The sequence below is a fragment of the Natator depressus genome, chromosome 23 (assembly GCF_965152275.1).
Source record: "Natator depressus isolate rNatDep1 chromosome 23, rNatDep2.hap1, whole genome shotgun sequence".
In the NCBI taxonomy this organism is placed as follows: domain Eukaryota; kingdom Metazoa; phylum Chordata; order Testudines; family Cheloniidae; genus Natator; species Natator depressus.
In genome coordinates, this window is record NC_134256.1 from 2986784 (window position 1) to 3540785 (window position 554002).

Sequence of the window (554002 nt, forward strand, 5' to 3'; positions counted from 1 at the left end):
GTGTGTGTGGGTCTGAGTGTCTGTGTGTGTGTGTGTGTGTGTGTGGAGGATTGTGTATTTGGGTCTGTGCATGTGTGCAGAGGATTGTGGGGGAGGTCTGTGTGTGTGTAGGGGATTGTGGTGGGGGTGGTCTGTGTCTGTGTGTGTGCTCCTGCGCCTCTGGGTGTTGGAAAGGGCGGGTGTCTATATGCGGCTGCCTCTGTCTGCAGGCCTACAAGCCTCTACATGTAGAAACTAGATACAAAACTACTCTGTGTTAATCCCAAAACCCCAATGCAGCTGCTCCGGCTGTGACACCCTCTGATCTAACCGCTCCGCCACCCCCCCAGCTCCACATTACAGAGTCAATTCACTTCCCATTCCCCACTTGCCAGCCACCAAGCCTTCCCGCGCCCAGCTGCTGAATGCCCCTGGCACGTCCAGGGAGAAAGCCGCCCTGGGCACGTCACAGATCTGCCCTGTGATGCCCCCCTGGCTCTCTGGCGCTCCTTGCTGTTCCTTTGCTTCGCTTTAGTTCCCATCCCAGGTCTGGGGCAGCAGCAGGAGAGGAAAAGACGACTCAAGGGAGCCAGGAACTCACCGGCTTGTCCGGAATTAGAGCCATTGCTGCAGTGCAGGGGATGGAAAGCCCAGGTCAGAGGCAGCACCTTATGTACAGTGCTGGGCTGGCCCCTGAGAGGTGGGGCTGGTCCTTCCCAGAAGCGTTGTCTTGCCTGCACATCCTGCCCAGGATTGCGTCAGAGATCTCTGTATTGGTGTCACCAAAAATGTTGTCATGCGCTGGCATTTGTCAGCTTGGACTCAGAACCACCTTACCGTGTGTCATAGCCCCTACATTGCTAGCAGTGGGTGGGGGGTTTTACAGGGAATTTGCATACTATGTGTTTGTTTTGGCCAAACTTTGCTACGCATGAGGTATAACAAAGGCCTGTCTCTCTGCTGGAAAAATGATAAGTATTTAATTACAAATGGGAAGGAAATCTTGCAAGTTCCCGTCCTTGGCCTCTCCAGGGTGTAAGGCAGTGGTTTTCAACCTGTGGTCCACGGGCCCCTGAGGTTTGCAGACTGCGTCTAAGATTTCCACTTCCATTTGAAATTGTTTAGGGGTTCGCAAATGACAAAAAGGGTGAAAACCCCTGGTGTAAGGTACAGATCCAGGGTTAAAGCGTTGTGTGTTGTTTTTTCAAAGTTGGGACAGTATAGCTCGGAAACGCCTTATTTCTATTCGCCTTGTATTTAATTTTAACCCTATGATGAAATATTATTTTGCTAAAGCTGCGTCTTAGAGGAGAGGAGAAAGGGGCCTGGGGGAACATGTGTCTTCAGATACCCGTACTGGAGGGGGCCAGTTTTAATCTCTCTCCTTCATGCACTCACAGAAGTAGAGCTTGTCTTCTGAAACTTTTTATTGTTTGTTTTTTTTTATTGTAAAACGCCTGTGTTGTAAAAGATGGGGATTACTATCCTGCCCCCGAAACCTTCACACTTTACTAAGGGTAGCCTGCAAACAGGTGAAACAGGGCTTAACTTAACAGGCCTCTTTACAGCTAAAGCCAATAGATGCTAATTACCAATCAACAGAAAAGGCCGTGAAGAAATACATTACTTTGCGCACATGGGCTGTGGGAAATTGGTCTCAAAGTTAGGCGTTGGATCTGTCTCGTGTTTTTTAAAGACACACGGTGGATGTTCTTATGTCGAAAGAGGAAGTTTGGTTCTGGGGAGGGATTAAAAACAAATCCGGCTGTCTGCAAAATTGACCCAGCTTTTGTAAACAGCCTGATAAAGCAATTGACAGGGCATGTGCCTTTTGATTGGTGTTTTAGGTCAACTTGACATTTTAATACGCTTCAGTAAAGTGCTGTGTTCAGAGCGACTCAGGAGAAGAGGGGGGGATTCAGTCTGAACGGATACATCGCTAAATTGGTGTGCTCCAGCTGAGTCCAGAAAGTGTGATGCGTTTCTATATTCTAGGACGTTTGATTCCCCGAGAAGCACCATGGTGAGAGAAAGGGGTCAGCCAAGGGGCCAACGCGGATTTCCGCCATTTGACCAGGAGCAGTCGGTGGAGAATCAGCCTTTTTTCCTTTCTTACCGTTTTACAACTTTCTTGGTCATCTGTGACAGGTGGCTGTCCCCTCCAGTATGGAGCTAGCGCTGTGCTTCCAGTTTCTCTCTCTATCGCTAATACTTTGTGACCTTGGTGTGGTTGATTAATCAGCTTTATTTAAAATATATTAATTGCATGACGTGTCTCTTCCTAAAAAGGCGTGGTTCTATCGGTGAATGAATGAAGAGTTCGCCTTGATTCCTCTGTCATGAATTAGTTTTATAAGTATTTAATGACTTCGTTTAGCCACCCTCCTTAGCATACCCATTGTTTGGTCAGAGTACTCTCATTACGGCTAACGATTCTCCATTGCCCCTTGTCTGGTAGGGGCTTTAGCCTGTGTCCGCAAATGGTGGAGTCCATAGCCACACCGAGTTACTCCATGAGGGGATGATTTCAAATAACAACTTTGTGACATCAATAGGGACACACTCCTCAAGTCAAAATAACGAGGAGTCCTTGTGGCCCTTGAGACTAACACATTTATTTGGGCATAAGCTTTCGTGGGTTAGAACCCACTTCATCAGATGCATGGAGTGAAAATGCAGGAGGAGGTATAAATACGTGAAAGGAGGGGGGGTTGCTTTTCCAAGTGTGAGGTCAGTCTAACAAGATAAATCAATTAACAGCAGGATACCAAGGGAGGAAAAATAACTTTTGAAGTGGTAAGAGAGTGGCCCATTACAGACAGTTGATAAGAAGGTTTGAGTAACAATAAGGAGAAATTAGTATTGGGGAAATTAAATTTAGGTTTTGTAATGACCCAACCACCCCCAGTCTTTATTCAGGCCTAATCTGATGGTGTCCAGTTTGCAAATTAATTCCAGTTCTGCAGCTTCACGTTGGAGTCTGTTTTTTGAAGTTTTTTTGTTGAAGAATTACCACTTTTAGGTCTGTTACTGAGTGACAGAGAGGCTGAAGTGTTCTCCTCCTGGTTTTTGAATGTTATGATTCCTGATGTCAGATTTCTGTCCATTTATTCTTTTGCATAGCGACTGTCCAGTTTGGCCAACGTACATGGCAGAGGGGCATTGCTGGCACAAGATGGCATATATCACATTGATGGATGTGCAGGTGAACGAGCCTCTGATAGTGTGGCTGATGTGGTTAGGTCCTGTGATGGTGTCCCTTGAATAAATATGTGGACAGAGTTGGCACCGGGGTTTGTTGTGGGGTTTGGTTCCTGGGTTGGTGTTTTTGTTGTGTGGTATGTGGTTGCTGGTGAGTATTTGCTTCAGGTTGGGGGGCTGTCTGTAAGCGAGGACTGGCCTGTCTCCCAAGGTCTGTGAGTGTGAGGGATCATCCTTCAGGATAGGTTGTAGATCCTTGATGATGCGCTGGAGAGGTTTTAGTTGGGGGCTGACGGTGATGGCTAGTGGCGTTCTGTTACTTTCTTTCTTGGACCTGTCCTGTAGTAGGTGACTTCTGGGTACCCTTCTGGCTCTGTCAGTCTGTTTCTTCACTTCCCCAGGTGGGTCTTGCAGTTGTAAGAACGCTAGATAGAGATTCTGTAGGTGTTTGTCTCTGTCTGAAGGCTTGGAGCAAATGCATCCCAGGCAGCGGTGGGAGGTGATGGGCGGGGGCGGCCTGTGGAGATTTCCGTGGAGGAAAGAAAGAAAGTTGGGAGAACGGAACAATCAGCAGCTGAGAGGGGCCCAGTCGGCCAGAGGAGTGGGAAGAACGGTCAGTATCCAAAGGGATGCGATGTTCATTAACAACCAAACTGCTCAAAAGGACGCTCCTGGAGAAGTTGTCCGTGTCTGTTACCTACCAAATGGGCACTAGAGGGTACCCATGTGTTGGCTGAAGCGTGAAGAGGCCCAAATCAGGGATCTCAGAACAGGCCTGATGGGCCCAATTCTCAGTCACGCTCAGGTGCAGTGAGCTGTGGCTATTTTCTGCCCCCCAGGGCCCATAGGGGGTGGATCGGGTGCGTGGCCACCTCCCCCATCCCCACCTCAAGTACAGGATGGGGGAACTGGGAATCCCACCTGCTGTTTCTGTCTGTCTGTCTGTGGTATCTCCCTGTGCCACCCTCTCCACTCACGTGTCTGATAAGAACTGAGCTGCTCCGCACGGCTTTGCCTGCCCCTCTGGCTCCGTCCAGCAACCAGAGCCCCAGGGGCGTTGCCGTGCATGGCTCTCCCCACAGAGACCTTCAAGCTTCAAATGCCACCAGCTCGGTCTAGGCATCAACGCACCCATGGGCCTCCTTTCCTAAGAGATGGATTTGTCCCTGCATCCTCGACCTGGATTTCCCATTCTCCCACGGCTGTGCGCTTGGCTGCCACACACCTCACCAGAGGTGGCTGCATTTCAGGATGGGGATGATGTGCAGGGGTCCCCTGCTCCTTCACACAGCACATGCAGGGCCTGATTGGCAGAGATGCTGCTCCCTAGACCGGCAGGATGTGCCGGTAGCAAATCCCCTCTCAGGATCTTCTAGTCAAAACCCTCGTCCCCCGGCTCAGTCCCACTGGTGCCTCCTCCAAAGCCCAGGGCTAATAACCCTCATGCCGCAGGGCCTGATTCCCAGGGACAGCATCGGAGCTCAGCATCAGCACAGGGTGGGGAGGGCCGGCTTTTGGATTATGTCACATACCCGCTGAATCCTGGGAACTGGCGTTGGCCAAGAATTTCAGTGACCTGCCCAGACGTCCTCAAGTGTCTCCTGCCCCTCAGGCCTCAGGGTCAAAAAGCCCCCCAGACATGACTGCAGCTTGCAAGCCAGATTTTCAGGGCTGCTGAGGCTGGAGATTGGGGACGGCTCCTGGGGTGGGGGAGTTTGTGCTGGACATTTCCCGATGCCCTTTGGAAGGAGTCGCTCAGGGCTGGGCGTGGGTGTGAATGGGACCCTCCCTCACACGCTTGACCTTTCAAAATGACTCCCAGGGTACTCAGGTACTGTGGGGGATAAATCCCTGCGGAGCCCAGCAGCCCTAGGCCCATAGGCGTGTGTACGGGGTGTGTTGGGTGTGCCTAGGCACACCCTAGTGCAGGGATGGGCAAGCTCGTCCTGCCCGGCCTGCCTGAGCTCCCGGGCAGGGAGGCTCCCCCCGGCGCTGCCCCTGCCCTCCCCCATCCGCCGGAGCCTCAGCACGCCGCGTCCAGGAGCGGCCCCGGTGGGACCCGAGCTCCTGCCACTCGGAGCTGCGTGGTAAGGGGGCCGGGGCAGGGAGTCCCGGGGCTGGGGGGGGTGGTGGATGGGGGCAGAGGTTCTGTAGGGGGCAGTCAGGGGCCGGGGAATGGGGGGTTGGATCGTGGGAGTTCCGGGGGTCTGTCAGGAGGCGGGGGGGTGGATAGGGGTCAGGGCAGTCAGGGGACAGGGAGTGGGGGGGGGTTGGTGGGGTGTGGCGTCCCAGGGTGGTGGTTGGGGAGGTCTCGGGGGAGGTGGTCAGGGGACAAGGAACAGGATGGGTCGGGGATTCTGGGGGGGGCAGTCGGGGGGCAGGAAGCAGGTGGGGGTGAGATAGGGGGTGGGGCCAGGCTGTTTAGGGAGGCACAGACTCCCCAACCTGGCCCTTCCTACAATTCTGGAACCTCGATGTGGCCCTCGGGCCAAAAGGCTTGCCCCCGCCTGCCCTAATGTCTCAAAAAGAAAGTGGCTAATTGAATGGCACGATACGCTCTGTCTAGACAGCCCGCGGTCGTGCGCAGTCCTCCCCTCCCCTCCCCTCCGACTACTAGTCTGGAAAATCTCTGAGCTAGCTAAGCGGCCGCGTCAGGCGTGCCCAGCGCGGCGTCTGCAGTGTTCGTAATCTTTGTCGCGTGTACGCTACTGAAATAGCAGAACAAGCCCGCGGCTTCCCGTTTTAATTCAGCTGTATGACACCCCCTTTCAATTTTAAAATATGGATCGGTTCGTTGGGAAGCTAAGAAAAGGAGCAGGCAAGCCGGTCCTGTGAAGGAGCCTTTCCGAAACCAGCCCATGGAACAAACAAACAGAGCGGAACAGAGTCCCAACAGCGCCTCGGCTCACGCGTGACTTTGTGCATCGAACAAGACTTGGCTTCGTCAGTTCGTTGCAATGCCGGGATTGAGGCATTTAAGTCCATAACACTGGTGAGCGACGTCTCCTTCGCTGGGACAGGAAGATGAAGAAACCTCAATCTGCTTTGGTCAATTTGGGTTAGCTCATTATCTGGTTAAAGATAAAGATCATGAAAAGTGACTGTATCTTTGTCGACGCCTGGGTATCCCGGCAGCAAACATTTGGCATTTTGTGTCTCGTTTTGAAAGTAAAGTTTAGTTGTTCATTTAAAAAAAATTAAGTTTAGTTCAGTGTTAGTTTCTTTCGTTAGTTTGATGAATAAAAGTGATGCCCTTTATGGCTGAGTATTCAATAAATGCTCGCCTTTCAAAACAAAACAAAATCAAATCCCCTGGGTGCACACCCCCTAATGATATGTGCCCCTCACGCCTGGACCGACGCCCCAGCCCCGCAGCAGGCAGGGCGTGCCGGCCCTCAGCCGAAATGCCCGGCCCACGCCAAGGATTTCGGATGCTAATGAGCGTTAATTTGCATGTCAGGGGCGGAGCTGCCCAAATCTTACCAGCCTGCTATGCCAGCTCCACCTGGAGCCAGCCAGGTGCCCGCCAGAGGCCAGGCAGTTTATGGCAGACCCAAGGCTGGCTTGGTTAGTGTCACACCCCTTTGGGGGGCTGGTTTGCTGATCCTCCGCCCTCCTGCGCCTCAACACGTGCGACCCCCTCCCATCTCCAGCAGCTGGGGTGCAACGGGCAGCAAGGAGGAGGCTGGGGGAGGCGGCGCATGGGGCGGTTTCTGGTACTGGGTGGGGCAGGCCGTGGGGACTGGGGTTGGCAGGTGATGGGGAGAGTGTGGTGGGGCTGAAGGCCGCCCCGAGCCCTGCCCTGCTAACCACACAAGGAAACGACATTTCCGCCTGCGAGCGTCGGGTGCAAGGTGGAGCTCAGACTCTGGATTCCTCCGGGTCCTGCCTTGGTGTCTGGGCAGCAGCCAGCAAAGGGTTAAGGGGGAAAAACCCAAGAGGCAGCATGGCCTGGAGGAATAGGGCGAAGGTTGGGTGCCAGGACTCCTGGGTTCTATCCCAGCTCCGGGAGGGGAGTGAGGTCTAGTGGTTAGAGCAGGAGGCTGGGAGCCAGGACTCCTGGGTTCTCTCCCTGGCTCTGGGAGAGGAGTGGGGTCTAGTGATTGGGGCTGGGAGCCAGGACTCCTGGGTTCTAATGATGGTTTTGCCATTGACTCCCTGTATAACCTTGCCCAAGTCCCTCCCCGGCTCCGAGCTGGAGGAGAAGGATCCTGCCCCAGCTGCTGCGGGGGCCGTGAGGCTGGAGCAGGCAGATTGCCCAGTGAGCTCCCCAGTGATTGGGCTGGGCCAAGCCAAGGTAAGAGCCCAGTACAAACAGCCCAGCTCCCTTCCCCGCCCCCACCCCGGCCTGACGAGGTGATGGGGCCCAGCTGCCTCCAGCTCGTCCTACAGCTCCCCAGAGCTCAGCCCCTCGCTGCTCCCAGGAGCTGAGCTTTGGGCCCCAGAGCTGCAGCAACGGGGGCGGGGGGCTTTTGGTCTGTGCTCCCAGTGGAGCAGAAAGTGCCCGTCCCCCCCATGGAGGGAGGTGACCCCGGCAGGAAACGGGTCGGCTCCTGAGAAGAGCTGCAGAGCTGGTGAGTGGAGGGCTCCAGGCTGCTAAAATAGGGGGGAGGCAGGAGCAGGGGACTTGGGCGTCCTTGGTCCTGTTTTTAACCCCGATGGGTTGGTGCAGCCCGACCCGTTCCAAAGGCGAAGCGTGGGGGGACGGGGAGAGCCAGGTGGGGCGGGCGGGCTGCGGGGGAGTGAGGTTGCCGGCTGGGGAATGGGGTTTGTAGGGCTTGGCTGTAGGGTGGCTCGAGTCAGCTGGGCAGGGTGTGAGCGGGTGGGGGGCTTCTGGCAAGGGGGAGGGTTGCTGTGGGGCATCAGGGAGGGGGTTTCCTGGTACCAGAGGAGGGGTCGGGGGTAGACTGGGAGGCTTAATTTGGTGATGTTTGCCAGGCTCTGAGTGGGCGGCCTGGGAAAGGGCAGGGTCAGAGGGTCATTGTAACATCACAACGGTTCCCTGCGCGGGCCTCAAACTCAGCTCCACCTGGAGGAGAGTCCCCAGCAGCTGTGAGCAGGGGGGGGGTCTATGACACACAGGGGAGAGGCGCCGATTCCACCCCGCGGCAGGCGGTGCGGGGAGGGGAAGGCAGCTGACACAACAGCATCGTTGCGTGAACCAGAGTAGTTTATTGGGTCTGCGATGCCAGCCGGGGGGGGGCAGCGCTGTGTGTCCCCCCCGTGCTGGGCGGCAGGGCCAGGCTCAGAACTGGACGTAGGACAGGGCCACGTCGCCGTTGATCTCCAGCGTGTCGATCTGCTGGAAGTTGTGGAAACGGTGGTTGTAATTGAAGAGCGGCTGCCCGTTGGCGAAGACCTTGAAACGTCTGTTCCCACAGCGGACGGAGAGCTGGGGAAGGAGGGAAGAGCGGCCGTGAGACGGACCCAACGGGGACAGCCGAGAAGGAGCTGACCCTTTATGGGACCAGGCAGGCAACATGGGTGAGTGGAGACCGTGCTGCCAGAGAATCCCCATTCGCTGCTAACTGTATAGGGGCTATGACACACAGACATGCAGTTCTGATGCCATCCAGCAGAGGGCAGCATCACACGCGCACACACTCTCTCTCTACTCTAGAAGACCCTGGGCTTGAGCTAAAGGAGAATCCCCATTCGCTGCTAGCAGGAAAGGGCGTATGACACACAGACGAGGAGTTTACTCACATCAAAGTACTGGCCAGGCTGGAAGGGGTTGTGAGGCAGCTCTCGCTCCTCTGAGCCCCACTGCCCATTCAGGAAGCTGTTCCTGACCACGGTCTTCTCGTTCAGGCGAGGGTTAATATGCAGGGCGATATCCTTGGAGTAGCCCATCTTGAAGTTGATTCTGAAGCTGGGGAGGAAAAGAACCAGTGAAGCTGGAGGCTAGTGGGTGGGGGGGACGGGGGTCATCTGCCCTTGAGTGGGGTGTGGCTTTGGGGGAGGGGGGCAGGGCTGGACATACAAGCCAGCTGAACCTGTGGCCAGATATACAACGCCACTGCACTTGGATGGGAGAAGCCTAGTCTGGGCTAGAAAGCACGGCCTCAGGGTTGGAGCACAGGGCTGGGAGCCAGGACTCCTGGGTTCTATCCCCAGCTCTGGGAGGGGAGTGGGGTCTAGGGGTTACAGCAGGGGGGGCTGGGAGCCAGGACTCCTGACTTCTATCATCAGCTCTGTGCAGAGTCACCATGAGACCTGGGGGTGGGGAAAGTCACTTCCCCCCCTGCTGGTGCCTCAGTTTCCCCTGCTGACAGCAGTGCCATAGCTACATACCTCTTAGCGCCCTGCGGGACTAATCCTTTCACCACCACTGTCTTCTTGGATGTCAGCCCGCCTGGGATGTTAGCCACGTAGGGGACTTGCTGCAAGAGAATGGAGACCTCCCGGCTAGAATGGTCGTGTCCGGTGCTGGGGTGAGGAGCGTCCCAGATGTGTGGCAGGGAAGTGGCTCAGTGGGGGCGCTCTCCCCTCAGAGTCAGTGCAGACCCCCGTGGAGCACTAGAGGGTGCTGGTGGGGCCCCGGATTTGGATACAGGGGTGCTAACGCAGTGCCCAGGTAATCCTGCGTCCCAAACCTCCCCCGCAGGTCCAGCCGAACGGGGGAAGTGAGATGGGCGGGGGGGGAGGGGCTTTCTTCCTGCCACCAGCTTCGTTCAGCGTGGCTCTTGGCCAGCTGGCACGTTCCACCCCAGAGGTGGCTGCACTCCGGGGCTGGGGGAAGAGTTGTGGGAGAAACCATCAGGTGGCTTTGTTGCGGGTGCGAAAGGGCAGAGAAAACCCCAAGTCTGCTGCACTTACCGGGTGAAAGGAAGCGGGGCCAGCCATCATCTGTGGGGCAGAGAAATCCAGGAGTTATTAATCTGGCCAGCCGTGGTGTGGCCCAAACCTCCCTCCCTAAGGCCTTGGGGGTGTCTCCGTCCCTGTGGTCCACAGAACTGGCCGTCACCTGATGGCTCCTCTCTAGTTTTCCAGGAAATATCTGGCCTTTCCTTAGCTAAAATCCTCCCTAGCCCAGCAGTTGCCAGTTGGATACAGGATTTGCCTCCACTTCCCGTCTTAAACTGCTGTGTAGAATTGCAGTGCAGCCATTAAATGGTAGCTGCACCCCACCCCAGAGGTGGCCGCATCTCAGCGCTGGGCTTTACAAACCGTTCTCAGTAATAAGAGGGTGTTTATCAGGGAATTTCTTCCTCCCCGGGCCCCAGTGTACTTACCGGCAGGCTTGTGGGTGGCGGAGGCATATTTGGCTGCATGCCCTGAGAGAGAGAGACAATATAAGGGGGGTTACAGGGTCTGAGGCTGCAGGGTTGGAATTGCTCTCCTTAGAGAAGCCTGGGTGAGCTGGGGCCGTGGCTCTGATCCAGGGAGGAGTGGGGCCGGGGATCCTGGCTAGAGGGGCCCATAGTATCTCTGCTCCCCAGGGGAAGTGGCTGCTCAGCAGAGGGAAGGTCCCTGTGACTCTTCTTTGTGTGTGTGGGGGAGGGGGGAAGGACCCCGTGCAGGCCCCCCGGTCACCCCCTCTGGGCTTGTCACACTGCGGCAGGCGAGGGACTGCGTGGGGGCCCAGCGAAGCCCTGCTGGCTTGTGGGGTGGCGTGTAGCTGCGACAGTGGACTGGGTGCCCCCGAGTTGCCCACCCTGAGCTGGCATCTCCCCCAGCCCCGGGCAGGTGGGTCTCCTGGGTACTTACAAGCATCCCGGGTTGCGGGTAATACATCCCCTGCAGGAAGGAAACAAGTGTGACACTGGGCACAGAGAGGGGAGAGGTATTGTCGAGCCCGGTCTCCTGGATTGTCTCCCCAGCTCTGGGAGGGAAGTGGGGTCTAGTCGTTAGAGCAGGCAGGGGCTGGGAGCTAGGACTCCTGGGTTCTATCCCCAGCTCTGGGAGGGGAGTGAGGTCTAATGGTTAGAGCAGAGGGGACTGGGGGCCAGGACTCCTGGGTTCTATCCCCAGCCCTCCTACCGTCCAAGCTCTCAGCTTTTCCCCTGAACCATCCCATGCGCTAGCGATTTGGCTGTGGGGCCGGCGCTGTGCGTGAGTGTCAAAGTCCCGCATCCCCCTGGGGAAGGCCTGTCCCCTGTCTCCACCACCCATGTGCACCCCCACCCCCTGGTCACTCACCCCGCCCCCCATCATGCCCCCTCCGATGACGTTGAGCGACTGCAACTCGAGGTCCCCGTCCACGTCGACGACCTGCACGTGCTCGGGTGGGATGCGGTGCCGGAACTCGTAGCAGGGGGTCCTGTTCACCATGATCTGGGGTGTGAGACGGGCAGCATCAGGACCTGGCCCCCCACCCCACCCCTCGCGGAGCAGAAGAGCCTCTCTGGGTGGGGGAGGGGAGACCTGATCTCTTGGGGTTCACCCTGGGAATACAGGGGGGATGGCTGCCAAGCAGACTCTGGGGATCAGCTGCTGATGTAGGAATTGGGGGGGGGGTCTATTCTCCCCAGCCCCTCTGGCTTCCTTCTGACCCCTGCTGGCAGGGCCCGGCTCACAGGCAGGGGGGGCCAGATTGGGTGGGGCAGGAAATTGGGGGTGAGGCCTCCTGGCCCCCACGTTAGAGAGCAGGTGTTGGGATGTGTTTTGGGGGGAACAATTCCCCCTTTCAAAGCCATCTGATTCCCCCCACCCAGATGGGGGGAGCGGGGTGTCACCCTCCACCCCTTTTCCCAGGCCATTGGGGAGCAGCCCCCAGCCCGCTGGCTTGGAACATTCAATTGCAGATGGGGTATCGTGCCCCCCCCCATTTGACCCCATCCTCTTGATCCAGTGGGGCCCACCCTCCCCATGGGTTTCTCCCCACCCCCCACATTTCCCCTGCCACAAATGGGGGATCGCTCCAATGGCTTATTATCCCTCTGCCCCCAATTCAGAATGTGGCCATCCACAGGCCCCCTGCCCCCCAATATCCCTTGTGCCTCCCACAGGCCTCCCCATACCCCTTCCCCCCACCCCGATATCCCTTGTGCCCCTCCCCCGCATCCCACCCCACCTGGTAGCCCTCGGGGGTGATGGTGAAGAGCAGCTCGAAGGGCTCCCCCTTGTGGAAGGGCATGTTGTGCTTGTGCTCCTCCTTGGCCCACTTGCCCTGCTGGAAGCTGTTGAGGACGATCTTGTCCCCGCTGTCGAAGCGGGGGTTGAAGTGCAGGGCGATATCGGCCCCCTTCTGCTGGCCACAGGAGAAATTCACGCGGAACCTGGGGGGGGGTGGGGGTGAGTGAGCTGCGGGGGGTGGGGGTCACGGATCCCACCCCCTGCGTCGAACGTCTAAATCCAGACGGGCTGTTTTCCTAACGGATCCGCTCCAGGAGTTACCTCTGGCCTGGGTTATCCCGGGGGTCAGACTAGCTGACCCCCGCGGTCCCTTCCGGCCTGGCTGCAGCTCTTACAAAGAGCTGGGCGCCCCGCTGGGGACCTCGTCCGCCGGCCGGGCACGGGCAGGTGGGGAACAGGCGCCGCGCAGGGGGGCTGGGCTGCGGGGAGCGGACTGCCAAGGAGATGGAGAGGGCTGGGGGAGTCTGGCCCAGCTGCAGGCTGTGGGGGGGGGGAATCGGGTCCCTGGCTATCAATACCTGGGTGGGGGGAGCAGCTGAGACCCAGGGTTGGCTCAAGGGGAAATGGGCCTGGCAAAAAATTGCAACTGGAAATTCAGAAGGTTTCTAGCCATCTAGCTGCACTGCTGACCCCTCCTGGGTGGACTTGGGGCTGCTGGGCTGTGTGTCATAGGCCCTATATTGCCGAGTTCAAGGTGCTGGAGCAGAGAGGGGCTGAGTCCTGTTCCCGTGAGGGGAGGAGCTTGCCCTCTTGTGAAGGAGGGATCCGCACCTTCCCCCCGTGGGGGAGGGGCAGTCGCTGCGGGGAGGGGGTCAAGGGACCTCCCCCTCTCCCCAAAGAGGGAATGGGGTGGTAATGTGAGGCAAATGCCCCAAACCAGGGGCCGGTAGCCAGATCTAACTGGCCCGCAGCAGCTCCGAGCAGCGATGGGTCCTGGGGGGGTGACTTTCTGGAGTGGCACCTCCCCCCCCCCCCCCCCAGCGTAGGGGTGTGTCAGGTGTACACGCTGCACATTCTGGTGCAGGCCCTCGGATCCGATCCCCTTTCACCCCGTCTCCCCTCCTTGCTCGGCCGGGAGCTCCGGGCCTTTCCCCCACATTCCTCTGTCGGCAGGTTCCTGTTTCTCTGGTTTAATGAGCCACAAGCCCAAGGTCATCACCCTTGTTAAACGTCCCGCCGTGCTTTTTGCTGCATCCTGGCCAAACTGGACCCGTCTGCCTCTCAAGATCCCCTCCCCTGGGTGACTCTGCTCCTTACTGCCTGTTCCACCCCAGAGGCGGCTGCATCTCTGCACTGGGGGAGAGATCCCTGTATAACCAGCTCCCGTGCCCCACATGAGCCCAGCTGTCCCCCTCGCCTCCCCCACTGCCCGAAGTGTTACCTCTTGGTGTGATGGGGCACCGTGCCCTGAACGTAGATGGACATCCCAGGCCGCAGCCCCCCGACGATGGGGGTGGCATGAGGGAGGGGCTGAGAGATGGGGAAGGAGAGAAGATGCTGAGGGGGGAATTGACCGGTGACACTGCCGAACCCATAGACACACAGTGCTGGGTGCCAGTCCCCCCCACTGCCTGCTCCTGGCTGCTTTAGGGATGCTGGGGGGATTGCCCCCCTCCACTGCCCTCTAGCCTCGCCTCTCCCTGATTTGCCTGCCCTGGGGCTGGGATCTGACCAGAGCCCCTTCAGGAACCAGGCCGGGGCTCCAGGCCGCAGCAGGGCCTGGGGAAACTGATCGCTTTGCAGGAGGAGTCTGGGGGGACACATGGCCCCTTTAACATGCTCCTTGGCTAGCAGCATTCCCCCCACCCCAAACCAACTGGGGGGGGTCGGGGACACAACCCAGCCTGCAAGCTCTGACTTTTCTGCGGCTGATTCTAGTTAGCGGGCGTCTGTACCGCCCTTTGGGATCCTCGGGGAAAGGAGCCATGGAGGGACCGTACGTTAGTTATTAATGGATCCCACCCCACCGGTGAACTGGATGGGACCGCCCAGGGCTCCGGCTGGGCTGGCTGAGAAACACACAAGGGATCGGGCGGGTTTCCCATGCCCCGGGCCTCGCCCCATCCTAACCCCCCTCGCCCCTGGGCTCTTAGCCAGGTGCCTTCCAGAGTGGATCCCGCAGGTCCCGGGGGAAAAGCCGGCTGGCTGGTGGGGACGGGATCCGAGCAGAGCCGGTGTCCGTCGGCAGGCTATGGGAATCTCTGCTGTTTGGTGAGCTGAGCAACCTGTCCCCGGGGTGAGTCTAGAACGTTCCCACCCCAGCCCCCCCTGCAGCTCATCTGCCCCAGCGTCCTCACCCCCACGGGGGCCCCTCTGTTTGTTTTTGCCTTGGTGGCATCAGATCTCGGGCAGGTACCGATCCCGGCTGCCCATGCCTGCCAGCTGCTGTCTGTCGGCATCTCGGCGCAGGGTGTAAATTACACATCGGTTTGGGGGATTTTCCCATGGTGTAACTGACCCACCAAGAGATGGGGCCGGCAACTAACCAGAGTGCCAGACGAGGGGTGCCTTCCCTGAGCGGGGAAGCAGAATCAGGCCCCTGCTCGCCACCAGCCAGCTGGGAAACTTTCCAGTGTTGCCAGCCAGGCGACCCCGAGACCCAGCCATGCATTAGGGGGCAGGGGGGCCGGATGCAGCTAGCCGAGGGGGAGGGCTGTCTTGCTGGATATCAGTAGCCACCGTCCATCCAGGGGCCAGCCGGGTGTAAACCTGCAGCGACTCCACCAGCTTTGGAGACGCCACTGGATTCATGCTGGTCGTAATGGAGATCGAAGTTATTTAGGTGCCCAACTCCCATGGGTTTCAATAGGAGTTAGGCGCCTAAATTGAACATGGGCCTCGTTGTGCTTCTTTTACTGAGCTGAGCTGCTGCCGTTTCACGATGCCTAGGAGAGATTTGGCCAACGGGCCGGTGAACGAGGGGACGCGCAGGGCCGTGGGCCTAGCGAGATTCAACCGAGTCTGTGGGGCCAGGCGTAGGGTTTGTGTGAAAAATGTCACACCCGGTGCCCGACCTTGCACCCGCTTGGTGGAGCCCTCCGGTGGTGGGTTCGGCCAGAGCTGGGTACCTTCTTTAAGAGGCCATGCAACTGTCTCTGGGGAGCAGCGGGTGCGACAGGCACCCCCGAGCTAGGCTGAAGCAAATTCTCTGCCAATGGAATCGGATCGGCCTGAAATTTGCTCAGATGGGGCTGGGGCCCGGGGAGGGTCCGTATTCAAAGTGGTTGGAACGAGGGGCTCCAGGGGGGAGGGGGCGTTAAAAATACAGACTTCGCCCTTGGGTGCGAAACGGCTCCAAGCGGTGCCGTGCTCCCAGAGGGCAAACAGGTCAGCTCGGGCGAACAGCAGCATGGAAATCTTTCTGGGCCTGCCACTTGCTCTCCTCCGCTCAGTGCTGTTCCCTTCCTTTGCTATGTTCCTGGCTGGCTGCGGGGGGCCTGGGGGAGCCCAGAGCCATGCCGCGGGGTGTGTGTGGGGGGTGACACTTACCGGGTTGTAGATGGGCTGGTAGCCGGGTGCAGGGACGTAGGCCATCGGGGCGCTGGGGTCTCTCCCTGTGCAGCGAATGGGCAGGGCGGAGCACAGGGAGAGGAGCAAGCGGAGGGAAGGGAGTTTATAATCCTGGATTGGGAGGCGGGGCGGCCAGGCCACTCGGCCGGCCTCCGCCCACCTGCCCAGGAGAGGTGTCGCCCTGCCCAGCCGCACCCAGCTCCGTGGAGAATCCTCATTTTGAGTGGAAATGGCAAAGCCAGATTTCTGATGATCTAGTGGTTGAAGCTGGGGATGGGGAGGGCTGGGAGGCAGGACTCCTGGGTCCCATTCCTAGTCTGGTAGGAGATGGGTTAGGGCAAAAGGGGTTGAGAGTCCGGACTCCTGGGTTCCATCCCCAGCTGTAGGAGGGATTGGGGTCCGGTGGTTAAAGCGGGGTGGGGGGCTGGAGCCAGGACTCCTGGGTTCTATTCTGGAATTGTTCACCCCACAACGTGACTGGAGCAGAGCCCCTGTCCAGTGTCACATGTGCTCTGTAACCATGGAGCTGGGCCAGTCGGTTTCCCCTCGCGTTCCTGGTGACATCCCCCTTGTGGTGACTGGGCCCTGCAGAGTGGGGTGGGGATGTGGGGGTCTAGTGGTTAGAGCAGGGGGGCTGGGAGCCAGGACTCCTGGGTTCTATCCCCAGCTCTTGCTCACAGATTTTCCATTGACCCAATCCCAGGGCTGACAGCTTAGATTGGGGGAGTGGGGGTGGTGCTGGGCAGGACTCAGCTGTGCCCCTCCTTGGCTTAGGCCTAGGGTTGCCAATCTTCCAGGATTGTCCTAGAGTCTCCAGGAATTAGGGTCACCTTTAATGGCATGTGACGAGACCTCCAGGAATACGTCCAGCCAAAATTGGCAGCCCTGCTTTGGGCCGATCCTTTTCCCTCTCCGTGCCCGCATTTCTCCCCCACCATGAGAGCAGCTGATCCCAGAGTCCTGGGCTCAGGGGGCACCTGCAGCTTAGGAAAGGCAAAGGGCCGGGCACTGGGCTGCATGTCCAGCTGGAGGCGAAGGTCCAGCCATCATTGGAGCCAGCACATGGGTAGCGGGTGACCTGGCTTGGAGCTGGGGTGCTGGCACAAGGCAGGGGATCTGGGTCTGGGGGAGCAGAGGAGGGGACTCGCTGCAGGAGACCAGGGGAGGGCTGGGCACGGCTCCTCCCGGTGCCCTTTCCCCCAGGAGGTGCAGCTCTCCAGAGAGCCGTGCCCAGATGACAGATGGGTGCCGGCCCGGGGCTTTGTTTGCTGAGGAGGGGAGCGTCCCTGTCTGACCGTGGGTGGCTGGCTCAGCACGGCAGAAAGCAAACACGGGGGGCAGAGGGGGTGCAGCAGAAGGGGAGGGACTGGTTTCCTCATTCCTAAGCATTGTGGCGGGGCCCCTCGACCCTGTGCACGAGGGAGGCTGTGGCGTTGGTGTTTCGGATTCTGTGGTTACCAAGGCCAGATCCCGGGCCCTGCCCACTCCCCCACGGAGCCAGTTCCCTGGAGCTGCGCTGGGATGGGCAAACTCTGCTCAGATCAGGGCAGGCTGAGCAGAGGGCGGGGAGCCGGGAACCCCAGCCGTCCTGTGCCAGTTCCCCAGGGGCGATGTTCTTACGGGACTTGGCACTGGTGTTAGGGCAGCACCTGGGGCCCACCCTTCCCACGATGGGGCTTCATTGGGCCGGGCGCTGCAAAGACCCAGCATGAGGGACGGGGGTCAGGTCTGGCGTTATGAGTGTTGTGCTTATTATGTGTATTACGGTAGCAGGTGAAATCCAGGCCCCATTGTGCTCCCAGTCTGAATCATTAATGAAGGGGAGGGGAAACTGAGGCACAGAGAGACATGACTTGCCCAAGGTATGAATAGACCCCAGGCGTCCTGATTCCCAGTGCTGGCGACTGCCTCCCTGTGGGCAGGCTGAGAATTAAGTCCCATGCTCTCAGCCCGCTTGCGGGGGTGGCGGGGGTGGGGGAGACCAGGGCCCTGGGTCACTCCCCACCCCCAGCTCCGGCTGGAGTGGGGGCCGACCAAGTCCAGGCCATTCATGCAGGCTGGCACAGGTCAGAGTCTCTTCCGAGGGCTGAGCCTTCCCGCACAGCAGGGGAAGAGGTACAGACGGGACGGTGCCGCGGAGCCGCATCACACCAGCCCAGGCCGGAGGAAGTTTAGCCCCAGGTTGCAGGGTGCCACCTTGGAAGGAGGGTGACTGGCCTGACCTCAGCTGTCCCCCAGGCACCGAACCCAATAGCCTTTCCTCGTCCTAGCCTTCACTGCTGTTTGCTCAGCCTGCAGGCCAATGCCACGCAGCTAATTTAAATGGGCCAGAGGACAGGCCAACAGAGATGGGGCGGTTGGAAGAGCCAGCGCCCCTTGGCTCTGTGCCCCATCCCCACCCCTCCCCACCCAGAGCTCTCCGAGGAGTTGGGTTTTATGGGCTGATTGCTCGTTATGTTGGGTGGGAGGGTAGCAAAGGTCACAGCTGACTAGGGCAGGGTCTGTGGGTGTGTGGGAGTCGGCCTTACAGGCCCCTGCGACATCGGCGAGCGGTGGTGCCGAGAGAACATTTTCAGCTGCAAAAATGCAGATTTGGCGACCGTGGAATTTGCGTCGGTTTCGCCAGATGGGTCGGGGTGAAAAAAACCACTCCCCCCAAAAGGCTGGTGAATCGCTTCCATTTGCCACATCCTCCTGTTTAAACCAAGCAAGCCAACCCCCTCCCCCCCACTTCCAACAGGAGGAAAAAACCAGCTCAGTATTTTTGCTGCCCTGAAGCTTTTTAAAGCTTTTCAATGCAGCAAAAGGTCAGCCCCATGAATTGGTGGGTCAACCCCAAGGGGAAACCTCAGAGCTGCGCCAGCTCTGGCGATCACAGTGCACGTGGGCGGCGCCAGCCTGGATGGCTCATGGACTTCAGCACCAGTGGGAGTCCAGGAGCGCTCCGTGCCAAGGAGCAGCGGGTGCATCACAAGGCTCCCTGGCGCTGCTCTTGCCCTACTGGGCGCTTACGGTCTTGGCGGAAAGCCTGTGGCAGATGGGGCATCGTACAGGAAACGTGCGAGACGTGTTGTCTGTAGGTCTGTGCGTTTGGGGTGCACAGACACCTGTCAGGCATCAGGTACAGCCCCCGTCCCGCTCTCAGGCCGCTCCTGTGCCAATTTCACAACGGTCACCCACTGCCAAGCGAAGCAAAACTGCAGGGAGTAAAGCCAATGAACTGCAGGAGCTATAACTGGGGGGTGTGCAGCAGTTCTTCCCTCCCCCGTTATCCTTCCCCCAGGCTGGTTACTGGGTTCGTTTCGGGAAAGGGGGCTCACCGCCAGGCGTGGCTGACACTGGTGGAAGGACCGTGGGCGGAGGAGCTGGGGTTATGCTCGTACACAGACTCGTTGCTGCCAAGCTTGCGGCTTACCGGCCACTGAAGCCGTTTGTTAAATAAACGTGGCCTTGTTTTCACTACAACCCCCCCGCGGTGCTATGTGTTCAGGGGTGCGGCTTTCGATGGTGTAAGGAGCAAGGGCTGGCACCTGTTCCCGTGGGAACAGTGGGGATGGTAGGTCTGTGAGCAGCCCGGGGCTGGACACTCCAAACTCTCAACGTCTCCTTGGAAAGTGCCCATCTCTGGCCGGGGTGGGGTGTGGCCCATGGAGACAGGGAGCTGACCCTGGCAAGGACCCACAAGGCTCCCTCATGCTAAGGGCAGGTGGGAGCGAGTTGCCTCTGTACTCTGGGACGCATCAAACCCCCTTTCCCCTGGCGGGCTCCCCTCCCACCAGCCCCCTGCTTTAGCTCTGGTGCCTGAGCCAGCAGCAAGGGGGCAGAGAGCACCTGCTGTATGGCCAAGGCCAGGGCAGGGTAAGCCCTACTGCTCCCCTGGGACTGGTGCCCCCCATCTATACCCCCTCCTAGGGGCAGCATCACTCACACCCCACTTCAGCCTCTGCCTAGCATAGACCTGAGAGTCCCGCCTTCCCCCTCCACCACCTTGGGGGCAGAAAGAGGAGGTCCCGCCTTCCCCCTCCACCACCTGGGGTGGCTATTCCCTGCCTTAGCCTCTGCCCCTTGCCACTTTCCAGCTGCCACCTTGGGCTCCCTTTCTCCCATGCTGCCTAGTTCAAACCCTGGACCCCTCGGCAGTGAGCCCCAGACCTCATGCAGCAGAGGGCAGGTTTGCTTGATTTCAGTTTATTAATAACTCAGCTCTGGGTTCATCTCATTGGTGGCTTTTTCTGCTATGAATCAAGCTTTAGGGGCCAGCGCAGGCCCCGCGGCCTGACCCAGAAGGGGGGCACACTAAAGGCACTGTGGGCGAACAGTCCGATTGAGCCGCAGCTACATCTTGGAGTACACGATGTCCTTGGTGCCCTTCTTCTCCATGGCAGCCTGAGCAGATTTCATGAGGTCCTCGGTCTGCAGCATGCTCATGTTCCAGGTGGCCTGGGGGGAGGCACAGCAGGTAAAGGGGGGGCAGGAGAGCCACTGAGGGGAGGGAAATGCAATGGGCCTTTCCCTTCTAGCCACAGGAGGCCGCAGGCAGATTTCCAGGGCACAACTGCGTCTCAGGGGCTGGGATAGCAGGGGCTGCGGGCTGGGGTTGAGGGGCACCAGCAGAGCTCTGTGCGGGGAGCCTGTGGGCTGCGGGTTGGGAATGAGGGACACTGGCAGAGCTGTGGATAAGGAGCCTGGGGGTGCAGGTCAGCGTTAACACCGGCAGAGCTGTAGGTGGGGAGCCCAGGAGGCTGGAGATCTGGATTGAGGGGCACTGGCACAGCTGTGTGTGGGGAGCCCAGGGGCTGGGGGTTGGGAATGAGGGGCATCCGCAGAGCTGTGGGTCAGGGCTAGGGGGCAGCAGCTTGGGTGCTCACCATGTACCGCAGGCCCTCAGACACAGAGTGGTCCCTGGAGTACACTAGGTTGACCTTGGTGCCCTGCACGGCCACGGGGCTCTTGCCAGCGATGTCGGCCGCCAGCTCAAAGGCGCCCTCCAGCATGGCCTGCTTGTCCTGGAAAACCCGGCTGGAGAGAGGGGAGGAGCCATGCGACGCTAAGGCGGGTGCTCCGACCCCCAGAGCCGGGACACCACACCCCCCACCTTGCGGATGGGACAGAACCAGTTCGCAGCAGCAGGGTCTCCAGCCAATCGCAGTGCACATCACGACAGGGGGCATGGCCCAGACCCCTCCCAGTGGCTCTACCCCATAGACCCATGCAGGGGGGAAAGGAAGCCCTCAGCCTCATGGGCCTGTCTGCTCTCAGGAGCACGACCCCACTCCTCACGCGCTCAGGAATTGGGAGAAGGTGGAGTCACACGTAGGACGACTTGGTTCTATCCCCAGCTCTGGGAGGGGAGGGGAGTGGGATCTAGTAGTTGGGCAGCAGGGAGCCAGGACTCCTGGGTCTCCTCCCAAAACTGCCAGACTTAGGAGAAGCCCCCAACCCCTCTCTGTGCCTCCCTTTAGCCACCTGTGTGCTGGAGGCACAGGCTGCTTCGCCTCTGGAAGGGGGGGAGCGGGGGCATTCGCTCCCCTGGGTAACATGCTCATGGGGGCAGCTACCTGACCAGGCCGCTGCTCTCAGCTTCTGGAGCCATCATCTTGCGGGCAGTGAAGGCCAGTTCATTCACCAGGCTGGGGAGGGAGAGCACAGGGGCAGGTGTGGGTGTGACACACACACACACACACTACTCCCTCCCTGGGAGAGGCTGCACCTTGCCAGTTATGCTGTACAGATCCCTCCTCCACGTCTCCCCTCTCCCTCTGCCAGCACAGCAAGCCTGCAGCCCTGCCCTGCCGGAAACACAGCTACTCCCTGACACCCAGCCAGCTTCCAGGGGCGCTGGGCGGCCAGTGGGGAGCACTAGGTGCAGGAGAATGGATCCTAAATCCTCTTGCTCTTCAGCTGGGCCAGAGCTCCCTGCAGTCTCTCTAAGCGCCACAAGGTGCCATTCCTGCCTTGGGCTGTTCCCACTCCCCTCCCCAGCAAGGTCCCGTGGGCAAAGGCCACAGAGTGACACATGAGCCAGCCTAGAATGTGGCCAATTCAATTAAAGGAGCCTGGCCAGGCAAAGCCAGCAATGCTCGAATTGCAAGGCAAAGATGGGGTCAAAGGTGGAAACGACTCCCCACGATGGAGCGTGGGCCCGGAGGAGCGTGAAAGGGGCATTTTTCCAGGCACTGGTGCTCAGATTCTGTGGCACACAACATAACCCCCAGGGCTGTTAGCCTACCCACGAATTTGCCAGCTCTCCGTCAACTGACTGCCCCTTTTAATGAGGTTGGGGAGAATCCGGGCTCTGACCCATCCCCCACGTTTGAAACCGGCTGCAGGCACATACCTCTGGTTCCCGATGATCTTGGGCAAGCGCTGCAGCGTGCCCACATCTGCCGCCAGCCCGATATCCACCTCCTGCAAGGGGGGAGAGAAGGGCAGGGATCAGACACCCTCATGCCTAGACGCGAGGCAGAAGGGGCATCAGCTCACTGGGCCACACAACACAAGGGAGCTGTGCCATGGGGGCGGGGGGCAGGGTGTGTGTGATTCTGTTACCATGATCCGCGGGGAAACGGCCCGGCTACACAAAGGCAGCAGGGACGGAACCCAGGTCTTCAACCACAAATCTCTTCTGCCTCAGCTAAAAAACCCAGGTCTGCTGGCCAGGGCTGCAGAAGGCAACGTATGTGGCCCAGCCACCACCAGAGGGAGCCACGTGGAGCTGGGGTAAGGAAGGCAGCTGTAGTAATTGTTGCAGAGGGAAATGGCACATTTGCCAGCCAATCACTCTGCTTCTATCAGCCACCCCCTTTTTTGCCTTTGACAACATAAACTCTTCCAAACAGCAACTGTCTTGCTATATCTGTCCAGCACCCACTACCACAATCCTGAGATGGACTGAAAAGTGGGTTACAATTGTGATCTGTCACTTTAAATGTTCTGGGGTTTCCTGGTCCTGCTGGCAGGCCAGGGGGGCACTGTAGGAAAACGTGAGATCAGACTCAGTCAGCAAAGAGCCAGCACAGAGCAAACTTGGGTGAGCTGAGCCCCTCTGCCTCAGAGAGCAGCCTGCTTTGTCTTGCTCTGTTTTGGGGCGCTGGTGTGTTAGAGTTGTGAAGTCTAAGAAATAAAGTGTTTTGCAGCAACCTTCCAGCGAGAGCATTGTGTGTTTTTATTTAACTTCTGTGTGTGTATGCCACTAACATAACTAACGCATCATCACTAAGCTACAGAGTTGACATAAATGGGTTCTCTGGGCTACTGGTTCAGGCTCTCAGCATACTCAGGCATCAGTTCAAATTCCGAAGGGGTTTGGCAGAACCATGAAAGGCAACTGTGACTCAGGGACCTCTTGATGCCACCTGTGTCACACTGATCATTGTAATCATTGCAAGATTTAAGTACAGAAAATAGTGAGGAGTTAAATATATATGCTGAAAATTCTGTTTTTTCGGGCTATAGTTGTAAGCTGGTCACTCAACGTAGCGTGCCTTGAGACAAATGTCTCCAGACAGGGGATGGGAGACTCTTCTCTCACTGTGTGTCACACAATAGGCGTCTATTAGCATGCCAATGCCAGTGAAGAGCTGGCAGAGATGACAGAAGGAAATTAACAAGAAGAGGTAAACAGCGGGGGAAGAGAGGAGGTGCCCTGTTTTGAGGTGAACATCACAGGTCTGTTTTTGGTATATTTGGCATCTTTCACCTACGAAGTAAACTGGTTGAAAACACTGGGGTTACGCTATCTTATAGGAGACAGGGGGATGCCCTGTTAGTGAAAGGGAGGCTCTAAGAAGCCTTATAATTTTGTTTTATATGTAACTGTAGATGTATTCCAATCTTCTGACTTGCTAGCACTTGAATCTCTTTTTGACAAACTTATTCTCACTCTACGTAATTGTACTGAGTTGTACAAGCTGGAGTGTATTTCTCTTTTGGGAATAGTGGATCTGAGAGTTCTGCAAGCGTTCAGTGCTGCGGGGACTGGGGACTCCAGAGGGATGATCCGAGGGCTCAGGAGTTAGCGTGTGCCTATCACTACCTGTATAGAGAGAGCAGGGCCAGAGGCTGGCGGTTTCAGGGCGCTGATCCACAGACCAGACTGCCTCATGGTAAAGGCAGTTGGCAGCAAGGTGCCTGAAAACCCTGGATACCCCTGGGAAGCATCAAATGAGCTCGGATTCTGGAGGACAATTGCACAGCTGCGTAAATGCATTATATTCCGCGGTGTGGAAAACACAGAGCAGTGCTGCTGGCATGTTACAAGTAACAGAGCCAGAAAAGCACACCGCTGTCACCAGCATGCCCCAAAACTTGCTTAAAAAGCCAGCAACAATCAGATTTCTGCCCTCAAGGGAAGGGCGGCAGAGGGCCCAGGACATACCTTCACTTGGAACCATGCATCCTGGGTGCAATACCGGATATCACAGGCAGAGATCAGGTCGACACCTGCAAAGGGAACCGACAGTCATTCTGGTCCTGCTGCAACATTCCCACACCTCCACTTCCCTGTCCTTGTTCTCGCTCTCTCTGGTGCCAGGAGTCTCCAGGGAGATTCAGGCAAGGCTTCCCCTTGGGGCATCCCCTATACAGATGGGTGCATGGCACCCCCTAGTGCTGCACAGGGTTCAGTACTAACTCAGAGGGAAGGGTATCAGGGAGTAGCTGTGTTAGTCTGGATCTGTAAAAGCGGCAGAGAGTCCTGTGGCACCTTATAGACGAACAGACGTATTGGAGCATGAGCTTTCGTGGGTGAACACCCACTGCATGCATCCAACGAAACGGGTGTTCACCCACGAAAGCTGCTGCTCCAATACGTCTGTTCGTCTATAAGGTGCCACAGGACTCTCTGCCGCTTTTTCAGAGGGAAGGGTGCCCCCTACTGATTCACTGATATAACTGCTGGCTTTCTCCATGGCCCGATTCGATCCCTCACCTTGCTGTGAGGCTGCCAAGGAGTGTCAGTTCTGAGGGCAGTTTGGACGCCACTCTGCTGGGAGTTGAACCCTCATCGCACACAGGCTACAGAACAGCCAGCATCTTCGGTCCCTCACGGTCTGTGCCAGTTTAGAAACAGGGATCTAAGAGGTGAAAGGCTCCGCAGCCTATTGCTGATTCCAGCCCCTCTCACCCCCATGAGGAGCCCTGAGCTAACATAGCCCTGTCCCATTCCCAATCCGATGGGCCTCACCTCCCCCAATGCAGGCTCCGTGGACAGCAGCAATCACGGGCTTCGGACACTGGAAGAAAGCCAAGAGGACGTTCATCACAGAGGAGCCAAAGCAAATCAGCCCCTGCCCAGCTCAGAAACCCACTACTAAGGGTAGCAGGGACCCTGGCTCATCGGGGCTCCAGTCCCTTCTAAGCCCTGCTCTGTCCAGATGGGCCAGGTTCTTGCTCACATCCTGATTTCAGGGCTGACAGTGGGGCCACGAGAAGCTGGGGGTTGCAGGGAAGCCCTGATACAATGGGAGAAGGGCAGGTGTACACCACACACAAGGGCAGGAAACACTCCCCCAAGGAGGGTTGGTGCAGGGAGCTAGTGCTAGCCAGGGGCCAGGGAGGTAGAGCCAGGAAGATGCTGGGATGCAGTTCTTGGTGATCCCGGACATGTTACTGTTATTTGTGTTATCGTAGGGCCATGAGCTCTAGTCATGAACCAGGCCCCCATGGTGCTAGGCACTGTATATTTTTATTGCTGTTAGGTATATTACGGTAGCACCCAGGTGCCCAGTCATGGCCCAGCCCCCATTGTGCCAGGCGCTGTATATTTGTATTACTATTAGGGGTATTACAGTAGCATTGCCCCAACTTGTCGCACAAATATCTTGGGACCAACATGGCTACAACAATACTGTAAGCGACGAGTGATGAAATTTAAGAACGTATTATATGATCATGTTAAAGGAAGCATGCACAAAAGACTTTACAGCATAATAATTCTATATTTATACTTGCATTTTAAGATGAAACAACATTAAGGGGCAATTCATTTTTTTGATGAAGAAATTGATAAAGGCTTTTTTCTTCAGCTGTGCATGAAGCTTTCTATAAATTGGAAGCTACCCTATTTATAATGAATTCTAAGCTGATTAATATTAAATTTACTTTTTTTGCTATTATATTTAATTTCTGTACTCAGAGATGTTATTGGCTGTTAATAATATTATTTTAATCATCATTCGCATCAATGCAAATTTTGCGAACCATGTAAAAATTCCCCTTATACCACTTGTTAAAACGAAAACATATTGATGACCACGACCCGAGGTTGTGGCTGGAGTTTATTATACTTTTATACTTTTTATTTACTCCTCCTAACAAACTTAACTTTAGCTAGTCTGAAGCCTGAAGTTTAGGCTTTAAGGCCTGCTTTCTACTTGCATTTCCTACACACTTGATTAGCATAAGCAAACATTTCCCTCCTAGTCCACACCAGGCAAGAACAGCTTCCTGGCAGGACAGGTGCTTGTGTCCCTGCCGAGCTTCCTCACCCTCTCCAGCACAGTGAAGCTCTCCTGATACTCCCTGATCTGCTTGCGCATGTTCCACGCCTTGCGAGCTGTGTCATCCCCTTCCACCATCATGAACACGCTGCCCATCTCCATGAGGTCGATGCCTATGGCAGGGAGATGGGGGTAGGAGGGAAAAAAATCACACACACCCCTACTTCAATCACAAGAGTAACGATCAACCTCCCCGTATTCCTGTATGCCCAAATCTAGGGATCTGGACACTCAGCTGCTAAGACACTGACTGTTAGTGAGGTCAGGGCCCCCAGGGTCATACCCGAAACTGATGTTTCTCCTACCTGCCCCACCCAGGGGAGATGCATGGAGACTGGCCCAGGATGGCTTCTACTGGCCCGGCCCAGCAGGAGGTGATTCCTGGCTCAGACCAGAGTAGTCCTACCAGGGGGAGGCGATGCTGGGACTGGCCCAGGGCAGCTCCTAACCCCAAAAATGTCCGCTGAAAGAACCTCTTGCATAGTGACTGGTCACTATCGCAAGCCGGGAGCTGGCCTCTGGCCGGCAGGAAACCCACCCCATCTCCACAACACATAAGCCACTCATCCGAGGCTCCACCCGTGTCCAGCACATCGGGTTTCCTTACCAGCAGTGAATAGCTTCCCGGCACCCGACACCACCACCGCATGGCAGTCTGAGTCCTGGGCGATCTTGTTAAAACACTCCACCATCTCCCTGCAGGGATCAAAGCAACGGGAGATCAGCCAGGCTCTCGCTAGAGGAACAGTTACTTCAGCCATCCCAAAAAAATTACAAAAACCCTCACCCTTAATTCTTGAGAGCACCCAACCCCTGGGGCGAGAAGGGAGTTCAGACTCAGACCCATTGGCTGATCCACACATCAGTCCCCCCGGGCACCAGGCTGAGACCAAAGCAGCTCCAACAAGTTGTTGGATGTCAGCTGGGGACAAGGCTCTTACGGGGCAAAAAACAGTTGGCTTAGAGGATGGCACAGCACGAGCGCAAGAGAATCAAAACCACCTTTGTTTTTGATCTCTTGGGTGCTGTGGGATCAGAGACAGGTTAAAACGGGGGGATGGAAACATCCTGGCTCAGGGTGACGATGGTAAAGCATCAGCGACCCCAGCTAAGAACATCCTATCGGCAGCACCTCACCAGGAAACGTGCTGCTTTAGCAGAGGGCTTTATAGGCCAGCTGTGCGGAAAAGGAATCTGCGGCAGAGCCAGGAATCGAACCCAGGTCTTCTGAGCCCCAGCCCCTAACCACAAACCCTCCTTTCACCAGTCCTCTCCAGTTCACCAAGACTGCTCCCAGCCATTTCAGGAAATCAGCTGTGGCTTCTCCCAATACAGCTTCCTCCCATGACACATCCCCTCTTTCCAGGGTTTCTCAACCCATGGGTTGCAACTTGGGTGGTTAGAATGTGTCAAATGGCCAGGCGGGAGGCCTGTAGGGGGAGGGAGGGTGTCCTGCCCCCAGGGTGGGGTGGGAGGGTTGCAGAGCTTGCCATGCACGCATCCCACAATGGCAGTTCCAGTCCCGTGGGGCTAGCTGGGCACAGCTCCCCACTCTGAGCGCTGTTACATGGTGCACACTGTTGCAAGTTTGGCCCATCCACCTCTCCATCATGACAAAGGGGTGGTTGGGCCAAAGCTGAGTGGCGCTGCGTCCCCGTACCCCAGGTTGCCACACGGGGAGCAGAGCCGAGCCAGCCCTTTGAGACAGGAGCCACTGCTGTGGTACGCATGGTGTACTTAGTACGTACCACATTGGTGTGTATATTCTACAGCAAGGGTAAGAAATATGTAGTAGGCCAGATGTGGGGTTTTTTTTAGCACTACGGCTATTTACCGGGTTACGACAGGCCATCAAGGTTTACAAATGGATCCTAATCCCAGAATGGTTGAGAATCACTGGTCTCCAGTGCTGCCCCGCCCTGATGCTCTCACATTCGGCTCTGGGCTTACTGGGGCAGAAATCTGATTGAGATTTGACCCAGTTCACCCACCGCCCGGCAGAGCAACGTGTGCCGTCGACAGCACAAGAACAGCCAGCAACTGGCTGCTTCCCTTCCCTTGCTTGTTTTGTGTTGTCTAGGGATACAATCTAGCTGCAGAAGAGGGGGGCAGGAGGGGGAGCGCTAGAGGACCTCTCAAGGGCTCCTCCAGCCCAGCGTTCCTAGGATTACCTCCAGAACACTGCATTCATGGCATTCCGTTTGTCCGGCCGGTTCAGCTCCACGTGGAACACTTTCTCCCACACCCTGGACACCTTCAGAGTCTCATAGCTGTGAGATGCATGGGGCTGCTCTGGGGCTGACGACATGGCTCTGAAGCTAAGCAGTGGCTGAAACTGAGCGGACAGCTCTGGGAAAAGAGAAACATGGCCCATTAACATCAGGGATCCCAGGAAAGGAGAATTCCCGGGGGGTACTCGGCTGCACTATTAAATGGGGCAGAGACTGGTAAACGTAAGAGGAGCAGTACAGCCCAATGGATAGGGCACAGGGTTCTGTTCTTGGCTCTGCCACAGACCTCAAGCACATCCCTTTCCCCCATACCTCAGTTTCCCTTCCTACTCCTTGTCTATTTCATCTGTAAGCTCCGACACAGAGACTGTCTGCATATCGCACAGCACAAAGGGGCCTATGGGTACATTCAGCACTGACTGCTGTGGGAGCTGCTCTGGGCTTGGCCCTTTTGAAAGTCAGTGCCTGAGTCAGAATTTCACAGCCCAAATGGTGGAACCCAAGTTACAGTGTCACAGCCTCTGTTTTCCTTGCCACACAAAGATTAAGTTCAGTGCTGCCTCTAATGCTCAATGCATCTTGGCAGAGGCGAGGGTTTGGAAGAATAATTAACTAGGGAGCTACATGGAGATTGAGCAACACAGAGCACATAAGGAAGCTGGTGTAGTTTGAGAAAAGGAGGAGGGTGGGTTACATTTTTCCAGGTGGTGCTTGTTGAAATCTTCCTCTAGGTGTGGAATTTATTATGCAATTTTATTTACGCAGTGGTCCCTCTCCCCCAATTTTATCACAGAAAAAAACACCCAAACTTTTCTCAGTCCTTCCTAGGGGATCTCAAACCTCCACAACTTGGGCAGCTTTATTTGTATGTGAACGAGCAGACTGCTCCCCTGTTCATCTGCAGTGCCTTAATCCTCACCACCCACATGCAGGGGAGCAATTTTAGCTGCATTTGGCAAATTGGGCAAACTGAGGCATAAAGTGGGGAAGTGACTTGCAACATCTGGAAAGGGTTCAGAGTAGCAGCCGTGTTACTCTGTATCCGCAAAAAGAAAAGGAGTACTTGTGGCACCTTAGAGACTAAAGAGAACCCAGGAGTCCTAGCCCCACACCCCCCTTGATTCTAACCACTAGAACACACTCCCTCTCAGAGCTAAGAACTGAACCTGAGTCTCTACTCTCAGCCCCCTTGTTCTAACTACTGGACACCATTGTCCTCCCACAGCCAGGGACAGAACCCAGGAGTCCTGATTCCCACCTTCCTGCTCTAACCACTAGACACCACGCCCCTGCCAGAGCTGGGATAGAACCCAGGAGGCTTGACTCCTTGCCCTCCACTCTAACCATCCCTATCGGGGCCAGTTCTATCACCGACCTGTGCTGTGACCTCAGGCAAATCCCTTCCCCACTCTGCACCTCAGTTTCCCCAACTATAGAGCAAGGACACTGAGCTACTTCACAGGGCTGTGAGGCTGAATTCACTTGTGTCCACAAAGGGCTTTAGGATGTTTGGACAGAAGAGGTAAGAGAAGGGGGACATAAAACCCACTGCATTCCTGGGACAATACTCAACGCTGCACATCAGTGCGGTGCTATCTGAGACACAACCTTTCCCCTAGTGTCCTTTGAACAGGCTTTCGGAGTCTGGCTCATAAATAGCATGTTCACATTGGAGGGGCGGGGGAGAGAGATATTCAGATCTGTTTGCACTCAGAAGCAATTGGGCAACAGGTAACTCCTTGCCCAAGTCTTTCACCAGGGCCGAGCCTGGATGCTCAGGGCACCCTGCTTTGCCTCTGTTTGGAAAATGTTTTCTCCAGAAAGATTCCCACACACGTGCACCCAGCAGAAGCCCTGGGAATCAGAGCAGGTCCCAATCTAGCTATCTTCAGTAATTCTATGCCACCACCATGCCCTCCCTTCGCATCATGGTCTTGGACACCATCCGATGGTCCAGGGACATCTACATCGAACACATCACCGGCCACCAACAGTACCAGGAGGTGTGAGCCGGTACGACATCGTGCATCAACTATGGGAAAGGGACTGAGAGACTTTTTCCATTGGACCATATGAACTGGAACCATAAACTCACTGAACATTAAATCACACCAAATGAGGGTAAATCCATCCTCATCATCGTATCCACTCATTACACTCCACATCTGAACATAGCCATTATATGGACAACATACCCCCCTATCTCAACGTCTGTACTTTGACCCGTTAAACTTTTACCCCCAATCGGGCAGATTGCAGATTATGTACTCCTTATGCCACCCGTTCCTAAACCGAATTTCGCACCCCTTGATAACCTGCACCTTATTCCCTGATAACCAGAAACTTCTATGCTTAAACTCTGTACCGTTTTCTTTTTACTTCAACATCATCCTAATAAAATTATTAATTCTGAGCACTGCCCAATCCTGCAGTGAGCGAGGGCAGGGCTGGGCTAGTATTCCCATTGTACAACTGGGAAAACCGAGAGCTTGTCGACTCTTGAAACGCTTCGGGGCACAGCCGCAGCGCTTCGGCGTAGACATGACCGACGGCAGAGGTTCTCCCCTAGGCAGCCCACCTTCCGGAGAGGTGGCAGCTAGGTCAGCTGGCGAATTATCTACATATGGGGGAGTGGGGGGGTTAGGACGGTGTAACTGCATGGCTCGGGGAGTGGGGATTTTTCACACCGCTGCGCAACACAGCTGGGGGTCAACCTAAGTTTTTAGCGTCAGGCCAGGCCCGAGAAACGGTGCGAATAAGGGACTTGCCCCAGATCACACAGGGGGACCGGAGCGGGGTGGGAGGGGAGACCCTGAGCCGAGGGTCAAGGCCCGGCCCAGCACCTTAACCGCTGGTTCGTCCTTCCTCTCGAGGGCCCAGACCCGCCCGCTGATCCACGCAGACACCTGCCGACTTATTTCGAAGCGAGTCCGCCCGGGCTGCTTACAGCTCCCGCTGCCGGGCGCGGGTAGAACGGCGCCCAGCTCGCCGCCTCCGCAGGCCGCAAGAAGCAGGCCGAGGGCCTTGTGCCCGCTTTACAGGCGGGGAAACCGAGGCAGGGAGCGGGGTCGCCCAGGCCTGGGCTCCACCCCACCGGCTCCCCACTGCCTCGGTCAGACGCACCTACCTGTTCACCGGGGGGGGTGGGGGGGGCACATACACCCCTAGGGCGCCTCGAGCCCCCGGGGACCGGCGGCTGGGGGGGGGCTACATGAAATCGGGGGGGGGGGGCAGCAGGAGAGAACAAGATGCCCAGGAGGGGGGCAGGCCCCATGCCACGCCCAGGAGGGGGCGACCCTGGGCCCCCCCCAGGCTGAGAAGTGTGGGGGGGCTCCTAACCTGGGGGGGGCTGGACATGAGGGGGATTCGCCCCCCATGACTGACACGCCGAGGGGGGTCAGAGGTCAGGGTGCGGGGGGGGTCAGAGGTCAGGGAGGGGTCAGAGCGTCCCGGTCCCTCACGTCTCCTCAGCAGCCCCCTCAGGACGGAGCCAGCAACCGCCGCCGCCGCCATCGAAGGCTCCCGCGCTGCGGCCGCTACCAGCCGCGTCACGGGCAGCGCAGCAGCCGAGCCCCGCCCCCGCCCTGCGTCACCGGACGCGAAGCCCCGCCCCCGCCGCCATTTTAACTAATGGCACACCGAAGGAAAGATGGCGGCCCGTTCTCAGCCCCCCCCCCTCCTTCCGCCATGATACCCAGCGAGGCGGAAGTGCCCAATCCGCCATGACACCCAGCGAGGCGGAAGTGGCACCCAACAACTGCTACAGAGGCCCATGGGGGAGCTGCAGGAGGCTCCCCAGGGGAGGGGAAGGGAGGTGGCGGTGCCATACAGCCCCTGCAGCATGGGAGGCCCAGGCCTCATCTCTCCCATTCCCCCCCCCCCCGCCCCGCACCCCAGACGGGGCCCAGCCACTGCTCCAGGTTGATGCCCCCGCCCCAGCCCATCCACTCCCTGCTGCCCCCCCGTGCCGCATCCCACTCAGCCCAAAAGAACCCAGCCTTTGTCAGCCCCCCATAAACCTCCCCGCTTGTCCAGGCGGGGGGGACGGTGCCTCTGTCCCCCTCCCTGCCCCTTTCTGGGGGGCTTTTAGGTTTATTTTGGGTGGCACCGTACAGACCAAGCAACAAGGCGGGCCCTGGTTTCTGGTGACTCCCAGCTGCAGTTGTTGAGCTGTGGGAAGTAAGGATTTACTCAGCACTGCCTCCATCAGTCGCTGAGGACACAAAGAGGCCTTCCCAAACCCACGGTCTAGCTTCCCCTAAACGCACAAGGGAACAGCTTGTTTAATTAAAGGGCACAATATTAGACAGGTGTTATTGGGCCTGGACAGTTGGGGCAGTTTAGTTTAAACCTGTTCCTAATGGTCTTAAATTAAACGTCCCCAGCAGACATTTAAAGTTAAAGGTGCAACTCTTGTTAAAAAGCATTTAATGAGGCAGAATTTTCTTGCATTGGCAAAGCTTTTACAGTGCCTGATAAAGCATCTCGATTCATGGTTCTGTTCTAAAATGGCAATAATGCACACTGGAAAACATAATCCCAACCACATATACACAATGATGGGATCTAAACTAGCTGTTGCCACTCAAGAAAGGTCTTGGAATCATTGTGGATAGTTCTCTGCAAACATCCGCTCAACATGCAGGCGTCCATCAAAAAAGCTCACAGTGTTATGAACAATTAGGAAAGGGATAGAAAAGACAAAAATCTATTACTACGGTATAAATCCCGCACCTTGAATATTGCATGCAGATCTGGTCACTCCATCTCAAAAAAAAAAAGAAGAGAAAAGATGATAGAATTGGAAAAAAGTACAGAGAAGAGTAACAAAAAATGACTTACGGAGACGGGTAGCTCAATGGTTTGAGCATTGGCCTGCTAAACCCAGGGTTGCGAGTTCAATCCTTGAGGGGCCATTTAGGGATCTGGGGCAAAAATTGGGGATCAGAGTTGGACTAGATGACCTCTTGAGGTCCCTTCCAACCCTGATAGTCTATGATTAAGGGGGATGAATCAGCTTCCATCTGAGGAGAGATTAAAAAGGCCAGGACTGAGGGGGGATATGGCAGGAGTCTATAAAACCATGAATGGTATCACAAAAACAAATGATTTATCCTGTCACGTATTCCAAGACCCAGGACTCATCTAATAAAAATAAGAGAAGGAAGTGTTTTCCCCACACAACACACAGTCAATCTATAGAACCTGTTGCCAGGGGATGCTGTGAAGGGCCAAAAGGATAAATGGGTTAAAAAAAAAAAGATCAGAGAAGTTGATGGAGGATAGGTCCGTCAATGGCTGTTAGCCAAGATGTTCAGGGACACAACCACCATTCCCTCTAATTTTTCCCACCCATCTGCGGAATGAATTGTGTTATGTGCACCAACATGGAGATGGTGTGTGACATCACCTCCACATTGGTGCACATAAAATTCATGCAGTCAGCGTGGGGCAGAGGGGTGTGGAAGGGGGCTCAGGGCTGGGGCAGCGGGTTGGGGTGCAGGGGTGTGAGGGTTCCAGCTGGGGGTGCAGGCTCTGTTTAACACCAGATCTGTTTAAGTTGTTGTCTGTAAAATCCCGAAAAATAATCATCCCAACCTCCTCAATGAATTAACATTTCAAAGCATTCATTATGCACTCTAAATCTGTCTCAGGAATTCTTTTAGAAGACAGATTCCAGTTTTCTTTTAATTGGCAAGCATGTGGCTACGGTTTGTAGTCTGTGTTACTCTATCATACAGGCTCAGAAAGGGACATGTTATACAAATTAAAAGGTAAGGTTTCCACCTAAAGCACCATGCATAGTTAGGGCATAAGGTTTCCATCTAATGGCAAACAAATCTCCATTTCCCACTCACGGTGAATTCTCTTTGAAAACGAGCTTTATTTAGCAGTACAGTTCTCAGTAATAGCACTTCAAAAATTGAAAAAACAAAGTGAGGAACAACAAGAACATGCAAGTGGTGCTGTGGATATTAACACCTTACCTCGGGAGAAGGTTTGGGCTAGTTTCAAACTAACAAAGTCTCACATCAAACCTACACGGATGAGTGATGTCACAAATTGAAGCTCTCAGTTATGACTTGCTTTGTTCCCTACAATGAATGGGAAAGCCGCAGACCATTCTCAGTTTACTAACCGCAAGAGCCTAAGGGAACATACTCTTGATGCCACTCTGATATTTAGGATCAAACACCGGTAACATTTATTTTCCAAACTGTTTTATTGAAATGTGCCAGTAACACAGGCAGCACAAAATAGGAACGGGAAAACAAATCACATGTACAATAATTTTAAAAACTGAAGGTATCTGGGAGACAGACCACTTCACTTCTCCCACTTGACAGGTCTTCGCTATGGGTAGCCTCTACTAAACTGGAGCATTAAAAAAAGGAATACAAGAACTTTTTGAAAGGCAGCAGAAAGAATGGAAGGAATCCCCTGCTCCTGGCCCAACCTGGGCAGCGCTTATGAGGCATGCTGAGCAGTTGAGAAGCAGAGTTTCAGCGTGTATGGGTACGGCCCATCTAAGACAGAACAAAACAGGATAAAGGTTTATTTTTTTGCCCCAGAGATTTACGTTTTCATGTCTAGCACCTTTTGGTATGAAGGCTCTAAAAGCTCTTTATATGCATTAAGGCCCATCCCGCCCTCAGGGAGGTTAGAAGTATTATCTCCTTTTTGCAGATGGGTGGACAGATTAAGCACGTTGTTCAAGGTCACTTAGCAAGTCAATGACAGAGCAGAGAATAAAACCCTTGAGAGTCCCAGCTCCCTCCTAGGCAGCAGGACCATGCACCCTCCCACTCACACTGTCTGTTAAGTGCAGCATGCCGAATTTCAGTTCAAACAGAGGCATGAAGTGGGGAAGATGGGAACTCCCTCTGACAGAAGCCATGGCAATTTCAGATGACAACGAACCACAGTATTTATTGGACCAGGCTTCTGACCACATCCTGTTAAGACTCTCGGCTGATGCTTACAGTTGTTCGTATGGGAAGCTGCGATAAGCATCAGCAATCGTAACTCTAGTTTAACCAAGTCTGGCGGTGGACAGAATTACAGATGATTGTCAAAGAGAACAGGAAAGCATATTCTCCATCACTGTCCCCTGTTCCTGAACCCAGACTCACAGATTAAGACAAGAGCCCCCCAGAGCTTGAGTGCATGCACAGCTTACTTGGATTTTTCATCTGGTAATGGTTCAGGAATGACAGGGTCTCTAGCGCATCGCTTTTTGAATCCCATTCCAACAAACCAGAGGAGCTTCTTTCACCTGGACGGAACACTGGAGGTTACAAGTGTGCGTACATCACTATACAAGCAGGACAAGGTAGAACAGCACATGCTAATGCTCCACATTGCTACACAAGAGCTCTGGGCCCCATTCTCATCGGCCTCTGACACCTGGACCGGGAACACTGCAGAGGACGCCTCATGCAACAGCAGCTCTGAGGGAGCAGTAACACCCCCATTAAATGCATATGATTGCATTTGCTCCTAAGGAGGGAGGCGTTAATTGTCAGAGTTTAAGGCCAGAAGGGACCACCAGATCATCTAAACAGCCATACTGGGTCAGACCAAAGGTCCATCTAGCCCAGTCTCCTGTCTTCCGACCGTGGCCAATGCCAGGTGCCCCAGAGGGAATGAACAGAACAGGGCATCACCAAGTGATCCATCCCCTGTCGCCTATTCCCAGCTTCTGGCAAACAGAGGCTAGGGATACCATCTAGTCTGACCTCCTTCTATCAGACCACCAGCACCACCCAGCCACCCACACACCAAACCCAGTAAGGATCTGTTGGGTTGAATCTAGCAGTCTAACGGGATTGGTTCCACTCAAGCCATTTCCTGACCCACCCCCCATTTTTATATGCTCAGGTCCAAATCATGCACACAGGGGTCCGTTCACAGGTACTCATTCGTCTTCCCATCCCCTAATCCAGTCCTCTGATAGAAAGGCAGTGTAATACGGGGAAATCATGGGGAGCCACGCTTGCTCAGCAGAATAATTCAACTTCTGCTAATGCATGTTCATTCTCATCTCCCTGTATCTGTGGACAGCTTGCTAAATAAAGGATTACTGGCTAAGGCTCTAAACCGCAGTTCAAGACTTCAACTCTTAATGACTAAAGCTGGGTGTGCCACTCAAACAGCAGTACCACGCTATTTATCACCTGTGCCCCAGCCTTACTGGCAGGAGTAGTAAGAGCGCATTGAAACCTGCATTCTTGACCTGACCGTCAAACAGCCACTCTCAAGCATCCCCAAGGGTTCCCAATACAATTTTGTTGCCCCTTTAGTTAGAAGCCCACCTCTGACTAAGCAACCATTTTTCCCTAGCCCCTAAGGAAGTTTCATCATGTTTAAAGGCTTACTTACTTTTCCCTGAAAACACCTTGACAGAAGCTGGCCTCTTCGCTCCCAGCTCATCACAGATCTAATGGGAAGGCAGACAAGTATTCAGAGATAGTAACAACAGCTTTGAGAATCAAAGCGTAAATACAGCTCAATCATCTACAAGCCAAACTTCATCAAGGCCAATAGATTACAAATTTATCACTCGCCTAGCACAATGGGATCCAGATCCATGAGCAGGCTCCTCAGTGCTATGCTAATACAAATAATTAACACCCTTCCATGTACTCCAACTAATTAGACACTTTGGTTGCTCATTACAGTACCTATAATCAGAATGCTCCAGTTAAAAAGTTGCAAGAGTTTTTCCAGTTCAGAAAGATACCACTGAATAATTTGGGCATCATATCAAAACAGCTACTGTATGAGAATTTTACCTTTGCTTTTTTTTTTTAAAACCACACACGCTATGGGTCACTGGAAACGTTCACAATTTACAGTGTAACCCCGCATGCTGTGCCTTATGAAAGAACACCACTTACACAGAGCAAAACTCACTAAGACACAACATGGAAGGCTTCTGCTTGGTGCATACACGTGCTCGTTGAGTGACAATCCCCTCAAGTTCTCAAAGTAGTTCATCAAATTAAGCCTCGACCACCATTTGAGGTCAAAATTCTTGTTTGGCAAGACAAGAGATGGGAAGTGACCCTGAGCAAGTCATAATGATTCAGTGGAAAAGGGTTACCCAGGAAAACTGGGTCCCATCTCATGTTCTAGCCACACAGGAACAATATCTACATTCTAAGCTCATTATTACTGAATGTATCCTTTCCACTAGAACCCAGGAGAGTCCATCAGGATGGAGCTCCACACTAAACTAGGAACTGTACGCAAAAAACAAGGTATGAGACTTAAATCTGAGACAGTACCCTGAAGAAGAGGGAAGAATGTTAATCAGACAGTGAAGAGCTGAGGGCAACCGTACAGTCTGATGAAGTTTACCTCATAAAAGTTGTCTTCTGTCACCTCCAGAGGAGCATTGAAGAAGTGAAGCACGTTGCTAGGATGTTGGATCCTGTTCTTTGCTGCCTGCTCTGGGGTCGAAAACCTGTTATTTCGAGAGCCACTGAAGTCCTTGTAGCTGCACGAGCCATCCTCAAGCCCGTACGACTGACCAGGCATGATGGCTTGCTGCTTGGATACACTACAAGCAGAGAAAGGCACAGCCTGTCACTATATGCATAGCTTTCTGCTCGGGATCAAGCTCCCCACTAAGATCTCACCAGACATCAAGACCACAAAGCATCTGGAAAGAGACCCACCACACGTTCAGCTTCTGTCCAAACATGAAGTTGTTGTTGAGGTGGGTGATTGCTCGATCCACAGCATAGCCATCTGCCATCTCCACCATGGCTGCGCCTGGCTTGCTCTTCATGAACTTCACCTAAGATACAACACACTCTTGCTGTGAGCACAGGATGTTTACATTCATTAGAGGGGAAATTTAGAAAGATCACATGGGTTTGAGAGAAAAGGTGGGTGAGGCAATATCTTTAATTGGACCAACTTCTGTTGGTGAAAGACAAGCTTTTGAACTTACACAGTTCTTCAGATCTGTGTAACCTCAAAAGCTTGTCTCTTTCACCAATAGAAGTTCGTCCAGTAAAAGATATGTCACCCACTTTGTCTCTGCAATATCCTGCGATCAACACGGCTACAACGCTGCAAACAACCTGGGTTCTACACATTTAGACTAAACTGCTTCAGACTGATCCATTTCAGAGCCAGCTTTCAAGCTCTGCTTCTTAATTCATTTCATTTGAGTTTAGTGGATTGCTCCACCCATTCCTTAACCCCCATGTCCCACCACTTTGAAGACGCAAACTCTTCCATGATCACTGCACTCTTCCAGTCAACCTTATGTCTCCAGAGGCCGGGGATATTTTCAATTAGCCCGCTAGAGACTGTTTGCGAACAAGGAGCTATCCCGTAGCCCCAGCATAACAGATTTACGCTTCTGGCTTATTTGAGCCCTGTTTGCTCAAACAGAGATCACAGGACACTGTAAAGGAGTTTGGTTTCACAGCCAAACTGCACAACACCAATTTCAAAGCCAAGCCCAACAGACTTGGTGGGAAGCAAGTAAGGCTACCTAGAAACAGAAATCACAAGCCCGAGCACAGGAACCAGAACTCTGCCAAACACATGTAAAGGATCACAGATAGTCTACACAAGGCCACGGGAACAAGCCATTAATTTCCCCCTCTCACCTTTTCTACATTCCCATAGAGGCAGAAGACATTGAAGACCCTATCACAGTTCATCTTGGACTGGTCTAAGCCGTACACCATTAGCACAGGGCTGTCAGCATGAGGGCCGTACTCTGGGGGCGGAGGAGGGGGAGGAGGATGTCCATACTGAGGGCCATAGCGGCTTGGTCCCCTGCGGTGGCCACCAACAGGAGGGCCCATCCTTCTCCCTTCATAGTGAGGTGGCGGAGGGCCGTAACCCTCATCGTGATAATGACTGTGGTATCCACCATGAGGTCCTCCTGTGGAGACACCGGGAGTAGAGGCAACACGTGAGAGCCATTAACATTAGAGCAAGACACTCCCACTGAAGCTGGCTTGCACACCAGATCCATACCATATTCTGCAGGGTGGTCCCCAAGGAGAGGGGGCTGTCTCTGACGCTTGTTAGGGTTACCACCAGGATCCCCTAGAGAAAGAAGGATGGGTTAAAAATGTAACCAGAGAGGAACAATGCTTCACTTGGTTGTACACCTGGGGTTTACCTGTATGCTACCAGAGTCATTTAAGTCCCTAGCTTCTTTTAAATCACAGTGTGACCCCTGCTGCCCAGGAGGTTTAAACCATTTTCTAGCCAACAACTGCCTCCAACATTTTAAGGTTCGTCTGGCAGGGGGAGATTAAACTCCTCTCTCCCACAGGGCCTCCACTTCACCTAAGGCCTGGTATTATGAGGCTTGACTCTCCTCAAAAGCCAAGGAGGGTTGGATCCAGCTCCCTCCAGTTTTCCAACCCTGCTCCAAGCACAGACTACAGACCCCTCTCAGACCCCTCTGGCTGGGGCAGCGCCGTCTCTGCTGAGATCCCAGCCACGGACCTACAACATGACACTGCCCTAGGCTAATGGGCCAGACTGGCCTATTTTAACAAGAGGTTAGTTTGTAGGACACACATTTGCAGTTTCATTTGTTAGAACTACCGCCACACAGTCATGACTGCAACTCCTATTTCTGAACCTACACAGACAAGTTACAGCATCTTGTAACGCAATCTGTGTCTGAGTTAAATGCTTAGAACAAATACAGGACTTCCCAGCTTCACCTGACTAGAGAGCTGGGCGCGTTTCAAAGCGGATTACAAGTAAGGATGACTGACAAGGGAAAAAAAAACAAAAGGAAGCGTGTCCCAGTTGATTTCGTGATTGAAACAATACTGAAGTACTCCGGCCTCCAGGACACTGCTAGTTCTTTATAGCAATGGAAAAAAAAATAAGGCAAAATCTCCCCACCCAAACACAGGAAGGGGGAGTAAGTGAGAGACTTATACAAGCATGGTAGCAAAGCAACAGTAGTAATAAGTTAAAATGAGCCATCATATACAATGCGTAACATTCATGTAACCGTACAGTTTCTTTGTTTTTTTAAAACACAACTGAGTTTCATACAGGTTTATTCCAACAGTCAGTCATTACAAAGATTGAAAAGGGCTACTTACAGCAGGAGTACACAGTACAATGTCCATTGTCACATAAAAATTCTGTATTTCTCTTACCATTGGACGCTTCAACAGTGAGTTAGCACAGTTCTGAAAGATGGCGTCCCATCAAACATACACTGCGACCCTGCATCACATGGTTTCAGAGTCATAAATACAAGTCAAAGGCACAAAACTGCTACAAATTTTTTTTTAAAGTAAAATCTTTAAAAGGTCTCACAGATGTTTTGTCCTCAGAAGATATCAAGAAAGAGGACATAAAGGTGTATAAATGAGAGTGTTCCTTCCATGTTTCATCTCCTGAATTTGTGTGGTGCTGTAACAAAATGGTGCTTCTGGCTCTGTGTAGTTCTCCAGTGTGCGTGTCTCCTCTGTAATGGAATGTGCCTTGGGTCAAATGCCCCCGTTATGCACGCATGCACCAGACTGCACACCCCAGCTACAGCCTCTTAGGTATCTGTGTGCCTTTGGTTTGTTTTTGGTTTTTTTGTCTCCACTTGGCGCTGATATGTTGGCAGCTGAGGACTGCAGGAAAGCAGTATAACAAAAAAACTGCCCTCCCAAACCAAACCATGTTGATATGGAGAGCATCCTATGTCTTGGATGGCCACTGAGATCTATTCCATTCTCCGAAATGCGCTGGTGGACTTGTTTTGAGAACCCTCTGTTCTGTGTTTCCTAGTTCTGTGTACATTCTTGGGTTCAGAGTTTTGTTTGGTTTTGATTAGTAAGAATAATGTCTGCTGTGGCATGGTGCGCCTCTTTCTCTCTCTCTCTCTGTGCTTGTAGATGTTTCTTGGACCACGGTGTTGTGTTCTTGATGTAATGAGCTCAATCTGCTGCTGTTTCTGGTACGTAAGGATGATGCATGTTTTCTCCAAGAAGAGCTAGTGAGATTTCTACACTGTGTGGTGTGAGGAATGTGCAGAGGCAGGCCACAGCCAATTCGGGACGTCCACTGTAGTACGGTCCCCCAGGGTTATATGTAATAACTGCTCAGAGCTGGGAAAGGCCAGGATAATACACCACCCTCGTTTCCCAGCCTCATGTCAAGAAAGCCAAGATGCATCTAAATAAATGCACAGCCCTGCAACTAGCCCCTGCGGCTCTGCACATCTTCTAGTTATGTACCTTGGAGGAGAAATTTGTTTATGTTTTTGTTAAGTCATGTAATGCCATTGCTTGCTTCAGTATCTTAGTAAGTTTTCATCTTTTAAAAACAGGGGTGTCCACCACGTGGGAGTTACTCCAGCCTGCCAGGCACTTACTCAGCACCTTGGGCCACACTGCGCAGGGGCCCTTGGAGGCTGCACGTCTCATCATGAAATGAGTAGGAAGAACTGCCTTTTGAGGCAATAATGCAGCATGGTAGGGACTGGCAGGAATCCTAAGTAGCCTTCCCAAGATTCCTTAGAGGGGACAAAAGCAACCTCTCTGAAGGGAAAACACCCAATTTTGGAGGGACCCTCTAAACTCGTATCAGCTGGGACCACAAATAGCTCCACACCCTGGTTTTAAAACATGAAGCAAGACAATACTGCCAAGCAGATTGTACCATTTAAAAAAAAAAAAACCACAGGGAAACATAAAAGATGCAACCACTTCAACTGATGCGAGAGCTGCTCAAACAGTAACTCAACACCAGCTGCTTATTTCACACTCCTCCACACAGTATGCATAAGTTTCAAAAACCCAAGCAAGGGGTTTCTAGATAAGCTTTGACCATAATTATAACAGTATGACGTAGAGATCTATGGCTGCAATCTGAATAATACATATCACTTTCGGCATCACACAGATTCTGTGTAACTAATTCGCAGCACTCAATTTGGAAAGGAAAGGGATCTGTTCCTCAATGCTTCCAACGATGGGAGCAGACAGTCTTTTACAGATTTTTGCATTTCCCTCCATGTTCAAGTTACATTTGTGTAAAATGTTCACCCACCCACCCGTGGATTATAACCCAGCCCCACACTCCACTGTCCTTTAGCTGTGTGATAACTATCCAACAGCTCAAGGAGAATTTTCTTGTTACTTTCCAGCATCATGAAAAGACTAGCAACAGTAACACAGCTCAGTTTTGAAAGTGAGGCACAAACAGCCGGTAGCTGCATCAGCTGACAAGCTGTAAGTCTCCCATGTAAGAAAGCAGCGGCACTAAGCCCTTGCTTGCCCCTGAAGACTACCCTTGCCCAGAAACGCCTTAAGCCACTTATGCCTAGGGTTCCTTAATTCCTAACATTTAACTGATGAAGTTAGGCAGCAAATACATAGCATAAGCCACCTGCGAGACTCCCTGGTGACCAATGTTTGATTTTAAGATAAACTGAACAAGCACTCTTCCCCCTGTTTTGCATTGGCTTACATCATGTTTGAATTTAGGTACCTGAAGTTAGGAGGCAGGCCAATGGCATTACATAACATGAGTCAGATATGAAGTGCGCGAGTCAACTGACAAGCAAAGTTTGTGTATAGTTACAAAGCAGTCCATCAAGGTTACCTTGTCCACTGAGATTGGGGTTTGTGTAATCCCAGGTGTCCTGGTCATTCTTGAACACATTCAAACGTGTGGGCTGCAAAAAACAACCACCCCTACCATTACTCAATTTTGCATGGTGAGAGTTCTAGGCAGGACAGAACAATTTAAAAAGCTACAGGAGATGGCCATGCTACTGCATCTTTCACTCAAGGATCTCAAAGCAATCTTCACACTAAATAAGCCTTACAGCTTCCTCAAAAGTTAGATAATTATTCCCATTTAAAAAAAAAAACAAAAAAAACAAAGTGACTTGCTCAAGCTCACATGGGAAGTTAGTGGTAGAATCACGTACAGAACCCACGAGTCCTGGATCCCATTCTCTTGATCTAACCACTAGAAGAAAACTCTTCCTCCCAAGGATGTAAGGAGAAAGCAGGAGTCCAAAGTTTCCTGCTCTAACGTCGTCTCCCTGTTTATTTTTACATCCACACAGAGGTACAGGTCTGTATTTTCGATGAGGACAAAATTGTGAAAAAAGTTGGAGCTCGAGAGAGTTAAGCTAGCTTTTCCACAACTCTGCTTTATAATTTTGTGCAGATGCTCTGCATTCAATCCAACATACTGACAGGTGCAACTCATCAAGTACCTATCCATGTTTTCCGTTACACTTACCTTGGCATATTCAATCTTTAGAGTACAACACCCAGAGTAAATATCAGCACCATTCAGAGATGCCTTGGCTCTCTGCGCACTCTGCACAGAGTCAAACGTTTAGTACATTAAGGAAATCTTTAGAATACTTAGCATATTTAGTACAGACATGCATAGCAATTCTTTAGGAGCAGGATAATTGATCCAATCATGAGGAGATCCTCACATATGCAGGTTGCTAATGTCTGCTTCCTGCTTTTTTCTGCTGTTAAAAGGGGTCCATACACTATTTTGTGCTTGCATAACACTTTACACACCATAAACCCACCGAGTACTGAATCACCGAGTACTTTTGTTGCTGGAGATTTAAAGGCAGAGCGATCAAAGTACTCTTGTCCAGAGTAAATAGTCAATAGTAGAAGCGAGTACAGAACATTCTTGCTCTCAGCTGCTTGCTGTAGTCGCTAAGGGACACCCACAATAAGAGTAGTGAATTTTCATATTATTTCTAAATTAAGCATCTTTTGTTAAGGACGTACAAGATGCAAGTCCCCTGTGCCTACATTCAAAATAACTTCTCACTTGAAGTATAAGCATCCTGACAAGAAAGCACTGGAGTGAGAGGGTTTCTAATCTGCTAGAATCTGCACACTTCAACAGTTCAGTTTGAACTCAACACTAAGTTAGGATCAACTTTAGTCGGGCAAAATATGGACAAACATTGAAGAGCATGTGAAAAAGGATATTCCACCATGGCCTGGACCCCATTCTTCCTGAAGATAACAATCCTTTGCACAGGACCACATGGGTTGCAGATGGTATACAGCACATCCTGTGGAAGGGAAAGAGACAATATAGGAAACACTTTAAGAAGAGTTTAAGAAATGACATTGCAATAACAGCCTAGCTTTTCAGCTCTAGAAAGCAGACTGCAGCAGACCTTTCCTGCAGCATCATCACAAGATGTGGCTACAACTGACAGTCTGCATTCAAAAGCACTGGGATAGCAAGATCACTGCAACTGAGGATTGAGGTTTCATAGCTACAAAATTTGCACAGCATGCACAGATATTCTACATGGCTAGCTAGTAATTTTTCTTCATCCAAATCTGCAATATACACTCTCATTTTGATTCAGTGTAATCATAATTCCCTTGCATTTGCCTTAGAATATCCCATTTCTAAGTTAGGCGGGCTTGCACAAACTAATTCAGATACTTAAAGCAAGACCACAAACAGATGTGGGTTAATTCTCCAACATGTCTCAAACTTCCTCTTGCATTGGTATATGCAATCAAGTACTTGGGCTATGATGCATTCTGCAAGGATGGACTCAGATTGCCCAGGGTTAGAGAGGTCTGTCACACTAAGGGAACCTGGAATTAGAACCACCACGCACCGTTGTAATCGAATAGATGGGGTTTAGGATAGTGAAGAGCAGCACATTGTTGACTCCTCTTGAATCATCTGTGTCTCCAGGGCGGGATATTTTCTGACTGGTGGAATAGTTGACAAATGCGGGGTGCCCTGCTATGTAGATCTGGTTGTCTGCTGCGTAGTTCACCGCATTGCAAGCACCGAGAATATCCTCAAATTCCACCAGGGCCTGTCTCTTCTTAGGCATCACCACCACATAACTAGGGAGGAGAGAACTTAAGTTAGCTTTCAAACATACAGCAAATGGAGAGCTGGCTAATTAACATTTAACTGTACTAACTACTATTGTTTTCAGTGTCCAGCTAAAATTAATGCAAGAAGAAATGTGAATGCTGAAATTAGTACAGAATCATACATGGATCCAAATTTCCCGCTTGATGAATATGTGTTTTCCTTACCTGATGGGCCCAAACTCCTGCAGGGCCTCCACAAGATCAGCTTCCACAACACCATCAATCAGCCCCCTGATGTGGACAACTGGAGAAGCAGGAGTTTTGTGGGGATCATCATAGTTTTCCTAAAGGCACAAGGCAAATAAGTATTTTAAAAGATGTTTTATGCTGTCTGACTCAAGCTCACATTTTATAGCCTTAATATGTAAGCACCTGCATTAGTCTGCACCTTAAGCACGAAGAGGGATTTTTGAGAACTTTAAGCTAACGTGACTGAAACAAGAAAACACACACCCTTTTTGACTGCCAAGAGAGACCTTGAGGATTCAGGGATGATAACCCTGCAGAGACCAGACTGCTGGAGGCGTATAGACCGAGACACTCTTCATCTGCCAGCTCCACTTGAGGCCCTGCTTTAGGGTCAGTGAAGATACTCCAGAATGCGGAGGGACAGCCCCGTGAATCCCTACATGGCAGGGAAGCATCATGCCTTCACCCTAGAGATGATGCCAGGCACTGAGCCCCCAATGCATTGGGCAAACGATCTTTTTATTTCCCTCTACCTAACGCTACACAAAGACCTGCAGAGTGTATATGGGGGGGGGGGGAGCCTGTGTGCTGCCAGACACCACCATCCCCACAAGCTTCCCCTGCAGGCCTTGGCCTATGGGCAGATCTGCTCTTTAGCCTATAGGCACTGCCAAGAACAGCAGGTACCAAGATGCCCAGATCCTCCCCCCACCCCCTCATTTCTCCCTTGGGTTTGGAGGGTGACACAAAGTCCCCCTCTTGGTCCTGAACTCGCCCCATACCCCACCATCCCCCAACCTACCATCTCCCTGCCCACCTTCCCCCCCACTGGCCCCACCACCTCTCCACCATCACCCCCCCCCCACAATTCCCCTCTCATCCAGCCCTCTCCCGCTTCCCTGCCCTTCTGCCCCCCCCGGCCCAGCACTCATCTGGGTCCCATTCCCAGCCCCCCTTCCCCCTCAGAGCCCCCCCCTTCCCCGCTCAGCCCCCCTTCCCCCTCAGAGCCCCCCCCATTCTCGGGCCCCCGCCCCTCCCCCATCCATGAAGCCCCGCCCCTCAGGGGCCTCCCCACTCACCCCCCATGGTCCCCGCCCCGGGGACTTATCCCCCTGGCCAGCCCCCTCGCTGCCCTCACCCCTCCGGCCGCTCCGGGGCCGCCGCCGCCGCCGCCCCCCGGGCCATGCTGCTGCTGCTGCTGCTGCTCCGCGTTCTCCGTCTTCTGGCGCTTCGGGGCCCGGCCGCCCTCGGCGCCCCCGCCGCCGCCGTAATACCGGCCCGAGCCGCCGCCCCCGGCCGCCGCCATCTTCACCATCTCCCCACCCCGGCCGCTGCCCTCCGCGCTCTGCGGACCCCGCCACCGCCGCCGCGACATGGCGCCTGAATCGGAGCCTGTGCCCGGACACGCCCCTATTGGGCCGGCCCCACGCCACTCAGAGCCCCCTCGACGCTCATTGGCCAGTCCTTTCGCTTGGCCAACTGCCACCCCGCCCTCCGTCGCCATTGGCTCAGCCATCTCCAGCCCGCCGCGCTGTTTCGGCCGCTCTCCTGCCTATCATAGCCCTCATCACGCTCCATTGGCTGCAAATCTCGTCTGTCCTCCCGCCCACCGAGCTGATTGGCTAAGCTTGCTGTCTATCTAATCGGCTTCCCGCCCATCTTCACTGTCTTTCACAGACTCCGCCTTCTTCTACCGAAAGCCATTGGCTCTCTTCAGCCGCTTCCGACACTCCATTGGTTAGTCGGAACGTCACTCAAAACACCCTTGAACCTGATTGGCTTATCTGCTCAACGCTTATGCCGCTTCCGACACTTCATTGGTTAGTCTGCACGTCAGTCAATAAACTCTGGGCGTTGATTGGCCTGACCGCGTAGCTCTTCTGCCGCTTCCGACACTCCATTGGTTAAGATCAACGTCATTCAACAAATTCTTCACTAAGATTGGCTCGTATTCCTGCCTGTTAATCCTATTAGCTATTCGCTCACCAGCGAATCCGTGCCCTGGCCATGCTCACTGGCTCATCCGACTGCCTGTCAACTCCTTAACGCGCCGTCCTGCTCCAACCTGTCTGCTTCTGGGCTCTGATTGGAGGTCAGCCTCGACCCCTGCGTTTCATTGGTGTCTCCTGCTGGCTTGGGGCGGGCTGACCAAGAGCAGGGGCCGTTTCGCTCGAGGCCTTGGCGGAGCCCTCATTGGTGGGAGGAGTTAGGGGGTGGGGCTTCAGGGAGGGGCTCAGCCAGGAGGGGGGACTGAGGGGGAGGGGCTCAGTCAGTGGGGAGGGAGGTTTTAGCCAGGAGGGGGGATTGAGGGGGAGGGGCTCACGGGGGGGGGCTGGCTTGAGGGGGAGGGGCTTAGCCAGGAGGGGGGACTGAGGGGGAGGGGCTCAGTCAGGGGGGAGGGAGGTTTTAGCCAGGAGGGGGGATTGAGGGGGAGTGGCTCACGGGGGGGGGGGCTGGCTTGAGGGGGAGGGGCTTAGCCAGGAGAGGGGGTTGAGGGGGAGGGGCTTAGTCAGGAGGGAGGAAGGTTTTAGCCAGGAGGGGGGATTGAGGGGGAGGGGCTCAGTCAGGGGGGGAGGAAGGTTTTAGCCTGGAGGGGGGATTGAGGGGGAGGGGCTCAGCCAAGAGGTTGGAGCCTTGTGAGACCCCCGGGCCAACAGAGGCCTGGGGTTGCATCAAGCCCTGGGGAGCCATGGACTCTGTGCCACCCCAAGGCCATCACGGCCATGGGCTCCAGACAGGGGCGAGGGTTGCCTCAGGCCCCAGGAAGCCAGAGCTGGGGGGAGTCACCTCAAGCCCCAGGGGCCCATGGGCTTTGGCCTAGGGGTCTCCTCAAGGCCCAGCCTGGTTACGGTGACCAGATGTCCCATTTTTAAAGGGACAGTCCTGTTTTTTGGGACTTTTTCTTACATAGGCGCCTATTACCCCCCACCCCCGTCCCGTTTTTTCACAGTTGCAATCTGGTAACCCTAAGCATGGTGAGGTTTTGGCGTTGTGGCAACATTTCACCTCTCATCAGCTCATCCCCGAGAAGCTCAGCTGTTTCATGGTTCAGGCTCCCTCTCTCCTTCCATAGGATCTTTGAGGCCATGAGGCAGATCTAAGCCTGGATCCCTTACCAGGGCAAGCGTCCATTCTACGCTGTTCTACTGCGATGTTTAGCAAACCCGGCAGGATCGTTTTGGTTTGGTGCTTTTCCTTTTACAAATCAAAAACCTCAAAAATTTGATACAAAAACCTGTGTGAAAACCACTTCATGGAACCTCAGCTCTGCCCATTTTGATCTATACACTGAGACCATCTTTAATTGCATCAGTACATTCTATTTTTTTTCTCAAGCCTCCTGCCTCACTCAGTGCACATGCTGGACAATGAAAAAGGGATGTCTCCATCTGATGTCTTGAGCTTAAATTGTAAACTCTTTGGGGCATGCACGGCAGTCGCCTCGCTGCATGATGGGAGACCCTGGCCCTGGTACACCATGGGCGATGTTGTCTTACCGGGGAGGCCAGCCCCTAGCAGAGAATAATGACATGAGGCACCCGGGCTACAAAACCCATGAAGCACTGCAGCAGTATTTCCGAATCAAAATATTTCCTGGGTTGGCTGAAAAACTTTCTGGTTTGGAGGCATTTGTTTTATGTTTTAAAAAACTGAAATTTACCAAGGGAAGGAGACACTGTTCATGAAAAAAATCATTTAATCAAAAACCCAATTTTCCACCAAAATAACCTGTCAGCAGCAAACTTTTGACCTGCCCTAATCACGCAATGCACAAGTACTCCTTTTCTTTTTGCGAATACAGACTAACACGGCTGTTACTCTGAAACCATAGATATGGACAGAGTTTTACAGGCAACCTTCTCTTTGGCATTTCCTGACTTTCAAGAGCTTGACTTTGCAACTTTAACATTATTTTAATGTAGTTTTTGGTATGGAATTTGCAAAACAAAGAAATGGCAGCTTGGGGCACCATTTTCCAGACAGCCGCAGAACACTGTCTCAAAGGGGCCAGGGCAGAGTTAAGGAGATACAGGCAATCTTTGGCATTCATTGATTTGTAAATTTTAAAACTCTTTTAATGTAGCTTTTTCAGGCAGGGAATATTATTAGTGTAATGCCAAGGTCCTGCTGGGTGGGAAGGTTTAAAGACAAGGATCCCGCTCTAATTAATTTACAACTATGCTGATGAGATTCATTTTCCAATCCTGTAAGCCAGTCATCACTTTTACAAAATAACTTCTAGTTGGAGAGCAAGGTCCCTGTACAGTTCCTGCCTATTTCTCCTCTGCTTTCCACAAACCCCACATTATTATATCTCTGCAGCTGGTGGTTTCTTTCATATGCCAAGAGAACATCTTTACCCAATTAAGGAGGTTAAAAAAAAATGCTTTCTTGTGGGAAGCATTTTTTCCCCAACAGAAAGGGACATATTTAAAACAGCTCATCCCAGCTGACGCATCCTGCCTACAGCGCTTCAGAGATGGTGAGGTTTCTACAGAGGGGTAAGACACAAGCAATTATGCTGACGCGGGAACAATAAAAGCCATTTGTAGGGAGTTATGGGGTTGGGAAGGGTTCTTGCTGAGAGGCGACAGGCTGCTTCCCTGCTGCAGATAAGGAGGAAATGTATTGCAGGGATGATCAAAAGGAGGATTAAACCTAGCAAGGCCCTTTAAATGTCAAATTCTCCTTTATGCTTTTAAGTGCTGGGTTAATGACCCTGGATTACCGTATTTATCCTCAGGATAGAGACAGCATGTGTGTTATTTGTGGCACCTATTGTGGTAAGTGCTGGACATACAGTTTTTAGGCCACGTCTACACTACGCAGCCGACGCTGGCATAGTGTGGATACAGCATGTGCTGACAGAAGGAGTTCTGCTAGCTTAGCAATGCCAGCTCCCTAAACGACATCAGCTGAGCCAACAGACGCTCTGGTCTGTCAGCACAGTTGTGTCTACATTGGAGACTTTGCTGGCATAGCTAAATCAGCTGGCGGGGGCAGGGGGGCGTGATTTAGGTCTAGCCTACCCTAAAAATGGTTTAGTGGTACCCTCAAGCCATCCTAGAGCAGACGCAGCGTCTACAAACAGCAGTGCGCTTTTGCCGGTATAGTTTATACCAGTTCCTTGAAACAAAATTAGCTACCCTAGTAAAAGGACTTTTTCTCAGTATAACTTTGTCCATACTAGGGCTTTTGCGGATATAAAATGGTCCTTAAAAACAAATCACACCCCAGCCGACATTATCATACCAGCCAAAGTAGACCTGGTCTAAGAGACAGTCCCTGCGCCAGCGAGCTTCCAGTCTAAATAGACAAGACTGTGAGGGGGTGGGGGGCACGGAGAGGGAAAGTGATTGGCTCAGGGTCAGAGATTTCATAGATTTTGGCCAGAAGGGACCCTTAGATCATCGAGTCTGACCTCCTGAACCACACAGGCCGGAGAATTTCACCTAGTTATCCCTGTATCAAGCCCCACAACTAGTGAGTGGTTGGTTAAAGCGTCTCGTCCAGAAAGGCAGCCAGTGTTGCTCTGAAGCCATCAAGAGACAGAGACCCCACGACCTACCTTCCCTAGGGAGTTGGTTCCCCATGGTTGATTACCCGCACTGTTAAATCAAATCGGTGCTGTATTTCTCAGCTGAATTTGTCCAGCTTGGACTTCCATTCTGCCTTTCTCCACGAGACGAAAGGTCTTCCAGCAATAGGCCGGCCATTTGTCCTGTGGTAACCTAGGCGGCCCTATTTGTCTCTGGCTTGTCCCATGTCCAGTCCTGAGACAAAACCAGGTGTGGCTTTGTCCGGTCTCACCTGCGCCACTTGAGATCATACCTGGATGGATGGGATCGCACAGGTGCGGGTGGGCCCCGGCGGTTCCAGAAGTACCAGAATGTCCAGTATTCCGGGGCTGCATCAGCGGCTGAGGCAGGAATCTCCTGACTTTAAGCCTAGTGCCTTATCCACGAGATCACTGCCTAAAAGCTTGAGAGGGGAGTCATGTGTCCACGATCCAGTCCAGCCTTGGCCTCTCTGCTGAGGCTGCCAGGGAAGTGGTCTAGTGTCAGCTTTGAGGGTGGGGGTTGTAAAGCAGACACAGTCCTGTTAGGAAATGCATTGAGACACCCCGCACTGGCCCAGTCACTCACTAGGATTCAGGCTGGTGCTTTAGAGGTTAAAGGCTCTGTGGGAGGCGTTGGGTTTTAAACCTGTGGGAGCTGCAGGAAGTGGTCAGCTCTGCTGCTGTCTGGATGGAGAGATGCTGGACTGGAGTCATGGGGATCATTCAGCAAAATGAGGCAGCGGGACACGACCTCCCGCTGTGGGTATTTCCAGTGCCCTCACCAACCCAGCCCACCTGGGAATGGCTGGGGGCGGGGACGACAGCTGCTCCCTCCCGCTTTTCTTCTTGGCTGGAGGGGATCAGTAGCTGCAGCTGGCATGGGAGGAGCCCGGGGCTGGCAGCAGCATTGTGGGGAGCTGAGGATGGAAACAGCAGGAGACTGTGGGTCTGGGCTAAGGTGCTTTCATAGTACCTGACTCTAGCAAGCTCTCTAAACTGCCTGGGGTTTAAATCCAACCCACAATTCAAGCAGGAACACAAGTGAGAGGAGATCGGGTGACAGCTGCCTCTCCTTCCTGCCCGCCTGTGTGAGCCCCTCACAGCTGCGGCGCGGCTCTCCCGGACCCTCCCTTCTGAGCAAGCTCTCCCTGGGGTGCAGCTAATCCCTCCCAGATGCTCTGCTCACGGATGGGCTGAGCTCCCTGCTAGTCCACATGCAGCCCTCAAAACTGACAGCATGCGTCAGGCTCCTGGAAAATGCCCACCCTCACCCCCCACCCTCAGGTGGATGTGCAGCAATCCCCAGGGATGGGCCCATGCTCCCATCCCCTTCCCCTGCTCCCAGAGGCACAGTCAAGAGGCTGATGGCTAGAAGCAGCTCCTTGAAGCTGGAAGGGGGAGAGGGGGAGGGGAAGGCGCCTGTGGGCTCCCCTGGCTTGCCAGGTTCATGTTCAGGCATGTGGCCAGGCAGCGAGTGCTGAATCACTTGTGGCTGACGCGCCCGTGAATCTGACCCGGCAGCTGCAGTTGTACTAACTACACAAACCATTGCCATGGCATTGAAAAGGGCAGCAAATCAGTGACATTCCCACCCCCACCACTTTCTAGTCTCCGGATGTGCTGGGGGCATGGGGGATCTGGCACGGGCAGGGTACAGAATCCCTGTGGCAAGGAGTCCTCTGGCCCCACACCCCCTTCTGAGAAGATCAGCCACACATGCCTCTTTCTGTGGGCAGAGGTGTGCCCCCTTTGCAATAGGCCCAGAGCCCTGGCATGCCAAGCTGAAACAGAGCTGGGATGTACCGAGAGCACCCAGAGCATCTCCAATACCCCCTGTTTCTGCGGTACCACGCCAGACCTTGGGTGCTCATCCCTCAGGCCTGATTCTCCATCACCAGGGCCCAGGGTTACCCATCCAACTGGGAAGCGTTTCATCTCCACTTGGCCCAGGTGAGTGGCCATCCCAGGAGCAGATCAGCCTTCGCCCAGCCAGCCCACTGCTCTGGGTAACCCTGCTGCTCCATCGAATGGCACATCCCCCCTCTAGCTTATGCTTCTAAAGGGGTGTTAGCTCAATTGTTCCCAGGGGGGTTTTGCCATCCCCACCGGGGTCGGGGGGGGGGAGCTACAAGACATCTGAGAACCAGCATGGGTTTAACGAGATCAGAACCTTTTCCTGTTCTTTTCGAAAGACTCCCGGCTGCTCCCCTCCCCGCAAACACCCAGCTCGTCCGCCACCGATTTCTGGCACAAGACTGGCTAGGTTCAAAGACTGCCCAGGCAGGCGTGTTCCTGGAAAACAGGGCAGGTTCACGGGCAGGGGCTTGGATTGCTGGGTAAACCGTCACTGCAGAGGTAGGCTAGCAGGTCATCTCCCTGATCAGCCGTGCTAGGCCAAGCGATTCCAAACAAGTGCTGGCCTTTTATTCTGCAGGTGGCTCTTTCCTAAATGACGGGCTCCGTTGCAAAACATTGCAAATGACTTTGAATCCCCCTCCTCCCCACCCACCCCTCAAACCTCCGTCCGGAGAGAGGTGCAGTCTACAGTTTGGCTTATCCCCTCATGCCCGGGTCTTTCCAGTCTTGGATTATCTCCACTCAAGTTCCCAGCAAAACACAACCGCCCCGCAACTCCAAGAGCTTTACAAACATTAAAGGAGTAGGCTGCAAGCAGGGATGGTGGGGCAGGGTGTGTGGGGAGTGCTGGGGGTGTGTGTCGAGAGCATCAGCAGGGAGGGGTGTAAAGGGAACCCAGGCAGGGCTGTGGGGCGGGCTTGTGGCACATCAGCAGAGCTGGCTGGGGTGGGGAACCCTGGGCTGGAAGAACACAGGGAGTTGCAAGTCAGGAGCAAGAGGCCGCAAGGGCCCCAGATGGGAACAGCAGGGCACACAGGGGCGTCGTTGCCCTCAGAGATCAGTGCCTTTCCGTCACTGGATTCAGCACCCTACAGCTGAGATCAGCATCTCCCATGACTGATCCCCCTCTCCTCCAGCCCCCGCCCCCACCCCCCTTGCTGCCTCCCCTCAGAGATTTCATCTGCCTTTTGCAAACGCTGCTCTGACCTTTCACTTCACCCTAGCCTTGCTGAACAAGGGGAAGCAGCTGTTCTGTAGGACAAAGGACAGTTCAGGGACTGAGATTTCCCCACCCCCCGCCACACACACCTAATATTTGAGTTGGATCCACCCCAGCGGGACCAGAGCACACAGCTGGCCGAGCAAACACCTTTCACATGGCTGCCAGCCCTGCTCCGGGGCCCTGCAATCTCAGGGCTCTTCAGCCAGGTGTCAGGCTACTGCTGCCCGGCTAGGGACTAGCAACTCTGCAGGGGGACACAGGGTCACCCCAACCAGCTGAAATGAGTGTATCCCGCAAGCCAAAGAACCGATTCAATAGGGCTTGTCCAGAAAGGCAGAACAGACACAAACACCCGCCAGGATCTGGTCCTAAGCACCTAACTCCATTGATTTCAGCAGATTGCAGGATCTGTGCCTTAGCGCTCTACTCCTGTTGCCAACGCATTACCGTTGGCTCACGCGTGAGATGAGTGGGGCCGGTTTCAGCTCACAGCCTGGCACAAGTGCCCCCCCCCGATTCCCTCCCCTCCCCGTTGGTGCTCGGCAGCCCCTTGACTGGCAACTTCGGCACGATGGCCAAGCAGCAAACGAGCCTGCCCCCTGGGTAGGAGCTGCCCATTCTGCATCTGGCCATACAGCTTTCCACCTGCTGGGATCATCTATACTGCAACATAAGCGCCAGGTTCAAACTCGGGCTCAAGCTTCACCCCACTTCTGCCTACACACAAATTGCACTGGTCCCGGGTCCCAGGACCCCATGGGGCCAGAGCGTCTGAGCCGGAGTCAAGCCCGAACCCAGGGCTCAAGCCCTATTGCTTTGCAGTGTAGACGCAGCCCCCCTCCCCGGACTCTGGTAGGCCCTCTGGATAGTCAAGTTTCAGAGTAACAGCCGTGTTAGTCTGTATTCGCAAAAAGAACAGGAGGACTTGTGGCACCTTAGAGACTAACCAATTTATTTGAGCATAAGCTTTCGTGAGCTACAGCTCACTTCATCGGATTTCCACAGTATGCATCCGATGAAGTGAGCTGTAGCTCACGAAAGCTTATGCTCAAATAAATTGGTTAGTCTCTAAGGTGCCACAAGTACTCTTTCTTTTTGTGGATAGTCAAGGTTTCCCAGCCTGCACCACGAACACAGGAGGTTTGGGATTCAGCTGGTTGGACTCAGGCTGGCGTAATGCAGTGTGGACACTGGTGCCTCAGGGTTCAACACTTCCTAACCTGGTCACAAACACGGGCAAGATGCTCAAGCCCTAGGTTAACACACCCAGAAGCTGCTAACTTGAATTCGACTAACCCTGGGCTTAATTTGCAGGGGAGACGTTTCTAACGTGGGGCCAGAAAAGCAGGCTAGGGGAGTGTGGCGGGTAGGCCAGCGGGAAGCTTCGAGCACTCGGACCTACAAAGCCCAGGGTCCCACGGCGAGGAAGGACCCCCCCTGTGCTGCTTCCCAAACCCGCCCTGCTCGGTGGCGTGCGGCGAGAGGACTTTCCAAGCCTTGCCCAGCATCTGAAAAGGCAGCGGTGGGGGTGCGGGCGGGGGGCAGGCAAGCCCAGTGGAGAAGATTCTGCTAATGGGGGGTGTGAACTCACACTTCCCCTGCAGAAGCCGGCTCCGGGGCATGGGGCACTGGCGGGTTTAAACGAGCGTAAATGGCAGATTCTCGGTCACTCGAGGACATCCGAAACTCAGCCAGAGGTCAGGGCTCTGTTACAGAAGTGGGTGGCGGAGGTTCTGTGGCCTGCAAGGGGCAGGAGGTCAGACCAGATGATCACAATGGCCCCTTCTGACCAAGAGGGCCTGAGGGACCAGAGCCATTCCCCACCCTGAGCCTACGTAATCGGTCGCCCCCTCAGCCCTAGATCTTCTGGGAATAGAAGCTGGGGCCAGAGCGAACGTGATAACTGCACGAGTGGCCGTGGGGAAGGGTGGCCCCTATTCACCTGTCGGTCTTGGAGCAGCCTCCACTTGGGAGGGCGTCCTGCAGACATGGCGAAGAGCGTCGGCCCTCGCGGCAGGCGGCCGCAAGCTGGCTCCTCCACAATCCGAGAATGCTTGAAAGACAAAAGGGGGAAGGAGGATCGCTGGAAGGGGCCTGCCAGGCTGTCGTTTAAACTGGAGCAAAACAAAAACAAAAAGGGGGGAGGGCTGTTACAAATCGGGAACAAAAGGAGGACTGGGGGTCAAGGAATGGGATATGGGGCCTTTCCCCTTTAGGGGGCACTGGTTCAAATCCAGCCCCAGATCAGGGGGGACTGGTGAGCTCAGGAAGGTCAAGGAATGGGGTACAAGGCTTTTCCCCTCTAGGGGGTGCCACCTCCAATCCAGGCCCAGGTAGGGGGGACTGGTAGGCTTGGGGGACCAGGAAACAGGATAGGGGGCCTTCCCCCCAAGGGACTGGCTCTATTCTAACCTATATTAGCAAAGTCAATGACTATCCAACATCCAGTGATCTGTGTGGAGCAGGCTGCTAGGTCTGAGTCTTGTTCCCGGTGGAGCAGCCCCCCCAGCACCCCACACATCCCAGCAGAGAGGGCCAGGAGTAACCAGGACCCCAGAGACCGAGCCTGCTGGGTAACTGGCTGGGGGTAATGATTTGGGGGGGCAGACCTGTGCTGTACCTATGTGGGGGGTACACAGAGCCCCTCGTTCTCCAGGGCTGTTCGTGCAGCAGAACCCAAGTGCGTGAAGAACGGGAGGCACAAGTGAAACGAGTTGTCCGGTCTCAGTTCAGCGACTGCAGCTTGGCGGCTTTAACAGACCACAGTCCCCGCCCCCAGATGTGCCGTTTGGATCCAAAGACGCAAACACAATAGACAGAGGGCTCCTCCAGGGAGAGCGCCCCGGCTGGCTAACCGCAGAGACAGGAAGCGGATGAGCGCAGAGGTACCGGCTGGCTCAGCCCAGGAAACGCAGGGGCTTGCTCGGCCCAGGCTGCTGCAACTCACTTCCAGCGAGCGGGGGCCTTGGCTTACCCCTCCCACCTGCCAGCTTTCCCCTTTCCACCGTCTCCCAGTGGGGCACCCTGCCAACAGCCCCCCGTGCAGCTCCGAGCTGCACCCGTCCCAGGCATACAAAGCACACAGTGCCCGCCTTGGCGCCTGTAGAGAGGATCTCGGTCAAGTGGCAAGGGGATGGCAGGCGGGAGGCTGAGAGGTGGGGCAGCGGGTTACAGAACCTTCTCCGGTTCAAATCCCAGTCCGGGCTAGGAGGGACCAAACATTCTTACCTGAGGCCGTTTGGTCTCCCACGTGGAGTGAGTTGGAAGGTCTCAGCCTTGGTCCTGGTGGAGGAACGTCTCCCTCCCGAAAGCCGCCCCCTTTGCTGACTGCCTCAGAGTGGTCACTGGGCAGCAGCTTCAGAGATGTTAAGGGCAGACCCGCTGTGGGCACGAGGCATCCCCTCCTGCAGCACCCAGGCCAGAGTTCAAGAGGGGAGGAAGGACAGTCAAAAGCCCCCAAGACGGGGAGTGGGAACAGCTGGGTTCCCAATTCCCAGCTCAGCCCCAAACTTCCTGTGTGAACCTGGGCCCCTTGCTGATCCCTGGGCCCTCCCTTCTCCAGCCTTAAGAGGGATGATGGAGCAGGGATTCAAATACCTTCCCAGGGGGAACGCAGCAGCTACTAAAGACCTCCTTAATCTAATAGAGAAAGACCCAAAGCCAGACCCAACAAAGCACTGGTTTTGAAGAGCGCGGGCGATTAACCCCAGGAACCAACCCCCAAAGGGAGAGCCGGATGCTCTGTCTCTTGACATCTTCGGATCCAGAGTGGTGCGTCTGGAAGAGCATGGGCCTGGCCCAGAGAAACCAGGGTGAAATCCTCCAGTCGCACATAGGCTGAAGATGCCCTTATGCTGCCTTCTGGCCTTAGAAGTCTACGGGCACGTCTACGCTGCCATAAAAAAATCCCATAGCTCCCAATCCCAGCGCCTGGGCCAGCCATGGGTCTTTGATTGCAGACATTCCCTACTTCCAGGGGACATCTGTCCATTGTGAGGCACTCCCTACCTTGCACAGCTCAGACTCAGACTGCCACCAATGGAGGGAATCGGGGGGGGGTGGGGTACAATGCAGGGCTCTGCTCCCCGGCACTGGCAAAGCCTGTCCCGTCAGCAACCTGAAGGCTTTTGCCAGTGCTGAGACCTGCCTCTCTCCTTCATGGACCTTGTGGTGGGGTGCAGGGTGGAAGGGGGCAAAGGAGTTTGGGTCTAAAAGGTTTGATCTCTCATTGGCCAGGAACAGCATGGCCTCAAGCGGCTCCCCTGCACTGGCCTTCCCCATTCAGCCCAGGATAACGCTCCCTACTGCTGCATAACCCCACGCATGGAGATATGAGGGGTGCGGATGAGAGGCATTCAAGAAACAACCTAAATATTTATACTCAGGTTGGGCCCAAAACCAGGGCAGGGTTGCAATGCTAAAAATGGGGGAATGGAGTCTAATGGATAGAGCAGGCGGCTGATTGGGTTCTATTACCAGCTTTGGGAAGGCAGTGGGGTCTAGTGGTTAGAGGAGGGGGCTGGGAGCTAGGACTCCTGGGTTGTTCCCAGCCCTTCCATGGACTCTCTCACTTTAGGCAAGTCACTTGACCTCAGTTTCCCCATTTGCAAAACAACCCCCAAGGATTGGCTTAGATTTCTGTCCCACTCCTTATGCACAGAGGGAGCAGTTCCCCTCTTCCCCCACCCCCTGTAGAGCACAGAGGAGCCCACCTAGCAAAGAGGGAAAGTATAGCTCGGTTTTCAAAAGGGCCCAAGCCTGCTTTTGAGAATTTCTTGAGCCCCTCCCCCAGGTTGGGTTGGCAGCGAGAGGGGCTGCAAACTCCAAGATCAAACCCGCACTTGAGAGCTGAGCCTGGAACCCAGGAGTCCTGACTTCTAGGTCCCTGCTCAGTAGTTCTGCAGGAAACAAGTGAGGCGGTGAAAAGCAGAAGGACCCGCTGTACAGAGAGGAGGTGGTTGGCTTAGTGGGTTAGGTGAGGGGGGGGAGGGGTGTCATATGCGTGCCCAGACATTGGTGCAGCGAGCCGGCAATGAGATCAGCTGCCTCCAACACCTCCTGTGCCTGCTTCCACTCCCAAGTCACAGCCAAGCTTCGCCTCTCAAAAGAGGAACCGAAATGCTCAGTAAGACACCACCCACCCAGTGCTTCCTACTGGCCCCCCGCAGCACATTGTGAGAACCTCAGCCCCAGCTCTGCAAACCGAGCCAGAGAAGGGGGAGCCATACAGGGACAGAACTGCGACCAGAGCCCACCTTTCGGGGGCCTGCTTGACCCCACAGCCACTGTAGGTAGCCAGGGGTCCCGTCATCTTAAAAATAAGGGATGCTTAACCAACCATGCTTGCACTGAAACCTTGGGCCCGGTTCACTGATGCTTTGCACCAGCTGCACCCTTGCAAAATCACCCCCATTCTGAGGCCGTCGTTTTGTACCCCCAACTCCACCCAGGTGCCAGCCTCTCCGCAAGGCATAGGACATTGGACTCAGGCCTTCGTTTGAGAACCACCGAGCGCTGCTAGGGCAGCGTTGGGCTTAGCTGTGACACGGTCCTTTTCAGCCCCCAGATCCCACCGTGCTTTACAAGAGAGACGGGTCATGGCCCCCTTTTAAACAGGTGAAGAAACTGGCAGCGAGCGGGGAAAGTGGTCAAAGTGACAGAGCCGGAAATAGAACCTGAACTGCCGTGGCCCTGTCCAGAGCTCTAAACCACTGTCCCATGCTGCCTTGTTAGAGACACTTGTGGGGGGGGGGGGAATAAAAAACCAGGCCCTTTTATAGAGGGGAAATCTCTGCATGAAAGTGAGAAATAAAGCACAGAACGGCAGCCAATACGATTTTTAAAAAAGATTTTCATTTGCATAAAGATTAGAAAGAAAAAAAAACACCTTAAAAAAAAACCCTCACACAGTTTGAATGTCATGAGCCCTTTGAAACACACTGCACTTGCAGCCTCTCCGGCTGCAGGGAGAAATTTACCAACGAAAAATGGGAGATGCTAAATCTTCCCAGGTTACAGGTACAGTAGAGAATACTTCCCCTGTGTAGCATCTCCCCAAGCAGATTACAGCCCCCAGGGGTTTCCAGCACATCTTACAGCTGGCTCTTAAAGTACCTTTGTTTTCCTTTTTGCAACAGTGGCACTCCAGTAAAGGCACAAGAGTCTCCAATTCTCTCCCCTTCAGGAGGAAGGTTTTAGACAGCCCCACTTCACACAGGGAAGGTAACCACTCCACCAGCTCTGGATCAGAACCAAACCCGACGCAGGATTATGGAGGCGGCCACCCACCGCACAGCAGGATCAGCTTCCACACCAGCGTACGCTCTTGAGATGAACATCTGTGTAACGAGGAGACGCTTATTTCACAGCCCCAGCTCAGCCCGCTCCAGGGAGCGGAAACAGCCCTACGACGCCCCCTTGCAGCGGCAGCTTCTGCTAAAGCCGTAGGGCCGGCTGCCCCCCCACGCAGTGAGGGCTGCGCCTCGGGAACGCAGGCACGCACCGTTAACATGGCCGATCAGCTGAGTTTGGAGGAAGAGTACATGGGACTCATGCTCTGCAGCCACCCCTACGGTAGAAGCTGCTTGTGCCAGATGCACGCCCAGACTTAAGTGCTTTGGCCTGCTCACGCTGTACGAGATGCAGGAGCAGGGGGGGGGTGGGAGGGGGGGAAAAAAACCCGAGCCCGTTTCTATTTTCTGCAGGAAGAGGAGCCTGCCCAAAGAATCACAGCTGCCCCGCAGTAAACAATAAACAAGAGCCACAGTCTCATCAATTCCAGCTTCATTTCAGCAGGGAGCAGGAGCAAACTGGGCCCCCTGTGCCAGAGGGGGAATTTTGGAAGGGGGGGGGGGGGCAAAAGGAAAGAGACATGTACTAAACTGGAATGTTAGAGGAAATCTGCTCCTAAATCAGCCCATCACACACTCGCCTCTAGCCCCGTGGTGGAATTGGCACTGCCATGTGCCTCGCTTCTACTGCATCATGGGGCTTCTTGCCAGCCAAAACGTGCGTCAGATGGGGGGGAACTGGCACACCTGCACCTTTAAGGGCTAGTCCACAGGGCGAGTGCCCCCGCCAAGAAAGGTAATGCTGGAAGGCTTAAGGACAGAGGCAGCATCAGGACACCGGCTAGTCTCGCCTCGGAGTCAGGGCACGTCCTGCACCCTGCTCCGCATGGCCGAGCCGGGTTCGAGCGAGAGGCAGGGACAAAGTTTACAAGGCCAAGCCTCGGGGAGAGGCGGCATTTGCAGAGTGGGTGGCACGGGGCTGCCAGGAGCCGGCTTGCAACAAAAAGGGGCCGGCCGGCTGGCGTTGACTCCTCAGTAATTAGACACTCAGACACCTGAGGGGGGAAGGCACTGCCCCTTTTCCTAGTTATGATTCATTCTCTCCCAGGGGGGCACGCCCAGGGAGTAGGTTGGGAGCCCGGCTGCAGGGATGGGAGTGTGGGATTTCCCTCAAGCGTTGCCCCCAGGACTCAGAGATAAGGAGGGGATGTGGGGACATGGCTCTAGGGAGACTCCTTCCCAGACCAGTCCCTGCTCAAAGCCACAGCAGCTGGATCCTGGCAGGATGGGATGGCACATCTTAGTGGATGTGTGTGGCAGGTGGAAAGGGGGGGGGTGCGAACAGGCCTCGGGCGGGGCAGGCAGAGGCCAGGCAAAACTCATTCCAGCACTGGGTTCGGTTGGAGCAGCACCCACGCAGTGGAGGAAAAAGCGAGTTTAATCCACTCCCTCGTCTAGCAGGTTTCGCAAGGTGGCGGCTTCGCCCTGCCCACCTCCCCGAAGAGCGAGAAAAAGGCTCACGAACCAGGGGGCTGGGCGCGAGCCGCCTGAAATCAGAGGGGGCAGGGGGCCCCAAGGGGGAAGCGCTGCGTGTGTGAGGGTTAAGAGGGAAGGGGAACCGCTCTAGTTTGGCATGGCCGCTTCGCACCCTCCCTCCAAGGAAGGACAGGGCTCCCACCAAACGGTGCTACCCCCCCATCCCGTTGCTCCTCCCCTTCCACCAGGATCATCAGCATCTGCTGGATGCAGTTTCCTTGGCAACAGCCCCTGCCACCTTGTGTGCATTGGAGGAGGATGCTAAGAGGACAGAGCGGGGAGGAGCTGGGGGGCAGAGCCTGTCACCCCATAGGAAGAGGGGCCAGGCCAACAGCTGCAAGCAAATGCCACTTCCGCTCCTCCCAGCAGAAACTGGAAACAGGACTTCCCCTAGCCATGGGGCCCCCCCCCCAATGTGGTGGGGTCCTCTCTCTACACACACTGGCCCCTCCTCCCTTTGCCCTGGGGATACCTCACCAATAGGAAGCGAAGTCATATCCCAGAGACTAAAGGGGTCCCTTCCCCCAAACATTCCTATCAGGACCCCCTTGCTTGGCTTCAGCAGATCCCTGGGGTATTGGCAGCCCATGCCTGGGATGGTCAGACTGGGAGGGCTCTGTGGGCAGATGGCCTGGAGCCCATGCAGGGGGAAACCTGTACCCCAATTGATAAGCTGGGGGGAGGAGATGGATGCGAGGCATTTACCAGGGAACCCCCTGCCCCGCCCCACCCAGGTCCCAGCCTGCAGCTCAGCAAAGGACAGAGCTTTGGAGGAGTCCCAGGGAAGGGGTGCGGCCACACCCACGGGTTAACTACGATCCCAGCTGGGCCTGATCCAAGGCCCACTGACATCCCATGAGACGGACGCCCCCCGGATTTCCACCAGCCCCGTGGCCGCATTCCCCACGAACAGGAATGTAAGCCAGCAAGGACAGGTAGCCCCAGGATTCGGGGGAGAGCCACTCCTCTAAGGCAGCTCTGATGAATGGGCTCTTTGATTCCCCCCGCCCACGTGCTGGGGAAACTGGTTTGGGCGGAGACATGTGGGCATGTCTGCGTCTCCCCAGGACACCAGCTCTCCTCCCGCCAGGGTAAGCTAGTCACCAAGGCGTGCACGGCCCAGTCCCCTCCCACACGTGGGACAGCCCTCACACCTCACCCGCGCTGGGTCAGTGGCAGAGAAGAATGGCAGGGCAGGGGGATAAATAAGGATCATCCGAGATTGAGTTTGATTGGGGCATGCAGCTGTCACTCCCAACAGGCAAGGACATTCTTATATTCGTGGGTTATTGGGCAGCTGGACAGGGGACCCCCATAAGCTGCTCCCATGAACCTGCCACTCCAATGCAAAAATCTTAAGTGCCTAGTATGAGAGATCTCCAACACTCCCGCCGCCCCCCAGTTAGTTCTGCAGACCACCAGGACATAAGGAACGGGATGGCTTCCGTGAACCACAGGTGAGAAGGGCTGCTGTCGAGGGCACCCCAGTAGCACCAGATGATCTGCCCCTGTGAACATAGCTGCGGGGGAGGAGAAGGAGAGAGTCTACACCCATCCCCTACTTCCCAAGGGAATTAAATAATAAAATTCTACAGGATTTACAATCAGAAACAAGAAAAAAAACTGGCTTGCATTCAGATCTAAAGAGCCACCCCCCGCCGCCCCCGCCCAAGCCCGCAGCATTCACGACACCCCAGGCCCCCCCATTTTAGAGGGCGAGTGCCAAGGTACCATAGCAGGGATCCAATCCCACCCCACCAGCAATTCTGAGACACAGAGAGAGAGAGAGAGAGAAACAGACGAGTGGGGGAGGATGGGGCTGTGGGGTGGGGATGGGGAAATAAAGTTTCATTGGTTAGAGACTCGTGCGCGGGCTCGGGTACAAAAAGCCAGGATTAGGATTTGTAATTGGACGTCAGCCACATGAGACCTTCGCAGAGTCCTTCCCCGGACGTCGCGCACGAGGGCTGGACATACCAATTCCTGTCCCTAATACGCGTCAGTCCCAATTTCTCCTGGATTTCGTGGGGCTTCATGGCGTCGGGCAGGTCCTGCTTGTTGGCGAAGATGAGGATGATGGCGTCACGCATCTCCCGGTCGTTGATGATGCGGTGCAGCTCCTGCCGGCCTTCGTCGATCCGGTCGCGATCGGCGCAGTCCACCACGAAGATGAGCCCCTGGGTACCTGTGTAGTAGTGTCTCCAGAGGGGCCGTATCTTGTCCTGGCCCCCCACGTCCCAGACGTTGAACTTGACGTTCTTGTAGGTCACCGTCTCCACGTTGAAGCCCACGGTGGGGATGGTGGTGACCGACTGGCCCAGCTTCAGCTTGTAAAGGATGGTGGTCTTGCCGGCTGCGTCCAGCCCTAGCATCAGAATCCGCATCTCCTTATTGCCGAAAATCTTGGACAGCATTTTCCCCATGGCTGCAGGCAAGCAGCAAAGTCCATACAAGGCTGGAGAAGGAACACAGAGAGATGAAGTCAAGTGCAAGGCAAGGGCCTGTGATCTGTCTAGCCTCGGGTCCCCTTCCTGCACTCCACCCCACCCCACCCCGAGGCAGGTCACTGCAAGGCACCAGTACTCAGAGGGTGGATGGGCCGGGATGCAGGAGATCTGGGCTCATATCCCAGCCCTCCCACCAATTCCCACTTGAGCTCTCGAGGCCTCAGTCTTGCCCATCTGTAAAATGGGGAAAACACTGTCTCCCCACCCTTTGTCTGCTTAAATGGGAAGCTCCTTGGGGCAGAGGAAGAAGCAGGCCAACACGTCACAGCACCTAGGTGCTACTGGTAGCCATGAATCTAACACGGAAACCGAGGCCCTCCAAAGCATTCTGGCTCGGTCTAGCATAGCAACATTTCGCCCACCAGGATCACAGAGGATCTCAAAGCTCTTTAACAACTCCCCCATTTCACAGGTGGGCAAAACCAGAGGCAGAGAGGACACAGCAGGTCACACAACAATCAAGGTCTTGTTCCTACAGTCCCACCTCCCAGTCCCCTGTTCCAACCTCTAGCCCTCACTCCCCTCCCAAAGCTGGGAATAAAAGCCAGGAGTCCTGACTCCCGATCCCTCCCCTCCTAGGAGCGGAACCCAGGAGTCCTGAGCCTCCCCCATCCTCACCACCACTTCTCATAAGGAGCCAGATATTAACAGCAAACCAGGAATGGATCCCACACCTCTGAGGACAGAAGCAGACCTGTAACTAGTTTAGCCAAACGCAAAAGCTTGGGGAAATGTCACACCATTACTGGGGTCTCTGGCCCAGATCCTCAAGAGGTATTTAAGCATTTAGCTCACACTGAAATCAGCGGCGGTTTGGCCTTGCTGCAAAGAAGCCAGGATTACCCCAGAAGTACAGGCGGGGCAGCTCCTAACACCAGCTGTTTATTGCTACCCTAGGGGAAGGGGCCGGGAAGGGGCCAATTTCTCCACAAAGTCCCTGGGGAGCAGAGTCCCCCTCCCCCCATGGGATCCTGCTAAGCCAGCATCTGATTAGACAGAGAACAAGCCCAGAGCAGCCTTGAAGGTCAAACTCGAGGGGAAGTTTCCAGGAGATGGAAAATACCCATCATCTGGGCTGAGCTGCCTCGCCCCCAGGGCACAGCGGCTCCAGCCGGCATCTGCCCCCCTTTGTCCCACCCCGAACAGTTCTTCTCCTCGTCCGTCTATCCTTCCCAAGCTATGGGAGGTGGAAGACTCCTTTCGCCAAAAAGGAACCGGGGGAGGAAGGCAACAAACTCTGAGCCCAATTACCTCCAGAGCGTCAGAACACAGTAGCAATCTCAGTGTCTCAAAATTCCACCGTGGGAATTGGCTCTTTGACGCCACACCAATCTGCACCCGTTTCGTTAAACTGGTTTAATGGGACACCCCCCTCCCCCTCACCTCCCATGTGGGCGACTCTCACAACACTTTAAGAGCATCTTATTTTGGTTTAGCGGGCCCCTGTCCCTTGTTTGCCTTGAACCGAAATCAGGCCATCAGAAACAGCTTTAGGCAAGCCCCCAACTAAGCTGCTACTCTGCACCTGAAATCCGAGCACCTGCCCAGGGGGCTGCCCCCAATTTAACTGGCTTCGTGAAACCGAGGCAAGTTTGTGGAGGTCCCCCAGCATGGCCCCTCCGAGCCCCCTCCTCCCCGCATGGGGACCCGTAGGAACCCAGACAAGAAAGGCACTGAGTCCCTTTCCCGGCTTACTGTCGGTCGCCCCATCACAGAATCCCACCCATAAACGGCTCAAATTCCAGCCGAAAGCCAGTTAGGTTGTTTGTCCACACAGCCCCTGCTGGGGTGCTCTTCCAAAGCATCCCCCTCACTCTGACTGGTAGAAACCTTCCGACTTCCAGCCTCAGATTTCCTCCCAGCCAGTTTATCCCCATTTGTTCTTGTACCAACTCGGTCCTTGAGCTTTAGCTGCTCCTTCCCCCCCCCCCCGCCCCCCAACATATTCCTGGCTCTGCCTCAGGCCTGCTGAGTTGCCACCCCCTCTGTGCCTCAGTTTCCCCAGCTTGACACAGGGATAATGATACCATCCTCTTTCAGAAAGGGCTTTGAGATGGGCTCATGAAAAGCTCTAGATCGATAAAAGCTATAGATTATCATACCGGCATGTAGAACGCATGCCAGTCCCCTGAACAAAGTAAGTCATACCAACCACAGGATGGGGGGGGGTGCAGCATAACTGTGTCTACACTAGGGCTTTTGCTGGTCTAAAAAAGTCCTTCAAACCCCGCTAGCTGATCTTGCTGCACTGGCAAAAATTTCAAGCGCAGACCTGACCTTTGAGCCACAGAAACTGCTCCATGAGGGTCCAACTCTCCAGCAACTGTCCCACCCCCAGCGTGGTACAGCAGAAGGGACCTGCTTTGCAAGCTCCAAAATGGCCCCCACAAGGAGCCAGAGGGAATCCCGACCCACCCGTCAAGCCAGACCCAACCCAATTTTTATAGGTTCCCTGGCTCAAGCAAGCTCTTCCACCCTGCAAAGTGAGCTCAAAAGGCTGGCTGCCCAGTTCTGCACGTGTGGCTTCCCCCCCACCCCAGAAGCTTCTGTCCCCATCAGGCGGGACAGCTGGGCCGAGGGTTGGAGGAAGACTGGATTTAATTTTTTTTAAACCTCCAGTAAGACACTGGAGAGAACTGGGGACAGGTGTGCCGTGCTGCCGGCAAACTCAGACAAACCACTGATTCTAGCAGGAGTCTCTCCGGGACCACATTTTAAACCCAGGCCGCGGAAAGAGACTCAGGACCCCCCCCCCCCCCCGAATTTGGTTGGAAAAGGAAAAAAACGTATCCCCTCCCCAATCAGCAGAGCAGCTGGTTGCCACCGGCACCCAAGTCAGCACTGGAAGAAAAAAAAATCGACCACTTCCCCTTTCTTCCTGCCCCCACCCACAGCAAGCAAGGTTGGGTTTTTTCCGGGGGGGGGGGGGGGGGTGCATGTGCTGCTGTTTCCGGACAGGGAGTCGTTTCTAGGGCTCTTCCTGGCCGTTTTAATTCAAACCCCGCAGATCCACCCAAGCAGTTTCAACCCTTGGGCACACACACGCCTGTTCCTCCCCCGGGATGCGCTGCGAAAATATTTCACACCAAGGGGCGGAAGAGACCAGGACACCCCTTTAATCGGATCACTTCCCCCTCCCCTTCCAAACTTGAATTCAACACCCCCCCCAGCCCCTCCCGTGAGAAGTTTCAAGCCTTCCCCCGTCAGACTGGAGTTCAAATCCTCCCCCCTCCCCCGACCACATGCGTCCATCAGAAGTTCACACTCGCCTCTACACTCCCCCCGTCTCACCCCTTAATATGTGTGTGGGGGGGTATTTTCAAAGCAAGAAGCCGGGGGGGGCGGGATGAGGAAGGAAACCCTTTAATTTGACCGTTTTCTCCCCCCTCCCCCATTCGAGGGCTGGTATTTAGGTTTTCACTGAGCGAGCAACGCATATTCCCCCCCGCCCCCCCCATTGCACTGTATATGGGGGGGCGGGGGGTCCACCCCCTCGGTATGCGAAGCGGAAGGGGGTTTCCAGGGCGTACCCCCCCCCCCCGGCTCCAAGCCCCACTCCGGTTCCCGGCCGCGCCCAGCCCCACTCACCCGAGCGGGGCGGAGGTCAGCGGCACCCCAGCGGCTCCCCGCGGCGGGCTCCGCCGCGCCCCGGCGTCGTGGCCGCTTCCAACTTCCGAACGCGATGTAACAATTTTCAGCGTCTCGACGTTCCAAAGCGGGGCTGCCCGGCCGCGGCCGCCCGCGGGCTGCTCGGCATCGCCCCGGCCCCGAGGCGCGGCGGATGCGGGGGGGCGCTGCAGGGAGGCCCCGGCTGCAGGATCCACCGGCCGGCGTGCGGCCCCGCTCCGGTCCCGGCCCTGGCCCGCCTGTCTCCAGCCGGCGCCGCGCTCTGCCCGCCTGGGCGTCCCGGAATGGAAAGGGCGCGGACTGGGGAGGGGGGGGGCGCCCCGCCCTTTTGACAGCCGTGCGCATGCTCCGGAGCTCTTAAAGAGACCCGACCTCTTCCCCCCCCGGTGCCTCCATCCAGCCGAGGGTGGGGGGGGGGGGCGTTTTTCTGGTCAGTTTCCCTGTAGAGAGCTGGGAGCATCGGGGATTTGCTGGGCTGTTAGGTGAATACACACCGTGTGTGTGTGTGTGTGTGTGTGTGTGTGTGTGTGTGTGTGTGTGTATATAGGGCTGCTAAGTGAATACGTGTGTGTCTGTTCGTGCATAGGGCTGCTGGGTTAATGCACACACGTGTGTGTGTGTGTAGGGCTGTTGGGTGAATACACGTGTGTGTGTGTGTAGGGCTGTTGGGTGAATACACGTGTGTGTGTGTGTAGGGCTGCTGTGTGACATGACGTGTGTGTGTGTGTGTGTGTGTGTGTGTGTGTGTAGCAGTGAGCTGAAGCCAATAAGCAATTGATTAAGACTCCGAGCAGCTCATGGGGCCCTGATTTTGTTGTACCCCCAAACCACCCATCTTACTGACCATGGCCATTGCAAGGAGAGTCTTGGCATGTGTTGGGCTGGGATATTGTTTGGTTTGTGGCAATAATGCAGTGAGTATTTTTAGGGGATTGGTGAGGGATTGGGGGGAGCCCAAACCATCCCTGCTCAGCCCTCACCCCTCCGGGGTAGCCCCCCCTGGGTGTGTGTTGCATTGTCCTTTAAGCTGTATTTCCCTTGATTAAAAAGAATGACCGAAAGAAAGAAAGGACCCATGAGAGGCTGGGGCTTTGCATGAATGAAAGTTGAATGTGACATGCACAAGGACTAGTTACACACCAGGGTGGGGCTCAGGCTCCAGCCACTTACAGAGCAAGTGTGTGACCCGAACATTGAGACTCGTCATACACCAGAGGTAGGGTGAGGGGGTGAGTCAGCTACAAGCCAGCTACCCTGTGACGGGTGTGTGACTCCAGCCTTTGGACGAGTTATACACTAGGGACAGGGTGTGTCGTGTGTGACACTAGCATTTGGAATAGTTCTCTGCTGGCAGCGGGACTAGCTCTTGAACTAGTTGCAGACTCTTGGTCGAGTTACTTGTGCATGACACTAGCGCTTGGGCGGTGCACTGAATTGCTCTGTGCCTCAATTTCCCCACTTGTAAAATGAGGATAGTGATTCTTCCTTTACCTCATTTCTCTAGGCTGTAAAATGTTGGGGGCAAAGATTGTTTCTCACGATGAGTCTGTGCAGCATCCGGCACAATGGGGCCCTGATCTCTGTCAGGGTCTGTGCAGCGCCCGGCACGATCGGGCTCTGATCTCAATTGGGCCTGTCTCTGGGTTCTATGATAATAACACAGGTAACAAGACAACTCTGAAGAGAAACTCAGATTCTCAAGGTGGGAGCAGGAGGATTCCCCTCCACATGCGCCCCTCTCAGTTTCTCACACACACATGCACTGAGCTGGGGAGCTTGAAAGCAAATTCTCCAAGCCCTGAGGCTGCAGTAACCAAAGGGCTGTTCGCGGAGGGTGGGGTGGCGAGGAGAAAAGGGAAGTAGAAGAGGCAGGTGCTGGTCTTGCATTTGCACATATTTCCTTCCACCACGCCCCAAACAAAACCGAGACGATCTTGCTGATGTCACTTCATTTTGCATCCGGAGGAAAGGCGGTGGGGGGGAAGGTCCAATAAGACCAGCCAAGTGAGCTGAAGATTGTTTTAAAACTAAAAGGAGATAAGACCATGCACTAGGTACTGCACCTGTGTGCCAGGATGAGATAGACTAGATAGATGATTAGATTAGATAGAGGGGGTGTGTGGGGACAGATAGGTAGAGGGGTTGTATGCGGCGAGATAGAGGGGTGGATGGGGATGGATAGATAGATATAGATGATGGTGTATATGGGGATAGATAGATAGATAAGCTCCAGATGTACAGATGGGGATAGACAGCCTCAGCCGTATCATCCTTATATGCAATGGCTGGGAGTTGAAGCCAGACAAATTCAGACTGGAAGGAAGGCATGTGCACCGTTTTAACGGTGAGAGTAATTGACCATTGGAACAATTGACCAAGGGGCATGGTGGATTTTCCCTCACTGGCTGTTTTTCAATCAAGTTGGGATGTTTTTCTAACAGATCTTCTCTAGGAATTATTCAGGGGCAGGTCTCTGGCCAGTGCTGTTCCGGCCTTGGAACCTATGAATCTGTGATGGATTCTGCTTGTCCATTGCACCGTGAAGTCCGTATGTAATTGGCTTATTCGCCATTCCATTTGGAGGCCTCCTCCCGTCAGCACCCCTCCCTGGGCCCAGAACGAGCCAGACTTGTTTTTACTCTCCTTCCACTTCAGATTGGTCAGCCAGGGGTTGGCAGCTGGATTAGAGGAAGGCATCCAGCTGGTTGGTCTCTCTTCCCGGAGATCCGGCGCTCCTGCCGTTCAGGGCCAGCAAGTTAACCAGCCTCTGTGCTGAGTTATATGATGTCACTCCGACGACATACCATTGAGGATCTGGGCCAAGCTGGGTATAGCTTAGTCCCCGTCTCACGCGGGAATAGGTAGGCCAGCAGAGAGCGTGTATAATGCTGGCTTCCAATGAATGGGAATTAAATACCCACACACCTTTAAAAATCTGGCCCTATGTCCACACGCAGGGGAGTTGTGTCATGACTTTCTAGTGTAGACAAGACCTTTGATTGGAAGCACTTTGGGTCGGGGGCCAACTCTTTGTTCTGTGTTTGTGCAGTGCCCGAAGGGCCTGACCCATGACTGGGACACCTGGGTGCTACCGTATTACCCATAATAGCAATAAAAACATACCATACCTGGCACAATGGGGGCCTGGGCCATGAGCAGGGCTCTTAGGCACTGCCGTAATACACCTAATAAATGACAATAGTAACTACAAGATTTGTTCAGGTTATGAAATCCCAGCAGCTCAGATCTCACTCTGGTAACTGACGAGGCACAACGCTCCTGGGATTTGCGGGCTAGGGCAGTGGGAGTGGGGAGCGGCAGGCTGGAGGGATCCCGAGGTAACCCCGCTGGGCTCAGTCCCTCCCTTTGTACCTAGGTCTGCGGCTCAGCGTAAAAGGGGCAGCATTGATAAGGGTGCTGCGACCATGGGTTGACCCAGCCAGGCCAGCGTATGTGAACGGGAGGTCAGGCTCCTGCTCTCTGCTAGTTCCCCCGAAGTAACAATCCCCCACCTCCTGGGCCAGGAATAGAACCCAGGAGTCCTGGTTCCCAGCCCTGCCCCGCCCTGCTCGAACCACTACATCCCACTCCTTTTCCTGAGCAAACTTTACAAAATAAAAGACACGAACAGGCTGAACTGGAAAGTTTCTCTCCAAGTGGGGACAACAAATAATATTTTTGTAGAACACAAGCCCCACTGGTGCCCGTGTGAAGGAAACAGCTCAGCTCCTTGGCTAGGCAAGCCTTGGAATAGCCATTGTGCGAGGCCCTGGGGTTTGCCTTCCCCGTTAGCAGAGGGTCACTGCGCCCACTCCCACACATGCACACCTCAGACCTCACACGCACACTCCAAGTCCCACCATGCGTCAGCCCGTCGCCATGCGTCTCTGTCTCGCACATACACATACATCACAAACACACACAGAGACTTACCATGCACGACACACGCACTCACATGTACCATGCAACACACACAGGCACCAGCTGTGCATAACACACATACCCACACACCCGCCATGCATCTCTCTCTCTTACACATGCTCATACACGCACACAACCCTGCCACGCAAATGTGTGTATAACTTTTTACCTTCCCCTGCTCACTGTGTCTTGGCTCCCCACCTGTCTCTCTGGCTGCAGCAGGCGTCGCCAGGCAGCACTGTCACACACACGCTGACCGAATCTTTACTTAGCAGATGGGCAGATGTTTCATCTCTGAACAAACACTGCGGCTGGGATGAATGTAGCTGGTGCCACCTGGTTGTGGGGGGAGCTGTTGCAAGCAGCAGGAGCCTTTCCATTCTGCTTTCCTCCATTTTTGATGCAAAGTCGCCCCCTGGGAATGGTGCACAGATGTCGGGCTCCGATCCCTGCCGGAGGGGACTGGGCGCGTGTCGTTTGCGACCGCCTCTGCTCCAGGACTGGTGCATACAGTGTCAATGAACAAACGGCATTAAGAAAGTACCCAGACTGCACGGCACTTTTTTCTCCTTCCTCAGGACCTGCCAAGCCCTGAAATCAGTGATTGTGCAGCGGGGGTGGGTGGGTGCAGAACTGCTCTGCTGTGTGTCCTAGACCCCTACATTGCTTACAGCTGAGGGTGATCCCCTTTAGCGCTAGGCCCGTGTTTAGGCCCGAGAAGGGCTAAGCCACTGCTGCTGCGAGGTAGCAAAGCACCGGCTGGTTACAGCTTTGCTGGCAGCTCACGCGGCTCTTGGTGCTGTACGTGACTCAGAAGGAGCCACAACCCCCTGCCCCTCCAAGCTGCAGATTGCACCCCCCCCCATGGCTGTACTGAGATCTCCCCCTGCCACCCCTGAACTCAGCCTAGTGTGGGAAGGAGTGCTGGGAACTGGGTCCCCCTTTAGGAGGGGAACGTGGCAGGGCTGCCAGGACCTAGGGCCCAGCTGGGGGTGCTGGGCAAATGCCCCTCCCTGTGTCATTGATGCTGGCAGCCCTCACTTTCCAGCCCCTCTGCTTACCAGCACATCCCAACCTCGCCCCAGGTGAAGTAGCTGCCCTTTAAAAACTACCCAGCTGGACACCGTCAGGCGGCAGCATTGGGGTTAATGAGGCAACTTTCAACGCACACAATTCTCCCCCCGCCCCAAGGAATCCTTTGTGGACATGCTGGCAAGGAAGCTCCAGCAATGAGAGCTGCTTTGGAGTAAGTGAGAGAGGAGGGTTTAGTGGTTAGAGCAGGGGGCTGGGAGCCAGGACTCCTGGGTTCTAACCCCAGCTCTGGGAGGGGAGTGGGGTCTAGTGGTTAGAGCGCGGGGGGGTGGGGGCTGGGAGCCAGGACTCCTGGGTTCTATTTCCAGTCCTAGTCAGAGGCGTGCATAAGCAGGTACAGCGCTACGCTGTTGAAAGTGGCAGAGCAGGTGTTTTATTTGGGGCCGGGGAGCGCCCGGGGCGGGGGGCGGGTGACGAGGCCAAAAGAAGATTTTTGCAGCGGCTCTAGGGTAAAACGTCCCCGCTTTGTTAAAGCGCCGCAGGCTCGGTTAATACCGCAGTCAGACAGCAGAGGGCGCCCTTCTCCTGGGAATGAGAGGCCTAGGCAGGCTGTATATGGCAATTCAGGACCAGCTGGCAGGCCCCGGAGTTGTCTGGCAAACACAGAGAATAGAGGGCAAGGGGCCCTGGCTGCGGGTCGGGAGTGAGGGGCACCAGCAGAGGTTGGGGGGGGGAGCCCAGGGCTGGGCTAGCAGGGGGCTGCAGGTCGGGAGTGGGGGGCACTGGCAGAGCTGGACAGGGGTCAGGGGGTGGGTGAAGACCTGGAATAGCAGGACTGACCGCAAGCCAGGACTTGGAGAGCTTAAGGCATAAGGGACCATCCAGTCTGCTCCCCCCGCCCCTGGACCTGGGAGCGGAGAGCTGGAAGTGGGGGTCGCTCAGAGACCAGAGCAGCCCAGCCCAGGCTGCCCTCCAAGCAGAGGGAGACTGGGGGAGGGTGACACACCCCATGTCTCAGCCCAGAGCAGGTGCCCGCAGCCCCCTCAGCCACCACTCCCCACGCCCCGCTCTGCCTGAGAAACATATGCTCTAGGTGTGGGGATTCAGGAACCCCAGCATCTCCCCCGGCAGCCTAGAGAGGGGCAGAGCAGGCCCGGGACACCTGCACGCATCCCCTATGCTGAAAGCAACGCAGCCACCCAGTGCCGCGTCTCCGCTCCAAGGACAACCCCGAGCTGGCAGGTGGCTTAGGGGGCACAGGGCGGCTAAGAACAGGGTGGCAGCGTGGGACTCTGCAATTCATCAGAGGTGCAGGAAACAGGATTTGGAAGCAGGCCGCCACCGGCTGCAGCAGGGGCCAAGGGCACCACAGAGCTGTAGTTAGCCCTCCCAAGGGCTCTGTCGGGCTGGGGGCCCTCTGAAGCCATCAGAGACCGGGCTCCTACAGTTGCTCAGCTCCGGGCCTGGAACCGGTTGTGGGACCCCCCCGTCATCGGAGGTTGCTAAGAACAGCTTGGACAAACCTGGGTCAGTGCTGGGTTAGGGTTACGTGGCCCTGCCTCGGCGCAGGGGGCTGGGCTCAGACACCTCCCGAGGTTCCTTCCAGCCTGACACATCTCTCTTTTACGCAAGAGATCATTTGGCCAGGATCCCCTTGCTCCCACCAATCTAGTGCACCGAGCGAGGAATTCCAGAGACAAGGGACATTCATTGGTTTCAGAGGCTACAGCACCTGCCCGCAGGATCGGTGCCTATCTGGCTACACAGAACCATGCCCCACGCAGAGGAAGCTGGCCCCCCCCCCTGCATATCACCACCCGGGAAGGGCAGATTGAGAACCAGTCATGGCCCTAGGGGATGGATCCCTTCAGCACCAGAGCTTTAGGAGCCAGGTATAAGGGGGCTTCAGCCCCTCAGAAGAACACCCTCCCTCCTATAATTACACACGCAGGACTCCTAGGTTCCATCCCCAGCTCTGGGAGGGGAGTGGGGTCCAGTGGTTAGAGCAGGAGAGGGCTTGGAGTCAGGACTCCTGGGTTCTATCCCTAGCACCAAATGGGGGGTGTAGCATAGGGGATAAGCACTCCTGTTACAGTAATCGGGGCCGTACAGTTCCCTAGATAGGGGGCTAGGCATCAGGACTCCTGGGTTCTAGGCTCAGATCTTCCCCAGACTTGTCCCCGGATTTTAGGCAATTGGCTTCTCCTCCCCTTGCCTAGTTTCCCCGTTGGTAGGGACTGAGGCGGGTCCCCACTTTAAGCTCCAGCTATTACAGGCCAGGATTGTGAGCGAGAGAGAAGGGGAGCCTGGCTGGCATGGACACAGGGTGCCTGGATCTTCCCTTGGGCCAAGCAGAACAAAACACCCAGGGCTTCACGCCACCAGGTAGCAACTGCATTATAGCTGCAGGGGGACCCAGCGGACAGACTCAGGAGATGCCACCTCTGGCCTGCTGGATGACTCTGGGCAAACCACATCCCTGGGTCTCTATCCCCATTCCCAAAGCTGGGGAGGGAACCCAGGAGGCCCCCTGCCCCCCGCCCAGCAAGCTGCCCTGCTCTGACCACTAGACCCCACTGTCCAGAGAATTACACATTTAAAAGGGAGAGGAACCTTTTAAGAATGCACCGAGATCTCCAGGTAGAAAAGAAAGCAGTGGGTAGTTACTCTGTGGGCGAAAAACCGAGGCATCACCAGGATACTTCTATAATTGATTGATTCAGGACACAGATTACAGGACTGTTGGGTTGTTTTTTTTCCTGCCCGTTTTCTGCTTTATAAGGAAGTGGAGGGATTATAAAGTAGTTGGAGCCAATTTTAACCCCCCTCTCCGATAGTAAACAGTAAAAATAAGCAAAGATTAGGGGGGGTTAAATAAAATAATAACCCCTAACGGCACTTTACATTTTGCAGGATTCTCTTTTCTACAGAAGAGAGGAAAACCAGGACTCAACTGCAGCGGAGTTGCCCAGATGCAAATAAATGGCCCGACACGTCCACATCCCTTAGATCGACCGACCCCCTTCTTTCTCAAAAGGTCCGTCCGACTTTCTTCAGCGCCAGGGAAATAAAAATAAAATCCACATTCTACAGTTCACAGTGCAAATCGTCTGCCATCAGAGGTGGGAATGCAGTGCTGGGTGAGGCAGCGCCCCCTGGGGGTGGGAAGGGCGAAGCAGGGCGCGCCCCTCTTCAAGGAGATGCCTGGGGAAAGAGAAATGCAGATTAGATGCAGGTGTTTGCCGCGGTAGCAGCGTGGGGCCCCAGGGTGCTGGGCGCACAGTGAGAGAGGGTCCCTGCCCCAGAGTTTGCACAGCAGAGGAGGGGCAGGAGTGGAACTGAGGTACGGAGACTGACCCAAGGCCGTGCAAAGCTGGGGATAGAACCCAGGAGTCCCGGCTCTCAGCCCCCTTGCTCTAACCAGCAGATCACGCTTCCTCCGACCCACCAAAGCCAGAACTTTGAAAGGCGGCTTTGTACACAGCCCTGCCGGTGACCTTCAAGGTTGATCAGTTGCAGAGGGCTCGGAGAAGAGCCCCAGGAATGATCAAGGGCTGGAAAATCTGCCTTAGAGTGAGAGACTCCAGGAGCTCAGTAAAGAGAAGGTGAAGTGGTGACGTGATCCCAGGCTATCCGTGCCTACAGGGAGGGGCAAGGTAAATATTTAATACTGGACTTTTCATTCTAGAAGACCAAGGTCTAACATGATCCAATGGCTGCAAGTTGAAGCTGGGCCCATTCAGGCTGGAAATAAGGGATACATTTTTAATGAGTGGAACGACTTACCCAGGGGTCGTGGTGGATTCTCCATCCCGGAGGATTTTTTTTTAACCAAGCCGGGATGTTTTTCTAACAGATCTGCTCTAGGGATTGTTTCGGGAGCAGTTCTCTGGCCTGGGCTATCCAGATGAGATGAACACAATGGTTCCTTCTGGCCTTGAAATGAGCAACCTGCAGCCCCTGCCATCCCAGCCCCAGCCTGCCCCCTACCCATCCGGCTCTCCGCAGTGCTACCAGGCTGAGCTGCAGCTCTCTCACCTGGGCAGTGGTGGTGTAGCCATGTGGGTCCCAGGATATTCGAGACACAAGGTGGGGGAGGTGATACCTTTCATCGGGCTGTCTTCTCTCTCAGCACAGAGCTTGGGCCACGAGAAGACAATACCTCCGCCTTGGCTCTGTCTAACGTAAGGCGGCCAGCTGGGAAAGGCCAGCTCTGCCGTGGAGAGGCGGCAAGCTCAGGACTTGCCCTGCTGTCCCCGTTTGGAGGGACAGGACCATCCCCTGGCCAATGACCGCTGGAGACAAGAGAGATGCTCTGCCCTGAGTTACTGCTCACGTGTTCTGGGTAAACCAGCTCTTAGCTGCAGGGGGCGACACTTGAAAGGCCCTTTTCTAAGACACACTGATGCCTGGGAAGGGGATTTTTTTTCCCCTGTCCCAATCAAGAGAACTGGGCTCTTCCCTCCCTTGCTTTCTGTCATAGCTTGCAGCCCCTGGCAAATCCGGGTCCCCCAGATACAGGAGGGGAGTGGGGCCGGGGGGGGTGGGAGCCAAGCTGCCCAAGTTCCAGTCCCAGATTGGCCCGGAGCAAGTGGCTTTGCGGCCACACAATTCCCCCCAGCCTGCCCGCCCGAGAGCACCGGGAACTGGGTTCCACACCGGCCGACCTCCCCATCCATCCTCCCCGGGCTGGATTTGAACTCTCAACCCAGGGGCTCTGCTGCCATCTAACCGAAAGCCAGCTGCCAGCCCTCTCGCTCACCCAGCGCTAGCTGAGCCCCAGGCAGCCCCTGAGCTCCTGCAGGGAGACGAGCCGGTTGGCGTCCAGGTCGCAGTACTCCAGGAACTTGCGGGCGCAGCGTTTGGGCCTCGTGCGCTGCTTCACATAGAGCTTGAGGGGCCGCAGCTCCCGCTCGCTCAGCCCGTCGCTGAAGTCCTTGTCCAGGCGCACGAAATGCCAGCGCGCCGCCCGCTCCTCCAGGCTGCGATCCGACAGCCTGCGGGGGGCAGAGACACGGTCACTTGCCGGGGCTCGAAGGCCCAGCCCCAGCGCGCAAGCCCCCCACCCCCCCGGCCGCCAGTGAGCCGTGAGGTTGTCGGGGCCGCGGCAGGGCGACGGGGATGCCTGCTGCACCCCACCACCCTGCGGGGCCTTTGGGATGCCAGCCAGGAAGCGCCCCAAAGCGCCGGGCTAGGGCAGAGGACTCTGGCAAGAACAGCTGTCAGGGGATTGCAAAGAGAGGGGGCGTCTACACCCTCCTCCCCGTGGGAGCACCCAGCCCTCGAGAATCGATGGCCCATCTAACTCAGCCCAGGGCGATTTTGGAAAGATCCACCCCTGTCTTCCAGCAGCCAGGGGTTTAGGGTCCCCCCGAGCTAGGCTGACCAGATAGAAAGTGTGAAAAATCGGGACAGGGGGTGGGGGGTAATAGGTGCCTATGTGAGAAAAAGACCCCCAAATCAGGACTGTCCCTATAAAATCGGGACATCTGGTCACCCTACCCTGAGCCCGGCGTTACGTCCCTGACCAGCTTGGCTAATAGCCACTGATGGATCTATCTGTCCTCCAAGACCTCATCTAGTTCTTTTTTGAACCCAGTTGTATGGGGAGAATGGGGGGGGCACACACTGGCTCAGGAAGGAGAGGCCTGGGGCCTTTTAGGCTTCTCCCAACTCCCTGTGGGGCAGAGCTTGGCCATTATCTCCATTGTACAGATGGGGAAACCGAGGCACGTAGCGACTCAGTAACTTGCTCACCCAGCAAGTCAGTGGCAGAGCTAGGACTTGAACCCAAGTCTCCTGAGCCCAGGAGCAGTAGCCTAGCCACTGTACCCCCCTCCCTGTCTTGGGGGAAGCAGAGTGGGAGGGAGTCTAGACTTATCAGATGAGCCCCTCCACCTCCCAGCCACGGCCAGCCCCACGGCTCTGGGCTGAATGGCTAGCCGCACCACCGTGGTCCCCATATAAAACAGATTCCCCGGGGCCCTGTAGCCTCCCGGCCGGTCATGAAACTAAGAAGTTGATGAACCTTTGCACAACATCATTAGCACCGGCCCCGCCCCGCTTCTTCTTGGCCGCCCCGGGGGGATGGTTAGCCCTCCATCAGCCAGGGTTGCTACAGAGCAACAGGCCAGCCCCCAGTGTCGGGGGAGAGCCCGCCAGAGAGTCCTCGGCTCGCCCTTCGGCATTCACCGGGCCCCCTGCTCCAGCCCGGCTCACCTCCTATACGTGATGAGCATCAGCCGGGACTCGATCATGTCGGACGCCAAGGCCTTCATCAGACTGGACAGGAACTCCGCCTTCTTGGGACCCGGGCAGCCTGGAAGGGGGGTGAGGGGGTTATGTGGGGCTCTGGGGAGCTGCCCACCCATGACTCATCCCCACTGCAGGCCACTTGCGGGGCCTCTCTCCGTCACCCACGCCAGGAGGGAGAGACCCCGGCACGATGCTTGGGGGGAGGCGGCAGCCAGCTGAATTTAGAGTCCTTCGGCCTGGGGGTGGCCACGGTCCCCCCGGCCAACGTCAGCGGGGAGCTCGGAGCAAAGGGACAACCCGCTGCTCCTACAGTTACAAGCCCCTGTCGCCAGGAGGGCAGCATGGGGGACTGGCTGGCTGGCTCAAGGAATGGGGCACAGGGCCTTTCCCCTGTAGGGGGTGCTAGCTGTTGTCTGGCCCAATGGCGGGGGACTGGCTGGCTCAGGGGGCAGGGAATGGGGCATGGGGCCTTTCCCCTGTAGGGGGCACTGGCTCTTGTCTGGCCCCAGGGAAGGGAACTGGCTGGCTAGGGGAGCGGGGAATGGGACACGGAGCCTTTTCCCTCTACGGGGAGCCGGCTCCCATCCGGCCCGAGGGTGGGGGACTGGCTGGGAATGAGGCATGGGGCCTTTCCCCTGTAGGGGGCACTGGTGATCTGGCCCACAGCGGGGGACTGGCTGGCTTGGGGGGGGGCGGGGATTGGGGCATAGGGCCTTTCCTCTCTCAGCCCCAGGGTGGGGGACTGGCTGGCTCAGGGGGGCGGGGAATGGGGCCTTTCCCCTCTAGGGGGCGCCAGCTCCAACATCGGGGGGGCTGTGAGCTTTCACCCCCACACCCACTCGGGGAGCTCTGCCCGCCCAGCGACAGGCTCAGCCAGCTCCCTCGTGAGCAAGAGGGAGCCAAGAGGACCAGACTCCCCGCTGCATGGGGGCCGCTCATTGGCAGGACACTGGGGGTAGCCGAGTGCCACATGGCCGGAGAACCCGAGCCGCCTAGGCTACCCATGGAAGTTAGGGTGCCAAGGACATTGGTTGTCCCCCGCGCCGCCTCCCCACCTGGCAGCGCCCTGTCCCGGAAGAGAGAGCTCATCTCTGCGCTCTTGGCCGCGGCATTGGACTCACATTCTGGCGGGAAGTTCCTGGGTGGAAGAGAGACGGGTCAACGCCTGGACTTTCACAATTGGCGCGTGGCACTCACAGCTCCCAGCGCTGGGGCAGAGGAGTCGGGGTGGAAAGGGGCTGCGCTTTGCAGGACTTTTGGTGCTTCCAACCCCTCTCCACACATACCCCATAGGCAACCTCTCCCCCGCGTTTGCAGCAGGGGAAACTGAGGCACAGAGGGGGTGGGTGGGAGGAAGGATTTGGCCCAGGCCACATGGTCAGCCAGGAATAGAATTAGAGAGTCCCAACTGCCCCCCCCCTTAACCACTAGACCCCACTCCCCTCCTAGAGCTGGGGACAGAACCCAGGAGTCCTGGTTCCCAGCCCCATCTGGCCACTTGTCCCCCATTATGACCACATAAGCTAGCATTAGCATTAGCCATAAACCAGGTGTTGGCTACTGAGCGATTCAGTAGTTCACACATTAAATCCACTCCCTGTGTTCTTCTCCGCACACGTTTATGGGTTCGCTAGACCAACGGCCAATAACTCAACAAGGACTCTGCCTCCTCCCCTCGGCCTTCGTTCCTTGGGACCCCTCGCCAGCCCCCACGTGGACGCCCGGGGTCTGCCCAGCGCCATGCACCAGCATTCACCTGGGGTGACTCCGGTGAAGACCGTAATCCTAGAGTTGGCTCCAGCCATCAGAGTCCTGACTTGGGCAAACATTTTCCTTTGAAAAACAGAATTTCCCCCACAAAAGTGTGTCTGTTTCCAGCTGAAAAATTGAAGTTTTCATCTAAAAAGAGGAAGGCCTCAGTATTTCAATCCAGATAGGCTGCCACGGTGCCTCATGGGAGCTGTAGTTTAGGTGTTTCATGCTTCCCTGTTCCTCTATGGGCTAGGCTCCCTGACTGGACTACATCTCCCATGATGCACTGGGGCCAGGAACTCCCTTGCAGTAATTGCATCTTCAAGAGGGGAGGCTGTGGTGCATCTTGGGAGCTGTAGTTTGGGTGCCTCAAGATCCCATTCTCCTCTATGGGCTAGGCTCCCGGACTGGACTACATCTCCGATGATGCACCACGCCCACCCCCCTTTCTTGGAGAGGCAGTTGCATCATCGGACTCCCTGGCCCTGGTGCATCATGGGAGATGTAGTCCAACCAAAAGCCCCCCAACATTTCCTATGGAAAATTCAAATAAAAATGATTCCCCCCCCCCATTTTCAAAATTTCCAATGGGTCCAAAAAAATGGATTTTTTTCCCCTAGCTCTAGCCCCGCCTCCGGCTTTTAACCCCTTCCACTCCCAGGTGGAGTGGTTGGCAGGAGACAGCCAAGGCTTATGCCAACCTACAGCCATGCGTGCAGCAAGCTGCTCTGCTGTCTCGGGCGCTGGACGCTGACCTGGTGGAGGTGCCGGGGACGGGCAGGCCGGTGTCGGCCTGCACGCACCAGCAGTAGCCCGTGGCCTGGTGGCACTGCACGGGTTTGTAGGTGCCATCCCCCTCGCACTCCGGGACGAAGGTCCCCTCCTGCTGGTGCTGCTGAATTTCCTCGAGGGCCTCCAGCCGCTCCTGCTCGCAGGACGGAGGGAAATCTGCAGGATGCGGGGGGCAGGGGGGATTATGGGGGTGCTTTTTACCTTTTAACTCTCCGGGCACCCAGTCCCCACCTGCCCCCCCTCCACCAGCTGGGATCAGAACCCAGGTGTCCGGGCACCCAGTCCCTCCTGCCCGCCCCCCATCCCTCCCCACCCCACAGCTGGGAGTGGAACCCAGGCATCCTGAATCCCAGCCCCAACTGTAGCGTAACTAGATCAACCTTCTCACTCCCTTTCCCTTCCTCGCCCCACTTTGGGGTCAACGCCCTTGCCGAAATCCCAGACATCGTCCCCACCCCATTTGGTTTCGGTGGCATCAACGTGTCTTACAGTGGATCCCAGAGCTGGTTTTCTGGGGCTTTTATTTGTGGGGCATCGGCGCCAGACCCGGCCCAGGGCCCCATGGCACCCAGCGCTGTACGAAAGAAAGTCTCCAATCTAGAGAGACCCAAAGGAAAATGATCCCTCACTGAAAACAGCCCCCCCCCCCAATTCTCTGCACCGCAGGGCAAAGCCGGGGATCAGAGAAGGGTCTGTGAACGAGACCCCAAAGAATTCAGGCCCGGCGGCAGCCGGAGAGCCGGGGGCAAAGCTGGGAACTGAACCCCGGGTTCTCTGCCCCCCCCCCCCCCGAGTTACCTTGAATCCGCTTCACCGTGTGGTTGGGCTTGAAGTCGGGGAGGATGATGGGTATGAGGAACGGCAGCGAGGTCCCCTCTGAAAGCGGCGGAGAGAGATTCGGGGGTGGCGGGGGGAAGGAAACCCCCCAGGCTCCTCCTCCCACCCTTTCCACCCCCTGCCTTCTCTGGACACACGGCACACGCCCCTCCACCAGAGGGCAGCAGGCACCCCCCCCCCGCTTTCCTCACAGCCTGCCTGGGCAGAGATGCCAAGGCTAAAACTGTGCCGGGGGGGGGCACAGACCTCTGATGCCTCTGACCAATTCGGGGCTCTCCCCTTCGTAGGTGCCGGGTGGGGCCCAGGGGGCAAAGCCCCCAGGGGAGGTATAAGGGGAAGAGCCCCTTATATTTGGGGGGGAAACATCCCCCCCAGATAGGAATGGCATGAGGGAGGGGTGGCTGAGCCAATTGTGGGATGGACAAAGGGGGCAGGAGATCACACGGGGTTAACAGCAGAGCAGGAGCCTTGCCCAGGGGAGCAAAGGGGACCCAGGAATGCCCCAGGTGAGGGGGGGTTCAGATGGCACCCCTGGGAGAGGTTTGAGAGCCACCTGGGGCGGTGAAAGCTCCCCCTCCCTCCCTGGCACGAGTGCAAAGTGGCAGACGTGCATGCCGTCAGCCGGGTGCGTGCCCCCCCGATGAATGGGAGGCGGGGGGCAGGGAGAGGGTTGCTTACCTTCCTGCTTGTGAGGCGGGGGGCTTGCCGGGGTGGGCCTGGGTCTCCCGCCTTCTGCGTTCAGGGAGGAAAAGAGTTCGAAGGCCACTATTACAGAGGTCTTAGTGCCATCTATTCTGCCCAAAGAGTGGAGTTCACAGCACAGACCCCAGCACCAGCAGCCCTGCTGGGGAGAAGCGAGGTGGGGTGGGGGGAATAAGGGCTCCCCCCCATTATTACGGCCGCCAGGACACCGGGCACACACCACCTTGGCCCCCCGCCCTTCGGGGCACTTTCCTGATGTCCTTTCAGCCTTGTTCTCCCTGTAACCACCTGTGACCCCCCTCCCCAGCAAAGAGAGGGAAACTGAGGCACAGGGAAGGGGCAGTGACTCAGAAACGGGACTAGAACCCAGGCATCCTGGCTCCCAGTTCTAAGGAGCTGATGGGCAGCTGGCCAGTCCCAGGTTATAGGGCTAGAGTCTGGGACAGGGACCCTCAAAGACCCATTAGGAAGCAGGCTGCAGTACCTGGGTCTCCCTCTAGAGGGTGCCCACCCACTGCTCCCCACTCGCTGCTCAGCTGGCTGGGGAATTCTGTGGGGCGCAGCAACCGCCAGTGGGGGACACCCCCTCGCTGCCCTGCCGGGGTGCTAGGCTATGCAGACGGGCATGGCAGCGGATGGAGCAGGGGTATGGTGAGACAGGCAGGAGTCAGGGCACTGCAGTGGGGCAAGGGGGGAGATATAGCATTCATGGGGGAGGGGGGGCTGGGATGAGGGCTGGGGGGGGTTACCTCTCCGTGAAGAGTTAGGGTCCTGCCAGGATGGTCGCACCACGTAGGAGCCTGGGGATGAGCGAGAGACAATTCATCCCCATCGCCCTGGTGTCCTGACTCCCAGCCCCCCGTGCCCTAACCCCTAGGCCCCACTCCCCTCCCAGAACTGGGAATAGAACCCAGGTGTCCTGACGCCCAGCCCCCTGTGCCCTAACCCCTAGGCCCCACTCCCCTCCCAGAGCTGGGAATAGAACCCAGGTGTCCTGACTCCCAGCCCCCGGTGCCCTAACCCCTAGGCCCCACTCCCCTCCCAGAGCTGGGAATAGAACCCAGGTGTCCTGACGCCCAGCCCCCCGCCTATCTCTGACCTCTTCCTCCACATAAGACTTCCCAGGTCCCTAAATATGAACTCCTTCGGTGGGGAGGGCTCAGACCAGACCCCTCGCCCCATGGCAGGATGCTGCCCTACAGGGGGCAATTTCACCTCCTCCCCGCCCTAGGAATACAACCCCTGCGTGCCCAGACCAGGCCCAGACGCAGCTGGGGGCTCAGGAGGACACAGGGTCCGTCCCAGATGTGTGGGGCCCAGGAAGATGCTGGGCCCAGCACACAGCAGGAGGCGGGGTGTATGTGTGTGTGGGGGGGTGCACTGCCAAGGTGGGGGGTGGGGGACCTGGATCACAACCTGGGGGCAGTGGTCGATTAGCCACCGGGCCGACCGTGCCCGTGCCCAGGGGGCCCTGGCCAGTCGGGGGCCCCTGGAAAAAAATCCACCATGGGGTGGCGGAAGCCCGGAGCAAACAAGTTGCAGGGCCACAGTGCGTGTGTTGGGGGGGCATGACCGTGAGTGGAACAGGGGTGGGGCCGTGGAGGGAGGGGCACAAGGGGGGGGATCATGGGCGGGGCCGCAGGCAGAAGGGGCGGGGCTGCAGGCAGGAGGGGCGGGGCCGCAGGCAGAAGGGGCGGGACCTCAGGCAGAAGGGGCGGGGCCGCAGGCAGAAGGGGCGGGGCTGCAGGCAGAAGGGGCGGGACCTCAGGCAGAAGGGGCGGGGCCGCAGGCAGAAGGGGCAGGGAGGGGCCCCCCACTCACTCCGGCCCGGAGCTCCACGAAACCTTAACCTGCCTCAGCCTGGGGGGCGGCCGGGTACCTGTGCAGTTGGGCGTCTGGTTGAGCACGGACGTCCCGCTGACGGGTTTGCCCTCGGCGGTGGCACACCAGCAGTAGCCCGTCTGCTGGTGGCACTGCACCTGGGCGGGGAGGGACGCACAAGGCAGGTGACCCCCGAACGGGAGCTTGGGGATTTTCGGGGGGGGGGGGGGGGAGGTTTGGACTTTGGGGGCCGGATTCGGGACGGGGCGAGTCGCTCAGAAATTCTCGGGGGCTGGTGGCGGGGGAGAAACGATCCCCTCGCGGAGCCCTGGCTGCAGGGAGCTGAGAACGCGCCCCATTGCCAGGATCTGCCCCCCCGGGGTCCCCGAAGGGAGGCCGCACCCCAGGCACATGGCCCTGCAGGTTGGTTGCCCAGTTTCCACACAGGGGCTCTATGGAAGGGCATTCATGCCACCCCCCCCGCACTAGAGGGTGCTGCATGGCAGGGGCCCCCCATGCCCAAACCCCACACACGTTGATACAAGGGGGGGCAGAGATCTGGGGTGAACAGCGGGGGGGGTCCCCTCTGCACATCCACCCTTTGCAGCCGACGAGGGCTGGGATGAGGGGGGTTCTCCAAGAAGGCTGTGGGGCGCAGAGGGACCCTGCTGTTCTCCCCCAGAGGAGGTGGGGGGGGAAGGGGAGAAGCATGTTCCCCCCACCCCCACCAGTACCTGCAAGAAGGAGCCGTCCTCGTTGCACTCAGGGACATAGATGGAGTCCGCCTGGTGCCGGGCCAGCGCCGCTGCACGGTCCTCTTGGCACCGGGTGAGGTTCACGCCTGCAGGGGGAAAGGTGAGGGTTAGAGGGGGCTACGGGGGGGCAGGGGGGGGCTGCTGGATCCCACAGGGCTGCCCAGGGTCTAGGGGCAAGGGACACATGCCCATGGCCCTGGCATCACAAGCCGGGGGACAGGGAATTCCCCACCCCACCCACGCGGACGGTCAGAGTGGGGAGCGGGAACCAGCTCCAAGGGCACCTTAGCTGCTCCCCAGCCAGGGCTCTACCTACTGGTGGGGTCCCGGTGGGCGCCCCCACAGCGGAAGCGGGGCAGCGCCTCGAGGAGGGGCTCCTGGCACTGGGCACGCTGGAAGACACAGTGGGATTTGTAGAGCTTGCCATCGGAGGCACAGACGGGGCGGTGGCGCTCGTGGGGGCATTCGGCCGGGCACGGCAGCCCCCGCTTGCTCTCCGAGATGATGAACTGCAAGGAGAAAAGGGGCAGAGAGAGATGTGAGACGTCAGCATCCCTGCCCCCCACCAGATCCACCCTGCACCGAACCCCTGGTCCCCCCAGATCCACCCTTCATGGGCCCTTGCACCCCCAAAATTCACCCTGCATGGCCCCTCCTTATCCCCCCAGATCCACCCTGCATGGCCCCTTGCACCCCCAAAATCCACCCTGCATGGCCTCCTTGTCCCCCCAGATCCACCCTGCATGGCCCCTTGTTCCCCCCCGCAAATCCACCCTGCACAGCCTCCTTGCACTCCCCAAAATCCAACCTGTACTCCCCCAAATCCACCCCCATGGCAGCCCTGACCCCTCACTCCACCCCACACAGCTCCCCCTTGCTTCCCCCCAAATCCGTCCTGCACATCAGCCCCCGCCTGCTCCAACCCAACACCCCCACCCCACCCCCACCAGGCTGCAGGCTCCACTGAGACAAGGCTGCTGGGTCCCCGGTGGACCAGGTGTGTCTCTCCGGCACCTAACTCCTGGCCAGCAGCCCCCCAGAAGGGATCGGGGTGAACGCAGCACGCAGCCCTGGGGGCTGAAGCGTTGGCTCAGAGAGGCACTGCTATTTGGGGATGTGGCAGGAAGGCACAGAAATACCCTCCCCCCACCACATCCAAGGATGCCCTCGTGCTAGGGGACGGCAGAGCCCCACACCCCGATTCTCAGGCTCCCTCCTTGTCTCAGCCCATAGCCGCCCCCCCGCCCCGAATTCAGGATGACTAGAGAGTGCCCCCTGCAGGGGGGAAGGGGCACATGAGTAGGAGCCTAGCCATATGGATGAATAAGGCCTCTCAGTTCATCGGTAGTTCTCCCAGCACTTGGTCAGTACCAGTCACACCATTTAACAGATGGGGAAACTGAGGCATGGGGGGGGCATGATTTGCACAAAGCTTCCCAGCTGGCAGGGCCAGGAATAGCAGCACCGTCTCCGGCACCCCTGTTCAGCGTGAGAACCACTAGGCCACCGCGGAAAAAGCACAGAGCCCTGTAGCTTGGACCCGGGCAGGTGGTGACGGGAGGCCAAGGTGTTTGCTAGACTACCAACACTGGAGGTGCCCCCATGGAGAGGAAATGGGGGAGCCCCGCCCTGGGGTTCTCCATAGATCCAAGCTGAAATTCACACACACACACACCCCCACCCCGGGCATTGCTCAGCCATCCCCCCTGCCCGGGGGGAGCCGAGCTCCCTGTGTGACTTGGCAGGGGGACAGGAGTTGGTTTAACTAATTGCACAGTAAATAAACGCCAGGCGAAAGGGGGGCCCATTAAAAGCCACTAAGTTTTCAGACTTCGGTTGCTTCATGCTGGTGTTTTTTCCAGAGCGAGTGCGCGCTGGGCTGGCAGGGAACAGGACAAGCCCGTCACTTAAAGCAGCTGGCGTAACCCTTTAGGTGCCCGGCAGGCACATGCCACTCTCTCCCCCTTTGGGGGTTTTAAAACCACTGGATCTGCCTGGACGCCTGGGTTCCTCCAGCTCCTTTCCGACAAAGGCCCCCAATGCACGGAGGTCAGTCAAGCCACACTTGGCAGGTGGGGGGAAGGAGGGATTTGCCCCTCTTTTGTTGGGGGGTGGAATCTTGAGGTGCAAGGGAAAGGAAGCACTTGCAAGAGGTCACATAGGGGAGCCAAGAATAGGACCCAGGTGTCCTGGCTCCCCCCCCCCCCAACCAGCTGTCGATTCACGGGGACAGGGGGATCCCCCTCCGAATTAAAGAGCCACTTCCCAGGTCCGCTCCCATCCCTCCTGGGGCCAGGTTCTCAAGCCAGCAGTTCGCCTTGGCCAAGGGGAGTGGGCGCCTTGTGTTAACAGAGGAGAGTTTGAAAGAGGAGCCACTCCTCCCCCGCCAGTGGGAAGCAGCGACCCCGGGAGCGGGCCTTGGCACACCAGCCCAGGGGGGCCTGGCCCCTCTGCCAGTCTCCGGTGGCCGGGCACAGGTAACATGGTAGCTGGGCTGGAGAGAGAGAGAGGCAGTCAACCAAAGGCCTTGCCCCAAACAAGAATTTCCTTTTTGCTCCCCGCACGCCAGGGGCACCGTGCCAACGAGAGGGTGATTGGCAGCTGGTGGCTTGGACTCAGGGGAACCCTGCCACCCCTCCAGTGCTCCGGTGCCAGGCTGGAAGTGGGAGGAGGCGGGCAACGTTTCAGGTCTGCAGGCGGATTAATGGGCAAGTTGTTGTTTGCGCTTGTAAACCGGGACAGCGTCTGTCTGGTGCCCCGGCCCACCCATGTCCCCGGGGCAGAACCGCGGCTCCCTTCCCAGGCTTGGCTCAGCTGGGGTCCCCGGGCGGCCGCCACGCCAGGAGCGCTCTAGGTCGGTGGTTACGGGGTCTGAGTCCTGGGGTGACGGTAAAGGGCTCATGTGTAAGGGAGAAAGGGGGAATGCATCACACCCCCAACTATCCCAGTCCTGCCCCCTCGCGCTTCTGATGCCCCTCAACCCGACCCACAGCCCCGCTATCCCAGCCCTGGGTGCCCCACGGATGCCCCTCAACCCAACCCACAGCCCCCTGCTATCCCAGCCCTGAGCGTCCCCCTGCCCCACTGATGCCCCTCAATCCCCGACTTGAGACACAGCACCCAGATTTCAAGAGCTGGGCTCTGCAGGATGTTCCACGGTAGGAAACGAGTCCATGCCACGATCCCCTGTCTTGGGGTGCACCAGACCAGGGGTTGGTGGGGCAGAGCCCCCTGCTCACCGGGCACAGAGCCAGGTAACCTTTGATCCCCGCCCCATCAGCTCACACTCTGCTCTGGCCCGCGGGAACGGACACCGTCACTGGCAGAGCAACGCGTGATCTTGAGACAGGACAGAGAGAAAATCTAGGATTTGGGGGCGGGGGTGGGGGGGAAGAGGGGCTGATCATCCCCACTCTCAATACCCAGCCCCAAGGGTTTGTACAGCAGCGAGCACGTGGGGGCCCAGTCCCTGACTGGGGCGCCTAGGTGCTACCATAATACAGCTAATAGCAATAAAAATGGACAGCGCCTGGCACAACGGGAGACCCAGGACCCCCCTAGGGGTCCCGCTAGGTGGTGTGCATTTAGGTGTATTACGGTAGCACCTAGGAATCCAGTCAGAGGTCAGGCCCCCAGGTGCTACCGTAATACACCTAATAGCAATAAACTTGTGCAGCCCCTAGCAGGGGATTGAGGTGAAGCGGGGAGGGACCGTGGGTGGGTGTCCTGCCATCCTATCACCCCACCTCAGGGGGCAAGGGCAGCTGTCACTGGGGAGCGGGGGGGGTCACCCAAGAAGCTCTGAGGTACCTGTCCGGCCCCCATTATTGAAGTATTTGAGCCCCTCCCAGGGCTGTTGTCCCTGTTGTACAGAGGGGGAAACTGAGGCACAGAGCGGCTAAGAGACCCGCCCAAGCTCACACAGGGAGCCTGTGGCAGAGCAGAGGTGTGATCCCAGGCGGGTGTCCCAGCCCCTGCAATTCCACCCCCCAGCGTCCCCCCTCCCCCAGCTCTGCTGGCGCTCCTCAGTCCTGACCCGCAGCTCCCTGCAATTCCACCCCTGGCTTTGCTGCTCCCCGATCCAAGCCCTCCTGTCGCCCAGAAGCAGATAAGAGGCACTTGAGGGGGTTTTGGGGTGGGGGGTGGGGGCAGGAGCAGGGAGCCTTGCATGGGAATGGAGCCACTTGGACATACAGAGGCCTGCACTTCCCGGCTGCCTGTCTGATCCGCTGCTCAGCAGCCCCGGTGGAGCAAGCGGGCTGGTTCTGAGCCCAGTTCCCAGCCCCCTGCAACACCCAGCGCTGTCCACGCGAAAGGGGGCTGCCGGCGGAGAGGCTGAATTCTGCCCTCCGGCCCTGGCAAGCGCCGGGCGCCACACCTGCACCCCGGCAGACCAGCAGCCTCCATCCTCCCGGGCCACTCTCCCCACCCCGCCCAGCCAGGTCCTCCCGCTGGCGCCAAGGGGCTGGGATCCCGCAGGGCCGCGAGCATTGGCATGGGAAGCGGGCGGCGGGCCCCGAGGCCAGGAGCTGCCCTGGCTGCCGTGCAAAGGGCAAAGCTGTTGACAGAATGACGGGACGGTGACATAAACCGGCGGGGGCGGGTGGGCGCGAACTGGCCGAAGCTCCCAAACCCTCACGCGGAGAAGAGCCCTAGACGCACACGGTGCTTTTCAAAACAACAGCCCTGGGCCAGCGGCACCCCCCAGCCTGCTGCAAACAGGACACCAACTGAGGGCCCCCCCCTTAATAAATACACCCGACGCCTCTTTCCATCAAAGGCGTCTCTTAGCCACACAGACGTGACATCACTCCTCCCGCCTCTCCATGAGACGGGTCCCCCACCCCGCAAGGAGCAGGGACAGCTGGCACGGACTAGCCCCCCCTCCCCACCGAGCCGCCTCCCCTCCCCCAGCTGCGAGTCCATCCCTGGCTGAGTCTCCGCTCCCCTCCAGCTCTCCCACGGCAGATGCTAGTCACCTCAGGCTGCTGGTGGACGTGACGCTGGGAGCAGCTCAGAGACCGTGGGGATGGGCACGCTAGAAGAACCCGGCTATAGGCCGCCACCCCCTCCCCCACACTTAGACACTGTTCATGGACCAGGCCTCCTGATCCCAGTTCGACCCCCTGCCACCCACCCCTCTCCGAGAATTCACTTCCTCTTTGCGTCCCTCCCAAATATGCCACAGAGGGTCTGAGGCTGCTGGCTCCAGCCACTAGCGGGGACATGACACACACACACATAGCCAGCGTGGTAGCAAAGTCACTGGGAGGGGGAGGGCGCCTCATTAATGAGGGAAGCTCCCCACCCCCACTATACTGCTGCTCGCAGGCAGGCCCCCCCCCACTCTTCAGGCCGCTGGTCCAAGCTGTGTATCACTGGCCACCAGCCCCCACAGGCCGAAGCCAGCTACCCCACTGAGACCAAAATATCCCAGCCCATAGCAGACACGACTGCCATGGACCCCAGGCAGAGAACAAGAGGGACTGAGGGGTGCCAGCGCCCGAGACCCCCCAACCCCCACAGTGGCAGGGAAGTGAGATGGACTCAGGTAATCCCGGCAAGTGACCCGCACCCCCTGCTGCAGAGGAAGGCGACACCCCATCAGGGTCCCTGCCGATCTGAGCTGGGGGTGGGGGGAAATTCCTTCCTCTGGCGATCAGTTAGACCATGAGCACATGAGCCAGAACCAGCCAGGCAAGCGCCTGCGAGAGACAGGACAACCGGTGCCATCTCAGGCACCGGCTCACCCAGTCTAGTGCCCCTTCCCCAGCCGGGGCCATCCCTGCTGGTTAAGAGGAAGGGGATTTAAAAACAAAACAAAACAAAAAACAAAACAACCCTTCTCAGAACACATGGTGGGGGGACATCCCTTCCTGATCCTGGCCAGCAGAAGCCCTGAAGCATGAGATTTAGGAACAGAAGAAAGAAACTGGAAGTGAGCCCCAAGGCTACCGGGGCCTGCCCCCCCTTTACAAGCAATCAGCAGAGGGAGTTGGGGGGGTGAAGACATCAGCTCAGCCCATCCACCCCCACTCCCACCAGAAGGGCAGTTTGTGACTTCCTCCAGGCATGCAGTCTCGGGGCTTTGTGGGGGGGAAGGTATCAGGGGTTTTCTACAGCAGGGGAAGGGGAGGAGAGCTCCTGGCTCTGCCACTCACCAGGGAACCCAGGAGTCCTGACTCCCACTACCCCACACTCCCACACTGTAGGGGGTTGCTGCAGGAACACCTGTGCCACCCCAGAGGCAGCTGCATCTCAGCGCTGGCTGAGGATCCCCGTACAAAGAGCTGCCCCACCCCAGAGGCAGCTGCATTGGGCGAAGCCGGCCCACATGCACACAGAGGGGAATACAGCCCTGCAGGCTGCTCCTCAGAGGGACACGGGCTCTCCGCGTGGGAGCCTGGGCCAGAGAGCTGGCCTGACGGCTCCCGTTGCAGCTCGGGGCCTGTGCCGACACTTGCTTTTCCTGGCCGCTGCTCTGCGGTTACCGAGCCAAGCTCAGAATCTCTTTGCCCCCCAGGGTTTATTTATTCCACCCCGGCCTGCGGCTCCAGTGACCCCTGATAAGCAGGATGAAGGTAGCGGCCACTGGCAATCCCCACCCCCACTGACCCAGCCAGGCCTGGGGACGGGAGGGCTGCAGGGGGGATGCTGTATATCCCAGCCTGGGGGGGGCGTCCCTTCCCCCCCCGTCTTTCCCTACCTAGCCACCTGCACCCCTCCACACCCAGCCCGATGGCCCACGCGTGGGAGACCCCAGCTCTGCGTCAGACCGCACGGGCCCTTCTAGCTCTGCATCCAACCCCTCCTCAACCCCACCAGCCCCATGGAACTGGATCCAGCTATCCTAGCAGCTGCTCCCCATCACACCTGTGGGTCCCTCCAGCCCCACATTCCCACCCCCAGCCCCCACGCAGTGTTGCCAACTCATGATTTGGTCACAAGTCTCCTGCTAATTATCATGTTCCTTAAAGCCCCAGCTCCTGGAGTCAGGTGAATGTGTGATGACCTCAGCCTTCGTTCCGAGTGGACCACCGCTGCCCTCACGCTCCGGAGCATCCTCTCCTCCTTAGCCTCGGAGAGGGGGGCGGGAAGGAAACACATGAATGAATGGCAAGCCCTGGAGCGCCCGCCTCGCCTGCTAGCTGGGGGACTGGCTGCCCGCTCAGTGGTTTGTGGAGATGGCCTCAAGACGGGCACATTTAGTGAAAGAACTGGAGTCAAAGTGCCCGATATGAGGCTTGGCAGCTTCCTCTGTGGCCCACAGGTTGGGATCCAGGAGAGCCAGAGTCCAGGCCCAGCTCTGTGCCTCAGTTTCCCCAGCTGTAATATGGGGATAACAATCCTGCCTTCGTCTAGTTAGACTGAGTTGTTGGGGGCAGCCCCCTGACACAATGGGGGAGCCCCCCCCCACCTCTCAGGCAGGGGTCCAGCCCTGATCATAACCCCCTACAAATAAGCCAGGCTCCAAACGGTTTATTAATAATCGGCCGTTGGGCTTCGTTACTGTTTAGCGGGAAACCAGCTCCGCTGAGTTGTTGTCTTTTCATCAAGGGTCGCCCAGGCCAGTTCTCACCTGGAGGTTAATTCTGGCAGCCGGAGCCAGAGACCACACCCCGTCCCCACCAGCCTCAGCTGCATCAACACCCCGCAGCCATGGCCGGGAGACAGCACGGCTGCCCTGACGGGCTGGTCCAACCCCTGGGGGACCGTGGAGCCCGGCCCGAGAGAGCAATGCCTTTAAACGCCAATATTTGGTTAGATTCCTCTTCCCACCTCCACTCCATCCCTGGAGGGGGCGGCAGGGGGGGGAACGCCCCCAGGGAGCGTGTCCCCTCCCGCATGGGTGTCTGGCCAGCTCTTGGCAGACACCCGCTGCACGCTCAGGGCCCTGGCAAGCCAGCCGCGTCCATCTCAGGGCCGTGTCCGTCCCCGCCACGACTCCCCCTGATTCCCTCCCCCCGCGCCTGCCTCCTGGCTGCCAGCGCTTGCCAAGGCACACAGACGGGCCCATACAGCTGTCAGCCGAGGGTAATTTGTTAGGGCCTCTGGTGGCCCTGCCACCGAGTCAAAGGGCCATTGTGTACCAGCCACACGCCGCGCCGGCCCTGCCTGTCGGCCCCCCCGCTCCCTCCCCCCTTCAGACAACAAGAGCCCTCGCTGTATAAGGCCGGCGTTGAGGCCTGGCCGTGAGCGACCGGGCCAGGCGGATGAAGGGGGCCTTAGTCTGAGAAGGGAAAAGAGGGGAAAAAAAGATAATCCGTGGGGCTGAAATTGACTCAGTCTTGAAGATGAGATGAGAGACCCCTTCCCTCCCCCCCCTGGCTCAGGATTTCTGTCCAAAAGAGGCTTTTAAGCAACAAAGGGGAGGAAAGATTATTAATAACCAGGTGCTTGACAGCCGAATCTCCAGCCCTGCCTTCCCCGCTGCAACAGGGACAGCTGTGGGAAGGGGATGCTTCCGAGTTGGAGGGGGGAATCGCAAGGCTGGGCTAGCAGGGGGGCACCATCAGCAGAGGCTGAATAGCGACCTGTGCTTTCACCTAGTTACCAATCCACGCGCCCCTGCCTCGTCAGGCTACTCCAAAACCCCACGAAATGTGAGAGGTGGAAGAGGAGGGGTCCCTTCCTGCTAGGCTACCCCTCCCTCAGCCTGCATTTCCAGCTCCCAAGCCCATGCACCCTATTCCCCCATGCAGTGACCACCGGATCCGATTCTTCCCAGGCCCAGGGAGGCTGCCCTGATCAGAAGAATGCCCCTGTGATCAGGGATGCTGCCAAAGAACTGGGCCGGCTGGTGTTGACCAGCAGAGGCGCTGAGTGGCCGCGGAGGCACTGGGGCTGCCTGCAGACTCAGGCAGACGGGGCTGCACCCCTGGGAGACATTTGGAAGCGTCTCTGGTGCCGCGAGGGCCAGAAACCGGCTGCTCAAAGATCTGTCTCTTTCGCCAGCACTAGGTTCAGCAGGATCAGAGCAGGAGGTTGGGGATGGAGGGTGTCCTCTCGGCTCCAGAGAAATGGGACTCTGGCCAGAGAGATTTTCCCCTTACCATGTCCTCAGCCCAACCCCTCCCAATTCGGGAAGGATGGAGGGAGGGCAACGAAAAGACCAAGCCTGCCTTCCCCCCACCCTGATTTCCCTGGCACAAGCGGCCTCTTAAATCAATTAATGGCCCTCCCACACCTGAGGAGAGCGAGCCCGTGGGCGGCTAGCTGTCTGTCTGACGTTCCCCCTTCGCATGCCGCTGTTGCTCCTTGGCCTGGGTCCTGGGACAGCGCGTTCATTGCCCATGGGCAGCGGCACCTGGGTGGGTTCCCGCAGCCTGTACTGAGCTGGATTCTGCCTGGAAACGGGCCGGGGGAGGGTAGGGGAAAATCCCTGCTAATTTCCTGATTCCACCCCCACCCTGAGCTTGTCCTGCCCTGGCCTACAGAGACAGCTGGATCTGCATTGCATTGGCATGCAGGGGTGGGGAATTGAGCAAGCCAGAGGGTGGGGGGGCCCAGATCTGTGATGTCACCTTTGCTGCTACCTGGGGGGGAGGGGACACGGAGCAGCGGTGGAGGGCAGAAAGCTTCCATCCACCTAGCCCGGGGGCAAGGCCGGCCTAGCCACAGCCCTGGGGGGAGGGATGAACCTGACGGTGGTGCGGAGACTAGGTCTGAGCCGATGCTACCATGAGCTCAGCTGGAAGCTTTCAGGGCCTGGTACCTAAGAGCCCGCACCAGATGCGCAAGATGAGGGGGCGGGAGGAGACCTTGGAGGGGTGGATGTGTTGCACGCCTACAATAGCACCTCCACCCTGGGCACACACCACTCTCCCCTCCCCGCCAGTCGGACCTGGGTTCTATTCCTGGCTCTGCTGTGGCGTGAATCCCGGTCCAGCTCCATGCCTCAGTTTCCCCGCTCTGTAAAAGGGGGAGAATGCTGCCTGCCTTTGTAAAACACCCTGAGATCAACAGACAAAAATGCCAGATAAAAGCTAAGGATCATAGCTCAGGGGTGGGTAAGATTAAGAAACCGGGCAGAGTGTTATCTTGGTTCTGTTCCCCCAATCCCCTCAATTGCATTTGGTCATTAGCCAAGACCATAAGTCCTTTGGGCTAGGGACTGTCCCCCTACACATGTGTCCGTACAGCACCTACCACCATGCCTGCCTTGCATGCTCCCCCCCAGTGGCCATATAAACGGCCCCTCCGAGTATGCTTGTAGACCATCTCCCCCAGCCCCGCATGGTTCTCATGTGCAGCAAATCCCCAGGCCAGACCTAATCCAAGAGGGAATCTCCTCCCAGGAACCCACAGCCCCAGGCAACCCCAAAACAAACAGCTACCTGCTGCCAAAGCAAACCGGAGATGTGAGGACACCGCTGGAGGGGACTTGATCCCAATTCAAGTTCCTATCAAGAGGAGACAAGGCCCCAGGCCGCACACCTGGCTCTGTCTCCTGCTATGGGAGGGAGGGGGGGAGGAACCGAGCCCAGAGATCTGAACGTCTGGAGTTCTGTGCTGTGGGGAGTGTGGCCTCAGTCCTCCCCCACACACTCCCTTTCCGATCCCCACGCATGGAGAAGCGGAGATGCAGTGGGAGAGACTTTCAGGAAGAGGAGCCTAGAGACAGAGGCCCAGATAAAGTGTTAGGAGGAGAAAAACAGCTCGACGGTCAAACTTGTTCTGTAGGAGCCTAAATATCGACCTGTGCACACGGATTGAGGTAGAGCTGGGAAGGAAAGGAAAGGAAATTCGATGAAAACGTGAGATTTTGGGGGCGGGGGGGGGGAAATCAAATTAACACAAAAACCAAACAAACAAAAATGTGACCGACAAACCAAAACAAAAGATTTCAGTTCGAGTCAGAGTTGAGGTCAATCGAAACGTTTCTCTAACTCCTGAAACGTTTCGATTTTGGCCCTTTTAGTGTAAACCAAAGTTGAATTTCAAAACACAAAGTTGTTTGGAACTAAAACACAAACCTTGAAACTTCTGAAATTTCAAAATTCTCAATGTCAAGTCAGGAAACCCATCAGGACCGACCCTTTCCCCTGGAACAGTCCCGCTCCCAACAAAGCTGCTTTTGGGGGGGCTTTTTGCCCCAAAATTTTCATTGAAACATTCCCCAGCCAGATCTAGTTTTTGGAACCCCGGTTTTGGAGTCCTTTAGCCATATAATTAAAGTCCCTCCCCCATTACTGAGGGAGCCTCCTATTATTAAGGGTGGAAGCCAACTCGCTTTTCATCCGTGGTGACCTCTTATGTAAAAATAAGAGCGAGGAAGAGAAGACTGAGGCTCGGGACCTGAGAACAGTTCTCATGTACATAAAAGGTTGTTACAGGGAGGAGGGGTGGAAATTATTCTCCTCAACCTCCGAGGACAGGACAAGAAGCAATGGGCTTAAACTGCAGTAAGGGAGGTTTAGGTTGGACATTAGAGAAAACTTCCTAACTGTCAGGGTGGTGAAGCACTGGAATAAATTGCCCAGGGAGATTGTGGCATCTCCCTTTTAAGAGCAGGTTGGACAAACCCCTGTCAGGGATGGTCGAGATAATACCGAGTCCCGCCCTGAGGGCAGGGGACTGGACTCGAGACCTCTCGAGGTCCCTTCCCGTCCTAGGATTCTATGACTGATGCTACCTGCAGCAGCCTGACATGGGTTTGGGGGTGACATCCCCCCGCCCCCATATCTTGGAGAGTTCAGTGGTAGCCAGGTGGGGACCTCAGTAACAGCTGGGTAGAAATTTGATTTTCCCTTTCCCAGGGAACGCCGGGATTTCAAATCATTCTGTTTTGAGACAGAGAAGAAGGGAAAAAAGTTCCTCTGAACCAAAAAAAGCTGGGGGGGGGGGAACCCACCCCAGTTGGTTTGGGGTCAAAGTGTTTTGTTCCAGTTTTGACGTTTAAACTGTCTTTTAAAAATATATTTTAAAAAGTGAATTTTGTTTGGAAAGGGCAAAAATTTAAAATGTTCAGTCTCAAAATGGCCAAAACAGGATGTTCTGAGATTATTGGAACATTCATTTTGTCCTCCCCCAGCCCCACCCCAAAGATGAAACTGACAGGATCAGAAAGACGTCAGTTTCCATGAAAGTGGCACTTTCTTCTACAAGGATGCTGATGAAGAGTTTCCAGCCAGCACTGCTCAGCCCCTCCTCCGAGCCCCGCAGCTCGCGGCACGGGATCTGGCCAGACAACATGAGCTTTTGGTGTGGTGTAGCAGCCGCATTGGAGAACATTTGTCCCCAGTGGCCTGAGAGGTGCAAAAGGCGGCTGGCACGCATGCCCCGACTCCACATGCAGAGAGCTGCAGAGAGGGCCTGGTGGCTAAGCCAGTCTCTTGGGAGTCAGGTCTCCGTCCTCGGCTTTCCAGCCCCTTCCGCCAGCCCCCCATGCAGCCGGCAGGGAGCTCTCCGGCCCGCCCCGGGCAGCGCTGATATTCTAGCATGGGTAAAGCCGGGCCACCTGTTGCATCAGGGAGTCAAGGTCACATGCCAGCCAGCGAACCCAGCCCGTATTGATCACTTTCCAGGGCACACGCTGGCCGGGCCTGCAGCTGACTAAGGCCGATATATATAAGGCCCAAGAAGGGATGACGGCAGCATGGGGCTGCGATTAAAATTAGAAGGTGCATCAGCACCCAGACAGGCTGGGTCAGGCACTAAATACAGACGCTGCCCGTAGCTTGCAGCACAGCCAGATCGGAGCTAAGCAACACCCCTGAAGCTATGTGATGCAGCTTACCTTCCTGTCCAATGACCCCGCTACAGTTCTGGGGGAACCTCCACCCTGTTACAAATCATGCTTATTTTGCATGCTGGTTGCTTATGAACCGCAGTTTCCTCGTTAAGCCACCCCACTCTAATTCCACTGGGAGCTTGCCTTGTTGATGTGCCCAACTGGTGCCCGTCCCTGCGTCTTGGTCTGAGATCCAACCAACTCATGCCACCCGCCAGCCTCGCTTACCAGCCAGTTCGGCTTTCACCAACCTGGATGCTAGAGGCTCTGGGTCTTGCTAGATGCTCACCAGAACCATGCAATTGTAACCCACTCCGCGGGGTCTTTTCTACACCCCCCCTGCCTGTGCTGGGGATGGAACAGGCTCTCATTCTGAGCCTCGCTTTCTGCTCTGCAGTCCCCCCATCCGATCCCCAGTCTGGGGCGTCACCCAGCCTCGAGAGTCACCCTGTGGTGTACGTTGGTGGACAGACACAAAGCAAAAAAACCAGACCCATCTCATTGTAGCTGATCCCACCAGGCTGTCCCCCGCACAGAGTTAATACACCCCTCATGCTGCCAACCCTGCAAAATTCGATACACTCCCAGAACAGGAAGGTGATGTGGAACCAAGGGGGTGGTGGGCTAAGTCTATAGTTCTCCCCGCCCCCCGTCAATGCAGCTGAGAACAAGCTAATGGCTCCCTCCCATACTCAGCCCAGAAAAGGTTTTAGGTGACCACCCCCAAAGAGCTTCCCACATTTAGCCACAATGCCTCAGTTCTCAAGGATCATCCCAAGGGAGCAAGTCAGTCCCCCACCGACAGCTGCCGGGGAATAGAACAAGGGCTTGATGTTAACATGCCACACAACTGCCATCTACCATGGGCGGAGAGCAGGATTTGAACCTAGGATCTTCAGCTCATGTAGTAGAGAACCGAGCTGGTGCTGCTTGAAGAGTGACTCCCCTAGCCAGGCGCAGCAGTAGGCTTTTATCCACTGTGGACTAGCCGCTAGAGGGAAACGCTGCCCCAAATCTCTCTCACACTCTGCCCCCCCTCCCCCCCGCGTCAGACAGATCTGTTAAGCAATGGAGATTCACTACCTTAAAGCAGTATGGTCTACTGGTTAGTGCCTTGGCCTGGGAAGTCTGGGGTCTCAGTTCCAGCTCTGCAACTGACCTGCCGGGCGACCTGAGTCAAATCACTTTCCAGCTCTGTGCCTCAGTTTCCCAGCCTACTCTTCATCTTGTCTAGCTGGGCTGTGAGTGCTTTGGGGCAGGGACGCTGACTAGGAGTTCGTGCAGCACCCTGCACAACAGGGGCTCCCGTGCACGGCTTGAGCCAGAATTGGAACCCAGCAGAGCCAAACGGGGCTCTAAGGGGAGCTGGACTCACGCACTGGACAGCAAGAGAATCGGGCACTGGAGCTCCAGTATCCAGCCAGAACAGACCCAGCTTAACTCTCAGCTCCCACAGGCAAAACAAGAGAATACTTTTTTATACAGGGCCCCTTCTCCCCCTTGAGCTGCAGTTTAAGAGTTGGAAGACCCTGCCTTTCCTGCACCCCCATTTCCACAGATCCAATCTCAATTATTCCCATTCCAGCAGCACCTACAGATCACCCTGCCCTCGCTATATCACACCAGGTGCTGCGCAGACCCCGACCAAGATCGGCCGCCCTCCCTGCACAGGCGCTGCACAGACGTGGAGCAAGACTGTCCCTGCCCTGAAGGTCTTTCCATCTAAATAGCAAGGGCAGCCCTCGTTTGACAGGTGGGGAAATCGAGGCACAAAGACTAAATGACTCCCCTGCCAGGCCACAGAGAGCTGACGGTGGAACCAAGACTTGAACCCAGATCTCGAATCCCTTTTGCTCAAGTGAGGGGGAGAGTTACTAGATCCTCCAAACTGTGGATTTAACAGCATTGAATCCCACCAGGGTTCACTCCACGGGCTGGGAGTTTGGCTCTGGTCTTAAAAGCAGCGTGCTCAAGAGCCCAGGCTAGTGAAATCAGCTAGTGGCACAAGCAGCTAGATAAGGGGTCTCCCAATGGGAAAGATCAGGGAGATTTGCGCCCAAGGGCAGTTGCTTGCTCTGTGCTGGGGGAGTTTCCTAGCTTCTCCTTCCAGCCCGCGAGATGGACTCGAAACAAAAATCAGAGGGGGCAAAGCACAGCCAGAGTCTCACCCAACGCGCCTTACGCGAGGCCAGTTCAGAAGTCAATTACTTCAAGGCCTCGTTGGCCCTCTCCAGTCACGTCCGGCCACTTAGCCTCAGCACACGGCGCATGGCAGGAGCTCCCGGGTCACGGCTGCCATCAAGTGCCAACAGCCAGCCCCTTCTGCACGGGGATCTCAAAGCCCTTTGAGGAGCAGTAAGGCTTGCACCTGTTCTCTTCCCAGAGGGTAGGTAAAAAACATACCCTATTTTGTAGAAAGGGAAACTGAGGCACAGAGAGCAGAAGCTACTTGCCCTATGTCACAGAGCTGGTACAGAACCCAGGAATCCACGAAAACAATGAGGAGTCCGGTGGCACCTTAAAGACAAACAGATTTATTTGGCCATGAGCTTTTGTGGGTAAAAAACCCACTTCTTCAGATGCATGGAGTGAACATTAGACACCGGAGAAAGTGTTTCCACAGAACCCTCTGCACCCCACAAGCTGCAAACACAGAGCTCGCCCAGAACCCCAAAAGGGAAAGCCCCTCCTTGGCAGCTCTAACCTTGCAAAACCCAGGGACCTGTAGGAGGAGCTGAATTTGGGGGAGATCCGCTGGGGTTGCTTTTGCAGGCAATCAGGGTGATGTTCGGGGGCAGGGAGCTGGGCTATTGAGGAGTGAGGCGATCAGATTTTTTTTTCCCTTTAAAGCCCCCCAGGAAGAGGCCGCCCCTGCCCCACAGAGGTGGAAGCTCTACGCGCCTCCGGTCAGTGTCCTCCGGTTTGAAGCAAAAGCAGCAACCCGCCACCTGCAGGCTTCCATCGTCCCCGAGGGTCACAGGTGCATTCACCGGCTTTCGGCACCCCCACGAGCAAGGCTGGCCCAGGCCTCCGGGCGTCTCAGCGCCCCCCTCCAGGCCGATCCCCCTCCAGTGCCATTCTCTTGGGAGCTTCGATCCTTTTCCGCCAGGGTCTGCTCGGCCCTGCATATGGGACACGGCCCCAGCTTGACCCTCTCGCCGCACCGACCCACAAGACAAAGGGAGTTTCTGCCACAGGCCTTGCCAGCCGGGGCTGATCCCCCACCCCACAGATAACCCACCCCAAAAAGCCTGGAGGGGAGCCCCCAGCAGGCCCCTCCCCTCCATAGCAGACAGCAAAGCAGCCCTCGAGACTAAATGCTAGTCCTTAAAGCACAGGGCACCCACAGCTACGCCCAGCCCCTCACCCCGCTCCCTATAGCCCTCCCCTGTTCCCTCCTCCCATAGCCAGAACCCACCTCTAGCCTCACAACCATGCTCCCCCATAGCTAGCCCCAGCCCCCTACCTGTAGCCCCACAACAATTACACTCTCCCCATGGCTAGCCCCTAGCCCCCCACCATGCTCCCTACCAACCCCTACTCTCTCCACACCCCATGAGCCTTCCCATACTCCTCTCCCCACATAGCGCCAGCCCCTCATCCCATGCCCTCTCCCACACTCTCTGCCCCCCCAGAGCCAGCCCCTCCCCCATATCCTTTCCCCACTCTCCTCCCACCATCCCCGTGTCCTTACCCCACTCTCCTCTCCCCCCCGAGAGCCATCCCCGTGTCCTTACCCCACTCTCCTCTCCCCCCAGAGCCAGCCCTTCCCCCATGTTCTTTCCCCACTCTCCTCCTACCATCCCCGTGTCCTTACCCCACTCTCCTCTCCCCCCCCAGAGCCATCCCCCTGTCCTTACCCCACTCTCCTCTCCCCCCCCAGAGCCATCCCCCTGTCCTTACCCCACTCTCCTCTCCCCCCCCAGAGCCATCCCCCTGTCCTTACCCCACTCTCCTCTCCCCCCCAGAGCCATCCCCCTGTCCTTACCCCACTCTCCCCCCCCCGAGCCAGCCCCGTGTCCTTACCCCACTCTCCCCCCCACCCGAGCCAGCCCCGTGTCCTTACCCCACTCTCCACTCCACCCGAGCCAGCCCCCTGTCCTTACCCCACTCTCCCCCCCACCCGAGCCATCCCCCTGTCCTTACCCCACTCTCCCCCCCACCCGAGCCATCCCCCTGTCCTTACCCCACTCTCCTCTCCCCCCCCAGAGCCATCCCCCTGTCCTTACCCCACTCTCCTCTCCCCCCCCAGAGCCATCCCCCTGTCCTTACCCCACTCTCCTCTCCCCCCCCAGAGCCATCCCCCTGTCCTTACCCCACTCTCCTCTCCCCCCCCAGAGCCATCCCCCTGTCCTTACCCCACTCTCCCCCCCCCCCAAGCCAGCCCCGTGTCCTTACCCCACTCTCCCCCCCACCCGAGCCAGCCCCGTGTCCTTACCCCACTCTCCTCTCCTCTCCCCCCGAGCCAGCCCCTCCCCACTCCTCTCCCCCGATCCCCGCCGCCCTCGGGTCACCTTACCGGGGACCGGTCCCACCGCAGCGGGGCGGCCAGCGCGGGGCCGCCCAGGAGCAGGAGCAGCCCCCAGCGCAGGCAGGACATGGCTCGGGGCGAGGCGAATCCCAGAGGCAGCTCCCCGGCGCCGGGCTCCCGGTTTATAAAGCCGGAGCGATCCCCCCCCCTCCCCGCCCCGCATGTCAGGGCTCTCCAGCCGCTCCGCCAACCACGTGGAGTCATCGGGCAACAACAGCTGGGGGGAGGAGCCACGCCCCCTTTTGTACAAGCCACGCCCACCCCTCCCCCCACCTGGGGGGGAAACTTACCCCCCCCCGCAGGCCTGATCCCCTGGGGAGTCTAATGCCCCTCACAGCAGGGGACGGTGACCTGCAGTGGCAGCTAGACAGGGCCGGCCAGCGGGTATTTGGCTTGCAGCGGGGTCGGTCCCAGGACGTTAGCGAGCCAAGGCGGGCGAGGTGATCTCTTGTACCCCCCACAACTTCTGTGGGTGCGAGGCGCTTGCCCGCTGCCCCAGGGCTCTTCTTCCGGAACCCCAGCTCCAAAGACGGGCTCCCTGTGGCGGGCAAGCTCATCTCTTCCACCAGCAGAAGCTGGGCCCGTGCAAGATAGCACCTTCGCCTGCCTTGGGTCGTGTAGATGGGCTCTGGCTACAGCGCCGTGGTGTAGACGCAGCCTCCAGCACTGGAAGTTAATCCTCCTCTTTGAGAGGCAGGCAGTAGGTTGACGGATGACGGAGTCCTGTCTACACCAGGGCGTTAGATTGGGTGACCCTTGTGGTCGCTTCTATCCCCATGATTCTCTCCCCAACGCTCAGGGGACAATGTTCTTCTCAGCCCTGAGTGCCGTGGCGAGGTTGGTGTAATTTTTAAATGTAGACCAGGCTCTAGGTTAGACAGGCAGGGGGTAGGCAGGGTGGCAGGTTGGAGGGGGATGGCACAGCTGGGTCCTGGGCCAGGACTCGGGCTTCTATGCGCGGCTGCGATACAAATAAATGTGACTAATAAGGGACTGGAGGATTGCTAAACTAGATTAGACCAGCCAGCTAGCCCAGCTGCCCATCCCCAAGAGGGCTTATCCTGAGATGACCCAGGCTAGGACTTGGCAGCCTTTCCACACCTCTTGGAGGAACTGGTCTAACGCCAGGTGTTCACCTTGTCCATGTGAAGCCTCGTCTACACCTAAAAATTAGATCGGCTCTGAGTTTTGTAGCTAGGCCGTGAAAGATTTTGTTGTTTGGCCGACCTCATCGCCATTGTAGATGCAGTTAGGTCAACCAAAAAATTCTTCCATCCACCTAGCTACTGCCTCTGAGGTAGGTGGGTGAGCTACAGTGATGGACAAACGGTCTGTTGACGTAGGAAGGGTCTAGACTACAGCTCCCCAGGGTGTGAATGAGGCTAGATAGATAGATAGATGAGGTGTATGGGGATAGCTAGATAGATTGTGGGTATAGTGAAAGACAGAAATTCTGTCACAAATAGATAGATAATCCCCAATAGATTTGAAAGGGTTTCTTATCCTACACCTCGGTTTTGTGCCTGGTTTTAAACAAACCTTCCTGCCATGGGAAGACAGTTAAAACACACTTTCCCCCTTTTCCAGATCCTTTTAAGAGCCTCCAAGCGGTCTACAAATGGAGTACATCAAACCTCACCACCGCCTGCTTAGAGCTACTCAGCATCTCTCCCATTTTATGGAAAGGTAAAAGTGAGGCACGGGGAAATGAAGGTATTTGCCCCAGGGCACAGGGTCCGAGCCAGAGCTGAGAATAGAACCCAGGAGTCCTGACACTCAATTCCGCCCCGACACCACTCCCCTCCCAGAGGTGGGCTTAGAACCCAGGAGTTGCCGGTGGTACCCAGCAAACCACAGGCCCCACTCTGCCCCCATGACTCAGGCCTAGCACACTGACAGACAGGCACTGAAGAGCAGACCTGGGCCCAGATCCTGAAAGCAATCGAGGTGCCCAACCTTGGATTGCTTCCATTGGCTGTTAGGAGACAGAGGGGCCGGGCCCCGGGCTAGCTGTCCATTTTAAGGGGTCGGGGGGGGGATTAAGCTATGGTCCAGGAGCTCCCCACTATTCATGCCTTATGGGAGGAGAGTGGTGTGAGCTCCTCCCCCACTCCATGCACCAGCCCCCCACCGCAACTGCAGGCCACAGGGACTGAATGGAGAGCGCCCCTTACTGGGCCCCCCACTTTGCTCCCTGCAGCGCAGTGGCCCCCAGCATTGCACTGGGGCCAGCACACATGCTAGGGGAGCCTCCCCCCGCACAGAAGTAGCCCAGCTTTGGAGAGCATCGAGGAAGATGAACAGGCAAGAGGCTAAAAGACAGCAGGCTGTTGCATTGAGACCCGCTGAAATGCCCCAGTGCAAAAACATATGCCAGGTGACTGTGACCCTTGTCTTACCCCCTCTCAGCCAAGCTGCAGGCAACCGCCCGCTGCCATAAACTGTTACAGGGGGCGACAGCTAATTTATATGCATCTGTCCTCTTAAAATGGACATATACATATAAAATGATGGGGTCTAAATTAGCTGTTACCACTCAAGAAAGAGACCTTGGAGTCACTGCGGAGAGTTCTCTGAGATCATCCACTCAATGTGCAGCGGCCCTCGAAAAAGCCAACAGGATGCTGGGAATCATTAAGAAAGGGAGAGAGAAGAGGATGGAAAATGATGGGAGTGCTGTGCTCCGCCCCAGGGGCGGCTGCATTTCAGCTGCAGAAAAACTCATTGAGGCAAGGCAGGGCAGCGTGCGGAGAGGCAGGACGTCTGGGTTCTATTCCTGGCTGGTCACTCCCCCATTTTGTGCCTCAGTTTCCCCTCCCCTCCTTTGTCCATTTAGGCCCAGCTCCTCAAAAAGAACTTGGATGCTTAATTTGCATTGCCAGGGGCTGGGCCTAAGCTCTTGGGGGCCGGGGCTGTCCCTCACCCTGCCTATGTATTGTAATACACCAAACAGCAATCACAAACCCTCCCGCCCACAGTCTGCCAGGCCTTGCGTTTTCAGAGGTTCTCTCTTTTTATTTAAAGAAAGAGTAACCAAGTCGGGCCAAAGTCCTCCCTTTACAGGGGGGAAGGTCATATAAATATATAGTCCCTGATGTAGGCAGAAGGTTGAGGAGTTTAAGGTCACTTCCCCTTTAAGCAGGGATTCCCATGAGTTGGGTTCCTGGCCCTAGAGAGAAGTGGTAAAGCTCACAGCACATTTGAACAGCCTCAAATTGTGGGGGGAACCAAAGGGCTGGTTAGTTACAGTCATCTGGATTTGGGGTGTGGGGAGGTCTGGTGCAGCCCTTGGGACAGAAGCTGATGCAGGGACATCAGGGCAAGCTGCTCCCCCACCGCTGTGCCCCTTGGGCGATATATGCCAGCCCTGCCACGGAGAGGAAATTGGACTTGGTTTTCCCCTGCCCCTTTCCCACTGGGCTGCAACCTCCCAAACCCGTACAGCACGGGACCACCCTGCCCCTTGCTCAGGCAGCTGGCTAGAGCAGAACGGTTCCTGTGCTCCGGACCGCAGCATCCCGAGCCATCCACGTCCCGGCCCTGGGCTGCAGCTGGGAGCCTAAATGACCAACACGGCCCCAAGGCTGGTAGCATTCCAAGACAGGGAAAGGCCGTCCCAGCTTGGGACACCTACTCCCCCAAGCTGTGCCCTGCAGAGATGAGGGACGCCCCGTCCGCCCCAGCAGGATTGTCCCCTCCAGTCAGCTCCTCTGGGCTTTGGCCGTTCCTAGTTATAAGTCAATGGGGCTTCCACGCTTTCTGCTGGCCGCTCCAGCGCCCGTTTGCTCTGACCCTTGGGAAGTTTGGGTTTGTTTTTTCCCCAGGTGGCCTGAGATATTAGGACCCGGGAGGCTCTGGGGAGAGTCCGGCATCAGTCCCGAGGTCACTGGGCTTTGGCTGCACAGACTGGACGCTCCCATCCGGCCAGCCTCTGATTGCACCGTCTCTCCCCCGGCCTTATATTGGTTCCTGAGCAGGAGCCGGGCCGTCGCCCTCAGACGGGGCTTCCTGCTCCTCTCTTTTCAGCTTGTAAACAAAGCAGCTGGAGGCGCTGTGGGATTTGAGGGATGCTGAGCGGATCTGCTGGGGGTGGCTGTCCTCCGCCAGGAGCCGGGAGGTGCTGTCCGTCACCAGGAAAAGACCATAGGCCTCCGGGTTGGGGACGCCATATTTCTTGCCGCAGACCACACACACTGAGGCCGCTGTCATGTGGGTGGGGACGGGGATGGCCTTCTGGTTCGCAAAGGGCTCTTGGAAGGAGACGTAGAGGATGTCCTGAGAGAAGGAGAGGGGAAAAAATAATAAATCAAGCAGTCCAGAGGCTATGGTGATGGGCACCCTCTACATACCATAGACAGATCAGATTACAGAGAGAGTGGGTAGGGCACTGAACTGGGACTCGCAAGATCTGGGCTCTATTCCTGCTGAGTGATCTTGGACAAGTCCTGTCCCCGCTCTGTGCCTCAGTTTCCCCGCCCACCCTTTGTCTAGGTGGGAGGCGCAAAGGAGCACTCAAGGATGATAAGGCCATTGCGGAGAAACTAAATGAATTCTTTGCATCGGTCTTCACGGCTGAGGATGTGAGGGAGATTCCCAAACCTGAGCCATTCTTTTTAGGTGACAGATCTGAAGAACTGTCCCAGATTGAGGCGTCATGAGAGGAACAAACTGATAAATTAAACAGCAATAAGTCACCGGGACCAGACAGTATCACCCAAGGGTTCTGAAGGAACTCAAATGTGAAATTGCAGAACTACTAATTGTCGTCTGTAACCGATCATTTAAATCCGCTTCTGTACCAGAGGACTGGAGGGTAGCTAATGTGACACAATTTTTAAAAAGGGCTCCAGAGGTGACCAAGGGCGATCCAGTGGACACAGTGTACTTAGATTTTCAGAAAGCCTTTGACAAGGTCCTCACCAAAGGCTCTTACGCAAAGTAAGCTGCCATGGGATAAGAGGCCAGGTGCTCTCATGGATCGGTAACTGGTTAAAAGACAGGAAACAAAGGGTAGGAATAAATGGTCAGTTTTCAGAACGGAGAGAGGTAAATAGCGGTGTCCCCCAGGAGTCTGTACTGGGACAAATGCTGTTCAACATATTCATAAATGATCTGGGACAAGGGGTAAACAGTGAGGTGGCAAAATTTGCAGACGATACAAAATTACTGAAGATAGTTAAGACCCAGGCAGACTGCGAAGAGCTACAAAAGGATCTCTCAAAACTGGGGCACTGGGCAACAAAATGGCAGATGAAATTTAATGTTGATAAATGCAAAGTAACGCACACTGGAAAGCGTAATCCCAACTCTACATATACAATGATGGGGTCTAAATGAGCTGTTACCACTCCAGAGAGAGATCTCGGAGTCAGTGTGGAGAGTTCTCTGAAAACATCCACTCAAAGTGCAGCGGCCGTCGAAAAAGCCAACAGAATGTTGCAAATAATTAAGAAAGGGAGAGAGAATAGGACAGAAAATATCATGTTGCCTCTATATAAATCCATGGTACGCCCACAGCTTGAATACTGCCATATGTATACGCCCACATATGTATACTGCCATATGTATACGCCCACTGCCATATGTATACGCCCACAGCTTGAATACTGTGCAGCTGTGGTCGCCCCATCTCAAAAAAGATATATTGGAATTGGAAAAGGTTCAGAAAAGGGCAACAAAAATGATTAGGGGTATAGAACGGCTTCCGTATGAGGAGAAATTAATAAGACTGGGACTTTTCAGCTTGGAAAAGAGATGACTAAGGGGGGGGATAGGCTAGAGGTCTATAAAATTATGACTGGTGTGGAGAAAGTAAAGAAGGAAGGGTGATTTACTCCTCACAACACAAGAACTAGGGGACACCCAATGAAATTAATAGGCACCAGGTTTAAAACAAACAAAAGGAAGTACTTCTTCACACAACGCACAGTCAACCTGTGGAACGCCTTGCTAGAGGATGTTGTGAAGGCCAAGACCATAACAGGGTTAAAAAAAGAGCTAGATAAATTCATGGAGGATAGGTCCATCAATGGCGATTAGCCAGGTTGGGCAGGGATGGTGTTTCTAGCCTCTGTTTGCCAGAAGCTGGGAATGGGTGACTGGGGATGGATCACTCGATGATTCCCTGTTCTGTTCATTCCCTCTGGGGCACCTGGCATTGGCCACTGTCAGAGGACAGGATACTGGGCTAAATGGACCCTTGGTCTGACCCAGTAGGGCCGTTCTTATGTCTATTTAGAGTGTCAGCTCTTTGGAGCAGGAGCTGCCTCTGACTGTGCAGCACCTGGCACAACAGGGGCCCCCCATCTCAACTGAGGCCTCTAGGTGCTATGTGTATATTAGCAAGGGAAGACACATGGCTGGTAGCTACACTCAAATTCAGCTCTTCGGGGCTTGCCTCTCGGTGGGTTGCTCATATAAACGGGATGGCGGGAGAGGCTAAAACTCAGACCCCTCTGTTCCAAAGGCACTGGCGATGAAGGAGAATCTCCCTTCACTTTTAGTGTTGGGTCTATGACACACGCACAGCCGAGCAATTCCATCTCCGTGCGGAGGGGGGAAGAGGAATGCCGCAGAAACATCCGCGACAGCTCATTGTAACACCCAGAAGCCTGTTAGTCCTTCCAGCCCAAGGGGCTTCTCCAAAATATGGGTCAGTAGCACGCTTGACCCTGGACTTGTCACTCCGGTTTATGGGTAAGCAGCAGAACCATGCGGTGCGGATCAGCCCCTGAGGTAGGGGGCACCCATCCGGAGTGCACAGCTATTCGCTAGCTTATCCACATGTTCTGCAACACACTGAGAACCCACCTCTCCATAGTATTAAGCACTTTGGGATTGGTTCATTGGCATCCCAGATTCCCAGTTCATGCACCTGTTGCACACAGCTCGCTCTCCCTCCTGTCTTTTTTCCTACTCGCTACGCATTTGACACGTTTACAAGGCGACCGGGAATTCATGCTTTCGTTCACTGCTGCGGGTCCTTGCTCAGAATAAACTGACGATCCCATTTTTCACGGATGGGGAAACTGAGTCACGGAGCGGCGAAGGGACGGACCCCAAAGGTCACCCAGCACGTCAGGGCCAAAGAACCCAGGAACCCTGGCTCCCTGTCCCGCCCTGTTGTAATCAGTAGACCACACCAGAGGCAGGTATAGAACCCAGCAGCCCCCTGAGCCCCCCCTTAGAGCCGTGACCTGCCAGAGCAGCCGGCCCTACCTGGGAGCGGCACCGGCTGTGTTGGTTGTGGTGGATGGTACGCCGACGCTGCCACTGGTGGATGGAGTCCTGCGCTTCTAGGCTGATTTGCCGGGTCACCATGGCCGACTGGAAGTTGCTGATGTGGTAAAGAGCCCCGAACCAGGTGGTGAGGTAGTAGCCGCCTGCAGGAGGGGTGGGGAGGAATGCGGGGCTCAGACGTCAGGGGCCCGGGGGCATGCCCGTCACCGCTAGGGGCTGGCGCGCAGAGAGGGTAAAGGGACTACGACTGCTGCCGGTGAAGGGAGAGCTGCCCCCCTACAGTCTCCGTGGCCTGTTTGCTTCTCACGCGCTGTCCTGAGCTGCAAGGCAGCCGGGTGGTGCCAGCTTCCCCCCTAAGCCCCACGAGGCCCCACCAGCTCAGCTCAGCCAAGGAGCCATCGGGGGGCTGCGGGTGTGTGCCACCCGGGCACTGCTGACCAGGGCACGGCTCGACCGGGGAGAGGGGGAAAACGCTCAGCACCCGCTTTCCAACCCCATGAGCCACCGGGTCGGCCAGCCCGGCTGCAGGCTCACCCCTAGCGGGGGCATCCACAGACAGCCTGCGGGTCCCCAGCCCGGCTGGGGAAGGACGGGGTCAGGGCTCTGACCTTCTCCCTGCAGCTGGCTGGGGTCCAGCAGCTCCATCATGTACTCGACGTCCAGCTGCACCGAGACGATGTCGCACTTCACCAGGACATAGGTCAGGACAGGCAGGAAGTCGTCCGCCCCGTAGACCTCTGAGCAGAGAGAGACAGGCGGTGAGAACGCCCCCCTTGTGGCCAGTCCCAATTCCCCGGGGTTGGGAGGGTTCGATCCCACCCCCTGCAGGGGCAAGTCCCAATACCCACGGGGGAAAGGGAGGGGGCGGGGAGACTGATTCCATCCACCCTGGAGTGGCCAGTTCCAATACCCTGTGTGTGTGTGTGTGTGTGGGGGGGCCTCGATCCCACCCCTTGCGGGGCCAGTCCCAATACCCCTGGTGGGGGGAGGGTTTGATTCCCCGCCGCCCCCACCGGCCAGTCCCAATACCCTGGGGAGGGGCTCGAGCCCACCTCCCGCAGGGGCCAGTCCCAATACCCCAAGTTACGGGATGTCCACAGTACCCCCACACAATCCCTCCCCCCCCCCCCAAAACAGAGACCCATCAAGGCTTGGGGGCAGAGATGGCAGCTCAGGAACACTTCACAGGGGCAGGGGGAGACAGGGCTGTCTCAGGGAGGGTGTAGGACGCCATCTTTGGGGGCTGGGGGGGCAGCTAAGTGGGGTCCCATGTGGTAGCGGGGGTTCCCCGGGACCTGGGTGCAGGTTTCCCTGGCAGCCTCGTGCCGCCCCCGCCCCCCGCCCCCAGCCAGCCTCCCCTACCCTTGCCACCCGTGCCGTGGTTCATGGCCTCGTAGATCAGCTTGCAGGCCTTGAGCAGCTGGGCCTCCTTCTTCTTGGGCGAGTAGGCCTGGTGCATCTGGACCAGCTTGGCCTGGATGCGCTCGAGGGCCGGGGCGTCGGGGACGTTGGCCGTCACCCCCAGCTCCGCCAGGCTCTGGCGGCCCATGGTCAGTTGGTGGTCGCGCAGCTTCTGCAGACTCCCGTCCCGGCTGTGAAACTCCAGGAGCTGGCCGTAGATGCAGTCCCGCAGCGGCTTCAGGACGCACTTGTGCAGGGCCGTCTCCACCAGGGAGCCTGTGGGGGGGGGACGGGGATGGAGAGAGGGGGTCAGGCCGGGGGGCGTCTGGCACAGGGCAAGAGCTCGGGGGCTCCGGATCAGGAACCTCGTCTCCATTGGGCCTGCTACATGGGGTCAGGCAACTGGGGCTGGGGCCCTGGAGGGCAGAGGAAGCTGCACAAGTGACGAGGGAAGGGGAGTTCAGTGGTTAGAGCAGGGGGGGCTGGGAGCCAGGACTCTTGGGTTCTCTCCCAGCTCGGGGAGGGGAGTGGGGTCGAGTGGTTAGAGCAGGGGAGGCTGGGAGCCTGGACTCCTGGGTTCTCTCCCCAGCTCGGGGAGGGGAGTGCGATACCACACACACCAACCCCAGAGCACTTTGTTCTCTCCCTTAAAGCATCGCTAACCCTGCACCCCGCCCTGCCCCGCCTGGTGGAGCTGGGACCCGTTATCCGCTGCCCTGCCCGAGCCGCCCCCCTTCCCTGCCTGGCTCCCCGGCCCTGGCACCAAGCTGTCCTCCCCCAGGAGCGAGGGGAGCCTCTGGGCCCCCCCCCCAGCACCAAGGGGCCAGGCCCGGTTCCCCTTTAAGAGCTGTCCTCTGGCCCCCCCAGTCCCCCCGCAGCTTCCTGCTCAGGCGTTCACTGACACCCCGGAGCCAGGGCGGATGCTGCAGCGGGTTGGGGGGCGGTTTGACCACAGTGGCCTTTCCGGCTGCATTTACAGACAGCGCTTCCTGGAGGGGCTATTTATAACCCCGGGGCGGGGGGGGGGGGTCCCCCGCTACTAGCTTACCCGTGACAGCCTCCATCTTGGGGGAGCGGGGGAAATCTAGTCAGGGGCCTTTCCCCCCACCAATTGCCTGAGCCAACCCTGCCCCCGCCCCAAGATCGGGGGGAGTCTGGGCAACCTCCCCCCCCCCGGGCCCCAGCGCGTCTCACCCCCACCCCACGGATGGAAGCATGTGGGGGGTGGTAAATGACTGGGGGTGGGAAATGATGGGGAGCAGGCTGGACCAAAGCGGTGACCTTAAGGTGGGATCCATTGAGCCAGCCCCCCGCCTCCCCCACCGCCTTGAGAATTCCTCACATGGGGGAGGACGTCTCTTCTTCTGTATCCCGTACCCAGCCCCCAGCCACTGCCCCCCACATCTTGAACCCAAAACCCAGGTCTCAGATGCCTCCCCTCCCCCAGCTCACAGACGACCCTACCCCCTTGAGCCCAGTGCCCAGTTCCCAGCTGACGCCCCTCACCCCTTTGAGTCCCCCATAGCCAGCGGACGCCCCCAGCCCCGTACCCAGGTCCACGTCCTCGAGGTCCCCGTACTCCCAGGCGTCCTGCAGCTCCGAGCTCTCGCACAGGTAGCCCTTGAGGCTGCTGATCATCTGGCGGATCTCCTGCAGCAGGTCGGTGCTGGTGGGGTGCCGGGCCGCCCCGCCCCGCAGCACGTGCCCCACGAAGTTCTGCACCAGGCCCCCGACGTAGGAGGCCGGCTCCTGCGTCAGCTCCTGGACCCGCTTGGCCAGCCGGCGCTCGGCCGAGAGGAAGCTGGTCAGGGCGCTGCCCACGGCCGACAGCCGGTGCAGGACCCGGCCTGACAGCGCGGCTGACTGGTGCTTCTTGCGGGGCGTGCCCGGGTGGGCGTCGGGCTCCTCTTCCACGCTGCTGACCGACAGCGAGTCCAGCTCGGGGATGGGCGGCAGGAGCAGGCTGTCCCGGGGGCCCAGCAGCGAGGACTCTGAGTGGGACTTCTTCAGCGCCCAGGGGGCGTCCAAGGCCCCCTCGATCCAAGAGACCCGGTGCGGGGAGGCCGGGCCCTCCTGCCTCTCGGTCGGCGGCAGGGACACCTGGTCCTCCGACATGTTCCAGGCCGGACGGCGTAGTAGCAATTTCCGTTTCACCGAGGCCGGTGGGGCATCGCCTGCTGGGGGGGGACGGGGGGGGGCGCTGAGGGGCTGGTGTCTCGCTCACCCAGTGGCAGCCCCCTAGAGCGCGGCTCGCGCCCGTTGCCCCACGCAGCGCCCCCCCCGGAGCGTTATCCCAGGATAACAACCTACTACAAGGCTCGCCGCAAAAGGGAGCAACTCCTTCGCGTCTAGCTGGCCGCTAGGAGCTCTGGGGTGAGGAATTTACGCCCCTTCCCTACCCCTGATCCTGAGTGCAGGGCAATTCTGCCCCCCAGGAGCCTGCAATTTGGGGGGTGGGGGACGACCCCTGTGGGAGAGGAGAAAGGGAGCGGCCTAGGCACGAAGGCTTAGCCAGGGTGGGCGTGTTACACAGATGCCCCAATGCCATTGAGTCCCAGCACACACTCGCCCCTCAAGCCTGATCCCAACACCTCCACCCCCAAACTGGTAGGCCACTGGCGCTTACCTTTGCCCGGCTCCCCCTCCTTCCCGGGCTCCGGGGCTCCCAACTGGCCCATCTCGGCGTCGGCAGGCGCTGGTGGCTTGTCCAACAGGCCAGGGCCCTGCCCATTTTTCAGCCGGATGGTGCCCCCTCTCTCGGGCAGGTGGAACGGGGGCGGCACCCCAGTGGGGAGCCAGCCCTCGCTGCTGTGCTCCGACAGGAAGAGAGGGTTGATGATGCAGAGCGCCCCATCCTCCGACGTCACCCGGATGCAGCAGGCCGGGCCGCTCATCTCCGGGGGTTTGGGGGACTCGGGGCTGGACCCCATGTTCTCTTCCTCCTCCTCGCCTGTGGCCGATGGCTTAAAGGGAGGACTCCAGAACCCTGCCGAGGACACCGGGCAGCAGGAGACAGACATGAGTGCCTGGGCAGATGTAACCCAGCTTGGGGGCGGGGGGGTCAGCGCTGTGTGCTGAGCGTAGGACACAGGTACCTTTCCTGCCCCACTGTCATGCTCTGGGGTTTACTAGTTAAAGTGGGGTGGGGTGAGGTGGGGAGGGCTGGGAACCAGGACTCCTGGGTTCTATCCCCAGCTCTGGAAGAGGAGTGGGGTCCAGTGGTTAGAGCAGGGGGGCTGGGAGCCAGGATTCCTGGGTTCTCTCATCCGGCTGCATACAGACGTCGGACATTGAGCGCCTCTACCCACGAGGCGACCTGACCCCATTCCTCCCTCGCCCCCGAGTGAGGGTGTCTGGCTTCCTCGCGGAGGCCCTGGCTGGGGGTGAAATCGCCCGTGGGCGGAGCACTCACTCATGCCCAGGGCCGCACAGCTGTTCAGCTCAGCCCTGCCGAGGTGTTGCAAGGCAGCCGGGAGCTGCAGCGGGAGGGGCAGCACGTCCCTGCAAGCAAGAGAGACCAGAAGCCAGTTAGCGGAGGGCTGTAGGGAGAAGGGGCAGTGCAGGAAGGACCCTCCCGATGCCCACACTGGCCAGGGTCCTGCCCTCCTGGCATCATCCAGCCCCCCGCACCAGACGCCCGCACTGGCCAGGGCCCTGGAGTGGAAGAAGCAGGGGTGCTGCAAGGGAGGGGCATGCCCCACGCTGGGTGGCTGCAGGAGGAAGTCACCATGGCCACCCTGCCCCCACCCCCGCAGCTTCCTCAAACCCAGGCAAGCACCCATAAATTGCACTTCCCGGAATGCTGGGCTAGGGGTCGGGGAATGCCCCCACCCCTGAAGGGTGCCCCCATCACACACTCACATCCCCTCTGCGAGGGGGCTTTTCACCTGACGAGTGGGGTGGGGGCAGGTTATTGGGTCTTTAAAAGGGAGTGGAGTGGGGAATCAGGAATCCTGGCTCCCAGACTCCCTTCTGTAACCACTAGACCCCACTCCCTTCCCAGAGCTGGGGTAGAACCCAGGAGTCCTGGCTCCCAGCCCATAACTGATAGAGGCAAAGGCCTAGCCCTGGAGACAGGAGAGCGGAGACTCAGGGAAAGTGTCACCTGCACGTTCCCACCCCTGACCCAGCCCCGCTCACCTGCTCACGGAGAGGAAGGCGACCAGTTCCAGGAGCCCCAGGAAACGCAGTTGGGACCCTTCCAGGGAAACAGCTGGAAGAGAGAGAGCGACGGGGTCTGAGAGCCAGAGTGGGGCCCCAGTGCAGCCTAGGTGCTGGGGGCGGTGGAGAAGGGGAGGGCTGGGGGGTTGCAGAGGGCTTGCCCAGTAGCAGAAACTGGCTGGAAGTTTTCCTCAGTCGGGAGATTCTCTTGAGCTCTTAAGAAGTGGCTTGTTCTGGGGTGGGGCATGTCCCACGACAGGCCGGTTCCAAAGGTTGAGTGTGTGTATGTGTGGGTGGATCTGAGTGACAGGGCCTCCAGTGCCAGACCCCCCTCCCCAGTCTGTGCTCCCCATAGCACCAGACTGCCAGAAACCCTCCCCGATCCCATGTCCCCGATGGGGAATCAGAGGCTCCAAGAAATGAAGAAACAAGGTGACGCAGAGAGTCCATGGCAGAGCAGGAAAGGAACCCAGGAGTCCTGACACCCAGCCTCCCGCTCTACTCACTAGACCCCACTCCCTTCCCAGAGCTGGGGAAAGAACCCAAGAGTCCTGACACCCAGCCTCCCGCTCTACTCACTAGACCCCACTCCCCTCCCAGAGCTGGGGAAAGAACCCAAGAGTCCTGACACCCAGCCTCCCGCTCTACTCACTAGACCCCACTCCCCTCCCAGAGCTGGGGAAAGAACCCAAGAGTCCTGACACCCAGCCACCTCCCCACTCTAACCACTAGACAGTGGTTCTCAAACTTTTTTTTTCCCACGGACCACTTGAAAATCCTGAAGGTCTCGGCGGACCACTTAATGATCTTTCCAAATGTTGTTTGTACCGTTAGCTAACTATTGCAACGCGCTTTGGATAAAAGCGCTATATTAAAAAAAAAACATAATAATAACTAACTATTTTTGTTCTACAAATAAAAGCCCACGACTCATATTTTCATATCAGTAGTTTTACGTTTCTAATGCGAGCTGGGGCTGGGAAGGAGGCGGGGGTGTGTGTCTCACCCTCTCTCCCCTGCCGCGGCAGCCCCCGAGCTGGGGCTGGGAAGGAGCGGGGCTCTCACCCTCTCTCCCCTGCCTTGGCAGCCCCTGAGCTGGGCCTGGGAAGGGAGGGGGTCTCTCCCTCTCTCCCCTGCCGTGGCAGCCCCCGAGCTGGGGAAAGTTGCCTCTTTCTCTGGCCGCTGCAGCCTTGCATGTCCCAAATTCCCCCCACCCCCTCTTCTCACCCCACTGCTCCCTCCGACCTACCCCCATCCTCCCCAAGGCCACCACCTCACCTTATATGTGCGTCTGCGCAGCTCCACTAATTCGGTGGGTGGCCCGTCATTCTCTCGTGTGCGGCCGCCCAGGGAATAGGGGCCCAGGGCAGTCCTTAGAGGGAACTATCCGTGGACCGCCTGAATGGAGTTCGCGGACCACTGGTGGTCCATGGACCACAGTTTGAGAACCTCTGCACTAGACCCCACTCCCCTCCCTGAGCTGGGAAGACAGCCCAGGACTCCTGACACCCAGCCACCTCCCTGCTCTAACCACTAGACCCCATTCCCCTCCCAGAGCTGGGGAGAGAACCCAGGAGTCCTGGCTCCCAGCCCCCCCCTGCTCTAACCACTATCTGGCACTGTCCGGCACTCATTTAAATCAGGTACAAGCCTGGGCTATTTCCTGACTCTCCCAGCTCTGGTCTGCACTGACCCCTCAGGGGCAAGACCGAGGCCCTGGCTGGCTCCAGGGTGGCCGTACCGCGATCTGTTCCCTTCAGGACTGCCCTGAGTAACCCCATCGCCCCCCCGCCCCCGCCGCACCAGGCACAGAACACGTCTGCAGCAGAGATCAGCAGAGATAAGCCGCCCCGGTTCTTCCCAGAAGCAAGGAGGAAGCTACAACAGGCTGCCCTGATGCCAGTGCAGGGTGGGGGGGTGTGGGCACGGCAGGGGCCTTCACATCACTGACCCTGGGGCTGATGGAGTTTCTGGCTGGGGATAGAACCCAGGAGTCCGGGGGGGGGGGGGGCGGATTTTTCTATCCACCTGCTTGACCTTGGGCCCAGACTTGCCATCACTCCGTGTCTCAATTTCCCCCCAGCCAGCTCTGCACCAAGCTAAGCTCTGCCCCTTCTCCACCTCCAGCAGCTGCCTCCTCTCCCCATCACAGCCCCCCACCCTTCCAACACCCCCAGCCACGAGGATCTGTCCACAACCTGCAACCCCCCCTGGACTGCCAAGCCAGATGCACCTTTGAGAGAAACCTGGCAGGAGCACCGGACAGGGAGCTCGGACACCTGGGTTCTATCCATCCTCGGCTCCTTCACCAGGAAGAAGGAAAGGGGTTGATGGAGGAAAAGGAGTTCCTGGCTGGGAATGGGAATCCAGGAGTCCTGGGTTCAATCCCCTCCCTTCCGCTCTCCATCTGACCTTGGGCCAAGAGCTGTCATCTTCCTGTGCCTCAGTTTATGCCATCTATCCTAAAAATGGAGATGATTTAACCTCCCCACTAAGATGTCTTAAAGGGGGGAAACTGAGGCACAGAGAGGGGAACAGAGTTGCTCAAGGCTACATAGTGAGTTAGGAGAAAGAGGGCCAGGAGTCCTGACTCCCAGCCCACCCCCTGGTCTAACCACTAGACCTCACTCCCCTCCCAGCACCGGGGATAGAACCCAGGAGTCCTGGCTCCCAGCCCCCCCTGCTCTAAGCACTAGACCCCACTCCCCTCCCAGAGCTGGGGAGAGAACCCAGGAGTCCTGGCTCCCAGCCCCCTTGCTCTAATCACTTGACTGAACTCCTCCCTAGCTGGGAGCTGCCCTTTCCTGCCCCACATACCTCACCAAGGAAACATGAGCTGGGCAGGGGCGAAGCTCAGAGCCTGGTGCTGAAACCCAGAGCAGCATTACTCTTGGGAGCAGCCGGCTGCGTCCTGGGGGGGTGGGTGGGTCTAGCCCCTCCCCGGGGTCCCCGGCATGGCATCAGATCCTTCCCCCTCCAGGCTTTTGCAATAGCTGGGGCCCTTCCCTTTTCTTGCTCAGCAGGAGGAAACGACATCACCGACCTCAGAACTTTATGGGCTGGTTGTATCATCCAGCTGTTGTCAAGGCAGTGGGGACTAGAGGTTAGAGCAGGAAAAACTGATGTCCGGACTCCTGGGTTCTACCCCCGCTCGGGGAGGGAAGCGGGGTCTACTGGTCAGAGCAGGGGGCTGGGCGTCAGGACTCCCGGGTTCCGTCCCTGGCTCTGCTGACGTGCTGCATGAGCCCAGACAGGTGGCTCCCGGGGGCTGGGGCGCCGGCTGACCCCTCTGCAATGAGCCCAGCCGCTGCCCCGACCTACCCGAGCCACCCTCCTTGATGTGGAAACGGCAGACGGCTCCGGCGTGGTGCCCCTCTCCGCTGCTCTGCACCGACAGTACCTTGAGCTCCCCGCTCCCCGCGCCGGTCACCAGGAACGTCTGGGGAGGGGAGAGAGTTTGGCAGGTTTGGAAGGGAGCCGGCTGGTGGGTCTGGGTGAGGGCCCCAGGGCCTGCCTCTGGAGGCCGGTTTGTGGGGTCCCAAGCGGAGACGGGGGTGGGGGGGCAGTCTGGCTCTCTCCATGCCCCACAGGGCCTTGGTTTGTCCCCGAAGCTTGCAGTTCCCAGTCTGACCCCTGCCCGCCAGGAACGGTGCTAATGGCAGCCCCAGGGCGTTAGCCACCTCAGTGCCAGCCCTCCCCGGGGCTGGAGGGAGGAAAAGGGGATGGTGTAGCCCCTAGCCCCCCAGCCGCCTCCTTACAGCCCCGCCCACCTTCCAGCTTCACCCCTGCACACCTTACGGCCCCGCCCACCTTACAGCTCCACCCCCCGGTCCACCTTAAAGCCCTGCCCACCTTCCAGCTCCACCCCGTCCACCTTAAAGCCCCGCCCACCTTCCAGCCCCACCCAGCCACCACCTTACAGCCCCGCCCACCTTCCAGCTCCACCCCCGCCCACCTTCCAGCCCCATTACCTCCTTACAGCCCCTCCCACCTTCCAGCTCCACCCCCCATCCACCTTACAGCACCGCCCACCTTCCAGCTCCACCCCCATCCACCTTACAGCCCCGCCCACTTTATAGCTCCCCCCACCCACCTTACGGCCCCGCCCACCTTCCAGCTCCACCCTGCCCACCTTATGGCTCCACCCACCTTACAGCTCCACCCGCCCACCTTCCAGCCCCACCCACCCACCTTCCAGCCCCGCCCACCTTCCAGCTCCACCCCCCATCCACCTTACAGCCCCGCCCACCTTCCAGCTCCACCCCGCATCCACCTTACAGCACCGCCCACCTTCCAGCTCCACCCCCATCCACCTTACAGCCCCGCCCACTTTATAGCTCCACCCTGCCCACCTTATGGCTCCACCCACCTTACAGCTCCACCCTGCCCACCTTATGGCCCCGCCCATCTTCCAGCCCCACCCAGCCACCTCCTTACTGCCCTGCCCACCTTAGAGCTCCACCCGGCCACCCCCTTATACCCCTGCATGGTCCCACACCCACTGCCTGCCTCACCGGCCAGCCACTTACCCCAGGCGGCTGCATCCTCAGCAGCTCGGTGGCTTGCTCCGGGCCCAGGCTGAGCAGCTGCCAGAGCCCCTGGGTCAGCAGGAGCCTGTCCAGGATGGTCAGGGGGGGCGAGGGCGGGTCTCCCGCCGGGGCCTGGCACTGGCCATTCTGCAGCAGACGCTGAAGGCTGCGCACAAACACACGAGAGGCTCTGAAGTGCGGGTGGGCATCAGCCACGCCTTGGGGGTACGTCCAACCAATGAGAGGGCGTGGCGGAGCCTCTGGCTAGCCTCCCATTGGCCGACGCGGCAGCACTGTCCCGGCTCCTGCTCGTGGAGTTGAATTTAGTGGGGCATGAAAAAGCCGTGGCTGGGAGTCCCGGATGCCTGGGTTCTAGCTGGTCGCAGGAGGTCCCAGCCCAGCCCAGCCCCACAGAGCAGGGGGAGGGAGGGTGGCTCTCTACCCCTCTGCCCAAGGCACAGGCCTCTCTGCACCCGTATCTGTGCCTAAGGATCTTAGCAACCACTGGGCCGTCGCTTCAAATACACACGCGTCTAGCATTGAAGGCACTGGATGGCACTCAGGGCATGTTGGGTCAATCCCCAGCTCCCTGGGTGAGTCATGGCATCCTGCTGTGCCTCAGCTTCCCCACTTGTAAATGGGTGTCACGTCCCTTCTCCTTTGTCTAGTTAGATGGCAAACTCATTGGGGGCAGGAACTGTCTCTTACTATGCGTCTGTGCAGGGCCGGGCACAATGGGGGATCTCTGATATCTGGCGGGGAGGGGGTGCTGCTGCACCTGGCATGACAGGGGGATCCTGATCTTTGTTGGGAAGGGTCTGTGCAGTGCCCAGCACAATGAGGGCCCCAATCTTGGTCAGGGGGGTTGGTGCAGCTCCCAGGATAACAGGATCCCCCCAACCTAAGAGGGATCAGTCCAGGTCCTGGCATCATGCGGGGGCAATCTTGGTGGGGGGGGGGTTCTGTGCAGCGTCGCCCCCTTTCCCAGGGCTGCTCTGCCCCCAACTTGGATCCGAAACGTTGCCAAACGGATCCAGACGCTACAGAGAATTGCTTCTCCGGGCACCAAGCTGCGTGTGGGACGGACAGATGTGCACACAACTCCCCGTCCTCCTGCGAGTGACGCCTACCCAACCCCACTGGGGAAGGAACTCAGCTCTGCCATGGGCTGGCTCCCTCCCTCCACCCACACACCCTTTGTAACGGCTGAAAAAGCCACCCAACCAGGCTCTCTTTCCCCCGCCCCCCATGGCTGATTTCCAGGCCTCTAGGGGCTGGGGGAGGTGAAGGCCCTGCCCTGGGGGGCTCCCCGAAGCCAAGGGTGGGGGGGTTAGAAACTTGCAATGGTCTGAACATGCGTTCAAAGGGCTCCCTGCAAAGTGTATAAACTAGGAAGGGGGGGTCCACACACACGCCACCCCCTGCACTCCAGCCTACACCTCTCCCCCCTGCCCCCCAGATCCTGCATACCCATAAACCTTGAAATCCCATCAAACCCACTCCCAGCTCAACCTGGGAAGCACCCAGACTTGTGCATGGGTGAAAAGCAGAACCACGAATGACTGCTTCCTCCAGGAAGGGAACATATCCTTGGCACTGCCCCTGGACCTCAGTGTCCCCCATCCACCCCCTGTCTGGCCCTGGCCTCACTGTCCCCATCCACACCCTTTCTTGGGGCCCCCAAAGGAAAAGTTTTGCCATTGGATGTCCTGGACAGCAGAGCGAGGACTGGGACAAGCTGCAAAGCTTAGCACAACCCCACACAGGGGCTGACCAATCCCCCATCCCTCCCACCAAAGGGGGCTAGAACCCAGTTCCCTTTGCCCCAAGGGCTCAAACCCCCCTGACTCTCGAGTTAAAGGCGAATCCCCATTGACTGGGGGCAGTATAGGGCATATGACACGCAGGAGCAGCCCTGGTGCCATCCAGCAGAGGGCAGTGGTTGCACATGCACTGTCCGAAGCTTGGCTGGATACAGACTCAGTCCCGCCTCAAGGTTTGTTTACCGGCTATCATTGTCCCCAGCCCCCGAAGGATCGACATCTTCTTCAGCAGACAAGTGAGGCATCCTCTATAGCCCGGCAGCTGTAACTAACCCATCAGCAGAGGCGGCTTGCTCAGAAACCCATGTCCCAGGATTCATTTAGGCTCCAGATCCCTCTGCAAGGGGAGCAAGCAGGAGACAACTTTGTAACGGGGGGGGGGCATTGTGAGGGGGGTGTTGCCCCCCTGCCTGCTGCAGTGTTACTCTCATTTGCATTACCCCCTTCAGCCTCTAGGTGTCTCTGCACAGCGCAGCAGTCCCAGCAGGGGCCTGTCCCCTGGTTAACAAGAGAGACACAGCGGGTGCGCGAGCTGTGTTGGGGTACATCGCTGCGGGGCGGTTCTCCTCAACGCACGTCTCCTGTTTCTGGAGGACAGTGATTCCATGTGGCGCTACCACTGCCCACGGGCGGGATAACGGGCTCCTAGGATCGGACCCAGCCTGACCCTCTCCGGTCCTAGGCATTGGCTATTCAGCCTGGGAGCGCCTCAGGGCGGGGCCTAGCTCTTCCTGGGGTGCCATGGGCCTTGAGGCACAAACATGAAATAGGGGATGGACGTCTCTGGAGACCGGAGTCCTTTGTTGGTCGTTGGAGCGGGAGCTCCCCCCGACACAGAGCCAACGCCCCTCAGCCTTGCCCTGGACAGGACCCCAATTGAGTCCTGGCTCCATGGCCCGTGTATCCCTGAGAGCCACCTTCTCCGCTGAAACTCCCTGACATCCCCCTTGGCGCATCAGTCTCTAAAGAGCGCTTGGAGAGGGTTAACGGCCCCCTCCCGACCCCTCCATGGGCCTAGTTCCGGGGCGCTTGCTCCCCAGCCGAGCCCGAGGGAGCCTTTCCAACCGGTGCTTGGATCAGGGCCCACCCCCCCACCCCTCCCACCTGCAAGCCCATATTTCCAAACGGGGCCACCGGTCTTCAAAACAAACCCAGCGCTGGTTTCAATCCGCCCAGCGAGTCATCCGGGGAGGCGGAATCATCCCCAGGCTTAGTCACTGGGTAATGGCAACCCGCATTTCAGGTCCTCTGCTCTCTCTAGCATCTGGGCATGTTCCAGCATCGCCTCCCCTGCAAGCGGGAGCCCAGAGAGACTCTGGGGGTGTACGTGAGATCGGGCTCACAAATTGGTTTGTAATTTAAAAAGCGTATTATGGTAGCAACAAAAGGCCCCAGACAGAGACCGGGGCCCCGCGTCGGGCCGGGCGCTGCCCAGACCCCGACCGGGATCACAGTCCCATTGCATTGGCTTCTGCACAGACCCAGGGCGAGAGATATCCCCTTGACCCAAAGAGCTTCCATGTTCAATGGACAAAGGGTGGGAGGGGAAACTGAGGCATGGAGCAACGACTTGCTGGGGGTCACGCAGCAGAGCTGAGGCCAGAACCTAGCTCTCCTGAATCCCAGCCCCCTGGGCCACGCTGCCTCTTAGCCTGAACCACACGGAGGGAGCTGACAGGTGTCTGACCCCACAGATTGGGCTGTGTGTTGCTGCGGCGGGCTGTACCTTGGATGAAGGGCCCTGCCGGCTGGTAGACACTTGACATAACGGGCTGGAGATACTTCAGCTTCTCTCTGATGCCCGAGGGCTCAGCGGAGCAACTGGGAGTCCAGTGGGCTGAGAATCAGGCCCTCTTGCCCCTGGGCCCCAGCCCAATCCGCCCCCCTTCACCCAGATCTCCCCGGTCCAGGCCCTTTGCCGGGAGCAAGCCAGGGAAGGAAGAAATCAGCACAGCCAGGGGGCTCTTACCTGGGGAGGGAGAAGCGGCGGCAGGGAGATCTCTGGCGAGGACGAGGGTGAGTGGGAAGGCGATGACGAAGGAGCGAAGGCTGCGATACCGGGGCTGTGGTTGTTATACCTCCGGCAGCCTTCACGTGGTCTCTGGGCCGTGCCGGGCGGAGGGGAAAGGCCACGGGGCGCGGTGTGAAGGAGAGAGAGGAGGGGGAGGGACCAGTGTGTTGGGGTGTCACACTTCTGGCGCCCGCTGGGACCCGGGAGCGCCAGTGACTCGGATGGGTGCCCTCAGGCGACTCCCCCCAGGACAGCGGAGGCAAAGGGGCCAGGTTCATCGCCATCCATAGCTCAGGACGGGTCCTGGGCTGGGCTGGCAGGGGGCTGCGGGTCGGGAGTGAGGGGCACCGGCAAGGCTGTGGGGGGCAGGAGCCCGGGGCTGGGCTGGCAGGGGGCTGCGGGTCGGGAGTGAGGGGCACCGGCAAGGCTGTGGGGGGCAGGAGCCCGGGGCTGGGCTGGCAGGGGGCTGCGGTCGGGATTGAGGGGCACCGGCAAGGCTGTGGGGGGCAGGAGCCCGGGACTGGGCTGGCAGGGGGCTGTGGGTCGGGAGTGAGGGGCACCGGCAAGGCTGTGGGGGGCAGGAGCCCGGGGCTGGGCTGGCAGGGGGCTGTGGGTCGGGAGTGAGGGGCACCGGCAAGGCTGTGGGGGGCGGGAGCCCGGGGCTGGGCTGGCAGGGGGCTGCGGGTCGGGACTGAGGGGCACCGGCAAGGCTGTGGGGGGCAGGAGCCCGGGACTGGGCTGGCAGGGGGCTGCGGGTCGGGAGTGAGGGGCACCGGCAGGCCTGGGGGTGGGGGGCGCGGGAGGGAGCCCGGGGCCGTACCGACAGGTGCACAGCCCTGCAGGGATGCTGGGAGAAGGGGCCCAGCCCAAGAGGCCCGCGCAGGGTGCACGTTTCGCATTTCCTCCCGCGCCTCCTTTATCTGAGCTCAGATCTACGCAGCGAAGCTCAGGTGGGGGCCGGCCCGGGGCGTGCTGGTTCTTGCGCTCGAGAGCGGGGGCCTGCGCGGGATGGAGGACTGGGGGTGGCGGGGAAGGAAGGAGCTCCTGGCGCAATTCCCCCAGACCTTCCATCGCTGCCCTTCCCCCCGCCCCACATCAGAGCCATGGGCCCATCTAGCCTGGTATCCCGGCTGTCTGCCCACACTGGGCTCTTTGGCCCAGCTGATCCAAACCCTCCCCCCCCAGCCCCCAGTGCTCCTGCGCGTTCTCCCCTCGCTCAGCATCTCTGTAACTTTCCGTCTCCTCCCACCCTCGGCCTGCGACAGGAAAGCACGTAGCCGCTTTGCGTCCCCAGCTAAAAATGCCACGGGCCTCCGGCCGCGGGCCGGGCCGTGGGTGAAGAGCGGGAACCGCTCCCCCCCCCGCCCACTCCTAGGACTATCCCAGCAGGGGGGAGTGGTCCTTCCCCGTCACCTCCACCAGGGGGAATCGCTCGGTTACCCAGGCAGGGGGCAAAGCTGGGCACCGGGGACAGCCAGGGAAAGGCAGAGCTGCAAATCACAGCTGCCCCGCAGCAGGGAATTCGGCCTGTCTTAGGGGCAGCCATCTGTGCAGCAGCCGACGCAGGGTGAGATCGGCTCGCTGGGTGAGGCCGAGGCAGTAAGTGGGGCTGGGGGTGCAGTGGGGTGGGGTCTTCCTTCCAAGCAGCAGGAAGGGGTGGCTCAGAAGTAAAGCAGAGCTCCCCTGCCCTGGTCTGACCACTGCAGATGCTCACAGAAGCCAGACGGCTAATACCACGGCCAGCTAGACTTGGAGTGTCTGAGGTCTGCTCCAACCCATAGCCGCCCCCCCCCCCCCCAACCTCCCAGAGCTGGGGGCAGAACCCAGGAGTCCTGGCTCCCAGCTCCAGCCCTGCTCCAACCCATAGACCTCATCCCCACTCCCAAAGCCAGGGGAAGAACCCAGCAGTCCTGACCCCCATCGCCCTCCCAGAACCAGGCAGGGAACCCAGGGGTCCTGACCCCCATCACCCTCCCAGAGCCAGGGGCAGAACCCAGGGGTCTTGCCTCCCGCCCCGTCCCCGGTTCTAACCACTAGCCCCTATCTGCCGATAACAGCTTTACTTCCCTTCTGCAGCTCAGGTTGGTCCCCGGCCCAGCACGTACCTGCTCCCTCCCTCCACAGCTCAGCCAGGGGCACTGGAGCCGTTTTGACGCCCACTCTGTCCCTGCGTGGCTGGGAAGGGACGCCACAGCCCCCAGCCCCTCCCTGCGGGCCGAGCCAGGAGGCTGTTTGGTTTGCGTCTGTTCCGGTCTTGGAGTCAAAGAGGTTTCGTAATCCGGCCGCTCGCCTGGACCTACCGCCTCTGACAGGAGCTCGCCCGGCCTGCTCCAGCATTGGCACCCTGGGCGGAGGAGAGGCAGGGCAGCTGGCGCTTGCCCCAGTTCTGGGAGGAGAGTGGGGTTTAGTGGTTACAGCAGGGGAGGGTGGGAGCTGAGACTTCTGGGTTCTCATCTTAAGCGTGCCACTGAATCTCTCTTTGGCCTGGGGCCAGTCACTCCTCCCGCTCTCTGCGTGCCTCAATTTCCCCATCTGTGGAATGGGGATAGAAATACAGAGCTGCCCTCCTAAAGTGACACACGCCAAGCACAGAGGGCCATGGTCTCGCCTGCCAGCGTGTAACCTCTGACTCGGGCCCTGATCCTGCAGCCTGTCCGCACTGCTGCCAGCGGGACGAGTGCCACAAGGGGAAGGAAACTCGGATTCTGATCTCGGCTAAATCCGCTCCCAGTCACACTGGCGCTTCTATTTCTTCTCTACCGCTTGTCATTACCAGATCTCAACCCGCCTCACTCTCTTTAACGGACTTATCCTTCCTGTGAGGCAGGGCAGCTTTACCATCCCCCTTTCACAGATGGGGAAACAGGCAGGGAGCAGCTCAGGGCCACTTCCTGTGGCCACAGCCACACAGGAAGTCCACAGCAGAGATGGGAATTGAACCCAGGTCTCATTCGTAAGCCACTGCTTAACACTGGCCCCCCCGTCCCCTCTAGGATGCACGGAGATGACACCACCCCAGGGTAGATTGTGACAACTCTTTATACAAGGATCCCTCACTCAGCACTGAAATGCAGCCACCTCTGGGGCAGGACCGTTGTTTATACGGGGATCCTTTGAAGTCAAGAGAGTCACTCTGGATTTACACCAGACCGACAGAATATGGGCCAATACCTCCGCAGCACCAGGACCATCTACAGCTCTGTACGAAATTCGATTTCCCTTTATAAACGGGAATTCATTTCAGAGGGAGAGAGACCCAAAAGCCAACACAAGCCTACCTCCAAGATGCTAAAATTTAATAGTCAAGTGATACTTAATACACTGCAATAACTAATCCAAAGTAAACACCAAGCTGGGGTGGGGGGGAGACTGCGTAAGGTGCCAGTATTCGGTTTTCAGCCCCAATGCACCTAACGGACTTGGCGACGCTTGTCGGAAAGTCTTGGGCCTGGTATTAATTAGCGAGATGGGTCTCTGAGGGAAACTGAATCCCAGCTGGGGAAACAAATTAGAAAGGAAATGCAATTCTATCTTGCGGTGCTCTCCTTGAGCCCTGAATTTCAGTTAGTTTAGCTCGGTGGGGAAATAACGAAACATGCGGTCAGCGCGAAATGACTCAAAGAAGCCCCAGCTCACCCGGGATAGGTGGTTCCAGAGTCAAACTCCCCTGAATCTCAACCCTCAGACCTCCCCCACCCCAAGCTGCAAACTTGGGGTGACCCTAGCTCCCAGCCCTCTTTAGATCAGAGACGGCTCTCGCCCCTCGTCGGGGAAGACTGTCCAGGCAGGGGCGAGTTCAAATCCACTCCAATGAACGGCCCTCGCCAGCCCCGGCCGGGCTCCATCATTCCGCCTTGTTTCCGGCGTCGCTTTCCTTCTCGGGCGATGACCCTGGCTTCGCTGGGGCAGAGGAGGGGCTTGCTGTGGCCCCAGCCGGGGGAAGGGAGGGGCTTGCCCCGGCTTCGCCGGCCTGCCCCGATTTGGCATCGATGGCAGAGTGCTCCTTCTTCACCAGCGCCTCCAGCTCGTTCTGCACAAAACCACAAGGCAGTGGGGCTGGTGAGCAAGAGGCAGAGCTGGGGAGAAGTTGGCTGCCCTGGGAAGGGGGCTAAAGCAAAGATCTCTGGTGGCACCTTTTCTACCACCTTTGCCTTGAGAGAGGCGCTTTCCTCCTCCAGGATCTCAGCTCGCTCTGCCGTACCATGTGTACGGAGACCCCTCACCCGGCGCGGAGACGCAGCCACCTATGGGGTGGGGCGTGGCAGCTGTTTGTACAGGGATCCTTCATCCAGCACTGGCATGCAGCCACCTCTGGGGCAGGGCAGCTGTTTACACAGGGGTCCCTGCTCCAACATGGAGGTGGAGCAGAGCAGGGCAGCTGTTTGTATAGGGATCGCATACTCCCCCTATGAAATGCAGCCACCTCTGGGGAGGGGCAGGGCAACTGTGTGTCTGTGAATTGCTCACCCAGCGCTGAAACACAGCGTCTTCTGGGGCGCAACGTGGCAAGTTCTTACGCAGGCCCAGAGCAAAGGCAGCTCCACGCGAATGGGGTCACCAGAGCTCGGATTCTGGCCAGGACACCCGAACTTGACGCCCGGGACTCTTAAGAAGAGCTTGCATGGGACTTTGGGATGGTGCGTAGGTGCAGGGAGGCAGGAATACACGGGAGAGGAGTAAATACCTTCCATCCCAGCAGCTCGGCCAGTGCTGTGCAGCCTTGGTCGCACTCCCCGAGCCATGCCACATCCCTGGGGCAGGGAGGGAGAGCCCCGCAGGGGAAGAAGGCAACAAGCAGGTGTTAATGCAATTGCTTTGTGATCAGGGAGAATCTCACTTCACCCCCAGATGACCTGCCCTGGAGGCGGAAGAGCCCAGTGCCCATCTCTAGCACCTATCAGCTACGGATCTGAAAGGGCTCTCTCAGCATCTGCAATTTCCCCCCTTGTGAAGGATCGCTGGCCCTGTTTTACAGAGGGGAAACTGAAGCACGTAGAGGTTCGGCGACTTGCTCAAGATCTCAGCAACTCAGTGGCAAAGCCAGGGCAGGAAGCCAAAAGGTCTAACTCTCACCATACCCGGTTCTAAACACTAGCCAATCCCCCCCACCCCCCGAACCAGGGACAGAACTAGACCCCACTCCCCGCCCAGAGCTGGGAAGAAAACCCAGGCGTCCTGGTCCCCCATCCCCTGCTCTAAACATTAGTCCATTTCCTGTCCCTCCATCCCAGGAGCCGGGCAGACCTAGCCTGCCCCCCAGCAATGGAATGGGCCATCCCTGACCGTCACCCCTCTCTCAGGGTGGGCCGTGCGCTGGCCCCTCGTCCCCAAGGAACTTGCCTGTAGGCCTTTTCTGAGTCGAAGTCCATGCCGGTGCTGAGGCCCATAAGGGACATGAAGGGATCGCTCTGCAGACAAGACAGACCGCTGGTGAGGACAAACAGGTTCCCAGGCGGCTGCGGGGAAGGGGGGGCAAGGGGGTGGGGGGCTCCTGGGGTCCATCGGGAGATCATACGAGCCCCCTGGAGAAACCCTGAATCATGTCCCGCCCCACTCCACTCCTGGGGCTTGCTAGGTGGACGCCCAAGATTTTGGGGCATGGGTGGGGGAAAAAAAGGCAGGGGGGAATCACAACTGCCTCCCTCCCACCCACAACAGTGCTAATTCCACCCCCTTCCCCTGGCCGGATGCAGCCAAGCACGGCAGGCCGGCATCGTCCTGGCTGGCGCGGGAGCCTGCCAGTCGGTACCCGCTCGAGCAGTCCATCCCCACAGCTCCCGAGCACCGAGAAAGGCCTCACCTGCCCTGTCTTCTCCTTGTTAATCAGCAGCCTTGGGGTGTTTGTGGGCACCCTGCGTCAGACAAGGAGAGGGGAGGTCAGGAGGCGGCAACCCACAGCCAGGGGCCTTGCGGGCAGCCCCGGAGCACCACCCACCTGCTGACGAGGGAGGCGAAGGGCTGCACCTGCAGCGACGTGCCCATGATGATGAGCAGATCCACCTTCTGGAAATCCTGCAGGGATCACATGGTGGGGGGCAGGGGGTTAGTGCCGTGCTGCCAGCCGCCACCATGGAGCTGGTAATCCCCCCCGCCCTGCCACTACTGCCCCGACGATCGGACCTATGGGCCCCCCCGGTGTGTCCCCCTCATGTCAGTCCAATGGGCCCCCCCGGCCCTGTATTCGCCCTGTCAGACCAATGGGCCCACCCAGCCCTGTATTCCCCCCACCCACCCACCCAAATTAGACCAAGGGGCCCATCCAGCCCCATATATCTGCCCCGTCCCCAATCAGACCAACTGACCAACCCAGGATCCCGCCCTGCCACTGTCCCAGCTCAGAGCAACAGGCCCATCTATCCTGGTATCCCGCCTGCATCGAAGACAGATACCCGCTGCTTCAGGACATGGGGGTGGGGCAGGTGTTTATTGGGAAGCCGACGCTGAGAGCGCATCTGGCTGGGGCACTTACCGACTGCATGAGTGTGAAGAAGCGGGGGGGCAAGCTCTCCCCAAAGAACACAATATCTAGGGAAAAGAGAAGCTGTCACACTCAACACCTTGGCCGTGCCCTTCCCTGGGCGGGCAGCTCCCCGAAGGGCCGAGGAGAAGCCAAGGCGCTGGGTACGAGCAACGGCAGGCCGGCAGCCTCCCGGGGCCAGATCCTCAGCTAGGGTGGGTCAGCAACACTCCAGTGAAGTCAGCAGCGCTCCGGCTGATTTACACCAGTCAGGGGTCTGGCCCCACTGATTCCCATGGAGCGACATCAGCTCACGCCAGTTGGGGATGTGGCCCCACAGACTTCAGACACCCCTTAGAAACCTCCCAGCTCCTCTCTGCTCTATGTGAATATAGCTCTTTGGGGCAAGGACCATGTGTTTGCTCTGTGCTTGTACAGTCCCTGACGAGTCCACGGCCTAGGACCCCAAGGCGTTATCATAATACATCTAATAGCAACAAAAATGTACAGCGCCTAGCGCAAAGGAGCCGCAGGCATGGACCGAGGACCCCAGGTGTGACCCCTACACAAATAATTAAAATACCGTCCCTGGGGAATTGATCCCAAGAGCAGGCGATTACTCTAGCTTCCTTAGCCAAAACTGGCTTTCCCGTCACTGTACTGTGGGCGGTTTTCAACAGCGGCTGCCCTCCGTTCCAGGGGTGGCTGCATTTCAGCCATGCTCCGCACCTATGTTTGTAAATCACTTTTGGAAAAAAGGGCCCTGGAAACATACAAGACTCAGGGGAATTTCATTCCACCTCCCTAAAAATCACCTTCCTCTCCCTGCCCTCCCACCGCCACCATTTCATTTGGATACAGGATTCTTCACTTCCTGTCCTCAACTGTTGATGCCCGCTGTTAAACAGTTGTTGCGCTCTGCCCTAGAGATGGCTGCATTTTCAGAGGTGGAGACCGAATGCTCCTCACTGCTTTTCAGGGGAGCCGTGAGGCTTAATTCAGATTTGCTAAACCCTCCGAGCTCTCTGGAGCCGAAGGAAGATCAGAAGAGAAGAGCGTTGTTATTACCAGTTTCTGCTAAGCTGCTCTTCCAGACTACACTGCTGAAGCAGAGACATACACAAAGACAGACATGAGGAGAGATCCATGCTCCAATTCTTAAGGATACGTCTACACTCAAAGCGTTACAGTGGTGCAGTTACACCATTTCAGTGTGGACACAACTTACGCTGATGGGAGGGGTTCTCCCATTGGCACAGGTAATCCACCTCCCTGAGAGGTGGTAGCTAAATCAACGGAAGAATTCTTCCGTCATCCCAGCGCTGTCTACACCAGGGGTTAGGTCAGTATAGCTATGTTGCTCAGGGGTGTGGATTTTTCACGCCCCTGAGAGAGGAAGCTAGACCAACGTACGTTCCTAAGGTAGACCAGGTTAGATTCATCCCCCAGGAACGAATCACCAGCGGGCGAGAACTAGACACTCACCTGGCTTCACCAGACTCTGACATTTGTCGCACTTGGGGGTGACAGTCGAGAAAATCTTTTCTGAAAGAGGGAAAAGGAATGAAAGTCGGCGGCCGGATTCTCAGCTCAGCTTTGGAGGAGGCGGGAACAGACTGCTCTGATGGGAACCAATTGTAAGTTATGAACATTAGCAATTCTAATGGATTTTGGAAGAGATCTAAAAGCTTTGAGCAGATTCCTAACACTCAAGAGATCAGGAAACTAGCCAACGCGACAGCAGATCACACCACATCTGGACCTTCCTCTGCAGCTTTGGGCCACCGTCAGAGACGGAATACCAAGCTAGACGGGCCTCTGGTCTGATCCAGGCTGGCAATTCCTGAGGTCCCAACTTTGTGCAGAGACCCAAGGGAACATGCCCCTTCTCTTACTGGAGGGGTGGGAGCACCTGGAACAGACGGGGATTAACCGGGCCTCATGGATTACATGCCCATCTCGATCGGTGACGGACTGGGGCCCCACGGGGACTCTGAACGGTGTGGCCATTGATGGAGGTAGCTAAGGCAAGCCGAGGGAAGAGGTACCTTTCATCCAGTCCAGGGTGTACTGCTTCTTGCAAGAGGAGCCGAGACAATGAGAGGTGAAGAAGGTGCCGTGGGCTTCCACCAGATCTTCCTGGTCCAAGCCGGCCACCCGCTCCAACGTGTCAATGTTCTGCAAGGTACAGACATGCCCACCTGCCCCTTGTAAAGCCGCGGGGCTGGGTAGGGGCCGAGACCCAGGTAGCGAAACTGAGCAGGCCTGAACTGCCCCCAGGCTGAGCTGACGCCCCTGAATGCCCCACGTAGATCCCCCTCTGCCCCAAATCACAGTGTGGCTGGCCCTTTAAAGGGGGCGGGGCCCAACCTCACCTGGGACTGATCAGCTGGAGAGCAGGAAGTCAGCAAGTAGCTCAGCTGGGCTGGAGAGTAGCAGGAAGGCTCCTAGAGCATGGGGAGGGCTGTCCCTTGGTCGGGAGGCAGGGCGTTGCTGGAATGAAGAGGGGCCATGCTCCCTCCCATGGGCTGGGAGCCCCAGCCTGTTAAGTGTAATAAGCCCACCCCCTTGCCCCCCACCACACCTCGCTGGGCCTTCCAGGGGTCACCCACCTGCGTGTAACAGCGCAGCAGCAAACCCTTCTCCTTCAGCAGCCGGATGAAATAGTGGCACACGGTGGGCTGAAACGGAGCAGGGGAACGTTTGAGGATTCCCTTGTAGATCAAAAGCAGCTGTCCCTGCCTTTTATTTACACCAGCTGATCCCCAGCTTGCGAGGGGAGGAGGAAATCTACCCCCCATACCCCAGTTTAGGACTGCCCGGGAAGGTTCATTAAAGGGGGGGTTCTACACCTTACAGAGGGGCAGCGGCTGGAGGCCAGACATCTTTAGACTGGCTAGTTGGTGTGACCCAATGGGGAAAGAGAGAGGGGATACCAGACCAGCTGGGTCCAGCTGTCTGATGGCTATGCCAGGCTAGGATCCGTGGATCTAAGTGGGGAGGGATAGCTCAGTGGTTTGAGCACTGGCCTGCTAAACCCAGGGTTGTGAGTTCAATCCTTGAGGGGGCCATTTAGGGATCTGGGGCAAAAACTGGGGATTGGTCCTGCTTTGAGCAGGGGGTTGGACTAGATGACCTCCTGAGGTCCCTTCCAACCCTGATATTCTATGATCTGGTCCAACGCAACCCAGGGGCGGGTAGCACTGTGATCTGGAGCGAGGTGCGTGTCTGGCTGTGCACGGATACCAAGACAGCTGGGCGTTTTCGTCTAATCCACGATAGCGTCACATCTATTCCCCAATACCCTGCCATCCCAGTGCCAGGATCGGAGAGCCCAGGAGTCCCGGCTCCCAGTCCCTTGCTCTAGCCACCAGACCCCGTCCCTTTCCTGGAACAAGGAATAAACCCAGGAGCTCTGGCGCTCAGTCTCTGGGTCACAGCGCTACACAACGCCTCTGTATTAAGATGCTGTAGAAAGCAAAGAGCATCCGACAGCTCAGGCTGGATGTACCTTAAACTGGCCTGGATACAGCTCCCTGGCAAGGGCGAAGAACGGCTCCGGGTGTTGCTGTGTGGAGGCAAATAGACAAACGTTTTGGGGGTGGGGTTAAGTTTGGTTTACCAATTAAGAACAAATCCTGTGTGTCCCCCAAGATGATGCCTCACTGATCGGTCCCCCCAGTTTTGGGGTTTGGCAAACTGGTCTCAGGATCAGGCCCTCAAGCGTGGGTAGGGGAGTTCTTTGGCCACCCCCAATTCTCCCTGTGCCCCAGTATTTGAACTCCATGCCCACCTCTGTGCAAAACGAGGGCAGCTCCCCATCACTGGCGCTCCGGACGCCCCCATCCTCGCGTTATGGCCCGGTGCTGAGCTCCCATCGGCTCTAGCGGGGGGCTACTGGTGCTTGGCCCTCCCTTGCGCCAGGCTGCCTGTGTCTTAGAGAGACAGGGGTTTGGTTTGGCCAGTTGGCTAGAGATGGGAGGCAGCGGGTGCGAGTTTGTATCCCCGAGATCTTCAGGAGTTTGAACTGGGACAGTTTCCCCTAAAGAGACTAGAAACACGAGCAGTTTGGGGAGTCCCAGTCGTGTTTTTAACCTCAATCCGTCCTCGCTCAGGGATCAAACAAGAATACGACGCATCTGCAAGTGCTGACGATGGAGGGGAATTCTTTAGGACGTGGGTGGGTGTGCGTGTGAGACGCATCAAAGGGACTGTTTAGGTGGCCCACCGGGCAATGATCAATCATTATGGAATGAGATCTCCAAGGTAGGAGGAACCCTGGGTGCTACCTTGAAGTAGTTGATTTCGAAGATGGCTTCAGGGTACGGCAGGTTGTAGCTCTGCAGATTGGCGTAGAGCCCCGTGCCGGGTGACCGGAAGTCCGGGATCCCCGCAGCTGAGGGACACAAGGGGAGCCTGTTAGAAAACCCACCCAAATGCCAAGCGGTGTCGGTCAATGGGATGAGATGGAGAAGGGATGCCTCAATGCGGAGGGGAGGCAGCCCTCTAGCCAGGGGCTCGTCACCTCCTTGTCCCTCAGCCTAGCAGGGGAGCAGTTTTCTAGTAACACTCATTTTCTGGGGTGCCACCAGCATAGTTTAGATCAGCAGTGGACACAGCTATTAGGTTCTAGGGATTCTGGATTCTTCACCAGGACATGGGAAGAGCCAAAGTCCCCCAACTCCCCACAGAATCCATCCCAGGATTTACAGGGAGCCCACTCCAGGTGCAGACAGGCCTTCTGCGAGTCTGACCAGTGCTAGGTGGATGCCCACCTGGCATAGGCCCATCATAAAGCTCCTGGCCACACACCTCAGTGCTGGGTCTTAGTGCCCAGGAGCCAGGTGCTTTGGTTATGAAACTCGGCCGATGTGCAAGTCTGGATGTGCAACAGAACCCCACTGACTGCTCTGCCACGGCCCAACAGGGGGCGCTGTGATGCCAGAGGTGCTGTCTTTCAAACAAGACTTAAATGAAAGTCCTGAACGTTCCTGATCGTTCAAGGTCCCACAGCACCTTTCCCTCCCTTCTGCCCAGTAACACCCTGGCATTAGACACAGCGTTCCGGTCAAATTCCAGCCAGCCCCATTCCATCCTGCCTCCCTACCACCCTCCTGCAGTTTCAATCAGATACAGGGTTCATCTTCGCTTCCTCTCCTAACTGCTGTGCAGCTGTCACGCTCCGCTCCAACTCGGTGCTAGATGCGTGATCCCAGCATAAACAGCTACTGTGCCCCAAACCCAGAACTGGCTGGGTCTCGGCACTGGAGGAGGGACCAGTACAAACAGCTGCCAACCTCAAGCGTCGTCTGCATTGCCGTGGAAGGGTGAGCGATCCCTGTACAAACAGCTGCCGCGTTCCACCCCAGAGGTGGCTGTATTTCAGCAGTGGCTTGTAGACAGCTTTGGGATGGAAAGTGCTATAGAAACACTAGGCAGAACTGAGTCGAATCAGAACCCCTCCGTTTATTGCTATGTGCTGGTTTCTTTTCAACGTGATTGATCTACCGCCACCGCGCCCGCTGCTGTACTCACAGGTCGAGATCCCAGCACCCACTATGCAGACGACGTTCCTGCCTGCAAGGTAACAGAGGGAGGCGTCAAACCTGACTCTGGAAAGCTACCCGGAAAACAGCCCCACGCTCTCGGCGCTTCGGGGGGGAGGGGGCGGCGTCGGCAGACATCACGGCAGCCACGTGGCCCAATTTGCAAACCTCCAGGCTCTCGTCAGAGCTAGTCCATCTAAGAACTAGATCAAAACCGGGGTGCTCCCCGCACTCCTGACCTCTGCTGGACCAGGTCCTGATCTGCAGTTACAAGCAGGCCCCTCTGTGCAGCTCCGGAGAGGGACAGCCCTCTAAGAGCGTCCCTAGGGGCCTCCCCAGCTAACATGGAGCTCACATCAAGGCCCCGCTCCCAGCATGGGGGACCAGCCCGGCCAGAGCACACTGCAATATGGCAATTCTCTACTTCACAGGGGCCATGGGAAGCAGAGACTCAGCAGAGCAGCCCTGAGGCAGCTCTAACTTATGCTAGGACCAGAATACGAGCAGCGCAAGGGAGGTTTAAAGACACCTCCACCAATCCTGTCCCAAGTGCCGAGAGGGAGTAACTGCGAATCAGGCCCACGGAGGCTTGATCTCTCCCAGCAGCACGGAAGGAGAACCGATACACGTAGGAATGTGTAAGTCAGACTTGTCCCGCAGCTTGTAAATTACACCAACATGGAGTCCTTGCCATATCCATGGTCGGCTCCATGCCTCCCACTCTGGCCCTCGGTCTCTCCCAGGCAGTCACCCCCAAGCACCTTCCCCTTCCCGTTTGGGGGATCAGAACGAGGGTTGGCTCCCTGGCTTGGTCTCAGGGAAGCTTCCTCCCAAGAAGGGAGAGTCAGCTTACACTTCTCGCTCTGCATGAAGCGGCTCACTCCGTCCAGCGTCAGCTCATCCAGCACCTTCTCCGGCTTCTCGCTGCCCAGGCCCAGCGTCCGGGACAGGAGGTTTCGCAGGAAATCCACTGAAAGGGAGAGAACAAACAACGTTAGCCGCTGTGGACCCCTAGGAGCCAGGACTCCTGGGTTCTGTTCCCAGCTCTGGGAAGAGAGTGGGGGACTAGTGGCCAGAGCAGCAAGGGGCTGGAAGCCAGAACTCCTGGGTTCTATCACTGGCTTTGGGTGGGGAGTGGGGTTTAGTGGTTAGAGCAGGGGGCTGGGAGACAGGACTCCTGGATTCTGTTCCCAACTGTAGGCGAGAAGCAGGGTCTAGTGGGTTAGAACAGGAGGCTGGGAGTCAGGACTCCTGGGTTCTGTTCCCAGCTCTGGAAAGGGAATGGGGGTTAGTGGTTAGTGCAGGAGGGGCCGGGGGCCAGGACTCCTGGGTTCTAATCCCAGCTCCTCCATGGATTTGCTGAGCAGCCTTGGGCAAAGTAGTGCCCCTCCCTGTGCTTCAGTTTCCCCCTCAGGAACCTATTTATTCCCATTTCCCAATCTCACAGAGGGGGATTATTGTGAAGATTAGTTGATGTTTGGAAAGCGCCTTGAAGATGCTACGTAAGAGGGAAGGAGGGCTCAGCGGTTAGGGTTCAAGTCATAGCTCTGCAACTGACTCCTTGTGCAATGCTGGACAAGTCACCCAGGCCCGGCGTACGCTGCAAAGTTCTCCCCACATAGGTCTGTGGACTAGGAGTGTTCACGCCCACTAGGTGAGCCAGCTGTGCCAGCAGACCCCGCAGTGCCAATGGAGCGAAGCCAGCAGAAGAGCACGCCTGTCAGTTTAGTTACCGTCTTTTGTGGCGGTGGTGTCGCCAGACTGGCAAGCTCCAAGCCTCAGTTTCCCCATCTGTACACTGGGGATAATGGCGCTGCCCTGCCTCCCAGGGAGTTATGAGGACAGATATGTTAGAAACCATGAGGCGTTTAGGGGCCCGACAAGCACAAACGACACAGATTATTCAATCCCAATTCCCACCAAAGACCAGGTTTTGCCTCGAACCCCGGACAGAAAAAGATGGCCTAAGTGCATTCACCCAACGCACTCCCAAGAGGAAGGAAGAGCTGTAGATTAATAGACCCAGCTGGCTCTCACAGGCTCTCTCTAGCTGACTACGCCCAGTCCATCCCCTCGGTATGACAAAAGAAAGCCCAGGCAGCTTGGCCTTCCCATGCGCCCCATCCCGCCCCTGCAATAACGCACGAGCCACCTACTTTCAGACTCTCCAGAGGCACCACCGTTTTCGGAGTCAGAATCAGAGTCCTGAAGAACAAAATATAAAAAGATCTGTCGGTGAAGTAAGCCAGTGTGAACACAGAACTGTTTTCTACGTTTAGTGGCTACTGTTAGAAGCATCTCAGTCTGGGGTAGAATTGTCTGGGGAATTGGAACCAAGGAGAGTCAGGACTCCTGGGTTCTAGTCCCAGCTGTGGGAGGGAAGAGGGGTCTAAATGATTGGAGTAGGAGCTTGGGGGATCAGGACACCTGGGTTCTATTCCCAGCTTTGGGAGGGGAGTGGGGCCGAGCAAGTTAGAGCAGGGAGTTGGGGGGGGGGGGTCAGGACTCCTGGGTTCTATTCCCGGCTCCAAGAGAGAGCGTGCTTTGGTGGTTCATCACCAGAGAAGGGTTTGGAGATCAGGACCAAACGCCGTCTCTCTAAGGACTTTCACGCCAGACACAGAAGGGACAATTTGCAGAACTGTTGGGTGAGACTCTCACCGTGGTCCAGTGTCACTGCTGCAGGATATAAAAGCCACACGGGGCTGAGCCCTGGGGAATAGACTGCAGGGGATGAGTGCAATTGGGGGACAGGGAGGGAAAGGGTCAGCTAGGACCTGATGGGGTTTCCCCTTGTCCCTTGGTTGCAATGGGTTAGCTCAGAACAACTACATGCCCCGCTCTGAGCTTGCTGGGCCTCGCCACAAAGGGGAACCCTGGCTTCTTACCTAAAAGGGCTTCCACACACCGCACCCCCCAATACTCACAGGAGAGTCCAAGCCCCTCTCTGCCTCATTTCCTCCGGCACCAGCCGCTGTGACACAGAAAGGAAGAAATCCAAGTTGCTTTCCGAAGCCTGGGTGGAAAGGGGACCCCGCTGGGTCAGGGGGCACGGGGGGGATGGACACTGGTGACTTGGGGGGCACGGGGGGATGGACACTTGGGGGGCAGGGGGACGCTGGTGACTTGGGGGGCAGGGGGAAGGAGCCCCCCAGGAAAGGGGGGACCCCAGTGACTCAGGGGGGACAGGAGGGCAAGGGGGGTGCCTGTGACGGGGGGGGGGAGTCATCCCCGGGCGGGGGGGGTAGGACCGTGGGGCACAAGGGGAGGAGCCCCACACGGAAGGGGGGGGACCCCGGGTGACTCAGGGGTGCGGAGGGGAGGCCCGTAACTCGGGAGGAGGAACCCCAGGATGGGGGGACCCCAGTGACGCGGGAAGCGGGGGGGGGTGTCCCCGCTTCCTACCGTCCCGCTCGGCCATAGATCCCGGCGCGGGGCTGCCCGGCTCCGCCAGCGGCTCGGGAACGGGTCCGCCCGCCGCGACAGAACTACAGCTCCCAGCGGGCCCCGCGCGCCCCCGCCCCCTTTTCCCAGGGGGCCCCGCGCCCAGGACGACAAACTCCCAGCGGGCCCCGCGCCTCGCCCCCTTTTCCCAGCGCGCCCCGCGGCCCAGGACTACAGCTCCCAGCGCGCCCCGCCCCTTGTCCCAGCGTGCCCCGCGCCACAGGACTACAGCTCCCAGCGCGCCCCGCGGCCCAGGACCACAACTCCCAGCGCGCCCCGCGGCCCCCAGTCGCCCGGCGGGGATTGGCTGGGGCGCGGGGAATTCCCCGGGCCCCGAAATCCCCTGCCTGGGCGCAGGCTGAGCCAGCGGCGCCGGGCCGGGCATGGCGGCGGCGCCCCGCGAGCCGCAGGGTTAGGGCGGGTCCGGGAGCCATGGCGGCGCCGCAGCCGCCGGCCGCGCTCGGGGAGGCCAAGCGGCCGGAGGCGGGCGAGGACTGGTGCGACAGCGGCCTGGGCTCGCTGAGCGAGGGGCAGCTCGGCCAGATCCAGGACGGCCTGGGGGCCCCGCCGGAGAAGCCCCCGCCGCCCGCCCCCCCGGGCCCGGCCCCGGCCGCCGGCCCCCCCGAGGCCTGCGGGTCGGCCTCCGAGCGCCTGGACTCTGCCCTGGGCGAGGAGGAAGCCGGCTGGGGGGCGGCCGCGGGGCCGGAGCTGGGGGCGCTCGCCCGGGGCGTGGAGGCCGTGCGGCTCGGGGACCCCGCGGCCGGGGCCGGGGCCGGGGCCGGGGAGGCGCCCGCGGTGGCCCCCGGGGCCTGGCTGCGCCACGTCCTGGGCTTCGTGACCGAGGACGGGGATACGTAAGTGTCCGGGCGCCCGCTTTGTCCCCCCTCCCCCTCCGGGCTTGGGGGGTGTGAAGCCCCCCCCGGGGGCCGCCCCCCGGCTTCGGGGCCGTCCCCACACCGGCCAGGCCCCCTCTCGCGGCGGCCCCCTTCTCGGATGCCGGGGGCCCTCTCCCGGGAACGGCCCTGGCTGGGGCCTCGTGGTCCCCGGCCTGGGGGCGACGTTAGGGGGAAGCCAACTCCGGGAGAGCCGCTGGGCTCCAGCCCGGCTCGATGGGCCGTGAAAGCGCAGCATTGCGGGGGCGGGGGGGTCCGAGTCGTTGGCCCCCCCCCGGTGCGCTTCGGTCCTGGCCCACGGCCAGCTCCCTGCTCTAGTTTCGGACTTCGGACACGCAGCTTTGTTGATGTGCTTCAGCCCTAAACCATAGACTCCCCCCTGCTATTTCAGTGCTGTCTCCACTGACCCTGGCCCTCAATCCCTGGCCTCTCGGTCCCGGGACGCTTTAGACGGCATCTGCAACTCGGTCACCACTGGGAGCTTTTTCCATTGTCCCCGCTCCTACCAAGATTTGCCCTATGGCCTCCCTGCTATATCCCCAGCTCCTTGGTACGTGCTCTCTCTCTTGGCTGGCTAAATCAATTCCTCTGCTCGCTGATCGCTTTGCTTCCCTTTCAGGTGCAGTATTTTCAGCCAGTTGCGCGGTACCGCTTTTTCATTCTGCTGGGAGTGGTATCTGTTCTTCTCTCCCCAGAGCTCTCCACCTGGCTGTGATTCACGAACATGAGGCCTTTCTGGATTCTATCTTGCAGTACACGGCTGGGACGGAATACGTGGATCTGCAGAACGACCTGGGCCAGGTTGGGCCGAGACTGGAGCATTTTCTGTCTGTATCATCCTCCATTTTCCAGTGGGGAAACTGAGGCACGAGGGGGCAAATTGGCTTGCCTGAAGATTGCACAGCAAGTCGGGGGGCAGAACTCAGGCTCCCAGTCTGATCCCTGCATGTTGCCACCTCCTTTATGGAATGCTTGGGGTGCTGGTTAGAAAATGAAACCCAACCCCATGTTAAAAAACCCCTCAGCATCATAAATGACTTGTGGGAGCAGGGAAGAGTGTTACAGAGCACAACAATCTCTTTGGGGCAGGGACTGTTCCTAGCTTTGTGTTTGTACTGTACCTAGCAGGATAGAGTCCCAACCTGATGGAGATGCTACTGCAAAATAAGTGTTAACAGGGGCTGACATCAAAACACATCTGCCCCTTTTGTGGCAGGGGGATGGGGAGCAAGTGTGGGGGTTTGACAGCAATGGACCAAAGCAGATACGGGGTCAGGGAAGGCTTTGTTTCAGGACATAAGCTGATCTGCACTCATCCTGGGGTCTTCGCTCATCCCAGGCAGATAAACTGACTTCCGTGCAGCTCCTCGTGCACAGGGAGGATATAACCTTGTCCACTACTGTGCCCGAGTATTACAGGCAGCTTTTGTGAGAATAGTGGATTTACCCTGGCGTCCTTGGCTAAAATTCCTGACCCTCTTGTGCAATTGGCTGCTGCCCTCCTGCCCAGAGGTGGCTGCATTTCAGCACTGTTCCTGGATTATAGGGTGCAAAGCTGTTTGGGAGAAGTTGGGGTGAAAACCACTGAAAGAAGTGATCTCTAGTGCTGTTGATGACGGTAGGCCAGGCCCCTTTTAGGGGAGATCTACCTTGAGCTTTCTCACCCCCCCTCTCTCTCGCTGCCCTTCTCCAGACGGCACTGCACATCGCAGTCATTCTCGGCGCCTCCAACTTTGTCCGCAAGCTGATGGCAGCCGGGGCGGGGCTCTGCGTGCAGGAGAAAGCTGGCCACACCGCGCTGCACCTGGCATGCCGGGAGGGCTGCCAGGACTGCGCACGGTGGCTCCTGACATCGCTGAGCGGGCACAGGCCCTGCGAGGGGAATGATGCCTGCGCTCAGTTGGACTGCACCAATTATGATGGTATGGAGACTCTCATCACCCACCTGGGAAATACACTGGGCCTGTTACACGTGGGACCTTTGTCATGAGAATTCTCACCCTCCTTCCCTTCCCCAGCCAATATGGAGCTGGCATAACAGCCTGGCACCAGCCCAGCTCCCGTGGCCAGAGCATGCTGAGCTCTAGCTATGCTCCGCTCCCTCCGAGCCTGTGGAGGGCCAAACGTAAGTTAGAGCAGTCCTGAGGCTTCTCTAACATACCCAAGAAAACACCAGAATTTGGCCATCACCAAAATAACTTCCATGCCCGTTTTCCCCAAGTGCAGAAGTGGCTTAACTGAGAGAGAGAGGCCTGCCACTTTGGGGGTGACAAAAACCAAAAGGCAGCGTGCTGGATGGATACATAGTCTGTTGTATAGCCTATAGTTAACCTGTGGAACTGCCTGCTGCTGGACATGACTGGAGCGAAGAAATCAATGAGACTGCTCCATAAAAGATCCCTCTAGTCTTGGTTCCTTCCTCCCAGCAGGGCAAACAATCCTCTCGTGCTGCCATGACAGCAGCCAGCTGGTCCACCAATAGGTTGCTAGGTGGCCTGAGGGAGACGGAAATCAACTTGTAGGGTTGACCAAAATTGTCTGCTCTTGGTTTCCATAGGTTACACGCCGCTGCACGTGGCTGTCCTGCGGAAGGACCTTGAAGTGGTCAAGCTTCTTGTGGGTGCCGGAGCCGATCTCAACAAGGCAGTTAGTACTGGGCGCTGGGGTGGATCGTCTACGGGGAGGGGTGGGAAGAGATCGGAAGGCTTTTACCGAGTACTCCATGGCAGCCTCACTGACTTGTCTGTCCACCGCTGGCAGGAGCTGAGCTGTGGCCGGAGTCCCCTCCACTTGGCAGTGGAGTCGCAGAGCCCGGAAGTGGTGGAGTGTCTGCTGCGTGCCGGAGCGGACCCGAGGGCCCGGATGTACGTCGGTTACACCCCCATCTATAGCGCCGTACACAGGCCCAACCAAAAGGTCTTGCAGCTGCTCCGGGAGTTCGGCTCGGAGGAGCCTGACTGGGATTCGGAGGAGAGCCTGGCTGAGAGCAGCGACGTGAGTGGGGTGGGAGTGCTGAATTAACACCAGGCCAAGCTTCACCCCTTGCAAGTGTGGCTCATCTCTGTCCTAGAGCAACCCCTCCACCTGTAGGAGTGACGGGGGACTTGAGGCCTAGACAGCAGTACTGGAAAGCCATTCCCATTCTCTAGCCATGTAGCATCCCCCATGTGGAACGAATTGGCAGGTCTCAGCCTGGTTCCTAGTTCGCTCTGCCACTAACCAGCCCCCTCCTGGGTAAGCCTAGTGGACGCTGAAGATCAAACGGGACCCACAGAGACTGAACCCCCCCTGCTTAGAGTGGGTCCCTCTAAAACACAGTGGGTGGGGAAGCTGGCATTGTGATTGGTAGCAGTGCAGACCAAAGGGGTCTTTCACCAGCAGGGGATTCTCTTTTCGAAGGGATTGAGTTCCTCGAGTCTCTGGTCTAGTTGGATTAACACAGACCAGGTTAAGGGGTGATTGTATCGGTTTGTAAGTACGTACATCGCAGTGCTTAATTTGTAGTAAAAGAGGTGCGATTTTTTTTTTAACATTCATGACTGACCTGGCAAGCCCCGAAATGCCGGTGCTATGAATTGCCAAGCCTAAAGGTGCCAGGACTCGGCCCTAGCACAAATTAAGCACTGCTATGTGGGTATAAGAAATTTGACAGTAGATGATCCAGCGGTTGGAAATTGAAGCATTCAGACTTGTCTAGCTTCAGGATATTCAGGAGAGAAGGGCAAATTTTTAACAGAGTAATTAGTCCTTAATTTGCCTAGAGCTGTGATGGATTCTCCATCACTGACAATGTTTTTAAATCAAAATTGGAGGTCCGTGTCTCCCCCCCTGCCCCCCCATCTGCTGTTGTTCAAACAGCAATTAATTCAGGGCGGCTCCAGGGCCTGCGTTTTACAGGAAGTCAGACTTGATCACAGTCGTCCCTTCTGGCCTTAGGATCTGTGAGCCTAATACAAGAAGGGAAGAAACCTGAACACGGGGCATTGGCAGCAACAGCCGACTTTGTGTGTGTGTGTAGTTGTTTTAATCTGGCCCTCCCCACCTGCTGCATAACAGTCTCTAAACACGCCCACGCCCCCTTCGATCCGCCATACCTCTACGGTCATCAGTGAAGCTCTCCCGTTTTTCAGGAGGAATACGACGACATCGTCATCAACAGTGGACACTATAAGAACTGACGGGGCCGGGCCGGCATCCCCTGCAGCGTGAGCCGTTACCCATCGTGGCAGCAAACCTCTCCGTAAAAGACTCGCGTCCTGCTCTGCCGCTGTGGGAAGAAGTTTGGCAGTGACTCAATCTCTCCATTCCCAGCTAGTTCCGACTGTTTATCCAAAAGCTGCGGTTTCTGGCAACGCTCAGTATAAAGCTCCCGCTACTTGGAACCGGTAGCCAAAGTTCACCAGAGCCTTGATCTAATCCGTTTATTCCCCCCCCCCCTTGTTCGTTTTCTTCTGTGTTTCTTAGCTCAGTCAGTTTATATCGAGTTATTTTGATTACGTTAAAATAAAAAAAATGGTATTTCGGCACCTGCTGCTCTTTGCAGTCGCAGCTGGGATGGACTGTCGGCAGGATTTCTCTGCTCGCTGTATCCTTTGCCCTGTCGAGCCACTTGTCGTTTGCTTTCGAAGCGGGAGCGTCATCCCTACCCATGCAAGGGGTCCTGCTGGAGTCCACAGATGCTGTTCGCATAACCAAGCAATTCGGGTCAGTGGGGAGCTGCACAGCACCTGTTGCATTTCCAGCTGGGTTTTAGCTGCCTTTCAAACGCCCTGGGCCTGTTTGCTTTTATCTTGAGCAGCACTGAGCGCCGCCCAACTCCAGCTGGATTTAGTACTTGGGAACAGCTAAAAAGAATCCGGCCCCATCTAAGCACCTAAATGAGGTGGATGGATTTTCACGAGCGCCGTGCAGCCCTGGTCTCCTGCAGCCGTAAGGCCGAGGGTCGGTGAGTGCTCTTGAAAATCTGAGCCTCTGCTAGCGTTTAGGATCTATCGGCCAAGACAGGGCAAGAGCTCCGGTGCAGAGTAGGTGGATTGAAACAGGCAGGGCGGGGGAGGAATTCACAGGAGGAGCAGATGAGAGATGAGGCTGGTGGAAAGAATGGGGGTGGGGTCTGTTATGAGCAGAGGGAGTGACAGAGTGAGGAAGAAGAGGGAAGAGAGGCCAAAGAGTGAGACCTTTTAGATCTCAGTGGCGGGGGCGAGAGGTTGGAAAGAGTCAAGGTGTGTTTGGAGCTGTCTGATTTGGGTCAGACATGGAGAGGGAGGGACTGCGCCTGTGCCCTGTCTGGTGTACGAACCGCGCATCTCTTGTACCTGTGCATAGGGTCCAAGATGCATCTGTGTCCATAAGGACCAATCTTGGCTTCTTAGCAGCTCAGCCAGTACTGCAGGGTGGGACCATCTTCATTCCTTTCCCTGAGGAGTCGGTTTTCTTCCTCGGTGCCCGCTGATTGGCTGTAAAGCCTTGTTCGTGCTATCCTCGGCCCTGGGTGTCAGTGGGGTCTCTTGGAGCTGTGTGAGAAGCAGTTTTCCCATCCCGTAACGTTTTTAGAGATCAACAAATTTGCCTGCTCCAAATTTGAGCTGAAAACTCCCACCTCGGCCTTTTACGAGCGGAACGGCTGAAAATAATTTCAGTTGCGTTGTTAGATTTTGATCGTTTTGTCGTCTGAATTTATTCATTTCAAAACCAAAAGTTGTTTTGATGACAAAACTGGAAACTTTCCTTGTTAAAATAGGACGTTTCACCGGTTTTTAAACCCCCAACCGCCCCCCAATGTTTTGAATTGAGCAAGTCAGCCAAAGCGGCCCTGTTCACAAGTAGCTTTGGCTCTGACAAATTGATGTGGGTTTTTTTCCGGGGGGGGGGAACCGGTTTGTCAAATTCCCAACTAGCTCTGATCTTTTTGTCTAACGTGATGGAGATGGGACCGCTGGGTGCTGTGCTGTGTGAAATTGCTTCTGTTTGCCGGGGGGGGGGAAGCGGGGGGTAATTTTGGAAGAGCTGCCCTAGGCAGACCTGGGACTTGATTTCGAAACTGGCTGCATGAGTTACAGATGGTTTATTAGTAAGACTTAACCCCCCCCCCCCCATTCCATTTGTGGTTTGGAAAGGTGCGGGGAGAAAGGATCTAATTCTAAACAAAATCCTCCTCCTTCAACGAGGCTGCTGTTTTCTCCTTTACATTCTCATACGTCTTGTAAATGAAAACACAGGCCAAAATGTAAGGGGAGATTGGGGCTCTCTGTTTTTAGGGGGCGGGGGGTTAATTCTCAAGCTCTGAGCACCTTAGCTGACATCAATGTGATCTCAGTACCAGGAGGTGGGGGTGGGATAATGAGGTTCTGGATGTGTCTTGGGGAGTGGGGGGGCCTAGAATCAGTAGCCTCCCTAGGAAGTAGGGTTGGATTTTTAGTTCACTTGCCCCAGTGCGAAGGACTGAGGGACCTGACTGTTAAGAGTCAATAATACTTTTCCCAGCTCGCAAGTGGACCAGGATTGAGCCCTCTAGGCCTCCGCACTTATTACTAAAGGGCTTGTGTAACACGCAAGTTGTAGCACGTCAACACCTGGCTCTGTGCAGCAGGAGATAACCACGGAGGTCAGTCTCATTGTCCCCATTTTACAGATGGGGAAACAGATGCACAATGAGTTGGCCACGGTCACCCAACAGGCCCGTGGCCAAATTGGGAGTAGAACCCAGGTTCACCAAGTCCTCTGTGCACTAGATCACACTGCCTCTTTGTGTCTTTCTAGTTAAAGTTGTACAATCCCATCTGTGGGCATGCAGTTATATTGTCACAAAGGTGCTTTATTCCCCTCTGGGAAGGGGAATAGGCTGTACCAATATAAGGCACCTTTAGACCAGTCTAACTGTCCACACTAGCGGTTGTACTGTCTTGCTATCAGTGTAAAAAAACAAACAAACCCGTCACCCCGCAAATGACCTAGTTCTACTGTTACAAACATTGCTGCATGGATCAGGCCTCAAACCTGGCATTCTTGGAATGGACAGACCGATGCCCAGCCCCACAGATGGGTTTTGATCCATTGGATGAGGGACACTTTTGTTCGCGAGGCTCCTCCCAGATTAGCTCCCGAAAGCAACCTGGTCCCTGGCTCATTCTTCTCGAACACCACACTGAAGAGGCTGGCTGAAGAAACTCGGCAGAAGGGAAATGGCTTTTTCTATGTAAGCGTTGTCTCTTCATTTCCCCAGCTGGCTCTGTGTCTAAAGACCCAGATACCACATCACTCTCATCCAGTGCATGTGGGTTTTAAGCTATGTTGTGAGTTTTGTGTGAGCTGTCGTTCAACTTTATACGGTTCTGTGTCTGTGTGTTCTTTCTCCCCACCAGTCTTTGCTTTTGCTGGATCCCGCTCTCTGTATCGTGTATGTTCTTGACCAGTGATGGGGGATGAGATTAAAGCCGCTGCTTGAACTATACAGCGTGTCCGGTGTTCATGTGGAGGGCAGGGCGTTTGGCGGTGATGCAGCGAGTCCAGTCCTCTGTCCATAGTCCATCTCTAATAATACCCGGTTCTTACATAGCACATCCCATCCATAGCGCTCAAAGTGCTGCACAAAGGAGGTAAGCAGCATTTTATCCCCATTTTACAGACAGGAAAACTGAGGCACAGAAAGGGGAAGTGGCTTGCCCGAGGTCATGCACCAGGCCAGTGGCAGAGCTGGGCCTGGAACCCCTGGCTCCTGAGGTCCAGCCCAGCGGTCTACCCACTAGGCCATGCGTGCCTGATCGAGCCCTGCATGCTGTCCCCCACACAGTGCGTGCTTCCCTCTCCGGAGTTCTGACTTTGCTACCTTTTCAGTTTCCTCAAATGCTTCCTTTGTTCTTGTGTTGGGAGAAGAGATGCTCCCGATCTCTGTATCCAGGACTCACTGGTAGCATTGTGCCCTACTTTGGCCCTGTCTACACCAGGGGCACTCCAGCTCCTGCAGGGGAGATGTTTTATGCGTAGCTAGAAGCAGTTTTTCTGCTGCTGTAGTTAATCTGGGTGGTGGTCGCTGGGTCAACAGAAGAATTCTTCCAGCCACCTAGCTGTGTCTGGGCCAGGCACTCAATTTTTCACACCCCTGCACACGTGACCCAGTGGAAGCATAGACCACACTTGGCATTGACGGGCAGAGCTATTGTAGCCGAAGCTAGTCTGGTATCGTTTGACTTTGCGGGTGGAGTAACTATTCTGGAGTAGAGCCACTCATTCCAGGATTGAGTATCCAAAGTGGGCTGTGATATTGAAATAGCTACGCCAGCCCGTTTTTACCTCCTAAATCCTTCAAAGCCCCTGGAATGTATCTAACAACTAGGCTTTATGCTGGCTCTGCCTAGGGTGACGTCAGTTTATTAGCTCTTACAGAGCGCTGTGTTTTCCAAGCACGCAGAATCCAAGACGTGTCGGGCTGGAAGGGACCTTGGGCGGTCGTCTAGTCCAGTCCCCGGTCCAGAGACAGGAGCAAGTCCAACCTGTCCTTAAAACCCTCCACTGATGGGGATCCCACAACCTCCCTGGGACTCTGTTCCAGAGCTTCACTCCGCGGAGCGTTGGAAAGTTTGTCCTGATATCTCACCTCAATCTCCCTCGCTGCGGATTAAGCCCATTACAGTTTATCCTCCCTCCCAGTTTTGATTTAAAAAGTGCCAGCGGTGGACAGCCCTTGGTAGATTGTTCCAAGTGTTAACTATCCTCTCTGTGAAAAATTTACACCTTGTTTCCAGTCTGAATTTGTCTAGCTTCAAATTCCAGCCATTGGATCGTGTTAGACCTTCCTCTGCTAGACCGAAGAGCCCAGTATTAAATGTTTGTTCCCCATGGAGGTACTGATAGCTTGGATCCACTTACCCTTTCACCTTCTCTTTGTTAAGCTAAAGAGATTGTTCTGAGTTTGTCACTTCAAGGCAGGTTTTCTAATCCTTTAATCATTTTTGTGGCTCTTCTCTGACCCCTCTCCAATTTATCAACATTCTCCTTGAGTTGTGAGCACCAGCACTGGACACAGTATTTGGTTTTACGGGGCTTGCCGCTGATGCGAAAACTTATGCCCTGGCTTAATGTTACACACATCCCATAAAGATTAAGCATGTGCTCGGTCTAAATGCACCTTTTTCCATAACACAGACAAGGCCTGACAGAGAGAGAGACAGAGAAATCTCATGCTTCAGGCCATCAGCGGTCAGAGGGGTCAGGAAGGAACTGGACTAGGAGGGTTCTTAATTAAACATTTTAAAAAGCACTGCAGGCTATCATGACATTAGCCCTGTTGTAAGTGGATTACTGTGGGGGAATCCACATGTTAATGTGATAACTAAGATCCAGGCTTTCGAGGGTTTCCTTTCAGAAGCAGTTTCTTGTCCTGAAGGACTCAGTGGTCATTGAGGTTATTCCCGTTCTGCAATAGTGACCAGGTGACGCTCGATCTCATCCTCGCTCAGTGTCCTGCAAGCCACCAAGACAGGGTGTTATTAATTCGAGACCGCTCTGGAAATGGGCGGGAGGAACTTGTAGGCCAAGAAGTCTTACCGGAATTGGGGATGTTCTGATGTTACTATCCCCACTTCAATCTCACTGGCCTTGAAGTCCGTGGAGAGGACCGTCGATAAGCAAGTAATTGCCAGCTGTCAGCCAAGAAGAAAAGGAAAAGACTTTTTCTACTTTGCATGTGGTTGACCTGTGGAACTCCCCGCTCCAAGATATTACCGAGACAAATAACATAGGTCCTGATTCTTCCACTCTACGACCTGTGCTAGTTTTTTAAATGGGACGTGACACCCCTGGAGCGTAGAATTCAAAACTTTCACCAGACAAGTCACTGCTGAAGGGAGTGTTGCATTGTGGGATTGTTAGTGGAGGACTGCGTATACGTTCTAGCACCAGACTTATAGATCTATACCAGCACAGGGCTCATGTTGCTCCAGGAAGGGGATACACTCACCCAGTCATGTACGGTAATGCAGGGTTGTGTGGTAACACGCACAATGCACAGGCATGCATGGAGACCCACAGGGGCACACACACACATGCACACTGACCTCTACAGGATCCACAGGTGAGCCCTGTTTCTTCTTCAAGGTCTTCTCCAGGAAGCTGTTAGCTTCGGTCTGCTTCACCCCAGCAGTGGTCGCTTTATAGCCACAGTAGTAACCCGCTGGGTCGCATTTGAACAGCTGGGGCCCCAGTTCCTGGTCGATCCCGATCAGGATCATACCTGCTGACAGAAGCGGGAAGGGAAGGTTCATGGGAAGGGGCGAGATTCTGTGTCTCGAACTGTCCGAACTAGGGGCGTTTGGAGCCAGAGTGTGAAGGAGTCATAAAGGAATAGTCAGTGGCGGTGTGGGGGGAGCTCATAGGAGACCACCCGGGTCCTCGGGGAGGCGAAAGGGGGGAGGGGGCATTTAGAGAATGGGAAGAAGTTGGAGGGTTTGCTGGGTTAGCAATTAAGGGAGGGCTGAGTTAAGGGGTGGTCTGGGGTTATGGGGCAGGCTGTGAGTGGGGTAGGGGATGGGGGTGATCAGTCATTGAGTGAGTAGGGCTAAGTGGGGAACAGATGGAGGCTGGGTAAAGGAGAGGGGTGACTCTGGGTGGGTCTATGGTGGGGGGGCTCTCCCCTGCCCCCCATCACTCACAGCAGCCCAGGGGTCTCATCTCCGCATTCTGCGTGTAGACCTGGGAGATGTCAGCCATGCGCCGGCACAGCATCGCCACCGGGATCTCGTAGCCCTTCTTGTACTTCCACTCGGCAGCCTCGTGCCGGGCGCGCTGCACCTGGGACCGGCCGTCGGCTGGGCGGGGAAAGGAGCCCCCGTCAAACGAGGCACAAGCATGACGTGTGTGTGTGTGTGTCCCACCCTCCCTGCCGCCCCAGGCTGGAGGGTCTGAGTCCTGCTCTGTGTGCGTCTGTCCCCACCGCTAGAGGGAATCAGAGCTGTATCAGTCAATGAGTCTGTTGCTTTCTGCTGGTCGAACAGCTCACAAACAGGATAAAAGCCCTAACACTGCTACACCCGAGAGTCATCCTCTTAGAGCCTGGCCGCTGCAGAGCTGGAGGACCAGGGTTCTGACCCCTTGCCTGCTCCCACCGACACCTGGGGCAAGTCACTCCCTCTCTCTCGGCCTCAGTTTTCCCATCTGTACAACAGGGATAATCACCCTGCCTGTGGCTATTTAGAGCGTGAACTCCTTGGGGCAGGGACTATAATGTGCTCTTGTCTGGGCAGCGCCCATCATAACAGGGGCGCTGATCTCAGTGTGTGTGTGGGGGGGGAGGGGGTCTGGGCAGCGCCCGGCAAATGGGGCCCCTGATCTCGGTTGAGGGGAGGATCTAGGCAGCACTACATGGGCCCTGATCTCAGCTTGTGGCCCCTAGGCGCTGCCGTAATACCGTGCATTTGAGATCTCAGTGCATCCAGGCTAGCGTGTTTCTAGAGGAGAAAAACTTGCCGGCCAGCGTGACGAGATCACCCCACGCACCTTGCTCTCTAGATCAGGACTTTGGGGCAGCCAGCGTAAGCGTCTCCGGGTCAGATCTAGATCTGGTTTCAGGCCGCCACATGGGGGGATGTGGGGGATTGAACCAGCGAACTCCAGAGCAAGAAGGTGGAGGGGCAGGGCCCAGGCCCTGTTCTGGGTGCGGTCCTAGACTCGTACCCCGCATGGACGGGCACTGAGCAGGAGTCCCCAGGAATTGCTAATGCCAGGTCAGGATTCATCCCCCGGGAGGGAACCAGAGCCCGCCCCTGGCCCCGGCTTACCGCTCATGCCAGTCATGGCGCAGCCGATGGTCTCCGTCAAGCGATACAGGTTGGTGACCGTGCTGGGATCCAGGAGCTTATCCTAGGGGTGGGAGTGAAGACACCAAGGCCAGGTGATTTCCCGGCAGGACGCCCCGGCCCGTCACCTGCTGCCCCGGGGGTCAGGCTGGAGGGCGGTTGCCCCGGGGCCCAGGTGGAAATCGCCCCTGCATCCTATGGCTGGACCTGCTCATCCCTGGGCTTTATGTGCCAAGCCGGGTGGGGAGCCTCCAAAGAAACCCGGCAGGGAGCGGGGGGGTGGGGCAGTCAGTGCTGGCCCCAGTGTGGCGCTAGGGGGCGCTGTGCAGCAGGGAGCTGGGCAGGAGGCTCAGCGGGGGGGGGGTCACCCCACCCAGTCTGTGCTGACCCCAGTGTGGCGCTAGGGGGCGCTGTGCTGCAGGGAGCCGGGCAGGAGGCTCAGCGGGGGGGGGTCACCCCACACAGTCAGTGCTGACCCCAGTGTGGCGCTAGGGGGCGCTGTGCTGCAGGGAGCCGGGCAGGAGGCTCAGCGGGGGGGGGGGTCACCCCACACAGTCTGTGCTGACCCCAGTGTGGCGCTAGGGGGCGCTGTGCTGCAGGGAGCCGGGCAGGAGGCTCAGCAGGGGGGGGTCACCCCACACAGTCTGTGCTGACCCCAGTGTGGCGCTAGGGGGCGCTGTGCTGCAGGGAGCCGGGCAGGAGGCTAAGCAGGGGGCGGTCACCCCACCCCGTCTGTGCTGACCCCAGTGTGGCGCTAGGGGGTGCTGTGCTGCAGGGAGCCGGGCAGGGGGCGGTCACCCCACACAATCTGTGCTGACCCCAGTGTGGCGCTAGGGGGCGCTGTGCTGCAGGGAGCCGGGCAGGAGGCTCAGCGGGGGGGGGTCACCCCACACAGTCAGTGCTGACCCCAGTGTGGCGCTAGGGGGCGCTGTGCAGCAGGGAGCCAGGCAGGAGGCTCAGCGGGGGGGGGGGGTCACCCCACACAGTCTGTGCTGACCCCAGTGTGGCGCTAGGGGGCGCTGTGCTGCAGGGAGCCGGGCAGGAGGCTCAGCAGGGGGGGGTCACCCCACACAGTCTGTGCTGACCCCAGTGTGGCGCTAGGGGGCGCTGTGCTGCAGGGAGCCGGGCAGGAGGCTAAGCAGGGGGCGGTCACCCCACACAGTCTGTGCTGACCCCAGTGTGGCGCTAGGGGGCGCTGTGCTGCAGGGAGCCGGGCAGGAGGCTCAGCAGGGGGGGGTCACCCCACCCCGTCTGTGCTGACCCCAGTGTGGCGCTAGGGGGTGCTGTGCTGCAGGGAGCCGGGCAGGGGGCGGTCACCCCACACAATCTGTGCTGACCCCAGTGTGGCGCTAGGGGGCGCTGTGCTGCAGGGAGCCGGGCAGGAGGCTCAGCAGGGGGGGGGTCACCCCACACAGTCAGTGCTGACCCCAGTGTGGCGCTAGGGGGCGCTGTGCAGCAGGGAGCCAGGCAGGAGGCTCAGTGGGGGGGGGGTCACCCCACACAGTCTGTGCTGACCCCAGTGTGGCGCTAGGGGGCGCTGTGCTGCAGGGAGCCGGGCAGGAGGCTCAGCAGGGGGGGGTCACCCCACACAGTCTGTGCTGACCCCAGTGTGGCGCTAGGGGGCGCTGTGCTGCAGGGAGCCAGGCAGGAGGCTCAGCAGGGAGCGCTCTCCCCACACAGTCTGCGCTGACCCCAGTGTGGCGCTAGGGGGCGCTGTGCAGCAGGGAGCCGGGCAGGAGGCTCAGCGGGGGGGGGGGGGGTCACCCCACACAATCTGTGCTGATCCCAGTGTGGCGCTAGGGGGCGCTGTGCTGCAGGGAGCCGGGCAGGAGGCTCAGCAGGGGGCGGTCACCCCACACAGTCTGTGCTGACCCCAGTGTGGCGCTAGGGAGCGCTGTGCTGCAGGGAGCCAGGCAGGAGGCTCAGTGGGGGGGGGGGGGCGGGTCACCCCACACAGTCTGTGCTGACCCCAGTGTGGCGCTAGGGGGCGCTGTGCTGCAGGGAGCCAGGCAGGAGGCTCAGCAGGGAGCGCTCTCCCCACACAGTCTGCGCTGACCCCAGTGTGGCGCTAGGGGGCGCTGTGCTGCAGGGAGCCGGGCAGGAGGCTCAGCAGGGGGCGGTCACCCCACACAATCTGTGCTGATCCCAGTGTGGCGATAGGGGGTGCTGTGCTGCAGGGAGCCGGGCAGGGGGCGGTCACCCCACACAATCTGTGCTGACCCCAGTGTGGCGCTAGGGGGCGCTGTGCTGCAGGGAGCCGGGCAGGAGGCTCAGCGGGGGGGGGTCACCCCACACAGTCTGTGCTGACCCCAGTGTGGCGCTAGGGGGCGCTGTGCTGCAGGGAGCCGGGCAGGAGGCTCAGCAGGGGGGGGTCACCCCACACAGTCTGTGCTGACCCCAGTGTGGCGCTAGGGGGCGCTGTGCTGCAGGGAGCCAGGCAGGAGGCTCAGCAGGGAGCGCTCTCCCCACACAGTCTGCGCTGACCCCAGTGTGGCGCTAGGGGGCGCTGTGCAGCAGGGAGCCGGGCAGGAGGCTCAGCGGGGGGGGGGGGGTCACCCCACACAATCTGTGCTGATCCCAGTGTGGCGCTAGGGGGTGCTGTGCTGCAGGGAGCCGGGCAGGGGGCGGTCACCCCACACAATCTGTGCTGATCCCAGTGTGGCGCTAGGGGGCGCTGTGCTGCAGGGAGCCGGGCAGGAGGCTCAGCAGGGGGCGGTCACCCCACACAGTCTGTGCTGACCCCAGTGTGGCACTAGGGGGCGCTGTGCAGCAGGGAGCCGGGCAGGAGGCTCAGCAGGGGGCGGTCACCCCACCCCGTCTGTGCTGACCCCAGTGTGGCGCTAGGGGGCGCTGTGCTCCAGCAGTGGACGCGTTCTCCACACAGCACTCACAGCACCCCCCCCCGCCCCCAAGCTGGTTGTGGCATATGATGTGCGAGAGCCCAGGCATGAGCCTTGGGGTCCTGGCCCAACTCCAGCTCTTGCGCCCGTGTTCTTTCTCCCCTAAGGCTCCCCACACGGTGGGTTCAGCTGGCACAAGGATCGGGGCCGCCAGCAAAGAGCCAAGGCTGCCCTCATTAATGCAGGGTACCATGGGCCCGCCTGACCCCACCCCCCGATCTCCGGCCTCTCCCCCACACGCTGGGCTCCTACCGGCACTTTTTTCTGGGTGACCATGGCCACAGAGTCCTCCCCCCTCACGGCCACGGTGGTCAGCCCCCCTGGCTGATGGCTTTGAAGGCATATTCTGCAACCGGAGACAGCAATCGGTAAATGTAAGAAGAGAGAGGGAGGTGTGGGGGTGATGGCACTTCTCAAGGGCTTTCCATCAGGGCTTCACAGACAAAAACCTGCATGCTGCTGCATGGGGAAACTGAGGCACACTGGCGGGGGGGGGGGAGGGACTTGCCTGAGGCCATGCTGCAAATCAGTATGATGTTGGGAATAGAGCCCAGGAGTCCTGATTCCCAGCCCCGCCCCGGTCCTAATCCACTCTAGATCCACCTCCCTCCCCTCCCAGACTCAGGCATAGAACCCAGGAGTCCTGACTCCTAATTCCCCAGCTCTAACCACTAGACCAGGGTAGGCAAACTTTTTGGCCTGAGGGCCACATCTGGGAATAGAAATTGTAGGGCGAGCCATGAATGCTCACAGAATTGGGGTTGGGGTGAGGGAGGGGTCTCTGGGCTGGGGGAGTAGGGTGCGGGGGGAGTGAGGGGGGGATGAGGGCTCCGGCTGGGGGTGGGGCTGGGGATGAGGGGTTTGGGGTGTAGGAGGGTGCTCTGGGCTGGGACCGAGGGGTTTGGAGGGCTGGGGCAGGGGGTTGGGGTGTGGGGAGAAGCTCAGGGGTGCAGGCTCTGGGTGGTGCACTGCCCTGTCCGCAGGCACCCCCCTCCCCTGCAGCTCCCATTGGAGCGCCGGAGGGTGCCATTGGAGGGGGGCCATGCCGCTGCTTCCTGGAGCCGCGTGGAGTGGTCCCCGACCCTGCTCCTGGGCTGGAGCGCCGGAGCAGGGCAAGCCCCAGACCCTGCTCCCCAGTGGGAGCTCGAGGGCCGGCTTAAAACAGCTGGCGGGGCCGGATCCGGCCGCGGGCCATAGTTTGCCCACCCCTGCACTAGCCCCTGCTGCTTCTCAGAACCAGGATCAGCACCCAGGATTTCTGACACCAACCCTGTACTCTAGCTGCTGGACCCTACTCCCCTCCCAGATCAGGGAACAGAACCCAGGAGTCCTGGCTCCCAGCCCCCCCCTGTTCTAACCACTAGACCCCGCTCCCCTCCAGAGCCGGGGACAGAACCCAGGAGTCCTGTTGATTATTCCAGGCCCCACGCTTGGGAGCGAGGGCGCCAATCCCACTCTGGCTTCAATCCCAAGGGATGAGAAACGTGCGAACCCCCCACCCCCACCCCAGACAGCACCCCACAGACTGACCCACTTGGTAGAGACGCCCCTCGGGGGAGAAAATGGTGATGTGGCGATCGAAGCCGGCGCTGGACCCACGGGACATTTCGCCGCCGTCCGGGGGCAGTGGGAGGGAGACAGGCAGACAGGGCCCTCTACAGAGACACGGACACTCGCCTCTTTCCCTTTCACTTTCAGTTCACCCGTGGAAAGTACCTGCTGGGAAAGGCTGCGTTAATTGGGCAGAACTGGATGCTGCAGAGGGGGTGCTGGGAAAATATGGGGGGGGTGATCACTGGGGTTGGGGAGTGCAGGGCAGTCAGGAGGGGGTCAGGTTGGGGGTTCACTGGGATGAGGGTGCAGAGCAGCCCAGTGGGTTCCGTTTGGGGTGGCAGGGCAGCAGCAGGGGGGGACCATCCTGCCCTGGCATCTGTCACATTTCTGGGCAAACTGCACCTGCATTTCCCACGTCGGGGGCTCCTCGGCCATCACCTCTCTTGGGCAGAACCCTGCAGCTCTCCCCCTCCTGACCGGGGTGTTCCCAGGCTCCGCAGCTCCCTGCCCCGTGCTGGCAATCGCCCAGTGAGCCAGACGGCCTCAACGAGCCAACGGCCATGCTGAGCTCCCTCCTCCGGGGCTCCAGGCCGCGGAACGGCCCCGCGGTCGCCCGCCAGCCCTTTCTCAGCCAGCGCCTTTATTCCGCAGGTCACAGCGTGACGGAGAAACCATGTAAACCTACACGCGGGCTAAAAAGCTCCCCAGAGATCCACCCAGCTCCAGCCTCGGGCACACGTCCATCCTTCCAACCCTTCCCTACAGATTGGGGGCCCCCCTGCGGCTCACGATCCGGTGTGTTGCAGGATCAGAAAGCAGATCCCAGATCAGTTTAAACCCGGGCAATTTAGCCAAGAACCCTTTCTTTGTTTGCTGCTCTCTGGGGAACCCAGTTTGAACCAGTATATGCAAGCCTCCCCAGCGGGGGGTACCTCTCTGGAGTGAATCTGCCTGATCCCCCATAGTCCTTAGTGGGCTGTGGTCACCTTCTCCCATGGCACTACAGACCAACCCTGGCCCCCCAATGATACAGAAACCTAAGACAGGGAGATCTCCCCAAGACAGTGCAGGGAATTGCCATGGCTGTCACAGCCCCCCCAAAACCTCAACTCAGCATTAGACCTGAGGCTGCATGTCGCACAGATGCAGGGAAATATCGGGCTGGTGACATCACCGGGAGTCCAGCCGCCTGCCCCGAGGCAGGATGAGAGACGGGGTGTGAAAAATCCAACCCCCCCCCCCCCAAAGCCCCCGTGTAGACGGCGCTCGACGGAAGAGGTGGAGGAGGATTGGCTGCCCCCTCGGGGCGTGAGCGGCGTTTACACCGCCGTGGCACGGGATCGCGCTAGGCCTTTGTCAGGGCAGGGTTTCGTCTAGACGGAGGCGGATGGCGCCCTGCTTTGCTCTGCAGCCTGCAGAGTCTGTCCCATCCCGGGTGGGCAGTGAAGAGGGGGGCGTGAACGAGGCGGAGAGATGCAGAGGGGGCGGCGAGATCATGGGGCAGAGAGGGGGGCCGGAGCTATTCAGCGCTGCGCAAAGGGAGCCCCTGGCACCTTTCAAGACCCAGCAGGACCTTGATACAATGATCCCTGGCTGCGAGGAGCCAGGCGGGGCAATGGACTGGCTCATGCACCTCTGCCCTCTGCTGGCTGAGCGCAGACCTGTACCTCCATGTGTCATAGTCCCTTAGAGAGCTAATGGGGAGATCCCCCTCTCAGCTCAAGCAGCAGCTGCTTGGGGTCTTGGAGTGGGAGGATGAGTTCTTACCCCGTGCAGCAGTGAAAATCCGATGTTCTTATAATCGGAGGTGGAGGGGAGATTTTATAAATTTCGTAATGGCAAATCTAAGGCAAAGGCCTCTCTCCCTGGAGAGGGACCCGAGACACTCAGCCAGACAACGATCAACGTTAGCCAGGTGCAACCGCATCTTGAGGTTAGGGGCAGGCCTGCCAATTTGCAGGCTGATGGGGGATCTCCACTGGCCAGCCAGCCCTGGCCAAGAGGAGGCGGCATTGCGGGTCATACCCCCAACCCCACTGGGACGGTGGGGGAGGAGCATGGGAGGGCTCTTGTCAAATTCAGGCATCACAAAACGGGGGGAACCTGGGAGGGCAGGGAAAGTAAAGAGATTGATTAGAATTGTCCAACCTTTGTTTCCATCAGTAGATCCCAACGCCTCTCCCACTTTTAGAGGTGGGGAAACCAAGGCACAGAGCAGGAACAGGCCTTGGCCAAGGACACCCAGCTGGCCAGTAACAGAACCAGGACTAGAACGCAGGTGTCCTAAACCTCAGGCAGGACTTTATCCCTCGAGACCCCGGCAAGCCAGAGAGATCTCTGTGAACCAGTCTGATTCAGATATGAAGCGGCAGGCAGCCATGGGAGGGGAGAGATTTTCACACATTCAGCCCCTGGCGGGGTGAGCTGGGCTCTGAGATCTTCCCCTGAACCAATTTAAGCAGCCTTTGATCTTCCTGCATCTAAAAGCAGAAGAGACTGGCACTTCCACGCATATGCTCTTGCTCAAATTTCCACCTGTGTGTGGCTGGGAATAAACCACTAGATTTCTTCCCTGGCTGCTGGTGCAATATGATCTGAGCACCGGCCCGGGTGACGCACAGAAAGAGGGAGACCCCTATTTGATGCACGTACCAGAGATCAGGTGTTCGATGGCCCAAGTCTGAGGGATGATTTCTGGGGCGGGGGCTCAGCAGAAATCTCAGTGTCAGCATTTACAAGGCACTAGTTTGACGGGGTGTAACCAACCCAATGGCACCACAGGCCAGAGGTCTGGAGCTAAGCGTGCATTTTGCGGCGTTTATCACGGCTCACAATCAGCCCCAGACCAGGCTCAGGTAACAGGCTCCTGGCCACGAGTTATTAAGCAACACGGATTGATATTTACGGCGCATCAGCTGATCAGAGGAAGATAGAATTTGCCACCTTGTGTGCACCCTGCCCAGTTCCTGCTCGCAAAGGACTTTGCCACTCGGGGAGGGGCTGGCGCTTTCGGATCGAAGAGGGCACAGGCCCAGAGTCAGAGGAGACAATATTTGCACATTTCACACAGAGGGAGATTTCCACACTGAGAGGTGTGGGGCTTGGTTTATTTATTTATTTTTTAAATAAAGAGACGGATGCAAAAAGATGCCGAGCTGGAGGAAAGGGAAACGCATCGGCTATTGCCTGAACGACAAGAAGAAAAAGAAACTGAATTTCCAGGGGTTTGAGGATCTCTGCAGGTAAGGGAGAGAGTCTCTGGCGCTCAGCGCCTTGGGAGATCCTTGGGAGCAGGGCAAAAAGAGGGGGCAGGTAGCCCAGGGCATGCACAAGGGACTGGGGAAAATGGCTGCACCAGCTACCGGTCTGACTGGCTTTCTGCTTCTAAACCTCTTGCTCTGCATCGCAAGCCTTCATCTAGCTGTGGGGTTAACTGACCCCCAACCATCGCTGCGGGGTCTGAGCTCCACACCCCCTTTCATGTATTTATCCCTGGGAGGCAGGACTGTTATCCCTACTGTACCGTTGGGGAAACTGAGGCACGGAATGGCTTAGGCCCAGATCCTCAAAGGTACCGAGACTCCTAACTTCCAGTCCTACCCATGCATCTCAATGCATTTGAGGATCTGGGCCAAGCAGGGGACTTGAAACCAGGTTTCCCACATCCAAGGTTAGTACCCCAGCTGCTGCCTACCCTAGCAATGCTAGTTACAGGGTCTGTACCCGCTCCGTAGTTTTTAGCCTCACCCCAGTTTGCATTATGTCCGAAATGAGCCCCCAAGCAACATCCACACAGCACCACCAAAATGCAGACACCTCTGGAGGGGAGCATCGCTCATGGCTGAGTGTAACTATCCCAGGACCTTTATAGGGGAACTAGCTCCCACATCCTCCTGCTTCCATTGAACCCTAAGAACTAAGCATTAATTACTGTATTAGCTGGGGGTAGAAGACTGGACGCGTTGGCCGAGGGCCCTCGGATAAATCTCTAGTCAATAACTACGCCCCACAGGGATCTGTAATAGTGACACAGAACAGACGGAAGCTCAGCTGCTAAAATCATATAAAATATTTGATGCTTACGTAGCGCCTTTCATCCGAGGGTCTCTGAGCTGGGTCGCTATCGTTATCCCCATTTTACAGATGGGGAAACTGAGGCACAGAGAGGCCCCTAGGGGACACAGCGAATCAGTAGCAGAGCTGGAGATAAGGCCCAAGAATCTTAATTCTAGCCACTAGACCACAGTCCTCCTAAACTGGTGAGGGATCCCAGGAGTCCTGACTGCCAGCCTCTCTCTGCTCTAACCACTAGACTCCCCTCCCTGAGCTGGGAAAGAACCCAGAAGTCCGGACTGCCAGCCCCCTTTCCTCTAACCCATAGATCACACTCCCGACCGGCGGCTGGCAGCTGGGGAAAGAACCCAGAAGTCCTGGCCATTAGATAATGCGTGCCTCATAAAACTGCTCCCTGCTTTAACCCAGCCCACCCCCTGTAGATCTCACTTCCAACCCAGAGCTGGGGAAAAAACCCAGGAGTCCTGGGACGGATTTAAGGGGTGCCATTTAGGCTCCCAGCACAGGGGTGAATTTCACTCTGACTTTTCTTTGTGTTTTCCCCTCCCGCCCCCATTCCAGCTGCCAGAATTAAAATAGCCCCAAGTCTGTTTTGCACAACAGATGGTGCGCGCTCTAGGCCCCGAGGCTCTCACCTAACATCCTGGCTGGGGCGATGCTCCCGCCTGGCTCCGCGGGGTTGAGCTGCTTCCTTTTGGTTCAGATCAGCTCCCAGCTTGTGTTTTTGCAACATCAGTCGGTCCTTTGCCTCACTGAGGCGGAAATCTGGAACTGGCCAGCACACGCTGCTCTGAGTTCCAGCCAACCCTGCCACCTCAAGGTATTTTACCAAGGAAGCTAATATCATCAGCCTCATTCGGCAGGTGGGGGAAACTAAGGCACAAGATGGGGCAGGCAGGAAGTGACTTGCCCCCATTCACAGAGGCAGGCCTAGAACCCAGGGCTCCCACCGCCCAGTCTAGTGCTCCGTCCACTAGACCACGCTGCCTCTGGCGTCCTACACTCTAGGAAGCAAAGGGACTTTCTGGCCACCTGTGACAAATGTTTCTTGTATCTACAAGGGCCCAAACGGGCCCACTGTGGTCTGGCCTCGGGACCCCTCTACAGCCTCCATTACCCTTCCTTCCCTGGTTTGTCAGATTCCCAGGCGGGGACAGGGGCTGGTTTCCCAGCTACTGTGCTGAATTAACAGAGAGCTCAAAACAACACAACTCTCTCTGTCCGTCCACAGCGAGCTAGCATCCCCAGACTCAGACTCAGACTCAGACTCAGACTCAGACTCAGACTCAGACTCAGACTCAGACTCAGACTCAGACTCAGACTCAGACTCAGAGCCCTGTCCCTGAGCGCTCAGAACCTCACCCCCCATAGGCTGCCCTTCTAGTCCCCCAGCAGGTCTGCTGCTGCGTCAATTGCTCCCTCCCATCTTATGCAACACCTTCCCCCCCTCCTGGGCTCATTCCCTTCACCTGGGCAGCAGGCTACCTGGAGCCATCACCCTCTTAAAGAGCCAGCTCCCCCCGGCAAGTAAGGGGAAACAAGCTGCCCTCGGCTGATGTCGGGGTGGGTCGGGGGATTGGCCCTAGGGTCTGATCCAGAGCCGCTGGGACCCGTTTCCATTGACATCGGATCAGGACCACGGTTTGTAAAGCACTTCAGGAGCCTTATTCATTCTGTGACTCGCAGCAAAGTCTAGAGGCACCAAGCGAGATTGTGCCGGGCGCTTCCCAGACCTCGACCGAGATCAGGACCCATCCTGCCGGGCACTGCCCAGACCCCAACCGAGATCAGGACCCATCGCACCGGGCACTGCCCAGACCCCAACCGAGATCAGGACCCATCGTGCCGGGCACTGCCCAGACCCCAACCGAGATCAGGACCCATCACGCCAGGCACTGCCCAGACCTCGACCGAGATCAGGGCCCCGTCATGCCGGGCGCTTCCCAGACCTCGACCGAGATCAGGACCCATCGCGCCAGGCGCTGCCCAGACCTCGACCGAGATCAGGGCCCATTGCACCAGGCACTGCCCAGACCCCAACCGAGATCAGGACCCATTGCGCTGGGCACTGCCCAGACCTCGACCGAGATCAGGGCCCCGTCATGCCGGGCGCTTCCCAGACCTCGACCGAGATCAGGACCCATCGCGCCAGGCGCTGCCCAGACCTCGACCGAGATCAGGGCCCATTGCACCAGGCACTGCCCAGACCCCAACCGAGATCAGGACCCATTGCGCTGGGCACTGCCCAGACCTCGACCGAGATCAGGGCCCCGTCATGCCGGGCGCTTCCCAGACCTCGACCGAGATCAGGACCCATCGCGCCAGGCGCTGCCCAGACCTCGACCGAGATCAGGGCCCATTGCGCCAGGCACTGCCCAGACCCCAACCGAGATCAGGACCCATCGTGCCGGGCACTGCCCAGACCCCAACTGAGATCAGGACCCATCGCACCGGGCACTGCCCAGACCCCAACCGAGATCAGGACCCATCGCGCTGGGCACTGCCCAGACCCCAACCGAGATCAGGACCCATCGCGCCGGGCACTGCCCAGACCTCGACCGAGATCAGGGCCCCGTCATGCTGGGCACTGCCCAGACCTCGACCGAGATCAGGGCCCCATCATGCCGGGTGCTGCACGGACTCCAACCAAGATCAGGGCCCCTTTGTGCTGGTCGCTGCACAGGCCCCGACTGAGATCAGGGGCCCACTATGCCAGGTGCTGCCCAGACACCAAATTGAGACATAATCCCTGCCCCTAAGCACTCACTATCTAAATAGGCAAAGGGTGGATTATCAACCCCATTTTACAGATGGGGAACCTGAGGCACGGAGAGATGTGCGTGATCCCATGCTTGCAGCATGAATCACAGGATCATTCACCCTAAGGGCACCTCCCTTGCACGTATTGGTTAAAGCCTCTCCGGGTTGGCCCACTAAAGGCCCAGCCCTCCCTCGCTCCTTATCTTATCTCTCCACTTCCCTTATCTCTGGCTTTCCCTCCTCCCCTTTCTCCCTCCCCTGTTCTCCCTCACTCTCTGTCTCAGCAAGTTTGAGGGCATCGACTTGTGATGTTTGTATAGAGAAGGAACGAAAGTCCCTCTTTATTACGTGTAGCAAGACACTGCCTAGATGCCACAGAAGACATCAGGGCGCTGCACAAACCCCCACCGAGATCAGGGCCCCGTCACGCCGGGCGCTGCACAGACCCCGGCCAAGATCAGGGCCCTGTTACGCCAGGGGCTGCCCAGACCCCAGCCGAGATCAGGGCCCCGTCGCGCCGGGCGCTGCACAGACCCCAACCGAGATCAGGGCCCTGTTACGCCAGGCGCTGCCCAGACCCCCACCGAGATCAGGGCCCCGTCACACCAGGCGCTGCCCAGACCCCGGCCGAGATCAGGGCCCCGTCACGCCGGGCACTGCCCAGACCCCGACCGAGATCAGGGCCCCCCTGTGCCGGGTGCTGCACAGACACATACAACATGCAAACTTGCACTGAAATAACAAAATCAGTGGTAACTCACACGTTTTGTCAATTGCATGCAAGTTTGTATGGCCCCTGATGTCAGCATAAAAGTTTCCTAGTTTGATAGCACAATGAACTCAAACGATGACGGATAGCTCAGTGGTTTGAGCATTGGCCTGCTAAACCCAGGGATGTGAGTTCAATGCTCGAGGGGGCCATTTAGGGATCTGGGGGCAAAAGTTGGGGATTGGTCCTGCTGTGAGCAGGGGGTTGGACTAGATGACCTCCTGAGGTCCCTTCCAACCCTGATAGTCTATGATTCTACGACGACAGTTTTATTCCAAAATGACTGTCCTTGCAGATGCCCACCGAAATCTTGCCCCAGAGCGGGTAGGCCGTGTCTTCATGGGAAAGGGTTACCTTAATTCGGCTCCGAAGCTGCTCCAGGAAAAGCAGCACAAACCCGAGGGCGAACGCTCCGGTTCCTGTTTAAGAGCCACATAGGTTCGGTTTAGCTTCCACCTGTTTGGATTTAAGCTGAAGCGAAAGAAGATGGGTTTGAACAAAAATACGTCTCAAGGCAGGGGCTCGCGCCAGGTTAAAGTTACGCCGTTTTGCCCGTGTTCCCAGCCTTTGCAGAGTCGCTTCTGTTAGGAGGAGAAAGTGGTGCTACAAAGCAGGTGTGTCTTTGGCACCGTCCTGGTTATTTACAAGAAACGTACACACAGTCCTGGTCTCCTGAGCACGGTCAAAACAGCAGCGGGCAGCTTCCTTGCACCGAAATTCCCAAGTCTGCCTCTCCAGCAGGTCCTGTGCGCAAGAAACAGCGTCTCTCTGCATCCTCGCAGTGACTTCCATTGGCAGATATCCCGCAACCTGCAGCCCAGGGAAAACACCACACTGGGTGCGGCTTAGCTCTGACCTGCCATGCTTTGGGCGGTAAGCCCCCGGCGTCTGCAGCCTTCTTGAGCCCAGAGAGGGGCTTCATTCCTCCTCCCATTGAGCCTGAAGCAGGGAGCTCAGCCCAGCGAGGCCTGTGATTGGCGTTGGATCAAAGGCATTAGGACCTTTCAATATGACACCCCTTAGGTAAAAGGGTGCCACATTCTCCTCTAGATCTAAGTAGGCAAGGACAGAATTATTATCCCCGTTTCACAGGTGGGGAAACTGAGGCAGGGAGCGATTAGAAGTGATTGGCTCAAGTCTGCACAGGGAGTCGGTGGCAAAGGTGGGGGGGTTGATCCCGTGACCCCTAGACCCCCAGTCCTCTCGGCTAACCACTGGGCCCTGCTGCCTCTCTCAGCATAATGCTCGGTGCAAATCCCTGACTCAGTTTTTCTTTATTTTGTTTGCCCAGGAAACGAGGCTATGAAGTCATTGAGGTGAGTCTGAGCCGTGGGTGGCCTGGGAGCAGAGGTGTGCATGGGGGGGGGGCAGGGGATGCTGGAGGAGCGGGTCTTATATGGGAAGCTGCCACCCCGAAGTTTGCTACCGGGAACTTTTGGCCATGTGCCAGCAGGCTACGCCGTGTCCGGCCTGGTTGGATGGGAGACCTTGGCACACCCTGATGTTATAGGGAGGGGCGTGGGTGACTTGCAGATGAGTCAGTGCTGTTCCCAGTGCCGGGGAGAGGGTGGTGCCACAGGGCATGGTGGGGCTGACCCAGGATGCTGGCGCTAGGGGGCGCTGCGCTTCAGGGAGCGGAGTCGGGGTCTGCACAGTTGTTGTGCTAGAACAGAGGTCCCCAAATTGTGGGGCCAGCCCCCACAGGGGGGGGAGGGGGGGCAGGGAGGCAGCGCCACCCAGCCTCACTCCTGGCCCCATCACCAGCCTCGGCGTGGCTCTGCTCCTGGCCCTATGCCAGCCTCCAGCCTTGGCCCCCTTAATCCCTGCCCGCATCCCCCGCCCAAGCTGCGGCCCCGCTCCTGGGGGGCACAGACAGAGTGGGGGGGTCGTGACCCTCAAAAGTCTGGAGACCGCTGTGCTAGGGGGTCTGGATATCTATAGGGGAATTACTGCGATCTTCATGCACCACGCTGGGGCGCTGGGACTCAGAGGGAAGAGAGCCCCCTACCGAGCTCTGCTCCCTACAGCACCCCCTAGCACCTCATTGGGGTCAACCCTGCGCTCCCCACCCCGGGTCTTCTTGGCCCTGCTCAGAGCAACGCAGAGCTGGCTGGAGGACAGGTGATAAAAATCAAGTGGGGGCGGGAGAATAGGTCAATGGCCCAGCTGCCTGGATACCAGGCTGATGGGCACCCAAGATGGAGCATGCCAGAACCCATCGCCTCCCTCTGCAGAGGGGCTGAGGGTTTAAGTGCCCGTCTTTGTTTGCCTGCTCTGGGATCGGCCCCGTCTGTCAATAAGAACTGGTTTAAACTGACAGCAGCTGGCAAAGTCCACAGAGATAAAGCGAGAGCCGTTTCTGGGTGGCACTGGGTGAGGATGACCAATATGGTACGGAGTCAATAAGGCATTAACTCAGGTGGGTGTGAAAGAGACGGGTGCTTTGTTCGCTGGTGTGTGGTCATTCCCTCCTCTCCCTCGGGTGATGAATCATCACAACTTTCAGATAGCGTGAAGGATCAGAACAATTTACAAACTTACAAGCCTGGGGAGGATTCCCTCCCACCCCCGCCCTGCCACTGAAAGGCTTCCACCTCTGGGGTGGGGCAGGGCAGCTGATTATAAAGAGATCACTCCCTCCCCCCCCCGCCCCACTGAGATGCAGCCACTTCTGGGGAGGGACGCACTGCTTGCTGGCTTTGCCCACTACGCTGTAGTTTTACTTTGCAGGGGCTCAGCAGGTCCTAGAATGTCTGTGTTCATTGGCGACAACTGGGTTCCTAGCGGTGCTGGGGGTGGTGGGACCAAAGGTGAAAGGCACCGCAGGGTCGAAAGTCAGAGGACGCTGTCAGAAGAGCGGGGCAGGAAGTTTTCTCGCCAAACCCAAACATCTCCTGGGGAAGGGGGCCTCAGGCCTGGAATTTCGCTCACAACAAGAGTCAGCAAATAGCCCAGCAAATAGGGGCATGCACCTGACATTCACAGGCCTGAAGGCACCGCTGTGCCCGCCTAGTCTGACCTGCATCACACATGCACCAATCCCGGTTTGAACTTCTGCAGATCTTTAAAAAGAAAAAATAAAAGCAGCAGCCCATCCCATCTTGATTTACAAATTGCCAGTGAGGGAGAACCCGCCAGTACGCCTGGCCAATCGTTCCAAAGGTTCGCGACGCTCCCTGTTAAAAACGCACGCTTTCGATCCCTTCTGAATTCGTCTAGCTTCACCTTCCAGCCGTCACCAGGGCTCAAATCCCTGCTCGGCCTGAGCTGGAGTTGGGGACAGGAAAGACTGAGAAATCATCCCCCCCGAGAAGAGCTAATAGCCTCAAGATCGGAATCCGCTGCTAGGATGGGGAAGACCAAATTATGCACACATAGGGTGACCAGATATTCCGATTTTATAGGGACAGTCCTGATGTTGGGGTCTTTTTCTCACGTAGGCACCTATTACCCCCCACCTCCTGTCCCAATTTTTGACACTTGCTATCTGGTCATCCTACGCACACATGAAAGGGGGTCCATTTGGGAATTTGCCAGCATGCCAGTTAGTGATTACAGCTGAAATCTACCGAAGCAGGTTTGCTGATATATAATCAGATCCAACAGCTATTGAGTCCAGGGAGGTTAGCTTACTAGTTCAACGCTTTTTTTTTTCAGATCAGCTTTTAACTTGAACAGCATTTCTCAAATCAGGACACTTGCTTATTCATAACCAACTACCAAATTATTAATCCTTTAGTACAGGGTAACCAGATGTCCCGTTTTTAAAGGGACAGTCCCGATTTGGGGACTTTTTCTTACATAGGCGCCTATTACCACCCACCCCCTGTCCTGTTTTTTCACAGTTGCGATCTGGTCACCGTAATTAGTACCTAACACATTTGTCACCCTTCCAAGGGTGCGCTTGTCTTCCAGACACTTTGAGGAGTGGGGCTACTGCTCTCTGACTAGGCTGGCCCACCAGGGACCAGGTTCGAATAGTAAAAGCCATGGCTAAAGCAATTCTTTTCGAGCTCTCTTAGGCCACTTTTTACAAAGGAGTTAAAATCTAAAATAAGGTCCTTTGGTGTCTCACTGGAGAGGGTGGACTCAGCAAGGAAACCGACAGCTGGTTATAATGGAAGAACAGAAGGGGGAAACCCAACCTTTGGAATTAAATCTCACCACTTCTTATCCCAAGTCTCTTTTCCAGAGCAGCGATGGACCCTGGGTGTCTCCCAGCCCTGGTAAGCGTGGTGACCCCCTGGCACTCTCTTTCTCTGCGTTTTGTTGGCCAAACATTTCCTAAGGTCTCGGATTCGTCCTGATGAGGGCTGGGAAATGTTGGGATGGGTTCCCGGCCTTGCTCTGGGTCCCAGCAAAAAAGGGTTTTTAATCTCCGCTTCTCCTCCCGTCCCAGATTGACTTGGCCAAACCCCTCTGTGAGCAAGGCCCCTTTGACGTCATCATCCACAAGCTCTCTGACCTGATCCTCGAGTCCAGCTATGACAGCCAGTCTCACCAGCTCATCCGCGACTTCCAGGTAAGGACTTAGTAGATTCCACTAGGATCTTCCATGACCCAGCCCAAGGCCATCCCCTCCTTCCCCACAATAATTCCTTCTTGAACGGGAGCACATCTTTAAAAGAAAAAAAAAATCCCCTCTTGATTCAACAAATGGCCAGCCATGGAGAATCCACCACAACCACTGGTAAGTTCTTCCAATGGCTAATTACCCCTGTTAAAAATGGACGCCTGATTCCCAGTTTGAATTTTTCCAGCTTCAACTTCCAGCCATTGGATTTTGTTAAATCTTCCTCTGCTAGACCGAAAAGCCCATGATCAAATTTCTGTTCCCCACATAGGTCCTTAAAGACTGGGATCTTCTCTTTGCTAAGTGAAATAGATTGAGCTCTTTGAGACTATCCCTATAGGACAGTCCTTATTCCCCTGGCTCGTCTCTGACCCTTCTCCAATTTATCAGCGTCCTTCTTGAATTGTGGACACCAGAACTGGACACAGGATTCCAGCAGCGGTCGCACCCGTGCCAAATATGGAGGGTAAATAACCTCTTGACCGATACTCACGAGTCCCCTGCTTAGGTGCACGTGGTGATCTTTGTCTCCCACTAGTGGCAGCTCTGGTTATAGTGCTCCTTAGTACAGGAAGTGCCTTTTGGATTCCGCTACCCAGAATGCCTAACGAAGCACTCGGATGTGTCTGAGTCTGGGCAGCACCTCAGGTGCATCGTTAGCAACGAGGTGATCAACACAAACCCACTAACTGGCTTTGCGGCTTTACACCTCCCCCGCCCTCAGGGCTAATTACACATTTGCTTTGGTCCTTCAGATCTATGTGGAAACCTATTCCAGCATCATCCTCCTTGACCCATTTCCAGCTGTACGGCTGCTCCTGGACCGATTTGAATCCTATCGCCTCCTCCAGGACTTTCAGAAGCAAGGTATGCGTTTCTGGGGTCTCCTGGTAAAGCCCAGGTGGCCAATATCCAGTTGCGCTCTTCCCCCAGAACTGACTGAAGCAGTCCCCTAACTCGAATCACACACCAGAAGGAGGCGCTGTCGGACCAGAGAGGAAGGATGGCCTGGTGATCAGAGCATTAGCTTAGGCCTTGAGAGTCCAGCATTCCCTGCTCTGAACCATATTCCCTGCAGGGCAAGGTTAGAGAGAAGGTGGCCAGTGTGAATGCGGTGATGACTCACGGCCCGCTAAAGGGAGCTGGGCCCCGTATAGCGCCTGCTAGAGGCATGGCTAAGAGCTTGGCTTTTGGCTCAGGCAGCAGCCATGTGTGGGAGCCAGGGGTTCAATCCTAACATGGGGTGGGTGGGGGAGAGAGACCCAGTTCCATGGAACAGCTAAGAAATCAAGGAGGGCGGGAATGCAGGAGCTGAGTGGGGTGGGGCGTGTGTCTGGGGCTGTGTGTGTTGGGGGCCGGGCTTGGGGGCACAGGCAGGGCTGTGTGTGTGGGATGGGTGGTGGAGCCTCGCATTGGGGTGGGGAGCGGGGACAGCTCACACCCATGCAAACCACCCACTCCCCGCTTATTTCTGCCCCACCCTGCTCTGCAGACAGCTGCATCTTCTCCCCGCCCTACGTGGAGCTGAACAGCGGGACCGGGCGTGAGGCGGTGGCACGGATCCGGGAGCAGGGCCTCACCTTCCCCTTAAGTGAGTGAGCCCAGCACCTCCTTAATCCATGGGGCCTTTATACCTGGGGGGAGGGGGAGGAGAACCAGCCTCATGGCACTAGGTGCTGCTGATGAACCAGAGCACCTGAAACCAATCAAAATACGTCCCCTCCTGCCACCTGTCCTGACACCCAGGGAGTTGCTCTGCACCCCGCCATGCTGGGCTTGCAGTCCCAACAGTGCAATGAGTTTCCAGGCCTCGGTGCTCCCCGGCTCGCCCTGCCACACTGAGCCGTGGGCAAAGCGTGGGCTGCAGCGCGGTGGGGATAACAGCCTGCCGCTGCTGCTGCTGCTGGCTTGTGGAGTTGCTCCTTTGGCTCAAGCAGTAGCGGCCTGTGCTCGAGGGGGACCCGGGTTCAAATCCTGCTGGTCGCCTGGATGGGGCTGGTTCTTACATTCCCACCTAAGGGAACGCTGGCCAAATAAACTGCCGACTCGGGGCCTCATTGACTGTGGGGCAAAGGGAGCCAGAGCAGAGAAGGGGCAGGGGGGGAGGGAAGGGAAGGGCAGACCTGTGCTCTGGCTATTCTGTGTCCATGCACCGCCCCCTGGGGAGGAGGTGGGAGCTGCTGCAGCCCCCCAGCCACTGACTGGGGGACATACTGGGGGGCTCAGCTTCGGTCACACCCCAACGGCTGGGAGGGGAGGGATTTGGAGTAGAAAGTTCCAGGCCCAGGAGCCCCATTGGCTCTTGTTGGATGAGTCAGAGCCCAGGGTGGAACAAGGGGCGAGGCTAAGTCATCTCACTCCCCACTGTCTCCTCCTCTTCCTCCTTCAGTTTGCAAAACCCGGGTGGCTCACGGACCCAGCTCCCATGAGGTCAGTAGCATCGTGTCCCAGAACCTGCTCGTAAAGGGTTGGCTATAGCTCCTCCTCCAGCGGCTAGGCCACGGGGAGGATAACAGCCTACTACTGTGGCTTGCTAATGGAATTACTCTTTTAGCTCAAGCCGCGGAGGCCTGGGTGGCTGCGTGAGAGGTTGTGGGTTTAAATCCCTCAGCTGACCCATTTTGGGGGGTGGGTATAAAAGCACTAGGAGACTTTGGGGTGGGTGGGTGAGAAAGGAGGGGCAAGTGCCCTCTTAACACACCAAGAGCAATGCCAGAGATGAGGGCGGGGTCAGCAGTGGGGCTGCTGGGAAGTTTTCCATTTAAATAGTTTTTGCTGGAAAAATCAGATTTTTAACTACACAGAAAGCAGCTGCTTCCCACCGGAAAAATCCAACTTTTCCTCAGGAAAAAAAAAGAACAAAGAACCTGCCCCCTGCCCCCAGATTTGGCCCAACACCCAAAAATTTCTATTTGGAAATGTTGCCGGGGTACTTTATGGGAGTTGTCGTCTGGGACCTTTATTTCCTCATGCTCTAGGCACCGAATTCAATCTCCCAGGATGCACCAAGTTATTCTCTTCCTCAGCCCCCACAGTGCATCATGGGAGCTGTAGTTCAGCTGTTTTATGTCTCCTTTCTGTCCCATGGGCTAGCTGCCCAGGGGGACTGCATCTCCCATGATGCACCACTGTGGCTCAGGAGGGGAAAGCTTGGTTCATCATGGGAGATGTAGTCCAGCTAGGAAGCCCCACCAATTGAGGTATGAGGCACCAGGACTGTGTTTCTGAGCCCCTCTGTCCCTGCCACCCATTCTCTGACCCTCCTCGTCCTCGTTATGCAGCCACTGGGGTGTGTCTGGACGAGACCACACCTCCCAGCATGCTGTGGGGCCGGGCAGTGGCTCAGTATAGGGCGTTGCATGGAACTCCCCGCCTGCAACAAGTCGGTCCAACAGACAGCATTGCAGGCTGGGAGCTGTGCCCCATTCACAGGCCACACCTCTGGTTCCAGCTGCAACTGGCTGCCGGCAAGTTGCCATGGCAACCAGGGCTAGAGGGAGGCTAGAAGGGGGTGGGGCTAAGGAAGCCCCTCCCCTTTCCCCATCCCTCGAGAGAGGCCCCCTATAGACACGTCCCCGCCCTATGGAGGCCCCTCTGTCTGTTACCCTGCTCTTCTCCGCTCTCCCCGCCCCCCATAGATGGCGCTGATCTTCAACGAGGAGGGGCTGGGGGAGGTGAGCGCCCCCTGCTTGCTCCAGAGCTTCGTCAACCACGACGCCGTCCTCTTCAAGGTCTTCGTGGTGGGCTCCTCCCACTTTGTGGTGCGCCGGCCATCCCTGAAGAACTTCCCGCCGGGGGAATCAGGTGTGTATGTGTGTGTGTGTGAGTGAGTGTGTGTGTGGGAGGGGCAGAGGGGGCACCTGGGCCATCTCCTCCTTTGGGGGCTGGAATTGGGACTCTGTGGTCCCTCCAGCCCTCGGTCTCCCTGCTGAGGCAGCCCAGGGCGGGTGGGGGGAGCAGTTAGCGCCAATCCTGGAAGGGGCGGTTCGGTGCCACGGGCTCCCGTTCCTGGAGAAACAGGGTTGAGGCCCAGCAAGCTCATTGCACGGATGACCATCCGGTTTGCTCTGTACTGAGCTGGAATCAAGCCAGGCAACCTGGGGTGCAAAAGCATTCAGGCGCCCTCAGAGTAAGGGCCAGATCCCCAGCCGGGGTCAACCATCCGTTGCCCCACTGGGGTCAATGGGGCCAGATCCCCAGCCAGGGACAACGGGCATCGCTCGTCAGTTGCGTCAGCGACAGAGCGCACGGCTCTGAGCTGGTGACAACTGAAGCCGGAGTCTGTCTGGTCCCCGGGGCTGGGGAATCTCCCGGGAGCACCCCAAGCCCAGGCGAGCCGGGCTCGCAACCTCGCTCTGTTCCTTACAGCCAGGAGAAGCATCTTCTTCAACAGCCACAGTGTCTCCAAGCCGGAGTCCTGCTCCCGCCTGACTGAGGTGAGTACGGGCGCGGGGCCAGAGGCCGAGAGGAAGAATAAGCGAGCGCCGCAGACAGAGGGAGGCTGGGGAGGGAGCGAATCCACCCCGGGGGGCTAGAGATGCAGAGGGAGAGAGCCTTGCAGCGGCTCTGAGCTGAGGGGGCGCTGTGCCTCAGGGAGTGGGGTGAGGGGCTCACTAGGGGGCGCTGTCCCCCATGCCCCAGTGCGGCGCTAGGGGGCTGCTTTACCCTCTGAGTTATCTGTCCTAGCGGAGGGGGTTTGTCCATCTCCCAGAGCTAGCCTTACTCCCTCGGCTTCCTTCCCGGAGACACCCCGCCGGGCGTCCCTCCCAGTGACTCCCCCAAGCCCATGGTGCTCTCTGCCCCTTTGCCAGCTGGATGAGGCGACCCTGGAGCCCACCCCGCCCTCTGACAACGTCGTCTGCCGAGCCATGCGGGGCCTGCGCTCCACCCTGGGGCTCTCTCTGTTTGGGGTGGATCTGATTGTGGAGAAGCAGACGGGGCGGTGCGCGGTCATAGACGTCAACGCCTTCCCAGGTGAGAGCACGAGGGAGGAAAAGGGGGGCTCAGCCGGGGGCGCTTTCCCCACAGTCAGTGCTGGCTCCTATGCCCCAGTGTTGCACTAGGGGGCGCTGTGCTGCAGGGAGCAGAAATGGGCAGGGCGTGGCCGCTGTTGCTGCAGAGATCTCTTACTCAGCACCAAGGTGCAGCCACCTCTGGGGTGGTTCAGGGCAGCTGTTTAACATGCAGTGTTTGTAAGGGGCTCTGGGACGCCCTGGTACAGCCCGGATGACTCTTTGGTGGCCTCCGCAGGTTATGAAGGCGTCCCGGAGTTCTTCTCAGCCCTCTTGAATCACATCGAGACACTGTTGGAGAGCCACGAGCAGGCGGCCCGGGCCAGGGTGCTTGTGGCTGAGTATTCCCTGCACCAGCAGGCGTCACATGTGGACAAGGCTCAGGAGAGCACCCACGACACCGACCTGAGGGCCCCTTGGCTGGCCAATTCCCTTGAGACCCCCAAGTCGGCATCGGCTGAGAGCAGCTTCTTCACCTTCGCCGTTCTGCCTGCCGTGCTCTCCCGGCACTGACGGGGGTGCTGTCGGCTGGCCTCTCAGAGGGAGCAGGGAAGCGCTGGGCATCCAAAGAGAACAGGAGCGACGTCGTGCCTATCCCAGCGGGGAAAATTCCCAAACAGCCGGCATCCGGAGCCAGCAGGATCTCAACAGGAGCCACCTCCCTGGGGTCACAGAACTGCACCTCCCTGCTTGGACCAGACCAGACCACTGGCCCATACAGTCCAGTACTACACCTCCCTTCCTGTATGGGCCAGCTCAGACCACTGGTCCCTATAAGTACAGCACTGAACCTCTCTGCTTGGGCCAGATCAGATCAGCGGTCCATATAGTCCAGTATTGCACCTCCCTTCCTGCATGGACCGGATCAGACCATTGGTCCATATAGTCCAGTACTGCACCTCCCTGCTTGGATCAGCCCAGTGTTCCATATAGTGCAGACCCTTACCTCCCTGTCTGGATCAGACCAGAGCCCTAGGCCCAATCCCGCTCAGGTCACCGGTCCATATAGTGCAGTACTGCACCTCCCTGCTTGGACCCAACCAGACCAGACACTATGGGTCCGTATAGCCCAGCCTCTTCGCCTCCAGCACTCAGTAAACCATACCCCCATAATGCACGCCCTCGCAGATAAGGACTGACTGTCCTCCTGGACTGTTCCAAATCCAGCAGCAAGGGGGCTGCATGTTCCAAAAACTCAAAGGGGTGGCCGAGCCACTCACCCCCCCTGGCGGGGTGATGGCAAAAATGCAGACAACATGGGAGCCGTGGAGAATAAATCGCACTCACGTCCCAACCAAAGGACTTGGGGTGCTAGGTTGTGCTGCATGCTGGGGCCTGGGGTGGGGGGGGGAAGGGTGATGTCGGGGTGGGGTGGAAGATTGAGTCCCCTCTTATTCGATTCTCCTTCCTTGAAAGGAGTCTCAGCACTGAATTAAGGCAGGGGACTGGCTGCTTCTGTTTTCCAAACCCCCATGGGTTTCCTGGCCCATCCCTTGGGCCATGGGATGCTCTCAGCCTCCTGGAGGGGAATCTGCACCCCACAGAGTGGGATCTGAAAGGGCAAATGCCATGTGTGGAAAGTTTTAATGCAGACTATGAAGGGGGGGAGGAAGGGGACAGAGGGCAGGAGGAAGGCTGTCCAGTGAAGTAGCAAGATCCAACTCACAGGGTTTTAAAAACAATAAAATTAAGATTTATTTTAAAAAACCAATAGAGCTTCCATACCATAACGCCACCAGCCGGAGGTCCTCCCCAGATACCTTTCATCCTGCAGCTCTAACTCCCAGCCAGAAGCCAGGGAGTTTTATAGAGGGATTCCCTACCCAGAATCCTTTGCAGGGAAGGAAGCCCCCTCCCTAGTCTTTCCGGGCGATTGACAGCCCATCTGGCCAATCAACTCTTTTCCCCTCATTCCTCACTCTCCAGGGCTTCCCCTCCACCGCAAAGTGCCTTGCCCTGAATTAGCTTGATCCACTTTGGAAGTGGATTAGACTAAACCGGAACAAGGTGTTCTTATTCCGGATGAAGAGTGTGGAATAGTCAATCTGCTTTCAACTCACACCATCTCTGCATGGGGAATAACTTTCACGTGTAGACCAGCAACTGAGCGCCGCCATATACCAGAGAAGATCGGTCGAGGTCTGTCTGTCGTGTATCCAGACATATAGGTCCCTGGGTGCGATTCCCATGACACAGCCATTCTGTGCCAAGCGGAGAACCTGACCTTGTCTTGAAACGAGTGGTGGGCAAAAAAATTCCAACCAAAACCTTATTTCCGGCAGCTTCGGTAACCCCAAAACATTTCGCGATGCTGTGTCAACTTTGCCAAATGGTTTTGGTTGGGAAAAAACCCGAAAAAGAAATGTAAGGAAGCTGGAAAAATTTGAAATGCGTCATTTCGGCACAAAACCGCTCAGGTTTCAGTCAGAACAAATTTTTTTCCTTCCGGCCTTGTTTTGAAAATAAAAGGGAAGGAAATCCAAAGCATTCAAACCCGTTCAAAATCAAAACATTTCCTTCAGCCCGAAATGACATTTTTCAGCTTTTGAATTTGCCCAAAGTTTTGAAAATAACTTGGTTTTTGGGTTTTGTTTTTACTCAAAATGATTTTTTCTTTTTAACCATTGTTTTGGAATTGTCGGCAAACTGAGAAATCGGTTATTCAGGCCGATCTCTTTGGGACGGGCAGGTAGGGGGATCCGATAGCAACTGTGAGAAAATGGGACAGGGGGTGGGGGTAAATAGGCACCTATATATGAAAAAGTCCCCCAAAACGGGACTGTCCCTATAAAAACGGGACATCTGGTCACCCTAGATGGGCTGCATCAGTGGTGAATCCCAGGGACCCCTTTGAAATTTCTTGTCTCCGCCCCCACTGAAATATACATGTGCTTGTAAGTTTCCAGGCTCCTCCCTCCCCCTGTAAATCTTGATGGCTACATTTTGATAGGCTAACGAATGGGAATAAAAGCCGAGATTATTATTTTGAGGGGGTAGTAAATGTCTGTTCTTGTCTGATGGGGCTCAGGAGTGGAAAGGGGCTGCTATGAACACAGCCAGGGCGGAGGAGTATGGAGGAAAGGGCTGTGCGGGTGAGGTGAGGAGAACTCATGCAAATTCCACCTCTAACTGCTCTCATTTGCGTGCATTAATTATGTAAATTAGCCACCATTTTTAGGCTCCACCTCCTTCCTGGTGTGCTGTTGGTTACCTTGCCACTCCATAGCCAGCTGGAGGAAGTGGTGAAGCCAGAGATCCCAGCATACAGCATCCATTAGCTCACTTGCTCCCATCGGTGAATTAAGCAGCTCCGTGGGGCTCTGATTTTCTTAATGTCCCCCGGAGTACTTTTAATTATTATTTATATCATGGTAATGTCTAGAGGTTCCAACCAAGATCAGGGCCCCGTTATGCCGGACGCTGCCCAGATCCCGACCGAGATCAGGGCCCCATTGTGCCGGGTGCTGCTCAGAACGTGACCGAGATCAGGGCCCCCTGTTGTGCTGGGTACTTCAGAGGCACAGTAAGAAACAAGCCCTTGTCCGAAAGAACGCACAATCCTTATAGACAAGGGGAGGATCATTATGCCCATTTTACAGATGCAGAAACCAAGGCCCCGAGAGCTGCCAGGACTTCTCCAAGGTCACACAAGAAGCCTGTGGCCAGAGCAGATCTTAGGTATTCCCATCACACAGTATCTGAGACACTCACCATTGTCAATGTACTTATCCTGCCAACCGCCTCCTAAGGCGGGGGAAGGTTTTTATCTCCACTGTACTGCTGGGGAACCCGAGGCACGGGGCAGCCTGGCATACGGTCACACAGGGAGTTTGTGGGTAGAGCAGGGTCCTGAACCCACATCTCCAGTGGCTGTTTTAACCCTCATTCTGCCACTGTCACCCCTTGAGACTCCCACTGCAACATGCCGCTCACCCCCATTCACATGATCGAAACAGGCGCCTGTGAAAACCCCGGCATCAAAACAGACACGACACGAAGGAAAGCTGGCGGGTCGGAGTCTGGTTTTCACTGTGCTTTATTGGTCCACAGAGCTGGCTACACAAGGACAGGGATTTAAAAAAACCAAAAACAACCCCCCCCAAATCCCAACACCTGATAGACCAGGCCACCAAGCAGCTACACAGCATCAGCACCTGCAAGAGATGCGCTCACGGCCTAAGGGGAGGGTGCCGGGGGAAGAGAGTCCTCCAGCTTGAATGGGAGGTGGGGGGAGAAATCAGAGAAAAACCCAAAGTGAAAAGCCCGAGAGACCAGGATTGGGAGGATCGGGGCCGCCAGAGGCGCCAGGTCCGAGGGATCTCGAATAGGAATGTAGCTAGGGAATGTAACCACTGCTTTGTGTTACCCATGGATGGGGGGTGTGTGTATGAATGAGTGAGAAAGACCCCTGCAGCTAATACAATAGGCTTCTCTCTGCATCCCCTGCCTAACATACAGGACGTGTCTGTGTTTTGTCGCCCCCCAGCGAGGATCAGGCTACTGCTGCAGCCTGCCAAGCTCCCAGGCCTGTACTTACGGGGCGACAGGAGGTAGGTTCCTGCTGCGTGGGACAGAGCAGACCCTTACAGACACTTCTGGGGTCAAACTCATCCTGTCTTCTCTCTGACGCCCCTAGAAGTCTCCAGGCTCTGAGGGCGGGACGGCTGGGGGGACGTTCAGGTCAGACCAGACCAGCCTTCTTGCGTGCGAAGAGACCTCTCCTAATTACCTCGCCTTTCTATGAGTGATGAGCTGTGTGTGACCGACCTCTTGGGCTGCAGGCCTTCCCCCCGTCACATCTCAGGCCAGGAGCGGCTGGGTCCCTGTCTATAGCCCAGCCGGAATCACAGAATCTCAGGGTTGGAAGGGACCTCAGGAGGTCATCTAGTCCAAGCCCCTGCTCAAAGCAGGACCAATCCCCAGTTTTTGCCCCAGATCCCTAAATGGCCCCCTCAAGAATTGAACTCACAACCATGGGTTTAGCAGGCCAGTGCTCAAACCACTGAGCTATCCCTCCCCCCTTAATCACACCTCGCTCCCCTGGTCTGCAGTGGAAACTCAGCGGTCCCCTTCGCCGAGGCGGGATCCGGCGCCCGCACCTCCCCACCGGGGCGACGGGAGCGGTAAAGCTCAGGTGGGACAGACGCACAGAGCCGGGGGCCTTGACCTCATCAGCCAGGCCAGCCGGGTACACGTCAGCTGTACCTTCTCCAGCTGACCCCTCCCCCCGCTATGCAGGCCCCCTGCCCCTCGGCTTTCCTGGTGCTACTGCGGCTGCCTCCCCCCATCTCCCCTCCACCTCCAGGCCTCCCGCTGGGCCCGACAGGCTGAGCTTGTCTGGCTGCTGGTGAAAATGACCCCTTGGGAGGCGGGCAGAGCTGACCCCTGAGCCCAAAGCGATGGTTGGGTGTCGGGGGCGGAGGGGTCAGGGAAACCGAGGTTTCGAGGACCAGGCAGAGCTGCCTGGTCCCACGAGGCTGCGTGTTAACAGTCAGAGTCCGGCTTGCCCAGTGGGTGGGGAGCCAGGCAGGTTCCCCCCTGGCACCGGAGGGTCCCCTCTTTCTATCCCTTCTTTGGTGCCCCGCAGGGGGTCTGCATTAAACAAGAGGCCACAAGTGAAATAAACTCCTCCCTCTTGGGCGCCGGGGGGGGACAGGGACGGCAGAGAATAGCCACAGCACAGTGCGCTCTGGCCACGCCCCATAGCCCCCCCTCTGGGTCCTGGGGGGCAGAGGTTAGCCGCAGCGCAGTGTGGCTATTCACCCTTTATATCACACCAGCTGCGGGCAGTTCTCAGGGGGACATTCCTACCCACTTGGTACCCCCAGAGCAGCACAGTTGCTGAGATCTAGGGTGCCCACCCCCCACACATCTCTCGCCCTCCATTGCTGGGGAGGGATGTTTCCTGCATGGAGTGGGTGGGGAGGGTAGGTTGAAGGGTTGGTTATTTTCCTTGGCCTCAGGTCGTGCTGGGTCCCTGACAGGGGGTGGGGGGGGAAGCAGATAGAAAATCACAAGCTCCGAGGCTTTGATAACAGTCCACAGCCGAGTGGGAGAGGAGAGGAGGGATATATACAGAGAAAGCACATGTGTGGGGGTGCCGGGGCGGGGGGTGACTCTTAAAGGGGCGGCCGCCCCTTTGTCCCCCTCCCACGGCTCCCCGCTCCCCTAAGGGGGCTGGGGAGGTCACCCTCTCTGCAGCTCCCGCAGCTTCTCCGCCACCTTCTTTAGTGCATGCTCTATCTGTTCCAGATTCTCCAGCTCCCATTCCTGGATGGCGAGAAAGCAAGAGGGGCCGTGAGGATGGGGGACCCCCCAGGGCTCATCCCTACCACCCCCCAGGCCACTACATCCAAGCCACCCACCAGGCCTTTCGTTTATCGCCCCCCAAAACCGGGCTTTGCACCTCTGGTTGCCAGGTGCATTCTGGGATCCCCACAGCACCTATCCCACAATGCCCAGTGCTGGGAGCGCAGGGGCATTTGGGCCAATCGTCCACATGACCATGGGTGGGGGGAGGATGGAGCGAGGAGGCCCAGCTGACCCCAACGCTCTTGCAATGCCGCGGGCTGCCCCATCTCCTCTCCACCCAGCTGGCCCTGCAGCTGCGGAGCCAGGTGGGAAACTTTGCAGGGTTCGTCACGAGGAGGAAACAGAGACCTTGGGAGGCATGTAGCGAAAAATGGGAGAGCCCCACCGCAGAAGAGCCCATAGCCCCGGGTCAGAGCACTGAGCTGGGAATCCAGCATCTGGCCCCTGCTCAGCTTGATTTGGAGCAGGGACTCGAACCTGGATCTGGCCCATGCCAGCTGGTGGCCTTAGCCACCGGGCTACTGACGCTGGGGCACGGCGTCCCCTGGTTCTGACCACAAATTCCCTCCTGGGACCCTGACAAAACTTGGGTGGCAACTGGGCCGTTCCACTGAAAAATTCCCAGCCGGCTCCTTTCTGCCCACGGAGGGCCAGACCCCCGGGGCTCCCCAAGGCCGTGGGAGCTGGGGGTATGCAGGGGAGATTTTTTTCATGGGCACAAAGGCCGTTTAGCTGCCCACCTCCTGGCTTTCAGCTGCTCAGTCCTGAGAGCTGGCAGGCTCCCAGGCTGGAGGCTACCCCCAGGATCACTAGCCATGTAGCCCATGGAAAAGGGCTAAGTGCTGACCTTGTCCTTCTTGGCCTCCCTCTCTTCTTCCTCTTCCTCCTCCTCCTCTTCCTCTTCTTCCTCTTCCTCTTCCGCCTCCTCCTGGTGGCCCCAGTGCTTGCCCTTCAGGTGTCCCGCCTCATCCTCATGGTGCCTCTTCTTCAGCGCGTGGCCGGGTGGCCCGTGGTGGTGGCTGTGCCGCTCCTCCCCCTCCTTCCACAGCTGCCCGTCCCCGCGGAGGTGGCTCTTCGAGTTGGAGATTTTAACGCCCTTCTCCTCTGCCTCAAACTGGGCCGTCTCCTCGTCACTGGCTTTCTCGGCCATCCGCTTAGCTGGGCCGCCTTTCCGCTGGGCCGGGCCCGATCGCTTTTCCTCTTCCTCCTCCTCCTCCTCCTCTTCTTCCTCCTCCTCCTCTTCCTCCTGCTCCCAGTCCTCTAGCCCCCCGCGGTGCCGGCCTCCATAGTGGTACGGCGGCTTCTCCTCTGAACTGTCCTCTTGGCTGAAGTGCCTCTTGGCTGGCGGCCCCGTTTTCTTGCTGGCCCTGGGGCCCCGGGTCTCCCGCAGCTTGGGCGATGCCCGCCTCACCTCCTCGTGCCTCCTCTTCCTCTCCTCCTCCTCTTCCTTGCCCTCAAGGATCTCTTTGGCCTCCTCCTCCACCTGGGTGCTGTCTTTCCCTTGCGAGACCTTCTCCTCCTTTACCTTCTCCTCAATCTTCTCCGTCTTCTCATACTCCTCCTTCCGGGCCTCGCCCTCCTTCTCCTCCACCGTCTCAGAGGCGGCCGAGCTATGCTGGAGGGACTTGTCCTGCTTCCTCAGCTCGTCCCCCACGGGGCCCTCCTCTGGCTCATGCCAGGCACCGTGGCTCGGGTGGTGGTGGGCATTCTCTAGGGGCAGAGAGGAGAATAGTGAGCTGTTCCCACCTCGTGGCAGTCCTGACCCCATTGGGGATGGGTGGACACAGGCCGGGGGACCCTGTTCACACAGCAAGGCCCGTGTCCACAAACTGCCCATGCACCCTGGTCCCCCATCATCCAGGTGCCCCAGCCCTACCCCTTCTCCAGACACCTCTCCCTTGGCTTCTCTGCTCGGAGTGTCAGCTTTGGTGGCGAGTGGGATATTGCCCTAATGCCCTGTATCCCTTTCCCTGATCCCCCCCAGCCAGGTCCCCTCCACACGCACTAGAGTTGGATGAAACTGGGGTTCCCTCCAGGGGGTGCCAGCTCCAATCCGGCCTCAGGACAGGGGACTGGCTGCCTCAAGGAGGTGGGGAGTGGGAGCCAAGGGCCTTTCCCCTCTCGCGGGTGCTGGTTCTGATCCAGCCCTAGGGTGGGGAAACTTGCTGGCCTGGGGGGCGGAGAATGGGACATGGGGCCTTTCCCCTTTAGGGGGTACTGGCTAGCTTGGAGTGCGGATGGAACATGGGGACTTTCCCCTCTAGGGTACGCCAGCTCTGATCTGGCCCCAGGGCAGGAGCGTGGGTGGCTCGGCTGGTGTGGGGGCAGAGAATGGGACATGGCGCCTTTCCCAGTTCTGATCTGGCCAGAGGGTAGGGGGACTGGGTGGCTCAGCAGGGGCAGGGGCACGGGGCCTTTCCCATCTACAGGGCGCTGGCTCTGATCCGGCCCCAGGGTGGGGGGCTGGATGAGTCAGAGGGGGCAGAGAATGGGATTTGGAGCCTTTCCGCTCCAGGGGCTGCCACGTATTTTCCAGATCCAGGTTGGCGACAGAGCCAGGAATAGGACCCAGGCGCCCTGACTCCTCGTGCGGTCACTGTAATTCGTGCAGGGAGGGTGGGATGGGGGCCAAGGCAGGTACCTTCGTGGACCAGCTCCTTCAGCTCCTTCAGCAGGTAGTGATGGTGCAGCATGGCCAGGACCCGCTCGTCTGGAAGAGACAACAGGTGAACCCCCTTATGAGCTTGTGCCCAATTGGTGCCCTCGGGCAAACGACCTGCCCCGGTCGTGGGCTAGGAACGAGCCGCAGCCACGTGCACTGGTATCACTGAGCTGCCTTTCACCCGCAAGGACCGTCTCGTGCAGAGACAGGTGGGAAAACCTGTCCCGAGTGCAAGGTAATTCTGGGGGTGGGGGGAGATTAACTAAGTGAATTAAGGTAGCGCCCCGAGTTCTCTGAGCAGTGCTAGGTGAGGTACACACATAGCATGAAAAGCTGGTCCCCGATTACAGTCAGATTCCCAGTGTTTCTGGTAGAAATAGGGGGAGGGGACTATAACCCCCTTTGCCCTCCCCGTGTCCTGGGTCCTGCATGGTCCTCAGCATCAGAGCAGCCTTAGAGCTGCTCTAACTCGTGGGCCACCACCTCTGGGCCCTGGGGGGCAGAGAATAGCCATGGAGCAGTGCACTCTGGGCATGCCCCCAATCCACCCGCTTACTCCAATTCCACATCACTTGCTAAGGGGAGAGTCTCAGGGGGCTTTTTCCCACCCACCCCCACCAAGGCCCCTGGTTGCTCCCAGGGCAGCCCAGAGGAATCTGAGAGCAATCAGGAGCTGCCTTCTAAGTCTCTTTCATCACAGATGGGACTGAGTCCTTGCTGAGCTGTGGGGGGTGTTCGGATCTCTATCCGGCTCCGCTTTCCCCAGGAGCTGATGGCCACATCCCGGGGCACTCACCTTCTTTCAGGATCTTCAGGCAGTCGCTGGCGACCGAAACCGGGTTAGGTTTGGACAGGGTGTCAGCCAGAACTTCCGTGATGCATTTGATGACCTGGCCGGGGGGGGGGTGATAAGAGTGAGTTTGGGTTTACAGTGACAACACACCAAAGATCCCCCCCAGGATTTCACCACCTCTCCCATGGCTGTCAACTTCTGACCGGTCAGGGCCAGCATGATTGGAAAACGGGAGGGACATCGCACGGCTGCAATGAATGGAAGTTATATTTTTACGAGCCACCGGAATGCCTCAGGTTCCCTGTGGCATTCGTACGGCCGCCCACTGAGTGCCACCAGGAACGAGGGGCTAGCAGAACCGTCCCCTGCTCTGTCTGAGCTGGAATCAGACAGCTAAACCAAGGACCAGCCTGAGTCAACGCGGGTGAGCGGAAGAGCCGGAAGATAGATCCGATGGTTGAGACTTTGACGTAGCAATTTCCAGCACCGCTCTGCAGGGAAGCGGAGGAGAACGGCAGCTGGAAAGAAAGGAAAGCCCAGATCCCGGGAATCCAGGACAGTGGGAAATGCTGGTTTGTTTGTTTTTTTCTCCTGACAAGGCCAAAACCCAAAACTTTTTTGGGAAGTGACCATGGTGCAGCATGGGCAATGTAGTCTGGCTGGGGAGTAAGGGTCATGAGGAGAATGGGGTGTGGGAGGGGGGATGAAAGCATACAACTCCCATGGGGCACCATGTCGATCTGCAATGGTCCTATTTCCCGGCAGGAAAGATGCCGCCAAAATGGATCTTTTCCCAGGGAGAATTTCACTGGAGAGGAAACCCTGCTTTCCGACGGGAAACCGTTTCGGTCTACATTTTCGCAGCCGCCCGAGTCCTGACAACGTTGGCCGGGGCTGTGTGGCGACTTATGCGGCATCGCGATCAAAGAGCCGACATAATCAGCGTTATTAATAAATAATAATCCCGAGCACGGGGGGTCTCATCCCTTGTCTTTCTGAGGCCCCTCCCCAACATGCGATAAAAACTCCACGGCCCAGCTGTGCCACAAGAACTGGTTTCCTGCCTATAAAAGCCAGGGCGGCATTAGGGGGCGGGAAGCGGGGCAGTTGCTCGGGCCCCACATCACAGGGGGCACCGCAAAACTAAGTTGCTTAGACTGCAGCTTCAGCCTTCGGTGGTGGGGCTTGGGGTCCTGGGCTGCAGTCCCTTGTGGTGGGGCTTTGGCTTTCTGCTCCGGGCCCTAGAGAGTCTAATGCCGGCCCCCCTGAAACCAGCTCGCGAACCCCCAGACCCCTGGTTGAGAACCACTGCCCTAGCGCTTGTCATGGGCAGATCCCAAAGCCCTTTCCAAAGGAGGCCAGCATCGTTTCTGCCATTTTACAGCGGGGAAACTGAGGCACGCAGCTGGACCACGACTTCCCCAGCAAGTTGAACCAGAAAGAGAACCCGAATCTGCTGAGTCCTGTTCCGATGCGCCATCCACTCACTCACGCTGCCTCTCACGCGCTTATAGACGCCCATACGCACCTGAGAATACTCAGTGGCGCCGGGGAGAAGAAAGAGGAAGACGATGGGAGAGAATTGCTATGAATGATTTGTGTTACGGTAGCACCTACGGACCCCAGCCCAAATCAGGTCCCCATCGCGCCAGGCGCTGCACAATCACCCCCTCCCCCTAACAGCATCCAGGCACATTGCCAACTCTCGAGAATTTTGGGGGACTCTTGAGATATTTGCTGATTTCTCGCCAGCCCCAGATCCTGGAATCATGTGAATTCCTCAGAATCTCATGGAATCATAGAAACATTGGGTTGGAAGGGACCGTGAGAGGTCACTGTATCCAGCCCCCTGCACAAACTTAGGCCATCCCTGACCAGGGTTTGTTCTTAAAAACCTCCAGTGGCTGGGATCCCACATCCGCCCTTGGGAGCCTGCTCCAGAGCTTCACTCCCCTGGGAGTTAGAAAGTTTGTCCTGATATCTCACCCCTGAAGACTGAGCCCATTGCTTCTTGTCCTACCTCCAGCGGCCCGTGGAGAAAAAATGGATCCTTGTCTCCTTTATAACAGCCCTTAGCCTACTGGAAGACTTCTCAGGACCCCTCTCAGCCTTCTTGGTCAACACTAAACATGCCCACGTGTTTTTGTCCTCGGCCAATTTTCAGGAAATAGAAAACCCGCCTGGTGTTAGGGAAAAGCCTTGAGCATGTGAACCTTACACCGGTCAAACAGCACAGGGTAAATCAAAGGAGCTGAAAGTTTAGTTAAAAAAATCTCATGGTTTTTAAGACCAATCTCGTCAGTTTTGAATGTTTGAGGTTGGCAGCACCATAAACAGACAAGACAGACAAATGCACAAAGAGAGAGAGGCCCCACGGGTCTGGGGAAAGACCCCAGGTGTCCTGCGTCCCGGCTCTCTCTACTGCACTGTTCCTGAAGCAGTGACCCCAGTTTAACCCCCTCAGGCGTCTTGTTCATTTCAGTGGAAATGCTGGGTTTGGTCCGTTTTCTTTTTCTTCCTTCCTGTGGTTTTTTTTTTTCTTACCTTTTCGTCTTCCTCCGAGAGCTGGGTGGACAATGGCAGTGAATCGGCTGCAAAATAAAAGAGGTGAGGCAATCTATTATTACGGGCTTTCATTAGTCGGCAACACAATCGCTAGAACACAGTCTCTCTACCGCTTCCCGGGTGTTTGCGTCATTAGGGGTACTGCAGTAACTCATCAGAGGCTCCAGCTGAGACTGGGGCTGCCTTGTGCGAGGTGCTGCACAGACACATAGTAAGAGACAGTCCCTGCCCCCAAAATCTTATGAGCTAAACAGACAACTCAGAGAAAGGGAAACTGAGGCACGCAAATGTTTTTTAAAAACTTTGTCCAGGATCAGACAGGCACTCTCTGGGAGAGGGTTGTAGCCTAGTAGATTAGAGTAGGGGGTGGAGAGCTGGGAGTCAGGACTCCTGGGTTCTAATCCCCACTCTGGGAGGGGGAGGGAGGTCTAGGAGTTAGAACCGTGGAGACAGGGGATCAGGGACGCCTGGGTTCTATTTCCAGCTCTGCCACAGACTTGGCTAGGTAACTTTGGGGAAATCTGCCGCCCTGCTCTGTGCCTCAGTTTCCCCACCTGTAAAAATTGGGATGCAAGTTCTAACCCCCTGAAGCGTTGAGATCTGGGCATGACCCGCGTGGCATATAAATAAAGCGTACACCCACACCACTTGTTACGTGTATTAGGGTAGCACCTAGAGGCCCTGACTGAGGCCAGGGCCCTGTTGTGTTATCCACTGCGCAGACACACAGAGAGAATAAAGAGTTCACAGGCTATATTGATAACAAGCGGGAGGGGAAACCGAGGCACGGATGCAGCGTTTAGCTCTGATCAACGCCTGTAGGGGAATCTGGGGTTGAACTGAAGCCCGAGTTAGTAACACACCTTTGGCTGCGTGTGGACATACCCAGAGGAGGCCTCCCCCCGAGGTCACACACCCTACCCCTAGATCAGCCTCCCCCGCAGGGTCATTCATTACAGACCCACAACTCATGAGTGCTTAATGGCATGAGGACTCCGGGCTCAGACTGAGTCAGCTGACAATCAAGGTGGAAAAAAACCATTCCCTGCCCATCTACCTACCCCTCGCTTAGCACACACTGTTACCTACGCCGTGGTTCTGCCTTCCCGGTGCTAACCACCCTCCAGGCACCAATTACTTTCCCTTCCTTTTTTTTGGGCTCCCTGAAACAGCTGCACTCATGCAGTTTTAATGCACCAGGCTCTGCCACCGCCGGGGAGAGAAAAGCTTCTTTCTCTGGCTGCGTGATCGCCGCCATCATCCTAATGAGGTCCCCGCAGGGGTTGCTGGCAGAACAGCAAGGTCTTAGGCAAAATAAATGACCGGGCTTTTGTTTCTTTGCGAAGAGCAAAGCAACCTGAGTAATTGAAGGCTGGTGGGTTTGCAGGCAGACAGGTGTGTTGCTTTTGGAACAATGAGGGGAAAATAGACGGGTTGACAGTATTCTTGTCAGCAAGTTAAAGACGTATGGGCTGGACGAATGCACTATAAGGTGGGTAGAAAACTGGCTAGATCGTCGGGCTGAACAGGTAGTGATCAATGGCTCCATGTCTAGTTGGCAGCCGGTATTAAGTGGAGTGCCCCAAGGGTCGGTCCTGGGGCCGGTTTTGTTCAATATCTTCATTAATGATCTGGAGGATGGTGTGGATTGCACCCTCAGCAAGTTTGCAGACGACACTAAACTGGGAGGAGAGGTAAATACGCTGGAGGGTAGGGATAGGATACAGAGGGACCGAGACAAATTGGAGGATTGGGCCAAAAGAAATCTGATGAGGTTCAACAAGGACAAGTGCAGAGTCCTGCGCTTAGGACGGAAGAATCCAATGCACCACTACAGACTAGGGACCGAATGGCTCGGCAGCAGTTCTGCAGAAAAGGACCTAGGGGTTACAGTGGACGAGAAGCTGGATATGAGTCAACAGTGTGCCCTTGTTGCCAAGAAGGCCAATGGCATTTTGGGATGTATAAGTAGGGGCATAGCGAGCAGATCGAGGGACGTGATCGTTCCCCTCTATTTGACACTGGTGAGGCCTCATCTGGAGTACTGTGTCCAGTTTTGGGCCCCACACTACAAGAAGGATGTGGAAAAATTGGAGAAAGTCCAGCGGAGGGCAACAAAAATGATTAGGGGATTGGAACACGAGTTATGAGGAGAGGCTGAGGGAACTGGGGATGTTTAGTCTGCGGAAGAGAAGAATGAGGGGGGATTTGATAGCTGCTTTCAACTACCTGAAAGGTGGCTCCAAAGAGGATGGATCTAGACTATTCTCAGTGGTAGCGGATGACAGAACAAGGAGTAATGGTCTCAAGTTGCAGTGGGGGAGATTTAGGTTGGATATTAGGAAAAACTTTTTCACTAGGGGGGTGGTGAAACACTGGAATGGGTTACCTAGGGAGGTGGTGGAATCTCCTTCCTTATAAGTTTTTAAGGTCAGGCTTGACAAAGCCCTGGCTGGGACGATTTAATTGGGGATGGGTCCTGCTTTGAGCAGGGGGTTGGACTAGATGACCTCCTGAGGTCCCTTCCAACCCTGATATTCTATGATTCTATGGTTGAGGGGGAAAGAAAAAGAAAAGAAAAAGAAAAGAAAAGAAAGAGTACAGACCACCCACTGATGGCACATCCATGGGAATCAAACCCTCTTCCTTGTTAAAAGCATAGGTCTCTATCGCTTGAGCGAAACGATTAGCCCCATCAGCTGCTAGCAGCAGTAGGCTGTTATCCTCATATGTGAACCAGCCACTAGAGGGGGCTGCATCACACACCGGTAACGTCACTGTGGAGTCAGAGCTGTGGAATAGCAATAGTGCCCCCTTGTGGCCAAAGGAGGCTGACGCTGGTGGAGTCTCACGGCCCCCGAGGATGAAGCTGCCCGGCTTTGCACAGGCCCCGGTGTGCCAGGCCAGCGATGCGGCCTTCCTCAAACGCTCTGCACCTGCCAACGCACCAGAGCTCGTGCCATGCAGCTTGCAAATCCGGGCGCCTCAGGGCCTGATCCAAAACCCGGTGGAAAGATTCCCCCGCCCCGCCCCCCAGGGACCCTCCGGCGCTTGATGGCTCTGCAGAGTGGATCCAACGCGCCCTTCTGTGGCGGGGGCAGAGCAGGTGGTAAAGGGCTGGGGGGGGGCTGCATGCCCCAGCAGCAGGTGACCACCTATTATTAGCTGCATTTAGCCCAGGGCATATCCCTCAGCTGTTCCGGGAGGGCAGGCTGCCCGCTCACGACACCCGGCAGGTGGACGCTGACACCAGCAGGGACCCAGCACCAGCGGGTGCGGGAAAGGGCCAAGCAGGGGTGGGGGGCCGGACCCCGGCATGGAGGTTTCAGGGCAGCAGGCAGCTGCATTCCCTGGAGCTGCGGGAGGGCAGAATCCCTGCACCGATCACAGTTACACTGGGGCAAATCAGCTTGGAGCCTGGCCCCCAGGTAGCACAGGATTTGATCCCCGGCTCCCCTGGGAGGGAAGTAGGGTCTCGCGGTTAGAGCAGGGAGGGGCGGGGAGGGGGGCCAGGACTCCTGGGTTCTATCCCAGCCCTGGGAGGGGAGTGGGGCCTAGTGGCTAGAGCAGGGGGGTCTGGGAGCCAGGACTCCTGGGTTCTATCCCCAGCTCTGGGAGGGGAGGGGAAGGGGAAGGGGGTCTAGTGGCTAGAGCGGGGGGAGCTGGGAGCCAGGACGCCTGGGTTCTATCCCCAGCTCTGGGAGGGGAGGGGAAGGGGAAGGGGGTCTAGTGGCTAGAGCGGGGGGAGCTGGGAGCCAGGACACCTGGGTTTTATTCCCAGCTCTGGGAGGGGAGGGGAGGGGAGGGGAAGGGGGGGTCTAGTGGTTAGAGCAGTGGGGTTGGGGCTGGCAGTCAAGACTCCTGGGTTCTATTTTCAGCTCTGCCATTGACTTGCAGTTCGACCTGGACTAAGTCATTTCATCTCCATGGGGACCGAATGATACTGACACCCCCCCCCGCCCACGTGGGGGAGCTCCCTGGCGGAAAGGAGCTGTTGATGTGCTGGGTGTCCTCCAGCCCCTGCTCTCCTACTCTACCTGCCCCCAGGCCCTCAGGCTGAGAACTTAGGGGGCCACCCCCTGCCCTCCTTATATAGGGCGCCCTGCAATAGCGGGGCCCCTCAGCTCTCCAGCTCCTGTAGCCAGCGTTGGCGTGCAGCCCCTGGATCCTTTTACCCCAGCCCTGAGTGGGGCGCAGGGCGGCCCCTGTTCACACAGCAGCTGGGACAAAGATTCTCCCTTGCAGGCATCTTCCTCCCTAGAGTCTGCTGCTCCTTGGCACCCAGGCGCTGCACAGACCCCGGGGGGATCTTTGCTTTAATATTAGGGGTATTGCAGCAGCAGCTAGAGGCTCAAACCAGGATCTGGCCCCCAGTCACGCCAGGTGCTGCACAGACCCGTCCACACACACACTTGTCAGAGAGGGGGGCCTTCCTTGTGCTGGATCTAGCATGGATCCTGCCCGAGATCAGGGACCCCCATTGTGCCAGGCACTGCCCAGACCCTGACTGAGAGCAGAGCCCCCAGCCATGCCAGGTGAGGCACGGACACGGAGTGAGAGAGAGTTCCTGCCCTGAAGAGCTTGCAATCTAAATAGACACAAAAAGGGGAAACTGAGGCACAGAGCAGGCAAGTGACTGGCTCAAGGTCCTGGAGCAGAGCTGGGCCCAGAACCCTGTTCTCCTGATTCGCAAGCTAGTGCCCCAGCTGGTTTTGGCCGAGGCCCTGTTTTGATAACCAAATGCCGGCCGGATAGCGCGTTCCTGCTGTGGGGCCGAGAGACCCTACATTTGGGATCTTCCTGCGAAAGCCAGACAAACGCAAAGGGCAGCTCGTTCCATCCCAGCCCCTCTGTCTATACCCGAGTCCAATTCCTGCTAGCATTTGTATCTGAAACCCTTATACGTGGATAATTTCACCCAGCACTGAGATGCAGCCTCCTCTGGGCTGGAGCACAGCAGCTGTTTTTACAGGGATCCCTCACCCAGCGCTGCGATGCAGCCACCTCTGGGCTGGAGCACAGCAGCTGTTTCCACAGCCATCCCTCACCCCCTGCTGAAAAGCAGCCATAGAGCAAAGACGAATAATAATGCAAATAAGTCGGACCTGGCGCCTCCTATCTAACAGCTTCCTTATGCACAAGTCCCCGAGGGTGTGCTCCTTCCCCAGCACGTGCATTGATAATCCACCCCTCCAGGGCGCCCCGGGGTTGTCCCCCCCCCACACAGGCCAAACGATGGACTGCAGAAGGGGAGCCGTCGCTCTGGCACCCGGAGGCTGCAGCGAGGGACGCACCAGCCTTATATAATGATATTACGTAATGCGGGAGGTAGCACAACGGGGCGGAGAAAGTAAGTGGCTGGGATCCAGCTGGAGGAAGCCTTGGCCCACCTAGCTCCGAAATCGGGGCTTTGCTCCTGAAAGTTTGGGCCTGATTCTGGGGTAAATCAGCAGCTGCCGGGGTGATGGCAGCAGGAGAACAGAAGGAGGCCCATGGGCTTTTTAATGACCTTGACCTGGTCGGGGACTGCCGGGAAAGACTCAGGGGGTGCTAAGTGAAGTCTGCCCCCCAGAAATTGATGTGAACCGAGCGCCGCTCTTTCGAATGCAACCGCGGGGGGAAGTTCCTCGGCCCTGCACGCAGATCTAGAGACACACGCACTCACACAGGTGTGCAGATCGCCCCCCCAGATCTTCTCGCACGCCCAAGACACACCAATCCGGGGCTGCAGGGACAATTTGTACAGTTGCGGGTGCTGAGAGCCATGGAACCAAACTGTAAACCCGGCACATGATGGAAACCACGTCAAGCCAGGGGGAGCTGCAGCACCCCCAGTTCCAGCCCTACGTGCACACGCTCGTGCGTACACAGATCTGTGCGTGCGCAGGGACACACGGAGATCTGCACACACAATCTTACTCTCCCGCTGGTACACCCCCATGACTGGACAGGCCTTTGGATTCATATCAGCACGTCTAGTTTGAAAGCAGCCCTTTCTTGCCCCGATCTGGTCCCCTCAGGCCCCGATCCGGATTTGCCTTGAAACCTTTTGACTAATTGCAAATTCTCCACCACGCAGGATCCCAGGAGATGGCCGGGGAAGCCATCCCCTTCACAACCTGGGAGCGGGGGCGCAGCATTTTGAGCGCCGGGATATTTAAGATGCAGCTCAGATATTCCTCTGCCAGATGCTTGGGGCGGTATGCAGTCTAGGGTGATGAAATCCTTCAAACCCCCTCTGCCCCCGGGGCTTGGCACACATTGGCTGCTGCCAAGACGGCCTTTCATTTGGTGCCACCCAGCGTAAAACAGGACTTTGTCCCACTTCAAGCCGAGCTCCTCCTGCAGAATACCCCCAGCCAAAGAATAAAGACGGCTGCTGGTGAGTGCGTGTGTGTTTTTTTCAATGCACCATGTTCCCCAGATGGCACGGAACACAGATTTCTGGCAGATCCCCCCAGGGGGGCTGCATTTTCCCAGGGGGCAAACAATCGCCACCTTCCCACGCCAGCCCCGTTTGAAAGAGAAATTGGCCACATGCTGTCCCAGCCCAGGCGGGATCTTCCCCAGAAGTCAGGAGAATGGGAAAGCAGGACTGACCCAAGCCAGACCACACAGTGGAAACTTACAATGATCAGAGACATCAGGGCATGGAAGAGGCACTTGGGGGCAGATTTACAAAGGTATCTGTGCATCTAAGACGCAAAGTTCGGCACCGACGGGGATTTTCAAAAGCACCTAAGCAGACCAGGCACCTAACTCACCTGGGCACTTCTGAAAACCCGCCTAGCTGTGTCTATCCCAGTCTGGGCCTTGCTTTGCTCGGCTCTTACCGTGCCAGCAGGACAGGAGCAAGACGGAGAGGCCGACGGCCAGCATGGTGCTCGGGTGGCGAGTCCCAAAGAGCTGCCCAAATTCTGCTGTTGATGACGGGTGTAAAACAAAGCCAGGCGGGCTGGGAGCTCAGGCGTGAAGCGGGCTGCAGACGCGGGTTGGAAGGGGCCGGGGAGGCAGCCGCGGAACAGCTGGTCAGCCAAGGCCAGCGAACGTGCCCGAATCCCCACAGGTGCAGCCTTCGCGCGTGTGCGCGAGCGGCCCTGCCTCTGCATCTGAGGACAGGCAGCGGGATTTTAAATAGGAGGCAGGCTGCAAAGGAAGTGATGTCAGCTCCGGGAGTGGGGGTGGGGGGGCGATCTCCCCCTCCTTTCCCTTCTGCACACTGGATTTATTCCAAGCCACCCCAGTGCCTAACCAAACCTGGCCAGCAAATAATCTAGCTTGCCTCCTCCCTAGCACAAACTGGTCACTGGGCTTAAGGCCTGGGTTACCGAGGTAGCTAAAAGGTCTGGGCGGGCCAGATTCTGACCGGACCCTGGTGTAAATCAGGAGTGACTTTGTGGATCAGAATCTATGTCCACACCAGGGGCTCTCAAGCTTTCCAGACCCCTTTCAGGAGGCTGATTTGTCTTGCGTACCCCCAAGTTTCACCTCTCTGAAAAACGACTTGCTTACAAAATGAGACACAAAAATACAAAAAAGTGTCCCAGTCTCATTTTCACCACCGAATTATAAAACAAAGCAATTGGAATATAAATATTGTCCTGACATCTCAGTGTCTAGTACATAGAGCAGTATAAACACGTCATCGTATGAAATTTTAGTTTGTAACGTCACTAGAGCTGTTTACGGAGCCTGTAGTAAAGCCGGGCAAATATCTAGATGAGTCAATGTACCCCCTGGCAGAGCTCTGCGCACCCCCATGGGGTCAGACCCGGTCTTGTGGACACGGTTTCCAAGCCAGCGCTTGACTGGCGTCCACCCTCCATTGTAAACCTGGCTTTACAATTGCTGGACCCGGGTCTCAGAGCCGTGCCCGCTCTGTGCCACGCAGCCCTTCTGACCCGGGTCTGAGGCTTGAGCTGCATCCACACTGCAAAATAACAGGCCTGGGACCCAAGTCGCAACAGGACTCGGGCTCTAGAAGAGACCTCGGAGCTGGGTCCTGAGTGCTTGGTGATGGGAGTCAGACTGATTTGTGTGTGGACAGAAGCGTGTACGAGACTTCATTAACTAAGCCAAGTGCCCTGACGGTCACTCCAGTCAGAGTGCTGTGTACAAAGCTCCAGGTGAAGGCGCTCCCCAGCGTGGGTAAAACTCACACAAGCGTAAATGGTGACAAATATAGGACGACTCCTCATTTGGCTCCTCTCGGGAAACATGAGCCAGCCCAGCCGAGGAAACTGGGGTTTGAAAAATGCCTCGTTCACTTTAATTAAATTAATTTCTCATTTTGATTGCGCTGCTGCCCTTTCAAATCAACCCCCATTAACGACGCGCTTCCCTTCAAAAACTTGACACCGGCTCATCTTGTTTTAATGTTGTTCCTATGACAACCCTCTTCTTTTTGATTCCAAAGCCGGGGCCAGATCCCCCCCGGCCCCGGCCAGAATCAGCGTCACTCCGTTGCAGCCAATAGGGCCGGATCTGCAGCAGGTGTAAATCGGCGTCACTCCATTGCCCTGATTCTAAATGAGCCTTATTGATTTAAAGCTCCAGGTCCGTTTCAGTCTGAAGTCAGTCAAAGGTGATTCTCAGCTAGCTGCCTGCTCCCAGTGCTCTCAAGCACCTGGGGGGCGGGGAGGGGGAGAATGATGCCAGGGCTTAGCTATGGCGAGCAAAGGAGTCAGGCGGATGCCAGGACCCGGGCCAGAACCATGCAATGGTCCTGGCCATCGATCCAGAGTGACTCCGTAATAAAGTACATTACAATCAGCATCACAGGTTCTAAGGCTGTATGGATAAGGATCATTCCCCCAGCACTAGAATGCAGCCACCTCTGGGTGGAAGCGTGGCAGCTGCTCCTATGGGGATCGTTCACCCAGGGCCCAGGTGCAGCTGGCTTGTGGGGGCAGCTACTCAATAACTCAGAGCAACGCTATGCAACTGCTTTCATCCAGGGCCTGATTAATGCCACCTCTAATTGACATTGGTGGGAGAAACTGAGGCCTGCGATGATGGCCATCACTTGTGGAAAGTGCTGCGGGGGATGCAGTAGGGTGAGCCACAGGCCGTCACCGCTGACCCCGGCGGGGCCTCTAGGGGCCAGCTCTCCCCTCGCAGTCACCGCTGACCCCAGTGCAGTGGAAGGTTCAGTAGTGGGCGCTCTCCCTCTGCAATCAGTGCTGATTAGCCCTGAGCAAATGACTGACCGTTTTGGGACCCCCCCCGCCCCCCAAAAATCAGGTAGGTTCGAGCCAAAATGCAAAAAATAAAATAAAATAAAAATAACTGTTTGTGCATTGGATCGAACCCGGTCTTCAAACCAAAACACGGCTTTTCAATGGTTTCATTCAGAAATTTAGCTAATTAGACGTTAAAAAATCCCCATTTTTTCAGCCAAAACTATTTGCTGAATTCCACCCAAATGCACGAATAGTTTCGGTGCCCTGAAAAATGCTCTTTTGGGGGGGTGACTTTACTCTTTGCAAAGAAAGAAAAAAAAAGAAGATCCGGCTCTCGTGCTGCCCTCAAAGCGAGGGGGCGCGGTGCTGCGAGGGCAACTCCGGAGGGCGCTCTCCCCTCAGACTCAGACGCAGCCGCCCGGGGCATCGCGAGCCCTCGCCCTGCAGCCGAGTTTGAAGCAGTTGGCGCCCGGCCCTAGCTCCCGGCGAGCGCTGATAAATGCCGTGCCCCTCGCTATTGATCAGCGCAGCCAGGAACGGGCGGCTGGCAGCTGTTCTGTGCTCGCCTTTGCAGGCCCCTCTTTGTGGCAGAGCAATTGTCAGGCTGAGCCAGGCACAAAGGGATGCACCCTGTTCCCTTCGCAGGAGCAAAGCAGCCCCAGGGAGAACGCAGGGGAGCTGAATCAAATCAGCCGGCATGGCAAATTTCTAAGCAATAAAAAGCCCCGGGGGGAGCAGCAGGTTTTCACAAACCTGGACTACTTGCCCCTCTCTGACGCTGGCCGGCAAGGGCAGAGGTGATGGACAAAACAGCTTTGTCCTACCACGTCTCTGGGATCCCAACTTGGCTACCGCCAACCCAATCGCACCGGGGCCTGTCGTTCTTTGAGCAGCAGGCATTGCTCAGCTGCTGCGTTCCGCACTAGAAGCGGCTGCATCTCAGCCCAGGGGGAGCGATCCCTGTATAAACAGCTGCCATCTTTCCACCCCAGATGTGGCAGCATTTCAGTGCTGGGGGAGGATCCCTGGATAAACAATTGTGGACTGCCAATTTGGGGTTGGAAGGATTTCACTGGTAGGGAGCAATCCGCATATAAACAGCTGCCACCTTCCACCCCAGAGGTGGCTGCATCTCAGTGCTGGGTAAACTGTCCATCTATAAGCAGCTGTCACACCCCGCCTCAGAGACGGCTGCCTCTCAGTGGCGGACAGCAGTTCTGTACAATCACGAAGGGTCAGATCCTGCCCCGAAGGCAGGGAAACCACTGGCCAGGGGAGCTGTTCCAGTACCCTGCACCCTGTCCTGCAGGCGTCGCTCTCCTCCGTGGAATAACTGCTGGAGTACAGAGGAGCAGGGGGTGCAGGAGCATTGGCTCTTCCGTTCCCTGGCGACTCTGGACCACAGTAGCAATTAAGATCAATTCGCCACAGTCAATTGGTGCCTTCCCCTCCAACGCAGCAGGACTGGAGATCTCAAAGCACCAGGGCAAAGGGAATTCCCTGAGGCAGGAGGGTTTTCCCAACCACACGACACCCGACAGGGCTGATCCAAAGCACACAGAGGTCAATGCAGATGCTGGGTCAGGTCCTTCCAGACCAACTTCCCCTCCACCCTGCCCGGGAAAGGCTCAGCCGAGGATCCACAAAGACAGGAGGGGAGGGGTGACCCCCGTTCCACACAGTGGGAAACAAAGTGATTTGTTCCAAGGTCATGAGTCAGTGGCGGAGCTGGGAGAGAACCCAGGAGTCCTGACTCCCAGCCCCCCTTGCTGTAACCCACTGGACCCCACTCCTCCCCTAACCAGTTTGTGTTTTAAGCAATGACCTTCAGAACAGAAGAACCTTTTCCAATTGCAGATTTAATGGGTGGCACAATCTCGTTCCCTTGATTGGCAGCTCCAGGAACCCCATGCCCCACACTGGCAGCTGCCCCACTCAGGTATCTCTCTCCCCCTCTCAGCCCCTTGCCTGGGATCCTGCCCACCTGCTGTCAGTCCAGCAACCGATCAGGGAGCCTGGATCTCCCTTTCCTTCTCCATAGCATGGGCAGCTGCAAGGGCGAACCTCCCCACCCCACACACTGCCCCCCTGCTTGGTTGCCAGAGCCCCAGGGGGACCCTGGCTACGGCCGAGAGGGAAGTACAGTCTCCGTGGCCCGTTCTGCCTCTCCACGGAGGCTGCCGGTGAGAATTGGTGCCAATCCTGCTCTGTGCGAAGCGGCTCCACCAGGGAACTGGGCTGAGACCTGGCAAAACTCATTTCACGTCAGGGTCTCCAAAGGGCTGGCCGACGGGAATACGCTGCAGCCAGCACCGGCCCGAGTCGGATGAGAACCGGCAGCCCGCAGGGCCTCTAAGCCAGATCTCTCCTCCTCCTCGCCAGGGGTTACTGATGGAGGAACCCAGGAGTCCTAGGGAAAACACAGCTTCCTGCCTCTTGCCAGTGCTGGGGTCTGGCTCCAGGCAGCTCAGTCCAGTGCCGGAAGGATCTTGGGGTTTCTGAAGCACCTCAGACCCCATCCACATGCCACAGACCAACTCGAGGGGGCAGGAGAAGGGACGGGTCACAAGCCACCGAGAATAACCCGGGTGTGGCTCAGAGCCGGAAAACAAGCCAGGAAAGGCCCCTCTGAATGCTGCCGGGGTGTGCGCGTGTCTCGTCTGCGTCCGGCTGAGCTGGCCGGGGGCGGGGGGGGGAAATCCCCAACAGCTGGTCCCCGTTACGGCCACTCCTGGTGGGCGGCTCAGCAGCGTTTGGGCTGGTTGGGCCCGATGTATTTCAAGGGGGCGTAGCTGGGTTTGACGATGATTTCCGCGCCCAGGAATGGCTGCAGGATTGTGGGGACTCGGACGCTGCCATCCTGGGGGGAGGAACGGGGCAGGGGGTGGTTAAGACGCAGCACGGGGGGAGGGGGGGAAATCTACCCCCCCATGGCTAAACAACAGCAGTGACTGAAGACGTTACCCGCTAGCTCCCACCTGGAGCCCACCCCACCATCCCGGCTCCAGGCCTGTCTGCCTGGGCAGAAGGATGCTCCCTGCTCCCCAAAAAAACTTGGATCTTGTGGGGGGGAAGGAATCTGGAATGGGGCCCACACTGCTGAGCCATCCCCAATTTTCTGCGCTGCTCCCCAGCTGACTGAGAGAAGGGGGGCAGGGAGGAATTTCCCCCCAGCTTGGCAGGGACATGGGGACTTCCCCGCCACACCCACTTTCCTCCGTAGCCAGGGGTGCAGGATCATCTGGGGAGATCTCCCCTCATCGATTCCCTGCAAGTGCAGGGGCATTGGGGGCCCCTTGCTCTCGGGGACAAATGCCCTGACTTGCCTCACGCTGCGAGCGCAGTCCAGCCATCGCCGGGTGCTACTTAACGGCCCGTGCTGTGCGGGAGGTCGCACCGGATGAGCTAACGGCCCCATCTGGCCTGAAACGGGAACCGGGAAAGTGCCTTCTAAATTCAACCCTAGCCTGGCTCCGGTTCAGTGGGGGAACCTCCCCACTTCTCTACTCCCGGCTGGGGCAGAGAACCCAGGCTGCCGCAACTCTGCCCTCTCCCCCGGGGCCGTGTGGACAGCCCCCCTCCACTGCGCTGGTCGTCAATGGGGACAGCTGCCCCCAGCGCCAGCAGGCGCCAAGCCCAGGAGCCGAACGCAGGGCACACGGGGTACGGATGTCCCCCGCGGCGGGACGGGAGCGCACCTTGAGCTGGTTGGACTCCAGCAGAGCGATCAGCACCCGCGGGACAGCGCAGGCTGTTCCGTTGACCTGGGGAGAAGAACAGCGCGAATGACGGGGGGGGGTTTAATCCCCCCCGCCCCACAGCCGCTCACCAGCCGGTGACCCGCGTCTGCCAGCCTCCCGAGCAGCTCCGGGACCTGTAGCCATGAGAATCAACCCCGTTTGCTCGCCCCCACGGCGGATGAATTTATTAACATACAACTTTCCCCCTGCACGATCCAACCTGACAGACAAAGGGACCCCTCCCTCCCCCAGTACTGAGCCGTAGCCCCCTCTGGGGTGGGGCGTGGGGACGGTTTCTACAGGGACCCCTCACCCAGCACTGGGATGCAGCACCCAGGCTCTGTTAGGTCTCCCACCCAAGTCCAGCTAGATCTGACGCTCCTGTGAAATCGCCTGAGAAACACCCCTCACTCCTTTTGGGGGGCGTGCGGGTGTTCCCCATCTCCCCGCCGCCCCGGGGGCTCACCGTATGTGCGTAGCGGAGCTGCCCCGTCCGGTCGCAGTACATGATGTTCAGACGCCGGCTCTGGTAGTCAGTGCAGTTGGAGGTGCTGGAGATCTGGGGAAGCGAGGAGGGGGCCGTGTGGCGGGAGGTGGCTTGGGGGACGGCAGTCACAGAAAGCAGCCACATGACCCGCCAAGGGCATTAGGTTGTCCCCACATCCAGACCAGTTCCCTCCCCCCACGCCTCCCCAGGGACAGACCAGTGGGCCTGGTGCCGCCACACCACTCCCCACAAATGGACTCCCCCCCCATCAGTGCATTTGCATTAGGGGTGTGTGTGAGATTGTGTTTTTCCTTCCTGACCCCTCACATGCCTATCCACCCCCACACCCTGAAGCATGCGGGTGGACAGCCATTGTGGTTGGGATCCTAACCTAAGGGAGCCAAGGCACATGGGGTGGCAGCAGATATCAGCCAGGGCTGCCCCCTTTGCCCCAGATCCCCTGGACAAGCTGCTCCCTTGGTGCCTGGATTCCCCCCACCTCCCGCACCGCTCCAGCTGGCGGTTCTCACCTCGCCATACTTGCCCCTGCCGGGCATCCAGGCTTCGATGTCGTATTTCCGGTAGGCGGGCAGCCCGAGCTCCTGGGTGGGCATATCCAGGACCCTGCCGCAGAGAGATCGATCAGGCAGGTGGCGGGAGGTACAGACCAATCCCAGCACTCGGGGCACCCGGTCTGAAGCAGGGCTGGGGCCGTTTTCCCCAGCCGAGCCGGGAAAGCGGCCCTGAGCCGCCAAGGAGGGCGGAAGGGTAACCCTTGCGGGGGTGCTCCCCACCCCTGCCCCATAGCTCCCCTTTTGACAAAGGCCTGCAGAACTCCCAGCCTCCCCTTCCCCGCTCACTTGTAGTGCAGCCCCAGCTCGGAGAAGATCTCCTTCTGCAGGGCGAGGAACTCCTCCAGCAAGGCGGCGCTCTCCTCCCCGCTCTCCGCCGCCGTCACCCCGAACATCTCCACCTGTGGGGGGGGGGAGGGGAGAAACTGGCGCGTCAGGTGGGAGGAGCCGCTGCCACCCCGCCTGGGACCGGGCGCCGCTCCTCGCACCGTCCCACGGGCCTTTTATTCGGGAGGGCTCCCAGGCCCCACCTCCCTCGACCTGCACTGACCCTGTCCCCCGGGGCTGGGATCTTGGAATGCCACCCTGCTGTCAGTGCCCTGTGACAGGACCCTCCTGACCCGAAGATGCCAGGCTGGTGGGGAGCGGTCGGCCCAGAAGGTGTCGGTTCTGATCCAGCCCCGGGGAGGAGGCGCTGGCAGTCCGCTCCCGCATCGGGTCAGCGGCTAGGGTAGGACAGAGGATCTCAGTCCAGGTCCCAACGCAGATAAGCCCCTTTGGCCAGTAGCTGGAGCAACCCAGAGCGGGATCCTGTATGGAAACTAAGCGCCTCTCTGCTCACCCTCTCCCCCCAAATCAGCAAAGGGAAGGTGGCCCTGCCTCTTGCAGAGGGGTCTAGTTGTTAGAGCAGGGGGCTGGGAGTCAGGACTCCTGGGTTCTAATCTCCCATTCCCCCTTGCCCCAAGAGATTGAACGGCTCCCCTACCTTGGTGAACTGATGGACTCTGTACAACCCCCAGGGCTCCTTGCCGGTGTCTGTCTCGGTTCTGTAGCATGTGCTGGAACACACGGTTCTGGCAAAGGGGAAAGGGACAGGACAGGCCATGAAATTAAACCCATTGTTCCAGCCCTCTCCGGGGCTGGGTGGGGGAAAAGAAACCCCACAGCTGCCATGGGGGTGAGCATCATTAACTCCATTGGAGAGAGTGGGGAAACTGAGGCACCGAAGTACAGACTTTTCCCTATTCGACTCCGAGCCAGGAACAGAACCCTGAGGTCTCGGGGCAGGCTTGGGAGTGAAGGAGGTTGGGAGTCAGGACTCCTGGATGCTATTTCGGGCTCTGGGAGGGGAGTGGTGTCTAGTGGTTAAAGTGCAGAGGGGGAGGAGGTGCTGTGGGTGTCAGGATTCCTGGGTTCTATCCCCGCCCCCCCCTTGTGAAATACAACAACAATTTACTTTGCACAGCGTCCCCAAACCCCTGGCAGGGAATAAACGACACCGGAGGGACAGAGAAACCAAGTCTGCTGAGGGAGGAAAAGTGGGTGCGATTCCAAATGAGACAGAGAGCTGTCAGGGTGGCAGAAATACGGGGCAAGTGCCCAGGACGAAGAGCGCTGCGGGGGAGAAGGCTCTTGCGCTGAGCGCCGTGGGACTGCATGGAGGGGCCAGGCAAAGGGCTGGGGCTGGGATGGGAGCAGAGAGAGACAGATCAAGAAGGAAGATGACGATTGTGAAAAACAAACCATGTGAGGCAAGGGGAAGGTTATTACCTGACAGGCATGTCCTCCAAATTCACAGCATGATCCATGAAGTAGCCTGGAAAAAGGGGGAGGAGGGTTTCAGTAAGGGGCACAGAAGAGGGTGATGGGGTGGCCCTCTCCTTGTGCCGGGCACGCTAAGCCCTTCTCCTGGGTACAGCAGCAATGAGACCAAGGCCCCTGAGCTGCTGGATTCTCTTGGTGGACGGCCGGAGGAAGCAGGGAATAGACAGAGCCCACTCTATCAGCTGTAGAGAGATCTTCCTGGGCTGGCTAGCGACCGCACTGCTGGCTCAGCGGAGGAGAGAAAACATGTTCCCTGCAGGATCTAAAGCCAACGGAGGAGTTGGGGGGAGTTAATGTAACCCCCCCCCCCTCGCCACCCCGAAACAATGAACTACCACCACCATGGGGACCAGGCTGCTCAACCTGGCTCAAAGGCCCTGGCACACGATGCACTTGGAACAGCACAAAGCGCCTGCCCTGACATAGGGCAGAGGGTCCCTCATGCTCCAGCCCAGAGACAGGCCCTGCTGGGTGCCTGGAGGTCTTCGAGACCTGCCAGCTGGAAGACGGGTGAGCGCCTGCGGTTCCTGGTTTGGGGTTTTTTCCCCCAGATCTGTTCTCTCTGGAGCGCTTTTGTTCTGAATAAATAGGCCGCGACTGGTCGCTGGCTAACTCTCGGCACAGCGGCAGAGAACAGACCGGTGGGGGCAGAGCTGCTGGCGGATCCGGGGCAGCCTGAGAATTAAGGCAACGCCGGAGCTTGGGGTGCAATTCCAGCAGGGACAGAGGTACCCGACTCCGTAATACTCAGGCCGTTCACCGTCGACTGGAGAAAACCGACCGGATTGGCAGAAGACACAAGCCTATGGCACGCTGGAGGAACCAGGCACAGAAACGGGACGGCGTTCGTCCGCCGGCCACCGTGTGAGTCCCGGCCTCGAGATGACCGAAGGCAGCGGTCGGGTGGACTGGCAGCGGTCGCCCGCTATTCCCCCGGCTGCACCAGAGCGCTGAGAACCCAGAGGGGCTCGGAGACGCCTGGAAGAAAGCCACGGAGCGTGGGCAGGGCCACTCGGTGTCTAAGCGCTCTGTTGGAGACGTACCCGCGCTCGCTCCGGTCGAGTGAGTGTGCAATCAAGTGCAGCCGCGATGGAGTCAGGGCTAGTCTGAGGAGGTGCCTGGGGTCTCGCAGGGGAGGGGCCACACCGCTATTCTTTGCCCGCTAGCTCTTTCTGAAGTAGGAATTACAGCTCCCAGCTCCAGGGTAGACGAACTCAAAGTCCCCCACCAGGAGGAAGAGGATGGTGGGATCCTGCCCTGACGAAGGTGCCGGCTGGAGGCCTGAGATCTAAGCGGGGAGGTGCACTGGGATCCGAGAAGGGGCCGGTTAAAACTAAAATGTCCTTTTTAGGGCCCCTGAAGCAATCCCAGCTGGCAGAGTTCCTAGCTCCAGGAGCGTTTGAGGAGCTCGGGAAAGAAGCTGCTTAATCCAGTTTCTAAGGGCCTGGCCTCAGAGCCTCCAAACTTACAACTGAAAAACTGATTTTCCCAGGCCTAGGTCTGGTCTCTTCTCCCTTTGGCTCAGCTTCCTTTCCCTGTTTACACACAGCCCCAGTGCAGGGCAGGGCGCGCCATGATTGCACCCGGCTGCCGGTTCCAGCCGGTCCCTTAAAGGGGTAATATGCCCCGCCACCGGTGTGGGGTAGGAGGTGCAGCGAATGCAGGAAGCATAATGATCAGACATCAGCCCAGGGGCCTAGCGCCCCCTGGGGCTCAGGGATCAGACCGACCTCATCTCACATTGACCTGGGCCCTTCCATCCCGTCCCCACCACCGCTGCTGAAATGCGGCCACCTCTGGGGCACAGCGTTTCAGTGTCGCACCAGGAAGCCGAGGACGGACACGGCCCGCCGGTTCCTGCCTCACCTGCGATGCCGACCTCGGAGGTGCCAGCCAGGCACAGGTCCTCGAAGCGGGTCGGGTCGATGTTGTACACCGGGGACGGGACGGCGTTGGGCTGCATGCCACAGCCTTCCTGAAGGGCAGAGGTTGCAGAGCCCTGGTTATTTCCACGGTGTCCAGCTCCCCGGTAGAGCAACCCACCCCTGCCAGGGCTCCCCCAGTCCTGGGTGGCCACCCTGTCGGCTCACCCAGAATCACGCCTGCCCTCCCTCTCTCCCAAATTCGAGGTTCCGAGAGGTGGCCAGACACTCTGCACGGCTGATGGACCCATGGCCCTGCCACTAGTGGGAAAAATGGAGAGTGAGGGAGACCGCAAGGGGCCTGGAGCAGGGTGGGCAGACCCCCGGGGAGCACCAGTAACAGGGGGAGGAGCAAGCTGGTGGAGAATGCACGACCCTGGGAATACAGGGCTTGGGGGAAGTAGGCCAGCTGCCACTCTCAGTGTAGAGCTGGGGGACAGGGTGGGTGCCTGGGAGCAGAGAGGGACCTCGGAGCAGACAGAGCTGGGGGTGGAATGGGCACCCGGGAATTGGCACTGCTGGGAATGCAGAGGCAGGAGCCAGCATCACTGGGATCCCAGAGCTGGGGGCTGGCGGGATCAAGTTGTAACAGGAACACGGGGATAGAGGAGTCGGGGGCCAGCGCTGGGAACACGGCACCAACACATCTGGCCTCTGGGAGACCCTACTGCCAAGGCCAGCAGAGAAGGGGGGGGATCAGAGACGTCCATGTTCCTGGGCAGGGAGGGGCCGGGGCTCCATCCCCAGGGCACTTACAAACACGGCTCCTCGCAGCAGGTCCGGAACGGCCATCGGAATGAAGCCCTAGGCAGGGAGAGAGAAAGGAGAAAATCCTACAGGCCAGCGGACCCAGGGCAACTGCCCCTTCTCCCAGCATGCCCTGCAGAGACCCCGGGGAGGGGGGGGCAGGGGAGATTGGGCTCCATGACCCCATTCAGCCTCTGCGGAGGCTGTCGACAGGGGGTTGAATTCTGGGGGCGGTTTGGCGCTGCGGACAGCAGGGGCTGGCCTGAGACCGACCAAACGCAGGACACAGGGTCTATCCAAGGACGCCGGTGGGGCACGGAGCAGCAACTCAGAGGTGAAAGCCTCAAAATCCTATTAATGAACCGAATCCTGACACCCCCTCAAACACGTTCGAGTTAGCGGCACAGTCTGGAACAGAACCTAGGAGTCTTGATGACGACTCCCTCTTCCCCCGCCTTTTCCCGGTGCTCTAACCACTGGACACCACTCCCCTCCCAAGCCCGGAAATAGAACCCAGCAGTCCGAGTTCCTGATCCCACCCTCCCCTTCCATAGCTGGGAGCAGGAACCAGGAGTCCTGGCTCTCTGCTCTAACCACTAGATTCCACTCCCACCCTCCCCAAGCCCAGAAACAGAGCCCAGGAGCCCAACCTCCCTGCTCCCCCTGCTCTAAGCCCTAGACCCCACTCCCCTTCCAGAGCTGGCAACAGAACCCCTGACTTCCAGCCCCTCCCCATTCCAGCCACCAGACCCCACCCCGCTCCCCAAGCTGGGGAGTGCGCCCAGACGCCTCGCACCCTGCTCCAACCACTAGAGTGGGCTGCCCCCAGGCCACACGGCAAACCCGGCTGGAAGTACCTGTTTCACCAACTTGCTGACAGTGAACTGCACCAGGGCATGCTGGAGCATGGCTCCAGCCCCACGGAGATAATAGGAGCGGTGGCCTGAGACGTGAGAGAGGCGCCTGCATGGGGAGAGAAAGGAAGAGAGACCATGTCAAGCCACTTCCACTGGGCAACATAACACACGGAGCGACTGCCTGCTCCCGGAAACATGGCGCAGCGGGCACAGCCCTAACCTGGAGCCCAGCTCTGCTGCTGACTCCCTGTGCGATCACAGCCAAGTCGCTTAGTCTCGCTGTGCCTCAGTTTCCCCAGCTGTATAAGAGCACTGCCCTACCTCACAGGGCAGGTGGTGGGGAGCTTCAGATTGTCAGTCACCATTGGGGTCACGGAGCCCAATCTCCCCTGCCCCCACCCCCCGGGGTCCCTGCAGGGCATGCTGGGAGAAGGGGCAGCTCAGAGAAAGATTAAAGGATTGCAAAACCTGCCTTATAGCGAGAGATTCAAACTACATAGCTTAACAAGGAGACGTTTAAGGGGCAGCTTGGCCCCAGGCTATAAGTACCTCCGTGGGGAACAACTATTTAATAACGGGCTCTTCAATCTAGCAGAGAAAGGCCTAACATGATGTAACCGCTGGAAGTTGAAACTAAACAAATTCAGATAAGAAATAAGGCGTAAATTTTACAGGTGAGGGGAATTAGCCACTGGAGCAATTGACCAAGCATCGTGGGGCATTCTCCATCAGAGACAAAGTTTAAATCAAGAGTTTTGCTCTAAGTTCTGCTTTGGGGCAGTTCTCTGGCCTGGGATATACAGGGGGTTAGACCAGACAATCACGGTGGTCCCTTCTGGAGGGGAATCTGTGACGATCCAAGGATGGTGGGCGAAGGAGTTGAGACGGAAACAGCTATTGTCCCATTTCATGGACAAAGGGGCCAGATTCGTCTCTGGAGTAATTCCACTCACTCCCGCCTTCCTGGAGCCACGGGAGCATCTTGAAGAGGGAGAGAAATTGGCCAACCCCCGTGACACCCGTGCAGACGCCGAGAGAGGAGACTTTTTCCATGACGGGCCATTGCCTGCACCCCAGGGCAGTGGGGGAGTCAGGGGAGGCGCGCCTGATGTCGGAAAGTGCCCAAGGCCCACAGCCGAACAACAGGGAGGAGAAAGGGCAACCCATGCAACATTTATGGCCCCTCCATTCTGCAGGAGGCTGGGGGCGTCAGCAATCAGCTAATGGGCCCGGAGAGAGCAACAGCTGATCTGCAACTCAGGGCCCCCGAGGCATCCAGACACAGCAGGTGGCTGATCACTTTAGTGCGGTCTGATGCCCTAACTACAAGATCAACACGCCTATCGGAGGGTGCCCCTTTGATGTGGTTAGAGCGGGGGCGGGGGGCATCAGGACTCCTGGGTTTTATTCTCTGTCCAACCTCTGACTGCCTCAGGCAGCTCAGTTAAGTCACTGCCTTGCTCTGTGCCTCAGTTTCCCCACCTGGGAAGTGGAGAGAATAAGAATGTCCCAGCCTCCCAAGGGTGGGTTTTTTAGAAGGGCTGATTCAGGGTGGTGAAGCTCAAGATCTTTGCCATTTCACAGAGAGGAGAGAACAGAGAGAGAGAGGGGTGAAGGGACTTGCCCCCAACAGAACCCAGGAATCCTGACTCCCAGACCCCCCGGTTCTAACCACTAGACCCCACTCCCCTCCCAGAGCTGGGGATAGAACCCAGAGTCCCAATTCCCAGCTCCTGCTGCTCTAACCACTAGACACCACTCCCGTCCCAGAGCCAGGTACAGAACCCAGGAGTCCTGACTCAGGGCCCCCTTTGCTCTAATCACTAGACCCCACTTCCTCTTTGTAATTCAGACCTAGGATCTTTCATGAAGGTGTCCAGTGGGACCCGTCTCCCCATGTCAGCTGGCAGCTGCGTGCTCCAGCCTAGCCAGAGCAGATCACACTGTTAACTACCAAAAAGGCCAGAGGTAGGTTCCCAAGAATCAGTGTCTGACAGCTGCCATTTTGGGAGACATCCCAAGGGGACTGAACCAAACACCTGGAGAGCTGAAATCACAAGCTGCTACGAGCCAGGCCCCCGAATCTGGCTCTTAACAGACCCGCATCCCCTGCGGACACGAGCCATGTTACACACATGGCCCAGCACGTGGCACTTGGGCGTTAAAGCACCAGATCTGCAGCTGGTTTAAGCTGCCAGAGCTCCACTGACAACGCTTCATCCGTTTGTAGCTGGCCGAGGACGTGGGTCGTTGACAATGGCTGTTTCTCTTCCAACCCAGCGGCCTCCCGAGGTCTGTGGTGTTCTGCCTTGACAGCAGGCAGTTGCTCCCCCAGCAACCATCTGCCACCCTGCCAGAGAGAGTTTATGGCTCTCCCTGCACAGAGCGCAAAGGATGCAAGGCAGATTTGCCTGATGGTGGATGGGCAGGCGACATTTACAAGCGATCGGCGGCTTCGAGGGGCCACCTAGTCTCAGCTGTTTTAAAGAGACAAGCCCTTCGACTCAAACAAGCCCCAATCTGGGCTACAGGCCAGACTATCTGACATCCTGCCTGGACTAAGGTTCTGCTCTCTTCTTCCCCAGGACTTCCCAGGTAGACAGTATCCCCAGGGCCTGATTTTCACAGGTGCTCAGCACCCACAACTCTGAGGTCAACCGCTCAGCGCCAGTCGAAGTCAAGCCCCCAGCCAATCGATCCTCAGCTCCCCCCGATTAGATGTATTATAGGAGCCCCACTGAAACCAGGGCCCTGCAGAGGCAGTCCCTGCCCCAAGGAGCTCACAGGCTGAGGTCAGGGTTGGGAGGGGAAACTGAGGCATGGAGAAGGCACATGACTCGCCCAAGGTTACTCAGCATGTCAGTGGCAGAGACCGGAATAGAACCCAGGTGTCTGGATTCCCATGCCTCAGTCCTTAGGCCACAGCGCCTTCCTTTTGTTACTTCACCCTGCAGGAGACCTGAGCTCGTTCCTTGCCCGGAGCGATCCAGAGCCTCCATCACCCCAAAGGACACAAGAACCAAGCAAGTTGCAGCCACGGCTGTGAAACTGACTTCCTGGGCTGCTTGTGAACAGCTACCCCTCACTCTCCCATCTGTGCATCCGGCCCTCTCCCTTCCAATCTGCTGCGAGCAACGTGCAGAAAATTTCAACCCCTCACAACCATCCACAGTTCAGGAGAGCAGACAGCCCCCTCCTCATCCCCTGGAGGTCCCCCAAGGGCAGGCGCAGCGGCCAGCTGCCTCATCGATGGGATAGCAAAATGCAGTCTCCCAGTCTGGAGTGGTCTCTCCAAACCTGACCCTCTGCCAGAGGCAGGAAGGTATAAACGCTGGGGGGGGGGAAGGGGGGGGCGGGGGCTAGCAAGTCACGGCCCTTTAGGCTCCAAGGGTCTGATGCTCAGATATATTCGGGACCCTTCGGCAGTGTAAAGGGATCGCACAGTGGGTGGAGATGGCCCCCCAAGAAGCCACCCTGCGCAGCAGTCTCTGCAGCTGGTGTGCAAGTGGCAAAGGGCCCAGCCTGCAGCACAGGGGGTGGATCGGGGACATGGCCGGAGCGCACTGTGCTGTGGCTATTCTCTGCCCCCCGCGGCCCATGGGTTAGAGCGGCCCTGAAGCTTTGCACCTGATTTCCAGTCTATTTGTCCAGCTTCAACTTTCAACCAAGGGATCTTGTCAGGCCTTCGTCTGCTAGACTGAAGACCCCTCTCTCGTCATGTTGCTGCTCTCCCCCTACGTATCTAGAGACTGGGATCAAGTCTCTCCTTAACCTTCTCTTCATTAAGCTAAAGCAGCGTTTGGGCTCTTTGAGTCTACGGCAGGTTTTCTAACCCTTTCATCATTCTCGCGGCTCTTCTCTGACCCCTCTCCCATTTACCAACATCCCTCGTGAATTGTGGGCCCCAGTCCTGGACACGGGATTCCAGCAGCGGTCGCACTATCAAATTTAGAGTGATCGTCTAGCATTTAACGTGGAGGGCTCAGAGCCGGGTGGATTAAGCCTACGTATCAGGCAGGCCTTGGTATCAGATTTCAACCCAAAGTTCAGTGTAATGTAGCCCTAAAAACAAACCCTTCCCCCCCCCCACTCGCCCCCACCATCTTACCTTTGTCTGACGATAGCCAGGTCTTCCCCAATTTCCAGGTGCCCCTTCACTTTGAAATCAAAAGCTAAAATGAAGGGGAGGGGAAACAAAGGGTTAAAGTCACAACGGGGTCCCAGGAGACGCGTCATAGCTGTAGGGGACTCTTCCCCCACTAACTCAGTGGACACAGTACTCGGCAGGTGCATCTACTGCGCAGGATCTAGTGAGCAGAAAGCACTGGGCAGTTGGGCAAACCACCCAGGAGATTGGGCAAGCGTTAGTCTCTGCTACAGCTGGGGAAACTGAGGCACAGAGCAGGGAAGTAACTTGCTCGAGGTCACAAAGGGAGCTAGTGACAGAGCTGGGAAGACACAGTCAAAGTTATTTAGTTTCTGAACTGCAGGACAGGACCCAGGAGTGCTGACACCCAATCATCCTCTGCTCTAACCCTTTAAATCCCACTCCCCTCCCACAGCTGGGGACAAAATCCAGGAGTCTTGTCTCCCAGCCCTGTTCTGCTCTAACCACTAGACTCCACTCTCCTCCCAGAGCCTGGGATGGAACCCAGGAGTCCTGACACCCAGACAGCTAATGCATGAGTGACCATGCACTCCGACTATCAGCATTCTCCCCTCACAGGGATGATTTGTGACTGCTCCCATCCTATGTCTTCATATTTGGTGTCTTCCCTCCCCCCGGCAAACACACATTCTGCTGCCGAAGACCTGCAGAACCCCCCTAAGCCAGCTACTAGGGCCCCATCCCCAGGCTCTCTCTGCCTGTAAGCTGCTGCTCCCAGAGTTCCCTGGGGCTCACGGGGACAAAGCCGGTCTTTCCCCTTCTCCCCAGCAGATGTTCCCATCTCCAAGGCAGATTTGGAGAGGGCAGGTCACAACCAAGGCTAACCGAGGGCCAGATCCCCCCAGCTGGGGGAAGATGGGATCAGGAACACCAGCTGTAGATTGGCTTTGCAGCCGGTCCATGTGACCCTTCCCCACATACAGGGTCCGAAACGCCCACGCCCCCCCCAAGAATCCGCTTCCTACCTGGTTTCTCTCCCACGACCTCCACCACCCTCGCTTGGCTCTCATCTCCGACGGGCTGGAGGAAGGAAAGATCAAACGTCGTGTGGGACCACCACAAAGATTCAAGAGAGGCATGGGGAACGCACTCCAAACCCAAAGCGGATGAGCCCCATAATTACATGGATCTCTCTCTCTTTGACCCGGCCTTGGGACACGGCACCACCTAGGGGCTAACTGAATTCCAGGACACAGGAAAGGGCATTGTGGGAGTTTGCGCGTTCGACCCAAAGTCCCACAATTCCAAGGGCGGCGTGAGAAAAATCCCCCAATGCAGAGTACGCAGCAGGGGAACACTGCATGCTGGGATGCTTACCCAGAATGCAGCGCGCCTATTCACGATCTGCAGGGGAAGCAGCTCTAGCCGGTTTAGCAAGGCAGTGTGGGTTCACTGCTTTGGGCCAGTTATACCTGTATTATCAGAGCCAAGACAGCCTTTCCACAAGAGGCAAGCCCTAAGCATGGTTTTCTAAGACCATCAGAATGGCCAGACCGGGTCAGACCGAGGGTCCATCTAGCCCAGTGTCCTGTCTCTGACAGCGGCCAGTACCAGAGCTGCAGGGGGAGCGTACAGGGCAGGGCAATTCTGGAGAGATCAGCCCTGTCTTCCCCTCCTGGCAGTAATCACACCCAGACTCCCTGATCTGCCTCTCCTGTGTCCGTGGATGAGAGGCCGTTGGTTAAATGTGGGAGCCGGGCACAAATCAATACATCTAATGGGAGGGGAGCAGGGTCTAGCTGTTAGAGCTGCAGATACTCCACACCGTTAGGAAAAAAAAGAAAGAGTGAGGCCATGACATTGTAAGAACGGCTGTGTGCTATGCCGGGGCAACGCTCCCCTTAGTGGGAGGATGGAGGATGGATGGAGAGAGAGAGAGGATAAATAAGATTTTAAGGCCAGAACAAGGGACCATTCACTCATCTAGTCTGACCTCCTGTAGAGCACCGGGTGGAGATTTTCACCCAGTCACCCCTGTATTGAGTCCAAGCACTTGTGGCTGGCTAACACATCTTCCTGAAAGGCATCCAGTTGAGATTTGAAGCCATCAAGAGCTGGTACTGATGGTTAATCACCCGCACTGTTTACCGGTGCCTTCTTTCTAACTGGACTTGGTCCGGCTTTAACATCCAGCCATTGGTCCTAGTTCTGCCTTTCTCCGCTCCATTAAAGAATCTTCTCACACCTGGTCTGTTCTCCCTGGGAAGGTATTCATACACAGCGACCAAGTCACCTCTCCATCTTCTCTTTGAGACACTGAACAGACTGAGCTCCTTAAGTCTCTTCCTGTCAGGCATTTCTTCCAGCCCTTGGGTCCCTTTCGTGGCTCTTCTCTACACCCTCCCTTGTACACGAGCAGCTGTTTAAGTCAAAGCTCAGGGACAGACTTGACTGAAATAAGGTGAAAGTTCCATATCAACATCTAAAGCCCAGGTGACTGAATCCACATACACTACAGGCACCTAGCTTTACCTGGATCTCTTCTGTATTCATAAGAGTTTCCTACCAACTCTAATGTTAAGCCTCCCAGTGTCTTGAGTGACTATTGTGCACCCGTACAGCAACCCTCTGTCCCATGACCCAGCAGCCCCGCCTTACCACATCAGGGTGGGTCCAGTTCGGCAGTTTCAGAGCCTTCAGATAGTACTTTTCATCCAGTTCCATCTCCTGCTGGTACAGGGAATTCAGCTGGTTACGTATTTCCCGACCTCGGTTCCGTAGCGCTTCGTAATCGGGAAGCTGTTTGGGGGAGCAGATGAGCACATAGTGAGGAGGAGCGAGTCTCAGCCAGATCCAGCATTAAAAAGGAGCCGGATATATATCCAATGGCCGAGTTTTGTGGCACTCTTTGAGGTTCATTGCCCATATGCCCCCGAGTATCACAGGATCTTCCCAACAGCTTGTACCCTGCACTGTATTACAGCATTCATTTCCACTGCCTCTGTCAACCACGAACCTCAAAGCAGCATCAGCCCCTTCTAGAAATTTAGAAACCGGGCACAGAAAGGCGACCCGCCCAGCGTCACACAGCGGCAGACCTGGGAACTGAACTCGGACATCAGGCCAGCCAGTCCCTTGTTCTCACAAAACTAATCCACGAGTCCCCTCTCGGAGCTGGGAATGGAAACATTCCACGGGACACCCATCACACGCTCTAACCGCCAGAGAGCCCCTCTTTTCTTTAAAGCCCTGAACATCGGGGATTTGAATGGCAGTAAAGCCTAGAGGTCACAATGAAGACCAGAGCCTCATTGCATTAGGACAGGAAAAAAGGAGACTGGTCATGCATCAGAGGGCTTAAAATCTAAAGACAGACAAAGGTGGGGTAAAACTAAAAGATGTGTTCTCTTCACGTGATAGCTGGAGAACTGCGGCTCAGGGTCACACATGAAGTCCAGTGCCCTAATCCCCATGCCCTGTCTTCCTCTCAAAGCCACCTGTCCACACCTCATCCTGTTGCCCCAACCTCCATCCTTCCTAGTGAAGGAGGATTTCTAAGGAGCTCTCCATATGCTCCTACCAGGGCCTGTAACGTACGAGGGCTTCTGCTAATAGCACATTCATGCTAAAAGCAGGGATGGCCCAAAACCAGCGGCCACAGATCAAACAAGCCCTGCGGAGTCCTAAACATGAAGCCTTCTAATACAGCTGATCACCTGCAGTTTTCTGTCGCACAGCTCCACTAATACATATCTATTCAGGTAGCTAGCAAGAAATCCAATGATCCCTGCATGCTTAATGTCATAGTTTAAAAACCCAAGTCAGTTTCTGGACTATTAGGGGTGGCCATTCGGCTTCTGAACGGATTATCAAAGCAGATTTGGGTTGCTACAGTCTGATCAATTTCAAATTTTCAGGGTACAGTTTAGGCATCAAGACGCAGAGCCCAGTTGATTTGGGGGAGAATCGGAAAACGGGATTTCAGTGCTCTACGTGAGAGCAAAGTCAGAGACCCAGTGTGGCCGTTTGCTGCAGTGAGTTGGTGGATATCTCTCTGGTGCCCCCTGCTGCTCCTTACACATCACAGGCAACAGCTTAATATTCTGCTCTCCTTGGGCTTACAGCTCAGTCTACTTAAGGAATTAAGTGTGTGACCCTCTAGCATCCATCTGCAGAGGTCAAGTGTGCACTTAATGCTTCCTTGAGCTTTCACAGATTGTTACATTAGCAAAATCTGGCTCTTACCGACTGCAATGTGCTCTTGTCCTGGGTCTCCTGGGAGGAAAAAAAGAAAAACAGAAGGTAGTAAGAGCTATTTCCTTGCTGAAGGGTGTCCGGCCTAAAGAAAACAAAACCAGGGGTGTCTGGATTGTATGAAAGTGAGCAACCTCATAGCTCCCCAGCATCCGCTCTCTTAAGATGTTGAACAGAGCATCTGTGATGACAGAAAATTACACCAGCTGTTAGAAGCCACAAGCAGCAGGGGGTTTTAAACATGGAAATATTGCATTGCACACTGGGGCTGTTTGGAAACATAGGGGAGAAGGGGGCAGCCTATGACCTAGCAGAAAATCTCACCCCAGGGCCCGGGAGTAATCTACACACTATGCACCTGATTCTCTGCTAACTTATCTCAATTTTACACCAGTGTAACTCCACCCACTTCCCTGGGGTCACTCCAGTTTTGCACTAGTATGAGGGGAGAATCAAACCCAAGCATTGCCGGCTGCTGGATTTTTCAAAGGCCCACAAGTGTGAAATGGATCCAAAAGCAGCACAAAACCCTTAGGGGTGGGGTTAGAGAATGGGGGGGGGGGGCAGGGTTCATCAGTCATGCTCGGCAGGGGGCGAGGCAGAAGGGGAAAAAAACCAGACAAAATATGCACAAACCGCCCATAAAGTTAAGCAAAAAAACCAGAAGCAGCAAGTGGATTAAAGACACCTTGCTTAAGAGTCATCAAAGTCCAAAGTCACATATTTTGAGCTACCATGGCAACCTATGAGGTCATACAGCGACAGACTGAAAGATGCACCCACTGAAGTCAATGGGAGTTTTGCCAACAGGAGTTGCGCCCAATTACAGTCCTTTGCTTTCTGGTAAAAGGCACTTGACAGACTCTCTCTAATGGATACAGTTCATCCAGCACTAAAATGAAGCTGTTGTCTCTAGAGCGATCGGCAGCCAGGATTAGTGACGGGAGGGGGAAGAAGATCTGACCCCCTAATGCTTAAGAAACGTGCCATATGGGGGTTTTAGTGTTCAGTTTCTGATGTTCTGGTCTCATCGGAAGAATCCACATAACATAAAATATGTAGAATTTGAATTAATGGGAAGGATAAAGGTTTGCATCAACTCTGGATCTAGAGCATGGATCCAGCAGAGTCTACAGGTTTCAAACCTGATGTTTGGTTCACTGTGCCATCCCCTCTGGCTATAGTAGAGGGGACTGGACTAGATGACCTACAGAGGTCCCTTCCAGTTCTACATTTCTATGATTCTATACACACAGTCACCTTTTCGAAAGGGCCTGAAATCATTCACGGCCGAGGAGATGGCAGCTGAGGCAGATAAAGCCAGGATACAGTGAATAAGGTGTCTGTGCAATTTCCAGGGATGCCCCTCGGATAAGTTCTGGACCGTGACATCTGTGTGATAGTGGGTATTTTTATTGGGGAATAGGACAGGTGCTGCTGTGTAGACTCACCACGAGGTACTTCACTTGAATGGAGACTTCCTCTTTCTCAGTTTCAAGTTTTCCAATCTCTTCTTGCACATTCACCAGTCTCTTCCACGTGGAGAGCTGGTGGGGATGGAAAACAGCAGCATGAGTGCTCGGAGCTGGGGTTTCTCTAACAGTCGCTCCTCCGAACACTACAAAGCAGCAGGTATTTTCCATTCTGCAGATCATTTTCCCTTCTCACTCTCCCAAACCCGCTCTGTCTTTCTTTCTTTCCCATATTCAAAGCATCACCTTTCCCCCTGAATCCCACTCTTCAGCTTAACCTCCTAACCTTATACCCTTCACTCCCAAATCCACCTCCTCTTCCAGCTTCCCCTTACCCTGATCGGTCTCCTTCACCACACAGAGGCAGCTGCAGCATTGCTGCTTCTGCTCAGAACTTTATCCAAGCAGCAGAAATAGCAACAGGGAAATTTACAAGGCTCTAGTCAGTTTCAGGGCTGCTGTTCAGAGTCCTGTGAGCAGGGGTGACAGAGACCAAAATCAGGTCAGGATCACCCTGTTGCTTTTGCTTGGGGAAGCTGGATCCATCTTCTCCCTGTTAGCTGGCTGCTGATCTGAAAGATGGAGCCATCACACCCAGCAGGAGCCAGGGACAACGGCAGCACACAGGAAGGCAAGCCAGTACCCTCCACTTCAGCAACCCCCCACACCCCATTCTCTGTTATCCTTTCCCCAAAGGCCCCTCCCCAGTTCTCCAAGACCCACTTCATATCCCATAAACCCATCCATTGTAGACTCCTCCATCCGCATAAACCCCACCCAGTAGTCCCCGGCAACTCCTCTATAGTCCTCAAAAAGAAAAGGGGTACTTGTGGCACCTTAGAGACTAACCAATTTATTTGAGCATGAGCTTTCGTGAGCTACAGCTCACTTCCCTATAAGTCCCTCCCCTTTAGCCCATCCCATCCCCATAAACCTCCCACTCCTCTGTAGCCCCCATCCATCCTCCCTCATAGGCCCCGCCCACTCTATAAACCCTTCTCATCAGCCCTATCCTATCCACTCTCCACAAGACCCTCCTTCCTCTAGCACCCACCCCAACCACCCATATCCCCTTCGCCAAGGCGCTCATTGCCCCTGCCCCCTCCCCGGCCGTGAGCCCCACCCACTTACCACTAAACCCCTCCCATGTCCACAAGTCCCACCCATTTCCGCGGGGTCATCGCACACACGCCCCGCCCCCTTTTCAGATAGGCCCCGCCCCCGTCCACAAGCCCCACCCCTTTCCCGCTAGGCCCCGCCCCTGACTCACGATCTCGCGCAGGTCCCGGGGCCCCAGCGGCCCCTTGCGGGTCTCCAGCTCCCGCTCCGCCTGCTCGGGCCGGGCGCTCAGCGCCGCCATGTCCAGGCGGGGCCGCGCGCTGTTCCCTTCCCGCACGTGCTCGTACAGCCGGCTCCGCCCCGCCGCCCCCTCGCTGCTCCGCCGCCTCCCCGCGCCGGGCAGCCCCGGCCCCGGCAGCGCCCGCCACGCCCGGACCCGCCGCAGCGCCCGCCCCAGCGCCATGGGCGCCGCCATGTCTGCCGGTCATGTGACACGCTCGCCCCGCCCCGCCCCCCTCCGGCCTCTCCCGCGCGCGCCGGCCAACCGCAGCGCGCCCCCAAGACGAGGCGGAAGGGCCAATCAGAACAAAGAACCTGCCCCTCGCCCGAGCTGGTCCCGCCCCTGGAGACTGGTCGCTAAGGAGGGAGCCAGCTGGTTGCCATGGGGACAGGAGGGAGGAGTGCTGAAGGAGCAGGAGCCCCCCCCTTCCACCAGCCCTACCTCCCCAGTAACCCCACCCCACTCTATTCAAGGACACTGCCTCGGGGCAGGGGGAGCCTCCCCCTGAGAGCCCCCCTCCCCAGACACCCCTCCTGTACCCTGCAGAGCCCTCCTGTGTCCCACAGCCTGAGCAACACCCCCCAGCCCTCCCCAGACAAAGACAGCTGCCCCAGGGAGACACCCCCCCCACAGAGACCCCCAGTGCTCTCCCAATCCATGACTCCCCCATGTGACCCATCCTCAGAGTCCTCCTATGTCCCATGGTCTGAGCAACACCCCAGTGCTCCATCACCCTGAGTGACTCCCCTGGAGACCTCTGGTACCCTGCAGGGTCCCCCAGTGTACCACAGCCTGATCAACACTCCAGAAGCCCCTCTCCCAGGAGCAGAGGAAGAGACTCCTCCCTCCCCCCGAGCCTGAGTGACTCTTCCAAAGAGACCCCATAGCCAGAGACACCCCCTCATACCCTCCGGGAACTGAGACTATAACTCAGAGCTCTTGTTCAGAACACAAATCCACCCTGTCTCTCAGAGATGAGTTAGAATTTAATGAGCATGGTCTGCATGGAAATACTTCACAACAGTAGAGAGCAAGTAGAAATGTCTCTGGAGGATATCTGCCATGATACAAATGCAGACGTGATTAAAACTCCTTTCCTACTATGCCGGGAACTTTACAATCCCACGACACCTCTCAGCGCGGAGGCGCTTATTTCTTCTTCTGAACATGGGCGCAGTCATATTTCCCACGCACTATTTTGAGCTTCACCCCAGGCAAGTCCTGTGTCCTTCCACCTTCCACCAGCACAATACTGTGCTCCTGCAAGTTGTGACCTTCTCCGGGAATGAAGCAGACCACCTCCTTGCTGTTGCTGAGCCGCACCCGGGCGCACTTTCTGTTGGCAGAGTTGGGCTTCTTGGGCTTGCGAATCATGGTCTTGAGGACCACACCCTTGACCTGGGGGTTGCCAAAGGTGGGGCCGAGTTTGGGTGGGGGAAACTTTGGCTTGCCCTTACGGTGCATCTGGTTGAGGGTTGCCATGGTGCGGGTTTCCAGCTGGCCCAGAGCTTGGGTTAATGGCCATCTCCCTGGTACGAAGGCATGAGGGAAAGCACTGATACCTATAAGGAAGAGAAGTTTCATTAATTACCACTTGGGAACAATCCGACTAATCCAAGCTGGCATCCCTTTCTGTACCAATGGTCCATCTATTCCTGTAGGAGACCAGAACAATGGTCCATCTATAATAATGCCTAGCTCTTACCTAGCACTTTTCATCAGTACATCTCAAGGCACTTTGCAGAAGAGGTTAGCATCGTCATCCCCATTTTACAGATGGGGAAACTGAAGCACATGGAGGCACGTGACTTGCCCAAGATCACTCCACAAGCCAGCGACAGAACCAGGAATAGAACCTGGGTCTCCTGAGTTCTGCTCTAGTGCTCTCTCCACTAGGGATTACGTCTCATGCTGTGCTATCTAGTATAGCATCAGACATCTTTCTAATCCATTATCCCACCTCTTGCCATGCTAGATAGGACCGTAGTACCCTGCCTCCCAACTGTGCTTCAGAGAAAGGCATAAACCCCTGCCCAATTATTCAAATTGTGCAGCCCTAGGATTATTTCTTCCTTTTCCCTGGCTGGTTGTTCCTGGAGCAACAAAAACGATAAGCGATTTAGAACAGAGTTTCTCAATGACCAGTCCGTGGAGCAGCGCCGGTCCCGGAGATCTCTCTCACACAGTTTAGGAGGCATCAAGACGGTCCCTGGTATTGAAAAGCTTGAGAAACACTGATTTAGAAGACCTACGGGGAAAGGCTGAAAGAACTGGGCATGTTTAGTCTAGAGAAGAGAAGACTGAGGGAGAACAGGATAACAGTCTTCAAATATGTACAAGGTTGTTATAAAGATGACTAATCAATTGTTCTCCATTTCCTCTGAGGGGAGGACATGAAGGAATCAGCTTCGTTTCAAGGGAGATTTTGGTTATATATTAAGAAACTTTCTAACTCCAAGCATGGTTAAGTACTGGAACAGGTTACCGAGGGAGGTTGTGGAATCCCTGTTGTTGTCTAACCTTTGCTTAAAAACCACCAATAGACCTGCCAGGTATGGTCTATTGATAGTTACGCCTGCCATCCTGCCTCAGCACAGGGGGAAAGGCTAGATGACTTCTCGAGGTCCCCTCCAGTCCAATATTTCTATGAAGACTGGGAGCCAGTATAGTTGCTAAATGCATTTTTTGCATAGCAAAGCAATACAGAGCAACACTCCAGCATCAATCAGACTCAAAGTAATGAATAGAAACAGATACATACTCCATCTCAAAGGTGGTGCCAGCAACCTCAGGAAACCCCTGCATGACATTCTCCGCATTAAAAGCTCACTAAAGCCCCAGAGACCACGAATACAAGTCCCCTGGAAGAAAGGAAAACAGGAAGTTAATATTTCTGGTGGGCAGGAACTCCAGCTACCACATTGATAGGCACGGTCTCAGTCAAGTGAGACAAGATGGTTTATGGGATTGGTAACTGACTACAGAGCTTATCATTTTAAAATCACTAGCCCAGAAGAAAAACGAGTGAGAATTGTTACTATCTGACAGGGGTTTGTTGCTCTACGTGGCACGAGTCTGGCAAGCCTCTGCCCAGTTCCTAGGCGGAATGACGCATCCAGGTTACAAAGCTGCTCCTTTGCCAAGCACTAAACAGAGTCACAGACCCACTTTCCTAGAGCAGATTCCTGCAGATTCGGATTGAGGCCTGCTGAAGGGTCCCAGGGTGCATGTGCGTGGAAGGCTTAGCCTGTTCTCTACCTGTGTGGGGACACACCTGGCCCACCACGGCTAGGAATCTGACAACGGTTTTGAAAAAGGGGGCACAGTACCGGGGGCAAGGCAGGGAGGTGGGTGTGGGATTTTTCAGCAGGACAAGTCAGCTGATTTGGGGAGGGTACAAATCCCCTACGCCCCCAAGTGGTTGGGAGGGGAAGAGCAGGATAGGCACCAGATTGGGAAAAAAGGGGGGGGGGGAGGGAACACCCACACCCGCAGAGGAGCAGCTAGGAGGGGACCACGAAGAGGAGAGGAAACGGGGCCCTCTCCCAGCCCCAGAGCAGCTGTTGGGGGAGGGGGGGCGGCTGAAAGGCGGGGCACTAAGTGGGGAGGGGGAATGGGAAATCCTTTGCCCTCTGCCAATCACAGGGGGGCAGCTTGGAGGAGAATGGCGAGAAGTTAGGGCACCAGCTGGGGGCGGGGAGAAGAACCCCCCCGCCCCAACCACCGAGGGGCAGCTGGGGGGAAGGAAGGGGGGGGAGTTGGCAGGGGAACGGGAGGGGTCTTCCCCTGACCCGGGCTTCAGATGTGGGGGGGGAGGGGTCCCCCCCCTCCAGAGAAACCGGTGGGGGAGGGGCGGCGCAACCCCTCGCTCTCCTCCCCGCCATCCACACTGACCTCACTCCGCAGCCGCCATCTTGCCTTCCCCTCCCCCGCACAAGCCCTCCGCCGCTCGGCCCCGCCCCCCCACTCTCTGATTGGCTCCGACCGCGCCGCCTCTCGGTTGGCCACGCGGGAGCCCCGCCCCTCCACCGCGCTTGGTCGGTCAGCGCGCGGGGAACCTTGCCCCTCCTCTGATTGGCCGGGGAGAGCCCGGAGGCGGGAGCATGGTGGGGAACTATGGGACAGCGCAAGGGTCATTCCGCGCACCAGTCACAGCCCTGAGTACAGCGCAGCCGGGGGGGCGGGGCTGGGAACCAGGACTCCTGGGTTCTATCCTCAGCTCTGCTGCTGAGTCCCTTCAGGCCACGTCCTCTTCCCCTCTCCAGGCCAGAGCTTGTCCCACTGCAGCGTGGGGGGAGGGGAGAGGCCAGTGGGGCTGGGTCGCTCGCTGCCTAGGGAAGGCTTTGGGAGCCATGGGGCAATAGCCCCACCCAGCGCGCCCAGCCCCTTACTGGCTGCCAGGGGCGCTGTTGCCCCAGCGGGCGATACCGAGGCAGCTGCCCCCCACCGCTGGTTCGGCCTTTAGTTGCCCCGGCCAGCTTCCCTGGGAGGAACGTGTCTTGCAGAGCTGTCTCAGGCTTCACACGCTGTTTCACACACACCCCGGCACGATCCTGAGCTTCGCCCCCCTCTCTGAGCATGCCGGGCAGCAGCCTCTCCTCCGCTGGCTTCTCAGCCGCTTGCAACCTGCTGCTCAGGGAACTGGGGGCACAGCTACCTACCCCTCCTGGGCCAGGCCGCCCAGCAAAAACTCAGGGAGAGCTCTTCCCCTACAGCCCCCGCACTGCATCATTTAATTACCACCCCACTGCAAGCTCCTGTCCGCTGCCTCCTTCTCTCTGAGCTGTGCCTGGTCCCCACGTTTCTTCCTCTCATTGAAAGCACCCACACCACATGCTGTTCAGAAAAGCACTTTAATCTTCATTAACAAGCTGCTTATGTCATATTCAGCGACTCCATTTCAGGCCAGAGCCCTCTGAAACTGAACAGCTCATATACTCGCTGGCCCCTCTTTTCTGGTTGGGGACCAGCTGAAAACTTCCATACCCTTTTATTGATAAAAACAATTCAGACCAACAGGAAACCCATTAGCTCTCTCAGTAACTAACCTACCAGGGATTTCAGCCCAGGCCCATGGGATCATTTTAAACAATAGCAGCCTTGCTCCAAGTGCCACCATCCATTCTGGCTCTCTCCGCACCAAGGGAATGGGCTGGGAGGTTGCTCAGTGCTAGGACTGTATAGCTACCCTAAGCCCCTTCTCAATCTCTCCGGTGTAAACCAGGCCTAAGACCATTGGAGTCAGCAGGCCTCATTCTTCACTCAATCATTTGAGCAGTAGGAGAATCAGAGCCTCGGACTTCAATGGGGGCAGAATTTGGGTTTTTGAGACAGGTAACACAGAGCACCAGATCCCCCAGCATCACGCCTCCAGGTCAACAGGACGGTATCCCCTGCTGGTGTAAGAGAGCAAAGACACCAAGGGCAGGACACTGGTTTATACCAGCAGTAGTTCTGGCCTGTCTTTACTAGTAGGGCTAAGGCCCATCCCGATGGCTGTACGCAGGACAAGGTGATGCACTGAAGGCCGTCGCTGGGCCAGGTGGCAGAAATTAGACCCCAGTCCCCTAGAAAGGTCTTGCCCGTCCACCCCTGCTGGGCGTGGGTTCTGTGGCTCCACCTATAACCCTCTGCTCATGCCCCGTGATCATGCGTTAGTACAAGAGTAGACTTTGCCTTACGCCCACATCGCCCCCCCCCCGCAATGGGGAGGGAACTGCACCAAAGTACTGCTAGGCCCCGGTTCTGGTCTCATGTAGACCTGTGTGAATCTGCAGTCACTCTTCTGGAGTCTTTCCAGATTTACACACTTCAGAAGCTGACCCTTGGTTTATGTCAGCAAAAGGCCTGAGCGTCTACCACGCCCGCTGGCTTTGCTGGGATCCGAGTGCAGTGAGAACAGACCTGAAGGTTACGTTCCCCATAAACTCCGGGACAATCAACAAGCAGCTATTTACGTCTGTCCAAGGGCTGCCCAGTATGGTATTCTCACGAGCGCTGCACTACCCGAAGCTGGCAGGAGGTGGGTTCTAACCCCCGTTTCCCCAGAACCATGCAATCTAACTAACATGGGGGGAGGGAGGGGTATTTTGCTCACCTGCCTGTGAATCTGGATACACATCAGACAGGCAATGCCACAGGCATCAGCTGGCAGAAAAAACTCTTCCGTTAACAGAACACACAGCGAGCTCCCAAACCAAATCTCTGCAGCTTCCTAACAGAAATGTGGCAGAGAGGATCTGACAACTCCTCCTCATGGTGGTAAAAAAAAAAAAAAAACAAACCACCTCAAAGAACTATTTTTATAACCCCTTCACGCTCTGATGGCACAATCCCAAAGCCCCACAAATAATGGCACAAGCCCAGTTGTTTCCATCTTTACAGACTTGTTGCTTCTGCTGTGCAGGGGCAGGTTCACAGGCACTAGGAACCTCAAGAATCGCCACGATACTCTTTTGTCCTGTGCAGAATGAGGCTGGCCAGAAAGAACGGACCGAAAAAGCGTAGGGGCATATTAATTTAAAGGAGACGCACCCCTCTGATTTGTTCTAGGACGGGAGAGGAGCTCGCAGCGGCAAATGGAGATCATCATTCCGGCTCGCGTGAGAGACTCGTGGAGACCCGCTCCTGGCTCTCAGCTGAGCTTCACCATGACTGTGGAGTTGGTGATCCGTGCGCCGTAGTGTCCTGCCCAGAAATGAGTGTCCTTCCCTTTGTGGAGGAAATGCACATACCGGACTCCGCGGCCGTGCCGCCTGAACCAGTAGGACACCTGGGAGGGAAGGAAAAGGAACCCAAACTGATCTCTGGACCCTGTCACAAATCCGTGTGCTCCAGAGAAAGTCGGGGCTACGTAGACTGGTGAAGATATTCTTGCAGGGCAGGGGCTGGGCAAAACGGAATAGCCACTGTGGAGCGAGTGGGGGGTCGGAGAGCAGGCCTGCCCCACACTCTCCCCAGACTGGTGGCCTAAGTTCCCTGTAAGGTGCTTGGCCATGCAGCAGCCTATTTAGCTCTGTGCAGGTGCTCAGGGCGTGGCCAGGGCACCCCTTCCCTAACTCAGCCACGGTCGTGGGAGGGGTGGCCTGAACCTCCCATGGCCGGGGATGGGCGCCTATTCCCTGGCCCCAGCCCCAAAGCTGCTGCGGGGAGAGAGGGCTGGGGGAGCACCAGAGCACCCTCCTGCACCCCAAACCCCTCATCCCCAGCCCCACCCCAGAGCCCACACCCCCAGCCAAAGCCCTCACACCCCTGCACCCCAACCCTCTGCCCCAGCCCTGAGCCCCCTCCCACACATCACCTCCATATTGGTTCACATAACCAGGGTGGATAAAAATCAATGATTTAAGGAAAAAAAAAAAAGGATTTTTTGATAAAATGCTTTTTGAGGAAAACACTTATCTAAAGATAGTTTTAATTAAGATATCTTTGAGCTATAATGTATCTCATCATGGAATAGAGATTATAAATTCTAATTCTATAGTATGAGACAATATATTCATGTAATGCTTAAGAAAAGTTTTGTAAATGAGTTCCAATAGTTCATGGATTAGGGACCCAATTTTATGGGGTTCCAGGGGCTTCTGTATAGATTATTTAGGTCAGAGGTGGGCAAACTATGGCCCGTGGGCCACATCTGGCCCACAGGACTGTCCTGCCCTAGAGCTCGTGGCTGGGGAGGCTAGCCCCCGGCCCCTCCCCTGCTACCTCAGCTCGCCGTGCCGCCAGCACGTTGGGCTGCGAGCTCCTGCCGGGCAGCGTGGCTGCGAGAGCCCCCGGCCTGCCCCAGTGCTCTAGAGTGCGCTGCGGCGTGGCTGGCTGCGGCCAGGCAGCGCAGCTGTCAGTCCTGGTGCTCCGAGAGGCATGATAAGAGGGTGGGGGAGTTGGATAAGGGGCAGGGAGTCCCAGGGGGCAGTCAGGGGACAGGGAGCGGTTGGATGGGGTGGAGGTTCGGGGGGTGGGGAGGGCGGCTGGGATTGGATAGGTGTGGGAGTCCCGGGGGGCCTGTCAGGGGGCCAGGGGTCTGGATAGGGGTTGGGAAAGTCAGGGGACAGGGAGCAGAGGGAATGGATGGGTTGGGGATTCTGAGGGGGTGTGGGAAGTGGAAGGGGACGGATAGGGATGGGGGCCAGGCTGTTTGGGGAGGCACAGCCTTCCTTACCCGGTCCTCCATACAGTTTGGGAACCTCAATGTGGCCCTCAGCCCAAAAACTTTGACCACCACGATTTAATCTATCTACCCAATGGGACTCAGTGCTCAGTCTAGAAGATACCATCAGAGATGCTTAGTTTTGCAGTTCTCAGACTGTGGATTTGTGTCTCCAGAGGTAACATGCTTGTTAACAGCAAAAATGTTTTAAAATAAATATATAGAGGTGAGAAATAACAGGCCTCAACCCTACTGTCCCTCTGCAAATTTATGTACAGTCAGTCCCTTAACTCTCTCTAAGAGTGCAGTTTCAAAAAGTTCAATGAATAGAAGGTTGTTGGGGGTGGAATAGATCTGGACAAGAAGAAGTCTGGAGCTAAATGTAAGAAGGGAGGGACAGGCAGTAGAAACAAAAGTGAAACTGTTTGAGCAGCATATTCCAGAAGTCTTGAGGTCTTTCTGAGTGTAGCCTTCGTTGATCTGAGATCTACCATACCATTCTCTCACTAGAAGGGAAAACCTATAATGGCAGCAGGCCATAAAAGAGACCCAATTTGGGTCTCATCTGTCTCGGAGTTGTGACGAATATGTATAAAACAAGCAACAAGAATGCACTTTTATGTAGAAATCCAGGATTAAATGGAGTCTTCCTGACTAGTGATTTAAATCAAATCCACCCTGCACATAACAAAATTCATTCCGCACATGGGTGGGAAAAATTAGAGGGAGCACTGGTGGTGACTCCCGTCCCACAGGTCTGGGCCCGACTCCAGCCGCTTGCAGAATTCGGAGGAGCTGGCTAGAGCAGTGGTCCCCAACCTTTCTTGTGGGAATAGCATATTGCACCCGCAGGCACCGAGTTGGGGACCCCAGCGCTAGAGCGTCATGGAACGCGAGTCTCCGTGCACAGGTGGGGCCATTCCTGCCTCCTTCCTAGCCCTGGTGCAGCTGGATACAGAGTGTTGCTTGCCGAGTGGAGCAGGCAGGCAGAGATTTGGGGTGGGGGTGGGGAAAGAGGGGCTGAACGCCCACTAGCCCTAGCCATCTGTCGCCGGTGGTGGGCTAATGGATAGAGGACTGGATGTCAGGAGACCCGTGTTCTATTCCTCTCTCTGCCGCCACCACCACCTGCACCTACGCTCCTCCGTAATAAAACCTACATAATTTTACAAATTACGCCCACTTCATCCCTACCACTTTTCAATGGTAGATCTCAAAGCGCTTCACAGTATGGTTATCCCCCTTTCCCAGGGGAACTGAGGCACACGGAGGGGAAGTGACCTGCCCAAAGTCAACCCAGTGGCTGAGTCGGTTCTAGAACCCAGGCGTCCTGACTCCCTGTCCCTTAACGTTCCCAGAGAGCGGGCAACGGAGCCGGCTCACCTGGTGATACTGCGCATCGTTCCACTGCTGTATGGGATCGGGGCTGGCCTGGAATTTAGCAATTACAGTTCTTCCGTCGGCAGCCAGGAGCTTGACGCAGATGGAGTATTCACAGCCACAGTCTTCCCGGGCGCCCCACCTGGGGGATGGGAGCAGACGTTGGGGAACAAGCGAGAGGGAGACAGGACACAGGCCCCCGAACGTAAAAGGTAACAGGAATCCTGGGAACACACATAGCCGAATCCAACACATGCAGCACCACCGGGTTTTTGGTCCCCATCAGTCAGGAGATTTGTACCAGCATCTTAGCTCCAAGCACCGTAACATCCTCACCCACTGTTCTTGTCTAGCCCAGCAACTTCAGGGCAGCCCGTCTACGATCCTAGCCAGCAAGTCCGAGAACAGACGCAACCTGCGAATATGCATTTGATGCAAGCCCCAACCAACAGTTGGGTGGGAGAAACTCACTGTTAAAAATCCAGCCCTTCTCACTGCTTTAATTAAGGGCTAAGAGGGCTCCCAACCCACATCTCTGGGTCCTCCAGCAAAAAAAGAGATCAAAGAAGGTTCAACAGGCCTGATATTTTTAAGGTTTAAAAAAAATAAACCAACCAACCACCCCAAAACAAACCCAAACCCTTTGATTTTGAGGCACAGGTGGCCCCTATAACTAGAAATAAAGGAAACTGCAGGTGTCTTATTTTGGACATCAGAAATCAGGAGCAAAGACACAAACCCATTTCTTTCAGCAGGTGACCATTAAAGCCTCTAGAGAGAAGAGGGTGAAACTTACCAATCGGAGATGTAGATTTCCGGTTGGTAGTTATCCAGCAGTTCTTCCCACAACCCCTGCTTTAGAAGATCTACGAGCTGCGATTTGATGCACCACCTACAGAGGGGAAAAGGAAACCCTAATGAGATATTGCAATCGCACCTAACTGAGATCAGGGCCACATTGTGCTGGGCGCTGCACAGACTCTGTGGACACTGGGGCGGGGGGGGGGGGGGGGAAAGAGTATTAGTGGACAGGTGTTGAAATCCGACTGTAGCTAGGGCAGCTGTGGTTTTAACATGTTGGCAGGTCAAGATGAACTCTAGGAGGAGACAATCGCTGTCCCAAAGAGTTCATGGTGTAGACACGGTGGACAAAGGGTGGGAGGGGAAACCAAGGCACAGACAGAGGAAGTAGTTTTTGTTCAAGGTCACAGAGCAGAGCCAGAAACAGAGCTCAGGTGTTCAAGCCTCCGGGCACTCCCGCAGTACAGCTCCCTGTTTAGACAGGCAACGCTGCCATAAGCCATGATTTGAACTCATGGGGTCAGCTCCCGCAGTGCAAATAATGTCTGCTATAGGAGCTTGCTGGGGCAGCTACACCTGGGGCTGGAAGCAGGGCAAATCAGCAGTACAGAGAAGGCCTCGTAAATCTGGGGCGACACCGTTCCCAGTTCTCCCCTGCCAGACACCTTGGGTTGATACCGACACCTGGGTAGCGTGCGTTTGTGTGTGTGTCACGATAACGCAAGGGCAGCACAGAGTCAGGGCCTGCATCTGATCTTGGTTATACCGCTGCAAATCCAGAGCGACTCCCCTGAAGTGACTCCAGATTTACTTAGGGCTTGTCTACACTGGCAAGTTTCTGCCCAGCAAAGCAGGTTTTTGCACTCAAACGGAAGACGTGTGCACGCTGCCAAGCCACTTTGTGCGCAGAAACGCCGCAGTTGCAGCGCTGCAAAAAAACCGTAAGGCTATTTGCAGAGCACTCTATTGCCAGTGTACACACTTGATGGCTTTCTGTGCTGTAACTGGCTTCCGGAGCTGTCCCATAATCCCTCAAGTGACATCCCAGGGTGTCCCCCTTTCCCTGCCTCAGGACTGGTTGCTTTCTGCCACTGTCTGAACTTAGAAGACAGCATGCTGACACACTCTCTGTCCCCCAAAACACACACACAGTCTCTCTCCCCCCCTCCGTCCGTACTGCATAACTGAATCCACACTGGGGGCTTCTGCTAGCACCGCTCTCTTCCCAATACCTGACCGACAGATCTGTGCCGGCAGGAATCTGTAGCGTAGCCCTGGCCTAAATCCAGAGCCACTCCGGAGTTACTGGTGTGTACATATATTTGGGACATGACAGTACAAGCTGCAGGGCAGACTCAGGCCTGGCACCTCTGGGTCTCATTTATGCTGGGTCGATCCAAGTGACTCTGGATTCATAGGGGCACATGCCAGACCAGGACCAGACTGGCCTTTGGAGAACGGGTAGCTCTCTGCCGCACACAGAAACTGGGGGGCAAACGGGAAGGCCCACGGGATACACTCACTCAAAGGATGAGACGAAGCAGGTCTGGGCCGGGGCGCCCTCGACTGGGCAGCGGTTCTCTTCCACCTTCCAGCCATTGCCCCCATGCTCCACCTGCCAGTGACAGAACTGATCTGTGGGAAGACAATGCGTCAAGAGAAGGGGGGCAAGGTGTGGTGGAAGCTGGTTTGATGGGGCGGGGGATGACGCCCTGGTGGGCACCCATTCCCAGGGGAGGGGGAGGAGTGGGTTAATGTGGATCTCGAAAATAAACCGGGAGAGAAATAAATATCTGGGGAGGAGGGTTTGCTAGGGAGGAGGGAGACTCCCCCCCCCGTTTCCTGACACCCTTCCTTCACACCTGCCAGACCCCAGGCACCTTTTTGCCCCAGTGCCCTCTCATCACCCCCTCCCCCACCAGTGATAATTTTCTCCCCTTCCCCCACTCTGGGGCTCCCTCTCCTTTGCCCCCCCCAACCCACATACTCCTCCCCATATACACACTCCTCAGTGCTCCCCATTCACCTCCTGCTCTCCCACCTGGTTCCCCCTCCTCCAATGCCCTCTGCCCCACCGTGGTACCTGGCACTGTCGGAAGACAGCTTACTGGGAGAGATGGACCATGGGTCTGACCCACTATGGCCGTTCTTGTGGTGTCCCCCGCTCCTGCCCTGGACTCTCTCCGCCCCCTTCCCATGTTCCCACCTGTACCTCTCCCATGGTCCCCTCCCATCCCTACTCCCCCTTTCCTCACCCCCTCCCATAACCCCCCCTATAGTCCCGCAATCCTCGCCCCCTCCCATGGTCCCCTCCCATCCCTACTCCCCTTTTCCTCGCCCCCTCCCATCCCTACTCCCCCTTTCCTCGCCCCCCCATAACTCCCCCCATAGTCCCACAATCCCCACCCCCTCCCATTCCTACCGCCCCCCTCCCCTGGTCCCCTCCCTCCCCTAATCCCCCCCATCCCTCTCCCACGCCCCCTCCCCTAATCCCCCCCATATATTCCCCCCATCCCTCTCCCACGCCCCCGGGCTGGCACCCACCCTGCCCGCAGGGGTTCCGGAGCAGGTTGCGCCCCAAGGGCTCCAGCAGGCAGATCCGGCTCCACTGCGGCGGGAGGCAGAGGCGGGCGGCCGCCAGGGTGGCCCGCAAGCCCGGCCGCCTCTCGCCCTGCAGCCGCCACACCGTGGGCCCGTCGAGGAGGTCCCGCCAGCGGCGACACACCAGCCGGCAGCGGGTCACCAGGAGGCGGCCCGGCACCCAGCTCAGGATCAGCGCCAGCAGCTCGTCCGGCAGCAAGTCCGGGTCCGGGTCCGGGTCCAGTGGGGCCGGGGGAGCCCGGCTCGCCGCCTGCCCCATGGTCGGGGAGCGGCCTGGCTAGCTCAGGCCCAGCTACCGCTCCTCGCTGCATCCGCTCATGTGATCCCCGGCCCGGCCCCGCCTTGGTGCCACCCCTGGCCTCGTTTACATGGCTGCAAACTGAGCACCGGATTCTCCCCCGCTCTCGTTTATATGGGTGCAAAGCGAGCACCGGATTCTCCCCTTGCAACCCGGGGGCTGCTTGGAAGAGGATGCGGGAAACGCCCCCAGCTCCGGCTTCCCCGCTCAGCTCAGCTGCAGGGTCTGATCGCCGGCTGGCGTAAATCGGCGTCGTCCCCAACCCCCACTGTCCCTGGTGCCCCCCCTCCTGTACACACTCCTCAGTGCTCCCCATTCACCTCCTGCCCCACTCCCCCGCACAGCGCTCTCCCACCTGGTGTCCCCCCCGCACCTGGCATTGCCCACTGTCGGAAAACTCGCAGCCCCCTTGCTCTCCTAGAGCTAGGGAGAGAACCCAGGAGTCCTGGCTCCCAGCCCTTCACCCCCAACCACTAGACCCCACTGCTCTCCTAGAGCTGGGGAGAGAACCCAGGAGTCCTGGCTCCCAGCCCCACCCCGCCTCTAACCACTAGACCCCGCTGCTCTCCTGGAGCTGGGGAGAGAACCCAGGAGTCCTGGCTCCCAGCCCCACCCCCACCCACTAGACCCCACTGCTCTCCTGGAGCTGGGGAGAGAACCCAGGAGTCCTGGCTCCCAGCCCCACCCCGCCTCTAACCACTAGACCCCGCTGCTCTCCTGGAGCTGGGGAGAGAACCCAGGAGTCCTGGCTCCCAGCCCCACCCCCACCCACTAGACCCCACTGCTCTCCTGGAGCTGGGGAGAGAACCCAGGAGTCCTGGCTCCCAGCCCCACCCCGCCTCTAACCACTAGACCCCGCTGCTCTCCTGGAGCTGGGGAGAGAACCCAGGAGTCCTGAGCCCCCAGCTTCTTTTCCGGTGTGTGGCCTTTGCCGCCGGGCAGCCTGGGCACATGCCCTGACCCGGGAGTGCGGCTCTGCCTCCCTGGCCGGCTGCCACTAGCCCACGGCTCGCTCGGTGCTTCCTGCGGGCTGACGTCCTTCCGCCCCTGCCCTGCAGCACCTGCCGGGCGGGCGGCGGAGGGAGCCGACAGCAGCCGGGGCAGCCTGGTGCGTGCATCGAGCTGACCGGGCTCAGCCCTGGGAGGACAGCGCGGGAGCCCTGGCCCTGCGGGCGGCTGCGGAGGAGCGAGGTAAACGCGATTGCGGGGCTAGGGAGACCCCTGTACCGGCAGGGGTGTGTGAGCGAGTGGTTAGAGCGGGGGGAGCTGGGAGCCAGGACTCCTGGGTTCGATCCCCAGCTCCGGGAGAGCAGCGGGGTCTAGTGGTTAGAGGCAGGGTGGGGCTGGGAGCCAGGACTCCTGGGTTCTATCCGCAGCTCTGGGAGGGGAGTGGGGTCTGGTGGTTAGAGCAGGGGGGCTGGGAGCCAGGACTTCTGGGTTCGATCCCCAGCTCCGGGAGAGCAGTGGGGTCTAGTGGTTAGAGAGGGGTGGGGCTGGGAACCAGGACTCCTGGGTTCGATCCCCAGCTCTGGGCGGGGAGTGGGGTCTAGTGGTTAGAGCAGGGGGGCTGGGAGCCAGGACTCCTGGGTTCTCTCCCCAGCTCCAGGAGAGCAGCGGGGTCTAGTGGTTAGAGGCAGGGTGGGGCTGGGAGCCAGGAGTCCTGGGTTCTATCCGCAGCTCTAGGAGGGGAGTGGGGTCTGGTGGTTAGAGCAGGGGGGCTGGGAGCCAGGACTTCTGGGTTCGATCCCCAGCTCTGGGAGGGGAGCGGGGTCTAGTGGTTAGAGAGGGGTGGGGCTGGGAGCCAGGACTCCTGGGTTCTCTTCCCAGCTCTGGGAGGGGGTCTGGTGGTTAAAGTAGGTCAGTGTTGTTGACCTCCCAGGGCTGGTTCTATTCCCTGCTGTCTCACAGACTCTCCATGTGACTTTGGGCAAGTCCCTTGCTACGTGCTGTGCCTCAGTTTCCCCACCTGCACAAATGGGGTCAATGACACTGAACCACCTCCATCGGGGTGGGGGTGGCTGAGAGCAGCCAAGGAATGATTGATGATGTCATCAGCACTGAAACTGGTACGCAGCAAATTGCAGAGCCCAGGCATCTGCAGTCTGGCTGCTGCCATGCGTGGGAATGCCACAGTGGGGTAGAAAGCTCCCAAAGCTAGAAATAGAACCCAGGCGTCCTGATTCCCAGCCCACAACTCCTGCTCTAACCACTAGATCCTGCTCCCCTTCCAGAGCTGGGGAGAGAACCCAGGAGTCCTGGGTCCCAGCCCCCCTGGTCTAACACAGCACCCTGACCTGAGAAGCGCCAGTTCTTCCTTCCTCATTCCCCCCCACCCCCGTCTCGTGACCTGCTCTAATGTTGCAACACCGGCCTCTGGATAACCCAGCCAGCCAGGTCAAGCTGGCGTCTCTGCCGGCCTGTGCCCCGTCCCCTCCAGCGAGGAATCCCTGAGGTGGATCCATCCCTCGGTGCTTCTCCAATGACTGATTTCTTGGGCCTCGCTAGGTTCTCCCATCACCCCATGGCTAAGGGAGCTGGGGCTTTAATGCCAGGGCAGGGGGCAGTATGTGTGTGTGTGTGTGGGCGCTGGTATCTCCCTGGCACTATTCACTCCGTGGTTGCACAAGTTGTCCGTTTGCAAGGTTTCCCATCTGGCACCAGCCGAGCCCTTAACTAATTGGGGTTCTGGGCAGAGTTGGGGGGCGGGATGGCTGGTGTGGGTGGCAGCTTAGGTAACAGGGTGTGCCTGTTTGTCTGTCTCTGCTCTGCTCTCGGGTTCGCCCAGGAGTGGGACTCCGGGCTGCCCGTCCTGGTGGGTCAGCGTGGTGCGGCGGGGCACCTGCTTAGTGCCACGGGGCAGAGCCAGGAGCAACTGGCAGGGGAGGGGCAGCCGGTGTCAGCCTGGGGCTTGAGGTGGGAGGGAGAATTTTGGTTGCTGTCCCAGGGCCCCCCATCCCCCTTCTGCCAGGGCTCCCCAACCCCTCCCCAACAGACTGTATCCCCCTAGCCCCCCTTTGTGAGGGCTCCAGGGCTGTTTTTACAGGCATCCCACGCCCGGTGCTGAGATGCAGCTGCCTCTGGGGTGGTGTGTGTTGGCTATCTATACAGGGATCCACCACAAGGGATGTGTTTGTCCCCTGCAGCCGGCTCCCCAATAACTCTGCTCCTACACCCCATCAGGGAGCCCCAGAGCTAGCTCCCCCAGGACCTCCTCCTAGCCTCCCCACTAGGAGACACCCGGACCCAGCTCCCCCTGACCCCTGCTCCCAGCCCTCCATCTGGGCCCCCCGAGATCCAGTCCCCCATCAGGGTCCCCCCCTAACTCTGGGAATTTTGAACTCTGCCCCCCAGGAGCTGTCTGGCCTCACCGCTGACGTATCAGGCTGCGGAAATCAGAGCCGCGTGGCGCTGACTCAGGACCACAGGAGGATCTGACCTGCTCAAAGGCCAGCACCCCACAGCTTTCGTTTCCCCATCCCTCTTCCACACGGCTGGGAAGAGCAGGGCGAGGATGGGGCTGCACGGCTGGCTCTGCCTGCTCTGCCTGGTGCTCCCCTGGCTGCTGTGCCAGGGCATCCGCCGCACCCAGCCCGAGCAAGTGCATCTCTCCTACCCAGGTGAGGCTGTCGGGGCTCCGCCTCCTGGCAGGGGGACCAGGGGTGGGGCAGACTGGGAGCCCAGCTCCACTGGGTTATTGATGTTTATATCACCGGGCCTGGGGTCCCCAGCTTTGGGAGGGGAGTGGGGTCTAGTGGTTGGTAGGGGGAGTTGGGAGCCCAGACTCCTGGTTTCTATCCCAGCTCTAGGAGGGGAGTGGGGTCTAGTGGTTAGAGCAGGGGGGCTGGGAGCCAGGACTCCTGGGTTCTATTCCCAGCTCAGGCAGTGACCACTTTGTCTGGCTTCAAGTGAGTCCCTTCCCCTCTCTGTGCCTCTGTCACGGAGTGTGTGGGAGTCCAGGCCCTGCACCCCTCTTCCTGGGATTCACTGAGACTCTCAGCCAGCCAGTAAAACAGAAGGTTTATTGGACAACAGGAACACAGTCCAAAACAGAGCTTGTGGGGACACCCAGGACCCCTCAGTCAAGTCCTTCTGGGGGAGCAGGGAGCTCAGACCCCAGCCCTGGGGTTCCCTGTGTTCCTCCACCCAGCCCCAAACTGAAACTAAACCCACCCAGCAGGTTCCCTGCTGCAGCCTCCGTCCACATTCCTGGGCAGAGGTGTCACCTCCCCCTCCCCCTCCTGGCTCAGGTGACAGGCTCTCAGGTCTCCCGTCCCCAGGGCACATTCCCAGGTCAACACTCCCCCCTCCCTGCTGCGTCACATCGTCACAGCCTCAGTTTCCCAACCCCCTGCAAACACTTCCCTGCCTCAGTTCCAGAGTGTTGGTGAGACGGGGGAAGGTTGAATCAGTTTCTCAGGCAGATTCAGCTCCTTGGAAACCAAGATCTGGCTCCAGGCCTGGCCATAGGCCCATCCATGCCTGGCCGGAGGGTTGGAGCCAGAGGCTGGTTCTGGGGCAGGGTAGGAGCATCTGGAGCCGGCTCTGTGTGTAATTGGCCCTTGTAGCACCTAGACAGAGCCGGTGGGAGGGAGAGGGCCGGCATCCCGGGGAAGACTCGGGCTCCGAGCGCTCACCAGGCTGTTCTAACCCTGGCAGGCGACCCCACCGCCATGACCGTCACCTGGACGACCTTCGACCCGGCCGGCTCCATCGTGGAGTTCGGCCCAGAGCCGGGCGGGGCCTTCACCACCTCCGCCAAGGGCCAAGCCAGCCGGTTCGTGGATGGCGGGTGGTTGCGCCGTAGCATGTTGATCCACCGGGTCACCCTGCGGGGTCTGGCTCCCGGGCAGCGCTACGGTAAGCGGGGGCCCGGCCGCGGATCCTCTCCCGGCAGTGGGCCCGGCACACTGCAGACTTCGTCCACGCCAAGCCACGTCCACACCACCAGACTGAGGGACAGAGACATGGGGGCAGGGCTCTAGAAAGGGGTGCCCACAGGGAGGGGGCGCACAGGGCCATAGAGACCTGGGGATATGCACTGATGGGGCGGGGGGGGCGCGTGCCCAGAAACCCGGCCACGCTCCCTGACGCCTTGTCACGCTCACGCGTGCCCTGACACGCGGGGCACGCACACAAGCACAGTGCCCCCCAGCAATATCCACCATCACCAGGTCCAAATCTGCGTTGGGCCCAAATACACCCCCACCCTGAGCATCCAGCCATGCACACTCCCCAATCTCTCTCTTTCGCACACGCAAGCACGCGCGCGCGCACACACACAGCTCCCAGCTAGTCAGATCCACGTGCACACAGCCCCCGGCCGTGCAAACTCTGCTGTCTGTGCAATCACGTGTGAACACACATAGAGCAGGGCTCATCCCCTCCAGCAGGGACGGGGACACACACACACACACACACACGAGAAGCAGGCGTCTGTGGTGACCAGATGTCCCGATTTTATAGGGACAGTCCCGATTTTTGGGTCTTTTTTCTTATATAGGCTCCTATTAGCCCCCACCCCGTCCCGATTTTTCACACTTGCTGTCCGGTCACCCTACAGGTGTCTGAGTCTCTCCCTGCTCTTCCCCTGTAGCTTATCGCTGCGGGAGCCCGCTGGGCTGGAGCCAGCCCCACAGCTTCCGGGCTCTGCCGAATGGCACCGACTGGAGCCCGCGTCTCGCTGTCTTCGGCGACATGGGGAACATCAACCCCCAGTCCCTGCCCAGGCTTCAGCGCGACACGCAGCTGGACATGTACGACGTGATCCTGCACGTAGGTCGGTGTCACGCCGCGCTCCCCCAGGCCCTGGGATTGGGGCTGGAGAAGGGATGGGCTCAGGGGGCGGGGAATGGGACACGGGGCCTTTTCCCTCTAGGGGGCGCCAGCTCCCATCCCATCCATGTCAGGAATGACCGACAGTCATCCCCATCTCATGACTGTTGGTGCCCCCTGGAACGAACTCGCTGGGTCCGTGTCCAGCTCCTAGGATGGCAGGGCCCATGTCCCCCAAAGCACTGGGGGCTCTAATTGCCCCCCTCGTTGGGGATGTCAGCCAAGGACTAGACTCACCTCTCAGCAGGGCCAGCCAGAAGGGGGGGGCAAGTGGGGCAATTTGCCCTGGGCCCCGCAGGGGTCCCCACGAGAGTTTTCGGTGGCACTTTGGCGGCGGGGGGGGGTCGGTCCTTCAGTGCTGCCGAACACACCCGGGGTGAAGGACCCGCCACCGCTCCTTCCGCTCCGAGTCTTCGGCGAAGTGCCCTGAAGACCCGGAGCGGAAGGACCCCTGCCGCCGAAGATCCCAGGCCCCCTGAATCCCCTGGGCGGCCCTGCCTCTCAGCCCTCGAGAGCACCCCTCTCCCCTCCACGGATTAGAGCAGGATTCAGAGGGCATCAAGCCAGCATTGTCGGCTTCAAACTGGGGGGGTAACCTCAAATCTGGGTAAAATCTGCACCTAGGCTGCCCCCTGCCCCCAGGGCAGAGCAGCCAATTCACTGTGATCCTCTTGTCTTTCCCAGGGGATTTTGCCTATGATATGGACCAGGTAAATTCTGTATCCATGCTGCCTCTTTCGCCTTCACTTCTCCTCCGGCTGCGCCCCATCCTGCTCCCCTCCATGTCCGGGGGGCTGGCCCCACTCACTGGTGTCTCTGCAGTGGAGATCTAGGGCCGACGCTGACAGGGGTCCCCCAGGGGAAGGGGCTGTGTGCTCATCTCCAAGGGTTTCTAGCAGAGATGCTTGTGCCCCCATGTATGTACATTCACCTGTGTGCGTCCCACCCGGCCTGTATGGGTCTCTCTACCCTGCATGCCTCATGGACTCAGTGAGGTTTACAAAGCTGCTCCAGCCCTGGAACTAACCCAGCTGGCAGAGGCTGGCACGTGGGGGGTGGGGGTTTGATTCCCGCACACGGCGACTTGCCCAGGAGGCCGGTATTATGAGCCCAGGCCCATGGGAGATTGGAACTGCTTCGGGATGTGCTAGGGAGCTGTGTAGCCTGCGATGGGAATTGAAGCAACGATGCTAGGCGGGTTGGCCCCGTCCACCCCACACCCCATCCGTGCCCTGGTGGCCATGTATGCAAACGCACACACGTGTTTGCATTTGCACACGGATCTGCCCACCCGCTTCCAGGCATGTGGCCCTCCAGCCACCCGGGGTACACGCAGCCCCCAGGCATGTAAATGTACTCCGAGGGTGCAGCGTTCCCAGGTGCCTCGGCTGATGCGACTGTCTCTGGGGTGTAGTGTAATGCCATGGTCGGAGATGCCTTCATGCGCAAGATAGAGCCCATTGCCGCATCGGTGCCATATATGACGTGCCCGGGGAACCACGAGGAGAAATAGTGAGTGGGGGGAATTTGTTGTCCTGGGAATCTCTCAGCCTGCGGTTGGGGCGGGGAAAGGGGTGGCGGAGCCGGAGGTGTCTCCATCTGCTCCCGGGGGACGGACTAGGAGTGGCAGCTTAGAGGCCAGGGTGAGGGGTGCATTAGGGATGCTTGAGATGCCGGGCTGGGAATTGGAAGGGTTAAAGCCATCCCCCCCCCACACACACCCACTGCAGCCCCTAATTGTTCTTCCCTCCCCCAGCAACTTCTCCAACTACCGTGCCCGATTCAGCATGCCCGGTGACACGGAGGGCCTGTGGTACAGGTGAGCACCCCACCTCGCCCCCAGGGGGCAGCATTCCAGCCCCAGGTGCCCGACCCTGGCAGAGGTGCAGGGGGATAAGAACACCTGGGGCAGGACTCTCTGGGCCTGGCCGTACTTGGTTAGAGTGTGTGCGTGAGGGGGTTGGAGGGCGCCTGGGTTCTATCCCAGCTCTGGGAGGGGAGTGGGGTCTAGTGGTTAGAGCAGGGGGCTGGGAGCCAGGACTCCTGGGTTCTATCCCAGCTCTGGGAGGGGAGTGGGGTCTAGTGGTTAGAGCAGGGGGCTGGGAGCCGGGCCTCCTGGGTTCTATCCCAGCTCTGGGAGGGGAGTGGGGTCTAGTGGTTAAAGCAGGGGGCTGGGAGCCAGGACTCCTGGGTTCTATCCCAGCTCTGGGAGGGGAGTGGGGTCTAGTGGTTAGAGCAGGGGGCTGGGAGCCAGGACTCCTGGGTTCTAGCCCAGCTCTGGGAGGGGAGTGGGGTCTAGTGGTTAGAGCAGGGGGCTGGGAGCCAGGACTCCTGGGTTCTAGCCCAGCTCTGGGAGGGGAGTGGGGTCTAGTGGTTAGAGCAGGGGGCTGGGAGCCGGGCCTCCTGGGTTCTCTTGCTCCTACTGACTCACTGTGTGTGTTGAGGGGCAGGCTGCTTCCCCCATCGTGTACCTCAGTTTCCCCCCAGCATAGCACAGGGCTCATCCTTTGCCTTCCCTCCCTTGTCACCATATGATTCTGCTTCTCTGCCCCCGAGCTGGGACATCGGCCCTGCCCACGTCATCTCCTTCTCCACTGAGGTGTATTTCTACCTGAACTATGGCCGCCACCTCGTCCAGGAGCAGTACCAATGGCTTGAGAGAGACCTACAGGTAGACATGCCCCCAACCCCCCACCCCCGCTGCCACCCGCCCAGACTGTCTCGCTCACAGACTCTCTCTCTCCCCCCTGGCGGCAGGAGGCCACGCGGCCGGATCGGCGCCGGCGGCACCCGTGGATCATCACCATGGGGCACCGGCCCATGTACTGCTCCAACAATGACTTAGACGACTGCACGAAGCACGAGAGCATCGTGAGTGGGGGGAGCTGCTGCGGAGGAGAGAGGAGGATGCTCTTGCACCCAGCAGGGAGGGAGCTGAGTGGGGACCTGCAGATTGATCCAGGGAGGCCGTTCCAGGGGGCGGGGGGACCTCGCTGGAGGGCCTTAGGGAGAGAATGTGGGGCAACCCACCAGGCCCCCTGCCAGCTGCTGATTCCCCCCTCCCCCCCGCTGTCTTTCTCCTCAGGTTCGCCGAGGGCTCCCCCAACATCAGTACGGCCTGGAGGACCTGTTCTATAAATACGGTACCCGCTGCCCCTCACCCCCCATCCCTCCAGCCTCCCCCGGCAGCACCCCCTAGGGGGGAACCTGGGAAGCTCCCCCTGCAGGACATGCGCTGGAGCTGTCAGCTGGAGCCCCGGGGCGATGGGGGGAAGGGTGGCGGGGTGGCACCAAGGCGCTTTGGGGGCTCATGCCGACCAGGACGGGCTTCTGTCACTTTCTGGGTGTCTCTGTGTCATGCAGCCCTAGCCCAGAGCCCTGCCACCAGCAGCCGGTGCGTAGCGTGGGGATGAGCCAGCCTGGGTACTGATGCAGGGAGACCCCCAACGGGCCTGAGTCTCCCCTGCTGAGCCCAGTCCCTCTCCCCGGACACTCCCGGACGTCAGTGACAGCCCACACCCCAGGGACTTCGGGCCCCCGGCACCTTTCTCAGCTCTGGCCTCGTGCGCCCCCCCAGGTGACAGGCACCTCCAAGGACTTCTCTGCTTCTATCTCCTACTGTCTCTGTTTCCAGTCCCGCGAAGGATTCCTGGCGCCGCAGGCTCTGTCCCCCGTCGTGCTGGTTAAGGGGCCTGCCCCCCTACCCACCCACTCGTTTAGCTTGATGGCTTTGGTTGCTTTTTTCATCGCCCTCCGAGGTCTGGCCTTGCTCAGTTTATCCCGCAGGCCCAGGCAAGCGGGTGGCATAGCATTACCTTCTGTAGGGCAGGCTAGGTTTAGGTACCTGCTTGCGTAACTCCTTTTCGTGCCTGTTCCCAGCCCACCTTTCTCATTCTTTGTACAGTATGGACTCATATGAAGGACCAACGGGTCCCGGTTGGTATATGATCCCTTCCACGTGTCCTTGTAGAGACACAGATTATGACAGTTGGGGCAATGAATATTTCTTTCCCTGTCTCCTACCTGGACTCTCCCGCGATTCACCTGGGAACATGGGCTGAGCCCCACATCCTATCTCTTAAAGGGCCGGCTTGCCCAGCGGCAGAGCCCCAGGGCAGAGCATGCCTAGGCCCCCAATCCAGCCATGGGTCTAAGATCCAGTGGCCAGAGTCCTGAGCCAGTGCTGTCCTCTCTTCACCAGGTGTCGACCTAGAGCTGTGGGCCCATGAACACTCCTACGAGAGGCTGTGGCCGGTCTACAACTATCAGGTGACTCCTGATTGGGGTGGGGGGGGTGCGGGTGTCTGGGGGGGGTCTCTCCGGGGTCGCTGTCCAGCCTGGTTAGGGGTCCAAGATCTGAGTCTGAAATGACCCCGTCTGCCTCCCCCCACTGCAGGTCTACAATGGCAGCACCAAATCGCCCTACACCAATCCCCGCGCGCCCGTCCATATCATCACCGGATCGGCTGTAAGTGACAGCGGGGGCCCGAGCCTGGTAGCGTGGCGCCCAGCAGCACGGGCCGATACCAGCCGCCACGGGCCCGCCTCTGCTCACCATGCGAGTCAATGGTGAAACCTACCGCTGACGGCCGCGGGGCCGGGCGTCTCTGCCCACGGTTTAAGGGCCTGATCCCGTTAAGCGCCAAACACCACCTGAGTGGTGCTGAGTGCCCTCAGATCCCATTGAAATTCAGTGTGGGCGCTTCCAGGATCGGGGCCTAATTTAGATGCCTGTTGGGGGTGTTAGTTTAAGGGCAAGAGTACGAGGAGTGGAGCTGCGCCTGATCCTGTCCCGGGACAGTCCCGCTGCGTGGGAGTAGGGCAGGATTGGGCCCCAGCTGCCCAGGGGATGGATGGGTTGGGGTAAGAGGCTCCATGAGAAGATGGAGGGATCAGGAGAGGAGGGGTGAAGCTGGGAGCAGACTGAGAAGAGAGAAACTGAGGCATGGGCAGGGCAGTGATTCGCCCAAGGGCACCGGGGTCTCCATCCAATGCTCTATCTGCTAGGCCACGTTGCCTTGAAAGGGGTAGGGGGTGGAGGGATTGATGTGCAGTGCAGATGGGGCTGAGGCAGTGGGAGGAGGAGTTTAGCTAAGGGGAACGAAGCTAAGATGTAGCCCTGCCCTCTTTCTCCCCCCCGCCCCAACGTGGTCATGCAATGGGCTCTGCCCCCCTCCATCCCCCGCAGGGCTGTAAGGAGAGGCTGGACTGCTTCGTCCCCTACCCACGGGAGTGGAGCGCCCTGCGCATCAAGGACTATGGCTACACGCGCCTGCAAATTGTCAACCGCAGCCATATCTGGCTGGAGCAAGTGTCTGACGACCAGGTATGGCATGGCCGGCGGATGGACCCCCACCAACGCCCACCCCGTCCTGCCCGATCCGATCCCTACCTGGGCTGGCTCAATGTGCATTGGACTGTGCAGTGGACCCATTGCAGGGGTATCTGGGCACTGAACATTAACCACTAGACCCCACTTCCCTTCCAGAACCAAGGATATAACTCAGGCGTTCTGACTCCCAGCACCCCTCTGCTCTAACCATTAGACATCACTCCCCTCCCACAACTGGGGAGAGGACCCAGGAGTCCTGCCTCCCAGCCCCCCCTCCCGGCTCTACCCACTGGGCCCCTGTCCCTCTGAATGCTACCACCTGGACAGCTCCTGCCATAGCAACCTCTCCCTGAATCTCAGCTGGCACCCATGGGGTGTTACCACGAGGCAGTGGCAGAGAAGGGAAACCCCGGGGGTAAAGCAGCGCTGAACTCTCCTCCAGCCTAGGGTGGGAGAAGTCTGGAGCTGGGCGGCTCTGGAGAAAGGCACAGGCATCTGGGCTTGTCCAGCTCCAAGCAGATATAGGGGGCAAGCAGGGAGGGGAGCAGGGTCTAGCGAGTAGAGTGAGGAGTGGGGGCTGGGAGTAGGTGCTGAAGGCTGTTGGGAATCTGGCTCCTGTGTTGCGGGAGCTGGGTGGGAAGCCGGGCAGATCCCTGCTGTTTTGGTCCTTCTAACTTCGATGGGTTCACACTGGAAATGGGCCTGAGCCATGGAACCTCCCAGAGTTCTCCCCACCTCTCTCCAGAGCAGCCTAACATTGAATTCATATCATCAGGGTCTTGACTTCCAGCCTTCTCTCCTCTAATTGCAAGACCCCATGCCTCTCCTAGCGTTAGGAGTAAATCCAAATCCCTGTAGCTGCGGTTTGCGAAACATGGATGTTTCCTTTGTTAGAAACGTGATAATCAACTTCATTTGAATGCTTAATCGGTGCTTCAGATTAAGGGGGCTGCAGGGGAAGGGTTTAGTGAAATCCAGAATGCGGGTCTGGTGGAGGGGAAATAGCTCTAGAGAGCTGGGGGGATAAGGCACATCTTCATGCCACTGGGGCTATATTGCAATCCCATCCCTGCCACCAGTGTGAATGTGTCACGGAGTCACCGAGTGATGCTCTGGAACTGCCCCCTACGAAGCCAGGCAGGACTCTGGGGCAGCCTCCTCTCTGTGAGCAGCCTGTCTCCAGGGCAAGCAGCTCACACAGCTTCCACCTTCCTGGGGCTGACCTCGGGGCATTCAGCATCCCCGTCCACACCGTGCGCTTCCCGCAGTGAGTCCGCTCAGGCGGGGTCCTGGGGAAGCCAGAGGGTCCTGCACCCCAATTCCACAGTCAGACGTGATTCTCAGCCAGCCAGTAAAACAGAAGGTTTATTAGACGACAGGAACATGGTCTAAAACAGAGCTTGTAGGTACAGGAAACAGGACCCCTCAGTCAGGTCCATCTTGGGGGGCAGGGAGGCCAGAGCCCCATCTGGCCTCCCTCCATTTCCCCAGCCAGCTCCAAACTGAAACTCTCCAGCCCCTCCTCTGGCCTTTGTCTCTTTCCCGGGCCAGGAGGCCACCTGATCCCTTTGTTCTCCAACACCTTCAGTTGGCACCTTTGCAGAGGAGGGGCCCAGGCCATCAGTTGCCAGGAGACAGGGTGTCGGCCATTCTCTGTGCAGACACCATCACACTGGCCCCCTAGGGCTCTGCCACAATCACACAGCCTTATCCCACCACCTGGATACTTAAGAACTGCATCGGGGAAACTGAGGCACCCACACAGTATTCAGGGAAAACATTAAGAACATTCCCACTTCGTCACAGAATGAATCTTGCCCCTTTGTGGTCCCAATCCATCCCTCCCGTCCCCATTCCCGACACGTTGCCATAGACCCGCCCTGGGTTCTGAGGCTCACCATGAAGCTTGTCTTGGGTTCTGAGCAGTGGGGAAACATCCCCTGGAGCCATCCCTGAACCCAAGTCCTGGTTTTGTCTTTCAGGACGGGAAACTTGTGGATGGGATCTGGCTCATCAAGGAGTTGCACGGCCCCAAAGCTTGGCTTTAGCCCGGCAGCAGGCACCCAGCCCTGAGTTGAACAGAGGGACTGCATCCCTAGGAAACTCTGAATTCCTCGCTATCTGGCTGGAGTCAGAGCTCCCTGCACGGCTACAAACTAAACTGATCAAATCCAAAGGCCGCTCTTGCAGGCCGTGATGTATGGCACTGGAAGGACACGTCGGACCCTGCAGCTGGGTCTTTATAATGGTGAAAAAGCGCTTTGCTGCAACTGAGCGTATTAGGTCTCAGAGCACTTTATACGGGTGGGGTTCTGTCTGTGTATTCCCATTTATAGATGGAGAAACTGAGGCACAGAGACAGGAAGAACATTGACCAAAATCTTAGATTTAGGGGTCTTGCTTTCCAGTCTTCCCTCATCACTAGATCCCATTCCCCTCTCAGAGTCAGGAATAGAACCCAGGAGTCCCCCCTGCTCTAACCACTACACCCCACTCCCCTCCAAGAGGCAGGAACAGAACCCTGATTCCCAGCCCCCCTGTTCTAACCACTAGATCTGCCCCTCGCATTTCAGGAATAGAACCCAGGCATCCTGACTCCCAGTCCTTTGTTCAATCCACTGGCCCATTCTGCCTCTTAGGAAAAACCCCCCTAGATCTAAAATGTTCTCTAGCCTTTACCTGGGGCATCTCCGCTGCTTGATTTCTTCTGGCTCTCAGACTGTGTGCGGGGGGAAGGGGTGCCGGGATCTGATGGTTTTCTTTCCTTATTTGTTCTTTCCTCCATGAGCTGAGCCTCCGTACCAGGCCGTCTCCCCTGCTGCTGGTTCCTGTAATGCAATAAGCCCTACACGGAGCTGCAAGGCGGCAAGGGATGGGGCTAGATTTGCCTTTTGCCATCAAGCGTGGCCCATGGTACATCTCTGAGGTTCGTTGTATGATCCTTAAATCTTCGAGCTACACGCTGGGTCTTTTGTATTGATGCTTTGGAAATTAACAAAACAAAATCAAGCTCAAAAGGTGTGCAATGCTCATCTCCTTCAGACGGCGCTTGATTTGCCTTTGGTGCCTTGACTGTTTTAGGGCCAGATTCTGCTCCGGTGTAAATCAGGAGGCGCCCCCTCCAAATCCTTGAGTCACCGAGAGGAGACTTCGGCTCTGTCACCGGCCCCATTAAGGGGAGGTGGGCTCAGCCCCACCTGGGACTGATCAGCTGCCTCCTAGTTGAAGCTGGGGGGGGTAGAGGTCAGGTGATGGCCTCAAGGAGCATCTGGCCAGCAAGCGCTCAGTTGAGAGGACTGATGGCAGGCAGGCAGCCCGGCTTTATGGTGTCTCCCAGATAGGTGGCTGGCACAGGGAGAATTTCTGGGAGTCTCTGGGTCCATGTGCTGGCTATGAGGGGTTTGTGTGTGTGTGTGTGGGGGGGGTCTCTAGTGGGGCAGAGGAGCTACTTAACTTGGGTATTTTGCCTAAGTTTTCTGATTACTGATACACACTGCCCTGTGCCAAGGGCGTGAGATAGATGCCGCTGTAGCATCTCTCCTTCATGGGCCAGTGAGAGAGCCCGCTGGCTCCCAGGTTCCTCCTAGATCATTGTCACAGTCAGGGGCGGGCCAATGCTAGGCCAGATTTCTGCTGCCCTTTGCGGAAAGCCCTGGTGAGAGTTCGTTTTTTCTCCATGCTTACATCGGCGGCTGTGAGAGGTACTGCCCGTCTCGCTGACCAAGACTGTCTCCCTGCGCTCCCCCATCGGTCCCACCTCTTCTCCTGTACGTGGCTTGTCAGCTGTTTTGGAGCAGGGAGTGTCTTTTTGTTCTGTGTTTGTACAGCGCCTAGCGCGATGGGCTCCGTGACTGGGGCTCCTCCGTGCTAATGCAACTCAGAACCCGGGTGATGAAGGAGCTCAGTTTCCTGTCTGGGCTTTGATAACAGTGTAAAAGTCACTAGCCTGCATTAACTGTTTTAATCTACTGGCTCCTATTAAGAGAGACTGAAAGAGTGGGACTCTGACCTTGGAGATGAATAAGAGGGAACATGGTAAAAATGGGGGGGAAAATAGTGGGTGCTTAGCACCCACCAGCCACAGCTGTTTGGTGGCACCCTGATCAGCTGGGGGAGGGACTTGGGAGAGGGCAGAGAGCAGCGAGTGGGTGGGGGTCTCGGGGAGGGGGCAGAATGGGGGTTGGAAGAGGCGGAGTGAGGGCAGGGCCTCAGGGGAGGGGTGGAGTGGGGGTGGAACAGCCCTGGGGAAAAGAAAACCTCAGGGCCTATGCCATTTTCACCCATTAGCCGATGGAACCCACTGGCACATGATCTCCTGGAGGCCAAGAGGTTAGCAGGGTTCAAAGAGCAAGCGGGCAACTTGACTGAGAACCCAGCTCACCAGACTTAGCCTAGTTAATGCTACACTCTAAAAAAGATCCCTAGGTAGGCACTAGTTCAAACAGAAATGCATTCAGGGAAGTCCAATGGCCTGGGTTATGCAAGAGGTTAGACTGGCCCCTTCTGGTTCATAATCTCTGAATGAGGCAGCTGAATACAGAATGGCCCCAACATCAAATACATTTAGATGGGAGGGCTGGATGGCTGTATATATACCTGGGCAGAATAAAAGCAAAGTCATGACTGCAAGGTCTTTAGAATACCAGGGCTTGGTTTGCCCGTGTCTGGTAGAGAACTGGGAAGGGGAGAGCACACTCTGCTTAGGTAGCACAAGAGAGGCGCCTTCCTAGCTAAGGCCCCTGAAACTCTTCAGGCTGCCGATTTACCCAGGGAGTTGAGTACAAGAGCTGGGCTTCAATTTTGCCTTTCCACGCGGTCCTTGATTTCCTCTTCTGACTTTGAGCTCATTAGCACAGTTCTGTATGGAGCCCTCATGAACAGGGCAAGTTAGTAAGTATTCCTAGAGCTTTTGGCTAGGCTTTTGCAGGGCTATAAACCCTCATGCTTCAGGGCATGAGCTGCCCTCTAACTATTGGGGTCAGGAGGGGACTTCCCCTGGGTGCAGGTGACTCCAGAATTGCCCACTGGGTGGGGAAAGGTCTCTTGCACCTTCCTGTGAAGCAGCTGGGAGGAGGCAGAAGCCTGGGCTAGGGGTGGCTCCATGCTCTGAGCCAGCCTCTGTTCCCAGTAGGGTAGGAGCTGTGGTGGGAATTGCCAGAGGCGCACAGAGCTGGTCGGGAGAAGTTGGTCGCTGCTGCTGGGAGCAGTGTTCGGGATGGGGAGCCTGTTCCTCTGCCACCGTCCCTGTGCCATGCCTGCCCTGGGCTGCGGTGGCATCTCCTTCCCGGGGACCCTGGGGATTGGGGGAAGCAGGGCTCGATGTGGGACTGGGGAGGGTGGGTCACGTTGACAGAGGTGAACCCAAAAGCGCATGAAAAAGTTTGGGGGCCCAGTGATCTAGGCTCAGGCCCTGCATAACACAGGCCTTTATGCAGTGACCCCGGTATAGACCCCCATAACGTGTGGTGTTCCCATCCGGCTTGCGATGTGGGCTTCATCACTAGCTAAGATGTGATGGGTGATGCTACCGCTCTCTCCTGTCCTAAGGATAAACCCAGGACTTCCAGTCTCCAGGGCACTTTCACCAGCACTAACGCTAGCTATCACTAAGTTCTCCACGTGGGGGCGGAATTTCTCTGCTGCTGAGCATCTCAGAGCGACCTTACCGAGCCCAGGAAATTCATCTGCAAAAGCCCCAGGACTCTGAAATCTGGCTGCCAGCGAAGGAGCAAAGGTTGGCAGAGAGTTGGCAATGGCTCTCTCTCACACCTAGGAGAGAGAAATGGGCAGCGTGCACCAGGCACGGGGCATTAGGATGGGGCTCTGGGGATTTTATTAATCAGCCATCTATTGCTGTAGGGTTTTCTTGCTAAAAGCAGCTGTGCAATATGTCCAGTTGGGCGCGTGTGTGTGTGTGTGTGGGGGGGGGGTGGATGATCCCCATAATAACTAGTGTTACTTACACAGATCTTTTTATCCTGTGATCTCAAAGCACTTGCCAGTGGCGGGTATAATTTATCACCCTCCCCCCCACCCCAAAAAAACCCCACCCCACTCCCATTTTGCAGATGGGGAAATTGAGGCACAGAGAGGGGAACTGATTTGCCACAACAAGACAGAAACGGAGATGGGTATGGAACCCAGGCGTCCTGCCTTGCAACGCCCCTCCCCATTCTTGTAATCGTCCTGACTTGTAAGCCCCTTTGTAACCACTAGACCCCACTCCCTCCTAGAGAGAAGAACAGAACCCAGGAATTCGGATCCCTGGTCCTCCCCTGCTCTAATAGCTAGGCCCTACCCACCTCGCAGAGCTGGGCATAGAACCCAGGAGTCCTAGCTCACATCCCTGCCCCCCTCACTCTAACCACTAGCCATTTTGCAGCTCGTCTGTAGTCCTGTCAATGCTTCAGGGGTGGGGACTGTGCCACGGAAATCCACAACTGATTGATTGACCTTTCTACCGTACAAAGGAATCAAAAAACACCAAATACCAGACTGACTCCGAACTAATGAAATTCTGTAACCTGCTCTCCACACAGATTTCATGACCCTATAACTATAGCAGTTAGGGGTGTGTGTGTGTGTGTATAACCTATATAGTTATACCAACACAACCCCTTGTGTAGACACTGTTATACTGGGATAGAGGTGCCTTATACCGGTATAGCTTATTTCCCTTCCTGTACAGGGATCGCTGTCCAGCACCTTTATCTTGGTATAACTGCATTCACACCAGGGGTTTGTACTACTTTGACTAGACTGGTATAAGGCACTTATATCATTTGATTATTTATTTGTATTATGGGCGCCCCAGTTGTGACCCAGGAGCCCGTTGTGCTAGGTTGCCTGGATGCCCATACAGCCACACCTTCTCTCTCTCTGCCAGACAGAGTCCCTCCAGGACCCAAGGCCGCACCGTACCTGCTCTGTGATTAAGCAGGGGCGTTGGTCCTCAGGGCTGTCAGGCTGGCACTGAATTAACTCCAGTGACAAGCCGATGACTATTATTAGCTGCCATGTGGGTGGCTCATTCTTTGCCTTGCACTGTCAAAGCGCTTAATTTAGCAAGTCGGTTACGGCTGGTTGCTGGCAGGAACGGCTGCTGGGAATGGCTGGGTTCTCCGGGGCTGTGTTGGTCCTAAATACAGCCCAGGTGGCCATGCCCTTTGGATCGTGACTTTCCCTGCGCCCAATCAGCCTCATGACCCACCTGGGAAGTAGGTATTATCCCCACAGTTTACAGAAGGGGAAACTGAGGCATAGGCAGGTGAAATGACTTGACCAAGGCCACATATCCAGACTCCCAGTTCCCTCCTTTAACCTCTAGACTGCAGGATGCCTGGGTTCTATTTCTGCCGCTGGGAAGGAGTGTTGTCTATTGACTGGGGGAGGGTGGTGGCTGGGGTTCAGGACTCCTGGTCAAATACCATAGGAACATCACAAGCGTTCGCAGCCCCGGGGTCTCGCATCTCACCTCATGACGCCGCATCATGGTGCAAGGATGGGACCGAGCGATGCCGGGTCTTCGTCTCGTGATGTCATCGTGCGGCATGATGTCACGTTTCAGCCGGAGCAAGTGACTGCAGGACCCCAGGAGATGATGCCCTCTCACGCCATGATGTCACATTTCTCAGATGATCTTAGGGTGGGATCAAATGACCGCAGCCAAAGCATCATAGCACGCCGTGGTGACAACCCCCTGTGGCTGGATGATGTCATGCCTTTTTGTGATGACATCAAAGCACAACATGATGACACCTTGTCTTGCTCGGAAGACGTCATTAGGGTGCCATGGCAACATCACATGCTCAAAATGGTGGCAGTGCTGTGACACGATGACCCCACCCGCCCGTGGCAGTCTGGGAAAGGTCAATAGGAGCCACCCCCCAAGCCTCCATGCCCTCGCCCTCTTCCCGGGCTGACCCCACACACTCCACAGAAGGGGGCGACGTCCCCTTTAAGAGAAGGCACGCCCCCTTTTCCTCCTCCCATCAATCAGCCTCTCCTCTAGCCAATCAGAACGCAAGATGCTGCGAGTTCTCCCTCCCCCTCCGCCCCCGAGTGGGCAGTGCCCGCAGAGCGGCGTCGTTTTCGCCCAATCAGAGGTGGAGAATGGGAGGTGGGCGTGGGTTTGCCTCCTCCCCCCCCTCAGGAGGCGGCCCCTGTTGCTGGGGGGACGGGGAAGAGCCGAGGAAGGAGGGGGGTGTCCCCGGATGTTGGCTGGTTCCTAATATGGTGGCTGCGGCGGCGGCGGAGTGACCAGGACCCGGGGGGAGACAGCGCGAGAGCCCCCGCCCCGCCCCGCCCCCGGGAGACAGCCGGTGAGGGGGGATCAAGGTGGGGGGAGGCGGTGTGAGAGGAGGGGGAGCCGAGGGGTGGGGAGTATGTGAGGGATTGGGGGCTGGGCAGGGGGATCAAGGGGAGGGGAGGGGATGAGAGAGGAGGGGGAGCCGAGGGGGATCAAGTTGGGGGGAGGGGGTGTGAGAGGAGGGGGAGCCGAGGGGGGTTGGGGGGTGGGGAGGGGGATCAAGTTGGGGGGACGGGGTGTGAGAGGAGGGGGAGCCGAGGGGTGGGGAGTATGTGGGGGATTGGGGGCTGGGGAGGGGGATCAAGTTGGGGGAAAGGGGGTGTGAGAGAAGGGGGAGGTGGGGGTTTGGGGGCTGGAGAGGGGGATCAAGGTTGGGGGAGGGGGTGTGAGAGAAGGGGGAGGTGGGGGTTTGGGGGCTGGAGAGGGGGATCAAGGTTGGGGGAGGGGGAGGTGGGGGTTTGGGGGCTGGAGAGGGGGATCAAGGTTGGGGGAGGGGGAGGGGGGGTTTGGGGGCTGGAGAGGGGGATCAAGGTTGGGGGAGGGGGTGTGGGGGGAGGGGGGGTTGGGGGCTGGAGAGGGGGATCAAGGTTGGGGGAGGGGGTGTGGGGGGAGGGGGGGTTGGGGGCTGGAGAGGGGGATCAAGGTTGGGAGAGGGGGTGTGGGGGGAGGGGGAGCCGAGGGGGGATCAGGTTGGGGGAAGGGGGTGCGAGAGGAGGGGGAAGTGGGGGGTATGTGGGGGTTTGGGGGCTATGGAGGGGGATCAAGGTGGTGGTTGGGGGAGGGGGTGTGAGAGGAGGGGGAGCCTAGGGGGTTGGGGGCTGGGGAGGGGGGCTGAGGTTGCGGGAGGTGGTGTGAGAGGAGGGAGAGCCGAGGGGTGGGGAGTATGTGAGGGACTGGGGGCTAGGGAGGGGGATCAAGTTGGGGGAAGGGGGTGTGTGAGGGGAGGGGGAGCTGAGGCGTTGGGGGCACAAGGGGGATATGAAGGCATCGGGGTGAGGGGGGGTGGGGGAGCTGTGTGTGCGCGTGTAGAGACCTGCCAATCTGGGATGTCCGTGGACCATGTTCGCGGATTGGCACTGGATACAAATTTTTGTATTGGTGCAGGACTCTGTCTGGGGCTGGGATGTGTGAGCAGAGTGGGGCTGGGGGAAGGGGGCATGTAAGGGAAGTGGCCATTTGAGAGGAAGGGGGAGTTGAGGGTGGGGGTTGTACAGGGGAGCTGAGGGCATGTATAGGGCGCATGTGACAGGAGGGGGCAGCTGGGGCACAGAGGACTTGTGGGAGGTGAGAAGAGGTAAGTGATGGGGTTACAAGGCCACTGAAGGGGTAAGGGAGGGGACTGGGGCAAGTGAGGGGACTAGAAGGGGCTGCATGTGCGTGTGGCTGGTTAGGGTGAGGGACTCGGGGGTTGTAGAGGGTGGAGATCTGGAGATCAGGGTGTAGGTCAGTGGAGAAGAGGCCCCTGGATGCTCTGATAGTGGGTGAGCTAGAAATGCTCCGGGAGGATGGAGGGTGTCAGTAGAATGGATGGGGGGAGGAATGGCAGAGAAGTCGGGGCTCTGTTATCTGGGACATGCTGCGGTGGGGGTGGGGGTGGGCAGGAATGTTCCAAATGGTGCATGACCTCATGTCAAAATATATACAATACATAGCATCTGTGGTCGCCACCACTTAATGTGTGGCAGGGGACCTCAGAGAAAATTCTTGTGTAGTGCCTCTCATCTGAGGATCTCAAAGTGCTTAGCAGAGTTGGGTCAGAATTACCTCCCTCTCTGAGGTAAGAAACAGATGCAGAGAGACAGTGACTGGCCTGTGACAAATGGGTGCCAGGACTGGGAGTACAAGCCAGGAGTCTGGATTGCTGTTGCTCTGATCCCCAGAAAATATGTAGTGAATATTGTACTCTAGCTAAAGGACCCTCTGCAGCTTTGCATATTCCACCATAGCTACGCTTCCCAGTGCAGTCAAACCTCACTTATTTGAATGAGAAGAGGGAGATGTGGAAATTAATCCAGAGGGGGTTTTACTGTTGAGGGGTGTTACTTTGGTTCTGGTAAATGGGAATTTTGGATAACCAGGGTCTCAGCAAAATGAGGCTTAGAGGGCAGACCACGCTATTTATCCTGAAAGGTTAAGCTGATATTTTTCCCTGGTGGGGAAAATCAAAGCGGGGGAAATAGGTAAAATGGGACTGTTACTGCTCCAGGGCTACAGAAACACTCTAGTGTAAAGAAAAGGAGTACTTGTGGCACCTTAGAGACTAACTAATTTATTTGAGAATAAATTATTGTGAGCTACAGTTCACTTCATCAGATGAAGCGATGAAGTGAGCTGTAGCTCACGAAAGCTTATGCTCAAATAAATTGGTTAGTCTCTAAGGTGCCACAAGTCCTCCTTTTCTTTTTGCGAATACAGACTAACACGGCTGTTACTCTGAAACTCTAGTATAAAACTTTCCAAGCCCCCAGATGGCTTGTTGGAGTGTTTTTGTAGGAGTTGGCTCTTTTCCTCTGTTTGGAAACTGCTCTGTGTATGACAGTCTCTGGGAACAGCTGTCTCCGTTAGGACATTCTAAGCTTCAATTAGCCTGAGTGGAGATGCCACTAATTGTTAGCAAGTGAAATGCAAGTGTAAATTAAAAGTGAAGTAAGGCTCAGCCTGCAGACACCGAAGGTATTTTTATTTGGAAATAAATGTATAGACATCAGTACCCTAGAGTAACAAAGGGAGAGAGAAAAGAAAAGGAGGACTTGTGGCACCTTAGAGACTAACCAATTTATTTGAGCATAAGCTTTCGTGAGCTACAGCTCACTTCATTGGATGCAGATCTTCTACACTTTCCACAGTATGCATCCCATGAAGTGAGCTGTAGCTCACGAAAGCTTATGCTCAAATAAATTGGTTAGTCTCTAAGGTGCCACAAATACTCCTTTTCTTTTTGCGAATACAGACTAACACGGCTGTTACTCTGAAAGGGAGAGAGCTTAACCTTCCTATATAGGCATGTTGATCAGCAGATGTGCTCTTGGATATTTTTGCCCTCACTGTTGCTTTTTATGACTGACATTTCAAATTGGACAGTGTCCTGGTTTGTAACTCAATCCACGCTGATATTTAATGCATTCAGTGATCTCTGGCTGGCAGGAGCTGCCACATGCAGAGGATGCACTGGGTTAGCAATTATAGCCACTAGAAAGTGGGTCTGAGAATGAATCCAGCTCTGTACCCTAGCTCCACATAGCTGTTGCAGTTGGAAGGAGCAGATCATAAGAGCACTTCTGAAATGTTAATTGGTTGATTTTCCAATAGCTTTCATTTTTTCTAAATATTAGGTCTGTCAATTAATTGCAGTTAACTCACGCGATTAACTCAAAAAAATTAATCGCGATTAATTGCAGTTTTAATTGCACTGTTAAACAATAGAATACCAATTGAAATTTATTAAATATTTTGCATGTTTTTCTACGTTTTCATATATATTGTGTTCTGCGTTGTAATTGAAATAATAGTGTATATTTTTTATTACAAATATTTGCACTGTAAAAATGATAAAAGAAATAGTATTTTTCAGTTCACCTCATACAAATACTGTAGTGCAATCTTTGTTGTGAAAGTCCAATTTACAGAAGTAGATTTTTTTTTGTTACATAACTGCACACAAAAACAAAACAATGTAAAACTTCAGAGCATACAAGTCCATTCAGTCCTACTTCTTGTTCAGCCAATCCCTAAGACAAACAAGTTTGTTTACATTTACAGGAGATAATGCTGCCCACTTCTTATTTATAGTGTCACCAGAAAGTGAGAACAGGGATTTGCATGGCACTTTTGTAGCTGGCATTGCAAGATATTTACGTGCCAGATATGCTAAACATTTGTATGCCCCTTCATGCTTCGGCCACCATTCCAGAGGGCATGCTTCCATGCTGATGACGCTCATTAAAAGAATAATGCGTTAATTAAATTTGTGACTGAACTCCTTGGGGGAGAATTGTATGTCCCCTGCTCTGTTTTACCTGCATTCTGACATGTTATAGCAGTCTCAGATGATGACACAGCACATGTTGTTCATTTTAAGAACACTTGCACTGTAGATTTCACAATACGCAAAGAAGGTACCAATGTGAGATTTCTAAAGATAGCTAGAGCACTCGACCCAAGGTTTAAGAATCTGAAGTGCCTTCCAAAATCTGAGAGGGACGAGGTAGGGAGCACGCTTTCAGAAGTCTTAAAAGAGCAACACTGATGCAGAAACTACAGAACCCGAACCACCAAAAAAGAAAATCAACCTTCTGCTGGGGGTATCTGACTCAGATAATGAAAATGAACATGCGTTGGTCTGCTCTGCTTTGGATTGTTATCGAGCAGAGTCTATCATCAGCGTGGACACACATCCCCTGGAATGGTAGCTGAAGCATGAGGGGACATATGACTCTTTAGCGCATCTGGCCCACAAATATATTGTGATGGTGGCTACAACAGTGCCATGAGAACGCCTGTTCTCACTTTCAGGTGACATTGTAAACAAGAAGCGGGCGGGATCATCTCCTGCAAATGTAAACAAACTTGTTTGGCTGAGCAATTGGCTGAACAAGAAGTAGGACTGAGTGGACTTGCAGGCTCAACAATTTTACATTGTTTTATTTTTGAACACCATTTTTTGGTGTGCATAATTCTACGTGTGTAAGCTGTACTTTCATGATAGAGATTGCACTACAGTACTTTTATTAGGTGAATTGAAAAATGCTATTTTGTTTTTTACAGTGCAGATACTTGTAATCAAAAATAAATGGAAAGTGATCTCTGTACACTTTGTATTTTGAGTTATAATTGAAATCAATATATTTGAAAATGTAGAAAACATCCAAAAATAAATGGCATTCTATTATTGTTTAACAACGCGATTAATTATTTTGCTCGCTTGACAGCCCTACTAAATATTTATATTTTTAATACTAATCCTGAGCACTTTCATTGCATTTCTCATGCTCAAAGAGCTCAGTAAACACCTGGTTGGGGGAGGGAAGTAAGGTAAGATGATGGTTGAGTTGAATCATGGAGCGCTTAAGGCCACCATTTTCCAAAGCGACATTTGGTTTTGAGTGCCTAAGGAGTGGACTTTCAGAGGTGCTGAATTCAATAGGAGCTGTGAATACTCAGCGGCTCAAACTCGGGTCCAAAGTGTCTCAAACTGGGTGCCCAAAACTGAGCTTGTCACCAACGTTGTACAGCAGAACACTAGAAAGCCTCCTCTCCTATCTGTCCTCTCTCACTGACTTTCCCCTCCCTTCACTTTTAAGTGGTTGATACTTTCCAGCAGGGAAGTGCCATACAAAACTTGAAAGGCTTCAAGATACTTTTTACTCGCAATTAAAAATGACTGAACTTGGCAAAAATCAGCTGGACGCTCTCCAGGGTTGCGAGTTGACACGGGCAGCATCTTTCACAATGGGCTAGTAAACAGGTGGACCTTGGGTTTATTGAAAATAACCAGCTGTAAAGAGTGGCTAAAGGAGGATACAAAGGACCTTAGTAGCTTTGAAAAATGCTTTTTATACAAAAGCCCTAAACACAGTCTGAGAAGTCGCCAAGGAATTGGTCATCTGCTGCCAGTAAAAACGTTAACTAATCCTGGCACCCTTGTAAGGAAAGTACTTTCCTTTGTGATAAAGGAATAAACCTGTTAGCTGAATATATTGATTGTCCTTTGCGTCTTGCAAATCCGGTTGGGGAAAGTTTTCTTGAAACCATGACTAAATTGAATGGACAAACAGAAACATTATGTGAAGTACCCAAAAAAAACCCCCGTAAGGTTTGGATTTGTTGATGGATGAATACGTGGCTGGGACAGCACCATGTTACTTTATAATCTATGACTCAAGCAGCGGATGGTATACCTAGCCAGGTGCTTCCTTGCATTTGTCTGGTGTCTCTTCTCGAATGTTAGTTTCATGCTTGTTCTGACTTTGCCCTCATTCACACCTCCTCCCTGCCTGAAAAGGAAAGCTGGTTTCGTTCACTGAAACCAGGGTTTATAATGGGAACTGAAACTCAAATATATGATCATAAACCATTACTTGACTTTACACCGCTGCTCGCTTTCGTGTTTGGCATGAAACCAACTACTGGAGACCGATCCCAGGGAAGATACCAATGTGAGTGTGATCAGTGTCCACTTGCATTACACTTTACTTCCACTGAGTGGAAATGTATTCTCTGCTCTCCCACAACCGCCCGCCCCATCCCCCCGTTTGTTCCAGCACCCAGATGTTTTTCAGATACCCAGTTACTTTTGTATTTTGTTTGCATGTGTTTGGATGACAGTTATCAGCACCACCAGAAGGAAACTCTTAACAAAAAAATAAATAAAAATCACACGGCTTTCTTCTTGCTCCACTGGTGGCCTCCTTTCATGCCTTTACTACTGCCTTGTGGAACTGCTGATTGTCCTGGCTGACTGCTCCCATGATTTTGCAGTTTGTTTGTTTGCAGGTGCTTCTCCAAAGGCAAGATGGTGCAACTTATTTCTTGTATGTTTGCTTGTCAAAGAGTGCTCTGGGTGACTTCTTGTTCATTAAGGTCTTTAGCCATGTGTCTCATTGTGACTGTCTCTTCTCTCCAGCCCCCTACCCTGCCAGGATACATGTAAACTTAGTGTAGATTTTGAGGCCTGAAGGGACCATTGATTATCTTCTAGTTGTGATCTGCTGCATAACACAGGCCAGAGAATTTCACTCTGTGATTCCTGTATCTAATACAATAACTTGTGGCTGAATTACAGTATGTCTTGGGCCGTCTTTCTAAATCTTGATTTGAAGACTCTTAAGTGATGTGGAATTTACTGCATCCCTTGGTAATCTGTTCCAGTGGTTAGTCGCCACTGATGTTAGTTTAAAAAAAAGAAAAAAGAAACCCAGTTTGAACTCTGCTGTTGGCTCTTCTTGTGCCTTTGTCTGCTGGATTAAAAAGCCTAGTATTGGATATCTTCTCTCCACATAGGTACTTGTAGACATGATCAAGTTGCCTCTTCACCGTCTCTCACTGACTTTCCCCTCCCTTCTGATGGTTTTCAATGGTAATAAATGTAGGCCCCTAAGTGGGGGAAACTGCCACTTTTCCAGTTGGGAAGCATGAAGGAGAAGGAGCCTTCCAACCACGCAACACAGTGATTATCACATTTATTTATTTTTAAATAGTAAAAAAGACTCCTAGGCACCCTGATGTTCATTCAGTAGAATAATCAATCAGACAGGAACGAAGCCAGCCAGCCCCCTGCAGAAAAGCTCTCTTCCATCTCTTTGTTGTTCCAGGTATCACACCCTCAGCCTTCTCCAAAAGCCCTCTCTGGTTGACTTCTGACCTGAGTTCATCTGCAGGCTGACAACGCTGAATAAAAACAGGCACCTGGTAGCGCCCACTCAGATTCTGTTCCTACCCCATTGGAGGGTTCAGTACCTGAACCGCGGACACAGAAATGAACTCTAAAGCCCCACCTCAGTGCTGAAATCATGTAGTACTTTATGACCAGAGAGACCTTGTCCTCTGCCCCAAACAGCTGAGGTACAAGACATGGGAGAGCAAGGAGAGAGGAATTGTGAGATGGAGGGGTATCTTGTACGAATAGACTTAAAGGGGGAGAGGAGGCTCACGTAAGGTTCTATGGTTGTCCGACTAGATGATCCCAATGGTGCCTTCTGGCCTTGGAATGTCTGAATCTTATGAAGGTTGCTTCCTTGGCAAACAGGAAGCACGAGGGGGTTCCAGGCTGGAGTGGGAAGAAGAGGATGAATAATGATGTAAAGATGAGGGCATACGAATTGTTAGAGTGGATCAGACACAAGGTTCATCTAGTCCAGTATCATGTCTTCAATATTGGCCAGCGCCAAATACTTAAGAGGAAGGTGTAAGAACCTCCCCAGTAGAGCAGATGTGCAATAATCTGTCCCCTACGTTTGGTCTCACTGTGGTCTAATGAAAATTGATTTAAGCCCTGAAGCAAAAGGTTTAATATCCTTTAAATTTGTTAGTATTAACTATTAGAACTCTGGATATTTTTATCCTAGATGCCCATGTCTCTTTGAATCTTGGCATTACTGACCTCAGCGACTTCCTGTGGCAGTGAGTTCCACAGTCTAATTATTGGTTTTAAATTTGCCGCCTTTGACACTTTATTGAATGTCCGTCCCCATGTTCATGTGTTACGAGCGAGAGAACAGAAGCTCCTGGTATGCCTTTTCTATACAAAGGGAATAATAAAGGCACAGAGGAGGGCGAGATTCTGAATAACTCTGAAGGTGAGGACATGGAGAGGAGAGGGAAGATAGACCGGAGTGGCGAGAACTGAAAAGGAAAGAGAGACAGCAATTAAGATGTGATTAGGATGACTAATAATGAAGCACTTTGAGGAACGAGTGGACTTCGGTGGTAGAGAAGCAAAGCAGCAGGACTTAGCGAGAGACCAGTTTAATGGGGAGGTTGAGAGAGGAGTGAAATTATGGTTCATGCGAGGTTGAGTTTGGAAAGCCAGGATGATGGCGGAAAAGCCAGCATGGGGAGAGAAAAGAGGTGCTGGGGGGGGGGTTAACAGAAAATGATCAGTTTTAGAAAGACTGATGTAGAGAAGGTAGTGGGTGCAGAATACACTTATGTAACATACATCTAAGACTCTTCACTGTGAAATCAAAGCGAAGGGTTGGGTTCCTTGCTGCTTGATTTTTTTTCCTCTTCAGATTAATAATTTAGGAGTCGGTGGGTGGCAGCAGCGTGGGGTTGGGGGAGGAAGTTTATTTTTACATTGGGGTTGGGAATGGTTTTCTGCAGAGCCTTCTGTTGCTAATTGTGAGCGCTTGAAGAACCATCCCCCCCCCCCCCGCCCCGAACATCTTTGAGAGAAGCTGTCAGTTCTGTGCACCATCTGGATTTATGACTGGATCTGTCCTGTAGAGTAGTATTTCTCTGCACCCTAAGATACATCGTTCTACTTATTGGGAATTTGGCAGCCTCAGTCCCCCTCCATCAGGATTTAGATTTTTGGGTTAGTTCCTCTGTTTCTTTTTTCAGCCAGCTCATTGCTCTGTTGGCTAGGCCCAAAGCACTGACCTCACTGTGTTGTTTCGTGCTCAGTCTTTGTATCTTTCCTCTTCGTTAGAAGCCATAATTCTTTATGTGGCTGCTCCTGAGTTGAGGAACTTCCTGACCATGCTGCATAGTTTTAAGACGACTTCTTCTAGGTCGATTGTGTTGCGAATCTCTGGTCAGCCTGCCTAGAAAGGAAGGAGTTAAATTTTGATCCCTATTGAATCAAGGCATAGGACCCTCCTGGATCATGTCGTATCCCGTTCATAAACTTATCAAGGATGTTCCATGCACAGACAAAACTGAGCACAGTGATAATTTGGGCACATGACTTTGGGCCTGATCTTGAAAGCAGCTGTGCACCTTTAACTTCCATTGAGGGCAGGGAGTGGCAGCTACTCCGCACCCCTCAGAATCAGGCCCAGGACTTACTCGGAGCAGGGTTAGAGGGTAAAAATGCCAGAGCCCTGCCTGTACCTCCGCTTTTAGCATTGCTGTTACTGGTGGTGATGAATGAAGAGTTCTGTAAAAAGGAAAGGAGGACTTGTGGCACCTTAGAGACTAACCAATTTATTTGAGCATGAGCTTTCGTGAGCTACAGCTCACTTCATCGGATGCATCATATGAAGTGAGCTGTAGCTCACGAAAGCTCATGCTCAAATAAATTGGTTAGTCTCTAAGGTGCCACAAGTCCTCCTTTTCTTTTTGCGAATACAGACTAACACAGCTGTTACTCTGAAGAGTTCTGTGTGCTCCTGCTGTAAACAAGGCCTTAGTTCCACACTCTAATTGTACAGCAAGGTGAACAATGGGTTTCTGGGTATTGCTTCACTGCAGAGTCATCTGTACGTGAGGTAGCTTGGTGTGGGGGAGAGCAGTGTGTAGCGGTGTGATACTGAGCAGCTGTGCCCCTACCGCATGACAAGCGCTTGTTTAAGGAGCACCGGAGTTTCGACCCGTGCCCCCTCAGGGACCCTAGCTAGCTCTAGTGTAAACCAGGACCTAATTCGAGCCAGAGATTTTTGTGCCTGGATGAGAATCAGGTTGGGGCAAAACTCGAGTCATGTTGGGCTAATGTTGCAGTGAAGACCAGTCCTGTGTGCCTATGAAAAGCTGAAGGAGTGAGTCAACTAGGACAGGACTCTGTGATTCTGATGCAAGCTGCATAATTAATGCTCGTTACAGGAATCTTCCCAACCCTCACCTGATCCTGTAAAACCAGAGATACCTCTGTGCTCTGGGACATTGTGCTACTGAAATTCAATCTCCCAGGAACGGCTTCTCTTGTAACTGAAGTCTTATTGTTAGTCGTTTGCATTGCAGGTGTATTAGAAGCTTCGTCTCCACGGTGTATTCAAAGTGTGTTTGCCTGTTGAGGGCGTGGTAGTTTATGATCAATTACTCCATGGTCACAAACTTTTCATGGGCTGGTGTGTGGGTCGTAATGAAAGTGGCAGGTCCCTTTTCTGAATGAGCTGCTTTTCAGAAGGCCTTTATGGCTCAGCAAAACATCCCAAGAATGCTCTGGTGCTTCTGTGAGGCCTAATTATGGCTGCATGTGTGTGTTTTATTAAACTGAATAAAAACTGATTTCTCCTGAGCTTAGGAGAGAACTGGAGGGATTGTTGCAAAAAGTGTTCTGAACTGAGCTGCGGCAGGTTTGTAGTGTTTCAAAGACCGCTTTATACAGGCCAGGTGCAGCTGCATTGCAAAACAGTGTGTCTCAAGGGAGCTGCTTTTCCCAAGATTTAGGCAATTGTTAAAATGGAAGCAGCTCTGTTCACTCCGCTTTCTATCCCCAGGCTTAATGGAAGTAATCCATTCAGAAGAGTCAGGTGCTTTCGGAAACCGAAATAGCGGCTTGTTGGCCCGAAGAATTCCAGATTGCTGATTTCTTATGTGGGCCCGGTGAGGCAGGATCATCTGTTAGTCACGGTCAGAGTGCCACATCAATGCTTTATGGATTTGGGATGATTCTTTGTCTTTTTGTGAATTTTTGGCAGGGGGGTGGGGAGGGGGAAGGGAAATCTGTCTCTTGTTGCTATTCAGCAGCTCCTGCATTCTTTCTGTGGCTTTGAACCGAGTCCTTCAGAGCTGTCGCAAGACTAAATAATTCAGAGTTTGTGTGTGAGTTTCGAGTTCAGTTTACGGGCAGTTCTGTTGCAGGTGGACAGAGGTTGTGTGTTGCCTTTCAAGTGTCTCCTGAACACGCTTCATGCTTCAGTGGCAGCGTTACCCTGTTGACTTTGCCGGTGCGAGTGGCTCGGTGGTAATTGTTTTTTTAGGAATCCTTGGGCTCTCATGTAGCTCTCACATGCTGGAATGTGCATTCTGACATGTCACTTTAATGGAAGAGGACAGGGAGAGAACACATCACCGGACATTGGCAATACCAGGAGGGATGAACTGGAGTGCGGATGAGACACGCAATCAGGAAAGTAACTGAAATACTTTCCTCATGGATTGTATTTTCTAAATGGACAACCTACCTGATTCTCAATTACTGAGGGACAATCTCCACTCATTGATATAGTTTGCTTTCCACAACCAAATCTCTGTACAACTTTTCACGAGTGACGTACCCGAATATTCAGATTCTAATATCTAAACTTATTGTTAAATCTATTCACCTAAATTTGGGTTATTGCTGATTATGTACTCTATGTATCATATGAATTTTAAAAACAAACTTTCTGGATAATCTAAGCACTATACCCAGATGTACAGACATTCTTTTCTCAGCCTATGCATTACATAATTCTTTTAAGATTGGCTTTTAAATCTAATCCCTCACACCGCTAAAAGGATTCTTTTCGGTCAGAGTGCCGTAAGGAGGAAATTGAGGTCTCCTTGCTAGAGCAAGAAAATGGGCAGAAGCAGGAGTTCAGTGGTTAGGCTTATCCACTCTGTCTCTTAGGCCTTGTCTACACTGCCACTTTACAGCGCTGCAACTTTCTCGCTCAGGGGTGTGAAAAAACACCCCCCTGAGCTCTGTAAGCTTCAGTGCTGTAAAGTGGCAGTGTAGACAGTGCACCGGCGCCGGGAGCTCCTCCCTTTGTGGGGGTGGGTTTTTTTTTACAGCGCTGGGAGAGAGCTCTGCTGCGACTACTCAGTCATGTAAAAGCACTTTAATGTTGGTAGTGAAGACATACCCTTTGTCTGCCTTCTGCTTCCACCTCTGACCTTGATTTACACTGCAAGTCACTTCACTTTTCTGTGCCCTAGTTTTCACCCTTTGTAAAGTAAGGCTAATTCCTGCCCCATGGGGAACTTTGAGGCATCTTTAATTATTGCTTGCAATGCACATAGGAAACTTCCAGTGAAAGTGCTATGGAAGGGCAATGTAGTAATTACAATCCGTTACACTGACAAAAAGCAAAACTAGGGACTGTCCTGCCAACAAAATCCAGTCCTACAGCTGCTGCTCTGCCCTTAACGCATCCTGTTAAGGTCCTCCATCGGGATTCCTCGGAAGAGTGATCTAACTGCTATGTGGGCTGCAGTCAGTAGGAATGTTGCAAGGGGATTAAGGTCAGTGTTCTTAAACTGTGTGTCCCGCCTCTTTATTTTGGCATATCCCAGACTCGTTGATATTGCTGGTCTGTATCCTCTACAAACTCTTAGGGCTGGCCTATACATAAAACCCTGCAGTGGCGCAGCGCAGAGTTGCAGCCTCTCGGGGAGGTGGGTTGCCAGCAGGAGAAGCTCCCCCGCCGACCTAGCGCTGTTTAAGTGTGTGTGTGTGGGGGGGGGGGGGTGAGGTTGGTATTAACTGTCGCTTAGGGGTGTGGATTTTTCACACTCCTGAACAACGTAGTTATACGATGTAGGTCTGTCATGTAGACCAGACCTATGTTCGATCCCAGGCGTAATCCATCTTCCTCTTTTGTGTGTGCAAGCAAATAAAGCTAGGGCCGTGCTCCTGGAGTCTTACAACATACAATCCTGCACGTGGGTGGTGTGCAGAGAGGCAGTGAAGGCAACAAGCTTGTTGAATGGAGTTGTCTACTTGGATCAAGAACGCAGCAGCAGCAACAACAAAGGATTGTGAGTAAGATGTCCGCATATCCATAGCGGGGCAGAGACTACTTATCCTTAGGGCCCTACCAAATTCACGGCCATGAAAAACGCATCACGGGCCGTGAAATCTGGTCTTTTGTGTGCTTTTACCCTATACTGTACAGATTTCATGGGGGGGGTGGGGGGAGTGTTTCTCAAACTGGGGGTCCTGACCCAAAAGGGAGATTTGGGTGGGGGGTGTCGCAGGGTTATTGTAGGAGGGAGGTCACGGTATTGCCACCCTTACTTCTGCGCTGCCTTCAGAGCTGGCTCGCCGGACAGTGGCGGCTGCTAGCCGAGGGCCCAGCTCTGAGGGCAGCAGCACAGACATAAAGGTGGCAATACTGTGACCCCCCCCTTACAATAACCCTGGGAGCCCCCCCCCAGCCCCCTTTTGGGTCAGGACCCCCACAGTTACAACCCTGTGAAATTTCAGATTTAAATATCTGAAATAATGAAATTTACGATTTTTAAAATCCTATGACTGTGAAACTGACCAAAATGGACCCTGAATTCAATAGGGCCCTATTTATCCTGCACAGAGATCACTGTTTGCTCATTTGGCTTTGCCAGTTGGTCAGTCTATATTTAATTGAGGATTGTGGTAAGTAGATTTCCCAGAAGATGTTTTGAAGGACGGATTTCAGTGAAGGTGGGGCTCGTGAGGGCAGGGAGGGCGTTCCAAGCAAAGAGGTGTCCTGCAAGAAGCAAAGTTGACTGGTAGAAGGATGCAAATGGATCGACAAGAGGGGAAGGCTGGAGTGGAGCAAAGAGGGTGTTGGAAGGCGGGCGTTGAAATAGGCAGGCGGGGAGTTGGACAATGTCTCGAAGAGGGGTATTGGGGGGGCTAACTTTGTGGACGCCTAGAGAAAGGCTTTGAATGCGGGTGATACCTGCTGAACGCTTTGATAGGAAAGTGCTTCCCAAAGTGGATTATGTATCGCCCCTGCTTTGCCGAAAGGAAAAACGAGCCGCAGAAGGGCAGTAATTCTCCCAAGGTCGCCAAGTGAGGTTATGTCCCATCTTTTTCTGTGCCTGTCCAAAGCTTCGCACAATGGGGTCCTGGGGTGCTACTGTAATACACCTAATAGCCAAGCTGGCAGTAGAATCCAGGAGCCCCGTTCCCTATCTGCAGGGCATAAGCCTTCCGAACGTGTAATAAAGAAAACGATTTGTACGCACCAAAGTGTTGGTTTTTTTTTTTTTTAAATAAGAAGAACATGGAGTCGGAGACCAACTGATGGGGGGGGGGGGGGACAAAGAAAGGCTTAAATAATGCCTGTTTTCTAATGAAAATTAGCAGTGCTGTCACAAGCAACATAGTGCTTTAGAATTGTATCCAACCTGGTAGCCCCCTGCCTTCCCTGCACGCACAATTAGAGGGTGTGAATAAGCTATAATTTTAGTAAGTGATGTAAAGGGCTAATTAAAGGTTTTACTTGGCTAATCAGCTTGCACTTTAATTAGCACCAAATGGTAATGACTTGCTGAAACATAAATTGACTTCTCAGCTGCTACCAGCTTGTTACATTCTCTTTAATCACCTGAGCTGCTTCAGAGGAGTGTGGGCCGCATGAAGAGATGCGGCCCTGTGCAGGCATGCTACGCCTTCAGGGCTCTGTCACATCATGGGGGGGCTCCCTTCACTCTGGAGAAGCTGCCTAGGGTCAGTCAGCATGTTTCTGTTCTAGGAGGATGGGTTTTAAATAGGTCTGGCTCACCCTGACACAGTGCTGTGTTCAGGGGGTGATGAAAGCTGGGAGAGCGTGGGTGTTTGTCCGTAGCATTTTGGATTGTGGAGTTTGCAGGCAGATTTCTGGGTGTGCTCTTTGTGAACCCACCCCAGGGGACCTGAATTCGTGTCTTTGTGAAACAAGAGTTTGGGTCTCCACCCTGTTCCTGCTGGATGGGCGTGTGCATGTTGTGTACACAAACATTGACACTAATGGCCTCTCTCAGCGGGGGTGGAGGGGCCTAGAACCAAATGGACGGCGGGAGACTGACTGCCCTTTTCACCCACTTAACAAGGGAACAGTGTGGGGTGAGGAACCTCCATTTTCTGTTATACTCACCCACCCCCCCCCCCGGCCCCCCAAATCCATTCAAAACTCTGCTGCTAAGTTTCAGAGTAACAGCCGTGTTAGTCTGTATTCGCAAAAAGAAAAGGAGGACTTGTGGCACCTTAGAGACTAACCAATTTATTTGAGCATAAGCTTTCGTGAGCTACAGCTCACTTCATCGGATGCATACTGTGGAAAGTGTAGAAGATCTTTTTATATACGCACAAAGCATGAAAAAATACCTCCTCCCACCCCACTCTCCTGCTGGTAATAGCTTATCTAAAGTGATCACTCTCCTTACAATGTGTATGATAATCAAGTTGGGCCATTTCCAGCACAAATCCAGGTTTTCTGCTGCTAAGATTACCCTCTGGACTTGTCACTCTGATGACCCCCTCCAAAGTCCATCCGTTGGCTCCTCCCTTCCACGGCATCCAACACCCACACCTTGTCTGGGCTTTCAAATCCCTCAGTGAACTAGAACTCCCTACCTATCTGACCTATTATCCCATCACAAGGTCGACTCCTGCCTTCGCTCTGCCAGTGATTGCCAGCTTCGGTCACTTGATTCTTTGCTTCTCCAGCGAGCGCAAGTGTCGTTGCCCCTTATCCAGGGGAAAAGCTCCTAATCAAAATCCATAAAGCCGCTATCTTGTCCCTCCTTAAAATTTGCCTCTGCTGAAGCGTATACAGAGACGTGCAACCTCATAAAGGCAAGGCAGGCTGCAAGTTGTGATTGTGTCCACGGATTTGTGCACATCCTAGTTTTCCCCTCTTCCCCACTGCACCCTGCTGGTGGGGCTGGTCTAAAGAGCGCTCCCAGTGGTGGGTCTGCACGGGTGGGGAGTTTGAAGGGGCAAGGGGTGGTGTGGAGACGCCCACAGGGGATTGCAAAGGGTGTTGATGAGGGCTGAATTTAGAGATGAGGAATAGTCCAGTGGTCCGGACTCTGAGGGTTCGATTCCCTGCTCTGCCATAGACTCCCTGTGTGATCTTGGGGAAGTCACGTCACTTCTCTGTGCCTCAGTTTCCCCATCTGTAGAGCGGGAACACTATCCTCAACATCCCACTGAGATAAGGAAGTGTTTAAATACATTAAAGATTGTGAGGTTGATTGAATTGATGCCACTGGATTTTACTCCTTTTTGGTTAAATGCCCTGACTTGCCATGTTGAAGCCTCATTGCTCCACCAGTATAATGGCTTGGGGAAAAGCTGAGTGCTAGAATGTGTGCCTAATTAACGTGCTATTTAGGTGGCATAGCTGGAGATGCCTGTGTCAGATCTTCTTGCATTCTTTGCATGCCTGCCTTCCCCACCCCTCTTCCTCCCCCCAGTCCTGCCTCAGTAGGAACCTTGTGCAGCAGAAAGGAAAAGCCAGCATTTTGGCCAAGTCCAGCCACCGAACTGCTAAACTTATACAGTTTGTTAGATCCTGGTGGAGTCACTGGGTTATGTCTTTTTTCTTTTATGAAGTTGTTAGTCACTGTCTCTCGTGGGCTAAGGAGCCAAGCTAGTTCCCTGGCTTTAGCTTTGTTTGATGAAGTTTATACGCCTGGTTTCTAGGCGGCTGAATCGCCTCCTGAGATGAAGTCACGAGTGCCTGGCCTCTAGGGAGAGGGAAAAGTGCGTGTTCTGTTTTCCTAACCTGGCCATTCGACAATCTGCGTGACTGTGCTTTGAAACACAGCTCTGTAGATGGATGATGTTGTGTGCTCTGGCATCTGTGCAACAAATGTTGGGTGGGGTAGAATAGCTCCACATCCTTCGTGTGCTGCTGTAAATAAGACCCTTGCTGTCTGTCGTTGGCTGGTTCCCTAATGTGACATTAATAAGGAGTCGAGCCCTGGCTGAATACTTGGATTCCAGCAGAGGCTGCATGTTTCATGGTCTCTGTGTGTATATAATGTCTTCTGCAGTTTCCACGATATGCTATGCATCCGATGAAGTGAGCTGTAGCTCACGAAAGCTCATGCTCAAATAAACTGGTTAGTCTCTAAGGTGCCACAAGTCCTCCTTTTCTTTTTTCTTTTTACGAATACAGACTAACACGGCTGTTACTCTGAGACTTGCCCTTGTTTCAGTTCCTCTGCAAATGAGACCCTCACCCAAATACCATAATGGGGAAACCACTCGGAGATGGATAAAACTTCTGTGATAAAGGGGGAATACAAAGGGGCTAAATTACTCTGGGGCAAGCCCTGTGGAATTCCACCAAGGATGAATTTGGCCTTAGACATGAGGCCTTGAGATTCCATCTGTCCTCAAGAAAGGGACTGCATCTCACTCTCAAGCTCTTTCTAGATATATAAATAAGCTGTATATTTATATAGCATTCCCTGTTAGGAGCTCTGCTAGTCAGTAGAATCCATGTTGCGGGACAGTGGAATTTCCAGGGCTAGGCGCTTAGAACAGCTGGAATAACGTGATGGTTTGTAGCTGGAAATATAATGTTGCATTGGGTCTGGGAGGCTTCGGTTCTCCGTTCTTTCTGGCCAGGGCTGCGTATGGGTAGTGGCTAGAGCAGTACGAAAGCAAATTGGATTATCAGTTGTGCAAATTGGATGGCCTAAACTGTGTGGTGGTTTACGTGTGTCTTTGGTAATTGCTCACGTTTAAGACCAGTTGAGCTGGCTGGCGTGGTGCATGAGTATAGGGGGTGTAAAACTGGAGTTGGTGAAGGGCGCTGGATTGATTATGGTAGAGACAGAATCCCTATCTCTACCCAGTCCTAGCCTTCGAAAAATAACATTGTTCGGCAATCCCGTTCAGATGCTTTCGATCCGAGGAGGCTTTCAAAGCACTAATATGTTTGGAAGATTAGGGCCTGTTTGCTAGTGGGGGAACTGAGGCACAGAGCAGGGATGTGACTTGCCCGGGTCATGCAGCGGAGCCAGACGTCCTGATTCCCAGTCCTGTGGCTCACCCGCCTTCCTCTTCAGACACTGCAGCAATCCTGAACTAATCGGTTGCAGCTTTTAGCTTTGGGAAAAATGTGTGTGTGATCACACACGGAGAAATGATTTGCTTAGCGTGTGTCCCCACCTCCCTTTTCCTCGTCTCATTCACAGCAACACTTGCGTGGGTGGTATCTGAAATAACCTCTTTAAACCTGCATTTCTTTGGTTTCATGCCAAATGATGACTGGGGCTCTGTAGTGGGGCGGTCGCCCCAACCCCTGAGAAAAGGGCTGGAACAGACCTTTTTAGGCTGCGCAGACCAGCAGCCAATCATTAAAGGCCTGTAGAGGGCCAATCAGGGGAAGGAAGCGGCAGCCAATCAGGGCTGGGTGAGGCCCTATATAAAGGCGGCCTAGCAGAGAAGAAGGTGGTCTCTCCCTGACTAGCAAGGGAGCGAGCACCTTGGACAGAGCAGTGCTGGGCAGGCTCGGGGGGCAGGGGAGCAGGAGAGAGCTCCAGCCCCATTACTTGCCAGGCTGGAGACCCTGCTACAAAGGGCTGAGAAGGTGCACAGGGCTAAAGGGGAACTGGCCCAAGGAAGAATAGGTGGACAAGAGGGGAATGAAGGAGGGCAGAAAGAGGCTGCCGCTAGAGGGTCCCTGGGCTGAGACCCAGAGTAGTGGGTGGGCCTGGTTCCCCCCCCCCCACACACACACACTGCACCTGGCCACCGAAGACGGTGGCCAGTACAGACTGCAACTTGCCCCTGAGCTAAAGGGCTAGACTTTGGGTTGTGGTTGGCCACTGAGGCAGGTGCGAGTCCCCAAAACTGCTGTTAACCACCCCCCCAGAACGGGGCGAGTCGGGAGTAGTGGGCACTGCCGGAGGGCAGTGTCCTAAAGCGGACGCCGCCAGGCGGGGAGCAACGTGGGTCTCAGGGCAGCAGAACGGACAATGAGCAAGACCCCACGCGCTGAGGACGCTCCGCAGCGGTCAAGAGCGAATTCCCGGAGCAACCAGCAGGAGGCGTAAGTGGTGGTGAGTCTTGACCCCGTCACAGGCTGCCATAATTTTTTTTTTAAATGAAGAATTTGGATCCTTTTGTATATGTATCAACGGCTACGTAGCAGTACACAGGGGACTGCTTGAACAAGAAGATCTATGAAAGTGTTGCCATCTTATGAATATCTAAGAGAAGTCCTAGTTTTTGTGTGTGTGGGTTTTTTTTTTTTTGGCTGCAAATACTTCAGCTGATGATAAAATGTTGCATGCCTTGTAAAATCATTCAAAGATGATGCCTTTAAAAAAATCTGTGCAAAATAGCTTCCCTGCTGGAAGCTATCTTTCTCCTGTGTATCTCCTGTAACGGACTCTCTTGTGGTTGTGGATCATTGTGGTGGTCGTTCTAACACTCAGGAGGTAGTGATAATACGTAGCTCTTATATAATGCTTTTCATCAGAACTCAAAGACAGGAGCCAAGATGTTAAAAAGTTACTGGTGAGATTGGCCCGTCCAGCATGAGATGCCATATGGGGGCACTCCTGGGTTCTGTTTCAAGTTTACCCAGTGGGCAATGTCTGTACTGGAGATGGAGGTGTAATTTCCCACATGGGTGGACATCCTCCTGATATCTCTGATTGAGCTCGTGTGCTAAAAATAGAAATTATAGCCGTGGCGGGGCGAGAGGCAAGCTGCCCTGGATACGATTCCATCCGAGACACGTTCTTGTGGAGCTAGCCCCTCCCACCATTTGTCCCATCATGCCTCCACTGCTATTTTGTAGCATGTTGGCTCAGTTCGAGCTAGCTCAGGTATGTCTGCCCAAGCTGGCACAGCGTACCTGGGTTCAAAAAAGCATTGGATAAGTTCATGGAGGATAGGTCCATCCAGGGGTATTAGCCAGGATAGCTATGGCTCTGACTGTCAGATGTTGGGAATGGACGACAGGGGATGGGATCACTTGATGATTGCCCTGTTCTGTTCATTTCCTCCTGAAGCATTTGGGGGGGGTATGAACAGACAGGATGCTGGGCTAGATGGACCCTTGGCCTGACCCAGTGTGGCGGTTCTTATGTCTACAGTGGTGCTGGAGAAACATGTGCATTGTGACACTCCCGTTGCTGTGCCTCTGTTTCCGTGTTGTAAAAGGGCTCCCTGTGTACTTCCTGCAGAATGGATGGTGATGGGGTTTAGAACATACTTGCTAAAGTGCTTTGGGAAAGCAAAGTGTTTTCAGGTTGGGGCATATTTGTCTGTGTGGTTAGAATGTGTACAACATGGTTAACTGTGAGCATGCCTGTTTCCTTTGCCTGCCTTGACCTATGCTCCTGGCACTTCGCTGCCAAAAGCAAGGGGTGACCGTAGACTTGCCTGGAAGCTGATAGGTATAAATTCCAGGTTTCAGAGTAACAGCCATGTTAGTCTGTATTCGCAAAAAGAAAAGGAGTACTTGTGGCACCTTAGAGACTAACCAATTTATTTGAGCATGAGCTTTCGTGATGAAGTGAGCTGTAGCTCACGAAAGCTTATGCTCAAATAAATTGGTTAGTCTCTAAGGTGCCACAGGTACTCCTTTTCTTTTTGTATAAATTCCAATGACCCTGCACGTTGAACATACTGCATGAAGCCTGCACTTCCCGGGCGTAGTCCCTTGCGCCAAAACCTCTTAAAGCTTTGAATCCAAAACACTCCATGGGAGACCTTGGAAAATGCAGCACCTGACTAAATTGCTTTGACTGTGTTTTCAGCTTATCTGCTCCTACTGTGACAGTGGGATGGATCGCTATCACATGGAAAACCAGCTGAGAGAGTAAAGCGTGGTGGTGGTGGTGGGGAAATCTGTTTTATTTATTTTTTGGAGTTGGAGCAGTGGCTCTTACCTTTCCATAGAAAGTGATTTGTGTTTATTTTGTATCCCAAATCACTTCACTAACCATAACTTTAACTCTGTTAACAGTATTATTTGCCATGGTTATTTACTGAGTCCTGGTCTGCATTAGGACACTAGGTCGGTATAATTACATTGCTCGGGGGGGGGGGGGTGAGAAATCCACACCACAACTGACACAGTTCAACCAACCTAGCTTCTGGTGTAGACAGCGCTAGGTCGATCGGGTTGAGCCCCCATTTATGCCACGAATGTAAAGCGGATATCCGAGGAGCTGCAGGGCTCTACTGGGAATGACGGCGGCAAACGCAGCCGCACGTTGGGCTTCCACTCGCAGGAGCCAGCGCCCCGCATGGGCAGCGCCTCTGACGTGGCTGTACCGCCCCCAGCCCTGCCCAGTGGGGTAGGCGCCAGGCTCAGCGGCAGCTGTCCCTGGTTGCGCTACTCCAGGAGCATGCAAGCCACTGGGGCTGGGGTCGGTACGGCCATGCCAGAGGAGCTGCCTGAGCAGGGACTGTGAGCAGGTTTCAGGGGGTCTGCCAAAATAAACCAGCAAGCAGGGCTGGTGTTAGACTCGCTGGGGCCCAGGACAGAAAATCGAAGCCCGAGTAACTTAGCTTTGCACGGCCCCCTGTGGTGTGGGGCCCTGGGCAATTGCCCTGCTTGCTACCCCCTTAACACCAGCCCTGGCTTGTAATCTACTAGATATGCAGAAGAACAGTTGTTGTGGGCCATGGAACTTTTATAGGGGGCCTCAAAAAAAAGTTGAGAACCCCAGTCGTAGACAACAGGAGATGCAGAGTAGCAGGCTCTTGTGCCAGTGGGGTGAGTATGTTGAGGGACCGAGAAGAGGTCCGTGCTGGGTGCATACAGAGAATGAGGATGTGCGTAAAGAAATGAGAATTTGGAGCAAGTCGGTGGAGGACTTTAATTGCAGAGAGCAATTTTTGAACTTGATTCTGAGATGATTGGGGGTGGGGGGCATTGGTGGGGAGGGGTTTAAGGATAATGGTCTAAGCTGATATGCTCATGCTTTGGGAATACATGTGAGAAGGCCAGCAGCAGCCTTTGGTCATGCTGGTGTCTGGGAAGCTGACTTTGAAAGCCTTGGAGAAGGGAGCGAGTTAGATCTTTGGGACAATGACTGTCAATTACCATATGTTTGTACAGAGCTTAGCGGGGTGGGACCCTGAGCCTGCTGACTTGTAAAGGTTTAAAAGAAAATGGCCCTGTGGTAAGTCAAGAAGCGAGGCAGGCTCCGATGAGGCCTTCAGCAGCAATGAGTCACGGCCCTGGTGACTCTGCATGGGTGCCATGCTCCGATACCAATGGGGGGGGGGCATCTTCTGCCTTTAACGAGGTGCCAATAAACAGACTTGCAGCTGGGGAAGGAAGAGGGGTCTGTCTCGAATGGCATTTGGGGGAGTGATGGAACCAGTCGATGGTTTGACTGGCGTGGCAGAAGATTCCAGCCATAGACATTCATGCTCACGCAGAGCAGTGCTTTTTTGCTGGGGGGGAGACTATTGCCTTGCAGTTTATTACATCATCCTGGAGACCTTAAAATCCCCCCCCTCCCCGGTCAAGCTCCAATATACGCATGCAGCTTACTGAGCCGTCTTGAGGCTAACAGTTCCCCCCGGCTTACGTTAAGACCTGCCTTGCTAAGCATGCCGCCCTTTTGAAATGGGGAAATACGGCTTCAGATTCCAATCGCTCGTTGGTGCGAGTTCGTTGGTGTCCTTGGAGTTGTTTGGATTTACAGCACTGCAAGCGAGAGGAGAGTTCGCTCCACAATGGTATAGAAGGGGCAATCGGAGGAGGAAACCACACGTCTGTATTTCTTCAGTAAAGGAGTTGCATTGTTTTAAAAGCACTAGCGTTTAGAAGTACAGTCTACTGACAGATTACATTAAAATCCTCATTACAGCATGTTCGCCTTTGAGGCTGCTGGGAGTGTAGGATTGATTATGCATGAATGAAAGGGACTTTGACTTAATTTGTGATTTCCTCCTCCCCCTCCTTAGTTTCTGTTGCCAGTGGTAGTTTCCAGGCTGACAGGACCTCTCAGTGAAGTCCTGGGTGGATGTGCATGCTGCATGGGTTTTTTTTCTTTTCCCCCTTGTTGGTGTTGGTGTCTCTCTGAATGAAACTTGGGCTACTAAAAGAAAGGAAAAGGTTGGCTCTAGAAATAATCGGCTACAATATATCCATTCCTCCACAGCCATCTAGAAGGAATGAGAAGCATAGCATTTTGCACTGGGAAGACTTGGGTTATCATGGACAGGGGGTGGGGCTTTTCTCCTGGCTCAGGTGATGGTAATGGCCGTTTAAAGGTATTCATTGCTACAAACCGCAGACTGATGCTACACACCATAATCCCAAAGACGGTCTCTACTCTGGAGAGTTTACAGTTCACAGAATGATAGATTTTTTTTTTTTTTTAAGGCAGAGGGAGGGGACTGTTGGGATCATCTGATTTGACCTTCTGCACAGCACAAGCCGTAGAACCTCACAAAACAATTCCTGACTTCTGATGGAGCTCGAGCGTGTCTTTTAGAAAGACATCCAGCCTTGAGTTAAAGATTCCAAGTGGTTGGGTTCTCCACCACGTCCCTAGACAACTTGTTCCAATGGTTAATTACCCAGACTGTTAAACGGCATGTTCTTTTTAAGGACTGTTTATTAAGAAGTTTTAACAAGTTTACAAATCCTTGCCATGTAAATATCAGAAACAGAACCCTTGTTACAGCTGTTAGCTTTTGTTTTGAAGAGACAGGAATATAGTCATTTTTCTGTTTATCTGGGTGTTACGCATGCCATAAAATGGCATCATTACAACACGTCTCATTTCTAGTGATGTTTATTAAATTGAGTGAAACCTTTGTACACATATCTAACAGACCAGGCATGTCTATCAAATGTTAGTATTCAGTGAGGTTGGACAGGTGCACTGTTTTTGGGGGTGGTTTTTTGCAGGTGACTGTACTTTGAGTATTGAATTAAAGGTAATCAAATACCTGCCCTCTGTCTGTTTTGTTGATGCACCTTATTTCTGATCTGAGTTATTCAGCTTCCAACAACTGGGTCTCATTCCGCCTTTTTCTGCCAGATTAAAAGAGCTATCAGAAATCTCTTCCCCTATAGGTGATCAAGTCCCTTCTTAGTCTTCTCGTGGATAAACTAAATAGACTGAGCTTCTTGAGCCTCTCGTGGTAACACATGGTTTTTCAGACCTTGAATTATTCTTGTAGCTCTATTCTGAACCCATTTCAGTTTTTGTCCTTGTGTTGTCAAGCTGTAAGTGACTTGCCAGGAAGTCTATGGCAGAGCAGAGATCTGAACCCAGGTCACTTCAGTCATATCTGTTGAGGTTCAGTGCTTATGGAAATCAAGTCACATACCGGAATGCACATTTAGGAACCTGACTTTAGGCACCCAAGTATGAAAACTTGGCCTCTTATAAATACAGGTCAGTTTCCAAAAGTGCATAAAGAAAAGGGGTACTTGTGGCACCTTAGAGACTAACCAATTTATTTGAGCATAAGCTTTCGTGAGCTACAGCTCACTTCATCGGATGCAGATCTTCTACACTTTCCACAGTATGCATCCCATGAAGTGAGCTGTAGCTCACGAAAGCTTATGCTCAAATAAATTGGTTAGTCTCTAAGGTGCCACAAGTACTCCTTTTCTTTTTGCAAATACAGACTAACACGGCTGCTACTCTGAAACCTGTCAAAAGTGCATAGTATCTTTGAACCCTTCCATTTTTGGGAGTCCAACTTGAAATGCTTTAAAGGGTCTGGATTTTCAGAAAACTTTCTGCTCCAACCCTTTAAAACTCAGGCACCTTTCAGGTGTGTCAAGCTGAACATCCAGAAACTTGAAGCCTCTTTAAACCACTAGTCCTTTTTGGAAAAATCTTGGCCAATGTAGTAATTCTCCAGTTTGATTAGGTGAAATGCAGCAAGAAACCTGAAGCTTCCCAAAACTTTGTGCTAGTCAAATGCTTTGAACAGAGTTTACAACACCAAGGGTGTTTTATTTGGTTTGCCTTCAGAATGTAGCTGTATATAAACAATCCAGTAATCCTCTAATGAAGCTTCTTTGGAATATTAAATAAACTCGTAAACTTTTTTTTAAAAACAAAATTGAATGCAGGTGTCCTCTTAAGCACTGGAAGAGACTTGGAAATGTGCAGCAGAGGCTATGCTGAGTGTCTTTGGTTTCAGAGGCTTGTCTTACCAGCCATGTGAAAGTTATTAAGGTAGCCTGGGAAGAACACACCACTCCACTGCAGCCTTCTAGGGTTTAAATACATCAGCTTCATTTAGCCCTGAGCACTGTGTGGTAATAATTTTGACTGGATCCATGCTTAATGTGACTGCCTGAATTATTTTCTAGAGCCTTGAGGTGCAACCTGTCACCCTTCCCTCTCCCTGGTAGTTAGTCTGCTACTACAATACTGGCTCCATGGTGTTCGAAAGATTAGGAATTTTACATCAGCCAGTTGGGGGGCGAGGGGGAGACATTGCTCAGGTATAATTGGGGGGGGGGGTGATGTTAAAAGGGGAAGAGGTAGGCGTTATTAATTAAAAGAAAATAGACGGTTTTTTTAATGCTGTCCAATAATGTGAAAGGGTCATGTGACTGGAAATAATGGACAGAAAACGATGAATAAATAAAAGGGGAAAATTCCTCTAGGCAGGGCGTAGCGAGTCTGAATCCACTGCGAGAAGGAGGCAGTAATGCCCAGCGGAGAGAAGCACTGGAGCAGGAGTCAGAAATCCTGGATTCTGTTCCCAGCTGTGTCCTTGACTTATGCTGTGACCTTGGGCAAGCCACCTTACCTTCCTGTGCCTCCAGTCTTTCATCTCTGTACAATGAGGATTGCCAGCCACTTAAAATAAGATGAATGAATGAATAAATAAATATGGCTATCTATGGTTTATAAATGGGTGCAAAAGCATTAATGCCTCAGCCATACATATAAAAACACCTTGGAATGCAAAACTTGGTAGTGTTAATACTGATAGTTTCACTCTTGTACCTTATTTCAGCCTTGCAAAATTATCATGAAAATGTACACTGCGGACACACAATCCAGTTGCCTGCTCTTACAACAATGATGAAGAAACCCCCAAATATTACTCGCTTCAGTGAAGCGAGGGAATGCAATTTTGCAAGGTTGCTTTGTGTGTATCTGTCGGGGGAAGCGGGGGGAAGCGAATACATTTTTAAAATATCCAGCTGCAGTATTTATATTTATCTCTGGGAGCCAAGATAAGGGGAATTGGAGCTCCTGCTTCAGGGTATATATTTGAGTGTCTCCAGGGAATGGAAGGAATCTTCCCACCTCTGTGCAGTATTGTCAAGTGGTATTTTAAGAAACCGGCTAAATATCGGGAAAGATTTCCTGGGAGATGAGAGATGTTCAGAGTAGTTTCCTTAGGGCAAGTAGCTGAAGCCCCAAGGCTTAGGTCACTTAAAAGCAGTCTGGGTGCGTGCTGGAAAATAGAATGCACTCCTGACCCCCTTTTTGACAACAAATTACTACATGACCTCAGGAGGGGGACCAAAGCCTAAGCCCATCTGAGCCCTACTGCCCTTGGCCAGGAAGGGTAGGGGGGGCGGTGGTGGTCAGAGCTGAAGCCGTCGGGCTTTGGCTTTGGCCCTGGGCAGTGGGGTTTTGGCTTCGGTCCCAGGCTCCAGCAAGTCTAACACCAGCCCTAGCAACCCCATTAAAATGGGGTTGCGACCCACAGTTTGAAAACCCCTGGTTTAGATGTGACTCAATCACTTTTCTTTCTCTCTAAAGCTTGTGAATGGATCAGGTGTGTTACAGCTTTTATTTTATTACCATGAGGTGTTGGCCAGCAGCCTGGATTTGACAGCCTAATTGCAAAGCTTGTATTCTTTGCAAACTTCAAAAAAACAACAAACAACAGAAAAAACCCCAAGGTCTTGCACACATGAGCAAACACTGTGGTGGTCTGGCTGTTTCTTAGGAAATGACTGATTCTTCTTTGAATAACGTCCCCATGGGAGAGTCCCACGTCTGTCAGAAGTGCAACTTCTGCCTGGCCCTCAAGTCTATGGTAAGGAAGAACAGGGAGATTAAACTCCGATGGAGTGCTCCCTTTGGTCAGCTGCTGATTCGGGTCAGGAGACTGCCACCACAACCACCCACCTCCTTTCCAGACAGATCCAGCACCCCTTTCACCTTGGCACAGGCTTCCCTTAAGAAAGGGAGGTTGTTGGAGGCTTCAGAGAAGACTTCCAAAAAAGAGGAGCACGGTCTCTCATCTCAGGGTGCCTGCTCTGAAAAAGCCCAGGACCATTGCAAGATCTATGGTCTCTGCAGCCTCAACCTCTTGGCTCACTACTATTGAATTAAAGGTGCTGGTAGAGCCCAAAAGCCCTGAGCTCGAGGGAGAGACGTGGCTCCAACAGGACTTCGGTGTTTAGGACAGCAAGTATGAGCACCCAGTCTGGTAGCGGATGGCTCAGTCCTGCCTTTGGCACCTACCCGCTCGGTCCTGAGCAAGCTACCCCAGCGCTCCGGCAGCCGGGCTCGGGCGGCGATTTAAAGGGCCTGGGGCTCCACTGCGATAGCCCCAGGGCTCCCAGCCGCCTCTGCCACTGGTAGCTCCAGGGGTAATTTAAAGGCCCCGGGGCTCCCAGCTGCAGCCACGCCCCCGCTCAGGACTCTGGCGTACCGGTAAGCCCTTTAAGTTACTTTCACCCTTGGGCATAGGGCACGTGCACAGTCTGAGTGAGTACTGATAATGGACAAATCTCCTCCAATCTCAGGCTCGAGAGGGGTGTGCACCCCCAGTGTGGAGTACTCCTAGAGATGCACATCGCAAAGAACCACAGTTACTGCGCAAAGTGAGTAACCTGTTTTCGGGGTTGGCAGTCACTTCCCTGTGCATGATACTGCTCACGTTAAAATATTACTCCTGATCCTAAAGTGCTGGAGGAAAGTTGCTTTTCTGATGCAGTAACCAGACACGAAGGTCTCCAATCCTTTTTTCCCCAAATATCTCACACTTTTGGGTAGTTGATACTGACTGTTTCTAGCATGTTTTATCTAAGGATCTCAAAGTTTATTACAAATAGTAGCCCTTTGAGTTAGAGCCGTATTCATCCTGTTTTATACAACAGGAAGCAAAAGCCCAGAAGTCTGATGACTTGGCCGAGGTCACACAGTGAGTCAGTGGTAGAACCAAGAATTGGCACTGGAAGTCCTTTGTCTCTACCAGCATTGTTTAAATGTTGAGTGACCCTATGACAAACACAACCAGACCGTAGGCGTGTGGTTAGACGTAAATGTGGAAAGGTGAAGTCTAAGGCCAGGTCTATACTATGTAATTTGGGATAACTTACATCCCTCAGGAGTATGAATAAACCAGCCCCCTGAGCAACGTATGCTCCTGGGGGAATTCTGCACCAAAAAATTAAAAATTCTGCACACAATATTTGTCAATAAATAAATGCAGGGGCTTCAGCACGGCAGGGGGGAGCACAGGCCACTAGCTGCACGAAGGTGGGAGATCACCCTGCAGCACCCCCACCCCCTGGGACACGGACTTAGCGGTGCGGCTGCACCCGATCCTGACGTAGCACAAGGCCTGGGCCTTCCCCAGAAACGCCATGGGGGAATGCCCCTCTGTGCCAGGTGTGGGGCAGGCTCAATCAGGCAGGATCTAAGTGTGGAGGGGCTCTGGGGGCGAGGGGATCCAGGTGTAGGGTGAGAGGATTCTGTACGGGACAATCTGGGTGCAGACGCTCCGTGGGGGATCTAGGAGTGGGGGGATCTGGGGGCATAGGGGCTCATAGGGGGTGGGGTGCGTTTTCCAGGTGCAAAGGCAATGGAACTGCAGGGGCTTCCAAGAGGAGGGGTCTGGGAGTGTGGGTCTCAGCAGGGGCTCCGAGTGCTGGGGGAGTGGGGCTTGGTGGGGTAGGGGTCTGGGTGAAGCTAGTTGACGGTCGGTGGCGTGGGGGTCTGGATGTGGGGGCTTGGTGATGCAGGAGTTGGGAGTTAAGTGCAGGGAGCTCAGTGGGAGATGGTCTTGGTGCAGGGGGTCTCCAGATGCAGGGGTTGAGGTTCGGTGGGGCAGGGTTTGGGTTTGGAGGGCTAGGAGGGTTCTGGATGTACCGGGTGAGGCTTGGCAGGGGTGTCTGGGTATGGGAGGTCCAGATGCACGGGGGTTGGGTGGATGGGGGAGCAGCTGTCCATACAGTGACCCCCTCCCCCCACAGCTAAGGAGTGGTGGGGGCAGGAAGCAGGGGAGGATGCTGAGCTTCCTGCAGCTGGGAGAGGTTTCTGGGGTTGGGTGTGACACAGCCCCAGCCAGCCCTTGCAGGAGAAGAGGGAAGTCCCGTCCTTTCCTGCCTCCAGCCCAGCCGGGATTAGCAGCTGATCCTGGCTCAGGGTAGGAGCCACTGGCTGGGGTGTCCCCAGCCCCACGGTGATTTACCTCTCCACCAGCTGCTCCGGGTGCCTGAAATGATGCTGGTAGGGAGTAGTGTATGACTGCTCCTGCAGCTTCCCTGTCAGAAACTCACTTTTCTGCAGGGAAGCAAAGACATCTGTGGGGGACATGAATTCTGCACACGCGCAGTGGTGCAAAATTCCCCCCAGAGTAAACGTAAGTTACACCAACCTAAGTGCCGGTGTGACCAGCGCTATGTCGGCCGGAGAGCTTCTCCCGCTGACATAGCTACTGCCTCTCATGGAGGTGGATTTATTATGTGGATGGGAGAGCTCTCTCTCGTCAGCATAGAGCGTCTTCACCAGACATGCTAGATCGGAGCCGCTGTACTGGTCCTCGCTTCTAGTGTAAACTAGCCCTAAATCAAAAGGAAAGGCTTTCTCTATCCCAACGTGTCTGGACACGCTCCAAAAGGCCCAGCTGATTTGCTCAGTCATTCTTCAGCCTTAATTGAGAGTGATGACTTAATGGCAGGTTTCTACTCCTGGGTTTCTCTGGTTTTGGTACCTCCCCCTTTTTATTAAGTGACTTGGAAAGAGGCAGGCCTAGCATCAGAACTGGTTTCCCACGCAGAAGCAATGTCCTTGATCTGCATGTGAGTCACTTGTGAAATCCTTTACTCCCCAGAGCTGTTTTATAGAGGAGGGAGCAGCGCGCACGCTCCTCGGCTCCAGGACTGTGAGCATCTGAGCTGTGCTGTGCAGCTGAGTGCGCTTTATACAGGCTCTTCGCTGCCACTATTTTACTGGGGATTCACAACAAGAAATATGACATTCTCTGGAAGCCTGTAGGTTCGGGAAGACCCGACAGTTTCTGTCTCTGTACACAGTCCAACAATTCAGACAGCCGCAGCGGATTGCATCAGAGCGGATCGCTTGGGGGAACTCTAACTGTATGTTAATGCGAAGCACTCCAGAAAGGGGCTTGTGTGTTTTCTGAGAGTCAGCAAGAAGCTTAGTTATTTAGCAGAGCAGGAGGCTGTGTAGATGATCTTTGCCCACAGGGAAAACTGAGCGCTAGTTGTCCAGAAAGGAACAGGAAAGTGAAATCAGTGCACATTGCCAGATGACCCCAGAACAAGCTCTCAGTTAATAAGCCACGGTGCTAACTGTTACAAGTCTCCACAGTACAGCGTTGCTTTTTGCTGTCAGTTTGCGGTTTGCCAGAGCTAATGAGACTAACGAAGCGTAGCGTTTTATGTAGCTCTTTAAAATATTTTCCCTTTCATCTGAGGATCTGAAAGTGCATGCAAATATCTATTCAGTCTCTCGCAATGCCCTTCTCAAGCCTTATAGAAATCACCCCTAGGTAGTCTTATGTCAGAGTGGGGTGATTTTCAAGCCTTTTCTATGCTCGCAAAATCCTCAAGTGGGGATGCAGTTATATCCATGTGAAAGTGCCGATACAGCTTAGGTTGGTTCGGGGAACTGGCATAAGCTGTACCGATATAAACGCTTTGATGCTGATATAACTGTATCCACCCTAGGGCTTCTACCAGCATAGCTGTGTCAGTAAAATCACCCCTCTCTGACGTAGCCATGCTAATGAAACTGGTCGGTATAGACCATGCTTCAGTATAACTAGGACTTGGAGTAGGTAAGGCAACGCTATGCTTTTCAGCGGGGGAAACTGAGACACAGAGGAGGTGTTGCAACGAGTCAGGAAGAGAGCTGAGATAGGAACCTGGAAACTCCTGATGCCCGGCCCATTTGGCCATATGCCACATGACGTTCACTTCCGCCCCATGTCAAAGGAGGCCAAGTACTGAGCCTAAATTAATTTATTGTCCTGTTTGTTTATGTTTTTTTAAAACCCGTAAGTCCTCCTGAAGTCATTTTCCCTTTAGATTTTCCACGGAGGATTCGATTGCTGTTTCTGGCTGCTGATAAAGTAAAGCTTTTTTTTTTTTAAAATACATCCCCAGGTCTGCATGCGTCTTTGGAGAGAGTTAGAAGCATACTTGCTACAGGCTCCAGCTTGTCGAAATCAGCAGGCTCTTGTGCACAAAAGTTCTGTGCAAGCATATTCCCAACGCTCTTGGGGCACGAACGATGGCATTAATGTCTCCTCGTGCGAGACTGATGACCTCTTCAGTCAGGGTTATATTCTCATGTGGGACATCATGGCTGTATAGGGACCCATAGAGCAACCTCGGCAGATTGCTCAACCTCCGCTGGCAACATGGGGAGCATCCATATGAGTTATATGGTGCATGGCCTGTTGTAAGCTCGCACGGACAGATCTGAATGCTGCTGGCTCTGCGCTGAGCTAAGCGCTCGCCGGTCCCTACTGTAATGCCCTCGTGCATAGTAGCACTTTCCATCAAAGGATCTCAAAGCACTTCACAAACGTGAAACCTCACTAGCCCCCTTTGAGATTGGGGGCGGGGGGAGTATTCTCTTCATCCCAATTGCAGCCTTTGGTTGCTACCCTAATATAAATATTTACCAGAAGCACTTTTACAGAAGGGAAATTGAAGGCAAAGAGATGAAGTGAATTGCCAAGGGCAGTACTGCCACAACGTTGTGTAGATCTGCTTTGAGCAGCATGGTGGTCAAAATGCTGGTGACTACCTCTGCCCCCTTTTTTCACTTCCTGCCTGGGGATATTGGGTTGTGAAATTATCTGGGAGGATCACTTAAACGGTAATCCTTTTGACATTGTGATGCATCATTTAGGTCTCCACTCTGCACCCTTTGAGACAATTGCCAGTTAATTGCTTTAGCCACTAGCCCACACTTATGAACACCTGCAAAATCTGAATGCCTTCTCCTCACAGAAACTTCTGTGACGGGGGGGGGTCTCCTTGGTGTATCGTGGCACAACAGGAGCGCAGGCTCTTGAATTCTTGGAGTTCCTACCTCCGCTTCCATCTCTTTGTTCCCAAGTTTATCTGTCTATGGCGTGGATCTTAGCCAGGATAGGTGCGGGCACCCCTGGGATGGGAGATACCCAAAGAAATACCAGGCTTCTACTGAATTGCCAGCAGCTATTTCTCCGTGAGTCTGAGCCATTGTGATGCTAAGGGACACCCTGCTGCTGGAAGTGTCCTCATGGCTGCCATGGCCCTCACAACTCAAATATTTGCTGATGAACGTAATTGAAGGCAAGGGAGGGAGCAATGGATTGGGGCTTTGACTTTAATGAGGGCATCTAGTGTTTGGTTTAAACACCAATTTTAAAAAACCAGCTAACGTTAAGGCCAGAATTTACCAGCCGATATGCAGACTGTCTGATTAAGAAGCCGACTAGTCAGTTATCAATCTCTGCAATTACAAAGCAAACACATACCACTTGGTAGGAAAGACTTTAGCAAAGGATCATATTAATAAAAAATCAAGACCGCAAAGCTTTGTATGTGAGGAGCAGAGTCTGAGATAACGAGCCTTATTAGCAACCCCAGGCTGAGGCCAAATGATATTACGATCGCTACATAAATTGTGGTCCCAAGACTAAGGCTGTGTCTACACTAGAGACCGCACAGCTGTACCGCTGCATCTGTGCCACTGTAAGGTCTTCCGTGTAGCCGCTCAATTAAACCACCCCCAACGAGCGGCGGTAGCTAAGTCAGCGGGAGAGCAACCCATGCCAATATTGGGCTGTCCACACCGGTACTTCTATCAGTCGGGAGTGTTGGGGAAAAAACGTTTTACTGACAAAAGTTAGTGTAGACACGTGCTGTATTACGGCACAGAAAGTATGGAATCTTTATAATATCTGCATTCTCTTTGGACTGACGTATATAGTTCTGATTTGCAAAACGCATCATTAGCAGGGTGAGAGTAAAGTGGAGTCTGATTAAGCCATGCTGGTGATGTTTTTATACATTATTAGTGAGTAGGACACTGGACTAGGTCAATTCTCTCCCTAGTTCTGCGGCTTACCGGCTATCTGACCACGGGCAAGGCACTTTCCCTCTTTGTGCCCCTGTTTCCTCTCCCACCCCTTGTTGAGACGTAAAAGGGAATTCTCCGAGTGTGTTCCTAAACACAGCCGGTGCCGGGGCAGTGATCATGCAGGTGTCCCTCCTGTGTACACACCAGCATACTTAAGTGCTGAACACAGGTTGTCCCCCTCCCTGTGCCTTTCAGCTTAGGTCTCTTTCTCCTGAGAGCGCCAGCGGAAGGGTCCTTTCTAATGGTGGCTTTGGGCTAGCCATCCAGGGATGTAAGTTGGGTCTTGGAAGAGGTTGTGCTTGGGTGGCTAGCCTGTGGCGCTGTGGCCATCCTGTTACTTGTAATGCTTCTCTTGAGTAGTGTGTACATCTACCTGAGCTGGGAATGACCGCTCCCAGCTGCAGTGTACGTGCTGAGGTGCTCTCTCAGAAATAACCTGTTCGGATGTCCCTGGCTTTTAAGTCTCTCAAGCTCTATAAGTAGTGCCAGACTAGATTGGCTCATAGTGGGTTGTTTTCCCTCTCGCTCTTGAAGTGCAGGAGTTTTGGCTTTCATTTGAAAATGATTTTTCTTGGATCCCCCCCCATCTTTCCAGTGTGATTCTGGGAATGCTTCCAAGTAACAGTTAAACAGTCCAGTGGTGGTGTGGCTGTTGATGGATCAAAATATAATAAGAGGAAAATTAACATAAATGGGAAGGGAACTGTCAACTTGCAAATCATGACAGATGATTAATGTGCCCAAATACATGTTCCCCATTTTAAAAAACAACAAACTTCTGTTTTTGTTGTTGTTGTTGTTTTTAACATAAAAAGATCCAGGCCTTGTAGGCTACAAGTTTTGGATGTTGTCTAGTCTTCAAAATATGCTTTATTTTCAGTTTATCAAATGCAATTGTCTGATTTAAGCTGTCTTAAAAATGTCATTTTTGTTGTTGAGATGGAACTGGAGCACCCCTGAATAAGACTTTTTTTCACATTTGTACTGAGACAGTCCTGCTGGGTTTGCTGATCCGGATTTCCTTAGAGTTCATTTTGTGCTGATAAGACCTCAATGCTGCCATTCCCCCCCCCCCCCCTTTTTCTGGACTTTCTAATGCATTTGAGGGAGGGTGGGGAATTGAAAGCTTAAACTCCTGCGTATTGCAGTGATTCTCTCAGATGTGTTTAGCTACATGGATGGCTTGCACAGATGGACACAATGAATTTGCGGTGCTAAAGAAATGTCCAGGTTTTGTTTACAGGATACACCAGCTAATTGGGCCAATCCAGGGGCATTTCCTGTTAGCTCAAACATTTAAAAAAACAAAACAGCCCAACAAAAAAAAACTGAATATGGACACAGACCTCATAACATTTTAATATTGGAAGCCTTGCATATAGGCTTAGAGCCAGACCTGGTAAGGACTCAAGCAGTTTCAGCCTCCCTCTCCCCCCTAAATCAATGGAAACAGGGTACTCACCACCTCATAGGATTGGCCAATTAGAGTGGCAGACAATGTCATTCTTGGTTTACTTCCTGTGTGCCAAGGACAGATGGACAGAAAGAAGCTTTAGACAACCATGAGATCAAAGGCCAAGTGTTAGGCAAGTTTATTAAATATGGGCTCTAAATTTCCTGGTTTTTGGAGGGGGTTTAATTCACCTTGTTGGTAATCTGGCCTAGGTTTTTTATCATTTAAGCATCCTAACTTTGGGTTCCATCTTTTTCTTATTTTAAGATCATAAGCTAAAATCTGTGTAGAGCTTCATTAAGGCCTTGTTTACACTTAGCTATGTCAGCAAACCCTCTTAGTTTAGATTCCATTTACACTGGTGAGGACTTCAATGCTGGTATAACTTTGTCTACATTAAGGCAGTTGCCTGCATGACTTTATCAGCAAAGGATAGCACACCTAACCAACAGCTATGCCAGCAAAACTTGTAAGTGTAGACCAGATCTAAGGGAGAGCTGAACCCCCTGAGGAAAGAAAGGAGTATGCTCTAATCCAGAGGTTTCCAAACCAAGCTCCCTGGTGAAACTGGCTGGTTGTGGGGTCCCAAGGGGTAGTGTTGCCTACCGGATTGAGCATTGGACTGGGACCCAGGAGACATGGGTTTTGTTCATGGCTGTGCCACTGACATGCTGGGTGACCTTGGGCAAGTCACTTCCTTTTTCTGTGCCTCAGTTTCCCCATCTGTAAAATTAAGGTGATGGTACTTGACTCCCTTGTAAAGCACCCTGAGACCTATGGATTAAAAGTGCTATAAAAAGAGCAATTTGGCAGTGGTGTCTTTTACAAACCTAAAAATACAATAAACATCCTTCCATGGAAGCAAGTGCAGTAATTGCAACAGGGATATTATGCTCCTGAGTAGAGGCACAGGGAGTCTGCTATCCTGTACAGGAAAGGGGTTGGCCATGGAATAATGTCGTACTAACGTGTGGTGGTCCAGGCTGCTGTAGCAGTACTGCCAATCCCCCATGTGTTCAAATATCACGTGTCTGACTTAATTTACTTGGCTTGATTTTGTTTGCTCTTTGCTTTCTGGTGTTGAGATCTCTAGGGGTCAGGTTTTTCAAGCTTTTCTCCTTAACCATGAGGGTTGCTTGGTTGTTCTCTTCCCTCCCATCCCGGTGAAAGCTGTGATTCTTAGGCACTCCAGGAGCTGGGGCATTGAGGGGAAAAATGCATAAAATCGCAAGGGTTTGGAACACTGCTACGTAGACTATTTGGGAACCCCTTGCTCTGAATCAAACTGGGGTTTCGGCTTCTGTTCCCAGACCATCCTCTGATTTCTTAGGGTACTGAATAAGATAGGTATTCATAGATACTAGTATGGAAGGGACAAACCACTTTGCAGTTGTGTGGCTCAGTTTCCCTTTCTCTCAAATATCTAAAATCCCTCTCTGTGGGTGTTACGAGGCTTTAATGATTGAGGCTGATAAAGTCTTTTGAGATCAGGTGAAAAGTGGTAGAGGTGCCATAGGGTTGGTTTTGTAAAAGTGTCAAGGACTGACCTGTGTGGCTGCTGAATTTATTGCCGAGGGGGGGGAAGGTCCTTTAGAATTGCTGTTTTTGTAAGCCAGTTGTTATGGGGGTCCATTTGCTGAGTAGGGAAATACCCCACTAGTGACAGCTGTTGGGCGAGCAGCTGCTTGCGGTGCTGGTGGGGGGAACCTGCCAGCTTTTCCTCGAGGAATTTTTCCCCTTTTGTGTTTTCAAGCTGGCCCTACATTGGGTTGCCCTGTCCTCTTCCCTCCCTCCTCTTTTGATCCTGATCCACTGACTGGAGCCCTTGACTGGCTGCTTTGTTTCAAACATTGCTGTTTGATTGGCTGCAGGCTCAAATCTTCTTGTGTTCTTGCTCCAGTTCTTGCTGGCTTTGCTTTTTAACCCTTGCCCTTCCAAATCCAGCGGACAGGGGGATGTGGGAGTCCAGCTGACCTTTTTATTTTATTAAGCTATCACTCTTCCTGATTTCTACCAGATCTGGATGTGCTTTCAGTCCCAGATAGTTAGGGTTTTTTTTTGTTTTTTGTTTTTTTTAAAAACCCTGTTAAATTGCTACCTATCAGGTTATTGCATAGTAAAACGACCGTAATTAATGCCTGGAACATGTAGGAAGGTTGTCAAGGCCTGAGATAAAACGTGACTTGTTTTGTTTTCTGTTAACCTGAAGGGAGAGTTTCCAATTTTGAGAGGTGGCTGGCGTTCAGTTACGCGGGTTGTCGTTGGTATTGGAGGCCATTCTCCCTTTGCACGCTGGTTCCTTGTGCGAAGGAGTTAATGCTGCTCTAGGTCTCTGATTTTTTGCCTTAGGTTCAGTTTCTGTGGCTGGCAGCCTAGTGAAGTGTAACTGCAAGATGAGGAAGGGAAGGAAAGTCCGGTTTCATTGTGTCCATTGCAGGGAACAGACTCCCTGGGCTGAGAAATAGGCACTCTTATTTGGTTGCTATGGGGAGCTGCCCATTCCTCTCCTCTGATAAGAGGGGGTGGGACTGCAGAATAAGAGTGGAAAGTGAGAACCTGTGGGGGGGTGAGGGACTGGAGGAAATACCGTGTTGTTAAAACCCCATTCCACACACTCTGTGCGCGCACAGATCATATCATGTAACTGTGTGACTGGACGAAAGGGGTGAGGTGGATTAAATATAATACTTGTGGCTTCTTTTAATAAAATCTTGTTAGGTAGGAAAGCTAGAGGTAACTGGGGAGCTCTACCATCAGAGGGATTTGGGGTGGGGGTAAGGTGGAGGATCAGGTCACATCTAAGTCTTCTCACTTTTTGTTTGTGCATGATTGCTCCTACAGCAGTGGCTCTCAACCTGTGGTCACAGACCTCAGGGGGGGTCCATGGATGCTGTCGAAGGGGTCTGCGAAAGACTTAGACTAGAAACTGACCAAACAGAGTACACGCACGCAGGCAGGCAGGCAGGGCTGCCACTTGGGGTGGGTGTCTTTGGGTTGAAAAGGTGGCTTGAGGGGCTGGTCTTGACCACCGTTCTCTCTAAGCTGTGCGCGTCTGCCCGCGCACACAGATCCTAAACCCCACGCACACGGTGAAACACCGCACGCACCGAAATTTGCACAGAAACCCAAAAATTTGCACAGAAGAAATTTTTTGCACACACGGTCCCTCAAAAATTAGAGGGAACATTGGTCTTGGCTGACTCATTACACCAGCTACTGTCGTGATGGGTGTGCTATTAAATCCCGAAAGTTGGTCTAATAAAAGAGATTACCTCATCCACCTCCTCTCTCATAAATCGGAACACACACAACCCCTAAGGTCTAGCAGAGAAACACAATCCCAGCTGCTCCTTCCCTGTCCTCTACTCCCAATGCAGCAGCTCGCTTGCCAAGAAGTAGGTGGTGCTATGCCCCCCCCCCCCCATACACACTCCCTGATCCCCAGTGCAGACCAATTGCCACTGATGTGGGGGGAGGCGCCTCACAGTTAGCAACGTCAGAAATCTGGGTCTTGCTGAAACTGACGCCATGCATGCAAGCAAGCTGAGGTCAGGAGCAGCTGAGTTAGCGACTAAACCACCAGCCTCCTTCTCTATCAAGGAACAGAGCAAAGAAGGAAATCTAATCTCCTCTGGAGGGTGGGGAGGAATTGGTTATTTTTATCAACCTTTTTTTTCCCCCCGGCATTATTTTTTCCTGTGCTCTGAGTTAGGGCTCTTCCTGCGCCCCCGGCTCGTTAGCAGAAGGATGGTGAAGGTGAGTGGTTTGCTGCCTGGTTGCTTTATGCTGAGTTCAACACAGGGCGTTTTTCGGAAGGGAGAGTTGACTCTGAACTGTCTCCTGCTGATTGGAGCTGGGGGTGGCCGTGTTTCAAAAGCTTGGAAGAACAAGGAGAGTCTCCCCGCCTTGAAGACAGGAGAAATGGACACCTGTTAGCAAGCTGGCTTTTGGGAGGTGGGTGGGGGACTTTCCAAAGGGAATATGGCACTTGTATCTGTCCCTTTTTTCTGCAGAATATATTTCCTGTCTGGGATGTGGGTGCGGGTTCCGTTTTCTTCCACGCTAAAGTAAAAAAATAGAACAAAACGAAAACCACCTCAGCCTTACTTTTGTGACAATCTGAGCTGCCCAGGTGTTTGGGTTTTTTTTGTTATCCCTGATAAAATTGGGGTTGGCTGGGGAAAGTTTTCCCTTTCGTGTCCCCTCCTCAACAGCAGAGGTAAAACAAGAGCTGACTGTCTGATACAGGGCAAGTATCTTTAAAACTTTAGAAATGAACCCTCCAGTATGCACACTACTTTCAGTTCCAGCTGCAACCTGCTTTTAGGTTGATTGTATAGGAAGGCTTGTTCGTATGTCTGAGTCAATGATGGGAAAAATTTAGTGACTGTTCTTGGGATCAGATTTTTTTTTATGCGGATGTCACAAAACATCAGCCTATCACCATCAATTGATGGTGATCTTTGGGATCAACAGAGAAGAGGAGATTTGGGAGTGGTATGTTTTGGGAGCATTGGGTGAAATTTGTGAAAAGGGGGCTTTGAGATCCTTGGATGAAAGACTACAGATGACCAAAGTGTGGTTATCTTTGTTTTGAGACCCTTCATTTTTGTCTGTATTCGCAAAAAGAAAAGGAGTACTTGTGGCAGCTTAGAGACTAACCAGTTTATTTGTGCATAAGCTTTCGTGAGCTACAGCTGATGAAGTGAGCTGTAGCTCACGAAAGCTTATGCTCAAATAAATTGGTTAGTCTCTAAGGTGCCGCAAGTACTCCTTTTCTTTCTTTTTTGTCATTACTCTCCAGAAAAAATATATTTTTTTTGCTTGCAGCATAATAGAGTTTGAATGCCATTGAACTTAAGTAGACTGATATTTGGAGTGAAAATTCCAGGAGCAAACTCAAGACAACTGGGTAGATCTTTTTCATGCCAAACTCCTTCTGTGGTTATTAAATATTCTTATGCAGCTTCTTCATATAGAGTTGATATGTTGTGGTTTGCCCTGAATTACCTTGCTGTTCTGTGAAGAAATAACTTTCCCTTCTAAACATGGTTTTGAAATAAAATTTTGCTGACACTCAGATCAGGGAAAGGGGGGTGGCCTGTTTGAAGTGTCATCCCAGTTTTACTCTGCGGACAGTTGGTTTACAGAAGGCCATGTCTCAGAACTGATTAGCTCAGTGGTTCTCAAACTTTTGTACTGGTGAACCCTTTCACACAGCAAGCCGCTGAGTGCAACCCCCCCTCATAAATTAAAAAAAAATGTTTTTATATATTTTAACACCATTATAAATGCTGGATGCAAAGCGGGGTTTGGGGTGGAGGCTGACAGCTCGTGACCTCCCATGTAATAACCTTATGACCCCCAGTTTGAGAACCCCTGGATTAGCTGCTTAAGGACTATAGAATGGGTCCTGAATCTTCAAAGTAACCCTCAATGTAGTGACAGCTTTGCAAGGACTTGGGTGCCAGGGCTTTTGGACAGCTGCGTTGATGGGTGTTTAAGGTTTAGTTACATTGTTGATAATGCATAGCTTTTATAGCACTTTTCATCAGCAGATTTCAAAGTGCTTTGCAAAGGAGGCCAATACCATTATCCCAATCTTACAAATGGGGAAACTGAGGCACTGAGGGGTGAAGTGACTTGCCCAACATCACCCAGCAAGCCAGTAGAACCACTGGGAACAGAGCTCAGGTCCTCAGAGTGACAGTCAAATGCTAACAAGGCCGCATTGTGTATGTTTTCCTCTTCAGCTTTTGGTAGAAGGGGGATGGGGAGGTGGTATGTGCCTCTGACATAACTTAATTTTTTATTTTGACATGATTTCAGTGAACCTTCTTTGTCCTTGCTATTCGGTCTTATCACTGCAAGCGTAACACACGTTGACTTTGTGTAGAGAAACTTACAAAGGGTTTCCTACGGGTTTAGCTGAGAGCCATAGCGTGGACCAGGTCCTGGAGGTCAAACCTGTCTTTTTGGTGTGTTTTTTGTATAATGTTTAATTAGACAGACTTCTCCACAGGTTTAACTACAGCTAGCTCTGGCCGCTGGAGCTTTGTCTTCTCTGAGGCACCTTCTGTCTATCGCTGGTTCAGCTGACCTGATATTATGCCTGGTAGGATTTCTTGGTAAGCTCAGTGGGGCAGAGATTGTTGGTCTTTTTGTTCTGGGTTTGTATGGTGCCTACCGCAATGGGGCTCTGGTCCATTATCATCTCTTAGATGTTACCACAATACAAAGAACTCATTTTCACAGCCATGAGAAGCAGCAGTAGTATAGTCATAGGTAAACTGAGTTTACCTACTTCTCATTTGGGGAACACGAGGTTTAGTTTAGGTTAGCTCCCCCCCCCCCTTTTTTTTTTTTAAACTACTACACCACTGAGCTCCGATGTTCTTTTCAGAAAACAGAATGGGTTTAAAAACAGAGGTAAGCGTGCAAATTGCATAAAGCTGTTTTTTTGTTTCCTTTTCGTAAAGGGTCGGGGGGAGCAAGAACTTACTCTGACCAGTGTGCCTAAATCAGGATAATGCAGATCTGTTTTTGGAGTCGTTTTTTGAGCTTCATGTTGATCTATTTATAATTTGTCCGTACTTATAGCAGAAAACGTACCTACCAATGTATAAAACCCCAAAGCAGCCTGTTTCCGGGTTATATCTGATCCTGAAGAACCAAGTTTTTTGTCAACCCACTGTTTTTCTTGCAATCAAACTCTCTCTGCCTCTTGATCTTTTTATTTTTTCGGTGAAGGTGGTGGTAAACTCTTAGCCAGGGGCAAAACTCTTAACTCTTGGGTGTATGCTGGCAGGAAGGAGTGCTCTGGCTGGTGTGTTATTTATCCAGGGCTGCTAAAAGTGTTGGTTAATGGCTGACTAATTAAACAAGGCAGACAGATAAAGGGAATGTGACCTGCGTTAGGACAGCAGGCTGCGGAATGTAGCTCTAACTGGAGCACAGTTTGGTATCTAGCAGGGGACAGCAAGGGGAAAGCTGGCTTCTTGGCAGGGTAGGGGAAAGTTTAGACCAGTTGGGCAAAACGATCATGAAAGTTCAGCCACTGAGGTACAAAATCTACTTGATGATGGCAAAGCTAACCTTTTCCCTTGCCTCTTCCAAAAATCACCCTGGATTCATAGGTTCCAAGGCCAGAAGGGACCATTGTGGCTATCGCATTTGCCCCAAATAACTCCTAAAACATGATGTTTTAGAAAAAACATGAGGTAGAAGTTTGCAAGGGGAGCGCTTATTCCAAGGTTGAATAATCAGATGGCAGTACCTTATCTTATGGCTCTTAAGAGAGATGCTGATGAAAAGCCCTGTGTAAGAGTGTGGTGGTGGTAATATACTAATATTTCATGTAAACTCCCATTTACTTCATTGGAAGCAGGCTTAAGCCAAACACCAGTGCTTTTGAAAATGCTGGCCCAAAAGGATAGTGAATTCCTGCTTTTTCCTCAATAAGGCTCAGATCCTGCTTGTGCTGAGCCTCTTCGTCTCCTGTAGAAATCCTTATGCCCCATGTTTTCAGTCCGGGTAGCTGTGCCATTTGTCTAGGAAGGTTTCAGCTTGTAAAGAGAAACTTGACCAAAGTTTGTAGCAAGAAACTCTCTTGGGGAAGTGAAAGGAGGGTGTGAGGTGACTCCACTTCATTCAGTGCTTACTTAGCGTCTGAAACTTGTCAGTTTGATACTGAGTCAGTAGGTGGAAGTGGTGTGAAACTGTTAATGCCCTGCAGAAGGAAGGGAGTTTTCCTGAGTGTTACAAAAGCTGACCACATAAAACCGGTGTGACTAATAGGGAGGCATAGTTGTGGGTATTGAAGCTTTTACTAGTCATTTGCACAGGTGACTATAGTCAGCAGTGGGCCGTTAGCCCAGATTTCGCTGAGCCAGTAAACCAGGTCGGTGACTAGTGTCTGTGGACGCCAGGTCTCTGTAAAGAGAATGACTTGAGGGTGAGGGCTGGGAGCTCAGTTAAATTTGGGGCTCTTTAATAGGACAAAAGGATACCGTGAAAATCAAGGATTGGATGCACAGAGGTTGTCTCCCATTGCTGTTTTTATTAATCCTTATGTCTATTATGGTAGAGCCTAGGGCGAGCCAAGATTGGGGCCCTCTAGTGCTTGGTGCTGTACACAGAGTAATAGACTGTCCCTGCCCCAAAGAGTTTACAGTCAATGAAGGGGCAGTATATGCTACTCCCTGCAAAGAAACTGGATGGAGGTAGAGGCATCCGTGTGTGGAAAGATGTTCCCGGTACTCCACAAATACCAGCTCGGCTTGCTCTGTGCTCCATGAATACCAGATGGCTTTGAGATTCATTAAAGGATGTGGGGGGTGGTAAGGGAAATCTCCAAGATTAAGAAAGTTCTTGCTGGTTAGGAAGGAGGGTCTGTCCAGGTGCCTGAAATACACAAGCAGCCACTGATGCCTTCCCACTTCAAGGGAGGGATCAGGTGAGGAACCGCTACGTGTTTGGGTGAATAAAAGTGTCAGTCACACCCTGTGAGTCCAGAACTCTGTCCCAAAGGACCAATTTGACAGCTTGTGCCTTGCGCTGGATGTGAAAAAGAGGCCGTTCTCCTTTTGTGGTCACTAAAGGTCCGATGGCATTTTTGGCAAGAGCAGGGAACACTCTCTTGATAGCCCAGGGCTTAGTTTAGGAGATCTGTGTATTGTTCCTGGCTTCTCCCCGGATTCCCTGTATGACCTGGGCAAGTCACTTATTAGCTCTGTTCCTCCATTTCCCTAGATGCAAAGAGAAGGGTAATACTCGTCTCAGCAGCCCCGGGGTAGGCATTAATGCATTAAGTATATAAAGCTCTTGGAGATCCTCTGACAAGGGTGTTATAAAAGTGCAGAGTATCATTTAACTCCTGTGTGAATTCAAATGCATGTAATTCCACTTACTCACAAATCCCTTGCAACTTTATTAGGCTACAGGCTTATTCGCTTCCTCTTCTAAGCTATTGTGTAAGCTGCTGTTTGCTGTGAAGCAGCTGCCACGTTCCACCCAAGAGATGGCTGCATTTCAGTGATAAGGGGGAAATGGATTGTATCCGTATGGGGTTTACGGAGTTGAAACGCAATAGAACGCCTCTGTTTTCGTATGGTGGATTTTTTTGGTCTTGGTACCTTACCTTTTTGTTGTGGGACTGGAAAAGTTTCCAGTGACACTAGCAGAAGCAGGTCCCCGTGGGAAGTCGGTAAGGCTAAGTGCTGGAGTTCAAGAATAGTGTGGGCGGGATCTGACTCCTGGCCTGGGAGGAGCAAGTGGGCAGGCCAGCTGGTTGATGCTGGAATGCAGTTCCATCTTGGAAGGCGGGAGGAAGCTTCAAACCAACCAACTGGCTTCTGTGGAAGGAGGTGCAATGAGACACCGAGGAGGAGGGGCCTAAAAGTAATAAATAGGGAACATATGTGTTTGAAGTTGCTCCCTGTGGCTGCCACACAGCCTCCTTCAATACCCGGGTGGAGATGAAGTCCCAGGAAGAATGGGCTTGTAAGTTTCTTTTGAATGCACCTTTGCCTTTTCCCTGTATAACTGGGTCTTCTGCCGCAATACCCAAAGCTTTTAGCTAGACTTCAAGGATGGGATTTTCTGTGTAATCTACTTTCACCTGCATGTTTCTTCTCATGTAGCTTGGGGGCCTTGTAAGTTGCACAAGTAGATTCTCTGTGATCCTTTCTGGCTGCCTCATATTTCAAAGGAGTTTGCTCTGAGTACACATCTCTAAGGCCTGGTATCCTAGTGGTTGTATCTATGATGGCCAGATGTATTCTGATTTTTGTTAGTGGAGGTAAACGGGGACTGAGATGTGGGGGAACTCCAAACAAATGAGAGAGACGAAGTACAGCCAGGCATACTGCATCTTTGCGATGTGACAGAATTTAAGTCTGTTTAAATATTTCAGCATTAGTTAGCGGAACAAGAGCCGATCGGCTGGGGTGAAGTCAGTGGAGAGGTATCTATGGCACACACTTTGTTGGTAGGTGCTGTAATATGAAGAGGGTTTTTTTGGGGGGAGACAGATCGGGCTCTCTTCCCCCTCCCGTGCTTCATGTAGAGCTTCTCCATTCCATGGAAATTATGGATCTGATGGGCCTTTCCAGACCAGCCAATATCTGGATGGGGGAAAGAAGAATGTGGCTGTTTCATGAGGCATCAGTCTCCATTTGTTCTCTCATTTAGCACTTCGAGAAACAAATTGTTTAAAACAAACAAACCCCCAAACAAACAGGGAGTGGCCCAAATCGTCAGGCTTCCTTTTGTTTGTTTTAATAGTCTGCTCCCATGTTCTTGATCTCTGTGTTAGCTGTTTGTGTTTCTGCTGTGTTGGCTGCTTTTATTGACAAACTGGTTTTTTTCCCCCTGCTGTCAGGCTCCAGATGCTGCATCAGGGTTGGACCCCACTTTGGTGCTGCATAGGGGGAGAAATCTTGCCATCCAAACCGCTGCTGGTGTGATGATGGTCTGTCAGGATTATCTCAATTAGCTGCCCCGCTAACGTAAAACTAGTCCTCATGCGACCACGGTAAACTGAAGGATTATTATAGGATATGAAGTGTTCTGCAAAGGTACAGAGAGAAAAGGGTCGAGGGCACTTCTTTTTGATGTTAAAAACCTTGAAGGGCTTAATGTTTTGAAGTATCAGAGGGGTAGCCGTGTTAGTCTGTATCCACAAAAACAACGAGGAGCCCACCTCTGAAAAAGTGGGTTTTTTACTCACGAAAGCTTATGCCCAAGTAAATTTGTTAGTCTTTAAGGTGCCACCGGACTCCTCATTTTAAAAAAAAAAAGAAATCTTCTTTGTTTTCAGATTTTTGCCATTTTGTTTTCGGGCGAGTTAGACACACTTACATCAATTTGCAGATTTCCAAAGCTGTCACCTGGTCAGGGCGCTGGGAATTTTACCCAGTGATAGGCTTCAGTCTTGCACTTTATATCAAGGGGAGCAGTGTAAGGGACTATGAAGTCAGGGACACTGTGCGTCAGCTCAGATCCAGCTGTGAAGCCTCCCCTAATCAGATTAATACATAGTGTCTCTAGAATTGTTGGGATCAACAAGCAGCGTAAGGATTGCTGCTATTTCTGTCGTGATGAGGGGTCTGGCTAGCTGTGGGTGTCTGCTAATGGGTAAAGAACTTTTTGAACTGGTGACCTACAAATCCAGAACAGGTCTGTAGTCACCCGAACAACCTGATTGTTCAATGGTTTATGTGAGCTGGCAGCATTCAGTGTTAATCCTCGTGGACAGGTGCCAACATCAATCTTGGCAGGCTCTGCACTGGGGTCATGGGGATGGAAATACTCTGTCACCATTTGTCCTTCCAGGTCATGGGTGAGGCACTTGGCCAGAGGGGAGGTTTGCCGTGCGGCTGCCTGGATTATACGTGTTGTGTGGCTTAGAAGGACTTTCTGTGCAGTGTCTAGTACAACGAGTTCCTAATCTATGCCTAGGTGCTTCACTAACACAAATAATAAACAATAATATTAGACTGGGATTTTTCAACTGCAGATTCAGCTGCCTAACTCCCTAGGGGCCTTTGAAAATTCTATCCTTAAGCCTGGTCTATGCTTAAAATTTAGATCCAGCTAGCTACCTATAATAACAACAGTGAGAGATTCACACTCCTGAGTGCCATAGTTAAGATGACCTAACCCCCCAGTGTAGGTCAATGGAAGAATTCTTAGGTCAACCCAGCTACCGCCGCTCGGAGAGCTGGATTAATTGTTGCGACTGAAAAACCCCTTCTGTTGCTGTAGGAAGAGGCTACACTAGAGCGCCCACAGTGTAGATGTGGTCTCAATTTCCAGAAGTCTCCATCTCGCATCTTTCACCACCACTAAATTCACTCTAAAAGCTTTAAGGACCTGATCCAGTCCGGGGCCTGACTAGTACTTGAATGGAAGACCACCTGCGGATCCCAGCTGCTGCTGTCGGCGGCCTTTCTTTACCATTTTTCTCCTTGTCTTTGTCCACCCCCCTCCCCTCCCCAGTATTCCCTCTGGAGTTAGTGGCGTTACTTGCAGGAGTAAAGTTTGCATGATAGAGGCCTAAATAGTTCATCAAGTCAGAAGGAGAAGAAGCACGAGTCCTTCTTCAATTCTGCTGCCTGACCAGTAAGTGTAACCGTGTTTGTGTGTTGCAGAGGCAGATCCATACATACTCCTGGTGCCTCATGATTGAGAATCTGCTTTATGTTCACTGTTAACCCCCCTGACCTCTGTCGCCTAACTAAGACTGCTATGCCCACCCACTGTTGCTTTGAGGAGGCCAGGATATTTGCAGATGTTTTTCTTTGTCCGGTTCAGAGCATTCAGCTGATAATTCACCAGCGTCGAGAGTTACAAGAGGGATGAATGTGGCTCTGGATTTTTCCTAAGAAGGTGTAGATTTCCTCTTGCTTTTTCCCTCCTCCCCCCCATTACAAAATTTGGCCCACATCTGTTTTTTGAGTTAGCTTTTTGTTCAAAAGTGGAAACTCTTACTAGCTTGTTTGTTCATACCGCGGACTTAACTTGCCTCTTAGAAATGTGCGCAATTGAATCTGAGGATTTTTGGATTGAAATAGATTGCTCTGACAAGTGCCTACATCTCAATGTGTCTGAGAAACTTGGTAAAGGGGTTGCCGCATATGCTCGCCTACACCGGAGGAGCCAGCCAGATGACTGTGCCAACCAGTTGCATTTAATAACTTTTGTATTATGGAATTGGCTAGGATGAGCCAGCTGATGGGTTGTCACCCGGTCTCTAGTTTATTAGCTTTCCGCTGTTCTTCTTCTGACCCGGGACTGTGGTTTCTGTCTTCCTTTTTTTTTTTAAAGTGTCCCTGTGATGCATTCACTGGATGGCCCATATCCGCTTGAAGATGAGCAGGTGACTATAAGGCCACCAGCACTGCCTATAATAGTGAAGTTGTAGGTGAGCAGAGGGAGTAGCTATGCGTTGAGGCTTGGGTTTGTGTCAATGACCAGAAATATTCTTGTCTGACCCAGGTGGCTGGTGAAGGGAACATTGGATTACAAGGGCTGTGCATTTACCAGCTGCTAGAAGAGTTGCCTTTCAGATGAGAAACGCATTGTTATACTGAGAGTTTCTTTCTTGTCCATTTGTTGGATTGTTAACTTCTCAAGGCATGCATGGATCGTGATTTTTATCTTGTGCAGGGTTGGGGCCACAGTTGGTACTTGAACAAATGAGAGCTTGGAAAACAGGTTTGATATCCATCCCCTGTCACATTATCAATGGCTAAGAAGATCTCTCTCTCTCGTGCTCACTTTCGTCTTCGCTCCAGAGTGTACTCTAGCTCATTTGGTTGGATTTCCTTTCCTCTAGATATAACTTGTCTGGTCCAAAGGAAGGAAAAGGACGGGTAGGTGAGAGGATGGTGCTTGTCAGAATCATCTTGGATGGACAAACCCTTCATCTTCTCTGTGCCAGTTTCTGGAAAATTTCTTTGTTTCTGTAGTGATTTGCCAGCACTTTGAACTGCAACTGGGCAGGACCAAAGCTGTATCTTTGATTTTTATTTATTTATTTTTTTAAGAGGACACAGATGCTTAATGATGTAAACAGACGTTCATTGTTGCCTGGCTTTGTTTCTACAAGAAAAAATACATTTGGGTTCACCCCATGGCCAGATTTCCTGTGTAATGCCAATCCAGAGCACAGCTCTAAGCCCTCTGTAAAACCCTCTTGAGTCTGCTTTGAACTTTGTGTAGTGGAGTTTCTGAAATGGTAATAACAGACCATCCAGTGTCAAATTCCTGATCTGAGTCTGTGTTTAAAAACCCCCAACTCAGAACACTGATCTGGAAACACTATCTTTAAATCTGACGCTCTGTTTTAAAACCTCTGCCTCCCCCCCCCCCCCCCCCCGACATAAAGAGGAATATTGGCACTTTGATTTCTGCCCAAGATCAACAAAACTACACCCAAGTACAAGTGCTTTGTACTTCACTAAAAAGGAATGGGATCAGGCTGTACAGCTCACAGCTGGAACCCCTGGACTCCCTGGCACCGCAGTTCGGACCCCAGCTGGGTCAGCTCAGCCCCTTTATTCTTTTGGAGGCAGATAAACTGGGGTCCAGGAAGGGAGTTAAAGGGTCATAGGACTGGAAGGGGGCCTCCTGCGTCCATGAGTCCAGTCCTTGCTGTCACAGCCAACTCTGTGCGATCATCCCATTCATAAACGTATCAAGTGCCAATTTAGAACAAGTTTGGTGGTTTGCCCCCACTACTACTGTTGCAAGGTTATTCCAGAGCCTCCCTCCTCTGATGGCTAGAAACCACCTTCTCCAGCCTCCATTGATCCCTGACTAGTTGATCCCCATTTGTTCTTGTGCCAGCATCGTCCTTTAGCTTCAATAGCTCTTCTCTCTTTCTGGTGTTTACCTGCCCCCAGTGTGTTCATAGGGAGCCATCAGATCCACTCCCAGCCTTCGTTTTGCTAGGCTATACAAGCCTAGCTCTTTCAGCCTCCTCTCCTAAAGTAGGCTGCCCATTCCCCTGATCATCCTAGTCATCAGTCTCTGCACCTGTTCCCGTTTGGATTAATCTTTCATGCTGGACGGGTGGGAGGAATTCTCTTGAACAAATCATGCCCAGGCATTGGGAGTGGACATGAAAGACCCCATGGAGGCACCCCTCATGTGACTTCAGAAGATTTCCCTCCTTCATTCTGCATGCAGTGCGTCATGTACCTTCCTTGCTCAACGGCAGGTGCTTTGCAGTATGCATATAGCTTGCAAAGCCACTTAGCAATCCTTGTTGTGGGTTGTTACTGTTGTTACTGACCTGAAGTAACACAACAACAAGCAATCCTTGTTGTTGTGTTACTTCAGGTCAGTGATACTCAGACTTCAGTGGTCCAGGAGCCAAGAAAGAGCCACAGTAGCGTGAACTGATTGTTTCATTTTGTTTCTCTCTCTCATATATATACCGTGCATGTGTGTATAATATTCTCACAGCAAATTGACTGACCAGCTATTCTATAGTTGGTTAATAACATAGTAAAAGCATCTTAATTAGCCAATAACTTGAATTGGTTGGTTGTTAATTGAATCGGTGTTTTAATATGTGCTGCAAAGAACCACTTGCAGCTCCCGAGCCTCAGTCTGAGTATCGCTGCTTTTGGGTGCAATATATGGGCCCGAAGAGTCAAAGGCCTGAAACTGACCACCATTAAACAGTTTTAAACAAGGTTCAGGGTTTGATGTACAAAGACCTCTGCCTGTTGAGTACCATGGAAAACACACCATTAGAAATCCGTTTGAACCTTTAATAAAAGAAAGAAAAACGGGTAAAGCGTTTGAAATGTAAAGTACTAAATAAGGCTTTCATTTTAACAACATCCATTGTCTCTTTCTATCTATTCAGGGAAATTTTTTTAGAAAGACACTTCCGCCCCTCGTTTGACAGTCTCTTAGATGGTTTTACACTTGGTAATAACTGTCCTTTTGGGGAAAGGGAAGACATTTAGTTGAGATGGGCTGGAGCTGTTGTTGCTGTTAGTCTGTTCCTGTTTGCTAGAAGGCAAAACAAGACAGTCACCCACCAGGGGAAAGAAAAGAACAGCAAAGATAGAAAATGCAGCTTCTGTCTCTGGTTCTGACTCTCACTTGTAACCTCGCTGCTGGAGGAGAAATAGGCCCAGCACATGGTCTGATCAGCCATTCTGGGACCTGGCAAGCTGCTGCCAGCATTGGACTGGGGAACAGCTGTTTTTGTTAAGCCACATATTAGACAGAAGGCAAAAGGATAGGGATAGGATAGAGAAGAAATACAGCAAGGAAGGAAGAGGAACACACTAGGGGTGGGGGGGAGATGTGACAAAGTCTTACATCCCAGGTGGTGGTCAGGATTTAGCCAGAGTCAGTGAAGGCGGCGCTATCATCTGGCTCCCCCTCTCTGGCCCAGTCTAGTCGGGACATCTCTCAGGATTAGGATGAGGAAGGTCCATGGTCCTAGGAGGTGGTGGGGGTGGCAGCCATATGATGATCTCTTCTTCCTCTTCTCTTTTCTTTCAGTCAGCCAGCATTACGGTAGCCTCTCTGCCCGTCCATCTCTGTTAACTTCCCCCAAAGTCTGTTCTGTTTAAGAACCCCAAAAGCTCCTCATTGAGTTCACAATTTAAGGTAAATTTATAGGCCCAATTATCACTACAGGCACCATAGAAATATCATAACCCCCTTTGGGAGGAATCTCGTTTTGTGGTGGTGTTTGGGTCATTACCATGTGGGCTTTCCCTTTGAGCAGCATCTCCGTGACCCTACAGCATGCAAAGACTTGCAGATCAGTCAGATATATCCCAGATCCAGTCAGCTAGCCGTGGAGTAGTATCTACATTACTGAAACAGATACTTACTCTTATCAGTTGACTGGGATTTGGAAAACTTTGAGAGCTAACCCTACAGACAATACCTCATGCGAGCCAGGAAGCCATTGGGGCTGTTTTGTCTAATGATTGCTCATATGAGGTTTGGGCTCTTGCTTCAGTTGTCCCCATGGGGAGAAGCGCCCCATAAACATCTGCAGAGCTTACCCCCATGTCCTCCTTTGCCATCATGCCTACGAACAACCTGGCAGGAGGGGAAACTGGTGTGCTGTGATTGATACGGTCTCATAGTTTCCTTGTGCTCCTCTGTTTGTTTGTCTAACCTAGCACAATGGGGTCCTGGGCCATGACTGGGATTCCTAGGCACTACCGCAGTAGAAAGGCTTCAGTGGTAGAACTTCTTTCTTAACTATTGTCCATATCTATGTAGTATGAGTGCCCCTCAGAAATTATGTATCCCTTGCTGGTCCTCCCCTGCCAGCAGAGGTAGACATGGACGATGGGCAGAAAGTTTGCGTGGGTTCGTGAGTAGCATGAATGTACGCAGAACTTTGTGGGGAAGGCAACCCAAAGAGGAGATGATTTCTGAGTACCGCGAAGCCAGTGGTCTCATCTCTTCAAGGGGTGAGTTCCATAAGCCAGATTCTGTGAAGCTTCTGTCTGCAGCCCTTAGCAGCCTTCCTCCGTGGGTCAAGACAGTAGAACTTCAGAATTATGAACACCTCAGGAAGGGAGGTCGTTCGCAACTCTGAACAAACCGTGATGGTTCTTTCTAAAGTTTGCAACTAACATTGACTTCTGCAGGTTTCAGAGTAACAGCCGTGTTAGTCTGTATTCGCAAAAAGAAAAGGAGGACTTGTGGCACCTTAGAGACTAACCAATTTATCTGAGCATAAGCTTGCTCACTTCATCGGATGAAGTGAGCTGTAGCTCACGAAAGCTTATGCTCAAATAAATTGGTTAGTCTCTAAGGTGCCACAAGTCCTCCTTTTCTTTTATTGACTTCTACAGCTTTGAAACTTTGCTATGCAGAAGAAAAATGCTGTTTGCCCTTTATGTGTTAATAGTTTACGTTTAGCACGGTACTGTACTGTATTTGCTGCTTTTTTCTTGTTTGTTTTTTTGGTCTCTGCTGCTGCCTGTGTACTTCTGGTTCCAAATGAGGTGTGCGGTTGACTAGTTAGTTCGTAACTCTGAGCTGCTTCTTGGGTTTCTCTGGGGGGGGGAGAATGGAGCTGCCACCGGAGGCTGTGGACATTAAGATCCCTCAGTAGCTAGGGATGTAAATAATGTACAATTGTAATAGTTTAAACGGGTTAAATATTTAACCGTTAGGATCCGCTGCTATCCTGCGTGCCCGGGATCCCCTTCCTCTTAGTTAATCCTAATTTTTTCACTTACTGGCACCCCCTATTCACCCCACATGCTGGATAAAAAAGCGTTTTCTGTTCTTCTATTTCGGCACCTAAATTTAAATTTTATTTATTTATTTAAGGAGTATAAGTTTGAAAACATGGGCTGTAATTTTTTCGCTGACCGTTTCTTGTCAGGTTTGCAACCAGATAACACTTACAGGACATGAAGTACGTCTAATATCTTAAAGCATCTGTACTCTGGGAGATTCCGGGTGGTTGATACCCCTGTTTTTGTAAGAAAAGTTTAATTTGCTCAGTGGCGGCAAGGTCCAGGGGAGTTTCGCTGTTCTAGCGATTGTGGTATGTTTATGACCATCGAGCTTTAAAGCTGTTTGGCCTTTTTCTCATCAACTCTCAATTCCAGAGAGCCACGAACACAGTTCGGCGTGCATAGCTGGATGCTGCTCCGTGTGCCAGTTTGAGCGTTAAGGAGGACAGGTGTCGAAATGTCACCAGATCTTGGCAGGCTTGGACTCGGGCTGTGAAAACATTAGGCAGTGCTGCCTGAAGTTGTTCCTGTCACAAAGGAGCAATGCCATGCTCTGTTTTTAATCCCAAAGAATATCTCCTTTCTTTATATTGCTCCTCCAGTGCCTGTAGCTACTGCAGAGTCCACTGATCTTCTTCGGCTCTCCCCTGGGTCCCAGGCAGAGGGGCCCCGCCACCCAAGGGCAGCATGAGGAACACTGAGCAAATGGTCTAGTGATGTGGAAACATCCACCATCCACAGCCTGCAGGAGGGAATGGCTTGTTATAGGGGAACCCCTGTACATCAGTAGCCATTTGGGGCCGGGGGTAGGTAGTGGGTCGGACTGAGTTGCAGTGCCTCAGAGCCATCGCAGGGTGGCTGGTTCCCGCGGCAGTCGTGTTACTTGGCATATATTGAATGTGGTGTCAGGTTCTGTGATTTATTTTGGTGGCTCTCCTTGACTCCCACTTGATCAAGAGGTTTCTTGAGGGTCAAGTCTTCGTGTGTTTTAGTGGGTAGTTCTAGAGTGCAGGGAGATGACAGCCAGGGCTCTGGTGGATTCTCTTTTAGAAGCATTAAAAGACAGACTATGTTGAAGGAGCAACATGCAGCATATCCTTTGGGAAAGATCCTCAGAGTCTAAGCCTTCTCTTGCTCTTCTGCCAGGACTGAAAGGTCGAACAGGACAGGGCAGAGAAGACTCTGTATGCTCCGTCTGGGCTCAGGAGGCTGCTGTTTCTGACCATGTCAGTGTCACGGTCTGATTGTTCATGCATACCGCAGACCATCTGCCTGGCACAGCCTGGAGTGAGAAGCAGGTTGTTTTTTCCAAAGATTAGCTAGGGAGGATGCACTCTGAATATCCAGTGCTGAAGACCCTTTTCTGCTTTTTGAATTTGGGACACATTTTCTTGTGACATTGGGAGACTCCTCTCCATCCCTTTAATGAGAAGTGACTGTCCTGAACACCAGCTTTCCCAGACTTCAGCTTGATCTTGGGTGAACTCCCATGGCTAGTAACAGAGGGATTCCTGCTCTTGTCTACATGTGGCTGAGATCTTCTCTGTTCTCTAAGCAGTCAGGAGGAGAGTTGTGGGAAGAAGGCGGCTTAAGCATAATGCTTTTGTGAACTCTGGTACAGAGTGCCTGCCCTTCTAGGAGCCAGGTTGTAACAGAATGTGGCGCTAGCATCCTTCCCCTTCCGATTTCAGAACATGTGCGTTTTCGGTTGGTATCAAACTCAATTTCCCAGGTGTGCTACAGTGCATTGGAAACCCGGGCTCAGACTCGGGTTTGAGCCCCACCCCCATATTGTCCACACACACACACACATATACATCTGTCTGACTTGAGTCAGCAAGCACTCGGGTCCCAGGCCCCATCCAGGGAGGATGGGGTCTACGCACAAGCCCTGCTGAGACTCTGGTCCAAACCCTATCACTTTGCAGCGTGGACGCAGCTCAAGCCGCGGAAGGTCTGTGTGGTTCAGTAGGGACACGTTAGCCCTGTGGTAAGACCTGGCTCCAGCAGTTATAAACCTAGGTTTACAATGCAGTGTGGATGCTTGAGTATGGGCTTAAAAATACCAAGTCCACATGCCCAGGTCCCACAGATATGGGTCCACAGAGCCATGTAGACATACCCATAGAGCCTTTCATCTCTAGGCCACTGGTTCTAATCCAGGTCAGTAGTGAAACAGTGGGGAGCTATCTGGTGGTGGCCAATGAGCTGCTGAGGCTCGGACCGATTCCCATCGGGCAGGTATCCATATCATGAACAATACCCACGCTTGATGCTAACGACATCCCCTTGTCCGCCCTCGTTAGAGGCTGAGGATTGAGCAGACCGTGGAGACAAAACCCCCCCGACCTGTAGAATTGGTCTCTTCTGCTCCTAGTTGATGCACTGTGGGCTGGGTTTACAGGGCTTCCGAGAGGGGGGTGGGTTTCAGGCTTCTGGAATGTTGGATTGGGGCTGATGTTAGTCTGATCAGAATGTACCTAGCTATCCGGAAATTGACAAAAGGCCTTCAGGCAGTCTGAAGTGAGGGGTAGCCTGGGGAGAAAAATCCAGCCTCATTGTTCTACATCACTTGTGGTGCTGGGCAATAGTCTAGAGTGCCCAAGAAGTAATTTGCCAGGCGCTGCCGTTAGTGGCCTCTATCGTAATTTACTGTGTAGCAGATAACTGCCCAGGGAAAGCCCAATTCTGCTTCTGCTCAAGTGGGGGGTGGGAACTTGGACAGGTTTCAATGGGAGCAGGATCGGGCTCAGTGTTTACAGAAATCATAGACCTGTAGGACGGGAAGGGACCTCCATAGGTCATCTAGTCCAGTCCCCTGCACTGAGGCAGCACGTGCATCTTCCGAGATAGATGGGATTAGAAATTGGTGCTGGTGAGCAACTCTGTCCTGACCCTGCAGTTTGCACAAGGAAGGTGTGAACCTGCTGCTGCCCTGGAATGGGGTCTAGCCCTGCTTCCTTCTAGTCCTTTTTACTTAGCTGCTTGGTAGCCAGAAAAGGGGCAAATGGGATGGCGGGGAGAAAGAGTCTGTTTTCTAAAGTTGGTTCCTCTTGGGAAATGATTAAAGCCATAAAGGGATTATTCTTCAATTGCTTGATTAGCTTCTAAACATTGGCATTTTAAAATGTTTGAGATATTTAGTTTCACTCTAAATATAAGGTGCCTCGTGGCCCAAGTCCCAGGAATCCTTTTGCCTTTCTCTCTAGCACCTTTCATCCATGTTCTTGTGAGTGGGGCTGATTATCACCTTTTTACAAGTAGGGAAACTGAGGCAGAGTGGGGCAGTGGTTTACCTGAAGCCACATAGTGGCAGAGCAAGGAATAGAACCCACAATTGCTGACTCCAGTCTCTCTTGTTCCAGCCACTAGAGATCATGCGTCTCCGTGCTCCTGGGCTCTCTTCCCAGCTATCTGTCCTCAGCAAGCTGATGGCTGGACTCTCTCCCACGGGCAGGAGAGATCATGCTCTCTGATCTCTACTCTAAGCAGTGCCTGAGAGAGGAGGACAGCTCTGTGAAGTTACAAGCAAGGGATTGCCTGTTAGGTCACTGCCAGATTTAGATTCACGTTCCAAAGCAGCTTCCCTGCGTGCTCTTCTCCTTGCACCTTAATTGCTAGAACTTCATTTTAATGGTTTTATTTTCTTCCTAGTTCTAAATTTAAATATTAATCCAAAATCAGGGACAACTGGCAAGCAAGTAAGGCAAAATGCCTTCAGGTCGGGGATCCAAACCTGGGTGTTCTGTTGGAAGAATAACAACACAAGTACAAGTTATTTAATATGGGAAGCGGAGAGTAAATGAAGGAAGAAAACACAGGATCACTTTGACTGGGAATATATTTATCCTGTGCCTTTGAGATCTCAGGGCTCTAGAACACGACTGGTCTTCTCTGTGCACATCCAGAGCTGGCGGCCTTGGGATTCTGCTTCCCATGTGGAAACGGGGAAGTGACTGGCCCAAGATATTGCAGTGGGTTGGTACAATTGCAAAGGGAACCCAGTAACAAGCCCTAATGTATCTGAGGGCACATCCATCCCATGATTCCTAGCGCTGCAGGACCATGAATTCTCCTGCAGTATGCTGTGGGAGAACTGGTGGGTTCCTTCTGGGCCCGTGCGGGGGGATAGCGGGCAGGCCTTGGAGGACTAACAGCACTCAAGTGGAGCTCGCAGAGTGGCTGTGTAGCAGCTGCCAGGCTGTGCCCACTCGAGCTGTAGCTTATACGGCTTCCAGCCAGCCAACCCAAGTTAACAGCACTACCATGGGCGAGTGAAGGGTTATCTGCATGTGGACGGAAGCTGAGTTAAGGTCAACACTCGCTGCAAACCAACCCTAGAAAGCAATCACACACACGTTCCTTGCAAAGCCTCCCTTGCCAGAGTTGGCGATGAAGCTGAGCCCTGAGTTGGATGGGTGACCTTGAACTCCCCAGTCACCCCTGGCAGAGGTCCCTCCAGTTCAGGCTTGGGCGGAGGAAGCTTGCTGTGTCTCTTGCGGTGCACCTGCTCTCTAGATAAAGGCCTCCACTCTCTGGGGCTGTCACTCCAGCACCATTCACTGGAGCTAGCTTAATTATGTAAAAATAAACTATTTCTTTTTCCCTTTGGAACATCAATTAGTTTTACATTAGACACTGGAGCTGCATATGGTGGCTGGTTCCCATTAATTAAAAATGCTTATTTTTAAGCAGAAAATTATGAGGTGAAACGGCCAGATTTTATGTCCTGCCATGTTAGCGCTGACTCGAGTTGTCTAGGTGCTCAGGTTGCTCTGTGTGTGTGTGAGAGAGAGAGAGCGCGCGCACTAGCTGGCTCTCTGGGATTGCCCTGGCTGTTTTCTCTTTTACTCTTGGGTTTGGTTCTGTTTCCCAGTTGATTCAGGGCTGCTTGAGACTTTGTCGCAAGGCAAATAGCATCTGGTACTGGAGACAGATGTAGTTAGAAAGGTCTTGGTGTAATTGCTGGTCCAGTGCACCACCTGAGTGACCATACATCAGAATCCTGAATCCTCGGACGGCAGCGCTTCGCCCATCTCTAGGACTTTCCATTTGCGGGTCTCAAAGTTCCTTACAAACAAGACAGACTTTGGCTTCCTAAGATGTCCAACATAGAGGAGAATTATCCCTATTCTGCAGACAAGTAAGCAAATAAATGAGAGGCGAAGTGACTTCTTTAAAGCTGGCCTGCGAAGGGGTTGACATTTTGGGTAGACGGGACCTGGATTTCTAATGTGTTGGGAATCCAGTGGTGAGGCTGTTAGCTAGGGAGACCTGCTCCCATTCCAAGGCGGGGTAGATCAAAGCACATTACAGAACTCTTAGTGCCCGGCAGCAGGGTCTGTGTGAACGCTTAATGCATGGCAGGCTAGATATACAGCCCAGCTTGCTGCGAGCTAACAGACTAGCCCCAAGTCTCTCTCTGCCTCAGTTACTCCTCTGATGATAGCACTGTCCTACCTCAAGGGGGGTGTTGTGAGGATAAATGCAGAAGATTGAGATGGGGTCAACATAGGTATTATGGATGGGATATAAAAACAAGCCATCAGGCTGCCTTTGTACCTCATAAATAAGCATAAAAAGGGCACAAGGCCTTTATTTAGATCAGTGGTTCTCAACTGGGGGTACACGTACCCCTGGGGGTACACAGAGGTCTTCTGGGGGGTTCATCAACGCATCTAGATATTTGCCTGGCTTTACTACAGGCTACGTAAAAAGCATTAGTGAAGGCAGTACACACTAAAATTTCATACAGACAATGACTTGTTTGTTCAGCTCTATATACTATCCACTGAAATGTCAGTACAATATTTATATTCCAATCTGTTATAATTACGTGGTAAAAATGAGAGAGTCGGCCATTTGTCAGTAACAGTGTGGCTGTGACACTTCTGTATTATGTCTGATTTTGTAAGCAAGTCGTCTTTAAGTGAGGTGAAAGTTGGGGTATGCTAGACAAACCCGACTCCTGAAGGGGTCCAGTCTGGAAAGGTTGAGAACCCCTGATTTAGACCACCTGGAAGATCCCATGGTAAGAAGCAGGAGTAGAACTTAAACCTAGGAGATGGTGTCTCTGTGTTGCAGTAGCATCTAGAGGCTCAACAGAGCTGGACGTTAGGGACATGTGAAGAGCAAAGGGGCTGTCCCAGCCCCATAGAAACCCGAAAGCCATCCGTCCTCTCCTGGGTTAGGTGACGTCTCTCTCCCCTGTGGGTGGCAGGGGAGAATGATCATCGCTGCCCGTGACTTGTGTGCTGTTTGTTCAGTGTATCGGACAAAACAAGTTATTGGCTCCTCCCTTGTCCTATACGGTGTCTGTGCTCATTTACCTCCCAGAGACTTCCGACTTGTTTAGAACCACTCCTGAATCAAAACTGGTTTGGTGTGGTCTCTCGGGACAGCTGGTACTGGCAGCTTGGAGGAAACAGGAAGGGAAATTGTCTTAAGCTGTGATGAGCCTTAGGTGGAGAACTGGTTAAACAAACCAACCAACCCATGAGGAAGGAATGAGCTGTGACATGTCAGCAAAGCAGAACAATTGAGGTGGAGGTTCAGTGTGTCACTGTACAACGAGGTGATCTTTAAACGTCTGCACAGCTGTTCTTATTAGTGCCAGAAGTGTGTGTGTGTGTGTGTGTGTGTGTGTGTGTGTGTGGTACTTAACAGAAATAGATATGTTCCCTCCCCAGAAAGAGTGAGCCTGTAAAAACATAGCCACGTTGAGGACACGTGAGAGGGGGTTTCCAGGATCTGCCTCCAAATTAAGCTGACATAGGAAGGAAGTGAGAGAGTTTGAGGGGAAACTAACGAAGATGATGCAAAACATGCTTGGCATAAAGCTTTGGAAAACCAGATTTTTAAACTGGACACCCGGGACAAGAAAGAGAAGCAGGTGGCTGTAGAGATGAGGTTATCTGGGGAAAGGCCATCGGAAAGTGAGGGGGTTTGAAGATGGAAAGACACATGGACAGGAATATTGTTCTGACCAGGAATGGCGCATGAGCGAACCCAAAGATGGAAGAGGTAGCCAGGTTAGGATCAAGGTGAGAGATTTCACACTGTTCCTTCACTATGAGCTGGTACGGGGGTACACGTGAGTGGCCAGGAGCCCTGAAAAGCTCCATGTTGCCAATGTGCGCTGCTCTGTCTCGTAAATGTCTCCTTCTGAGCTTTGGCAGGACAGACGTAGCACAGAAGGGTTGGATTTCTCCTGGGCATTTCCCATTCATTATCATCATCGTCGTCTGTCTTGTGCATGCAGCAGGCATCTCTGTCAGAGCAGAACCCTTCAGGCTGCTGAGATGTGTCTCGTTCATGAAGCAGGAGCATGCTCGGGCCATGCTGGCCCATCTGCCATGAACATACATGCCATCTGCACAGCATGGCTGCGTTGGCTCAGTGGGTGCGGCTCTTCTCCATTTCTTCTAGCTGGCTGACCGAGTGCTATGGGGATGAAGTCCTGTTTGTTTCTGGTGTCCACGTGAGCACTGAGACATTGAACTTTTTGGGTAAGGGTGTGGGGGAGGGCGTATAGGGGAGGGAGATGAGACTGTCTCTAAGGTCATGAGCCATGTGGGTGAATTTTAGCTGGTTTGTCCCACTTATTCTGACTTATTACACGGGGTGGAGCAGTGGTGAGCTGGAGCCAGTTCGCGCGAACCGGTTGTTAAATTTTGAAGCTGGTTTAGAACCAGTTGTTAAAGAGGTGGGCAAACTCCGGCCTGTCCGGCCCCCCTGAGCTTTCAGCTGTGGAGAGAATCCCTTTTTAATTTTTACTCACCTGGCGGCGCTCCGGGTCTTCGGCAGCACTTTGGTGGTGGGTCCTTCAGAGCCGCCGAAGGTCTGGAGCAACAGAAGGAACCGGTTCTTCAGCTTTTGCCAGCTCATCACTGGGGTGGAGCCCAATTAGATATTTCCTCCAAGCCTCGGAAGGAGCATGAGGACCAATCCCATAATTGTCTCTAACACTTGTGCAAACCAGATTTATAGATCTGTCTAGCAGGGGGAACTCTGTGCATGGAAACTTACTCCTCTCCCCTGTCAAGGGTTGTTTTGTTTGCTCTCTTGTGCTCGGCTCTGTACAAACACAACACAGCCAGTTCTTGCCCCAAAGAGCTTACAATCTAAGGAAACTTTTATGCCTTATGCTTTCAAAAGTGACTGATTTTTGACTGCTCAAGTTGGGGGACTCCTTTAAAGGAGACTGTTTTTTGTCAGAAGCACTTAGTCCCTGTCCCCTCAAATTTGGACAGTATCTCAAGGTGGGCACCCAAAATAGCTAAATAACTTCTGGAAATGTATTTCTATGCATCCGTTCTGGCAGACGTGGCAGTGGGGTAGTTCAGTAGCGAGATTGTTGCAAACACAGCAGCAAAACTGGAGACTGACTAAAACTCCACCACTCGGTCTTTTTAAATGAATGCGGGACTAGCTCCAGGCATTGGTAATGAGCGAGAGCCTTTTGCTTCTGAGTTACCAATTCAAATCCAGCCCATGACTGTAGTGACTAAAAGTTGTTTCCTATCTGAGAACACTTGGACCTGTGTGCAGTGAGTCGGCGAGTCTCAGCCCAGTTCGTAGTGGACATGCAGCTCCATCTCAGACCTCCCCCAGAGCTGGTGCAAATTGACCACCCCTTGTTGGCCATCTCCGCAAAGAGGCCAAGAATTGACAGAGCCACCCTTATACCTCACAAGAGTATGGTGGGGCACTGACCTAAATCAATTCTCTGCCTGATTGGTGGCTAAGTTATAAGAACTTAGGACTGTCAATCAAACTCCTTTCCCAAGCACTAAAAATCAGTTTAGGCTATATTAACTCCCCCCTCCCCTCCCCTTTCTAGTCTGTCCATACATAATAGGGGCAGTGGGAGTCAGGAGATCTGGGTTGTTGTCCCAGGTTTGCCACTGACCTCTGTGTAAACTTGGGCACGTCAGTTCAGGTCTCGGGTGCCTCAGTGTGCCTCTCTGGGGAGAGTATTTAATAGCCTCTTGAGGCTTGATACTCAAATGCTTTGTGATGGTTCTGGCGGATGATGTGAGAGACATGCAAATCACCATCTCTGGTCTGTTTGTAGAAGAGCATCCCTGTCTGGAAAGGGAGTTGGTGAAATGGTATCGAGGTGCTATGCGGTGACATAATTCTAAATCCTGTCTGATTGTATTTAGCTTGCCATGTGGTCCCTGATGGGTGATCTGAGTGTTCTACCATACGGTCACCTTCTGTTATATGAAGGAGCTTGATTTTTGTAGCCTCCCGTGATTCTCAGGCAGTTCCATGGTGGTACGTGCTCCCCTTCCTCCTTGACATTTATTTTTCATTCCCGTCTCAGGTCTTTTAGCCAACCTCACCATGTTCAGCAAGAAGAAGAAACGCGTTGAGATCTCTGCTCCCTCAAACTTTGAGCACCGGGTCCACACTGGGTATGACCAACAAGAGCAGAAGTTCACTGGTCTGCCAAGGCAATGGCAGGGCATCATCGAGGAGTCGGCAAAGAGACCCAAGCCACTGGTGGATCCCGTGTTCATCACGGCTATTCAACATGGCTCACAAAAGGTAGGTGGCCTGGTGAACCTTCATGCGGGGTCTGGTTTCTGCAAGAGCAAAGGGCGTTCTAGTGACTGAGGCCAGGTCGAGAGACCCTATAGTCCCTCCTTTCCCTAACAGATCCATGGTCTGTCAAGGGGCATCCATATCTAGGGGTTCATACTTGTAGCACAGAAAAAACACCTCTACAGGACCCAGGCACCTGCACTCATAGCTTCAAGAAGTGCCATGTTGGCAGCCCTGAAGGAGAAGAAAAGCTTGGCCAGGGGCAATTTGTTCTCCTCTTTTACATTTTTGGGGTGCCAGTTTGGCCAAGTAACAAGGCCACTTGTTCTCCACAGCCCATTCAGTGTTTCTCCACCTCTCTCCTCAGGCTGCCAGCGAGGGTGCAGGTTTCAACAGCATCTTTATGTGCATGATGCCCTGTCTTCTGACTAGGAACAGAACTAACTCCCACCCAATTGCCTCTTGCTAGTCACCGAGAATCATCGGTGGTCCCAACGTGGGTGGATTTAAGCTATTAGGGCCAAAGGCTCTGTATTCCCTTCCCTGGGCCCCCTGGTCCTCCTGGTTCAATGGCGAGTTTAAAAATGTGTGAAGGGAAACACAGGTATTAAACGGCATTTACCCCTCTTGCATCCCACTCATTTCCCCTTTCCCAGTGTTCGTCTTTTCCATCATTCCTGTCCTTTAAACTTTGACTGTGGCTTGTCCATTTGCTTTAGTCAGGAAGACCCAGGATCTGGAAATCGCTGCTGCTTCCACGCTAACCCTAATTAATTCTTTCTAAACCTCTCCAGGTGAATGTGTCTACATGGAGCATTAGCCCTGAGCGGGGCGAACTTGCCTGCTAGGGCGGGGGCACAAAGGCTCTAGTATTTGGGTCCGCTAGTCTTTTGCTGCGTGTTTTCGTGCACTGTCTCCCCTGGGCACATGATTGCTCATAAAAAAGGAAACCTATTGAACTGGGTAAGGCACGGGAAGCAAGCAATTTAAAGGCCAGCCTGGAAACTAGAAATAGCTACATCTAAGACTCCGAGGTGTGGGTGTGGGAGGGATGGCGAAAGCTTGGTAACCTTGAATCCGTCAATTTCCGGGAGTATACAGAAGTCTTGCAATGCCTGAGCTTGCATCTCAAACCTATGAGTGGGGAATTAGAAGTTCCCAAAGGTACACCGGAGAAGACTGATCGAGAGCCTTAAATGTCACCGAAGAGGATTTCCTGTGGCGTATGGAACTGAATGTGCTACCAGTTCAATCACTAATGATGGGATGGGTAGTTGGGGGCGAGTGGGAATGCCGGGGGATAGGGGCCATTGTTGGCTAGTAGCCGTAGAGCAGGACTGGGCGTCGGGGAGCGAAGTCGAGTCCCAGCTCTGCTACTGACTTGCCATGTGACCTTGAACTAATCACTTAAAGATCTGTGCCTCAATTACAGGGAGGAGGTTTTAAAAAAAACAAAACGGGGGAGGTAGGTAGACTCACCTTTTTAAAGCACTTTAGATATGTAGGTTAAAAAATGCCGAGTTCCGGCAATGAGGGAGGTTGCCGGTAAAGACAAGCCTGTCATTTCATGCTCTTCTTGGCTATGTTTAAACAGCCCTCTGCATATATTCATTACAGATGGCCAGACTGGTTTTTATGCCATGTTTTGCGCCTTCCCTTCAGCAGCAAGTTGCAGAGTGTGTGATGTCTGAGGGGAGCGGGAGTCGAAGCAAGGACTAGGGAGTTCAACAGATGTCAATGTCCCGCCTCAAAGGAATCCAATTCCAGCTAGGAGGACAGAGAGTCTTGTGGTGAGAGCACTAGCTGGACTGAGAGAGACCTGGGTTCAATTCCTGCTCCTCCACAGCTGTCCTGTGAGATCTCTCTGTGCCTTGGTTTCACACCTGTAAAAGGGGGATCTTTGCAGATTCCTTCCTAGCAGGGTGTTGAGGATAAAAGATAGAGATTGTGAGGGGCTCAGATATGGGGGCCAGATAAGCACTGTAGACCGAAGTTCTCACTACTTCCAAAAAGTCCTTACTCAGAAGACCGCAAGCTGGACACTTGCAGGAGCTACCTTGCGTTGCTTTGAGATGATGTGGTAGCTCAAAGTCCAGCGCCACTCAGGGACCCAGCCCTCAGGTTTTCTCTGAAGCAGTTTGTGTGCTGATTTGTGATCTTCCCAGGAGCAGTCCTCACTTGGACGGTGCTTGGAAGTAGAACTGTTTTAAAACTGGAGGCAATTGCTGGGATCATTCGTTAAATCGATGGGAATAGAAAGTGCTTGGCACCTTGCAGATTAGGCCTCGATGAATGAAGGTGTGTTAATGGTATTAAATGTGACTCTTCCGGGAGGTACCCAGCATTGGGAGGCACCTTGCTACCACCTGCCCTGAGCGTGCGAGAGCTCGCAGCACTTAGGTTATAGTGACAGCACATAAAAGTTTATTTAAGCAAGTCTAGAGATTCAAATGATCGTAAGCAGAAGGCTAGGGAAACAAATGTTTACATATAAACTAAAACTGTAACCTGCATTCTAGAGCCTAGACGTACTTATCAAGGTACTCTCCTGTCTAATGAAGTATTGCTCACGAGTGTTTTCCAGTCAGGCAGGCTGTGATCCCTTTTCCATGACACAAGCTATGCTGTCAGCTTGTCTCTTCGGGGAAGGATTCTGTGGGTCTCTTTGCAATCCCAGATATATCAAACCAGTCCTTTGATCTTCCTTCATAAACCAGGCACTGTCCTGCTGTGTTCCTTCCTCTAGATTCTGCTGTCTCTTGTGGATTTAGCAATTTAGATTAGCTGGTGGCTTAATATGAAAATAGACTTACATTGTGAGAGAGACAAAGACTAGCCAGAGAGAGAGAATTGTCTACTCTCCCCTGCCTGAACCCTCCCCTACCTAGTGACCAGCCTTTAACACCAAGGCTCCAAGAACATAACTTGCAGTATAGGTGCGTTACTTTTAGAATATTATTTGTATACACCCTTGGTAATGGCTATGACAACTGGCTCTTGGCAGAGACCTCACATGCCACCCTTGGGTGAGTTGCTGTCCATATACTTGACCCAGGGGATGCCTGTAAAACTCTCTGTGCTTGTTAGCACATAAAGAGGTACAGACTCCATTTCCAGTGATACCTTTCTCTTTCGGAAGCCAGTGCTGCTCTTCCAGAAGGGGGGAGGTTACAGCCACTCGTCCAACCTGTGTCCCTTCTGCCTCCATCCCGACCTGCCTGAGCGCTCCGGCATTTTGATCTTTTGGACACCAGCATCCTTCTGTGGTAAACAATTCAGTGTAGTAGCAGCAGAAGTTTTGAAGCTAAAAAGAACTAGATGAGTCCATGGGGGATAGGTTCATCCGTGGCTATTAACCAGGATGGGCAGGGACGGTGTCCCTCGCCCCTGTTTGCCAGAAACTGGGAATGGGCAACAGGGGATGGATCGCTTGGTGATTCCCTCTTCTGTTCATGCCCTCTGGGGCACCTGGCACTGGCCACTGTCGGAAGACAGGAGACTGGGCTAGATGGACCTTTGGTCTGACCCAGTCTGGCCGTTCTTATGTTCTTAAGCTTGCATTCCTGCAGGGCCGGCCAGCCTCGCTCCCTCGGCTCGTCCACTTTAAACCACGAAGCAGCCGTTAATAATGCTGTGGTGGAACCGCTCCGAACGCTCTTGAAGTCTTGTGCTCGAGCGGCTTTAGGAACAGCCCTTGGCCTCGCAGCGCTGGCTCCGTTCGAAGGGCTGAAAACGGACGCTTGTTCTCGCCTTGCTCGTAGGACTCTGTGCCTGCGTGAGGCAGAGTCGCAGTGAGCCCTCTTCCATCCTATCAATCCGCAAAGCGCTTCGGCTGAGCCACAGACCACGCGCAGGAATTGCAGCGCCCGCATTCAGCAGTGGCTGTCCCGCGGCCCCCGAGCGGAATCCTGCTGCTGCTTTGAGTTACTGTAGCCCCTAGGGGCCCTAGTCACAGAGCTCCTCGGCGCTGTGCAAACGGAGCCAAAGGACAGTGCCTACGCCGAGGAGCTTACAATCTAAGGCCAGAGATATGCAGGGGAGCACAAGGAAACAATGAGAGAGTCTTGGTCAGGATGACTGGCTGTGGTCTCAGTGCTGGGACCGCTGGGGTGATGGATTTGCATCGCTGTCGCTGCTTTCCAGTAGCTTTCAGGGCCCGCCTCTCCCGCTGACCTCCACATGAGGGCAGCTTGCGCAGCACATGGCAGGGTCAGGCCTGGGGAGATAGCCTGTGAAGCAAGGTCTCGTGTAATCCCTTGCCAAGGTGTCACGGGGCGAGACCTAAGGTAGGGCTGGCGACTCGCCCTGCTGGGGAGGATCCGTACGGAATCCGTGCCGGCAAACCAGAACCCGAAGGGCAAGCGGGATCTCTTTCCACGGACGCTCAACCGGATGCTTGCAGCACTGGCTCAGCCAGCCCGGGGAACTGCGGAGCCAGGGGTGTGATCGAGAGGAGGGAGGGAGGGGAGTCACCTGTTGAGGAAATGGTCTCCCTAGGGGAATCAGTTGCAGCGAGGGGTGGAGGGAGAATTGCTTGGACTGGGGAATTACTTGATCCCCTTCCACACCAAGCAGTACTGATTTGGTTCTGGCTGTGCGCCACCGCCTTCCACCTGTTCTGATCTGCTGAGCTCAGCAGCAGGGGAATCCTGAGGGGGATTGGTGTTTGCCCTGCGTGAGTTGCTGTGGCAACAGGGGAAGAAAAAGCAGGGATTATAAGACACAAACAGGTTGAGCTGAGCTAATTTTGTGGCGGAAGCGAAGATATTCCCCTCCGCCCCTTCATTTAACATGACTGGGTGGAAAACGGGAGTTGCGGGAGCCTGCCTTTCACTGAAATCCCTTCTCCGCTTAACAGGGGGCCCTCTTCCCCCCTCCTCCCATGGGTTAGCAGGGATCCCACCCCCTCAACAGCACTGGAACATGATCTCTTTGTCCCCGGTTCAGCGGCTCTGACCTGGAAGGTCATCAGTGATTCCTGCCCTGCTAGCCCGCCGCTTAAATCAAGGAAAGTGGCCCGCTGTCTGCTAAGAATGTAGCTGGTGGCTACCCCTTCTCTGTAACTGCGTGGACAGCGTCGCTCGATGGGAGCGTATTAAGCAGCCCCAGCGGATGAGAGACCTAAGTCGGGCAACCTCCAAGTACCAGCCGCTCTGGGTGCGAGTTTTGAACAGGGCCATCAACCGGCACCAAAACTGGTGCCACTCAGCGCAGGGGTTTGGAAGGGGAAAGCAAGAGAGGACCTATGGACCTGTGTGTCCCGGAGCTCCGTTTCCACAAGCCCGTGGGAGCGCGGTGCGGGAGGGTGGGCAGTGGCTGTGGGTGCCCAACCTGATGGTCCGTTTACACGACACCGGGGAGGTGCTCAATGCTGTTTGAAAATTACGGCCCTTTCACAGAGGCCCGAAATCCCTAATTGCTGCAAACTCTTCTCTTGAGCCGCCTGATGGAGACCCTCCTTCCTGATGTCTCCGCAGAACCCTTTGATCAGTCACATTTTTATCTGACATCGTTGGGTCCTCCCCACCGCGTCCCCTTTCACCTGCACCAGGCCAGGGATGGTTTTTGTTTTGTGGGCTGCAGGCATGAAAGCTCTGCCCTCCTGCATACGCTGCAGACTGAGCTAAAAATAAAACCCCGTCAAGACAGAAGAGGAAACAGCCCTGGTTTTTTTCGGGTCGTGGAGGCTGCTCCACCTTGTAATTTTTGCAGAGAAAATTGCCAGTTACCATGCAGGAAGAGTGTTTTTCATAGCACCCTGGGCTTCTTCCCAGAGCAATGAAGAGCCGCATGGAAAGCAGCGGGCATGGCTGCCATATCTTGATGGCTCTGTGGACTGGGGGAGTGCTGTGAATCTGTCCCTGCTGAGATCTTCTCTGCAGCCTCTTGTTCTGCTACCGCAGACCAGGGAAGGCCGCCATCAATCAGTGCTTTCCCCTAGTTTGTCTGGTGCAGCTCTGTCATGTCCGGCTCCGATCTCACATGCTAAGCAAAGGCCTGCTGGGCCAGCAGCACGTGGATGGGAGACCTCCAAGGAAGCTGAACCTAGGGATTGCAGGAAGTGGCATCAGTGTTTAAGGGGGCACGTTCCCCGAAGCGACCTGTGGGAGTGTAGTAGTAGGTGGAGCTCCTCCCTCTGGCTTGGTGCTGACCCCAGTGGCTTGGAATAAACGTAGAGCTTTTTGAATGTATTATTTGTATTGTCACAGAGCCCCGTCAGGGGCCAGGCCTCGACCGGGCCAGGCATGAAATGGCTCTTAGACAGAAAGCTTGGGCAGTGTTATGCTGCTCTCCCACCCCGGGGTGGCTGCATTTCAGGGGTGGGTGAGCTGTTCCTAGAGCGCTTGGGATCCTTTATACTGGAAGGTGTCATCCAATTACTGCTGCTGACTTGTGACCAGGATGTACTCAGTGGAGCCCAGCAGCAGAGGGGGCTACTAGCAGCAATGTCCGCTATTGATCTGTTGTTACCGCAAGCTACTTGTTTGGGAAAGGAGGACGTAAGACCCTTGAGACGCACACATGGCGAGCAGTTAGTATTCCCGTTTCCAAGTAATGGGGAAACCGAGGCACGGGGGAGGGGGGCAGTGACTTGACTAAGGCCGTGCAGTGGGTCAGTGGCAGAGCCAGCACTAGAATTCAGCTCTCCTGTTTCTATTCCTGCGGTCGGACCCCTGGATATGCTGCTGCCGTATTCCCTTATAGGGCTGGGATTTGCAACTTTTAAGTCTGTGACCAACAAATTAGCCAAAAACTTCTCCTGTGAGACCCACCGTGTCCCACAATCCTTTGCACCCACAAAGCTTTGTGGGATTTGGGCCACGGTATGACTTTTGGGTGTGGTGGAAGGGCAAGGTAGGGGATTGTTTGATTTTTCTCTTGCTTGTAGCCCAGTATAACATGGCGAGGTGGCATGTTTTAGGACCCTGCCTAGGAATGCCAGGGCTCTTCTGCCAGATCACCTTAATGTCAGGTGCTAAACATTTCATGAAGATGCCGGGGTCTTGTTCGCTCCGGCCTAGGATATCAGTGGGTTGGCGTGTCCCTCTCTGAGACAGAGGGAACTAAGGGCAGGAACGTGGGAGTCTGGCAGAGAAAACCCTTGGAACAGCAGACCTTTAGGGAGTTTGCCTGTATTGTTAAAGATCAAGGCAAACTCCCCAAAGGGGCTGAGTTTGGAGCGGGGTGGGAACTCCGCCTGCTTACGCTTGGCTCCAAATTCTATTTTTCTGCCTCCTTTCTAGTTCTTCCCCTGCGCCCTGCTGCATTCCTGCTTCAGCTCGGGATGGGGCATCCATAAACCTGATGCCAGACAGCAGGAGCCCAAATTCTATTACTGTGCCCACTAAACCAGTCTGGTTGGAGCATCTCTTTCCTCTGCCTCACCCCCGCCTTTCCAGTGGCACACGTTTTCCATGCGCACCAGCAGGAAGCTCTTGTGCTGGCATTATGCCCTTACCTCTCCTCTGCTGGCTTGGAGGAGCGTGCATCCTCTTAACGAGGCTGGGGGGCAGTGACGTGCCCAGGGTTACACCAGTTTCAACTTGGAAACTCGCGAGTCAGTGGCAGAAGTGGGTCAGGTCTTGGGAGTCCAGATGCCCAGTACTTTCTGCGTAATCTCTGGTTCTTCCATCCACAGGGTGGCTGGCTGAAAGCTGGCTGCATTGTATTTGCAGAGCAGAGGGTCACACAGTGTTTGGCTCTCATTCAGCTGGGCCTTTGGGTTTCCTCTGAACTTCTGGGTTAGGTGTGAAGGGGCTTGGAATGCATTTGATGATTCGCGTCGAGCCATCTCTCCCGTGTGGGGAGGGAGAGCCTGCCCGTGTGGGGACGCTGGGTGGATTTGTAGGAGCTGAAGAGTTGGATTCGGGGTAGCTTATGAGCTTGTTGATAAATACACTTGGGTACTGTTTGCTGGCTGAGTTCAAACTGCTCCATAGCCGCATGGGATGTGGTGAGGCTGGCTCTGATGTAGTGGCCAATTGCTGACTATCTCTGGCATCTGTTGCCTGTCTTCATGTACGAAGCAACCATCTTACTCCCATCCTCTGAGCTCCCCCCAACTTCCCTTCGACGTAGGATCTGGTGGGAAATTGCCATCCTTGGGAGTTCATAAAGTCCCCTCTCTGCCCCTCCGCGTAGTCTCCCTGCTGGGGTATGGGAGAGCCTTCTCTGTAGCATGTGTGGATCAGCTTCCCTGTGCTCATCCCCTGCCTCGCTCTCCATCTTTATTTGAAATCTGTTGGAGGCCTGTTATCTCTGATTCCCCTTTGGCTTAAACTGGTGTCAATTGATAGTAATGCCTTGATTTCATTAGAGGTGCACTGGCTGCTTACTCCTGTAAGTAGAGAGTCAGGAGACTCCTGCTGATGTTTGCAGTTCAGTCATAGACTCTAGGCCCAGAGGGAGGCTGAGATCAACTTGTCTTGACCTCCTGTGCAACCCAAGCCAGAGACCTGCCCCAAATAATTCATGTTTGAACTGGAGCAGACCTCTTAGGAAAACAGCCATGATGGAGAGTCCACCACAAGCCCTGGTAAGTTGTTCCAATGGTTAATTACTCTCTTTGTTTAAAAAAAACATGCACCTTATTTTTGGCCTGGATTTGTCTTGCTTCAATTCCTAGGCACTGGATCTTATTAGACCTTTGTCTGCAAGATTGAAGACCCCACCAACCCTGATATTCTATGATTATCCATTTTTTGTCTCCCATGTGTAGGTATGTGTAGACTGTGATCAAGTCATTCTTTACCCTTCTCTTTGTTAAGCTAACTAGATTGAGATCCTAGAGTCTCACTACAAGGCCGGTTTTCCAATCCTTGAATCATTCTGGTCGCTCTCTGGCCCTCTGTAGTTTATGAATGTCCTTCTTGAACTGTGGATCCCTGAATACACCTTCCAGCAGCAGTCGCACCAGGGCCAAATACAGAACTCCTGTAACTTCCCTACTTGAGAGTCCTCTCTTTCTACATCCCTTTTGGCCACAGTATCACCCTAGGAGCTCGTCCAATTATCCACCTTGTCCTCCAAGTCTAGTTTAGCTGACGGTATTAGGATTCATCATCATGGCAAGTCCCACAGGGCCATAGTAGTCTCATAGCAAATCAAGCGGCCCTCTGGTTCGATCTCCAAGTAGGACCTTAAGGCAGCCTGTCTGTCAGTTTGTCCTCCGTTGGGAGACTTCTCAAGCTGCCGAAGCTTTTGGCGTTTGCGTAATCGCTGGTCCTGTGGCGGCATTCCTCCGTAAACACGCTCAGGAATTCGTCCTCTTCCATCCTGGTCTGTCCGAACCAAGGGAGCTGCTGAAACTGGACAAGTGGTGTTGCTGGGTTTGGCTGTGGGTATCCTTGTTGCTAATCTTGTCCTGCCAGTTACTATGGAGAGACAATCAATCCAGCATTCCTCGGCTTTCCTCAGTGCCCACGGGTCATGGCCGTGCGATAGAGTTGGCATAACTGTGTGCAGTTCTGTAGGTCCTTAGCTTGGTATTGCGACGTCCCCACAGAGGCTGCTGACGGGCATGAAACATGACAGCAGCTGCTGCTCCGACACGAGTGCCCGCATCTTTTTTGAGCACTGTCTACCACTGTCCTCAAGTATTGACACTGTTGACTGCTTGACGGCAATGGTAATCCTTCATATACAACACCAGAAATGTCTGGCCTGCTGGGCCAGACAGATAATGGGTCTCTTCCCCACAAGGCCTTTGAGCAGAAGGTATTGGTGCAGGCGGAGAAGAATGTAGCTATTGAGAACTTGTTCAGCCGTTTTGAGGTTGGCCAGGGAAGGCCTACTTGAGATGGGGCAAAGGGCCAGGCACTTGGTCGGACTCGACTCTGTTCTTCATTGCCAGGGACCTCCTCTGAGCCTTTCACCTCCGTTCCCCCAGTGCTCTACAAGACTGGGTCCATCTCTTCAGAGCACAGCCCTAGCTTGGCTGCCCCCTTAGTCAAATCTCTTTGCTGTGGTGAAAGAGTCTTCCTAGGCCCGCGGACTCTTGAGGAGCAGTTTCATCTTTCATCTGCATCCAAAGCCGCTTTCCCTGGCAGCGTGGGACTCAAGCTTATGCGGCTGGGGTTGCTTGGATGAGATTCAGCTGCTCTGGCTGGAGGCTTGCATGTCGGCCACTAGGCAACCATGCGCTCTGCGAGAAAGACGCGACAAGTATAAATCTGTGTGCTGTGCAGGCAGAGGCTTGGAGCAAACTCCCGTGTATTGATCTTGCTGGGGAGCAGCTTTGAGGATGGCCTGCGGTGCTCTGGGGGTGACGGCGACGGCGTGGTGGGGGACGGGAGGTGGGTTGCCGCACTGCTCTGCAATAGATGCTTAAAAATAAACCCCCGTTGTCATTCCGTGTGTGACACTGCCCCCATAAATTACCCAGTGCTGTCAATCACCCCCCCAATCTCTCTCTCTCACCGCCCCCCCCCCCCCCCCAACACACACATACAGTTGCTGAAAGCAGGGCTGCGGGCAGAGAGAGGGCAGGCGGGAGCTGCCTGTGAGAGCCATGAAGAGGACTGCAGCAGTGTGCAGTGAAGGCAGAAGGAGGGAGCAGGCACCTTCGCAGGACATGACTCCCATCACGCTGATCCGTTCCTTAAGTGCTTTTTGGATTCCAAGACTATATAACCACTTGACTGGGGTCCTGGGGTTGTGGTCTGGGTTACTAGAACTTATAACCTCTCCCTTTGCTTTGCCGCCGTTTCCGCACCATAGCAGAGGCAGGTACAGCCAGGACACGTACAAGAAAAGACTGTACAGTCTACAAATAGTCTCAATTTTCTTTTGTGCCTCCTGATTTGAGGTGGCACCTTCTTACTTTTCTGGAGACCAGCGGATCATGGCAACCTGAGTCAGCCGCTGTGCAGGAACCTCAGGGTGCAGGACTCTGGTCTTACAGATCTCTAGATTCACAAGGGAAGGAAGTCCTCGGGGAGTGGCTAGATCAAGGTCTGTGATTGGACACTCAAATATTCCTGGATTGAGGAGGAGGAAGTGGTTAAAAGTCAGGACACCGGTGTTCTATTCCCCAGGTGCCCTTGGGCAAGCCTCTTCATCATCGCTCTGTGCCTTGCTTCCTAATCTAGAAGAAGGAGTGTCTTTTTCTTCCACCCATGTTCCATCGTAGAATCATAGCATCTCAGGGTTGGAAGGGACTTCAGGAGGTCATCGAGTCCAACCCCCTGCCCAAAGCAGGACCAATCCCCAACTAGATTGAGTTAGATTGTAAGCTGTTCGGGGCAGGGACTGTGTGACCACATGCACAAAGGGCCCCTGATCTCAATTGAGGCCTGAAAGGACTGTTCTCCTACAATCGCAGCTTTCTTTAGGATTTAACTCGTTAACGCCTGGACAGTGCCCTGATGCGTATTTGAGAGAGCGAGAAAGAGAAGCCAAGGAGTGTGCCACCCCCTAGCTAGGACCAAGCATTCCTTCCCACATCCCCACTCTTGCTTCGATCATGCCTGCTCCTGCCTCAGCAAACTCCCTCTCAGTATTATCGCTTTCTACTGCTGCCGTTCTTGTACGCAGCTTCTAACCTGGTTAATAAAGTCTTGGGGTGTCCGATGCCTCCGGTGCTGGGGGAGGGGCCTGGCCAGCCCATGCTGACTGGGGGCAGGAAGGGAAACCTATGCAGTGACTTGCACGCTCTGGCCTCAAAACCTTCCCTGTCTGAAAGGCTTTCCCGGGAGTTACTGGCATCAAGTGGGCTCACAAGGGTGTTACAAATGCAACAGCCCCTGCATGCATTTCCAGTGATCCCAGAGGCCCTGGCACGGGCAGGTCTCTGGAGGATGTGGGCCGCCAAGTATTAAACGGCCTAAATTATTCCACCCCTCCTCTTACCTCTCTTAAATGGAGTCCTGCCGAGAGCCTGCTGCAGCTGGGTGTCGGCCAGGCCCCCCTTGGGGGAGAGAGCCCCTCCCTCTGCACATTTTGTTAATCGGCATGTTGGTAGCAAAACCAAGGCCCCTCCACCGAGACGCGAGCCAAGGCCCTCAGATGAAATCCCCTGAGCCTGCTGGGGCTCCAGCCCTGAGGCGAAGCGGCCCTTGGATCTTCCCTAACGAGTTGGGATTCCTCTAGCAAGACTTATTCTGGCAGAAGGGCCCTTGACCTCGCTGGGAGTCTTGCCCCGCAGCCTTGAGGCCCTGTGTCGTGCAGCGTGTCTTCCTGCATGCATGCAGGGTTTCGTGCAGTACAGAGATGGGGTGGGGGAAACGGGCATAGGCCAGGGAGAAAGGAGTTGTGTCCTTAGCTGAGATTTCAAATGGGACGGAGAGGCGGAGAGATACAGGAACGCTGCTCTTGGTAGCTGCTGCTGCAAGGAGGAAGACTCTTGTGGCGAGGGGTTGGGCTGCATGGGGCTGGTGAAGCAGCTGCCTGTAGGGAAGCGGAGTTGGAGATGGGCAGAGAGAAGGCTGAGCTGGAGCTTTGCAAAGGAGGGAGAACAGCTTGGCACAGGGCAGCCCAGGGTGTTGGCGGTGGAGGTGTTTTGTGCTCCCTGGGACGCAGGAGAGTGAAAAAGCGTAAACCAGCAACGGGAGGGAGGGGCGAGGCTCGGCTCTCTGCTGAGTGGCTTAAAACTCAATTGCCAGGAGGCTTTATAATCTGTGATCCCAGGAATTCTGGCCGTGGGGCGTCTGGTGACTACAGTCCAAAGTGACTCTGCTTCTGGCCTGTAGTACCAATTCTTTGCGTTCCTCTACCCCCTTCCCTCTGCGGGTCATCCGGGGCTGTGCAAATAGCTTCATAGCGCCCCCTCTTCAACAAGGTGAGAGGATCCCCCTCCTCTAGACACCAGCTCTCTTGCACGGGGCACGCCGCGGCTTTGAGTAGAACCCAGGGGTCCTGACTTGAGTCCCCTGCCGTAGCCACTAACTGCGCCACCCTCTCGGCACGCCAGGCCGGGGGGCCTGAAAGCACCTGCAAGTAACGAGCAGAGACGTAACTGCTCTGCTCCAGCTTCTGCATTCCGCTTCAGCTCTTCCCCCGCACGGTAGCCGCTGCTGATTGCAAGCCCTCGACGCTGCACGTGGGATTCGGGCACCAGATGAGCCCTTGTGGAGATGCTTCTGACCTGAGCTTGGACGCGACTGGCGGTTGTATTAACGCTGTCTCTATTACCGACCCTGCTCACCTCTTTGGCCGCACGGGTGGAGTTTCTCTCGCCTCCCCCCTCTTTCTTTCCCTAACTAGCTTCCTGGCGGGGGTCCTAGTGTTGCCATGACGGGTCCCCCTGCTGTAGCCGCGAGCGGGGTGGTTTTGTTTGGGATGACGGCAGGCCCTGCACTGCTGTATTGGTTCGGTTGTGCTAGCCCCTGCCCAGGGCCGGCTTGTGCTAGACACCTCACGCAGACGTATCTACAGCCCCGGCCACAAATTGCTGACGGATCCAGGGATCTTTTATCCTTTCTGCTGTAAAAGGTCGGGGCTCTGACCTGCTGCCTCCCACAAGCCTGCTGTCACGTACGCCTCTGCTTGCTGCACCTCGAGCCAGACCTGTGGCACCATCTGCTCTTTCAGCCCTGGGCTCACGCACAGCTCTGCCTCCAGGCCCGGTCTGCTCCGCCCTAGGGCGGCTCAACCAAATGTCACTCGTCCTGAGTTACGTGGGGTCTGCGGGTGGTTGTGGCGACGTTCTCGATGTGCACCGTCCAGTTCGTTTTGTCAGCAAACTACAAACCCGCTCAGATCGGGCCGAGGCACGGGTTGCGGTTTTGTAATTGCTGCGTGTCCCTGCGTGATCAGACAGGCGAGCAAGGCCTTCTGTTTCGTAACCGTGGGGTGCACAGAAACCTGCAGCCCATGCGAAGCGTCCGCCTCGCCTGGTTGGAGTTGGTAAGGCAGGGCAGCCAGGTGAGACCGGGAGGACTGAGCCATCATCGGACACAGGTGGAGGTGGGGAAAAGTCACGTCCTGCATAAATGGGCAGAGATCACGGCATTTAGATAAAACATGTTCCCATTGGAGGTGGGGTTGGGAGCGTTAAACTCCTCAGGCTTTTCTAACCTGCAGAGAAAAGACATCAGTCAATGTTGCAAGGAAGGATGTAAAATCCCCCAGCCTGGCGGCTGACTGGCTTAGAGGCAGGCTCAGATCTATCCCGGGTTAGCAGCGAGCTCTGCGGTGACTCCTGTCTGAGATGAGCTGGTGGGGATCTCCTCTCAGGCCATGGCAGGCACCATACCCATGAGCAGTGCCTTTGCTGGCAGTAGCAGAGAGGCCGGGGGGATAGGACAGGAGGCTGTGTGCAGGTTGGGGGTGCGTGGAGGCGTGTGCTTGAACTGGTAGGTGTTAAGAACCTGCCCCTCGTTTGTCCCTGTTGGTGTGTCTCGCAGTTGAGCCGTGTAGCTGCCACCACGCGCGTGTCATGTTCACCACCAGTCGTTTCATTTTCCTTTTTTTTTTCTTTTCTGTGTGTCTGTGTTTTTTTTTTTCCCCCCCCCATCCCATGTCCTGCGCGAAGACCATCGTGCGGGGAAACAAAACCGCCAAGGACGGCTCCCTGACCTGGCTGCTGGATGAGTTTGAGAACATGTCGGTGTCCCGCTCCAACTCGCTGCGCCGGGACAGTCCCCCCTTCCAGCCCCGCCGTGACCAGCTCTTCCATGAGAACGGCCTCAACGAGGGGCCGGCCAAAGCCCGGCCCCTCGAGGACAGGAATAAGGACCACAAGGAGAGGAGTCGCCACGAAGCCAGGAACGAGCTGGATCGGGACAGGGAGAGGAAACGGGACAGGGAGGAGACCCGGGCCCACCCACAGCAGCCCCGAGGGCAGGAGCCCAGCGGCAAGTCCACCAAGCACCCTGGCGGCAGGCCGCCCCCTCCTGAGTACCACAAGCCCGCTAAGGAGGGCAGGCCCAGAGCCCATGACCGGGATGGGAGGCGGGACTACCCGGTGGAGAGGGACTACAGCGAGCCGGCCGACCGTGTGGTCAGGAGGGATCGCCATGATGCCTCCGACAAGAGACCCAAGTCCACGTACACCGGGGAGAAAAGCCCGCAATCCCCGCGGGACAAACGCCCGCTCTCCGGGCCCAATATCCGGACTCCAAACATCCCCGTCTCCGAAGGGGTGATGAAGACAGCTCAGCAGACCGGCCGGCCTTTTAATACGTATCCACGAGCTGAGACTGACCCTGTCAGGGGCACAGGTTCTCAGGTAAAGGTTCCCCCACCCCTCAGGCCACGATCCAGGTTAGGACTCGGTCTCCTAGGTAAGAACTGAGTTCTCCTGACTATGCGGCAGCTAAGGCTGAGCCGTGTTCGGGCTCGGTTCACTCCCAACCTACCAACAGTGCCCCCAAAGCAGATGCACACCCCCCAGGCAAAGCACCCCTCCTGCTTTGCTTCCGAAGTTAATCCTCCGCTAAGCGGCTTCTTCCATGAGGTATATCCGCTCTTGATCGATTTTAAGGCCTATCGAAGCGGGTGTTTCTGGCAGCCTGCCAGAGTGGGTGGCGGGATGGTTTGGTGGCCACCTTCCGGCTTGTCTGGACACTTCTGTGCATCGTGGTGCTAAACCTCTAGCGTGCAGCGAAGATGGTTCGTTCCTCTCTAACAGCTGCATGCTCTGCGGCCCATGCTGCCTCCTGCAGAAACCGGTTCCCTGAGCCGCTGCCTCTGAGCCCTGTAGCAAGCCGATGCCACCGCTACACTGGTCTCCTTCAGCAGCTGCATGCTCTGCATCACCACTGCATTGGCTCCCTGTCCTCCTCCTAGCAAGCCTTGCACTGCCGCACCGTGGACGCAGCTTTGCTCCCTGCACTGTCTCCTGGAACAGCACCTGTCTCCTCTACGCCCGCTGCGTTCTCGGTAGCTCTCCCGCGCTGCGCGCTCCTTCAGCAGCCACGCGCTCTTGCCCCTTTCCTGCTGCGGCCGCGCTCCCCGTAGCAATCCTGCACCATCACTGCTCTGTCCTTCCAGCGGTAGCTCCCTTAGGAATGCCAACGGATGCTTGAGGCCTCTCTCGCAAGGCCCTGTCCAGTAGAAACACCTGTAGATGCTGTCTGGATGTCTGGTTTTTTTTTTGTTTTTTTCCTTTCTTCGTACCTATTCCCTCTCCTCACAGCCATCCCAATGCAGATCTCTCTCTTTTCTCTCTGTCTCTCTCATTCAGCAATGCGTAAACTCTAATCACTGCCGTCTCTCTTCAGACAGTCTCAGCAGGGCTTCTCTGGTAACCCCATGGGAGGATGCCACCCTGATGTCTTTTTCCTCTTCCTCCCTGCAGCCTATTGGTAGGGAAGATTTCAGAGTGGGAAGCGGCTTTTGCTCTGTGCAAAGGCAGTCAGCGATCAGAGAGCCTGGGGTCGATGTTACATCTCCCGGCCTCTCTGTTCTACGTTCAGCTGCTGATGTGCTGTTTCTTTTCTTTCCCCCTCCCCCCCCGCCCCCCTTTCCAGGCAGAACCCAGGTCTGCGAGGCCCCAGGAAATGGCGTCCAATGGGCCAGTAAGCGGGAGCAGTAGCTCCTCCAGGGTCCACCAGCCAGGCCAGCCGAGGTCCAAAAACCCAGAGCCACCCCAGCCGGGACTCTCCCCGCACGCATCAGAGCCCCACTTAACTCGCATCCCCCAGTCAAACCCCCAGCCATCTTATTCCCAGCAGCCCCAGCCGCTTCCACCGCCTCCCCCGACCACAGTGTCCCAGCAGCCCCGCTCCCCACAGCACGAGCCCCAGCGGGTCTCCCACGAACAGTTCCGAGCCGCCCTGCAGATGGTGGTCGACCCGGGCGACCCCCGCACCTACCTGGACAACTTCATTAAAATCGGCGAAGGCTCCACGGGCATCGTCTGCATCGCCACGGTCAAGAGCACAGGGAAGCTGGTGGCTGTGAAGAAAATGGACCTGCGGAAGCAGCAAAGACGTGAGCTGCTGTTTAATGAGGTAGGTGGCACGTCTAACACACGTGAGCTTCTCCAGGGAGAGCGAGTGGCTACTTACCCCTCCAAGACAGTCGCCTATGTGGGAGCCCCACTTCTTCAGAGCCCTGCCTTATGGACAGGGGACTCTGGGGACTGCAGTCCCCTTCGGGCCGGAGGGTGCGCTGGCGGCGTGGGACGTGCAGTCAGCGCTGCTCATTGGGGTGCAAGCTTGGAACCCTAAAGGGGAGCATGCCCCAAGGGGAGCAGTCCATTCGGTTGGTTCTGTCATGCTGTCCCCTGGGTGGAAAGTGTCTGGATTTGGGGGGGATGTTTTGGAACTTCCCGTACACCTGTGCATTCTATATGTTGGAGAAGGAATTCGCACTTCATTTCTGAGGGAGCTCGTTCCGCAGCCTCAGACCAGCCCCCGAAGCGGCCTCGTCTCCTGGGTAGATGAGCTTTACCCTTATTGCAGAAAGTTTTCATGGTGCCATAGGGGTGTCGCTGATGACTGCGATCTTCATCGCAGAGTTTTAGTCTTGTCTTTTAGATATCCTGGGCCCAGGACCTTGAAGATAAAGGTCTTTGGCCAACTCAAGATGCAGACAGGCGTTCAGCAGGGTTTTCAGAAGCACCTGAACGAGTTAGGTGCCTGACCTGCTTAGATGATTTTGAAAAATCTCACTCAGCGCCCATCTGCATCTTTAGGTGCGTAAATTCCTTTACAGAGCCAGCCCTTGGGCTCCCAATTCCCACTGAAAGTTGATGAGACTGGACTCGCAAGAAGTCAGGTCTGAATATCGACGTAGGCTCCCCAATTACGTAGGTGCTCCTGGTCCCCGTTAGCCTCGTTCCTCCCCAGTCGCCGAACCAGCAACGCCCAGTCCTCTGGGGACAACCATCCCAGTAAGCGTTCCTTGTTCCCTCTCCCTCTGTGACTTCCATTGTCCACCTGGCAAATGCCACAGCGATGCAGTCTCCTTGTAGAGCGAGTGCTACCCCAGCTGATCTCTAGCTAGGCCTAGGGTGGCTTTTCTGGTGGGGTGAACCCTGCCTTTTAGGGAACCACATTCAAGTCAGGTTTATTTTCTCCTCCTTTCTAAAAGGCTTTTCCTCTGTACGTTACGGAGCTGCAGCCACGTTTGCATTGCTGGCTCTTAAAATCCACAGCCCTATTCCTCTGCCGGTGCCGGCCATAATGCCCCGCTCTGCACCCTGCTTTTCAGGTGGTGATTATGAGGGACTACCAGCACGAGAATGTGGTGGAGATGTACAACAGCTACCTGGTGGGGGACGAGCTGTGGGTGGTGATGGAGTTCCTCGAAGGCGGAGCTCTGACGGATATCGTAACGCACACCAGGTACGATGGGGGTGGTAAATCCTGCCCTGGGGCCTCGCGCTTGGGCCAGCTGACCCCTCTGATCCCAGCCTCTGAAGCGAGGCATGGAAGTCATAGGTAGAAAAGGAGCACTAGAAATGCCAAGGGGTGAGTGTGTGTATCAGGCTCCAGGCCCGTGCCTGGCAGTGCAGAGGCCAGGGCAGCCAGGCCAGTGGATCGCAGTAGCTCCAGCTCAGGAGTGTGACAAGCAGGAGGGCAGGAAAGGGGAGCCCTGGGAACAGGCAGCTCAGAAGGGAGATGGAGGGGTTAGGTTATGTTTGTGGGTATCTCTCCACCGCAGGGCTAACTCGGGTGCTGCCCCAACCCCCTCGCTCCCACCCACACGCAACCCTCTCACCTGAGTTCAGTGGTGCTTTAAACCCCGGCTAGCTGGCCCATGCGGACCCGAGTGAGGCTTTCGAGCAGGCTGGTAACCTGTGCACTTTGTAGTGAGGACGCAGGCTAAACCACCGAGCGCGGATAATCCTCCAGTGCCTACCCACAATTCTCTCTGTGCGCCCAGGACAGACACATTCACTGGGAAAGAGGCCTAGAGTGGCTCACCTTCCTGCAGCACAGAGACCCATGCGATGTGCCCCCAGAAGTCCTGGCGATGCTCCTGGCGGGGGAAGCGCGGAACCTGTGACTGGCTGCACTAACCCGAGTGTGGCTGCCCAGACTCGGATGAGGCTAGCCCAGAGATGCAGACCCACGGGCCTGTATCCCTCTGCAGGGATGACCCACCCAAAGAGGCTAGCGGCACTCCCAGACAGGCTACGTCTACACTGCACAATCAGCTCAGATGATTGGCCTGGACTCCCTGGGTCTCAGCACCTGGGCTAGCACGGCCCGTGTGTGAGCAGCCACTCTGCAGAGCCTTACCCGAGTTACTGTCTCTCTATGCTGTCTGAGGATCCAGCCCATGGGTCTCTGGGAAATACTCCTGGTGTCTCAGCACAGTCTGTCGTGGGAGAACTTGTCTCTCCTTCCGAGGAATTGTGGGAAGGGCGTTGGAGGGTTATCAGGGCTCCAGTGATTTAGCCGGTGTCCTCACGTTAGAGTGTGTGGTTCCAGCCTAAAATCTAGGGACAGAACCCAGGAATCCTGACTCCCCAACCCCCACTCGAGCTGGGGACAGAACCCAGCAGACCTGACTCCCGGCCATGCTGCTGGGTCAGCTAGCTGGGCTTAAAACCCCTCCAAACCCAGGCCAGGGGTCTTCCTGTGTAGATGGTAGGGCGAGAGCCCAGGTTAAGTGTGTAGCATAGCTGTACCCCAGAGGTGAGTCTGGGGGTGCAGGCATATCCTGTTCTAGGAGCGGGGTGGGGACCCACCCACAGGGGGGCTGCAGAGTAGCTCTCAGAGTTGCTTGTCTGCCTGACACCCCCCACCCCCCCATTGTGTGCGGGTCTTCCTTGTTGGTCCGCAGTTCTCTGCGAGCCCACTGCATTCATGTAGTGATTCTAGCTGGGTGTATCTGCTAAAGGCAGGCTGGGGCTTTCCATCCCGGCTCTGCCAGACTCTGTGTGACCTTGAGCAAGTCCTTCCTCAGTTTTCCCCATCTATGAAGTGGTGATAATACTTCCCCCACCTAGGGTGGGTCTGAGGCGAAATGAGAGCTGGCAAAGCACTTCCCACCGGTCTGACGCTGGGCATTACACCGGGGCAGTTCCCCCTGTTACTGCAGAGCATGAGGAGGCGGGCGGCTTGTCAGTGCTCTGAACCTCTCCCTGCTTCCAGGATGAACGAAGAGCAGATCGCTGCCGTCTGCCTGGCTGTCCTGAAAGCACTTTCTGTCCTCCATGCCCAAGGGGTGATCCACCGAGACATCAAGAGCGACTCCATCCTGCTCACCCATGAAGGCAAGGTAAGTGAGACTCCCCCAGCTGCCTTAGCTCTGGTGGGGGCCTGTGGGCTGATAAACCTTCTTGGCCTGCGGTAACAGAGGATTTCTGCACCGCATGGGGCTGGGTGAACCAGCTGTGCCCTCTCCTGTGGGGACAGCGACACCTAGAGGGCGCATTTTGATATCTCCGCATCCGATAAATCGCTGCGTAAAGATAACCAGGAGTCCGGTGGCACCTTAAAGACTAACCGATTTATTTGGGCATAAGCTTTTGTGGGTGAAAAACCCACTTCTTCAGATGTGTGGATTAAAAATGACAGATGCGGGCGTAAATATACTGATACATGAAGAGAAGGGAGTTACATTACGAGTAGGGTGACCAGACAGCAAGTGTGAAAAATCGGGACGGGGGTGGGGGGTGATAGGCGCCTATATAAGACAGAGCCCCAAATATTGGGACTGTCCCTGTAAAATCAGGACATGTGGTCACCCTAATTACAAGTGGAGAACCAGTGTGGACAGGGCCAATTCAATCAGGGTGGATGTGGTCCACTCCCAATAGTTGATGAGGAGGTGTCCATACCAAGAGAGGGAAAATGGCTTTTGTAGTGAGCCAGCCACTCCCAGTCCCTATTCAAGCCCAAATGAATGGTGTTAAATTTTCAAATGAATTGTAGCTCTGCAATGTCTCTTTGAAGTCTGCTTTTGAAGGATGGCTTCTTTTAAATCTGTCCTAGAGCGTCCAGGGAGATTGAAGTGTTCTCCTGCTGGCTGTTGTATGTTACCATTCCTGACGTCTGATTTGTGTCCATTTATTCTTCTGCGTAGAGACTGTCCGGTTTGGCCAATGTACATGGCAGAGGGGCATTGCTGGCACATGATGGCAGATATCACAGTAGTAGACATGCAGGTGAATGAGCCTCTGATGGTGTGGCTGATGTGGTTGGGTCCTCTGATGGTGTCACTAGAGTAGATATGGGGACAGAGTAGGCAATGGGGTTTGTTACAGGGATTGGTTCCTGGGTTAGTGTTTCTGTGGTGTGTAGTTTCTGGTGAGTATTCACTTCAGGTTGAGGGGGCTGTCTGTAAGTGAGGACTGGCCGGTCTCCCAAGGTCTGTGAGAGTGAGGGTTCGTTTTCCAGGATAGGTTGTAGATCGTTGATGATGTGCTGGAGAGGTTTTAGCTGGGGGCTGTACATGATGGCCAGTGGTGGTCTGTTGAGCCTGTTCTGTTGTAGGTGACTTCTGGTACCCGTCTCGCTATGTCAATTTGTTTCCTCACTTCCCCAGGTGGGTATTGTAGTTTTAAGAATGCTTGACAAAGATCTTGTAAGTGTTCGTCTCTGTCTGAGGGATTGGAGCAAATACGGTCGTAACTTAGGGCTTGGCTGTAGGCAATGGATCGCGTGATGTGTCCTGGATGGAAGCTGGAGGCATGTAGATAAGTATAACGGTTAGTAGGTTTCCGGTATAGGGTGGTGTTTATGTGACAATCATTTATTTGCACTGTAGTGTCCAGGAAGTGGCTCTCTTGTGTGGACTGGTCCAGACTGAGGTTGACAGTGGGGTGGAAGTTGTTGAAACCCAGGTGGAATTCCTCAAAGGTCTCCTTCATCATCTGGACCCACGGGAAGAGGTCATCAATATAGCACAAGTAGAGGAGGGGCACTAGGGAACGAGAGCTAAGGAAGCGTTGTTCTAAGTCTGCCATAAAAATGCTGGCCTGCTGTGGGGCCATGCGGGTACCCATAGCAGTGCCGCTGACTTGAAGGTATAAGTTGTCCCCAAATGCGAAATAGTTGTGGGTGAGGACAAAGTCACAAAGCTCAGCCACCAGGTGTGCGTGGCCTCATCAGGGACACCATCCCAGGGGTCTTGCCGTTGGCTGGGGCTCCCCTCCACTGCTGCGCTAGCACGAGGCACAACCCGAGTGTTGCCCTGAACCTGACTCCCAAAAATCTCTAGCTTGGGTTAAGTGGTGCTGTAAGCTGGCCCCTCAGAGGGGGGTGGTTCGTGCCGGAGTGGTGCTGACACTGGAGTTTCAAGGGGGAATGATGCCGTGGAGATGCAGCGGCTCACCTGAGAACAACTCTGCTGCCAATCCGATCGCTGTGCGTCGCAGGAACGGTGTTAAGCGCTCTAGCCACGCTCACTAGAACTAGCTAGACTGCGGTAACTCCGGGGTACTGACGGTTAGAGTGCAGACAAGCCCATATCAATGTGCTAACTCGTGTGAGAACTCCACGCTGTCCTGTCGTCACTAGGGGCTTGGCTCCCCTCCACTGCTACACCGACAGGAGACCTTCTCCTGTCACTGTGGTTAAGCCGCCTCCCCGAGAGGCAGTAGCTATGTCTCCTGTCATCACAGCACTGTCTACACTGGGGGTTAGGTCGGTATAACTCCGTCGCTCAAGGGTCTGGATTTCTCCAAATTCTGTTTTTGTTTTTACAACCTCCTTTCCTATTGATGTAGAATATGCTTTTTCCTTTGTGTGTGGAAGACGAGGGGCGCGGGCTGTGCAGGGGAAACCATGAAAGTGACTGGGCCCTGCAAACAAATGTGGGGTGGGGGGGAGAGCAGTTTTTTCTCTAATCTGGTTCAATTACCATCCTTTTATAAGTGGTTGTAAAAAGTAGGTTAAAAAAACCCTTCAGATAGTGTAAGCTGATTGTGTCCCCTTTAAAGCAGAACAAAAAGCTCTTTTTTTTTTTTTTTTTTCCAAATTTACATCTTCAGAGGGTGGTAGAAATGTGAGCTAAATGTCCGACTGGTAATGGAATATCCATGTTTTTCTCTTTAAATAACCGTTCCATTTTAAAATTGTTCATCTTTTTAATGTCCTACCAGGACCAAAGTAATTGGCTCTTTTTCCCTTCAGTGGCTCATGATTCTAAGCCCCTAGAGCTAGGCTCTGTCCTAGGTCTTAACAGCATGGTTACAAGTCTTAAGTTCACCCTTCTTTCAGAACCTAACCCAATCCACGAGAGCCAGAAACGATTGTGTAATGAAACAAAGCAATCTCCATTTCAATATGGCATGAGTCTTGGCCTATCCATGCCTTTCTGGGCAGTCCATTCGATTCACCAGGCACCCCTTTGGATACAAATCTGACTTCCTCACAAGCGAATCATATAGAAGCGGCTTCAGTCCCTCGTGCAGATTTGCATTTGGCGTGCTTTAAATAAAAAAAGTCTGATTGATCTTTCCTTTGGCTCCATTTTCCGTCTGACTGTGCAAATCCGCCTCATTTTCCAGTGCGTTTGCCATCTAGGCCCAACAGATGCCGTTCAATAGCAGGTTTTGAAATCTCAGTAACTCCCTGTGTCTCTTCCCCCCCCCCATCCCTTTCATCCAGAAGGCCCAAACCTATTATACCCTGGCTATTATGGATTAATTGCCTGCCAAGCTTGCTTTTGAATCTGAGCCATTTTGGGGTTATGCCGATGTGAACGGGGTGTTTTGTTTACACTGATAAACTCCTGTGAGACTTTTACACTTCTGAATATGGGGATTGTAAGTCTTGTCCTTCGGAGACTGAGATCACAGCGGGTGGAGGCTGGGGAGGAATTGTGTACTTAAAAACTAAACAACTTTGCAAACCAGAGTTGATCACAGGAATGTTGAGCAGCTTAGACGATTTTTAGAATTAAACTTTATATTCATCTGCGTGGCTTCTTAATGGTTATCACTTCAGTTGCATTTTTGGTCCCTCTTTCTTGCTGGGGGTCAGGGATCGCTGGCTGTGGTGTGGCAGGCCGGTATAGCGGCTGCCAGCAGTTTTCCCTGTGCTAACCCTCTTCCTTTCCTCTCTCCCTAGGTGAAGCTCTCTGATTTTGGGTTTTGCGCGCAAGTGAACAAAGAGGTCCCACGGCGGAAGTCGCTGGTGGGAACCCCCTACTGGATGGCACCAGAGCTCATCTCCCGACTACCTTATGGACCAGAGGTAAGGTTAGAGGGGCAGGGCCCCGGAATCCATGGGGGAAGTTCATCCTGGCCCCTTCCTGAGAAGGCTCATTGAGGGCTAAGGGAGGCTACTGCTAGAGAAGGGAGATGGGAGGGTAGTGATGGGAGTGTCAGGGAAATGATGGAGTGTCAGGCCCTGGGCGATCCCTAGTTTAGTGCCTGGGTAATAACCTGGCACCTCATGCTTCTCTCTCTCCCGCCCCCCCACCCCCGAATTGGGGATACAAACAGGGGCCTCGACACAGCCATGAGCGCTCCGATCCACCTGTTGACCCTGCAGGGAGATGAATAGATGGTAAAACCCCAGCAATGTGAAACCCTAGAGGCTGCAGGATGGAAAGGTGGATGCAGCCTTTAGCTTCCTAGGCTGCGGGGTAGGGGAGCAAGTTCCCAGCACCTCGTGTGGAATGAGCTGGTAGGAGCCTGTCCACATCCCACTGACGCTAACTGGTCCTTGGATCAGCAGCCCCGTGAGGACGCTGGTGGGTCACTGGGTCATCCGTGGGGCAGAATTTGGTTGGTCTTGCTCTATAATTTTGATGATGATTGCCATTTGTGCGCTTTTCCCCCCAATTTTTATAGACCTAAAGGTTCACAGTTGTGGGAGAGGTTCAGAAAAGGGGGGGGAGGGGGACAATTAGTTATTTAATGACTGTAGAAGTTGAGATTCGAAAAGTTAAAGCTTTGTAGCTATTAACCTGCAAATTGTCAGCATCACCTGTCAAAATCGACAAAGTAAATAGCCTTAAACCAAACTCTCCTCTGTTCATGCCTGCCTGTAAATTTCAATTATCTGTGGAAATGGTTTCCCTTGTTTTGTGTGTGTGCAGTGAAATTGACGGTTACACCCTAAAGGGAGGGTGGATGGGTGTGTTTTTTCTCTCCATGCTCCCAAACCCCGGGGGCTTGTCTTGACTAGGAAAAGCTGATCACGTAAGGCAGAGTTAAATCCGATGTGCTGAGTCAACCTGCCTGAAACTCTCTCACTTTTCCAAGGCAGGACAAACCCTGCAGAGGCTTCCTGTCTGGTGGCCAGTTATTCCCGTAGCAGTGAAATCCGTTTGACTGTTCACGTCTGCTTCTGGCACGTCTGTAGCAACAAAGGCCACTGGGTGGCGCTGTGTATAAATGCAAACTAGCCATAAGTGCATTTGGGTCCTAAAAAGGAAAGTGTTTTACACTACAGGTGCGGACGCGGAATTTGGTCCCTTTCTTTGGAAGACTCACCTGCTTGCTCTCAATTCATGGCATTCGTTCCTGGTTCCTGTGCATCTTAGAAATGTCTGTGTAGTAATAAAGCACTAGACACGCTTACAGCCCTGCTAATCAAGGGGCAGACTGGTGGAGGTGGGGTTTGGGATTCCTGCGGTGACAGATTTAGAAACACACCAGTCATCTGGTGTAGCAGGCTAGGCTCTAGGCTTCTACACCAGATGACTGGTGTTTCTAACATGCAGCTGCTGTCTTGGTCGGATCCAGACTCCAGGCTGCCTTGCCTGGGGGAGTGTGGCCTAATCGCTCTTTCAGGGAGACCCTGTGGTGCTTTTCACCTCTGGCGAAGGTACCGGTCTTTGATTTTGAATAGGACACCGACGTGCTGCCCAGGGAGCATCTAGCAGACTGGGCTGGGAGCTATTCCTGGACTGGGCAAGCCACTTCCCTTTCTGTGCTTCCATTTCCCCTCCCCATCCTTTGTCTATTTACGCTGTCAGCTCTGGGGGTAGAGACTGTCCATCATTCTGCATCTTGTAGTGCCCAGCCCAATGGGACAGGTTTGGGTGTACAGCAGCCCCCCACCCCACCCATCATTCCATCACCCGTCGCTGTCCCTTCGCTTCCCTTTCGCCCATCTCTTCTCTCTTTGCAGGTGGATATCTGGTCCCTCGGAGTGATGGTGATCGAAATGGTGGATGGAGAGCCCCCTTATTTTAATGAGCCCCCCTTAAAGGCAATGAAGATGATCCGGGACAACCTGCCCCCCAAACTTAAAAATGTGCACAAGGTAAAGAACGTGTGGGTCATCTCCTCCTCTCCGGAGTTAAGTAGGGTCAGGAACCTGGATGGGGGAGACCCACAGATGTGTTCCGCAGTGCATGGGCCTGGTTCTCCCTCATAAAGGCTTCCTAGGGGTGGCTAGTCAAACTGCTCCTAACTCTTTAGCAAGCCAGCCGAAGTCCTGGTGAATCGGGTTCCTTTGTATCTGGTTTTTTTTTTTTTTTTTTTTTTTTTTTTTGCTCTCTCTCACTCGCTCACTCACTCAGTGGGGTGGGACGTTCCACACACCACAGCCCTGAGGATGTTGATGTTTCACGGTGACTCTCTCAAGTCCGGGAATGAGACGTGGCTGTAGGTCCAGTCCCATGTTCGTATGCGCCCCGGGTGAGATTGTCGAGAGCCTAAAGGAAGCAGCAAAACTGAGCGGACAGAGCACAGGAGTGGAACGCAGGACTTCTGAGGCCGATTCCCAGCTCTGCCACTGCCCTGCCAAATGACCCTGGGCAAGTCCCTTCCCTCCCTGTTAGATTTCATGAAGCTGTCAGTGCGGGGTAGGTGTGGAACAGGATAATGGCAGGACCTGCGGACATGTAGCTTTTAAAACCCTCTGTCTGCATTGCGAGAGAGAATATGCAACTTGGACATGAGTTCTCCATATATGTTGTGTACGTGTACGTGTGCGCTCGCACGCCTGCGGTTGGCTCTCCAAGTGAGTGCATGGGTGAGCCATTGCCGCGTTGTGCCTCAGTTTCCCCTCCCCCCCATTGTCCATTCTGAGCTCTTTGAGGCAGGGACTCCTTGCACGCACACAAGGGAGCCGTTAGTACGTGATCTTCTGCTGAAGGGCTTCCCTTGGTCAGGGGCTGAGCTCAACGGGCTTTTGTGACCTGCACTTTTTGGCATGCTGAACCACACAGCCTCCACTTCCTCACAGTGATTGTGCGGCTTTTGCATCGAGCGAGGAGTTAACAGCAACCACCCATTTTACAGACTCGCTTCCAGCCTGGGGGAGAGCGCTGTGCCCAGGCGAGCCGAGGCCAAAAGCTTTCTGCGTTCTGGTCTCCACCGGGGAACCCTGCCTCCTTGTCCTCCGGCCCCCTCTGGGGAGGGGGGGGGGAGCGCACAGATGGTATAAAACCCTCAGAGAGGAGTCACATGTTAGCATGGGTGCGTGGGCGGGGGGGCCTCGCATGCAGACAGGTTTGATGTCTGGGGATGGATTGCTCTGGGGGTAGGGAGGGTGTCTTCCAGGATCTGTAACGTGTTATCTGTGACTCATTGCCAACCGCCCTGTTCCTCGTCTGACTTCAGAGGCCAGATGACTTGACACTTAAGGCCTGGGGTGAAATGGGGCGAGCTCAAAAGACTTCTCTCTCACTGCTTTTCCTCTATGCCTGGGGGATGGAGGTTGTGCCAGTCCATAGCTCTCCCTCCTTCCCTTCCCCACCTCCAGACCGTCCAGTTCCTGCCTGCTGCAGGATCCGGGTGGGTGGCCGGCCGACTCAGGGGAGCCTAGGGCTGATGTGATGCTCCTCCGGCAGTGGCTTCTCTAGTTCCCAGTGGCACTCGCTCTTCTCAGCCCCTGACTCATGGCTGCGCCTTCCTCCTCGTCTGCAGGTTTCTCCTTCCCTCAAAGGATTCCTGGACCGCTTGCTGGTGAGAGACCCGGTCCAGCGAGCCTCCGCCAGCGAACTCTTGAAACACCCCTTCCTGGCGAAGGCTGGGCCTCCCTCCAGCATCGTGCCGCTCATGCGGCAGAACCGGATGAGATGAGAGTGCCGGCTGCACGAGAGAGAGAGAGACGCACACGCCGTCTAACCGCTCCCCACGCGGCCACCCGAAGCAACCACGTCCCTGCCTCGTCCCCTGGCCCTCCGTTCTCCAGGGCGCTGCTGCCGTTCCCTTTGGCCGCCGCGGCAGGGACAGCGGCTCCCAACAGCCACATCAGCGGCAGGAGCGTTCGGCTCTCTCGGGTTCCCGGCGGCGTCCCATCCGCTGCGGGGCCAGCGGTTCCGCTCACTGGATTTACAACCGTGCCACTACTGTCATGACCACAGGAGTTCTCCTGCCTGGTGCACCATACTGCTGAGTTGGGGGGGTGGGGTGGGGGGTCAGCTGGGGCGGGGGGGGTTTAATGACTTCAAAATTTCTGATCAAAATGGTAGTTTTTACACACACACAAAGACAAGGCGGGGCCGGGAGCGACAGACACTAAGCAACTCAACACTGGAACTTCCAGCCACGTCTAGAAGCAGCTTTGTCTGTTCCTCTGTGGCTGCGGGCTCGGTCTTCCCCGGGCCGGGACAGGAGCGGTTTTGTTTAGCTCCGGAGCATTTGGGTTTTTTCGGTAGGGTGGGAGCCAGCGGCAGGGCATCCTCCCCAGCACCTGGGTCCTCTTGGCAGGAGCAGCTGCCTCCAGGCGCAGCAAACGACTCCTGTTGCTGGGTTGTTGACAACCCAAATCTCCCCCTGCCAGCTCCACCCCCGCTGCGTGACTGCTGAGATCAGCCCAGCCCCTCTGCCCGCTAGGATCGGGGTCTCCACCACACCGTCCCGCGCAGGAGCCTAAAGCCTGTTTTCTGCAGGGTCTCCTTGATGCTGCCCCCGTGCTCTTTCTGCGTTGTCTCGACACGTGCTGCTGCTCAGTCCTCGGGATTGGGTGAGCAGAGACCTGGCCTCTTTGCTTCACAGGTTCCTTTGCATCTACGTAGCCCAAAGTGCCTGGCTCACCCGTCCCCCGGGGGCTCCAAAACGCAATCCACTCCGGCCCCCTGTGGCTAGAATGCAGAAGTCTGGGGGGGGCGGGGAGAGACTCTGGTATCCCAGCATGCAATGCCGCTTCTTGATCTGTGCAGCCTTGCATGCTGGGATACCTGGAGTCCCTGCAGTGCAGGGCTGCTGTACCATAACAGGGGGACAGGCGCAGTGTCGGGGAGGGAGGTTCCCAAGGCTCCCGGCCTGTTGCCTTCAGTTTTGGGCAGCCTGTGGGGTCAGAGGAACAAAGGCCCCAGTGGCCTACGGGGGAGCAGGGGGCCTTGTAGCTCTCTGGTGTTGTCTAGGCTTAGGGGCTTGTTGGCTCATCTGTGAGAGATCCTGCCAGAGGAGACTCCCCTTCCCCGGCAGGATCTTCCCCCTCTGCGCGGCCCATGGGCCCAGTTCAGCGTAGGGAGGAGGTGACAGGGTCTGGTCATGGGTGTGGGAAGGGAGCTCAGCACTGGTCGGGGGGTGGCCTCCTCTCGGAGCTCAGGGGCTGGACTGAGCTGTGATCTCTGACACCAGCCAGGAAAGGGGGGCGGATTCCCTACCCCTGAGAGAGACTCTTCTCTCCGAGGCTGGCAGCTGTGTCCGCAAAGCAGCCCACTCTGCGATCGGGGGAGGTCGGTGCTATAACACGGGTCCAAAGGAAGAATTGCCCCGAACGTGGGCCAACGTTTTGTTGCTTCTACTTTCCATTCTGCCAGGGAGGGGCTGCTCGGGGAGGGTCCCGCATGCAGAAACTGAGCCATTTGGAGGAGGATTCCTCCCCCCCTTTGCGCCGTGCAATGAACTTGCATGCCGTACCGCACAACCTCCTCTGCATGCTTTCTGGGGAGTGGGAGGGGCACAGGGATGGTCTCTCTTTACATGCTTTTAGCTCCTTCAGTTAGAGCTCGCTGCCTTTTTTCTTCTCTGCGGGAGCCCCCCTCGTGCAGCAGGAGTGGGCTGGTTACAGACACAAGGGGATTGTTTGCGGTTATTTTATCTGGTTTGCCTGGCCACTGGATTCTTGTCTGCAGAACTGCACATCAGTCGTGCTTCTTGTTACAACAGAGAGAACTACAGGGCAGCCTGCCTCTAGAGACTGACAGGGGGACGGGGGGCGGAAACTGGGTCCAGTTAGGTATTTTTATGTGCTGGACCTAACTCTTCCCTGGGTGGCAATCGGGAATTGGCTCCACTGAACTCACTGGGGTGCAAGCGATGGGCAGAGCGGAAGTCGGTCCAGTTAGGAGCCAGCCACGGGCGTGTTGAAGGCTGGCTAATGCGTAAGATCTTCCAGAGCACTCCATGCTGGCTGAATTCTGCTCTTACTGATCCAGTGTCTTACCAGGGATTTTAGGGAGAGCAGGATTGAGCCAGTGCTGCATGCTCAGTTGTCCGAATTCATGACACGTTATGGCTGCGTAGGGTGACCGGGAAGGTCTATTTCATGCTCTTTTTCTATTAGGCCTTAGCCTTTTTAAACATAAACTAGATCACTAAAACACCCTTGAAGTGCCCGGCAGCATGACCAGGATGTGTGTATTCATACCCACCCACAATTGACCATGATGCAAAGCTCTCTGTCACCCAAACCCAGCGCTACACCCCGACGTGTTTACGGTGTGGGGGTGGGTCTTGTTCAATACAGCCCCTCGGGCACTGTGCTGTACCTAGGCCCTCCCTTCTCAGCCCGAGCCCTTTGTCTAACTCCTGGCTGGGCTCCTGCAGTTTTTCTCAGCTCTTGACACGTCGTTATTTAACCTCCTGCCGTTTCTCAGCCCGCTTAAATTGCAGGGAAGCCTGTGGGTGTGAGACTGTCCCGTGCTGTACAGTACACCTGGCCTCGCCGCTTCTCACGCCCATGTTCTGTTCTGACATAAACCACACCAGCCGACTCTGAATTCCTCCTCCGCCTCGTAACCCATCCCCTGATCTCCCCATGCGGGAAAGTTTTTAACCAACATTTATTTTTATTGGGGTTTCAGATCAATTACACAGACCTTCTCCGGTCTCTTACTTCACCCAGTCATGGTGTGTTACTGGGTACCCTCTGAGCCCCATCCTCTACTGCTCAGACCCCCGAACCTCTCCCTGAGCCTCCCGGGGAGCACATGAGCTGGGGCGGGCCCTTTACGGCTCACGGGCTGGAGCACAAGGGCTTTGTGGGTCACTTGGCAATGGCGGCTGGGCCCCCAGCCTGCCACTCAACATGCCTCTGGGCTGGCTCAGGACCCGGGGTCTCCTTTAAGCAAATGGGAGCTGGGGCGTGGGCTCGAGCGTTCCCAGGGGCCACAGGGAGCGGGGGGAGGCATTATCCTTCCACTGGCACGAGCTTTATTCCCAGCTGACACCACTGTAGCAGCATCTGCTGCAACTCCCCAGCTGGTGAAATCAGCCTCACGCCCGGGGCCCGCTCCTCAGCTGCTGTCGATTCCCTGCGGCCCCATCGCAGGCTGCAGCTTGGCCAATTTACACCGTTCGCTCGCCGCTTCTCCGGGCGGCCCCTGGCGCTGGGCTGCTTCGCCCCCGGCCGAAGAGCTGCTCCCCCTTTTCTGAACCGCTCGCTCCCCCGGCACCTGCTGCTGTGGGGGAAACCCCGGCGGCGGTGGTTTGCTCACGGAATGACCGGGCGGTCCTGCTTCCCCCCGCTACGTCATCGCACGCCAATGGTGGGCTTGTGACAATCAGCACAGGCTGGTCCGCTGCGGTGTAAGACACTAGCTTCCCCCTCCCTGCATCCCAGCTTCCCCAGCAAGCTGCCCAGGGCTGCAATCCTCTGAGAGCCGGGGGGGGGGGGGGCCTGGCAAGGCAGCTCAAAGGCGATGCAAAGAACCGGTGAACTCTGTCGAGAAACAACTACTGATTTGTTTTCTTGTTACTATTTTTTTTTAAAGAAGCTATTTATATTGTCATTTTGTAACACTACAGTATTCCTGATTGGGGGGGGGGGCTGATTCAGCCAGGGACTGACTTGTATAAAAAAAAGGAATTGGATCTTGTGCTGTGAGTTTGGGGACTTTTTTGGTGGGCCTCAGCCAGGCAAAACTTTTCGAACAGTTTTGAGGTTAGTGTGACAATTACAGGCTTTCTTTTTTGGGAGGAAAACGAAACGCTGGCCTCGTGTGGTTTCTTTGGGGGGAGGGTGGGCGTATGTGCAGGTTCACGTGCTGCAGGGGCTAGAGCTGGGGTGGTTAGACGGGGGGGGGGGCGCTGCCCGGTGTTTGCTCTCAATATGTGACGTACCTTCCTGGGGAGAAGGCGTCAGCTGCTCCAAGGCACTTTCAAGCTGGTGGAGCAAGTCGGAGCCCTGGGCTGGAAGTCAAAGCCAGAGTCCAGTTAGAACGAAGGCACCGATTTTTAACCGAGCTCCCGAGGGACGTGCTCCATCTCTTGACCTCTTCGAATCCAGGCTGGGGCCCAGACCCCTCGAGCCTCTGACTTTTCACTGATTTCAATGGAAACCAGGAGCTGGGCCCGGCTGGCTTTCTGGGGGCTGGAGCCCTGGGCTCACTGCGCAGGGGCCGTGGGTGGAAGCCTCCAGCCTCTGATCTCCAGGTGGTCCGACCTGGCTCTTCCTGGACTGGATGGTGTCAGTAACCGCTCCCGGGGGCTGTATCTGAGAGGGTTGACCATGCAGTGGGACCCCAGCGGGCTACGTGCTGCCCTGGCACAGGCTGAGAGCCAGCCCTGCCCTCGTCAGCGCTGCCGAGAGAGAAAACGGGGGGTAAGGATCAGGAGCTCGCCCGCCTTAAGGGGGTAGAGCTCCTGCTCAGCATCCCAGCCTCCTTTAAAACAATACAAGCTGGGGGGGGGGGATTACCCCCCCAGTGACCTTTAAAGACGTCATACATCACTCCAGTGTGCCCTTTAGAAAAAGAAAGTCACCGTCATCTTCAAAAATACCCTCCGGCCGCCTGGTCCCACGTCTGGGAGGAAGGAAGCTGCAGATTTCCCAACCGGCCTCGGGGTGGGTTGGCGGGTGTCTGCTGCAGGAACCCACCGCGCCAAAAAGCGCATGGTCGAGAGGGTGTAAATGTGTCTCCTTAGCGGGGAGCCGGGCCTGCTGCTGCCGAGAGGCTCCCACTAAGATGTCACTCTCGCCCGCCCTGCTAGGTCTGTCCTGCTCAGTCTGGGCCTGAAACCCACCCCCCCCCCCGAGCACACAGGGAGTTTAGGGGCTGGGGCAGGCCCATTGCCAAGGGCGCAGCCGTCCCAGTTCAGGATTGTGGTGGCTGGATAGCGCCTAGCCCAGAGAGCAGCTGGTCGGGGCGAACCCCCCTCGTAGAGAATCCGCTGAAGAGCGTCCACACATGGCTGGCCGAGCGACACGCCAAGGGGGCACCCAGCCAAGGGGGGACTCGCCCAGCGTTTTACCGGGACAGCGTCTAGGCGCGGAGCTCCCCGTGCCTGCCGATCACCTAGAGAAACCGAACCTGAAGAGCAAGGGGGCCGCCGGAGAACGGCCGCCGGGGTCTGCCCCACTGCCTGACTCGGGGAGGCTGCTCTAATGGAGGGTAGGGGCCGGCACTGGGCTACACCAGCCCTCCCCTGCCACCATGCCCGGCCCCGCGCTTAGTATTGCCGTAAGTCAGATGCGTGGGGCAGGGGCCCAGGGTGAACTCTGTTTAGAGCCACCCCTGGAGTTGGAGCCGTGCGGCTCTGTGTCTAGCCGCAGGCCCTGTCTGCACTGCAAAGGGCTGGCTTAGCTACGGTGGCCAGAGCTGCGATCACCGAACGAAGCAGCTGGGCTGGCAAATGCCACCCCCAGCCTGGCACAGATGCAGTTACACCAGCTCCCCTGTGCTTTCCCTGGTGCAGCTGGTCTTGCTGGGCAGGACGCTGGAATAAGACAGGCCAGGCAATGCACCGTTTAGCTGGTAGCCCTAGGAGCTTTTTGCTGGCCTAATATCCCGGTGATGGCTCTACGGGCAAAGCACTCCTCGTGTAGACAGACCAGGTCACAGTCAGCCACGGGGTCAGCAAAGCCAGGGGTGGACCCCTGGGCTAAAGCGGGGTGTGTGTGTGTGTGTGTGTTTGTGTGTAGACAAGGCCTCGGTTCTGCAACTTCTCAGTCTCTTGCCATGCACGTTTCTCAAGGACGTGGGTCGCCACGGCCGCCCACTCTTGACAGGAACTGAATTCTTGCGGGGGTGGGGGGAAACTGTCTCATGGGTCTGGGTGCGATCGGGGGGCCCTGATCTCGGTCGGGGTTTGTACAGCACCTGGCACAATGGAGGCCCTGAGCTCAGCCGGGGCCACGAGATGCTGCCATGATATAACTATCCTAATAATAAAAGGAGAAAGGATGTTCCCTGGCCAATGTTAACCACTGGGATTGCGTTTAACTTTCAAAGGGAGCCAGATACTACCATGATGGGCCCTGGCTATTGACCTCATTCCACTCAAATAGGCGTAAATTAATTTTTGTAATAACTACAGTGTCCTCACAAGGTGATTTTTAGCTGTAGGGTTGGGGGGAGGAGGGGGACGGAGCCCGAAGTCAGGTCTGCTGGGTTCCGTCCCCAGTGCTGGGAGGGTTGTGGGGGGTGTATTGGGTTAGAGCAGGGAGGCTGGAAGCCAGGACTCTTGGGTTCCATCCCCAGTGCTGGGAGGTGTGTAGGGGTGTGTAGGGTTAGAGCAGGGGGCCTGGAAGCCAGGACTCCTGGGTTCTATTCCTGGCTCTGTCACTGACTGTGTGACTTGGAGGCCCAGAGAGGGGGAAAGGACTTTCCCAGTTTCCCCATCTTTGGGGTAGTAATGCTCCAGCTTGGAGGACCCTGTGAGGATAAAGTCCCTCCTGGTTGGAGGACTCTGGCTTTGACTGCAGCTCAGAGCTCCACAGGAACCTACACGTTCTGGGTGGCACCCGGAGATACCCCAACAGCCTGGGCTGTCCAGGCAGGCCCTCGGGCTCACCTCTTGCCCTGAAGCTGGCCAGAGAGAGGGGATTCCCTGCTGCTCTGCTGGGGGATTCACAGCAGGCAGGGTCCTGGAGCTCCTGACGCACAGCGGGAGCCTTGAAACCCCGGGGAATTTCTGACTGCCTGAGGCTTCCCACACGCTACGAAAAGCCCCTTCTTTCCCCAGCAGCCCCAGTAGTGTGGAGATCTCTCCCATCGCCCTCACTTGCTTTAACAGGCTTGGTGCGGTCCTACCTGCCTGAGAGATCGCAATCCAAACCCACCGCCTGCATCACCAAGGCCACAGTGTCCCCCATTTCCCCTCCCCACTAGTATTAGTGATCTTTTTGGCTGGTCTGGGCAGTGCCCTGACATGGGGCCCCAATCTTGGTCAGAGTCTGGGTGGCACCTGGCACAATGGGGGCCCTAAGCTCAGTTGGGGTCTGGGCTGCACCCAGCACCATGGGGCCCCAATCTCGGGGACTCCAGGTTCTACCGTAATGCATGTGGTACTCAATATTTTCACCACCTCAGGAAGCGTTTGGATCCTCCCCATGTTCCAGTCATGGGTTCAAGGTGGGAAAGGGGTCCCATGTCCCAGTTCCTCGTGGGGAAGGCTCTGCTCCCCCGAGCCCTCCCCCAGCCTCCCAGACCGAGGAACTGCAGTGGCCTAGCTGGATTCAAGGCAGCAGGTTTCGGCTCTTTAGACTCCTGCCAGTGGAGTGGCCATCCACGGGGCGTTGAGCCCTGCCCACGCCCATGGTGGCTAACAAGAGCATCGGCCCCTCGGGGAATCGGCGCCGGGGAGAAGAATTCCAGTTTCTTTTCCATGTGAAATTTTGAAATATGGCGGGGGGGGGGGGTTCCCCCTTAAATTTCCCATGGAAAATTTTGGTGTTTTTTCAACTGCCTTCATTTTCAGTTTCCCCTGTAAGCTGTCAGTAACCACAGCTCTTTGAAACAAAAGCCCAACGATTTCACCGGGAAATCGCCATTGTTCAGTGACATTAAACCACCAGCAAATCATCAGCTGGGATGAACAAATGTCACCTCCATCAAAAAGCCCTTTAAAAAAAAAACCCGTCCAATGAACCAATCCTCATGGGGCTCTAAGAAGGACTCATTGGCCATGCCCAGGATAGACAGCTGGACTGCTTTAATCATCCTGGGATAACTGGAGGGTCTGACTGCCCCAGGTGTGGAGGCATAAAGCACTCACACCTTGTTAGTATGAATTATATTACTGTAGTATATTACATTTGTATTGCTATTGGGTGTTTTACGGTAGCACCTAAGAGCCAGTCATGGACCAGACCCCATCATGCCATGCGCTGTATATTATTATTACTATTTATTACGTGTATTACGGTAGCACCTAGGAATCATGGACACGGATCCCATTGTGCTAGGCAGGAGATACATTTTTAGTGCTATTAGGTGAATTACAGTAGCACCAAGGTGTCCCACTCATGGTCCAGGACCTCATAGGGCTAGGTGCTCCCGTAATACACCTAATAGCAATCCAAATGTACAGCACCTAGCACCTGGGCCGCCAAGGTGCTATCGTAATAGACCTAATAGCAATATCCCAGTGCTGACCTCCAGGCCCCTGCCCACCCAGGGGCAAGGTGTAAACCCAGTTCACTTCACACCCAGCCAGCTTCCCTAGAGTGGCCTGGTGGATCAGTCCCTCCTCGGGGCACTTCCCCATTGCCGGCCCATTCTGCGCTAACCAGACCAATTCCTGGATGTGACAAGGCGGCTCAAAATCCACCCTCCCCACCTCATCTCTGAGCCCGCCTGTCCTATCCCAGAGCTAAAAATACCCAGGCAGATGGTGAGATGGGCTGTGACTGAGGAAGGAAGAAACAGTTCCCCTAGAGCTCGTGGAAAAAGCCTTGTGAATAAGGTGGCTGAGCCACCCCTCCACAAAGCATCCTGTTTCATCACATTTACAGTCTGGGCCCCTACCACATCCCTCCCCAGCGTGGGGCTCCACAGCTTGGGCCATGCACCTCGCAGTCAAAAGGACAGCACGCTAGGAAGGTGCTGGGCACTGCTGGGAAGGGTGGCCTAGGGGTTAGGAGGTGAGCCTAGGACTTGAAAGACCCCGCTTCAATTCCTTGCTCTGCCACAGACACCCTATGGGCAAGTCACTTAGCTGCTCCGTGCCTCAGTTTCCCCACCAGTACAATGGGCGTAACAGCCCCACCTCACGCGAGACAGTGTGAGGGGCTCAGAGATTAGGAGAACAGGGGCCAGGTAAGTACTTAAAATAATAATCTAGTTCTTATATAATAATCCCCAGCTCCAATACTTTACAGAGAGGTCAGTTGCCTCATCTGTTTTACATATGGGGAAACTGAGGCACAGGGGAGGGGAAAGTAACATTCCCAAGGGCAGTGGCATAGCTGGGGCTAGACCCCAAGATTCATGATTGGCTAGCACTCTGTCCGCTTGAGGCAGAGGAGTTAGGGGCCACCAATGACCCATGCTGCAAGTCATTAGGCGGTGTTTTCCTACAGTTCCAGCTCCTGGAGACTGATTAATTCAAGGTATTACGGTAATACCCAGCTGAGACCTGTGTCTGCACAGCGCCTGGCACAATGGGGCTCCAGGCCATGACTGGGACTCCTAGATGCTACCGTAATACCTGTAATAAATAATACAGCCTAAACAGACCACAGCTGTCTAAAGACTCAAAAAAAAACCAAACAAACAAACAAAATCAGAGCATCCAGAAAATTAGAACGTCCCCCTGAGCTCTCTTTCCCCATCCCTCACCTTGCTCGAGAAGTGTCTCAACAATTCTCCTTGTTCTCGTGCAATGCATCAATTCTCTTCTTTTTAGGCCTTCTCTCTGGGGGGGACATTGACTGGCATAGGCTATTCTGGGATAACCAGACACCGTTTTGTAAAGAAGAAAGCAATAGACCAGTGCTTCCCTGATAGGAGACCAACCCGTTATTCCTCTCCTGGTTAAAACACAATTGTGGTTCGTTCAGAATTGCACAAAGCGGGGTTTGTACTTGCAGGAAATTCTCCGGTAGCATATTCTCAGCCCATGCACCAATAAGCCAAGCTGCAAGGCAGAAATTCTCCCTACTGGATCCCTTGTCTAGGGATAAGAACATAAGAACGGCCATAATAGGTCAGACCAAAGGTCCATCTAGCCCAGTATCTTGTCTGCCAACAGTGGCCAGTGCCAGGTGCCCCAGAGGGCATGAACAGAACAGGTCATCATCAAGTAATCCATCCCCTGTCACCCACTCCCAGCTTCTGGCAAACAGAGGCTAGGGGACACCGTCCCTGCCCAGCCTGGCTAATCGCCATTGATGGACCTATCCTCTGTGAATTTATCTAGTTCTTTTTTGGAACCATTATAGTCTTGGCCTTCACAACATCCTCTGGCAAGGAGTTCCACAGGTTGACTCTGCATTGTGTGAAGAAATACTTCCTTTGATAGCTTCAAAATGGGTCTGTTTATAGATGATTAGCAAGTGCTTGAAGAATGTTCTGAGCTATACTTGGAAGTTGGCCTCCTTATAGCGATGTTTGTCAAGGGGATGGTATTTTTTTACCAGTCTAGCTATACTGGTACAGACTGCTAGTCTGCGGATGCAGTTATACCAGGTTGTAGGTGCCTCCCCTGGAGAGCTTATTCCCCTTCCCATGTAGGAATGGTGCTACGCTACGGCTGGTGGAATTGCTTTGACTAGATCAAAATAGTTAAATCGAGAACGGGGCACTCTCTTATTAATAGCCCGAAACCCACGTGGTGTAGTTATAAACAACTTACTAACCCGGGCGGTCGAACTGATTGAAAAAAACCAACTTTTTAACCCAGAAAAATTTGGGAGGAAATGAAAAATGTTTGGGTTCCATAAAAAAACTTTCCGAGACTTCTGATGCGGTTTTGCCAATTTTTTCCCCTTTGGCCACCGAAAACGGAGGAGGGGGCAGTTGGAAGCCAAAAATATTTTAGTTTTTTTTGGCCAATGAAAACCCCCAAGTTTGTATTTTATTTATTTTTAGCTTTGGCTGATCGAAAAGTGACATTTTTCAAGGGCCGGAAGCCAAAAGTGTCTGAGGGTTTTTCTTCCAAAATCAAAACGCCCAAAAGATTTAGAGGGGAAAAGGACAATTTCAGGAAAACAAAAGTTTCTTCCACAAAAAAACATATGGGTGGGGGGGACGACAAATAAATAAATAAATGGTGGGAAAGAAGAAACCCGTGTGAAAGGTTCACAGACCCACTGTGATCATCTGGTCTGACCTCCTGGATAACCCAGGTCCCAGGACTTCTCTGAGTGAATCCCTGTTTGAGCTAGGCAGCTCTTTTACCAAAACGGGCCAGGTGGTGGGTTTTCTTTTGCCAAAGTGGGTCCCACCTCAGCCCTGATTGCACCTGGAGAGGTCCTGTCCAGCATTGTCACCAACCCCAAACCTGGATGGTTCTAACACTCGCCCTGGGAGATGCCCTTAAGTAGCTCCTGGGGGGCCTTTCCTGGCCTATTGTCCCCATGGGAAGGGCTGAGCAGGGAGGGAGCCTTCTGCGGCTCTGCAGGTCGGGGCGGCTGGCACCTGCTGGATGGGTGCTGTGCCGGCACGCCCGGGAAGTGGGTGAGGTGCAGACGGGCCACAAGGTCCCAAGGGGTGGTGGGGGTGAGTGGGGGGAGCCAGGACACAGCTCTCCAGTGTTTTGCCACCGGGCCAGCCAGCCATCTGTCCTAGGTACCTCGCCATCGGCTCTGAATGCCTCCCGTCCCAGGCTTCCATGTCCAGACCAGGGACTGCAGGCACCCACGGCTGGCAGGGGACTCGGGAATGGGGAACCGGGGACAGGCAGGTGCCCCAGGGACTCTGGGTAACAAGGAATGGGGCACTGGGGGTGGGCAGGGTTCCCAAGGGGATCTGGGTCACAGAGAATGGGGCACTGGGGATAGACAAGGGCCCTGGGGATTCTGGGTAACAGAGGCTGGTCTGGTCTGGGTGGGCAGGGGCCCCGGGGGATTCTGGGTGATGCAGGTGCTAGGGCCCTGGGGGATTCTGGGTATGGAATGGGGCGCTGGGAGCTCATTATGCCAAAGCAAAACGGTTCAGGGCTGGATGGGCAGAAAGTGACGCTGGGAGGCGGCTGAGTGGGGAACAAAGGGAGACGTGGGACCCTGATCGGAGCAGGTGAGGATTAGGCAGGGGTGATGGGGAGGGTGCAGTGCACTGGCTGTGGGGGGGAAGGGAGTAGGGGTCTGGCTCAGGCTGGAGGTGCAGGGGGGAAGTGCAATGCATAGGTGGGAGGCAGTAGGGGGCTGGCTCAGGCCGGGGGGGAGGGGAGCAGGGGTGCGGTGCACAGGCTGGGGGTGCAGGGGGGTGCAGTGCACAGGCTGGGGGGCAGTAGGGGGCTAGCTGGGAGGGGAGAAGGGGGGCTGGGGGTGCAGGGGGATGCAGTGCACAGGCTGGGGGGCAGTAGGGGGCTGACTCGGGAGGGGAGAAGGGGGGCTGGGGTGCAGGGGGATGCAGTGCACTGGCTGGGGGGCAGTAGGGGGCTGGCTCGGGAGGGGAGAAGGGGGGCTGGGGGTGCAGGGGGATGCAGTGCACAGGCTGGGGGGCAGTAGGGGGCTGACTCGGGAGGGGAGAAGGGGGCTGGGGTGCAGGGGGATGCAGTGCACAGGCTGGGGGGCAGTAGGGGGCTAGCTGGGAGGGGAGAAGGGGGGCTGGGGGTGCAGGGGGATGCAGTGCACTGGCTGGGGGGCAGTAGGGGGCTGACTCGGGAGGGGAGAAGGGGGGCTGGGGTGCAGGGGGATGCAGTGCACTGGCTGGGGGGCAGTAGGGGGCTGGCTCGGGAGGGGAGAAGGGGGGCTGGGGGTGCAGGGGGATGCAGTGCTCAGGCTGGGGGGAGGGGAGAAGGGGGCTGGCTCAGGCCGGGGGGAGGAAATTGACTCGCGCTGGGAATTACCCCCCCGCCCGCCGCTAGTCAGATTTTCCAGCCGGCCCCTAGGGCGGAGCCGGCTGCTTTAAAACCCGCCCCCAGCTCGGCTCCGGCTCCGCTTTGCAAGTTGCTCCCGCTGCTTGTCGGGCCTGGGAGCCGGAGCCGCCGGGGGGACCCGCCCAGCGCCCCGTGCCCTGCGGGGTGACCCCGGCTCCGGAGCGCCCCTGGCTGGGGAGGGAGACGCGGCCGCCGTGATCCGGAGCGCCAGGACCCGGTGAGGGGGGGGGTGTCTCTCCGGGGGCGCAGGGGGACCCCTATGGGGAGCAGGCAGGAGCCCCTGCTGGGGCAGGGGGGGGCGCAGGGGGACCCCTATGGGGAGCCGACGGGGACCCCAGAAGAGGTTGGGGTGCAGGAGGTGGCGGGGGGAAGAATCTTCAGGGGTGCAGGGGCCCCGGGATGGGGGGTGGGGTCTCCGGGGGCGCAGGGATGGGGTGGTGGGGGGAAGAATCTTCAGGGGTGCAGGGGCCCCGGGATGGGGGGTGGGGTCTCCGGGGGCGCAGGGATGGGGTTTACCGTCTCCCTTTCTCCAGGGGTGCAGGGATCTATCTGTCCCGATTTGAAGAGAGGCCCGTGACTCCCCTCCTCTCCTCTGAGCAGCTGGCTGGGACCGGGACCCTGGGCATATTGGGGGGGGTGTGGGTGCCCTTTGACAGTGGGGTGGGGGACTCGCTTTAGCTGTTGCTGGCTGGATCCCCTTCGTTGGCCTGGGGCAGGGAGAGCCCTTTGGGGTCTCGCTTTGGGGGTGCGGGGGTTTACCCTTTGAGTCCTGCCCTTAGCTCTGGCACTGATGCTAAGTGCTACCTCTCCCGTGGCTCCTGGCATGGCCAGCCCTTTTTTGGGGACCTGGGCAGGGTGGGTCCCTCCTGCTCCAGGCCGCTTTGAAAGCCAGTAACCTGTGGAGTCAGTGGCTGCCCGCCATTCCCTTGCATCTCAGAGCGCCGGGAGGCCGGGTGGGTGGCCAAGCCAAAGGGGAGATGCTTGGCGAGCGAGTGGCTTGGGATCTGGGTGCTCCTTGCCCCCCCCACAGGCTGTAGAAAAAGGAGCTGTGACTCCCACCCGGGCACAGGCTCGCAAGTAGGGCGAGGCAAGTGGCCCCCACATCCAAATCATGCCCTAGCCGCTAGAGACCAGCGGTTATCAAGCCCCTTTTATCTAAAGCATTTTTGATGAACCTCTAACTAAACCAGGGGTGGGCAAACTCTTTGGCCCAAGGGCCACATCTGGGTATGGAAATTGTATGGTGGACCATGAATGCTCATGAAATTGGGGGTTGAGGTGTGGGAGGGGGTGAGGGCTCCGGTGGGGCTGCGGGCTCTGGGGTGGGGCCACAAATGAGGAGTTCAGGATGCGGGAGAGGGCTTGGGGCTGGGACAAGGGGTGGGGGTGTGAGGGCTCCGGCTGGTGCTGCGGGCTCTGGGGTGCAGGAGAGTAGGGACTGATGGTAGAGAGGGGGATCAGGGCTGGGGCAGGGGGTCGGGGCACTTGAGGGGATCAGGGGTGCAGGCTCCGGGTGACGCTTACCTCAAGCAGCTCCTGGAAGCAGCGGCATGTCCTATCTCTGGCTCCTACGTGGAGGCATGGCCAGGCGGGTCTGCACACTGCCCCATCCACAGGCGCTGCCCCTGCAGCTCCCATTGGCTGCAGTTGCCAGCCGATGGGAGCTGCAGGGGCGGCGCGTGGAGTGGGGGCAGCATATGGAGCCCCCGGCTGCCTCTATGCGTAGGAGCTGGAAGGGGGCATGCTGTTGCTCCCGGGAGCCATGGCACATGCAGAGTGGGACAAAACCTGGACCCTGCTCCCTGGCAGGAGCTCAAGGGCTGGATTAATACGTCTGAAGGGCCAGATGCGGCCCCTGGGCTGTAGTTTGCCCACCCCTGAACTAAACCCATTTCTCCAAAGCTAGTGGGTGTCTCCCTCCAGGTTCTGACCCATAGCTTGGGGCGGGGTGGGGTGGTGCTCACTTTGTAAGATGGGTTATCAAGTCCTACAGGATGGTAACGTGTCGGCTTATTGCAGCTGGTTCTGCAGTTCTGGGCAGAGGCTACCGGTGAGATGGCAAAGGCTCCGGGATGTCCCAATCTGCGCCGGCCCTCGTGTTACCTCCCCACGGCTCTGTTCTTCGCGGCGCTCTGCAGCTCTGGTGCTGTCCTCCGGAGGAAAGGTACTGGCTGGTGCTCGCCTTCCAAACCCGCTCGGCTGCCTTTCCCTCCCCTCCTGGGTGAAACCTTCCCATCAAAATGGTTTTGACGGAAAATCGGGTATTCGACTATTGGGTATTCAACAATTTTCTGGCAAAAAAATCATCTGCTTCCCCCTGGAAAACTTGGATTTTTTTCAACTGAAGAACTGAGCACCTGAAAAGCCGAATATTTGCATTTGGCCAGACTGCTGTGGCCCCTCGTGGGAGTTGTAGTCTGGGTGTCCCCTGCTCCTGTTCGCCTCTATAGGCCAATGAGACTACGCTTCCCATGATGCATCGTGGCGTCCATTCTTGGAGACTGGAGGTGGTGAAAAATGGGAGATCCTGGCTCTGGTGGATCACGGGAGTTGTAGTCCAATGACGCAGCCCGGCCTGTAGAGGAGCATGAGGAGCACGAGGCACATTAACTACAGCTCCCATGAGGTGCTGCAGTAGCATTTCCAAATTGAAATATTGTTTTGGGTGCTTGAATTTTTGCTGAGAAATCAAAAATTTCTGGGTGGGAAAAACCCGTTTCCCGACGGTCTCTGCAGCCTGCCCCATAGCTCCTGCTCCCAATGCCGCAGCTCTAGGAATGGGGGGAGGGGGGTTGGGCGCTGGGCTGGCTGCTGGCTCGTCTCGTGCCCTTCTGGCAGTAGATCTCGCCAATCCGGTAGCTAAGGTGCCAGTAGCTGGCTGAAGTTGGGTGCAACGGCTGGTGCTGGGGGGAGCCCTCGGGAGAGAGCTTGATCGAGATGAGGAACGTAAAAGCCCGGCCAGCTCAGCCGTGGGTTTGCGGGCAGCAGACATTTCGCGGTTGATGACTCACTACTTCTCCATCCCTTCCCTGGAAGCAGGAAGTCCCCACCATGCTGGTTTTGAGGTCAGCCCTAATCAGGCTGAAATCTGGAGTGAAGCTGGGGCGGGCATCCTTCCCAGAGCAGCCAGATGCTGCAGGGAGCGGCATGGGAGACTCGGCTCCTCCGGATCTAACCTCGCTCTGCCCTGGGGGAAATTTGGGGTGAGAGGCGATCTAAGGGCAAGAGGAAAAAGAAGGGTCTGGAAGGATGCTGGGGTCCGGAGGGAAGGGAGAGAGAAACCAGCACCCTGCCCTTTGCCATCCCTGCGAGATAAGATCTCCCCATCCTCCAGAGGTCACGGATCGCCAGTGACTCCGCCAGGGAGAGATGCCCCATCCCCTTGCTCTAACCCACTGGACCCCACTCCCTGCCTAGAGCTGGGGATAGAACCCAGGAATTCTGGCCTCCAGCAACCCCCTGCTCTAACCACTAGCCCCCATCATGCTTCACTGCCTTCTTACCCCACCGAGGAGATCCTGGCCCCCCCCTTCCCCCGGTTTAACCCTCAATGTGCCTGTTCCTCCCTTCCAGATTGCCAGTTCCCGGACCCCTCCGATCACACTACCTACAGGTGTGCGTCCTTGGCGTGCACGCTGTCTCTGGGCAGCGGCGGGTTTAAGGCTGGCTCCATGGTGCAGCATTTCTGCGAAGACGGCTACGTCCTGGCCGGCCACCCTGGGGTCTCTGTCTGCAAGGGTGGCCAGTGGAGCGTGCTGAAGCCGGTCGTCTGCAACCCCTTGACAGGTCAGTGCACGCCCAGCCCGGCTGTCCCTCTCCTCCTGCTGCGATGGGCAAGGGCCTCTGCCAGAGACGTGGTACCTCTTGGCCCCCGCCGCAGCTTGCAGGGCCTGTTTGCGCCGCCTGGCGGCAGCTGCTGACATAGGCAGAGGTGGGGCTGTGCTCGTGCTGGCCCGGGTGCTGGGGTAAATGCGACCTCTGAGCCACTTCCTCATCTGTATCCTCATCATATATTGCAGTCGCCCCTAGGAGCTGCCCTGGTCCCCGTTGTGCCAGGCGCTGTACTTTTTTGTTGCTGTCAGGTGTATTACGGCAGTGTGTGGGTGCCCCGGTCGTAGACCACGCTGTGCCAGGCGCTGTTCATTTTAATTGCTATTAGGTGTCTTACAGTAGCATCTAGGACCCCCTGTCATGGCCCAGGTCCCCACTGTGCCAGGTGCTGTACAGACTCCCAACAAAAAGAGCGCCCGATAAAGCCTAAAATCCAGGCATTCGCCCCATTCTGCAGCTGGGGAATGGAGTTCCAGGTTTACCAAGGTCCTTCGATGCCCAACTCCCATGAAAAATCTGGGCCTTAGAGCGAGTCGCCCCGGGCTCCTGTGCCCCACAGGCTTCGTCTGCATGGCGAGTCTCTGCCCCGGGCCGACGGGCACTAACCAGACCTGTGGACGCGCTCAGGCTCCGGCTGGAGCTCTGGCTCCCAGGCCCACCACCTCCCTAGGCTTTGGGTCCAGAGCCGTGGCAGCCACACGGCTGCATTGAGCGGGGCTCTGAGACTCGCTGCCACGGGGGGGGCTGGGTAAACGGACCCCCCCAGGCGCTTGCCAGCAGTCGCTCCCAGGCACCTTGCCTCTGCCTCCCACGGTGCGTGGGTGTCTCCCTGAGATCAGGCTGCATTTCCTCTCCCTTACGTTCCTCTTCCGGGGGGGTGTGTGTGAAACTGCTGGTGGAAACTTCCTCCTGCTCCGTGACGGGGGGGGGGGCGGGACGCAGACTGTGTGATGCCTGCCTGGGGGAGGGAGGGGGGGGATGGTGGATGCACAGAGGAGACCCCCAGCCCTCGCGGCCCCCTCTGCCCCATAGCTGTTCCCTCGCCCCCTGCCCTCGCTGGCATCCCCATCTCTGTTCCGGGAGGGACGCTGTCACCCACAGGAATTGGGGGTGGGGGGGGCATTTGCTCCCTTATGCCCAGCAGTGGTTGGGACAAGGCGAGTAAAACCCAGCCGCAGTCAGTAACGTGAGAACAGCCTGGTTAGTCCCCAGCCTACGGTGCTGTCCCTGCTCCAGACCACTGTAACCTATTGACTAAAGGGAGGCTGCATGGCCTAGTGGATAGAGCGCTGGGACGTGGGAGACCTGGCTGTTCTCTTGGCCAGCTGGATGACCTTGGACAAGTCACTGCCTCGCCCTGTGCCTCAGTTTCCCCGCCCACCCTTTGTCTATTTAGACTGAGCTGTGTGAGACAGGCCGGGGAGGGGGGCAGTGTCTCACTCTGGGTCTGGGCGGCACCTGGCACAAGTGGGGGAGACTCGGCTGGAGCCTGGGCAGCCCCCAGTGCAATGAAGGTCCCCCAGATCTTGGTGTTGCCAGGTGCCGTGGGCTTTCCCTTCATAGAGGCCTCTGCACGCCACCTGGGGCCCGGAGGGCGCACGTCCCCCATCTGGGTTTCAAAGGCTTCTGGCCTCTTGCTGTTTAATGCATCCCCTTGGGGCCCGGGCTCGAGTTTGGTGGGGCTGGGACCTGAGATCTGACCGCCTTGCGCCGCAGGTAACTATGAAATAGCCCCGCTGCCGTGTGTGACCTGCTGACCTTCTCCCCCCCCCCCCCCCCCCACCAGGATCCCCGGTGCCCCGCTCCGGCTCCATCTTCGGTGTCTCCTCCATCCCCATGGTGGCTGCGGCCTCGGTGACGGTGTCCGCCCTGCTGCTGGTGGCCATGGTGTGCGTCCTGGTGGGGCCGAAACCCTGCAGCCACTGGTGCTGGAGGTGAGCTCTGCCGCCTTTCTGGAGGGGGGGTCTGCCCTGGCCGTTGATGCTGGGGGGGGGGGAGGGCGTGGGGGGAGGAGGCGCAAACCTCTGCTCCCTTCTCCCACTGGTTGATGCTCCCGGGGGGGGGGTCCAGCCCCCACCCTCTGTCTCTCCCCTTCCTGCCCAGCCCCTGGGGATGCCTGGGTCTGACTCACCCTCTGGCCTCGTCTCGTCTTTGCCCGGTCAGTCACTGCTGACCCCGAGGTGGGACTAGGGGGCCCCATGCTGCAGGGGAAGGGGCTGTGGGGAGGGGGCTGGGGAAACTGACTCCCACCAAGAAGGGAAGTGACTTGCGCAGGGTCAGTGTAAGGACCAGGGTTCCCAATCCCCTGCTCTAACCACTAGCCCCCACTCTCCTCCCAGAGTCAGAGGGAGAACCCAGGAGTCCTGGCTCCCAGCCCCCTCTGCTCTAACCACTAGCCCCCACTCTCCTCCCAGAGCCAGGGAGAGAGTCCTGGTTCCCAGCTCCCTGCGCTAACCACTAGACTCCTTGCGCTCCACCTCCGCTATTCCCTGTTGCCGTGGTGGGGCTCCGGCGGGGAGGGGCTGGGGCCCCGGGGCGCAGGTGTGAACTTGACGAGGTCTCCCCGTCCCCGTGCAGGTGGTACGAGCCCATGGAGGAGTCCGAAGTGAGCATCGTCGACAGCTGCCCGGTGCCACTCCCGTCCTACGAGGAGGCCGTCTATGGCTCCCAGGGGGGCCCCGTGCCACCCACCTCTGCCACGCCGACGCCCCTTGTCCTCTCCAGGGGCCTGGCCCCCCCATCGGAAGCAGCCGAGCCCTGTTGGAGTCCAGAGGCCGCCACCCCACCGCCTTCCTACCAGGAGAGCCAAGCAGCAGCTGCGGGCGGCTCCGGTCTGGGGCGGCCCACGGTGCCCCCTGCCCGGTTCCTGTTCCCTGGGGCTGCAAAGGACCCGTGCAGGTAGCCGGGGTGCCGGGGGTCCCCTGGCCGGGCCCTGACACTACAGCAGAGACTCCTCATTTGAAGCGAACGCAGCCTGCTCCATCTTTTAACTTGCTGGGGGGGGAGAAGAGACCCCCCCCCCATGCCCATTAACTCAGCACCTTGTGAAGCTGATGGGACCGAAGCAGCCCCCCTCGGAGGGGCGTGTGCAGCCTTCTGCCTGGATGGGGGCCCCCGGGGCTGAGGGACCGGCCTTCTGCACCCCCCCCCCCCAAACTAATGGCTCTGTCTGTGGGGCAGCCCTGAGGGGCTGACCTTTGCCCACAAGCTGGTAGCCGCCGGCTCAGCGTGTTCTTCTGACCTCTGCACTTCCACCCCATGGGATCCCACTCTTCCCGCACCCCCCCCCCCCCCCGTGGACACACTCCTCCCACTGGGGTGTCCGTTCCCGGCAGAGCCGTGAAGGGTTAACTCGGGCTCCTCCCTCCCTCCAGCTGTGAGGATGGGGGGGTGGGGGAGGCAGACTCCCCACCCCCCCAGTTCCTAACGCTCTGGCGAACATCCCCTGGGCTTGTTTCATTCTTGGTGCTGCCTGGACCCTGGGGGCCTCCTCTGGGGTCAGCAACCTCCCCCCACGCCCCCCCACAAAAAGACCCTGCTCCCCCCCCAGCTTTCCTGACTCTTCCTACCTTCCCCCCCCCATGCCACTGTCCGTGTGTCCCTGCTGCCCCCTGCTGGAAAGGATGAGCCCAGCCCCTGCACCGTGAGTGCGCGTCTGTCCGTCCATCCGTTCTCCTGCATGTCCCTGCTGGAAGGAATGAGCCCTGCCCTGTGTGTGTCTGTGTCCCTGTCCGTGTCCTTACTGGAGGGGGTGTGCCCTGCCTCTTCCCCCCCCGCCCCCCGTGTCCGTCTGTCCAGCTCCATGCACTGTGTGTGTGTGTGTGTGTGTGTGTGTGTGTGTGTGAAAACGACCCAGGCTGCTTTATCCCTAGACCACACTGATGCCCACCCAATTCCCCTCCCCACCCAGCCTGGGGGCGCTGCTCTATGGTGCTGGAGCTGGCGGGCAGTGGCACCCGCATCCCAGCAGGGGGTGCTGCGGGTCTGGTTTCAATAGCTGCACTCCCTGCCACTCCCCTGGGCTGGCGGCTCTAGTCTCCTTCCCTGCCCCTGCCCTCCCTGCCCCCATCACCTGCCCCCTCTGGCTTAGCTACAGTGGGGGTGAGGGGGCACCCCGGGCCCGGGGAGCAGGGGGAAGCGGCTGCAGGCTCGAATCCCGGCTGCGCCCGGGCCCATCCCACACCGCAACCGCTGGGTCTGCGGGTGGGTGCTGGGCAGGGGCCAATCTTGGGCTATTCCTCGGCGCGGGGGCCTGGCTTCCTGCCTCCCCGGCCCCCTTGTCAAATGTGACAAGGGGGCAGCACCAGAGATGCTCAGTTGGGGCCCCTGCGGCTGGAAGTGGCCCAGGGGCAGGTAGCCCCTGTGGAAGCTGGGTCAGGTGTGTGGGCTGGCTCTCACACTCACACTCACTCACACTCACACACCCCGCCCGCCTGCCCCGGGGCTGTTTTTGCACAAGGTTAATTGTTCTCGGTTTGTATTTAATGACGCGGGGTTTGTTTTTCTTTGATGTATTTATATGGGGGGGGGTATTTCTCAAACTTTCTCCCCCCCTCCCCCCACTGCTGGGGCCGGGGTTGTGGGCCTGGGGGCTGTCAGGGAGCCGAGGTGCTAATTAAAACACTCACCCCGCCCGCCCCTTGTCTCCCATGTCTGCTTTTGTTCAGGGGGAGGGGCTGACTGTTAGAACTAAGGGGGGGGGGGTATGAGCCCCGATTTGTCCTTCTGAACCCTCCCCCCCAGCTTGTCCCCCTACACTCCTCCAAAAGGCTGTTGAGAGCCCCCGTTGGCTTTGGCTGGGGGAGGCAGGTGCTCGAAATTCAGGGGTAGGGATGTGTGTGGGGGTGTGTGTGTATGTGTGTGTGTTGGGGGGGGGGGGAGAGGCTTGACTTAGCCTCCTGCCTGGTTGTAGGTGCCGGGGGCTCAAAAAGGCAGGGTGTCCCCTCTCTGCCACCACCCCCCCCATGCCAGTCACGCCGGGGGTGGGGGGAATGCATCCCTTAAATCTGTGCTGGCCGAGTCCCTGCTAGCTCCGGCCCCCCTGCTGGGCTGCAAGGGGGCTCCCAGCTTGATTCCCCAGGCCCACCTGCCCCCCTTTTGTGGAGGGACAGGGCCCTCAGGCCTTCCTCCCGCTGGGGTGCGGGGAGGGGGCGAGTCCCCCGCACTCAGCATCAGCTCCCTTAGCCCTTTGATTTCAGCCCAGCTGGTCCCAGGTCCCTGCTCGTCCCCTTGCCTGGTGGGACACCCCCTTGGAAGGGCTGCTGACCACACTAGCCCCTGGCTATGAAGACCGGGGGGGGGGTTAAGTCGATCCTGGGGCTGCTCAGTCCGGCGGGGCCTGGCCCCCTTTCTGCCCTGCTGTATGTGGCTGCCACAAGGGCCCAGCGAGGGACCCAAAGCCAGGACCGGCACAGGGGTGCTGCGGCCCCCCGAGGGGCTGCTGGGTGATTCCAGCCCCCGACCCTTGTGCCGGTGCCAGTCGCAATAAATCCCTTAGCAGTCAGGCTCAAGTGGTCAGGCCGGCCCTCAGCTAGGTGGGGCGTTGCTGTTAGCTGTGACGTTCCGCCCCAGCCCTGGCCGCATCCCTGGGCATCGCGCGCTTGGCGAAAGGGCTGGAAGTTGCTACAAACAAGGCTCCTGCTGCATCGCGCTGGCCCTTTGTCTGAGTGGGAGGGAGCGGCCGCAAGGGCCCAGCCGGCGCCAGGAATCTGGGGTGTCAAGGAAGAGACCCTGGGAGGCGCCGGCCCGGGCGCCTGGCTTCCTTTTGTTCTGCTGGGGCTGGGCCAACAGGTTCTGATCCCTGAGCGGGTTTGTTTCAAACCACTTCCTGGTGGAGGGTGCAGGCCCCTGCCCCCACGGAGCTGGGGTTGGCCCAGGTCCCAACAGCACTCCCCTCCCCTTCTCTTCTCTTCCTAGCTCTGGGCAGGAGTAGCTTAGAGGATGGGGGAGGGGATGGCTAGGACTCCTGGGTTCCTGTCCCAGCTCTGGGAAGGGGTGTGTGTTAGGGGAGGCAGAGTTGGGGAGCCCGGGGCTGGGCTAGCAGGGGGCTGTGGGTCAGGAGTGAGGGGCCCCGGCAGAGCTGGGCCCCTCCGGCGCTGCAGAGCCGGGCTCCCCTTGGGGCTGCGCCTCTGGGGCTTGCACAACGTGTGTGTACGTGTCCCGCCTGTCCGCAGCCCCTGTCATCACCTCCCCACCCTCACCGCTGCTGGATCCCCCACCCTGAGGTTGCCCCACCACCCTTCCTGTCCCTCCTCCCCTACCCCAGCCGCGTCCCGCCCTGGGCAGGGTGGGGCTGGGGCGGCCCGGGCAGGAATCCCAGTCTCCCTCCGCCAGCCCCGAGTGCCTGCAACCCCCTTGGCATGGCGTCCCAGCAGCTGCAGGCCCAGACCTTGCCCCTCTCCCCCAGGGCCCAGCCGCGGAGCTGGCAGCAGGAGGTCGAAGGGGCCTGGGAGCTGGGCCGCAGGGGGGTCCCCCTACCCAGGGACCCCGACTGGAAAGCCCTGTGCGAGCGCAAGCCCTTCGAGAGGAACCTGCTGCAGAGCCCCAACCCCGAAGGTAACGTCTGTCCCACCGCGAACGACCCATGCCAGCTGCCCCCACCCCTATCCCTCGGGCAGGGCCTTGCTCCTGGGCCGAGTCGGCCCCGGCTGGGGGGGGGGGGGAACAGGGGAAACCGGGCTGGGGAGGAACTGTGTGTGTAGGGGGGTGTTGATATGTACAGCAGTAAAGGCTGGGGTCCCATCGTGCCAGGCGCTGCACATCATCCCTGCCCTGCAAAGCTCCTACTCTCGCCGGCCAGGCTGGGCCGTGGGTAGGGGAAGGGGGTGAGGGCGTGGGGTGGGGGCTCCCTGCTTAATAAACCCTGGGGCGTGCCTGGCGAGCGGAGGGTCTGCGCGGGGCTCTTGGGAGGGGAACTTTGCCTACCTCCAAGGAGCTATTTTGAAAGGTTCCTCAGTGCACCTCCCCCCCCCCGCAGATCCCTCCCCTGCCTCTCCCCTCCCAGGGCCTGGCCGGAGCCAAGCGTGGGTGGGCTGGAATGTGCCTGGGGGAGCCCGACGAGCTGCACCCCTCTACCCCGCCCATACGCTAAGCACCTGCCTCGCTCGCTCCAGTAACTGGCCCAAATGCCGGCGCTTCCCCCAGGGCCGCTCCGGGACCGGGCAGCGCGGGAAGGGTTAATCAGAGGAGTCCTGTGTCAACAGCTGCCCCTCCCCAGAGGTGGCTGCATCTCAGCACTGGGGAGGGATCTCTGTAAACAGCTGCTGTGCTCCTCCCCAGAGGTGGTTGCATCATGTGGTGGTTCTGGGCAGCTGATGAACTGCTTGTTGCACCCTCCTCCACAGGCAGCTGCATCCCAGTGCTGGGTGAGGGGTCCCTGTGTCAACAGCTGCCACCTCCCACCCCAGGGGCAGCTGGTAGTCAGAGCAGGGGGAGGGATTTTGAATAAAAAGCCCCCCCCTCCACGTCCCACCCCAGAGACAGTTGCATCTCACTTCTAGTTGAGGGTTCCCTGTATAAACAGCCGCCGTGCCCCACCCTAGAGGCAGCCGCATCTCAGGTGATGTGGTTCCCCGTTTGGGACGTGCTGTGGGATCCCTCAGGCGGGTGTTAACATATCTCCTTATTCGTGTGGCCCGAAGGCCGCCCCGTCTCTGGGGAGGTCTCTGCTGAACCGGTTTGGCTGCAGGGAAGGAGGCTCAGGGGCCTGTCCCAGCTCGCCGGCTCATCTCTCCGGAGGAAAGGATTTAGCTCCGAGGCCAGTCTCAGCCTGCTGCCTGGGATTGCCCCGGGTGCCATCAGGGCAGCTGCTCTGGGACTGCTCCATTAGCTTGATGAATCAGCATCCCCCCCACCCCCGGCCCCACATGCTTACAAATATTTCTCCCCCATGGTGTCTTCTAGAACCACCACCCCCCAGCTACTCTTAACTCAGGCACCGAGCAGGGAAGTGGCTTGGCCAAAGCCACGCAGAGAACCCAGGAGTCCGGGCTCCCAGCCCCTCCCCACTAGTCCATGCTCTGTGATACAGCCCAAGCGTCCTGACTGCGATGCTAACCACTGAGCCATGCTGCCTCCCTGTAAAGCAGCCAGAGGAAGGGCAGAGGGAGAGTGGGGATGGGGCGGGGCGGGGGGTTCTGGGTAGGATTGTGGAGGGCTGGGGGGTGTCGTGCTTAGGCTGAAGGGGTGACTGTGTTGTGTGTTTCATTTCCCCCCCACCCCCATCAGGTGTGAACATTTCGGAGCCAGCTCCCCACCTGCCACCCAACAGCCCCTGGGTGCCACTGGAGTCCTTGGGTAAGTGCAGGGAAGGGGAGCCTGGGGCGGGGCTGGTTGGCAAGGAAACAAATAGCCCCCTCCCCATCTGTCGTCCTCCTATGGGGCGCTGTGCAGCATGGGGATTGGGCTTGGCCCTGCTGGAGAGCCGGGGGCTGGGAGCTGCCTCGTGTATCCCAGGAGGGGGCATCATCAGGCAGGAAAGCCTGCCTCTGCATACTTCACCCCTGCTTCACGGCCTCCCCCACAGGGCTAAACTGGGTGCCCTTTGATTTCCCTGGGGGCAGCTGTATCCCTGTATAAGCCGCTGCCATGACCCACCCCAGAGCCAGCTGCATTGCAGCGCTGAATGCGGGCTCCCTGTATGAACTGCTCCCATGTCCCACCCCAGCATCAGCTGCATCCCTGTATAAACCGCTGCTGTGACCCACCCCAGAGTCAGCTGCATTGCAGCTCTGAACGAGGGCTCTCTGTATAAACCGCTGCCGTGTCCCACCCCAGAGTCAGCTGCATTGCAGCTCTGAACGAGGGCTCTCTGTATAAACCGCTGCCGTGTCCCACCCCAGAGTCAGCTGCATTGCAGCTCTGAACGAGGGCTCTCTGTATAAACCGCTGCCGTGTCCCACCCCAGAGTCAGCTGCATTGCAGCTCTGAACGAGGGCTCTCTGTATAAACCGCTGCTGTGTCCCACCCCAGAGTCAGCTGCATTGCAGCTCTGAATGGGGGGCTCCCTGTATAAGCCGCTGTTGCTCCCTAGCGCCAGCTGCATCTCTTGTGCCCCGGCTCCTGGCAGAAGCCGCCCCTGGCTCTGCAGACCCGGTTGCTGTCAGGGCGGCTTTTTTCTGCTGCTTTTAACCTCCTTGTAACCCTTCCAAGGTAATTTCAGCGGCTGGGCCATTAGCACCGAGGAGCTGCCTCCCCAGGTGGCTGGCAAGAAGCCTGGCTCTGAGGCTCCGCGCTTCAGGTGAGCAGCTGTCCTGGGCCAGCCTGGGGATCTGGCGGCTACTCGTGGCTGGGCCACAGACGTGGTTTCTGGCCCTCCTGTCGCCCCCTGGGCCCGTGCAGCTCAAGCAGGAGATCCGGGTGCGTTGGGCACGCGCCTCCCTGGGCTGGATCCGAAGAGAGGGAGGTGGGCACGCGTCTGGCCAGCTAGTGCAGCCCCCCCTGGGGGGGGGCGGGAAGACGGGGAGCGGGAGGCAGGCCTCATTCTAGAGCTGCTGGACTTTACTCACCTAGCCTGCGGCACCACCCAGCCTAGGTTAGGCCAGGGTGTAGATCGCCCCCATGTGGCAACGCTGGCCGACGCTTGAGGCGACAGGAGGGAACCAGGGGGCGGGTCTGAGTCCAGCAGCCGCTGTGAAGAATTATGAGTATTATTTATTAGCTGGCTTACCGTGGCACCCAGGCGGGCCAGTTATAGACCAGGCCCCCACTGCGCCTGGCGCTGCACTTTGTCATTGCTATTAGGTGTATTATGGTAGCACCTCAATGCCCCAGTCGTGGCCCAGGCCCCCACTGTGCCAGGAGCTGTACGTTGTCATTGCTATTAGGTGTATTACCGTAGCACCTCAGCGCCTCAGGCCCTCCACTGCGCCGGGTGCTGTACGTTGTCATTGCTATTAGGTGTATTATGGTAGACCCTCAGCACCTCAGTCATGGCCCAGGCCCCCATTGTGCCAGGCGCTGTACGGACACAGAACAGAAAGACGCCTCCTGCCCTGTACGCCCGTCCCCTGAGGTTCCCGGCTGCCCCGCTCCTCCCTGATCCTTTCCCCTCCCCCTCCTTGCAGCTGGTGCGTGAAACAGCAGCAGGTCGACCTGCTGGCGGAGGGGCTGTGGGAAGAGCTCCTGGACTCCTACCAGCCGAACATCACCGTCATGGACTGGTACTGGCTCTCCTTTGAATGCCCCGGGGGCCGGGTCCCAGTCGCTGCCACGGCTCCCCTCCCCCGGTCCGTGGTCCAGCTCCCCAGGGCCAGATATGAGCCCTGCCTTGGATCCCCTGGGGGCGTTGGCCAGGGCGTGGGGCACCGCGGTGCAGTGCCTTGGTTGGGCCGAAGGGGGCGCAGCGTCCTTTCCCACGCCCTGCGCAGAGCCATGTCCAGGCTTTGGGCAGGAAGGATGGTAGGGCAGTGGGGGTGGCACTCAGCTGAGAATCAGGACACCTGGGTTCCATTCCTGGCTCTGCCTCCTGGGCGACCGTCCCGTCTCTTGTGCCTCAGTTTCCCCACCTGTGATCATTTGGGAGTCCTGGCTCCCCATCCTCTCTGCTGTAACCGCCAGACTCTGCTTCCCTCCCAGAACTGGGGACAGAACCCAGGAGTCCTGACTCCCGCCCCCAACACTAACTACTAGACCCCCTCCCCGAGCCAGAACTGGGGACAGAACCCAGGAGTCCTGCCTCCCTCTCCCCCACTCTAGCCTAGGCTTCGCCTGTAAAATGAGGATCATGATCCTGCCCCCCTCTGGGAGGTGCTGTGAGCTCTGCTGATGAAACGCTGGGTCACAGCTGCAGCTTCGTGTGGTTACTAGTTGCCAGAGAGAAATGGGATTTCTTGAGCTTCCCTTATGCCCCCGTCCCCGACCTTCATTCCCCCCCACCCCTGTTATGGGGACCAACTCCCCCGACCACCCCAGATTTTGGCTGCTGTTAACTGCCCTCTGCTCCGGCGCAGGTACGAGGACAGCCGGCTGGCTCAGACCGTTTACCGGCTGCACGTCCGGCTGCTGGCCGGCGACGGGCAGACGCCCCTGCGGGAATTCCACCACGAGGGCCCCGAGCACGGGGCGTCCCGGGAGGAGAAGAACTGGTGCCATGTAAGGGAGATGCTCCCTTCCCCACCCATGGGGGGGGGGGGCGGGGAGAGAGGCGAGACAGCTCAGGGGTAGCAGGGGGAAGGGGTGACTTGGATACACAGTGTCTGGGCTAGGTCCCAGTCTCCTGGGCATGACTCCTTAGGGAAACTGAGGCACACATCGGCATCATGCAAATATTACAGCTGCTTCCCACTTGGTCACAGGGGGCTCGGGCCTTGCCAGGGCAGTGGTGGGGGCTGAGCCCAGAGGGGGAGATGGGGATTGGGGCTGAGCCCAGAGGGGGAGACGGGGACAGGGACGGGGCGCCAGGGGTGGGGCTCGGTGTGTCCTTGGGGCCGTGGGCTCAGGTCCTGATGGTTTCGCCCTTTCGAAGGTTTCCCACGTTTTCCACGGCTACGGGCCGGGAGTGCGCTACGTCCATTTCCAGCACCGGACCTTGAACGCCGAGACGCCAGGCGGGCTCTGCCGCACCAGAGCGACGGACAGCAGCGTCTCCGTGCAGCTGCGGGACTGACGGACGGACGGGCCGGCGGCCGGGGGTGGGCGCGGTTCGGTTTCTGTTCCCCCGGGGGCTGACGACAGCACCCAGACAAAGATCGGCGCTGGATTCACTGGGAGCCGAGAGCCCTGCCCCCTCTCTGTGCCCTGGGGGCAAAGCTGGGGCTGCGTGGGGCCTGTCAGGTCAGCCTCGCTGCTGGGATAGCTCCAAAGGAAAGGGATTAATAAAAGTTCCTGAGGGGAGTGGGGTCTAGTGGTTAGAGCAGGGGGGTCTGGGAGCCAGGACTTCTGGGTTCTATGCCCAGCTCTGGGAGAGGAGTGGGGTCTAGTGGTTAGAGCTGGGGGAGGGGGCTGGGAGCCAGGACTCCTGGGTTCTAACCCCAGCTTTAGGAGGGGAGTGGGGTCTAGTGGTTAGAACAGGGGAGGGGTGGGAGCCAGGGCTCCTGGGTTCTATGCCCAGCTCTGGGAGAGGAGCGGGGTCTAGTGGGTTAGAGCAGGGGTGTGGGATGGGTGTCAGGACTCCTTGGTGCTATTCCCCGTTCTGGGAGGGGAGGCATAGTGGTTAGAGTGGGGGTGGGGCAGTCTGGGAGCCAGGACTCCTGGGTTCTATTCCCAGCTCTGGGAGGGGAGTGGGGTGTAGTGGTTAGCCCTCCTGGTTTGCACTTCTGATTCTGGCTCAGTGTGTGACACTGAGTCAAGGCACATCAGGTCTGTGCCCCAGTTGCCCGATGGGGTGATACTTGCACGGGAGCTGGGAGGCTGCAGTCAAGATGGGACTGAGCAGTGGCATTAAAGAATTTCTGGTGCTTCCTGTGAGCCTACAGCCTGTCTTCTTGGCCTCAGCCCCAGTTCCCCCTTCCCCTGTGGTACACCACAGCAAGCCTTTATTGAGTGCTACCCCCACCCCAGAGGTGGCTGCAACCTAGCATTGAGTGAGGGTTTCCTGTATAAACAGCCACTGCGCTCCACCCCAGAGACAGCTGCGTCTCAACTCCAGGCAAGGGATCCCTGTGTTAACAGCTGCCGTGCCCCACCACAGAAGTGCTTGCATGCCAGTGCTGAGAGAGAGGATCCCTGGATGAATAGTCGCTGTGCCCCACCCCAGAGGCAGCTGCATCTCAGCGCCGGGTGAGAGATCCCTGTATGAACAAGTGCCACTCCCCACCCCAGAGATGGCTGCATTTGAGCAGCTGGTGAAGGATCCCTGTATAAACAGCCCCTACCCCAGGTGTCCAGTGGTTTGGGCTCCCACCTAAGACCTGGGAGACCAAAGCTCCATTTCTGGTACCAGCAGGAGCCTGCCATGGCAGATAGAGCTTGTCCCAGTTCCCCAGGTGAAATAAGCTACACTCTGGACCTGGGGGGAGGGCCCTATAAACCCCATCTCCATCATTTAGAGATAATTGTGATATTTCATCTAAAGCATGCCTTGCGAGGTATCGCGGGAAAGGTTACGATCTGCTGAAAGCCACTGTTCTCTCTAAATCTGTATATCACTGGTGCTTATGACGGTATGAGCGTGTGTTGGCCGGGTGTCACTAAAATATGCCGTGAGTTGGGGAATCGCCCAGATATTAAATCCCCAGAGGCACGAACAAGGGAAGTAACCAATGCCCGGGCGGGTGTCGAACAGCCATTGTCCAGCAAGGGAGTTACAATTCACTGACTCACCTGCATAAGGCCACCCCAGGGGAATTGCTCAACCTTGCCCGGAAACTCGGCAGTGCCCCCCAGACATGCCTCGACTTGTATTCTCAAAGCGCATGGATTTAGGGTATAAAACAGAACATGGGGGGTCCCCGGCTTCACTTTTCTCCTCCCCCCCCCACGCTGCAAGCAACAAGGATGCTTGGAAGACTGAAGACTCCAACGGGGGGGCAGGGGGGGGACTGGCCCAGGTCTCAAGGGTGAAACCTGTGTGTTATGAAGTGTAACATGCAACGGGGTGAGAAACCTGCTTGATCGAAACCCTGCCAAGTGTCTTACGGGTTTAGGATTGAGACTGTGCGCTGCTTTTGCTTTCGTTGGTAACTAACTCCGACTTTCCTATCACTTGTAATTGCTTAAATCAGTGGCCCTTAAACTTTTGTCCTGGTGACCCCTTTCCCATAGCAAGTCTCTGAGTGTGACCCCACCCCTTATAAATTAAACCCACTTTTTTTATATATTTATCACCGTTATAAATGCTGGAGGCAAAGCGGGGTTTGGGGTGGAGGTTGACACCTCGTGACCCCCTGAGGGGTCCCGGCCCCCAGTTTGAGAACCCCTGACTTAAATCTGTCTTTTCGTAATCAATTTACTGTTGCTCCTTACCGGTGAGTTTTGACTGGAGTGCTTGGTAAATCTGCCCAGGTTTACCGTCCCTTTCCATTGACGACGTGGTGAACCAATGAATAAACTCGCCTTGCTCAAGAAAGGGTCTTGAACAGGGCCAGACCGTATATTCCTAACATACAGGGCTGGGAGCTGGGGGGATCTGGCTGGTGCCTTTCTCTGTGTGATCCGTGGGTGGCTCTGGGATTCGTGAAATCTAGCTGGGTGCAGGACTCCACACGCTGTTGGACTGAGTGGTAACAGCACCTGGTTCTTGCCACCGGTAAGGCACTGACAACCCCCAGGGTAGTGAGACAAGGGGGCCCCACGGTCCTACAGTCCCAGGTTGCACCCCGGGGATCCCGTCTCACCCCGTACAAGGGCATTTACGCTGATATCGCTGCGTGGACACTACAGTCTTTGCCACTATAGAAATCACACCCAGCCACCGCTCTCCTCACCAGCATTGCCAAAACTTCCCGCCGCAGACCTGGCCTGAGTCGCTCCGTGCCTCAGTTTCCCCAGCTGTACAATAGCAATCTTAGCGCTGCTCTGCCTCGCAGGAAGTTAAGCTCATTGCGAGGGGTTTAGACCCTTGAGTACCGGCTGAGAGAACTAAACCCTGAGTGGGAAATGAGAGAGGCAGCGTGGCCTGGCTGGATTCTATCCCTGGCTCTGCCACTCACCGGCTGGGTGATCTTGGACAAGTTACCTCCCTGCTCCATGCCTCAGTTTCCCCATGTGTGAAATGGGGATCCTGCTACCGCCCTCCTTCGTGCAGCGCTTTGCGATCTGCTGCTGGAAGAGCTAGCAATTACTAGTATTGTCTCGTCATTGCAGTTCCGTTTATTGCAGGGAAAGGCGTGATAAAAGCCAGGGTGCGAGGGAGAGGGTTCGGAGAGAATTGGATCTGGGGGGTAAAACCAAGCAAGGCCTATGTGCTTGAAGATTACAGTTGCCTGGAAGTATTAAGTAGAGCATTTAACCTCTCTGGCTGCTAAATGGATGCCGAATTGGGTCACTCAGACCAGCTAAAAGCCGAAGCTCGTGGTCTATTTGTTAATATCAACTGATTGTTATTTGGTACCGCCGAGAACGCGCTAGGTGCTGGATAAAGTTCAGCTTAACACAGCCCCCTGCAAAGGGGTTTGCAATTTAAAGGGGAATTTACCAGCTGCTCTGCACAACTCTCTGACGCTGAGACGCTTTTCCATTGGCGTTTTCTTGCCGGGAAATCACCTAGGTTTCAGGCAAACAGCACACCTGCGAGAGCTGGGCTAAAGCCCTCCCAGAAGCCTCCGCCACAGAGGGGGTTGGGGATGTGGGCACGAACCCATGGGGCTGTGATCTGGCAGCAATCGCTCAGGCGCCGTGGGGCAGCTGTTCCTGGAGGCGGATAGCATGGTGGTGTGCAGGCACTGAATACCAAAGCAGTCAGGGATGCCAGTTGCCCGGTGAGCGGTTTGGTGTGAGCGGTGGGATTAAGGCTTGGTCCAGCTGGAGGTTTGGTGTGAGCGGTGGGATAAAGGCTTGGCCCGGCTGGAGGCCTGGTCTCACTGCTTCATCCCTGGCCTCGCCTCAGTAGCACTTGCAGTAGTAGGCGGAGATGGAGTTGTCCCAGTCCCCGAAGAGCCCCTTCTTGATCTCCCGCAGCCGATATACCACCCCGCTCTTGAACTTGCGGTTGTAGCCTTCCTTGCCCCTCCTGGACCAGACGTTGAGCTCGCACAGGGGTGCCACCACCAGGGACGAGATCTTGTCGTTCCAGCCGAGCGGTATGTAGGGAACGTCGTCGCCGGGCTGCACCTGGAGCACGTCGCCCCCGCAGCACTGGGCGTAGTAGGGGCTGTCGTCGACGTACAGCTGGGAGCAGACCTTGCTCCCGTCGGCGTTCTTCAGATCCGCCGGTGCCGGGCACTGGGCCCAAGCCGAGGCCAGGAGCAGAGGAAGGAGGAGCAGGGTGCGAGCGGTGGCCATCGTCCCGGTGCCGATGGGGGAGCCTCCGCAGCGGTTCTCGTTTATAGAGCCCCCCTTCCGAGGCTGGGGCCCTGCCGGGGTGGGGGAGCCTAAGGACGCTGGGGGCGGGTGTGATAAGGGTGGGAAAAGGGAAAGCTGGTGGCACAGTGGAGGACAGTGTGTCCTGCCAAGGGAGCTCTCCCACCGAGGCCTCACAGGGGCACCTGGGGGGGTGGCAGCTAACGGGGGTGGGGGGCTGCTCCCCCTGGAAAGGTGGGGTCACTCACCGCGGTCCCCCAATGGGTTTGGAGGAGTTGGAAGTGTTATTGTCCTCCCCCTCATTTTATAGCTAGGGAAACTCTGGCCTGGGAGGGCACGGAGGTCATCCAGGAGTCCTGACTCCCCAAACTTCTTGTGCTGTAACCACTAGATATCACGGGCAATGGAACCCAGGAGTCCTGCCGCCACTTGCTCTCACCATTAGACCCCGCTCCCCTCCCAGAGCAGGGAAGAGAACCAAGGCGTCCTGACTCCCAGTCCGTCCCTCCAGTCAGGACGCCTGGGTTCTGCTCCTCGTTGTGCCGCACGACTGTGGGTGAGTCATTTCACCCACTCTGTGCCTCAGTTTCCCTGTTCGTAAGGCAGAGCAAAAATGAGCAACGCGATGCCCTGGCCCCAGCATGGGGCTGCTCCGGGGACTCCCCAAGCAGCCACCACCTGCCTTTCCTGCAGCCCTAGGATGCCAGGGCTCCATTTTCACCCTCGAGCGGGAGGGAGAGCAGTTCCCCTTTCCCCTATCCCCACCAGCTGGAATGGCACCTGATAAGCTCCCCTCAACATGACAGGTGTGTGCTTTCCCCCGGCTACCCATTCCCCTCCTCCCCGGGTCATGGCCCCGAACCAGGTGTGTGTGAGGTAGTCTGATCCTTGGCTTCCAGCCAAGCTTGTTCCCAAGGATGTGGCCTTCTCCAGGCAGCTCTGCAAACATAGAATCATAGACTGTCAGTGATGGAAGGGACCTCAGGAGGTCATCTAGTCCAACCCCCTGCTCAAAGCAGGACCAATCCCCAATTTTTGCCCCAGATCCCTAAATGGCCCCTTCAAGGATTGAACTCACAACCCTGGGTTTAGCAGGCCAATGCTCAAACCACTGAGCTATCCCTCCCTGCCACAAGATCTGTTCCAAAGCCAAGGGGATGAAACGTGGGGTCCGATCTCTATCGGCAGGTAGGCCCCTAAGGACAGCAGGAGGCACCTAGGAGGATCCCCTTGAAGTGCCTAGCTACTTTCGGTGCCTAAATCCCTTTGTAAAACCCAGCCTAATCCTCTCTGCTAGAGACCCTGTGTTCCCTTGCGAATAGCAGGGACAGCGGAGGGAAGCATTGTTACTGATGAACTTATTTTTGAAGCCCTTCTGCATGCAAGGGAGACCATCCTGGTGATCAGGATGCTGGCCTGGATCTCTGGTGTTTCTGGTTCGAGTCCTCGCTTTTCCAGCAGTCACTTTGAACAAGACATTGAGGGGCGGGGACACAGGGCAGCTGGTTGCTACTAGCTCTGAAAATCTACCCCCCCCCAAAGTAAAATCTCTGGGGGTGTCGGTTTCCTTGGGAGAACAGCCCTGCCTTTGTCTATAGAGGCCTCGTGGGGGAGTCCCCGGGGGCGGGGGGGCTCTCAGTCCTGCAGACTCCTAACCTTTGCGGGCGAGCAGCCTCTGGAGAGGTGCTGCGGGGCGGTTACTTTCCTGGCGTGGTTTTGGGGGGAGGGATAGCTCAGTGGTTTGAGCATTGGCCTGCTAAACCCAGGGTTGTGAGTTCAATCCTTGAGGGGGCCATTTGGGGCAAAAATTGGGGATTGGTCCTGCTTTGAGTAGGGGGTTGGACTAGATACCTCCTGAGGTCCCTTCCAACCCTGATATTCTATGATTCTATGATTCTTCAGGTGGGAGGAGCCTCGCAGGCTGGGGCGGGGCTTAGCCGCTCACCACCACCTGGCACTAATTAGAAGCTTCCCAGGTGATGGGTCTTGGGTAAGAGGCCAAGGAACAGCTCGGGGGTGGGGGGGGGGAAGGCCACCCAGTCACCCCGCCTGACTTATGCTGAGCTGTTCGGACTTGGAGAAATAAACCCATCCCTGGAGCAAAGCTACTGAAAATGCCGGGGGCGCTGCGGCTGCGCTGGCCGGTGAGCGTCAACCCCATTGGTTTCCAGGGCCGGGGGGCCCCACCGGCCAGGTCCTGAGCAGGTTGGCGCGTTGTTGAGAGGCCAAGGCTCCCGGCGGCCTGGAGCCGCTTGGGAGTTTCCCGCACCTTGAGAGTGCGGTAGCAAAATCAGGATGGCGGTTTTTTTACAACGATGCGCCCAGCCCTCGGTGGTCTGTTTCCACGGGTAGTTTTGTTGTCTTCAACCCTGCGGCCTTCTGGGGGGGCTCTGCCTCGGGGCTCTGCCTTGGGGCTGTCATTAGATCTCCCTGGGTTCAGAAGGGATGAAAAGGAAAGTGAGAGCGAAACGGTGTCGGGCCTGCCCTCGGAGGTGGGGGGATTCCCCGGCTGGGGGGAGAGAACCTGGTACAAGAGTCTGGGCCCTGTGCTTCTCTGGACAGATCCCAGCAGCAGAGCAAGAGCGGGAAATGATTAACGAACCCGCTGCCCTCGTAGGAGAGGACTCGGTGTTCACTCCTGGTGACGTGCTGTCCCCTTCCCGTGGTGGCTGTAGCCTTGGCTAAATTGCCGGGGCCTTGTGCTGTTAAATTCATGGGTTCGATCCCTGTGGCTGGGCCTTGTTCTAGCGTGGCAAGACCCAGAGGTGGTGGGTTTGATCCCTGCTGGTCCTTGTACCACCGTGTTTTATTCAAAGCTGCCCCGTGTCCTTTCCTTCTGCAGCTGCTTTGGGGATGGCGTTAGAAAGCCCCAAGAATGATGCAAATGGAACTGCTCTCCCAGCCTGGCCCAAGCCCTAGGGCGATGCAGATGACAAGAAATACGTGGTCTTTTTTTTTTTTAACCAGCCCTTTTATTAACACTGACATAAAGCACAACACAGCAATAGGAAAAGGCTCGAGGACCAAGCAAAATGTCTCCCATCATCACTCAAAATGGCACAGTGCAGAGAGCTCAGATTCTCCCCCCGCTTCTGAAATCACAGGCTCCCTGCCACTCACATAATAAATAATTATTAAAATACCCCCTCCATTAGCAGTACAGGGCACATGACATATGTCTGAGCAGTTCTCAATCCCCCCAGCAGAGGGCGGCATTGCACACACACACACACACACACAAGTCGGCTCATTGCACCATGTCGGATGGAAGGTCTCCCTTAACAGATGATCTAAGTCATAGATGACGAACCGTGAATAAATAAATATCTAATCAAACTCCAGTTTCCACAATTACCCCGCTAATTCCAGGGACTGAAAATAAATTACATAAATAAGACACACAATTCTGTAACACTGCTGCAGCCAGGGACGGCAGGTTGAACCTCAAAACACGAATGTAGAATTTCTTCTGCAGGAGTGAAATTCACCCCCTGGGTAGCCGTGCACGCCTTCTACAAAGGGTTGAATTTCGCTCACTAGTGAGCAGAAACCAGCTGTGTTCGCTCACCAATGAGCAGAAACCAGCACTGTCTAAATGAAAACATTGAGAAATACTGGATATGTCAGAATCACGAGTTTTGAAAATCCAACAGTTTGAAAATCCAACAACGCTGTCCACCCGCTTCAGAGTGAGTTTGCAAATCCGGGATAAAAAGCCACGGAACTGGCCGTGCTTCGACCAGCGCTGATCGCGAGTCCCTTTCGAAAACGTTAGGCCGTAATTACTTAAAGGAGAGGAAATTAGCCAAGGGAACGGCTAGTAAATCTCTGAGGAGGCCGGCAGGATCTGCTAACTCACAGATGCAATCTGAGGGGTTGACATTGACCTGGGAAGGCGAGCCAGGAGAAAGCTACATCGTGTGACTGTTTTCTAGCCAGTCATGAGCCAGAATCTTCTCCTGGTATGTAATAAATACAATACTTAAAAATATAGAAGGTCCCATCCAGACTTTCTCTCTCTCTTCCCCCACCTCCTCCCCATTCAGTTGTGTAGATGTCTGGTCTAGTGGCAGCAGGGCAGGTTGACAGCAGCAGAGTTTCAATGGCAGGACTCGCTGAACTTGTAGGCAACATTCCTCAGATCTTCATTCAGTAGATGGAAGAGGTTGAAGATCAGACCTCCCTCCAGGCATCTGGCAGACTCCTGGGACCAGAGAAATAGCAAGTGGGCATTACAGCTTGTCACAGCCGCGGATTCAGAGCCTGGCACGGAGCTCTGGGGCTGCGTGGCGGCGGCAGGGGATAGAACTCGGGTCACTTGGGCTAAAGGAGAATCGCCGCTACCTGTCAGCACTAGAAGGGATAGGACACAGGGTTGTAGTGTTGTTGACTCGAGCCAGCAGAGGGCAGTGGTGTGTGCGGGTACAGACGTGCACATGTACAGATGCGCACAGAGTTCACTATTATCCCAAGGGTGTCTTTCCTTCTCAGCGGCTCAGGGTGCCCCTCCCCCATCTCATCTCAACTGGCCCCGATGCCCCAGGGTGCAACTGACCAGGGATTTATCCACAGTGGCCTTAGGGTAGCACCTAAGAGCCTCAGTCATGGAGCAGGACCCCATTATGTCAGGTGCTGTACGTTCTTATTGCTACTAGGTGCATTACGGTAGCTGCCATGGACCAGGCCCCCATGGCGCTAGGTGCTGTTCATGTGTATAGCTACTAGGTGTATTACGGTAGCACCTAGGCACCCTGGCCATGGAGCAGGACCTCCCCCCCGGTGCCAGGTGCTGTACAATTGTATTGCTATTAGGTGTATTATGGTAGCTCCTTGGCGCTTTGGCCATGGAGCAGAACCCTCCTGTGCCAGGCACTATATATTTGTATTGCTATTAGGTGGATTATGGTAGCATCCATGTGCCCTGGCCACGGTGCAGGACCCCCCAGATGCCCGGCGCTAGGCGCTGTACAAACCCAGAACCATAGGGCAAAGGCCCGGGATGCCACCCCGCATCCTCACCTCACTTTTTCTGGCAAGGGATTTCCGTAGCCATTTGGCGAGGATGGGCAGCGGCCCGGCATCATCGTGATCCAGGCCCTTCAGCTGGATCTGAAAGTCGGGGCAGAACGAGTTACAAACGACCCCCCGCTCTGGTGTGCCGAGGGCGGCCAGCGGCTGTTCTCGGCCTGCCGCTCGTTGCATGGCACCAGCCTTCTCCCACCCAGGGACTCCCCAGGCTCCGGCTGGGCTTTTGTGCCTCTGGAAAAGCCAGACTACGTGCTTTCAATTCCCTCCCGGTTGGCTTGCGGCACGCTGGATTTCACTGGAAAAGAAGAGTGTGCGTGTGTACGTACAGGTGCCCAGCGGCCAGAGCTACTTCCCCAGCTGGGGCGCAAGAGGGTCTGGGTGTGCAGAAGGTTGTGGGGTCAAAGCTGGGTGACAGTCCAGCTTGGAGGTTATTACACGGACAACGCGGAGACATGCTGGGATATGTTTTAGCTACACCCGTGTGATATAAAGCCACCACCACTTGCATGAGTATATTAGAAGGGAGCGGTAGTTGTGAGTTTCCTACTCTGTGAGTGTGTGTAAATATAATCCATATACTCATAGCACTGGAAGAAGCTGCCTTCAGCTCACCTTAAAGGGATCAAAAGAAATATGTTTTCACGTGACGTGCAATTGGCCTGTGGAACTCATTGCCACAGGAAGTTGGCGAGCACAGTGTAACGGGGTGGCCTGCCCCTTTAAGAGCCTGGGGCCTGCCAACCTGGTCTATGAAAAGCCCCAGCTGAGAAGGGCAGGTGTTTTCTATAGAGGGCTGGAAAAGCTCATGGGGGAGGGGAAACTGAGGCAGCAGCTAGCATGAGGACAGACTGGGGAAGGTGGTTCTGTGCCTGGCAGGAATTTAGCAAGCTTTAGGAAGGGGTGTTTCTAAGGAGCACAAGAATCGCTGGTGTTATAAGAGCTAATGCTAATTTTAAGATTTTTGGCAGGGAAACTGGGGCTCCTGCTTCCAGGTTTAAACTCATCCCTGGGTATGAGTGATGAGGATGCTGGCTGCTGTCAGCGAGGGGATACCGGGTTAGACTGTCCTCAGCTCTGATCCATCCTGGAGACTCATATGTTTGTTACAAACCGGATTCTGTGCTCCGTGACGCACTGCCGTGGGCCAGGCGTAACACCGGGGAGTCACTTTGCTGTGACTGGGAGTGGAACCTAGCCCTGAGTTCAGGAATCCACAAAACCCCTCACTGAAAGGCAGCAGCCTCTGAGGTGGGGAACGGGGCAAACATTTGGGACAGGAAATCCAAAGCTTGCTATATCCCATCCCACTGCAGGGGGACGTGGGGACAGAGAGGGCAGCTAGGCTGGGACAGCCGTGTTTAAAATGTCTGAGCCAACGCGGTGGTGCTGCATCTCAGCACCATGCGAGGGATCCCTGTATATACAGCTCCTGTGTCCCACCCCAGAAGTGGCTGCATGTCAGTGCCAGGCAAGAGATCCCTGTATAAACAGCTGCCATGTCCCACCCCAGAAGTGGCTGCATCCCTGTGGTGGTCGTCAGTGCTGGTACTCACACAGCTCCTCAGGTCCTCCTGGATGCTCGCCAGGATCTCCAGGGGCCCGGACGCATTCCTGACCAGCTCGGGCTTGCTGAAGTTCTGAATGACCCTGATGGTCAGATCCATTTTCTTCTCCAGCACCACCAAGTTTTGACATGCCTGGGGGGCACAGCAGAGGGATGTCTGAGTGAGGCTGGAGTGGGGCAGCAGGGGACCTTCAGAGCTGGGGTCAGAGGGCAGGTCCGGGGGATTGGCCAGGCATGGGGGTGGGGGGAAGAGGAAGAGAGTGGAATGGGGGGGCAGAAGGATGGAGGGCATGGGGAAGAGGGAAGGGTGGGAGGAAGGGAGGGGGAAGGGTGGGATGGGGCAGAGAGGGGGAGAGGGCACGTGTCTCCGCCGTGGGGTCTCTCACCGGCAGCTGGTCCAACTTGTGGCTGAAAATCTTGTCGGAGCAGTTCATGACAGCGCCCTGGATCGTCTTTCCCTGTGGGGTAAGGCAACGTGGGTGGTTAGTCGTTCCTTGGGCCATGCAGAGAAACTTCCTCCATTCGGGCATCAGAGCAATGCAGGGTCGCACTTTACCCTAGAGTGACTTCATTCTCGGCAGCCACCCATGAGATGCAGCTGTCTCTGGGGTGGGCGTGGGACTGGGATCCCTCACCCGGTGCTGAGATCCAGCTGCCACTGGGCTGGGGTGTGGGGATGTTAATGCAGGGATCTGTCACCCGGTGCTGAGATGCAGCCACCTCTGGGGCAGAACATGGCAGTGGCTGGGCAGCCGCACAGCGGTGCTCGCACCACCGTTTAGGACAGGAAGTGGCAATCACTTCCTTCTGTATCTCACTGAAACTGCTAGGGACAGCATGAAATTTACAATTTGGCTCCAGTTCTGGGGTTACCCCCATCCCTTGTGCTAACTCTTCAGATCCCGAGGGATCGGGACAGCGGTTTCATGTCTCCCCCGAGAGTTGCCTCTACTCACGTATTTATCCCTGAAGTCCTTGAAGGCTTGGATATATTGGGGAAGAAGGGATCTGTATTGGGAAAGTTGGCAATTCTTTGCCGGAGCCCCTTCGGCGAAAGTTTCCACCAATACCAGCAGGAGAGCTGAGACAAGCAGGGTCCGGCTCATAGTGACTGTGCCTGAAAAAACAAAAAAAATCTCCTAAGTATGGTCTTTTCACCACACAATATTAGGGCAGAGAGAAATTTTTCAGCCAAAACTTTTTGGGGTGGGGGGATCTGGTGACCCCAGAATGTTTTTGCCAATTCGTGTCAGTTTGGTCGAATTGATTTGGTCAAAAAAAATCAAAAGTTTTGAGGGTTGATTTTGGGTTTGGGCTGACTTTGTTTTTCAAATATCCTCCCATTTTATTTCGAGAACAATCCAAAATGGTCAGAATGGAAGTGAAGCCTTTGTTTGACTCCAAATTCGTTCATTTATTTTTTTTAGTCTTTTCAATAGGCTCCAAATTTGGAAAAATTTCCTTTTTGGTTTGACCTGAAACTATTTTCTTTCTTATTTAAATTTTTTTCCCCCCAACAAACCGAAACCCCCCCGCATTGTTCACACAAGGGAGCCCCGCTGTAATCATGCTTGGACCATCAACAGCAGACTTTGGACCAGAACCTCCAGTCCAGATTGCTTCCACTTGAACTAGCTGCCGTCCTTCTGTGTCTGACCTTTCCTATAGTATCTGAGCAGCACCCACACTGATCCTCACGACACAGAAGCGAGGGAGGGAAGTGCTGTTATCCCCTTTTATAGATGGGGAAACTGAGGCACAGAGTGGCAGCGTGACTCCTCCAGGGTCACACTGGAAGGGGGTGGCAGAGCAGGGAATTGCACTCCAGCCGCATGCCTTAACCAGTGTCACACCCTTCTTCTGTATGCTAATCTGGGTCTGGGGGACCGGGGCTTCTGAACTTGGGGTTTTGAAGCCCAAGCTGGAGCGTCCACACTGCATTGTAAACCTGGGCTTGCAGTTGCTGGACCCAGTCTGGCAGCTGCGCTAACACATCCACACTGCATTACAGGGACCTTCTGAGCCGGGGCTGCGGTCTGAGCTGTGTCCGCCCTGCAAAAGGCCAGGGCTGGGACCCGAGTCCCAGCAGAACTGTGGCTTTGACCCACCCTCCTGTCCAAGGGCCTGGAGCCTGCGTGTTTGCTGACCTGAGTCAGACTGGTTTGTGTGTGGACGGGAGGCGGGCATGGGCTCAAACACGAGTCAGAGCTTGAGCTTCGCGGGCAGTGTGGACATGCCCTGAAGGAGTGACATCATGAGCTGTGGGGGTAGTGATAGGTCCTTGTCCTCTAGCAGAACTAGTCACTAGAGCAGGTAAACGGTTCTCCTCCAGGGTCAAACTCGCCCCGGGCAGAGCAGGAGAGCCAGAGCCATTCAGCAAGAGCTGCTGGCCAGATTTGTCCACTGGCTCTGCACCTTCAACTGGGGCCAGCTTTTCTGACGAGCTCAGCCCCAGATCCTCCACCCTACACCAAGGGCCTCAGCACCTGGCCTGAGACTCAAGTGGCACCTAGGCCTGGGGGCGGAGTGGGGCTGAACTGCGGTGGGGGACGGGGTGTACCTACCCCACATTGGGCCGGAGGGGGTTAACCTCACGCTGTGGGCCGAGGAAGCCACATACCCCCTTGCCCTGCTGGGCATGCTCCCACGGGGACCAGCGGATAAGAGAGAACAGCCCAGCTTGAGCGTGGCAGCTGATGAACACAGACGTGTATGCTGGGTTGGAATCTTAACAGACGCCCCCCCAGCCGGCCGCCGAGGCCGAGGGACCCCCGCGTTGGAAGAAAGGGTAGGAAGCGACCCGGGGAAGGGGACGACCGAGACTGAGCAGCGAGGCGTTGGTTCCCTAGGGCCCTGGGTCGAGACCTGGTGCAGAAGGATGGGCCTGGGTCCCCCTACCCCATCCAACCTGCCATGGACACCGCCAACGGGCAGGGAAGTGAATTGGGCTGCCAAAGGCCATTGCATAGGCTTTGGCCATTAGGCTGTATTGCCCTGAACTCTGGGACAGCCTTATTTATTTATTTTGTATTCTCACATCATCAAGGAGCCCTGGACCAAGACCCCACTGTGCTGGGGGCGGTCCATGTTATTGCTCTTAGGTGTATTATGGTAGCACCCAGGCTACCGTTGTACCAAGGGACCTACGAACACACAGAACAAGCCGGTCCCTGCCCCGGAGAGCAACGATCTCCAAGTCACCTCGCTCCCTTCTTGCCCCGAGCGTGAATATTCACGTTCCGTAATGATCTGCCGACCAGCTTCCCCTTGGCTTCGGGGTGTCTGGTTTCTAGTTCTTGAAATGCACCCGATCTCTGCCATTCTGTGATCGCCCACACGCTGAATGCCAGGCCCAAAGCGAGAGAGTTTCCCTGTGTGGCAAACCTCACACACGTCGCTGGGGCGTCTACGGAGAGTGTTTGCGTTACAGATGGGGCCGACTCGTGTGAGGAAGTTTCTGACGCGGGGCGTATAATTAAACATCCAGCGGGGTTCCATGGCGCTTAACGAATGCTTCCTCGGGAAAAGAAGCAATTTTGTCTCCGCTAAGCCGGCTTGCATAAACACGCCGCTAGGTTTTGTTTCTAATTAATACCAACGAGGCGGGATGGCTTCACTCCTCGAGTCGCAGCAATTTAGTTGGCTGCTTGCCTTGTGTGTTACGGCCGTACGACATCACGCTTGGCAGGTGTTTGCAGCACAGAAATTGCGGGGTACGATCATTCGGCTCTCAGAATGAAAGGATCATTTTTGCCCACGGACCTAATGATCGGAGTTGACTTCTATTGAACTCCAAGGAACTGAAGGGCGGGGGGGTTATATGGGTTTGTGGGGAGGGAGGGATGGCTAGATAGAAGGGAGTGCGTGGGGAATGGATGGATGAATACGCCTTGAATCCTGCATGCCGTTCGGGTCGCCCCATCTCAAAAAGATACGAGAACTGGAAAAAGTCCAAAGAAGGGCAACAAAAACGATTAGGGGATGGAGCAGCTTCCGTATGAGGAGAGATTCAAAAGACTGAAACTTTTCAGCTTGGAAGAGAGACGACCAGATTGGGGAGATATGATAGTCTATAAAATTGTGACTGGTGCGGAGAAAGTGAATAAGGAAGTGAATAAGGAAGGGTTATTTACTTCTTCTCATAACACAAGAACCAGGGGTCACCCAATGAAATTAATAGGCAGAAGGTTGAAAACAAACAAAAGGAATTACTTCTTCACACCACACACAATTAACCTGTGGAACTCATTGCCAGTGGATGTTGTGAAGGCCAAGACTATAACAGTATTCAAAGAGAATGAGATAAGTTCCTGGAGGACAGATCCATGAATGGCTACTAGCCAAGATGCTCAGGGATGCAACCCCATGCTCTGCCAGAAGCTGGGAGTGGACAATAGGGGATGGATCACTCGATAATTGCCCTGTTCTGTTCCTTCCCTCTGAGGCATCTGGTGGCCTCTGTTGGAAGACAGGACACTGGGCTAGATGGACCATGTGGCTGTTTAATTATGGGACTCGTCGGTGTCTGCCCAGTGAAGTTGCTCATTGCCAGGCGCAGTTTGGATTTCAATTATTTTTTAACAACATTTACATCAGCAAATTGAGTAATGGGGAGATTAGCACAAGGCAGGAATATGATCCAGGGGCTACAATGCAGCTGAAGGAATCACGATGGCTCGGTCCTATCTCAGTGCTACAGTGTTACTTGGGCGCTGAGTTGTGTCACTGTTCAGTACCTCAGTTTTCCCTTCTCTAAAATGGGTTAATACTGTCCTGACTTTGTAAGGCCAGATCACCAGCTGGTGGTAATTGGCCGTAACTCCACTGAAGTAAGTGAGGCTAGATCCCTTCTCCACAACTTCAAGGACCAGAAACTTTCTTCATTTGAAGTGAGGGAGGAGATTTTCACCCAACGGCAACCGAGGCACCAAAAGTTGGCCAAAACATTTCAGCAGCTTACGTTTTCACCAAGTTGTAAGTGACCTAAAGAAATCTATGAGTGCTGGCTGGAAAATAGAGGATTTTTTTTCTGCAGAAAATTTGGACTTTTTTTGTTAAAGAGCAGAAACCCAAAATCTTCGGATCAAAAACTGGCGAAGGCCAAAGAGATTTAGGCCAAAAGCTGCCAGCACCTGAAAAGTTTGAGCTGAAACGCCGAACGTTTTAGGCCCCAAACTGCCAAAAGCAAAATCATCCGAGACCAAAAGCAGATTTCTTTTTTTAGGGCAGAATCTAAAAAATGTAGGCCACAACCCTGAACGTGTTCACAAGAAAATTGGAAAAGTTGAAGCCGAAAATGAAAAAATTTCGCAGCCCCGAAAAGTCTGGTTTCGGTTTTCCCGAGAAAACGGGAACGTTTCTGTGGAAAGCAGGTGCCTTCTGTGAAATCTTTCATCCAGGCAAACCCTTCCTCCCCCATTTTCCCCTCGCATTGAAGTTTCGACAGAAAACTTGGGATCAGCCCTAAGGTCTGAAAAAGCCGTACCTGTGAGAGCAACTGCCAGGATGGTGGTTCAATTCCTCTAGATGCTGTGATCTCTTTCCACCTGCTTTTCGCTGCTGACTTTGTCTCTGCTGCCCCATTGCCATGGCTTTTATGCCCTGGACGTTTTCTGTTTGTAACCTTGCAAAAAAGAAAACGTGGTTTTGCTTTTGGTGCACGGGGCGAATCCTTAGTGCTCATGTTTGGAAAGGAAAAATGGAAAGGTTAGGCAGGTGTGTGCAAACAGGGTTGCAAGGGAATGATCTCTGGAGAGGAACCACCAGGCAGTAGCCTGGCTAAGTGAGGTAGGGTTTGGGGAGGTTTTGTACAACGTTAGCATAAACTTGCCTCTCTGTTTCTGAGGTCTCGACCAATCGGAAACCACATCAGGAGGAAGTAAAAAGGACTTCCCCCTGCTCACGAAATCCCGAGTTTGCTTTGCTGCGTGGTTTTCACTCTGGTTTGCGCAGAACCAGGGGGAGTCATGGGGACTCGCGTCTGGTGGGGGCACACGAAAAGATTTTGTGCTGACGCCAAGGGGCAAAAGTCAGCAAGGTGCTGGAGGCAGGGTGGACAGAGTTTGAGCTGCAGCAGCTGGGGCAGGCCCCGCTTGTTTGGGTCAGAGGTGCCGGGAGATCTGAGGTTCGGAGGGGTGGGGGTGGGTTTGGCCTGTGATAGGGACCAGGAGTTGGACATGAAATTAGGATCCGGATGCCAATTTGCCCCCAAAGTTTGGGGCCAGTTTTTTTGCGTCAGGCTCCACTTTATACAGATCCAGGAGAGACTTTATATCAGGAAGAGGGGTGGAATAGCAGCTGGCACTGAAGGTTGAGAGCCAGGACTCCTGGGTTCTCCCAGCTCCAGGGGGCAGGAAGATCTAGTGGTCAGTGCAGAAGGCTGGGAGCTAGGACTGCTGGGTTCAAATTTCAGCTCTGGGAGACAGTAGGGTCTAGTAGTTAAAGTGGGAGTGGGGGGCCTAGACTGCTGGGTTTATTCCCAGCCCTGGGAGGGGAGTGGGGTCCAGTGGTTAGAGCGGGACGGGGGCTGGGAGCCAGGGCTCCTGGGTTCTAATGCAAGGACTGGGAAGCAGCATACTCACACCTCGCTCAGAGTTTCCTGCATGGATAGATTTGGGTGCATTACCCGGAGCTGGGTCTCTGTCACGCCTTATGTCCCACCCCACCAAGCCGAGAGTTAGGGTTTCCTCTGACCTCCTGTCTTATATAATCCTTGGCCATTTCAACCCCAGACTCCCAGGCCCCGGCTCAAAGCGGCAGAAAATCCACCGCTGGGCCCTAGCACAAGTGCAGGATCTTCTGGAATCTGGGAAGTTTGGGAATATCTGAGTGATCATAGAATCATGGAATATCTGGGTTGGAAGGGACCTCAGGAGGTCATCTAGTCCAACCCCCTGCTCAAAGCAGGACCAATCCCCAATTTTTGCCCCAGATCCCTAAATGGCCCCCTCAAGGATTGAACTCACAAGCCTCGGTTTAGCAGGCCAATGCTCAAACCACTGAGCTATCCCTCCCCCCCCCACCAATCTTAGATCTTAGATTATATTTTTTTGCATGTGGGATGTAAATTATTGGAAGAACAAATATTGTCTGTTAGGTGTATTAAGGTAGCTCTTAGACACCCCAGTCATGGCCTAGGCCCCCATTGTGCCAGGTGCTGTACATTTTTGATGCTATTAGGTATATTACAGCAGGATCCTGGCTACTGCATCAGGTGCTGGACAAACCCAGACCAGAAAGACAGTCCCTGCCCCAGTGAGTTTCAGCCTCGGTTTGTGGCTCCTCTAATGCGTCAACCCTCCCCCGGTCGACTTCTTTATTCCCAGCCAATACTCAGAACGCGGCCCCGTTTCGAATCGTCTAAAGCGGAAACCACCCAGCCAAGGACCCAGAGAACAGCTGGGTCCCTTTGGCACCTGTGCGGTGTCCCAAGCTGCAGGATGTGGGAACCGCCAGCAAGCGGCCCTGCAGCGCCCAGCGAAAGGGCGTCTCACACCAGTGAGTCTGCTCAGCGCAATCTGAAACCAGCTGGCATTTGAAGGGGACGGTGCCCAATAAAACAGGCCTGAGATGTCGATTTTTAATTTTTTTTTATAAACTTAAGCAACAACAAACCCAACCCCAATCCTCCCCCAAACGAAAACCAGAACAGAACCCCCTAAAACCGCCCCACCCCAAGCCAATAACATCCCAACAGAAATTAGAAAAAGATAATCTGATGGAAACGGTTGCCTCTGAACTGGTGGACTGTCCCCACCGATGCTGGTCGCCCACACGTGGCCAGATTAAAGCTGATGGAAGGAAGAGCTGTTTTGTTTTTTTTAAACACCAGGCCAAATTAGCCTGTGGAACTCATGGCCACAGGCCAAGAGAGGGAGAGGATTCCTTTGACGCAGCTGAGACCAGCTGCTGTCAGAGGTGGGCCATTGGACTAGCTGGGCCAGATGAATCGATTCAGAGGTTTGAAGGCCAGAAGGGAGCCAAGGGTTTGGGGGATATCACTTGGTTTGAAAAAAGAAATGTCTCTAAGTCACAGAGCAGGAAGGCCGGAAAATGCACCTGATCCCAGAGTCTTACTTTCTAGACGGGTAGATTTGTAAGCCATGAAGGGACTGTTAGATCTTCTAGTGCCTGACCCGTGTAACAGATCAGAGACTTTCATTCTGACCCCTTGGTGCTGAGTTTGGCTAACGCACCTCCTCCAGAAAGGCAGCCAGCTGGGATCTGACTCCAGAGATGGAGAATTCACCCCTTCCCCGCGATGTTCATTGCAACGGTTAATTGCCGGCACTGTGAAAAATCGTAGCTTGATTTCCAGCGGGAATCTGTCTGGGTTTGACCTTCAGCCATTGGCACGTGTTCTGCCTTTCTCCGTGAGATTGAAGGGAAGTTTTAGTCTCCGATAGGTTCTCCCCGTGGAGGTGTTTAGACACCGGGCTTGACTTACCTCTCTGTCTCTTCTCTTTGACTGAGCTCCTGAAGTCTCTCACCACCGGGCATTTTCTCCCACCCTCAAAGAATTTTTGTGGCTCTGCTCTGCCCCCTCACAGGCCTTCAACATCTGTTTGAAAACACGATCCCCAGAGCTGGTCGCAGTAGCCCAGTATTGGTCTCATCAAGGTTGTGCGCAGAGGTGGAATCCCATCGCTGACACCATGTATACAGCCCAGGACAGCATCAGCCCTGCTAGCCCCAGCGCCACTCGGGGACCTCACGCTGAGCTGCTTGTCTGCCATGGTCAATAAATCTTTTCTAGCTTCCCTGCTTTCCAGGAGACAGCCCCCCCATTCTGGAGGGACAGGTGCTGGTTTCAAATATTGCAAAACCTGCCTGCAGGGTAGTTCTTGCCCAGCTAATAATAATCCCTCACTCTTATCAGCGGGGAGATCTCAAGAGGCTTTACAAAGGAGGCCGGTATTGATACCCCCATTTTACAGATGGGGAAAACTGAGGCACAGAGGGGGGGAAGTGACTGGCCCAAGGTTGCCGAGCAAACCAGTGGACTAGAACCCAGGTGTCCTGAGTCTCAGACCAGTGCTCTGTCCACTTCCTCCCTCCTAGGAGTGTGTTTGTTCCCGATACATTTTTATCCTAGCCGACATACCTCTGGGTGACCCTGCTATCTAGGTACATGTGTAGCCCTTGCTTCTACCTCCCATGATGTGCATGGCGCAGCAAGGACATAAGCCTTCTCTATCTGCCAGCCGGATGGGAGTGATCAGGAAGTTGCGAGCCCAGCCGCACTGTGCAGTCCTGAGGATACCAGCTCTCCGCCTCAGTGACATCTTGTGGCGGTGAGTTCCACAGGTTAACGGTGCGGTCCTTCGATCAGTTGCCTTTCAATTTCCCTGGGCAGCCCGCGACTCTGACAAGTGATCAGTACCTTGTTTGACAATAATCCGGGCCAACAGGGGCGCCCGGCTACCTTTCTGGATTGTACACGCCTCTAGCCACATTCCTTCTGATTTCTTCTCTCCCGGAATGGCCTTGTTCTTTTCAACCCCTCTTCATTTATCTTGCCCGGCTCCCCTCTTGCTGAGCCGAAGCAGGCTGCTGTTGCGGGGACGGTCATGCTACGCCTCTGTGATGCTATCATCAATATCACTTTCAGCCCAGCCGCTTGTCCCTCTGGCTTTCGCGGTGCCCATCAAGCGGCTGCCTCTCGCCGAGCTGTCAGGGAGATGGTTTTCCCCGCATGCTCGCTCTTTATTGAGAGCTCATCAGCTCGAACGCGCAGCTCCCATTGCCCTTTGCGATGAGCACCCCCTCGCTTGCACTTCAGCAATCAGTTCCCCGCCGGCTTCTCCTAGCGCCCGCTAAAGTAAACATATCATTTCGTGTCACCCACTCATCTGAGTCTATGCCGTCCCTACATCGTTAATAAAAACCCACAGGTGCCACGGCCTCCCTACAGATCCGCAGGGCGGCCGATACTTAACCTTTCGCCAGATTGAAAATTACCGGTCTCTGGCTCGAAGATGACGGTTTCTGACCCAAGACAGGGCTTCACTTCTCTGCCCCTTGGCAGGGAGCTATTTTCTTTTCTAAGCATAGGGGAGTGCGGGGACAAATTGCTTCCCCGCTCGATGCCTCAGTTTCCTCACTGTCCTCCTTTGTAAAGCGCTTTGAGATCCACCGCTGACAAGCGCTAGGTGGTGGTGTTTATTAGGGTATTAGGGTAGCACCTACCGGCCCCGGTTGAGAGTGGGGCGCAATCCTGCACAGGTACAGAGTGAGAGACAGCCCCTGCCTCCCAAGAGCTTAGTCTCAATAGACAAAGGGTGGGAGGGGAAACAGAGGCACACAGCGGGGCCTGGTCGCTCAGTGGCAGGAAGAGAACCCAGGGGTCCTGAGATCTGTCCAGCACCTGACCCACTTCCCTGATCACTTGGTGCTGAGTTCCCACCTCCAAAAAACTGACAAGAGAGACGCAGGACAGGCAATGGGTAACTGAGGCCCAGAGACAGGAAGTGAGTTAACCAAAGTCTGACCCACCCCCCATCCTTCCACATGTCTGATATTAACCGGTTTGTCTTTCCCCATTGTCTTACTGATACACAGAAAACATACAAAGACATTGCTAAGTGTTCTGGTCTTTTCTTCCGTTTATTGTGTCAGTCAATTTTCTGGAAGCGCAGTGAGCAGCAATGCTGAGATACACCCCCAGGGCATTTCTACAAGCGAACTACGAGCAGACAGCACGCGTGAGATAGAGAAACCGTGGCTGAGCGCTGAGGATGGCTCTCGGGGAAACACATCCAGAAGAATTCAGCACGAGGAAAAGCAGGTTCAAAGGTGCTGACCACAACCTAGCAGTGCCAGGGTTAATGATCCTTGGGGTTAGTTAATTATTAGGGAGGGGAAACTGAGGCACCGAGCCAAGATGTGACTTGCCCAAGCAGGCCAGTGTTAGGGACAGGATTAGAACTCAGGGGGCCAAGCTCCAGCCCGGAACAGCTGCGTGCTAGCCTGTGCATCATGGGAGTGTAGATCTGAATTCACAAAGGCAGAGTCTGATCTCAGTCCCTTCAGAGCGACTCCGCTGCCATCCAGGAAGGTGTTCCAGATTTACACTCGATTCCAGTCTGGCTCCTACTCCAGTGAAGTCAGCGGAGTATTTACCCCACAGTGAAAATGAGATCAGGATCTGGCCCTGGCAGCATTGGTGTGAAAGGAGAGAGAATTGGTGTGAAAGGACAGTGACTCTGGATGTGCACCACAGTGTAAATGAGATCAGGAGCTGGCCCCGGGAGCATTAATGGGAAAGAAGAGTCGCTCTGGATGTGCACCACAGTGTAAATGAGATCAGGAGCTGGCCCAGAGGGACTGATGTGACTCCAGGGACCCCAGCATGGAAGACATCTGGGTCTGGCCTCTTCCCGCCCCGCCCCGCTCTACGCTGGGCGTGGGATGGCACGGAGCTTGTAGGTGAGGCCCTGGCCCCGGAAAACCCTCCGCAGCGAGGCCAAGTCGATGGCCCTGGGGTCCGTGAGCAGCTCCAGGGTGAAGCTCTGCAGCAGGGTGGTTATGAACAGGAAGATCTCCGCCTTGGCCAGCCCTTCGCCGGGACACACGCGCTTCCCTGGAGGGGGGACAAGAGGACAAGCCTGTCGGCTGGGTCTCGTGGTGCCGCTCGGGGCCCTGCCTCCAGCCAGCAGCTGGGAACTCCAGCAGCCCCTGAGAAGGAGCTTCGAACGCCAGGGGCAAGTCGCCTCTTTCGGAGACGCTCAATCTCTTCCCATTTCGCCTTTTCTGCAGCCCGCGGGGCCTTTTAGGGGCTCTTCTCGGTCCCCTCTCCAAGGGGGAACGGCGGTTTTAAAAGGCAGCCCCTGCCCCAGCGAGTGCCCAGTTGAAACAGGCAATGGGGGGGGGGGGAACTGAGGCACAGAGTGGGGGGAAATGACTTGCCCCAGGTCACCTGGCAGAGCAGGGGATAGAACCCAGGTGTCCTGAGTCCCTGCCCCAGGGTGCAGCTGTGTTCTGTTGTACGGGCCCGGAGCAGGACCCAGTAGTAACGATCTCACCCGCTGAAATCCCCGGGGCTGCTCCCCCTGGTCGTAGGTCAGGCAAGAGGCTGGCAAGGCCTTTGCATGGGTCTTTGTTCAGAACTGAAACGGGCCTGAGCCTCTGCCATCTCTCCTGCTTGCTGAGCCCTGCTGGGGCCGGGGGGGGGGGTGTCCTTGTCCCTGCTGCCCCCTGCTAGAAGGGCTGAGCCCTGCTCTGTTTGAGCGCATGCGAGAGAGATGGGAGGCGAACCCGTGTCCCCATTACCTGCAGAGAAGGGCATGGCCGTGGCTCTCTTCCTGAATGCTCCGTTCTCATCTAAGAAATGACCCGGGTTAAAATCCTCCGGGGTCTCCCAGCTGGCTGGGTCGAAGTGCACCGAGGCTAGGAGAGGGATGATGGTCGTACCCTGGGGGGCGACGGGGACAAGACACTGACAGTGTGAGGTTTTAGGCATTTTACGGCAATAGGACTGGAAAGAAAATAATAGCCCCAAGGGGTCGCTATGTCCCTTTCCCAAAGAGGGAAACTGAGGCACGGGGCAGGTAAGGGACGGGCCCGAGGTCACACAATGGACAGCAGAGCGGGGAGGAGAATCCAGAATGTCCTGCTCCTGTGCTGGCCGCATAACATTTCATCACCAAGCTGGCTAGGGGATCCCTTCTCCCACTACTGAAAGGCAGCCACCTCTGGGGTGGGACGCAGCCGCAGTTTAGTGGCACAGCAGTGTGGGGAAGTGAAAGTTATAAGGGGGCAGGGTGGCATTTCCTCAGCTAGAGCTGGGCCAGTGACCCCCCCCGGGCCGCATTGGGGCCAGCGCTGGCTGGGGGAGGGGGCGTGTGTGTCTCACCTGCGGGATGAGGTACCCCCGGAAGGAGGTCGGGCAGGTGGTGGCGTGTGGCAGGCTCATGGGCACCAGGTCGAGGTAGCGTTGGAGTTCATGCATCATGGCGTTGGTGTAGGGCAGCTGTAGCCGGTCCTCCAGGGCTGGGGGCCGGGCCCTGCCCACCACCCTGTCCAGCTCCCCGTGCACCCGCGCTGCAAGGAGACACGTGTGGTCCTGGCACACCAGGGAAGGGGGGGCTCCCCCATGGGTGTTCCTCCCCTCCACTTCCTTCCTTAACCAGCCTCCCCTTCTCACCCAGACCCCCACCTCCTCCCCCAACGTCTCTCCCCACCCCCTATGGCCAGCCCCCCTTCCAGACAGTAACACTTTTCCCAGGATCCTTTGCATCACTTTTTCTGCCCTCCCCCACGCTGGTTGGCCTCCCCATGATGGATCGGGAGTGGGGGTGGGAGGGGCAGAGCTCCTACCTCCTTCTTCCCTCCCTCCTGCCTGGCTGGGGGCTCTTCCCCTGCACCCTCTCCCCTATGCCTCGTTCTCGCTCCTTGGACCCTGTTCTTGTCTCCCGCACCCCGATCTCGGGACTGGGATGGGGGGGCTGTAAGTCCCTTTTGCTCTCCCCTTTGCCCAGTGGCCGATGTAATACAGAGCAACCTCAGGGCTGCTCTAATTCATAGGATGCCCCCATGGGACCTAGGGGGGGCAGAGAATAGCCACAGCACAGCGCGCTCTGGCCATGCCCCTGAGCCACCCCCTCTGGGCCCTGGGTGCCTGGGAGCAGGGTCCTTGCATCTGCTTCACCCTGGCTGGGGTGGCCCCCCAAGTGAGGGATGGAAGGGTGGGATCCTCGGGGCGGGGGGCGGTCCCCCTCCTTTTGAGACCCTTTTATTGCTGCCAGAGCAGACCGGAGGAGCCCCCGCCTGCCTGAGGATGGAGCCCTCTGTATGGTGCCAGCTGGGGTCCCCCAGGCAGGGAGCGTTGGGGATTATCCTCAGGGCCCCCCCGCACGGCCCCCTGGGGATGGGCTGGGGGAGGGAGCCAGCGTGTCTCGGCCGCTTGCACCCACCTTGCACGTCCGGGAACTTGCTGAGCACCAGCAGGGCAAAGTAGATGGTGTTGCTGGTGGTCTCCATGCCGGCGATGAACAGGGAGTTGGCCAGCGCCATCAGGTTCTCATCCTCAAACTCTGTCTGCTCCTTCCCTTGCTCCTAGCACAGGGCCGAGGGTGGGGGGACCCCGGTGAGGCACAATCCCACCCCTCCACCGCAACCCGGGGTCAAGGGGTGCCCCCCGCCAGCCAACGCTGCCCGGCCAAAGGCTGCCAGGCTCCCGGCCCCCGGCCTTGGGGAGATGGAGGGACAGTTGGCCTGGCTCCAGGGGGCTGGGAGGAACGAGCATCGGGGCAGGAATCAGAGCTGGAGGAGAGACAGCCTGAGTCTACGTAGAGGTAATAGGGTGACCAGTGTAGGGTCAGTGACTGGCTAGATAGATAGAGGGGTGTGTCTGGGGATGGGTGGGGGGATTGGTGGATAGAGGTGTGGGTGGATAGAGATGTCTGGGGATGGAGGGATGGGTTGGGTTAGGAGTGTCTATGAGGATGAAGGGATGGGTGGGGGAATGCGTGGCGGATGTGTGGATTGAGGGGTGTCCATAGAGATGGATGGGGGGATGGGTGGGGGGTGGGTTGAGAGGTGTCCATGGGGATGGGTGGGGGGATGGGAGGAGGGGGTTGAGGGGTGTCCATGGGGATGGGTGGGGGGATGGATGGGTTGAGGGGTGTCCATGGGGATGGATGGGGGGATGGGTGAGGGGATGGGTGGAAGATGTGTGAGTTGAGGAGTGTCCATGGGGATGGGTGGGGGGATGGATGGGTTGAGGGGTGTCCATGGGGATGGATGGGGGGATGGGTGAGGGGATGGGTGGAAGATGTGTGAGTTGAGGAGTGTCCATGGGGATGGGTGGGGGGATGGATGGGTTGAGGGGTGTCCATGGGGATGGATGGGGGGATGGGTGAGGGGATGGGTGGAAGATGTGTGAGTTGAAGAGTGTCCATGGGGATGGGTGCGGGGATGGATGGGTTGAGGGGTGTTCATGGGGATGGATGGGGGGATGGGTGTGTGTGTATGTGGAGGGATGGGTGGGGCTGCGTGGTTAGAGGGGTGTCCATGGGGATGGATGGGGGGATGGGTAGGGTGTGTGTGGGGGGGGATGGGTGGTGGTGTGTGCGTGGGTGGGGGGGGTGTCCATGGGGATGGGTGGGGGTGTTGGTATCTATGGGAATCTAGCTGCAGGATCCCATCAACCCCCCCGCCCTCCCCCCAATCAATGGGACTGAATTCCAGCCGCGGTCCCCTCCCCCGCCGTCTACCCTGCCGCTCGCTGGGCGCTGACTCCTCCTGCCCCCCGGGACGCCCCTCACCTTGGCCTGCTGCAGGAGGAAGCAGTCGATGAGGTCGCGGGGGGCGCTGGGGTCCAGGCTGCGCTGGTGGGATGCCACCTGGGCCTGGATGAAGTCTTTGATGTGCTTGTATTCCCTGAATATCCGCCAGTGCTGGCCGGGCAGGAAGTGCATGATACCTGGGAAGGTATTGTACAGCTGGGGGGGCCGGGGGGGGAGCAGAGAGATGGGATGGAGCCGGGGGGGGGTGACCGTTTAATAGCAGGGAGGGAGAAGAGAGGCTAAAGCACTGGGCTGGAATTCAGCAGCCCTGGGTTCTCATCCCACCGCTGCCACTCATCTGCTGGGCATCCCGGCACCGCCCCTCGCTGCCTCAGTTTCCCCGCAGAGGCTGCTGAGCAGAGCTGGCTCGGAAATGGCTTCCCCGTCCGGTGAGCGGCGGGACAAATGTCCTGCCCTCAATCGGGACATCTCGCAAATCCTCACAAACCCAAACGGGGGGCGAGAGAAATTCCAGCACGGGGCCGTCAAAAGATCCTTTTTGGCGCCCGCCTCGTCCGTGTTTGCTTTTGCGACAAATGACCAGAGGCTTGGGAGCGAAAAGTCATTTGGACGCAAAACCCCGGAACTTTTTCCTTTCGAAAACCGTCCGCGCCGGTGGGGACTAGTTTTTCGGAAGCGGGGAATTCACCAGAACGGGCCCTTTCTCTCACCCAGGGCCGGGGAATCGGCGTTTTCCAAGGGGAAACCGGTTTGTCGAAGAATTCCCGACCCACCGAAGGTACGTCCCGGCCTCAGGAATGGGCCCAGAGAGAGGAGGCCGCAGCCCAGCGAGCAGCTGTTTTGGTGTTTAGGGGCTGGGATTGTCGGGGGGCCCCCCACCCCCAGGTACCTGTGCCTGGAGGGAGCGGAAGTAGCACATGTGGGACATGACGAGACGCAGGAGCTCCTGGAATTCCTCGTTGTTGCTGCTGAAGCGGGTCCCGATCACCACGGAGCAGATGACATTGGCGACGGCCCGGGTGAGGTCGAGCACAGGGTCGAACGGGCGCCCTGCGACAAGGCGGGGAGCGGGGAGCAGACAGCAGGGAACAAGCCCCACATGGGGAAACCAGACAGCGCCCAGGAGCCCCCTCTAACCACTAGACCCCACTCCCCTCCTAGAGCTGGGGATAGAACCCAGGAGTCCTGGCTCCCCCCGCCCCAAGCTGGAGATAGGACTGCGAGCTCACCCAGTTCTAACCACCAGGCCCCACTCCCTTCCCGCAGCTGGGGATAGAACCCAGGAGTCCTGGCTCCCCCCGGCCCCGAGCTGGAGATAGCACCCAGCAGTCTGGACTGCGAGCTCACCCAGTTCTAAACACCAGGCCCCACTCCCTTCCTGCAGCTGGGGATAGAACCCAGGAGTCCTGGCTCCCCCCGGCCCCAAGCTGGAGATAGCACCCAGCAGTCTGGACTGCGAGCTCACCCAGTTCTAACCACCAGACCCCACCCACTCCCTTCCCGCAGCTGGGGATAGAACCCAGGAATCCTGGCTCCCAGCCCCTCCTGCTCTAACCACTAGACCCCACTCCCCTCCCACAGCTGGAGTGCTGACAGCCCCCGACCTCTGCTCTAACCACTCTGACACTTCCCTTCTAGAGCAGGGCTCCCAGGACTCGCCGGTGGGTGCCCGAGGCTCACTGTCGGGGGATGCTGCCCGGTGCCCGTGTGGCAGCATCCGGCGCGCCACTGCTCACCTTGTTTGTCAGCCACAGCTTGGGCGAGGTGCCACGCCTCCTCCTGCACCCGCTGCTCCAGCGGCCTCTTGCCCATGCCCAAGTTCCGGAGGGTGGTGAGGGTGAACCGACGGAGCTCCCTCCAGCGCTCGCCACTGCTGTCTAATAATCCTGCCACAGCCCCGTGAGGACGTCATCCAATGTCGTTAACAGAGGCCCTGGCTCCCCTCCCGCAGCCGGGGATAGAACCCAGGAGTCCTGGCTCCCAGCCCCACCTGCCCACTCTAACCACTCGACCCCGCTCCCCTCCCAAAGCTGGGGATAGAACCCTGGAGCCCTGGCTCCCAGCTCTAACCACTAGACCCCACTCCTCTCCCAGAGCTGGGAATAGAACCCAGGAGTCCTGACTCCCATCCGCCCCTGCTCTGACCACTAGAATCCACTCCCCTCCCAGAGCTGGGGTAGAACCCAGGAGTCCTGGCTCCCAGTCCCCTGGCTCTAACTACTAGACCCCGCTCCCCTCCCAGAGCTGGGGATAGAACCCAGGAGCCCTGGCTCCCAGTCCCCCAGCTCTAACCACTCGACCCCACTCCCCTCCCAATGCTGGGAATAGAACCCAGGAGTCCTGGCTCCCAGTCCCCCAGCTCTAACCACTCGACCCCACTCCCCTCCCGGAGCTGGGGATATAACCCAGGAGTCCTGGCTCCCAGTCCCCTGGCTCTAACCACTAGAACCCACTCCCCTCCCAATGCTGGGGATAGAACCCAGGAGCCCTGGCTCCCAGCCGCCCCCCCCGCCCCTCATCCCGGCTCTAACCATTAGACCCCCAACCACTGCGTTAGGTTAGCATGGGTCACACAAACGGCCACTCCCTGGGATTCGTTGGGAAATGTCCCCCACCCCATGAAAATTTTGGACAGAAAGGGAAAGAGGGGGAAAAAAGCCATGGGTTTTCTATACAATTATTTGAGGGTTTTCATCCCCTCTCGCCCACCGAGAAAGGCCAAAGCAGGTGGCTTTCTCCTTGGAGGGCAAACAGAGAATGAAAAAAAAATGCCTGACTAATCAAATTTGGGGCAGTGGGGGTTGGGTGCACTTTTTAAAAATTTTTAGGGTTCCATCAACACCCCCGCCACACACCCCCTTAAAATTCCAAGCAGAAAGTTTCACTGCAATGGAAAAGCAAAAAAACCCAACAAAATTATAATTTTTGTTTGTTTTTAATCCCGAAAGTCCCGTTTTGAGGGAAAATGGTGCCAGCCCCGATGTTCCCCTTGACATAGACTATGGACAATCCCTGGCTCTTTCCATCTGTCGATGTCAAAAGTGGGGAAACTGAGGCACAGGGCGTGCCGTGTCGGTGACTTGCCTGAGGTCACACAGCAGGCCAGTGTTCTGTCTGGTAGCCCGCACTGCCTGACTCCTACAAGCCCGCTGTAATCTCCAGTGGTGGGCAGTTCCACAGGTTAACAAAGCCACAGAGGCAGCGGAGCCAGCGTGATGCCACCAGGCAGGGCTTTGCAGAGAGACCCTCCCTGGCCCGCACTCACCGTAGCCGTGGTTCAGCTCCTTGAGCAAGGGGATGGGCCCCCGCCCACTGAATGCATCATTGTTCTCCACCAGGGCTTCGCGCAGCACCTCGTACCCGCACAGCACCACCGCGGGCCTCGGGCCCAGCCAGACGGTGAAGATGGGGCCGTACTCCTGGCAGAGCTGGGGGTGGGAATCGCAGGGGGAGGGGTAAGACAGCAAAATGGGGCATGGGAGGGAGTTAATCAGGAACTAGGGGGACCCTGTTGTTTCTACCTATGGTGGCTTGAGCCTCAGTTTCCACTCAGGGCAGAGATGGGGGAAGGCAACTTTAAGCCCCTTTGTGCTGCTTGTACCCTGCCTGGACCCCAGTGTAATTTAGGGCAGCCTCAGGGCTGCTGTAACTCATGATCCACCCCCTATGGGTCCTGCAGGGCAGAGAACAGCCACAGCTCAGTGTGCTCCAGCCACGCCCCCGATCCGCCCCCTATGGGTCATGGGGGGCCGAGAATAGCCACAGCTTACTGCGCTCCATCCACTCCCCCAATCTGCCCCCTATGGGCCCTGAGGGGCAGAGAATAGCCACAGCTCAGTGCTTTGGCCACACACTCCGATCCACCCCCCACTATGGGTCCTGAGGCTGCCAATTTTGGTTGGCTGTATTCCTGGAGGTCTCATCACGTGACCTAATGTTTAATTAAAAACTAACCTTTAATTCCTGCAGACCCCAGAACAATCCTGGAGGGTTGGCAATTTTAGGCTGGCTCGATTGAGGGGCTGCCAGGAGACGGGGAGCTAGATAGAGGGGTGGGTCTGGGGCTAGACAAAGGGGTGTGCAGGGCAATAGGTAACTCAATTGCACCTGCAGATAGAAACCAAGACGCCCGCTAGATGGATGCCAGACGGACAGACCCGCAGTGGGAGCTACCTTTGGCCTTGGCTTTTGGGTTCCAGTCCCGGCGCCAGAGCCCAGCCCCCTTCCTTACCCGGTGGTAGGATCGGTAGAGCGGGAGGATGTTCTGGGTCAGGTTCCCCAACAGGGGCAGGGGGGCTGGCCCCGGGGGGAGGCGCCCTCGGCCCTGGCCTGATGAGGCTCGGAAGAGGAGGAGGAAGAGGAGGAGAAGAAGGCAGCCAGTGATCAACACGGCACCAGGCTCCATCCTCCTTGGCTGGGGTCAGCACGGCCCGCACGGCTCCGCTGCCTCGGGAGGTGTCCGGCGGGCCCCCCAGCTATCGGCCCCTGGGCCTTATAGCCAGCCGCAGGCTGCCCCCTGGTCACTGATTAACTCGCTGGGCTGGCCCCTGCCACAGCAGTTGCACATTGATCGTGGCAGCCAGGGCTGGCCCACCAAGGACATCAATGGACTGGAGCCCCTGGCAGCCTCCCCTCTCCCATTCCTGCAGCAACCCCCCACAAAGGAACCTAGTCTAACTCCCTCTGTTGCCAGCACCCCCCAGCCTGGGAAGGGTGGGTCCCTGTGCTCTTGGCCCCACAGTTAGGGGCCGCGATCAATGCACGGAGGGGTCTATCCCCGCTGTCATGCACCAGGGGGCCTGCTCTGCCCAGTGTCCTATGCAGCTTTCCCTGCTGCCCGTGGGGCAGGTAGATTTGGCACAGTCCCTCACTGACCTTTGGGCTCTCGGCTTTCTCCACCCCCTGGGGGCACCCTGGGAAGAACAGCTCCATAGCTGCGGGGCAGGGCTGCCCCCGCCCCCCCCCCGGGCATGGTGCCATCGCCCTAAAGAGGAGAAATCTCTCCCCAGGTGGGTCGGTGCGGCCTAGTGGCTGGAGCGTTAGAGTGGGTCTCCGCTTCTCTTCCAGTTCTGGCACTGGCAGTGTCTGCTGGGGCAAGTCACCCCCCGTCCCCCCCTTCGTGCCTCAGTTTCCCCATCTGCGCAATGGGGACAATGCTGCTGCGCTCCTCAGCAAAGCGGGTTGAGATCGCTGGGGGAGAACAGCCGGGGATTGTTATTGACCGGGGAGCGGGGGACAAGACTCGGGAGCACTCAGTGGTAGCAGAGGGCTCTGGAATTGCCAGGTGCATTGAGGGCACTTGGCCAGCGGAGGGGGCCGGGACACCCGCAAAACCGCAGCTCTGCCCCATCAGGCCAAGCAGCCGCCGAGGCCCCGGGGCAGAATTTGGATCCGGAGCCCGGTTCTGCCCAGGTACCCCGGCCAGGGGCGCTGACTGTGTTTGTGTACCGGGCACCCTAAGAGGTGCCAGTCAGTCTCCAAGCAGGTTGCCCCCCAGCGGCTGGCCACGGGCCTAGAGACCGGTGGCACCGGCAGGAAAGCAAGCAGCCCCCCCCATCAATGCCCCCGCTCCATCCCCGTGCTGCTGCGTGGGTGGGGGGGCTGCAGCTCCGACCCTTCTGATTCCCTCCGGGTAGTGCACCGGGCTGGGGGAGGGGGGCCTGGGCACACCTTGCCCACTGGCCCCAGGGTCCCTCCCCCTTTCCCAGAGTGGAGTCACTCTGGATTAACCCGGTGTCAATCCGAGCAGGATCTGGCCCCCGGGCACCCCACGCTGACCTTTAGCAGGGGCTGGGAGGAGCGGTGGGGCTCACATGCACAGGGCGGAGGGTCAATGTGAGATGCAGCCCCCCCATCCTCCCCAAGGCTGCACCCACCGGGGCAAGATGCAGAGGAGAAGTCTCTTGCGTCTGCAGGGGGAAGGGGAGAAAAGGCCGGGTGGGGCGCCCCCTTAGTGACTAGAGCCTCCAGGGAGGCTTGGCATGAAGGGATGGGGGCAGGTCACTTGGTACGGGGTGGCGCCAGCCCCCGGGGACGCAGAGGCCTCTGGTGCCAGCCGTGCAGGGAGCAGAGCGTGGGGCGGGGGCGCACTGGCAGGGGTGGTGTCACATGGCATTTCTAGCTGGTGGAGGGGGGAGAGCTGGCAAGGCACCAGGGCTGTTCAGGGGCAGAAAGCCCAGATCCTCAAGGGTAATTGGGCTCCTCATGTCTGTTGACATGGGGGGGGGGGCTCCAATCCCAGCTGGCACCCCTCAGTGCATCTATAACGCGCGCAGGGCCAGATCCTTGAAGGTCCCAGGCTCTGATCTCCCCTTGATTTCAAGAGGCCTGAAGGGCCCCAAACCCCTCGAGGCTCTGGGCCTTGTGCCCCTGCAGAGCCCTGGTGCCCTGGCTGTCCTCCGGCTCCGTGGGGGGAGCAGGCCGCCTGGCAGGGCCGCAGTGCCCCCAGTCGCGCGTCGCTCCTCCTGCTTCGGCTGGGACTCGCACCCAAGCAGCTGGTCCCCAGCCAGAGCCCTGGGAGCCGGTTCAACAGCTCAGTGGGTGCGGAGGGGATGGAGGGGGGCGGGGGGGGGGTGCCGCCATCCAATCTGTCCCAGGGGAGTCTGTGCAGCTTTCCCCCTACAAAGCCGGCTCCGCGCCTCTCTCTGCTGGGGCCCCCCAGAGCTGGGCTAGCAGGGGCTGCGGGTCGGGAGTAAGGGGCACTGGCAGAGCTGGGTGGGACCCGATGGCTGGGCTAGCGGCCGGGGGCAGCAGAGATGGGGGTCACCAGCTCCATCCCTAATTGCCGGCCGTTAGATAAATCAGACTCCTGGGGGAAGGGACCTGAGGGGCCCTAAGGCTGCTCAGGAGCCGGAAAGTCCCCTTGTAGATGGACCAACGGACAAAACCCTCCCAGATCCACCTGCCTCCCCTCCCTGCAGCCACGGCTCAGCCCGAAAACCCCTGGACTCAGCAAAATTCCCGGTTCCCCGCTGCCCTGGCCTGGACCTTGGCCTGGGACCTCCTGGTCCATCTGTCTGCCTCTGCCTGGGGGTGTCCCACTCCCTGGCCCAGCCGGGTTGGTTTTGGGAAGCGCTGCAACCCCCCGCCTCTCCCCTATCCCGGCACCCATTAATAGCCTGGGAGATTAATTTGCAGGTCCTCCCCCCTCCCCTCCTGCAGGCCTTTGGGACTCTTAATGAGTAACTAATTAGATGTTAATGAAAGAGTGGCAGAGGCTGGAGGAGTGGGGGAGGGGAGGCTGTGTCCCAGACTGCTTGGGGGTTGGGGGGCGATCGGGACTCGCACCCCACAGGGAGTGGTCTGTCTGGGATAAGGGTCAGCCCTGGGCTCCTCGCTCCAAGCTCCAGTGTCCCTCACTCCCGACCTGCAGCCCCCTGCTCACCCAGCCCTAGGCTCTCCCCACAGCTCTGCCCGAGCCCCTCACTCCTGACCCACAGCCCCACCCTCCCGTTTGCTCGGTTGTGATGAATGCTTGTGTCCCTTGTGATGAGTCCAGGCTGGGGGTGCCCTCCAGCCCAGGAACAAGGTGGGTCCCGTGTTTGGGGCTGGGAACCAAGGCTCCTGGTTCCACCCCTGACTTTCCCAGAGACTCCTTTGTGCTCTTCCTCCTCCCTGTGCCTCAGTTTCCCCTCCCTCCCTTCTTCCCACAGGCCCTGCACAGGGGGGCTGGCGTTGTTCCTTCATGTCCAAGAGGCAGGGAACTCTCGGGGGTGGGGGGGCAGGGAACAAAAGCTCCAAGGATTCGAACAAGGAGGGGATCAGAAGGGGAAAAAAGGGCCTATGAAATGACAGAGTAATTGAGGAGGGCAAGGAAAGGGTTAATCCCAGCCCCAGGCAGTCAGCTGCCAGCAGCCCCAGGACTAGGGCTGGGCCGTATAGTTATTAGCAGCCTGGCGCAGCCATGGTGTCAGGGCTTGCTGAGAAGCTGCAATTATTGAGGTCAGGTAGGAAAGGAGAGGGCTGGGGGGGCGCCCGGGGGGAGCCATAACCTGCCTTGGAAAGTAGGCCACGGAAATGCCAGCTTGGCACTTTGTGGGGGTGGGACGGTGGCGTGGGGGCCCCGGAGAATGAGCTACGAGAGCAGGATGGCTGGGGGGGGAGGCGCAGCGGAGTCTGACAATGAGCAGAGGCAGAGGAGATTCTGAGCGTGAAGGAGGAAGGATCCGTGCCTCGGCTGGCCTCACTGGGCCTGTGCATGACAGATGTACTGAGACCCAGGCCCCCCGTCGCGCCGGGTGCTGCACAGACCCCGCCCGAGATCAGGGCCCCGTCGTGCCAAGCGCCGCACAGACCCCGACCGAGATCAGGGCCCCCCTGTGCTGGGTGCTGCACAGACCCCGCCCAAGATCAGGGCCCCGTCGTGCCAAGCGCCGCACAGACCCCAACTGAGATCAGGGCCCCCCCCGTGCCGGGCGCCGCACAGACCCCAACCGAGATCAGGGCCCCCCCTGTGCCGGGCAGTACCTAGGAGTCTTGACTAACCACTGGACTCCACTCCCCTCCCAAAGCTGGGATAGAACCCAAGAGTCCTGGCTCCTCCCGCCCTGCTCTAACCGCTGCACCCCACTTTCACATACATGCCTGACTCCCTGCTCTAACCACTAGCCTCCACTCCCCTCCCAGACTGAGATCGTGGGGGCCCCACTGCTCCTGGCGCTGCACACACACACAGAGCGAGAGGCTGCCCCTTCTCCATATGGTTCATGCTCTAACCATGCAGCCGGGGTAACGTGTCCACTGAGGAGCCCACAAACTCGTGTCCCGAGTGACCCCGGCTCAGCTTGCTGAGCACAGGTGCCGGCAGCTCTGATTATTTCACAGCAGCAGGTTCCTGACTGTCCCAGGCCAAGGCTGCCACAGCTAGACAGGCCCCGTCACCACCCTTCCCCCGGCTCCTAGGGATGGGACCCGAGGTCTGGTCTGACAGCACAGATCCAGAGACCAGCAGCTGGGGGACAGTTTGGCAGGGAGAGCAATGGACAAGGTCTGGGGGGAAAGAAAGAAAGAAAGAAAGAAAGAAAGAAAGAAAGAAAGGAAAGTTTGATCAAAAAGAAAGAAAGAAGAGGAAATGAGAGGTAAAGAAAGACAAAGAACAATCTGATCAGAAAGAAGGCAAAGAAGACAGAAAGAAAGGAAAATCCAATCAGAAAGAAAGAAAGAAAGAAAGAAAGAAAGAAAGGTCTGATCAAAAAGAAAGAAAGAAGAAGAAATGAAAGGAAAAGAGAAAGAAAAGAAAAAAGAAAGGAAAATCCAATCAGAAAGAAAGAAGAGGAAATCAGAGAAGACAGACAAAGAAAGAAAGAATGAAAGAAAGAAAGAAAGAAAAGTCTGATTGCAAAGAAAGAGGAGGAAATGAGAGGAAAAGAGAAATAAAAGATAAAAGAAAGGAAAATCCAATCAGAAAGAAAGAAAGAAAGAAAGAAAGAAAGAAAGAAAGAAAGACGTCCATGTAGGCGGCGTGGGCATGGGGAGGGGGTGCGAGGCCAGGGGTGCCGGTGAGCAGGGGGCTTTGCACGAGTGTGCGTGCACATGCCTGGACTATGTGCGTGGCCGTGTTCTTGTGTATTCTGGGTGGGACACCCCCGAGCTGGGGCAGGGGGCTGGGAATTGGGAGCTGTGATTGGCTGTAGAGCTGGAGGGCAGGGCTGGGGAATTAGCACGTTGGGCAGCTCTGCATGGGATTCCTGCACAGGGTCGTTTGGGGTGAGGGGGGCGCTGGGCTCCCCAGAGACCCTCCCCAGCACTGCTGGCAGGGGAGTCATGTGTCCATGGGTGAGAGAAAGAGGCAGCGTGGCCTAGTGGAGCAACCACCGGACGGGGAACTAGGAGTCCTGGGTTCTATGACCTTGTGCAAGTCACTGCCTCGCTCCGTGCCTCAGTTTCTCCTCCTGCCTCTTTGGAGCGGGGACTGTGTGTCTGCAACGGGGCCACGGGCTTGGTTGCTGGTGTGATGCCCAAGAACAACCCCAGCTGGATGACTGAGGACGCAGCCAGGAAAGGGCCTTGGCCGTCTAGCCACATCCGGCCCTTTCACGAGGCTTCCCAGCCAGGGAGTGTTCAAAAGCAGCCTCTTCTGGGGTGGAGCGGTGACAAGAGAGGGAGCGAAGGAGAATCCGGAATTCAGCCGGGGGCTTTCCGCAGCTTTCGAAGCATAACAAGGATTTGATGGTAACACCCTGCTCTGAGGACGAGGCCCACGCACGGTTTGAGGGCCAGAGACAGCGAACACCCCAGTTTTGGGTGTCACGGGGATTGTGGGCACTTCAGATGCCCGTCGCCCGTGTGCAGCACGATGGGGCACTGGGGTCAGCCCTGACTGCCAGGGGAGCGCGCCCCCTACTGGCCCCCTGCTCCCTGTAGCACAGCACCCCCTAGTGCCACACTGGGGTGTTGGGGGCAGCGGTGACTGCCAGGGGAGAGTGCCCCCTACCGCCTCACTGCCCCACTTCCTGCAGCACAGCGCCCCCTAACGCCACACTGGGGCATTGGGATCAGCCCTGACTGCCAGGGCAGAGCACCCCCTACTGGCCTGCAGCACAGCGCCCCCTAGTGCCCCACTGGGGTGGTGGAGTTAGAACTGTTTCAGAGGGGCGAGCGCCCCCTACTGAGCCCCTGCCCCACTTCCTGCAGCACAGGGCCCCCTAGTGCCGCAAAGCCATTAGGGCAGGTTCAGCGGGCGTCGCGCTACCATTTCAACCCGGCTCCGGCGCCGGGAGACCTCGTGGCCCCGGGAGTCGCATGCGGCTGCGGCTCCAGCACGGACACCTCCGCAGGCCCCGGAGCCTCGGACAAGGATAAATGTCTGCAACAACTAACTAATGACTAAGCAGGACGTAGAGTTTAATTAAACCGCAATCCCTGCAGCTCCGGGCTGCGTGGACCGAGAACTGACCGGGGCTTGAGCTGCTGGCTCTGGGGAGAACCGGAGAGAAACATGAAACCCGTTAATTTCCGATTTCCACGGCATAAAGCACAATATAAACAGTCCTAATCAAGAGGCATCATTCACCCCCCTCCAGTTGCCCTGGGGGCTCGGCCGCTGGAGCGATTCCTGAATAACTGTCCTGCTTTACGTTCGCTCCTGACCTAGAATCTGAATCAGTTTCCCAGTGTAGACAAACCCTGTCTGTTTTGAATCACTATGACTAGGAACTAGGCACCCTTGTCACCGGAAAATGAGCGTCTCCCCGTGGCGTTAATCAGGAACAGTTAATCAGCTTTAAATTCCCACCCGACCTTAATCTGGATTAATTTTCCTGTGTAGACAAACCCTAAATCTCTATCCACTTTCCTCTGGTCACTCTCATTCGCTATTAATTCTTCCTTGCCTATTCGAGCTATGCATCCAATGAAGTGAGCTGTAGCTCACGAAAGCTTATGCTCAAATAAATTGGTTAGTCTCTAAGGTGCCACAAGTCCTCCTGTTCTTTTTGCGGATACAGACTAACACAGCTGCTACTCTAAAACCTGGGTTCTATTTGTGGCTCTGCTGCTGGGCAACCCTGGGCTAGTCCCGCCCCCTCTCTGTGCCTCAGTTTCCCCCATTACAGTAATGGAGGCCAGCTAGGCATGGCTAGTAACTAACCGACCCCTGGCAACTCCACCAGTCTCTCCCTGCACTTCTCATTCCACCCCCTGTTAGTGCCTCAGGTGGCCTCAGGGGTCCATCTACCTCGGCGTCTTACGTCCAGAACGTGCCCCCAGCCGAAATAGGCAAGGGAAGGATTGTTTCCCGTCTTCCAGAGGAGCCCCAGAAAGATGAAGTGACATACCCAAGGGCATGCAAAGCTCTAGGAACGGACCCGAGATCTCCTAACTAGAGCCGCTTGTTTTGTCAGGAAATGAGGGTTTATCGAAATTGCAACGTTTCCCGGGAAAGGGCCAATTGACACTTTCCCGGCTGGAAACAACTTTGTTTCAAACTGTACCAGTAATCAGACTAAAATAGAAAGGGTCAGAATTGAAACGAAACAGTCGGACCCGCAATACATTCTTTTCAGTTCGCAAACGGTTTTGACACAGGGCTGGCAAAATCTTCTGCTGCATTGAAAACTTTCCACTGGATGGGAAAACCCAGCTCCTGCCCAGCTCCAGTCTAGACTTCCAGGCCACCCTTCCTCCCATCTTTTGGAACCTTGCGGCGGTGAGTTCCACTGGTGAGCGACATCACATGGTGTCGATTTTGCTTCGCGATCGGCCAGCGGGTGTAGCTAACTGGGTGGTGTCTGACTAAATCTGGATCTGCGCTGGGATCCGCATGGGCTATCTCTGGAACAACTCACCATCCCGCCAGCTCCTTCTCCCTGCTTCCAGCTCAGACACGGCGCCACCAAGGTGCTGGCACCCAGCGACGAGGAGTGGCCTTTACTGGGCCAACTTCTGCTGCTGGAGGAGACCAGCTTTTGCATTCCACAGAGCCTGGAAAGCCACACCAACCCTGCAAAGAAATCTGCAACTGTTTCCGGGTTGGGCTCTGTTTCCACCTGGGGTTGGCTGTGCCCCCAGCCCTGCCGAGAACACGGCCAGACCTTTGCTTTCCAGGCGGCCTTGGTTGTTGTGGGTTTTTTTAGTTGAAAGGGGAAACTCGCGGCCTGGGGCAAAACTCTGCTGTGCAAGGCCTGAGGGTGAGGTTTGCTGGGGGCGCGGGGCCTGGGTGGAGAATCTCTCTCTCTGGAGCTATTGCTGTTCCGTCCTTTGAGCAGCCGGGGGCGTGGGAATGGCTGAGAGAGAAGGGGTAGGGGGAAGGCCCATCAAAGCTGGCACACTAGCAGGACTCCTGGGTTCCATCCCTGGCACCGGGAGGGCAGTGGGGTCTAGTGATTGGGGATGGGGGGGGAAGACTGGGAGTCAGGGTGCCTGGGTTCCATCACTGGCTGTGGGAGAGGAGTGGGATCTAGAGGCTAGAGCCGGGGGGGGGGGGGGGGGCTGGCAGTCAGGACTCCTGGGTTCTGTCCCCAGCTCTGGGAGGGAAGTGGAGTCTAGTGGTTAGAGCAGGGGGGCTGGGAGTCAGGATGTGAGTGAAGGGCCCGCTGCCGAAGTGACGGTCCGCAGGGATGCCGGGTGAGTAGAAATTCTCAGGGGAGCCTCCCCAGCCGAGAGCTCAGGCGGGACGAACAGGACGGTCCTTTAACAACCGGTCCTAAACCGGCTTCAAAATTTAACAACCGGTTCACACGAACCGGTGCGAACCGGCTCCAGCTCACCACTGGCTCTGCCATAGCCTCTGATTTTACCGTGACCCCTTGTCCCCTCTGGCTGCCTCAGTTTCACCTGCTGCAAAACCCAGCCAATGGTAGCGACCCACCCGAGGCTTACAAGGCTCCAATCAGCAGCGGCTCCAGGACTAGATGGGCCAGAGAGACCCAGCTCCCCTCAGCCGCTGGCTAGCAGGGTCGCCATGGGGCTGGCTCATGGGGCTGGCTCAGCTGTGCCGGGCAGGCGCGAGGGGAGCGAGGGCCCTGACCCCAGCACCAGGGACCGGGGCAGGTGGGGGAAGCCGCTGTCTGTGTGACACAGACACGTTGCCATCTCTTTCTCTTCCCCATCCCAGATCGGACCGGCAGGCCCATCTAGCCCAGCATCCCGCCCCGTCCCTGTCAGCCGGGGGCTGACCCACGGGGCCCATCTGCGCTCAGCTCAGCGCCCCCCACCTCCAATCCACCTGGTGCCTGGGGGTGGCCCCGATGCTCCCGGGGAGGGGGCTACTTTCCCCCACCTCCCCCGCCTTTGTGTTGCTTGGAGGAACGTTTCAGTTTCTGGATCCCCCAGGGGCTTGGGTTTCCGGGGTTGGGGGGGGGCTCCCCACCACCCTCGTCTCTGGTGATGCCCCTCAATCCCGACCCGCAGCCCTCTGCTAGCCCAGCCCTGGGCTCCCCCCATCTCCGGAGATATCCTGCAATTGCTGCATCTCCAGCCCGCACTCTGCTTGCGGCCATTCCCCCTCCGTGCCCTGCCCCGGCTGCGTGGGGGGGGGGGCTGGAAGGGCATTGTAAAGCCCTGCTTAGACAGCTGGAGGCCCCCTAGCACCTGCCCCTGTCTCTGCTGATCACATACGGACAGCGTGAGCCACGCTGCAGCACTGACCTTTAGCGACGCATCCAGCATGTGGAGCCAGGGAGACACCAGCAGCCTCCCCCACCCCAGGCCAATTCTGCCCCCCTCCTCCCCAATCAGGGCCTGGGCCTCCCTGGGGTGGGCAGAACCAGCTGCCTGGCTTTCGTCTCCTCTCAGCAAGCTGGGCTGGGAGTGCGGACGCCTGGGTTCCATCCCCAGCTCTGGGAGGGGAGTGGGGTCTACTGGTTAGAGTGTGTGTCGGGGGCGGGGGGGGGTGGCCTGTCCTGCAGCCCAGCGCCCCCTGCCGATCCCCCACCCTGCTCCCCACAGCCCAGCGCCCCCTGCCGAGCCCCCACCCTGCTCCCCACAGCCCAGTGCCCCCTGCTGAGCCCCCCGCCCCGCTAGTCCAGACCCTTCTTGTCAGAGTTTTGAGCAGTTCCCAGCTTACAGGGGTGGAAGAGAATCGGGGGTTTAGCTGCTCCCTGCCCCCAGCACCCTGCTGTCCTGTCCCCCTTGGGGGTGAGGTGTGTCCCCCAGGAAGGGAGCGGGTGTTGCCCGCTTCAGCCGCCTCCCCTCTGTGGGTTGCTATGGGGTGAGGGGCTCACCCAGGGGTGCGAGCTGCATGAGTGGCATTTCCCTGCAGGATGTTTCACTGGGATGCTGCCCCTGCCCAGCTGGGCGTTAGGGGAAGGGGGGGAGCTGCAAATGCCTCAGCAAAATGGCCCCCGGGCGTGGCTCTGTGCCAGCGCTGGGAGCAGGGGGCTGCTGCTCTAGCTCTGGGCAGGGTCGACCTAGGCGGCAGGGGTAGCCAGGCCAGCCCGGAGGAGTGGCATTGCCACCTGGCGCTTGGGTCCCTTCTACCACAGCCACTGAACCATCTGCAGGCTGGCCGGGCCCCCCTGCAAAGTCCGACACATTCGCCTCACGAATGAGAACCTCTGTTCTAGGGGGTGGGAATTGTTTTTCTGGGTGCTGGTCAGGTGGTACAGCAGGGGGCTGGTTGCCAGGCACTGGTTGCCCGGCGCTGGTCACGGGGATACAGCCGCAGGGGGCTGGTTGCCTGGCACTGGTTGCCCGGCACTGGTCATGGGGATACAGCCGCAGGGGGCTGGTTGCCTGGCACTCGTTGCCGGGCACTGGTCACGGGGATGCAGCAGCAGGGGGCTGGTTGCCAGGCACTGGTTGCCCGGCACTGGTCACGGGGATACAGCCGCAGGGGGCTGGTTGCCTAGCACTGGTTGCCCGGCACTGGTCACAGGGATGCAGCAGCAGGGGCTGGTTGCCAGGCACTGGTTGCCCGGCACTGGTCACGGGGATGCAGCCGCAGGGGGCTGGTTGCCAGGCACTGGTTGCCCGGCACTGGTCACGGGGATACAGCCGCAGGGGGCTGGTTGCCTGGCACTGGTTGCCCGGCGCTGGTCACGGGGATACAGCCGCAGGGGGCTGGTTGCCTGGCACTGGTTGCCCGGCACTGGTCACGGGGATGCAGCAGCAGGGGGCTGGTTGCCAGGCACTGGTTGCCCGGCACTGGTCACAGGGATGCAGCAGCAGGGGGCTGGTTGCCAGGCACTGGTTGCCCGGCACTGGTCACGGGGATGCAGCAGCAGGGGGCTGGTTGCCAGGCACTGGTTGCCCGGCACTGGTCACGGAGATGCAGCAGCAGGGGGCTGGTTGCCAGGCACTGGTTGCCCGGCACTGGTCACGGGGATGCAGCAGAAGGGGGCTGGTTGCCAGGCACTGGTTGCCCGGCACTGGTCACGGAGATGCAGCAGCAGAGGGCTGGTTGCCAGGCACTGGTTGCCCGGCGCTGGTCACGGGGATACAGCCGCAGGGGGCTGGTTGCCTGGCACTGGTTGCCCGGCACTGGTCATGGGGATACAGCCGCAGGGGGCTGGTTGCCTGGCACTCGTTGCCGGGCACTGGTCACGGGGATGCAGCAGCAGGGGGCTGGTTGCCTGGCACTGGTTGCCCGGCACTGGTCACAGGGATGCAGCAGCAGGGGCTGGTTGCCAGGCACTGGTTGCCCAGCACTGGTCACAGGGATGCAGCCGCAGGGGGCTGGTTGCCAGGCACTGGTTGCCCGGCACTGGTCACGGGGATACAGCAGCAGGGGGCTGGTTGCCAGGCACTCGTTGCCCGGCACTGGTCACGGGATACAGCAGCAGGGGGCTGGTTGCCTGGCGCTGGTTGCCCGGCACTGGTCACGGGATACAGCAGCAGGGGGCTGGTTGCCAGGCACTCGTTGCCCGGCACTGGTCACGGGGATACAGCAGCAGGGGGCTGGTTGCCAGGCACTCGTTGCCCGGCACTGGTCACGGGATACAGCAGCAGGGGGCTGGTTGCCTGGCGCTGGTTGCCCGGCACTGGTCACGGGGATGCAGCAGCAGGGGGCTGGTTGCCTGGCGCTGGTTGCCCGGCACTGGTCACGGGGATGCAGCAGCAGGGGGCTGGTTCCCAGGCACTCGTTGCCCGGCACTGGTCACGGGATACAGCAGCAGGGGGCTGGTTGCCAGGCACTCGTTGCCCGGCACTGGTCACGGGGATACAGCAGCAGGGGGCTGGTTGCCAGGCACTCGTTGCCCGGCACTGGTCACGGGATACAGCAGCAGGGGGCTGGTTGCCTGGCGCTGGTTGCCCGGCACTGGTCACGGGGATGCAGCAGCAGGGGGCTGGTTGCCTGGCGCTGGTTGCCCGGTGTCACGGAGTGTGGGGGAGTCCAGGCCCTGCACCCCTCTTCCTGGGATTCACTGAGACTCTCAGCCAGCCAGTAAAACCGAAGGTTTATTGGACAACAGGAACACAGTCCAAAACAGAGCTTGTGGGTACACCCAGGACCCCTCAGTGAAGTCCTTCTGGGGGAGCAGGGAGCTTAGACCCCAGCCCTGGGGTTCCCTGTGTTCCTCCACGCAGCCCCAAACTGAAACTAAACCCACCGAGCAGGTTCCCTGCTGCAGCCTCCCTCCACATTCCTGGGCAGAGGTGTTACCTCCCCCTCCCCCTCCTGGCTCAGGTGACAGGCTCTCAGGTCTCCCGTCCCCAGGGCACATTCCCAGGTCAACACTCCCCCCTCCCTGCTGCGTCACATCGTCACATCTCTCCCCCCTTCGAGACTGAACTGAGCGGGGTCACTGTGACCAGTGACCTGGGGAAGTTCGGGGCCCCCTCTCCGGGACAGCGCATCCGCTATCAGGTTGGCACTTCCCTTCACGTGGACCACGTCCATGTCGTAATCCTGCAGGAGCAGGCTCCACCTCAGGAGCTTGGCGTTGGCTCCTTTCATCTGGTGCAGCCAGGTCAGGGGAGAGTGGTCGGTGTAGACGGTGAAGTGTCGCCCGAAGAGATAGGGCTCTAGTTTCTTGAGGGCCCACACCATGGCCAGGCACTCCTTCTCGATGGCCGCGTAGTGTTGCTCCCGGGGTAGCAACTTCTTGCTCAGGTACACGATGGGGTGTCTCTCCCCCTTTTCATCCTCCTGCATTAGCACCGCCCCCAGTCCCGTGTCGGAGGCGTCGGTGAACACCACAAAGGGCTTGTCAAAGTCTGGGTTTGCTAGAACTGGGCCACTGACCAGAGCCTCCTTCAGCGCCCGGAAAGCCTCCTGGCACTGCTCGGTCCAGACCACCTTGTCTGGCTTCCCCTTCTTGCATAGCTCAGTGATGGGGGTGGCTATGGCGCTAAAGTGGGGCACAAATCTTCGGTAGTATCCTGCCATCCCAATAAAGGCTTGGACCTGCTTTTTGGTGTCGGGAGCGGGCCAGTCTCTGATCACCTCCACCTTGGCCGGTTCCGGCTTTAGGCGGCCGCTCCCCACCCGATGGCCCAGGTAAGATACTTCAGCCATCCCCACCTTGCACTTCTCCGCTTTGACAGTCAGCCCAGCCCCCTGGAGTCGGTCCAGCACTTGTCTAACCTGGGACACGTGGTCCTCCCAGGTCTGGCTAAAGACACAGATGTCGTCAATATACGCCACGGCAAAACTCTCCATCCCCCTCAGGAGCTGGTCCACCAGGCGCTGGAAGGTGGCCGGCGCTCCCTTGAGGCCGAAAGGCAGGGTCAGAAACTCATAGAGCCCCAGAGGGGTGATAAAGGCCGATTTCAGCCGGGCATCTGCATCCAGCGGCACTTGCCAGTAGCCCTTTGTAAGGTCCATGGTGGTAAGGTACCGAGCTCCTCCCAGCTTGTCTAGGAGCTCGTCCGGCCTGGGCATGGGGTAGGCATCCGATACAGTGATGGCATTGAGCTTCCGATAGTCCACACAGAACCGGACTGACCCATCCTTTTTGGGGACCAGCACCACCGGCGAGGCCCAAGGGCTGGCCGATGGCTGGATCACCCCCAAAGCCAGCATGTCCCGGACCTCTCTTTCCAGGTCCTGAGCAGTTTTCCCTGTGACTCGGAAGGGGGAGCATCTTATCGGCGGGTGCGACCCTGTCTGCACCCGGTGGACAGTCAGATTAGTGCGTCCAGGCTGGTTGGAAAACAGCTGTCGGTACGGATGCAGCACCCCCCTGACCTCAGCTTGCTGGGCAGGGGTGAGCTGATCCGAGAGGGGGATTGTTTCCAGGGGGGAACCAGCTCTGGTCCCAGGGAATAGATCTACTAAAGGGTCATCTCCCTGCTCCTCCCACTGACCACACACAGCTAACACCACATTCCCCCTGGCATAATATGGCTTCATCATATTCACATGGTACACCCGGCGGTGGTGGGCCCGGTTCGACAGCTCCACCACATAGTTTACCTCATTGAGCTGCTTGACGACCTTGAACGGGCCCTCCCAGGCGGCCTGTAGTTTGTTCTTTCTCACGGGGATGAGAACCATCACCTGATCCCCGGTGGCGTAGGCACGGGCCCGCGCCGTGCGGTCATACCAGACCTTCTGCTTCCTCTGGGCTCTGGCCAGATTCTCCCTGGCCAGGCCCATGAGTTCAGCCAGTCTCTCTCGGAAGGTCAGGACATACTCCACCACTGACTCTCCATCGGGAGTGGCCTTCCCCTCCCACTCGTCTCTCATCAGGTCCAGGGGGCCCCTCACCCTCCTTCCATATAACAGTTCGAAAGGCGAAAATCCGGTAGACTCCTGGGGCACCTCCCTGTACGCGAACAGCAGGTGAGGTAAGTACTTGTCCCAATCCTGCGGGTGCTGGTTCATAAAGGTTTTCAGCATCATCTTTAGCGTCCCGTTAAACCTCTCCACCAGCCCATTGGACTGGGGGTGATACGCTGAGGCCCAGTCATGCCGGACCCCACATTTCTCCCACAAGCACCGGAGCAGGGCCGACATGAAGTTGGAGCCTTGGTCTGTCAAGACTTCCCTGGGGAACCCCACTCGGCTGAAAATGGTCAGGAGCGCATCTGCCACGGTGTCTGCTTCAATGGAAGCTAAGGGCACTGCCTCGGGGTAGCGGGTGGCGAAATCTACCACCACCAGAATGTATTTCTTCCCCGACCGGGTCGTCTTGCTGAGAGGCCCCACGATGTCCATGGCCACCTTCTGGAAAGGCTCCTCTATGATGGGCAAAGGTCTCAACGCCGCTTTCCCCTTGTCCCGGGCCTTCCCCACCCTCTGACAGGGGTCACAGGATCGGCAATACTGCCGGACGGTGGTAAAGACCCCGGGCCAGTAAAAGTTCTGTAGCAACCTCTGCCGGGTGCGCCGGATTCCCTGGTGCCCTGCGAGGGGGATGTCATGGGCCAGGGACAGGAGCTTGCGGCGGTACTTCTGGGGGACCACCAGCTGCCTCCTGATCCCACAGGACTCCCCTTCCCCTGGGGGAGCCCATTCTCGGTACAGGAACCCCTTCTCCCACAGGAACCTCTCCTGGCAGCCTCTCCTCATGGTCCGTCCCTCACTGAGGTCGGCCAGGTCCCTGAGCTTCTGCAAGGAGGGATCTTTCCTCAACTCGGCCTGGAACTCAGCGGCTGGGGAAGGGATGGGGCCCGGTTCCCCCTCCGTGGCCAGGTCTGAGGCCGCAGCCTCTCTGAGCCGTGCCCCTCGGCGCTCCCTCCCCACCCGAGTAGGGTCTCGCGCCTCCAGTGTGGTACCCTCCCCAGGGTCAGGTCGCAGTGCCCCTCGCCGGCTCTGGCTACGGGTCACAACCAGGGCGGTCTGGGGGTCGCTTGGCCAGTCCTCTAGGTCTCCCCCCATCAAAACCTCAGTGGGCAAATGGTGGTGTACCCCCACATCCTTGGGGCCCTCCTTGGTCCCCCATTTCAGGTGTACCCTTGCCACGGGCACCTTAAATGGGGTCCCGCCCACCCCCGTCAGGGTCAGGTAGGTGTTGGGCACCACCCGATCTGGGGCCACCACCTCGGGCCGGGCCAGCGTCACCTCCGCGCCCGTATCCCAGTATCCATTGACCTTCCTCCCATCCACCTCCAGGGGAACAAGGCACTCTCTCCGGAGGGACAGCCCCGCACCCACCCTGTAAACCGAGCACCCTGAGTCCAGAGCCTCCAGCCCTCTGGCGGGGCTGGCTGGGGGTACTCTTCCCTCCTGAGCAGGTGGCAAACTGGTAGCCCCCCTTTCCTGGGTCGCCTGCCCCTCGTCCAGCTGAGTCCCTACCCAGTTAACCCTGGGTAGGTTGGGTCTGCTCAGTTTGTCCCTGAGCCCGGGGCACTGGGCCCGTACGTGGCCTCTCTGGCCACAGTGATAGCAGCTCAGGTCACGTTGGTCCCCTCGAACGGGTCGGAGGGGCCCGACACCAGGCGTTCCCCTTTGGAGGGGGTTCTCCCTATTTCCCCGCTGGGAGGCCCCATGGTGACTCTCTCTCTGCATCGGGGGGGGCCTGTTCTTTTGGGACTCCTCCCGGCTACCCCCTGACCGACTGTTCACAAACTCGTCGGCCAGCTGCCCTGCATGCTGGGGGTTCGCGAGCTTTTTGTCCACCAGCCACAGCCTCAGGTCGGAAGGGCACTGTTCATACAGGTGCTCCAGTACAAACAGGTCAAGCAGGTCCTCTTTAGTTTGGGCCCCCGCTGTCCACTTGCGGGCATATCCCTGCATCCTGTTGACCAGTTGTAGGTAGGTGACCTCAGGCGTTTTACGCTGACTCCGGAACCTTCTCCGGTACATCTCGGGGGTCAGCCCAAACTCACGGAGCAGAGCCTGTTTGAACAGTTCATAGTCCCCTGCCTCTGCCCCTGTCATCCGGCTGTAGACCTCCACGGCTTTGGGGTCCAGTAAGGGGGTGAGGAACTGGAGCCTGTCTGCAGGGTCAACCCTGTGCAGCTCGCAGGCATTCTCAAAGGCCGTCAGGAAGCTATCTATGTCCTCCCCCTCCTTCCGCTGGGCCAGGAAGCACTTATCAAAGCTCCTTGCAGTCTTGGGTCCCCCCTCACTCACCGCAGCCGGGGCCCCACTGCTCCTCAGCCTGGCCAGCTCCAGTTCATGCTGTCTTTGTTTCTCCTTCTCCTGCTGCTCATGTTGACGTTCCCTCTCCTTCTCCTGACGTTCCCTCTCCTTCTCCTGACGCTCCCTCTCCTTCTCCTGACGCTCCCTCTCCTTCTCCTCCTGCTCATGTTGACGTTGTTTCTCCTTCTCCTCCTGCTCATGTTGACGTTGTTTCTCCTCATGTTGACGTTGTTTTTCATGATCCTCCAGCTCCCTCATTTTCCTCTCCCTCTCCCATTCCAGCCGCATCCGCTCCAGGGATGGGGAGCTCCGCTGGGAGGATCCCCTGCTGGCTGCTGGGGTCAGGGGGCCCTCGGTATTCGCTGGGCTTCCCACAACCCCTCCCCCAGGCATAGGTAGGAAGGGTCTCGGGGTGTCCTGGGCAGCAGTCTGACCCCTCCCAGCCTGGTCAGGCCCCAGGGCCCACGCTGCGTCCGCCGGGCGGCTTCCCTCAGGGACAGGGATCGGGTCATCCAAGCGATCCCTCTCCTCCAGCTGGGCAATCAGCTGTTCCTTGGTGGACCTCCCGACGCGCAGCCCCCTCTGCCTGCACAGCTCCACCAGGTCGCTCTTAAGGCGTTTAGCGTACATCTCCCGGCTGGCCACTCGCAGGCCGGGCAGCTGTCCACGGTTTCCAGGAAAAGCCCCTAGTGTGCCAGTCCTTCTTGAGGTCACCACCTCTTTGCCAGGGTCGAGTTGCAGACTCCTCCGCCCCTGGGACCGCTCGCTGCAATCCCCCGGGGGACCCTGTTACTGCAAAAGTCCTTCTCTCTGGTGACACACTCCCAGGGGTTAACCGCCCCCTGAAACCGTCTCTCTCTCTGAATCTTCAGCACGCCTGGTCCCCGTCAATCCCCCTTCGTTTTACTGTTCCCCAGTCACTTACTGCAGGAAGCGCCGTTCACGGGGTGCAGTAGATCCCACCGCTGCCACCAGTTGTCACGGAGTGTGGGGGAGTCCAGGCCCTGCACCCCTCTTCCTGGGATTCACTGAGACTCTCAGCCAGCCAGTAAAACCGAAGGTTTATTGGACAACAGGAACACAGTCCAAAACAGAGCTTGTGGGTACACCCAGGACCCCTCAGTGAAGTCCTTCTGGGGGAGCAGGGAGCTTAGACCCCAGCCCTGGGGTTCCCTGTGTTCCTCCACGCAGCCCCAAACTGAAACTAAACCCACCGAGCAGGTTCCCTGCTGCAGCCTCCCTCCACATTCCTGGGCAGAGGTGTCACCTCCCCCTCCCCCTCCTGGCTCAGGTGACAGGCTCTCAGGTCTCCCGTCCCCAGGGCACATTCCCAGGTCAACACTCCCCCCTCCCTGCTGCGTCACATCGTCACACCCGGCACTGGTCACGGGGATGCAGCAGCAGGGGGCTGGTTGCCAGGCACTCGTTGCCCGGCACTGGTCACGGGATACAGCAGCAGGGGGCTGGTTGCCAGGCGCTGGTTGCCCGGCACTGGTCACGGGGATGCAGCAGCAGGGGGCTGGTTGCCAGGCACTGGTTGCCCGGCACTGGTCACGGGGATGCAGCAGCAGGGGGCTGGTTGCCTGGCACTGGTTGCCCGGCACTGGTCACGGGGATGCAGCAGCAGGGGGCTGGTTGCCAGGCACTGGTTGCCCGGCACTGGTCACGGGGATGCAGCAGCAGGGGGCTGGTTGCCAGGAACTGGTTGCCCGGCACTGGTCACGGGGATGCAGCAGCAGGGGGCTGGTTGCCTGGCACTGGTTGCCCGGCACTGGTCACGGGGATGCAGCAGCAGGGGGCTGGTTGCCAGGCACTGGTTGCCCGGCACTGGTCACGGGATACAGCAGCAGGGGGCTGGTTGCCAGGCGCTGGTTGCCCGGCACTGGTCACGGGATACAGGAGCAGGGGGCTGGTTGCCCGGCACTGGTCACGGGATAGAGCAGCAGGGGGCTGGTTGCCTGGCGCTGGTTGCCCGGCACTGGTCACGGGGATGCAGCAGCAGGGGGCTGGTTGCCAGGCACTCGTTGCCCGGCACTGGTCACGGGGATGCAGCAGCAGGGGGCTGGTTGCCAGGCGCTGGTTGCCCGGCATTGGTCACAGGGATGCAGCAGCAGGGGGCTGGTTGCCAGGCGCTGGTTGCCCGGCACTGGTCACGGGGATGCAGCAGCAGGGGGCTGGTTGCCTGGCACTGGTTGCCCGGCACTGGTCACAGGGATGCAGCAGCAGGGGGCTGGTTGCCAGGCACTCGTTGCCCGGCACTGGTCACGGGGATACAGCAGCAGGGGGCTGGTTGCCAGGCACTGGTTGCCCGGCACTGGTCACGGGGATGCAGCAGCAGGGGGCTGGTTGCCTGGCGCTGGTTGCCCGGCACTGGTCACGGGGATGCAGCAGCAGGGGGCTGGTTGCCAGGCACTGGTTGCCCGGCACTGGTCACAGGGATGCAGCCGCAGGGGGCTGGTTGCCAGGCACTGGTTGCCCGGCACTGGTCACGGGATACAGCAGCAGGGGGCTGGTTGCCTGGCGCTGGTTGCTCGGCACTGGTCACGGGATACAGGAGCAGGGGGCTGGTTGCCTGGCGCTGGTTGCCCGGCACTGGTCACGGGGATACAGCCGCAGGGGGCTGGTTGCCAGGCACTGGTTGCCCGGCACTGGTCACGGGATACAGCAGCAGGGGGCTGGTTGCCTGGCGCTGGTTGCCCGGCACTGGTCACGGGGATGCAGCAGCAGGGGGCTGGTTGCCAGGCACTGGTTGCCCGGCACTGGTCACGGGGATGCAGCAGCAGGGGGCTGGTTGCCTGGCGCTGGTTGCCCGGCACTGGTCACGGGGATGCAGCAGCAGGGGGCTGGTTGCCCGGCACTGTTCACGGGGATACAGCAGCAGGGGGCTGGTTGCCAGGCACTGGTTGCCCGGCACTGGTCACGGGGATGCAGCAGCAGGGGGCTGGTTGCCAGGCACTGGTTGCCCGGCACTGGTCACGGGGATGCAGCAGCAGGGGGCTGGTTGCCAGGCACTGGTTGCCCGGCACTGGTCACGGGGATACAGCAGCAAGGGGCTGGTTGCCAGGCGCTGGTTGCCTGGCACTGGTCACGGGGATGCAGCAGCAGGGGGCTGGTTGCCCGGCACTGGTCACGGGGATGCAGCAGCAGGGGGCTGGTTGCCTGGCGCTGGTTGCCCGGCACTGGTCACGGGGATGCAGCAGCAGGGGGCTGGTTGCCAGGCACTGGTTGCCCGGCACTGGTCACAGGGATGCAGCAGCAGGGGGCTGGTTGCCTGGCGCTGGTTGCCCGGCACTGGTCACGGGGATGCAGCAGCAGGGGGCTGGTTGCCAGGCGCTGGTTGCCCGGCATTGGTCACAGGGATGCAGCAGCAGGGGGCTGGTTGCCAGGCGCTGGTTGCCCGGCACTGGTCACGGGGATGCAGCAGCAGGGGGCTGGTTGCCTGGCACTGGTTGCCCGGCACTGGTCACAGGGATGCAGCCGCAGGGGGCTGGTTGCCTGGCGTTGGTTGCCCGGCACTGGTCACGGGATACAGCAGCAGGGGGCTGGTTGCCAGGCACTGGTTGCCCGGCACTGGTCACGGGGATACAGCAGCAGGGGGCTGGTTGCCAGGCACTGGTTGCCCGGCACTGGTCACGGGGATACAGCCGCAGGGGGCTGGTTGCCAGGCACTGGTTGCCCGGCACTGGTCACGGGGATGCAGCAGCAGGGGGCTGGTTGCCAGGCACTGGTTGCCCGGCACTGGTCACGGGGATACAGCAGCAGGGGGCTGGTTGCCAGGCACTGGTTGTCCGGCACTGGTCACGGGGATGCAGCAGCAGGGGGCTGGTTGCCAGGCACTGGTTGCCCGGCACTGGTCACGGGGATACAGCAGCAAGGGGCTGGTTGCCAGGCGCTGGTTGCCCGGCACTGGTCACGGGGATGCAGCAGCAGGGTGCTGGTTGCCCGGCACTGGTCACGGGGATGCAGCAGCAGGGGGCTGGTTGCCCGGCACTGGTCACGGGATGCAGCAGCAGGGGGCTGGTTGCCAGGCGCTGGTTGCCCGGCACTGGTCACGGGGATGCAGCAGCAGGGGCTGGTTGCCTGGCACTGGTTGCCCGGCACTGGTCACGGGGATGCAGCAGCAGGGGGCTGGTTGCCAGGCACTGGTTGCCCGGCACTGGTCACAGGGATGCAGCCGCAGGGGGCTGGTTGCCTGGCGTTGGTTGCCCGGCACTGGTCACGGGGATACAGCAGCAGGGGGCTGGTTGCCAGGCACTCGTTGCCCGGCACTGGTCACGGGGATACAGCAGCAGGGGGCTGGTTGCCAGGCACTCGTTGCCCGGCACTGGTCACGGGATACAGCAGCAGGGGGCTGGTTGCCTGGCGCTGGTTGCCCGGCACTGGTCACGGGGATGCAGCAGCAGGGGGCTGGTTGCCAGGCACTGGTTGCCCGGCACTGGTCACAGGGATGCAGCAGCAGGGGGCTGGTTGCCTGGCGCTGGTTGCCCGGCACTGGTCACGGGGATGCAGCAGCAGGGGGCTGGTTGCCTGGCACTGGTTGCCCGGCACTGGTCACGGGATACAGCAGCAGGGGGCTGGTTGCCTGGCGCTGGTTGCTCGGCACTGGTCACGGGATACAGGAGCAGGGGGCTGGTTGCCTGGCGCTGGTTGCCCGGCACTGGTCACGGGGATACAGCCGCAGGGGGCTGGTTGCCAGGCACTGGTTGCCCGGCACTGGTCACGGGATACAGCAGCAGGGGGCTGGTTGCCCGGCACTGGTTGCCCGGCACTGGTCACGGGATACAGCAGCAGGGGGCTGGTTGCCTGGCGCTGGTTGCCCGGCACTGGTCACGGGGATGCAGCAGCAGGGGGCTGGTTGCCAGGCACTGGTTGCCCGGCACTGGTCACAGGGATGCAGCAGCAGGGGGCTGGTTGCCTGGCGCTGGTTGCCCGGCACTGGTCACGGGGATGCAGCAGCAGGGGGCTGGTTGCCCGGCACTGGTCACGGGGATGCAGCAGCAGGGGGCTGGTTGCCAGGCACTGGTTGCCCGGCACTGGTCACGGGGATGCAGCAGCAGGGGGCTGGTTGCCAGGCACTGGTTGCCCGGCACTGGTCACGGGGATGCAGCAGCAGGGGGCTGGTTGCCAGGCACTGGTTGCCCGGCACTGGTCACGGGGATACAGCAGCAAGGGGCTGGTTGCCAGGCGCTGGTTGCCCGGCACTGGTCACAGGGATGCAGCAGCAGGGGGCTGGTTGCCCGGCACTGGTCACGGGGATGCAGCAGCAGGGGGCTGGTTGCCTGGCGCTGGTTGCCCGGCACTGGTCACGGGGATGCAGCAGCAGGGGGCTGGTTGCCAGGCACTGGTTGCCCGGCACTGGTCACAGGGATGCAGCAGCAGGGGGCTGGTTGCCTGGCGCTGGTTGCCCGGCACTGGTCACGGGGATGCAGCAGCAGGGGGCTGGTTGCCAGGCACTGGTTGCCCGGCACTGGTCACAGGGATGCAGCAGCAGGGGGCTGGTTGCCTGGCGCTGGTTGCCCGGCACTGGTCACGGGGATGCAGCAGCAGGGGGCTGGTTGCCAGGCGCTGGTTGCCCGGCATTGGTCACAGGGATGCAGCAGCAGGGGGCTGGTTGCCAGGCGCTGGTTGCCCGGCACTGGTCACGGGGATGCAGCAGCAGGGGGCTGGTTGCCTGGCACTGGTTGCCCGGCACTGGTCACGGGATACAGCCGCAGGGGGCTGGTTGCCTGGCGTTGGTTGCCCGGCACTGGTCATGGGATACAGCAGCAGGGGGCTGGTTGCCAGGCACTGGTTGCCCGGCACTGGTCACGGGGATACAGCAGCAGGGGGCTGGTTGCCAGGCACTGGTTGCCCGGCACTGGTCACGGGGATACAGCAGCAGCGGGCTGGTTGCCAGGCACTGGTTGCCCGGCACTGGTCACGGGGATGCAGCAGCAGGGGGCTGGTTGCCAGGCACTGGTTGCCCGGCACTGGTCACGGGGATACAGCAGCAAGGGGCTGGTTGCCAGGCGCTGGTTGCCCGGCACTGGTCACAGGGATGCAGCAACAGGGGGCTGGTTGCCTGGCGCTGGTTGCCCGGCACTGGTCACGGGGATGCAGCAGCAGGGGGCTGGTTGCCCGGCACTGGTCACGGGGATGCAGCAGCAGGGGGCTGGTTGCCAGGCACTGGTTGCCCGGCACTGGTCACGGGGATGCAGCAGCAGGGGCTGGTTGCCTGGCACTGGTTGCCCGGCACTGGTCACGGGGATGCAGCCGCAGGGGGCTGGTTGCTGGGCGCTGGCCAGATGCAAGGGGAGAGGGGAGCCGGCGCTGACGGAAGGGGACGCTGTGCCTTTAACAGCGGGGCTGTGTGGGCCCTGCCCCCTGCTTTGCATATTCATGAGGCCCGGGGGCCGCTCCCAGCCTGGGCGAGCGGCCGTGCTGGGCTGCAGGGACCCGCCAGCCACCGCCCCGCGCGGCTCCCGGCACCGGCCCCCGGGCAGCCGAGAGGGCCGGGGGTGGGGGGCTGCCCGGTCCAGCGGTATCCCGGCAACCAGCATCCGGCTGTATCCCGGCAACCAGCGCCCGGCAACCGGCCCCGCGCTGCATCCCGGCGCCGGGTACCAGCCCGGACTGGATTCCCGAGCTGGGGGTTTGCTTTCCCCACCTGGACCTTTAACCCCAAGCGGGGAGGGGTCTGGCACCCCCTTCCCCGTCCCAGGGAGATTTGGCCCGATCCTGAGCGTGCCCTCCCCGGGGGCAGAACTGGGACCCGGGGCGGGTCCAGAATCGGTACCTGAGGCCCCCCCCGCCACGCTCCTGAACGACCCCCCTTCCCGGCGCCAGACGCTGCTTTGGGGTCAGTCAGAGGGGGCAGCCCCCTCCACTTTCTGTATCAGCACCGAGCTAAAACCCTGGGGTGTCTCAGGTGTCCTGGCTCTGGGGAGACGCAGCTACCCCCCACCCGCATTGCCTGACCCTCCACATTGCCTGACACCCCCCCAGCACTGCATCGAAACTCACCCCCTCTGACCTCAAATCCAGGCTGGATATTTTACAGCTCCCCCCTCCCCCCGCCCCACTTCCCAGCTACTGAGGAAAGCCTGGGGCGAACCCCGGATAGGGAGCAGCGAGGCGCTGGTTCTTGGGGTGCTGCTGGGGTTCGCCACAGCAGCAGCTGGAGGGGAGAGCTCCTGGCACTCAGATCCCCTCAATATTTTTTGGGGAGGATTTGCCTCAGCCATCCGGGCTCGGGCTCAGACTCAGGACCCCCAAGCTGGGAGATCAGAGCCAGCATGGACGGCTGAGCCCTGGCGTTAGCCAGCTTGGCACCCCCATCCCGACGTGAGCCCGGACCCCCGTCCAGCCGGATGCTCCTGAAGGTTTATGGCTCGCTGGAACCGAAGCGTGAGGTAGGTGGGCCCCTCCCTTTGGCTGTGACTTGCCGGGGCTGCCATCGCTGGGTGGGGGCAGGGCTGATGGGACGTGGTGGGGAGGAGGCAAGGCCATCTCAGGGAGATGTTGGACAGGGGCATAAGGAGTCAGCTGGGAGCTTGTCCTCTTGTCGTTAGCCTTCGGAACTCACCGCCACAGGGTTTTGACTGGGGCAAAGGTGGCGGGAGATGTCTGTGGATGAGAGCGACCTCATCTGGGGAGGGGGAGCCACCCCCAGGCGTCAGGGCACGGTTGTCTTGTGGCGGGTGGGCAGCATGGAGAGGCTAGTGCTGTGGGGACATTGGGGGTGAAGGGGGTGGGGAACTGTCCTGACATGGTTCCCCCTCCACCATCGCTGCAAAATTCAACTAAAATCACAAGCCTGTCGTTCCACCCCGGACCCCACTTTGGCGGTGCCACCCCCGCAGCCGAACTGGGGCAGCAGCGTGGCCTGATGGTGGGGGAGGGGCTCGCCCTGGCAGGAGGAAGGGCCAGTCTGGCCGCACATCCCCCCCTCAGTTGCGAATCTCCCCCACATCCCGCCTGGGGCTCATTGATTTCACGGTTTGTCCATCCCCAGCAGAGACTTGAGGGGGGGAGGGTGTAGTCTGGACCCCCCCATTACTGATAATTCCGTGGGGCTCGGGGGGCATCCTGCAGAGCACATGTGGGTCATGCCTGATTTGCCCCACTGCCCTGAGGGGGTGAAGCTGAGGATCTATCCTGGGAGTGGGAGGGGTGCATTGCATTGGGACTCACTGATGCTTCCTCTCCTCTGGTGGGGAGTTGGGGGGGGGCACAGGCCAGGAGTTAAATCCCCACCGCCTAGGGCCCTCGGACAGCACAGAGAGGCTGAGATCCCTGTACAGCCGGCTCCGAATCCTCCCCATACATGGGGGGTGGGGTGTGTCTATGAACAGGGGTCACGCGGACTAACCAGCTCCCGCCACGAATCCCGCCTCCCAGCATGGGGGGTGGGAGAAGTGTGTTGGGGCAAGGCAGCTGGAAGGGGCTGTCAGAGGTGTGTGTGGGGGTGGAGGGCATGTGGGAGGGAGGCTGTCAGGGCAGGGGGTGCTAGAGGGCACGAGGGGGTGACAGTGGGCTTGTAGGGGGGGCTGTATTGGGGCAGTAGATGGTGTGTTGGGGAGTGAAAGGGGCATGGGGGTGTTTAGGGGGCATAGAGCATGTGTTGGGGGGCATATGGGTTTTGGGGCATTGGCAGGTGTGGGGGGCAGTAGGCCCTGAGGGTGTTTGGGGACGGGGCACATTGGGGAAAGGGGTGGGGGGAGGGGCATCGGCCCGGTCACATCCCACCACCAGGGGCATCATTCAGGGGCCGGGAGGGGGGTGGGGGGGCACCAGAGCTGCCGGGGAGAGGTCACCATACCTGGGCAACAGGACAGCCGGGCCCAGGGGTCTGATCTGTGATGGAGGGGCGGGATACCAGGTTAGATGGGCCCATGGGCCAGAGAGAGCTACCCGAGTGGAGACGCAGCTGGGAGCCCCCCACCCCCAGCTGGGCCCAGGAGGTGCTGCTGGGAGCTGCGGTGGCTTCAGGCTGTCGTTGAGGGTCTGATCCGGTGGGGCCCAGCTTTCGGGGCCGGTTCCGATGGGGTTTGTGTTGCCTTTGAAAGCCGAGACTCCCAGCGTCCTGGGCCAAAAGCACAAGATTTCCCCCAGAACCAGAACAGCAAAACCCATCTGGGTCCAAGTCCGCCCCACAACTGGACTGATGAGGGGCCAGCTGGGATCTCGGGACAGGAACCCAACCCAGATTCCAAAGGGGTCAGATATGAGGTTAGAGGAGCTCCTGGGAATCAGGGAGCTCAAGGCCAGGATACCTGGGGGCTGTGGGCTTGGATCGAGGGGCATTGGTAGAGCTGTGGGGCAGAGCCCAAGGCTGGGATACCTGGGGGCTGTGGGTTGGGATTGAGGAGCATTGGTGTGAACGAAGAAGTATCACTGAGATGCAAGAGCAGGGAAAGGGTGTCAGGACTCCTGGGTTCTGTTCCTAGCCGCAGAAGGGAGTATTACCAAGGGGTGACAGATGCAGCATAGCCTGGGAATTAGGACTCCTGGGTTCCATTTCTGGCTGGGATGCTGGATGATGCCTCAGTTTCCCCATCTGTGAAACGGGGCGTGAGATACAGCACCCCTCTCCCCCCACTGCGAAGGACCCAGCCAGCCATCCCAGCTGATGCAGGTCAGCTGTGCTGGCGTCCTGCCCACGCCTACAATGCTGGGTGAGATCTGATCAAAGCCCCCTTTGAACCCAGTATGGCTCTGTGCTGCGGGGAGAGGGGGGGTTGTCCCTGGCAGACCCTGACCCTGCCTTCCCCTATGTGGGCTGCAGGGGTGGGGGTCGGGGGCGTTGTCAGGAGGCTAATCAGCTTGCTCAGCCCTGTGTGTGTCATGATAGCCTTGGATTCCCCAATTAAACCCAGCAGGCGAGTGGGGGCGAGCTGGGAATCCAGACAAAGCTGCAGGTTCCTGCTGCAAAGCAGGTGGGGGACACAGGACAGACCAGAGGCAGGAGACTGGCTCAGAGCCCCGGGCTCCCTCACTCCCGACCCACAGCCCCCTGCCAGCCCAGGCCCGGGCTCCCGCCCCCCGCAGCTCTGCCCGTGCCCCTCACTCCCGACCCGCAGCCCCCTGCCAGCCCAGCCCCAGGCTCCCGCCCCCCCCCCAGCTCTGCCCATGCCCCTCACTCCCTACCCACAGCCCCCTGCCAGCCCAGCCCCGGGCTCCCACCCCCCCAGCTCTGCCCGTGCCCCTCACTCCCGACCCGCAGCCCCCTGCCAGCCCAGCCCCGGGCTCCAGCCCCCCCTCCCAGCTCTGCCGGTGCCCCTCACTCCCGACCTGCAGCCCCCTGCCAGCCCAGCCCCGGGCTCCCCACCCCGCTCTCCAGTCTTCTCCAGACTGACGTTGGCCGGGTTTAACTATCCTGGTCTAGTTCCGGCAGCCCGACCCATCCAGTGAGGCTGCGTTTAGAGGGGGATAAAGGTGCGTATAGCAGTACGGCCGCCCCGGTGTGGGAAGGGGAATGGGTTCCCTTGATCCGGATAGACCTGCGTCCACACTGGGGGATTACCGGCTCACGTCACCCAGCTTCCCTTCCCAAGCAGGAACGCTGGAACCGTCTCTAGCGCTAGACAGGGCAGCGGGGGGCTGCCGGCCTCCCGTGACCCCGAGCTTTTGACTCTCCGGAGCCCGGCCTCCCCCAAAACCACGAGTCTGGGTTCAAATAAAACCTGGGAAACGTTCGTCTTCTTTGCGCCCGAGCCACCTCAGGGGCACGTTGGAGCTTTTCTCTGCGGCTGCGAGGGATAGAGATGTGCTTTCATTGAATCTCATGATTCCGGCAGCTGGGGCTTTGAGAAGAGACCGAAAAGCTGCAAGAGGTGCCACTTGGCCGCCCGTTTGGCCCGAGCAAAGGCGGGACCCCCCCCCCCGGAGCTCAACACCCACACGGCTCCTTCGGAGGAACTCCCGTGCTGATGCGTCCCCACGCAGCGCCGCTCCGGAGCCGCTGTGTGACGGACTCTCCCTTGTTTCAACTTGTCGGAAACTTTCTGGCGCCGCAGGTCCTTGTGCCATTTAGCCAAGCCACATGGCTCCTAATTATGTCGTTAATTTGTTAATTAGCAGGCGATGGCTCAAGGTGCTTCCCGTCTGCGACCCCGGCTTTCCAGACCCCTGCTTGGCAGCGGTCTTGAATGGAATGAGATTGCTTCAGAATTCAAACCCCCAAACTTTCAGGTTTTTCCTTCTGGAAATTTGTTTGTCTCCCCGGACGTAGGTGCAGGGGGGTTTGTTTTTGTAGGGTAGCTTGGGAGCTGTCGGCTTGTGTGCATAGGTTTGTTAGAGTAGGGTCTCATGCGAGGGCCGGGTGGCATGAGTTTGTTGTACCATGATTGTTATTGTAGGGTCACTGTCAGAACCGGGCTGGTGGGTTTTGATTTTTAAAACACAGTCCAGGCGGGGTAGATCCTGCTCTTCTCTGGGATAAGCCAGAGTGACTCCGGATTGACGCTGGGCTCAGAATCTGGCCCATCCCAGGATGCACTTCCATGACCCCGACACTGAGTGGGGGTGGATGAGGTGCGTGTGTCGGGGGAATGGACGTGGCCTGTAGGGGAAGGGATTGAGGAGATGCATGGGGGGCACAGCTTGCTGCCCCCCCTGTGCCATGCACGTAGCCTGGTGCTGCCCCAGCTGCTCCTGCCTCTTCTGCCAGGCGGCCCCACTGCCCGGCTCCCCCTGGGCCCCCCAGCTGCTGCCCCCTGAATCTGCACCAGGACTGAGTTGTCCCAGCTCTGCCAAGTCCTCAGTGCGTGGGGACAGGGGAGGGCTTTGCGCAGCTGCTTCTGGACCCCCGTCGCCTCCCTCACTTTGTTCCTGGGGGCTGCTGGGAGAGGCTTGCGGGTGTGTGTGTCCCAGGGGCTGCTGGGAAGGGTCTGGGGGTGCGCGCCCCGGGGTCTGCTGGGAAAGGTGGGAGGGGGTGTACCCTGGGGGCTGCTGGGAAGGGTCTGGGGCAGGGCACCTGTACCCTGGGGGGCTGCTGGGAAGGGTCTGTGTGTGTGTGTGTGTGTGTGTGTGTGCGCGCCCTGGGGGCTGCTGGGAAAGGAGTCTGGGAGGGGTGGGGGGAGAGTGTGTGCCCCTGGGCTTAAAGGGGAGGATCTGTGGATAAAGGGTTACTTGGTCCATTTTATAGGGTAGGAAACTGAGGCACAGAAAGGGCAGGTTAGTAGCCCAAAGCCACACAGTGAGTCAGTTCTAAAATGGGGCATGGAACCCAGGAGTCCAGCCCCCTGCTCTCACCACTAGCCCCCACTCCCCTCCCAGAGCCAGGGATAGAACCCAGGAGTCCTGGCTCCCCGCCCCCCTGTTCTCACCACTGGACCCCACTTCCCCTCCAGGAGCTGGGTGTGGCGCAGGCTGCCCCCTGCTGGTGAAGGAGGACGCAGTCCCGGGTAAGAAAGGCTTCGCTGTCACCTAGCCCGTCTCTCTCCCTCTCTCCCTGCAGCCGGGCCCCCTGACGGCGCCATGGAGCGCCTGCTGCTCTATGCCCTGGCCCTCTGCCTGGGCCCCTCCCGCGCCCAGCTGTGCCCCCCCCGCTGCACGTGCCAGAACCTGTCCCCCTCGCTGGCCGTCCTGTGCGCCCGTGCCGGGCTGCTCTTCGTGCCCGGGCTCCTCGACCGGCGCACGGCCGAGCTGCGGCTGACGGACAACTTCATCGCAGCCGTGCGGCGCCGGGACTTCGCCAACATGACGCGGCTGGTGCACCTGACCCTCTCCCGCAACGCCATCCGCCAGCTGGTGCCCTTCGCCTTCGCCGACCTGCGCGGCCTGCGGGCCCTCCACCTGGACGGCAACCGCCTGCCGGCCATCGGGGCCCAGCAGCTCCGGGGCTTGCCCAACCTGCGCCACCTCATTCTGGGCAACAACCAGCTGCAGGCCGTGGCGCCCGGCGCCTTCGACGACTTCGCCGGCACCCTGGAGGACCTGGACCTGTCCTACAACAACCTGGCCCGGCTGCCCTGGGAGACCATCCGTCGCCTTAGCAACGTCAACTCCCTCAGCCTGGACCACAACCTCATCGCCCACGTGCCCCAAGGCGTCTTCGCCGACCTGCACAAGCTGGCCCGGCTGGACATGACCTCCAACCGGCTGAAGAAGATCCCCCCGGACCCGCTTTTCCTCCGCCTGCCTGTCTATGCCAAGTCGAAGGGCTCGCCCCTCTCCTCCCTGGTGCTTAGCTTCGGGGGCAATCCCTTGCACTGCAACTGCGAGCTGCTCTGGCTCCGGCGCCTGGCGCGCGAGGATGACCTGGAGACCTGCGCCTCTCCGCCCGAGCTCCTGGGCAAGTCCTTCTGGAGCATCCCCGAGGAGGAGTTCATCTGCCAGCCGCCCGTCATCACCCGCCACACGGGCCGGCTGGCGGTGACGGAGGGCCAGGCGGCCACCTTGCGCTGCCGCGGGGCGGGCGACCCCGAGCCGGCGGTCCACTGGCTCTCTCCGGAGGGGAAGCTGGTGGCCAACGGCTCCCGGACGCTGGCCTACGAGAACGGCAGCCTGGAGATCCTGGTGGCCGCCATCCAGGACGCCGGCGCCTTCACCTGCGTGGCTTCCAACGCCGCCGGCGAGGCCACCGCCTCCGTGGAGCTGCGGGTCAGCCCCTTGCCCCAGCTCGTCAACGGCACCCGCCCCCCGGCGCCCAGGCCCTCCGATATCCTCACCTCGGCCAAGGCGGGCGCCGACGGGAGCTCCGCCCCGTGGGATGCGGGGGTCCTGGCCTCCGAGCTCTCGGCGTCCTCCGCCCTCATTCGCTGGGTCCCGCCGCGGCCCGGGCCCGGCGTCCGCATGTACCAGATCCAGTACAACAGCTCCTCCGACGAGACCCTGGTATACAGGTGAGTCCATGCCGCTGGGCAGGGGGCGCCGGGCTGGGGGGGTCTGAGTGGTTCTGGCCTGGGTCTGCCAATGGGTCTCGCCTGGGTGGCTCTGGGCCGGTGGGGTTAGTGGGGTGGATCCTGCCTGGGTGGCTCTGGGCTGGAGGTTTTGGAGGGGTGGATTCCATCTGGGTGGCTCTTGGCCGGGGGCAGGGCCGCGCTAGCCAACATGGAGGAGGGTAGCAGGGTAGCTGTGGGGCGGGGGAGGGTAGCAGGGTGGCCATGGGGCGGGATTGGGGGGTGGAGGAGGGTAGCAGGGTGGCTGGGGGGCAGAGGCAAAGTGGGGGAGGGGCCGCAGTGGAGTAGGGGGGCATGAAGTCCAGGTGGGGCAGGCACCGCTCACCACTCCCCCTCCCGCCCCACAGGATGATCCCCCCGCCCAGCCGGGCCTTCCTGGTGAAGGACCTGGCGGCGGGGCGGGCTTACGACCTGTGTGTGCTGGCCGTCTACGACGACGGGCCGACGGCGCTGACGGCCACCAGAGTGGTGGGCTGCGTCCACTTCAGCACCCAGCCTGGCTCCCCGCAGTGCCGCTCCCTGCATGCCCACTTCCTGGGCGGCACCATGATCATCATCATCGGCGGGATCATCGTCGCCTCCGTCCTGCTCTTCATCATCATCCTCATGATCCGCTACAAGGCCCACGGAGGGAACAAGAAGGCCCAGGTCAGCAACGTCTATTCCCAGACCAACGGCGGGCACCCCCCGGCCTCCTGGGCACAGGACCCGGCCGACGACAGGGCCAGGGAACTCAACGGGGTGGCCCCAAGCAAGGACTGTGAGAAGGGGCTGGCCACCCATGGCCAAGAGGTGGGCGTGGGAGAGGCACCCTCTCCCAGGAGGAGGAAGTGGTCAAGGACTAGTCTAGACCTCCAGACCAACTGCCCCGCACCTGGCCGAGCCGAGGAACAAGGTAACGGGGTCTTACGGGCGTGGTGAGGATCTGCCTGGAGGAGGCAGGGTTTCATGTCATGCATGGTGCAGGACACTCCATGCATCTTCCATGAGTGGTCCTTGCAAGCATCATGCTTGATGCCTGTATGACTCATGCCCATGTGGGTAGCCTGTGCATACATTCCTGCAGCTCTCCATATTCCTGATAGATGAACCTGTTTCTTTCTTCCCCTCGTCCCTTGCCCAGATGACCGAGGCCTTCCACTGCAGCCGGGCTACTCTGGAGAGCGCCCTCCCCTAGCTGGAGGAGAACAATATCAGATTCCAGCAAGAGCTACCAGAGGGTCCCGTCTAGCTCAGCCCCCCAGGCGCCTAGCTAGGGGCGTTTCCTATGGGTCCTTCTCCAGGGTTGGGGCCTCTCTGAGCGACATTGACTCTTGCGGCCCGGGCAGGGGCTGGGGGATGGAAACTAAGCAAAGGGTTTGGAAAGCAAGGATTGGGGAGGTTAAAAAGGGAGGGGAACAGGCACCTGGATGCTATGGGGATGGATGGATGGATGGGCGGATGGATGGAGACTGGGTAAACGGATGGGTAGATCCCTGCTGTCCATGGAAAGGTGGGTAGATGGAAAGGTAGCAGAGGGGCAGATAGATGCATACTGCAGGTGGCTGCATGCGTGGATGGATAGAAACGTAATGTGGGTGGATGGATAGTTTGAGTGGAAGGACAAATGGGTAGACATAATGCAGATGAGTGGGTGGGTAACATGGACAGATGGCTGGATCGTGCGTGTGCTTGGGGAGGATGGATAATGCAGACGGGTGGATGGACAGGTGGATGGACCAGGTAATGCAGATGGGTGGATGGATGGATGGATAATGCAGATGGGTGGATGGACGGACAGATGGATGGATGGGTAATGCAGGAGGATGGGTGGGAAGAGGAAAGGATTCATCGATAATGCAGATGTGTGGGTGATTGGATGGATGCATGGGTAATGCAGATGAGTGGAAGGTTGGATGGACAGATGTATGTATGTATGTATGGGTAATGCAGACGGGTAGGTAATGCGGACGGGTGGCTGGCTGGCTGGCTGGGTAATGCAGACGGGTGGATGGACGGAGGGGTAATACAAATGGGTGGATGGATGGACGGAGGGGTAATGCAGACGGGTGGATGGACGGATCAATGGATGGATGAGTAATGCAGATGGCTGGGTGGCTGGCTGGCTGGATGGACAGACAGACTTGTTCCAAGCAGCTTGAGCAGGCCCCGTCCCGTCACTGCTCCAGCACCCAACCAACTCGTCGTGTTTGTCCCCTTTTTGGCAGCCCCCCTGGCAGCAGCGCCCCCTGTGGGCGAGAGGAGGTGGGCCAGCGAATGGACCGATGTGAAGATCTGAGCATCTCACCCAGCTGGAGCGTGGCCGAGCTGTCGGGGGCGCTCCCAGGTGTGGGGACTGCGTCACCCAGGGAGGCCGGGGGGATGCCGGGAGCTGCTGCGCCGAGCGTCTCCACCGGGGGCACTGTTACTGTTTCATCTGCAGAGGGTGATGGGGGAAAGCAGAGGAATGGGGGTTGGGGGGGAGCCGGGGGCGTCACACTGACCCTCTGCCCTGCACCTAAGAGCTGAGCAGTGGGTGCCAAGATTGCCCATGGTGACTCCGGATCGACCCCGGGGGGCTGAGCTCAGAACCCGGCCTGGCCCCACTGCAGTCACGGGGTGACTCCGGATCGACCCCGGGGGGCTGAGCTCAGAACCCGGCCTGGCCCCACTGCAGTCAGGGGGTGACTTCGGATCGACCCCGGGGGGCTGAGCTCAGAACCCGGCCTGGCCCCATTGCATTCGGTGGTTTCAGACCCATAGGCTGAGGGGATCGGAGTGGCAGGATCTGCTGGGGCCATTGGGGCTCCATTGTGCCCCTCCCCAGACCCTCTCTGCCCCCTCCCTGCCCCACATCCTGAGGGTCCATCTCTGCCCAGTCTCACCTTCTTTCTTCTTCTTCTTCTCTCCAGATCCCCATGGTCACCGGATCCAGTGGGAACCCCCTCCCTGCCCCTCCAGGGTTCCCATTTCACGCCCCTCACCCAGCAGCCCGGACCACCTGGGACCCTGGGAGCCGGACTGTGCCCGCTCCTCCCCCACACGGAGCGGGGCCTGTGAGGGGGTGTGCCCAGACAGGCGGTGAGTGCGGGACCTGAGTCCGGGGGGGGTCGTCTCCCTAGAGCCTGAGCCCTCTGGCCCTGATCCGGGGGCGGGGGGAGGCATCTCCAGCAACTCAGTTCCCCTCCCTGTGGACCCCTGCTTTGACCCAGACTCCAGGGCCGCAACCCACAGGGATGGGGAGGAGATGGGGGGTGGCTGCTTCCCTTCAGAGCCCAACTGCCTTTCTGCCCCCCTTTTGCCCCTCCCTGCCCCCCTCAGCGCTCTGCCCCCAGGCACTGACCCCATCTCTCTCTCTCTCTCTCTCTCTGTTTCAGGGCTTTTGCCATGGACCCCGTTTCTCCAGGGGATGGCGCCGCCCACCCCTGCCCTGGCTCAGGGTTTGTCCTGGGCTCACGTGACTGGCCCCGTGCTGGGGCGGGAGCTCCCGCAACCCCCCCCCCCGAACCCCTGCTCTTGCCTGCAGCCCCGGCAGCTGGTTTTCTATGACACCCCTCCCCCCCCCCAGTTTTCGAAAGGTGTCTGTAATTTTCTAATAAACACACCTGCTCCGAGTGGGCCCTGACTGGGAGCTGTCGCTGGACTGGGGGGATCACTAGGGTGGCTGGGGCCCACTGCCAGAAGGGGGTGGTCAGCGCAGGGTCATGGGCTGGGGGTTATTATAGCAGGGGTGGGGATGGACCGCTGTCCGGGGGGCATTGGGGGAGGGTCAGTGTCATGGGGGCACCAGAGTGAGGAGCTGGGGGTGGTCGCTGCATAGGGGGGATTGAACTGGGGGAGGGGGTGTCACTGCTCTGGAGAATCATTGCAGCAAAGGAGGGGGACTTGTCACCTCTGGGGAGTTGTCCCTAGTGATGACAGCGGGAGTGGGGGCTGGGAGCCAGGACTCCTGGGTTCCCCTCCCCTTCCCCACCTCCCATATGGGATCATGGGGCCTTCCCGCAACCTGCTTTTCAGACCCAGAGGTAGTCTCCTCCCAGCCTGGCCTCTATCTCCAGCCGAACCCAGGGAGCGTCTTTCCCCCCGTCCCCCTCGCTCAGCGATGGGCTCAGGCTCTCTGCAAACTCAGGCAGCGTCGGTCACACCCAGAGCAGCTCGCCCCGTTTCTCAGCAATAGACTCAGGCTCTCCCTGAGCCAGCCCAACTTGTGCAGCAAGATGAGGAAATACCCATGGCTGTCAGGGCACCGGTGGGCGCTGAGCGGAGGAGACAGGCAGCTGGGAGAGGCGCCAGCGGGCCTGGGTTCTTCACCCGCCTTAATTAGGAGTGAAACAAAATGATTCTAAACACAGCCAGGCCTGATGGATTAGCTGCCACGGCCCCACCGGGGAGGAGGGATGTCGATCTCGTCCGACACTGCGGCTGAGGGGGGCCCGAGTGGTGCCAGCTCAAAGCTGGGGTAGCAGGGGTTTGGGATTGAGGGACACCAGCAGAGCTGGGGGGGGGAGCCATGGGCTGGGGTTACAGGGGGCTGCAGATCAGGAGTGAGAGGCACTGGCAGAGCTGGGGGAGGGGGAGTCCCGCCTGCCCAGCCCCCACCTCTAAGCATCAGATCATGTCCCCAGACCTGTCTGGGTTGAATTTGGGTGACTGGAGCAGGGTGGGGCCAGCCAGGTGGGTGCCCAGAAGGGAACCCTGGGCTCTGACGGCCAGATGTCCCCTCACTCGGCGCCAGGGGCCGTGTTGTACCATGCACCGGGCTCACCTAACAAGTTCGCTCGCCTCCTGTACCCAGCGACGGGTGTACCTGGGATGCTTGTCTGAACGCTGGGCTGAAGTCCCTTCTCTGGAGGCAGGACTCCTGGGTTCTTTTCCCAGCTCTGGAAGGGCAGTGGGGTCTACTGGTTAGAATCATAGAAGATCAGGGTTGGAAGGGACCTCAGGAGGTATCTAGTCCAACCCCCTGCTCAAAGCAGGACCAATCCCCAACTAAATCATCCCAGCCAGGGCTTTCTCAAGCCTGACCTTAAAAACTTAAAGGGAAGGAGATTCCCCCACCTCCCTAGGTAACGCATTCCAGTGCTTCCCCACCCTCCTAGTGAAATAGTGTTTCCTAATATCCAACCTAAACCTCCCCCACTGCAACTTGAGACCATTGCTCCTTGTCCTGTCATCTGCCACCACTGAGAACAGCCGAGCTCCATCCCCTTTGGAACCCCCTTTCAGGTAGTTGAAAGCAGCTATCAAATCCCCCCTCACTCTTCTCTTCTGCAGACTAAACAATCCCAGTTCCCTCAGCCTCTCCTCATAACTCATGTGTTCCAGTCCCCTAATCATTTCTGTTGCCCTCCGCTGGACTCTCTCCAATTTTTCCACATCCTTCTTGTAGTGTGGGGCCCAAAACTGGACACAGTACTCCAGATGAGGCCTCACCAGTGTCGAATAGAGGGGAACGATCACGTCCCTCGATCTGCTCGCTATGCCCCTACTTATACATCCCAAAATGCCATTAGCCTTCTTGGCTACAAGGGCACACTGTTGACTCATATCCAGCTTCTCGTCCACTGTCACCCCTAGGTCCTTCTCTGCAGAACTGCTGCCGAGCCATTCGGTCCCTAGTCTGTAGCTGTGCATTGGATTCTTCCGTCCTAAGTGCAGGACTCTGCACTTGTCCTTGTTGAACCTCATCAGATTTCTTTTGGCCCAATCCTCCAATTTGTCTAGGTCCCTCTGGATCCTATCCCTACCCTCCAGCGTAGCTACCTCTCCTCCCAGTCTAGTGTCATCTGCAAACTCTTAGCCCAAAAGCGGCACATCCACACTGGCGTCTGCACCACTTCAGCTAGGTTTAAAAGCCCATTTTGCTCCGCAGCAGAAAGAGGGGGGTGTTTGTGCCTCGGGACGGTTCCTCGCTGTAGAATCCCCTAGAGACGAGGGGCGGGTCTAGTCAAGGTCAGCACCGCACCCCCATGTGCAGCTGGCTCAGCAGGGAGTAACAGCCCTCCACCAAGGGGCAGGGCGGCGAGGTGGGTGGACTGATAGAGGGACAGACAGATGGAGGGGTGGATGGAGGGGTAACCAGACGGCTGGATCAGCGAATAGATGGATGAATACATGGTGGATGGTTGGATGGGTAGACAGATGGATGGATGGATGGATGGTAGACAGATGAGTGGATAGATGGATGGATGGATGGTAGAGAGACAGACGGATAGATGAGTGGATAGATGGGTTTGTGGATAGATGGATGGTGGACAGACGGATGGATGAGTGGATAGATGGATGGACGGAAGGTGGACAGACGGATGGAGGAGTGGATAGATGGGTTAGTGGATAGATGGATGGTGGACAGACGGATGGATGAGTGGATAGATGGATGGATGGATGGTAGACAGACAGACAGATGGATGAGTGGATAGATGGAGGGATGGTAGACAAACATATGGATGGATGAGTGGATAGCGGGATGGATGGGTTAGTGGGTGGATGGATGGTAGACAGATGGATGGATGAGTGGATAGATGGAGGATGGTAGACAGAAGGATGGATGAGTGGGTAGACGGATGGATGAATTAGTGGATGAATGGATGGATGGTAGACAGACAGACGGATGGATGAGTGGATAGATGGAGGGATGGTAGAGAGACAAATGGATGAGTGGATAGATGGACAGAAGGAACCGGTTCCAGTGTCATCCTCCCTGTGGCTGTTGCTCCATCTGGTCCCCATGTGACGACAGCCAGACACAACATCGGTGCCCAAACTGGACCTGGCAGGGAGCTGTGCCCCCTCAGCTACCCACCCAGCCATGCCATGGCCTGAGACATCCCCCCCGTCCCTCCTCCCGAGGGGTCAAAGGTACCTCTGGCACTAACCGGCGCCAGCAGCCTCAGCCGCGAATGGGCAACCGATGGGGGATGAGGGCCCCTCTGCCCACAGGCACTAGCCTGGGGCTCATGGGGGTGAGGGTGGGTGGCACCTCCTGCCCTGCCCCGGGCATTGCAGGGGGCAGCACCGTTATCTCATGGAGCGGTTGTACCCCGAGTGCAGCGTCCGATTTGGATGGCTGTGCCTGTGGATGGGGACGGGGGGGGGGGGCGGGCAAAGCCTCCGGCAGCATCTCCTCATCCCAGCACGGCGCGCGTTGGCCTCGTTAATCGCCGGTATTTAGGACGAGATCTCCATGGCAACCACGCCTTAAATTTTCCCCGCTGCCTTTATGTTTTTTTTTTTTTTAAAGCCCATTTGCCGCTGTGGCAACTAGCCTGGGGGGCTGGGGGCCTTGGCGGGCAGAGGAGGAAAACGTGGAGTCATTTCTCACCCCAAAGCCCAAGGCAGAGAAGCCAGTGTCACCCCAGAATGGTATTAATGCCAGGGGTGAGTTTAGACCGAGGAGTTGAAAGGAGGGGAGTGGGGTCTAGTGGGTAGAGTCAGGGTACGGGGAGGGCATGGGACCCTGGGCGTCAGGACTCCTGGGTTCTATCCTTGGCTCCGGGAAGGGAGTGGGGTCAAGTAGTTTAGAGCAGGGGTTTGCGGTGAGGCTGGGAATCAGGACTCCTGGGACCTCAGCTCTGCTACGGTTGGCTGACCGTGGTCAAATCACCGCTCAAGACTTCTGCCTCAGTTTCCCCTCCCACCATTTGTGCAATTAAACTGGAAGCCCTTTGGGGCAGGGACTGTCTCTCACTGTGCGTGAAGCATTTGGGCCATGTGGCTAGTCCCCCCCCCCCGCTTTACCCTCCCCAGCCAGCCCTGGGATCCGAGCCGGCCCTGGGGAGCATTTGGCTGGTGCATGGCGCCACCTGCTGGGGAGCTGGTGGCTCTACATAGGGCTACCCCCGAGGTGAGCTCTCAGCACCACTCGCCCCCCACCCCACCAGCCCCGCCGAGGGCTCCAGGGTGTCATGGCCACATGGGTCAGGGTGTGACCAGCCTCCAGGAGGGGTCAGAGCCCAGATGTGGTGCTGCTGGGGGTCACTGGGCCGAGACACCCCCAGGTGGTGTGGGGTTGTCAGACAGGGCCTCCCGGCTACCCTCTGCTCTGGGGGGAGGGGGGTCTTTTTGTGGGGCTGGAGGGAGTCTCAGGGCTGGAGTGACCCCCCCAATATAGCCAGAACCCTGGGGGGCAGGGTGGCCATGGTAACCAACCCCCTCCCACACACACACATAGTGTGTGTGGCTATACCCCCACCTCCCTGTTCTACCCCACAGCCAGCCCCACTGCCCCCTGACCCCCACCTCCCCTACCCCACAGCCCTCTTATCCCCCCACCTAACCCACCTCCACAACTAGCCCCACTGTGTCCCTACCCCTGTCCCTCACCCCATAGGCAGCCCCATTGTTCCCATATACCCCCCCCCACAGCCAACCTCACTGCCCCCTGCTGCTACCTACCCCCACAGCCCTCCTACTGCCCCCCACCTAGCCCCCCACAGCCAGCCCCACAGTGGGGGTTTGACGGGAGGGAGGGGGTGAGCAGCACCAGGGATGGGTGTTGGGGGGGGAGCAGGAACTCTCTCAGGATTTTGGCTCTGTAGCCTAGGGAGCAAGGGGCTGCTGGTGGTGGGTGGCACAGTGGGGCTGGCTGTGGGGGATCAGACACAGCCAGAGGGTTAGCAGCGGGGCCAGCAGGGGACCTGGGATTCCAGCAGCAGGCAGCAGAGAGCGTGGCCGGCTCCTTTCCTCTGGCCAGCCCCCCTCGGCTGGGAATGTGGCGAGCTACAGCGCTGGGCTGGTCAGTGCTGGGAGGGGAGACCCAGAGGGAAAACCGACCTGCAGTAGGGGTGGGTGGGCGCTCGCCCCTTGGCAGCCAGTGCTGACTGCAGCACTGGGGTCGGCATGGGCAGCAGCACTGCACCCGATACATCTGGGGGAACTCAGAGCGATGGGCTCAGGCTCTCTGCAGACTCAGGCAGGGTCGCTGCATCAGTTACACTCAGCCCTGCACAGCCTCGGTGGGGTGTTGCCGCGTCGGTTACAGTCGGAGCCCCGCACTGCCTCGGTGGGGTGTTGCCGCGTCGGTTACAGTCGGAGCCCCGCACAGCCTCCGTGGGGTGTTGCCGCGTCGGTTACACTCAGCCCCGCACAGCCTCGGTGGAGTGTTGCCGCGTCGGTTACAGTCGGAGCCCTGCACAGCCTCAGTGGGGGTGTTGCAGCGTCGGTTACAGTCGGAGCCCCGCACAGCCTCGGTGGGGTGTTGCCGCGTCGGTTACACTCAGCCCCGCACAGCCTCGGTGGGGTGTTGCCGCGTCGGTTACAGTCGGAGCCCTGCACAGCCTCAGTGGGGGTGTTGCAGCGTCGGTTACAGTCGGAGCCCTGCACAGCCTCGGTGGGGTGTTGCAGCGTCGGTTACAGTCGGAGCCCCGCACAGCCTCCGTGGGGTGTTGCCGCGTCGGTTACACTCAGCCCCGCACAGCCTCGGTGGGGTGTTGCCGCGTCGGTTACAGTCGGAGCCCTGCACAGCCTCAGTGGGGGTGTTGCCGCGTCGGTTACAGTCGGAGCCCCGCACAGCCTCCGTGGGGGTGTTGCAGCATCGGTTACAGTCGGAGCCCTGCACAGCCTCGGTGGGGTGTTGCCGCGTCGGTTACAGTCGGAGCCCTGCACAGCCTCGGTGGGGTGTTGCAGCGTCGGTTACAGTCGGAGCCCTGCACAGCCTCAGTGGGGGTGTTGCAGCATCGGTTACAGTCGGAGCCCTGCACAGCCTCGGTGGGGTGTTGCAGCGTCGGTTACAGTCGGAGCCCCGCACAGCCTCGGTGGGGTGTTGCCGCGTCGGTTACCGTCGGAGCCCTGCACAGCCTCGGTGGGGTGTTGCAGCGTCGGTTACAGTCAGAGCCCTGTCTCCGCAGGCGCAGGCTGCGCTGGTTACACTGGCATCACATTTTCAAGCTTTTTTTTGCCAACCACAAGGGTTGAAAATGCCCCGTGCACAATAGTCTGGTGCCGTCACATGGCTCCAGGTGCCAGGGCCCCAAGTACAGGGCTGTGGTGCCTGGCTGGGTCCTGAGGTCTACAGTGAGAAACAAGTGTGCACAGCAGAGCACTCAGGAGAGACCCTACAATAACAAATGAGTGTGAGCAGTTCTGGGGGCCCTAGTTAATGTGGCCTCTAGGGGACAGCGGGCTCCTGGGTTCTAGCCCAGCTCTGGGAGGAGAGGGGAGGGGCAGGGCTCATGGATAGGGTAGGGGTGGGACTGGGAACCAGGACTCCTGGGTCATGTGCCCAGCTCTGGGAGGGGAGTGGGGTCTAGCGGTTAGATCAGGGGGGATATCTAGAAGGCAGGACTCCTGGGTTCTCTCCCTGGCTCTGGGAGGGGAGTGGGGTCTAGTGGTTAAAGCAGGGGTGCTGGGAGCTAGGACTCCTGGGTTCTGTCCCCAGCTTTGGGCAGAGAATGGGGTGTAGTGGTCCCACAGCCCTTGCCCTGGTTCTCTCCACACACACACACCCCGGCCCGGTTCTGTGTCAGTCGGATCGGGAGTCAGCCTGGTTGTAATTGGAAAAAGAGTTAATGGAGCCGAAGAAATGGATGGTTCCCCCTTGCGCCCTCCCCCTCCCCGTGTCTGGGTTATTGATGTTGTTTTAACGGCTCATTTCACCTCCAGTCCCAGAAGGTTAAGGCACCATGGAGGGGAGAGGCAATGGCTAACCCAGCCAGGAGAGGATGGGGGAAAACTTGGGCTGCCATCCCTGATTATTGGTGAGCTGTACTGCGGTAGCCCCTCGAGCCCCAGCCCTGGACCAGGCCCCACAGTGTGCCAGGTGCTGTACATTTTTAGGGCTACTAGGTGTATTACGGTATTGCCTAGGAACCCCAGGCATTGACTAGCCCCCCCCCCAGTGTGCCGGGCGCTGTACATTTTGATGGCTATTAGGTGCATTACAGTAGCGCCTCGGAGGCCCAGTCACGGACCAGTGTGTCGGGCGCTGTACAGACATGCAACAGACTGACAGTCCCTGCATCCCAGCTTGACTCAGGCTCAGACCTCCATGGGGTCCTGGGCCCTTGGGTCTGGGCCTCGGGTTAGCACGATTTGGGTGTAGACGGAAAGGGGGTGGGGTTAGGCTGGAGCCTGAGTGCGAACCCGGGGCTGATGTTGCAGGGCTGACGTAGCCTCAGTTTGCCCAGCTGTAGAACTGGCCTGGCGGGGTCCTAGCCCACGCACGTCGCTCTCCGATGAGTGAACAGAACGAAGTGCGTGCAGGGTTTAAAGGCTTGTTTCCCAGAAGCAGCCGAACCTCAGCCAAGCAGCATCGACTATTCTGTGCGTGAGAACAGGGTGTGTGTGTGTGTGTGGGGGGGAAGTACCTCTAGCTGGCGCGCTCAAAGCCCTTTACAAAGGAGGGCGGTGTCAGTACCCCCATTGTACAGATGGGGAAACCGAGGCACGGAGCAGGGCCGCGACTTGCCGAAAGTCACCCAGCGGGCAGAGCTGGGCATAGAACCCAGGTGTCCAGTGCCCTGTCTCATCTGTAGTCCCTCTTGGGTGAGGCCCACACTCCCCAGTCAAGGCGATGCGCCCCACAGGTATATTCACACTCTACAGAGTGGGAGCCCAGCCCAAGGACCCACGGAGAACTATGTGGTACAATACCAAGTGGGCGGTGTCATATGTTGGCCCCGCCCCTGGGTGGAGCTTATTCGGTGGGTGGAGCTGAGAGGACTCATCCCAGTTCTGATTAGTGAGCACCTAGGAGTGCCAGCTACTCCAGCCCTGGCCTATGCCAGCAGGGGGCGCTGTGGGGCATGGGCAGGCCCGCTGGCTGTGGGGCAGCTCCTGTCTGCTCCAGCCCCGGCCTCTCCCTGCAGGGGGTGCTGTGGGGAGCAGGGCAGAACCACCAGCTCTGTCAGGTTTCCCCATTGTGCTCGGTGCTGTACGAACACAGAGCACAAAAATGCCTCCGTTCGAGCCTTGGGTCCTTTGCAGATGGGACGTGACCCCCGGGGGCGGGTTGGCGAACTACAGCTTACGAATCACCCCCGTGTGTTTCTAAACCCTTGGGGGGTGGGCAGAAAAGGGGAAAGAAAATTCAAAGCGAAAGGGCCCTTCATTTTCCGGCCCATTATGTCATCAATTGTCGGTTAGTTTAGCTGGGACAGATCAATAATTAATTAGTGCTATTGGGCTGGCGAGGTGGCTGTTTAAAAGTTACTGGGATGGCAGGGTGAAGCCCGGGCTGCTTAATTAACACAGGCACTTCAGCCACCCTTAAACTCCAGCGGATCAACCCCTGAGCTTACTTGCAGCCCGGGCTAGGGGACCTTGCATGGTCCCAGCATGCACCCATGTACCCGAGCCCGTCGGTTCCTTGAAAAGGGCTGTAGGGCGAATGGACCTCTTAGCTCCTCCAGTCCCGGCCTCGCGAAGCAGGGGGCGCTGTGGGGAGCAGGGCAGGGGCTCTGGCTGTGTGGGGGGGGAGCTCCCGGCTACTCCAGTCCCAGCCTCGCCCAGCAGGGGGCGCTGTGGGGAGCAGGGCAGGGGCTCTGGCTGTGTGGGGGGGAACTCCCGGCTACTCCAGTCCCAGCCTCGCCCAGCAGGGGGCGCTGTGGGGAGCAGGGCAGGGGCGCTGGCTGTGGGGGGGAGCTCCCGGCTACTCCGGTCCTGGCCTCGCCCAGAAGGGGGCGCTGTGCTGTGGGAAGTGGGGTAGGCGACTCAGCAGAGGGCTGTCCCTTCTCTGTCAGCGCTGACCCCAATGCCCCAGCATGGCACTAGGGGGCACTGTGCTGCAGGGAGCGAGGTGAGAGGCGCAGCAGGGGGTGCTATGCTGCTTCTGTTGCCCCCCCCCGTCCCCCCAAATCAGCTGGTCTAGCCAAAAAGAAAAGGAGGACTTGTGGCACCTTAGAGACTAACCAATTTATCTGAGCATAAGCTTTCGTGAGCTACAGCTGAGCAAAGGCAGGCTGGCCCGTTTTGCAGGCAGACGTGAATCATACCTGGCTCCTCTTAGTTTTAGCTGCATGTAGCGGGCTGGGCCCTGCGCTCAGGCCATTCAGCATGGAAACAAACCCAGCCAGAGCCATGAACGTCAGCTGGGGATCGGCCCCGGAGCCCACGCTCCTGGTGCACCTGCTGGCTCTGCCAACTGCCCCAGGAGAAGCATTTCTGCCTTGACTCTGCCCACCTGTGCCACGCCGGAGAGGAGAAAGCTTGGGGAGTTGGTCTGGCTTGGGAGTGGAAGGCGCTAAGGCCCAGCGCCTCCAAGGTATTTAGGCACTTAACTCCTTTGGGAGTTGCGCGCCAAGCTACTTCAGTGGCGCAGGACCTAAGGGGCCATCCGGAGTCGTGTCCTGGAGCACCGTGGCTCAGTTTCCCCGCTCTGCCGCGCCGTTCGCCACCTCCGCCTGTCTCCGAGCATTTCCCCCAGCCGAGCGACTTGCTAATTTCCTGCACCCTGGGAATATCCGCGGGTTTGGATTGTGTTGACAGTGGAGTAATTTTTAAATAGGATGTTAAGTGCCACGGAATGAATCACCGGTCCCCGGAGCGCCGCGCCGGAGAGCCTGTTCAGATTAACGAGAGGGAGCGAGCGAGAGAATTGTCACTAAATCAAGCCCCTGACAAGGGCTCTCAGCTGTTGTTGGCTGAGTGTGTGTGTGTGTGAGTGCGTGTGTTGTGTGCCGGCGTGGGGGGGGTGCGGATGTGCATGTGGGACTGCACAGACGTTTCTGTGCTTGGGTGTGTATGTGTCTGAATGAACGGGTACAGACCCTGGGGGGCAGGGAATAGCCACAGCACAGTGTACCCCGGCCATGCCCCTGATCCACCCCCTATGGGACCTGGGGGGCAGGGAATAGCCACAGTTAGGGTGACCAGAGGACAAGTATGAAAAACTGGGACATGGGGTGGAGGGTAATAGGTTCCTATATAAGAAAAAGCCCCCAAAATTGGGACATCTGGTCACCCTAGCCACAGTGCAGTGTGCACCGGCCACACCCCCAATCTGCCCCCTCTGGGCCCTGGCAGGCAGGCAATAACCACAGTGCAGTGTGCCCCGATCCGCCTCTGGGCCCTGGGGAGCACAGAAGAGCCACAGCGCAGTGCGCCCCAGCCACACCCCCAATCCACCCCCTATGGGCCCTGGGGGGCAGGGAATAGCCACAGTTCAGTGAGCTCCAGTCACCCCCCCCACCGATCTACAGAGAACACACCAGAGTAAGTGTGGAATCAGTCCCCCCGACTCGAGTGGAGTTACTCCTGATTCACGCTGCGGCAAGAGGCGAACCTAACTCGATTAGCTTTGTGGAGCGTTTGCTCAGGCGAGTTCTGAACACGAGCGCATGGGACCATGGCTCAGAGCTGGCCCGTTCATTCCCTCTCGGCCCCCTTCATTGCCTTTGAACCTGCCACCTGCTTTTTGGGTGTTTGCCGCAGCGGGGAACACACCTCCCTCCCTCCCTAACTAGGTGGCAGAGTTTGCTTTTGAGAGCGCTGGGAGTTGGCGTTAGTCTGGGCTCCTGGCGCCTGGCTGCAGTTCACTTTTGCTTTATTTACCAACCCAGGGAAAAGCCAGAGGGGGAGAAATATAGTTTAACAAGCTCGGTTATTTCACTGCAGCAGCCTCATTAAATAACCCAGGCAGCTGGAGCCAGGCTGCGCAGAGACAAACCAGAAGGAACAGGACGCAAATGAATAAGTGTCAGGGCCCAGAGCCCCAGCCACTGTAAATTGGCCTTGCTCTGTTCAAGTCATTGGGGCCAAATCCCTGGCTGGTGTCAATCTGCCATAGCTCCCATGGGAGTTAACGGGGCCAGCTCCCCCACGGATGCAAATTGGCTTTGTTCCATTGGAGTCAATAGGGCCAGATCCCCAGCTGATTGGAATCATAGAAATAGAAATCATAGAAATCTCGGGCTGGAAGTCAGAGGTCGTCAGGTCCAGCCCCCTGTGCCGAGCCAGGGCCATGTAAACCTAGACCAGTCCCGATGGGGTTTGCCCAGCCTGTTCCTAAAAACCTCCAGTGACGGGGATCCCACAACCTCCCTTGGGAGCCTGTCCCGGAGCTTCACTCCCCAGAGAGTTGGAAAATTTGTCCTGATAGCTCACCTCAATCTCCCTCGCTGCGGATTATGCCCATCACGTCTTATCCGGCCTCCAGCGGACATGGAGAACAGCTGACCCCCGTCCTCGTTATAACAGCCCTTTGCGTAGTTGAAAACTGGTCTCAGATCCCCGCTCGGTCTTCTTTCCTCCAGACTAAACCTGCCCAGGTTTTTAGCCTTTCCTCCTGGGGCAGGTTCGCTAAACCTTTGATCCTTTTTGTTGCTCTGCAAAAGTGTGTTGTCCGGAATTCATAGACTCATAGACTTTAAGGTCAGAAGAGAACATTATGATCGTCTAGTCTGACGTCCTGCACAACGCAGGCCATGGAATCTCACCCTCCCACTCCTGTAACAAACCCCTAACTTATGTCTGAGCTATTGAAGTCCTCAAATCGTGGTTTAAAGACTTCAGCTGGACACCATACTCCAGCTGAGGCCTCACCAGTGCCGAGTAGCGCGGGGCAAAGACCTCCTGTGTCTTACGCATGACACGCCTGCTAATACACCAGAATGATACTCGCCTTTTTTGCAACTGCATCACATTGTTGGCTCACATTCAGTTTGTGATCGACTCGAACGCCCCGATCCTTTCGCCCGTAGCCAGTTGTTCCCCATTTTGTAGCTGGGCGTTTGATTTTTCCCTCCCAAGTGACGTACTTTGCACTTGTCTTTATTGAATTTCATCCTGTTGATTTCAGACCAATTCTCCAATTTGTCAAGGGCCTTTTGAATTCTGATCCTGCCCTCCAAAGTGCGTGCCACTCCCCCCAGCTCAGTGTCAGCCGCAAATTTTACATGCATACGCTCCACTCCATGATCCAAGTCATTAAGGAAAATATTGAACATTGCCGGACCCAGGACTGACCCCTGCGGGACCCCACCAGCTATGCCCTCCCAAGGGGCAGCAAACCATTGAGAACTCCGCTCTGAGTAGGGTCTTTCGATCAGTTGTGCACCCACCGTACAGTCATTTCATCGAGACCGCATTCCCCTAGTTTGCTTTGGAGAATGTCAAACGCCTTGCTAAAATCAAGCTGTATCCCGTCTACCGCTTCTCCCCCATCCACTAGGCCAGGAACCCTGTCAAAGAAGGGAATTAGGTTGGTTTGGGATGATTTGTTGTTGACAAAGCCAGGCTGGCTATTCCTTATCACCCCATTATCCTCTAGGTGCTTATAAATTGATTGTTTAATAATTGGTTCCAGTTACTTCCTAGGTCTGTAATTCCCTGGTTCCTCTTTGGACCCCTTTTTAAAGATAGGGGCTATGTTTGCCCTTCTCCGGTCCTCTGGGACCTCCTGTCCCCTCCAGCATCTCTCAAAGATCCGTCCGAGATTGCCTCAGGTGAATCAGCGTCACTCCACGGGATGCAATGGGGCCGGATCCCCATCTGGCGTAAGTCAACTCCACTCCATCTAGGTCAACAGAGCAACAGCTGTTTATGCTGCTGGCAGCGTGGTCCAGTGGGTAGCGCATTGCTCTGCAAGTCAGTAGACCTGGGTTCAATTCCCGGCTCTGATCCTGAGCCAGAGCCGGAAAACGGAGCCAAGAGACAGAACCGGGTCAGGGACGACAGGAACAGGGCTGGGTCCAAGGCAGGAGAGGGGTGAGACAGGGCCAGAGCATGGCAGGGCCTGTCTCAGCTGCAGGGCAGGGACCTCCTCGCTCAGACAGCTTCCATCCTGCTGGTCCCTCTGAGCTTAAATAGTGTGCCGGGACCAATCAGCGATGCTGGGATGCTGCCAATCAGGCCCTCTGTGGGCAGGACATCCGGTGAAGCTTGGGTTGCAGCCTGCGGCTCCCCCCTCTGCCAGGGGGTGGCGCCGGTGCAGCCCTAGGCCAGTGGATGAGCTGCCATTCAAAAAGCATGCAAATGACGAAGGCGCCGAGAAGCGAAGGGATGCGATCTGCCCACCCAGGGCCCCGGCAGCCCCAGACTGGGGCGGGCAGGGAAGGCATTCGGAGCCGGCGTCTTGTCTAGCCAGGGCGTTTCTCGGCAGCAGTAAATTAAGCTTCTACAGCATGCTGGCTGCTCCGTGCTGAAAGGCCAGCGGATCTTGCCTGGCACGAGAGGAGCAGCTCCAGTCAGCCCCCAGTGAGATCATCAGCCCTCCCGCAGGTGTCTCGGGGCCTGGGCTGGGAGATTTGTGAGCTTCCCCTTAATGAAGCCAGGAGAAAGGAAGAGTTCGGGAGCCGTCCAGCATACTGATTGCTCCCGCCGGTGCCGCAGTGAATGCAAAGCAGGGCTCTGCCTTGAGGCTGCAGGGCACAGACATGCCCGGGCAGGCTGTCGCTCGCCACATCTGCACCGCCGGCTGTCACCGCCAGGGGTCACCCTGTTATTACCATAGCCTTGGTGCCCTAGTCATGGTCCCGGCCCCCAATGTGCCAGGCGCTGTACATTTTTGTTGCTCTTAGGTGTATTACGGTAGCACCTTGGCACCCCAGTCATGGAGCAGGACTCCACAGAGCCATGATAACACTTCACGCTCCCCCAGTGCCTCCCATCCAGCTGCAGCGCTGCCAAAGGGTCAGGCTTGTGGCTAAGGCAGAGGTCTGCAAGTCAGGACTCCTGGGTTCTCTGCCCAGCTCTGGGAGGGGAGTGGGGCCCAGCGGGTGAAAGCAGGGGGAGCGGGGAGGCAGGACGCCTGGGTTCCACCCCCAACTCCCCATGGTGCTACGTGGTCTTGGGCAAAGCTCTTCCCTGCTTTGTGCCTCAGTTTCCCTCTCTGTGGTCCTGGGATTGGGAGCTAATTACTGAGTGGAAGCTCTTGCCAGCGGAGCCGTTTGTGCTCTCGGCGGGGCGGGGTGTCTGCGCCAACAACAAGGAGGGTATAAATCATTCCAGCGAGAGCCGGAAACAACAAAACAAGGAGGTACCTGCCAATTAGTGTCTCTTCTCCTCCCTGCGTTTGGGGACCAGTGGCTTTAAGACCCCTTTGCACTCGCTGTATTCTGCACCCCACATTCATGGCTGGTCAAGCTCAGGCTCCATCCACCCTGTATGGGCCCCGGGACGGGGCAGAGAATAGCCCCCCACAGTGCGCTCCGGCCACGCCGATCACGCCATCCATTATAAAACAAGGGGGTTCGGCACTGGGTTGGGAACCAGCAGACCGGGGGTCTAACCATGCTGCCGGGTGTCCCTTCTGCCCGGCTCCTCCAAGGGGTTTGGGGCTGGATTTCCCACTGCAATCAGGGGGCATTAGATGCCTAAATACCTTTGAGGATCTGGGCCGGAGCCACTCTGTGCCTCAGTTTTCCCCAGTCACATGGGAACAGCGCAGCCGGTCTTCATTTCCGACCGAGGGAAGCGCCCTGGAAGATCGAGGGGTCGTCGCTGTAATTCACCCCCCGGCAGGTTGGTGTGTCGCTGCCACCCTCGAAATAGGTCAGGAGTGGGATAAACAGCTGGGCACTGAGGGGTCTCCATGCCCCTTCATCCATCCTCAAACAGCCCCATCTGTCTGTCTACACACCCCTTCATCCATCCTCAGATACCCCATCTGTCTGTCTCCACACCCCTTCATCCATCCTCAGACACCCCATCTGTCTGTCTCCACACCCCTTCATCCATCCTCAGATACCCCATCTGCCTGTCTACACACCCCTTCATCCATCCTCAGACACCCCATCTGTCTGTCTCCACACCCCTTCATCCATCCTCAGACACCCCATCTGTCTGTCTCCACACCCCTTCATCCATCCTCAGACAGCCCATCTGTCTGTCTACACACCCCTTCATCCATCCTCAGACAGCCCATCTGTCTGTCTACACACCGCTTCATCCATCCTCAGACAGCCCCATCTATCTGTCTACATACCCCTTCATCCATCCTCAGACACCCCAGCTGTCTACACACCCCTTCATCCATCCATCCATCCTCAGACACCCCAACTATCTGTCTATATACACCTTCATCCATCCCTCCATCCTCAGACACCCCCTTCTGTCTACATACCCCTTCATCCATCCATCCTCAGACACCCCCATCTATTTGTCTACACACCCCTTCATCCATCCCTCCATCCTCAGACACCCCCTTCTGTCTACATACCCCTTCATCCATCCATCCATCCATCCATCCATCCTCAGACACCCCATCTATCTGTCTACACACCCCTTCATCCATCCATCCATTCTCAGACACCCTATCTGTCTATACACACCTTCATCCATCCTCAGACACCCCCATTTATTTGTCTACACACCCCTTCATCCATCCCTCCATCCTCAGACACCCCCTTCTGTCTACATACCCCTTCATCCATCCATCCATCCATCCATCCTCAGACATCCCATCTATCTGTCTACACACGCCGTCATCCATCCATCCATCCTCAGACATCTGGTCTGTCTGTCTACACACCCCTTCATCCATCCAATCATCTTGACACATCCATCTATTCATCCATCCTCATCTATCTGCCTACACATTCCTTCATCTCTCCGGCCATCCATCCTCAGATACATCTAGCTATCCTCATACAACCCTTATCTGATCTGTCGATGCTCACGCCCCCCGCCCCCATCCATCCATCCATCCATCCATCCCAGGGTTCTTCATTCCGGCTGCTGGCCTCAGCCAGCCCCTGTGGTTCTCCAGCGCCCACCTGCGCTGCCCAGTGGCCCCAGCAGGGCTCTCCCCGTGCCCCTTGCTGGGCTCCAGTGCCAGGGTGCACAGTCCAGGCCGGAGTCGGCCCCGAGGTTGCCATGGCGATCCGGCTGCATGACAAGAAGGTGCCCGGCTCTTTCCTCCTCGGTGTTCGTTGCAGTCGGGCTCGGTGCAGGACCAGGGAGGCGGGAAATACTAACGCCCGGGTGGCGATCACCATGGCGGGGCTGTGCCGGGGGCAGGGCTCCCCGGGGAGTCCCCCTGCCCTGCCCTGGGAGACGAACCCGCCCCAGCAGCCCCGGGGTTCCCGCAGCCAGGAGCATGAGCCTGTTACAATAGCAGTGCTGGGGCCGCGGGCGGGAGATGGTGCAGCGAACCCGGGCCTGGCCACGGGGACGAGTTGGGGCTCGGGAGTCTGGGTCACTGGGAGCTGGGACTCTGGGACGCATGTTGGGGGCCGGGTGCAAACTAACAGTGTTGAGCTCCCAGGGCGATGCTGTGACCCTCGTCTATGGGTCTAGCCATCCCCCCTGCCCGCTAGCTACATCACCCCCACATGTCCTCACCCCATCCATCCATCCATCCCCCCACACCCTGCTAGCTATGTCCAGCCCCCCATGTCCTCACCCCATCCATCCATTCCCCCACACCCTGCTAGTTACGTCCAGCCCCCCATGTCCTCACCCCATCCATCCATCCATCCATCCCACCCCACACTGCTAGCCACCCCTCCCCATGCTCTCACCCCATCGATCCATCCATCCCACCCCACCCTGCTAGCTACATCCACCCTCTATGTCCTCACCCCATCAATCCATCCATCCCACCCCATCCGGATGCCAACTTTCCGATTGCAGAAAACCAAACACTCCTGCCCTGCCCCTCCCAGGGCCCCGCCCCCTACTCACTCCATCCCCTCTCCCTCGGTCACTTTCACTCATTTTCACTGGGCTAGGCAGGGGATTGGGGTGCAGGAGGGGGTGAGGGCTCTGGGATAGGCCAGAAATTAGGAGTTCAACGTGTGGGAGGGGGCTCCGGGCTGGGGGATAGGGTGTGGGAGGAGGTACAGGCTCTGGGCTGGGGGTGTGGGTTCTGGGGTGGGGCCAAAAGTGAGGGGTTCAGGGTGCGGGGGGCTCCGGGCTGAGGCAAGGGTTGGGGTGCAGGCTCTGTGGTGGGGCTGGGGTTGAGTAGTTCAGAGTGTGGGAGGGGGTGTGAGCTCTGGGAGGGAGTTAGGGTGCAGGAGGGGGTTCCAACCTCAGGCAGGGGGTTGGGGTGCAGGAGGGGGTTCACGGTGCAGGCTCCGGGCGATGCTTACTTGAGGCGGCTCCCGGAAGCAGCCAGAATTTCTCTCCGGCTCCTACTCGGCAGCGCGGCCAGGCGGCTCTGCGTGCTGCCCCCATCCACAGGCGCCGCCCCCGCAGCTCTCATTGGCCACAGTTCCTGGCCAATGGGAGTTGCAGAGCCGGCGCTTGGGGCGGGGGCAGCACACAGCACCCCTGTGGCCGCACCTCCACCTAGGAGCCAGAGGGACGTGCTGGTCACATGGAGCCCCACTGCACCGCTGACCGGACTTTTAATGGCCCAGTCAGCAGTGACCGGAGCCGCCAGGGTCCCTTTTCGACCGTGCATTCTGGTAAGTCCAGCAACCCTAATCTGGATGTAAGCGGGTGAATGCTCCCGCAATTGTGGGGAACTTTCCTGACTTACACATGCCCCAGTGAGATGGGCTAGCGAAAGGATCCGAGTCCTCGCTCCCACTCCCTTTACCCAGAGGCCTGCCTGACCTCGAGGGCTCCCCTTCCACTCTCCTGCCTGGCAGGGTCCTCGTAACCCTGGCAAGGCTGGGCCCAGGATTCCTGGGGGGCTCGACCCGCAACCTTGTCAGGTTACCCCCCCCCCAAGTCTGGCCTGCAAGGCCTCTTGGCTGGGGTGGGGGGGTGCATCTCCCTGCACTGGGCCACTGCCCAGGGTCCCCCTTGCTCTCCCCAGCTGCTCCCCGCACCCGGCTCCGGACGGCTCCACCCCCAGCCCCAGCCCCGGCCCTGGCCCTGGCCCCGACCCCGGCACTGCTGCTCTGCCTCCAGCTCCCTGGGCTGCTCCTCTGGCGCCGGGGCTTTGCTCCCCAGCTCAGATCGGGCTCCTGTTCTCCCCTCAGCTCAGCCCAGCAATTGCAGCTCACGTGGAGGATGGGACCTCTTGGCCTCCGGACTCCCTCATTGGCCTGCCTGCCCTGTCAATCAGGTTGACCTGGAGCATTGGCCTCTCCCCATCGGCCCTGGGGAGTCTCAGAGTCAGTCTCAGGGTCCTGATTTCCCATCCACCCTTTCCCTTACTTTTGGTCCGGGGAGTTAGCCAACCAAATCCACCCCACCCCATTTAAGTTTTAGTAAGGGGCCAACAGTCCCCTTACATGGAGACATAGGATGTTCATTATCCTTACTAACAAGGCGGAGGATCCAGGGCTGGGAGGAAGGAAGGGAGGGGGGAAATGCAGCAGTTTGGGGGCATTTTTCTTGGAGAGAACAGCCTACTACTGCTGCTGGCAGAGGGGGCTGTTTCTTCAGCACAGGGCTGCGCTGCGGAGGCGAAGGTGGTGGGTTCCGTGCCGCACTGGGTGATGTTTGGACAGGGAAGGGGGGAGATGCTGGGTGCCATGTGCCTGGGGGTCAGCGGGCCAGGCCAGGGGGGCCCAGGCTCAGATCCCATCTCCCACATCCCAGGAATGAAAAGTAGGGAAAGAGCTGGAGGAGGGGAGTCTTCAGGAGAGCCCCTCAATCGTGACCCGCAGTCCCCCTGCTAAGGGATCCCCTCCTAGCCCTGCTGGTGCTCCTCAATCCTGACTCACAGCCCCTCTGCTAGGGGATCCCCCTCCTAGTCCTGCCGGTGCCCCTCAATCCTGACCCACAGCCCCCCTGCTAAGGGATCCCCTCCTAGCCCTGCCGGTGCTCCTCAATCCTGACCCACAGACCCCTGCTAGGGGATCCCTTCCTAGCCCTGCTGGTACCCCTCAATCCTGATCCATAGCCCCTCTGCTAGGGGATCCGCTCCTAGCCCTGCCAGTGCCCCTCAATCCTGACCCACAGCCCCCCTGCTAGGGGATCCCCTCCTAGCCCTGATAGTGTCCCTCAGTCCTGACCCACAGCCCCCCTGCTAGGGGATCCCCTCCTAGCCCTGATAGTGTCCCTCAGTCCTGACCCACAGCCCCCTGCTATCCCCCATGTGTCTCCACTCCAGGGCACGCCCTGCCCTGCACTCCTTGCCTGGCATTGCTTGGCGTGATGACTTTATCTTGTTCCCCAGGGAGATGGCCCGGCCATCATCCAGGGCAGATCAATTGTACCATCGATTTTCCTGCTCGCCTCATTCCCCGCAGCTCCAGCCACAGGCGGCTGTAAGTCCTGCGCCGCCCGCTGCTCCCGCCCTGGGGAACCCCGATCGGCTGAGCCGGGCGGCAATGGGGAGGTAACACACCGGGCGACGCCCTGTGGATGGAGCAGGAGATCCTCAACGCTGAGGGAGTCCCCAGCCTTGGAAAGCTGGGAGGGAAGGGGAGGCATTCAGCCAGAGGGGAAATGCGGCCACCTCTGGGGTGGGACGCAGCGGCCTCCTCGTACAATGATATCAGAGGAGTAAAAAGCACCTTGAAACTACAGCGGACAGTCAGGCGAATGAGAGGGTCTGGAGCAAGGGGGATGGACAGACAGACAAACTGCTTGAGATCTAAGATGACAAGTGGTCGAGGCCACAGTTTACGGCACCTTCAGCAGCACAGACGCCCCCTGCAACAGGACACTGGGGTCAGCACCGACGCAGAAGGGAGAGAGCCCCCTGCTGAGCCTCCCACCCTGATCCATGGACCCTAAAACTGCTCACCTGGCTTTACCAGCATCTTTATAAGGAGGCCACCTCACCCCGAGCTGATCCAACCCGTGCAGCTGGCCCCGCTCCACCCTCACCCCGACCGACAGAACGAATAGGGCTCATTAGCACATAACCTTGATTTCCAAGGGCTGCTTTTCCCCCCCGCAGCTGCCACATCCGACGTAAGCAGCAGTCACCCTTACTGAACGGGGGAGGTACCCTCGCGACAGGTGATGTGGAAAAAGCTGACGTACTCGGTGCTTTTTTTGCCTCGGTCTTCACGAACAAGGGCAGCTCCCAGACTGGTGCACTGGGCAGCACAGGATGGGGAGGAGGGGAGCAGCCCTCCATGGTGAAAGAACAAGTTAAGGACTATTTAGAAAAGCTGGACACGCACAAGTCCATGGGGCCGGATCTAATGCATCCGAAGGTGCTGAGGGAGTTGGCTGATGTGATTGCAGAGCCATTGGCCATTATCTTTGAAAACTTCTAGCGATCGGGGGAGGTCCTGGACGACTGGAAAAAGGCAAATGTAGGGCCCATCTGTAAAAAGGGAAGAAGGAGAATCTGGGGAACTACAGACCGGTTGGCCTTACCTCAGGCCCTGGAAAAATCATGGAGCAGGTCCTCAAGGAATCCATTTTGAAGCACTTGGAGGAGAGGACAGTGATCAGGAACAGTCAGCATGGATTCACCAAGGGCAAGTCATGCCTGACCAACCTGATTGCCTTCTATGATGAGAGAACTGGCTCTGTGGATATGGGGAAAGCAGTGGACTTGATATATCTTGACTTTAGCAAAGCTTTTGTTACGGTCTCCCACAGTATTCTTGCCAGCAAGTTAAAGAAGTATGGGCTGGATGAATGGACAATAAGGTGGATAGAAAGCTGGCTAGATCGTCAGGCTCAACGGGTAGTGATCAATGGCTCCATGTCTAGCTGGCAGCCGGTATCAAGCGGAGTGCCCCAGGGGTCAGTCCTGGGGCTGGTTTTGTTCAACATCTTCATTAATGATCTGGATGATGGTGTGGATTGCACCCTCAGCAAGTTCGCAGATGACACTAAGATGAGGGGAGAGGTAGATACGCTGGAGGGTAGGGATAGGGTCCAGAGTGACCGAGACAAATTGGAGGATTGGGCCAAAAGAAATCTGATGGGGTTCAACAAGGATACGTGCAGAGTCCTGCACTTAGGACGGAAGAATCCCATGCACCGCTACAGGCTAGGGACCGACTGGCTAAGCAGCAGTTCTTCAGGGCATGCCCCCCTCGAGCTGGGGCCCCACTCTGCCCCTGGGTTCCCCCCCACGCCGCATCCCTTTCTACTAAACAGAGAGTGACCACAAACTTCCTCCCCACACCCTTGCGGCTGCCAGCTCCCTGGGTTTATACCAGCCCTGCTCACCCAAGGCTCTCTGCCCAGCTTGTCGCTTCCCCCTTTGCAGCTGAATAGGTTAACTGGCCCATCTGGCCTCCGTTAGCCCCCTCAGGGCAAATGTGGGGTGAACACCCTGTCACAGAGCCAACCCCAATACTCTGTGTGTGTGTGGGGGGGGGGCTCACACTAATTGTGAGTGAGTGGGTGTGCATGCACCAGTGTGTGGGCTCACACCAATTCTGTGTGTGTGTTTGTGCATGCACCAGTGTGTGGGCTCACACCAATTCTGTGTGTGTGTGTGTGTGCTTACACTAGTGTACAGACTCACACCAATTCTGTGTGTGTGTGTGTGTGCTTACACTAGTGTACAGACTCACACCAATTCTGTGTGGGTGCATGCACCAGTGTGTGGGCTCATGCAAACTCTGTGTGTGTGTGTGTGTGTGCGTGTGCGCGCACCAATGTCCGGGGGGGGCTCAAACAAACTGTGTATGTGTGTGTACACCAGCGTTTGGGCCCACACTCATAGCGTGTATGGGTATGTGTGCATCAGCATCTGGGCCTGTGCCAATCTTGTGTGTGCGTCTGTGCGTGCACCCGTTGATATGCTCACAAACACTCCAATGCATGTGTCGTCAGTGTGTGTGTACGGGTACAGCCGGTACGTTGCTCTCGCGGGAGCCATCCGGTGGCGCTGTTAATTTTGCAAGAGCGTTTGCTTTGCAGCCGGGCCACTTTCAGCCTTTGCCCATGTGCGGCGTTGTTGTTAGTTTCACGATGTTCTTTTCCGGGGGGGGTGTGTCAAATTGGAGCCAATTCCTGGGGCAAAAACGCTTGCTGGGACCTTGGCATTGGTGTGGGGCTTAATGGGCTGAGATCCCTGCCAGTGGGGATTGCCTAGGTGCCATCCGTGACCACCTCTGTTCCAGGACCGGGGCATATGATGTAAATAAACTAATTAAACTAATTTGCATCAGAGATTTCTTTTCCAATGAGAAACTGCAAAGCCATGAAATCAGCTAGGGCTTGGCAAAGGGGTGATCGTATTACGGGTGGTCTTGGAACAATTAGATTTTTCTCAGTAAATGTCGGTAAGCGTCGATTTCATGCAAAGCAGCGAAAATATTTCCATTGATAATAACCAAAATTTACCAATAGGCGCAGTAAGAAAAACATTCTTGAGAATTTAGGAGTCAAAATCCAGTGATTTAGACTTTTGCATTAGGCTTGTTACAACCGGGATAGCGAATGAATGGTTATAAACAGGTCGGGTTTGTTGAGTTAAGGCTATTTTCTTTGTATGTTTGGACATGCAGTGTTGACAATGTGTGTTTATAAAGGGTCTGCTGTCATTAAATAAATGGCTGACACCCCGCCCCCCCCCTGAAATTTCCTGCAACTGTGAATATTTAAAGTGATACAAATCTAAAAAAAAGTTTAATGCTCCACAGCGATATTATCTGTATATCAGCAAAATTATAAAAAATAAAACACAAATTCTGCCAAGTCTAATTATGTGTGGGGTGTTTGTGTATCAGTGTATACTCACAAATTGTGTGCATAGCCGTGTGTGTATCAGTGCTTGGGCTTACAAGTTGTGTGTGTGTGCATATCAGTGTGTGCTCACAAGGGTGTGCTTACAAGTGGTGTGTGTGCATGCATTTCTGTGTGCACGCACACTTCCTAGTTGTGTGTATGGAGATCAGTGTGTGTGAGTGTGAGCGTGAGTGTGTCAGGGTGCTTACCTGTTCAATGTGTCTGCATCTATGTATGTGTGTGCTTACAAGTTGTGTGTGTGTGGACCAGTATTTGTGCATCTCTGTGTGTGTATATCAGTGTGTGTGTCAGTGTGCTGACAAGTTGAACATGTGCGCGCATAGCTGTGTGTATGTGCTCACGCAGGCTTACAAGTTGTGGCTGTCCATGTGTGTCGGCGTACTTACAAGCTGTATGTGTGTGCATCTCTGTGTTTGTGCGTGCACAAGTTGTGTGCATATCTGTTGGTGTGTGTAGCAGTGTGCGTGCTTACAAGCTGGGTGTGTGCATATCTATTTGTGTGCACGCGTGCGCATCCGTGTGTGTATCAGTGTCTGGGGCTTATACAGTGTGTGTGTGCATATCTCTGCATGCGTGCTTACAAATTGTGTGTGCTCGTGAGTGTGAGTCAATCTCCGGTTCGCGGGGTTGAAACCAGCTCGCTCTGCTGAAACCACATTCTAGGCGAGACACAGATATTAGCTGCCAGGTCTTACGCTCTGGGAAATACAACGTGTCAGAAAGAAACACCCCCCCCAGCAAAGGTGAGGCAGAGAGAAAGCAGCAGGACTGGACCTGGTGCAGCGTGGACCCTCCTGCCCCGGCAGAGCCCTTTGATGTATAGTTACCTGCAACTGCTGCGGAAATTGACCCGGGAGCGGCAGGGCTGGGCATTGCAGAGCTGGGGAAGATGGGAGAGGATAAAGCGGGGAGATGCAAGCGCCTGCTGGCCAGGACCCAGAGACAAATGGGCAGCTGCAGGGGTTTTGAGGTTTCAGGAGGCTGTGTGGGTGTCAGGACTCCTGGGTTCTTTCCTGGGCACCGAGAGAGCAGTGGGGCCCAGTAGTTAGAGCAGGGGGGTGCTGGGAATCAGGATTGCTGGGTTCTATTCCTGGCTCTGGAAGGGGAGTGGAGTCTTGTGGGTTATGGGGGGAGAGGGGAGGGGCTGGGACTCAGGACTCCTGGTTCTATCCTTGGCAGGCCCACAGAGTCCACATGTGACGGGCATCCTCCATGAAAGCCCCTCGCTCTTCGTCCTGGCCCAGTTGTGGCCCCTCTCAACTGCAACACTCATGACAGCTTCTCCTGGGGTTGTCCCACGTAACCGCCTGAGGAAATCCAATCCTCAGCTACCTGGCGCTGACCCTGCAAAGGGAGTGAACCCAACGTCCTGTATTGTAAACGAGATAGAGCCCAGGAGTCCTGACTCCCTGCTCTAACCAATAGCCCCCACTCCCCTCCCAGAGCCAGGAATAGAACGCATGAGTCTTGATTCCCCAGGCCCCACCCTGCTTTAACCACTAGACCCCCTTGCCTTCCCAGAGCCAGGAACAGAATCCAGGAGTCCTGACTCCCAGCCCCCATCCCCACTGCTCCAATGCACCCAACCTAATTTCCTTTAAAAATAGAAACAAGAAACCTCCCCCCCCCCAGCCCCCTGTCGTTATTTCTGCCCCCAGACCCCTTTCCCAACTGATTCAGAGCAGCCGATTCCAGGAAACGCAGACAAAGATGATTAAGAAGCCTTAGAAATTAACCCTGCAAGAAAGAAGGTCCCAACGCGATTTCAAAGGGCACCGCTCATTATATTATTGTTCGGCACACCCGCCCCCCTGGTTTCTCCCTGTGCGCTGTAAGAGCTTTATTGACTCAGGGTGCACAGGGGACGGGGCAGGCGGTGGAAGGACGGAGGGGAGAGGAGAGGCAGAGACAAGAGGCAAGAGGCAACATCCCGGTGCCATCAGCCACAAGGCACGTCCCCCATCGTAATCATCATCCCCAGCGCTTTTGAGCAGTGTCGTGACCCCCAGGGTACAGATGGGGAAACTGAGGCACAGCGTGGCCAGGTGAGCAGCCCAAGGTCACTCAACAGGGCAGTGGCGGAGCTAGGAATGGACTCAGTCCGCCTTTGGCCAGAATCCTCCAGGAAGATTTACTCAGGCCGCCTTTGATCCCCGCCATCGAGATCCTCCAGCCCTGACCTGCCGGCCTCACACGAGCCAGAGAATCCTGCCTGGCCGCCCTGGCCGCTGTCTGGCAGGAGAGCGATGGCCGGTCTTTTAGAGAGAGGTGTCCGCTCTCCGTGCTAAGGTGCTGGGTGATGGAGACTCCACTGCATCCCTAGGGCTGTTCTAACTCACCCTCCGCCCCCTCTGGGCCCTGGGGGGCAGAGAAGAGCCACAGCGCAGTACACCCCCCGATCTGCCCCCTATGGGCCCTGGGAGGCAGAGAACAGCCCCAGAACAGTGCACTCCGGCCATGCCCCCGATCCGCCCCCTATGGGCCCTGGGGGGCAGAGAAGAGCCACAGCAAAGTTCATCTTGGCCACACCCCTGATGCACCCCATACACCAGGGACTGGGAGCAGGACTCTTACGCCAGCTCCCCATTGGTCACTGAGGTCTCCTGTGCTCAGGGGGAGGATGTGTTTTCAGGGGGCCATTCCCACCCCCCCCACACCCCCGAGGGGCCCAAGCCCAGCTCAGATTGGGGCCGGCCAGCTTCCTGGCAGTGACTCCCGCTGTCCCCCCATAGCAGGAGTCTCAAGCCCCTGCCAGCCCCAGACCCCGGGCTCTGCAGCCCCTGCGAGGCGGGCTGGGGGGGCGGATTTCCGAGCAAAGGGGAGCAAGAGGGGGCAAAGCTTCAGGGATGCAGCCGGGGGTAGGGCTGGGGCCTGTGGCCCGTGGCTGGGCTGGGCTGCCCTCCAGCCGCCCCCCACCCCAGCCAGGTGCATGTGGGGAGAGGGACGGCGGTGTTGGCAGTCAAAGCAGCAGTTCGAGACAGGGGCGAAGGGGAGACAGGAGGAAGAACCATCGTCAAACACCCCAACCCAGATGGCTGCTGCTGCCATGGAAACGGCTCTGGAGTCGCGGGGCTGAAAGATGGAGCATGACAGAGAGCCGGGAAGGGGGGGGGGCGCCCCCCCGCCGCACCCGCTGTGGGTCTGGTGGGAGAGATCCCAGAGCTCAGAGAGAATAGCCTACCACAGGAGCAGTGATTGCTGGGGGGCTGCCCCCAAACCCCCTCTTCCTGGGGAAACCCCTGAAGCGGACACAGGCCGGCACCCTCCTCCCAGGTCCCTACATATTGATCCCCAGATTTCCCACCCCCAGCTCCCCTGCTGTTACCACTAGACCCCACTCCCAGAGCTGGGGAGAGAACCCAGGAGACCTGGCTCCCAGCCCTCCCCTGCTCTAACCATTAAACCCCCCCTCCCAGAGCTGGGCATAGAACCCAGGAATCCTGGCTCCCAGCCCTCCCCTGCTCTAACCACTAGACCCCACTCCCCTCCCAGAGCTGGGGAGAGAACCCAGGAGTCCTGGCTCCCAGCCCTCCCCTGCTCTAACCACTAGACCCCACTCCCCTCTCCCAGTGCAGGGGATAGAACCCAGAGTTCCTGATGCCTGACTGTCCTGCTCCTCCCCCCCATTCATGTGTTAGCAGCGCAGCATCACCCCTTGGCTGCCCCCAACTACTCCTGTTAAAAGTACAACTGCGTGTCCACACTAGCGAAGGCCCCTTTCCCCGGGCACAGCCGGCCCCAGTCTGACGGCTGTACGGTACCTGGCATGCCGGGGACCTTGGAGCACCGACGGTAGCAATCAGCGTTTGGGGCCAGGAGGCACCATGGCATCGTCTTGTCTGATCTCCTTGGGAAACCGGGCCCAAGAATTCCCCCTGCCCCTGTTCCCGCTGTGCTGAGCCCAGATCCCTGGTGCAGGGCCAAAGCTTCCTCCCGTCAGGGTTTGATGGACTCAAGACGCGGGCTCCGCCGGTTACTCACCTTCACTGGTCAGATTGGCTTGAACTTCCGGCCGCTGGGCCTCGCGCTGCCAATATCGCAACCCCTTTGGGAACTGGGCTTTGATCCTAGGGAAGCCAGCTCTCTTCTCCTGCCTTCCCTCACCCGGCTCCTGGGGTCCCTTCTCCCGTCAGGCCAGATCATTGCGGGGAAGCATTTGATTGGGCGAGCTGGCCAGGATCTTTCCGTGACCCCTTGGGGTGGGTGGGTTACCGGGCCCGGATCCACGGATGATTTGAGCCTGGTCCAGCACCAGCCCCCTGGATGATTAGCTCACTGCGTAGAAGCCCCTGCTGCAGACAATACCTCCGGCATGCCAGCCAACCAGTGCCCTTCCCAGCATGGCAGACGAGCTCTGCGCAAGCCGGGACTCTTGTCTCCGTCCCCACCAGCTGCTGAGCCAGCAAGAGACATTGCCTCGCCGCATCTTGTCTCTCTGCTTCCCTGGGACCAACGACACAGTTGCAACACTTCCACGGCACTGCAGGGGGCGCAGTAACTGGAGGGGTCGGAAGTGATGCATTGTGGGACAGTAGCAGGAGGACAGGGCAGGGGGGCGACTTTGGGAAGTGGGAGGACGGTAAGAATCCCTGGCTCTTATGATTAGAGCACCCATAGCGCTTTACAATGGATCATTAGCCCCCTTTTATCGCTGGGGAAACTGAGGCACGGAGCAGGACAGGGACAAGTTCACCCAGCAGGCCAGTGGCAGCGCTAGGAGCAGATGCTGCTGAGTCCAAGTGCAGTGCTCTGTCCACTAGGCCTCACTGTAGCAGCCCTTGATTGTCAGGTCACGGGACCAGCCGTCAGAGGGAGCAGCTCTGATGGGAAACTCTCTTGAGCCTGAGCCTATGTCCTCCCCCCCAAGTAGTGCCAGCCCCATGACCACAGGGTGCTCCAGCTAGGCATTGGGGGTTTGTGGCTGGCTGCGGCTCAGGTGCCATTGCTGGCATATGGCCCCCGGGCATCCCCCAAACCAGCCTTTCCAAATCTCCCTCGAGCTCCATGTCTTCGTCACCTCGCCCTAATCCAGGCTGCAGCGCTGGGCTCCGCCTGCGGCTTGTTCTCCGCAGCCGGCCTTCGCTCACGCCCCCAAGCCGACTACGCCCTTTCTCTGCGCACACAGCCAGGAGGGACGGATTGGCCCCCAGGTCATCAGGTACTGAGCTGGTTCCTCCAGACAATGTGCCTGCTCAGAGGGGAACCCAGGAGTCCAGGATCCCACCGACCTGCTAGCTCCATTGCATGCTCCTCACGGAGATGGGAATAGAACCCAGGAGTACTGATTCCCATCCCCTCCAGCCAGCTCCCCCTAGAGGGGAAAGGCCTCATGTCCCATTCCCCGCCCCCCTGAGCCAGCTAATTATTTCTTGAAGATTTTATACATTTCCAGCATGGTTTAGCTATTGGTGGTAAGCCAATAATAATAATAATAACGAGCTTGTTTCCGTAATAAGTTAATTATCATGGCAAATCATTAACATAACAATGAGCCTCTTTATCATAACAAGCTAATTGCAACGAGGTGCTTACTGTAGCCCCTCATTAGCATAGCAGCAAGCTAATTACCACAATAATGAGCTCATTATGGTGCATCATTAGCATACTAATTAGCTCATTTGCATGGAAGCATCTGATCTCTTTTACTGGCTTTAAACTGGTAATTGTTCTTGGCCTTCCCATAATCGCCAAGACATCACAAACGTATAAAAGAACCAGACGGGGTCACACTGAGTCCTGTATTTCACTTCCTGGAAATTAGTCAAAGCCAGCTCATCAGGGCTTAGTCATCTGTGCATTGAGCCAATGAAAAGTTACAATGTCACATCACAATGGGCTGGTGTCATGTTGAGATGTCGGAGGTCGCATCAGGTTGCGTTGACCCAAAAAAAGACCAGGAGCTGGGATCTTGTGACCTAAATATCTTACCAAGCTGGGCTTGTTTTTTAATCTTCCCGGTGAGATCTACCAGACAAGACAAGTTTGACGTTTGTCCTCAGCCGCTTCTGAGTGAACCCAGGGAAGTCTTTCCAATGGGAGCATGGGTGGGGGTTTTTTGGGGGGCAGCGGGGGGGTCTCTCTTTAGACTAACCCAAAAGCAGCTGGGCTGATTGCCTGCGAACTTTCCACCCCGGCGAGTGGAAACCTGCCGCCTGGATGGGAAACACTTGGGAAAGTTATGAGCAATTGGAAAAAAGGGAAGAAAGAATTCACAGCAAGAAGGGTTGTTAGCTGGGTGGATTGGACTAAAGTTATGGGAAAGATGGGTGGCGGTGGGGGGGCGGGATTAAGGCCAGGTCAGAGACTGACTCACAGGCACGTTGTAGGAGCTCTTCTTGTTGCATCTGCCAATGGCTTCAGTGAACTGCTCAGCGTCCCATAAAATGCAAGGAGCTGGGCTCTCCGGGGAGCTCCCGTGCCTTGCTCATCCAGCTGCTCCGGCCGCTCAGCCTGCCATCCGGGCTCTGCGGCCTGGCACTGCCCCGTGCGGCTTGGGGGGCGGGGGAGAGAGTGACGGCAGCGCTGAGAGCTGGACAGGCTGGGCAGGCCACGGGGGCAGAACCTGGCTGGCTGACACAGCCCCCAGGACACACAGGAGCTGATCAGCACCGTGCAACGCATCCCCTACTGCGTGTGTGCAGGCAAACTCGCAAACACTACTCCTAAGACACACACACACTGCCCCAAATCAGTACACACACACACTGCCCCAATCAGTACACACACACACATACACACAGCCCCCAATCAGTACACACACACACACACACACTGCCCCAAATCAGTACACACACACACTGCCCCAATCGGTACACACACAGACACATACAAACTGCCCCAATCAGTACACACACACACACACACACTGCCTCAATCAGTACACACACACACACACACACACACACACACACACACACTGCCTCAATCAGTACACACACACACACACACACTGCCCCCAATCAGTACACACACACACACACACACACACACACACACGTCGGCTCTGCCCTTCACCGGCTGTATCTTCACAGAGACTGTTTGTAATTTCACAGGGTGTCCCCGGTGCCCTGCCCCCTTCCCGACCCAGGGGAGGCTGAGTTCTGGGGCGGGCGCACAGGCCAGGGGCACCTTCCTGGCCCTTCCTTCAACGTGGCAACCTCCCCCCGGCTCCACCAATCTTCCGCCCCCAGCAGCTTTCCTGCGCCCAGCGAGCAGGGTCAGTGCCCAGCCACACGCAGCTGTGGGGGGACTCCCAGCTACTGCAGTCCTGGCCTCTCCCAGCAGGGGGAGCTGTGGGGAGTGGGGCAGGGGCACTGGCTATGGGGGGAGCCCCAGCTACTGCAGTCCTGGCTTCTCCCAGCAGGGGGAGCTGTGGGGAGTGGGGCAGGAGCACTGGCTATGGGGGGAGCCCCAGATACTGCAGTCCTGGCTTCTCCCAGCAGGGGGAGCTGTGGGGAGTGGGGCAGGGGCACTGGCTATGGGGGGAGCCCCAGCTACTGCAGTCCTGGCTTCTCCCAGCAGGGGGAGCTGTGGGGAGTGGGGCAGGAGCACTGGCTATGGGGGGAGCCCCAGCTACTGCAGTCCTGGCTTCTCCCAGCAGGGGACGCTGTGGTGAGTGGGGCAAGAGCTGGGTGTGGGAGGAGCTCCCAGCTGCTCCAGTGCTCGCCTGTCCCAGCAGGGGGCGCTGTGCAGAGTGGGGCAGGGGCACTGGCTATGCGGGGAGGGCCCTTCTGGCTACTAATTCCATGTTCATGGACGTGCCGTTCTGGGCTCATCCTGTCTCTGCCAGGCGGGCAGGATGGGACCGGAGCCGGTGGGTCGCGAGATGGGCAGCAAATGATGTAGCCGACAGGGTCCAAAAGAACCGGCTCCGCCCTCCCCTCTTTGCTCGGCTCTTGGGCTTGTTAATTAGTAACATTTGCATATATTTCCATAGCCCCAAAGGCCTCAGTGCCCACCTGTAGCCCCCCAGCACCCAGTTTACCCCCCGCCCCCAACCTGCCTGGATCCCAGCTGGTCTCTCGTCACCCCCACACCACTGATGGATTTGCCCTCAGACTCCTGCTCTCCGACACCCACCTCTGCCATCTGTGCCCCCCCCTCGCCCTGTCTGGACACCACACCCATTCCCTCCCCCGCCTTGCTCTCTGCGCCTGCCCCCCCCACTCTGCGTCCAGCCCCCACCCCCGACACGACAGACACAGGCCGGACCCCGCTGCAGTTCACACATAAAAGGTTTTAATCACCTCCTGAAAAGGGGGGGCCATGCCCCAAAAGGGGACAGTGGGGGGAGAGGGATCGGGGGGGGATGAGGAAATAAGGAGGTTCAGGGGGCAGAGGGCACAGGTTTTTAATGTAAAAACTTGTGTTCGATACTCAAACAGCGTTTTCCTTTTAAAAAGTCATGATGGGGGAAGGATGATGGGAAATGGGGTACGGTGGAGGGGTTGGGGGGATGGATGTGGAATGGGGTACAGCTGTGGGAGCTGGGGTGGATGGAGAGGAATGGGGTACAGCTGTGGGAGCTGGGTGGATGGAAGTGAATGGGGTACAGCTGGGGAGGTTGGGGGAAGGATGGGGAATGGGGTACCACTGTGGGGGATGGGGGGATGGAAAGGAATGGGGTACAGCTGTGGGGGGTGGGGGGATCGATGAGGGATGGGGTACAGCTGTGGGAGCTGGGGTGGATGGAGAGGAATGGGGTACAGCTGGGGAGGTTGGGAAAAGGATGATGAATGGGGTACCACTGGGGGGGCTGGGTGGATGGATGGGGAATGGGGTACAGCTGGGGAGGTTGGGGGAAGGATGGGGAATGGGGTACCACTGTGGGGGATGGGGGGATGGAGAGGAATGGGGTACAGCTGTGGGGGTGGGGGGACGGATGGGGGATGGGGTACAGCTGGGGAGGTTGGGGGAAGGATGGGGAATGGGGTACTGCTGGGGGGCTGGGAGAGATGGTGGGGGATGGCTCTGGGGGATGGGCAGGTTGTGGGGGGATGGTGGGGGAATGGGGTACTGCTGGGGGGCTGGGGTGGATGGAAGGGGAGGGCACGGGGTGTAGGGGGGAGTTTGCTAGAGTAGGGTACAGTTTGGAATAACAGGGAAAGGGGCGATGACTTTTTCGATACTGAATACACTGAACACAGAAAATGATCTAGACCAGCCAGATACAATAAATAGGCCCCCCCACAGTCTGTGTCGGGGAGCAGGTGCCTGTCGCCCCCTTCCCAGAAACATTTGGGGGGGCAGGGGGAAATAGGTTTATTTTGCAACTAAACTCTGCTCCGTCCCCCATCCCGGACAGTTATTAATGCATAAAGATTTACTCAAGGTAAAAGGATCTTTGTAATTTCGTGTCATCTGTGCATGTGTCTGTGCTAGTCCTGCTCTGTCCTTCCCGTGCCGCCCGGCGCAGATGGGGTGGCGGGGGTCTCTGGAAACTCATCCCGTAGCCCCCCCACGCCCCTTCCTCTCCCTGCAGCCGGGCAGTCCCCTCCTTGCCCAAATGCTTGCGTTCGCTCCGTCCGTCGGGTGGTGTTTTCAGTCTCTGTCCTCCGTCTCTGCTCTTTAAGGCACCGCAGCGGAAGAGAGCCGGCGTCGGCGGGATCGGCGCAGGACCCCCGTCTGGGGCGGGTGGGTGAAACCTCCAAGCCCCCGGGGAACTGGTCGTGCGCCCCGTGGGCCCGACGAAATTGCCACCCCCGCAGCCCGCCCCGGGGCCCGTCTCAGACGGTGCTCTCCAGCATCCACTCGGTGCTGCTGAAGGTGACCCGGCGTTGGCTCAGCGGGCAGCCCTCCGCGTTCAGCTGGGACGTGGACATGTGCCGTTTTGTCCGTGCCCGGCGCGGGTAGCTGTGGCTCTGAAACAGAGAATAGTCCCCGTCGAAGGAGTGACGGTGGTGGTGAGTCCTCGACAGCTCCCGGGGAAAGAGGCCCACGCTGCCCAGCGTGGCCCGGTGCTGGCCGCCCGGCCCACTGTCCCGGAGGAGACCCAAGGAGCTGGTCACGCTGCTTTCGGGCTGGCCCTCCTCCGAGGACAGCAGGGCCACAGTCTGAAGGTCTGCCCCTGGCTTGGGGTCTCTCTTGTCCGGTTCGGGGGTGACGGGCGTGTCCTTCTTGGGCTCCGCCTCCATAGGCCCCGCCTCCTTAGGCCTCGCCTCCTGGAAGGTCTCGTATTTGTCCTCGGCGGGCTTGGAGGCCGGGGGCTGCCCGCCGTTGGTCTGGGAGTAGACGTTGCTGACCTTGGCTTTCTTGGGCCCCTCGTGCCCGCCGTGGACCTTGTAGCGGATCATGAGGATGATGATGAAGACCAGGACGGAGGCGACGATGATCCCGCCGATGATGATGATCATGGTGCCGCCCAGGAACTGGGTGTGCAGGGCGTGGCACTGGGCCGTCTCGCCCTCCGTGGTGAACTGGACGCAGCCCACCACCCTGGTGGCCGTCAGCGCCGTCACCCCGTCGTCGTAGACGGCCAGCACACACAGGTCGTAGGCCCGCCCCGCCGCCAGGTCGTTCACCAGGAAGGCCCGGCTGGACGGGGGGATCATCCTGGGAGAGGGGAGACACTGGTTAATTGCTGGGACAGCCCCTTGCCCCGTAGCCCAGGCCCCAGCCCCCTGGCACATCCTAGGGATATAACCCTAACCTCATAAAGCTCTCTGGGGTAGTGACCATCTTCCTGCTCTGTGTTTGTACAACATCTCACGCCGTAGGGTCCTGGTCCATAACTAAGAGTGCCAGGTGCTACTGTAACACCCCCTAATAGTGATAAAATGTACAGCTCCTGGCACAACAGGACCCCTAGTTATGGGCTAGGACCCCATTGTGCAAGGTGCTGTACATTTTATCACTATTAGGGGTGCTACGGTAGCACCTAGGCACTCTATTTATGGGGCAGGACCTTCCGTGCTGCCGTAATGTACATTTTATTGCTATTAGGTGTATTATGGGCAGAACCAAGGCTCCAACCCCATAACTAGAGTGCCTAGGTGCTATCATAATACACCTAATAGCAATAAAATGTACAGCACCTAGCACAATAGGGCCCTGGCCCACAACTAGGACTCCTACCATGACATTAACTGTCATCTGTAACCTATCATTTAAATCAGCTTCTGTACCAGACGACTGGAGGGTAGCTAATGTGACGCCAATTTTTAAGAAGGGCTCCAGAGGTGATCCCGGCAACTATGGGCCGGTAAACCTGACTTCAGTACTGAGCAAACTGGCTGAAACTACAGTAAAGAACAAAATTGTCAGACACAGAGATGAACCTAATTTGTTGGGAAATAGTCAACATGGTTTTTGTTTAGGGAAGTCAGGCCTCACCAGTCTACTAGAATTCTTTGAGGGGGTCAACAAGCATGTGGACAAAGGAGGTCCAGTGGATATAGTGTATTTAGATTTTCAGAAAGCCTTTGACAAGGTCCCTCACCAAACGCTCTTAAGCAAAATAAGCAGTCATGGGATAAGAGGGCAGGTGCTCTCATGGATTGGTAACTGGTTAAAAGACAGGAAACAAAGGGTAGGAATAAATGGTCAGTTTTCAGAACGGAGAGAAGTAAATAGTGGTGTCCTCCAGGGGTCTGTACTGGGCCCAGTCCTATTCAACATATTCAAAAACTACTGAAGATAGTTAAGTCCCAGGCAGAGTGCAAAGAGCTACAAAAGGATCTCTCAAAACTGGGGGACTGGGCAACAAAATGGCAGATGAAATTTAATGTTGATAAATGCAAAGTAACGCACACTGGAAAGTGTAATCCCAACTCTACATATACAATGATGGGGTCTAAATGAGCTGTTACCACTCCAGAGAGAGATCTCGGAGTCAGTGTGGAGAGTTCTCTGAAAACATCCACTCAATGTGCAGCGGCCGTCGAAAAAGCCAACAGGATGTTGGGAATCATCAGGAAAGGGAGAGAGAATAGGACAGAAAATATCATGTTGCCTCTATATAAATCCATGGTTCGCCCACACCTTGAATCCTGCATGCAGCTGTGGTCGCCCCATCTCAAAAGAGATATATTGGAATTGGAAAAGGTTCAGAAAAGGGCAACAAAAATGACTAGGGGGATGGAACAGCTTCCGTATGAGGAGAGATCAATAAGACTGGGACTTTTCAGCTTGGAAAAAAGGCGACTAAGGGGGGATGTGATAGAGGTCTATAAAATCACGAGTGGTGTAGAGAAAGTAAATCAGGAAGTGTTATTTACTCCTCCTCATAATGCAAGAACAAGGGGCCATCAAATTAAATTAATAGGCAGCAGGTTTAAAACAAATACAAGAAAGTATTTTTTCACGCAACGCACTGTCAACCTGTGGAACTCCTTGCCAGAGGGTGTTGTGAAGGGCAATACTATGACGGGGTTCAAAAGGGAGTTAGATAGATTCATGGGGGATAGGTCCATCAATAGCTATTAGCCAGAATGGGCAGGGATGGTGTCCCTAGCCTCTGTTTGCCAGAAGCTGGGAATGGGTGATAGGGGATGGATCACTTGATGATAACCTATCTGTTCATTCCCTCTGGGACACCTGGCACTGGCCACTGTCGGAAGACAGGATATTGGGCTTGATGGACCTTTGGGTCTGGTCGTTCTTATGTTCTTATGTTCATAATACACCTAATAGTAATAAAATGTACAGCGCCTGGCACAATGGGAGGCCTAGTTATGGGCTGGGACCTTCAGTGCTACCATAATCACCTAAGAGCAATAAAAAATTCAGGTTCAGGGGAGTGCTGGGTTTGGGCCAGTTTCGCTGGCCTGTTTGTGTCCTGAACATCAGCGAAGTAGTAATAATAATTCTGAAGAGGCTATAATTGTCTTTTCTTTTTTGACCTTTCGCTTGAAAATTTCTGCCAAATTTAAAACCTACAAAAAGAAGCCCTCCCTTTGGAAAGAAAATGGTTTCTTTGACCGGCCATGATTTTTTTGGTTTGCTGAAAAATTCAAAACACATTTTAATTTCAGTTGGTCCGGAATCAATTTTTCCTCCCCACCCCGCCAAATTTTTTTGAACCTGCCAGCAAACCAAAAAAATCTGTTATTTGTACAGCTCTACTTGTGGTCCGTGACAGCCCCTGTGCCTCACCCTAGAGGTAGCTGCATCTCACTGCTGAGCACAGGATCTTTGTATAAACAGCTGTGATGCCCCACCCCAGAGGTGGCTGCATCTCAGCAGCAGGGGGAGCAACTCCTGCACTTACCTACGCACAAAGAGTAATGTCACACACACAGGAGTGTCACAAAACACGTGTGCGCACAGTAGTGGCTCACATGCACGCACACACACACACTGGGGAGCTCACACACATTGAGAAATGGCTTATAACTTACAGACACACCCACACACGGTAATAGCTCACACACACACTAAGCAATGAGCAATGGCTTATAACACAGACACACACTCTCTGCTGTCCCTGTTTTCAAAGGCTGCAGAGGGAGCCATTACCCCTTTGTAATTTCCCTCCATTAACTCCCTGCCCTATGCCCCCTACCTCCCGCTCCCACACCCTGCTGACCCAGCAGTTGTTAATCCCACCCAGGAATGGAGTCACAGGGCCCGGATTCTGCACCTCGCTGGACTGGAAACCCCGCCATCCCCTGATACAGATTCCAGCCGCGTGGCCAGGCTCGCTACTGGTGATGACCAAAGGGTTCGGTTGCCATTCACCCCAAAGCCCAAGGCTAGCCAGGATCGCACTACTGGAACGCAGCCACCTCTGGGGTGGAGGGCGACAGCCAGGTGCACAAGGAAAGGGGAATCTTGGGCAGAGGGGCTTGGATCTGAAGCAAAGCTGTGCCAGACCTTTAGCATCTTGTAAGCTGTGGAAATTGAGGCAGCGGCGGTGGGATTTGAACCTGTCACTCTGGGAAACCTAATTATATGGAGCCAGATAATTGGAGCTCAAAGCCCTCTGCCCTGCCCCCTCCTTCCCTGCAGCATTGCTGCTCCTGGCCTGGGTTCGCCCTGGCATTGGGGTGATCCACAGCTCTCTCCCCACATCCCCCACCCACGGAAATTTCCAGCCAGTTTCATGGCTGTGATGCTTCCCCCAGAATTTCCCCAAGGGCAGAACTGAGAGAGACCCCCACAGGGCAGTGCAGGCTGGGAGCTAGTGAGCAGAGTCTGTCCATATCCGGCCACTCTCCTACCCTTCCTCTGCCTCTGGCTGCACTGAGGCCAGTGGGGCTACCCGGGGATGAGAGAGGCCAGGCTTCAGTTACACCTGGTGCATCGCCCACTCGTTAAGTGGTGCGTACAAGAGGGGGTGCTATTAAGAGGATAACAACCTACTACTGCCACCAGTGACTCTTCTTTAGCACCTGCTTCTAATGCCCCTGGTTCCAGCCCTGCTGATGGCCCATGGACACCATCCATCATCAAGCTGGGGGTGCTATTAAGAGGACAACAACCTACTACTGCCACCAGTGGCTCTTCTTTAGCACCTGCTTCTAATGCCCCTGGTTCCAGCCCTGCTGATGGCCCATGGACTCCGTCCGCCAGCCCAGCCCTCACCTGTACACCAGCGAGTCATCCAGGGAGCTGTTATACTGAATCTGGTACATGCGGATGCCGGGAATGTGCCGCTCCGAGGGCCAGTGGATCATCACCGAGGTGGAGGTGAGCTCAGCCGCCACAATCTTCTTCTCCAGGTGGTTCTTGGTGTCGTTGGCACCCGACTTGGCGGAGGTGGTGATGTCAGACGAGCCGGGGTCGGGCTCCTTCATGTGGCCCGTGTTGTTGACCAGCAACGGCAGCGGCACGATGCAGACCTCCACGGGGGCGGTGGCTTCGCCGGCGGCATTGGAGGCGATGCAGGTGAAGACCCCGTTGTCCTTGAGCGTGGTGATGTGCACCTCCAGCGTGCCGTTGTCGTAGACCGTGGCGCGGGTGGTGTTGTGGATCATCTTCCCGTCAGGCGCGATCCAGTGGATGGAGGGGTCGGGGTCTCCCACCGCCTTGCACTTGAGGCTGACTCCCTGGCCCTCCATGATGAAGGCCTTGGAGGAGTACTGGCGCGTGATGAGGGGCTGCTCGCAGATGAACTCCTCCTCGGGGATGGACCAGAAGTACTTATCCATCAGGTGCTCGGGAGAGGCGCAGGTCTCCAGGTCGTCCTCCCGTGTCAGGCGCCGGAGCCAGAGCAGCTCGCAGTTGCAATGCAAGGGGTTGCCTCCGAAGCTGATGGTCAAGGTGGACGGGTGGGAGCCCCGGACGTTCGCCAGCACCTGAGCCCGGAGGAAGAGGTTGTCCGGGGGCAGCTTCTGCAGCCGGTTGGAGGTCATGTCCAAACGCACCAGCTTGTGGAGCTGGGAGAAGGTGCCCTCGGCGATATGGTCGATGAGGTTGTGATCCAGGGTCAGGGTGTTCAGACTGACCATCTGCCCGATGGCCTCCCACGGCAGCGTCTCCAGGTTGTTGTAGGACAAATCCAGGTCCTCCACGGTGGCCAGGAACTCGTCGAAGGAGGCCGGCTGGATGTTGCTGATCTGGTTGTTGCCCAGGATGAGGTGCCGGAGGTTGCCCAGGCCTTTGAAGTGCTCGTTGCGGAGGGAGGCCAGCCGGTTGCTGTTCATATGCAAGGCGCGCAAGGCCCGCAGGTCGGAGAAGGCGTAGGGCATCACCTGGCTGATGGTGTTCCGGGAGAGGGTCAGGTGCACCAGGTTGGTCATGTTGGAGAAATCCTTGCGCCGGATGATGGTGATGAAGTTGTCCGTCAGCCGCAGCTCCACCGTGCGCCGGTCGATGGATGGCGGCACGAAGAGCAGCCCCGTCTTGGCGCACAGCATGGTCAGGGTGGGCGAGATGTTCTGGCAGATGCAGCGGCCGGGGCAGTGCTGACCCTTTGCCATGGTGCCGAGCATCAAAAGGGGCAGGAGGAGTTTTTCCATGGTACTGGCCCTTGCTTCCTCCCTGCCCGGGCTCTGCGGGCAAGAGGCACAAAAATCATTGGTGACAAACCAACAGCGGCAAATTGCTTCCCAAGCGCTGTCCCCCTCTACTAGCCAGTCTAAGCATTCAGGCGGCTGCAGCCCATTCCCTAGGGGCAGCTCCGTCTCAGCGCTGGGTGAGGGATCCCTGTATAAACAGCCTCCGTGTCCCACCCCAGAGACAGCTGCATCTCACTACCGCGCAAAGGATCTTTGTATAAAACAGCCCCTGTGCTCCACTCTGGATTCTAAAGCTCAGATGGCAGAGGTCCCGTCCAAGTGCCCCCCCAGCTTGTGGAGCTGTGAGGCCCCCCCCCAGTTCGATTCCTGTGACCGACGGACCCCTCTGGGGACATCATCTTAAAAAAAAGGGGCCCCCAACGGATACTGCCTGGATCTTTTTGTGGCTAGCCCCATCCCAGCGTCACCAGGGGTGGGAAATCGTGAGTCATGCCCCTAGAGAAATCGTGAGACCTTGCTCGAAAATCACGAGGGTTTACCCTAAGCGAAGCTTCAGAGCAGATCCTTTTTGTGAGTCGCCTCCTGGTTTTTGAGACGTTAGGGGTCCCGTTGCCAAGTTTTTCTCAGCCACCACCAACTTACTTATTTTTAAATGAAAGCTTAAATCCTTACAGGATCTCGTGCCTCCGGGAGCTGGCGATTGAAGGAAAAACACCAGGCATCGCCAGGCTTGGGATAAAAGCATGAGAGGTGACAACACGGCCAACACCCACTGGGTTGCTTCCTCATGCTTGATTTGCTTGGAATTTTCCAACCCCTCCCCGCAAACCCTCCTCATTTCCCCTCCCCCCACCTGGAAGGGTTTTTTTTTTGTTTTGTTTTGTTTTATTGGCCAGTTGTTTGTGGTTTGCTGGGGGTTGTTGTTTTTTTAAATTTTGCACGGTTTGCCATTTTCCAAAAATGAGACATTTTCAAACACGGGATTTTAAAAAAAGAAACAAAGAAACTTTATTTTTATTGGGGGGGGAGGCCGAGAATATCCCATCATTTGGTGAAAAAAAAATCATTTTTGGAAAATTTCTATCTCCAAAAACAGAAAAAAAAATGAAAAAATCACCTCTCCCCTCCCTCCCTTTTTCATAGATTTGAACGTCTGAAAAGCCAGGTATGATAGTGTAGTTTGACCTGCCCGGATATCCTGTCCCAAGGCATCAATCAGTCCATACAGCGGGCAAAATTCCATTTCTAATCACGGGCCTTGTGGGTTGGGGTGTTCCTTTCAGCCCCCGTGTTCCCCCCAATTCACTGTTGGCACAGACATTTGCTGATCTTTGTGCACAAATGCAACCCCCCACCCCGCCCGCCCAATCTCAGTCACCGCCCAGCACAAACAATCTTGGTCAGGCCCTCTACACACCACTGTCATCTACCTAATAATAGAATTGCCTTGAGACCAGTCAACGATCAGAGGTGAAGACACCATTAAAAAATAAATCTTCCCCACCCCTTCAGAAAACCCTTGAACAGGAACAACTGGGAAACCTTCAGATCCTCAAATCCAAGGTTCCTTGTGGCCCAGACACAGTGCCTCAGTTTCCCCACTATGCTCTTCAGCCTTGGGTGTGACTTGATTCCTCTCACCAAGCCGCTTCAGAGAGTGTCTCCCACCTCCCCTGCGTCTGGGGCAATGGACTGTGACAAAGTGGGAATTTTCTGTCATATTTTTATGAAGCCTATGTGTGCCTTAGTTTCCCCTATTTTTCACAAGGCTGTCGGGGTGGGGAAGGACTGTTGGCTCTCCGGACAAGTGCAGCCCTCCTGTCACACCGCTGCTCACATTCCTCTGAAATAGATGTCAACTCCATGACATGAGGGATAAATAGGGACAGGACTGATGGCTACAAAACCACGAGGGGGCGGGGAGGGGCGGAGAAGGGCGATCAGGAGCTTCGGCTCACCCCCTCTCGTCATCCAAGGGCGAAAGGATGTTGGGCGGAAAGGGGACAAATTCAAAGCCAGTCCCTTTCCACATGCCACGCCATTGGCCTGTGGAACTCACAGCCACATGAATCCCACCCAGGTCAGGATTCAGGGAGGGATTGCTCATGGCTCAGATATGAAGACTAGCCAGGATTAGAAGAGCTCATGCTGACAAGGATGAAACAGCTTCTCCCGGGCTTACGCCGCTCTCTGGCTAATAGAGAACAGCACGAGCCCGAATGTGAGGGGCAGATTGTTCCCCATCTGCTACTGTGGGGTTCCTACCCTTCCTCTGGAGCCATGCACACACCCTCACCCTGGGAGACCCCCCAGAAAACATGCTCTAGGAATGTATCCCAATATCCCCACACAATCTCTCTCCAGAGACTTTCCGGTGCCCAGTAGGAGCGTGGGGGGCTGATGCAAACCCCCAGGGCAATGAGAAGCAGCCGCACTCAGGCACCTGGCTAGCCCCTCATCCTGTTTCCATTGGGGGGAGGTTGGCTTTGACCCATCAGTATTCCCCCCACCCCACCCCAAGCGTCTAGTCGCGGCCCAGCGCTCCGCTGTCAGTCTGCACCCTGGCAGGCAGGCTGGTGACGGGATTGCGGCTGACAGCTGCGATGTGATTTTTATCCGGAGCAGCCGAGTGTGACGGCACTGAACCGGGCCCAGGAGATGGAGCCGGCTCCAACACGTGGCGGCTCAGACACGGCCCTGGCCCCCATGGGCTGCCCAGGCTCAGAGCCGGCGCCTCCTAAAGGCCCCATGTCCCATTCCCTGAGCCAGCCAGTCCCCTGCCCTGGGCTGGATCAGCGTCAGCGCCCCCTCCTGGAAGAGACTGGGACTGCGTTAGCTGGGAGCCGCCCCAGCCTCCCCCAGCTCCAGAATCTCCCCCCGCCCCCACTCCACAAAGCACAGGCCTGGAAACTCATCACAGAATCTCTGGCCATTGCAACAAGCCTGTCCCCTCCACTCATTCACGCCATCCGTCCCTCTAAGTCCTCAGCCTGGCCCCGCTGTCCCTGAGCACCCCCGTCCTCATGCCCACACCCCACAGTGCACCTCCCAGCCAGATGGCACCATGGCCGGGTAAAGGGGCACCTGACTCTCATACCTGGCTGGCTGCATCTGTGAGGTCCGCTCCTCACACTCCTGGCCAGGGAGCTCTCAGCCACCCAGCTGCGGATCCCCAGCATGGTGAGGCCACTGCCAGGCAGGCCCCGTCATGTTACCAGCCTTTCCTTGGAGATGCAACCCTCGGGGGGCAGGGGGTGTCTTTGCAAGCACCTAGCCTGGCACATGGGGGTATCTACGAACTTCCAGAGCCACCCCCACCAAACTAAGGGGAGCCCCACTGCAAACCGTAGGCTCTCATCTCCTTGACCAAGGAGATTGCCACCAGCATCTCCATTTTGCAAGTTGGGGAAACTGAGGCACAGAAAGAGTAGCGAGCAGCCAGTCAGCAGAAGAGCCAGCATTAGAACCCAGGCATCCTGCGTGCCTGTCCCATCCTCTTCACACTGGGCCAAGCAGCTGCTGTGGAATAAGGTTACACTTGAGAGAAATTGTGACCCAGTGCAGAAATGCTCAGTACACCTGGGTTCCAGTCATAGAATCAGAGAAGATTAGGGTTGGAAGAAACCTCAGGAGGTCACCTAGTCCAATCCCCTGCTCAAAGCAGGACCAACCCCAACTAAATCAGTCTGGTCTCTGTCACTTCTCTGTTGGGTGAGTTTGGGCAGGTCATCTCGCCGCTCTCTGCCTCAGTTTCCCCGCTCAGTCTTTAGCTGTCAAGACCGTGAGCACTTTGGGGGCAGGGATTGTCTCTCACTTGGGGTCTGTGCAGCACCCAGCCTGACAGGGGACCCCATCTGATCTCGGCCGGCGTCTGGCACAGCACCTGGCCTGACGGGGGACTCCCCGCGCATGGCCGGGGTCTGACACAGCGCCCGGCCCGAAGGGGGACCCCCCACCCCACTCATAGCTGGGGCTTTTAGGTGCTACACTTAATAATAATCCAACACAGGTGACGGGGAAAGTTTCACCCTCAGCCACACACTGACCACCCCGCTCCAACTGGCTGCGATTTGAGAACTGGGGGGCTAATTCCTAGCCCCCGCTGTCTGTACCATGATCTTGTTTCACAGGCAATTCGAGGGGCGGAGGGAAGAAAGCACCATACGAACTGCAATGGAGGGAGGGTCCTGAGTCTTTATGGTTCAGTGTTTTATAAAGGGAAAAGCAACGCTCGTTATACCCTACAATCCCACCACCCCCACCACGTTTTTAACCCCCCTGGGGAGCTGCCGTCCTAAGAGGAGTCACACACCCGAGATGTGAGTGAGAGCCTCTGCTCCTCATCATTGCAGTATCTGAGCACCTCCCAGGCTGCAGTGTATTTATTCACACTACCCCATCCCCACAGGAGCCCCATTGTACTGATGGGGAAACTGAGGCATGGAGTGGCTGCTCAAGGAGGAGCATCAGTAGGAGAGCCGAGACACTAGTGCCCTAAGTCTGGCGCCATCCTGCGGCTCTCAAGCAGCTGCTTAATGCCGAGCAGTTTCACGAAAGACCAGAATGCAACTCAGAAGTCCTGACAGCCAGTTAGCTTGGTTCAAACCTCTACACGCCACTCCCCTCCCAGAGCCGGGGATCGAACCCAGGAGTTCTGGCTTCCAGCCCCCCTGCTCTAACCACTAGACCCCACTCCCCTCCCAGAGCCAGGAATAGAACTCAGGAGTCCTGGCTTCCAGTCCCCCCAGCTCTAACCAACCAGACCCCACATCCCAGAGCCAGGGATAGAACCCAGGCATCCTGGCTCCCAGCCCCCACTGCTCTAACCACTAGACACCACTCCCCTGCCAGAGCCAGGAATAGAACCCAGGAATCCTGGCTTCTTGCCCGCCCCCGATCTAAACCCTAGAACACTGCCCCTGTGTGCGGACGAAAACAACCCCTGCTGTTGCCAGGCAGATGTGGATCGAAGTCAGCGGCGGCTCTGAGCCTTTATCTCTCTTTCTCTCCCCAAGGAGAAGAGAATCAATTACACCGAGCGAGCGAGAAATGGCGGGGAAGAGAGAGAGATGGAGGGCGGAGGAAGAGGCTACAGCCACTGCCCTGCTAAGCTCAGCTGGTCAGCCACAGCCCCTCCCCATGACTGGGAGCCAGACCCTCCCCCTGCTAACCCGAGTGCCCCCTCCCAGCACCTTATCATGGGGGGAAGATAGGAGCTACAGAGGGCATGGCTGGGGCTTTTACTATGGTGGGGGTGTCACAGGCTCAGCTGCCGTGGTGCACCCCCTGCTGGCCAAGCCTGGCGGGGCAGGCACGCCCTGCCTCCGCTTCCCCTCCCCAAGGTGTTTGGTCTTTCCCAGGTCACTCTCAGCGTGAAATCCCCTCCCAGGGTAACAGGCCAGGCAAACAAACAGTCAGTTCCTCCACCCGGCTCAGATGCCTCTTCACCCACCTCCCGGACTCCCGTTCCCACTCCGGGGCCGAGCCCTGACTCCCAGGAGCCCCTCCCCCCAGACCAGCACCACTTACTCCCCATAGTTCCTGTCCCCGCCCCCCTGCGTTCTCTGCCCTTTGGTGGGGCCCAGACATTTCTCAGGCTGGCTGAAATCCCAGTTAGTCCTGGCTCTTAGGCTGGCAGACAGCAGGTACAGCAGATTGTACATGGCTGGCTACCCCAGCACACTGCCCCATTACGGGGCTGTTGGGGGGGGGGTAGGTACAGAAAGAGCATCAATGGAGCTTTTATTGTGGTGGGGGGGTACGAGTTGCATAGCGCACGGTTGGCTGCTATTGTGGCGGGGGTATTACAAATGCCGTGATGGCAGGGCTTGTATTCTGGCCGGGAGGTCTGTGTGTCAAACAAGAGCCATCCATGCCTTTCTGCTGGCATAACCCCGCGCTAGACCCAGCAGTGCTGAGGGGCAGTGCCTCTATTGGGGTCCATCCAGGCCCTCTTCTATCCCCGCAGACAATTCCCAGACGGAGGTGTGACGTTATTGACTTGAACTGGGACCGTATAGAACACTGTTGCAACCAAGGTCCTGTAGTGGCACCAAATCTTGCATAAAGGGGGTCAGATAAGGTGTCTAAGACAAGGTTATGGTTTGCTGGTTATGATGATGCTGTCTGTTTGCATGTATCATTTTTGTATTCAAAGATATAAGTATTGGCTCTAGACTGTCTGTATTTCAAACTTGTGCTCTGCTTCTGGGGGACACCCCAGACAAGTTGGTCTCAGCTCTGCCTAGCCTGCTGGATGGCCCATTAAGGACCATCAGCTGTACAACGGACCCACTGAGAGAAGGCAGACACGCCTGGGGACTCAGCAAGGTGTGCAGGGACCTGCCTGTGGACAGAACTCTGAGGTTTTTCCAGGCTGTGTGCTGGGCAGCTTGTCTTTGGGACAAAGACAGAAAGACCACATGGCAAGAGACTATAAAAGGCTTCTGCAGCTCCTCCATCTTGTCTTCAATCCTGCTTCTGACCTCTGGAGGGGCTTTGCTACGCTGAAACTTTGAACCAAGGACTGAAAGACCCATCCCAGCTGTGGATGGATTCCAGAGACTGGATCTGAACCTGCAGCCTATTCCATCCCTGCGACAAGCCTGAACCAAGAACTTGACCATGACTGTATGGAATTGATTCCATGTAACCAGTTCTCGCTCTCATCTGTATCTTTTTCCTTTTATGAATAAACCTCTAGATTTTAGATTCTAAAGGATGGGCAACAGCGTGATTTGTGAGTAAGATCTAACTTGTATATTGACCTGGGTCTGGGGCTTGGCCCTTTGGGATCGAGAGAACCTTTCTTCTTTTAATGGGGTATTGGTTTTCATAACCATTTGTCCCATAACGAGTGGCGCCGGTGGTGATACTGGGAAACTGGAGTGTCTAAGGGAATTGCTTGTGTGACTTGTGGTCAGCCAGTGGGTAAAACCAAAGTCTTCTCTGTCTGGCTGGTTTGGTTTGCCTTAGAGGTGGAAAAACCCCAGCCTTGGGCTGTAACTGCCCGGCTTGAAGCAATTTGTCCAGAACTGGCACTCTCAGTTGGGTCCCGCCAGAACCAGCATCGTTACAGGGGGTAGCTGCGCCATGCCAGCTGCCGCTCGGCTACCCAATGGATGGCACAGCAGGGACACAGCCGTGGGCGCTCATTTAGACACACATCTTAGCCGGCCCATGTTCACAGCCCCGCCGCACTGACGCCTCTGTTTATGGAGGAGCTGGGACAGAAGCACTCTCCTCCCCACCAGCTGTTCTCAGGGGCTATATTTAGGAACAGAACTCAGGTGTCCTGACTCCCAGCACCCCCTGCTCTACCTAGCCTGGCTTCCCGACCCTTCCATTGATAGAGTGGGATGCGCCCCCTCTCCGGCCCGTACAGCTGTCTGCAGGCCTGAGCCCCGGAGATAGGACCATTAATTTTTCACAAGGCCTAACGAGCTGGAAGTGGAAGCTAGCTGCTCCGCACAGTGGCATGGGCCCTAACCCTGTAAGCATGATAATGCAAACCCGTAATATACCAGCGAGCGGAGTAACAAGGCAGAGGAGGGAGTGGGAGCTGTCCCCCGATGGATGGAAGCGGACTGCGTTTCATAGGACCTATACCGCAGACATCAGTCCGGGGGCGGGAGGGCGGGATACTCCATGATGGCACAAAAGGCTCCTCCCCGAGGAGCAGCTTTGGAATTGAATAAAGCTAAACAGAATTAAGGCCCCTTTAATTCTGAATCAGAGCATCCACAAAGGGTTTAACTAACCCATTTTAAGAGTTCATTTGGATTAGCTCCCCCTGTAGACAAGCAAGGGTCTGTCGCAGTTTGCTGCCAATGCAGGATTCAGATCCCCTTGGAACCTGGGGCGGCAGCCTGGGGAGGAGTCGCCCGGGCCAGCCAGGACATAGCCAGATAGGCAGCCACCACCCAGCTGTTCCAGGGCCTGGGAAGTGGGTTACCCTGCCATTGCCATTCACATCATTTCCTGCCGGTGTTTCCCTCCGCAGATCCCTTCAAACGGCCATCAGGCCGGTTAACATGGCACCGATCAGCCGGGGGGGCAGAGGGTTCTCATAACAAACGTACCACCCTCCTCCGCCCCAAGACACAACCCTCGGGCTGTCTCATCTGCTTAGACGGGCAGCGCTCTGGGACAGGGACCGACTTTGTGTTCTGCGTCTGTACAGCACCTGGCGCCCTGGTCCAGGAGTGGGGGCACCTGGGTACTACTGTAAAACACCTAATAGCAACAAAAAACGTACAGCTCCTGGCACCATGAGGATTTGGTGCATGCCTGAGGCTCCTAGGTGCTACCGTAATACAACTAATAGCAACAGAAATGTACAGCGTGTAGTGCCATGGAAGCCGGGTCCATGACGGGAGCACCTAGGTATTACCGTAATACACCTAATAGGAATAAAAAGGTACAGCTCCTGGCATAATAGGGTCCTGGCCCGTGCCTGCAACAGAACCTTGCAACCCTGCTGTTAATCACTCAACACCCTCTCAAATTCTGAGTAATTCTTTAAAATATTCTAACCCTATTGCGTACGTCTAAATCGAATGAATTATCATTTTAAATAAAAGCCGGCTTACTTGCATTAGTCTTTCATCAGCCAAAAGTGCGGTGTTCCCATTCATGTATTCCTAATGCCGTCTAAAATAAACCAGTTAAGGAACCACTGCTCTGGGCTCTGAAACCCCCGGGGAACAGACTGGGCGAGACAGCCAGGAGTCAAGCACAGAATCTTCTGATTCCAATAATCAATGGCAATGTTTTAAAGTATTGGCGAGATGCCCACCACTGTGGCTGGCACCCCAAGGACTGAACTCGGGTCTTCCAGGGCTAACAGCACGGGTGGCTCTGGCTTCAGTTAAAGCTTCCAAGGCAGGGCCATCCCTGACCCTCTTCTCTGCAGATGTCACACACACTGGCCAGTGGGTCCCCCCAGTGTCTAGCCTAGCGGTAATGCAGCACATGTCTGAGAGGGGCCTACACGGGTTCATCGGCGTTCAGCTTTAGAATCATAGAAGATCAGGGTTGGAAGGGACCTCAGGAGGTATCTAGTCCAATCCCCTGCTCAAAGCAGGACCAATCCCCAACTAAATCATCCCAGCCAGGGCTTTGTCAAGCCGGGCCTTAAAAAGTTCTAAGGAAGGAGATTCCACTACCTCCCTAGGGAACCCATTCCAGTGCTTCATCACCCTCCTAGTGAAATAGTGCTTCCTAATATCCAACCTAGACCTCCCTCACTGCAACTTGAGACCATTGCTCCTCGTTCTGTCATCTGCCACCACGGAGAACAGTCTAGATCCATCTTCTTTGGAACCCCCTTTCAGGTAGTTGAAAGCAGCTATCAAATCCCCCCTCACTCTTCTGTTCTGCAGACTAAATAACCCCAGTTCCCTCAGCCTCTCCGCATAAGTCATGTGCCCCAGCCCCCTAAATATTTTCGTTGCCCTCCGCTGGGCTCTCTCCAATTTGTCCACATCCTTTCTGTAGAGGGGGGCCCAAAACTGGACACAGTACTCCAGATGAGGCCTCACCAGTGCCGAATAGAGGGGAACGATCACGTCCCTCGAGCTGCTGGCAATGCCCCTACTAATACAGACCAAGGTGCCATTGGCCTTCTTGGCGACAAGGGCTCACTGCTGACTCTTAACCTGCCTTCTCAGAACAGCAGCGGGGCAATGGGGTCTCCTCGCTGCTCATTGCGCCGAATGCTCCTTCTGCTGAGATGGCCTGTGCCTGGCAAGCACAGAGCCTGCGAGGCCCATGCCACGCCTGTGCCAGGCCTGCACCAGGCCCTGCAACACCCATGCCAGGTCCACCCCAGGCCCTGCAACGCCAGCCAGGCTCTGCGATGCCCTCACAAGCACAGCCCAGCTGCCCTGGGCTCGCCCTGTGCAATCTGGGCCCATCTCAGGTCACACTCGCACCCCAAATCTGGCCATGCCCTCCCCGCCTCGCCCTGCCCCCACCCAGCACATGGCACGTTGGCAATTACCTCTCCTCAGGAATTCATCCCGCCTCTCGCCGGGCATGCAAGCCTCCACCGCCACTGCCTGGGGAGAGAGAGCGAGAGAGATGTCAGCAGCCATCTCGCCTGCCCCCATCATCACCCTCCCCAAGTCCAGGGGCCAGGGGCATGCGGAGATGGAGGGGGTGGGGCCTGAGGGCGTGGTGGCACGGCCTCCCCCCCATGGCATAGTGGCTCACAGCACCTAGTGCCACACCTCGGCACCACCATAATACACCTAATAGCCATAAACATGTACAGCACCTAGCACCATGGGGGCCTGGGGTGCCTCGGTGCTACCGTAATACACCTAATAGCAAAAGAAAATATACAGCACCTGGCACAATGGGAGCCTGGGCCATGACTGGGCCACCTGGGTGCTAACCTGATCTCCAGTCCTGTCTTCCTAGGGACCCTGCGGGGCCCCTTCTGCCACTGCCCCTTTTGGTCCCTGGGAGATCTCATTCTGCCCATCTTCAGGGCCAACTCCAGAGACCCACCATGCTTTCCCCAGGCCCCCCTCTCCCATCAGGAGGAATCACGCCCATCCCTCAGCTGTGCATTAGTACAGAGCCTTGAACTCAGATCCTGGACTCAGGCCCCTGGGTGTTGCGTGTCTGCCCTCGGGTTGGTCTGCAGTGGGTAAGAGCCTACTGCCGCAGGCGGCTGGAGGAGTCCCTCCCTTAGCCCAAGCAGTGGTGGCTGGCACTCTGCGCACTGCAAGGCTCAGGTTCCACCCGCCGCGGCAGCTCATGACAGTGGTTGTGTCATTTTCACCCTTCCAGTGCTTGTAGACATTGTCTGTCCTCGAATCTCTCCTTCTACATGTCCAACCAGGGGATCCCCCGTATCTCTCCATCCTTCTGTCTGTCCAGCCATCTCCCTCCAACCAGCCACCATAGTTATCCATTGCTCTAACTAGCCATCCAGCCATCTCTTTATCCCTCTATCCATCTATCCCTCCCCAGTATCTCTCCATCCATCTCTCTCCGACCTTCCATGGCTCTACCTATCCATCCATCCATTCTTCCTTTCCTCCTATCTCTCTCTCCTCCTACCCACTATTCTCTCCATCCACAATATTTATCCACCCCTCGACCTATCCATCTGTCGGTTCACCTCTCTATCCTTCTACCTCACCTTCCGTCCCTGGTATCTCTCCATTTTTCCATCCTTCCCTCTCCATGCCAGGTCCACCCCAGGCCCTGCAACGCCAGCCAGGCCCTGCAATGCTCTCACAAGCACAGCCCAGCTGCCCTGGACTCGCCCTGTGCAATCTGGGCCCATCTCAGGCCACACTCATGCCCCAAATCTGGCCATGCCCCCCCCCCATCACCCTGCCCACTAGTTAGCCATTGTTCTACCTTCTACCCACCCTTCCATCCATCCTCAATATTTAACCATCACTATCTATCCTTCCATCCTTCCATCCATTCATCCATCTCTCTCTAACCTTCCCTGGGTCTAGCTAGCCTCCCATTCATCTACCTATCCTTCTATCGCTCTATCCTTCTTCTCAGCCTTCCATTTATGCACATTTACCTATCTCTCTTCCTATCTATTTATTCATAGTATCTGTCCATCTCTTTATCCATCCATCCATCCATCCATCCATCCACCCACCCACCCAAAGGATTTAACCATCTCTCTGTTCATCCTTCCATCGTACTTCGCAAACTCTCTTTTAGTCTATCCAATCCCTTCTGTAGTCCCCTAGCAAATCTTTCTCTTGCTTTATTATAGCTAGCTGGCTATTTGTATTATGTAGCACCTAGGAACCATAGAATCAAAATATCTATTTACCTATTTATCCATCCATTCATCACCAGAAAGTTGAAGTTTCACGGATATTAATCAAAGCAGTGTTGCCGTGAACTCACTGTCCCAATCAGTGAGCTCACCCAGGATTATTTAGCTCAATACAATACCCCAGTGATTTGACAGCACCTGAAATGTTCAGTTTTTCCCACTCCAGATGAAGCCGAAGGGCAGTACAGGGGTTTTGGGGAGTACGTGTGAGTGGGGGGAGCTCTCAGCACATGGGGAAGAGGTTTAAGATAGGCACATTAGTTGGATGTTCTCACTAAAAGGCTCAGTGATGAAATGGTTCATATGGTTCGAGTGAACATCACTAGGTTTCAGAGTTGACACCCAATTGCACTGCTTAAGGTCTGAGAGGTGAAACTCAGTGGGACCTTCACTGCCAGCTTTGACCATCTTGGGTGGTTCTCTGATTGACCCGTTCTATCTGATTGGGGCTGGGGGGAATTGACACTGCTGAGAATCTGGGATTCCCCCCTCTGCGATGCTTTGACCTCTGGGTGGGCATCTTAGAGCTTTTTCCCCAGACCTTCCTCCCCCTCGCACACCCTGTGCGAATCGGGACCATCCAGAAGTGTCTCACGCCCACCTCGTACCCGTGCCAATGACGGCACGAGGGGGCCAGGTGACAGGGCCCTTTGGCTCACATGGGGCAGGAGATGTGGCAGGGAAAGGCAGGCAGGCGGTCAGGCTCTCCCCCCTGGGAGAGGGCATCTAAAGCTCGGGCTGCTCACAAGTTCTCTCTGTGAGGTGCTTTGAGAGCCACTGCTGGCCCGTGCCAGGGGAGATTTCCACGGCAGCAGCAGGCGAGCTGTGTTCCACCGTCACGTCACAGCCCCCGGCTGGCAGTGCCATGGCGCAGCGCCGGAGATCCCGCACGGCTTAGCACAGCAGGGGCTGGCTGCGCGTGTTTGAACCGCGGCACCTAAAAGAGCTTGTCGGAGCCCGTGGTGCTGCCCTTCCCAGCAAGGGGTGTCTAGTGAGCCCGGGACCTGCCGAGAGCCCGGGGACATGACAACCCTGCTCGGACCGGGGGGATCTTTGTTTCAAAGGCTCTGGGAACAAGGGCGAGGGGAGGGGGAGCAGGCCTGCAAAGGCAGGGAGCTCCCACCTCACCTGCTCTAGCCTGAGGCAAAGACAGAAAAGGAGCGATGGAAAACAGAGAGCAGGAGGAGACTGTTGACGTGAGTGCGGTTAGAGGCAGGCGGGGGGGCTGGGAGCCAGGACTCCTGGGTTCTGTTCCCAGCTCTGGGTGGGGAGTGGGGTCTAGTGGTGAGAGCATGGTGGGGCTGCAAGCCAGGACTCCTGGGTCCTATTCCCAGTTCTGGCAGGGGTGTGGGGGCTGGTGGTCGGAGAGGGGGGGGAGCTGAGAGTCTGTCCTTGAGCTATTCCCCCTCTCCTGCTCTGTGCAAACGCAAGCAAGTCACTCCCCCTCTCTGTGTGGGGCCTTGCCCCTTGGGCAGCGCACAGTGTCAGTTTCCCTAGGGAGTGCCCCCTTCCTGGGAGCCTGGCCACTCCTGGGTAACGGGGGCTACAGCAGCTATTTAACAGGCAAACTCACCCCTGCCCCATTCCAGAACAGGGCCTGAGAAACAGCCCCACGCCCTGTGCTCTGGGCTCTGTGTGACAATAGACAGGGTGTTTGCCCAGGGCCCTGAGCCTCTCGGAGCTGAGGCCAGAACCTGGCCCTGCTGCGCTGGCAAGGGGGCCCTGTGAACTGAAGGCGCGCTAGAAATCAAGGAGCACGTAACAGCAGCTCTCCGCTGATCCCAGGGCAGGGGGAGGTGAATGCTTCGGGCCCGAAACCAAAGGGAACAGGCAACAAATGGAATCAATCGGGTTTCCAATTGCAGTCCCCCTGGGGGCCCCTAGAGGGCGACATGACCCACCCAAGGTCGGAGCAGCTCTGGTCCCATCCAGCAGGGGGCAGTGGGCTTGATCTAGACCCTGGTGCTGGCGGTGGGAGAGGTGAGGCCGCACAGACAGATCCGGGGAATTAGACGGGGACCGTCGGGCCGAGGCTGGGCACGGCAGGGACAGACCTAACCGGCGCCGGTGCCGTGCTCGGGGCTGCGGCCTGGGATCACCGGGGGATAAGGCCACTAAACCCACGGGAAGGTGAAAAGCCAGGGGGGCTTCAGCAGGACCTAGATTTTACATATTGTCCGAAAGAGGGCACGGCTGCCTAGTACCAACTGAAAGAGCAGAGCGCCCCCTACCGAGCCCCCCGCCCCGCTCCCCGCAGGCCAGCGCCCTCCGCTGAGCCCCCCGCCCCGCTCCCCGCAGCCCAGAGCCCCCCACCGAGCCCCTGCCCCCTCCCTGCAGCCCTGCGCCCCCTGCCAAGCCCCCGCCCCGCTCCCCGCAGCCCAGTGCCCCCTACGGAGCCCCCCCAGCCTTCCCCACATCACATCTCCCCGCCGCTCTCCAGCCGGGGTCCAGCCCTGCTTAGCAGGATGGCTGAACCAGTGGCTGCCAGAGAACAAGGCCCTGGGCACAGGGTCAAAATCTACTCACCTGCCCCCAACCTGTCTGGACTCCCTTCGCCGGGACCTGCCAGCTGCCTGGGCTGGGCGGGGAGGGGGGAAGGGGGGCATATTACAGCCCTTATCTGCCAGGCTGGGAGGTGGATTTAATATCCGAATCCTTATTGAGCTTCCCGGATCCCTCCCTGCCAGAGCCGCCGGCTCCAGGGCCCTCGGTCAAGCTGATGTGGCTAATGCACCTTGTATTCAATTTCGGTGATAAGGCGAGGCGATCGTGGGGGCGGGGGGGGACAAGGGGGGGCTGGCAGAGAGGGGGATCAGATGGGTTGTTTTTTCCCTCCTATTGTCACCGATTCGCTCGCTCTCGCCGGCATGAGAAGCCCCCGATCGGCCTCATTCCCAGCAAGGCCCTTTTAGTCCAAAGCCTCTTAGCGCCAACAGGCCAGGGCGGGGTGTCAAAGCCCGGCCCCCGCATCCTGCCCGGGGTCAGCACCGGGGCATCACAGGTTAACCCCCCCATCCCTCCCTGAGCCCCTCTCTCGCCAGCCTGGGGACGCCTGTGATGGGGGGGCCGGGGCAGTGGGATCTGGGGTGGGGAAGGGAAGCAGCTGGGTTTTGGGGGGTGGCTAGGGGGAGACAGCAGGCCAGAAGGGGAAGGAGGTGGCTACATTCAGGGACCCAGCCGGGGGTCTGGCACCGACGCCCTACTGAGCTTGGCCCGGTTCACCCCCTGCCCCGTCAGACTGGGAGGGCAGGAGCAGCTGATTTCAGTGGCGACAGATCAAAGCCTGATGGGCCTGGGGAAGACAGCGCCCCCCCTCTGGTGCATGGCGGCAGCACTGGGAGGGATGGAGCCGTTATCCAGCGGGCTCAGGCTGGAAGGGAAAGAGCACAGGGGCCAGGATGGGCTTGAGTGGAACCAAAGCGACAGGATAAGGACAGACCCTGTGAGCTCCCTGGCTGTCAGCCTGCCCTGCCCCGGGACCCCCAGGGGCTCCCTGCCACCCAGGGCTACGCTGCACAGGCCCGATGTCAAATTCAGAGCTGGGACTGAGGGGTTCACAGGGTAGGAGGGGGATCAGGGCTGGGACAGGGGGTTGGAGCACGTGGGGGGCGGGGCTCAGGGGTGCAGGCTCTGGGCGGCGCAGCCGGCATGTCCCCCCTCCGGTTCCTACCTGGAGGCACGGCCAGGTGACTCTGCACCCTGCCCCGCCCACAGGGGCCGCCCCCGCAGCTCCCATTAGCCACGGTTCCCAGCCAATGGGACCTGCAGGGGCGGCGCTTGACGCGGGGGCAGCGTGCGGAGCCCCTGGGCTGCCCCTACGCGTAGGATCTGGAGGGGGGACATACCGCTGCTTCCAGGAGCCACGCGGCGCAGAGGCTAACAGGGAGCCCGCCAGCCCCGCTGCACGGCACCGCCAACCAGACAGTCAACGGCCCGGTCAGCACTGCCACCAGGATCCCTCGTCGAGCGGGTGTTCCGGTCCAAAACCAGAGACCTGGTCACCCTAGCATGGGCCCAGCCCTCGCCCGTCCCCAGTTCTGAGAGCGGGGCCCCTCCCTCCCCCTGGCACTGCCCGCGGGGGTCCCCGCTCCCCTGCCACCAGGGAGAGGGGCTCAGAAACCCCACGAAACAGGCCAGGCTGCCGAGCACAACCCCCCCGACCCCCGCAGGCCCAGATCCCCAGCCTCCCCCCCGGCACACACCCCAGCCCTCCCCACCACTTCTCTCCTCTCCCTCCCCAACCCCTCCCTTCCATCCTCATCCTCTTCCCAGCCTCCCTTCCCTTCGACTTCATCCTTCTCTTCCACCCCGAACTCCTTTGCCTCCACCCCCATCACCCTAGTCATTAGCGTCCCCCTCCCTCTGGCACCGTTTTCAGCCCCCCGCAATCCCTCCGGGACAGGGGGCTCTTTCCTCCTGCTGGGATGGGAGGCCACCAGCATCGAGGATCAAGCTGGCCCCAGTGGGTGAGATCCCAGCCCTGGGTGATGACCCCTTGAGCCCTGCTCCCTCCGCCCCATGGGCTGCCCCCTCTTCCTTTCCCCGCTATTTCCGAGCGGGTGCGGGGACGTGCTGGGAATAACACAGCGGGCCCCAGCTCCACCTGACATGCTTTGACTCAAAATCAGCGCTTGATAAAAGTGAGATTGCTTGTCGACAAACAGAGCCGCCAGCTGCCGGAGCCGCCCCCCCCCCCGTCTCCCCCCGCAGCACCGTGCACAGACTGCTAATAATGCCACCCCCGCAGCCAGCCACCCAGGTGGCTGGACTGGGGGAAGGGAGGCCGGCTGGCTCCAGAGCCTGGATCGCCCGGCCCTGGTTAAAGGGCCGCTGTGCCGCAGGGAACAGGGTGGGGGCGCTCTCCCCTGGCAGTGAGGTCTGCCCCCAACGTCCCAGTGTGGCACTAGGGGGCGCTGTGCCGCAGGGAACAGGGTGGGGGCGCTCTCCTCTGGTAGTGAGGTCTGCCCCCAATGCCCCAGCGTGGCACTAGGGGGCGCCGTGCTGCAGGGAACAGGGTGGGGGCGCTCTCCTCTGGTAGTGAGGTCTGCCCCCAACGTCCCAGTGTGGCACTAGGGGGCGCCGTGCTGCAGGGAGCAGGGGGGCTCAGTGCAGGGGCTCTCTCCCCACTGAACCAGCCATGCAGCAGCGAGAGGGGGACACGCCCCACAAGTCCCGTGCAGAACCCGTAGCCCACACGCTGCGATCCGCCCATCCTTCTGCCGCGTCTCCATCCTTCTGCGGTAGCTTTCTTGCCATCCACCGCAGGATCTGTCTGGCTTTTGACCCTCTCCCCGATCGCCACAGCAACTCCGCTCCCGTACTGAACTGCAGACAGACTGACATCAGCTGGGAATCCGGCCCTGAGAGTAAAACGTTCCCACCGCTGTCATCCGAGGGGGAACGTTTCGCACCGATTTGCCCAGGTGTAAATGATGGTACAAGAGCGATGGACAATCTTACCTTCATTATGTGACTCTTTGCCAGCTCCCCCTAGAATAACCGGGGACCCCTGTATTTAGGTTGCCTAATTCTTTCCATTAAAAAGGAGGCCTGTGACCCTAAGCCCTCATCGCTTTCAGCAGGCCTATGAAATGTGGCCGGGAGAAAACTCTCGGGTCAGGAAAGTGCCTTTTCTTTGTTACAGCAACTTCCATTCAGGGTTAGCTGAAGCCATCACAAATCCCCCTTTCTCTTCTATCACTTGCATTGCTAAGGGAAGTGGTGGCAGCCTATCAGAAGCCATAGGTCTCAAACCACTTTACAAAGGAGGCATTAACAGAGGGGGGAAACTGAGGCATGGGGTGGGGGGCAGTGATGACATGCCAGTAGCAGAACTGGGATTTGAACCCAGGTTGCCTGAGTCCCAGTTCAGGGCTCTGACCACTAAGCCCCCCCGCCACCTAATAAAATAATACTTGACAAATTAACAACAGAACAGGACCGTTCTAAACCTGGGCTGACAACACCAACGCAGATGCTGCATTGGGAATGCACGGGAATTGCCAGAGTACATGGGGGGAATAAGGGGTGGGGAGAGGTGGGCTGACTTCCCCCTATACTCCCAGCCCCAGCCCAGCCCCTCACTTTGGCCTCTCCCAACCACCCATGGAGCCAGCATATGGCTGCCAACTTGGTAATATTTAAAAACCGGACGCTCTCCTGCCCCGCCTCCTCCCCCCAAGACCCCACCCCTGTCCCGCCTCTTCCCCCGAGGCCCCGCCCCATCCACTCCTCTTCCCCCTTCCCCACTGTTGCTCGCTGCTTTTCCCCTCCCACTCCTCCGCCCGGGTCAGGAGGGACTCGCCTGCAGAGCCCGGGGTGGGAGCTGCAGCCGTTTGATGCAGGTAGGAGGCAGCCCCGGCTGAACAGGGGCTGGCGTAGGTGATGACCCGGTGCCTTCCCCGCCTGCAGTAACCGGACATTGGGTGTCCAGTCAGTAGATCTGACCGGACACAGTCATGTCCCCTTTTTGACTGGACTTTCCGGTCGAAAACTGGACACCTGGCCGCCCTAATAGCTAGTTCTGTAGCCCAAGGTGTCAAAAGCCTGTTTCTTAAGAGAGAAGGCTGAGACGGCAAGTCCTGCAAAGGGTGCATAAGCCACCTTATTTTTCTCTTTCACAAACAAAAATGGCAGGAAATGCCCTGCAAAAAACTCCGTTCAAATGGTATTTAGGGTGCAATGCCAGCTGGACAGTGGCCGTGCACCTGACCACTGTCCCATTGTGCGTGCGTACTGGAATCTCACCTTTGGCGTCCTCTGGGCCCTGCCTCCTTGCAGGTCGGGCACAGAACCGCACAAGCAGTCGCAGAGTTGGCATTTCCTGTCGCTTTCCCAGGCCTCGACTTTGCAACCTACATAACGTTGTTTTAACGACAGGGGCTTTTCGCGTGTGTCTGTAATTCTTGATTCAGTCCTCTGAATCATATAATGATGCTCCTGGACACCCTGTCTGCCTGATGCCCTTCCACTGAGATCATGAAGGAACCACAGGGCTGACCTGAACCGCGATTGTCTAAGAACTGATATTAGCTTCTATTTTCCTATTAAAGATAATCACACCACTGCTTTGCAGTCGCGTGGGGTTTGCCCCTTTTCTCAACGCTTGATCTGATCTCCTCCCTCTTGACCAGCGCTGCAAAGGACGGAGAGGCTGGCGTAAACCAGCATGGATGGCAGTAGAGTGATGCCAGTTTACTCCAGTGAGGATCTGGCCCCGTCTGATGCTTTTTGCCACGCCGTGAAGCAAGCACAGAACATCAACTTTTCACCCCTAACAAACCCTGCAGCCGGCACGGCCAGTCCAGGCTGGATTCGAACCAGCGCCCTTGAGGGCCAGCCCCTGAGCCACGGCAGCTGCTAGGGGGGCCCAAGTTCAAGCCATCCAGCCTCCTTTCCTTCCCCTGTCGCATCCAGCCACCTCCCTGCCCGCAGAGTCAAGGGGCACGTGCACGGGGGTGGCGCGGACGCACGCAGTCCTAGTGAATTATCTTCCCCATTTCAACTATTCCTTTCGGGCACGGCTTAATTAACCCATATGTCATCCTCCTTAGGCTGCTTCCAATTAGGTTAGCAGAGCCAGCGAGATGTCGGCTGGCTTCTGGAGCCGGCGTGGGCGGCGGGGGAGGACGGGCGAAGACCCGTGCCATTTCGTTCGGGATGTGTTTCTATTCCTGTTACCCAGGCAGGCCTGCACAAGGCCAGGAGGAAAGCGTGCGACCCGAGCGCACTGGCTTGGCTGATCGCACGCGGCCCGGTGCAACCGCCGGGCCAAATGCTGACGTGGCGGCTTCCCGCACGCAGGCCCCTGGAGCCCTCCGGTTGGCCTCACGCCCGCGCTCTGCCATGTGCCGCCTGGCGCATCGATGCCAGATAGGGTGACCAATTTGGTAATATTTAAAAACTGGACACTCCAGCAGGAGAGCGGAAACCTCCCTTGCCCTGCTTCTCCCCCCTCCCCCCGAGGCCCCACCTCTTCCCCTGAGGCCCCGCCCATCCACTCATCTTCCCCCCCCACCCTGTCACTAGCTGCTTTTTCCCCCCCCCCTCCGTCCGGGGGGACTTGCCTGTGGAGCTGGGTCTGGGAGCTGCCCGACAAAGGTAGGAGACGGTCCCGGCTGAGTAGGGGCTAGCGCGGGTGATGACCCGGCGCCTCCCCAGCTCACAGTAACCGGGCTTTGGGTGTCCGGTCAGTAGATCTGACCAGACACAGTCAGGTCCCCTTTATGACCAGACTTTCCGGTGGAAAACTGGGCACCTGGCCACCCTAATGCCAGACAAGGCAGCCGCGTGGTTGGGGCTCTGCTGCCAATCTCCTGTGCAACCTCCAGCCGGTGGCGTGGGCGGGGGAGGTCTTTCGAAGCCAGGGAGGACAGGCAGGTAGCTGGCAGATGCCACCCCCACCCCCACCCAGAGTCACTGTGCCTTTGAACAAAATCTCCCCCCTCGTTCGAGAAGGGTTTGATAATTTCATGAACAGGATTAGCAAGAGGGGGTATGGGGATTAGAACCTGGGCCTAAAATGGGACACGATGGCCTCGGAAGGAGCACTGCGGAAAGGGACCTGGGGGTCAGAGTGGACCACAAGCTAAATATGAGTCAACAGTGTAACACTGCTGCAAAAAAAGTGAACATCCTTCTGGGCCGTATTAGCAGGCGTGTTGTAAGCAAGACACGAGAATTAATTCTTCCGCTCTACTCCGAGCTGAGTAGGCCTCGATTGGTGGATTGTGTCCAGTTCTGGGCGCCGCATTTCAGGAAAGATGCGGACAAACTGGAGAAAGTCCAGAGAAGAGCAACAAAAACGATTCAAGGTCTAGAAAACATGACCTATGAGGGAAGATTGAAGGAACTGGGTTTGTTTAGTCTGCAGAAGAGAAGATTGAGAGAGGACACGATAACAGTTTTCAAGTACCTAAAAGGTTGTTATAAGGAGGAGGGAGAAAAATTGTTCTTCTTAACCTCTGAGGATCAGACAAGAAGCAATGGGCTTAAATTGCTGCAAGGGAGATTTAGGTTGGACGTTAGGAAAAACTTCCTAACTGTCAGGGTGGTGAAGCACTGGACTAAATTGCCTAGGGAGGTTGTGGAATCTCCATCATTGGAGATTTTTAAGAGCAGGTTGGACAAACACCCATCGGGGATGGTCTAAATAATACTGAGTCCTGCCTTGAGTGCAGGGGACTGGACTCGAGTCCTCTCAAGGTCCCTTCCAGTCCTAGGATTCGAAGTACCACCCTGTGGAAGGTTGGACTGACAACTTCCCTTGCAGTTGGGCCCACCCCTGTTTAAGCAGAGAACGAGGTGGACTTCCCAGCTACCCCAGTGGCAAAACTTTCCATTTTTGAGGGTTTTTAACCTATTTTTGATGGGTTCATTTTTCCAGTAAATCGGAGCAAAATTCCAAAATGCAAAATCAAAACATGTTAACGCCAAACAAAATGGCCTTCTGATTTTTTTTTTTAATTCAACCAAAACAAAGTGCCAAAACCATGCTGGTGTTGCCAGTTGTTTCCATGGCCCTGAATCTGTATTTTTCAGCCCAAAAAAGAGATATGCACAAAAAAAGTCACCCAACTCTAATTTCAGGACTCTGGAAATAGCTGGCAAAGGCCCTGTGGGTGGAGTCACAGCCCCGCTTAGCAATCCTGGAAGCTAGATGTTGTGTTCCCAGCAGACACCCAGAGAAGTTAGATAAAACCATGCAACACTCTTGTGGGAAGGTTGCAACTTAACATGACTTTATTTCTCACAATCCAGACCCTTAAAACGCAAGAACCCCAAAACAGAGAGAGACAAAGCAGGCTGCTCACTAAGGCAGAGGGGCGTAATTCACTCCGCCTTGCTGTCGGCGGCTCACTGCCGATTGAATCTGATCGCACGCTTCCCTATGTGACGATGTGACGCAGCAGGGAGGGGGGAGTGTTGACCTGGGAATGTGCCCTGGGGACGGGAGACCTGAGAGCCTGTCACCTGAGCCAGGACGGGGAGGGGGAGGTAACACCTCTGCCCAGGAATGTGAACGGAGGCTGCAGCAGGGAACCTGCTCGGTGGGTTTAGTTTCAGTTTGGGGCTGGGTGGAGGAACACAGGGAACCCCAGGGCTGGGGTCTAAGCTCCCTGCTCCCCCAGAAGGACTTCACTGAGGGGTCCTGGGTGTACCCACAAGCTCAGTTTTGGACTGTGTTCCTGTTGTCCAATAAACCTTCTGTTTTACTGGCTGGCTGAGAGTCTCAGTGAATCCCAGGAAGAGGGGTGCAGGGCCTGGACTCCCCCACACTCCGTGACACCCTACAAAGCCCTCTAGCTTGGCAGCAGGATCCGGGAAACCCCTTCACGTCTGCAGTGACAGCTTGGAATTCCAACACAGTCCTCAGTACACCACACTAGACACACACAGCTCTTCCCCAGTATGTCAACCTACGTGGCTGTTCTGGGAGCTATGTACCCATCTTAGGGTTTTTTATGAGCCTACGACTGTAATATCCAAGTGCCTCACAAGCTTTTAAGGTATTTATCCCCATAATACCCCCGGGAGGTCAGGCAGGGGCCCAATTCAGGCAATTATCCCCATTTCAGAGGCCCGGCTCCTCAAAGGTATTTCGGTGCCTAACTCCCATGGGAATCAGCCCCATGGGGAGGAGAGGCCTAGCTCTCTTTTGAGGGATCCAGGTCGAAGTGTAAGGATTGGTGGGACTTGAACGCAGGACCGCCAACACCACCCTGCTCCCCGCCCTCCTCAGAGGCGGCACGCCACAGGAAGTTCCGCCTTGAGTGATCTGACTGACAGTTGTATTGGTAATCCCTGATTGGCTCCTTGATCCTATATAAGGGGCCTCCCAGGAAGCGTCCAGGTAGCAATGGGGGTCTCCAGCTCGCTGCTGTGACCACCCTGCTTCTGAGCTCCCGGCATTGACCTCAGGTCTGACTAGGAGCCTGATTCCCGATCGATTCCCGGGGCCCCCCCAACACTGACCTGGTACCTGGTATTGCTGACCTTGACACCAGCGGTGACCCCCAGCTTCGGTTCCCAGCTCCCAAGCTCCTGCCACTCGTCCTGCCTGCCTTCACCCAGGATCCCAGTCACCCAACTGGCTCCCTCACCACTAGGCCATCCTTCCCCCAGCTCCTTCTGGCTCCAGACCAATCAGGACATCCCAGGTCTGGCTGCATAGAACAGCCTTGCTTCCCCCAAGCGTGCAGCCAGGGCTTGCCTCGGCTCCCCTCTCTCCACCGCCTGCCGGTGTCCCCGTAGCCGAGAGCCGCATAGAGAAAACAAACAAACCAGGTTTTGCAAAGAGAATGGGCAGCCCAGATGCCGGCCGGGCTCTCCGAGTAGGCTGCGAGCTCCATAAACACACAGCCCCAGGCCGGAGCGACTCACGGGGCTGGCATCACAGCCGGGCGCCCTGCGCACACCTCCAACGACTTCCAGGGCCACTCGACTCACAAGGTGGGGGGGACCGCTCAGCCGGCGCAGAGGGCAGGCAGTAGGAGAGCTGAGCCCTGCGCACGTGGCATGACCCAGAGGGCTGGGCTTCAGGACGCCTGGGTCCCCGTCCTGGCTCTGCCACTGAGCTGCCGGGTGACTTGGGGCAAGTCACTGCCCTGCTCTGTGCCTCAGTTTCTCCTCCTGTCCTCTGTCTCCATAGACTGTGAGCTCTCTGGGCAGGGGCCTATTCTGCACCTGGCCTGTCGGGGGGCCACTCCCTGAGCTGGCAAGGGCCTCTAGGTGCTAGCTAATAATAATCCACCAAAAGGAGCAGGAACCATTCGGTATGTTGCCATGCGATAGGCCCACCCGCATTTTAAGGGATTCACCCCTACGCCCTGAAGGCAGTCACCAATGGCATCTTTCTACCCCCACTGCCGAGGGTCAGGATTCACTCAGGACACTGCCCCCGTCCTCATTTATCTGGTCACTGCTTTGATCTCTTGGCCATCCTCAGAAAGGAAAGGAGTGGGCAGGTGGGAGAAGGAGAGCTGGGGACGAAATGGGGTCAGGAGCATTATCCCCATTTGACAGATGGGGAAACTGAGGCACAGAGAGGGGTGACTTGTCCAAGGTCACCCAGCAGGCAGAGCTGGGACTAAAAGTCCCAGCCCAGGGCTCTCCCCACTGGGCCACACTGCCTCCCTCCCAGCCAGCTCTCCCAGGGTGGGAGCAGGAATGTGAAGTCTTGCTCTCTGGGCCAAGAAGACGCCCCGAGGCCGCGGCTGAGTGGACATGTTGATGGGGGGCTGAGTAGCGAGCACCAATTCGCCTGGGGTGGGACCAGTTAGCCACGCTGGTTGGGGATCGCCGCGTGCCATCCTTCTCACCAGCGCAAACTGGACGTGCGACACCACTGGATCCGAATGGGAGCGCTTCACACCCACGGTGGGCTGCAGTACGTGAGCGCCCGGGGCCCCCGTGCGACGCACAAACCGGGGGTCTTTGTTTGCAGCTCAGTCACACCAGATTTGCACCAGTGTGTCGGCTGCAGAGCGACTCCTGATTTACACTGGCAGAGAAACAGTGGAACCAGCTCTCAGACTCCCCCCGTCTCTCTTCCTCTTCTCCTGGGTGTGCACCCCTTACTCAACCCTCAACTGCCGAAAGGCACCGGAACCCAATCCCCAGCTGGTGAAAATGGGGGCAGCTCCCATGGAAGGCATTGCTGATTTACACCAGCTGAAGGCCTGACCCACATGCTCACTGTAAAAGCCTTTCACGACACCCTGCATCTGGAAGCCAGGCAAAGACTATCCAAGCAGTGATCTTATGTTGCCACGAATAAAAGATATCTTAAAATTATCTGTCCATCCCCACGCACGCCCATCTAGCCACCCATCCGTCCCCATACACATCCCTCTATTCATCCGTCCATCCATCCCTATACACACCAGTTCATCCATCCATCCCTATACACACCCCTCCATCCTCATACTCACCTCCATCCATTTGTCCTCACACACATGCCTCTATCCGTCCATCCCCATACACACCCCTCTATCCATCCATCTATCCATCCCCATGCACACCCTTCTATCCATCCACCCATCCATCCATCCTTATACACACCTCTATCCATCCATCCATCCCCATACACCCCCCTCCATCCCTTCATCCATCCCCATACACACCGGTTCATCCATCCCCATACACATCCCTCTATTCATCTGTCCATCCATCCCAATACACACCCCTCCATCCCAATACACACCCCTCCACCCCTCCATCCATCCATCCCCATACACACCCCTCTATCCATCCACCCATCCGTCCATCCCGATACACACCCCTCCATCCCTCCCCATACACACCCATCTACCTATCTCCATTCACATACCTCTATCTATCCATCTATCGATTTACCTATTTATTTCAGGAACTCAAAGAAACACAACCCAAAACCAAGTGACCCAACAAGCCAGGAAAATACTCACAGAAATGAAAATCTACCCAAAGGTTATGACGTAGTCATAATAAATAACGATTCATAATAAATAATAATTGGACAAAGGTTAAACCTCTGGAAAACAAACTCAACTCACTTTGCTTCTTTGTATAAACACAATTTTTTTAAAGGGCAGCATGAGGCAGGAATCCAATTAAAAAATAAATAATAATAAAAATCTCCAAGCAGGAAAAGGGAATTTTAATGAGCCGTCGTTTTAATATAAACACGGTTTGACAAACAGAAATATCAAAACAAGCGGAGAAATGCAATGCAATGCAAGCGGGGATGGGGGGGGGGGCTAAAACAGCACCATCTGACCTCACTGCCTTCATTAATTATTATTACCTGGTGTCTAGTAATGGGTAAGGGATTGGGAGTCAGGACTCCTGGGATCTATTCCCAGCTCTGGGAGAAGAGCAAGGTCTAGTGGTTAGAGCAGGGCAGCCTGGGAGCCAGGACTCCTGGGTTCGCTCCCCAGATCTGGGCAGGAAGGGGGCCTAGTGGTTACAGCAGGGGGGGGGGCTAGGAGTCAGGACTCCCGGGTTCTATCCCCAGCTCTGGGAGAGGAGAGATATCTAGTGGTTAGAGCAGGGTGGGCAGGTGTCAGGGCTCCCAGGATCTAATCCCAGCTCTAGGAAGGGAGCGGGGTCTAGTGGTTGGAGCAAGGTGCAATAAATCAGGCCAGCCGGGCTCTAGCCCCAGCTTTGGGACTAACCTGCTGTTTGACTGGGCTCCAGAGGGATTCCCTCTGCCCTGGGGGGAAAAATTTCACCTTTCATGCTCCCCTCCAGTCCTGTTGCAGCCAAGGGAAGGTCTCCACATAGAGGAAGCAGATTTCAAAACAACCAGCCTGCCCCTGCCCGCTGACACACAAGAGCAACTCTGCATGGGGAGCTGCCCATTCAGGTCACTGGCTCTTCCCAGGTGTGCAAGGACCCATCCCTTGGAAGCCAGAAACTCAGGCCCAAACCCTCCACTGATGGCCAGTGGCATCATCGGATTCACACCAGCTGAGATCTGGCCTCATTGAGTCCAGTGGAGCTATGCCCGATTTCACAGCTGGGGATGCGGCCCATGCTCTGGAGAGCCCTGTCTATTTAAATGAATAATGACAACGCCCTACTATTCGTCTTCAAATGGACCTTTGCGTGGCATGGGCCGTCCTGCGCCTCGACGCCGAGGCTCTCAAAGAATTAAGGGCCAAATCCCCAATCAATGAGGCCACTTGCAATGCCCTGAAGGAGAAAGCCAATTTCTTACCTCCAAGGGGGAAATGGCAGGACCATGGTCACCCAGTGGGTCAGTGGCAGAACTTGGAATTGAACCCAGGAGTTCTGACTCCTAGGCCCTGCTCGAGGGACAGATGCCTGAAAGCCTGTTCTCTGGGCAGCACGCGTGCTCCTTGGGACTGTGCCTGGCTAGCCGCCAAAGCTCTGTACAAAGACAGAGTGAGATTATTAGCCCTACTTTACGGATGGGGAAACTGAGGCACAGAGTGGGTGGGAGTAGAGACACTTGCCCAAGGTCACGCAGAGCTAGGAAAGACAACCAGAAGGCCCGGCTCTGAATCCCCCCTGCTCAAACCACTGGACTCCACTCCTCACCCAGTGCTGGGGATAGAACCCAGGAGGCCTGACTGCCAGCCCACCCGGTTCTAACCACTAAACCCCACTCCCCTCACCCCTGAGCTGGGGATAGAACCCAGGAGTCCTGACTTTGCCATCCTGCCCAGCTGTCAGAGGGGGTCAGGAGAGAACTGGGCAGCCTAGAAAGGCCCTGGTCCCGAGTGGAAAGTCCAGGGAGCCAGTGCCCATGAGTGGGCAGCGCGGTACCTGCCCACCCAGCGCCAAGCTGCTGGTGGTTGCATGGGGGTGGCCAGGACAGGTCCTGGGTTATAAAAGATCCCTGCATGATGCACGGGTCACCCAGACACAGGTCGGGGGAGACACAGTCAGGGCAGGTGGATGCCTGAAGCGTGAAGCCGGCATGGGCCGGTGCTGGGAGAGGCTCATTGCAAGGCTACTATATCGGCACCGCAAGTGCTGCAAAAGGGGGAGGAACAGCCCCAGCCCACCAGGGTGAGATCCCAGGCCGCATGGCGGGTGGAGCCCCCCTGTCCGGTTGTCATTCGTGGCAGGGCCCTGGTGCCCGATGCCCAGCGGGCACAGCCCGGCCTAACCTGGGGCACATCAACCCCTGGAGTTTTGCGCAGAGAAGGGCTGCCCCATGCACGGCAGCCTTGCTCCCGTGCCTGGCCCCCCAGCCCCGCGCTGGGTTGCAGAAGATGGCTTCTGGGCGCTCCGGCAAAGCCAGGGAGGGGAGCAGGCGGGCGCAGAGCCAGCGGACGAGCGCCAACGTCCGTCCGTGAGCCAGGAAATGGAGCAGAAAACCCCCTTTGTTTGAGGGGCAGCCGGCTGTGGGCAGGGGCACTCTGGCTGACCCCGCTGTGCCTCCCCTGAGTGCCGGGCACGGGGCGGGCAAGGGACTGAGTCCACATTGCTTGATCCCCTCCCTGCAGCCGCCAGCTCCCTCCTTGGCGGGGAGAGGAAGGAGACTCGCGCCCTGATCTCTCCAGCTTGCAGCAGGACCAGATGGCCAGGTGACCCTGCAGCCTGGGCGCCCCCCGGCCTCCATTTCGCCCCGACACTTCTGCCACGGTAGCGGTACCAAAGAGGGGGGCAAGCAAAGCCAGCGCTTCCCCTGATGATCGATCGCCTCCGTTGCTCCTGCCCTGGGCTGGGCTCTGAGTAACGCTTTGGGGATGGGACTGGACCCCTGAGATCTACCACCCTGGGCAGGGTCCCCAACCCCGGCACAAGGGCCCTGCCCACAGCCTGGGGGGGATCGGGGGCGTGGCCGGAGCACCCTGCGCTCTGGCTATTCTCTGCCCCCCAGGGCCCATAAAGGGTGGACCGAGGGTATGGCTGGGGCACACTGTGCTGTGCGGCTTCTCTGCCCCTCAGCTCCCCTTGGGGGTGGATCAGGAGTTAAAGAATTGAGGGGGGAGGGTCCTGATTGTTCCACCTTGTGAATGTTTTTGAGAGCTCGAAAATTTGGACCCTCCAAACCAGGACGAAGTGTCGAAATCTCCAAAATTTTCACAAATGGAAAAAACAAAACCAAAATCCCCCCCACAATGTTTCGGTTCCCGTCAATCAAAATGGTTGGATCGCCGTTTTTCAAAACGTTTTCTTTGGATTTGGACCTTTTCCCTTCTTGTCATCTTGGTTTCCAGCCCGAATCGCTTACATCTGGAACCAAAACATCCTTTCGAGCCGGGGTTTTTCATTTCCAAAACATCCCGAGGCAGCGTTTTGAAGATCTCAACTCTTCGCCTCCCCACTGACTCGGGACAGCCCTCCAATCTGACCCCCTGTTGCAAAGACTTTCCACTTAGACGCACCAGAATTTTCGACGGCAGTCGATTCACCGGGAAATTCCCCGACCGGTTCTGCTCGGGTGAGCTCGAAGCTTGGGGAAGGGTGGAGGGTCGGTTCTGGTCCTGCTGCCCCTGGCCCTGGCAGGAAGACGTCTCCCGGGCCAGGTGGAGGGGGCAGCTGGCTCCATCACAGCGCTCAGCGGTGCTGGGAGGATGGAAGCACAGGCCGGGCTGAGGAAGAAGCTGGTTTCTGCAGGGGGATTTACGGGTCCCCTGCCCCGGCTTGGCTCGCGTTTCTGTTTCAAGCTCCTAATGATCCTGGTGCAGGGTTGGTTTTGGACCCCTCGGGCTGGCTGCTGGCCGCAGCTCAGGAGGGGACGGAGGTGGCCGGGATACCCTCGGCTCACCATGCGGCCGCAGCCACCGAGTGGGGGGCACAGGGCTTTAGGGGTGCGGGAGGGGGAATGTGACTCCAAGGCTGGCCCCGCTCCCACCCGCTGTAGCTTTGTTGGAGTCTAGGGGCCAGATCCACAGCTGGTATAAATCAGTGTCACTCCACTGGAATCAGTGGGGCCAGGTCCCCAGCAGGTGTGAATGGGCCGTAGCTCCAGCCGAGTCAATGGGGCCAGATCCCGAGCGGGTGTGAATGGGCTGTAGCTCCACTGGAGTCAATGGGGCTAGGTCCGCAGTTGGTGTGAATGGGCCGTAGCTCCATCCGAGTCAATGGGGCCAGATCCCCAGCGGGTGTGAATGGGCCGTAGCTCCATTGGAGTCAATGGGGCCAGGTCCCCAGGGGGTGTGAATGGGCCGTAGCTCCACTGGAGTCAATGGGGCCAGGTCCCCAGCGGGTGTGAATGGGCCGTAGCTCCATTGGAGTCAATGGGGCCAGATCCCCAGCGGGTGTGAATGGGCCGTAGCTCCACTGGAGTCAATGGGGCCAGGTCCCCAGGGGGTGTGAATGGGCCGTAGCTCCATTGGAGTCAATGGGGCCAGGTCCCCAGCGGGTGTGAATGGGCCGTAGCTCCATTGGAGTCAATGGGGCCAGATCCCCAGCGGGTGTGAATGGGCCGTAGCTCCATTGGAGTCAATGGGGCCAGATTCCCAGCGGGTGTGAATGGGCCGTAGCTCCACTGGAGTCAAAGGGGCCAGGTCCCCAGCGGGTGTGAATGGGCCGTAGCTCCACTGGAGTCAATGGGGCCAGATCCCCAGTGGGTGTGAATGGGCCATAGCTCCACTGGAGTCAATGGGGCCAGGTCCGCAGTTGGTGTGAATGGGCCGTAGCTCCACTGGAGTCAATGGGGCCAGATTCCCAGCGGGTGTGAATGGGCCGTAGCTCCACTGGAGTCAAAGGGGCCAGGTCCCCAGCGGGTGTGAATGGGCCGTAGCTCCACTGGAGTCAATGGGGCCAGATCCCCAGCGGGTGTGAATGGGCCGTAGCTCCACTGGAGTCAATGGGGCCAGATTCCCAGCAGGTGTGAATGGGCCGTAGCCCCACTGGAGTCAATGGGGCTGATTCCCCTCTCACCCTGGCATCAATCAGGAGGCAATGGAGATACACTAGTGGAAGTGAGATCTGAGGGAGTGATTGGTCACTCAAGCCACGTGGGCTCCTTTCTCCTCCCTGATTGGACACGCATAATAATAATCATCATTCACAAATCCCCAGTGACACGCTTCCTCGTCCAGACTTTCCTTTCCGCTGGATGCTTGGAGCACTGGCCAGGAGCTACAGAGCTTCCGGTTGGGAAAGGGTTAACAAAGAGGCATCGGCCTCATCTGGCAAGGCCTGCCTAGCCCCCTGCTGCAGATAACCCACCTGGAACAGCCTTAGCCCCATTGCAGAGACGGGGTCACTGAGAGGGCAAGGGACTTGCACCCGGTCATACAATGGCAGAGCTGGGGATAGGACCCAGGAGTCCTGACTCCCACCGCCCCTGCTCTAGTCACTAGACCCTGCTCTCTCCCAGCTCTCTAAATAGAACCCAGGAGTCCTGCTCCTCCAGTTTCCTGCTCTAATCACTAGAACCCATTGACCTCCCACAGCTAGGAAAAGAGCCTAGGCATCCTGACACCCACGGCCCCTGCTCTAACCACTAGACCCCACTCCCCTTGCAGACCTAGGGACAGAACCTAGTAATCCTAATTCCCAGTGCTTCTGCCTTAACCCCCTAGATGCTATTCCCCTTCCTGAGCTGGGAATGGAACCCAGGAGTCCTGGTTTCCAGGACTTACACACAAGCCGCATCCTTCTTTGAGATTTTCACAGGTATTATTTGGGGTTAACGTCCCAGCGAGCCAGTTCCAGGTCAGAACCACAGTCCAGCCTCCTGATTTGATTTTCAGTCTCTGATGATGGAAATAAAGCAAAGGAAGCGAATCTCACTTTATTCCTGGCCCATAAACGGTTCCCTGGGCCCCTGAAAAATGCAACCGAATGGAAACCCAATCTGCTGCATTGTGCTAGCATCACTGCCCGGGAAGTCTGCTATTTCCTGCCCTGGATAAAAGATCTCCCGAGGTTGCGAGGCGAGCAGGATCTGGAGAGATGCCAGCGGAGAGGAAAAGCTTTGCTGGAACGCCGGCAGCTTTAGAGCGACCGCATGAGCTAGTGGGTAGCGTACAGGATTCAAGAGACCTGTGTTTTATTCCTGGCTCGGCCGCTGACCTTCCCCTCTCTGTGACTCAGTTTCCCCCTTTGTAAAGCGGAGATAATGAGACTGGCCTCCAATGGAAAGCGCTTGGAGATCTATGGATGGAATGCGTTAGGTGAAACTGAGGGATTCTCTGTGTGTTTGTCTGCCTGGCCAGGCTATGATCATTGGTAGGGTTTGCGTAGGAGTGTATACAGTCAGAAAATGAAATGTCCACCCTCTGGGAACGTCCTAAATGCTGACAGTAATTTTCCTTCCGAATTGGGACCGAAAAGTCAAAACAAACTGAAATATTTTCACCGCATGAAAAGTCCTGAAAAACCTTAATTTGGAAACAAAAAAAAGTCGACATTTTGATGGCGACAGTTGGACATTTTTCATTATCAAACAGTGAGTCCAAAAGCAGCCTAATAGCAATAAAAACATACAGCACCTGGCACGATGGGGGCTGGTCCATGTCTGGGGTTCCGAGGTGCTACCGTAATACACCTAATAGCCATACAAATGTACAGCGCCCGACACAATGAGGTCTGCTCCATGACTGAGGTGCCTAAGTGCTACCGTAATATACCTAATAGCAATACAAATGTACAGCGCCCGACACAATGGGAGCTGCTCCATGACTGGGGTGCTGAGGTGCTCTCGTAATTCACCTAATAGCAATACAAATGCACAGTGCCCGGCACAATGGGGGCTGCTCCATGACTGGGGCTCCGAGGTGCTACCATAATACACCTAATAGCAATACAAATGTACAGCGCCCGACACAATGGGGGCTGCTCCATGACTGGGGCTCCGAGGTGCTACCGTAATACACCTAATAGCAATACAAATGCACAGCGCCCGGCACAATGGGGGCTGCTCCATGACTGGGGCTCCAAGGTGCTACCATGATAAACAGGATTAATAATAATAATAGGTCTCTGCTGTGGCTGACATTTTACACGGAGATACCAATTTGTGGCAACATTTCCAAACCAGATTTCCCCTGTCTGAAGCCGCATGTTGAAGTGAGTCAATTCCAGGCTACGTTTCTCCAGTCTGGCTTCCCAACGGAAAAGCAGAAACATTTAAGCTTTGCCTCCACTACAAACAAAAGGGCATCTAAACAGCAGACTCACGATAGCTTCCCCCAATGCCAGATCCTCCTGGAGATAAGACATGGATCATTTTGTAACCTCCATGGCGCAAGTTAAAGTCACATCTATACCCTCACCTCCACCTGCAGCTTAGTCAAAATCGACCTTTTCCCACCAGAGAGTTTGATTTTGACCAACTCACATTTTGCCTCCTGGAGAAACGTCAGCCAGCTCTCAAGAGGAGCATTTGGGTCTTCGCACGATGGAATCCTGTGCCCAGTTCGGGGCACCCGTCCCCAAGGAAGATGAATTCCAACAGGAGGAGGGGCAGCTCAGGGCTGCTCGGATGATCCGGGGACTGGAGAACTGATCTTAGAAAGGAGACTGAACGATCTGGGCTTGCCCTGCCTCAAACACAGTCTGGGATCTGAAACGCATCCGGAGGGGAGACGCCAGGCAGGGAGAAGAGCTATTGGGGTTCAGGGATGATGCTGGCACAAGCACAACTGGGGATAAACCAGCCAGGGTTCAGTGGAGGCTGGAGAGGACGGTTTCTAACTATCAGGGGAGGGAAGCTCTAGAAACAGGCAGCTGCGAGGAGTGGGGGGAATGCAAAGCTGAAGAATGGCCAGACTGGGTCAGACCAAAGGTCCATCTAGCCTGGTGTCCTGTCTTCCGACCGTGGCCAATGCCAGGTGCCCCAGAGGGAAAGAACAGAACACGGAATCATCAAGCGATCCATCCCCTGTCGCCTATTCCCAGCTTCTGGCAAACAGAGGCTAGGGACACCGTCCCTGCCCATCCTGGCTAATAGCCACTATCCTTCATGAACTTATCTAGTTCCTTTTTTGAACCCTGTTATAGCCTTGATCCATTTATGAACGGGATGATTTCATCAGGCCGACTGTGATAGCAGGGACTGGGCTCCAAGACCCAGGCAGTCTCTTCCAGTCCTATGTTCCCACATAGCGCCTAGCAGCCCCGGTCACGGATCGGGTGCTAGGAGCTGTACAAACACAGAGTGTGCCCCAGAGATCTTACAATTGACGGGTGAGCCAAGGGACAGCAGATGGATCCAGACAGACAGACGGGGAGCACCAGGGGACAGTGAGGGGATAGCAATCAGCCCCTGGTGGCAGCAATCTCACTCCTGTAACCACTTTACCGTCATAGGGTGTGTTCATAGATTCATGGATTCCGAGGCCAGAAGGATCCACTGTGCTCAACTAGCCAGACGTCCTGCAGAGAACAGGCCAGTGAATGTCCACAAATTATTTCCTGTTTGAACTGAGCAGATTTTTTACGAAAACATCCCGTCTTGACATAAAACCTGCCAGGGATGGAGAATCCACCACCTGACCCTCCTTGAGTTGCTCCAATGGTTAATTTCCCCTCATTGTTAAAACTTTGCAACTTATTTCCAGTCTGAATTTGTCCTGCTTCAGCTTCCAGCCAGGGGATCTTGTTAGCCCTTTGCCTGCTAGACTGGAGAATCCATGATCAGTTTTCGCTTCCCCATCCAGGTACCTATAGACCGGGATCAAGTCCCCCTTTTGACCTTCTGTGACGTTGCACTCCACAGGTTTTATGGAAGTATGCTTATGAGTGTGAATATGATGTAACTGGAATATGCTTCATGCACAAGGTCTCTTGTAAGGTATCATTACAAAGCTTATAATCTACTGAGTGTGGTCATCTGATTTGTTGTATGTATTATTTCTACGTCTGGAGTTAGGAGAATACGATATAAACTTGTATCACTGATGTGACCATATTAAGTGGAAGCCTTTAAGGGTGCTTCAGAATCAGTGACCTGTACACGGCTCTGTTTACTTGCCAACCTTCCTGGGTACGTGCGGGCCAGCCCAGGAAGAATGGAAGCTGGGGTCTCACAGGACATGTGACCATGTCACCTGATACTGAAATGCATCTTAAACCTGGTACTTTTTCATTTAGAAGGAGGAGTGGGGACCCAGAAAGACAAAGGATTCCCGCCTTTGCCAAAGCTATAAAAGGGGGTGGAACAGAACAAAGGGGGTCCCAGTCATGAGAAAATCCCTGCTTACCACCTAAGGTGTCTACTGGAACTAACAAGGACTGTCCCAGGGGAAAGGATTGGGCCCAGATTAGGAAGAAGTCTAGTCTGTGAAAGAAGCTTATTGGATCATCTCTGAGGGTGAGATATTACCTGTAATCAGTTTCTCAATGTATTAGGCTTAGACTTGTGTGTTTTTGTTTTATTTTGCTTGGTGACTTACTTTGTTCTGTCTGTTATTTCTTGAAACCACTTAAATCCTACTTTTTATACTTAATAAAATCACTTTTGTTTATTAATAAACCCAGAGTAAGTGATTAATCCCTGGGGGAGCAAACAGCTGGGCATCTCTCTCTATCAGTGTTATAAAGGGTGGAAAATTTATGAGTTTACCCTGTATAAGCTTCATACAGAGTAAAAGGGATTTGGATCCCATTGGGAACTGGGTGTCTGGATCCTGGAGACAGGTAACTTGCTGAGCTGTTTTCAGTTAAATCTGCAGCTTTGGGGCCATGGTTCAGACCCTGGGTCTGGGTTGCAGCAGGCTAGTGTGTCTGGCTCAACAAGGCAGGGTTCTGACGTCCCAAGCTGGCAGGGAAAATGGGCTCAGAGGTAATTTCAGCACATCAGGTGACAGTCCCAAGGGGGTCTCTGTGACCAAACCTGTCACACCTTCCCTTTGTCAAACTGGTATATGGCCCATTTCTATAGCCATATAATCCCTCCAGCTAGTCACCATGTTATCAGTTGACCAACTTTTTAGCATGGTCTAGTAGCTAAGGGAGTCTGGAGACCCGGGTTCTATCCTCACCTCTGCCGTGAACATCTGTGCCTCAGTTTCCCACCACTGTCTATCTAGACTCTTTGGGGCAGGCCCTGTCTCTCACTCCGCAGCCAAGGGTGTGTCTCCACTGCCAATAAAAGGCAGGTCCTTAACTCAGGTTAAAATAGCAGTGAAGATGCAGTGACTTTGGTTGACCTTTATAGGGGAGTTGGGATTGCGGACGTGACTTTGGTGCTATTTTGACCCAGGTTGGAATAACAGAATCATAGAAATGTCGGGCTGGAAGGGACCTGCAGGGTCCTCCCCTGCACTGAGGCAGGATAAAGTATCCCTAGACCACCCCAGAGAGGGGTTTGTCCAGCCTGTCCTTAAACACCTCCCACGACGGGGATCTCACAACCGCCCCGGGTCACCTGTCCCAGGGCTCCACTATCCTGAGATTTAGCAAGTTTCTCCCAATATCCATCCTAAATCTTCCCTGCTGCAGACTAAACTGGGACCTTCCTGCCCTACCTTGAGAGATGGGGAGAGGCTCGCTGAGCTGAGTTCCAGACACACGCCTTTGGTTTTAAAGTGGGGGACTCACCCCTGTGTGCTGTTGAAAGCCGAAGCTGACTCAGGCGCCCTTGAAATCAACGGGGACACTCTGGGTTTGCCCCAGGGTGTAATCTGGCCCCTGTTCCCCTCCAGCCAGCGCGGCAGTTTGCACCGGTGAGGCCAACTCCACCAGCTCCGAACCGAGCTGTTTGCTGGTGCACCTGTTCCTTCGCAATCTGTTGGGTTTAGATTCCCCCTCCCTCTCTCCCTGCCAGCGATCCGCCGTGTCTGCTAGGGGACCGACAGCCTTTCCTGCCAAGCCCTGACTAGAAAGGAGCCTTCGCCGAGAGCCCTTCAGCTACACATCAGCCTATGAGTTAACTCAATTAAGAGCCCATGCTCCAAAAAGGGGAACAAGAGACATGCAGCAACATCAGGCCGCGCTTAAAACAAGCAACATTAAGCAGGAAATAATCACTGCAGAGTGGAGAGCTCTCATGCAAGGTAAATGTGCCCCTCAAGTAGCTTTCATCCTGTCTCCCTGGGTTTTGTAGCGTTATCAGGGGTGTCTCGAGCAAGGTCCCCGCACAGAAGCAGTGCCAGCTCGCTGATACGAATAGCGACGGATCGGTTTGCTTGGGTTCTGTTCCCCCGATAACCACGCTTCACTCCTGAAACACGCACGGCTCTTGCGAGGCGCGTTCCTTATCAGATGGCGGGGGAGCGAGGAGCGGCTGCCGGGCAAAACATTTGGGGTGGGGGTGGGGGGTTTCCTCCTGTTATTAGCAGGATTCATTTCTTCTTCCTTGGTAACGTTCCCCGCTAGAGCTGACGGGACAACCGGAAAAATCCCTGCGAAAAGTGGCACCGTTTGGAACAAAACACGGAGTCCAGGAAAAGGCCAATTTTGTCACAGGCAGGAACGTCAAGAAAAACCAGGCGAACCTGCCAGGAAGGGTTTGGCTGGGAGATAGGGAAATTGGCAAGAACCTTTCCGCAGCAGGAGCCGAACCAGACCTCTTTACCCACCCCAGCTGCAGGGTTTGAGAGACCGAGAATCAGGGTGCTGACCCTCCACAGCTCCCCCGCCCCCTTCTTTTGTCAATTTCACTTTCCCCTGACCGTGAAATAGACAAGAGCCGGGGGGGGGGGGGGAGACAGGGACGGGGATGGGGGAGCAGTGTCTTAATTTTCCCCACGGCAAATTAAATTTTTTCACCAAAACTGGATTTTCCCCATGGAAAATGTTGGTTTTGTGAAAAGGGCGGGTTTTTTGTGGGAAAATTATTCTGATGACAGTCTTCCAATCTGCTCTATTTCCCGCCCCCCTCCTCCCCCTAAGTCTGGTTTTAAAGACTCCGTCGGCCGGGTCCTCAGCTGGTCTAAACTGGCATCGCTCCATTTAATGGAATTACATTGATTTACACTCTCTGGGGATGTGGCCAATTCGTGTTATGTCAGCATAAAACTGAGAGGAACCCAACCCAATTCCTCTTAAAACAAAATTAAATAGCCAAGCGAGGCACTTGCCAGGAATTATTTATACAACAGATTTATTATTATTGCCGTATATAGTGATCCCAACCCAGATCAGGGCCCCATTGTGCCAGGCGCTGCACAGACCCCAACCGCGATCAGGGCCCCCATTTTGCCCGGAGCTGCACAGACCCCGACCGAGATCAGGGCCCCCTTTTCACCAGGCACTGCACAGACACAGTGGAAGTCCCTGCCCTGAAAAGTTTACAATCTAAAAAGACAAGTGATCATTCTTCCCATAGTATAGCGGGAAACTGAGGCACAGAGGGTTTTGTTTTGTTTTTTTAAGGGGCCTGCCCTTCTAAAGAGCTCATCTCCTATTTCGGCATCAAAGCAAGCCGTCAGGTTTTCAGAAGATCTCGGTGCTCTGGGTGCTCTACTTTATGGAAACCCTGGTCATAAGCATCAGGAAGGGCACTTTGGAAAAAAATCCAGACATGGTCCCACCAGCACTGCCAGGAACTGAACCTACAGTTCCTGCATCCTAAGTGAAGGCCTGAAGCACAAAACCAGCTACAAACCTGTCCTGTTCAACAGACCCAGGACGTGACTTTCCTCCAGCGAGGAGTTCCGCTGAGCCCCATGGGGTGGCTCAGGTGAGGAAAGCTACTCAGATGTGTAAGTGTTTTCAGAATCGAGCCCCAGCTCCTCTAGGGTAACACACGGGGAATATGCACAGCAGCCCACCCACCATCAACCCAGAAGGAATCACCAGCCAACCAGATGCCCCAGTGTCTGCCAAGAACAAGCCTGGCTCAGGACAGGCCCATCCACTGATGGTCGTGTACCTGGTGAAGTAGCACCACGGCCCTGTGTCAGGGTGCTGGGAAGGCCTGGGTTCAATTCCTGTCTATGCAGCAGACCCTCCTGGGTGACCGTGGGCAAGCGTCTCCCCCTCTCTTTGCCTCGGTTTCTCCATCAACAGGGATAATAATTCTATTTAGACTGGAAGCTCTTTCTAGGAGGGGCTGTCTCTCACACTGAGTCTGCACAGTGCCCGGAATGACGGGGCCCTGATCTCAGCCAGGGTCTGGGCGGCGCCCGACACAAGGGGGGCTCTGATCTCAGTCGGGGGCTGTGCAGGGCCTGGCACAAGGGGGGCCGTGACCGCAGGTGGAGTCACTATGCTACCATATTACACCTACTAACCGGGCCAGGTGGTGCAATCTACCCATGGCACTGCCACAGTGCCTATTACCATAACATCTGAGCACCTCACAATCACCCCTCACATACCCCGGGGGGCGGAGCAAGGCTCTCGTGCCGCCGGAGAACTGAAGGCTAAGCAATGTGCCCCTTGCCACACAGGGAGTCACCGACAAAGCTAAATCCCAGCTTAGCACCCAGCCCACTGCCCCATCACCTGAGCCCCACCTCTGTGCTCTTCTCCAGGGGAAATCATGGCCAAGACTCCCACCAGCGGTGATCTTTAGCTACCTCCAGAGCGGCCCCTTAGTGGCCACCCTCTGTCCCGCCCCACATCTGCCCCTGCCCCTTCGCTGGGGCTCCGCCATCTGCGTGGGGAAAGTCCTGGCACGCTTCGCCAGCCTTTCTGCCAGACACCTGTGGAAGAGACCAACTGTCCCGCACCCTGGACCTCGCCTCCCTGACGCCCTCTGTGTTCGAGCAGCGACGGGACCGACAATGGGCTGCCCCGGGCGCTTTGACATCCTTTTAACCTGCCTTTGAGCTTTGGGCGACCATTTTCCAAATGCACTTCCTCCCTCCCCCCACCCCCGTCCCTCTGACAAGCTCCTTCCCCTGCTCTCGCTTGTGAAAGAAGACAACAACAAAAAACCACCCCTAAGTGGCGGCTGAGTGCTGTTAAATCCAATTAAATAAATCCCCATCGTGGGCAGAAGACGGACCCTTTCAATGACCTACATGCTGGGCTGAGGAGCCAGGCCGGGATGAAAGAGGGAAGCAGGGGTATTGCAGGGCCTATGGGGTTTTTTGTGGGGCGGGGAGGCTCTGAACCCTGGCATGTGAAACTGATGTCACGCTATGCAGGGAGCTCAGTGCCAGCGCCTGGCACCAGGTATGTCACCCTTTGCCACATGGCATCTGCTTCATTCCCGCGGTGCCCCGTCATGGGCATGGATTATTCAGGGTCCCCCTGCAGCTGAGCCCATTGGTGAGTTTGCCCCCACACTGCCCAGGCCTGGAGGTAATCAGCCTGTCATGGGACCGGGGGAGGGGGGGACAGGCACGCTCCAGGCATGTTCACTCCCAAAAGTTTGCTCCAATCTATTTTGTCCAAATGCCGTCTCCTGAGTGCACAGAGGGGCTCGTTCACTGGGATCAGCTTCTACTACTGGGCCAGTGCAGCCCTGCCAAAGCTGGAGCATCTCCATCACAGTGCCAGTGCACCTCTGCCCCAGTGCACCCCATCACACTGCCAGTATGGCACTGCCACTGCCCCAGTGTACCCCTTCACACTGCCAGTATGGCCCTGCCACTGCCCCAGTGCACCCCACCACACAGCCAGTACAGCCCTGCCACTGCCCCAGTGCACCCCACCACACAGCCAGTACAGCCCTGCCACTGCCCCAGTGCACCCCATCACACTGCCAGTACGGCCCTTCCACTGCCCCAGTGCACCCCACCACACAGCCAGTACAGCCCTGCCACTGCCCCAGTGCACCCCATCACACTGCCAGTACGGCCCTGCCACTGCCCCAGTGCACCCCATCACACTGCCAGCATAGCCCTGCCGCTGCCGCAGTGCACCCCACCACTCTGCCAGTACAGTCCTGCCACTGCCCCAGTGCACCCCACCACACTTCCAGCACAGCCCTGCCACTGCCCCAGTGCACCCCATCACACTGCCAGCACAGCCCTTCCAGTGCACCCCTCCACACTGCCAGCACAGCCCTTCCAGTGCACCCCATCACACTGCCAGTACAGTCCTGCCACTGCCCCAGTGCACCCCATCACACTGCCCGCACAGCCCTTCCAGTGCACCCCACCACACTGCCAGTGCACCTCTGCCGCTGCCCCAGTGCACCCCATCACACTGCCAGTACAGCCCTGCCACTGCCCCAGTGCACCCCACCACACTGCCAGCACAGCCCTGCCGCTGCCCCAGTGCACCCCATCACATTGCCAGCACAGCCCTGCCACTGCCCCAGTGCACCCCACCACACTGCCAGCACAGCCCTTCCAGTGCACCCCATCACACTGCCAGTACGGCCCTGCCACTGCCCCAGTGCACCCCATCACACTGCCAGTACGGCCCTGCCACTGCCCCAGTGCACCCCATCACACTGCCCGCACAGCCCTTCCAGTGCACCCCACCACACTGCCAGCACAGCCCTTCCAGTGCACCCCTCCACACTGCCAGCACAGCCCTGCCACTGCCCCAGTGCACCCCATCACACTGCCAGTACAGCCCTTCCAGTGCACCCCACCACGCTGCCAATGCACCTTTCATCATGCTGCTTCTCTCAGCGCCTCCCTCTGTGACCCTGGTTAGAGAAGCTGCCCTGCCCTGCCTGTGATTAATTCCCTGCATTACCTGCACCTCTAATGACAACACATGCTTCCAGCCAGTGCCCATGACGTGGCTCCGCTGCTCCCGGCATGTACCCGCCAGCTCAGCAACGGCTGCCCATGTAGAGCCAGGATGTGTCGAGGAGTGTTTGCAGGGCACACCTTGCTAGAGACACGAGGCTGCAGCATGGACTCCATCCCTCCTCCGTGCCTCCTGCTGCCCCGTCCCCCTGCCCGCCACCCCGAAACAGAATTAAGTGGCAGGAAAAGAAAAAGAAAGAAAGAAAGAAAGAAAGAAAGAAAGAAAGAAAGAAAGAAAGAAAGAAAGAAAGAAAGAAGGCTGGAGGCATAGACCAAGATGTGTGCATGGGGACAGCAAGAGAGATGGTGTGTATAGGGATTGGGAGTGGGCATGGGGATAGAGAGAGATAGAGGGGGGTGTATGGGGATAGAGGGGTGTATGGGGCAGTGGGGGTGTATGGGGGCAGTGGGGTTATGGGGTAGAGATGGGGTATATGGGGGCAATGGGGGTGTATGGGGATAGAGGGGGGTGTATGGGGATAGAGATGGGGTTTATGGGGGTAGAGGGGTGTATGGGGCAATGGGGGTGTATGGGGATAGAGATGGGGTATATGGGGTAGAGATGGGGCAGTGGGGGTGTGTGGGGATAGAGGGGTGTATGGGACAGTAGGGGTATATGGGGATAGAGGGGGGTGTATGGGGATAGAGGGGGGTATATGGGGGTAGAGATGGGGAGTATGCGGATAGAGATGGGGGAGTGGGGATGTATGGGGCAGTGGGGGTGTATGGGGGTATAGATGGGGTGTATGGGGCAGTGGGGGTGTATGGGGGCAGTGGGGGTGTATGGGGATAGAAACAGGGGATGAATAATGGGGACAGAGAAAAAGGGGTTGTATATGGGAATAGAGAGAGTGGGTGTGTGTGTATGGAGATAGTGAGGGGGTGTATGCAGATGATAGAGAAAGGGGTGTGTGTGGGGATGGATGGAGGGATGGGATGTAGGGGGACAAAGGATGGATGGATTGAGAGAGTGAGTGTGTGAGGATGGATGGATGGGGACAGAGGATGGATGGAGAGATGGATGGATGGATGCATGGATGAACGAGGAGGCTGGATGGATGGATAGAGGATGAGGATGGATGGATGGGGTGTAGGAAGATGGATGGATGGATGGATGATGAGGATGGATGGACAGATGGATGGATGAACGGATGCTTGGAGACCTAGCTAGCTAGATGCCAGGGGAGGGGCTGGGAGGAGCAGACGGCTCTGGAAGGAAGAGAGAGGTGCAGGAGACCAGAGGACTAGCAAGGTGAGGGGCAGGCCATATGTCCTGAACATGCCACAGCCCCGCAGCCCTGTTGCTCTCACAAACGGGGCTGCTCATGGCTCTGGATTCCCTGGGAGCTGGGCAGGGGCAGACCCCAGGCGGTGAGACATGAGGCTCTTTGCTTTCCCCGAGGCCCTCCACGGCTGCCCCCACTGGGCCAGACCCTCCGCTGGGATCAGTCGCTGGGAGCGCCCTTCCTTCCACACCAGCTCACGCCAGCTGGGAGCCAGCCCTGCAGGCCTCCTGCTTTTTACCCAGGTAACGCACACTCATCACACTCTCACACTGGGAATGACACAGCACACACAGAGCTACACACACACACACACAGAGATACATACACAATGACACACACCCAGAGATACACACGCACTGATACACACCTACACACACACTGACATACAAGCACTAACACACACATAGCTACACACACTGATACACACAAACACACTGATATGTACAAACTAACAAACACACAGACACACACACAAACACACTGACGTGCACACAGTAACAAACACACACACTCACAGCTACACATGATTACACACACACACAAACACTGAAACCCACACTGACAAACTGACATACACACAAACACACTGATACACACAAACATACACACAGAGATACACAAGCACTAACAAACACACGTAGATACACACTGACACACAAACACACACACCGACCCACACTGATGAGAACACACTAACAAACGTTTACAACTGCACATGATTACACACACACAAACACACTGACACACACACTAACAATCAGACACACACCAACAAACTAACACTGACACACACAGACTCCCACATCCACACACACGGGAAGGGCTCAGGGGTCTGACAACGGGCAGGAAAGGCAAGGAATGAAATGCACATTTATATTTCAAGGGGGAGGAGGGAAGGAGTAACCTCTATGGGGCACCGCAGCCCTTCCCCCCCCCCAGATCTCCCCAGCAGCCTGCATGCAACAGAGGAGAAATTTAGCCAAGCGAAGGGGCCTGGTTATTAAAAAAAATACAAACCAGCCCCGACTATACAGAGACCATTTCAAAGCCACTTTCTGGCCCCCCCAGTCTGGAGTTGGTCTGAGAGCTCCAGGCCTGAGCCAGCTCAGCAACTGGTGTAAATCAGTGTCATTCCCCTGAAGTTGCGGGACTGTGGTGATCTACACCAGCTGCGGCTCTGCCCCTCCCCGCCTGAGACACTCCTTGCACGAGAACTGCCGTCCCAGGGGGTGAACATGCACCGAGGAGTGAAATGTGCGTGCGAGAGAGATTGGGCATGCCAGTGTACGTATGTGCACCAGTCAGGATGTGTGGGAGGGTATGTGTCAGTGTTGGTGTGTGTGTCAGTGCAGGCCCGGGTCTATAGCAGACTGTGTGTCAGTGTGTGTGTCTATGTGTGAATGTGAATGTGTGTCAGTGTGTATCATTGTTTTCATATCATGTGTCTGTGTGTGTGAATGTGTGTGTCAGTGTGAGCAAGTCAACATGTGTCCATGTGTGTGTGAATGCGTGTGTCAGTGGAAGCACGGCAATGCATCAGTGTGTGTGTGTGCGTGAATGTGGGCCAGTGTGCAGGTCACTGTGTGTGTGTGTCAGTGTGTGACTGTCAATGTGTGTCCATGTGTGTGTGTGTGGCTTTGTGTGTTTGTGTGTGTGTGGATAGATGAGAGCCAGCTGCAGGTTTTAAACAAGCAGAAAGTGCTCCCCAGCTTCCGATCCACCCTGCAGCCCCAGCTCCAGAAGCATCAGCCAGCAACCTTGGGGCAGGAGCCAGAAACAAGCCAGTCTAGCAACAAGCTGCATCTGAGCACCAGGGGCCAGGTGCGACTGGATTCCATGGGGATGCGTGTCTGGTGTGTGTGTGTGTGTGTGGAAAGCACCCTATTCCGCCCAGCTACCAAGAGGGTGACCGACACCCCCACCCAAGGGGCTGTGGAGGGGAGTGGGCCGTCAGATCAAATCCAAAGCCTTGACAAGGTTTTCCAGGTCTCAATGGGCCGGTGCTGCAGCTTCCTGGGTGCAATGATTTTCCATAGGACTCTGCAGGGCTCCAATGGGAGAGGCAAATGCACCAGATCGAGAGGGATCTGTGGGCCAGCTCTGCCCTGTTATTTGTCTGACAAGCTTCTACCCCCCCCCACCTCCCACACCCCCCCCCCCCCCCCCCCCCGATCCCATGCACCAGGTGAGGAAATGTCTCTCTCCATCTCCAGGCTGATGCACTCCCCAGAGAAGCTCTCTGAAGCTCAGCACCATGGACAGCAGCCCAGCAAAGATCCCACCCTGCGCTGCTGGGGCGGGGGGGGGGGGGGGTGTCTGTCTAAGAACCAGCTTCCCCGAGAGCTGGCAAGGAGCTCACACACACACACACACACACACACACCATCTTTGTAACCAGGTGCCACCCCAGCGTCTGGCAACACCACCCAGCCCCGGCAGCGGAGGAGAATCGGAACCTGGCAGAGATGCCAGACAATGCCCCCTCCTTGCCCCCCCCATCAAAAAAAATCCCTACCGCCTTTCCAAATCCAAGTGCTGGTATAACACAATACAACTCCCCCCTCCCTTTTCCCCACCACACACACACACAACTCACCCTCCCCCGCCCATCCCTGGCACGATCCCACCGAACCCCCCCATTCTTGGAATGATCCCCCCAACCCCCCCTCCACCAACCCACCAACACACAGCCCAGCCCTGGCAGGGTCTCATACCCCCCTTCCCCCCCCCCCCGCACATTACCAACCCCCAGCCTTGGCATCACATCGCCTCCCCCCCCGATAAAACCCAGCCCCAGAAGCCCCCACCCCAAATCCGCTGGCGAAGGGGGGATCCGCACCTACCTTTTCGGGGAGCAGCGGGGCTCGCTCAGCCTAGGGGAGGCGCCATCCTGGATTTTTTTTCTCTCTCCCCCTCCCCCGCCCCCCAGGGATGCCGGATGGATCCAGAGGGCTCCGTGCGCCCTGCTCGGAGCGGGGGCGGGGAGGGGGGGCGTTCAAGGGGCCCCACCAGGCCGGTCCCCTGCAGGCTCCATCGGAGAAATCCACAAACAAAAGCAGGTCTCGGGGCTGGATCCGCAAAGGGAAGGCTCGGGTGGGGGGGGAGGAGGAGGGGTTGGGCGAAGGGCTGGCTGGGCCCCGACTCCCGCCTGAGCTGGGGCTGCCCCGGATGATCGTGCGCTTTGGAGAGGCGGGGTGGAGGGCTTTGGCTCGGCTCGGTTCCCCGGCGATCCGGATCAAGAAGGGGGGGGGGGGCGATCCGCCGCCGTCCGCGGCTCCTTCCTTGGCTTCTCCCGGCCCGCAGAGCCGGGGCTGGGCTGGAGCGAAGGAGGAGGGGGAGGCGGAGCGCAAAGGGGACGCGCCTCCCCGGAGCCGGGCGGAGAGGCCAGGGCGCACGGCAGGATCGGGTCGCCTCGCAGCCCCCGCTCCCCCCACCACGCCGAGAAGGGCGCGGGGGGGGGCGGGTGATGGGGAAAAGCGGGAGGCTGGGGGTGGGGGGCGGGGAGGGGAAGGGTGGGAGGCGGGTCTGCCCCTTTCCTGCAGATGGAGAGGGAGGGATTTGGGGAGGGAGGGACGCGCGGGGAGGCGGGACGGAACAACACACATTGGAAATCTTTAGCACTGCAGCAGCTGCGCGGAGGAGCCGGAGCTGGAGCCGGAGCCGGAGCCGGAGCTGGGCGGGGAGCGGGGAGAAAGGGGAAGGGCAGGGACGGACGCAGCTGGGAAGCTGCAGGGAGATAGGGGCAGCCGGGGGACAGGAGGAGAGGACGCTGGGGGGGATGGGAAGAGAGAGAGGAAGGAACAGAGGGATGAGGACAGGCAGGTGCCAAGGGACGCGGGGAGAGAACAGAGACCGGAGGGGAAGGAGAGGGAGCTGGGCTGGGTGTGTCTGGGGATGGGCTGAGAGAGGCAGCCAGGCAGGAGGAGGTGTGGTGGGGCGAGACAGATGGACAGGGAGGGGGCTGGAGAGATAGGCAGAGCCAGGCCAGCAGAGGGATGCGGAGGGGGCTAGGTAGGTATTTTCCACCCTGGAAAGGAACCCAGGGGAGGGCAGAAGGGCAGAGCACAGGAGGACACGGATGAAGGGGTGGAGAAGGGAAAGGGTGAAGGGGAGGGAGGATCTTCCAGAGAACTGAATAGAGGGATGGAAGGAAATGGAGAAATCGGGGGGGGGGGAGGGAAGGAGGGGGAAGGGCAGCTGGAGGGATAGATGGCAACTGAATAAAGGGGGCAGATGGGTGGAGCAGGAGAGAGCTCGCACGAGGGCGGGGCAGAAGCTTGCACGAGGGCGGGGCGGGAGCTTGCATGAGGGCAGGGCGGGGCAGGGCTTGCACGAGGGTGGGGCGGGAGCTTGCACGAGGTCAAAGCAAGAGTTTGCACAAGGCCCCCCTCTTGCCTCAGCTTCCCCTGCTGGAGTCTGCCGCCCCACAGCTCTGGGCCCAGTAGGCTTTTAGCAGGCCCAAGCTCTCCACCACCACACCAGGGACTTAGCCATTACCCCAGACACCCTCCCTGCACAGCCAAGAGCCCCGAGCCCCTCCCTGCCCATGAGGGCTTGGCCACTGGGGGGCATCTTCCCAGGAGCCATTAGTGGCTGCAGCCAGCAAGTGGGGAAGGGAACATGGCCACACATGCCCCGAGTTCTATTAACCCTTTCCCTGCTCGGCCCAGGCCCCAGAGGCAGGGGTGAGACACGGGGATCTCAGGGGCTGGTGCAATGTTCACTAAGTGATACGCACACGCCCCAGCCGCCCTGGGAGAGCTGATTGCGGGTTTGGGGCGGCTTCCGCCACTGCTCCCATGCCCAACCCAGCCTTGACGTGCAATAGCCCAGTGTGGGTGCATGAGTGTGCAAACATGCAGGTGCGTGTGCACGTGGAAGGACTCGATTTTCATCAGTAGCTGCCACTCCCTGTCAATTTCACCACAGATGCACACAACCCCCCCCCCCCCCCGATATTTCCATCCCTAACAATCCCCATTTACAAACAGGCAAAGTAAGAGAAGTGTGTGTGTGGCACGGCCCTTTCCCTGGGCGGGTTTGCCATGGGAGCTGCCCACTTGTGGATTCACAACTAGAAACCTTTCACTTTTTGAATCTCAGGGTCTGCTCACGTCTCACCCCTCCCCCCACACCGTCTGACACCCCTTCCCCAAAATTTCCCCCAACTTTTAAAGAGGGGGAAATGCTTAAAAATAAACATGGAGATTATCAGTTGAAATTATTAAAAATAAAAACTGAAATCTGCCAGGCTTATCTATCTATCCCTATAGAATCATCTATCCATCCCCATGCACCCCTATCATATCTATCCATCCCCTTACACCTCCCTCATCATCGCACCCCCATTTTATCCATCCATCCCTTTATACCCCCCTTTATCTATCCATCCCCTTAAACCCCTCTCTTATCTATCCATCCCCATGCACCCCATCTTATCTATCCATCCCCTTACACCCCCATCTTATCTATCCATCCCCATACAGCCCCCGCGTCATCACCCCCCATCTTATCTATCCATCTCCTTAGACCCCTCTCTTATCCATCCATCCCCATCTATCTATCCATCCCCATGCATCCCCATCTTATCTATCCATCCCCTTACACCCCCCATGTCATCACACCCCCATCTTATCTATCCATCCCTGTACACCCCCATCTTATCTATCTATCCATCCATCCCCTTTTACCCTCTATCTAATCTTATCTATCTATCCCCATACAACCCATCTATCTATCTATCTATCTATCTATCTATCTATCTATCTATCTATCTATCTATCTATCTATCCCTATACACCCTCCAACCATCCACTCCTTAGTGGGTTACCATTCAGGTCCCAGACAGGTTAACTCTCTGTGCATTCTTTCATCAGCAACCAAACTGGTAACTGGGCCTGTGAAAGGCGAGGGGGAGGAGCCGTGGTCCAAGCGGGAACCGCATGAGGATAGATAAGATGGGGGTGCATGGGGATGGATGGATAAGAGGGGGGTGTAAGGGGATGGATAGATAAGAGGGCAGTGCATGGGGATGGATAGATAAGAGGGGGTGCCTGGGGATGGATAGATCGATTCTGTAGGAGATGACTGACAGTGTGGACCTAAGAAGGAGCCAGCTCCGGGCGTGGGGCTGATACAACTTGTTTCAGCTAGTCCGGCGAATGGGCTAAACTGGATTGGGCCCCTCAGTGGTGGGCCAAAGATAAGATCTGCTGTGGGGGTGGTGGGGTGGCAGGATACCGGGCTAGATGGGCCCATGGGTCTACTCCAGGAGCCCGCGGGAGGAGGGGGATACCGGTCTGGCTGCGCCCACTGATCTGACCTCACTGTTTTCTTTCCACATTACCTTTGGCACACGCCACTTCATGCTGAGTCAACTCAGCTCCTAGAGCGGCTCCTGCTTTGAAGGGGACTGGGGGGAGCTGACCCACCCCCCACCTCTCCGCCGCTCCAACGCCAGCCCCATAACGGAGTCACCTCGTTAGGCCTGGGGAGTCATGAATGATGCATGCACTGCTTGGGGAGCGAAGGCCCCCCCAGCCATTAGCATCTGATTTGTGAGGCCGCGCGTCTGGCGCATCTGTTCAAAGGCTGCTCCTGCAGGCGTCGGGTGCCCAGGAATACCATTGTCCCGGCTCTGCAGCCGGAGCTGGCTTTTTATTTCTGGCTAAACAGGCAGCGACGTGACCTCAGCTGGTCCAGATGTGCAGCCTCTGTTCCCTTCCCCGGCCGGTCACCGGCTGACTCAGCGCGGCGGGCGTGGGCGTGGGCGGAAATCGAACCCACGACCCTTGAAAGCGCAGAGGGCACCCAAACCGCTGTGCATGGCTTGGCCTCCAGGGGGCGACCGAGAGCACTGCATTACAGGGGACCACATGGCCTCTGTGTGGCTTTTCACCACTAAGGGGCCCAATCCAGTTTGGCCCATTCGCCGAAACAAGTTGGGTGGGTCTCAGCCCAGCTCCCCAGGGCAGAGGAGATCCCAGGGCAAAATGGATCAGCCCCACGCCCGGAGCTGGCTCCTTCTGAGCCAGGAGCAGCCTCGGCCCCAGAGGGCGAATTGTCCTGCGAAGGGCGAAGGGAGGAAGTGGGGTGGGGAGGGAGGAATGAAGGGAGAGGCCTGGCTAGTGAAAGGAGAACAAGGGGGAGTGGGAAACTGAGGGGTTGTCTAGATGAGAGGCCTGGTGGTTACAGTACTGGCCATGGAACCTGGACTCCTGAGTTCAATTCCTGGCGATGCCGCAGACTGCCCTGGGGTATGTCGCTTCACGTCTCTGGCCCCTAGAGTCCTGACTCCCAGCCCCCCCCCCCGCTCTAGCTACTAGACCCAACTCCCCTCCTACAGCTGGGGATAGAACCCAGGAGTCCTGGCTCCCTCCCAGTGCCCCCCACCCCATCCCAGCCCCACTCACATGCTCTGGGGTCTCACAACACAATGCAAAAGTCTCCCAACAGCGCCCCCTGGTGGTTACCCACCTTCCGCACACCTTGGGCTGGCAGGCTGTAAGAATGGGTGGGCCCCGCCCTGTCCTCAGCATTGCCACACACACGCACACGTGTGCGCACACGACTGCACAGGGAGCAACTGTGCATGTACGTACACACACACACACACACACACACACAGAGGGATCGGCCGCCCTGCCTCTGAGCAGGCCCCACGGGGCACTCACAGATGGAGTCACTTTCACCCCTTTCAGGGTCACGCCTGGAAACAGCGGGAACTTGCTGGCGTCAGGCATGGACCCTGATCCAGCACTCTGGGGGGGCAGGGGGGCCTCTGATCTGGGGGTTGAGGCTCCACGGCAACCTCCTGTCTCCACCAGCAGGCCCACGGGGTTCTCCCTGCCCCGGGGGGCTCTGTGCCAGCTGCGCAGTGCCCCCCCGCAGCAGGGAGAAAGTGGCACTTGCTTTCCCCAGAGGGCCAGGATCAGCCGCCCGCCGGTGGCCAGGTCCTGGGGCGATAACAGGCTGTCTCATACCCTGCCACCCTTCGCAGCTGGCGCACGGCCTGTTGCAGCTTGGCAGAGCGAGCGGGGCTGCTGGAGGAGCAGATGATATCGGTGCCCACGGGAAATTAGTTTGATTTCGGAGCCAGATCTGAGCTCCCCCCACCCCCCACTCGACTCCCCTCCCTGCAGCATGGTGCTCCTCTCGGCCATGCTGGGGTCTGCACTGACGGGGGGGGGGGGAGTGCCCCCTACTGAGAACCCCCCCACCCTGCTCCCTGCAGAACGGCACCCCCTACTGTGCTGATTCCAAGTTTCCTGCTGTAACTCACTGGACCCCATTCCCCTGCCAGAGCCAAATATAGAACCCAGGTGTCCTGACTCCCAGGCTTCCCTCCCCTCTTCTAAGCCAGTAGCCCCCACACCCCTGCCAGAGCCAAGAATAGAACCCTGGAGTCCGGGCTCCCAGCCCATAACACTAACTACCAGATAAATCCTTTAGGATTGACGTAAACTGGCCCGGAAAATAAGGAATGAATCCACGGACGTTCTGTTGAGATGGAGATTGGGGAAGGGGGCACTGCGCTCAGCTTCTCCCTGGTTCCCAAGCCTGCCCCGTATCAGAGAGCCCCATATGTGCTATGTCTCTTCTGCCATGTGTGTGCCCCCCCACCTCCCCCATCTCAGCATCTACCCAGCTCGGGGGTGGACACAGAGAGAAACTGGCTTTCAATGCCCCAGCATGGCACTCGGGGGCGCTGTGCTGCAGAGCATGGGGTGGGGGCTCAGTAGGGGGCGCTCTCCCCTCTGAACCAGCGACTCAGCAGCAAGAGATAGACATGCCCTATATTCTGGGTTTATACTAATTCCCGTACTGACCCACAGCACGCATGCCACTGTCTACCCATCCTTCCGCAGCGTCTCCATCCCTCCATCGCTCCGCCGCAGCGAGCCATCTCCCCTCCGAGGGATTCCTTAAGTATCTGGCCCACACAAAACCCATCATGACCCCCCCCCCTTTATTCAGCTTACAACATCAATAACGCCCAAGTTAGCACCTGCTGAGTGAAGGACGCCCCGCCCAGGCATCAGGAATGGGGCAGAGGGCCCCTGGGGAAACGAGTGTGCGGCCACGTAACTAACGAGCGGATCGCGGCGCGTACGCCAGCCTGGAGACACGGGCAGCCTTAATTCCGGCATTTCGGGACTTCCAAGCGCTTGGCTTTGCCACCCCAGTCTTTTAACGGAGGTTTTTTTGTGTGTCGCTTCCAAGATTTAAAGAATAATAATAATAAATCAATCTGGGGGGAAATAACCCAGAAATTCCATCATGTGGCACCATCTTGACACACACACACCCCATGGGTCACCAGCCGGGCTGGCGCCTTTAGATCCACCACACAGGCCTCTGCCACTTGAGTTAATGGCAGAACTGGTAGCAGTAGTAAGTTGTCATCCTCTGTGTGGACCAGCTCTGGAGGGGGTTCGCACATTTTGCCCCAGATTTCACTGACGCATGGTGAGAATCAAGGACCTTGGCCTCCATTCCAGGCTCCGGAGGACATGGCCTCTTCTGCCCATCCACCCCCACTCCCTGCCCTGCCCTTCCCCTCCAGTCGGTCCCTGTCTGCCCCCCACTCCTGGCTCCTTGCTTTAGTCCCATTCTCTTTGCCCAGCTAGTCCCAGATCCCCTCCCCCTGGCTCCTTATCTGATCGGTCTCACTGACTCTTGTCCCCTCTGAAACGTGAATCAGGCAGCTTCCCGGGCCCAGCACAGGGCTCGCTGGGAGCACAGGAGAGGCCAGGCTCCCTGCTCTCTAACAAGTCTGGCCTGAGTGTCACGGAGTCCCCGGGCGATGCTCTGGAACTGCTCCCCATGAAGCCAGGCAGGACTCTGGGGAGTCTCCTCTCTGGGAGCAGCCTGTCTGCAGGGCAAACAGCTCACCCGGCTTCCACCTTCCTGGGTCTGACCACGGAGCATTCAGCATCCTCTGCCCCTCCATGCGCTTTCCACAGCGAGTCCGCCCAGGCTGGGTCCTGGAGAAGCCAGAGGGTCCTGCCCCCCAACTCCGCAGTCAGACTTGACTCTCAGCCAGCCAGTAAAACAGAAGTTTTATGAGACGACAGGAACATGGTCTAACACAGAGTTTGCAGGTGCAGAGAACAGGACCCCTCAGCTGGGTCCATTTTGGGGGACAGTGAGCCAGACAACCATGTCTGCGATTCACTCCTCCTCCCCAGCCAGCCCCAAACTAACTCATCCTCCAGCCCCTCCTCCTCTGGGCTTTGTCCCTTTCCCAGGCCAGGAGGTCACCGGATTCCTTTGTTCTCCAACCGCTTTAGCTCTCACCTTGCAGGGGGGAAGGGCCCAGGCCATCAGTGGCCAGGAAACAGGGTGTCGGCCATTCTCTGTGTCCAGACCCCTGCACACACCTGCCCTCTAGGGCTCTGCAACGATCATACATCCTTATCCCACCCCCTAGATACTTAAGAACTGCATAGGAGAAACTGAGGCACCCCACACTATTCAGAGGAAACGTTAAGAACAGTCCCGCTTTGTCACACTGAGCGTCTGCAAACTGGCTCATCCCTTGGCCAAATTTGGGCACGTTTTCCCAGGGAACGCAAAAGGCATATCCTCGGCCCAGGGGACACCCCGTTGCCAAATTTCAGTGGCCTATTCCAAATTATTTGAGCTGTCCAAAGAAACGCTCCCCAGCATGCTTCAATACGGGCCAAACAGTGGGGTTCCCCCCACTCCCCACTTCTTGTCTTGTTCTCAGAAACGGCTGAACCGTGCGGGCGAAAATGTTCCAGTGTGGGAAATTTCAACCCAAACCGCTCAACTTGGGCAAAGTTCCACCCAGCTGCACACAGGGCCTTAGCATGGGATTAACATCCACAGCTTCCGGCAGAGCCGTGCTCGCTGCCCTGATCTGGTGGGAAAGCATCGGCGTGGGATCTAGGGGTGTGGAGGTCCTGCAGCACCCTAGGTTTTACACAGGGCTCCGCTGCCAGCCCCCTGGGCCCAGGGGCCCGGCTGCCAGCCCCCTTACCCCTGTCCCGGTCCCCTGATCCCAGAGACACGGCCCTGCTCCCGGCCCCAGCTCGGTGGGGACAGGGTAAGGGGGCTGGCTTTCAGCACCCCCGCTATTAAAGTGTTCCAGCGCCACTTGGGAAAGTGCCGGTTTCGATGGAGTCCTGCCTGCCAGGATCCGGCCTGGTGTCCTACGTCAGCCTTCCTCCGCTCTCCGGGGCAGCCTGCCTGGTGTGGGACCCCGGGTGTCCCAGGTTCCCGTCCCAGAGCTGGGAGCAGTGGAAGCCGTGACTGTAGGCTACAGATCTAGACTCTGGGGGCCATGGCTGAGTGTTAGCGATGGGGCTCCCGGATGGATTTCCCCTCTGCGGGAAATTTTGAATTTTCTGCTTTTTTGTTCCAGAACAGAACAAATTCCACCCCCTCCCCACAAAAAGGGCCTTTCTCAGGGAAGGGAATAGGCAACTCTCCCCTACCTCCGATACACACAGCTGTCATGGTCTCTGTTCCCAGCACAGCCCCAGCCCTGCCCGGCTATTCAGCCAGGCCAGCCCCCAGTGCCCTTGGCTCAGGGAGGGAGGCAGCCAAGGCTTCCCTGCGGGGACCTTTAAGGCAGGGAGCAGAGAGGTGGGCACGTGGGAATTGTCCTTTTATCTCAGCACTTCCTGCTCCTCCACGGTTCAGGTTTGGGGAACTGAGCTCTTCCAGCCTTGACAAGCAGGGGGAGAGATGGGTGTGTCGGAGGATGGATGGATGGGGGGTGGGTAGATGAAGCGGTGTGTAGACAGATAGATAGATAGATGTGTCTGAGGATGGATGGATGAAGGGGTGTGTGCAGAGGGGTGTCTGAGGATGGATGAAGGGATGTGTGGACAGATAGAGGGGGCGTCGGAGGATGGATGGATGGATGGATGAAGGGGGGTTAGACAGAGGGGGTGTCAGAGGATGGATGGATGGGTGGAAGGGTGGGTAGATGAAGGGGGCATAGACAGATAGATAGAGGGGGCATTGGAGGATGGGTGGATTGAAGGGTGGGTAGATGAAAGGGGTGTAGACAGATAGATAGGAGGGGCACTGGAGGATGGATGGGTGGATGGATGGATGGATGGATGAATGAAGGAGTGTGTAGACAGAGGGGGTGTCCGAGGATGGATGGATGAAGGGGTGTGTAGACAGAGGGGGTGTCCGAGGATGGATGGATGAAGGGGTGTGTAGACAGAGGGGGTGTCTGAGGATGGATGGATGAGGGGGGTTAGACAGATAGAGGGGGCATTGGAGGATTTATGGATCGAAGGGTGCGTAGATGAAGGGGTGTGTGCAGAGAGGTGTCTGAGGCTGGATGGATGGATGAAGGGGTGTGTAGACAAATAGATAGGGGTGTCTGAGGACGGCTGGATGAAGGGGGATTAGACAGGGGGGTGTCGGAGGATGGATGGCTGGATGAAGGGGGGTGTAGACAGATAGATCGGAGGAGCATTGGAAGATGGATGGATGGATGGATGGATGAAGGGGTGTGTAGACAGAGGGGGTGTCTGAGGATGGATGGATGAGGGGGGTTAGACAGATAGAGGGGGCATTGGAGGATTTATGGATCGAAGGGTGCGTAGATGAAGGGGTGTGTGCAGAGAGGTGTCTGAGGCTGGATGGATGGATGAAGGGGTGTGTAGACAAATAGATAGGGGTGTCTGAGGACGGCTGGATGAAGGGGGATTAGACAGGGGGGTGTCGGAGGATGGATGGCTGGATGAAGGGGGGTGTAGACAGATAGATCGGAGGAGCATTGGAAGATGGATGGATGGATGGATGGATGAAGGGGTGTGTAGACAAATACATGGGGGTGTCTATGGTTGGATGGATGGATGGATGGATGGATGGATAAAGGGGGGTGTAGACAGATAGGAGGAGCATTGGAGGATGGATGGATGGCTAGATCAAAGGCTGGGTAGATGAAGGGGTGTGCAGAGGGGGTGTCTGAGGATGGATGGATGGATGGATGGATGAAGGGGGGTTAGACAGATAGAGGGGGCATTGGAGGATGGATGGGTGGATTGAAGGGTGGGTAGATGAAGGGCAGTGGAGGCTGATAGGCAGATCAGGTCTCTGGGGATCGGTAGGTATCTCAATCCAGAGGCTACAGTTTGTTTTGCGTGAACAGGCTCTTAAGCGGAAGCATGGCTTGCCTGGAGCTTCGTTAAGAGTGCAGCTCATTAGCATACCGTCCCTGCCTTCCGGCGGTAATTAGCAGTCAGGGTCAGAGCAGTTGACATCTTTTATTTTGATGTTGTTCTGGAAAAGGCAGCCAGGGAGTGAGTGGCAGGCAGAGGCTGGGCCTGCACCTGGCAGGGGATGGGGGGGTCTTGCCTCTCGGTGCAGGGGGACCCTGGTGGGGGGAGCGCAGTGTGAGGGGTGAAGGACAGTTCGACTGGGAGAGGGAGGAGCTGAATCCAAATTCAGACGCCTGCATTCATGTGCGTGGTCGCCTTTCGCACTCGGCTCTCTCTCTCTTGCACACCCAGCATACACCAGCAGGTCTCACTCCATCCAGCAGGGGGCTGGGCTGTGCACGCCTGCGCACACACACACACACACACCAGGACCCACACGCACCAGGACAGTTTCTACATCCCGTGCAGCGTGGGGAGGAGCTGGCTAGGGCAGAGGGTCAAGAGGCCATGCAGTGCAGTGAGGGGAGGGGTGGTGATGCAGTGCAGTGAGGGGAGGGGTGGTGATGCAGTGCAGTGAGGGGAAGGGACCAAGGGGCGCTCTGCACTGGAGTGGTGTGGACCTCGGTGCAGAGAGGGGAGGAGGTGATGGGTGTAGTGTGGGGTGAGTGGGGCTCTGCAGTGGGGAGGGGCCGGAAGGTGCAGTGCAGTGAGGGGAGGGACCATGAGGTGCCAGGCAGTGCGAGGAGGGGCCAGGAGGTGCAGGGCAGTGAGGGGAGGGCCCACGAGGTGCAGGGCAGTGAGGGGAGGGGCCGGGAGGTGCCAGGCAGTGTGGGGAGGGGCCGGGAGGTGCAGGGCAGTGAGGGGAGGGCCCACAAGGTGCCAGACAGTGCGGGGAGGGGCCGGGAGGTGCAGGGCAGTGAATGGAGGGCCCACGAGGTGCCAGGCAGTGCGGGGAGGGGCCGGGAGGTGCAGGGCAGTGAGGGGAGGGCCCATGAGGTGCCAGGCAGTGTGGTGAGGGGCCGGGAGGTGCAGGGCAGTGAGGGAGGGCCCATGAGGTGCCGGGCAGTGCGAGGAGGGGCCAGGAGGTGCAGGGCAGTGAGGGGAGGGCCCACGAGGTGCAGGGCAGTGAGGGGAGGGGCCGGGAGGTGCCAGGCAGTGGGGGGAGGGGCCGGGAGGTGCAGGGCAGTGAGGGGAGGGCCCACGAGGGGCCAGGCAGTGCGGGGAGGGGCCGGGAGGTGCCGGGCAGTGAGGGGAGGACTCAGGAGGTGCAGGGCAGTGTGGGGAGGGGCCAGGAAGGGCAGGGCAGTGTGGGGAGGGGCCGGGAGATGCAGGGCAGTGTGGGGAGGGGCCAGGAAGGGCAGGGCAGTGTGGGGAGGGGCCGGGAGATGCAGGGCAGTGAGGGGAGGGCCCATGAGGTGCCAGGCAGTACGGGGAGGGGCCGGGAGGTGCAGGGCAGTGAGGGGAGGGCCCAGGAGGTGCCAGGCAGTGCGGGGAGGGGCCGGGGTGCTCAGTGCGCTGCAGGCAGGGGAGAGAGCTGAGCTGAGCAGCAGATCTGGGCGTGGCTGGTGCAGCAAGGGGAGGCAGCTGGGCTGCAGTGAGGGGAGGGAATGTGGGGCTGCAGGGCGGCAGTGGGGACATGTGATCCAGGGGAGACGGGGAGAATTCTGGGGAGCACTCCCTGCTGAGCGTGCCCAATGGGCCAGCTGGGCAGAGCCACACAGCCAGCCGCCAGCAAGAGCTACGTGGGGGCAAGGCAGGGCCACAGCGGGCTGGAACTCAGGAATCCTGACTCTCTGTCACTCCCCCCCCCCCAACCACTAGATCCTACTCCCTGCCAGAGCTGGGAATAGAACCCAGGAGTCCTGGGGTCCAGCAACCCCCTGCTCTAACCACTAGACCCCACTCCCTGCCCAGAGCTGGGGATAGAATCAGGGCCAATTTCAAACCCCAAGCAACGGAAAGTACCTCAAGACCCCCCCCAATTTCTCACTTCTCCCCCCCTTTTTTTTTTCAACTAGCCCTTCCAGGCGAGCGCCCCCCACCTCTGGCTTGGGGGCTATCGCTCCGAGCAGGGCCTAAGAGGGCGGCTGGGCCCAGTGGCAGAGGGGCGGAAGGAGACAGCTTGGCGCCAGGACCCCTGCTCGGCAGGGCACTATCGACGCCCGCGGTTTGATACAAACACGAGTCCGGCTTGTCAACGTCTCATCAGTTAAAAAAGAAAAAAAAAAAGGAAGGATGAACCACTTCCTCCGCAAGCAGCTTCTCCTCCCCCCGGGAGAGGGGGAGTCATTAATTAATGATGTCGTTAGCGCTTCGATTTGGATCTGATCCCCGTCCAGTCGGGAAAAGGAGAAGATCGCCTGGAGGGTCTGACCCGAGAGGGTCCCTGTTTTCCAACCCCCTTCTGGCCAGATCAGAGCTGGTGCCCCCTAACGGGGAAAGGCTCTGTGTTCAATTCCCCACCCCACAGAGCCAGCCAGTCCCTGCCCTGGGCCCGGATGGGAGCCAGCGCCCCCTAGAGGGGAAAGGCCCGTGCCCCATTCCCCGCCCCCCTGAGCCAGCCAGTCCCTGCCCTGGGCTCGGATGGGAGCCAGTGCCCCCTAGAGGGGACAGGCCCCATGCCCCATTCCCCGCCCCCCTGAGCCAGCCAGTCCCTGCCCTGGGCCCGGATGGGAGCCAGCACCCCCTAGGGGGACAGACCCATGTGCCATTCCCCACTAGGGTGACTAGATGTCCCAATTTTATAGGGACAGTCCCGATTTTTGAGTCTTTTTCTTATATAGGCTCCTATTACCCCCCCCCCCCCGATTTTTTGCATGTGCTGTCTGGTCATCCTATTCCCCACCCCCCAGAGCCAGTCAGTCCCTGCCATGGGGCCAGTTTGGAGCCAGCGCCGCCTAGGGGGGACAGACCCATGTCCCATTCCCCACCCCCCAGAGCCAGCTAGCCCCCTCTCACTCCCCCTGGTCTGTTAAAGCAGAAAGTCATGCTTGTATTAAACACAGCGTCCGCTTCGTCCTGCCGCCCCGCAGGCTTCCTGGCTGGCTCGTCACCTGCCTCCGTGCCAGCCACTTCATGCTCCTAATTTAGCTTCCCTTAATTAAGTCTGGGAGGGGAGCTCTGTGCAGCTGCGGTCCAGGAGCCATCCGGCAGCATCGGCGGTGCCAGGCCCGGGTGCCGCTTTGACAAAACTTGGCCTTCCTGCTCCGCAAGCCGAGGGCAGGGGACGGGGGGCTACCGGCTTCAAGGGAAGCTGCTCCTCCGTCCTTTTATTAGGGAGATTACAGTAGTGCATGGAGGGCCCCCTTTGAGATTGGACCTTTCACCCCTAAGGGGCGCCAGCTCCCATCCAGCCCCAGGGCAGGGGACTGGCTTCTTCAGGGGGGCGGGAAAAGGGACACGAGGCCTGTCCCGTCTAGGGGGCACAAGCTCTGATCTGGCCCCAGGGCGGGGGACTGACTGGCTGGCTCAGGGGGGTGGAGATTGGGACATGGGGCCTTTCCCCTCTAGGGGGTGCCGGTTCTGATCTGGTCCCATGAGGGGGTTGGCTCAGCGGGTCAGGGAACAGCAAAGGGGAAAATTGCATGATTCAAAAATGGAAATCCACGAAATCCAGCCACCCCCCAACGCCTGCGCCACGATTTGACCCTGGCCAACCTTTTGTCTCGGAGCCTGCAGGAAGCAACCCGGGGGACGGCGATTGTAGACGTGATCCTCCCCGACGGGGCGGAATCGGGCAGAACAGGAGGGCGGCAGGCAGGCTGGGTGAATGTGCCCCCAAGGGGACAGATTTCACACCACTCCGGACAGCAGCAAAGCGAGGGGGGCTGCAAAAAGCAGCCAAGCGAGAACTGGCGGGGTCGGTCCCATGGCCAGCGGATCTGAGGAAGCTCAGGAGAGCCGGCAGGAGACGATATTAGAGGCACAGCTGCAAAGTCTCTGGAGGACGGGGAGGGAAGATGGGAAGGGGCCAGTGTGGGTCCATGTGAGGAGGAATCCTGCAAGAAGTGGCCCCGGGGCCAAGCCGCTGAGGCGGGGGGGGAATAGCAGGATGGCACACGCCCCCGGGCACCGAATCAGATAGGCCCAAGCACAAAATGAGTTAAATCTTGTGAGGGACGTGAGGGCAGAAGAAAGGGGGCCAGGGGCTGCACGCACTGGTGAGGGCCCAGCTTGGCCTTGATCTCAGCTCAGGGGGCGTCACCAGACAATCCCAGACCCAGCTCTTCCTGCCAGGGCAATGGAGAGGGTATCCCCCCGCCCTCTGGGCTCAGCCCCTTCCTCCCAGCTGTTCTATCCTTGGGCTGGGGAGGGGAGTGGAGTCTAGGGGTTGGGTTGGGTTAGAAGAGGGGGAGGGAGTCAGGACTCCTGGGTTCTATCCCTGGGTTGGGTTGGGTTGGGGAGGGGAGTCTAGGGGTTAGAGCAGAGGTGATGGGGGTCAGGACTCCTGGGTTCTATCACTGGGTTGGGTTGGGTTGGGGAGGGGAGTGGAGTCTAGGGGTTAGAGCAGGCGGCTGGTGGCAGCAGGTTGAGTGGATGCGAGCTCTAGGGGCATATGAGGAAGAAACTCTACAGTACCACTGAAGCAAATGACAGTTGACACCAGCCGGGGATCTTGCCCCATTGACACCAGCCCCGGCCCCCCTGGTTCCATGAAAACTTTTTCCTTTGACCCTTTCCTTTCTGCAGCCCCGAAGAGCCCCTCTTCTCCTCAGCAACACCCCTGCCCTGCCCCTCCCGCCTCTGAACGGCGCCTCGCATAGCCGGCTTAATTACCAAAATTCATTAGTGGGCCCTTAATTACAGCGCGGTGTAGCTGGGAAGGCAGCCGATTAAGAGCGTGTCCGATTCTCTGGGAGCCGTGTTCCATAATTAACTGGGCACTGCTCCGGTGTGTAATATTAATGAGATCTGCCTCGTTATACTTGCGATAGGCCCAGCAGTGACAGGTGATTGGATGGCATACAGCGCAGGGGAGGTGGGGGGATTTGTCACCGGTGGGGTATCAGTTTCCAGACAATTAGCTTTCTACCGTGGCCAGCCCAACTTCTGGGCGATGCAAGCCTGGGCAGAGAGCTCCGTGACCGGCGTGCGGTGGGGGGCAGAGGGGAAGGGTTGGGGGTTCCAACCCCCACGGCTGTCACAGACAGAAGCTTCAAGGGTGCACAAGAAGGTGAGTGCTGAGGATGCGGAATAGGGGTGATGGGGGTCAGCTCGGCAGAGATTTGGAGGCAGAAGGGGGTGCAGACTGTTCCTGGATACTCTGGGAGCCAAGGTACGGCTGGGGTTTGGAGTTTGGAGCAGGGGCACCCGGCTACAGACAGTCCCGTGGAGGGATTGGGATTTGGAGAGGAATGAGTGGGGGTCCTGTTTCCAAACATGGGCGGTGGGTTTGGTGCCTCCCTAATCTTAACAGCCAAAAGAAGACAAAGGGTCCGAAATTAGCAGCTACTCCAGGGCAGGGCTGTTAAAGCCCGAAATGGCAGAGGACAGACCAAGTGCCCCAGCCTAAGAAGTGCCAGGCCCAGCCTCTGGCTATGGGAGTATTACTGTAAAGGCAACCCCACACCAAGGCAACCCCCTGCCACTAGACCCCACTCCCCTCCCAGAGCTGGGGCTAGAACCCAGGAGTCCTGGCTCTCAGCCCCCTGCTCTAACCACTAGACCCCACTCCCCTCCCAGAGCTGGGGTAGCCCCGCTGGGCTCTCGGCTATTCCTCCCTCTCGTTTTTTTAAAGTGTCTCGATTTTGTCAAGCGCTCGAATTCTTGTCCTCCAGCTGGCGCTCACACAGACACGCACACGCTTATAGACACGCACACGTGTGTGTGCGCGCACATCCAGGAGCCTACAGACACACGTGTGCGCCCACAAGCCTATCCGCACCCTGCACGCTCAGGAGCCTATGAATGTGCGCGCACCCAAAGTTAGATCCGCACACCCGCTCGCCTATAGACGCTTCTCCCGGTGCTGCTGGGGCGCCTCCTCCTGGCTGCTGTGGGGATTGGCTCCTTCCAGCCCCGACGCCCCCGTCCGACACGTGCTCGGGTGCCCTGCGGCCTCTTTCCCCGTGGCTCCCTTCGCTGCTCGGCCTCCGGCCAGGTGATCAAAGTCTCTCTGTAAAACTGTCTCAGGCAGGCTTCCCAATCTCCGCCCAGACGCTGCCACGTCCCCAGTGGCTGGTGGGGGAGCCCGGGCCCACCCGCTACCCCGGGTATCACCCCAGGGACCTTCTAGCCAGCAGTTACAGGCTGCAATTGCTGCGGTGGCCCCGGGCCTTTTCCAGCTCTGTGTCGCTCCACTGTCCCTCTGGATAAACCCTCCGCTCAGGGACTGGATCCCGCGGCTTTCGTCTCCCCCCATCCCCGGGTTTCCTTCCTTCCATCTCCACATCCAGAGAGTGGGCGCCGGCTCCCTCCCCGCAGCCCCTGTCTGCTGCCAGCTTCCTGGCTTGATCCCAGCCCCCGTCTGCCCCTTCTCCGCTGGGCTCCGTCAACCCCACCTCCCGTCACTGGCCCCTTCTCAGCCGCGGTGACCCTGTCTGGGCTAGTGTGGGGTGAACAGCCCATCACAGGCGCAGGTCTGCACCCCCCCATCACACGTGTGCGCACACGCGCATGTGCACATACACAGGCCTATAACACACCCCACAGGCACACCCCCATCACACATGTGTGCACACGCACACACCCATTCGCACACCCCATCACACACGTGTGCACACACCCGTTCGCACACCCCATCACACACGTGTGCACACACACCCGTTCACACACCCCATCACACACGTGCATGCACACACACACGTGTGCACACACAAAGGCCTATAACCCCCCCCGTACAACCCCTCCACGTGCATGTACACCCACTTCCGCACACACTCACCCCCGCCCCCAGCCAGGCCCCACTCAGCCTGGCCCCAATTCAAGGGGACGTCACTCGCCTCCTGCCCCCCCCCACAGCACCTACACCACGGGGAGCAGCCAGGCCAGACGCGCACGTTCCCATGGTGACCCCCCCCCAAACCTGCCTCTGCCAGGATCCCCCCACACACACCCGCCCCGCCTGGGCGAGGGCTGCTGATAACCAGGGCTCCCCCCCTCCAGCTTCGCAGCTCTGCTCCCCAGCGAGAACAATCACAGCACTGGAAATTGTGGGGGGCACCCGGGGCTGGCACAGCACGCCGGCCTTGCAGGCCGGGAGTGGGGAGCATCGGCCCAGCTGCCTGCCAGACCCTGGCGCAGCATTTCCCGGCCTTGCACCTGGCGCTCCCCGCCCGCCCCCGCCAGGATCCCTGGCTTCCCCCGTCGTGCTGGGTGACAGGTGCTGACAGCCCATCTCCGCTCAGACGGAGGCTGGTGTTTTCATTTTCCTCCCAGCCAGCCGGCTGCTCCCCGTCTTTCTCCCCGAGCGATTGACAGGCGCTCGCACGCATCACACGGCCCCGACGGTGTCCTCTGCTCCACTCGGGGGGGGGGCATGGGGCAGAGATGGGGGCTCTGGGACGTACCCCTCAGCCTCCATCTCACCTGGGGCGGAGGGGGCGGGGAGCTGGGTTGATGGAAAAGAGTCAACAGCCCCACAGCGATCTCAGCTCCCCGGTGTCAACCCATAGTCGGCCCCGCTGAATGCACCCTGTCTGTGGGTGGGGAGCCCAGGGCTGGGCTAGCAGGGGGGCTGTGGGTCGGGAGTGAGAAGCACGGTTGGAGCGGCGTTTGTTGGGAGCCCGGGGCCTGCGGGTCAGGAGTGGGGAGCACCGCTCGGGGCCAGCCTGGGCCCACGTGGCCGTTCTCGCTCTGTGCCAGCCACTGGGCGAGCGGGAGCCGCTGGGCAGGTCCAGCCACTGCCGGCTGCCCCTGCCACCGGCTGGAGGAGATCGCTGGGCTCCGTGACGGCCTCGCGCCCGCTCCTGCAAAGTGATGCGCGCCTGACCCCCCCCCCCCCGGGCACACGGCACAGATGGTTGGGGTGTGAGAGGCCCGCGTCAGCCTCCGGGAGCGGCAGCTTGTCCAGCTCGGGGCGGGGGGGGGGGGGAGCCCTCATTCCCGACCCGCAGCCCCCCTGCTGCGCCAGCCCTGGGTGCCCCCAGCACTGCTGGTGCCCCCACTCCCGACCCGCAGCCCCCCCGTTAAACCAGCCCTCAGCTCTCCCTGCAGCTCTGCCAGTGCCCCCAGGTCCTTTCCCCCCTTATACTTTGCTTTCCTGACAAGCCCCATTTATTTCTAGATTTTACGCCCCCATCCCCCCTCCTTTCCAGCTGCAGCGAGCTGCCCCCGCCCCCGCCACCTGGATCCTGTTCACTGCAGCAGATTCCTACCCCACCCCCGATTCTGCAGCGAAATGAATTTCTCAGCATCTGGGAGCTCTGAGCCAAGCCCCCCAGCCCCTCTAGCGCTGGGGGGTGAGGGTGTGGGGGGGTTTCCACTGGGCAATTCGCACGCAGGATGGGGTCAAAGCCCAGATTAAACCACCCTGCCCTCCCGGAGCCAGGGATAGAACCCAGGAGTCCTGGCTCCCAGCCCCCTGCCCCCATCCACTAGACCTCCACTCCCCTCCCAGAGCTGGGGATAGAACCCAGGAATCCTGGCTCCCAGCCCCCCCCGCTCTAACCACTAGACCCCACTCCCTGCCCAGAGCTGGCAACAGAACTGCTGAGATCTGAGTGAACCAGTCCCGGGAATGGGGTCTGGCTCACAGCCGGTGCCCCCTGGAGGGGAAAGGCCCCGTGTCCCCCGGCCAGCCCATCTCCCTTTGGTTGTATCTGTTCTGGACTCTCACAGCACTTCCCTGGCTGTCGCCTCTGCAGTCCCCCTGAATGCCACGGCAGCAGCAGGGGGCAGAATTCAGCTCCTGCTGGTCTCGAGCCCCAGCCCCGCAACCTCCTCTGACCTGGCGGAGAATCCCCGTCGACTGGTGGCGCTATAGGGGCTAGGACACACGGAGGCACGGTTGCAAATCCCTTACAGCAGGAGGCAGCGGCACACAGACGCTGGCTAGTCCCTGGGCCAGCACCAGCAGCCGCGTCAGCTAGGAGAGGGGAGGCCAGGCTGGAGGAGTGAGATGTGCCGAGGTGAGTCACCTAGCGGCGGGGCCAAGCCAAGCGCCGATGCCGATGGCTCAGCGGGACAGAGACTCTACATCCCCCCCGCCGCAGGGCACATGGCGCCTGCCCCGGAGATTTCACCCACACCATAGACAGGCGCTGCACACAGACACACTCTGCACCGCAACTCCTGGTGCCAGCCGGCATCCCCCCTGTCCTGCCTGCAACGGTGAACCCAGCACAGCTTGGTCAGGCGACATGGTAGCTACACACACACACACTAACAGACACACAAACAAGTACTCACACATTGACATATACAGATTCACAAACACACAGCTCTGTACACATGCTAACAGTCACACACACAAACACACTCACTATGAAACACAAATGTGAAAATACACACTAACATTCACCCCCACAAACACACACACACGCAGAGATGTACACACACACACACATTCACACACATAAATACCCTAAAAACATACCAACATATCCACACTAACAAATACGTACACACACACGTACACACACACAAACACACTAACACTAGGGTGTGTGGCCTAGTTGGGAGAGCACTGGACTTTGGACTCAGCAGACCTGGCTCGGCCACCGACCTGCCCAGTGGCCTTGAACAAGCTATGTCTCTGCCTCGGTTTCCCCATTTGGTAACACGGAGATACCACCACCGACCTGCTCTACGGCACGAGCGAGGACTGATGATGATTCCTTGCCCTTTCTAGCACGGGTCGGGTGTTAACCGTAACTCACATGGCCAAGAGGGGTGAGAGTCACCTGGATCAGGGACAGGAGATGTTGGGGTGCCCATAGCCATTAGGCTAAGGGCCCCCTGGGCTTAGCTTCCCAACAGGGGGCCTGCAGCTATCTTGGGGGGCTGGCGAGATTCCAGCCCCAGGAAGGACAAAGATCCCCAGGTATCTCACAGGCCGAGTGACACCGGCTGCGGGTCTGGCCCCTAACCAGGCACCCACGGAAAGGGCGGAGTCAAAGTCAGAACGACACGTTTCCCCCATGGCGCGGGGCCGGGACTGCGCAGGGCACGACCGGCGTGAATCAGCCCAGGAGCTGCGCTAGCTAAAGCTACTGGCATGTGTGTTACAGGGAGCTCAGGAGAGGCCTCCACGGAGATCAGGGCCCCGTTGTGTCAGACCCCGACCGAGATCAGGGCCCCGTCGGGCCGGGCGCTGCCCAGACCCCGACCGAGATCAGGGCCCTGTTGTGCCAGGCGCTGCATAGCCACAGAATAAGAGACGGCCCCTGCCCCAGAAAGCTCACACTCACGACAAACAAGGGGCAGGAGGGGAAACTGAGGCACAGAGTGGGGGCAGGACGTGCCTGTGCTCCGACGGTCAGTCTCAGAGCCAGGCACAGAACTCAGGAGTCCTGACCTCTAATCTGGCTCCTTAGCCGCCAAGCCTCCCCACCGCTGGCTTTAAGGGGGTTTTGGGGTCACAGAATGGAAACTAGGGGGGAAGAAATCAAGCCTCAGTTAAGGGTCTGGACTGAGAACCGGTGTCCTCTGTCTGCCCCGCCCATGTCAGCACCCGCATTAGCTCCCCCTGCCAGCTTCAGCCCAGCCCCGCAGAGGCACCCCCCGGGGGGGGTGGGGAGCCAGCGTCTCCTCCGCCGGGTCTAGCCGACCCGTCAAGGTCGTCTGGCGGCCTCAGCGCCTCACCAGCAGCTGCCACCGCGCGGCAAGCAGCCAGGGTAATGCCAGCTGCAGGGGAGCGACGTTCCTGGGTGACCTTGATTCTGTGCATGTGTCTGTGTGTAAGCGTGTGCAGCACAATCCCCCCCCCAACAGCTGATCGTTTGCCTCATTTGATGGCTCCCAGATTTGCTAGGGAGAGCTCCCCCTGCCCCCGGAGCCCCCTCACCTCCCCCCACTCCACTGCCTTTCCCCTGGGCCCATGGAATGGGGCTGACATTCTCCCTGGGACCCAGGTGTCCTGACTCCTGGGTGCACCTTCTAACCCAAAGGAGCCCAAGTGTCCCTTACAGGATATTCATGTAGGGATTCCAGCACTACAATGCAGCCACCTCTGGGGTGGGGTGCGGCAGCTGCTTGTAGAGGGATCCCTCACCCAGCAGCAAGATGCAGCCACTTCTGGGGTGGGGAGCAGCAGCTGCTAAACAGCCACGCGGCAGTTTGGGACAGGAGGTGAGGAAGAAGATTGTTCCCAAAAGACAGAATCTGAGCGGGAATGAGTTGGGGACAGCCTTGCTCTCATGGAAAGCTCCACGTCTCCATCATGCTGGCGGGGCAGGGGGGGAGTGATGAGCTGCCTGGTCCATCCCACACATGTCTGAGCCACTTGCCTAGCAGGGCTCCAACGGCGGCCTTTGACTGGGCTGCAGAGTCAAGGCACAGACCCCCCACCATCTGAAACCCCCCCCCGTTGGGATGGGTGCGGGGGCTGGGCCCTTGTTTCAGAAAACAAGAGGTGTGGGGGGAGTCATGCCTGCTAGTTGGAGCAAAGGCAGCAGGGCCTAGTGGTCGGAGCAGTGGCAGCGGGGCCAGGAACTGGCACCAGAAACAAGAGCCCAGAGCAGGGTAGGAACAAAGGCTGGGACCAAGGCTGACTGTGACATCCCCAAAGCCAGGCAGGAAAGCCCAGGCCCCTGAGTGACGCTGGGCGGGGGGCATCTCCCGGGAAGCTTAAATACCTGCCCTGAGAGTCCCTGGAGCAGCGCCTGGCCCAGGGACCGCTCCTGCCCGTGGGCGGCTTCCTCAGACTCTAGTTTGGGGCAACCCCCGGGAGCCTGTGGCACTGGGGTGCACGGGGGGGGGGGAGATGGACCGTGCACGCATGCGGGGGTGCATGCAGGGGTGCAGGTGGGGGCTAGGGTGTGCACAGGGAGGTGACTGTGCGCATGAGCCTGGGGGAGTGGGGTTGTGTATTTGTGCGTGTGTGTGTGTGTCTCTATCTCTAGAACTCTCCCCCTACCCCCTGTCTCTGGCTCTGCCCTTGAGAACCAGCACACGGGTCGCTCATCCAGCAGGAAACCACCCCACTCCGCTGTCTCTGTTGTCAGCTCCCTTCTCCGCTCCTGGGACACAAGCCGGCTGTGGCAGGGAGCCATGGGGTGGAGGAAGGTGAGGTGCCCCGGGGAGTGGACGTGTGTATGTGTGTGTGTGAAGAGGGCTCTCTCGCTCGAGCAAGGCTTTTATTTTTAGCCCTTTTCCTCTGGCAGCTCTGGGCCCTCCTACGCCAGCCGGCCTGGCTCTGCCCTCAGTTAGGTCTGCGGGACCCACCGGGCTCCAGTGGGGTTCAGTCCGGCTTGCACGGGGAGAAGCGGGAGGCAAGTGATGGCAAGAAGCTGGCACAGAACGTCCCGCCCAATTCTATTAGCCCAGGGAACTTGTTGCCAGCCCAGCTCCGCAGCCAATGGCAACTGATCTCGGATAAAGCAGGGGGGATATTGGAAAGTCCCTCGCTGGTGGTACGAATACAGACGAAGGCAGCTCTGTGCAGGATCTCGCCAGCCTGGTGGCAGCCGGGCGCTGGCTTCGCTCAACACAAAGGAGGTTCCCGGTCATGGAGGAAGACACCAGCGTGGGCAATGCCAGCCTGCCGGCCTAGTCTAAACCCTGCCAATTTAGTCACCCATTCTGGAGAGGCTGGAGCAATCGGGGGGAGATTTATGGGTTCCTGGGAGGGCAGAGGATTCGTTCCGGCCGGTGCAGGGGACAAGTTTGACATTTCCCATAAAAATTTTCAAAATATATATTTTTCCAGGTCACATGAAACCTTCATTTGGATTTAAACTTTTTATTTGGATTAATTTGTAATATCCAGCCGTACGCCTATTTCATGAACTAAGCCGGGCTCAAGGAGATCACAAAATCGAAACGTTCAGAACATGAACCATGGCAGTGTGACCGCAGGGACAGAGCATATGTTCACTGGTGAATCGTTCTGTGATGAAGTGCATCACAGATGGTGACAAGCGGACCCAGCGAGCTGGAGTTTTCCTTCTTTGAGAGAACTGGCACCCAATTCCTCCCTCTTTTCAAATCAGGACAGCTTGAACATTGGCTGAAGGGCTGATGTCACATTCCACAGCAGGAATATGGTTCCTACAATGCTGGGACCAAAAGAGCAAATGCCATCCTGGGATGCTTAAATGGGGAAATCTCGAGTAGCAACAGAGAGGTTGTTTTCCCTCTGGGTTTGGCCCTGGTGCTGGGATCCTGTGTCCAGTTCTGGTGCCCACCATTCGAGAAGGATGTTGATAAATTCGGGGGGGGGGGGGGGTTCAGAGAAGAGCCAAGAAAAAGATCAAAGGGTTAGAAAACCTGCCTTACAGTGAGAGACTCAAGGAGCTCCGTCTATTTTGCTTAAAGAGAAGGTTAAGGGGTCACTTGATCCCAGTCTATCAGCCCCTGCAAGGGGAACAAATATTTAATAATGGGCCCTTCAGTCTAGCAGAGAAAGGGTCTGACAGGAGTAGCTGGAAGTTGAAACTAGACAAATTCAGACTGGAAATGAGGCCTACATTTTTCACAGTGAGGGTAATTAACAGCTGGAACAATGTACTGAGGGTCGTGGTGGTTTCTCCATCATGGACAATTTTTAAATCAAGGCTGTTTTGAATCAAGGGTGTTTTGCTAACAGATCGGCTCTGGGAATTATTCGGGGGCAGTTCCCTGGCCTGTGTTATACGGAGGACAGACTGGATGATGACAATGGGTTCTCCGAATCTCTGAAACCGGTTGCTCCTGAGATCGGTGCTCAGAGAATCGGGTTCTACTCTAAAAGAAAATCTGTTTTGAAATGAAGAGTCAGTTCCCACGTGAGGGAAATCCAAGCATTGTATGCTGAAAATGTCCAAATGGAATGTTTTGACATTCTGGAAAATGCTTTTTGATTTCTTTCGATTTCCTAAATGAAAATTCACTGCAACTGACACATTCCCACAGGAAGGTTTGATTTTGAAGAACTGACACAGAACAAACATTCGGCTGGAAAATTTCTCACCTGCTCAACAACTGGGTGGCCAAACCTTTTCCCGCTTTGATGGGGCCAGGGCTATGCCAGCAAAGGATTTCTGCCTGTTCCATTCCCCAGGTTGGGGAGTAGCGTGCGTGAGTGAGTGGCATCTGGGAGGCCTTTGAATGAGCCCTTTGCGCTGAATGTGTCACTTCATGTCTCAAATGCGGCAGTCAGCACTGAGCCATCCCATCCCTTAGGATGGAGCCCTGGCAGGCTTGACTGGGGAAAACCTTCAAACCATTTATCTTGCAGTGACAAAGAGAAAGTTTAATTTAAAAAGATCTGTCATCCCCCAATCCCACGTGAGCTGCATTCCAACAACAAGCTGTTTCATGGAGTACATCAGAGAAACTCCCAGGGCCAGCGCCTGGCCTCGGTTTCTCCCATGTAAATCACTGGGCCAGATCCCCAGCTGGTATGGATCAGCTGGGGACCTGGATTTCAAACACAGAGGAGACATCTTTGCGCGCCTCTTTCCCATATTACCTGCAGAGTTCTGTGGAGCTGGCCGCGTCGGTTTGGCCATGGTGTCTTTTCAGTCTTGTCTTTCCGTGTGCGGGTGTGAGACAGAGCGAAAGACGTAGGCCTGCACAAACGCAGACCCTGCCTCCTCTGCTGATGTGAAATCTCAAGCCACAATTAAACAGAGAGTAAAATAGAGTGGGGTCTTCCAGGGAGGGAATTACAAAGCAGCCCACAGAGGAGCAGCAAAGGGCCCTGATCCGGGGAACACTTAAGCACCAGACTTTACACAAGTGAGGCGCCTGTGAGAGAACATAGGGGTGCAATCCACACCCCAGTAGCCAGGGGCCTGAGAGCCAGGTAAGCCCCACATAAACCCCTGGGGGATTTGAAAGGTACTTATATCACGTCAGATCCTCTGTGCAGGGATGTCAGTTTCACAGCCAGAACCACTCGGGGTCTTTAAATCATGACAGAGTCTCTGCTCCTAGAAGCATTGGGGCCAGATCCCCTGCATGTGTGAATGGGCGTCGCTCCATTGGAGTCAATGGGGCCAGATCCCCTGCGGATGTGAATGGGCGTCGCTCCATTGGAGTCAATGGGGCCAGATCCCCAGCGGGTGTGAATGGGCGTCGCTCCATTGGAGTCAATGGGGCCAGATCCCCAGCGGGTGTGAATGGGCCGTAGCTAAGTCTATTTACACTGACTGAGGATCTTTCCCCTCGTCCTTCTTTTGGCATCTTAATGAAAGTAGCCGGAATATCAAAGTTACGGAAGATTAAGGCTCCTGTGGATTTCACTCTGTAGTGTAAATATGTTTAATGAGCAGTTTCAGCTTTTGTAAGCATAAATACAGTATATGCAAAAAAACCCTTCTTTGAGATGCCTTCCTCCCAGAAAGGAATTAACCTTCTTCTTAATGGGCCATGGTGTGTGTATTATTCCGGGTTTATCGTTCACCTAGTTTTTGCCTTCTAATTGTGTGCGTGTGTCTGCACACACGCTGTGCATGGGCATTTAACAAATCTCTGCCTGTACGTGTGTGTCTGGATGCACACAAGCGTGTACGGGTGTATGTGTGTGCAACTTCTACCTATGTGTGTGGGGGGTGGGTATTTGTAAATGGCCCCATGCACGTGAAGTGTGCAAGAACTGAGAATCCCCCCATGCAAGAGGCTTCCCCAGCCAGTGTGGAGCTGGCATAAGTGGCCAGGCTCCAGAGAAGGGGGCAGATCGGGGGCATGGCTGGAGCACACTGTGCTGTGGCTATTCTATGCCCCTTACGGCCCTCAGGGGGCGGATCGGGGGCGTGGCTGAAGCACACTGCGCTGTGGCTATTCTCTACTCCCCAGGGCCCTTAGGGGGCAGAACATGTGTTAGAGCAGCCCTGAGACTGCTCTAACTGACACAGGGGGCCAGGCTCAGAATACAGGGAGCAGAAAGGGGGCTTAATGCCACCTTAACCCTTCCCATGGGCAGGGATGGGGGTAGCTGGGAATCAGACCCGGTGACCTTTGGCTAGATAACGGGGAGAAGGGGGTTATAGGGCATTCCCGCTCAGGAGGGAACCCAGCCGCCCCCTCCTCCCCTATGCTCAGGAATCCGTTTCTCCCCATGAACCAAATAAATTAAACAGGCTGCCAGCTCAGTCTGATTGTGCATCTTGTGCTAAGGCAGCCCTCAACAAGGCCCCCGCCGCGCGCACACCCTCCCCCCGCCCCACCGCCTACGGAAATCCAGCAATCCTGCTAGCGCCTTTTGTGTTCCAGTTTCCTTCATGTTCCACCTCAAAGGACTCTCCTTCTGCCCACTGCTGGGGACTCCTGGTTAACAAACCCCTTCCCCATATTAACCCCCCATGTGCTTCCTTCCAGCATTGGGATACTAGTCCCGGAAGACTCAGGAATTCTAAGCATCAGGACTCCTGGGTTCTTTTCCTAGCTCTGGGAGAGGAAAAGGGTCTAGTGGCTAGGGCAGAGGGCAGGTAGTCAGGACGCCTGGGTTCTTTTCCCAGCTCTGGGAGGGGAGTGGGGTCTAGTGGTTAGAGGAGCTGACAGTCTCCATTCAGAAGGGGGGAGTCTAGTGCTTTCCAGCTGGTGTCCTGCAGTATTCTGGCAGGAGCAGGAGATGAACTCCTAGCTCATGAGCAGCTTGGCACTGAGCTGGGGACGCCCTCCAGAGCTCACCCACTCCCCAAGCTGCCGTACCCTGTGCCCCTTCCCCGGAGTCACCGAGCAGACCTGATGGGTTTCCCTCTGCCGCTCCTTGGGCAGCTGAGGGGGTACGGACCCCGGAACATGGACCCCTCTGTCTACACCCCTCTCTGTGCTGCCGTCACCCCCAAGGGGGAGTCGGTGCTTTAGCTGGTGCGGCCGCGACGCCTGCTCTTAGCACCCCCACCTAGGGGGTTCAGGCTCGTGCCCAATCCAGGATGGCATCACACGGCAGGAGGCAGGAAGCGGTGAAAGAGCCAGGGGAACCCAGCTGGGAGGAGAAGGAGGGTTGGAAGGTGGCAAAGACGGAGGCCGGGCATGACCGTGCCAGGCTGGCAGGGGCAGCGCTGCTTGGTGGCCAGCACAAGGGGTTTTTCCTCAGGAGCTGGAAATTACACAGGACATTTCTCAGGGCATTTCTCTGGGGCCGTCTCCAAAATCGGCCGTGAGACGATGGAGCCGAGCAGGGGGGTTCCCTAGATTCTCACTTTCCTTTCTCCGCTTTCTCTCTAGTTTTGTGCCCCAGTGATTGAGCTCCCCCTACCTGGCAGGGTGAGGCAGGTTGTGTGTGTGTGGCATGGGGTGGGGGGTCAGCCCATGTTGCCACCAGGGGCGGAGTAAAATAACCTGGTGCCCAATGGCAAACCTTGACCGGTCGCCCCACCCTCACGAAGCACCTTGACCTGTAGCCCGTCCACCAGGGGCACCCTGACCCATAGCCCCACCCCCACACAATGACCCCACCCCATTCTGCACAGCAGGGGCAAATGCAGCAGAGGGAATCCCACCGACCTTCCCAGCAGGCCCCGGCTGCAGCATTTGTCCACACAGCTGGGGTATCTCTACTTAGGGGGCTGGGCCCACTGTTGTCTCCCCCTCCTGCCCCACACAGAGCCCTCTGCAGTCTCAGACATTGTCTCTACATGAGGCAGCTCCCTGCTCAGAGCGATGGGCTCAGGCTCTCTGCAGACTCAGGCAGACACTGCGGCGCCAGGGCTCGAGGAGGGCGTGAAAGGACACAACAAGGCTCACTGTTTTAGGCCCTGAACCCAGCCATCCAGACTGGCCAAATTCTCCCCCATCCCATCAGGAGGCAGATCTCTCCCTCTCCCCCCCGCCCCCACCCGAGGGGAACCACGCACGGCACATGGGTGGAGCCGCCTGACATTAATCCTCCCCTAATCCGCCACACAAGCAAAAAGAGACCCCGGCGCGAAGATAGACGGGGACACCCCGTGCATGTTAATTAACCCGGCCAAGTCCTCTCCCCAGCGGTGGCCGGGGTATGGGGAAGGGAAAGGGCCTGGGGAGCGCTGAGCAGGTGTCCTCCCCGCAGGGCTGGGGGGGGTGTTAATACCATTAACACGGGTAGCTCATTTACCTCTGCATTTAGACCAGGGCCAGCTACGCTGCAGGCAAACACTCGGTCCTTGGCCCGCGGGGCCTGAGGTCTGAGAAGGCAGGGAGCAGAGGTCAGGAGAGAGATGGGCAACCAGGGGATTACAGACAATTGATACAGGGGTCAGCGGGTGAGGGGGCACAGGATATATATATAGAGAGAGATGTGCGTGGGGATGGATGGCTAGCTAGAGAGTGGGGAGAGAGAGGGGTACAGGATGTACATGGCCCCGCTCAGCCCTGCCCCCACAAATCCTCTTAGACATGACTCAATCTTAAGCCTCCTTAAGGAAAATCCCCTTTGTTGGCACGGCTAATCTACCACCGCAGGTGCGGTAATCGGATCCCGGCCATTACTGGCTGAGCGGGGCTGGCAGCGGGCCCATGGGGTGGGGGCCTCACCCTGGCACCAGCACCAGGCCCCGGGGAGCCCCGGAGGACAGGAAACACACCCACCGCGCCAGCCGCTGCTGGGCTAGGGAGAAAACCCTGGGCGTTGTCCTTCCCCACCCTGTCTCTATGTATCCCCATACACCCCGCTATCCCTCCATCCATCCCCATACACCCCGCTATCCCTCCCCATACACACCCCTGTATCCCATTCTCCATCCATCCCTCCCCATACACACCCCTCTATCCCTCCAGCCATCCTCACACACCCCTCTCTATCCCTCCATCCATCCCTCCCCATACGCACCCCTCTATCCATCCACCCATCCCCATTAGGGTGACCAGACAGCAAATTTGAAAAATCAGGACTGGCGGGGGGGGGGTAATAGGTGCCTATATAAGACAAAGCCCCAAATATTGGGACTGTCCCTATAAAATTGGGACATCTGGTCACCCTAATCCCCATACACCCCATTCTATCCATACAGCTGCATTTATACCAGGGCCCATCACCACAGTATCTGGGAGTTTGCCTGAGGACCCTCCCCCATGCACCTGACCTCGAAAGTTCCTTTAAAGAATCAGGGCCCAGTGCTGTCCACCCCCACCCCATGGTGAGTGTCTGACCGGTGCGTGCTGGGGGCGGGGGGGCAGCCCCAGCCCCCCCCACAGCGCAACATGGGAAGGACATTCTGTCTGTAAGAGACTCTGGTCTTGCAAATCTCTTCATCCCGCGCCGCACTGGCCAAACGCCCCCCCTCCTCCCCCCCCCGGCTCTCCCCCCGTCCCAGTGACTCTGGGCACCGGAGTGGCCGTTAAGCAGGCTAATTGGAAACAGCAGCCCAGGCAGCCGGGCGAGAAGCATCCAACTTCTGTTCAGAGGCCTGCTTGCCTTTTCCTAGTAGCGTGTGACCGTGAGGCAAGGTGTGTGTGTGGGGGGGAATTGGTGTCTTGTCTGGATCACCCCGGGCGGCAAAGCTGCTGCAAAATAAAAATTAAAAAAAAGCAGCACAGTATTCTGCAGAAACTATGCTGCAAATATTGAATGCTGCAGGATCCTGCAGCCGCGGGGCGGGTATTTAATGCTAAGCAATGTTGCAGCCAGGGCACAAGGAACCCAGGGTTGTGAGTTCAATCCTTGAGGGGGCCATTTAGGGATAGGGCAAAAATTGGGGATTGGTCCTGCTTTGAGCAGGGGGTTGGACTAGATGACCTCCTGAGGTCCCTTCCAACCCTGATATCCTGTGATTCTATGATTTAAGGCTGGGCTCGTTATTGCCGGCCTGCTCCAAACCGCGGCAGCAACATGGCAAATGCAAATGCCGGAACTTCTCCAGGATGCAGGCACCAAACCGGCCGGAATAACAGTCGAGATCGGGGCAGCAGCCCTGCGAAGATACCCCGATGATTTCTCCGGCACGCTGCAAAAATCGTCACCGGGCTAGAGAATGCTGCGGCGACGCTTCCGACGGTACCAGGAGACGTCACGGATTGCTGAAGTAACGCGGCAAAACTCCCGCTCGCCCGGCTGCGGGGACGCCGCAAAGATCGCGCCAGCGTCCCTGCAAAAACGACTGCGGTAATTCTCCAGCAACGCTGCACGAGTGACTCCGGCGAGGGTGCAGATTGCCGCAGGGCCGCCGCAACATTCACTCGCCCTCCGTGATACAGCGACCCTGCGAAAAGAGGGGAGGCTACAGAACGCTGCAATCATGGGGTCAAAGTGGCTGCCCGGAGTAAGGCTACAGAACCCTTCCGACTGGGAACGCGGCACGGCAAAACTGACGGCAGTAATAGGAGCGGGGGCTGCAGGAGCACTGCACAAAGTTGTGTTTTGAGACACACACACGCACGCACGCACACGCCCCGGCTTCACACGCTCCAGGAGCTGCAGCCTGCTTTCTCGGCCCCAAGAGATCCCAGCACTGAAAGCCGGAAGGGGCCACATCCAGATGCCCCTTTCCAGGCCCGCCTTCTTAACAACTTGAGGCACCTCCAGAGAGCTCCTTGCCTGCAGATCTCATCGACATCGTCGGCCCAGTGTTATAGGTGGGGAAATCGAGGCAGGAAGTGGTTTCCAGCGGAGCACTGCCAATGCCAAGGCCGGGCTGCCACGCGCTCCCCACTCATATCTGGAGCTGCCAACCTCCCACATGCCCCAGGCTGGGAGGAGACGGCACCCACCGGTGGCAAAGACCCAAGGAGCCAGGGGAGCCGGAGAGAGTCGGTGACGCTGTCTGGGGGCCAGGGCACAGCTCAGGCTGCCAAGCCAAGAACAGTCTGGGGGGCAAACTCCTCCAACGCCAGCCCTGAGCTAAGAGCCCCTGGACCACGTGGGGCCAGGACGCGGGGCCATTTGCACGCAAGGGAGCTCCTGGCCTCAGCCCCACAGGCAGAAGTGACGCAGGAGCCAAAATCTCATTGAAAGTCAAAGGGGGCCTGAGGCGTTGCTGAGAAACTTTATCCTACAGATGGATCAATCATCCCCATCCACACCCCTCTATCCGTCCCCACCCACACCCTCTCTATCCATCCATCCCCAGACACCTCCCCTCTATCCATCCATCCCCCCTACAAATTGATCCATCCCTCTACACACTCCCTCTATCCCTCCATCCCCACCCTTTCTATCAACACCGCCTCTATCCATCCTCCCTACACATCTATCCATCCCTCCCCATACACACCCCTTTAGCTATCCCTCAGCCGTTTGATTCACACCCATAGCACGTCCAGCGATTAATGCCGCTGTCTGTGGTGCGTTTGCTGGGCAGTGATCTGTGGCTGCTCCCCGCTCCACCAGCCTGATGGGGGGTTAATTGGGCTCAGCCTTGCTCTGCTCTGGAAATTTGTGCTCTCTGACGAGCCGCTGCGGTGCCAGATGGCTGCTAAGCAGCCAGGGCTAGAGGGGATGGCCAGATGGATCGCAGAGAGGTGGCTGGGTGTAGGGACACCGGAACAGCCCCTCTGGATCGGGCCAAGGGCCCATCTAGCCTGGTATCCTGTCTCTGACGGCACCTGCTGCTTCAAAGGCAGGGGCACTGTTCCCAGGGCTGGATCCTCCCTAGCTAGGTCCTGCTGGGAAGTGGGGTGGCTTCTACTCCCGATTAGCTCCAGATCTTCTCCTTCTCTATGTAAATGGGGTCCACTGCCCACAGGGGAGGACCTTTCTGCCTCTCGCTTTTAGTTGCTGTAGTGGCGTGAGCCAGCGTTGCTGGCTCACACCATGATCGGGCCAGCATCGTGCTTGCCGCTGAGTTGCCTTCAAGCCCTGGTTCCCAAAATCCAGGCATTCTGAAGGACATTTCCAGCCCAGATGGGAAGTGGGGGCCCGCAAGGCAAAGCTGGAAGACGTGACCCCCGAGGGTCACACAGCAGACGGTGAACACCCACAGCCTGGAATTTGGTATTGACTAAAATCTTGGGATTGGCAAGCCAATTTCACCCTGATGGGGTGTGTGGGGGGGGGGATCTTGGTTCCCGGATTTTGAACACGGGCAAAACTCAAGCGAAAAGCCCCATCGTGCCATGAGCTGCCAAGACGCAGGGCGAGAGACAGTCCCCCAGACGGGCGTGGGAGGGGAAGGGACAGCGTGCGGGTGGGTGTTTTCTATGGCAACGTACACGGAACCCGGAGCGATGATGCCAAGGGTCTCGTTGGGCATCGCAGGGCGCGCCAGCCACACCTACCTCCCCCCCCCCCGGTTGTCCCACACACCCTGGCTCGTCTCTCTAAAGAGCCTTGTGAATACAGGAGAGCGACAGACCCCCCTGGCTAATTGGCTCCTTTTATGAAGTCTCCACCACATGAGTTTCCACTGGATGTGATCGAATGCAAAGCACGAGGCTGGGAACACCACATAAGCCGGTTTACACACCCACTCGGAGTTTGCCCCGGTCTCTGGGGTTGCCAGGGGTGTGAGAGGCTATGGTGATCCCCCTCCCCAAATCGACAGCCACTGGGATTTCCCCTGCCAGCTGTTACTGCCCCACCCCAGGAGCCCAGCTCAGACCCTCCTGCCCAGAGGAGGGGTCTCTGCTGCAGACCCAGGGAGAGCCCCCCTGAATCTGCTCAGGGGCACAGGGCAGGGTGGGGCCCTGTGAAGGGTTTTCACTCACCGCAGGAGCACTTCCCTGTGGCCAGGCATGGCGGCACTGCTGGCTTGCAATCTGGCCTCTCGTCCAGAGCGCGGCCCTGTGGCCAGGGGCCCAGATTTGCGTCCGCTCCTCTTGGGGGCAACGAAGCTCAAGCAAGAAAAGTCCAGCGAAGAATTCCAAGTCTTCAGGCCAGGTCCCTGGCCCCCGGGTGATGCCAGTGACTGGCAGGAGACCCCGGGGCCTCCCTCTCCGTGGGGCCAGCCCAGGGACTATAACCTACAGCCCCCTTCTGCAACCAACCTCTTCTCTTTATTACAGCTAGCTTGCTCCTTCCCCACTGAGCTCTGCCTCCAGATGCAGCCAGGTCACATAACAGGCTTCTCCAGTCTGCATTAACCCATTCAGGGCCGGGGAGGGCCAACCCCCCCCATTCATGACAAGGCCTGGGGGGAGCCATCAAGACTCCTTCCTTTGGCTTGTCTGGCGAGACTGGGAGCTCTTTGGGGCAGGGACTGTTTCGGTCGGGTGATGGTGGGGAGGGGACCCCAGGCTGGGCTGGGGCCTGTGTGATGGGTCAGGGTTATACTAATCAAAGTTCAATGCAGGTAAGTGTGTTTTGCCTCCCCGAATCATCCTCACCTCCAACCCCCAGCTGTTCACGTCCAGTCCCTGACTGTGGGTCTAGCTTCAATGCTGCCTTGGAGGGTGTCCCAGGAGAGCTGAGGGGGAGTCTTCTCCCACCGAAAGCAGAGCCTTTGGATTACATGGCAAAGGTTAACACAGCGGGGGAAGCCCCTTTCCACCTGAGCTAGGAGGGTCGGGCTTTGAGCAGCTGCCTGCTCAGCTTTGGGTGCTGGGACGCCCCCGTGCAGGGAGCACTCCCGTCGTTACTCCCACTCTACAGATGGGGAAAGCGAGGTGCAGAAGAGGGTGGTGGGGGAAGGGTTTTGTCAAGGTCACACACTGCAAGATAGTGACAGAGCTGGGAGTAGGACCCAGGAGTCCTGACAGCCATCCCCCCCTGCTCTAACCACTAGACCCCACTCCCCTCCCAGAGCTGAGGATAGAACCCAGGAGTCCTGGCACCCATCCCCCCCTGCTCTAACCACTAGACCCCACTTCCCTCTCTGAGCTGGGATAGAACCCAGGAGTCCTGGCACCCATCCCCCCTGCTCTAACCAGTAGACCCCACTCCCCTCTCTGAGCTGGGATAGAACCCAGGTGTCCTGGCTCCCAGTCTTCCATCAGTTACACTCAGGGAGCATCCCCTACACCTTCTCTCCCCACCTACGTCTCCAGCAGATGTTTAGGTAAAAAGGCCCTTATTAGGGAGCGGCGTTTGTGCCTGAGCAATAATTACTCCCTCGTTATCTCCGTAATTACAGGCTGTCGGCCTGCACCGGGCACGAGGCTGCTGTAACCAGGGGGATTTGCTCACGAGCTCTGCTCCAACAATTCCCCGGTGCTCTCAGGCAGAACAGAGTCTGGGTGGGTGGGTGGCTAAGTTGGGGGGGGGGGAAGCTGGCAGGGGGCTCCCCGCTCTGAGAACAGCAGCACAGCGCAGGGGGGAGTAGCGCCCCTTTATGGAGCTTTGTCATGGTCGAGAAGCCCTGAGAGAAATCTCACACATGTGCCCATCAGGCTGGGCACCAGGCGGACCCTGGCCGGGATCAGGGGTCCCGTTGTGCCACGCGCTGCACAGACCCCGACTGAGACCAGGGGCCTGTTGGGCCGGGCACCACAAAGACTCCAAACTGGATCAGGGGCCCCATCAGGCCAAGCGCTGCCCAGACCCTGACCGAGATCAGGGGCCCCTGTCGGGCCAGGCGCTGCACAGACCCCAGCTGAGATCAGGGGCCCCTGTCAGGCCAGGCACTGCACAGACCCCAACCGAGATCAGGGGCCCCGTCAGGCCAGGTGCTGCACAGACCCCAACCAAGATCAGGGGCCCCTGTCGGGCCAGGCACTGCACAGACCCCAACCGAGATCAGGGGCCCCCATTGGGCCAGGCACTGCACAGACCCCAACTGAGATCAGGGGCCCCGTCAGGCCAGGTGCTGCACAGACCCCAACCAAGATCAGGGGCCCCTGTCGGGCCAGGCACTGCACAGACCCCAACCGAGATCAGGGGCCCCCATTGGGCCAGGCACTGCACAGACCCCAATCGAGATCAGGGGCCCCTGTTGGGCCAGGCGCCACCCAGACCCCAACCGAGATCAGGGGCCCCTGTTGGGCCAGGCGCCGCCCAGACCCCAACCGAGATCAGGGGCCCATGTTGGGCCAGGCACTGCACAGACCCCGGCTGAGATCAGGGGCCCCTTTCGGGCCAGGCACTGCCCAGACCCCGACCGAGATCAGGGGCCCCCGTTGGGCCGGGCGCTGTGCGCACCCCAACCAAGCTCAGGGGCCTCTGTCGGGCTGGGCACTGCCCAAACCCAGACGAGAAATGGTCCCTGCCCCCAAAGAGCTCCTGTGGATCGCCCCTGGCCAGGTGCCTTGTTCCATGGTGCTCTTGTCTCCCTGGGTAGGGGCAGCTGGGGTGCTGAGGATCCAGCCACAATCCCCTCTGGGGACACGGCTCCAGCTGGCTGGAAGATGGGAGCAGGGGGGCTGTGGAAATTATTGAGCGCGAGTCAAAAACCGGCTAACCCCAAACTGTGCCTGAAGGGGGTCCCGGAGGGTCCTTCCCCACCCCAGGGGGTTCACACCCCACCCCCGTGCCGGGACCGTCCGGCTCTGAGCAACCCCCGAAGGCAAAATTCGCTGACGGCAGCTTTGATCTCCAGCCGTGAGCTTTCATTGGCCTGCGTCCCATGTGATGTCATCAGTGCCTTGGTGACCGCATGATGTCATCAGCTCCACCGCCCATCTCCACGGGGACCTCTTGCTCCCTCCTTGATGTCTTCGGCGTGGCGACCTTTGCCCCCCCACCCAAGCGCCATCCCAGCACTGTCATGGTGGCCACTCTACCTCCAGGATGTCATCGCTATGACATCAGTGATGTCATCAGCGAGGTCATCACCGCTGCAACCTTCCACCTCTTGCGATGCCATCACCGGGGCACCGGGTCTCCCCTGGCAATGCTGTTGCCGCGGTGACCTTCCTCCCCTCTGATGCCACTATGATAACCTTGCTTTATGGCATCATCACCATGGTGACCTCACTCCCCAGGATACCATCACCGGGGCGCCAGGTCTCCCCTGGCAATGTTGTTGCCGCGGTGATCTTCTACCCATCCACCCCCCCCCACCCCCGCATCTCACGTCCCCCTCCAGCCAGCTTGACCCCAGCGGGACAGGTGATCCGGGACGAGGGCTAACGGCCATCAGAGCCGGAGCCAAAGGTCCCAGGGAAGATTTTGCACGTTCCCATCATCATCTCTTCTTCTCCTGAAACACAGCGCTAATAAATCTGACGGCTCCGCTCCCCCGTTCCCTGCCGAGCCAGCTTGTCTGCTGAAAAATTAAACAGCCAGGAACTCAGAGAGCCTCTGTATAAATCACGCACCGGCCTGCTTCACTTAACACCTCTTGTTCGGCCTGAAGTATCAGCTGCTTCCTTGGAACCTCTCAGCTGATGAGGCCAGCACGCGGATGGGCCCAGGGAGAGCTGCCAATAGGAACCGCTCGAAGCCCCCCAGCTGGTGCATTGCTGGCCTTGCAGACAAGGCGCTGGGTGGGCATTCAGGATGCCTGGGTTCAAGTCCTGGCTCTTTCGCTTGGCCCCGGGGGAGTTGGTTTATGTGGCCCATTTGCTTCTCCGTCGCGTGCACTCGCGCAAAGTGATCGTGCGATGCTCGTGCAAGGGAGCGGAGAGTTCTGATCTGCTGGCGTTGCTGGAGGGCTGGCGCGTATGACCCAGAGGTAGGGAGACAGCTCCTTGAGTTCCCTGTGACTCAGTTTCCCCAGCTGTAAAATGGAGATAGCGAGCTTTCCTTTGTCTTGTGAGCTCTTCAGGGCAGGAGCTGTCTGTCTCTGTGCAGCACCTGGCACAATGGGACCCTGGGCTTAGCTGGGACCTCTAAATGCTCCTATGGACTCCCCACTTCTATCCCCAATGCCGGGAAGGGAGTGGGGTGGGGTCTAGGGGAGTAGGGAGTTCTGGACGTCAGGACTCCTGGGTTCTATTCCCGCCTCTGTCACCAACTCTCTGAGTGACCTTGAGCAAGTCCTTTCCCCTCCCCATACCTCGGTTTCCCCATCCTTAAACTGGGGTGGGGGGGCACCTTGCTGTGGGAGGTTGGAGATTGAGACCTTCATTTATTAATGTTTGTAAAGTGCTTGGGGATCCACCCCCACCGCAGAAGTGCGAGGATC

General features: G+C 56.6%; 23 protein-coding genes and 1 pseudogene across 31 annotated transcripts in view; 7 read left to right on the forward strand and 17 right to left on the reverse strand.

Annotated features, from left to right (window-relative positions):
• The window catches only part of LGALS7 (galectin 7), a 3417-nt gene extending 2813 nt beyond the window's left edge, over window positions 1–604 (reverse strand). The window contains exon 1 of the mRNA XM_074937941.1: window positions 581–604. Coding sequence (XP_074794042.1) covers window positions 581–604 — 24 coding nt within the window. The remainder of the gene's footprint in view (window positions 1–580) is intronic.
• A 7821-nt stretch (window positions 605–8425) lies between these two features.
• LGALS4 (galectin 4) lies at window positions 8426–15792 on the reverse strand. The gene is made up of 10 exons (XM_074937302.1): window positions 15748–15792; window positions 13640–13728; window positions 12197–12401; window positions 11323–11457; window positions 10891–10920; window positions 10416–10457; window positions 10000–10029; window positions 9475–9563; window positions 8887–9052; window positions 8426–8572 (listed from the first exon to the last, which is right to left on the reverse strand). Exons 1-10 carry the CDS (start codon window positions 15790–15792, stop codon window positions 8426–8428), a joined length of 978 nt encoding a protein of 325 aa, XP_074793403.1.
• A 4216-nt stretch (window positions 15793–20008) lies between these two features.
• ECH1 (enoyl-CoA hydratase 1) lies at window positions 20009–32092 on the reverse strand. The gene is made up of 10 exons (XM_074937383.1): window positions 31960–32092; window positions 28439–28616; window positions 26875–26963; window positions 26256–26380; window positions 24953–25001; window positions 24146–24210; window positions 22106–22176; window positions 21327–21398; window positions 20637–20787; window positions 20009–20208 (listed from the first exon to the last, which is right to left on the reverse strand). Exons 1-10 carry the CDS (start codon window positions 32009–32011, stop codon window positions 20104–20106), a joined length of 957 nt encoding a protein of 318 aa, XP_074793484.1. The 5' UTR covers window positions 32012–32092; the 3' UTR covers window positions 20009–20103.
• A 2372-nt stretch (window positions 32093–34464) lies between these two features.
• HNRNPL (heterogeneous nuclear ribonucleoprotein L) lies at window positions 34465–47107 on the reverse strand. Of its 2 annotated transcripts, none has more exons than XM_074937965.1 (13): window positions 46730–47107; window positions 45568–45686; window positions 45132–45369; window positions 44479–44564; window positions 43754–43850; window positions 43103–43175; window positions 39506–39577; window positions 39130–39410; window positions 38182–38303; window positions 37862–38063; window positions 36881–36938; window positions 35679–35774; window positions 34465–35025 (listed from the first exon to the last, which is right to left on the reverse strand). In XM_074937965.1, the coding sequence occupies exons 1-13, from the start codon at window positions 47105–47107 to the stop codon at window positions 34967–34969; spliced, it is 1881 nt and encodes a 626-aa protein (XP_074794066.1). In that variant the 3' UTR covers window positions 34465–34966. The 2 variants fall into 2 exon arrangements, with proteins under 2 accessions (XP_074794066.1, XP_074794067.1); XM_074937966.1 differs by having other exon boundaries at window positions 34477–35025; window positions 35679–35786; window positions 46730–46878.
• A 15195-nt stretch (window positions 47108–62302) lies between these two features.
• LOC141976297 (ADP-ribosylation factor 6-like) lies at window positions 62303–68291 on the reverse strand. The gene is made up of 2 exons (XM_074937218.1): window positions 68152–68291; window positions 62303–64511 (listed from the first exon to the last, which is right to left on the reverse strand). Exon 2 carries the CDS (start codon window positions 64477–64479, stop codon window positions 63952–63954), a length of 528 nt encoding a protein of 175 aa, XP_074793319.1. The 5' UTR covers window positions 64480–64511; window positions 68152–68291; the 3' UTR covers window positions 62303–63951.
• A 7561-nt stretch (window positions 68292–75852) lies between these two features.
• On the reverse strand, window positions 75853–103525 carry LOC141976779 (SPARC-related modular calcium-binding protein 1-like). The gene is made up of 12 exons (XM_074937942.1): window positions 103310–103525; window positions 86374–86566; window positions 86037–86143; window positions 85361–85460; window positions 84231–84281; window positions 83458–83511; window positions 82741–82818; window positions 81906–82098; window positions 80454–80536; window positions 79363–79462; window positions 77906–78140; window positions 75853–76347 (listed from the first exon to the last, which is right to left on the reverse strand). Exons 1-11 carry the CDS (start codon window positions 103523–103525, stop codon window positions 77912–77914), a joined length of 1404 nt encoding a protein of 467 aa, XP_074794043.1. The 3' UTR covers window positions 75853–76347; window positions 77906–77911.
• A 2942-nt stretch (window positions 103526–106467) lies between these two features.
• Window positions 106468–124720, reverse strand: RINL (Ras and Rab interactor like). The gene is made up of 12 exons (XM_074937279.1): window positions 124444–124720; window positions 122658–122811; window positions 120652–120817; window positions 119444–119561; window positions 116102–116174; window positions 115374–115462; window positions 114588–114947; window positions 113512–114138; window positions 111923–112237; window positions 111169–111297; window positions 110540–110703; window positions 106468–107596 (listed from the first exon to the last, which is right to left on the reverse strand). Exons 2-12 carry the CDS (start codon window positions 122717–122719, stop codon window positions 107279–107281), a joined length of 2421 nt encoding a protein of 806 aa, XP_074793380.1. The 5' UTR covers window positions 122720–122811; window positions 124444–124720; the 3' UTR covers window positions 106468–107278.
• A 3046-nt stretch (window positions 124721–127766) lies between these two features.
• SIRT2 (sirtuin 2) lies at window positions 127767–140015 on the reverse strand. Its single transcript, XM_074937855.1, has 16 exons — window positions 139894–140015; window positions 139416–139462; window positions 138645–138693; window positions 137342–137458; window positions 136478–136519; window positions 135232–135338; window positions 134454–134510; window positions 133555–133623; window positions 132991–133120; window positions 132428–132487; window positions 130955–131010; window positions 130421–130497; window positions 130286–130337; window positions 129826–129893; window positions 129170–129236; window positions 127767–128515 (listed from the first exon to the last, which is right to left on the reverse strand). The coding sequence occupies exons 1-16, from the start codon at window positions 139907–139909 to the stop codon at window positions 128330–128332; spliced, it is 1200 nt and encodes a 399-aa protein (XP_074793956.1). The 5' UTR covers window positions 139910–140015; the 3' UTR covers window positions 127767–128329.
• Window positions 140016–140364: 349 nt separating this feature from the next.
• Window positions 140365–146893, forward strand: NFKBIB (NFKB inhibitor beta). The gene is made up of 6 exons (XM_074937943.1): window positions 140365–140786; window positions 141521–141626; window positions 142519–142747; window positions 143383–143471; window positions 143586–143819; window positions 144956–146893. The coding sequence occupies exons 1-6, from the start codon at window positions 140365–140367 to the stop codon at window positions 145001–145003; spliced, it is 1128 nt and encodes a 375-aa protein (XP_074794044.1). The 3' UTR covers window positions 145004–146893.
• Window positions 146894–150226: 3333 nt separating this feature from the next.
• LOC141976319 (proteasome subunit alpha type-6-like) lies at window positions 150227–157120 on the reverse strand (annotated as a pseudogene).
• A 3095-nt stretch (window positions 157121–160215) lies between these two features.
• Window positions 160216–174828, forward strand: LOC141976342 (inositol-tetrakisphosphate 1-kinase-like). Its single transcript, XM_074937288.1, has 10 exons — window positions 160216–160310; window positions 165963–165987; window positions 169071–169193; window positions 170000–170111; window positions 170737–170835; window positions 171634–171674; window positions 172883–173048; window positions 173613–173680; window positions 174056–174218; window positions 174495–174828. Exons 1-10 carry the CDS (start codon window positions 160216–160218, stop codon window positions 174767–174769), a joined length of 1167 nt encoding a protein of 388 aa, XP_074793389.1. The 3' UTR covers window positions 174770–174828.
• A 4658-nt stretch (window positions 174829–179486) lies between these two features.
• Window positions 179487–193728, reverse strand: CCER2 (coiled-coil glutamate rich protein 2). The gene is made up of 6 exons (XM_074937201.1): window positions 193422–193728; window positions 186568–186614; window positions 184027–184120; window positions 183210–183278; window positions 181416–182278; window positions 179487–180526 (listed from the first exon to the last, which is right to left on the reverse strand). The coding sequence occupies exons 1-6, from the start codon at window positions 193465–193467 to the stop codon at window positions 180443–180445; spliced, it is 1203 nt and encodes a 400-aa protein (XP_074793302.1). The 5' UTR covers window positions 193468–193728; the 3' UTR covers window positions 179487–180442.
• A 4017-nt stretch (window positions 193729–197745) lies between these two features.
• SARS2 (seryl-tRNA synthetase 2, mitochondrial) lies at window positions 197746–217287 on the reverse strand. The gene is made up of 16 exons (XM_074937878.1): window positions 217024–217287; window positions 215733–215828; window positions 214273–214302; window positions 212686–212826; window positions 211053–211107; window positions 210028–210091; window positions 205920–206025; window positions 205072–205119; window positions 204260–204368; window positions 202340–202385; window positions 201555–201642; window positions 200858–200970; window positions 200528–200621; window positions 199977–200069; window positions 199469–199534; window positions 197746–198630 (listed from the first exon to the last, which is right to left on the reverse strand). Exons 1-16 carry the CDS (start codon window positions 217285–217287, stop codon window positions 198514–198516), a joined length of 1530 nt encoding a protein of 509 aa, XP_074793979.1. The 3' UTR covers window positions 197746–198513.
• A 773-nt stretch (window positions 217288–218060) lies between these two features.
• Window positions 218061–221038, reverse strand: MRPS12 (mitochondrial ribosomal protein S12). The gene is made up of 3 exons (XM_074937881.1): window positions 220987–221038; window positions 219854–219953; window positions 218061–218654 (listed from the first exon to the last, which is right to left on the reverse strand). The coding sequence occupies exons 2-3, from the start codon at window positions 219909–219911 to the stop codon at window positions 218242–218244; spliced, it is 471 nt and encodes a 156-aa protein (XP_074793982.1). The 5' UTR covers window positions 219912–219953; window positions 220987–221038; the 3' UTR covers window positions 218061–218241.
• A 2420-nt stretch (window positions 221039–223458) lies between these two features.
• LOC141976743 (F-box only protein 17-like) lies at window positions 223459–230554 on the reverse strand. The gene is made up of 5 exons (XM_074937879.1): window positions 229967–230554; window positions 228946–229057; window positions 227418–227513; window positions 226625–226763; window positions 223459–223864 (listed from the first exon to the last, which is right to left on the reverse strand). Exons 1-5 carry the CDS (start codon window positions 230280–230282, stop codon window positions 223727–223729), a joined length of 801 nt encoding a protein of 266 aa, XP_074793980.1. The 5' UTR covers window positions 230283–230554; the 3' UTR covers window positions 223459–223726.
• Window positions 230555–231229: 675 nt separating this feature from the next.
• Window positions 231230–244477, forward strand: ACP7 (acid phosphatase 7, tartrate resistant (putative)). Its single transcript, XM_074936994.1, has 14 exons — window positions 231230–231512; window positions 233673–233938; window positions 234978–235178; window positions 235915–236097; window positions 236838–236863; window positions 237568–237665; window positions 237910–237972; window positions 238710–238824; window positions 238911–239024; window positions 239239–239296; window positions 240355–240422; window positions 240550–240621; window positions 241342–241479; window positions 243468–244477. Exons 2-14 carry the CDS (start codon window positions 233833–233835, stop codon window positions 243531–243533), a joined length of 1308 nt encoding a protein of 435 aa, XP_074793095.1. The 5' UTR covers window positions 231230–231512; window positions 233673–233832; the 3' UTR covers window positions 243534–244477.
• Window positions 244478–249686: 5209 nt separating this feature from the next.
• PAK4 (p21 (RAC1) activated kinase 4) lies at window positions 249687–340055 on the forward strand. Of its 5 annotated transcripts, none has more exons than XM_074937326.1 (9): window positions 249687–249806; window positions 311697–311920; window positions 326391–327086; window positions 328330–328812; window positions 330017–330150; window positions 331909–332035; window positions 335833–335958; window positions 337846–337980; window positions 339591–340055. In XM_074937326.1, exons 2-9 carry the CDS (start codon window positions 311717–311719, stop codon window positions 339744–339746), a joined length of 2061 nt encoding a protein of 686 aa, XP_074793427.1. In that variant the 5' UTR covers window positions 249687–249806; window positions 311697–311716; the 3' UTR covers window positions 339747–340055. The 5 variants fall into 5 exon arrangements, with proteins under 5 accessions (XP_074793427.1, XP_074793426.1, XP_074793428.1 ...); XM_074937325.1 differs by lacking the exon at window positions 249687–249806 and adding an exon at window positions 268640–268924; XM_074937327.1 differs by lacking the exon at window positions 249687–249806 and adding an exon at window positions 268640–268914.
• A 12628-nt stretch (window positions 340056–352683) lies between these two features.
• On the forward strand, window positions 352684–359444 carry LOC141976541 (sushi domain-containing protein 6-like). Its single transcript, XM_074937548.1, has 5 exons — window positions 352684–352818; window positions 354621–354765; window positions 356175–356387; window positions 358219–358366; window positions 359010–359444. The coding sequence occupies exons 2-5, from the start codon at window positions 354657–354659 to the stop codon at window positions 359332–359334; spliced, it is 795 nt and encodes a 264-aa protein (XP_074793649.1). The 5' UTR covers window positions 352684–352818; window positions 354621–354656; the 3' UTR covers window positions 359335–359444.
• A 3347-nt stretch (window positions 359445–362791) lies between these two features.
• NCCRP1 (NCCRP1, F-box associated domain containing) lies at window positions 362792–368237 on the forward strand. The gene is made up of 6 exons (XM_074937751.1): window positions 362792–362987; window positions 364659–364727; window positions 365583–365670; window positions 366497–366592; window positions 367382–367523; window positions 367897–368237. Exons 1-6 carry the CDS (start codon window positions 362792–362794, stop codon window positions 368035–368037), a joined length of 732 nt encoding a protein of 243 aa, XP_074793852.1. The 3' UTR covers window positions 368038–368237.
• A 3675-nt stretch (window positions 368238–371912) lies between these two features.
• On the reverse strand, window positions 371913–372311 carry SYCN (syncollin). Its single transcript, XM_074936957.1, has one exon. It carries the CDS (start codon window positions 372309–372311, stop codon window positions 371913–371915), a length of 399 nt encoding a protein of 132 aa, XP_074793058.1.
• Window positions 372312–376428: 4117 nt separating this feature from the next.
• On the reverse strand, window positions 376429–379355 carry LOC141976782 (interferon lambda-3-like). The gene is made up of 4 exons (XM_074937944.1): window positions 379308–379355; window positions 378911–379054; window positions 377349–377438; window positions 376429–376533 (listed from the first exon to the last, which is right to left on the reverse strand). Exons 1-4 carry the CDS (start codon window positions 379353–379355, stop codon window positions 376429–376431), a joined length of 387 nt encoding a protein of 128 aa, XP_074794045.1.
• Window positions 379356–389510: 10155 nt separating this feature from the next.
• On the reverse strand, window positions 389511–398659 carry LOC141976350 (cytochrome P450 2C23-like). The gene is made up of 9 exons (XM_074937298.1): window positions 398401–398659; window positions 397435–397597; window positions 395906–396055; window positions 395059–395219; window positions 394188–394364; window positions 392835–392976; window positions 391775–391962; window positions 391192–391333; window positions 389511–390502 (listed from the first exon to the last, which is right to left on the reverse strand). The coding sequence occupies exons 1-9, from the start codon at window positions 398572–398574 to the stop codon at window positions 390315–390317; spliced, it is 1485 nt and encodes a 494-aa protein (XP_074793399.1). The 5' UTR covers window positions 398575–398659; the 3' UTR covers window positions 389511–390314.
• Window positions 398660–422081: 23422 nt separating this feature from the next.
• On the forward strand, window positions 422082–432945 carry LOC141976219 (leucine-rich repeat and fibronectin type III domain-containing protein 1-like protein). Of its 3 annotated transcripts, none has more exons than XM_074937054.1 (6): window positions 422082–422969; window positions 428018–429404; window positions 429809–430109; window positions 431669–431787; window positions 432353–432521; window positions 432818–432945. In XM_074937054.1, exons 2-4 carry the CDS (start codon window positions 428038–428040, stop codon window positions 431729–431731), a joined length of 1731 nt encoding a protein of 576 aa, XP_074793155.1. In that variant the 5' UTR covers window positions 422082–422969; window positions 428018–428037; the 3' UTR covers window positions 431732–431787; window positions 432353–432521; window positions 432818–432945. The 3 variants fall into 3 exon arrangements, with proteins under 3 accessions (XP_074793155.1, XP_074793152.1, XP_074793154.1); XM_074937051.1 differs by having other exon boundaries at window positions 422083–422969; window positions 429809–430356; XM_074937053.1 differs by lacking the exon at window positions 422082–422969 and having other exon boundaries at window positions 427928–429404; window positions 429809–430356.
• A 31955-nt stretch (window positions 432946–464900) lies between these two features.
• LOC141976485 (leucine-rich repeat and fibronectin type III domain-containing protein 1-like) lies at window positions 464901–516965 on the reverse strand. Of its 2 annotated transcripts, XM_074937481.1 has the most exons (4): window positions 516753–516965; window positions 481788–481845; window positions 470409–471817; window positions 464901–466436 (listed from the first exon to the last, which is right to left on the reverse strand). In XM_074937481.1, exons 3-4 carry the CDS (start codon window positions 471782–471784, stop codon window positions 465611–465613), a joined length of 2202 nt encoding a protein of 733 aa, XP_074793582.1. In that variant the 5' UTR covers window positions 471785–471817; window positions 481788–481845; window positions 516753–516965; the 3' UTR covers window positions 464901–465610. The 2 variants fall into 2 exon arrangements, with proteins under 2 accessions (XP_074793582.1, XP_074793583.1); XM_074937482.1 differs by lacking the exon at window positions 481788–481845.
• Between the last annotated feature and the right edge of the window lie 37037 nt (window positions 516966–554002).

Excerpts from the sequence above, each read along its gene's own strand:
- ECH1 (XM_074937383.1), bottom strand. The coding sequence starts at position 32,011 with ATGGCGGCGGCGGCGGTTGCTGGCTCCGTCCTGAGGGGGCTGCTGAGG. Across the intron at positions 24,211-24,952 it reads CGGAGCCTGCATTGGGGGAG|GTGTCGACCTGATCTCTGCC; the intron begins GTGAGGCCCATC and ends TTCCCTTTGCAG. Across the intron at positions 20,209-20,636 it reads CTGAGGGCCTGCGGTACATG|GCCACCTGGAACATGAGCAT; the intron begins GTGAGCACCCAA and ends GCCTCCCCCCAG.
- CCER2 (XM_074937201.1), bottom strand. The coding sequence starts at position 193,467 with ATGCTGGCCGTCGGCCTCTCCGTCTTGCTCCTGTCCTGCTGGCACG. Across the intron at positions 182,279-183,209 it reads GAAGGAGCTGGTCCACGAAG|AGAATGCCCACCACCACCCG; the intron begins GTACCTGCCTTG and ends CTCTGCCCCTAG. Across the intron at positions 180,527-181,415 it reads GGGAGGCCAAGAAGGACAAG|GAATGGGAGCTGGAGAATCT; the intron begins GTCAGCACTTAG and ends CTCGCCATCCAG.
- SIRT2 (XM_074937855.1), bottom strand. Across the intron at positions 137,459-138,644 it reads TGCCTCTGGAGAGTCTGAAA|TGGATTTCCTGCGAAACCTC; the intron begins GTAGGTGGCTCG and ends TCTCCCTTTCAG. Across the intron at positions 136,520-137,341 it reads CTTCATGCAGAGCGAGAAGT|GCAGGAACGTCGTCTGCATA; the intron begins GTAAGCTGACTC and ends GTTACCTTGCAG.
- NCCRP1 (XM_074937751.1), top strand. The coding sequence starts at position 362,792 with ATGGCGTCCCAGCAGCTGCAGGCCCAGACCTTGCCCCTCTCCCCCAGG. Across the intron at positions 365,671-366,496 it reads TCTGAGGCTCCGCGCTTCAG|CTGGTGCGTGAAACAGCAGC; the intron begins GTGAGCAGCTGT and ends CCCTCCTTGCAG. Across the intron at positions 366,593-367,381 it reads AACATCACCGTCATGGACTG|GTACGAGGACAGCCGGCTGG; the intron begins GTACTGGCTCTC and ends GCTCCGGCGCAG.
- LOC141976350 (XM_074937298.1), bottom strand. The coding sequence starts at position 398,574 with ATGGAGCCTGGTGCCGTGTTGATCACTGGCTGCCTTCTTCTCCTCCTC. Across the intron at positions 397,598-398,400 it reads TCTACCGATCCTACCACCGG|CTCTGCCAGGAGTACGGCCC; the intron begins GTAAGGAAGGGG and ends TCCCACCCCCAG. Across the intron at positions 394,365-395,058 it reads TCCGCTCCCTCCAGGCACAG|CTGTACAATACCTTCCCAGG; the intron begins GTACCTGGGGGT and ends CGGCCCCCCCAG.
- LOC141976743 (XM_074937879.1), bottom strand. The coding sequence starts at position 230,282 with ATGGGGCAGGCGGCGAGCCGGGCTCCCCCGGCCCCACTGGACCCGGAC. Across the intron at positions 227,514-228,945 it reads TGCTTCGTCTCATCCTTTGA|GTGGTGCATCAAATCGCAGC; the intron begins GTGAGTGTATCC and ends TCCCCTCTGTAG. Across the intron at positions 226,764-227,417 it reads GAAATCTACATCTCCGATTG|GTGGGGCGCCCGGGAAGACT; the intron begins GTAAGTTTCACC and ends CCCATCCCCCAG.
- LOC141976782 (XM_074937944.1), bottom strand. The coding sequence starts at position 379,355 with ATGAACTGCTCCGACAAGATTTTCAGCCACAAGTTGGACCAGCTGCCG. Across the intron at positions 379,055-379,307 it reads ACAAGTTGGACCAGCTGCCG|GCATGTCAAAACTTGGTGGT; the intron begins GTGAGAGACCCC and ends TGTGCCCCCCAG. Across the intron at positions 377,439-378,910 it reads AGGAGGACCTGAGGAGCTGT|ATCCAGCTGAAGGGCCTGGA; the intron begins GTGAGTACCAGC and ends CCCGACTTTCAG.
- LOC141976219 (XM_074937051.1), top strand. The coding sequence starts at position 428,038 with ATGGAGCGCCTGCTGCTCTATGCCCTGGCCCTCTGCCTGGGCCCCTCC. Across the intron at positions 429,405-429,808 it reads GACGAGACCCTGGTATACAG|GATGATCCCCCCGCCCAGCC; the intron begins GTGAGTCCATGC and ends CCCGCCCCACAG. Across the intron at positions 430,357-431,668 it reads TGGCCGAGCCGAGGAACAAG|CCCCCCTGGCAGCAGCGCCC; the intron begins GTAACGGGGTCT and ends CCTTTTTGGCAG.
- HNRNPL (XM_074937965.1), bottom strand. The coding sequence starts at position 47,107 with ATGGCTGAGCCAATGGCGACGGAGGGCGGGGTGGCAGTTGGCCAAGCG. Across the intron at positions 45,687-46,729 it reads GCCCCGGAGCGGCCGGAGGG|GAAAACTATGATGATCCCCA; the intron begins GTGAGGGCAGCG and ends TTGTGCCTTTAG. Across the intron at positions 36,939-37,861 it reads CAGAAGACAACTTTTATGAG|ATCTGTGATGAGCTGGGAGC; the intron begins GTAAACTTCATC and ends CCTTCCCATTAG.
- MRPS12 (XM_074937881.1), bottom strand. The coding sequence starts at position 219,911 with ATGCGGAGAATGTCATGCAGGGGTTTCCTGAGGTTGCTGGCACCACCT. Across the intron at positions 218,655-219,853 it reads GGCACCACCTTTGAGATGGA|GTATCAGTGCTTTCCCTCAT; the intron begins GTATGTATCTGT and ends TCTTCCTTATAG.
- NFKBIB (XM_074937943.1), top strand. The coding sequence starts at position 140,365 with ATGGCGGCGCCGCAGCCGCCGGCCGCGCTCGGGGAGGCCAAGCGGCCG. Across the intron at positions 141,627-142,518 it reads TGCAGAACGACCTGGGCCAG|ACGGCACTGCACATCGCAGT; the intron begins GTTGGGCCGAGA and ends GCCCTTCTCCAG. Across the intron at positions 143,820-144,955 it reads GCCTGGCTGAGAGCAGCGAC|GAGGAATACGACGACATCGT; the intron begins GTGAGTGGGGTG and ends CCCGTTTTTCAG.
- LGALS4 (XM_074937302.1), bottom strand. The coding sequence starts at position 15,792 with ATGGCCTACGTCCCTGCACCCGGCTACCAGCCCATCTACAACCCG. Across the intron at positions 12,402-13,639 it reads GTGCCCCATCACACCAAGAG|GTTCCGCGTGAATTTCTCCT; the intron begins GTAACACTTCGG and ends ACCCCCCCCCAG. Across the intron at positions 9,564-9,999 it reads GCCCCGCTTCCTTTCACCCG|CAAGTCCCCTACGTGGCTAA; the intron begins GTAAGTGCAGCA and ends ATTCTCTTGCAG.
- RINL (XM_074937279.1), bottom strand. The coding sequence starts at position 122,719 with ATGCCTCACTTGTCTGCTGAAGAAGATGTCGATCCTTCGGGGGCTGGG. Across the intron at positions 116,175-119,443 it reads CATCAAGGAGGGTGGCTCGG|CTGTTTCCCTGGAAGGGTCC; the intron begins GTAGGTCGGGGC and ends TCTCTCTTCCAG. Across the intron at positions 112,238-113,511 it reads CCTCGAGGACGTGGACCTGG|GCTCCCTGGTGGAGACGGCC; the intron begins GTACGGGGCTGG and ends CCCCCCCCACAG.
- PAK4 (XM_074937326.1), top strand. The coding sequence starts at position 311,717 with ATGTTCAGCAAGAAGAAGAAACGCGTTGAGATCTCTGCTCCCTCAAAC. Across the intron at positions 311,921-326,390 it reads TTCAACATGGCTCACAAAAG|ACCATCGTGCGGGGAAACAA; the intron begins GTAGGTGGCCTG and ends TCCTGCGCGAAG. Across the intron at positions 337,981-339,590 it reads AACTTAAAAATGTGCACAAG|GTTTCTCCTTCCCTCAAAGG; the intron begins GTAAAGAACGTG and ends CCTCGTCTGCAG.
- LOC141976541 (XM_074937548.1), top strand. The coding sequence starts at position 354,657 with ATGGCAAAGGCTCCGGGATGTCCCAATCTGCGCCGGCCCTCGTGTTAC. Across the intron at positions 354,766-356,174 it reads TGCTGTCCTCCGGAGGAAAG|ATTGCCAGTTCCCGGACCCC; the intron begins GTACTGGCTGGT and ends CCTCCCTTCCAG. Across the intron at positions 356,388-358,218 it reads CGTCTGCAACCCCTTGACAG|GATCCCCGGTGCCCCGCTCC; the intron begins GTCAGTGCACGC and ends CCCCCCCACCAG.
- SARS2 (XM_074937878.1), bottom strand. The coding sequence starts at position 217,287 with ATGGCGGCGCCCATGGCGCTGGGGCGGGCGCTGCGGCGGGTCCGGGCG. Across the intron at positions 205,120-205,919 it reads TCAGCAAGTTGGTGAAACAG|GGCTTCATTCCGATGGCCGT; the intron begins GTACTTCCAGCC and ends CTCCCTGCCTAG. Across the intron at positions 198,631-199,468 it reads TGGAGTCCAACCAGCTCAAG|GATGGCAGCGTCCGAGTCCC; the intron begins GTGCGCTCCCGT and ends TCCTCCCCCCAG.
- LOC141976485 (XM_074937482.1), bottom strand. The coding sequence starts at position 471,784 with ATGGAAAAACTCCTCCTGCCCCTTTTGATGCTCGGCACCATGGCAAAG. Across the intron at positions 466,437-470,408 it reads GATGACTCGCTGGTGTACAG|GATGATCCCCCCGTCCAGCC; the intron begins GTGAGGGCTGGG and ends CCCCTCTCCCAG.
- LOC141976779 (XM_074937942.1), bottom strand. The coding sequence starts at position 103,525 with ATGACTCCACGTGGTTGGCGGAGCGGCTGGAGAGCCCTGACATGCGGG. Across the intron at positions 83,512-84,230 it reads CCCTAACTCTTCACGGAGAG|AAGGCGGGAGACCCAGGCCC; the intron begins GTAACCCCCCCC and ends CCCTGAACGCAG. Across the intron at positions 78,141-79,362 it reads ATGCTCATCACGTATAGGAG|GCTGTCGGATCGCAGCCTGG; the intron begins GTGAGCCGGGCT and ends TGCCCCCCGCAG.
- ACP7 (XM_074936994.1), top strand. The coding sequence starts at position 233,833 with ATGGGGCTGCACGGCTGGCTCTGCCTGCTCTGCCTGGTGCTCCCCTGG. Across the intron at positions 236,864-237,567 it reads TTGCCTATGATATGGACCAG|TGTAATGCCATGGTCGGAGA; the intron begins GTAAATTCTGTA and ends TCTGGGGTGTAG. Across the intron at positions 238,825-238,910 it reads GGCTTGAGAGAGACCTACAG|GAGGCCACGCGGCCGGATCG; the intron begins GTAGACATGCCC and ends CCCTGGCGGCAG.
- SYCN (XM_074936957.1), bottom strand. The coding sequence starts at position 372,311 with ATGGCCACCGCTCGCACCCTGCTCCTCCTTCCTCTGCTCCTGGCCTCG.
- LOC141976342 (XM_074937288.1), top strand. The coding sequence starts at position 160,216 with ATGCCGAGCTGGAGGAAAGGGAAACGCATCGGCTATTGCCTGAACGAC. Across the intron at positions 169,194-169,999 it reads AGCTCATCCGCGACTTCCAG|ATCTATGTGGAAACCTATTC; the intron begins GTAAGGACTTAG and ends TTGGTCCTTCAG. Across the intron at positions 174,219-174,494 it reads AGACGTCAACGCCTTCCCAG|GTTATGAAGGCGTCCCGGAG; the intron begins GTGAGAGCACGA and ends TGGCCTCCGCAG.
- LOC141976297 (XM_074937218.1), bottom strand. The coding sequence starts at position 64,479 with ATGGGGAAAATGCTGTCCAAGATTTTCGGCAATAAGGAGATGCGGATT.